At 46.5% G+C, this 576,716-nt stretch overlaps 1 protein-coding gene, 1 long non-coding RNA gene, 1 other non-coding gene and 1 pseudogene across 3 annotated transcripts; 2 read left to right on the forward strand and 2 right to left on the reverse strand.

Annotated features, from left to right (window-relative positions):
• Positions 1–3,468: 3,468 nt before the first annotated feature.
• EPHB1 (EPH receptor B1) lies at positions 3,469–469,570 on the reverse strand. The gene is made up of 16 exons (NM_001192829.2): positions 469,136–469,570; positions 330,121–330,185; positions 305,099–305,780; positions 160,067–160,222; positions 133,394–133,729; positions 110,150–110,274; positions 102,770–102,932; positions 99,136–99,244; positions 98,223–98,287; positions 85,162–85,284; positions 70,549–70,796; positions 58,538–58,753; positions 16,982–17,131; positions 9,843–10,036; positions 7,855–8,010; positions 3,469–4,519 (listed from the first exon to the last, which is right to left on the reverse strand). The coding sequence occupies exons 1-16, from the start codon at positions 469,191–469,193 to the stop codon at positions 4,411–4,413; spliced, it is 2,955 nt and encodes a 984-aa protein (NP_001179758.2). The 5' UTR covers positions 469,194–469,570; the 3' UTR covers positions 3,469–4,410.
• On the reverse strand, positions 61,581–61,652 carry TRNAW-CCA (transfer RNA tryptophan (anticodon CCA)). Its single transcript has one exon. It is a non-coding gene; the product is annotated as a tRNA-Trp (tRNA).
• On the forward strand, positions 411,623–415,280 carry LOC132345900 (uncharacterized). Its single transcript, XR_009495473.1, has 2 exons — positions 411,623–412,514; positions 414,964–415,280. It is a non-coding gene; the product is annotated as an uncharacterized lncRNA (long non-coding RNA).
• Positions 469,571–538,565: 68,995 nt separating the features above from the next.
• LOC132345901 (protein BEX3-like) lies at positions 538,566–545,996 on the forward strand (annotated as a pseudogene).
• The last annotated feature ends 30,720 nt before the right edge of the window (positions 545,997–576,716 follow it).

Consider the following 576,716-nt stretch of genomic DNA (forward strand, 5'->3'; position numbering starts at 1 on the left):
TTCCTGCCTGTCTCCCCTTCCTGCCCTGCCCATGCCCCTTGATATTCCTGGAGTCCTAGTCCTCTGTCCACACTGGTTTCTACTCGCTTCACAAATGGATGATCAAGGGTAAATTCTAATTCTCGTTGGATTTAAATTATCCTAAGGGTCCTTAGTGCACTTCCCTGGTGGCTCAGACAGTAAAGAATCTGTCTGCAATGCAGGAGACCTGGGTTTGATCCTTGAGTTAGGGAGATCCCTGGAGAAGAGAATGGCATGGCGACCCACTCCAGTATTCTTGCCTGGAGAATTCCATGGACAGAGGAGCCTGGCAGGCTACAGTCCACAAGATTACGAAGAGTCAGACACAACTGAGCAGCTACTACTACTACTACTACTAGGGGTCTTTGGTGTGAGCCCAGTGAACTGCTTCTACAATTAACTTGGTAGGGGGCAGGTACAGGGAGGTAGAAGGAGGTGTATGATCTCAGTAGTATGTGTACCTGTTCAACATCTAAGAACTTCAGTTATTTTTCAGATGATGCAATAAGTACATGTCTGTAGATTTATCTATTCTATCCTTCATTCCTATCTTTGAGTATTGGAGAGGGGCAAGCAGAGGACACAGGGAGGTGAGGCATAATCTTCAACTTTCCCACAAATCACTTCCATTCCAATAACTCCTGATCCAGGAACATGGATTAAGCGTCTCCCACCTGCCTCCCATGTCACCCCCACCCCTGTGACTCTTGGTGATTCAGGTGGCTCCCCTGGGAGCCACACCCTGGGCTGAACAGCACAGCTGTAGATTTCATTTCTTTAAGCTGGTTCTTAGGGCCACAGGCCGGAGAAGGCAATGGCACCCCACTCCAGTACTCTTGCCTGGAAAATCCCATGGACGGAGGAGCCTGGTAGGCTTCAGTCCATGGGGTCGCTAAGAGTCGGACACAACTGAGCTACTTCACTTTCACTTTTCACCTTCATGCATTGGAGAAGGAAATGGCAACCCACTCCAGTGTTCTTGCCTGGAGAATCCCAGGGACGGGGGAGCCTGGTGGGCTTCCGTCTGTGGGGTTGCACAGAGTCGGACACGACTGAAGCGACTTAGCAGCAGCAGCAGCAGGGCCACAGGCCACTGACTACTGTGCAAAGTGTGTTTTAAAGGAAGCATCTGAATTAGAATTAATTCTCCTCCATGGGGTGAGGCAGCCTAGCTGAAATTCGTAAGCCTGGGGTCTTGCTGTCACCAGCCTTCTCCTCAGGGACTCTTTTGACAGTGTGAGTAGAGTCACCTAGTGCCAGTGGGCACAGATGCCTCGTGCAGGAGACCAGCCTCTCCCATCCCTCATGCTCAAGAGTGAGAGGCTTCATTCCCCTCTTTCTGAGTAACTCGAGAACCTCGATGTCTATGAAGCCCCGAGTCAAGGGCTTTACATCTACTGTCACGGTTAGGAAGTCAGGTTACTGCAGTGGTTCTCAAAGTGTGGTCCCCAAACCAATGACATCAGCATGACCTGGCAACTTATGAGAAGTGCACATTTTCATGTTCCCCTCCTGAGATCTGCTGAATCAGAAAACTTGGAGGTGGGGCCCAGAGATGTGTGTTTTACTGACTATACCCTCCAGGTGATGCTGGAGCAGGCTCAGGTGTAAGTCCTGCTGGGATGGCAGGTGAGAGTGCGGAGTGGCTCACCACACCTGACTCCACCATTCTGTGATCTAGGTAAGGTCTCTGTCCTTCAGTTTCCTCACCTGAAATGGGGCATCTGCTAAAGGTTAATACAGGTAAAGCACTTAGGAACATGCCTGGCATGGACCTGCACCACAGTGTTAGCTAGGCTTCCTCCAAGGTATTAATAGTTACCACTAGCTGACTATTCACTTGAGGAGACTGAGATCAGAGAGATTAGTGACTGCCATGCTCAGAGGGAGGGCGCAGGGTCTCACTCACCAGAGACACTCTGCATCATTGTAGACAGTTGTGTTCCGGCTTGGCCACGCCCCTCCTACTGGGAACTAGGCAGAGGGTGCCTGAGCCTTGACTCTGTTGACCCCTCGTGTTTTCCCCTTGGGTATGTTGGATTCTTTCTCTCTTTCATGGGATCTTATGGACACACCAAAGGGCTTGTCGTGACCCTCACCTTGACTGTGCTTTGTCCACAGCCAGGAGGTGGAGGTGGACTGGCCTTGGTGGAGTCACAGTGAGGATGTTGGGTTTAGGAGGCTGCTTGAGAAATGTGGTGACAAATTAGAATTCATTCCTATGGAAAACTGAGAATAGATTAGCCAAATTGCCTAGGCTCATGAGACATGGCGTGGATCGAGGTCTTTGGGGATAATTCACAAATTATGCATGGAATTGGTGAGCTATTAATGAGGGAGGTTCTCTCCTCTACCTGCTGTATGGCTGGATGGGGCCCCTTGCAGCCATATGCCAGTCTGCTGAGACAGTTTGGATCGTCTTCTCCCAGCAGCTCGTGAAGCAAAGGATGGAGCTTTCAGATAGGGCCCCCCTGCATCAGAGCCATACCCCCAGGCCCGTGAGCCTGTCTTATGGGACTTCAAGAAGGTAAGTGTCTCTCCAGGTAAAGTTCCCTGAGAATAGGTAAAAAGGCTAGTCTCACCTTAAATATGTTTGAAATTACCTAAGTGGGAAACCTAGCTTCTTTCACTGCCTCACCGCACCTCCCCCCAACACACACACACCAACTGCATGTTCACAGACCCCACAAGGAAGGGCCTGGATTAGTCTTCAGTGGCTTTCACAAAATTCACTTGGATGTGAAATCCTCGAATGCAGTGTGTAAACTGAGCTGAGGGCAGAGTCTGTGTTGCTGGTTATTATTTATGTTAATTTGCCCGTGACTTCTTGTGCTGTATATTGGAGGCTTTGGAGCCTCCTGTTTATTTGGCTCTTTTTGGGGGTCACATCAGTGAGAGTGATTCTCACACATTCTGCTTCTTGGGTGTTGTGGGGTCTGGGATGTTCCTCCCACCCCTTATTAGGGGAAGAAAGGTAGTTATTAAGGATTCTCCCATACCATGGGGAGGGACCCGCTGGCGTCTGGGAATACACACTCTGACACCATTCTATGTAAACCCGGACATGCTTCTGCTCATTTTAATTAGACAGATAAAATTAGCAAGGAGATTAAGGTAAAAGGAGAAATTAAAAATATTTAAATGTTAGGTGGAATTTACAAAAGTGAATCGAACAATGAGGTACAGGAAGGAATGCAGAGAAACACAGACACATCTGAAACGTTCCTCGGATGCCACACAGCTCAAGCCAGTCCCCAGACGAGGGGAAGAAGAACTCTCTTCCTCACCTTCTTGAATTAGGTTCGGGGGATGTGGAAGAACATTCTCCAGAAACACCTTCCTTCTCCTTCTCTTCAGATGTCACCAAGAATAACGAATCAGTCAGTATCATTCTTGAATGGCCCACACTGCATCCAATTCAAACTACTCACCTGTTTCCTGTCTGAATTTGCAAGCTTTCCGGAGATTTTTCCCCTTTTCATTTTATTTTTCTCCCTACTCTCTCTCCCCACTGAGCCAACAGGCCAATGGGACCAATCAGAAAACCAGACCGACAACATGCTCCAGCCCCTGTGGATTTTCCAGGGGCAAAGACTTCCAGCTCTTTCTTGTTTGCATCTGTTACGAACAAGCAGTTACCTGATAACACAGACATACATAGGCGTGCCTTTGCACACGGAAACAGGTTTTTTTTTTTTTTTCCAATTTGTGGTTTCTTTTTCCTTTTTGCAGAAAATGCAAACAAAAGAAAAACAAGGTTTTCAATTGAAGGTACATCTCTTCTTCAATATGAAGACATTAATTGAATTGGTTGGATCCCCCATGCAGTGGTCAGCAAGGTCCTTTGGCAACTGACAGAACATCTGGAGTCTCAGGAGCTGGGGTTTGTTTGAAGAAACTTCCCTACACGAGTCATGAGCAAAGGGAGATGGATGTGTGGGGAGGGAGAGGGCTCGTGGGGAGGAGGACAAAAGGAGAAAAGAAAAGAACGTCATTGGTGAGGAAGAAAATGGGAAATTACTTCTGTTTCTTCCCTCGACCTCCTTCCCTTTCTTCTTGCCAGTGGATGACTCCAGCCCACCCAGGGTGCGAGCTGAGTTCACTCTTGGGGTCTTTGACGCTTATTGTTTTGTCTTCACTTCCACTGAACATCACCTTTATGTATTTTTATCATTACATATTTGGTTCCCCACGGCACCTTAAACGTGCATCAGTCACTGAGAAATGAAGGTTGCCTATTAGGAATAGGTCCAGCTTATTCTTCATTATGAGAACGCATTTCTCAGGTGAGAAGCCAGTCTCTCCAGAACATTCCACAGTGGTCAACCTCTGGTTCCCCTTGAGCCTAGTCCTTTTCCTTCCTCTCCTCCCCACAGAAAACAAGAGTTGTCATGCCATTGCCGTTGGTGACTGACTCATCTGGACCCTCATAGACAGAATGCTGTTCAGGATCTTCTTCTGATGACCTGCCAGGGTGACCCCTATTCTCAGGAGGTCTCTAGGAGGGAAAAAGCCACAAAGAAGGGACATTAGTGCTGTCCACTGGTCAGAACTCATCACAGAAGGTAAGCTTCTAATAATAGTGGGGTAGGCAAGAAAAGATGTTTAGAATCTAATATGCCCAAGTTTATCTGAGGCTGGCAAACATCTAACTCAATATTCCCTTTCTCAATCTCAATTTCTCCATGCAGTGGCCCCAGCTTCCAATGCCCCCTCCAGCTTAGAAGACCCTGAAAGTGCTGTGCATTCTTCTTCACCTGCAGGTTCTGGAGCAGCCTTTTCATTGTGTCCATGACCCTAGGCAGACTAGAACTTTCCTCTGCTATTTTTTTTTTTTTAACACTCCAAGCACAGACTGTATGGGGCTTTGGTTATTCTGTGAGGTTTCTGCCTACATTAGTGATCGCCCATTGTGATTGAAAAGATGTAGGGCTTGCCTAGTTTTCTGATGTTTTCCCCTGAGTTTCCATTTTCTGCTTCTGTTAGAATTTTAATGTCATGAATTTTTAAGAAGGGTGACCTCAAAATAACTTGCAAATATCTGCCCAAGCAGGAATCCAAGGAAGATGTTTAGGATAGGGATTTGGACTGGATTCGTCTATGAGCTGTGAGTCTTAATATGAACAAGTTCATGGCTTATATTTGACTTTGTGGAGACCCATGCATCTCCCTTTAGTTAATAATATTACATTATTTGAGTGCTTCCCTTGTGCCACATACTAATTCATTTATACCCATGGAAGCATTTCATAAAAACTGCCAAACCACTCAGAGTCGATGATAATAATTTACCAGCAATCATTTCTCACCTGTGTCCTGCGGGTAGACAATAGACAAGTGCCTTATACATACTATTCCACTTACCTCTCACCACAAACCAATGAGGTGGGTACTAGTATTATTTGCACATTTATAGACGAGGCAAGCAGGGCTCAAAGAAGTTAAGTAACATGTTTGAGACCACACAGCAGGTAAGCAGTGGTGGAGCTGGGCTTCAAACTCAGGACGGCCCGGCTCTCAGTTACCCTGCACGGCTGCTCTCAGAATTCTTCTAATGTCCTGACTGTACTCCCTGAAGACCCCCCTGCCCCAGCAGAGCAGATGGCTCTGAGCACTGTATGTGAGACTCATGGGGAGGCCCCTGTGCTGGCTTCCCGTCTACACCTGGGCCTCCCAACCCCTCCTTTCAGCTGCTGGTCAGCCTCCCTTGGGTTGCAGCTGGCCTAGATTGTCAAATTGTCCACATCTTTCAGCAAATACTTTTGAGAGGTATCCTTGAATTCTGAATTCACAAATTGTCCTGCAATCTCCTTTATTTAGTTACACATGTTCTTTTTCCGCCTTTTATCACTCAAGAAGCAAAGGAAATTGCTCCAATAGTGTGTGGACATGTTTTACTTTTAACTAAATCCCTTAATTTTCAGTTTCACTTTCCTTTTAATTTTCCCCTAGCTCTTTATCATGTGGCTATTCCCAGACTGAAGGAATGAGTCCACTTGATTCCTTAGGCTTGTGGAGGATCAGGTGATGCGAGTCCCCATACTCATCCCATGACAGTGGGAAATCAGATACAGTCCTGCGTTCATGGACACTCGCTCCACTTCTAAACCCAAGCATCCTTTTTAGCTCTGTACGATGGGGAAGCTGGTTTTCCACTGGGAAGGGCTTATTTTTCATTTTTGGTGTCTGATGATAATTCATGATGGCAAGGGCTTTTTAAGGCATCCTGGAAATTGAACTCAAGTGTGAAAAAATGAATTCTGGTGTTTAGTGGATCCAAGGCTAGAGTGACATCCAAGCCATTTCCCAAGAGAAAGTGGAGGTTCCATCATTTCTGGAGGGAATAAACCTGAGAGATATGAAGCTGGACTCTAGGAAAATTGATTGCAGACTAGGAGGCTACGACAGAAGGCTGAGGGTCAATAAGCTGTCCCCCTGGCACCCAACTGCTAGAGTTGGAAGACCCCCACCTCTCCCCAGGGACTCAGTAACTGGCCCACCCCAGGATGGAATCCCAGCCCAGAGCACTGTGTCAGAAACAGCACAGGTTTCAGTAAGTGTTTGCCCATTACCTGGCAGACTGACCAGGGGAAACATGTGTCACGGGCCACCAACCCCAGCTGCAGCAGGGCAGCTGGTCAGGTCCCTGCTGGGGTGCGTGTGTATGCATGTGTGTTCAGAAGTTGACTCTTACCCACTGTAATCCAGACGCAGATTTGAGTCAATGCACATTAGAATTACCTAGGGAGTTTTAACATCCGGATGCCCAGGTCTCACCATGTCCCAAATCAATCAGAAGATCTGGGTGTAGGAATCAGGCATCAGTAGTTAAAAGGATCTCAGGAGACTCAGTGTATGTGCAGCAAAGTACAGCCCCGTGTGTCCCCAGTCGGATAGGCGGGAGCATACGGAGCCAGCAGTCAGGAAAGCAGGCTTCAGTTCCCGCTTCGTCACTCCTGACAGCCCAGTCTCCAGGTACTAACACCATCGCCTTTCTGAATCTCTGAATGGAAGGGGTAGAACTAGACACAGATTTCCCAAACTGCAGGTCCACAAAACCCTGCCTTCTGAAATACAGTTCCATGGTATTTAATAATTTTCCATGGGCTTCTTTATCTCAGGATTTTTCATGGCCTTTACAGTGCTAATATGTGAAGTGAATCTCCAGGAGAGTGATAAAGTACTCAGTACTTCCTAAATTTATTTGACCATGGGACCTTTTTTCCAAGGAGAACCTATTAACATTTCCCAGAACGGGTGCTGCTCAGAACATTCTTGGGGAAATGATGGACTGCACGGGTCTTTAAGACCCTTTCTGGCTCTCAGCTTATTTGAATAATTTTAGTTTTTGTATTCCTCCACACTCCTGTGGGGGCTGCAGTTGGAAAATAATTTGTGGGGGCTGGAAACGTCTGCTTATTTACAAGCGCTATCTAAGGATGAAGACAGGCTCTGGGCACATAGGCGACTGCTGCTGAATCAGTGCTCTGCCTCTTCCTGCTCTGATGTTTAAAGTGCTGGCTGGCTGTGTTCTTTCCATCTGGTTGCTCTCTTTGATGGGCTGAGTTTAAAAACTTAAACGGAGGAGAGGCTCTCGGTGATTAGGCAAATGACATATGGCAGTGGTTTGGAGGAACTCTCATTTGGGACCTGGAATAAATCTCAGCCTCCCCACCTCACCCCTACATCATTCCCAGGCTCTTCCCTGCCAGGCCTGGTTCTATCCCGAGATGGGGCTCTGAGGATGAGGCCAGACCCACATCACGAGAGACAGCAACGAGGGAGCCTTGACCTTCACCCTCAGGCAGGACAGAGACGATGCCCACCACTTACTCTGATGTCATCTGGGTGACCAGCTGGAGGGACGTGAAGCCGGCAGTGAGGAAGCTGTCCCTGTACTGGACCATCTTGATGGCGCTGAGCCAGTCATCCACGGTGGTGAAGGCTGTGAAGTCTGGGATGGAGCGGTCGAGTAGGGGCTGGGAAGGCCTGCGAGACAGACAGAGGGGAGCAGTGACCCTACAGCTGCAGGGGGTCATGGGCAGACCACACTCTGGGCGGACGGTGGACTTCATGGCGGTTTGGCGCCCCTGGTGGGATAAGGATTATGGAGGAAACCGGGGCTGACCCTTCCTTCTCTACACAGTTCTGAGCTGGCACAGCTCCTCAAGGCCAGGTGGCCCATCCCCCTGTCCCTGGGCTCTGTCCCATGCCAGTCAGCCCGGACCAGCAGACTGACACAGCGTGGAGTCTGAAGGGAAGAGAAGGATCCCACTCCTTTGTAAACTGAAATCTAAGAGCTTCACCAACCAAAGATATGGTTCTTTTACAAATATATGAAGTTCACTGTAGCCTCCACAATGTCAGCAACATTCTTTCCTCCTTGTTCCGTCCTCTACTGACTGAAAGAAATGGAATACAGCAGCCCACTGCTGACCTTCTCTCGCATACTCTCAGAGCAGACCCCCAGGTACCACCCCCAGAAATCAAGGTGCCATCTTCACATCACCCTTACCTTCAGCATCCACACCCAACCCTTCACCAAGTCATAAAGATTTTACTTTCAAAACCTCTCAAGCTCACTTGCTTCTTTCTACACAATTAGCCTGATTCAAGACGCTATCTCTATGGTTATTGCCATGTCTTCCTATCAAGTCTGTCTTCATGTTCCCCTCAACATCAGGTCCACACTAGCCTGCACTCTTTTAAAAAAGGTAGATGTGATCATGACAGGAACCCCCATCCCTTACCCCTGATCCATGTCAAACTTGACCCACTTCAGTGAGTAATCATTGCTACGAAAACTCAGAGGCCTTAGCAGGGCCTAAAGGCTCTAAGCATCTGGCCCTTGCCTGTCTTCCCAGCCTCAGTCCCCACCTGGTCTCCTCACAAACAGCACTCCCAACACGCTGGCCCTGTCCTTCCCATGCTTGGGCCTCTGCACAGGCTGGAACCCTGACCTTCTGCTCCCACCTCACTTTCACTCAGCTACTGCATCCTTGCCCTTCAGCTCTCAACTGAAATAACAGGCATCAGGGTCGCCTCCCTCATGCAAGACCAAGGTGTATGCTCTCCAAGTATCACACACTTCCCTGCCACACTGGCCAGCGAAGTATCAATTGGAGTATCTTTGGGCAACCATCTGATTCATGTGTACTGCTCCTAAATGATTCTGAGCTCCGTGGGTGGGGGGTGGGGGGGACATGTCTATGTTGTTCATTCTATACGGCCAGCAAGGTCACAGCAGTTAGCACATAAGCACCCAATACACTCTGGTCCAAAGGATGAATTAAAAAACAAGTTAACACTGCAAATGTAGATGAGTGATGTATAGCTGACAGTTGCTGACAGTAGCTGACAGCTCTGTGCATTTGCTAGTAACAAATCCAATTGCTCTAAATTTCTGTCCCATAGCTGTCAGGTTGGCCAAGGTTCCAAGTCTGAAGCTCCCCCGGCCTCATACACTGAAAGGTGTCCTCTGGAAACCGAATTGCCCAGAAGTGGGGTCTCATATCAGTTAGATAAGATAAGCCTAATTATTACAGAGCCCGTGCCCAGTCTATCTGAGGCCAACGGACATAGAGAGCCAGACAGGTATTCGATCATCTGTCTACAGCCCATGCTGGGGACAGGGACTATTTCAGAAAGGTAGAGGGAAAAAAGGAAGGGAAGAGTCTTGGAACTTCTTCCATCTGTGGATAAGCTTAGCCGCCTCTCCCTTGCTCTCAGTGGATTGAAGGCTAGCAGCCTTGCTCAGGGCTCTTCCCAACTATGAGACCCCACCCCCACCCCTAGGCACCACCTTGCTCGATTGGACTCACACGGCGGTGATGGTAGCCACAGTCTTGAGACTTGCCGGGTTCCGGATCATCTTGTCCAGGGTGTTGACGATCTCTGCAAAGCGGGGCCGGCTGTTACGGTCCTTCTGCCAACAGTCCAGCATGAGCTGGTGCAGAGCAGCTGGGCAGTCCATGGGAGGGGGCAGCCGGTAGTCCTGCTCGATGGCATTGATGACCTGCAGAGACACACATAAGAACAGGTATGACTGCTGATGAGTCACTAGCCAGTCATTCACAAATTAGCCCCTGAGGGTGGAGCCTCCTTGCCCCAGGTCCTCATTCTGTGCTGCTATACCTCTCACTATAACAGACTTTATGGGCACCTGGCTTCTGCCCCTCGACTATGAGTTCCCAGAAAGCAGGGCCTGCATCCTGTTGTGTCTTTGTGTCCCCAGCTACCGGGATAGGGCCTGACATTTACTAGATGGCTATGAAATGTTTGCTAAAGAACGGTTGGAGCTTCTCCTTTGAGAGGATACCAGGCCCAATCTTGCCTTCCTGGCAGCTGGTGGGACCAGGGCAGATGAAACAATGGCACATGGAAATGCAGTGAACCCACTATTTGCAAACGACACCCACCAGAGCCCACTGTGGGCCTTATCCTTCTACTGCTATGGGAAAAGAAAGGGAGAGAGGGGATCAGAATGTGATGGAGAACCTACTTCATGCCAGGGACCCATTAGATGCTTTAGACTATCTGTCTTAATCTTTATGAGGCAGCGACAGGAATTCGATAGAAGATAATTTAGTTAAACAAACTGGTTCAGTACAATGACAATGGTAAAAATAACAAGGTGATCCAACATAAATATCTTCAATCAAGTTTTGTTAATTTTCATAGATTCCAGGGGATAATTTTGTAGAGATTTTAGGATCTGTAAGCACCCTTTACTTCTCAGTTTCCAATTCATTTAAATTAATTATGCCTGCTCTCTGCTTTTGGAAATGATAAAAATATTACAAGCGACCCAGTGCTAAACATACAAATTTATTATGGCACACTCATAGCACAATGCAAGGAATGGAATACAATGCAGGCCTTAAGATGTTGCAAAAATGTACCTATTGAAATGGAAATATACTCCCATTATTATATTAGGCAAAAGAGCAGGCTGTCTAAGTGCAGGTATGGTATAATCTTATTTTTGTAGAAAAACAAGAATCAAAACAAAACAAAACTAATAATTACACACATACATAGAAAAGCCCTTAGAAGCGTCTATACGATAGAGCTAAGGGTGGTTGCCCCTGGGCGGGTAGAAATGTGAATGCCCTCGTGTTTGTCTTTTTGTTTCTTTATATGTTTATACCCTATAATAATTAGGCATTGATTTTACATTAACACAAACAGTTAAAGACCTTTAACAACATAAGAAATAATTCGGAGCTCAGGAATTTTCAGGTGTTTTTGCTTCTACTTTAAAATATGTCAGATTCATTTCAACTGATTATTCTTTTTTTTTTTTTTTTTACTTTGTAAATTGGTCAGAAAGTGAATATTCTTGATTATTTTATACTGTTACAAATTCTATGCATGGTATTCAGGGCATGAGGGGGAATGAGATAATATAATAACCTGAAGTCATTAGAGATAATCAAAGTGTATTATTACTTCTATTCAATGTGGAAAAAAAAAAAAACACCCACAATGTTTCAGAAAAACAAGCACACAAACCATACCAATATGATCACTTTATAAAAAACCAGCTACTGTGGACGTGCACTTTTGAATAATATGATATACCACCAACAAATGTTTATCTCGGCCAGACTGTTGTCAATCAGACTACCTATTACCCTCTCAGGAGTCCATTTTAGCCCTATTTTCCCCACGAGGAAATGAACATGCAATCAGGGGGAGGTATTTACCTGAGGGCACGAAGCTAGTGAGGGACAGGGCTGGGAAAAGAGATATCTAAGTTCAAGTTCTGAACACCTTGAAGCCTACTCTTTCAGACTCCGTGGGATTGCCACAGTGATCTCAGCCTGGAGAACAGTTCTTGGAGCTGTTTGATGTCTTCACGGTAGGAAATGGGGATATACAGCTAAAGCAAGTAACCCAAGAGGGTGAGTAACGAGGCATCCTTTCTAGCTCCTTCCAGACAGCCAGGTGGAGGGGCCCAGTCACAGAGTTCCCACTCAGCATGGGGACAAGTGGGATTACCCACTGAATGGCTCCACAAACTCTGGATTGCCTAAAGACAAGCTGGTGGGGCCAGCAGGAAGGGTTTGTGTCCAGATTCAACTTCTTTGAGGGGGATGGGGCCCCTAAAGTCTTCGAATGCAAGGCAGCTCATGTTCCCCTAAACTGCTGGCCTCGTTGCTCAAATTATTTCATGGCCAGATTCTCATACACCAATGTTCCCCCCAACAAGATTCCTCTTCTGCCTGCCCAAAAGAAGAAGGAGCACTAGAGGCAGAGCCCTTCTGTGGGCACAGCTCAGAGGTGTGACCAGCTGACCCAAGCACTCCTGGCACATCATTGAGTGGCCAGAGCACTGGCATGCTCTGACTCTCCTGTCTGGAAGCTTTAGACCAGATGGCATTTAGTCGCTTTGCCCTTGTCTCCTCTACAAACCACCTCTTTAGAATCTTCGAAAGACTGTTCTGGTGTTTGATTATGTATTTCCTCTGTTTGTTTGATATGCTGACTTTCTTTTTAAGAGCACATCAAAGAGTCACTGATTCCTCCTCCCTGCAGGTCCAAAGCCCCATGCACTGTGTCGATGATGGTGTGGCATTGCCATTGAGCACATAGACCTTGGAGATCTAGGTTAAAATACTAACTCTATTTCTTATTAGCTCCAGAAACATGGGAGAGTCACTTGACTTCCTGAAACTGCACAGATGGGAGTGTCAGAAGAGCCAAGCGATACAATGAGGCAGTGTGCATTGAGCACCAAACGTTAGAGTCATGAAAAGGATCCCATCATCACGTGGAGGCTGTCACTGTGGCCATGGCTATTACAGTCTTCTGTAATAGGTCTTCTCTGCAGAAACTGCTGCTGTTCTCTACCAGCCATAGGGAGGTTTAGGAAAATGGTGTCTGGAAAACACCAAGCAGGTAGTGGGGACTTGTTAAATGGGACCTCTCTCCCAGAGTGTCACCTTTTGTGATAGAGGAGACAGGAACCCCCTCCCCTGCTTTTGCTTACAAAATTGGACTTTATTCCATCTGCTATTTCTTCTGGACAACTTTGCTATTATTGCTTGAGTAGATAATTCTTTGGGAGCAATGATGCTTCTTAAAGCTTTTCTCTCTGCTCCAAAGAAAAAATACCAAATCATTAGTTGGTATATGGGTAACATTAATCTATGATTTTACCAGTGGCTCAGTGGTAAAGAATGCACCTGCCAATGCAGGAGACCTGGGTTTGGTTCCTGGGTCAGGAAGATCCCCTGGAGAATGAAATGGCAACTCACTCCAGTATTCTTGCCTGGAAATCCCATGGACAGAGAAGCCTGGTGGGTTACAGTTCATGGGGTTGCGAAAGAGTCTGACATGACTGGGCTACTAAACAACAACATTCATCTACTTGTGTCCATCATGAAGCACTATACATTTGAAGATTTTTATTCTCTTTTTAAGGACTGGTGTTTTCTAAGTACATATATGCTATGCTATGCTATACTAAAGTCGCTTCCGTCGCGTCCAACTCTGTGCAACCCCATGGACGGCAGCCCACCAGGCTCCGTCGTCCCTGGGATTCTCCAGGCAAGAATACTGGAGTGGGTTGCCATTTCCTTCTCCAGTGCATGAAAAGAGAAAAGTGAAAGTGAAGTCGCTCAGTCGTGTCCGACTCTTAGCGACCCCATGGACTGCAGCCCACCAGGCTCCTCCGTCCATGGGATTTTCCAGGCAAGAGTACTGGAGTGGGGTGCCATTGCCTTCTCCAAAGTACATATAAGTTATATTCAAATTAAAACACCCTTATTTCAAAAAAGTACTTGTGATCCTCTAATGGGGCTTTGGGATCACTCCCTGTCACACCTGCCTCACTGGCAGCTGTGGAAAAAGCCAAGAGGAGGCAGGAGAATTTGGACTTACAGTCCTAACACCAGTGACTGCATCTGACTGCATCTGACTTGTGAACACAGATGTGACCCAAACCCGGGGTCAGAGGGCATCCTGCTGAGCAGACTTGAAAATCAGAGCAAGTCCTGGGCCCCTTCTGGGCTTCCCTGGTGGCTCAGACTGTAAAAAAATCCACCTGCAATGAGGGAGACCTGAGTTCTATCCTTGGGTTGGGCAGATCCCCTGGTGAAGGGGACAGCTACCCACTCCCATATTCTTGCCTGGAGAATTCCATGGATAGAGGAGCCTGGCAGGCTATAGTCCATAGCATTGCAAAGAGTCAAACAGGACTGAGTGACTTTCACTTCACTTCTGCCTGGGCCCCTTTCCTTGATCCATGACAGGATGAGATAAGTGGATGTTGAAAGACTGGTGATTGAAATGAGATCAGATGGTATTTCCAGAGAGAAGCTGATGGTGAGTGTGGCAGTGAGAACACGTCGGGAGCTGTCATGGAGCAGGCCTAACTCACTTTGAATGGCCTGCAGCGACAGGTGCAGTGGGCTGCCTTTGCTCACCTGTACCCTGCCTGGGATGGCAGGTGTGGGGTTGGGTGGGGATGAGGGGCAGGTGGTCTGGACCAGGGGCCCAGGGCTGGTGCTCCTCTTTGAAAGGAGCAGGGCCCCTCCTCTTGCCTCCTGTCCCCAGCGGGGCTCCCAACTGCCCCCAGACATGCACTTTTCATTAGTGAGTTGGGCGGTGGGCGGGCTTCCTTGACCTTCCATGTGGAGAGTGAAGTGGCGGAGCTCAGAGTAGTGGAGGATCCAGGGCAGAGGGGGTTAAGTTGAGCTCTGATGTTTCAATAAAACCGCAGCTCCTCTCCACAGACACTGCCAGTCTCATTATCTCTGTCAATCAGATCCAAGCAGTAGAACTTCCAAGTTCTCTCTCTGGCTGACAAACTCTCTGTACATGTTCAAAGAACTTCCTGGGCTCTGGAAGCCCAATTACCAGCACTCCGACTTGCCTCTGCAATTCTCTTTCTTAAAGCCTTTCAATTGTCATCTGTAAAATCCTTTACTGCCACCACCTCAGTGGTTTCTGATGTCGGGCTACAGCCGGGAGCCCCTCCTGGGTCTCTCCCAGGACGGGTCGGGAGATGCCTTCTGAATGGGCAAAAGTTACTCTATGCCTTCCACAGAGAGTAAACTGGTACTTGGGACAATGGTGAAAGGCTTTATTTTAGGGGAAAAAAAAAAAAACGGAAGGAGAATAAAACTGCTCCTTTGCAGATGTTCTTATTCCCTTTGAGGCCCAGCTCAAGCATTAAATATCTGGAAACCTTCTTTACCTACCCTCAAATGTTCCCATAGCTCTATGTATCTGGTGCTGGGCTGTAAACCCCCAAAGAATAGAGCCAGTAAGCACAATGCTTAGTCACAGTTAGCAAACTCTGAGTGTCTGTTGAGTGAATGATTTGGGATTTCTGAAAGTCTAATATCAGAAACTTCATTTGTTTTCAGCAGAGGTGAATACATTTGCTGAGAATATCCTGAATGTCAAATCTTGCCTGTCAGAGAGTTTTCAAATCCATTCCACATGTGCTGAATTGTTCTTAATCGGATTACAGTCTCTGGGCAGGGCAACATGGGTCTGCTTTTTCTGGCTAACATTTATTACTCATCTAGCTGACAGTGTGGACGGAACCAGAGTGCAGCTGATTTCATGAAAGTAGCCTCGGCATCAATTCCGACACTTACTGATTTGACACACTACAGGAGCAGAGGCAAAGCATGGAGAATCAGAGATAATAGAGGATCTAGACACCACCCATGGTCGGCAACAGAACCTGGCTGAGGAGACAGCTTTTTCACCTGCTCTGGGCTGAAGGCACTCTACCCTCCAGAGCAGGGGGCATTACTGCTAAGCACCCAGCTCCTTTTCTGTCTCATTAGACAGGTCACCACCTTTCGCAACCTTCTGAGCGACAGCCATGGCTGGAAACCTCCAACTGGACAGAGGACTGGTTGGGGGCCAACTTCTCCAGTTTACCAGTGCCTTGGGAGCCCACACCCACGACAGAAGTGCTTCTGGGGTGGCTGTTTTCCCCATCTGGACTGGGCCAGCCCTGTCTCTTCTTCCTTGGAGGTTGGGGAAGATAATAACTGCTCCCCAGTGATGGGAAGAACAAGTGAGAACACAGGTAATGCAGATATTGCAGACTGCGATCCCCTTAGCCCCAAAGGAACTGTATATATTCAGAACACAAGAAGGAGTGGTCCCAGGGATGGGGTGGGGGGGATCCAGGTAGGCTTTTGATTGTGACCTTATCAAAGCAAATCATCCACAAAAGGTTATCCACTTTTTGGTAATTATGGAGCAAAGGATCCCATCTGGAACACCCCTAAAATGCCTCTGCTAAAAGCATCTCAGATGACGCTTCTCTTTCCTGTCTCCCTGTCCCTTGCGGGTCAGGGAGGGATGCTGCTGACCACCCAGCTCCGTCCCCTCCCAAGACCCGTCTAGAGCTGACCAACTCTGGGACTCTTGCTCAGCACCCCCTTCACCAACAGGTGCCAAGGATTCAGAATAACGGATTCTCAGGAATAAGGGCCTTTACAATGAACTCCTCCCTTTAGAGCTGAGACACAGAAGTCGCAGACAAAAGCTGCTGCTGGCTCAACACAGCACATCTGTCAGAGTAGAGCAGCTGGAAGCCAGGTCCTGCCAGGCAACCAGCACTGCTCCCTCTCCATCACACACAGTGACAGAGGGCACGCAGGCAAGTGCTTGGCAGCAGGGTACAATTCCCTGGTCAACTTTGGGCCTGATCTATTCATGATTCAGGCCATTCAGAACCAGCCCATCATCTCCCGAATTGGTCAGGGCACATTTTCAGGCTTTGGGGTCATAGGAACCATCACACCTCTGTGCTGGGCTCTTGATTAGTTCAAACATTGGTGCAAAGGAGGTCCCTGTGTCCCCTGCATCAGACACTTCACGTTCAGGACCCAAGGCCCAGTGAGAAACCAGGTGGGCCTGGCATGCCAGAGCCCTGGGACCCCTGGGGTGAGGGTAGTAGCAGCCGGGAGCAGCTGACACTTACATCTTGGTTGGACATGTCCCAGTAGGGTCTCTCTCCAAATGACATGACTTCCCACATGACAATCCCGTAGCTCCAGACGTCGCTGGCAGACGTGAACTTGCGGTAGGCGATGGCCTCTGGAGCCGTCCATCTCACGGGGATCTTGCCTCCCTGGGGGAAGGAGAAGCCTGGTCAGTCCAACCACTGGGTTCCCAGTTGAAAGTTGGTAAGAATAAACTGGGCACACACGTCCATCCTTCCACCCCTACCCCGATGTCTTGCGAACTAGGACAGCGGGGTCCCCAGGCAGAGGAATCTGCAGGGCTGGTCTCTCTCACACCACGTGTGGGCACATCGCATTGCTCCACACCAGAGGTGGTGACTGGGGCTGCGGTTGCATTCACCCCCAGTTCCCTATGTCCTGATCCTACCATCACCATGGGTGAGAGGAGCAGTGGAACTAACATAGATGCATAGGACACTGTGTGAGATCAGCTATGTGAGCCGTGACAGGCAGGTGCGGCTCTGCTGGCCTACAGTATTGTACGTACAAGTCACAACACTTGAGTCAGAAGGAAGCTAAGCAAGCAAAACAGGAAGACAGTGAAGGTGACACCTCTGGACACCCCCAACCACGAATCACCCTCTGCCCCTTGCACCCTGTGCTCCAGCCCCGGGGATTGGCTGTCCTCACTGTGCAGTCTGCAGGCAGCCCTGGCTGCACTTGGTTTACCCGGCCCGGCACTGAAAGATGCTGGCTCTCCCCCCTGCCCTTCTGTGCAGGTTGACATCCAGAGCTGCAGACACTTTCCTAAATGGCTACTCTTAGGTTTGTTTCCCCATCTAACCCTCCAGCCCCACCCTGGAAGTTTTCAGCTTGGCTCTCTGCTTGGCCCTCAGGTCATCTGCCAGACCTCAGCCTATTTTGTTTACCAGTGTGCATGCTCAGCCACAAAGTCATGGCCGACTCCTCGGGACCCCATGGACTAGCCCTCCAGGCTCCTCTGTCCATTAGATTTCCCAGGCAAGAATATTGGAATGGGTTGCCATTTCCTCCTGCAAGGAATCTTCCTGACTCAGGGATTGAGCCTGCATCTCCTCCATTGGAAAGCAAGTTTCTTACCACCGAGCCACCTGAGAAGCAAGGGATTGCTATCCATCCATTTGTACATGTACTCCCTCAACAGATAGGCAGTGGGCACTGCTTTGTGCCAGGCCCTTTTGAGGAGCTGGTGTCCCAGAGCTGAGCCAGCTAGGGGCCCTGCCCTCAACCTGCATGGGGCATGGGAAAGCAGACAAGAAACAGAAACTTAATATGTACTGTTAGCAAGATGGAAAGTGATGAGGGTGAGGCCAAGGGGGATACAGGGTGTGTGAGAACTGGAAGAGACTCCCTAACACAGGAAGGGGTCAGGGAAGGTGGCCAGGAACAGTCAGAGGGGCAGTTCTCTGGAGCCTTTGGCCAGATGTGGATACCGGTACTGTCCCTTTCTACCTGTGTGACTTAGGGAAAGTTACCTAACCTCTCTGTGCCTCTGTTTCTTATTGCCAAAATGGGGGTGATGATCACACTTACATAGTCAGGTTGTCGTGAGGAAAACGGGGTTACTATCCATCCAGTGCTGGGGCAGGGCCAGGCATAGAGGGTCCATGCTATCCACTTGGTAACCAGTTAATCAGGCAGAGCATGTGGAGGAGGGAAGTCCAGGCAGAGAGGAGCACGGGCAGATGTGGGGGTAGCAGGCAGCAGAGAGGGAGGTAACTGCCCCCAGTGTAGGGTGGTCAGAGCATGGAATTCTGAAGGGGGATGTAAAGAGAGGGCAGCTCTCTCGGGCACTGATGCCACTCATGGGGGCAGAGTTCATCATTCTCCAGGGGAAAAAAGATCCTCGTTTTTAAGTCTTCACGCCAAACACTGGACTTCACTGCCCTGGCCCCATTGAGATGCCTGGGCTCTGCCTCCATAATACATGAGGCCTACATGTCCCTCCATCCCCTTCTCATCTGCCCCCTGCCTTGACTGAAGGAGGCTATTTTTATTCTGACCATCCTCATGATCTGTTCAGATCACCAGAGATACATGTTGGACTTCAGCAAAAAATACCTTTAAAATGCATAAGTGGTTAATCTGAGCGCCAGTGAGAGAAAAAGGAACAAACTGCAAAGTGTATTTTTATCTGGTTTCCTAGCTGGGGTCTGGGAGGAATGAAGGCATTCTGGCCCCAACCTCCCCAGGCACACATCCAGCTTTCCGCAAAGAAGACAGCCCTGATTTCCCCCAGGACTGTGGCAGGCTTTTGTGGTGGGAGAGTCCTCAACTCAAATACCAGCCACGTGACAAATGCCTTGAGGGCAGGCTCGGGCTGCGGAGGCAACAGAATGCTCCGTTCTCACCATCGCCCCAAACATGGATGAATTTATTGGTTTTATCTCCTTGGTACCACGGTTGGGAAGAGAGGTGGAAAATCCAGCCAGTAAACCAGGAGTTGTCGAACACAGTGTCTGACAGCTCAGAGATCCCATGCTGTGTGGCCACACTGGGTGGGGGATATTGCCACACCCGGAGAGGACCTGGGGCTCCCCTGGAGCAGAGGGGTCTCTCAATACAATACACCTGGGTTACGTAAGGTAGGAGAGAGCAGGAATTTAATTAGTGTCAGGCTGTGTGTGTGTGAGAGAGAGGCAATGAGACTCAGAGTGAAAACTTACCAGTGTGTGTGAGAGAGTGAGAAACAGAGAATTTGGTCATGTGGGTCTGTGGATCAGTGTCAGGGCTTATCTTTTGCGCCTGTTTGTGTCAGGGAACGGGGAAGGGAGATGAAAGCGTGCTTCTCCTGAATTTTAAAGAGGCGATTTGGGAGTCTGAAGGTGTCCTCTCTGCCAAGTCTGGGGCAGACCCAGGGGCTGCTGTGACAGCTGTGGCACCTCCCTCCTGCATGTCAGCTGGCAGTGCCAGGCCCGCTGGCGAGGTGCCTCCTTGCGTTGTTGGGCCTCACTGAACACAGAGTTCATCCTGTCACCACCCTGCCTCCATCCCAGCAGGTGCCAGAGCCTTTGAGAAGAGTCACCCTGGACAGGCAGGTGACAGTTTTGTCACGAAGGCCCCCCGCCAAGAGACCAGGGGACGCTGATCTCCAGGCCGGCAGGAGGGAAGGGGCTGGGTGGTCTCCTTCCTGGGGGTTTTAGAGTTCCCTCTCAGCTTTGCAAACATCACATCATCAGCATTGCCTTCAGATGCTCAGAGGTAATTATGATGGATTATTTAACTCATCTTCAATTACATGGAAGAAAATCTATTAATGTAGAGATGGTGACCAGCCCCACGCAGGGGATTAGGTGAAAAGGAAATGGAATGGCACCGCAGCTGCCGGCGCTTCTTCTCATGAGGAAGGTCCTTCTTCCAGAAGAGAAGTCTGGACCAGAAAGACCAAGGTCAGGGTGCCCCTGTGACGGCCAAGCGCTCTGAGGGTCCTGGTTCTTGCCAGTGGAGGCATGAGGAAGAGGCATAAGGAAGGAGTGATCTGCTCTGCTGGATGGGAGGAAGCACAAGGGACAAATTCTCAGAGGGGCAGACAACAGATGAAGTCCACGGGAAGGATTCTGCACCCTTGTGGGCCAGAGGGGCTGACACTGGGCTTGAAGAGAGCATTGTCCCCTGCACGGGTTCCTCCAAGCACCAGATGCTTCGATGTCCCCCAGGGATGCTGAAGGCACAGGTGTGCATTCTGCAGGGACCGGGGACCAGGTTCCCTAGAGCTGCTGTAGGAGTCACCATTGAGACATGGTGGGAGAGAAGAGAAGAGGATGGGAAGGCAGCTCACCACCATCAGTGTACTTCATACACTGACCTTCCAGGTAAAGCGTGGCATTCTTCACAAGTGTGACACTTCTAAAAGTTTGTTTCAGAATAATCACGCCTTAACTCAGGTATGAGACCAACTACAAAGACTCTGGGTGTGTGTGTGATTTGATACACTAGGAAGTGATGTCTGGCAGCAGATTAATTTTAACCCAGCCATTCAAGGGCACCTGCTAAAAACACACAGCCACACCTACCACTAAGAGTGATGCCAATAGGTAGATGGTTTCAGCCTAGAGGTACTGTAGTTCCTCAGGCTCAGCCAGCCTGCAATAAACATCTATGCAGCACCCACTCGGCAAGCACCCTGCTGGGAACCTGACAGGAAGGACACTCAGCCCCGCTCTCGGGTGACAGATATCCCCAAGGCCCCCCAGACAGCTCGCTGCCTTGCTGCAGTGACATTGGAGAGGTATAGCTCGTATCTCTGGCTCTAGGACCCACACGACTGTGTTTTTCAGGCTACAGTCTGAGCATAGCACTGGTTTGTCTTCCTAGCTATTCAGCGTAGAGATGCCCAGAAGGGTAATGTTTCTAGCTGTCTGGGCACTGCTACAGTACTTTTCTCCATCATTAGGTGTGAGACAAAACCTCAGTGGGGATATTACAGGAATCCAGACACTGATGAATATTGAGTATTGTCAATCATAGAATCATTAGAATCATGTGCGGGAGGAATCCCCTTGAAGTGATAGGTTTATGACTGAGACGTCATGTAGTGGCTCTGAATTTCATAATGCCCACTCTCAAACAGGTTTATAATATATAAAACATATTGTGGTTGTTTTGAAGATCCAACATGATACATATATATATATGTAAACCACTCAGAATATTATTGTTACCATTAAACAAGAATTTATGGAGTGTTGTGAGTTGAGTTTGCCCCCGCCAACCCCCAAAACAATACATTCAACTTCTAAATTCCTGTATCAGTACGCGTGATCTTATTTGGAAATCTGGTCTTTGGGGATGGAACTGTAACCACAGAACCAGCTCTAATCTGGCCCTATTCTGTTTCTAACAAGATACTGAGTTGTTTTTCAGAGGCAATAGGAACAAAACTGCAAGTCATACAGCTGAAGTGTATGCAGAGAATTTATTGATCTCAAATAACACCCAGAACCAAAGTTTTTCCACACCACAGAACCAAAGGACCAGGACATGATGGAACCTGAATGCTGAAACCCTTTCAGAAGCTAAAGGTTCACTGTCCATGAAGACCAGTTCTGCAGCTCCTTTACCATACCACAAACAGCCACGCTCCAAAACCCTCTAGTCAAAACCTGCCCCACCAGTGGTCCATGTACCAACCCTCCTCCCCTAATTTGTAAAACTATGACCCAACCCTGGATCGATCAGAGAGAGAGGTCTGAGCCCTGTCTCCTGTCTCTTTGCTGGTCGACCTCATGACAAAGCTTTGCCTGTTCTCAAATGCTGCTGCTGCTGCTGCTGCTGCTGCTAAGTCGCTTCAGTCGTGTCCGACTCTGTGTGACCCCAAAGACGGCAGCCCACCAGGCTTCCCGTTCCTGGGATTCTCCAGGCAAGAACACTGGAGTGGGTTGCCATTTCCTTCTCCAATGCATGAAAGTGAAAAGTGAAAGGGAAGTTGCTCAATCGTGTCCAACTCTAGCGACCCCACGGACTGCAGCCTACCAGGCTCCTCCATCCATGGGATTTTCTAGGCAAAAGTACTGGAGTGGGGTGCCACTGCCTTCTCCTCTCAAATGCTAGTGCCATAGTATTGGCTTCTATGCACGTCAGCCCTTTGCTGGGTAACAGGAAGTAAAAGGTGAGGTCATACTGGATTAGAGTGGGTCCTAAATCCAGTCACTGGTGTCCTTACAGGAAGGCCATGTGAAAATACAGAGATAGAAGAGGGCATGCAAAGTGAAGACAGAGACAGCAAAGGGAGTGATGCATCTACAAGCCAAGGAATGGCAAGGGCTGACAGCAGCCACCAGAAATGAGGAGAGAGGCCTCGGTCACATTCCTCTCTGGAAGTTCTAGAGGGAAAGTGACCCAGCCAACACCTTAATTTTGGACTTTTAGCCTCCAGAACTAGGAGGGAAAAAAAATGCTTGCTGTTTCAGATCAGTACAGTAGCTCAGTGATGTCTCTTTGCAACCCCATGGACTGCAGCATGCCAGGCTTCCCTGTCCAATACCAACTCCCAGAGCTTGCTCAAACTTATGTCCATCGAGTCAGTGATGCCATCCAATCATTTCATCCTTTGTCGTCCCCTTCTCCTCCTGACTTTAATCTTGCCCAGCATCAGGGTATTTTCCAATGAGTCAGTTCTTTGCATCAGGTGGCCAAAGTATGGGAGTTTGAGCTTCAACATCAGTCCTTCTAATGAATATTCAGGACTAATTTCCTTTAGGACTGACTGGTTTGGTCTCTTTGCAGTCCAAGGGACTCTCAAGAGTCTTCCCCAATACCACAGTTCAAAAGCATCAATTCTTCTGCGCTCAGCTTTCTTTGTAGTCCAACTCTTATATCTGTACATGACTACTGGAAAAGCCATAGCTTTGACTAGACGGACCTTTATCAGCAAAGTAATGTCTCTAATTTTTAATACGCTGTCTAGGTTGGTCATAGCTTTTCTTCCAAGGAGCAAACATCTTTTAATTTAATGGCTGCAGTCACCATCTGCAGTGACTTGGGAGCCCCCAAAAATAAAAAGTCTGTCACTGTTTCCATTGTTTCTCCATCTATTTGCCATGGAGTGATGGGACCAGATGCCATGATCTTAGTTTTTTGAATGTTGAGTTTTAAGCCCAATTTTTCACTCTCCTCTTTCACTTTCATCAAAAGGCTCTTTAGTTCTTCTTCACTTTCTGCCATAAGGGTGGTGTCATCTGCATATCTGAGGTTATTGATATTTCTCCCAGAAATCTTGATTCCAGCTTGTGCTTCATCCAGCCCATTGTTTCTCATGATGTATTCTGCATATAAGACAATATACAGCCTTGACGTACTCCTTTCCCGATTTGGAACCAGTCTGTTGTTGCATGTCCAGTTTTAACTGCTGCTTGTTGACCTGCATACAGATTTATCAGGAGGCAGGTCAAGTGGTCTGGTATTCCCATCTCTTTCAGAAGTTTCCACAGTTTATTGTGATCCACACACTCAAAGGCTTTGGCGTAGTCAGTAAAGCAGGGTAGAAGTTTTTCTGGAACTCTCTTGCTTTTTTGATGATTCAAAAGATGTTAGCAATTTGATCTCTGGTTCCACTGCCTTTTCTAAATCAGCTTGAAGATCTGGAAGTTCACAGTTGACATACTGTTGAAGCCCAGCTTGGAGAATTTTGAGCATTACTTTGCTGGTGTGTGAGAGGAGTGCAACCATGTGGTAGTTTGAACATTCTTTGGCATTGCCCTTCTTTGGGACTGGAATGAAAACGGACCTTTTCCAGTCCTGTGGCATTGCTGAGCTTTCCAGATTTGCTGGCATATTGAGTGCAGCACTTTCACATCATCATCTTTTAGGATTTGAAATAGCTCAACTGGAATTCCATCACCTTCACTAGCTTTGTTCGTAGCGATGCTTCCTAAGGCCCACTTGACTTCGCATTCCAGAATATATGTCTCTAGATGAGTTATCACACCATCGTGGTTATCTAGGTCATGAAGATCTTTTCTGTATAGTTCTGTGTACTCTTGCCACCTCTTCTTAATAGCAGCCCAAGGAAATGGATACACTGAGTATATGCCATTTTATCAGGCACTAGTTAAAAATATTGCAGTTAAATTCCCAGGTCCACCATGGACTACTACTGGGCGGGTGATGGTAGTGGGATTTGGGGATGAGAGAACTTTCTAACATTAAGGTCGAAGCCCAGTAGATAAACCACAGGGCCTTCTGTAATATCTCCTCAGTGCTGTTGATCAGTCTACTTCCTGGAGGACTGCCCTTTGCCTAGCAACATGAGCGCTGTGGGGTGGGGCCTTCAAGGACAGAGCCTCGGTGCTTCCACTGATGTGGTTCTGAGGACCACAGTCAGAAGGCAGCTCTGATGATGATGGTGACGTGCCCCAGGGAGAACCCACCCTCACTCTGCTAGCAGTGTCCACAGACCCAGGCAGTCAGTTCAGGCCTGGGTAGCTGCATCTTAATTACATAGCACTAGCTGAAGGCCATGTCAATATCTTTTCCTGACATACCCAGAAAACCTAGCGTGTGCTTCTGGGATCACTCTGGGGAAGGTCATTACTATTATTATTTTAAAATGCCAATAGGTGATCCAATTTCTTCAGAATCTCTGGGGTGGTTCCCAGAGTTTTAACATGTTTCAGGTGAGTTTTAACATGTTTCAGGTGATTCTAATGAGCAGTCATTGAGCACACGCATTGGTCTGCAGCCGTGGTTCTCAAATTTGAATGTGCATCAGAATCAGTCCTATTAAAACACACATCATACAGCCCTAACCTGGACTTTCGAATGTACTAGCTCTAGGGTTGGCCTTGAGAATTTACATTTCTAATAAATTTTCAATGTGGCTCCTACACTTAAAGAATCACTAGCATAGACCAATCAAGCATAAGTCATGGATTGAGTGAAGTCTCATCTCAAATACCAACTCTGGTCATTGTTAACAGCTGGGTTGAGAAGGATCCTAAGGCTTCATCTGGACTCAGCAAGGAAATGTGCCATGACTGCTAAGCAATGCCTGCCACAAGTGAGGGAATGGGAGCCTGTATATGGCGAATATTTGCCTCACTGCCGGAACCTCAAAAGATCTTAAAATGGTGGGGGGAAAGGGCAATGAGCTGGCCTCATCAAAGTTTCCATTAAGTATTTTTAAGGCCCGAGGGAAACAGAGGGTTAACTGAGGTGAAGTTTACATCATATAGAGCAAGCAGCCCTCTGGAGTGGCAAGTGGAGCACTGCCAGCAGCAGTGACTGTCCTGAATGCGTCGTTGACCAGCCTTGATGAGGCATCTGTCCAGAAGGGGCTCCTTGCAGCCCTCAGTAGACACTTCCGACACCAGTGTCCCCGCCCTCAGGGTACATCCATGGGACACGCTCTCCTGCTTTCCAGCTCCTGTCCACTGCATTGTGCCCAGAGACCTAACATGATTCTAAGTGTTAAATTAAGAAGGTATTTTAGAATGAATGTCTCTATTTAAAGCACTCTGAAAGTACACTGACCCATTTTTCCCAACCTAATCAGCAAAGTGATTTTTCCTCCAGATAAGACCCATATCAGCCTAGAAGGAAAAGAAGTTTACGCTGAAAAGGTTATCTTTATCTTAGCGTTACCGGCTTCTAACAGCCAGTGGAAATGGCTTCTGGCTGCTGGATTGCAACTGAGTCTATATTATAAAGAGGCCGTTCCTAGTTCCCTAGGATGCCAGGAATTTGCATGAAAACACTCTCTCCATCTCTCCATCTTCTGAGAGAGTTCATCTGGCCCCACTGCTTCTTTCTTTCCAGAAGCCACAATCTTGATGGTGACACTGTAATTTATTACCATGCTAAGGATTATGATGCAACATACAGAGAATTAGAACTTTAGGTGGGAAACCGGCTGCAGGAACAGGTGAGCTTTTGGAGAGGATGGTCTTATTTGTCATGCAAATGGCACACAGAACAGAGAAAAGGGCTGGGAGAAAAGACAACCCAAAGAGACACACTGCGTTGGCTGCAGACAAAATTGTTTCTAAATAGAATGTTTTTCAAAGCTTTTCTTGAAGCATTAGCTGCTCCTCCGAAATGAATGACACAATGTATTTCGTACTAGTAATAAAATATGTGATTTGAATAGCTACAAATGGAGAGATTTACAGTCGGTGGGGTCCTGGCTGCCTCTCCCCTGAGCTTTGTGAGCGTTGAAACCCTTCTGTGAGATGCTGCAAAAGGTAATTGCAGCCCAAACATCATTTTCCAGCAGCGAGAGAAAGGCCTATTTGGACATAAATTAACTAAAAATATGCGGATGATAGTGTGTGTTTCATGTGTGAAGAACAGAAAGGCCATTTGGTGACGTTTCCCAGCTGGAAAACACACACACACACACCCTGTTTTCAACCATACAGGCGTTGTTTCTCTGTACTACACTGTCAGGGTAAACAGCTGTCTTTTACTATCCACCCCCAAAATAGCCCCTGATGGCTGAGATGTGGGCATTTAGTTTATATATATATATATATATATATATATATATACACACACACACACACACACACACACACACATATCACAGATTTCTCAAGTTTATAATTTAAAAGAAAGGGTAGAGAGACAAAGGCTAAAAATTCACTGGCAGCCTTCATTCACTGGACAAGCAGGGTGTCTGTACCCTCTCTGGGCAGGGGCGGTAGAGGGCAGGGGCGATAGAGGGGCAGAGAACAATACCACTTCTGCCTTGAGGAGGGCGCTTTGCGCAGAGTCCAGCAGTGGTGATCATCACGGATGGTGGGGCTTGGTCTCTCCTGGTGCAACCCCCAAGCCTGGGCCTCACTCTCAGTGCTCCTGAAAAGTCTGCCCCTAGACAGCATTTGGATTAACTGGTCTAATCTGCTTCAGATTCTCCACACTGTGCCTACCCAGAGGCGGACTGCTGGTCACCCAGGGAGGGACCCACTACCCCTCAAGGACCTGCTGAGCAAGGATGTGTCTGCCCAGCTGTAAAACAAAAATACCACACACACCCACACCCCGCCCCCCGCAACAAGGGGGTCGGGTGGGAGAGTGAGCTTCTTCGCCCTCCATCCAGGGATGAGCAAGGCTGAGGGGGAGGCTAGCCAGTCACCCTGATCTCTACCCTTCCCCTCGTGGGCTGATCCAGTGCGCAGGGCAGGAACTGAGCTTTTTCCTGGAGCCGCCATCATCACAGCTTCACTGCTGCCCGGCAGCCTCAGCCCCACCCTTAGAGACCACAGTTCTCTCCTTTTCTAGTCAACCTGCTTGCCTTGCCCTGGACCAGGTCTCCGTGACTCCTGTCTCTGCCAACAGGCTGTAGTGGTGCCCCACCTTTGCCCCAAGGGTCTCCCCTGTGACCTTCAGGTAACCACACTTCTCCCCTTCTAGTCCTGCCCCTGTCTGCGAGCTTCCTGCTGCTCCGAGGCGCGGCTGCACCTCGCATGGCAACCTGGCGAGGCCTCAGACAGTGAGCGGTGAGGGGACGGGCCGCAGGTCGGGCGGCTGCCCCGTCTACGCGGCCATCCTGGGACCTCTGTCCCGCTCTGGGAAGCCTGTGAGGTTTATTCCTCGACCTCACTGAGCTGACTAAGGCCTTCCATGTTTTCCTTCCTCTTCTGTAAGCATCGGCGGACGGTGGCAACTCATTTTCACTGGTATACTCGGTCTTTTCCTTATTCACAGGGTAATATGCTGCCTCACCAACGTCCACGAGCCACGCTTCCAGTCTCTCTTCCTGTTCCCACCCTCCAGCAGCTATTTTAAAATAATCAGTCACATTAAATAGCTGAAGTTCCCCTGGCCTTCTGAACTGCCCTCCCTTCTTGGCACGGCTTCTCCCTCAAACAATCCCAGCAGTTATAACCAAGTCACTTAACCACTCTGTCTTACCATCTCCACCTGCCAATAGGGATAATAATGCTTAATTATCTCAGAGGGGCGCAGGAGGCGCTGCTGGCTGATGCTGGCAGCCTGTGAGATGTGTGAGCGAGGCTGCTCTGCCTGCCTCCTGGTGGGAGCCTTGTTCTCCAGGCCGCCTGACCTCTCTGGCAGCAGTGAAGGAGGGCAGGGCCAGCCCCAGAGACCATTCGGGGAGGCCAGCTCCTACAGAGCCCCTTCTTAATCAGGTACATGAACCAGGGGAGGCAAGGATGGGGGCCAGGGGTCCACCCTGATAGAAGGTGGAGGGAGCACTTGAAAGCGGCTTCAATTCCTAATCCTATGCTGCCTTTTCCTCATAGCAGATAATGAGAAAGAAGAAGGAAAGATAAATGGGGATAAATGTCCCTGAATATGGAACATCTTGTCTATCCAGAAAGGGAAAAAAAAAAAAATTGATTTCTGTTTCACTTTTACAGAGCATGGAGCTACTAGCTTCATCATCACCTCTAGACTGTACAAGTCCCAGTGAGTTCAGGGCTACAAAAGACCGTGTGAGTCTATCGCATTTTTGATGTTTGGGGAGGCTTTGTTGAGATATAAGAATACTAAAGTGTACCTCAAAGTAAAATGAGAAAAAAAAATACGTGTTGCTTTCTTTTTCAAATAAAGCATTAACAAGCACAGTGTACTGAGGAGCATAAACTAAGAAGATTGGTGGTGGTCCCCACATAAGGAGGGGCCTGGGGAGGCGGGAGGAACCTCACAAACTGTGGCAGGAGTACACACTGGCAAAAAAGTTTTAGGAACTGAACTTTTTTCCTACCCAAACTTGAAATATGCAGTTCTTAACATCACCATGTGGGGCAGCTGAACATCATGTGCTCAAATGCGGTACCCCGAGAAGGACACACCATCATTTATGTAACGCATAAAGCATAGCCCAGTTCTAAGCATGAGGAGAGATCAGACAAACCCCAAAAGAGGAAGCTTCTATTCAAAGTAGGGGCAGTATTCTTTAACAATGACAATATCATAAAAAACAAAGAAAGGCTGTAAAAGTGTTCCAGATTAAAAGAGACTTTATCAACATGACAATGAAATGCAATATCTGATCCTGGACTAGGTCTTGTACTAGAAGGAAAAAGTGCTAAAAAGGACACTGAGGGTCAGTTAACAGTATTAGAATACAGACAGTAGATTTAATAAAAGTATTTTATCCATGTTAAATTACTGAAGTTGATAACTGTACTATTACAGTTATTAACCGAATATCCCTATTCTTAGGAAATTCAGAAATATGTACTGAAGTATGTGGGATACTTCATGGGAATAAAAACCATGATATCTGCAGCAGGCCTTCCAAGAGTTTAGAAAAAAACTTTTTGGGTGGGGAGCAGACAAATAATAAAGAAATGGGGTGAAATGATAAGAACAAGTGAAAAATCTGGGCAGAGGTTATATGGATATTATTTGTATTATTTTTGGAACTTTTCTTTAAGCTTGACATTAAAAATTAAAAATGTACAAATTCTTTGGCTCAGCAATTATTTTTCTTGAAGTTAATTGTACAGAACTAGCTATACAGGTGGCACCCCACTCCAGTACTCTTGCCTGGAAAATCCCAGGGACGGAGGAGCCTGGTAGGCTGTAGTCCATGGGGTCCCTAAGAGTCGGATATGACTGAGCGACTTCACTTTCACTTTTCACTTTCATGCATTGGAGAAGGAAATGGCAACCCACTCCAGTGTTCTTGCCTGGAGAATCCCAGGGACGGGGGAGCCTGGTGGGCTGCCGTCTATGGGGTCACACAGAGTTGGACACGACTGAAGTGACTTAGCAGTAGCAGCTATACAGGTATGCAGAGTCATCTATATAAGAATATTCACTGAAGCACAGTTTGAAATAATACAACATCAGAAGCTGCCTAGATAGCCATCAAAGAGAGTTTGTTTAAAAAAAGGAAAGTTTGTTAGTTTCTACAGCTCATTCATACAAAGGATGCCTGAGAAAAAATCTGAGAAACCTACAGGGGTAGCAGCAACAGGTTTCCAAAAGCAGAAAGTAAGGTACTAAGCAGGGCAAAGCTCATATCTATGATACATTGTCAAGTGACAAAGCAAGGCAATGAATGGATTGGTTTGTATATTGAGACTATTTTTGAGACCATAAAAATTATAAACACACACACACATACAAGCTGGGAAGGAAACACACCAAACTATTCATGACAGACTTCTAGAGATTGGGAAGCGAGAGTCTCTTTCACTTTTTACTTTAAACACAATTTTAATTTATTTTTTAAGCATTGCTTTTAAAAATAAACCATAATATTTTAAAAACACGGAATTACTAGGGACTTCTTTGGGTCCCTTTGTTCAGATGAGCTGATGTTTCAATTTGGACCCATGAGGTCCTTCTGCCTGCCTGCTCTGGGTGTGGGGGGAAGGAATGGGGTGAGGACAGGCCTAAGTCTGGTAAGTGGGGCCTGTGATAACAGCCGCTAAGAACCACAGGGGGAAGGGTCAAGTCTGGGTTGGAACAGCAGGAACTGAAGAGCCCAGCTGCCTTAGGACAGCCATCGCAGTCCCTGGGTCTATGGGTTTCCACTCCGCTCAACACTGACCAGTCTCCTACTTGGTATTTCAGATCTCTAGGAAGCTTGTGTGTCACTCATTAATTAATTTCTTAATTCAGACATTAATCCACAGTTACTGAGCAGCACACGAAAGCTGAGGTAAACGAGGAAGCCAGGCCAGCTGCTGGAGAGACAAATGCAGGGCTGGCTGAGACCACGAGGCCTGTGGCAGAGGCCTTGAAGGGCCACTGAGCCGCCTGGAGGAGGGCACTGATGGGAAAGCAGGTATAGGCTGTGCCAGCAGTATCGAGAGCACGGTGAGAGCTAGGCTGTAGGCTGAGCTGCCCACGGTTGTTCCCAAGCTCTCATGCTCTTTCTTGGCCTTGGATTCTGCTGTCCCAACGAGGCTTGCATACAGAACTTGCTTGGGGTATGGTGGGACCCCAGCCTGATATAGACTTTAGTCAATGTTGCTTGCATCTTATCTGTTCTTTCTCTTGATTAATCTCTCTATTTTCTGATCTACTTTAGGATTTATAGTTTTCCCATTTCTTAGAAAACCAACTCCTGGAGAGCCTCACACATTCCCAGGCTCAGCTTTCTCCCAACTTGCTGGGTCTAAACCCCTGGTCTGCCTCCCTGCCTATCCTGCTGGAGCCCATAGGAGCCCAGGGCTGGGTGGTTTGGAACCACCTGGGCCTTCGCAGTAGGAAGGAGAAACACATCAGTGTCTGCACCTCTAGCCCTGAACTTGACCTTTTCGCTGTGGCCCTTAGTGGCTGTTGTCACTCGGGGCCTTCCTAATCTCACCAGAGCCTTAAAACTCTGTCTGGGATTGCAAAGCCAATTCCATTCCAAATTTTCTGTAATTGTGAGAGTCATGGGAACATTCCCTGCTGAAGTCCAAGGCTCTTTCTCTTCAGAGAGTTCGGAACCCATTTTATTTGGAGCTGGTAAACTGTGAGCCCCTCCAAAACAATTCCTAGTCCCACCAGATCCATAGTCTCCTGAGGCCTGGGAACCCACTGTTTTGTAGAGCCCAAAAAGTTCAGGAGACAGTCTCCAACCACAAGACAAGAGAAACTCTGGCAACTTCCCAAGACCTGTGGCCTCTGCACATGGTAAGCAGAGCCTGCTCATCTGGGCTTGGTGGACAGTTTCCCAGCGGTTTTACAACCTGTAGGAAACATTTCAGTATCTCTGGAGGCCTCTCAGACCTCCACATTTCTGGGCCCTCCAGTGCTGTGTTTTACTACCTGGGGCAAAGGATGGGTAAGGTCAGAACAGGGCAGGGTGGAGTTGGGGGAGGGAGGGCATCCTAGCTCTGGAACAAAGTAGGCATGAGGCAGAGAAGCAGGAATTAATGAGCCAGCATATTTGTGGGACAGATTGGAGTTTGTCTGCTTCCCTCCTCTTCTATCCTCCCCTCAAGTAAATCAAGTAGATCAAAAGTGTGGGCATCTTTGAAAGGTCATAGCCTAAAACAGGAATTGGTAACCTGGGGACAGATGAGAATGTTAATATTTCTGGCCAAAGATCATTCCAAAAGTTCTCAGGCAAAAATCATAGAGTGTGATCTTTAGAATGTTATTAGGTTGAGTTTCCAAGCATGACAAAAGAACATTTGATTGCTTTATGGAACTAGCATTGAAAATATTCCCTTTGTCAATGACAAGTGCTGGCTTGGTGACAAGAGTTGGAAAAGGTAATTTTGCAGCTGTGGTAGTACAGGCAGGTTCAGATAAAAATCATCAATGAACGCTAAAGCTAAGGAAGAGAGTGGGGATTTTGATGAAGAATGGGGTATTTTCATAGCCTCACTGTCTTCCCACAGACTGCTTATCAGTTACAAGAGAAAAATATGTAACATATATTGCATGTAAATATACATTGGAGAAGCTGGAGAAAACCTTGACTGGGTGATCAAATCAGTAAGTCCAGTGTGAGGGGGCACATAGACATGGTATGTCTTGAGATATGATACTTTAGGAAGGACACACATCACTTACATAGACTGTGGCCAAGAATGTAGAAACTGAATCTAATTATGATGAATACCAGAAAAACCCAAAGGGATAACGTTCTATTAATGAAAACAAAACTGACTGTACTATTAAAAAAAAAAGTCAGTTCTTTATCCCCTAAGGTCCAGCAGTTAAGAATCCACCTGCCAATACAGGAGACATCAGGTTCGATTCCTGGCCGGGAGGATCCCACTGGGGGAGAAATAGCAACCCACTCCAGATTCTTGCCCGGAAAACTCCATGAACAGAGGAGGCTGACAGGTTACAGTTTCATGATTTCTCAAAAGAGTCAGACACAACTGACTGAGACACATCACAAAGGAGAATTAACACACGTGATTCCAGAGTGTTTTGATGTGAAATGAAGATAATGGTGTGAAAACCCCAGGCCCTAACTGGCAAGCGGGTTGGTGTGAAGAGAGGGCAGTAAATTCCGCACTCCTCCCTTATGTGATCTGAGCCAACTGAGATCTAGAAATAGATGTCAGAAAAACGGAGATCAAAACATTAGCTTTGCAGCCATCAGATCACATGCGTGTGTGCTAGGTCAATTCAGTTGTGTCGGACTGGACCTTCGAGATGAAGAAACTGATGTTTAGAGAATTTCAGTAAACTAAGTCACTCTGCTGGGCAGGGACGGAGCTGGGCATGAACCCTGTTCCACTGATAGCAAACAGAGCCCTGGCACCTCTTCTGTGCCAGACGCGGCTGTGCTGCTGTGGTCACCCAGCTCTGTGCCCGTGGGCTGGCACCTGTAGCCCCATTTCCCCGTGCACAGTTTCAAACTCTTTTCAGAGGCAATTGCTAAGCCCAGCAAGGCCAGCTCGATGATACTCCTGGTCCTGATCCTACTCCCTCAGCAGTGGGTGAAGGGTCCTTTCCCACCTTAGACGTTAGCACTTACCCAGAGCCGCCCTGGATTCAGACACAGCAGCGAAAACCACAGGGACAGGCCAAAGCACCATGGCTGCTTCTGCTGAGCTCTACTTCAGGACTTGGCCACACGGAAGACGGGCTCGTGTTTTCAACAACACAATCCCTTACAGTTTCCCTGCATTTGCTGACAAATAACTTCTTCAGGAACGGACAGTGGGATCCAGACCGGAGCTTGGAGCCTGGTGTCAGACTGGACTTTGTTTTTTTTTTTTTGACAGCTGTTAATATTTTGTTCTATTTACTTCAAGTCACTGAAACATTACACAGAAAGTAGAAAAGCCCACCATCCTTCTACTCTAGGACTATTTCCTTCCCCCCAAATCTAGCAGTATCCTATATCTTAAGTTTAGTTCAGTTTTTTCTTTTTTATCTTAATAAATTAATTATAGAATTAAAAAATTAAAAAAAAAAGTCAATGTCATCAAAGACAAAGAAAGACAATGGAAATATTCCAGATTGAAGGAGACTGAAGAGATATGAGGACTAAGCCCTGACCCTGGACTGCAGGTCCTGGAAGGCAGTCAGTCTTCATAGACACTGATTTGAAGAAAATTAAAAATCTTATCCATAGTGTAGGTGTCTTCATCAAATATGAGGTGGGGGGTGGGTGTATGTGTATGGATTTTAGCCAAATGAAAAGTTCTCTGAAATATCCTTTTCAAATGATCAGGTATCTAAAGAAATTCTCTGACCAAATAATGGCATTTCCTTTTGAAATTGTTCCTACAGAGAAGCCAGTGATGAGTGCCTCCAAGCATTTTTATCATGACTTCAAATGTAGACAGTGAAGAAAATACAACATGGACAATAGTTTTGATGGTTCCAAATTAAATCTTCCCTGAATCTTCCTTAAAGACTGATAGTGGGCATGATCTGAAGAGCCTCTTTCAGGCCTGAAAAAATATTGATATGATTGGTGGAATAAAAATATGGAACACATAAAATGACCCATTGTCATCAAATTGGATGATCTGTTGTCTTCAGGTACTGTACTTGTAGTGGCCAATCCCTTGTCTGAAAGGAAACCCTGGTAAGAGTTCAATCTAAAACAGAGTTGAGTAGGTGCGTGGTTGAAGCTGGGCAGTAGTCTAAACCTGGCTAGGTTTCCCCATCTCCTTGGCAGGGTCCCAACCCAGTTCCTTTAAATTCTAGGACATGGAGCTGACATTATTGACCATGTGAGTTGAAAGGCATTCTAGTGACTCACATTTTTTTCTTTCCTTTGATTCACATGTATATTCTAACATAATTGCTTCAATTTTGATTTTATTAAGAATTGTAAAAATATTATTTGTTGCAAATGGTTAGGCCCAGTGATGGTTCAACTATTTATTAAGCCTAAAGGAAGCATATGCCTCCTGTAGGTGACTGAATGGACTCTAATATCTTAATACAGGTTTTTTTTAATGCCTTATATAGTTTTTGAAAAAACATTACACTCTGCAAAATTGCACAATAAAACAAAAAAGACTATGGGGAAAAAATTGCATTTGGAGAAGACCACTCAAAATATAACAAAAACCCAACAGTCCTAGTAAAAATAGCAAATAGGTAAATTAAAACCTGCATTTGCAATCAAAACCTGGATTTTGTGCTTCTTCTTTGGAGATATAGATCCTGGGAGGCAATCCCATCCCACAGAGATCAGTTTCATTAAAATTAAAAATCTGACACACAGGATAGACTTATTTATCCAAAATATTATAATTTAACATAAAGGACATTCTTCCGTAGTCTCCTCATTTTTTTGTCTCAGCTTTATCAGGTAGCAGAGTAGAAAATAGAGTGGTTCTAAAAACTACTAAACCAGCCACTACTTGCACTACAGAAAGGCTTTTCTGTTATTTCAACTTTTTTCTTAAGGTCTTCTTACGATGCTAATTAAGGTTTTCTGTTTAATTTTAAGAAAACTTACCCCTCATTGCTTTATGACATGAGTATCCCAGGAAAGGCTCATATGAGAGCCATTATACTGACACTGTTCCTCCATTAACCAACCACATATTGAGTGAGTTTGCATTGAAGAAACAGACGCTGTAAGAGAACAGCTATATCTCCATTCCTGTTTTTTATGAGGAATCTCAGAGGAGACGAGAACAAATGAACATTTATCAAGGATCCACTGGGTACTCTGCTGGACACTTGGTATATTTAAAACCATTTGATTTTCACAGTCATACCTTATTAGAAGCAGGTTCTTATCCTTGTTTTATAGATTAGAAAACTAAAGTTCATGAAGTAAAAATCTCACCTGGTTTACATAATATATTAGCAGCAGATTCTGGATTTGTACTTCAGTCTCATTCCCATCCAAGATTGTACTCTTTATACTACATCAGTCAGATTTTAATGCAAGGATCCCACCATTTGCATTATTAACTGAATGTAACTTTATTGGAACAGATTTTCTCCCCAAATCAGGTAAAAATATTTCACTAAGATTCAGAATAATTGATTCTATTTCATCAACTTTTATAGTAATTTGTATCTTGTTACATTTTACAGGACTTTAGAAATTAAAGCACTTTCAATACAATATTTTTCCTTTGATCTCTACAATCAACAGTCATGTGATATAGACAGAGTATAATATCCTATTCCCGTCTGACAAATAACAGAGCCTTAGAGAGGTAAAGTGACTTTTACCATAAGTTAATAATTTGGCCAGGACTCACCATGTTTTCTGGCTAAAAACTCAGCCTTGTTCTTATAAGTGCTGAGGGGATCACCCTTCAGAATTATCTACTCTGAAGCTCTATGCTTTGAATTATTTGTTATTAGAGCTATTGGACCGAGTTATGCTACATGTTTTGAAATGTGATGAAAACATTGAAAAATAAAGCAAGGAAAAATTATTTTAGTGTGTGTGTCACTGAAGATAATGATTACTGGGAGAATAATGCATATCAAAAGCCAGTACAAATAAACAACAACAAAAAAAACCTGAATAATGGATTTCAAATGATGAGGTATTCTAATTTACTAAAATAATTTTCTAATACTGAGAACTATTGTAGAAAACCAATCATTATTTTAGAATAATAGAACCATAGCATGTGTAATAACAAGTAATTTAGGAGGAACATCAGTTCAGTTCAGTTCAGTCACTCAGTCATGTCCGACTCTTTGCGACCCCATGAATCGCAGCACGCCAGGCCTCCCTGTCCATCACCAACTCCCGGAGTTCACTCAAACTCATGTCCATCGAGTTGGTGATGCCATCCAGCCATCTCATCCTCTGTCGTCCCCTTCTCCTCCTGCCCCCAATCCCTCCCAGCATCAGAGTCTTTTCCAATGAGTCAACTCGTCTCATGAGGTGGCCAAAGTACTGGAGTTTCAGCTTCAGCATCATTCCCTCCAAAGAAATTCCAGGGCTGATCTCCTTTAGAATGGACTGGTTGGATCTCCTTGTAGTCCAAGGGACTCTCAAGAGTCTTCTCCAACACCACAATTCAAAAGCATCAATAAGCTCCCTTAAAGTGATACTAAGGAACCAGCCCCTCCCCTTGCCCAGGCTTTTGCTCCCACCTTTCACCCCATTCCATTCACTCCTGACCCAGTGTTTCCTGGCCAAATCTCTGCCCTTCTAATTTCTCTACGTAGAATATCTAACTACAAAGCCATTTCCTACTATTTTATCAGTGATGCTGGTTTAAAAGCATATGAACTCACATTGCTGGGAGATGGAGGATGGAGCCTCCCTGGATTTTCTGCCATCCTCTACCATCCTTGTGCATGCTCACTCAGTCATGTCTGACTCTTTGCAACCCCATGAACTGTGGCCTGCCAGGCTTCTCTGTACATGGGATTTCCCAGTCAAGAATACTGGAATGGGTTGCCATTTCCTTTTCCAAGGGATCTTCCCAACCCAGGGATCAAACCTGCGTCTCCTGCACTGGCAGGAGGATTTTATTTTTTACCACTGAGCCACTGGGAGAGATCCTTTGAGTGTGCAAAATTCTCTTCCAAAGAAGTTTAAAACACACACACAAAAATGATGCTGCCTAAGGTCAAGGCCCCATGGCCACTCCTGGCTAAGTCATGGGCCAGAGCCCTGGGGCATGTTCTCAAAACATACATCTCTAATAGTCAAGAAGTAAAAAGATGTGTGCTGACAAGGCAAGTATCTTGTCCCATCTGGCATGGAGTAGCAAGATGTGAAGCTGCTGGGTCAGGCCCAGGCAGAACTGGGCTGAGGCTTTGCATGTTAATAGAAAACTCTCAGAAGGTTAATGAATGGAAGGTCAGCCTTGCTCTTGTCACTTGGGTCACCTCCTCTCACTTCTCCCCACTGCGCAGTTCCTTGGCCAACAAGAGAAGAAAGGAACGAAGATCTGACAGGTTACTTTGAAAAGCCAGTCACTGCTGACCGAGAAAAAAAAATATCCACCTCCAAGAAAGAAAGAGCTGGCCAGGAGGAGAGGCAAGCAGCTTCTAACTCTCAAGCTGAATCCATGGGCTTTGAACATTTCTTTATGCCTCCCCCCCCCCCTTTTTATCAAACACCCAGATGGCATGCGTTCTCTAAGTGAGCAGTATTAGTAGAAGTCTCCACGGATCTTTTTACCCGAGTCTTCTTTTTCCGTTTTGTACTCTCTCACTTTCTCACAGGAAAAGGGTTTCCTTGAATGCTTTTGTGGGAGGATTAAAATAAAATCTTCCCTCTGAAATCCTCCCCACATATTCCCCCGGAGCTACAGTATATGCAGGATGAGGCAGCCAAGTGACCTGTGATCAGCTCTCTGCCTGCTCTTTCCCTTTCTCACTTTGCTCTCTCTTCCTCTCTTGCTTACACTCTGACTCACTCTTTCTTTTACCTCTGGATCTATAAACTACTCTGGAAGAGAGCTCCTTGGCTGCCTTCAGATTTTTAAATTCAGCTTTCCCAGAGGAGGTGTAATACGCTCAGCCTTGATAGGTCTAGTTTTGAGTGACTGGGGTCTTTAGAAAATCACTCTTGTTTCCATGTGCTCTCAGAGGGCTGGATGGAAGGGCCTGGTTTTCCTCTCTTGGATAAACAACTTGCCTTCTAGAGATTTGCTAGGCCCAGAGGCCTCTCTGTGAGGAGACTCTGCCCTGGGCAGGGCTCATGAATCAAGCCCTCTCAGGTCCTAAAGTGAAAGTGAAAGTGAAGTCACTCAGTCGTGTCCGACTCTTTGCTACCCCATGGACTGTAGCCTACCAGGCTCCTCGGTCCATGGGATTCTCCAGGCAAGAGTACTGGAGTGGGTTGCCATTTCCTTCTCCAGGGGATCTTCCCGACCCAGGGATAAAACCTTCGTCTCCCTCATTCCAGGCAGACGCTTTAACTGCTGAGCCACAAGGGAAGCTAGGTCCTAAATGCCCTACCAAACCGGGAGCAAGCACCTCCCTGTCCCCAGTACCAACTTCCCTAATGACACAGAGGAGGCCTGTGTCATTAGAGGAGGCCTCTAATGAACTAGAGGGAGATTGCAAAGACTCCAGAACCTCATTCTTAAAAGGACACAGGTCATTGGATTTAGGGCCCACCTTAATCCATCCCATCTTAATTTGATTATATCTGCAAAGACCCTCTTTCCAAATAAGGTCACACTCACTGGTACTGAGGTTAGAACTTCAGTGTAACTTCTTTTGGGGAAATACAATGCAACTAATAACAGGGCCCTTCCAGGGTTAACATACCATGATTTTACTGGCCTGCACACCCTCTTCCCAAAGCCAGCCTGTTTATAAGTTGGGAGCACACTAATGCACACACTACTTTCTGACCTCTCCCATTCTGATCTGTTCCCCTTTCTGGAAAATCCTCCACCTCTGAGCCCTTGTAACCTTATTCATTTACCCATCCATTCATCCATCCTTCCATCTACCCATCCTTTCATCCATCCATCCTGTTAACAGTTACTGGGTACCTTTTCTGTGCCCAGTTTTCCTGCTGAGTTTGCCTCTAACTCATCCAGAAACTTACTCCACCCCTTCTCTCATCTCAGCTGAAAGCCATCTCTCTTTCTCTAAGCCATGGCTCCAACTTGTGTTTACTAAGCATCCAATCAGCAAAGTAAGCTTATATCTTGGTGAATGATTTACAGATACTACTGTCAATCAACATATTAAATATAAATAACATTTATTCTCCTTCCCTAGCAGCGGTCCTTGGCTCTTACAGGGAATCAATGATCCTTGATTGACAGCTTCATTGACTTCTTGACTCACTCTTTGGGACTTCAGCTGAGAAGGTGAAATCTGGCTCTCCACCCTCTGCTGGGTGTGCTTCAATCCAGGCGCCCTCAGGTTTCAAGCCCCATTTCTGCATAGGGGCCCCCAGCCTATTCCCTGAGAGTGTGGGTCAGGGTCTCATGTACAGCTCCTCCTCTCTTCCTACCCCGAGTCCCACCCCTAGAGTGCAAAGGCTGGAGCAAAGCTAAGGGGAGCTCACTTGGGGTGCTCACAGTCCTACCCCATGAAGCTGACTCACCTCTCCTCACCATTCCCGAACCATCCCTTTTGAAAGTTTTTCCTCCTGGACAGCTGATTCTCCCCCATCTGTGCTGTGCACCAGCTTTCCCAGCACTCTCCTCCCCTCCACACCCTGTCCTTGCTGGGATGGTCCTCATGGGGCCCTGGCTTCACTCTTTCCCTAATGAACACCATTCCACCTCTGAGTTTCAGCCCAGAAATTCCTTCCTCAGAGTATGTAACACATGCTTGATATCTGTTTCACCATGGCACCTAACAATTGTAATTATAGCATGCAACAACTGTAATTACATGGTTAATTGCGTTTGTTATAATTGCATTTGTTGCATCTTTTTTGCTAGGAAGGAAATTCAAGGAGCTCAGAAAGCATCTTTTTTTTCATTGCTGTATGTTGTACACAATAGGTGCTTAATATGTGTTTACTGAGAATGACTGGTGGAAGCATTGCAGGGGCCTGTGCTTTCCTACAGGTGGCTGGCCCCTCCTGCATGATGACAGGCATGATGACAGGCACACAGGGAGGAGGGCTTTGCCTGGCTGAACCCGCACATCAGGCTCAGAGCAGAGAGAAGTGCTGGCCGAGAAACCTGACCTGGGCCTCACTCTACTCCCCAGGGTACGAGTTGGCTCAGGATCTGAAATCCCATCCTGATTCCACTCATGCTAATAATACGCTGGCCTTACTAATAATAATTATGCTGAGTCTTTTTCAAAAGGGCATTTCAGTCAGGGCCTAATATCCCTAACTGAGCATCTGGTGACAAAGTGATCCTGGGAGAGACAGCAGTGGAGCAGGGGCAGGGTTGCCGCTGGAACAAGAGTGACGTCAGTGGCCGAGCAGGGGCTATGGAGGCGGCATTTGAACGATTCAACCCTCAGCTTAATTAATGCAACTGGGGAAGGTCCAGGGGACTGGGATTCGGTTTCATTCTGGCTGCAATTAAAGGGGTTCCCTTATTTTCTTTCCTTGTCTTTGTTCTTCTGCACTTTGTCATCCACCCCAGAGAGAACCTGTTACCCTAGTTCAATGATTGAAAGAAGAGCAAGAAATCATAATTTGAAAATGGCCTCCTGAGGGAAGCCCGGGATCAGACCAGGAAAAGAAGTATGATTTAAATGCAAACACTGCCAAGAAGGGTGAGGAGAAGTCAAACTGGACCTGAACTCACTGGACAGAGTGCCGGCACACCTTTCTCATTCGGAAGGACTGAGTTCCTAGCCTGAACCCAAAACATTAGGCAGAGGGACAACCTTCTTAGTAGCAACTTCTGAATGAGAAACTGCAGAGTGCAGACAGAGGGGCTCTCTCCTGAAGCCTGGAAGGAGTGATTCTCTCTGAGGTAATTTTCTGCTTTCTAGCATCTTTTAAGTATTAAGTATACTATATAACAAACAAAACAACACCACCAAAACAAACAAAATAACCCCCAAACAAAATAGAATACTTTAGCAGTATCACTCACTTCTCAGTGGTAAGGAAAGGAACAGCCTAGCCCTGACCTCACGGCAGCTGGGAGGGCTTGTGTCTGCATGTGTCTGTCTCGAGGTAGCCTGGGTGCCTGTGTGTTCCTCTGTGTCTTTGGTTGTGATAGGGTATCTATGCGTGTATATTGCACTCTATCTGTGTATGTGCCTGTCCACGTGATGTGTGTGATGCTGATGGAAGTCACTCACCACAGACTTTAAAAAAAATTCATATATATATATATATATATATATATATATATATTCACACACACTATTGAGAAAAGAGAAAGCAAGGGAATTCCAGAAAAAAAAAAAAAAACACATCTACTTCTGTTTCATTGACTGCCCTAAGCCTTTGACTATGTGGATCATAACAAACTGTGGAAACTCTTAAAGAGATGGGAATATCAGATCATCTTACCTGTTTCCTGAGAAACCTGTATACAGGTCAAGAAGCAATAATTAGAACTTTATATGGAACAATGGACTGGCTCAAAAGTGAGAAAGGAGTATGACAAGGCTGTATATTGTCACCCTGTTTATCTAACTTATATGCAGCGTACATCATGTGAAATGCTGGGCTGGATGAGTTACAAGCTGGAATCAAGATTGCCGGGAGAAATTTCAACAACTTCAGATATGCAGATGATATCACTCTAGTAACAGAAAGTGAAGAGGAACTAAAGAGCCTCTAGATGAGGGTGAAAGACGAGAGTGAAAAAGCCGGATTAAAACTCAATATTAAAAAACTAAGATCATGGCATTGGGATTCCCATCACTTCATGGCAAATAGAAGGGGAAAAGGTGGAAGCAGTGACAGATTTCCTCTTCTTGGGCTCTAAAACCGCTGTGAATGATGACTGCTGCCAAGAAATTAGAAAACGATTGCTTCTTGGAAGGAAAGCTATGACAAACCTAGACAGTGTGTTAAAAAGCAGACATGACTTTGCCAGCAAAAGTCCATATAGTCAGAGCTATGGTCTTTCCTGTAGTCATGCACGGATGTGACAGCTGGACCCTAAAGAAGGCAAAGCACCAAAGAATTGATGCTTTCAAACTGGGGTACTGGAGAAGATGCTTGAGAGTCCCTTGGACATCAAGGAGAGCAAGCCAGTCAATCCTAAAGGAAATCAACCCTGAATACTCATTGGAAGGACTGATGCTGAAGCTGAAGCTCCAATACTTTGGCCACCTGATATGAAAAGCCAACTCAAAGGAAAAGACCCTGATCCTGGGAAAGACTGAAGGCAGAAGGAGAAGAGGGTGATATAAGATGAGATGTTTGGATAGCATCACCGACTCAATGGATGTGAACTTGGGCAAGCTCCAGGAGATGGTGAGTGACAGGGAAGCCTGGCATGCTACTGTCCATGGGGTCGCTAGGAGTCAGGCACAACTTGGTGACTGAACAACAACAACACTATTGATACTACGGGGATCCCAGGTGGTGCTGAGTGATAAAGAACCTGCCTGCCAGTGCAGAAGACATAAGAGATGTGGGTTCAATTCCTGGGTCAGGAAGATCCCCTGGAGGAGGGTATGGCAACCCACTCCAGCATTCTTCCTTGGAGAATCCCATGGACAAAGAAGTCTGACAGGGTATGCTCCATAGGGTCATAAAGAGTCGGACACGACTGAAGTGACTTAGCATGCACATTGATACTATATATAAAATATAAACTACTAAGAACCTACTGTATAGCACAGGCAACTTTGCTCAGTGCTCTGTGGTGATCTAAACAGGAAGTAAACCCAAAAGAGAAGGGATATACGCATATGTATAGCTGATTTACTTACTGTACAATGGAAATTGACACAACACTGTAAAGCAACTATACTCCAACAAAAATTAATTTTAAAAAAAGTTCACAGAGGCTTCCTATCTTCACCTAGAATCCCCCTAACTGTTTGTCACCCATGAGGGCTGGAGATGGCACCACTGGCTCCTGGTGAACAGAAAGTCTGGGCAGCCTGGACGGGAGACAGCTGGCTGTGCACCCAGCTTTGCTCTCAGTCCCCCGCTGGTTCAAGGACAGTGATACAGGTCTTCCACTCCTCTGGAGTGTGCCCAAGCAAAGGTGGTCTCAGATTGTTTGTGGTACCTGCTTCCCCTGTGCAGGATGGGCTCAGGACCTGGCATGGGGAAGGGGGAGGGCCTCTAAGGCTGAGGCTCTGACCCCTCCATTGATTTTCTCTGTCGATTCCCTCTTTGAAAGTCTCCCAAGTAGGTTCCTAGAGAGAAAAAGACTCTCCATGTCAGATATGCCCCTCAGGCACCCTGGACAACTTCCCTTCCTTAAGCACTTATTGACTTAAAGAAGATGGAGGCTAAACAAGTGCAGTGTACAAAACCTCTGTGTGCTGAACTTCAGTGGCTGGCCAGTAACCATGTCAATGAAAATTATGGAGGTGTTAATTCGTGTAAGTTTGGTGCTATGGCATAGAAGAATCTTGAAGCTGAGGGTGATCATCAGTCTGTCTCCAACTCCTAAAAACCAACCTCAGGATATTCAGGACTGATTTAATCAGTTACGCTTCCCACCCCCACCCCCGCCTAAAGGAGAGCTGATGAATGGGGCAGGGGTGAGGTGTTCAGATCTGGGAAATGGGTTATTAGGTGGAGCAAAGTAGCAGGGTCAGATAGGGGTGCTGAGACCTGGAGACATATGCTGGTGTGGGGCTCTGTGGTGGGGACACTCACAGGTGTGGAGCCCTCTCTGCCTTCTCAGACACAGGCGATGCTGGACTAAGGCAGAGGGGCTCCGGTTCCTACAAAGACACGGTGCCCAAGGGTGGCCCCAGGACCTGCATACTCCCCAGGGCTTGCAGAGAGAGGAAGAGGTCTAGGATGACTGAAAACACATTTTCTTTTCTAGTTTAACTGGACAGGGACTCAGTATCAGATTTACTCTGATTTTTGAAAAATAACTGACGTGTCTTGCAATGTAGGTTTGTGGGGAAATTTATGCTTCCTCAAACAGCTTCAATGCAGACATTCTAGAAGTGCGGGCCAGCACTAGTGCTATCAGCGTTATCTGGTTCTTGTATGAAATGCATATTCCTGTCTCAGGCCCACTGATTAGAAATTCTGAGTGCGGGACCCAGAAATCTATGCTTTCCTAGCCCTCCAGGGCATTCTGGGGCACAGGGAAGTGTGAGAACCATGGGGGCATTTTTTTTTTAAGATTTTTTTTTTTTAATGTGGACTATTTTTAAAGTTTTTTATTGAATTTGTTACAATATTGCTCCTATTTTATGTTTTGGTTCTTTTGGCCATGAGGCTGCACCCCCGGCTTTGGAAGGTGAAATCTTTCAAAATTCTTCCATGCCGATCCTGTCATGAGGGCCCTCAGTTTTCCTTTTGAATATCAGCTTTTCCGGGGTTCCTGGAAGCTCTCTGTTCTACTGTTTTCTGTTTTGCAATGACTCAGAAGAGGGAACGGAGAATGCAATGGCAACCCACTCCAGTACTCTTGCCTGGAAAATCCCATGGACAGAGGAGCCTGGTGGGCTGCAGTCCATGGGGTCGCTAAGAGTCGGACACGACTGAGCGACTTCACTTTCACTTTTCTCTTTTCATTCACTGGAGAAGGAACTGGCAACCCACTCCAGTGTTCTTGCCTGGAGAATCCCAGGGACAACAGAGCCTGGTGGGCTGCAGTCTATGGGGTCTCCAAGAGTCGGACACAACTTATGCCCCAAATGCAAAGTTATGAAGTGACTTAGCAGCAGCAGCAGCAGCAGTGTTAGTCGCTCAGTCAAGTCCGACTCTTTATGACCCCATGGACTGTAGCTTGCCAGGCTCCTCTATCCATGGGATTCTCCAGGCAAGAATAGTGGACTTGGTTGCCATTCCCTTCTCCAGGGGATCTTTCCAACCCAGGGATTGAACCTGAGTCTCCTGCCTTGCTGGCAGATTCTTTACTGTCTGAGCCACCAGGGAAGCCAAAGCATCGTTTGAATCCAAATCTTGCAAATTCCTACCATGTTCAAAGAATCATTTTGCCACCTCAGAGTGGGAGAGAGTTCTAGAGAGATCTTTTTGCCACCTTCCCAGCCCACATTCCTGAAGACATGGGCAGCATATCATGGAATAAAGGCCAAATTTTTTGTGAAAGGAGAGGCCCTAGAGACTTCAGCAGGAATCGATAGTGGCTAGAATGGATGCTGTCTCCCAGAAACACAGTGAGGATACAGGCTATGGCTGAGGCGATAAGTCACGGGAGTAATGGGAGAGGACAAGAAAAGGGTCCTGCCTCCATGGTGATAGGTGACTGAAATTCATCACAGGGGAACAAGGGCCTCTGCAGAGCACACGTGGAGCAGATTCAGGAAGAGCCCTGGGGCCAGGTGCTCCAGAGATGGCTTCAGGGGACAGACTGACCCTAGTCCCGCAGGGAGGGTTACTTCCATGTCCAGTGCCCCTGGGGGGGGCACTGTGTCTGACACAGGTGGAGCAGATTCTTGAGGAAGGGGCCCAGCGGAGCCATCCCAGAGTCCGTCTTCATGGAAAGCAGGGGTGGCAGTAGGGAGTGCAGCATGTGAGGGAGAGCTGGGCAGCCTAGAAGTCGTCTGGCTGATCACCTGAGAAGATGGATTCTGCTTCCTGCCAGGAAGGGCAGATGCCCAAGAAGCAGCTCTGTTTGAGGTTCACAGATGGGGACAGAGTAGGCAAGGAACATCAGCTGACATTTGAACAGAGAAAGCCGGAAGGAGGGAGGCACAGGCAGGCTAGGATAGAAGGGAGCCTCAGAAAAGCAGAAACACCAGAAACACACTGGGAGCCGGGGCTGAGACAAGAGGGTTGAGAGGCAGGCAGAGCAAAGGGGAAGGGGCTCGGGAAGATCAGAGGCACCTTGAAGACAGAGTGCACTTCACATAAAACAGGGAGGCCTGCAGGGAGCAGCATAGAGGGAAGGCTCGGGCGGGGCTGAGACTTCCTAGAGAGATAGCCTGGGGCTCTGAAGGATGGGAAAGTTGACACTGCTTTAGCAGAAGGAACCTGGCTGAATACTAAGAAGGGAAGATTCTGCTCACAAAGGGACCCGATGGAGGCTCTTCCTACTGATCAGAAAAGAAAGCCAGGCATGATGGAGCAGAGCTTTTGACTTACCCAGCAGAAAGCTGATACACATAGAGGGTCCGTGGAACCCTGTGAGGGCTCTGTCTACCAGTGTGGGCTGAGAAAGGGTAAAAGTCAGGTTTGTGAATTGTGTTTGTGAGCCCCAAATGCAAAGAGTTAACCAAAGATGTGGCACTTTCCCTGATATGAGTGCCTTTTTGTGCTATTAGTATGTGACCTGTGAAGTCAAACACTGAGTCTGGATCTGTAACTCAAGCATGGTGTCATGGATCAAATGTACATGTCCTCCCCAAATTCATATGAATTCATGTTTATCACATTTATCACATAACCTCCAATGTGATGGTATTTGGAGATGGGGCCTTTGGGAGGTAATTGGGTCTAGAGGAGGTCATAAGGGTGGAGACCCCATGATGGGATTAGTGTCCTTATAGGAAGAGGAAGAGAGACCAGAGCTGCTTGCTTTCTCTGTCTCTTTCTCTGCCTCTGCCTCTGTCTGCCATGTGACCATAGAGCAAGAAGGCTGCCAACTGCAAGCCAGTAAAAGGGCTCTTGTTGTCAGGAACTCAATTTGCCAGCATCTTGATCTTGGACTTCCCAGTCTCCAGTTTCTCCAAAACTGTGGGAAATAAATGTTTAATGTGTAAGCCACCTAGTCTATGATATTTTGTTATAGCTGCTTGAGCAGACTAAGACACATGGAAATGTTATTTTGAATACCCATAACGGCATTCAGACATATACCTGCCAAAAGCAAAGTGGTGTAAATTGTACAGGTGTTAGAGCCCAGCTAAGCTCATTGTTCTGTCTCTCCGGAATGTTAGGAGCAATTCAGAACTCCTCCCCGTTTTAGTGGGCTTATTTCAATCATAAGAGCACAAAGCAGCAATTCTATCTGTTCATTATACCAGGAGCCTGATGGGAAGGAAATGCTCCTGGGGCTAGAAATAGCAATTTAAAACAGAGAAGGAAGACCTGGGGGGAAGCATGGCAGAGAATTAAGACAGAATAAGAGATGAAGGCTGAGGGCCTGATAGGAAAAACTAGAAAACTTTAATAGCTATGACTGAGGTCTTCACTTATAAAGTAAAACAAGATGTATTAGAAGCTGACGATGTTTAAAAGATCTTGAAAGAATTGCATAAATAGGGAACTTAAGATGGAGCAGAGCTGGCTGAAGGGCTATTTCATGGATCTACTGATTAAGGGTTATTAATAAGCCGAAGGTTCCACTTTTAGTGTGGAGGAGTATGCCTCTGACAAACAGATTCTCTGCAAATTAAAACAAAATACAAGAGAAGAGAAAGGAAAGAAGAAAAAAAGAAAGAAAGGAAAAACTACCTGAAGGTTCCAGAAACTGAGCAGCACAAGGTGAGTCTTATTTTTGCAGTTTTGCCCTGGGCCAGCTGTCCACCCAGTGGCTAAAACACTAATGGAAAAAAAACCTACCATCTTTCTGGCTGAAGAAACCAAGGAAGGAGTCCTGGATAATTGGGGATGCTGGAGAGCTGGGGAAGAATCCCTCAACACAAGAGAACCAGGGAAATGGAATTCCAAATTCTGGATGTAAACTTTCCTCAATTCTATGGCTGACTCCTGAACCATGCAAGCATAAGATAGACTGAAAGCCACAGGAACTGAGCTGCTGCCCACTGCAGGCATAATAGAGTCTGCAGGTTGAGTGTAACATGTCAACTTCCTGCTATATCAAAAACATCAATAATCTTTGGGTCAATGTTACAGAATTCAGAGTCTCTACAACATGTAATAACATTCACAACTCATGTAATCCAAAACTACTAGACATACAAAGAACCAGAGAAATGTGATCCATCTTCATGGGGAAAAAGACACCAACCCATGATGACCTAGGTTTATGACAGTTGTTACTATGGCTGTGCTCAACGGGGTAAAGAAAAATATAGTTGTGATGAATAAAAAAAAACTCAGTGAACAATTAGAAAGTATAAAAGAAAGATTCGTAAGAAAGTACAAAGCTTAAAAAAATACAATATCAGAAAAAAAATTTCGAGGGAAATTTTCAGAAGAATGGAGATGGTAAATGAAAGAATCAATGAATTTAAAGATAGAGATGAGGAATGGAGAAGAAAACAATGGGGAAAATAATGAACAGAGCCTTAGGAACCTGTGGGACAATCTACACATTGGTAATTATAGTCCTAGGAGGAGGGAAAAGGGGAAAGGAAATAATATATGAAGGACTGTGGTTGAAAAATTCCCAAATAATAGTGAAAGACATAAATTTACAATTTAAGAAGCTTAGAGAATCTCAAAAAGATAAATTGCGGGGAAAAAAGACATGACTGGGGACATCATAGTCAAGTTAAAAACTGAAAATAATGGGAAAAATCTTAAAAGCAACCAGAGAAAAAGTGTATCTCTCTCTCTCTCTCTCTCTCTCTCTCCCCTAGGGTAACCATGAAAACTGTGAAGAAGTAGAGCTGAAAAAATGCATAGACAAATGAAAGTTAATAGCCTGCCCACCTCTGCTTAAAGATGGGGTGGTAGCAGTGATGCAACATGGCCTGACCTCCACATCGCCCAAAGGCCCGCGGAGCCACTTGGCAAACATAACAATTCTTTTCTGGATCTTTGGGAAGAAAGGGGAAAGAAAGAAGGAGAAATAGGCTTTCTGGGACATCACAAATGACCTAATCTGAGTAGGGAGTCTGGCACAGTGTGGGGCCAGGGAAAGAGCCCAGGTGCCCCAAGCACTGGGCGCACAGTCTGGAGACTGGACTGAAGGACCAAAGCTACCCCAACAGGCTCTGAACTGAGCAGCTCATTTGATCACTTTGGGCCTCAGATCCCTCCTCTGCAAAGCGAGGGGGAAGGATTTACAGTAAATTCTTAGTAATTGCCTCTCTAGAGGAAAGGGACAGTTGAGCATTCATGCTCTTACTTTAGTTTTGTGCATTTGTGTTGGTCACTGTTGGGCTTCTTCATGATCAGAATGAATCCCTTTGCCCTCTTTGTCCTCTCCTGAGTCAAACACATTTACACCCCCCGTTTTGATTCTTGTCTTTATGCTGATGACTCCTTAATGCACATCTTTTTTGGACTTCTCCCTCATGATCCAAATCCATAACCAGTGGCCTATTCAGCAGCTCTACTTAGCCTATGAGCACCTAAAAGTCAAATTTTTCTAAACAAGAGTCTTTCAAAATTTTGTATCGGAATCATCCAGGAATCTATGCTTCTGTACTCCTTATTAACTCCAGGTAAACCTGATACCCACCAAAATTTGAGCAATGCTTATTTAAACGAAACCCACAATTCATTCAAAACCTGCTATTTCTCTAACTGGTTCCTTTCCAGCATCCCCATTCAATCAGAGAATGGCACCACCATCTGCCCAGAGGCACAGTCCAAGATGCCAAGTGTCATCCTTGGACCTCTGTCACCCTCTCACCCAAGTATCACCCACTACCAAGTCTTTCCCATGTTTCTCTCCTGATTCCTCTGGGTTTCATTCACCCCCACTGCCCTTGGCCTCCTACTATACATTGCTTCCACTTTTGCCGTCTGTCCTCCACATTTGAGTCATGGTATGCAGGTTAGGAAGCAACAGTCAGAACTGGACATGGAACAACAGACTGGTTCCAAATAGGAAAAGGAGTACATCAAGGCTGTATATTGTCACCCTGCTTATTTAACTTATATGCAGAGTACATCATGAGAAACACTGGGCTGGAGGAAGCACAAGCTGGAATCAAGATTGCCGGGAGAAATGTCAATAACCTCAGAAATGCAGATGACACCACCCTTATGGCAGAAAGTGAAGAGGAACTAAAAAGCCTCTTGATGAAAGTGAAAGTGGAGAGTGAAAAAGTTGGCTTAAAGCTCAACATTCAGAAAACGAAGATCATGGCATCCGGTCCCATCACTTCATGGGAAATAGATGGGGAAACAGTGGAAACTGTGTCAGACTTTATTTTTTTGGGCTCCAAAATCACTGCAGATGGTGACTGCAGCCATGAAATTAAAAGACGCTTACTCCTTGGAAGGAAAGTTATGTCCAACCTAGATAGCATATTCAAAAGCAGAGACATTACTTTGCCAACAAAGGTCCATCTAGGCAAAGCTATGGTTTTTCCTGTGGTCATGTATGGATGTGAGAGTTGGACTGTGAAGAAAGCTGAGCGCCCAAGAATTCATGCTTTTGAACTGTGGTGTTGGAGAAGACTCTTGAGAGTCCCTTGGACTGCAAGGAGAGCCAACCAGTCCATTCTGAAGGAGATCAGCCCTGGGATTTCTTTGGAAGGAATGATGCTAAAGCTGAAACTCCAGTACTTTGGCCACCTCATGCGAAGAGTTGACTCATTGGAAAAGACTCTGATGCTGGGAGGGATTGGGGTCAGGAAGAGAAGGGGACGACAGAGGATGAGATGGCTGGATGGCATCACTGACTCAATGGATGTGAGCCTGAGTGAACTCCAGGAGTTGGTGATGGACAGGGAGGCCTGGCATGCTGTGACTCATGGGGTCACAAAGAGTCGGACACGACTGAGCGACTGAACTGAACTGAAATGTTTTTAAAAAATATTTTATTTTTAAACAAGTTTCAATATCTAGAAACGTTTCAAGATTACTACCAAAAATGCCTATACATTCTTTATCAAGATACTCCATTTAAATTCTTAAAAATTGTCACAGAAATGCTCTATAGGGATCATATATATTACCCAGTTGTCATGCCTCTTTAATGCCCTTCAATCTGGAACAGTTGTTGGTCTACTTAACTTTCATGACTTTGAAATTTCAAGATCATAGGTTAGGCATTTAATAAAGCATATCTCAATTTTAATTTTTCTGATGTTTCCTCATGATAAGACCCAAGTTATACATTTTGAACAGAGTATCTGAAATGCTATGTTTTTTCACTGCATCTTCTTAAGTGTCTGTTATTGGTGGTGTGAACTCTAAACATTTGATTCAGATGGTGTTTCCAGATTTCTCTGTAAAGTTACTTTCTCCTCTTTTTGTAATACATATTTTGGAGGAAATACTTTGAGGCTATGTAAGATCCCCATTTCTCTCTCCAGTTTCACCCCAAGTACAAGCATCCATTATGTTTCTTAACTATTAATCTGATGGTCACCAAATAGTGATTTTTCACATCCGTGTAAACTCCACAGTTCCTATCTTATTCAATAGATTATAATCTGTTACCATCAGTATATATTAAGTTCTAAATTATCCTATATTTGGACACTGGGAAGTCCTTCAAGCTGAGTATTGTGTCCTTTTGGTATATTACCATTATTCTTTGAGTACTTTCTGGCACAAAACAATGTACATACTTCCTCTGTCTAGGCTCTGGAAGGGGCCATTTAGCTAGTGAGTCCTGGTTGCTTTTAGTATAGAAGAGAATATAGAATCCAAGATCTGAGTGCCAGGTGTATTTTTTGCTACATGGGTGCCATTGCTTTGAGGCACTCTCAGCTCATATTTATTTATCTCTTTTTATATTGAAAACCACAAGTTTCACACTGATACCTCCAATTCTGGTTCAATTTTTTTAAACATGGAGAGGCTATTTATTCAACAGCAACTTTGAAGACAAAGCCTCAGAAGTCTGAGGGGATACATTTTCCTTATTTCTACTTCAGTTGACATAATTCATTCTAGCTTTCATGCTTTCCATATTTGTACCTCCTTTTCCAAAAGCTTCCATTATCTCCAATATAATTTTCAATATCTCTATGTATATAGCTAATATCCCAATCATATTGGGTTTCCAGCTCCTTCACCTGTGAGTCTCAATTCCTGCTAGGGTTTACTTCTCTAGGTCAGGATATCTACCTAAACTGGGCCTGCCAAATGGCCTTTTGGAGAAAGAAGGAAGTAAGGAAGCCAAGAGAGGTTTTTTGTTTGTTTATACAGAAGGGAGGGAAGATATTGGAAAGAAAAAGCAAGAGGAAAAACCAGGTTATTTTCCTAAAATGGAAATTAATCACCTTTGGGTCATGTGTGTGCATCTGTGTACACCCTTCTCTCCCCCCACCCCTACCCCCATACACAGAATGACTGCTTATTGCTCTAAGGCAGTCAATTCCATCACAAATGTCTGGGAGGCCCATCTAATGTAACTACTGCTGACCTCATTGGTCAGTTTCCCTTCTTTATCAAATGCTCTTCTAAAATTCCACCTGCCCTATTGACACGAGCCCTTTGTATGTACTACTTATGTTTCTCGGTGCTCTAACCTACCTTATGCATTTGGTTGACTTATTCTTCAAATCTCTGCTGGAGCCCATCTCCTCTGAAAGCTCTCCTTAATTCCCCTAGATCTAAAAAGGCTGTTTTTCTCATGTATTATTTTCTTCATGCTGTCACAGAACACAGTGACTCTCAGCTGTCAATTATGCACTTATTTGTGTGTGCATCTGAGCTTCCCTTTCCTCATTCAGTTGTGAGTAATGTGAGAACAGTAATGCTGTCTCTTTTCAATCCTAATTGTGCCTCCAGATTGTAGCCCAGGATTGGCACATAGTAGATGATCAATAAATATTTTTCATGTGAATAAGCTGCATTTTTATAAACATAAATAGTTTAGTCATCAAACATGATAATTTTCTCTATTTGGAATAAAAGGCAAAACATGGAAGAATAATATGGTAAAATATATCCTGAAAACTGTTAGGTTTAGGAGTTTATACAGTTCATCATTTAGAAGAAACACATACAGAGTCACAACAGATGATCTAAATAATGTGTGCAGGACAATAACATAGGAAGCTTTACATCTAAGAAACTTTCAATGTAAAGCATATACAGATTGGATGTTTGGTTCACATTATTATTTATGTGACTCAAGGTCATTAAAACGTCAGTCTTTCCAAATGTAGAATAGAGTTCCATTCAAAACTCATATGTGAGTGTATATGTATTACTAGGTAGTTTTAGGTAGATCACTGAACAAAGTGATCTTAAGTTGAAATAAAAGACATTTGAAAAGAGCCAAGATTTTTTAAAGACAAATGAAGATATCTTAATTTATCCAAACAGTAAAACTCTTGCTAAAATTAATATAATCAGAATAATACTGAAAGTAAAATTTTTGATAAAGTTACTATAATTAGAATAATATGGTTGGGCATAAGAATAAATAAATTGACCAACGGAGGAGATTTTAGAATCAAAACATTGTGTATGTAAGGAATTTAACATATGACAAGAATGACATATGAGCCAATAAAATATGGAAAATATCTTCAATAAATGGTGTTGATATAATTTTCTATATTTACCTGCATAAAAACACAATAAAAATATATGTCCTAACATATTCAAAATCATATTTGAGAATAGCCCTGGTGTCTACCAACAAGAGAATGGATAAATAAACATAGACTGTTACAGTAATTAAGAAAAAACTACCGCTTCACTCAGCAACAGGAAAGGATCTCATACTCAGAATGCTAAAAGAAAGCAGTCAGGCATGAAGAGCATCCTGATACCATTTATGAGGAGTTCTAGAAGAGACAAAAGAAACCTATATTTGAAAAAAAGTCAGAACAGCAGGCACCTCTGCATTTGGGACAGAGGAAGGACATGAGGGAACTTCCTGGTATGACGACCAAGTTTTCTATTTTGATAGAATTTTGGGTCACATAGTTGTACACATTTGTTAAAACTCTGTAAATGTACACTTAAGATCTGTGTACTTCTTTATGCAAATTTTGCCTTAATCAAGTAAAGAAGTATAAACAAATATATATACTCTCATTAAAAGACATATGCTAAAGTGTTTATGGGTGACGTGTGCACATGTCTACAACTTTTCTGGAAATATATCAACAAAATAGGGTGGAGTGATGAATCGATAGAGGAATGGATTAAATAAATAGTTACATGATAAATCAAACTTATCAAGATAATAAAATAGTATAGGAAATTTTAAAAAGCATTTTATAACCTTGGGATGGAGAAAACTTTTAGAATAAGCCAAAAAATCCAACAAGTAGAGAAAAAGATAGATATTTTTGACCAAATGAATATGAACCACTTTTGCAAGCCAAAGGGTATCATAAATAATATCAAAAAGACAAGTGTATTTTTTTTTTAATACAAAAAAGAATCGTACTGGGACTCCCTTGGTGATTCAGTGGTTAAGAATTTGCCTTCCAATGCAGGGGACATAGTTCGATCCTTGGTCTGGTAACTGCTGCTGCTAAGTCACTTAAGTCGAGTCCGACTCTGTGCAACCCCATAGACGGCAGCCCACCAGGCTCCCGCGTCCCTGGGATTCTCCAGGCAAGAACACTGGAGTGGGTTGCCATTTCCTTCTCCAATGCATGAAAGTGAAAAGTGAAAGGGAGGTCGCTCAGTTGTGTCCAACTCTTAGCGACCCCATGGACTGCAGCCTACCACGCTCCTCAGTCCATGGGATTTTCCAGGCAAGAGTACTGGAATGGGGCGCCATACTGTGGGGCAACTAAGCCTGAGTGCTGCAATGAAGATGCAGAGCCGACAAAAAGAAAAAAATAATCTTTGTAAAAAAGAATTGTACTTTTTTGTGCAGGAAAACATGAAGGAACTAATTGTATCATATATGGCAGAAAAAGGGTCAATATCTCTACTATAAAAAGAATTCCTATACATTTCTAAGAAACCAGAAAGTAACCCAATAGAAAAATAGGTAAATACATGTATAGATAATTAGTGAAAGAAGAAACATGAATCCCAATAACTCTGCAAAAAGATCTCTAGGAGTCAGTTGAAAATTCAGTGAAAAGAAAATGAGTTATCATTTTTCATCTTTGGATTAGCAAATTTTAAAACATTGCTTACATCCAATGCTGGTGAAGATGTTAGAAGATGGGCACCATATATCCCTAGTGGAGTGTGAAGGTTTACAAGCTTTCAAAGTAGCAACCTGGAGTAAGAATCCCCAAGAGAATCACAAGACACAGAAAAACAGGCACAGTGTGATCCCATTTTTATAAAATAAAAAATTTCTTTTTGAACAAAGATAAAAGTGTGAAAGCAGACACATCTAACTGTTGAAACTGATGCTTCAGAACAGGAGTTGGTAAACCATTGCCTAAGTACCAAATCTGGCAGGTCACCTGCTTTTTTACAGCCCAGGGGCTAGGAATGGCATTCATACATTTTTAAAGGGTTACATTTTAAATGGTTATATAATCATGTACATAATATCCTCATTTGGCCTCTTAGCCAGCAAAGTCTAAAATATTTTCTATATGGCACTTTAGGAAAAGTTCACCAAACCCTTCTTTAAGGGAATTGTAGGTTCTTATTTATCCTTTTTTCTTCTCTGTATTGTTCTGACTTTTATAATAATCAGGTATTGTTTTTGCAAGTTTAAGGGATATAACTGGTGGGTAGATTAGGAAGATCAGTCACTTTTGATGCTGTTATGAATAGATGTATGAAGACAAAAGGAAACCAGGGAGACTCATTAGGAAGCTACTATAACAGTCCAGGTGAGAGAGAATGGTGCTTTGGAATAGGGTGGGGTCACAGTAGAGATGTGAGAGTTGGATCATAAAGAAGGCTGAGCGCCAAAGAATTGATGCTTTCAAACTGTGGTGTTGGACAAGACTCTTGAGAGTCCCTTGGACAGCAAGGAGATCCAACCAGTCAATCCTAAGCAAAATCAACCCTGAATGCTGATTGGGAGAACTGATGTTGAACCTGAAGCTCCAATACTTTGGTCACCTGATGCAAAGAGCTGACTTATTGGAAAAGATCCTGATGCTGGGAAAGATTTAAGGCAGGAGGAGAAGGGGACGACAGAGGATGAGATGGTTGGATGACATCACCAACTCAATGGACATGAATTTAAGCAAACTCCAGGAGATGATGAAGGACAGGGAAGCCTGGTGTGTTGCAGTCCATGTGGTAGCAAAGTCAGACATGTGACTGAACAACAGCAGAGATGAGAAGAAAGGGGCAGACTTTGTAGAAACCTATAGGAATAGGGCAGGGCTTCTCTGGTGGCTCAATGGTAAAGAATCTGCCTGCCAATACAAGCGATACAGGTTTGATCCTTGGGTCGGCAAGATCCCCTGGAGAAGGAAACAGCAGCCTGCTCCAATATTCTTGCCTGAGAAATCTCATGGACAGAGGAGCCTGGTGGGCTACAGTCCATGAGGTCACAAAAGAGTTGGACACAACTTAACGACTAAACAACAATAACATAGGATTAGTGGAAGGATTGAACTTGGATGGGGAGGCACAGAGAGAACTCAAGACTGATTCCTAGGCTTCACCATTAGGAATGGTGCAACCACTGAGTTGAAGAGATGGGGGAGAGGAGATTGGAGAGTAAATCAAGAGCTCTATTTAGGACCTATTAAGTTCTAAAGGGAATTGTGTGAACTAGGCAGTTGAACATAGATGATTATAGCTGTTCAGGCTGTGGAGGAGGAGGCTGAGATAGAAATACAAATTTGACGGTACTCATCATGTTGTTCAATTACCAAGTCATGATACTTATAGCTTTCTGGAAGTAATGGAGACAGAGAAGAGGACTGAGGCAGGACATAGATGGGCTCCAGGTTAGGCATTTACAACTGGCCTCCCGTTTACAATTCATGGGCAAGAATAAAAGTGGGCTGCAGGCTGGACACTTACAACTAGTCTCCTGTTTGCACTGCCTGAGACAGAAGATAGGTGGGCCCCAGGTAGGCATTTTCGATCAGTCTCCTATTTGCTCTCCAAAATGGAAGTAACAACAGAAACAGAAATAGCCAGGCTTTGTCTCTTGTGGGCACCTTAAAATAACCATCATGGCAGGAACAGAGAAGGGCCAAATTTTGTTTCAGTATAAGATCAAGAGATAACATGTTTCCCTCCTTGGGGCAAGGGAGACACTACACATGCACAGAGAGATTCTTTGGGGGTCAAAAGTCAGGGGATACCAGGTCATAATCAGTTTTACTTCTATCCTCCCAGACACTTTTTTGTTGAAATCCATCTTGGCTGAGGAGCACATGCGCGCCTAGGGGAGGGTCACAGGGTTCGGCCACGTGTCTTACTGCATGTACTCTGCTTTTGCAAAAAAATGTTTTATTTTTCTCTTTACCTTCCACCTCTTCATCAGAATTGTTTCTTGTCAAGTGAAGTAAGGACTGAGGATTTAGGCTCTAGTCACACTCTGTGGTCAAGTGGTTAGGACGCCTGGTCAGGGAACTAAAGTCTGACTTCCAACTAGCACTTACTGCTGCTGCTTACTGCAAGCTTCCACTAGCTGCTGCATGTGCCCCAAATCAGGACCAGGAATCTACCTGATGACACAGTGCTCAACCCAACTGGAGCCCGCTCCCTGTAGATGATGTCTTTCATGCCACTGACCAAATGTTTGGACTCCCCCAAATCATCCTTTTTCAAAACATCCTCTTTCATTGGCCAGGAACAGCATGGCTTCATAGGAGACACCAACACTTCCTCACAGCCTGTGCCCTAACATTTGTCTGAACAACCAGTGGCTGTCATTTCTCCTGGACGAATGGTCCACCCAGCATTTGGCTTCCCCAGAGGACAAATGAGCTCTGGTCCCAGTCCCTCCCTGCATGCCCCACCATGGGTCCTCATTATGTGTAGCCACTTTTTACTCCTGCCACACTTTGACCTGAAAAGACCCAGAAGGACTCACCAAGGAGCTGGTGTAGGTGGGATCTGAGGTGTCATCCTGGAGGTAGCGGGAAAGGCCAAAGTCGGACACCTTGCATACCAAGTTACTGTTGACCAGAATGTTCCTTGCAGCTAGGTCCCGGTGCACGTAGTTCATCTCCGCCAGGTACTTCATGCCCGCGGCAATGCCTCTCAGCATCCCCACCAGCTGGATCACCGTGAACTGTCCGTCATTTTGCTGTAATAAGACACCAAAGGCATCCAGATCAAGACTGGCTTCAGTGGTTACAAGGAAGCCAAGCTGCCATGGTCCCACTGCTAGTCACTTTTGTCAGTGCTGGACTAAGCTGCTTCCACCCCCTCCCGGCCCCACTCCCATTCTCTTACCTCTCCTCCAATACTCTGCCTTCTTCTGGCCAAGCCTTGTGGATTTCATCTTCAAGTTACATCTCAAAGCCATTCACTCCTCTCTGCCTTCACTGCCACCATTTTAACCAAGTCATCTTCATCCATCACCTGTAACAGCCTCCCTCCACCTGCTCCCCTCTGAAATCCCTTCTCTAAGGGAAGTTAGAGCCATCCTTGTAAGACATAAATCCAGTCATGTCACTGGCTGGCTTAAAGCACTCTACTGGCCTCCTATTGCATTAAGGGAAAGTGCCAATCTCCTCAGCTTGGCCCACAGGGCCCCAGGGGATCACGTTATGCTACTTCGTCTTGTACTCCATGCTGAAGGCACAGTGCCTGATGACCTTTCAATTCCCTCCCTGGCCAAGCCTTTCCTGCCTCAGGGCCCTGATACAGGCTCTTCTCTGCTTCTCCCCCACAGTCAACACCCACTTGCCTCAAATCTCCACTTAAATGTCACCTCCTCATAGAGGAGTGTCCCTATAAGCAGTTCCCTCCCCAACCCATAATTAGCACGTTCATATTACTATCTTCCAGTGCATGCTCTTACTTTCCTTCTCAGCTCATATCACAAGGTGTAGCTGTATGTGTGGATGGCTGTGTGTCTGCCTGTCTCTGCTGCTCTGAGATAAGAACTCTGTCTCTTGTGGTTGCCATAGCATTCCCAGTGCTGACGACGTTTGAGTAGACAGATGCAGCTCAACAAACATTTGCTGGATGAATGACTGGTACGTTACTTCCTGGCCCCAGAATTAAATGTTAAGATGTTTTCCTGGACACTGGGATAACACATGTGCCTCAGAGGGCTGGTTGGTCAGAAGAAGTGCATGCACCACGTCTGGCTTGTGGACCTTCCCAGTAAACGAGAGCTGTTGCTGTCCCACCTCCTGCCAACCTGAAGCGTGTCTTCTTTCCCATAAGTTTCTTACCTGGCTGCCCTCCCTCCTCCATGGTTACAGACAGCTTGTCAGTGAATGAATGTGTGCCTTGCTCCACCTCGCCAAAGCCACTGTGTTTGGACATTGCCCACCCACACTGGTTACATCAGTGGACCCTGGACCGTGCTGCCAAAAACACATTTTCCCAATCAGTCCAGCCCCAGCTGCTCCCTAAAGTGCTGTGGGTTATGTAAGTAGAGCATGGTCCAGGCACTGAGATGCTCTGACTGAGGGAAAAGTGGGAGGAGCCAAGATACCCTGGGTTAGTCTAGTTATTTCGGAACACAAACCTTGGACAAAGCAGCCTCTCCCTCTGCCCCAGGGTCCTCCTGTGAAATACAGGAAGCATAAACAGTGTGAGGAGCTCCCATTTATTGAGCATCTACTGTCTGTGAGATGGCATACAATGCACTCACATGCATTATCTCACTAATATGTATGGGACACATCATTAGGCATGTGGTTCTGCAAAAGTAATTTTCTACACAAAAATAAGTAAGGAAAAATAAAACAGCTGTTATCAAAATGTTACACATTTTTTTATTCAGGAAAAAATCCAACAATTGAAAAGTTTAACAATGGTGGCACTAATTGTTGAAGACTCTGTTCCTCATGCAAGATTGGTTATGCCCCTCGGTCAACTGAAGGAGGGGAGCAAACTGGCACTCCCTCTACTCCTTCCTGAGTGCACCTCCTCCACCGGAAGGAGGTCCCCGCAAACACACTGAGTCTGACACACTCCAAGTTTCAATTTCTCACTCAAACCTTAACCACCTCCCAATCTGCCCAGAATGCTTTCCCCGCAATATTTGCTTCTAACCAACTCCAAAAGAAAATGCAGGGCTGCTTTTTGGAAACTGGTTTTCAGCACATGGTGCCCATCTGCCAGAGCTGGATGTGCTGTGAGTGATGCAAATCTTCTTTACTAATGAACTTCACTCCACACCTCCTTAAGAAGCTTTCCCCAGCACCATCATTTCTCTAAGTGGGTCTCTGGGGATCTGCCTCCCCAGAAAGTTGTCATGCAACTTTCGTATATTAGAAAATGTATTTCAGCCACAAGCCACAAGGGTCGATTTTTTTCAATTCAGTTTGTTACTTCTCCTTTGTAAGTGGAGACAACAATGTGGTTAAAAATAAATGTCTCTCTACAGAAGCCCACTTGCAGACAGATGTTGGGGAGGGCACTGATGGCAGCTGGAAGCAGTTCTGCCAAGAGCAGCATTGAAAGCATTTGCAGATTTGTGTCTGTGTTTCCACTTTAAGTCATTAAAGACTTCACTGAGCTGCTTCGTTTTCTGATTGGAATATTTAGATCAGTCATCTTACACATTCTGGTGTCAACAAATGACAAGAAATGGTTAAAAGTCCAGGCTTTGGAGCCAGACAGATCATGGTGGGTCTGAGCTCCATCTCTCACTGGCTGCATGCCTTTGGGTAGGTTATTTAACCACCAGAGCAGTGATTACCACATCTGTAAAGTAAGAGTACAGTGAATCTCTTTTCTTTAGATTTGAGATTCAAGGTTAAATGAGATAATACATATGGAGGGATTGGCTCAGAACCTCATGAATACTAAGATATAGTGTATAGTGAAGTCGCTCAGTCGTGTCCGACTCTTTGCGACCCTGTGGACTGTAGCCTACCAGGTTTCTCCGTCCATGGGATTCTCCAGGCAAGAATACTGGAGTGGCTTACCATTTCCTTCTCCAGGGGATCTTCCCAACCCAGGGATCGAACCCGGGTCTCCCGCATTGGAGGCAGACGCTTTAACCTCTGAGCCACCAGGGAAGTGATAGCAGCCACTATTGCTGACATTATCAGTAAGGCCATAATGTCTTACTAACCAGGTCTCCCATGAACCCCAGGTGCCTGGCGAGAGACACGGAAGACACCTCAGGCCAAGACTGTAGGTTCCTCCTGGCCTCTTTGGTGTGTGGGGCAGATATCTTAGAATCACTGTCCTCAGAGATCCTAGTTCGCTGAGAATTCAGAGTTCAGCAGGTTGCCACACCCACCCAAACTGTCAGTCAGTCAGTCAGTTCAGTCGCTCAGTCGTGTCTGACTCTTTGCAAGCCCATGGACTGCAGCACGCCAGGCTTCCTTGTCTATCACCAACTCCTGGAGCTTGCTCAAACTCATGTCCATCAAGTTGGTGATGCCATCCAACCATTGCATCCTCTGTCGTCCCCTTCTCTTCCCACCTTCCATCATCCCCAGCATCAGGGTCTTTTCCAATGAGTCAGTTTTTCACATCAGGTGGCCAAAATATTGAAGTTTCAGCTTCAGCATCAGCCTTTCCAATGAATATTCAGGACTGATTTCCTTTAGGATGAACTGATTGGATCTCCTTGCAGTCCAAGGGACTCTTAAGGGTCTTCTCCAACACCACAGTTCAAAAGCATCAATTCTTCAGCACTTAGCTTTCTTTATAGTTCAACTCTCACATCCATACACAACTACTGGAAAAACCATGGCTTTGACTAGATGGACCTTTGTTGACAAAGTAATGTCTCTGCTTTTTAATATGCTGTCTAGGTTGATCATAACTTTTCTTCAAAGGAGCAAGCATCTTTTAATTTCATGGCTGCAGACACCATCTGCAGGGATTTTGGAACCCAAGAAAATAAAGTCTTTCACTGTTTCCATTGTTTCCCCATCTATTTCCCATGAAGTGATGGGACCAGATGCCATGATCTTCATTTTCTGAATGTTGAGTTTTAAGCCAACTTTTTCACCCTCCTCTTTCATTTTCATCAAGAGGCTCTTTAGTTCTTCTTTGCTTTCTGCCATAAGGGTGGTGTCACCTGCATATCTAAGGTTATTGATATTTTCCCCAGCGATCTTGATTCCAGCTTGTGCTTCATCCAGCCCAGCGTTTCTCATGATGTACTCTGCATATAAGTTAAATAAGCAGGGTGACAACATACAGCCTTGACCTACTCCTTTCCCAATTTGGAATCAGTCTGATGTTCCATGTCCAGTTCTACCTGTTGCTTGCTGACCTGTATACAGATTTCTCAGGAGGCAGGTCAGGTGGTCTGGTATTCCCATCTCTTTCAGAATTTTCCACAGTTTGTTGTGATCCACAGAGTCAAAGGCTTTGGCATAGTCAATAAAGCAGATGTTTTTCTGGAACTCTCTCGCTTTTTCTATGATCCAACAGATGTTGGCAATTTAATGTCTGGTTCCTCTGCCTTTTCTAAATCCAGCATCTTGAACATCTGGAAGTTCATGGTTCATGTACTGTTGAAGCCTGGCTTGGAGAATTTTGAGCATTACTTTGCTAGTGTGTGAGATGACTGCAATTGTGTGGTAATTTGAACATTCCTTGGCATTGCCTGTCTTTAGGATCGGAATGAAAACTGACCTTTTCCAGTCCTGTGGCCACTGCTGAGTTTTCCAAATTTGCTGGCATATTGGGCACAACACTTTCATAGCATCATCTTTTAGGATTTGAAACAGCTCAAATTTCCATCACCCCCACTAGCTTTGTTCGTAGTGATGCTTCCTACGGCCCACTTGACTTCACATTCCGGGATGTCTGGCTCTAGGTCAGTGATCACACCATCGTGATTATCTGGGTCATGAAGATCTTTTTTGTATAGTTTGTCTGTGTATTCTTGCCACCTCTTAATATCTTCTGCTTCTGTTAGGTCCATACCATTTCTGTCCTTTATTGAGCCCATCTTTGCATGAAATGTTCCCTTGATAGCTCTATTTTTCTTGAAGAGATCTCTAGTCTTTTACATTCTATTGTTTTCCTTTATTTCTTTGCATTGATCGCTAAGAAAGGCTTTCGTATCTCTCCTTGCTATTCTTTGGAACTCTGCATTCAAATAGATATATCTTTCCTTTTCTCCTTTGCCTTTAGCTTGTCTTCTTTTCTCAGCTATTTGTAAGGCCTCCTCAGACAACCATTTTGCCTTCCTGCATTTCTTTTTCTTGTGGATGATCTTGATCACTGCCTCTTGTACAATGTCATGAACCTCCATCCATAGTTCTCCAAGCACTCTATCAGAATCCCTTGAATCTATTTGGCACTTCCACTGTATAATTGTTAGGGATATGATTTAGGTTATACCTGAGTCATCTAGTGGTTTTCCTTACTTTCTTCAATGTAAGTCTGAATTTGGCAATAAGGAGTTCATGATCTGAGCCACAGTCAGCTCATAGTCTTGTTTTTGCTGGCTATATAGAGCTTCTCCATCTTTGGCTGCAAAGAATATAATCAATCTGATTTTCGTATTGACCATCTGGTGATGTCCATGTGTAGTCTTCTCTTGTGTTGCTGGAAGAGGGTGTTTGCTATGACGAGTGCATTCTCTTGGCAAAACTCTATTAGCCTTTGACCTACTTCATTTTGTACTCCAAAGGCAAATTTGCCTGTTACTCCAAGTATCTCTTGACTTCCTACTTTTGTATTCAAGTCCTCTATAATGAAAAGAACCTTTTCTTTGGGTGTTAGTTCTAGAAGGTCTTGTAAGTCTTCAACCGTTCAATTTCAACTTCTTCAGCATTCCTGGTTGGGGCATAGACTTGGATTAGTGTGATATTGAATGGTTTGCCTTGGAAACAAACAGAGATCATTCTGTTGTTTTTGAGATTGCATCCAAGTACTGTATTTTGGACTCTTTTGTTGACTATGATGGCTACTGTTTCTTCTAAGGGATTTTTGCCCACAGTAGTAGATATAATGGTCATATTAGTTAAATTTCACCCAATCCAGTCTATTTTAGTTCACTGATTCCTAAAATGTCAATATTCACTCTTGCCATGTCCTGTTTGAGCACTTCCAATTTGCCTTGATTCATGGACCTAACATTCCAGGTTCCTATGAAATAGTGTTCTTTAATGCATTGGACTTTACTTCCATCACCAGTCACATCCACAACTGGGTGTTGTTTTCAATCTGGCTCCGTCTCTTCCTTCTTTCTGGAGTTATTTCTCCACTGATCTCTCATAGCATATTGGGCACCTACCGACCTGGGGAGTTCATCTTTCAGTGTCCTATCAGCCTTTTCATGCTGTTCATGGGGTTCTCAAGGCAAGAATACTGAAGTGGTTTGCCATTCCCTTTTCCAGTGGATCACGTTTTGTCAGAATTCTCCACCATGACCCATCCATCTTGGGTGGCCCCACACAGCATGGGTCATAGCTTCACTGAGTTAGACAAGGCTGTGGTCCATGTGATCAGTTTGGTTAGTTTTCTGTGATTGTGGTTTTCATTCTGTCTGCCCTCTGATGGATAATGACAAGAGGCTTATGGAAGCTTCCTGATGGGAGAGACTTACTGATGGGGAAACTGGGTCTTGTTCTGATGGGCAGGGCTGTGTTCAGTAAATCTTTAATACAATTTTCTGTTAATGGGGGGCGGGGGGCTGTGTTCCCTCCATGTTGTTTGACCTGAGGCCAAACTACGGTGGAGGTAATGAAGTTAATGGTGACCTCCTTCAAAAGGTCCCATGTATGCACTCAGTGCCCCCGACCCTGCAGCAGGCCACTGTCGACCCTCACATCCTACTACCCAAACTGCAGTAGGACCTAATAACAGAGGCCTGAAGTTAGGATCTTTAATCTATAAACTCTGACTTCTTCCCTTCCTTGGTTTTTGTATGGAAAGTCATACTTCATAGAATATGTTTTCATCCTTAACACTGGTCCTGTGGAGTAGGCAAGGCAGGCAATTTTACTTTGTTTTTATAAAGAAGATGAAAGAAGTCCAGAAAGTTTAAGTGATCAGCCTTACTGTGTGATATTCATTTATTAAAAAAATCTAAGTCCAAACAACAAATTGCTTCTCCACTGACATTCCATCTTTGATCGATTGGGAATGACTGCCTATGTGGAAAAGTCTGTGTATAAGCTTTGTAGGAAGAAGAGCTATGATTGATGAATGATGTCTGTGATGGCCATAGAAATAGAAAGGAGAGCCATGAACCACAAATATGCTACATTAATCTGAATCTTTTCTAATTCCTGTTCAGTGCCTTTTCCCACCTAAAGGGAATCAGTCCTGAATATTCATTGGAAGGGCTGATGCTGAAGCTGAAACTCCAATACTTTGGCCACCTGATGCAAAGAATTGACTCATTGGAAAAGACCCTGATGCTGGGAAAGATTGAAAGGAGGAGGAGGAGGGGACAACAGAGGATGAGATGGTTGAATGGCATCACCAAGTCGATGGACATGAGTTTGAGCAAGCTCTGGGAGCTGGGGATGGACAGGAAAGCCTGGCGTGCTGTAGTACATGAGGTCACAAAGAATCAGACATGACTGAGCAACTGAACTGAACTGATGCTAACTCTGCAATACTTTTTCTTTAAGATCTGCAGGGAAATCACATACTATGATAAGACAGTCACACCAGTTGAGTTCATAATCTTGGTGAAACTTATAGATATGAACATTAAGTTTTTCTTACATGTCCAGCTGTTTTATATTCAGTTCATTGATATAAACTTCCACAAAAGAACTTCCAGAGATAATGAACATCAACATACATAGATAAACAAGACAGAAAAAAAAAAAAAAAAAAAAGCCCAGATTTCTTAGAACTCTGGGAAAGGATCTGGTTCCATGCTGAGAACATGGTAAAAACAGTTTATAGAAAAAATACAGGCTGGGTGAAGTGATTTAAACTTTCTTCCCTTCACAAAATGCTTTCTGCTGAAATTGCTTTTCTACAAATTCACTGAAGCCACTTGCTGGCCCTTTTATTAGACAGGAAGGATTTAGGTATTTCAACTTTCATTGACAAACCCACTTCAGGAAATGAAACCCTTATTTGATTTGTTTGAAGAGAATGAATCATAGATTTTTTTTACCTGAAAGAGCCCTTTCAAGACCATCCAGCTCAATGCCTTTAGTTTATAGATTGGGAAATTGAGTTAACAGACTTGCTCAAGGCCACGTGGTGACTCATAGCAGAGCCTAAAGCAGGGCCTTGGTCTCAGAACTTGCAATCTGGGATTCTCTCCATGACAACTGGCTTGCTGTCATCTAGCTCCAGCCTATGAATGAGCATCCCATAAATGATAAATGCCCCCAACTGACATTGCTCAGTGACTTTTAAGAGTTTCCCAGTTTCGGCCATCTGTGAATGCACCAGCAATAACCACAAAGCCTTGATTTAGCCATGAAGGCCTTACAGAGCAGGCCAACCTTCTTGGCTAGGGCATAAGGCATTGAGGAGGGCTTCAGCTCTTGTGCCTAAGATGATGGAAGAGCTACCAGATTGAATCCCCTGAGTCTGAGAGCCAAGAAGGAAATATTTAATTATAGATTTGCATGCTACCTAATCCATAGCACATTTTTTAAAATATGGATAATTGTGACCCCACTGAATGTATGGCTAAACAATAACAGTGTTTCCAATCCCTCCATAATGTGAAGGGTTCTAAGTCCTGCAATGAGAGAGGAGCGCTGAGTGGACTGTGAGAAGCGGTGTCTGATGTCGTCACTGGACCCTTGATGCTCAAAGGCTCTGAGACCCTGAGTTAGAGCTGCAGGCACGGCCACAATCCAAAGCTACTATGTCTGGTGTGAAGGGGCTCCTTTGTGGGGTTGGAGGAGGAGAGAACAGGTGCACAAATTGAAGTCGGACCCTTTTCCTTTCTTCTCTGAATGGCGATCCTAAAATTATACTACCTCCCAGAAGATGGACCCTGCAGAACTGAACTGATGACCCACTTTTCAATTTTATCAAGCAGCAGATACATCAATTAATGCTGCTATGCTCCAGGGTCTGATAGTAAGGCTGAAATTAGATTTATAGATTACCTGCCTCTACACTGCGCGGGGAGTCAGACACGCTTCATTTCCCTCCCCTCCTGGCACTGCCTGCTCTGGCCGCTCCCTTTCTGCCATCTTTCCCCTCCATTTCCCTGTGCTCCTCTCTCATCTTGAGCTTTTCTCTCACTGCCTAGGCTGCATCATCATGAAAAATAACTGGCATCCAACTTGCCCCCATGTCCTGTGCCCCGCAAATGGAAACAGGCGTGTGCAGAGCAGCACAGAGTTCTGATTTTTTGCAGGCTCCTGAGAATGAATCACTTTGCTCCCCTGCATGTTCCCGGGAGAGAATCTGATCTCAGTTCCCAGGTTGTGTTGAGAGTCTCTGAGAAGCACCGACAGGTGACTTGTAGGAAATAAATGACTCCTGAATGGGTCTGGAGGCTGGTTCCAGAAAGATACTTCTTCTTCTAACATTACCACCTATTCATGTTATATTTGACTGTCTGCATGAGCAATCTGATCATGAAGGAATGCCCCCAGGGGAGCATGGTCCATGGCCCCACTGTGACACAAGAGGTCTGGTGACAAGGGCAAGAGATCCATGTACACTCAGGATGCTCCATCAATCATGCCACACCCAGCTGCTTTTGCTCTAGAAATGGTCTTTCATTCCACTACCCTCTACTCGGTGCGTACGGTGCTAGGTGCTGGGGTCATACAAAGTATATCCCCCACCCTCAAGGAGACTGTACCATGCAAAGTACATAGGCCCCATCACCCCCACCCTGCCAAACAAAAGCCACTACTGCCTATGGACCCAGACGAGCATAAAGCATGTGCTCCCCCTGCAAAGGAAGCTTCAGGATGTACAAGTGCAGCTTCTAGACAAGTCCTCAGCTTCCTGTCCACAGGAAAGCCCCTAAACTCTACTTCCGGGCTTCAGAGCCACCATGCAACTGCTGACAGATTACCGAACAGGCCACCCTGACTTCAGCCTCTGAATACGCAGCTCTACTGTTCTGTCAGCCTATCTGCTGTCTGGCAAATTGCTCCTTCTTCAACATTAGAGAAGTTCTATCTCCTCTTTGAAGCCATCCCTGGCTTTCTCAAAAAGGTTTCAGTTCTACTATATGTGATATCTCTGTCCTTCATGCGTGGAAACAAAAAGTCACCCGAGGGATTGGAGCCTGCCAGGCTCCTCCGTCCATGGGATTCTCCAGGCAAGAATACTGCAGTGGGTTGCCATTTCCTTCTCCAGGGGATCTTCCCAGCCCAGGAATGGAACCCAGGTCTCCTGCATTGCCGGCAGATTCTTTACCATCTGAGCCACCAGAGAAGCCCATCATCACATATGTGACACCTCTGTGCTTCATGCATAGAAACAAAAAGTACAATCCAGACAGATGATTACTGGAAGCTTCCAGCATGAAGGTTCTGGGGGGCAGGGGCATCTCTTCAGGTTGTATTCTCTATGATGGACATGGCAGGACTTCTCATCCCTTATGTGTAAGAAGACATCAGGTTAAATGTGGGGAGTGCTTCCTCTCCATGAATCTGGGTGGGCTCATCACCATGGTTGAAGGATGCTATGTGACTGTTCAGGCTAGGTTACAGAACTGATACAGCTTCTACCTTCTGTGCTCAGGATGCTTGTTCTGAGGATCCAGCTAGCTGTGAGGAAGCCAGAGATGGCCAGGTAGAGAGATGCCAGCTGATACCCAGCATCAACTATGAGACAGATGAGTAAATGAGTCTTTGGGCGATTCCAGATCTTAGCCCTTGAGCTGCCCCTGCTGACAACACATGGAATAGAGAGCTGCCTACCCAAATTACAGACTTATGAGCAAACTAAATTGCTATTGTGCTAAGTCACTGAAGTTTGGGGTTATTTGTTCCATGGCATTAAAGTAATCTCTCTCTCATAGGTATAGGCCCAGTTCCCAGCACAGGGCACGGTCAGAGCAGTCACCTGGTGAATGCTTCAGTGACTGACTCCTGGTGAATGTTCCAATAAACAGTCCTTTGATCTGCAGCCATGGCTACTGTTTGGTAGCTTTGGTGACATGCACAGCCAGCTACTTGGCATTACCCTGAAGCCCTTGCTCAGAGGCCTTGCCCCTGTGCCCTCTTGCTCCCAGGCTCCCCAGCTAAGCCTTTGGTCTGAGGCAGGCCTTGCTCCATGGCCTGTGGTTAGACAGCTTCTATCCCCCAGACATAAGCACTATGGCCACACTCATACACGCCCTCTCTGAGTAGCTCTTAGATGCCCCATAGAAATGAAAGTGCCTCTATTGTGGCTGCATTTGGGCATTCTGACAATGGTCCTTTATAGATCTCTCAGCCATAGGCCTTTGGGGCCCCCATCCCTGCTCCAGGCTGGGTGGGAGCCACAGCTTTCCATCAACCCCAGAAAAGACTTGTGGACACTTGTGACGCACTGTTCCCATGTCCTGCCCAGAGGCACCTCCTCAGAGGCCAGGTGGCCCAGGCATCAGATAAGGGCAAGGTGTTTTATTTCTGAACTGCAAATGAAGAGAGCTGAATGGAAGGGCGGCTGTGCTGGGGAAAAGGCAGAGATGGTCACCGATGTCTGCATGAATCACGCAGGACAGCATAGCAGCTGGGAGTCTCTTCAATCTCCATGATTCATACGGATGCCGATGGCCATCCTCTGTCCTCTGTTCATTCTTACTCATCGAGGCCTGGCTCTGTGCCATCCTTCTATGGAGGGGTCCACATGCTCTGCTTTGTTCTTTCTTTTTAGAAACAAATCTGTTAGCCTTGCTAACACCTCCAATGCCTATTTATATTTCATCAGGGATTCCTAAGTGGCAGGTGGTCCTCACATGGACGCTTCTTCCCAGCCCACCACGGTCCCCCAGCTCCCACTAGCACCAGCATCATCTGTGTTTTTACTCTGAAGGGTAAAGGTAAGCTGAGCAGTTCTTACCCTGAGAAAAGAATCCAAAGCGCCATTCTCCATGAACTCCGTGATGATCATGACCGGCCGGCTCTTGGTGACCACACCCTCCAGGCGAATGATGTTGGGATGGTCAAACTGCCCCATGATGCTCGCCTCACTCAGAAAGTCCCGTCGCTGCTTCTCTGAGTACCCAGCCTTCAGCGTCTTAATGGCCACATAGATTTCCCTTTTGCCTGGAAGTTTCAAACGCCCCTTGTACACCTCTCCAAACTCTCCTGCAAAAAGAATGCAATTATAACCCGCTTTCTCCTCATCCTGTGCTGCCATGAAGGGAGGCAGCTTACCAGGAACAATGGCACTCCAAATGGAACAGTGATTAAAGTGGCAAAAAGAAAAGAGTGACCTCTCATTATAACTGTGACGGCTTGGCTCTTAGCGGTTCATGGCAAACACAGAAGAAATACCCAAAAACATTCTTTACCTTGGATTTTAGACAGCTTGGGTAACTGAAGTGAAATTACAGACTCTATATGGGTTTATTTTTCCTCACGTTTAGATTTTCATTTGTATCCCAGCTGAACAATTGAGATGAAATGGCCAGTTTCACTGTGGCAGAAACATAATTCATTTTTAGCAGAGCCTCGTATAAGAATGTCCAGGGGCTAGGGACATGTTCAGGTCCTCCAGTCCTCTGAATGAGATGTGTAGTGTTTATGTTCCTACATTGCCCTGAAAGTGTTTATGTCTATTGGGTCCCTAAGAAGCAGACACTGAGGAGTTAGGAAGGGAAGTTAACAGACTCTGTGCAGGATAAAGGGGAGAGGAAGCAGGATTGCTCAAGCCCCAGATTACAATGCAGGAGAGGCCCAAACTGCAATGCAGACCTGACAGTCTCATCCAACCCAATGAAGAGCTCCAGAATAAAGAGTGCCCATCCCAAAGAGACCCTACCCTAGCATCCCACTGGCTCTGTCACTGGCTGGGGTTTTGCCAGAAAGAGTTGGGCCCTGCGGGAAAGTTAAGGTAGATCCTGAAGGCACTGCGGTGGGAAGCTGGCAGCTACCTGCACTCCTGGCAGCTGAACAGAAAGTGGCTTTTTCAAGTAGACACGAGCAGCACACCTCCATGGGTTATGCAGCATTTAAACATTTGTGTAGTAAAATCACCAGAAGTAAAAACAATTCTGGTGATGCTATTTCACAGCTGCTTAAAAAATCTGTTGAATCTTGTTCACGTGCTTTTGAAAGTTATGATTTAACTTGGTTTTGTAACTTCGGTGCTGTCATGTGAAGCAGTTTAGAATCTACTTGTAAGTGCATCACAAAGATGGGTGTCAAAGGCCTGATAGGAGAAACATGTCTTTCTGCCAGGAGAAATTTCTTTGTCACTTTCAGCTTCTGGAAGACGATGATGGAGCAAACTGTGAGCAATCAGATAAATTACTGGCCGAATTACGAAAGCATGTTAACATCTGTGATTTAGATGGGACTTTTTTTGTATTTTCTGCTGCACGGATTGGAAGGAAGCTGCACGAAAGGGCTTTGGATGTAAAGCTTCTCCAGAGTCAATGGGACTTTTTGAGACTCTAAGGCTGGAGTAGAGGTTGTCTGAAGCACCATTAGGAAGATTCCAATGAACTTAAGATAGATAGCATGTGTAATGCTGGTTTTGATACATGATCATACTGCTTGAGGTCAGACCGAGTCCCATTCACGTCCGCACCCTGAGCCCACTGCATTGCCTGGTATGTGGTAGGCGTGCAATAGAAGTTGGGGTATCACATTTATTATTGTTTGTTTGGCTTTGCTCATCCTTGGCTTATAAACTGCTGGAGGCTCTATCTCTGTCCTATCCAAAATAAGTAGAAGTGCTAGTATTAACATTTTTATAAAACACTGTTTACTGCAGCATCTCCTTTAATGTCAAACACCATATGACCATAGCCAGGGGAATGGTTAGAAAGAGAACCGCCACACTGCAGAATGCTAGGAGCTACTGAAGACTAATAGATGAATGAGATATACTGACTTCAAAAGATGTCTGCATTATATTGCTAAGTGAGACAGAAAAGAAGAGAAAGTTAAGAATGTGGCCTGTAGAATAAGCCCAGGTTGATATCTCTGTGTGTATGCCAAAAAACATTATGGAAAAAATTCATAGCAAATTTATTTTCAATTTCAAATTGTTTAAAATTTGGTTACACTGGAATGGTGGGAATAGGAATGGGGGAGTATGGATTAGTAAACTTGAATTAGTTGCTTTTCTGCTGTTTAAATTGTTACAATAAGCATTGATTTTTCAGTTTGAGTAAAATTTAAAGAAAAGTATTGAATAATAACTACCTGTCATATATGTGTGTGCTTGATCAAAGTGGAAAGTGTAAAAAAATTAGAATAAGCATGAGGAGGAGGAGAAGAAAGAGAAAGTACAACTAAATAAAACCCGGTGAACAGGAGGGGAGTTCGCTTGCCCTTGGACAATCTCTGAATCCAACAAGAAAAAGCTTACCTCTTCTTTTCTGGTAAAAACTCAGCTAAAGAAAAACCACAGTTTTCATTCCAGGAGCCCTCACACCTCACTGTTGACCTTGATACAAAAGACAGTCTCTCCGCTTCTACACACACATATGTGTGTGCTTGCATATGTGCCTATTTGTGTGTGTATATGTGTGTATGCATATGTATGTATACATACATGTGTCTATGTGTGCATATACATGTGTGTCTCTATGCATGTTTGCATATATTGTATATATGGCTGTGTCTCTATATATGTGAATGTGAAAGTTGCTCAGTCGTGTCCAACTCTTTGCAACCCCATGGACTATACAGTCCATGGAATTCTCCAGGCTAGAATACTGGAGAGGGTAGCCTTTCCCTTCTGCAGGGGATCTTCCCGAGCCAGGGATTGAACCCAGGTCTCCTGCATTGCATGCACAGATTCTTTACCAGCTGAGCCGTAAGTGAAGTCATGTGCAATTCCCCAGTAGAAGCGGAGAGACTGTCTTTTGTATCAAGGTCAACAGTGAGGTGTGAGGGCTCTTGGAATTAAAACTCTGTGGTTTTTCTTTAGCTGAGTTTTTACCAGAAAAGAAAAGGTAACCTTTTTCTTGTTGGATTCAGAGATTGTCTAAGGGCATGAGAACTCCCTTCCTGTTCACCGGGTTTTATTTAGTTGTACTTTCTCTTTCTTCTCCTCCTCCTCATGCTCATTCTAATTTTTTTACACTTTCCACTTTGATCAAGGGCTTCCGAGGTAGCACTAGTGGTAAAGCCTGCTAGTGGTAAAGTCTCCTGACTTAGGAGACAAGGTTTGTATGTATATACATGGGTGCCTGTGCACAGATATATATGCAATCAATTCTCTGACACCTTGACCTAGTAGGTATTCAATAGCTATGAACTGAATGAATATATATGCATATTTAATAAGTATACTAACTGAAGAATATCAGTATTTCTTTCCTATTATTGTACTAATGACTTCTATTTTCTTTTAGTAAAAAGACACAGTTCAGAGTGAGGGGAAAACATGCTAATATTTCTTCTTGAGGGAGATAGCACACTGATATATTTTGACCGCCTATATGCCAGGCACAGTGCTGGGCTTTTTGCGTGTCTTATCTCATTAATTCTCAAAACCCATTTATGAGTTGGGTATTATTATGCCCATTTTTCTAATAAAGAAACTGAGGCACAAGGAAAACTCGCCTCAGACCCCACAGCTGTGAGGCAGTTAGGGATGCTGTGCATAGTTCATACCTTTTCCTATCACATCACCTCTCAGAAGGTGTATTCAGTTAGCAGTGCCACCGGGAAGAGAGCTGGGGGAAGTCCCATGCAGGGACCACTGTGCCCCAACCATGCAGGTCCTAAGCATTCAAATGCAGTTACTGCCACAATGACACAGTAACAAGGGAACAGCAAACACGGTGGGACTATCTTGCAGACAAACGGCGTACTTACGGAAAGCACTTGCCTGGCTTGTTAGGCAAGATTAGAATATTTAGGAATCAGAATATTTATCCATTTCTACACATCAGTCTGGGAGTTTGTATAAGCACCCTGGGTGAATTTATTGTTCCCCACAACATACACAGAAACCCCATAGTTGAGGACTTCTGTTTTATACAAGCCGTTCTCAAGGATGGCTTCCCACAGCAACTCCCCCAGAGAGCTTACAAAGCACAGGGGCCTGGATCCCACCTGCAGGAATTCTGACTAGTTGGTCTGGGTGCAGCTTGGGCATGGACATACTTAAAAGCAGCCCACAGCATCAGCTACATAATTTGCGGGGCTTGGTGCAAAATGAAAATGCGGGACTCACTGTTCAAAATTTATTAAGAATTTTAAGACTGTGGTGGCAGAGCATTAAACTGAGCATGAGCCCTGTTGAGCATGGGGGCCCGTGCACAGGTCACAGGTCCACGAAGTCAGGCCTGGCTGCCCAGGTGGGTCTGAGGAGCAGCCAAAGTTGAGAGCCATGGGTCAAAACCACCAAGCATATTCAAACAGATCAGGGAATTGTCAAAGGCCCTGGAGCACCTGGAATTCATTCCTACACCTTTGAATTCTTTTGAAAGCAGTGCTTGCATATAAGCTGCCTCTCACTGCACAGGGCCTGACACACAGAGTGGGCTTTGTAGCTGTGACCGGGGAGAAAGAAGAAGAGAAAGAAGGAAGACGTGGATGAAAGTGTGACATCGCAAAGTCCCATCTACATAGAACAGTGTGGGCCACGCACATTCCTTTCCTAATCGACAAATGTCATGTCGTTGTTTAACCTTTGTGGCTGACTGGTCTTCAGGTGTAGTGCTCCTAACACTTTAGCTCTAAATTATATCCTCTATAGGGGGTCTCTTCATATAGTTTTTTGAAATTATAAAGTAAAAATGTGAGAGGATTTTTCAGGCAGTGAAGTTCCTGTGTAAGAAATTAAATGGGTGGTGGTGGCTATCATTATAAATCTGTCTAAACCCATAGCATCCAGAGTGAACCTGCACTAAGGACCTTGGTGATAATGATGGATCAGTGTGGGTTTCTCACCTGTGACAAGTGGAGCACTCTGCCTGGGGGTGTTGACAATGGGAGAGACTGTGTATGCGTGGGGGCAGGAGTTATATGAGACATCGCTGTACCTTCCACTCTATTTTTCTGTGAACCTAAAACTGCTCTTAAAAAAAAAAAGTGTTTTTAAAAAAGTGCTCTCCTGGATAGGGAGAGATGGGTTCTGTATGGTTACCACATAGCAGTGTTGTACGCTCTTGGAAAATCTGCTCCATAATCACTGGAAAGCAGTGACTTAAAGGATTGTGATTCTGTAAAAATAGCTCCTTTCTGGTGTCTGACAAAGGAATGACTTCATATTCTCCAAGCCCAGAGGTTTTCAAACCACCAACTGAAAAGGAAGTCACTTCATCCACAGTTCTCACTCAGACGCTGTCCTCCACCATGTAATTAAGTGGCCCCCAGAGCAGCTGGGGCAAACTCTGGCCAAAAGGAGAAACTCTGGAGAAAAAAACCTGAGTCTACACCACCTCCCCACCCCCTCATCCTGGCACCACCCCCAGACTTCAGGCAGGGTGCTTCCCTTGTTCAGCCTCAGATTTCTCAGCTCTGTTGGACAAAAAGAACTGATTAACTGTGGGGCCTTCCCAGGTGTGGGGTCTATGAGAAAGTGTATTGCAAACTCCAGACTATTGAAGATACAGCTGGGTGGTGATTTTAAAAAGACAAACCAGGGGTGGGGAGTGGAGAATGGAAGAGAGAAGGGTTTCTGCAGCCAAGACAAGTAGGGCATCTTGCCAAGGGTGGTAAGAAGTCCCCCTGCCAGGTATCTGGGCACAGACAGTGTCTCCAGGTAAGCCCTGAGCACTAAAGTCTGTGGGTTCTGGCCCTTCTAGCACCCCCACAGGCTCGTGGGGAACTGGAGTTGATGCACCATTCTTAGGAATAAACAGAAAATAAAGGCCATCCGTCACTTACAATCTGACTGCTCTCACCTGTGGTCTTTGACCTCAGGTTCATGTACTATGTTCAGGGAACTATTCTTGGACACCTTTCCTGCCATTAGGGCCAGAACTTGAGGCTTGTGGTGCTTTGATTTGCCATGATCTGAATTCTAAACACGACTGAGCACACAGACACATCACAAGAACTCTAAAAAGCTTCCTTTCACACGAGCTCCAAATCATAGCCATCCGTCTTCCATATTTTTAGGAAAAATTATTAACCCCTAAAATCTATTTTCAACAAATTCAGTATTAGCATTATACATACATACATACATATATATATATATATATACACACACACACATACTATACATAAACACACACACACACACACACACACACACACACACACATTATTGTTTAGCCGCTAAGTCATGTCAGACTCTTTGTGGCCCCATGGACTGTAGCCCACCAGGCTCCTCCGTCCATGGGATTTCCCAGGCAAGAACACTGGAGTGGGTTGCCATTTCCTTCTCCAGGGGGTCTTCTGGACTCAGAGATAGAAACCACGTCTCCTGCGTTGGCAAGTGGACTCTTTACCACTGAGCCACCAGGGAAGCCTATGCATATTCACACACATAGATATACATATAATTTTAATTTTGGCCATTCTGTGTGGCTTGAGGGATCTTAGTTCCCCAATCAGGGATTGAACCTGGGTCATGGCAATAAAAGTGCTGAGTCCTAGTCACTGTATTGCCAGGGAAGGTCACAGAATTATATTTAAAATAGATACTTATAGGAAATGACTGAGTAGTGGTTATGGTTAGTTCTTTCTATGCAGCTCCTTGACTGACAGTAATGGCAGCCAACCGAATTTTGGTCTGGCTGAACTGTGATGGGCACAGGCCTTTGCAGCTGACCTTGGATCCTCTTCTAGAACCAAATCTCCTCTTGGCTAGGACCCAACTTCAGCTTCAGGCCAGTTTAGTGCCAGTGGCTCTTAGCAGTGGTTCTCAAAATGTGGTTCCTGCCCACCAGTATCACCTGGAAACCTATTAGAAAAAGCAGCTTTGGAGCCCAACCTCTACCCACCTAGATCAGAAGCTCAGTAGGCAGGGCCCAGTGACTTGGGTGTTAACTTGCCTCCAGCTGATTCTGACGCCTGGCTCTAGTTTGAGAACTGCAGCCCTCAAAGCTGTCTGCTGAGGGTCATTTTGCTAGTTCCTGTCACTGCCCTCCAAGACAGCTGCTGAAATGATTCCCTACAAATTTCAGCTCCTTGCCAGGTTCTCTTCCCTATCTTCCTTGACAAAATGAGGAAGAGAGAAAAAAAATGGTTTAGCAGCATTAACTGCCTCAACTATTATATATAAAATCAGAAGGAAAGAATTTTCAATTTTTGGAAATGAAACATCCAACCTGCCAGCAGGTATTTCAAGCACTAGCTGTTGGCTATGTGCTGCTAGGATCCACACACAATTGCACTCTTTTCTTTAGCATTTTGAAGTTACAAACTGCCTCAGGGAAGGAAAAAGGGAAGCAGGGCTTCATGTAACTAATTCAAGCTTCCACCAGAAAAGAAAGTTTTAAAGAATTCATTTAAACTAGGTTTAAAAATATGATTTATAGCAAGTTTTATGACACTAGCCTGTGTAAGATAGGTTACGGCTAAACTAGGGATAGTAAAATCATGGCAGGCATTCCACCACCTCCTGATGCTATACTCAGGACAGACATTACTAATTGATCACAATCCCACTTCTCCTTCTCAGCAGAGTTCCCCAGGTACCCATTACTAGGCTACTGGAGTTGGCAAATTAGATGACTCTAATTAGTAGCCATGATGCCCACAATACTTAATACCTAAATGGTGAGAGTAAATCTAGTTTTCTCTTTTCTCATAGCTTCTTATAGTCATTTAGACAACCATATACCTAGATATCATTCATTTTAGATTGAACCCAGGTCTCCTGCATTGCAGGCAGACCATTTATCACCTGAACCACCAGGGAAGTACTTAACATAAGCAAGCACATACAACTAAAAGTGCTAAATATTGTGGCGCTCATTGTTAGCCTTCTTAAGTCAATAACTGATTATATTAAAATAGGAGGACCAGAGAACAGGACGAAGGTATTCTAGGAAGAACATGCTCTTCCCAGGGAATGAGGGGCATCTTTGTGGCGTCACCGTATGGGCACACTGAATTCTAGGACAGTACTGCCATTCCCAGTCAAGTGGCTTGGGTATTCCAAACTGCTAGATAAGAGTTTGACATCAGAAGCAATGTCTCTGTATACTTAGCTGCTGTTTTCCAGGACAGTGACAGAAGTGGAAGGTAGTGTGAGAGTTACATTCACTGGATTAAGGTCAATCGTATCTGGGTTTCAATTTTTGCCCTACTATTAACTCAACCAGTAACATGGCCTTTGACAAATTGTTCACTGAATATTGATATCCTTGAAAATAGAAGTGAAAGTGTTAGTTGCTCAAGTCGTGTCCGACTCGGCAATCCCATGGACTGTAGCCCGCCAGGATCCTCTGTCCATGGAATTCTTCAGGCAATAATATTGGTATGGGTAGCCATTCCCTTCTCCAGGGGATCTTCCCAACCCAAGGATCAAACCTGGGTCTCCTGCATTGTAGGCAGATTCTTTAACGAATGAGCCACCATCCTCACCAGTTTACAAATGCATATGCAAACGCATGAGTGTTTGTGTGCATGTGCGCATGCACGCACGCACACACACACACACACACACACACACACACACTAACTCACAGGGCTAACAGGGTCATCATGAGGGCTGAATGAAACATGCACATGGTGAGTATTCAGTGCATGCCAGCTACATTAATTATAATTACTGACAACATCTATTTATTTTGCTCCTCTAGAAACCCTATAGTCAAAGCTATGGTTTTTCCAGTAGTCATGTATGGATGTGAGAGTTGGAGTATAAAGAAAGCTGAGCACTGAAGATTGAACTGTAGTGTTGGAGAAGACTCTTAAGAGTCCCTTGGACTGCAAGGGAATCCAACCCGTCAATCCTATAGGAAATCAGTTCTGAATATTCATTAGAAGGATTGATGCTGAAGCTGAAGCTTTGGCCACCTGATTGGAAGGACTGACTCATTGGAAAAGGCCCTGATGCTGGGAAAGACTGAAGGCAGGAGGAGAAGGGGATGACAGAAGATGAGATGGTTGGATGGCATCACTGATTCAATGGATATGAGTTTGAGTAAGCTCTGGGAGTTGTTGATGGACAGGGAAGCCTGGCGTCCTGCAGTCCATGGGGTCACAAAGAGTCAGACAGGACTGAGCGACTGAACTGTAATCTGGAAACCCTTCCTGCTGTGACTCCTATCCAGTATTGGTATTTTCTACCTAATCATCACCAAGAAACCATTCTATTCCTCAAAGAGAAGAGATGGGTCTTCTTTGCTGGCCCCATCCTATCCGTATACACCACAGACTCCCTCTCCCCAACTCTCCTTATCCAGCCCTCTCACCTAAGCCATCTGTGGAAATGCTGGGTCAGCATCTGCTGGAGTAAGTGGGGGGGGGGCAGTTATTAATTAAAATACAATGGGCATGTCTCCCCTTCGATGATCCCTTCTGGTGACACCTTTACCTGTATTTTCATTGTTGTGCTCAGGGCTGCTACATACAGTTATGCAGGCTGCACACTGTACAACCCAGGAACACCACTCATGCTTTAGGGCCCAAGTATACATGGAAGCCTTAGTTTATGTTCTGGGCATGTCTACAGCTCAAACTGATCAGAATCAAGCAGTGGATCAGAACTCCACAGGTCAATTGAAGCTGACCTGTGAGTGATTCCTATGAGTCAGATTCATGGTTTCAAAGAGTTGACACTCTCCAAAGATAGCAGATGCCCTCTCTAAAAGGACTTCAAAAATTCCCATCACTGCAAGGAAAAGAGGAAGGATCAGTCTTCCTCATTCCACTAGGCTCCTTTCAGAGCACCAAATGACTCACAATCTCATGTGACCTCTTTCTGGTTTCTCTGCATACTCCCAAACTATACCCAGTTCTTCAAAGTTTATCCCTATTATGATTTTCCTCCAAGGACATTTTTAACTGAGCACCTTAGTGCCACAGCAGGCCAGGAACGGGACTAACAGAGGCGCTCAAGTTTCATCACTCCCATGGAACTTTGAGCATGGTGATAAAAGAGGGGCAGTAAACAAATATTGGGACTTCCCTGGTGGTTCAATGGTAAAGAATCCTCCTGCCAATGCAGGAGACACAGGTTGGACCCCTGAGTTGGGAAGATCTCCTGGAGAACGAAATGGCAACCCACTCTAGTATTCTTGCCTGGGAAATCCCATGGACAGAGGAACCTGGGAGACTATAATCCACAGGGTCACAAAAGAGCTGGAGACAAATGAATGGCTAAACAACAACAAAGCAAACATTACATAATGATAAATGAGCTAATTATATAGTTGACTCTTGATAAACATCAAGAGTTTGAATTGCACAGGTTCGCTGGCACAGAGACTTCTTTCAATAAGTAGGTACTATAGTACTACACAATCCATGGTTGGTTGAGTCCAGGGATGTGGACTCATGGATACAGAGGGCTGGCTGTCAAGTTATACACATCAATTTTCAACCATAAAGAAAGGTCTGTGCCCCTAACCCCTGTGTTGTTCCAGGGTCAAGTGTAATTCAGTCCTCTTGGTTGGTGTCATATCTGGCTCACAGTTATTTTGATTCCTTTGTTCATTATCCTCAACTATGGTAGAAGAATCTTTGGAGGTTGGTGCAATTCTTCAACCCCAAAGTTTATAGATTGTATTCCATTGGCCTTTACTGGCAAGCACAACCACCAGTCCCCACACCCTGGTGGCCAGGCAGCCCCCTTTTCCCTTTAAGGTGTTTAACCTGATGGCCATCACTTCTGGCCACAACCTCCATGCCATGTCTCCCCGTCAGCTCCAGCCATCAAGGCCACTGGCCCCTCCATTCACCATGTCAGGGTACTTTCTGGTTTAGGTTGGTTTACTTGCTGCAAGGCAGCCTTCCTTACCACACTTGATTCCAGCATTGACCACCTCAAACCTCCTCCATGTTTCCCAGCCCTATAACTGGTCTACGTGCCTCTGAATTCTTACAAACCTTTCCCATCACCCTTTCAAGTTCAATCAACACAGGTTCATCAGGTTCTTCTCCCACTTCATTTCTACTGCCTACCCTGCTCTGAGACTACTCACTCACGGTTTATATAGGATAAAATCCATACCCAACCTCCTGATCGCTAGATTCCAGACTTAATGCTTGATTAAGTCACCTACCCTCAGGGATCCCCTCTGTAGGAGCCTTCTCTCAGCCTTGTTCTCAGAATGTGCCACACAGAGCATCAGCCCATCCAGCAACCCAAAGTTCTTAGGGGGCCCCCAGGTGCCTCTTTCCTGCATTCTTCCTTTGGCCATCAAGCCTCTCCTCCTCCTGCCTCCAGGGCTGCGTGTTCTCTGACCCCCGTCTTACCTCTCAGTCCCATCCCCTCCTCCTGCAGAGCAGGACTTTGTGTTAACACATCAGCCGGGATTATGAGGCACTGAGTGTGCTTTTCAGCATCCACCACAGTTTCAGGCATGAAATCAATGTTTAATGAATGCGGATCTTTTTGAATTCTCTATCTAATCCCTCCTGCAACAAACACAGCCCTCTTCTCTGGATCTATATGCAGCAGAAATGGGCCAGTTCCTCTGCAACCTCTTTGAAATTATCTTGCACATTCTGGAAGGCCTGGGGTGTGCTAAACTATCAGCTCTCCAGGAAGTGAAGAAACAAAACCTTTGATTTGTAGCATTTGCCAATTATCATGGTGTAAATACTCCTCCCATGGCTGATGTCAGACTACCAAGATGTCACCAAACACAGGGCTGCAAAATGATGCACACAACTGGCTCCTGCGAAGTAGCACAAACTGGCTCAGCACACTACTGCTGCCAGGCCATGGTCATTTCCCTCCTTAAGTTATTTAATTTTCCTCTTCTGTCTCATTCCCTCATGCATTTCCTCCAAACTTACTTTTCCTACTGGTTTTCAACCTTAAAAGCTCAGGCCAAAGGTGACCTTCTTTGCAAAGTCCTCCTGATCCCCCCACTCACTCCCAGAACAAGGAGCTGGACACTGCTCTCTGTTGGCCCCAAACTTCACATTTGCCTGTGTTGTGGGATGTGTGAAACAGTGAACATGTTACTGGCCTGTTTCTCAACAAGACTGTCAGCCTTCTGGGCAGGAGAGTATCTGTTCATCTCTGGGACTCAACATCCACAAGCAAAAAGTATCTAATAAGAGCATGTTAAGGGAAGGAGAAAGGAACAGAATGAAGGAAGGGGAAAGGACTTCTGATTCTTCTCATGTTGTATTATCATTTTGGAACCCGGATTTGGTCCCCTGAGCTGAATCTGCCAGGTGGCTAAGGGAAATATTGCCAACTACACTACAAATGTTACCTTACAAAATTCTTTTTTAAAAAAACTCAACTCACACCAGCTCTTTTAGCATAAAGTGAAGTCAAGCTCAGTGAGGCAAGGAGTGGGAAAAGCAGGAGTGGTGACAGAGAGGAAGAATCGGAGGACAGAGAGAGACTGACTCCAGCCAGGAGTGTCTCCTGATGAAACTGCATCAAGTTCCACATAGTGAATTCACATCCACAGGGATGAGCTGTGCAATTACTGAATTGCAAGCAGATGGCTATCAGGTAGAAGGCAGTCAGCAGCAACTGGACAGAAGACTTTATCCCAAGCTACTGGGCATCTTCTATACTGCTCCATGTATCCATCCCTCCCCAGGACCAGGTAAGCCATGGCAGGGACTATGTCTTCTCTGAGCAGAATGCACAAACATGACAGCATAAGCAAAGGCTACCCAGAGATAGAAGGTGAAGGTGGGCCATGGATTGTCCCTTTATAGGCATCCAGCAGTTGGTGAGCTCACTCCAAGCTGCACCTCCCCGGCAGGGTCATAAAGTGAGAAGGCTCTTTGCTTCTCCCCTGAAAAAGATGGGAGGGGGCTGACACGGGCTCTCTGGGATGAAATGCAGTCCAGAATGCACTGCGCTAAGCACTCGACATAAATAACAACATTAAAATCACTAGCTCCATTTTCACATGACATAACAGTAATGAACAACACAGAGGAGCAGGTACGAGATCAAAGCTTTCACTTTCAAGTTTACTGGAGAAATCTGAGTCCCTTCAAGTCATCCAGCTTATCTGGGATACAGCCTTCTAAGGCATGATCCTTAGGTCTGTCGGTATCTAAGGGGGAAGAGAAAATTATCTGCACAGAAGTGAAAGTCGTGGTTCAGTAACATATTTAATGAAAATCAATGGGAAATACATATAGACTCATGTGGATCAGATTATGGTCAGCTGGCTGGAACACGTGAGAGTTTGGTAGAAAGAGGGTCATGTGTCCTACAGGGAGGGTCCAGCACCCACCACAGGGATGCCATGAGATTGGAGCTCTTTTAGAGGGAAATCAGAGCAGGAGAATGTGACTTAATGGGGCAAGCTTTCAAATGCGACTTCCAATTTCACAGATGGCTTTTTGACCCCTCAGCAAATTAAGAGAGGCAGTGAATGGGAGGAGGGTGACTTTCCTCCTAAAGATAATATATGGAGTGGTCGTCTGGAAGACTTTGACTAAACATATTTTATGGAGCTTAAAATATTGGAAGAGGCAACCCCATAGCTCTCCAAATATTGACATGAAAAAAAGCACTTCCAGACATAGGAGCTTTGGGAGTACACAGCATACGAGTGAAGAGAGCCCGAACAATGTCTAATCCAATTTAAAGAAGAAGAGAAGACAAAGAATGTTGTATAAGGAACCAAAAGTAGGAAAGAGGACACAAAGCAAACACATCTTTTAAGAAGATTCAGAAAAGACCACAGAGGGGGCACTAAAGAGATTATTTCCAAAGGAATGATATTTGGGGATATTTTCCTCATTTATATCAATAAGGCTGGATCCATTATCCAACTGACTCAACTATTGATCTATTAAAGGAAGATGAAAATGCTAGACCAGCCTTTAGGTAGAGTGTCCCGATAGCATCTCAGACAGTTATTCTTTGCTGGGCTGGGTTTGTATTCCAATGTAGATGAGAACACGCATTTCTTGGGAGGGAAGTCTGTCTTATATTACCATCCCTATCATGGATCTTTTGTAGAAAATATGGATATGGGTGAGTTTTCTTCTAGAAATAGTGGTCCTTCTTTAGTTCATCATAGTCTGTCTCCAAATCCATGTATATCAGAAAAGGAAAACTGGAAGTGTGGGAATAAACTTTGGCCCGAGGCCATGGAGATATTGGAGTCAGTGCTTGGGATACTAAGTTCAGCTTCTGAAAAGAGAAGTGCATTTCCCAACTTATCACCCTATTTCTCTCTCTTTATTTGCATTTGGTGTTCCACTTCCAGAGCTATTTCTGAATCTTTTAAAACCAGAGTTGACTTCTCTGCAACACCAAATAAGCTTGGACACCATGAACAAGGTCCCAGAAGATCCTTAGACACATATTGTAGATGGCTTAGATGCACCTTTGGGGGAGAAAGATGATAGACATCACCCAGAGTGGTGAAAGAGGATGTCTAGACACCAAGAGGGCAGAAAGGAGGGGAGGGAAGAAGAGCCATACCTGCTCCGATGACCTCTTCGATTTTCACAAAAGAGACATCAATCTCCTTCGCAAACTCCCGGACAGCTTCGTTGGGGTCCTCGTAAGTGAAGGGGTCAATGTAGATCTTCATCCCTGGGGAGCCTTTTTGGAGGAGATAAGCAGGGTTAACATCCCAAAGAGGACACAGCAGTCATTAAGCACTGGCTGCTGTCCCCAGCAGTAATGGTCTGGCTGGGTTGGGGGCGCCTCTCCTACACGTCCAGCTGCCTCACTTTTCCTTGTTGGATCTCCCTGTCTCCCTTCCCTCTGGGCCATGCTAGCCTGGTTCTCTGTCCTCTACCTCTCCTCCATATTTTCTGTGTTTGAGCTCTTGATGAAATGTGGAGCAGATTACTTATAAGTGACAGATCGGGACCAGTTCCCACACCAGGCGCTCATAGAAGGCAAAGAAGCTGATTGATGCCAACCAAATGCATTAGCAGAAAAGTGGTGGTAAAATGGCAGGGCAGATATCAATATTTATCAACTTGACAACTTTCCTGAGTGGAGGCCACCGTTAAGGTTATAACTGACAGCAGTGTCCAGGGCTGGAAGAGGTATGAGGATGGATTAAAAACAAAAAAAGGAATGGATATTAGAAAAACCTCAAGATAGGAGTGCCAAGCCAGTAACCAGAACAGAAAACGTGAAGAGAAGAGCATAGAAAATACTGAGAGAGAAAATTGTAAAGTCTACACAGAATAAATGAGGTGGAATGAAAGAAGAAATGGTAATTGAACCCCCATGCCTTCAGACACAGTGAAGTATGAAAAGTGAATAAAATGGTGAATGAGAAATACATAAAGGAATATGGACTTTGTCACTGATGTTTACAGCGGCAAGATAAATAGGTGCGCACGGGGACAAAATAGAGAATTGTCATTGCAGAAAAAATACATTCGAAAAGTAGAAGAGAGGGGAAAAAAACAGGAAATGGAACCCAAGAAACAAATGGATTCATCACAACGTCATTTTTCACCATGTTGGACGTGTCATTAGGCAAGCATGGAAAGGGATTTCCTGGGGGTGGTGAGATGGGAGGTGGGCTTCAAAGGCTGAACAGAACAGTCTGGCATGGCAGCCTTGGGAAGAGCAGTCGTTTTCCCTTTCTGCTGCTGTTGTCTGGTTCCTAAAAGAGGCAGGTCATCAGGGCAGGCAGGTGGGGAAAAGCCCCCGTGCCGTGGCTGTGGCTAAGGTAACCTTAGGTTCCCTGAGCTTTGTCCTCTCAGCACACACTCCCCACTGCAGCTCCTTCTCAGCAACTCCCAGCCTTGAAAACACAATTTATATGTGTATAAATATATATACATATATTATGATAATTTATATATTATAAATTATCACACAATGACATTTCCCATCCAAAAAGTTCTGGTGGCTCTACGGTGACCCCAAATGAATGTTGCCCTAGTCACCAGGTCAGGCCAGAGTCTAATCCAGATGGAGAAGGAAGATGCAGCCAAGAACTCAAAGCGGAAATGTTTTTAAAGCCAGGTACCCCACCCAGAGGAATTACTTTTTCTGAAATTTGGATTATTCCCAGTCATGAAATAAAAGCACTCCAAGTGTGCTAGACATCAATCAAAATGCTCTTTGAAAACTTGGGGATGACAATGTTGACTCTGGAATCTATTGATTGAACTTTGAACAAAGAAAATCCTCATCTTTATGATAGAATGTCTTAATCCCTGGGGCAGCGGTGGAGAGAGAATGGAAATTTTACTTTAATAGCAGTGGACAAAGGGAAAAATAGAACTAGAGGCTCATCTCTTTCTCCTTTGGTCTGGAGAACAAGTAAAGAGCAAGAACGAGCAAACCGCATGGATGCCTAACAACCCTGACCAGCATGTTCAGGCAGTCTCACTTGAGGTTTCTTCAGAAGCAACAACTTAAGACAAGACGTGAAAGCAAGTAGGTGGTGATCCCTACTGGGATTATCTGGGAGGTGATCCCAAGAAGTGCCTGCAGGTCAGTGGGCAGTAAGGTAGGACGGAAAGGCAGCCTAAGAAAAGCGTGCCCTCAAGGCACTTACCGCCATGGGCTGTGGGTAACTGACACAGGCTTAACTCCCCACCCCAAGGAACCTCTGAGATCACAAGCTTCAGAGTCAGCTAGGGTGGCGTGAGCTGGAGTGGCGCCACACGACTCCCGTCAGTCATTGGCTGGGGCCTGCTCTGCCTGCTGCGCAGCTGGGCTGGAAGGGTCCAGGGCCAGGGAGGCGCTTAGGTGAAGAAACACAGATGCTTTAGGCGGAAGTTGGCCCCTGTGTGCTGGAAGGCTGAGCACTGGAGACAAGGCCACAGCAAAAGACCCACTCAAAATGCTACACGGGTGGCAGGCCAGTGTCGACAGCCTGTGACTTCTCCCCAGTTCCGGACTGAGATGAGAGAAGGCTGAGAGGCCAGAAGCGGGGATCCCAAGGTGAGGTCAGAATTCTGAAGCCTATCTCTAGCTGGGCATTTTGCAGCAAGACCACATACATCTCTTCTATTATTTTTTTCTTCTACCGAAGGAGGAGAAACACCTTCCTCCAGGGGCAGCTGTAATATTAAAGACCACATTGTAAGTGACATATCTAGCATGGTGCCCGGTGTACAGGGAGGGCTCACAAGCTGAAACACTCATGATTACTATCAGTAAATTGTTCTAGGAAGTGTATGGGGAGGTAGGAAGCTGGGGTGGTGGGGGTGGGCAGTGTTAAGGTTATATTACTTTAAAAATACCACCTTGTTATTTTGGATTAAGGGCTTTTAAACGATGTGTGCTAAGCTGTCCTACAGGAACTCTTCCACAGAAACTAATTAAACAATCTAGAATGCGCTGTAATGAATGGTTTGCAAGTAAAGACATATGTAAGGATGAATGAGAGAGGATTCTGAGTTAATGAGCTCCACAGATATTGGCCCTGATCAGTTCTGGGAAGGAACTATTCCCAGAAGGGAGAGTTTCATCTCTTAATGGTGCCAGGATTCATTCAGGCCAATGATGTCCGGGCAAATGTATCTTCATGGGAGAAAGTTCACCTTCTAATCACTGTCTGGTTTATTCATGAGCAGGTGTGCTACCTCACTGGCATGTGGAATTAAGGGGTGTGTGTGTGTGTGAGTGTGTGTATGCATGTATATGAGTGCGTGTATATATGGTGTGTGTGTGTGAGCAAACAAATGTATATCCATGTATGAATGTGTGTATATGCGTGCATGCACACAATGTCTCAACTGCTGCTCTGGGCCAGGCATGGGCTTTGGTCATCACCAAAGTCTTTCACAAGAAACCGAGGAGAGCACGCAGCCTAGGAGAGCTGATGTAATGTCAGTTTAGAACATCCCGCACCTATGCAGGGTAGGAATCGGTCTTTGTTTTCCCGAAACTGAGGGTACGTTATTAGACTGAGGCAGGAAAACTGAAATCAGAAGTCTAAAATCGATTCAAACCCAGTTCTTTTGCAATGACAAGGGTCTGATACAGTCAGCCTAGGAATGGCCCTGGCTGGACTCCTCTGCTGAGGTGGTCTCTATTCCTAAGTCTGGAGAACCATTTGGCTGAACATGTGCTCTAAAGGCTCTCCCTGCATCCATCTTATCCCTGGATGACACATCTTGCCAGACCGCTCTCCCGCATCACAACTACCCTTTTTCTAGTCCCAGAAGGAGACGTGGGGAAAAAAATGCCTTCAGCTACGCAGAACAGGTCATTTGTCTTTTGGCTCATTTTGTGTTTCTGCATAAATCCTGCATCAGCCTGTTCCTGCTCCCACTTGCCAGTGAGCAGTTTTTAATTATCAGGGAAATGGTATTTAGTGCAATGAATCACCAGACAGTGAACAAGGAATTCACGTCAGCTGCGGAGTCGGGCACAGCCAAACATTTGGAGACAGGGCTCAGAAAATGTTCTCAGATTGTGAGTGTTGGGGAAATATTATTAACGGCAGTTACAATAATATCAGATGTAATATAGCTCTAAAATGTAAGACATTTTATAATGCTCCGTTCAATGCTTCTCATTATTATTAGTGTTAATATTGCAATATTTATAGTATTTTATAGTTTCTGGTTATTTTCATTATTTTTAACATAGGTTATACACCTTTGGCACAAAAATGGTATGCACAGATCTAAACTGATTGATGGTGCCAAGAGAGAGAAAACTCTTCAATTTTATCATTTTCTAGCTTTCTAATTTCTATTGAAGGTATGATTTGCAGATATGTTTGTTCTTTGCTCTCAAAATTCATTTAAGCTATGATTAGGGTCACAGCCTGGATGGCTAAAGCTTTAAAGGACCATAGTCCCAAGAGATCTGCAAAATCTTAAACATGAACCAAGGCTTTAAAGATACTAAGTTTGGGGAAAAAATGACTCAGCCACTATCCAGAGCCTTCCTACGTGGTACAGAGCAGTCCGTGAAGCATAGGAAACTGCTGGCTATGGCTGGAGACTCTGGATCAGGAGATCAGGATGCTCTCAAAAGGGAAGAGGCTGGGACAAGTTTGGGGGATGATGTCAGATTGTGGGGTGTATCTAAAATGTCATCTTGACATGTTTGCAAGTGCCAGGGTCCCAGGACAGGCGAGCATAGGCTGGGAAAGGGCCAGTTCTAAATAGGTGGTAACATTTGGGTATTAACAGTGGAAGGAGAGTCTAAAATGTCATCTTGACATGTTTGCAAGTGCCAGGGTCCCAGGACAGGAGAGCATAGGCTGGGAAAGGGCCAGTTCTAAACAGGCGGTAACATTTGGGTATTAACAGTGGAAGGAGAAGATGGAATGCTGCCATCCAGTCCTCTTGCACATTCAGAAAGTACAAAAATGGTACCATGAACATCTTGTGGGTCCCATGACAGAGGCTTCAGGGGTGCCAGGAAGAGCCCAGTGCCTTCCTGCTGGTGGAAGATTCCTAGAATCTCACAGCAGGGTCCAGAAAGCTAGTGTATTAATTAGGCTGTTTTCAGTCTTTGATACCTTGTGTCCCAGCAGATCTGATGCAGCCATGGAGAAGGTGGAAAGCTGCCCCTCCTTTCCCACTCTGGAGCCAAGGCAGACTTTGCCATACTCGTAATTCACCTAAATTTAGTCCAGATATCTAAGCACAAGAGGGAAGCTGTTTAGGGGTTCCTGGGAGGGACCTCAGCCAGTCCTCTGCCTCGGGATGTTGATCACTCCTCATTTTCTCAGTGGCAACCTGTCACCCAACTGTGCCAGGGACCGTAGGAGCCACAGGGAAAACAAAGCTCGTAGAGCTCTCAGGTCACTGAGACATGAACTGGGGAGCAGTGCTGGAGAGTCTAGAGTCAGGAGCCCACAACTGGAAATGAGCTGTAAGCGTAGCAGAAACCAGAAAAGGCAGAAGACTGTGGATGCCAGTCTCAAAGTCAGAGACCAAAAATGACAGGTCACATGGTCCTTCACTGATGAGGGACAAGCTTGGAGTGTCACAAGGCATAGCTCAGAGTGATACCTGCCATTGCATGAGTGAGGAGAGTGTGGCCAGCTTGAGTGTGGAAGGAAGTGGGGTCCAAGGTGGAACACTGCTGATACACTAGTGGGAGGGCTTTGACTACCATCAAAGGCATCCGATTGCTGCCACTGGACACACAGAGCTGACAAATGTGCCAGCAGCAGGGGAGGGATGTGCTGAGAACAAGACATCGGGGAGTTCATTTGGCTGGCAGCCCTCACCACTCCCATGCATTGTTATGAGGACAGGGCTGGAGGCTGAGAAAAGAGTTCTGAGGTTGTTGCAGTAATTAAGGTGCAAGATAACAGTTTTTAGCCAGACACTCACAGTGACAACAGCAGAAAAAGCAAGAGAAATTTCAAAGGAAAAACTGACAGCACTTGGTGAGCAATTAAAGATGAGGAATGAAGGAAGGACCAGAGGAATCTGAATTAATGTCAAGACTTCCAGAATCAAGTGGTACTATTAACTACATGATGCACTTTGGGAAGGAAACCTGATTGTCCAGGAAGTTTGCACACGTGGTTTTAGACTTTGAATGCATGGACGAGACATACGGGTGCCTAGAAGTGAGTCTGAAAACTCAGAATAGAAACAGAGCTGCAAGACTGGATGTGGAGTGCTGGATGTGGGGGACACGTGAGTGACAGCCGAAGCTATTGGTATGAAAGGCTAAGGAATGGGCAGTTTCCTAGACCAAATTTACCAGGAAAGGTGGACGGGCACTAGAAACACTTCGCTCCACCTGCTTCTTGGGACCAAGGCCAGGAAAATGGGTGGATGTCTTTTTCCATGAATGAATGGAGGTCATGGGTACCCAGCCAAGGTTAGAGGAAGAATCCAAGAGGGGGAGCCCTAGGGTGGGCAACAAGCCTGGGGGAAAAAGCACCGAGTCTGAGGAAGCTCTTCATTCAACCTTCTGTTTGGGGGTTTTACCACATTTCAAGATTTGTTCTTAAAAACACAGTCACAGCCTAATATGTGTCTCTAGGAGAACAAAAGTGGATCACAGGCTACTTACTCCTTGATAGAGAAAGGTATTTCTGGAAAAACAGTTTAACATCTCTCTACTTCTTGGGTATCAATGACTAAGACAGGAATGTCCTTCCAGACAAGGCCCCCTGTCTCTGGGCCACTGAAGTCCTGTCAGGAAGCTGAGGGCAACAGCCTAGGAGCTGGGGACTCAAAGAATTAACCAGGTTTCTAGAACTCTGGCTTAGAGCCAACAGCAGCCACAAGGGTGAAGCCAGCTCATTAAATTTATTTGGCATTTAATAAGCACCCACTGAATACTCAGCCACCTTTTGCACCTGGGGGCCTTTCCTCCTCTTCCCATAGGCCCTCATTTACTCCTGTTCAGGTACCTCCAGGAGAGGCAGCCAAATGCCCAGTCTGTCTCCCTCCTCCAGGTATACCTGACCTTCACCCTGGTGTCCAAGGTGATTCCCAGCACACTGGATGCTGTGTTCTGTATGGTTGGGAAATCCCTCCCACCCAGAGCCAAGCAAGCTGGAGCTACAGGAAATCTTGGAGCTAGATGTGCTTCTGGGATGAATCAAGTCCAGTGTCTTACCTAAAGCAAAACTCCATTCTACAGCATCTTTTACTGAGATCTGTGTCTGTGAGAGCAGAGAGCTCACCCCTCTCTCCACAAAGCAGCCTGTCTCTGCATGGACAGTTCCAGTTTGGGGGGCTGTTCTTACACTGAATCAAATTTGGCCTACTTGGATCTCTCAGTGATGGTTCCGTTTATCCTCACAAAGCACAACAGCGTCGCCTTTCCTTTGCCATGATGGTGTCATGCTTGGTGATGACCCCTAGGTCCCTCCCTGCATGTGACAGTTGGACCATAAAGAAGACTGAACATCAAAGAATTGATGCTTTTGAACTGTGGTGCTGGAGAAGACTCTTGAGAGTCCCCTGGACAGTGAGGAGATCAAACCAGTCAATCTTAAAGGATATTAACCCTGAATATTCATTGGAAGGACTGATGCTGATGCTGAAGCCCCAGTACTTTGGCTACCGATGTGGAGAGCCGACTTATTGGAAAAGATCCTGACACTAGGAAAGATTGAGGGCAAGAGAAGGGGCCGACACAGGATGAGATGGTTGGATGGCATCACTGTCTCAATGGACATGAGTTTGAGCAAACTCCAGGAGACAGTGAAGGACAGGGAAGCCTGGTGTGCTACAGTCCATAGGGTCACAAAGAGTCAGACATGACTGAGCAGCAGAAAAAACAAAAACAAAAAAACAAAACAAAACAAAAAAAACAGGTCCCTGCCTGCATTCCCCCAGCACCAAATCAGTTGGTGTCTCTGAGGTCATGACTTGGTACCCTCCATGGGCCGGCTGCTTTGTTGACAATATCCTTCTTGACATGGGGTCCCCAGAACCAAGAATGTTCCTTTAGATCTTTCTCACCAGTGCAGAGGACAGCATGTCCATGTATTACCTCCTCTGATCCAAACTTTAATCTTGACCACAGAGTCAGACAGACCTGAGTTTAAAACTTTATGTTGCAAATCACTAACTCCAAGACTCTGGACAGGCTACTGGATTTTTATGAGGCTGTTTCCTCACATGTGAAATCTACCTCTTGGGATGGTTATGAGGATTCAATTAGTTACTGTGCTTAATACAGTCAATGCTCAAGGTGAAGGCTCTGGGCAGTATTTTCCTGCTTTAGTGGCAGTGCTTAGCTTTTTTACTAGTTTTTTTTTTTATCACTCCTATTAAGCATGTGATCAAGCAAATACATAAACTTTCTCATACAAACAAATAGCAAGTCAGGTCTCCTCCTTTTCTTACTGTTTTATTTTTGTTTTAACCAACACTAGCTTCTAGATTTATCCCTCTAACATTTTGTCTTGCAGATTTCAAATTAGCATTCAGAGCTGTTGGATAGTTCTGAATTTTGATTCTATCTTCTGTGGTGTTACTTATACCTCCCAACTGTTACCTACAAACTTGATAAGCATCCCTAGGTTTGCACCTGGCTATGATTTTAAAAAACAATCAAACAAACAAGAGATTGAATTGGACAAGGACTAAGATAAAATTGAGGACTCCCTCCCTGACTGACAGACTCACTAACCTACTTTCTCTCTGTATGAAGACCAGCTCTGTGCCCACTTTACTGTGCTTCTTCCCCTTAGGAGATCATCAAATATTTTGCCAAAATATGCAATGTCTTGCAAATGCACAGCCCTAGTAAATAAGATGAGGGCCCCATGGTGGTGGTTTAGTCATAAATCGTATCCAACTCTTGTGACTTCATGGACTGTAACCTGCCAGGGATTCTCTGTCCATGGTAGTTTCTAGGCAAGAATAGGAGAAGTTGGAGTGAGTTGCCATTTCCTTCTCCAGGGATCTTCCCGACCCAGGAATCAAACCTGGGTTTCCTGCATTGCAGGCAGATTTTTTATCCACTGAGGTATAAGGGAAGCCTGTATAACTTTTCTTAATAATAACTTTTAAAATAACCCTGTATTTAATCCTTAATAATCCCCAATGATCACTGAACTTAGTTTTAAATGCCCTGTACGTATCTGCTTCCCAGCTTCTTGGGTGTTTGGCAGGGACTGAGCTCACACTTGAGGTCCCTGTGTTCAGTCCTCTTGTCCTGTGTGGACATTAACGTGTGCTAATCTCTTATTTTGGATACATATCTCATTTGTTTTCAAAATTTCTCAAAGCTTAATAAAAATAGCTCTGTGATTATAACTGCAGTTGCCTGTAACACGGAGATGATTCTGTTAGGGCTGCTTTCTGAAAACCCTTGACCCCTTCCCAAGCCCTCACCTTCTCTCCCCACTTCTGCTCACTCCATCCATCTTAGAATTCAGTGCAGTGTTAACTATCATCCAGTGTGTAGTTACCCAAGCCTTATAAGTACCTGGTAGCACTTCCCAAATGTAGCATCAACTGGAACTTTTCTAAAGATAGATTCGCAAGCCCACCTGGATCATCCCATCCAGACAGATTTTAGTCAGCCAGCATCTTCTGAGGACTGTCCCATGGAAACCATAAGAACTTGCCATCTGTCTGCCTCTTTCTAGACATGGGAAACCCACACTTACCCACTCATCCTTGAACATGAATCACAGGCTCCCGGGCTCTTCAGCTTAGCATCTGGCACCATATCCACGCACTTCCTCTTCCCTACCTGCCTTCCCTCTAGTCACTCTCACCCCAATCAAATCCTCCTTTATAAGTCCATTCTCTGTGCTGCGGGCTCAGAGCCTGCCCTGGAAAGCACTTGATATTCTCAAATTGACAAGATCTGTTGCATCTCCACATGCTAGAGAAGGCATTACATTTGCCAATATTTCTATTATGTTTCATTCAGCCTTTGCATCAGCTTAAAAAGCTTAAAAATCTGGGAGGACAGATGCCAGCAGACTCTGTATGAAACCCTGTGACCTGCCTGCAGGGAAGGCAGGCAGGGGCCTTCTTGGGTACTGATGAGTGAGGCTGGGGAGCTGCTGCAGGCTTCTTGTCCCTTCCAGGGCAGGAAGCACTGAGATGTCCAGGTTAGCATCCACGTCCCCCCATGAGGTGCATGCATATAGGTAGCCCAGGAATGGTTGTGTGCACACTTTCAGATCAAGTGCATCCGCCTTTCTGCCTCCTGCAGTACGACCAGAGGAGGAGCCAACAAACCACCATCTAGGACTCCTGAGATTGGTCCTCATGTTCTGCCTTGCTCCTGGCCTCCAGGCACCTTGAGCTTCTGCAATACGGAGAGATGATGGGCTCTGCAGCCAGGTTTAGAGAACGTGAGGTCCATCTCTGCCACCCGTGAGCTGCAAGACCTGGCAAAGTCACGGAACCTCCCTAGATTAATGCCTGCCACCTAGAGTGGTTGCCAGGGTTGGAGGAGTTGAAACGAGCTACCAGAATAAAGTTCCCCATGCATGGCACCGGGTAAGCGTTCTATAACTAATTATTCCTACCCTCCCCCATCTCGGGCCAGGTCTGTCCTCCATCAGAGCCTTGAGTTTCCTATTCTGCTACGTGTGTGCTGTGTCTTCCCCAGCTCCACATCCCTTTGGCTGGTTCTCCAACAGTAATAGCACTAGTCAGAGTGACGGATGTCCATGGGAGAAAATGCACTGATGCAATTCAGTGCGTGAGGCTATGAGTTCAGAGAACCAGAGTGCGGGAGAGGAGCCAGGTTTCAGGGACTGGGTAAAAAGAGGAGGGTTATTAATAGAAAGAAAGAGCATTTATAAAAGGAGGACAGATTTAAAAAGAAGATAGACTTCTAAGGCAGCAGAGGGACTGAACTCTGGTGCAGGAAGAACTCTGTGTGCCCAAGTTCTGGGGATGAAGACTGCACAGCTTGTCAACACTGTGTCCTCAGCCATCCTCAATGGTTTCTGCTACTGAGGACGGGGTGTTGGGTCTTCGGCAGACCCTGAGAACCAGGGATGCTTGATTCTCTTGGCCTTAGAGGTGAGAATTCCCCAGAAGGAGTCTGTGAGCACTTTGGAAGCCTATCTGTGCATGTGGGTGACACGTGGCAGCCCAGGAAAGCCAGCCCTCCAGAGAAGAAAGTCAGGTCTGAGGCTGAAGAGGCCAAAAAGGCAGCAAGATGCACCCCATCTTGATGCTTGGGAACTCTCTGTACCCCCAGTGAAGGGTATAAGGTTTAACTTGCATGCCTTTAAAAGGAGGGGCTCCCTCCGAGGGTATCCCATTCTCACTATGGGTGTCTTTAGTTTTCAAAATGGCATTCCTCCTTTCGAACCCAATTTTGTGTCCTCTGCTTTGAGGTGGACATGGCCATCTTTAAATGTTTCTTTCATCCAAAGAGTTCAAAGGATGCCAAATCTGAAATTGACTGCATAGTGGCTCTCAAGGTGGCCAGGCATCAGCCCAGAGCAGGGAGGCGGGGTGATGTCAGAACCCCAGGAGGCAGAGGCAGGGAGGCGGGGTGGTGGAAATAGCCCACCAGGTAATCCTGATGCACCCTGGATGGGGCACCTCCATGTGAGAATCACAGACAAATCAAAGTCTGTGTCCTTAGGAAGCTAAAGACCTGCCTGGAAGGGAAATGCATCAGTTTATATTAAGTGAAAGTATCTGAAGATTTTGCTTTGAGGTGCAAAATCAGAATGTGAGGACAGGAGAGAGAACACATTAGGATTTCCCTCTAAAACCAGTGACGTCTGGTTAAAATGGAGGCCCAGGTGGCCTGCTGGGGGAGAGAAAGAGGGACAGATGGACCTGGAGTGTTGCAGGAGCTGTGTCTGTAGCCTTAGAAGGGGGCTGCTCTCCCAATCTCCCTCCCCCGACCCCAGTTTGTGTTGTTGAACATGGGTGTCAGCTGGACCACCCTGAGAGAGCCTCAGGGTCTCAGCCGGTGCCCAGTCCACAGCCCCATCCCCATCATGACTTAAAACAGCAACCCAGGTGCCAGGGGCTTAGTCCTTTACAGACCCTTGGTAGGTTCTTGGTCTTGGATTGAAAACCCTGGGGAAAAAAGCCATATCTACAGAGCAACCTTTGCAGAGCCCCAGCCTTGCCCTCACTCTAATACAAACTCCTCCATGGCGAAACTGCTATGTGGCCACCCCTGCATCACTCTCTTGCCTGGGGTCACCTCGGGTGAGAACTTTTACCTCGGACCCCATGTCCACTCCCAGAACCACCCAGAGAAGGCCTGCCTATGGTGTGTGTAGACAGAGCCTGTTTTCCATGCTCACCACCCAGGGAGCAGGGAGAGGGCGCTGGTACAGCCACAGCAGCACTGAGGTGAGATGCAGCTCACGAAGGAAGCTGGAGACAGAGAGGGCAGAGCACACAGCGCCGGGGCAGGTTTCTGAGTGTGTCCATGGAATTTGAAAGGAGTTATTTAGAAACAGCATGTCTGCTATGAGGATTTAAGCATTCTGCTTCCTGGAGGCAGGAAATAACCCAGCTGACCAGTGGGGACCTCTGCAGACCCTGCAGTGCTGTCATGACACACTTCAAAGAAGAATTCTGACACAGGACTTAACATCACAAGTCGATAAAGGGAAATTTTAGTTATAAAAATATTATATATAGGTTTTGAAAAAAAGAGAGTAGATAATGAGTGAAAAACTTTTAAAGACATTGCTTAAAAGAAAACACTTGGGAGATATCCCAACACTTTGGCCTCTTGGGCTCTGTTATCTTTTTAATTCCCTCCGTTCAAGTTCTCTGGCTTATCTGTGAATTTGGTTAACACATTCCCCAGCCGCCCCATTGGATAAGATAAGGCAGAAGATGTTAATAGAGAACCCTCCATCTTTTTCCACTGAGTCTGATTTCAGGATTCATTGACTTGCTAAAACCAATCTCCCTGCATTCCGTGTCCTCTATGGGCTTATCAGTGAGGAAGATAATCTACCTGCCAGGCATCCAATAAGTGCCCATGATGGGTGGACACAGATGGGGTGGACAGCCTTGGTCCCTGGGGACCCAGCCTCTGGGCACTGGTGGCTGGGAGGGGGCTCGCAGTGGGGACGGGCCAGTCTGCCTATAAGGAGCCCTCAAGCACTTGCCTTTTGACTCCGGAGCTCAGGTGGTGAGTGGCTCAGGATTTCTACTCACCTCGGCCCGTGCTGTAATGCTGGAGCTTATCACTGTACACAGCTTCTTTGCTGTAAGCACGTTTCCTGTGGACACAAGGGAGAGGAGCTCTCTCAGCCAGGGTATATCCACACCACTCTGTTCCCAGGACCTCCACCCAGGCCCCCTGTTCTGATGGTGGCTCACCCGGGCTTCTCCTGGGGTTGGGAGCTGCAACTGTCACTTAAGCGGAACTGCTGTCATGGCCAGCATTCTAGCTTGACCATCTCCGTGGGCAGGGGGCTCTGCTTTCAAGTCAAGGTCTTTCAGAGGTCAGGCAGGCTCAGGGTCTCTACAGAGCTTGGTGAGAGGCCCTGGAGGATGCCTGCTAGAACTCTGGCTGCACTGTGGAACTTTTCAGGAGGGGCCAGCTGAATCTAGGCTAACCACCCAAGGCAGTAGCAGCAGTATTAAAAATTCACGAGAACTTCCAGACCCACCCTCCTGCAGGACCCGCTCTTGCAGAGCTCCTCTTTCCCTCCTTAGCTCCCTGCTGCCCACCTGCACCCTGTGCCCAGGCCCCAGCTCTGTAGCCAGAGGATGGGTTGAGGCACAGGGCGGGATGTTCCAGAGGGTCAAATGCAATTTTGTAACTGTCACTCCAGGAAGATCATCGTGTGTAGGGGGGTTAAATGAGTGGGCAAAAATGAGGTTGGGGGACAAATGCTCAGAGCCTTGCCCAGCCCCTCCAGAGGATTTATCTCCAGCACAGAGAAAATAAATGATCTGGAAAGTTCTAGGCTGCCCGTGGACAGAGAAAGGGTGATGACTGGTGAGCCTGACGGTATGTCCCTGAACGGTCAGGTCCTGTTCAGTTCACATGACCAGGGAGGGTCCATGAGCCAGCCTTCCTGGGTCTGAGGAGAGCAGGCAGGAGCGGGGCCAGGGGGCCTACCTGCTGCAGACGATGGAGATGGCCACCAGGGACACCACAAACACCACCCCAGCTGCCGCTGAGCCAGCGATCAGGGGCAGCTGCTCCCGCAGCTCGGACTTGTAATCATCTAGCAGAGAGAGAGGTATTAGAAGCTTCCTGTCTGCCCTCTGCATGGGGCTGCTACTCAGCGATGCCACCAAGGACATCAGAGTGATAGACAGATAGAGTTTCTATACTTCAGAGCTGTAAGCCTGACCCAAACCAAGAGTAATCTTTAAGTCACACACACTCACAAAAGTAACCCCAAACAAATACTGTCAACAATAAAAGCAAGATAACAGTGACAGAGAACCTCACAACTAAGAGCTGATGACATTGGCCCCAGAGCAGAGGTAACTCTTTCTCCATGCACTCATGAGGAAGGCCTCTCAAAGGTCTGCCAGCCATGCTAAGGATACGTCTAACAGGGGGCATGGAAACCACTGCTGAAGTACCTTCTAAGGCACAAAGTTGCTGAGATGTAGCCAGTCAACAGATTCACTGAGCAGAGGCTTAAGAGCATCTGCAGCCACCCAGTACCACATCCAGTGCTGCGGAGAATGAAGACACGTCGAGAAACAGCCCAGAACTCTAAAGCTCACACTCAGGAAGAATAGGGTCCCGGCTTCCGCCAGTGTTAGAAACACATGGGGGAGTGGCTGCCTGCAGATCACAGAGGTGGACAGAGCTCTCTCAAACGTGGCTTTACCACGGGGAAGCTTAGTGATCTTAGACAAAGCATCTAGTCTTTGACTCTCAGATTCCTTATCTGTTAATTTTTTAAATTAAATCATGTGACACATATTTCAGTGTCTGATGTATCACAGATGCCCCAAATACAAATTCTCTTCTCCTTAATCCATACAAACCACTCGGCCCAGGGGCCTATTGTTATTATTGTGGTTCTTCTCTCACTTGGTGTCAAGGAGCCATCACAAAATTTCAGGACGGAGGCAGATGGGGGTCAAGCTATGTATGTCCTATTACAACTGGGGCTGCCAGATACAGCGAGTGAAAATATGGGATGATCAGTTACATATGAATTTCATGTAAACAACAAATAAGGTTTTAATCTAACTGTGACCCAAATATTGCATGGGAAATACTTAGACAAACATTATTTGTTATTTACCTGAAATTCACATGTAACTGACCTATATTTTATCTGCCCCCCACCCCATCATTCTGAGGTTCCCTGCTCTGCAGGTTTCTGCTCTGCAGAATCACTCAAGCCCAACTGTTAGACCCTTTTCCAGGTCCCTCCTCAGATCTACTGAATGGAAACCTCTGAGTGAACGGCAGGGTATCTGTGTGTTTACCAAGGACTCTGTGTGGTTCTTATGCGCCCAGATGTTTGGGAACCATGGTTCAACTTTATGGCTAGCGGATGAGACTTGCCAAGACAAGGATATTGTTCTAGAAGCCCCCCACTCTCTAGAAATCAATTTTAAAGAGTGAAGGTAGAGTTTCAGTTTCCCTCTGCTGAGAACTTTTTGTAACATGTAACTTATTTAAAAGTTAACTTGGCAAAAGTAAAATAAATAAAAGGAACCACAGGGAGGAGTCCATGTAAATTAAAAAATGCCTAAGCCATGTGACCTTCAGCCCTTGAAATTGATTTCTAGATGCTTCCAGAACCAATATCCTTGGGTTTAGAAGTCTCCTTTACCCACGGTGTAGAAGGATGGTTCTCAAACACTGGGGCAGAAGAACCACCCAGAATGCTTGGCAAACATGTAGATACTTGGCAAACATGTAGATACAGAGTACATACTATATCTACATATACTGTATATACTGATTTATACTGCTGTATAAATCAGTTTTTAAAACATTAGGCAGCCAAGTCAAAGGTTAGCAGGTTGTAGCTAAGTGCAGCCCAGAACCACAGCAGCTCTGTCCCTTGTGGAGGTCACCAGTCCAAAGCATGGCCACTGACCCTGGGTGGGATCCCGCAGGTCCTCCTCGACCCAATGACCCTATTACTGACAACCTTCAGACTCACCTTTGTGCTACAGGGAGGCCTGGAGCCTCAGTGAACATAATTATTACTGATGTGTGAACCTCAGTCATTAAGACAAATACTCTCCAATTTGGCCACTTACCAGAACTCTCTTACATCCAGCCCCTCTTGGGTTTACAAAACTTAACTGCCAAATGTAAAAGGAATAGCCTTCTTGGGAGAAATTTGTTACTTCTTGATTTGTCTAGCAGAATTGCCAAGAGACCAGTGCTCACAGCTTTTTGAATTTTGGGCTTTTAATCCTGTGTACCTCTTGATGCCAAAGTGCCCATAAATCTAGATGTGAAGTAAGGTACAAAGAGGAGAGCAGAGTCCTTAAGGAACTGAAGATGGACTGCGTTCTTTTCACACCAGCAGCATCATTAATATGGATAAACTGGCTCACCTTTCTATCCTAACTCACCATCCTCCAAATATGAGTCCAAACTCACCTAAAATAAACTCAGAACTGACTACAAACTCTAATCCTACAGAGGCCAGACAGCTCACATTGAAGCATCCAGGTACAGACCACTGGGAAGTGATGAGCCCTGCATGGGGCGGCAAGCCTCCGTCTCAAGACAAAGCCCTCACACTAGGATGCTCACCAGCATTGCCTTCTCTTACAATTTTTCAAAAGAAAACGGATATTATAATTTTTATATGAAATCACTTGATTTTTAAATCTTTCTGATGACTTTACAGAGACTGTTGGCCTAAAATAAAATGTTTTTCAAGGGCAGAGTGTTTTCTATATAATTTAAGTAATAAAGGAAAAAATTAAAGCCTTTCTATTTGAGAGGCTGGGAATAGATTGACACTTGGGAGCTACCAGGAAACAGCTCATCAATGAATAAATATAGATACATTGTTAGTAGATAAATGAGTACATACACTATGGAAAGTAGCTAATGAAATAGACACCCATACACAAGTCTGAGGTTACAGGGAAACAGAATTTTCATAACAACTAAAAGAGGTGATCTCAGAGGAGTAGCAGAGATTGTGACAACAGGGAACCAATAAAGCCCAAAGGTGGAAGTATTTTCAGGGACAAGATTGTCTAGCCTTGGAGACAGCTTGGAAAACAGTGGCTCTTCTCTCTGGAGACACCTCAGCTGGACCTACTGGGGGTCACATGTGAAGCTGTTTTAAATATTCTGAGGCGTGTGGGACAGCCTCAGTGTGTCCCTCTGTTTTCTTCCCGGAGCCCTTAACTCATGCAGTGAGGCTGTGCACTCAGCTCCCAGCCCCGAGAGCAGAGGAGTGAAGTGGGAGTGACGGTGAAACAACTCAGAACCCAAGAAGAGCATGTCCTTTGATTTTGTGTTGGGCTCCCTGCTCTGCAGACGCAGGCGTGCATGTGGGAGCCTCTGCGCGTGCGCGGTACAGAGACCTGCGAAGGAAAACCCACCAGATGTCGAAAACCCGGCCGGGCTTCAGACAGATGCTCTGCCTAGTGAATGCAGGTCCTCCTAGGGGCAAACCCTTCCGAGGCAATTCCACTGGAATCCAGTTAGCAGCTGGCATTTCGGCTGTGACCACTGCCTCCTGGGGGCTTCTTCTCCCCCGACTGCCGGCCCTGATCCAGGTCACCTGCCTGCCCCTTACCGTCCGTCAAGGTCTGGAAGCACATCTTGCCACTGAACTTTCCGTAGCCGGCCACGGTGCGGGCGCGCACCTGGACCACGTACACCATGCCGGGCCGCAGGCCGTCAATCCGCGCGGTGTTGGTCTGGCTCCTGGCCATGGAGGAGTTGAACTCATTGTGTTCCTGCAGGAGAGCAAGGGAAAGGGGTTGGCAGCCTGCTCCTGAGCACGGGGGCCCCTCGGTTCTGGGTCCTGCAGATCTGCTGGAAGTTGTCCCGAGCCCCAGGCCATCCCTTGAAACCCCACAGACTGGGCTGGATCTAAAGAATAAGAAACAGACTCTGGACTGTGGGGTGGTGATGGTCTGAAGAGAGGTCTGAGTAAATGGCTGAGCTCTCAGGGCCTGGCAAGGGGACAGTCATTTTCTACTCCTTCCCCTCCAGGGATCAGAGACAGAATAAAAAAGCACATGCAGCTTTGCAAACCCCCTCTCATCCCTGACCTCAGCAGAAGCAAATGGCCACATTTGCACCTACCTGCCTCTCTTTGCATTGCTTCTGCTGAGCCCTGGTCTTTTCTCTCCTGGTCACTCCTCACAATGGCTGTTCTAGATCACTCCTTAAAACACCTCAAGTCCTTAGACAAACGACTTTGTGTTCGCTCTGCTAAAAAGCTTGAGGCCATGCTGGACTACCTCCCACACCTGTTTCTGCTTTCATCTTGGCATGTGTCTGTCTGGGTGCCCACTGTCCGAGTTTCTCTCCATCAGCATCTAGGGAGGGCATGCCCCTTCTCCCTGGAGAACATGGCCTCTGTCCTCACCCCTCTCACTATTTAGGGGGTCAGTCCCACTCTTCTGCATCATTCTCTTCCGCACCCTCTGCCTGGCCCTCTACAGTCCCTGTCACCTGCACATAGGTATCCTCTGGTGCTCACAGACCTGCTGTGTCTTTCTTCCTTCTGACTCTCCCACCCATCATGAGTACCTTATTGTGTCCTTGCTTGTGCTCTCTTTGCTGCCGATCTTGTGTAACATATGGTTTAGCCTGAACTTTTGTAGCTTCCGATCTTTTCTGCTCCTCTCTTCCTACCCAATCCAAAGTTCTTTTGTAAAAAAGATCTGACTCCCTAAAGCTATTATCCAGTAGACAAAACTCCTAACTCTCAGTCCAGGGGCCTTTCATAACGAAATCAACTCCAATCTCTCACATCCCCCTGAGCTGCCACCTTGCTGCCTCTCTGGATACCATAGCCCTGGCCTCCAGACCTTTGCTTAGGTTGCTTTCCCAGTCTGAAATGCCTCTCTCCAGGGGCTCCTCTGCATTCTCTGGTTTCCTTAAGCCTACATCCCTCAAGATCTCCTCTTCCAGGAAAGTGCCCCTCACTGTTCCAGCCCAAGGACTCTCTTCACTGCTGCCCATCATCTTTCTGCTTCGCCCACATGCACCAGCTCATCTATAATCATTTCCATGTGACCACTGTGGAGATGGCAGCTGTTCAGAGTCTAGGTCTGCCCCTGTTTTGCACTGTGAATCTTAGAATAAAATGAAGATCTTAGGTACCAGGAAGGAGGCCCCAAGTCCCACATGCAGATCTAGGGCCCTGTGACGCGTTCTAGGCATAGCAGTTCAAGAGGCAGGGTGATAAATGAGGGGAAAGTTGTTGCCCAGTGTGGTCTGTGAGCCACATCTTTAGTCAAAGGACAGAAGAAATGTTGGGAGTTGAACCGGGACAAAAGAATACAGTACAGTGAGAAGAAATTGCCATCATCTTAAAATATGTAGAAATCTACTGTGCAGAGATGACCTGACATGCAATCATTCATTCATTTGGCCAGATGGTCACCATGACAACACACTACCATGTGGTGCCTGCTACTAAGGGCTGTGGGTATCAAGCCATGGTCCCTGCCTTTGGGTACACAACATCTTGGGGGGGGGCGGCGCTGAAAACTGCAGTGCTGATGAGTGACGGGGCAGAGGGCAGCTCAAGGGGTTATGAGGGTGCAGTAGAGGGCACCCCCAGCCCAGACTGATAAGGTGGTTGGGAGGGACTCAGAGAAAGGGTGGCATGAGTGAGTCTTGAAAGATGAAAGAAATTAGCCCCATGGATGAGTGAGGAGAGTAAGAACTGAATAGAATATCCTTTGAGAACAGAGTAAAACATGCAAAGGTGAGGCTGAAAGGAGATTAGGCACCTGCAAGTAACTGGGAGTCTCTGGAGGATAAGTGGCATGGGGGTGGTGATGGGTGACTTGGAAGCAGTTGTAAAGGACCCCAGGTGAGAGGCCAGAGCAAATAGACAGCTGAAATTTACAAAGAGGCCCATGCTCACCCTAAGCGAAGCGATATCCACTGGCCTCTGGGCAAGATGGCCTGGGAAGAGATCACCCATACATTATTTGATCTATTTAAGAAGCAGGTGGATTCCTAACCCCACTCCACCCCCAATAAAGAATTCAGCAAAAAGAAGGCTGTGCACTCTAGAAGGGGTGCCATCTAAAACTTTCATCATTACTATCTTGACACACTGAAAACATAGTCTGAAACTACGAAAACATGATCCTTGCAAATTAGGACAAAATCCCATTGCTCCAAAATCTAGGCAGCTGCCTGACTTCTCTGGTTTTACTGTATTGGATGCAAGTGTGCACTTCTTGAAATATGTGAAACATCTCCTGGGCAGCTCTTTTCCTGAAAAATGTGTGCTGGTGTATTGGCATTTGGATGGCGAGAACCCATAATCACTTCATTGTCCACACATCCTTCAAGAAGTCCAGTGATTAAAATGAGTATCAGTCCTTGTTCTCTCAAAACCATTCGTCAACCTCAGGCAGATAAGAGTGAAGAGCAGAGTTGCTTTTCCTTTTCTTCTTCTTCTTTTTCTGGTTGCTTATGATTTTGTAAGTGTGAGGGGGACAGATGCTGCAGCTGTTGAGGGCAGAGACCATATCTTCTTTCTCCATCCCTAACATGTAGCATGGGGCTTGCCTTGCCTGGGTGCCCAACACCTCAGTGCTATTGAATAAATAAACAGTCCACTTTGGACCAGTAATTTGAACCCATGGATGGAGCACAAGATATTGCCAAGGTCTGAGTGAGTTCCTGTCAGAAAATGAAGGGTAGAAATAAATTTGAAGGGTAGAAATACCCAAGGCCTAAAGCAGTCTGTCCTCACCTAGTTAATACGAAGAGCGAGTCGACGTCTAAATGCTTAATCATTAAGACAGCCAAGAGCAGCTGTAGACGTTCTCCCTTGGTTTGCCTATAAGCACTGACGTCAGGAATGAAAAGTGCTACAAGACAGTAAACAGGAGAGAATGATGAATGGAAGCATATTAAAATGGGGAAGAAGATGAGCATGGGAGAGCTTGCTGGCATCAGCTTGATGGCATCTGAGCTCTCTATTAATGAGCTATTGGAGGAGACGAAAGCCTCATTGATTCCACTCACAGTACTGAAGTTGACAGGTGTCCCAAGCACAAACCAAGAGAGTAATGTGGAGTGGGAGACCCAGACTTGGAAAACTACAGCCTATGACCAACTACCTGTTTTTGCAAATAAAGTTTTATTGGATCCCAGCCATGCCCATATTCTATCGTCATCTATCTATTGCCCATGGCTGCTTCCTGCTATAAAGGTACAGTTGAGTAGTTGCAATAGAGACTATGGCCTGTAAGCCTAAAATATTTACTAGCTGGTCCTCACAGAAAAATGATGTTGAGTCCTAGTTTAGAAGAAGTGGCACAGGAAGAAGGAATGATGAGTTCTATTTCTTTGGGTTGAATCCAGGACATCTACTGGGCTGAGTTCTGTTTGTATCTTCTAAAGACCAGGATTCCACACCCCTGTGGAACAGGCAGGCAAATGATTCTGGCTATAAGTATTTGGGTTGAAAATTAAGATACACTGTCTTATTTCCGAGGCCAACAACATTGCATCAACATTGCATCCAGTCTTTCATTGAACTCAGAAATATACTGAAATATAATAAAAATATCTACAGTTCCAATTCTGTGGTTCCCTAGCTGTGGCCCATGAGGTTAAGGGTAGATCATTTGACCTTTCTGTGACTTGTTCTATCATCCATAAATTGGTTATACTCAACTTTCAAATATCTTTCATTTCTTTTGAGAATCAGAACTAATATATCTGTGAATATCTGGCATATAACTGGCACTCAATATGTGATGAATTATTGTCATTGTGATTATTATTTCAAAATACCCTCACAAGATAATGTCCTTTCTTTAGAAATTAGAAATGGTCAAGGCAATGTAATGAATTTTATATTTGAGCAATTTATAAGCAAGTGAGAATTCTATCATAATATGTTGAATGGTAACCAATGCTTGGACAAAGAATCTTCTCTTTCAGAAAAGCATTCTATCCTCTGGGACAATGATCTGCCTCACTGAGGTAGGGAAGCTCCCTCTGGCATTGAACTGCTGTGCATGTGTTCTGTTAATAATTAGCATAAATTTTTGAGAAGTAGGGACAGGATCTATAAGGGAGAATAAGCCTTCTTCATAGCATCAGAAGTCGAAGTTAATTGCAGTTTGTTTAGTGGGGAGGCTTGCATGGACAGGGAAAGGCTGTGAAGGAGTTGGGCGTGGGTGGGGGAATGAGGAGCTGGGGGACAGAGGCCTGAGCCTCATGGTTTCAGTTCTGAGGCTTTCACCCCCTCCTTTGGTGACTGCCCTTGGCACAGTGGGAGAGGAAAAGGGCAGGTGGTCTCCCATACATCCCATCCCTTCCCAGCACCAGCATAGGCTACAGGGCAAAGAACCCAGGCTAGAGACTCCCTTTCTAGCTGTGTGATCTGAGTAAGTTGGCCTTGTTTTTTTAAACTTCTTTGTGTATTTGTTTCTTTACCCAAAACAATGTTATTAATATTTACCATACTGGGCTGTGAGGGGGAGAGATTGTTTAGAAAGTCTCTGGCACCCAACAGGGGCACACAAATAAGACATTATTATTTATTTGAGATGAGCTACAAGGCTCAAGTTCATGTGTGTATGGGAAGGGGACTGGGTGTGACCTTACTGGTGACTCTGACATCACACCATATATGGCCAAGCATGATATTCTATTGAAGAAGGTCAACAAAACCAAGTCTAGGTCAACTTGAATTTGGTCCAGGTCAACTTTGGTGATGAAATGAGGTCATGAAATCGATAGGTTCAGATTAGTCAAAAAATTTTTTGCATTTGTCCAACATTGACTTCATTAAATGATAAAAAAAAAAATATCTAGCAAATAAAGACCCTCAGTTCAAAGCTGAATGAAAATAATGGTGGCTTATGAATCCAGATCATGTGAATTACCCCCAGTTCCCTGAATTATCAGAATCAACTGTGAAACTCAGAATCCTCTAAATGAGTAAATAGCTGCCTAACCCTCACCTTGCTTGCAAATTTGGCTATAACAGCTGAAGGGCACACCTCCTTGCAGGCTAGATCAGTGATCCATCTGGCCTTCTGCTTTCAGGGAGGTAAACTGGTGACTTTTACAAATGTGAAAACTGACCTAGAGTAAGTGGTTCAGTAATGGGACCACAGCTGTGGGGTTGTCAGTTACGGATGGCTCTGGAAATGAAGACTCCCTTCCCAATGCAGTCATGCTCCATTTCAACACTGCCTCCATGTTGGAGTCTGCAGGTCTTCATCCTAGAACCTCTTCTTATCTCCACTGACCCACTGGACAGTCTCACCAGGGCTCAGGGCTGACAACTTCCAAATGGTCATCTCCAGCCCAGTCCACTCCTCTGAACTCCAAATGTGCATAGCTGCCTGTTGCACATCTCCACTTGGCTATCTCAGAGGCATTTTAGACACGAAGCTGAATGGTCCCTTCCCTCAGCCCAGACATGCTCCAGTCACGAGTGATCCTGTTCTCAGTCATCCTAGTGACTCAGGCCCAAACACTCCCAATTGAAAATCCAACCTGTTGGAAATCCTGTTGGCTTTGGCTTTGTCCCCCATTTTTGTCTTAGATTATTATAATCTAGCAGGTCTATTTTCAGTGGAAAAGCTTGAATGATCCTTTTAAAATGTAAGTCAGATTCTGTTTCCCTTCTGCTCCAAACCTGCTATGGATCCCAATCTCATCTGTGGAAATGCTCAGGTTCTTACAGCCCAACATGAGCACCTGCTCGGATTACCTCTCCCCTAACTATTGTTTTCCTGTTGCTCATATGACTCCAGTCATGCTGGTCTCCTTCCTGCTCCTTGAACCAGCATTCATTATCTGGCTGCAGGGCCTTTATATAGGCTCTCTATCTCCCACATGCCTGCTATACAACACCCTTTCTTCCTTCGGGTCTTTACTTAGAACTTACCTTCTCCAAAAGCTTCGCTTTTACCATTCTATTTATTTTTGCAACTACTCCTCCCCCAAACCTGACCATTCTGATCCCATTTACCCTGATCTATTTCCCCCACTTTACAATCCTCTTTTTCTAACATACTGTATGATACCCTTATTCACTATGTTCATTATTCATTTTCTGTACACTTGAATTAGAAAGTAAGCTTCTTGAGGGCAGGAATCCTTGTTTTATCTCTAGTATATCCTAGAACATTACTTGCCAAATAGCAGGCACTCAAAAAAAAAAAAAATACTTGCCAAACAAATATAAATGAATAAATGGTGTTTGCACAAATACTGTATTGGGTCAGCATATAAGAAATACTGTATTTTCCTGGGATGTTGCAAGTGTTACAGTTCACCATGGTGGGAGGAAAGCCCTGCTTCCCCCACAGATAGGCCAGGGGTTAATACCACAGGGCACCATTTCCCTTTTCTTGGCAGAACATGCCCTGTTGTAGTCCCCAGCAACAGCTACAAGAGAACAGTCAAAGAAGATAATGTACAAACTTCTATTTCTATTAATTTCTAGCTCTCGTTTCTTCATTTCCACTTAGATATTTTAAACATTCATACATACGTCAGTACATACATGCATATGATTTATAAATAAAAGATCTTGTATTGGAGGTACATGATCAAAAACTTTGAAAAACACTAATTTATAAAATCACAAAATCTTGAGAAAGTTCAGGGGACACTGGTGGGTTTGTAGCCCATCAAACACATGTAGCAAGTTGGTGACTAGGAGAATGGAACTGGTCCTGCCCATCCACGACAGCCCAGTGAGTGGTCCAGACAGCAGGGTAGGGTGTTGGAAGGTTCTCTCCTGAGTTGGTGCAGAAAGCGCCTGGGCACTGGAGATCTTTGCTGGGGCAGAGCTGGGGAGTGCTCTCAGGGAGCCTCTGGCCTCTGTCACCAGATTCCTCCCCCCATCAGGACTCCCTCCAGCCTGTATCTCCTCAGCTGGCTACCACCCATACAACAGTGGCTGGCCCTGGATCTTGCAAGCCTGCAGGCAGGGCTGGCTTACCTTCTCATAGTACCGGATCTCATAGTCCAGGATGATGCCGTTGGGTTGCTCCGGCTGTGGCCATGACAATGTGATGCTCCTCATGGTGGCACTGACCTGGTGCATGATGGGAACAGTGGAAGGGGCTGCAGAGAGAGGAAGAGATAAGGCAGATGAAGAGACACTTGATGATATGAGAAAGGTTGTCTTTCAGAGATAAATAGGCAGAGAAATGCTATTGGGTTGGAACGCCACCTTTTCTTTCTCATCAGCTCAGATGGAGCTACAGAACTTCCTGTAGGTTTTGCAGAATGAATGGAGTTTGGGCACCAAAGGAGAGAAAAGGTGACAATTTAGGACAGGAAGACATGTATGAGGGCAGGGACTGGAGTGAACAAGAAGAAGAAAGGTTTGACCAAAACAAGAGATGGCTGGAAAAACCACAGGAGAACAGTATGAACTGACAAAGCCAGAGTCAGGCATGAAGGGCGTGACCAGCAGGACAAATCTATGCTTCAGGTAGTGGATCACGAAGAGAGATGGACTGCTTTTGAGCAAATGGTGTTGAAGGAACCTCAGTCTTGCAATAATGGGGTGAGCCATCACAGAGAAGAGAATGTGGAGGCAAAGCCTGTCAGTGAAAGAGTCAAGCTGGTCAGTGCTGAATTGCTGTGCAGTGGAAAAGAGCATTCTAGCAAACATTTTCTGAGACTGCATGGAAGATTTTGCTGTGTTTCAAAAGGAAGAGAGGCGGCATCTCTCCAAAAAATATGCATACAGGCCAGCAACAGAGTTCTTTTCGACTTCTGTCAGAGTTTTCCAAATGAGGACATTTGCTATTGAGCACTCACAAATATAAATGAAGAAATGATACACAAACCAAACATTTGGAAACAGAATAATAATTTCAAAATCTGTGAAGTGCTTCCGAAATCTCTGTTTAAAAAGAATATTATTTATTTCCCAATTCAACATTTTTCACACAGTGTAAGTAAAATGAAAACAGTCTGGAAATAATAAATGGGGGCTGTCTGTCTAGGGAAGAAGCAGGTAATGGATGAGGCTGCAGTCTGTGCTCTGTTCAGGGGCTGTTCCGTTTAGTCCTGGCACTTCTGCAGTGATGAAGGTCGCTTCTTCACACGAGCTCAACTTTACAAGGCTTTCTCTGGGGACCATGGCTGAGTGACATTTACTGTCCCGGATTTAAGTTAACAGATTCCCCTCCAGGACCTGAAATTACAAAGCAGAGCTGCCGGGTCACAGGGCTCCCTCATTCTCTATTTCTCCATGATCCTAGGACTCTTAGCAGACACCTACTGCATGAGGCACCTGGGTGAGGTGGAGATGCAGGGACGATTCAGGGAAGATATTAGGAAGATGCTCATAGTCTGGGGGAGCCATAAAAAGAGCACAGAGTGAGAGGTGCTGTGATGAGCCCTTAGAATCACAGTGTTCATCTGGGACTTTGCCCACTTCCCATTAGAGACCTTGTGATGTCTATGAAAATGCGCCCCTCAGAGCTCCTACTCCTGGGAGCATAACTGACTAATGGCCCCAGCTGCAGCATTCTGAGATATATCACTGCATCCATGTGGAGCGGTTTCCCACTTGCTGCTCCCACCCAATGACTGAAAGTGGTGGGGATGCGATGGCAGGTCCATTCTTAACTCTTCCGATGGGTGACTTATGCTCAAACATGCCCCATTGGACTTCCCAACACTTCCCTGCAACTCATGTCTGTCTAAAGCTCTTCCCACTCAATTCTTCTTCCTTCCCTCTCTCCTTTAGAGGGATCAGATCTTCACTGTGGTCTGATAGCTCTCCCAGCCTCCTCTGGCCTCCACCCCACTTCCCCAGTAAATCTTTGGTATATCTGGTTTCATCGTGGCATCTGTGAATGGAGGACCTGAATTGATGCAGTTCTGAATCCCCTTATCAATTATCCTCTGCCAGCCCTGCTGCATCCCTGGGGGTAGGAGGCTCACTGACTCCAGGAGTTGCTGCTCCATGCCTGCATATCTCTCACCAATGTGCACGTCTTCCTTATCCTTATCTGAAATATGTCTTGGAACTTCCCACTGGTCTCAGTTCTGCCAACTGAAGTAATACAGAATGTTCCCTCTTTCACAGAATGGCTTGTCAAATAGCTAAAGAAACTAGTTAGGTCTCCCCTGAGTTTTTCCTGCTGAAAAGAATGACCAGATCCTATGGAAATTTCTCCCATGATATGCTGCCACCTGAGGTGGCTGTCTTCCAAATGGGGCTTGTTATCTAAATCTCTTTAGGCATAAGGCCCTGAGGTGAATCCAATTCTCTCACTGCTGTTTGAACAGCAAAGATTAGAGTAAAACTAATATCTACCATGATCTGTGTACTATGCATCTATTCATAGGACCAGAAGCCTTTGCTTCAAAAACACATACCTGTGATTGGATTTTGAAACCACAGTCAATATAACCTTTAGGTTTTCCCATGGTATGCTCCTCATCTTTTGTCTATAGAGTTGGCTTTTTGCTTGGACTACAGGGATTTACATGTGCCTTCATGGTGTCGAATTTGGCCTATTTGTCAATTAAGTGGAAATAATTTTTGATCCTGACTCAACTATCACATGCATCTTCACTTCCTCCCAACTTAGGATCATGGCCCAGATCCACGTAATTAACTATTTAAACAAGTATTTACTGGGCATCTGTCATATGCCAGTAATCATTCTAGGTTCTAGAGAGTACAGATTAACATTTTCTGTCTTCACAGAGCTTATTTTCTAGTGGCGGGATTCTGAGACTTAGACATAGTAAATATATAAATTATAAGGTATGTTAAAAATGTCAAGTACAGTGGGAAAAAAATGGATCAGAGGAGAAGGGATACAGAATGCTATAATGTAGGAGGCCAGCTGGGGAGAGGCTGCAATTCTGAATCAGGTGGTCAGCCAGGCCCTGCCTGAGGAGCAGGTGTAGGAGCAAGGGATGAAGGAGGGAAGAGAGGGAGGCAGGTGGATACTTGGGAGGAGAGCCCATGAGATGGAAATGTCAGGGCAAAGCTTCTTATCTGGGAGCAGCCAGGCAACAGTAAAGAGCCGGTGGGACTGGTGCAAAGACGAGGACACAGATGGTAGGGCCGCAGGGACACTAAAAGAGGACCGTAGCTTCCACTGAGAGAGACGGGGACTCATGAGAAGGTCTTCGAACAGGAGAGTGACATCATGTGAGTTTCATGTATCACCCTCTGTTGTGTTACAAATGGAGTGCAGAAGCTGTGGGAAAGCTGAAAGAACTATCCTAACACAATTGCAATAGGCCAGCTAGAAGACCATGGTGACTTGGACCAGGCTCAGAGTGGTGGAGGCAGTGAGAATGGGGATGGTCAGATTCTGAATATACTTAGACTATCTCAATGGATGTGGGATGTGGAAGAAATAGAAGAGTCATCATGACTCCAGGGTTTCTGGTTTGAGCAGCTGGGAAGTTTCTGGGTAGGGGCATAAGTGAGATCAGGGAAGATACTGGTACAGGCAGTCTGGAAGGAAAGACCAGGTGCTTTACTTGGGACCTGCTTGCTTTGAGACATCTAGGATGTACCAGACTAGTAGATAGCTGAGATGCACGTAGAAGAGGTCCAGACTGAAGATATAAATTTGAAGTCACCAGTGTATCATATTAAAAGCACCAGAAATGACCAAGAGCAGGAGCAGAATAGGTTATACAGTCTAAGATTCAGGAGATGAGGGAAAGCTGCCAAGGGGCCTGAAAAGAAAGACCAGGGCTCTGGAAGGAGAACCAGAGAATGTGATCGCCTAGAGACCAAGCAGCAGTGTTTCCAGGAGGACAGGATGTGTGAGGTGCTGCTGCTGAGTCACTAAAGTAAAACTAGGCACCAGGTATGGATTGGTACAGGCTGGATTGTTAATGGTGGGGGGCAGGGTGGGAGTGGGGTTGACTTTGCTTCTCCGACACCTGTGTTCACTGTGTGCGGAACATCCAAGAGAGGATGAAGCTGCTTCAGGGAGAGTGAGACTGTGTTCTGGAGTTTGTAGAGTTGGTCTGGGATCCTGCTGTGTCCACCAGGATGGGTGGGAATGGCCTCTTTGAATCCTCTCCCCAGCATCCCAACCCCTGTCCCCACCTATCACACTGAAGGGGCTGCCCTTTCAGTCCTCTGTGGAAACAGGCTCCTTTGACATGATGTTACTCATGTCAGGGCCACATAGATTTTCAGGATCCTTCTGCCTAAAAAGCTGAAGCATTATGTATTAAAAATTGTAAAGATTAATCCCAACGACCTGAGGATTTTGATGGGCTTGTTTCTTTCCTTTGCCTCTAATCCCTGGAAAGCCATCATTCAAAACTCAGCATATTTGCCACCCATGGCGCCAGGCCCCTGCTCTAACCACGCAGGACAGAAGGACAAGTAAAGTCACAGTCCTGCTTAGAGGTCCCGGTTGGGGTCAAATGGCAGAGACTTCATAGGGCGGGTTGATCCAGACTCAAAGGAGTCAAATCCATGGACAGGAATGCCCCTGTTACACAGGTGGCAAGGACCTCCTGGTAGCCCCTCAGCAGCACAAAGACCCAGGAGAAACTGCCAGCGGGTGACGGCCACCGCGGCCAGCATTTCTCAGATTTATGGTGATGACGCTGTGGTCACAGACCCCAAGGCGGGCTGTTTATCCTCATACAGGTCATTCTAAATGTCTTACCTTTTAATTGAGATGGGATTTTGCACAGGGGAGAAAGTGGGAAAGTATTACTGCACCTCCCTGAAGATCAGGGGCAGCGTACATTTGGTACCCTGCCATCAGTCATCACCTATGGTGACAACTTCTTTTTCCTTCAAGTGCAAATGCCACCTCTAAATCTAATGTTTTATATGCAAGAAAATCTTCAGACCAAACAAAACTAAAAAGTGCTCAGGTATTCATTCAAATACCAACTGCTTTTAGTAAAAGCAGAGGTAAGATAGGAGGGAAAATTAATTCAAAGCAGCAGCCCCTGGAACCCCAAATATAATGATTTGAACAGTACACCCTGGCCAGCTGTCTTTTCTCATAAACCTGCATCCTCAGATGAAGGGATAGTTTCACTGAATCCTTGAAAGAATTTCTTCTTCACAAGCACACAGATCACTTTTGACTAAACTAAACATTCTACAGAGAGAAAGAAATGAAAATTATTAAAATTTAGCAAGTAAGCAAATACAGACCTTTCTTTAGAAAAAGAAAGGGCAAAGAATCAATTTAGGGACTATTTGGAAAGAAGGTACTGATCAAGAAAGATGTGTTTGCAGACACAGAAACCAGATTGGTGGTTGGCAAGGGGGAAGGTGCTGGGCAGGGATAGACCGGGAGTTTGGGATTAGTAGCTGTGAATGATTATATACAGGCTGGATAAACAACAAGGTCCTACTGTATAACACAAGGAATTATATTCAGTATTTTGTGATAAATCATTATAAAAAAGGATATATATATATATATATATATATATGCATGAAAGTGAATGTTGCTCAGTCGTGTCCAACTCTTTGCAACCCCATGGACTATACAGCCTATGTAATTCTCTAGGCCAGAATACTGGAGTGGATAGGCTTTCTCTTTTCCAGGGCATCTTCCAAACCCATGAATTAAACCCAGGTCTTCCGCATTGCAGGCAGGTTCTTTACTAGTTGAGCCACAAGGGAAGCCCAAGAATACTAGAGTGGGTAGCCTATCCCTTCTCCAGTGGATCTTCCTGACCCAGGAATTGAACCGGGGTCTCCTGCATTGCAGGCAGATTCTTTACCAACTGAGCTATCAGGGAAGCCATACTGAGTCACTTTGCGGTACAGCAGAAATTCACACAACACCGTAGATCAACTATACTTCAATACAATTAAAATTACAAAAAAGAAAGATATGTTTGGCCTAAAGAGACAGTGATCAAAAAATCCAAACATACTCAAAATTGCCCTGAACTTCTCCTCAGTAAAGTAAAGAGGCCAACCCAACAGGAAGCCAGGATCCAAAGAGGAGAGTGGGGAAGCAATGCCAAGTGTTCCATCAGGCACTGAGGAAAATCTGTGTGAGGGGCCAAACAGAATCAGAACCAGGAGTGTCTGAATGCCTGTCTAGAGCCAATAATAAAAGGCCCTTTAACTGTGTCAGAAGCAGAAAGAGACTTGAACATCATTGGTCCAGGGGCTCAGGGATGGAGAAAATGCAAAGGCAGGTGGGCTGAGCCCTTTGTCTCTGTTGTTGTGAAGGAAGACCTTGGGGAGCCCTTCCTCCCAAACTGCTTTTGAAGCAGACAGATCTAAGCTGGTATATCACATTCAGCAGCGAGAGTGCACAGAATGTTCCTGCCTGAACTGACAAATTAGATGTGGATAAATTGCAGAGATGGGATGGTCCCAGTTGGAAGTTATGAAAGAACTTGCAGGTGACCTGGGGCAAGTGTCAGCCCAAACTCGTCATAGGTCACTGCCAGAGGCATCGTGGATGGGCCCAGGCAGACCACCTACCAGCCCTCCATTTGTAAAGAAGGGCTCCAACGGAGATTGGAGGGCCTGCACCCCTCTGAGACTCTGGCTGGGTCTTGGGAGGGTGGCGTGATTCTGTCTGGAATTTAATAACCCCAAATCTGGACCATGGAGTCTTACTGTGGAGCCTGATTTCCTATCTTGGGTTCTCCTGGACCAAACATTTTATGTTTAAAATATTCTTTGCTTGACCTTTTAATCAAGTTAGAGACTCCAGTCATGTTCAAAGTTTTCTCAGAGAAAATAAGGCAAGTTTTCTCCCAATGATTAAGCATCTCAGATTCCAAATGTGAGAATAGATTGATAATTTTTTTCCCCTAGGACAATTACTAAGTTCTAAAGCATTATCTTTCCTTATTAAAAATTACTTCCTAATGTCTTCATTGACTTTTATGTCCAAAGAATTCTTTCAACAGTTATCACCATAATCCATTTGGGGATATAATAAATGATGTTAAAATATTTTATTTAAGATAACCAAAGTATTTATCAGTAGTTTTGAAGAAAAATAATAGCAAAACACACATGCATTTAAAATTAAGCTGATCTATTATATCAACCCTGAATGTTCATTCGAAGGACTGATGCTGAAACTGAAGCTCTACTACTTTGGCCACAAGATGCAAAGAGCCACCTCATTGGAAAGGACCCTGTTGCTGGGAAAGATAGAGGGCAGGAGGAGAAGGGTGACAGAGGATGAGATGGTTGGATGGCATCATCAACTCAATGGGCATGGGTTTGAGCAAACTCTAGGACAGTGAAGGACAGGGAAGGCTGGCATGTTGCTGTCCATGGGGTCGCAGAGTCAGACATGACTTAGCAACTGAACAACAATAATAATTGGAGTGAGATATTTGAAGAGGTTATGAAAATATGGAACTTGAATTTTCAGAGTTCAGCAAATCTCATCTAAAGGGGGAAACAGCGTTTCTCCTGCAGGTAGAAAATGCCAGGGGAAGCCTTGCTGTGAGGCCCAAGAGGGTCACTGCTGAGTCCCCTCTGCTTGGCCTCAGGTAACAAGCTTAGCAAATGTCCTGGAAGATACATGGCCTTCAGTTAGGGGTTATCCTATCTGAACTCCTCAAAGAGGCCCATGGATAGGAGAGTCCATTGCCTCTGTCACAATAACTCATGCTGGACTGGCTGGTGAGCTTTCCTCAGTCCTTCCATGAAGAAATGTTTGCAAGGTGGGTGGCGATCCTCAGAGTGACCCCTCAGAGTGATACAGCTGCCCCAGCCTGAACAGTGTCCATCTGAGGTTTATCACCACTTCTACCATCCTGGGCATTGCTGTTTCTAGGACAAATATCCATCATTTGATGAACATTTGGGTTGTTTCCACATTTTGACTATTGTGAATAATGTTGCTAAGAACAGTCATTGTAAATTTCTGTGTGGACCTATATTTGCATTTCTCTTGAATACACACCAAGGAGTGGAACTGCTGGATCACATGGTAATGCTAACCCCTTACTCTTTCTAGAGTGGCATTTCCCAGCTAAATCATCCCTAGACTAATCACCTGCAATATACACCATAGACCCCAGCTGTGACGAAGACAAGGAGGGTGGTGAGGAATGGTAAGGAGCCAAAGTCCCAGCCCAGAGCAGTAGGAGTTAGCAAAAATGCAGACGGGCCATGCTTGGGGCCCTAGAGATGCTACAGAGAGAGGGGGGCTCCTATTCTGGCTTTGCCATCTGCTTACTGTGTGGTGATGGGTTAAGGTTACTTAACTTCTTTGGACCTTAAATTCTTCAACTATAAAATAGGAATATTAACCCTGATGTTATGAGGTTTTCAAATGTTCCGAGGATGTGCCCTGTGTGGTCCATTGCTTCTTCCAACTTGATCCAGTCTGCCAACACAGGGTACTTGGCAACCAGCCCAAAGTCTCCTTCTGGGTCCACCACTGTTCACAGATGCAAATCAATCCCTGGGCATAGGTCCTCAAGGTAAATGTGAAAAGCACAACTCCGTGACAGGCCTTGGGTATTTGTATGATAAATATCTTTGAGGGGATAAATAAACATGTCAACCCAGTCAGAGTGGAGCGATGAATAAGAATGGGCTTAGAGAACAGGAAGGCTAACAGCAGGGTTCCCCAGAGGTTGGTGTGACAAATGCTCCAGAAGAAAGATGGTTTCCTGTAACATCTCAGGATGACCTGCAGTTTTGCTGGGAAGTAATCTAGGAAATAAATGATGGGGTGCCTTGTCCTTGAGGACAAGGAGAGCTTGTGACTGTGGGGAGGGGATGAGGCAGGACCCAACCATCCGGTGGTGTGAGTCAGGCCCAGAAGTCATGGACGGTCCCTTGGCTCTGTGCCCACATTTCTTCTGGTCTGGTCGCCCACATTGACTGACACGTTAACATCCTGTCCCTGATCCTTGTCTCCCTCTGGGCCTCTTCATATTATAGTACAGGCAGATTAACCATCCCAAAGCTCATTTTACCTACTTCCTCTGATGCTCCAAAACATTCATCAGATCCCCATTGGAAAGAGATCTCTAACATTTCACAATGTGGCAGCCTCTGGCCAGTCCAGGCTGCATCCCACTCTTCCATCCAAGGAACCCGCCGCTCTCATCTCACTGCTCTACTCACTGATCCCAGCAGCACTCAGCTTTGGGGATCTCTGCTTGCAGAACCACCCCCTCTGCCCACCTCTCTTCATAACCCCACCAAGGCCCAGATCATGCCACTCACTGCCTTGGCTTAGCTGTGTCAGACCACGCCCACCAGAGTGTCTCTTCCTTCCTCCCAACTCAAAGTCCTTATTTTTAATAATGCTCATTGGGCTGTAATTACCACCTTGGGACACAGTGCACTGGGACCTAACTTTCCAGGTGATCAGCTCTGCTTTCCATCACTGGCGTAAATTCTTTAGGGCAGAGGTCTTGTTTTTGCCCTCCTCCCACTGTGTTAGCACGGAACAGATGCTCAGTAAAAGTTTGCCTTCACTGGAATGATCAGGGGCTCTTCTCCAAAGGCACTACAAGTAAAAGGGGTCAAAATCACAAGTTTAAAGGCCAAACTGGGACAATAACCTTTAAAGGAGAAAGATGTGGGGTGGGGAGGCAGAATTGTGATTCTGCAGCCTGTACCTGGGAAGGAATATGGAGTGGGGCTGAGTATAGAGGTCCCAGGGGAGTGGGGACAGGAGTGCTTCTAGACCACAGAGGCAGAAACTGGGGAGGCTGGGGCCATTCCCATCTCACTGGAATGTTTCAGCTGAAATGTTACCCTAACATGCATGGTTTTCTAACTTATTTTCTTTTTAAACCGTGGAATTCTTTCTCCCAAGAAAAGATTCCCTGAAGCATAAAGTGTGAAACAGAACCACGCAGTGCTGCTCTGGGCGATTCAAAAACAGGGGTCCCAGAACCTTGAGGCCAGTCCATTTTCTATGTCCTTAGCTCAGACTCTAAAGTGTTTGTGGAGGGAACCAAAACTGCTGGCAGCCTCCATCAGTCCCCTTGAGACCTCAGATTAACTTTTGTGAGTTCCTCAAAGGCATTAGCGATGAGGTTGGACCTGAGGAGTTGGGGGTGGTGGGTTATCTTTTTCTTTACATGAAACACACCCTTAGAAAAAAACCCAAATCTATAAATGTCAGCTAAAGACCCAATAGTACTGATGACAAAGAAGAATAATTTTCACGCAGAAGAATTGTGCAAGTGATGAACTGTGTGTAGAGGAATCGTGTTTCTTCTGACATCCCTATTCTAGGAGAGAATTTTGTTGAGAAGGTAATGCTTAGATAACAGGTTCCTCTTCTGTTGATGAAAACTCATTTCATTGCACAAATATGCTTGAATTTTACATTAGGAAGCCTGACTCATTAAATATTTTTGGTGCAGTAACATTTCTGGTCAAACTAGATTAAACAAATAAGCAATTAGTTTGGAGACTGGGTATGAATACAAAAGCAGAATTCATTATTTTTCTAATTGTTTTTCCCTAATGTGGACATTGGCGTCTTTGCTTTCACTCTGGGCTCTGCCTTGAGATGACCCAGACAATCCGTTCCAATCTCCCTCTGTACCTTGAGTCCCCTGGGGATAGAGGACTGCTCTGGGTGGGTGGCATCACTTCTATGCTGTTGTAGAGTATTACCTGAGTCTCATCAAGGGCTCAACCAAGTGTGAGTGGGGGAGAAAGTGATGGCTTGCAGCCTGGGTGTCTGAGTCAGCCCCACACCCACAGGGAGGCACCTCCTTCACCGGTCCCTCCACTGAGGGTTTGGTTCTAAGCCAAGGGAGCATGTGACAGAGGGGTCTGGGGCCTGGGGCCTGCTCTAGGGGTGTGGGTTTACAGCAGAGGCCTTCGTTTCTAATAATTACCTCTGAGGTAATTATCTGAAATTACCAGATAATTCTCTGGTTCTCTCCTGGAATCATCTACCTGCTAGTTCTCAAATGTCTTCCCAGATCAGCATCACCTGAGCACTGGGAAGGAACGTGGCCATCTTGAGCCCCACCCCAGACCTACCGAATCAGAAACCCTGCAGGTGGAGCCCAACAACCTGTGTTTTAACAAGCCCTCCAGGGGATTCTGGTGCAAGCTCAACTTTGAAAACTGTTTATCTAGAAATCAGAATGTTACATCTTAAAAGGACATCTGGGGTTATTCAGTTTTCTGTCAGTTCTTACAATTTATGGATTATAGCACAGAGGGAAAGAGAGAAAGCTGACTTCCTTGTCCCTAGCAAGCTAGAGCAGAGTCTGAAACAGCATGGTTCCTACCCCTGAGATGGCCTCTCTCTCCCCTCCCCATATACTCAAGCTCCTAGCATCTTCAGAACCCCTGGAGGATGCACAGCATGGGGAGGGTCACATAATCCATGGTTGCAGAGATCAGGGGTTCCACAGAGGTGAACGTGCGCAGCTCCCTATGCTAGGAGGGTAAGACATCCCAGTGAGTGTGTCCTGGGGCCTCTCTGCCTGCTGGGTCACCCCTCCTGGCAATTTCTCTCTCCTGGGGCAACCAGAAGGTGTGCCGGTAAAAGGAAGCGACCCTGAATGCTGTGCCCCATGGCAGCAGGAGGCTGTGAAGGGAAGTGTGAGTGATGGGGGTCCTTGTCAGGTGATGTCCATCCTAGGCAGGGGCCCCAGGGTGGCCTGTAGGGCGGCTGGGGTAGGCCGCTCAGCTCCACCTCCCACAGGCCTGTCAGCCTTTGTCCTGTGGGACCAGAGCGATGGTAGCCCTGGTTTGCTGAATGCTTGATCACAGGAGGCACCAAAGGGGCCACAGGGGAGAGCAGATGACACCCCATGTATCCCCTTACTCCCTGATTCTCACCCACACACCTGCAGCAGGGCACCTACTGACCACCCAAAGCCTATCATCACCACACTGACATCAGAGAGGGGAGCCATGCCTGCAGCTGCTGTGACTCTCCTCCCTGGGCTTGGAGGTCAAAGTCTTCTGGCCTCAGGGCCAAGAGGTTCCCTGCAGGCAGGATTCCATGGGCACTGCCCAGCGGTGAGCTGTCCCTATACTCCATCCCCACCATGTTCGGGGCCTCCATCCCCACCATGTTCGGGGCCTCCATCCCCTTGACCTTGACTTCCTCCTTTACCACCCTGCACACCTCTGCCCCAGGCCCTCCAAAATGACTGTTCAAGAACCAGAAAACTCCCCATGGCCTCCACCAGGCTCTTTCCAGAACATTCCCTCCATGTCTTCCTTAGGGAACAGTAGCTCCCCTGCAGACCCCTCCATCCTGTGGCTTTCCCCAGCATGGTGGTTATGACTTCATGCCCAGCACACCTCAGGGTCAGGAGGTGGGCCGTGTCCTCCTTGTTCCCCATCCACCTGCACCCTCTGCACAAATGCCCTTGGGCTGAACCGCTGCTCCCCGAGTGCTGCTCCCACATCACACCCTGACTCACTGAAGCCTTGGGCTTCCCTATCGGTCATCTTCTCAGTCTGTGCCTTGCCCTCCTGTAGGTAACTCCAAGGTCCACTGAATAGCACACAGTCACTCCCCAACACCCACAACTCATCCAAATCTGCCCCTTCCTGACATTCACTTGGACCTGGCCCAGCCTGAAGTTGCTCCAATTTCAAAGCCACACATCAAGTACACTTTTAGAATGCAAGCATCCTGCCCACCTGGGGCAACCTCTGATAACTCCCCCCGCACCCCCAGCCCCACCCCACCCCCGCACAGCCTTAACTGGTTCTGCATAGCCCTATCCTGCTTCATCCAGCTTGGGTTCCATTTTGCAATAGCGTAATTGACAATACTCCCCTAAGCAGCAGGCGTGAGTTGCCTTCATCTTTCCATAGCATACAACCGGTAAAACTCAGCCTGAGAGAGACCCACCATCCTCTTCCTATAGGGCCTGCTCAGAGCAGCCAGGTACTGCTGAGAAAGCCACACAACAGGGCAAATGGGCAGCTTTGTAAATGGAAGATCACAAACTTCAAATGGGCCTTCAAAATACTTTCTAGAAATGCTGAATTTCTCTGGTCAATTCCATCTCCCCTTCTCTGTAGTGTACTGCCTAACATTTTCATTCTCTTCAACCCCAAAGCCTCCTCTCTCATTCTCAGCAACCGAGCTTATCTCCCACCTACAGAGAAAATAGAAGACTGAATGTCCAACTGCATAAATAATACCTCTGCTTGGGCACTCAGAGTCTCAGCAAGTGACACACGCACAGAACCCAGCCCACCATCCCTGCGCGCTTCTGGGAGCCCCCTTGCGTCTCCCACATATTTGCAAATCAGCCCTTCATTCTCCTGCTTTGGTTTCTTTGTTTTAAATGCAGGCTGCCTGAGGAACCCATAGAAAAGCTGCTCACTGAGCCAGACTTCCAGGGCCCTCCCTGGGGAGCCGTGGGCTTATAAGAACTCAGTTCCCCTGTGTTCCCCCAGGCGGCACCCATTCAGCCTCCCGCAGCCTGTCTCCCTGCTGAGCTGCAGCACCTCCTCGGAGCCTTGGGGCTACCTATTTGAGCCTTGAACCTCAGTGACCCTTCAAGGCCTCCTTCTTTGCCCTCCTTATCTTCTTCCCCTTTTAGGGCATCCGATGAGCCATCAGACACAAGAAGTCCCTGTCTCCACCCAGCACCCCCAATACCCAGCTCCTCCCAAGCTTCCCTTTCCACACGCAAACCCATTCCTGCAAACAAATGGCAGCACACTGGGTCAGGAGACGCCACCAAACTGTGAACATTATGTCAGGCCCAGGAGGACTTCCTGGGACACGGGACACTGCTTAGAGGTACAGGGATTACTGGAGCCGTGACACCTGGTCTTTTCCCTTACGAGCCCTGGTCCGTCAGGAGAAATACAGTCCATGTGCACAAACAACTCGTGCACATCTAAGAACGCATGCGTTGTCCTTATAACTAGAACAGCTCAGATGACAACGCATGCATGGGCTCACAGGGTCATGAATGGGTGCTTGTTCCCCTGAGCTTTTCTGGATACAGAAAGCATTTGTTCTGTCCAAAAAAAAGACAGAAAGGAAGAAACATAAGCACATATTTAAATCTCCAGGGCTCAATGCTACAGCTGATGTTGCCCTGCAGCTCAGCTCTCCGAGGAAACAGCCCCAGGCCTGGGATGCTGGCAAAAAGTGCCCTTTGCACAAGAAAAAATCTGGGGTCCAGCAATGCCTTTATTTACCCAGAATACTTAATGTGTCTTTTTTCCCCATCTTTCATATCCGCTCAGAGAAGATGTTAATTTTCTGAAATTAAACACTTAGCTTGATTACTGTTTTGTTAATTGCTGCATTCAAAAACCCCTGGTGCTTCTGCCTGTTTAACATGGATAGTGCTGTGAAAATGATAGGCGCGGAGCTGGCGTGCAGGTGGACAGACAGCAGCCCTGGAACGCCACCCTGACATCCCCGCTGGTGCCTGCTGGAGCAGCTGGGGCCCTGACTGTCAGGGAGGGGGCAGTCCAACCGCCCAGCGTGGCTGAGTGTCTCCCACACAGGGCTGTGTTTTGGAAGAACATTGCACCCAGGAAGTCCAGGTCTCAGCAACACTGGGGAGAATGTGGGGTCTCAACTCTAAACACAGTGCCTGCCCAGAGATGCCGGAGGAAGGAAAGACCACAGAGAGCACGCAAGCTACACCATTTGTTGATGTCTGAGATGAATTTAAGAATGACTGAGGCATCCATTCATACATTCATTTGATAATTTATTAATTCATTCAATGAACATTTCTCAAATGCTATTATTTCAGGCACCTAGCTAGACACGGGGGGAATCATAGCCACACAGATGGATATAAGACCCAACTCTCCTGGAGATGACAGTCTGTTCATGGAACTGACATTTGCCAGAGGAGCAAGGAGCAGGCTCATTTGCCTGGGCCACCCCCTTTGCCTGGGCTACAAAGCAGACAGAAATTATCTCCTGATCCAGCTGGAGGTTCCCTCTGTAAAGAGGGTGAAAACAATTTCATTTGGACTTTGAATAGGGGAGGAACTTACTACAGTTCTACTGCCAGCAATCTCCTTTTCACCTAACAAACTCTGTACCTAGAGAGCTTGGCCCAAGAGCTAGTAAAATGAGCAAACAGGTCCCCAGGGCCCATGGGGCCCTCCAGTCATCCTCAGAGCAACGCAGCTGTTCTCAAGCTGTTAGCAGCATCCCTAGGCATTGCTCAGGACTGGAACAGGGAGCATACCTATGGGCCACACCGAGTGGCCCAGCATGTGAAATCTGTCCACAAGAAGTTCCAACTGGTCAGATAATGAATAATATAATATCCCACCCAGTATTGTCTCTGTGTGGGCTTCCCAGATGGTGCTAGTGGTAAAGAATCTACCTACCGATGCTGGAGATGCAAGACATCTGGGTTTGATTCCTGGGTCAGGAAGAGCCCCTGAAGAAGGAAATGGCACCCCACCCCAGTATTCTTGCCTGGAAAATACCATGAACAGAGGAGCCTGGCGGGATACAGTCCCTGGGGCTGCAGAGTCGGACACGATCGAGCAACTGGCAAAAACCTCCTCAGATTGAAAGCTCTCGAGCAGCAGCATGTGATCACATCCTAACTTTCGCCAAGTGTGAGTTGGTACTTCAGCAGGCTGTGGAACCCAGAGCCCAGCTGAGATCCCCCTTGGTGCCCTTCTGGGCCTCTGAGACCAGTTTCAATGAATGCTGGGGACCAGAACATGAGCTCCCCAAGACACAGACTCTTGTCTGTGCTGTTTGTTCCTGTGTTCTTTGTGCCTGGAACCATGTATGACACACAGAAGACCTCAATAAATATTTGTCGAGTCAGTGAATGAGAGCCCCTAGAAGCAGAAGACAAGCAATCGGCAAGTGGAAGGCAGTTGCAAAGACTGTGGTGAGTACATTTCCAAAGTTAACATGCTTAAGCAAACAAATGAATCCCCCTCTGAATGTGGTTGAATCTCACTATGTTCCTTTGAGACCATTGGGGCTCCTGGTAATACCCTACGATCAGTCCCTTACATTTTCCCTCTAGGATCTATAGGGGAGGAAGACACCTGGTTCCCTGCTGACCTGGAAGAATCACTTGCCCACCTGTGGATCACCAGGACATACTACGATCACTACACATCAACCAAACATATGTCATATGCAGGGACTAAAGAAGCGTGGCAAATATTTATCAAGACTTTATGCCTAGTGCTGTGTGGTCCTTCTCTCATGAAGCTGGGGTAGGGTGGGAAGTCTGATTCTCTGCAGAGGTCACCATCTAGTGCAGAACCTAAGGCTGCCAGTAGTGGAAGCCCATGACTTTGGTCAAGGGCAATGCTACATGCTGACCTGCTCAGCTCAAAAGACAAGAAACTCTATTTGCTAATGGCAGGACCTCTCTGAGGCTGCTTGGAAGTTCCTTCTCAATACCAGGGCTTCAGAAACAATAAAAACAACCTTTTTATGATAAGAAAGCAATGAAATGAACTATGAAATTGAATTGAAAACAGTGAAATTTTCATTGACTTTAGGTTTTTAAAAAACTTTTCCTTATTAACCTCAATGAAAGTTCTCCTTAAAGTCATTCCCATCTTTTTGAAGTTCCAACTCAATCTTCTCTCCGCTCTGGAGCAAATTTCACCTGCTAATTTCCAATGAGACCAGCCCTTAAAAACAGACTAGCTTCACCATATGGATCGTAACACTCTAAATTTTCACAGGCAGCAGTGTAATATTGTTTTAATATTTAATTTTGAGATTTACATAATATCTTTCCTCCAAAGAGCTCAATATATTGCAATATCATAAAATTCCTTTTCATATTCAAAGATTATTCTTTATGCATGCAAATACTATATTTAACCAAGGAATAATGCAAATTAGGTGATATGTTCAGAGGAATTGGTGGGCTGGGTAATTCACGTATGGGAAAAGTAGCATCTCTGAGTGTCTTTAATTGTTTGGGAACTTCAAAAATGCCTTAAAATGGACAAACTAGAGGCTTGTGGCGATTGACAGAGTGGTATAGGATTTTTTAAATAAAATTAAGTAACAGCTTGTGTCTGTGTTGCAGGCTTAGGCGATACGTTAGTATTTTACATGCAGTCAGCACAACAGGCCATATATGAACTGTGTGTAAAATAAATGTCAGATAGAAATGCTGCTGATGCGTGCTGCTGCTACTGCTGCTAAGTCGCTTCAGTCGTGCCTGACTCTGTGCGACCCCAGAGACGGCAGCCCACCAGGCTTCCCCGTCCCCGGAATTCTCCAGGCAAGAACACTGGAGTGGGCCGCCACCTCCTTCTCCAGTGCATGAAAGTGAAAAGTGATAGTGAAGTCGCCCAGTCGCGTCCGACTCCAGCGACCCCATGGACTGCAGCCCACCAGGCTCCCCCGTCCATGGGATCCTCCAGGGCTGATGCGTAGTACAAGGGGAAAGTGCTGCTTCTCCAAACACAGTGAGGAGAGACAGTCGGGCTCCTCGGAGCCACAGAAGGAGCCTGTTCTGGGCACACACATCCCATTCTATCCTCACCCTCTCCATTAACCCCTGGGGACACAGATTTCCCTGCTCTCCTTTCTGGTACCTACTCCTTTCGTGAAGAATGGCCACACTGACATCTGTCATTTATCTTATCTAGATGACATCAGTCCCAAACAAAGGGACTCAGGGCTTTGGAAAGAGAAAAACTGGGGGGAAAAGGCCCAGCAAATTGCTGTCTGGCTCAGGGTACAATCTCAGAAATGATGCTCATCTCCCAGTCCATCACACGGTTTGCAAAGTGAGTTTCTATCCCCTGTGTCATTTGCTCGTCACACAGCACTAGGAAGCAGGTGTCATTACTCCCATCTTACTGGGGAGAAAGAAGGGACTGTAGCAATTCAATGGATTTGCGTGAGTCACGTGAGGAGCAGAGAGAGGGACCAAGCCCAGGGCTCCCCGCCCACTGCACAGCCACCACCATGAGCCCAGGAATCAGGGAAGGTGACTGCCCCATGGTGGGATGAGATGGTACATCACAGCACACTCACCATTTAGGCCTGGGTAGATCAGATTGGCTCCTTGAGTCTATGGGCAAGTCACAGCCAAAAAGTCAAATCCAGAATTGGATTTGATTGCCTCTCATGTGTTCTAGGATTTTCTAGTTATTTGTCAACATTTTTAATATGGATTTTCAGTTTCTAGAATCTGGCAGCACTGGGTATGGCACCACTTGCTGGAGCTGAGTAGGGGCTGCTCCTTTCTCCCCGTCAGTTCCCTGTGGTCTCTACTCCTCCCCTCTGTCTGGCCCTGGGTGGCTCCTCTCCATTACCTTCCTGGCCTCATGGGTCTTTGAGTGTGCTCTCTCTGGCTTAGATGCTCCCAAATTTACTGACTTTATTTTACCACACTACAAGTTGATTTTATGGATGTGCTGGTCTGGTTTGTGTCATTTTTCCCAACATTTCCTCCAAGGTCCTCGTCCCCAGTTCTGACACTCTGAGTCTAGTTGGCAGAAAAGATAAGTAAAGTTTGTCATTCACTTTAATTCTGTCTGACAGCTGGATGATCCAGCCATCACTCTGAACCTGGGGCCAGGTGCCAGAGAGTGACTGCAAGAGTTAGTGGTGATAACAACCTCTCTGCAGATCGCTGGGCCACTGCAAGAGAGAGAGCTCCACCTGATCTGGTCTATTTTAAACTCAAGGCAGCTGTATTCAGTGCAAGGCTGCATCCCTAAAGACCTCACGTAAATCTAAGCTTGCATAATTCATGGCCAACCCTGACCAAAGATGATGGACATTTTTTTGACAGCTAAAGTGGCCCAGCTATGTGGCAATAGCTTAGAGGGAGCTTACAACTTACATGGCTCACCATAATGCGATTTTTGATTTGTCCAAGGATAAAATGGCTACAAACCTAAGTATGAAACCCAGAAACATCATTTGCTGGCTGTGAGAGGCTGAGCAAATTTCAAAAGCTCTCTGAACCCAGTTTCTTCATCTGACCCACCTCATTTTTATAAAGAACTTGATAGGGACTTGGCACATTGGAGTTGCTCAAAAATGGTAGTTCTCTGCCACTCTTTATGAGCTGGCTGAGGATCTTACCCTGATCCTTTCCAAGTTATTCAAGATCCTCGAGTAGTCTGACTGTATACCTGACTGGGGTCATCACAGGAGGAGATGGAGGCTCTCTGGATCTCAGGATTCAATAGACCCTTTAGTGTCCCCAGCCATTCTTGTTTCTGATGGAAGAACTATTAATATATCCAATGTGTACCCAGTGGACCAAAATATAACTATAAAATCTCCTTAGATCACAACCTTAGGATCAAGAGAAGTGTATTGGTGACTTTCTCAGATAGAATGATGCCAACCATAACCGTTTTTTGTCAGATACAAAAAAATCAACTAACATGAGCTGTCTGCCTCCATTGGGTAGGGCTTATGAGAGTGATGCAATGCAGCATCAATGCAGCATACTTGGGAAGCCCCAAGGAAGAACAGCGTGACAAACCCTGACTCTGTTGGAGAGTAAGAATGGCTCACCCAGCCACCTGTGGTCCATAGCTCCTAAACAAAGGAGGAACCACCCCACAGGAGTGCACTGTACCCAAAAACAGACAATGATGTTCAGAATACTTGCAGCCAACTCGTCCAAACTCTTCCCTCATGTGACCCAAACATCCATTGTCAGGATCCAACTCACCTTGGGAACGATTTGCACCCCTTAACAGTTGCACACCTAGCTCACCTCTCCATCCAGAGGCAGTGGAAGCCTTTAATGGTTCACTGTCACAGAAAAAATTGTGGAAGGTTGCTCACTGAGGTCCCCTCCCCTCAGCAGGATGGCATTGTCTGGCTCTGGATAACCCCTCTGTGTGTGTAAGCTGTGACATGGGGAGCCCAGAGGCACCATCCACCTTTCAGGGCAGGAAACGGAAGGCAGAGGCAGAATGGATGGCCTACGGACCCTTCTTCTAATCCTAGACTCCTCAAGCCATTTGAAGTCTCTGTCTCCTTATTGGAAAAATTGGGAACAATAACACACAAGCCACAGAGTAATTATGAAGATCAAATGAGTCCATGTATTCCAAAACTATCTACTCAAAAGAGACACAAACATGAATAATAACTATTCCTCACCTACTCCTTAATCAGGACCCACTTAGGGGTCTTCCGTCATTTCAGTTCGGGCTGTTCCAGGAAGGGAACAGATGGTCAACGAACACTTAGCAGTTGACTTAGTGATTGACTCCAGGACTACTCCTGGTCAGATTCTTCACCTGCCAATCTATCTGAAAGTGCAAGTGTTAGTCGCTCAGTTGTGTCTGACTCTTTGCAACCCCATGGACTGTAGCCCACGAGGCTCTTCTGTTCATGGAATTCTCCAGGCAAGAACACTAGCATGGGTAGCCCTTCTCCCAACCTTCTTCCCAACCCAGGGATCAAACCCAGCTTTCCTGTAGATTCTTTACCATCTGAGCCATCACTCATGACCCAAATAGTAGGAGAGATGTGGCCACAGGTACTGACAAGGGGTCACAACACACCCAGAGATGAGGATAGGGAGGATGAACCGGATCTTGCCAGACTGGAAGAGCTCTGGGGTGCCTTGGAAAGGGGACAGAAATGTCATGACTTCTTGGTGATACAGCGGTTCATCTACCTCATCCCTTAACAGATCTGAGTGAGTCACTAGGAATCTTTTGATGGTATTAGTCTCTCTTTCATGTTTTATAAAATCTGGAGCTCCCATTCATGTTCTTAAAGTCCTCTTGCAGAGAGGTACAGGCTCAAGTGTTTATTTTTAAAATTCTTGTCTTTTTAGACAAATTATCTTTTGGTTGAAAATAATTTGCATTCATGTGTGGATTTACCAAAGCAGCATATTGTTTCTTATCCTATGGATAAGAAATTACTGGTTAACCTGATCTTTATTTTATAATAACCATATGCCATGAAGAAGCAGTTGCAGCTTTACCTCATCGATCATAAACTTTCTGACACCCTAATTCCAGGATTCCCAAAGAGAAGTCATTGATTGGATGGTGACAGTGGGACTATGACTACAAAGTCAGGAAAAATTAAGAATAAAGGGCCCATCAGAGGGGGAACAAAGGACATGAGAAATGCTTCTGGAAGGGCCAATGGGTGAGGATAAAGATAAATATTTTGAACACTGGTAATGCAGGGTCCCTTGTTGGAGCCCTGGTCTCTCGGCCCCACAAGCCTGGGAAGGTGCAGATGGCAAGACAAGCAGATGGGCAGGTTCGGGAATAGCAGGGTAAGGAAAGGGAGGGGCAGAAATCAAAGCAAACCAATATAAGTGGCAGGTTTGTTCACACATGCTTAGAGAGAGAAAAGACAGCCAAGCCCAGCGTAACATGACAGCCTGGCAGGATTATTATTCCCAGAAGCTGGGACACTAAAATATTTCAGCCAGTTTTCTGCCTTAAACTCTCCAAGGGAAATACTGCTAACAAAGGCTGCCCATGTTACGTGCTCATCATGATGCAGAAATTACCATTTCCTTCTCTTTGGCTAAGACAGGCTGTCACAACCTTTGTCTCCATGGCACTGGGGCTGTGGTCACCAGCTGGAGGCTTCCACACTTCCACTCTTATTTTCTCACTACACACGTATGCATGTAAACACGTGACCACACGCATACATACAAACACGCACACACGAACACACACATGCTCTCAGCAACAACGCAGCCATCTGGACAGCCATGCTCTCTGATGACACCTTTTTTTCTTCTCCATTCTGACAGCTTAAACCCAAGAATCATCTGCCATCAAAGATGCCTGGTATTAAAAGAGGCAGAACAAGTCTCAGGACTGGGGGGAGGGGGTGATGAGGAGTAGGAAAGGATGGAGAAGGATAGAAGAGGTCAAGAATTGGGAGCTACGTGGAAGGACAGAGAGCCCAGCTCCTGCTATTCCACTAACAAGCTACTCTTTTACAATTTGCTGATTGAGAAAAATCCATAATTCCAAGTAAGATCATGGTCCACTGCTTATGATTCTCATCATTGTCTATAAGAGATGATCTTAACGTCCCCTTTGCAGCCTTGAACCTTCCCCCCAGGGGGGACATTGCTCATTTCTCTCTATTTCCTTTGGTCTTTACTGCATGAGTACAGCATATGATGCTTGGGATACACCACCTTGCAGCTCAGCACTTTGTGTCTACGCCCTGGAAATTTTTCAGTTAATGAGTTTCATGGGAGGAACAATGGTGCCCAAGTGTCATTGTATCCCTCACAGTGTCTAATCCACAGCTTGGCACACAGTAGATGCTGAATAACTGCCTCAATAAAGAGGGAATAAATAAATAAATGAGTGAGAAGGCAATGGCACGCCACTCCAGTACTCTTGCCTGGAAAATCCCATGGACGGAGGAGCCTGGTAGGCTGCAGTCCATGGGGTCGCTAGGAATAGGACACTACTGAGTGACTCCACTTTCACTTTTCACTTTCATGCATTGGAGAAGGAAATGGCAACCCACTCCAGTGTTCTTGCCTGGAGAATCCCAGGGACGGGGGAGCCTGGTGGGCTGCCGTCTATGGGGTCTCACAGAGTCGGACACGACTGAAGTGACTTAGCAGTAGCAGAGTGAGTACATGAACGGACTGATTAAATGGATTTTAAAAAATGGATTGTTGCAAGAGGTGTGAAATGTAATAAAAAGAAAAGGTCAGAAGAGCAAAAGACTTGGAAATAGAGAAGAGAAGAAAATGTGTTCTGAGCTATGCAGTACAGGGATGTACTGGCCATCAGGATCGATCTATTATAAACTGTCTGAAGTCTCTATAACAGTGTAGCATTCATCTGAGCACGCTGTAAAGGAGAGTGCACTCTTGAATTACATGGGTTTAATTGAAAAATAATCTATGAAGGCAATACTGACAAGATTTCCGGGAAGTTGCTTTCATTGGGTTTTCTAAGAAAGCAACACTGGTGTTCTCAAGATCGTACAGTGCTTCTGCCCATTCACCCACCTACCCATCCATCCGTCTGTCCATCCATCCTTCCAAGGATGGTCCTTGAGCCCTAGCTGAATGTGCAGAGCGCTGGGTCCATGCTAGCCTGAGTATACATCTTTGCTTTTGTACCAGGCACAGGAAAAGCCCTCAGAATCCAGCTCACTCTCACAGGTGAAACCCTACCTCTCCATGGTCTCAAATGCCCATCACCTGATACCTTCACTCCTGGGAGGAGGCCTGGGTGCAGACTAACGGGTTGGATGTGGCTGCAGCTTTGCTCCTGCACGGAAGTGGCCCAAGTGTCAGCCCCACAGACAGACAAAAGGGGCATAGACGCCTCCAGACTTACCAGCTTGGTTTGTGGTGATGTTGACAGAGACGTGCTGTGGGGGAAAGGGACTCTTGCTGGAGACCCCATTGACAGCCTGGATGTCAAAGGTATACGGGGTATGGGCCCACAGGCTGCTGATGGAGACGCGGCACTCAGTCAGGCCCAGCTGCCTGGGCACGAACTCCACGTTGTCGTCACAGCGGGAGCAGCTCCGGCGGTCTGCCCGGCACTTCTTACAGATGATGTTGTAGGTCACGTCATCCCGCCCACCCGTCTCCCGAGGAGGGTGCCACTCCAGAATGATGGATGTCTCATTGACGATGGAGATGACATTGCGGGGACCTGATGGGACACCTGCAGGGAGAAAAAGAAAGGCCCAGTGAGGCTGAGTGGAAGCTTGGCCAGCTTCTCTCCATCCCTCTTTGGTGTGATCCCACCCTCCTCACATACACATATCTCCTCTCTTCCCTCAACTCCAGTCAACCATGTCCCAATCCTTTCTGAGAAAAAATGACAGATGGAGATGACAACCTGTTGCCAGCTCCCCTTTTAGTCATCCCAGTGAGGCTTTTCTTCTCTGAATCATGTCTGCCAAGGGAGAGGAGGATGGAGGTCTTGGATACAAGCCCTTTTGTTCTCAGGACTCAGCTGCATCCTCCAGGCAGCTTTAGCATCAGTGACATGTATGTATATTGGACTCTTATTGGATTCCATGTCTCTTCTTAACTTGTGGAGAACTCAAGTGTTGGAGGACAGGACTCAACATATTCAGGCATCTTGCATACAGTTTCACACAACCTGGGATCTGTGTGGTATGTGCATGGCAGTGGGAGTGTTTCTCTGCAGGATGGGCTTCCAGAACACCTGGAGAAATGAATATTCACATTGTACAAGCTGTGGTTCAAGAAGCCATGTTGGGTAGGAGATTCACACAGCCACTATTTCTTACCCCATAATACAAGAAGAGCATAGCGGTTTGTCCCAGACACTCTGCTAGCTACCAGAGCTGGTCTTAAGCTGATACGGCACTCCAAACATTGGTGGTCAGATCTTTTCATGGAAAACAAGAGATCTGAACAGACCGTCTCTCCTACAAACCAGTCAGGCTCACTGGGACTCAAGGAGGGCAGCCTCTTTCCTCCGGACAGCTCCATCCATGGCTGCTGTTCACACACCTGCAAAGGCTGAGATGCCTTGTTGCAAAACTCTAGAAAGCTTGGTCCCTAGTAGGAGAGCAGAATGCTGCTAAATTCATGGCTGCAGTCCTGAGCATTTTGAGATCCAGTTGGAGAATCTCCTGCCCAAGAACAGAATGGACCATAGCCTCTGGTTCCCAGGATGGGTTCTGCTTACCCTCAGTATCCATCTGATGGAAACAGACTCTGCCTGGAAGCCCCTTTTCTGAATGGCAGGCCTGTGGGAGCCACTGCTCTGGATAGTAATGCATTCAGAATTCACGCACGTGACTGTCGCCAGCTGAACGGAGACATGTGTAAAGAGGTTCATGCTGGAGACAAGAATCAAATGCCAACACATAGAATGAAGGAATAACAACAAGGTCGGGGGGCACCAGGGAAGGATTCTGTGTTGAATCAGTCAACAGCAAGCAGAGAGAGCAGAAAGCAAATATTAAATCGGATTCTATTAAAACATGAAAGAAAATCAGTACTGTACTATATAAAGCCCATTAGACCTGAGCTAAAGCATAGTTTTCATGCATGCTTGTGACAGGGCAGGATTCATGAAGCATTTTTACTGAGGTCTTGCAAATAGCATTCAAGAATTCCCCACCCATCTGACCAGGGATAAACATCCATCTCTTTTGAAATCAGTGCACAGCTAGCATTGGGCAGGCATTGGGGATCGCCCTAGGTGGACTTCTATTGGTCATGGCCAGGCTTGTCTCACACCACATTCATCATTAACGCCCATATTGGCCAGTGCCTGTCTTAGACATGTCTGTTTGCTCGGACGGATGAGACTCAGACCACAAGCTCCCTGTGGTGAATGCCATCGCTGTCTGACTCATTGTCACAGCAGATAGCCTAGCCTCAGCCACAGGCCACTGTTTCTCATAGTCAGAAAAATTACATTTACCAAGCACTTATTCCATGCCAGGTGTGGGGTAAATCCTTTAATCATATTATCTTGCTGCATCCTGTGGCATCCTCTGGTTATCACTCAAAAAGCAGCCTTGGGCGGAGGGGCAGAGACAGTACTGTTAGGGAGAGTGACCATTCACCCCTCCCATCCTTTGGAGATGGCCCCCCACACACACCCTGATTCCAGTTACCTCCTCTTGTCCTTGAACTTCAACTTCATCCTCTCCCCTGACTCTACTTTCTCTACCTAAATTTGCATAAGTCATAGCCACTTAAAACCCAAACATGGTCACCTGGCATATCTTTCTCTATGTTGAATGTCCCCTCTTCACTCTCCAGCCAAGCTTCCCCAAAGTGGAGTCACACATCATACAGGCTCTCCTCTCTCCGTGTTCAACCACCTGCAGTCTGGTTTCTCCCCCACTCCTCTTTCATGCCTGCCCCCCCTTTTTTTTGGACAGGTGTAGGGTGGTGTGGGGGGTTCCCTACTTGACAAATCCAGAGAATTTGGTCCTTACTTCCTAACATACTTTGTGGTCACTGGCCAGAACATGGGGACCCAACACACAGTTCGTCAGCGGCATCTCCTTTCCTCAGATCTTTTCCTTCCTCTGTATCTCTATCACCTCACAAAAATGGGTTCCACCAATTTTCCTTCCCTAAAGCAAAGCCTCTAATCAATCCTTCAATCGCTTTCCATATCTCCCATCTATTCTCATCCACCAGGGTGTGCCTTTCAAAATGTACATGGGATCATATCATTCTCTGCTCAAATACCAGTTATTTAAAAGTTTACCCTCCTTTCCATGTCCTTCAAGTCCCCATATGGACTTGCTGCTCTTGATTTCATCTCTGGGTCATACTGTGACCAACAGGAAGTTCCTGCCACGTCCTGTGCACACTGAACTCACTTCACATCCCTAAGCCTCTGCACTGCATTCTCTCCTTTGTCCGGAATTCTTCTCCTTCTATCTACTCGAGGAACTCTTGCTCACCCTTCCAGATCCAGCACATTTCACTAGGAGACTTCCCTGATGCTCACAGTCACACACCTCCCCTCTGGGCTTCTATAAGCTCATTTCTGGCTGTGTAACTCAGAATCGTATGGAGGTGAGAGTTGGACCATGAAGAAGGCTGAATGCCGAAGAATTGATGCTTTTGAACTGTGGTGCTGGAGAAGACTCTTGAGAGTCCCTTGGACAGCAAGGAAATCAAACCAGTGAATCCTAATGGAAATCAAACCTGAATACTCACTGGAAGAACTGATGCTGAAACTGAAGCTCCAATACTTTGGCCACCTGATGTGAACAGCCAGTTCACCCTAAAAGACCCTGATTCTGGGAAAGATTGAAGGCAAAAGGAGAAGAGGGAGGCAGAGGATGAGATGGTTGGATGGCATCACCAATTCAATGGACGTGAACTTGGACAAATTCCAGGAGATGGTGAGGTACAGGGAAGCCTGGCATGCTGCAGTCCATGGGGATGCAAAGAGTCACACACGACTTAACAACTGAACAACAACACAGAATCCACCATCACACTGCGATGGGCTCTTCCTAGGCATCCTCACCACACTATGGCCTCCTGGTGAGCAGGGCCTGGTAGCTGGTTTGTCTCCATGATTCCCATGTCCAGCACTCGGCCTGGGGGAGGCCCCATTCTACCAGTTTTCGACCTCTGCTCAGTGTTCAAGGCTGTAGGTCACATGTGTGCACCCCTCTCCAGCATGAGACAGATGCCCTGCGGTGGGGCTGAGGGAACATGCAGGAGCAGTGAGGACCCTGTTGTGCCCCTGAGTGGTAGAGTGAAGTGAAAGTCGCTTAGTAGTGTCTGACCCATTGCGACCCCATGGACTATACAGTCCTTGAATTCTCTAGGCCAGAATACTGGAGTGGGTAGGCTTTCCCTTCTCCAGGAGATCTTCCTGACTCAGGAGTTGAATCCAGGTCTTCTGCATTGCAGGCAGATTCCTTACAGACTGAGCCACCAGAGAAGCCCAAGTGGTAGAGGTTTTGGTGAAACGCAAGTGGCAGAAGAGAAACTGAACCATCCCTGATCCATCTGTGTCCCTGGAAGCTGAGAAGACCCACCCTGGTCGATACTTTTTCCATGTCTGTTCATTTGCTTCCCGTTCAAGAAGAAAAGCAGTGGGTTTCTGCGAATGATGAATTTTTCATGTTTATTTAAAATAGCCTCCATATGAAGCAAGCACGTCTCATCCATGGCTGCGCTCCAGGGCACATGCATCTGTGGGCCATGAACGGGGGTCTCTGGGAGCCATGGTTATTGAGTCCAGGGCTACACAAATCTGAATCCTTTCCTTCCAAGATCAGGAGCAGACTCTAATGGCCCTCCCTGGAGAGCAGACTCAGACAGCCAGGAGAACCTGAACACTATCTTGTGGTCTCAGAAGCCAGCATGGTGCCTGGGTTCACAGCATACCCTTATGGAGGTGGCCCAGATCTGGGCCACCAACAACTACTAGAACCCCATTCATTATTTATTTGTTTACTCACTCACTCTTTAAATAAATACTCCTGCCTATTGTGGGCACTTGGGAGATAGGATAAAGCAAAGCAGATGAGCTTCTGCTCCCATGGAGTTTACACTGGTGGGGGTGGGGGAGTGACAGAAAAGAATAGAGAAATAAAGAGATAAACGACACAGAGATAAAGGAGATGAAGGAAATAAAGCTGCCCCTAGGCTCAGATTGCCTCCCTGCAATGCTTCATACCTGACCCTTTTCCTATGAGGAACCCTTCCAGGACAAGCAAGCCAAGCCCAGTGTCTGGGCAGCTAAAACAATGATGGTTCCCAAGTCCTGCATTGTGCTGATGACAAGGACGCATTTCTGCAAGTATGTAGCTTGGATCCTCCTGTGTCTGGACAAAGAGTCTGACCACAGCAGAGCTGGCCTCCAGATAAATCTTCCTAAAGGAAATGTCAGGGCCACTTCCTACTCATCTAGGCTGTAGCCCCTTGTTTGGGGTCCTCCCCTGTAGAGAGAATTTGTCTAGCACCAGGTCCCCAGCAACATCCTTAGGAAGGAGGCCAACTGAGACCAGCAAAAAAAAAAAAAACTTTAAAAGGGGGAGTGGAGAGGGAACCAGAGAGAGAAGAAAATTTGCTTTATCCGTCCTCAGAAGCCCTCAGGAAGTGCGCTGGCAGGGCTCAGAGCCAGGGTCTCCTTGTCTAAGCTCTCTGCTCTCTCGTCCGCGTCCTCGTTTTTCTTAATTACATACAGACAGGCTTTTTGAAGCCTCTCTGATCTGTTGCCACGGTTACTACTGATGAAAGCTTCCTGCTAAAAGGGCTAGGAAAACTCAGTCCTTTTAAAGGATGGGAAAACTGCTGAGCTGTGATTCTCTGGGTGGGAGGAACACAGTGGATTCTGGACTGTGGGGATGGGTCTCCAGGGTCTTCCAGAATGGGCCTGAGAGCTTAGCTCTGCCCACATGAAGCACGGATGGCACTGGGAATTCAGAAAGTTAGGCAGAATTTATCCTTCTAGAGCCATAAGCTACCCCAAGTGTTGTCACACTGAGATGGAATCTCCTGCTTCTTAACGTGTTTTGGGCCAGATGAATTTTTTTTAAAGATTTGAGAGACAGAGTGGGTGGGAAAGAGTAGGTGAGTTTATTTGTATAAAGCTGGAAATAAGAGCACTCTTGAGTAATCAGAGATGAAATATGCTTAAGATAAGTAAGCCTCAAAAGCCAGTTTTATCAGGAATCTTAAAAAAGCCAACATCTAGTTTCAGAATTTAGATGTGAATTTCTGGCTGGTCCAAAGTACAGAACAGGCAATGTCCAGCTCACTGTGCATTGCTGTTGCCAGGGTTTGTGTCCTCATTTCCCTCACCATGGAGAGCAGGTGAAGATGACAATCACAGGAAGGTGATGTACTCCTGGGAGCCCCCTTGTGCAGGCTGGAATTGGACTCCTCTGCCTAAGGCCAGAGATGAGGTCCTCCCTTGCTTGTGAATGACCCCTTGAAGAATCTGATGAAAGCAACAAAGCTTTTCCTGATAAAAATGAACATGTATTTGAACATATATGCATGTTTTCAGAGACTCTGAGGGATCTCTGAAACCAACCAACAAACCTCTTAAATGTTTTCAGCAACAAAATTAAAAAAATATATATTCTCTTGTTGGCAAAGCTTAGGAACGTGAACTTCTAAGCATTAATTATCTCATCTGAAAAATGGTAGTTTTGAAGATTTAATGAGATAATAAGTCCAAGGGTTTAGCTGTGTGGCTGGTACACAGAAAAACTCAGTTAATGTCAGCTCCTATTAGTATTAGTATTGTCATTATTGGATGACCTGGAATCCTGACCCTCTCATCAAACTAAGGCTACTCTAGTTCAGTCACTTATTCCTTGAGCAGAGATCCTGATGCCCAGACCTGTGCAGGCAGCCATAAAGATATAGAGGTTATAGCCCATAATGTTGGGGAATCCATATGTTTATTACTGAGACAAGATCCCTTACCTATGGAGTACTGGGAATTGTGGACACATTTAGCTAAGGATCAGAGCAAGTGATCCAGACACAAAGAGTTACAGACAGATGCTTGAGGAATGGTAAGATCAATGCATGACAAATTTTTTGAGATGGTGTCTGGGCATCTTGCCCACAAGATTGGAGCTGTACTTGGGTAGAGGCATCTTGAAACCTATTTGCTCTAATCTATGCCCTCTGGACCACCTAACCCTTATAAGCACCCCCTAGGCAGAGGCCTAGTCTTGGGCATGGGGCTACGTCTCCAGCACGGTTCTACACTTTTTGTCTTTGGGGCTTAAAATCTCTGTGTGCACTTATACATCTGCTTCCTGGCCTCCCAAAAGGCAGTCTGACTTTGGCACAGTATCTGGTCTTGCTTGTTCTCCTTCTTCCTGTGGACAGGGAAATCCCTCTTTTATACTTCTAGAGTAAACTGTGTCCTCTACTCAATATTATTTTAGGAGAAAGGATTGAAATAGGGTCTATGAATGAGCCAGAAAGGACATGGGATACTCAAAGCTCTGAGATGCAGAGGTAGTGTTCTCATGGCTAAGAAGAGTCAAGATTGTGGTTTGGAAAACTAACTGCATATTTTAATGTGAGTTGAGGGTTAAGAAGGGATAGAAAGGGAGATCAGAAAATAACATCATAGACAGGGGTGGCAAAAAAAAAAGTGTGTTGTGAGGGGCCAGGAAGACATGTGAGGAGCAGGACCAGATGGGTTATCAAAAATGATAGTACTCTCAGGACATCTCTACTCATGGCCCACTGTGACATACCTACTTTATGAAATTGTGTCTGAGTGATTAGAAGGCTTCCTAGAGAAGAATAAAGGTCTTTGAGATTTTATGGAGAAACAGGAGTCAAGGAGAAGAAGCAGACATGGAATTGGGGGCTGTGGAGATCTTAAGAGGTCTTCTATCAAAGCAAAATATGCAGGAAACTAAGTTAGGCCGTTGGTTATGCCTTTGTCCTCAGTACAGAAGATAGGGCTGAAAGCAGAATGGGCTGGAGTGTGACATAAGCCAAAAAAGGGGAGTTTGCAACTGTCAGAAAGCTAGTAGAGTTACCAAGTAAACATGAGGTCAGCTTCATGTTCAATTGTGGTTTCTTCTTTGGGTAACTTGTTATTTGAAAACAATGTCAAAACAAAAAGCCCTCTGTATTCTCTCTGGCTGCCATGTGTAGCTTTGACACTCTTCAGCCTAAGTTCAGCTCTCAGTCTTTCTCTCTGCACTTTTCTTTTCCTCCTAAGGCACCAATTCCTCTTCTATCATTCCTTCACTAGGTGTAGATTTCCTGGGGAAGACTGGACAAGAATGACCACTATGCTAGAGGAAAGTGTTGTGATGCAGGGGACCATGCTGGTTCAGCACCTTGGAGAGGGGCATGAGTAGATTTGCTCTCACTCCTTTCACTGGGATTCCCTGGATGGCAGTAGGCAGTTTCTAAAGATCTCTCTCAGGTGCCAATAACACCATAATAATAGGAATCTGTGATAGCAGGGGTTAGAAGGTCTTGTCTTTGGAGGTGGGGTGGGTATATGACTATTTGAGGCCATATCAGGGGACCAAGAGGAAGCTATCAAGAATCTGAAGAAAAGCAGTGGCATCAAGTGGACAGACTGCTGAGGCACACTCCATTCAATAAAGAAACCAAGAGGGGCTTAGGATCTTTGGAAAAAGCAGACCAAGTGTTGGCTATAACTCACGAGTGACAAAGACTAGACAATTGGAACACTGTTTTGCTCAAGGTGAAGATAGTAATATCTCAAGTCCTAAAGTGGCTTTTCCTAAAAGGGAGTCAGTCGTGCTGGGGGCTTGAGGCACAGAACTGGAAAGCTGAGTCCGGTTTGTCTCTTTGCAAGCTCAGGTACACTGGTTACTCCCCTAAGAATGTAGGCTGTCTCTCCTGAGGCAAGGAGGAGAGGACATTGAAACCTGGAGCTATCGTGTTGCTTTACTTTTCCTAATTGCCCCAGGGGCAATTTTATATTGCTTTGAATGAATTTAAACTAGACCCCAGGGACATGCCTTCCTGTGAACAGACACCTGTGCCATCTGCATGGACATCTGAAGGACAAGGCTTTGATTTGGTTACATGTGTTTGTTTCATACCACTGAGTGACTGATTAATTTCGGTAGTTCGTCTAGAAGATTTCTACAAGGATCATCTGAAAGATCAGAGAGATGGCCGTGGTTTCCATTTTAATAGAGTTCTGCATGGAGTTGTGAATTTCATTTCAACAACAAACCCTACATGCAAAGTACTATCATAGGCATTTTGGTACATAAGTTAATGAAGCCTCATTTTCCCAACATCCCATGAGATAGGAAATATTATCCCCATTTTACGTATAAAGAAACTGTAGCTCAGAGACATTAAATAATTTGCCTAAATTATGTGGTGGGTGAGTGCTGGAATCAAGACTTGAGTACAAACCTGGATGTTCCCATAGCTCCTCCTTAACGACTCCTCCCCTCAGGGTGGAGGCACCTAAGAGTGCAAAGTGCAGGTGTGATGCAAATACAGCCAGGTGCTGGGGGCAGGGGCCAGTCTCTCATGAAGGCAGGAAGCTCTTGTTTCTGAACCATTTTAGTAGCTTCCCTGTAGAAACAGAGCAACCGCAGTTCCAGGGCTGGGCTGAGCATGTCTGCATGTGTTGCTCATTAGGGTCTTGGAAGCACTGGGCCTGTACTCAGGCAATTCCCCTAATCATAACAGTTAGTAATAAGAAGAAACGACTAGTCAAAACAAGGAGGGACCCTGCTGAGAGGGATTTCAGGAGCATTAAAAAACCCAGTGTTACACATTTCTCCAAACACCAATGTTTGCAGAAAGTATTTCTTGTTTCACTTGCCTCAATGGAGCTAATTGTGTGGGAGAGAGGGGGTGGATTCACTTTCTGGGAAAAGAGCCCCTTCTCCCTGACCTAAATTGAAGCCTGAGCATCTAGGTTTCTCCAGGGCTGCAGAAGCCCTTGGAGGATGGCTGAGGCCCCTGCCTTCGTAAGGAAGTGCATCCCAGCAGGAAGGGCTTATGACCATCTGTGTCACTGCCTGTGGGGGCAGGAGGCTGAATCTTCTATTTGTGGCCCCAAGTGAGGCCAGAGAGAGGGAAGTTTGGATAGAATGTCCCCTGCAGATTTCCTGGGGACACTTCAATCAAGGAGAGACAAAAGTCATGTCATCTTAAAGACCTGGTCTTCAAGACCTCCTCTCTGGCCCTGAAATGAGGCCTCAGGGCTTTCTGAAATGGTGAAAGATGTGCTGGAAAATTGGGCTGAGTGCCAGCTTTGTGACTTTAGGCAGGTTACTTGCATACTCTGAGTCTAATCTTTCACTCCTGCCAGAAATCCCTGTCCATCCATCCACCTTCCAGCAGAGAAACAATTACATGTACACACCTGTGCAGTGAATAGAAGACACTGTCTGGGACATTTGACGTGAAGGCCCTCTGAAGACATCTTCCTGCTTACGACTTCTGAGGCCCTAGACAGACTTCCTTTATGGGATTTACCAGGTTTAAAACTAAACATGCAAAAAACTAAGATCATGGCATCTAGTCCCATCACTTCATGGCAAATTGAGGGGGAAGAATGGAAACAGTGACAAACTTCATTTTCTTGGATTCCAAAATCAGTGCATGGTGACTGCAGCCACAAAAGTAAAAGATGCTTGCTCCTTGGAAGAAGAGCTATGACAAGTTTAGATAACGTATAAAAAGCAGAGATATCACTCTGCCGACAAAGGTCCATATAGTCAAGGCTATGGTTATTCCAGTAGTGAAAGTTATTCCAGATGTGAGTGTTGAACCATTAAGAAGGCTGAGCACTGAAGAACTGATGCTTTCAAATTGTGCTGGAGAACACTCTTGAGAGTCCTTTGGATAGCAAGGAGATCAAATCAGTCAATCCTAAAGGAAATCAACCCTAAATATTCACTGGAAGGACTGATGCTGAAGCTGAAGCTCCAATACTTTGGCCACCTGATGCATAGAGCTGGCTCACTGGAAAAGACCCTGATGCTGGGAAAGATTGAGGGCAAGAGGAGAACGGGACACGACAGACAATGAGATGGTTGGATGTCATCACTGGCTCAATGGACATGAGTTTGAGCAAACTCCAGGAGATAGTGAAGGACAGGGAAGCCTGGCATGCTGCAGTTACTGCAGTGGCATGATTTAGTGACTGAACCACAAAGCTTGTCTACAGGGCTCCTACCCAGGTTAGGGAAGGCTGGACCCCCCTAGACCCTGCTCATGGCATCTCTGAATCAAGTATCCCCATATGGTCCCCCAGATCTTCCTCCTGAAAGATCCATACACTAGGCCAGATCCTGCCAGGCACACTCCAAGGTGTTTGCTGTCACCAGAGGCGACAGTCTAAGCCAGAGTTTTCTTGAAGTCAAAAGACTTTAGGACATACACCAGTCTTTGGCACAACAGAAAGATAGACCCTACTTTGGCAAAGCCTCCCACAGAGCAACATGTTTTGGAACATCATTTCTAATTGGTACCAACTCAGACCCTGAACCACCCCAGTTTAGCATGTCCTGACTCAGCCCAGAGCTTGGTAATTCCCCCCATGCTGGTGCAAGTGTGGAGGCTGAGATCAGGAAAGAAATCTAGAGCAAGGAAATGGATGCTATGGGTCTTGAGATATGGTTGGTAGCCACTGGGCCAAGGCCTGTCAAGGATGAGGGTCACATACATGATGGAAGCCTTACAGGTAAAGCACCTCAGCTCCCTCAAACTCTCTGTAGCACACAGCCTACTGTGAGCTCTCAAATACTAGATACTAAGGGAGAAGGAGTTGGACACGACTGAACGACTTCCCTTTCACTTGTCACTTTCATGCATTGGAGAAGGAAATGGCAACCCACTCCAGTGTTCTTGCCTGGAGAATCCCAGGGACGGGGGAGCCTGATGGGCTGCCATCTATGGGGTCGCACAGAGTCGGATACGACTGAAGCAACTTAGCAGCAGCAGAAGCAGCAGCAGCAAAGGGAGAAGGGCATGGATTTTCCAAGGTAGTTTTTAAAATACTATATCCATCTGGGCCAGACTGGACAAGCCCCTACTGCATGTGCGGAGCTGGAGAGGGAGGCAGTAGCTGGGATGAGGTCTCAAGGCTACTGCATGATTAGCAGTCATCTCTCCTCACCATCCCCAGAGAGAGGGTGGTACCCACGAAGGAGTCTTGCATCTCCACAATTCTTCACAAATAACTAAAATCCCTTTCACTGTGTGACAGAATTTTTCCAGTTGTCATAATTCTCCATCATTTTTAGACACTGTATAACAGGAAGGCATCAAAACAATAGCTGGGAAGAGACTATGGGTTACATAGTAAATGGGTTATTCATTTAGTTTTCTCTAGGAAAACACAGAAGATAAAGAAGAGTTTTCAAAACAAATTTCAGATTTGCTATTATTCCCCTGGGGCTTCCCAGATGGCACGGTGGTAAAGAATCCACCTGCCAATGCAGGAGACACAGGAGACGCATGTTCAACCCCTGGATCAGGAAGATCCCCTGTGTGAGGAAATGGCAACCCACTCCAGTACTCTTCCCTGGAGAACCCCATGGGCAGAGGAGCTTGATGGGCTGCAGCCCATGGGGTCACGAAGAATCTGACATGACTGAGTGAGCATACACACAGAAGAATCTCCCAGCACCGCCCTATGTGGTTCTAAAAGAGACTCGTGTTGCCTCTTTCTGGGTGTACAAAAAGGCCCAGGATCCTAAGACAACAATTCAAGGTCAAGGGAACAAAAAGAAAAGTTGAAAAAGGCAGGTATACCTCCCAGAAAGGTATGGGTCATCCAAAATCAAGTCCTGATTCTGACATGTCTCATTTTTGGCATGGGAAGGAATCCTGGAGGTTAGAGTGTATCCCTAGTGGTGAATGCCCTCTACTGTCCCTACCTGGTTGGCCAACTTCTGTTTGATTCCTCCGGTGATGGGAAGCTCACTATTCCCACCACCAGGAAGTCCTTTGCTAACAGTAATCATAACCTCTTTGAAAAATATAATGAAAAAAACTACCTATTCACAATAGCCACAAATCCCATAAAATTCATACGATTAAATCTCACAAGGCTTGTGTAATGCTTGTATGAAGACAACTATAAAACTCTACTTAAGTATATAAAAGAAGACTTGAACACACGCTCCTGGATGAAGAGATGCAGATCATAAAGATGACAGTCATTTCCAAAGTAACCCATTTATTCAATGCTTTCCCAGTCCCAATGTAATAGGATTGATTAATGAGTTGTGCCAAGCTGATTTCAAAGGTCATCTTGCAGATAAAAATTTTTAAGAGTTGGCAAGACATTTTGATAATGAATAATATGTACAGACTTCTTTTACCAGTTGTTGAAATATATGACAAAGCTACTACCTTTAGAACAGCTTAGAACTGGTGCCAGAAAAGACTAAACAATCAATGCTAAGAAATAAAGATGAGTACAGACAGGCACTTAGTCTGTAACCAAAGAGGCATTTCACTAACATTTTGGATGGAGCTGATGGGATGCTATTTTTAATAAGAGAAATAAGAATACCGATATCATGTCTTACACAAAGCAAGTTTTAGATGAAGGAAGGAGCTAAAAATAAACACCATGTAAAGAACTAAAATCAAATGAGAGTGTTTTTATATCTTAAAGTGGGGAAGACATACACAAAACCCAGGAAAAAAGTCAAGACTCAAATCCCCCAAACCAGAAATTTAAAAAAAGGTCAAGTTTAAGCTCAAAAATTAAAAATCTCAAAAATGCCAAAAAGGTATTCATAAATAGAGTTAAAAATAAGTAGAGGGCTGCACAATCCCAAGTGGCACAAGAGGTAAAGAACCCACCTGCAGTGAAGGAAATGCAGGAGATGTGGGTTCAATCCTGGGGTCAGGAAGATCTAATGGAGGAGGAAATGGCAACCCACTCCAGTTGCTTAGAAAGTCCCATGGACAGAGGGTCCTGGAAGTCTATGGTCCATAGAGTCACAAAGCGCTGGACATGACTGAGCACATACACATAAGAGGGCTGGGGGCAAGATGTCACATTTAATTAACAGGCATCTAGAAGTCAATTTTTAAAAACAGAAAAAGGGCAAAAACAGTCAATTTCCAGGAGACAAAATAAATTGGTCAATAAATGTATGAAAAAGACATAGTAATTTATACTAAGGAAAATATGGTCAAAATTTTTAGGAGGTCAGTCAAACTGGCAAAAGCCAGAGTCTGGATAACACCCAGCTGAGCCCATGGGTGGAGAAGGAAGATGTACCCCACTGGTGCGGGTGTCACTTGATCAAGCCTAGTCTTCTGGGATAGCACTTTGATTGGCTTTCGGAGTACATGTGCCCAGCAACCCAGCAATTCTATTTCTAGGTTAATTTCCTCCACAAATATAGGCTTGTGTGCCCTTAAGGTATGTCTGAGCATTTTCATTTTTATCTATATTAGTGAAATGCTGGGTTGACCACCTATGGGGGACTATATAACACAGCAGAGGTGGCTGTGCCTCCACCCTCTCCCCTCTCCCCCACTGTCCCCTCTTCCATCATCTTCCGCTTCCCTGACCTGCCAATTCTCCTCTCTTCCCCAGTCTTGCTGAAGGTCATTTCCAAGCCATTTCCATAGAGCTCACAAAATGACCCTTGACCAATGACACGCAATCCTTCACTGTCTCAAGTGGGTAGCAGCATTAGTTTGATGTCAGGCCATCTCAGAGGCAATGGAACTCCTTCCTAAGGATTGAAGTCTAGCACTGAGGCCAAGGAGCCCTACCTGGTCAGGTCTGGGCAGAAATCGGGCCCTGCCACTCACGAACAAATGTATGATCTAGGGCACTGGCCATGCTGGACCTCAGTTCTCTCATCTATACATTAGGAATAACAGTAGTACCACTTTATATTCTGTGAGGGTAACTGAGAAAATCCACATCAGGGGCTTAATCAGCACCAGCTATCATGTTAGACTTACTGTTACTTGCTTATGCTCTTGATCCAGTTGGCTGTGGCCATGGGTACCAGGTACATGGTACTTGGGGTCCACTCAGACAGGGCCTTAGCCGTAGGCCATGGTGCTGCACAGTCTTCACCATGCTTGGGATGCAGGCATGGGTGTGGCTGACCTCAACAGAGCTGCCTGCAGCCCTTTCACTGGCATGACCACAAAGCCTACCCTTTGCTCACAGGAAGAGTGACTTTTCACCTCATGTGCAAGTTCCTCTGTGCTGGCCAGCAAATAGCACCCTTTTGGGGGGAATAGAGTGGCTTTCTAACTTTCCTCACTGAGCACTGGCAGGGCTTCCCACTGCCCCCCTCCCCCAACCACCCACCTTCTAGGCATGTCTGATGCAGCAGAGCCAGCCTGTACCAAGCTGCATCTCAATCTAACTACACAGGTGTCATGCTGGCTTCTTTCCACTCAACAACGTTGAGCATCCTTTACTGCTACTTGCAAAGTGAGCAGAGCTTAATGATAACCCAGAGGATCTGCTCAAAAACCACCTTGGACATCTTCTTGCAAGTCTAAGCCCATAGCCATGAGGAGCTAGGAGGAAGCAACATACCATGACCACCATTGTCCCAACCTTCTCTCTACAGAATGGAAAGGGAGGACAGAGGGACCTTTGTGTCCAAGTGGCATTTGGCCCCCTACCCATCAACCCCTGAGACCAGTCACTCTTCTTAATGTGGTCTCAGAGTCATAGCACCTTGGTTATGCTGGGGAGAGGTGGTCGCACAGTTGACTTAAGACTGGAGCCTGCTCTCTCTGTGCAAAGTCATCCATGACCATTTACCCACGGGGGAGTCCAGACTTTAAGCCCACAGCCAACCCCCTATCATAAGAGTTCTCAACGCTCTGGCTCCAAATGTGTACTTTACAGCCAATTGCATGAAAATTTTCTCAGAAGACCAACACAGAGTTTTAAAATAAATCACTACAAATGCTAGTGTCCTGGTCCTATGCCACACATAATTCCAAGAGCATGGACAAGCCCACACTGAAAACGAGACTCATTTCTTTTTACTTCACCCAATTTCCCATACAATTCAGAAACGTTCCTGGCAGGAATACCTCTTTATACAATTCCAGTCAGTGTACTTCACTAATTACACAGGTAGCTTTGCTCACTTGGACAGTGTTCAGAATATACCCTCACACTAATTGAGACTGGCTTCCTTCTAGGATAGTCAAAGACACCTGGAGCCCCTGGTCTTTGTCACACCCAAGCAAAGCCATCAGTGACATCTGTGGGTCTCTAACTGCTTTGGGGTTTTCACATGTATTCACCAGCCAGGGGATGTAGAAGATCACTGTCATGATGTGAGAAAGGGTCGGCTAGTGCCAGGTTTCTGATATGGCAGCTAGAAGGGCAGAGAATGACCTTCTCTGGAGCCAGGAACCCCACCCAGTGTAATGGGGTTGAGGGTGGGTTCTGAGTCCAGCCCCCAGGGAAGCCTAATGATCAGTAACAGAGGTGCAGCAGGCTCATATGGGTACCAGAACTGACTGGCAGTGGTGAAACTGAAAGCTGATTGAAAGAGGCAACTGGCTGAAGGTCCAGGACTGAGTCCCAGACCTAACCCCCTAGGGGACTTGGGCTTGGCCTCTGGTGTCAGAATTGGATTGGGATCTGATTCTGGGTTACAAGGATGGAAGAAGGGGGCGGGGGGGGGTGGTGGTGCTAGGGGAACCAGGACCCTAGTCACAGCTGGGGATCACCTGTGAGGAGCTGGGGACCAAGGTGGTCTGCACCAGCAATACCTGGATTTGTGATCACATCATGATGGGGTCGAGATGGGGATGATGGTATAAGATTCCAGCCAACCTAGGATGACTCTCCAGAAGCAACTGCTCTAAAATGCCCATTCCCCACCCCCACCCCCACCCCCGCCCCATATTTTCTGTTCTGATTTTGGAATGTGCAATTCAGATATGACTCAAACCTTATTCATAACAACCAAAACAAAGACAAGTTTTTGAGACCTTACCATACGTCTGATGCTGAGTTAGGTATATACATCATCACAACTCGGAACAATGATAAACAATATCCTCATTTTATGGAAAAGAAATGGAGTTTCAGAGAGGTTAAGTAACCACAGCAACAGAGGGGTAGAGTCGAGAGTGAAGTCTGGTCTGCCTGATCCCAACAGCAGGGCTCTTACCACTTGGCTATGTTGGGTACCTACCATGTAAGCCCACAGAGGAAATTTAAAAAATCAGATCAGTATGTCAACAGCTTCCAGTCCAGTGGACAGAGAAATCCCTACACCTGAACAGATCTGAATAGAATATTCAGAGCATGCACCCTCTTTCCTGGGGATGAAGTAAGATGCTGGCAGAAGAGAGATGATGTACAGACACGTGCCTCTGACTGTCTCCTCTTTTGAGGAGGAGAATTAGAGCAGGGAAGATTTAAGAACCCTAAGCCATAGCTGCCATCCAATTCCAGCATCCATCCCAGACCAGCCCTGCCTGGGACCAAAGCCTGCAAATTAGACATCAAAGCCATTGCCTGAAGGCCAGCAAGGAGCATTCAGGACCACAGTGACTCCTACGGCCATGCATTAGACAACTTTGTTCTGATTTTCAAAATAGAGAAGAGAGTAGATTAAATGAATAAATTTTACCTCAATCCCCTCCTACTTCTGAAACTTCATAGTTAAATCAATGCTTTGTGAGCCTCAAGGAAACAGTGACAAAAACCAGCATGGGCCTCTAAGTATAAGTCAGGCCAAATGACATCGTTTCTTTGTCTAAAAGTTTATGAGCCTTTAGAGAAAAAGAATATAGACAATGTATCTAGATTTCGAGGACAGTAACTGAAAAAAGTACACAGATACTTGTGTACCAAAGGAAGAAGTGTTAGCTAAATGATAATTCCAGTGCTTGGATTCAAGCTGCTTTGAAAATAGCACAAAAGTAGAGTGCACAACTCCAATAATAGTAGTAAAACAAAATAGCTTACTTTCATTGACTGCATCCTGTATGCCAAACACTGTTCCAAATAGTGTTCTAAATATTACTCCATTTATACCCTTGACAACACAGTGAGGCAGATGCTAACACTACACTCAGTTTATGAATGAGAAAATGGAGACAGAGAGCTGTATCACTTGCCTCACATCACACAGCTGGAAAGTGTCAGAGCAGTGCTTGAGCTCAGCCCTAGAGCACAGACCGCAAAGCCCACACTCTCAACCAGTTACGCTAATACTTGTCAGTTGAAATCAGTTTTCAAAGTGGTGTACACTTAAAAGAGCACGGTGCCCAAACCCATGAGGCCAAGAGGTCTGAAGTTACAAGGATAAGTGCAGGAAAGAAAAGACCCAGATGGGCAGTATCTCCCGAAGAGACAAAAACTTTGAATGTTTAGAAGTAAAGAAGTCTGATTGGAGCCCATGGTGTGAGAGGCTGCACCAAAGTGAACAATCAACGGGATCCCAGTCTCAGAAGAGCCACCAAATTTCTTTGGACCCTGCTCGGGGGTGAGGGTCGTATGTTTCATTCTTGCTGCCATATTTTAAGAGTTGGATTGATAAATGTGAGAGATTCAGAATAGGCAGCCGACACTGAGGCTCAGGAAATCATGCACATTCGGGAGCAGATGATGTTTAGCCTACAGTAGGTGATTGAGGAAGGATGAGAAAGTTGTTCATAAGCAATGGAACCAAAGGTTCCACCCACAGGACACTGCTCCTCAGTGATGGACCAGTGGTGAGGAGGGAAGGAAGGCAGAGCCTGACCCAAGGTGCAGAAGCTCTCTCTTACAGTGATAGGTGATGGCTGCCTAGCAATGGAGTACAGCCACCCTGCAGAAAAAAAAAAAAAAAAAATCAGCTGTTTGTCATCACAAATATTCAGAAAGCTAAAAATGAAATGACCACTTCTCAGGGTTGTTGGAGAGACGAGGCTGACACTGGGGAGGAGTTTGAGAGGCAGGACCTAGAAGGCCACTCCAGGTGTTAATAATCTGTGACTCCAAATGCCCATAAGATGAAATGTTCTTAAGATGAAAAGCTGAAACAGAAATGTCAGCGCTTATGCCCAGCTATTAGCTTAAACCTTAGCGCTACATGATGCCTCCTAAGGGTTATATTCACTTGGGTCCAACAACTGTGAAAAGAAATTGTAGACTATAGAAGTGTGAAAGCCCAAGTACACAGGCAACGCTGACCCTTCTTGAAACAGCAGTGACAGCTATAAATAGCTTTCAGCTCCCCGTCACATGACCTCAATTCTCCATCCAGGTGTATATACTATCCGAATCCAGGTGCTCAGAGAGACAGCTTGCCCCATGACACTTGTTCCTCCATGACCCTTGTTGGAATTTCACCTCAAGGAAAACACACATTACCTCCACTTCAAAAGCACAAATGATGTTTTTATGCGCAAGTGTGGATCACATACCAGGGTAAAGTCAAGTACCTCCTTTACCTATAAAAATGGGTACATGGTGGAACTTTTCCTAAAGCCCTGATCAGTAATGAATGAGTAAAACTAACCTTGAGTAAAGTAGCCCTCTTTCAATAGGTTGCAACTCCTAGATGAAGAGGAAGGTGGCTTTGAAAAGGTTGGCTTTGGGGAAGTATTTAAAATTATCCCCAATGTGTAGGCATGTGAGCAAGCAGTCCCCAGTTTATAACACCGGATTCCTGTGCCCTGTGGAGTGTGTCGCCCTGGGGGAAGCTTCCTGCTCTATTGGACTAAAGGGCTCCTCCCTGAAATGATGGCCCTTGGAGGCTACCTCTGGACCTTCTCGCTAGGTGGTGAGAAGGACCATCTGAGGGGTGAGACCCATCACTCCATCACTCTGCTCACCTGATCCTCCATCTGAGCTCAGGGGACCGGGCCCCACCAGTCACCAGTCACTTTCCTTCTGCTTCAGTTTCCCCCTCCACCCTCCCTGAGCCTGCTCCAGCCAGGCAGTGCTCACTCATCTCTACTCTCTCTCCTCCATCACTGCTCCCACCACCCAAGACAGAGAATGTCATGGAAACTGCGCCAGAGCAGGTGGGAGTGGTTCTGAGAACTAGTGACATACTCCCCTGAAACACTCAACACTGACACACACTCACATCACACCCCCTCCTCTTCTCTTCTTCTGCGGGTATGTATTCATACCCTCCCAACCCCCCGTCTCTCCAGTCTGCTACACAAGACATTGATGGGGAGGAGCAGGCGCTTTGATTCCACTCGGCAGGAATTCACTCAATGGCCTTTTTCCCCAGGAGTCATAAAGCAGAGGACAGAGAAACATGACTAATTCTAAAGCAATGTTCTCAAACTTTAGTGAGCTTCAGAATCACCTGGAGGGCTTGTTAAAACTCAGATCTCTGCCTCTTCTTCTCCCCACTCCCCCTCCCCAGAGTACTTCATTCAGGAGGTCTAGAGAGGGGCTGAGAATTTGTATTTCTAACAAGTTCCCTGGTGACACTGAGGCTGCTTGTCCAAACACTGCATCTAAAAACCACTGCTATAAAGGAAACCATTACTGGCCATCTTGTCAAGCATAAGCCAGCAGGACCCAGGATTGGTGGAAGAAGGTTATGATCTGATGTCCTTACAGACTTTTCACAGTGGCATGAAGACTATCAGACCTGTCTGCAGAGGAGTTCCCTCTTTCTCTGTCATCTCAAGGCCCCTTCCATCCCCTGAGTCCTGCTCCCCTCTTCTTTATCCTGCCTGGAAAGACCAAGTTTGGGCGATGCCACATTCCTGGGCAGTCCATCCAAGGACTATGTTCCCTCTATCATAGGGACCACTCTGCTGCCCTGGGACAGTTGGGATGAAAGAGGTTAACAGCTGCCAACAAAGGATGAAACATGAGCTTAATAGAGAGAAATGGGAGTAGGCAGAGATGAGAGAAGGAAGAGTGGATTCTTTTTTTTGCTGTGGGAGGCAGATTCAAGAGCAAGAGGAACAGCAAATCTCCATCACCACATGGCCATCTCCAACATCCTCCTCAGAGCTACCAAAGGGTAGTTCTCAGTGTGTGTGAGGTCGTGGTACTGGAGGCAGACAGTCATGAGCTTTCATCCTGGGGGCTTCCAAGACATCCTGTCATTAATTCCCACAACCTCCTAATCTGAGTTCCATCATGCCCAATTCAGCCAATAAGAAGCCCCAGTTCACAGAAGATGTCACATGTCCTAGGCCACACACCTTAGGATCCACACCCAACGTGCCTGCCTTGCTGCTCAGCCTCTCTGAGTCAGGAGGAAAGTCAGAGGTGGTCACTGGGGGACCACAGGGACTGGCCGCCAATGTGTCTCCCATGAGAGGGGACAGCGGTATAGGACAATAATTTCTGGAGCCCTTTCTAACACTCCACCTTTTTGATCGAAACGGCAGAGGGAACCGAGTGCATTTGAAGAAGAAATAAAGAAACAAGACAAGTACTAGCTTGTCTCTGTGATCCATCAAAGTTTTTCCTATGTGGGTGATGGAGAAAAAGGGTTTTTGTGGTCAGAAATGTAACAAGGCAATTATTTTTACACCAATCCTTTCACATAGTTTTTCACAGACAGCAATTTTATAAGACATAATTATCTATTTTCACCTGCTTCATAAATTCCTCCTTTCCATTTCTTCCCCCATAAATAGAAATTACTTAAAACTGAAGACATGCATTTCGGTACTCACAGTGCTGCACAATTCCTCATGCATTCCTGGCTCCCAACTCTCTCCTGCTGGCCCACCCATCACACTCCCAGGGCCATGGGACCCTCCTGTGAAAGAAGTGAGTCTGGCCCTGAGGAGTCATGGAGTCCCTGCTCCCTGAGAACTGAGAGCCCAGCTCCTTGGCCACGGCTCCCACCCCGTTTCTCAGCGTCTCTCAGCTCTGGAGGCCAGCTGCACCTGGAGTCCTCAGACACTCTGTCTGCAGCCCCCTCCTCCCACGGCCTGTCTGCTCCCAGTGGCCATCGCCTTCTCATTTGTTTTCATCAAGAGCTCCAGGCCAAGGTGAATGGTGACTGTGATCTGAGCTGTACGATAGATTCTGCTGTGACACTCGGGGCTGGCATCAAACCTGTTCTCCCCCTGAGGACATCACTTATTTTTAGATCTCCAATCACACTGGAAGCTTGCATATCTGCTGCAATCTTCACACTTTCCAGGGATGTAACCAAAGCAAGTTCTAACACTGATTGAGAGTTTACTATGAACCAGGCACTGAGCCAAAGACTCCATAATATGATTTTGTTTAATCCGCATAACAACCCAGAGAAGCATGCATTATTATGAGGTCATGAGAAGAAAACAACAGAATGTAAGAAAGGTAAGAAATTAGCTCAATTCACAGAAACAGTAAGAAACAGAGACAAGATTCAAACTTCTGTCTGTGAAGTGCCAAGCCCACCTTCCCAATGCTACATGCAAATCGATGATTCAATCAGCATTCCCAGGACCTATTCAAGGAGATTGGGGGCAGTTTGGGGTGCCAAGACTCCCCAGGGGGCCTCAGGAGGAGGAAGCAGGAGGAGAAAGGTGAGAAACTTCCTCAGCTGAAGTCAGTAACCTTGATGTTCAGAATCTCAGCTCCCCAGCCTAGAGCCTTTGCAACCCTTCCTGGCTGGTGGGGCTGGACATTCCCTTTGATCTCTCCTCCTGCCCACTTCTCTAAGTAGCCTACTGATAATTCCTCCTCGTTAAAGGTGGTCCCCACTGAGCACCCCATATAGCCTAGCTTCTTTCAAGGGGTTCTGTTAGCAGGGGTTGGGGTGGGGGTGATGTCACCTGTGATCTGTGACCTGCCTGTAGCCATCCCTCAGCTCTCACCTGATCCCATCCATGGCTTAGGTTGTCCTGTCTCTGAGAGCAGCCCTGACATGCTGCAGCGTTGCACCCTAAACTCCTACATCAGTCTTCTCAGTCCTCCCTTCCTTCCCTCCAAACCCTGCTGAGAACAAGTCTTCTTCCTGAAAATGAGCACATAGGGCCATGACAGGACAAGGGGGCAGTTGGCCAGATATGATGCAGCAGATCCAGAATGCCAGGACTGGCAGAGACTCAAGGAGGATGGAGAAGAAGGAAGAAGGGAGCTGGGTGTCCAAGATCAGCAGCAGCAACATCATCACAGACTCATTCACACAGCTCCCTATGCCCCTCTTCTCTGACTTCACTAAGAGCCCACCCCAGCCCTCTGACACAGCCTTGGGGTGCATCCAAGTCCCTGCTGAATCCATGAACTTTGTCAAGCGTAGGGCTGGACGCTGTGCTTGGGCTTAGGGCTCCCAGGGCATCTCATAGGTCAAGGAGATCCTAGGTTCTCCCCGGAGAATAAAAAGAAAATAAAGAAATGCCCACATAGGGCTATGAAAGTTGTCATGCATTTTAAATGTTTAGATTAATTTAGAATAAATTAACACTTTGAACACTATAAAAAATACAATGAATATATATGTGGTGCTTGTTTCATGAGACTAGCAAGAGTCACAAAAACATCATTTTTTTTAGCAAACTCCAGATATTTTTAGCCTTGTAAAAGAGTACATTTTAAATCATAAACTTTTTTTGTAAAATGTCCAGTATTGTCAGTGAATGACTACTGATACAACCTCATTAAAAGACAGTGGCAACAGGCATGCCTGAGGCCTAGGCTCTTGGAGGCTCCCACACTGTGTCCCTTTCCCCCATCACATCCCGGACCTGAACACTGTAGGCACCCACCGTCCTATATATTTTAGAAGGACAGAGCTCCCCTTTGCCCGGGTCCTCCCAGCACCTCATCGGGCCATCACCATCCTTTGTTTGCCTGGACAGAGGTATGCACTTGCGAAATGAACAAGCACCTGGGCCCTGCCCACCAATCCCCCCCACCAACCCTCTATCAGCTGGCCAGGCCCATGCTGGCTGCCTTGCTCCACCTGCAGAACCAGCTGAGACCCAAGGCCATGGGGCAGGGCTGTGCCTGGCCTCCACAGCTCCAGATATGCTCCTTGTATCTGAAAAATTATTTACACTGGTGATGTGCGATGCCTTTTTAAGAGAACAGATGGCACCTCCAATTAGAATGCTTTAAAAGGAAACCCTAATGAGAGTATAAAAGCCAACAAATTGACTTTTTCATACAGTACTTCCCTGGCACACAATAAATCAAATATATAATGAGGCTCAATAAAATAATAGGTTTATTTACACTTGTTTTGCCTAGCATTGTGCTGCCAGCCAGCCCGGCCTCTGGGTCCTCTTACCCACTGCTGGCCCCTGCCAACCAGAGCCTGGAGCTGGACAATGTGTCCTTGAGCTGCTCTTGGCCAGATCTCTACAGGCAACTGGGACTCTGATTTGGCAATTTCTGGCCAGACCCTAGAGTTCTGCTTCTGGAGGTTGAAAGAGCTCAGGGCTGTGTACAGGGTGTGGTGACATTCCTCCACACCCTGACATCCTGACAAGTCCTGCATTCACCTCCCCACTCTGGGTAACATGTGGAGATTGTGGTGGGACATAGGGGCTAGAAAGGTGTGCCTAACTTAGAGCTAGCTGCCAGTGCAAGAGAGAAAAGCTTGGGAGGTCTGAGTTTAATGAGCTGGACTCAGGACATGGGTGAGCAGTGGGCAGTGAAGGTCTACAGTGTGCAGAGTGAAGGCTCTGGGAAGCTCCTGTTTATACCAGGAATCAGCCCTGTTGGCTCAAGCACATCAGGTCAGGTGACAGGAGATAAAAGGGAGATGTCATGTGAGAGGTAAAAGGAGAGGTGCTACAAGGCAATGAGCTCCACATCTGTCACTGCCCTACCTTCTCTCTAGGCGGCCTTCTTCAGGCCCTGGATGGATTTATAGGGTGTGTATGCTGGAGTTGGAAGCTGGGGTCCCAGACTTTTATTTTCACAAGTTTATCTGCAGAGGGAGGCTGGCCAGTAAGACAGGGTCTGTGAGAGCGGAGGGGAATGTTTTCAGGATGCAGGCTGTGAGAACCTGGATTTTGGCAATCATGGAGACTGGTCCTTAGTCTGGATATCCAGGAAGCAGAGACTGAGCCTAAGTGGCTTCTAAAGACGTGCGTGAAACAATGCTTGTCAGGTTCACAGGGACACACAGAAGAACCTCAGAAATCAGTACAGAGGTACCACAAAAGGAAGACTGGGACTCCAGTCAGCAGAAATGGAATCATTTCTGTTCATATCAACCCAGAGAGATCTGGGGAAAAATCAATTTACAAAAGGATGAGCTTTTTCTCAGTTCCAATCTATAAGCATTGATTGACCTCAGAAGTTTGATCTAGAAGACACTTTCATTCTTCTGCTTTATCCAGCAAAGGTTATATATACTGCAAGGCCAGAATTAAGAAATTCTACCTGGAGTTCAGTCATTTTTTTCTGCCCATCAGAACTGCAAATATGTATGAAATGTTTCCTCCGTGGCTTTCTATACTGGGGTGGGCAGAGGGAGTTTGGTCAGAGGAGGTGAAGGAAAGGTCCTCACTCGGAGCAATCTGGGCAACATTACCCAATACAGAAGAAATTTCTAGCATAATTAGAGGTTAACCTGGAGCACTGACTTCTGAATGCAACAAGAATACTGAAAGGGAAAAGTATCCCTATTTTAGGGCTGCCACACTTAGGAGAGGAAGAGCAAGTTCTTGAAAGTGCTGTGCAGGGATAAAGGTGCTTCTGATCTCTGCATGATGCTGAATTATGAGGGAGAACATGGTGGAGAAATTCTCCTCTCCTCCAGCCCTCCCCCCAAGGCAGCAGCGTTGCCCCTCTTCCATTTTGGCAGGATGACTGCCCTTCCCTCTACAGCAGAGAGTTGGAGAGTGCTGGGGCTGATGCATAGGCCCCAGCCCCTAGAATTTCTGCCTCAGGGATTCACGCTAGACTCTGGTCCTGTCGTTTGGCAGAGGCATGGATGTACCATATAGGTACCTGGCACACAAGGGCCTTCACTGGGTAACCAAAAAGACAAGTGAAGGATGACTGGACACTCTGCTGTACAGTAGAAACTCACACAACATTGTAAAGCAACCATGCATGCATGTGCTTGCTTGCTAAGTCAAGTCCAACTCTGTGTAGCCCACCAGGCTCCTCTAACCATGGGATTTCCCAGGCAAGAATACTGGAGTGAATCGCCATTTCCTTCTCCAGGGGATCTTTCCAACCCAGGGATCAAACCCGCATCTCCTGCACTGTCATGTGGGTTCTTTACCACTGAGTCAAAGCTCCAGTATAAAGTTTAAAAAAGGGAAATACTGAGAGGCAAAGGAAGGCTTTTTGAGCCTGGCTGGGTGGGGAACAGTTTAGAGGCCTTATGAGAAAAAAGCTGAAACAGGGGGAAATCAGCAGCTGGCTGACAAAGTGGGAAGCAATGGTTGGGATCAATGGCTACTTCCAAATAGAAATTTTTGTTTAAAAGTGTTCAATTCTGTTTTCTACTTCTCCATTGAATGTTCAGTAGAATCTACATCCATTGCCACAATAAGTTATCAGTGGTTATCTCTGGATATAGATAATATGGTTGCATTTGTTTTCATATCTACTCATTTCTGCTCAAATTCTCTCCAGTCAACATGCATTAACTTTATAATCAGAAACTATAAAAAATGTTGTTTTATAAAAATCTACATTAGAAAAAAAGAAAAATTTTACTAGACAATTAGTAAAATCATGAGAGTTCTGAGGGGAGCCTGGTCACAGAGATACAGGAAGCCTAGTGAAAAGAGAGGATAGTCTCAGCTGTGAAGACCAAGTGATCTTCTTGGAGGAGGTGACTGGAAAAGTTACCAGGAATTGTTCCAGCATCTTGGTGCACCTTGATTTTGCACTCAAAGAACTCTCCATTTGACATTTTTAACCATCTGGTGGACAGAAATTGTCTTGCTTGAGTAGGAGGAAGGCCCTCTCATCTGGGAGGAGAGGACCAAGAAAGAACCTATCTTAACTAATACTGATAGAGGGACCCTGTTTGCCCAGCAAGGAGCTGTTCATTTCAGCACCACAGCCAGCATTTCTGCTTTGTACCTTGCAATTGGAGAATGGTGTCTTAAGTCTTCCCTGCCCCAGGCCCACCACTTGCACTATCAGACAATCAAACTCCCCAGCCCAGAGCCCCTACTATACACTTACTAGTGCATGCCACTTCTGGGGGGTCAAAATCCGCTCGGTAGTAGCCGGTCCTGCAGGTGCAGATGGGAGATGCCTCTGAAGGGGATCGGCTGTTGGAAGGGCAGTGAGAGCAGACCTCAGCTTCCTGGCTGGCCTTGAACATCCCTGCAGGGCAAGCTGGAAAATAAAGATGCTGTCTTAGAATTAATGGAAGAGGGGCCACAGAGGCCTTTCCCCGGAACTGGAAAATGAACCATTCTGTCCCCTTAAAAAGGACAGTGAGATACCCCATTGCTCAAAGTGAGCATTTCAGATAGAGGAAACCCCTACTTAAAACTTCCGAGTCTTCAAACATCCTTAGTGAAATATATTTTCCCAATATCAATGGCCTCTCTCACTTGAACAATATGAATAATGATTCTTCCCTTTCAGGTGTGTCGAGAGATTTAATTGAGAAAATGAATCTAATGTATAGCTCAGTGTCTGAGGCATAAGTGCTTTATAAATGGTTATTCCCTCCCTCTTCCACCTGGTTAACAGTTGGGGCCTTACCCTGATCCACTCAGTGAAGGATTTTCACCGGTACTCAGATGGAACGATGCCCTGGTTGACAATGGGCTGGACCTATGGTTCTTAAATGTCACATTGCAACACACATGAGGGACACTGTGAGCTGTGTTAACACTTATTATGAATGATGGTAAAGGGCTGAAATTCATGACTGATTCTTTAAGAAGAAATTAAAGTGATTTCAAGGTTACTGGCTTAACAACATCATTCTCCCTTAATTGCATTTTGAAATGCTTGGAGGTGGGGGTGGGGCAAAGAAGGATGGCTTTACAGGCAGTGCACCAGGGAATGTGTCATGCACTTGGTATCATCTATCATGTACATGTCAGTGGGGAAGTTTGGGAATGCCTCGTACAACCCAATGCCCACTAGAGCTGTCCACAGATATAAGGCACTTATTCTTTTTTCTCCATAGGTCAGCCTGTGAAGAGCCATGCCCCTAAAAGTCTGGCTCTAGGCCATTCCTCAAGCTTTTACCATGCCTCATCTCCAGAGACCTTTGACTCCAGACATCTGGTTCCTGCCTTGCTGATTCCTCAGAAAATTGGCCCTGCCTGTCTTCCTCCCTCAGGCCCTTTCTCACTATCCCAGCTCCTGACTCTTCTGGTCCCCAAGAAACCTGCTCTGGCTTATCCTTCCTTTGAGACCAGGCAAAACTAATTTCATAGTCAACTGGCTTTCTTACATACTTCACCAATTCATTCAACAGACATTTAATATGATCCTGCTAAGAACTTGACCCAGGGAATTTTGAGAACAGAACCTGCCCTCAAGGAGTTCTTGATCCAATGCAGTCATACAACCACAATACTGTGTGATCATTTCCAGGGACTTCCCAGGTGGCACTAACGCTAAAGAACTTGCTTGCCAATGCGGGAGACATAAAAGATGTGTGTTCAATCCCTGGGTCAGGAAGATCCCCTGAAGAAGGAAATGGCAACCCACTTCAGTATTCTTGTCTGGAGAATCCCATGGATGGAGGAGCCTGGCAGGCTACAGTCCATAGCCTTGCAGAGTCAGACACAACTGAAGCGACTTAGCGTGCACACATGTGAACACTGCCACAGTAGAAGTGCCACTACTAAGGTTTCTGCTTATACAAAGCTCATCTTCCCAAATAGACTGTCCTCCTGGAAAGTGCAGAGTATTTTTTAACAGTAGCAGTAGCCACCATCTGTTAACATTCTTGTTAAGTGCTTACATGCATTCCTCTACGGGATAGCTATTATTAGCTCCATTTTGTTAATAAGGAAATTGGAACACTGAAAGGTTAAAAAAAGTTGCCTAGAATCACACAGTGGGAGAAGTAATAGCGATGATATACATATAAACTATTCGGAAAATATCCATATCTCTTCTACCAAGACAAGAAAGAACTGTTTCCTTTGCTGGGTAAGTTTTCTCACCCTCTCATTTGAAGTGAGCTAAAGGGTTTTGGTCACTCTGGAAGTGCCTGGGGCAGGAGCTCATCTTGAATGGGAGGACATTTTTGTCATGGAATGTTCTGGAATGGCATAACTCAAGCATGTTCCAAGGAGTCCATGTCCTTTGGGTTGTTAACACCAGCTACTCACAAAAGGGGTCTGCGGTTAGACATTTTGCATCTGTGGATTTAAAAAGGTCATTTCATTTTTTAATAAGAATTTTTCAGAACTTCCAAAAATGGGATATAGAATGCTGTATTTCTCACCAAGAACCCCTATTTTGAAGTACATCTCCTGGGATTCAAGTTCCATGGAACACACTGGGGTAACACTCTCTAGATGCTTCAGTAACCTTATCTTAAAGATTTCTGTTGTAACTCATGTAAAAATGGGCCACTCACTACACGTCTCAGCACATTCAAAAGAAACTTCTGGGTAGAAAGCAAAAAGCAAAAAAACTTAAATCTCTACTAAAGGCTTAATAAATAAAACACCAAAGGAAAACTGAACAGTACACCCAAAGTGTCCTAGAATTTGACTTGCAGATTTATCCTTTCAGACCCACACAGTAAAGTCTCTCCTTCTCTTTCCTCCCCTCTCCCTTTCTTCTTTCCATTTCTCGTCCTTCTCACCCGTGAGAAGCACTTGGCCTTTTCTACCGCGGATCACCCAGCATTGCTGCCTCCTTCAGTTCTGGAGGTGGAGAACATGTAAATCCCAGGCCTGTGCTGCCCAAACACAGCAGAAGCTCTTTGCCTGGAAAGTGGGGGAGGGGAACATGGTGACTCATGCATTCACTGGAGCCCTGCCACATGTAATTTTCTTAATGTATCAGTCCAAGAGAAACAAGGTGTTTTCACTTTCTTTCCAGCATTTAAAAGCCTCCTTTCTTTACATTTAATACATTAACAGCATAAACAGTCATCCTGATGTCCATGAGTAGCAAGGGAGTTAGAAAGTGTCTGCCTCTGAGATCTCTGCTGAAGGAAGGCAGAACCAGAATGAGGTGACTCCAGAACGAGGTGATTCCACAGTGGAGGGGCAATGACAGAGAAGGGGCCAAGCTGAACTTCAAAAGAGAGAAGTTCAGAGAAGGGCTGGGGTGAAAGGCCTTGGGAGGGGGCAAGACTCCATCCCCAATTAGCAACAGTCCTGTGTCTGATTCCTGGCTCAGCTGGATACTACCCGGGTGACCACTAGCAAGTTATGTCATCCTCATCTTGCTTATCTGTACAAAGAATTTATAAAAAAAGAATTTAACACTTCTCACAAAAACTCCCACAGGTCATTAGAATTTATTAAACTCAAATATGAAAATTTACCTAGGCTCAGTAAGAGTTAAACAGTGCTAATTCTTTACCCTCATTTTTCCAGTTCCTTTTAAAAATAAGTTTTCTTTTAAGATTGATAAGCTTAGAGTCCCAAAGTGGGCAAATCAATCCTGGGACCAAAAGGAAAAATGTGTTTCTGCACAGATTATTTCTGCTTTGTATAATGGGGGAATCATTATATCTGTAACATATTTCTTATTGGTAATCACAAAATAGATGAATCTCATTAATATTCAGATTTCATAAGTTAATATTGTTTTAAAATCTATGTCTAGGCATTCCCTAATTTATAAAGAAGCCATATTCCTAGGTTCACTTATTGAACATTTAGACTAACTTGTCAGCATAATTGGGCTATATTTTCTCATAGAATTAATGCTTTAAATAATGCTTAGCATGCCAGACTAGTCCACAGAGCCTTTTTTAACTCATCTTGTATCAGACATCACTGAAAAGAAATGGAAGTTAATAAGACTGTTACGTTACTAGAAATTTAACATAGAAAAATAAATAAGAAATTTGTGCTACCCCTTGAGGAAAAGCAGCTTTAATTAGAGGTGATACATGGAGCTGCTCTTAGAGGCTAACAAAAAAAATTTAGACCAAGAGAAGCAAAAGCAATGGCCTCAGCCCAGAGAAGTCACCTGAGTATATAAAGCAGTTTGGAGTAACATAGTAGAGAATGGTAAGGGCTCTGGCAGCCACACACACCTGCCTGAAGGCTCAAAAAAATAATAATTAAATGCTGTGATCACCTAATCAAGCACATATCCAAAATTGTCAAGCAATTTTGAAGTTGATAACACAGTTACTTGCTTTAATATCATTTCAAAACTCAGGGGTTGCCTTTCTCTTGATTAAAATTGAGGTCAGCACTATTACTATAGTCACGAACTTCTCATTCAACTAATTTTTTTTAATTTAAATTTTCTTTTTTCTTTTTTTCTTTTTTATTATCAATAAAGCCCTTTAAAAAATTTGGAGAAAAAATAAATAAATAAATCATTCAACTAATTTTATAGACGATCTAGGCAAGCAGAGCCCAGAGGGTAGGGGACAGGCTCTGGGAAGTGCCCTTCCTTGTGGGGTGAGAGAGGAGGCAGACAATGGAACGCTGGTGTGTGTGTTCTTAGCTTAGGGGTGGGGGGACCGGTCAGACAGGAAGTGCCTGACTTGGAGGATCCCCCATTATGACATGAGGACCAGAAGAAGCATTTTCCAGTGGCGACTAAGGGGTGAAATTCAAGAGAGGCTAAGACAAAACTCGAAGGGAAGGGGTGGAAGAACAGGAGAGGTAGGAAGGAAAATTAGGTCAGAGTACCCAGGCCCATCTCCACCGGGAGCATTTCATCACTATTCCGGGAGGTGCGTGGGAAAGGAAGAGCCGCAGGGCCTTGCTGTGTATTCCCACAAGACCTCTGTCCGAGGGACACCTGTGACTTGGAGGGCTGTACATTTTGATACTAGCACAGCCCAGATTGCTTTGTTTCCTTAAGAAAAGGGTGGGGGTGACTTCCATTGACTCCATTGCAGAGGATCACGGTTCAGACAGGTAAGTGCAGCTTTTAGGTGGTACCCCCTCCCCTGCCACGCACACACATCTTTCCCCGCCCCTGACTCTGGCAGAGAGCAACAGACAAGACATGAGTACCAGGTCCCTAAGCATGTGTGTATTTTCTATCCCCCAAGCAAAATACGCAGCATTTCCCTCCCACTTCAAGCAACAAGGGACTGGTACCTGTGACCTCTAGCTGATATCCAGAAGGGCACCTTGAAACACCCACCCAACTTCTCAGAGCCTCAGGATGTAAGGAATCATCTAGAGCTTACAATGCTCTTGAGAACCCCCTCCCCGCCCCCCTGCACGCAGCCTCCCTGTGACACTAAATCCATCACCAACAGTACTATTACTTTATAAAGAAACAGATTAAGTGTCTCATAAACAGTGCAGTGATTGAGATAATGGAAAGCGCCTCTCGTCCCCATCTGCAGCATCAGGTTATGAAGCATTTCCAAGCAGCCAGGAAGAGGAAATTAATAGAAGCAAGAGGGAATAACCACTTTTATGCAATTTCCTCAGGAGATAGTGGACCATCTAATCTTTATTGGAGCCCTTTAACCTGTCACTCAGCACTCACCAGAGCCTCTTTAGCTCTCACAATTTTTCTTGATATCCAAGAGAGATAAAATGAAAACCTCATAACATTATTTTATAATTTTTGTACTTGGAGGGTGCACATTGCCTCTGCCCCTCCCCCTCTACTGAGGCCTCATGAAACATTTTTATGCAGCAGGAATGTGGGAGAGCTTAACTATTCCCGGTGCATGGTCCAGGGGGTCACAGCTTCTCTGCAGAAAGGAAATCTCTCCGTGCATTTTAAATGCGATGCTTCCCTCCACCGCCGCCTTCTGTCCTTGGTTTTTCTTTTTAATAATCTGATTACTTCTCCCGATCTAATTTTTTTCCCCCAAATGAGTTTGCAAAGGTTCATGCCAATGAATATTCATCCCCTGTTTAAGAACCGGGTGCCTTTTTCTCAAGGCAGGTGCAGCTCAGCAGCTGGCTGGGGAGGTGTGCCTGCCTCTTGGGTGACAGTGAGAGGGGCGAGGCTCGTGCTCCTGGTGAGAAAGAAAGAGGTTCACAGCCCTGAGCTCACTGCCTCTCAACCTCCTCTTTTGTCTCCAAACTCTGCCGGTGCTCTTGAGGAGCCTGCTGGGGTGGGCAGTGGCTGAGACACACCTCCGCAGCCTCCAGGATGAGCGTGGTGGGCGGGACAGGGGGCGGCTGCGGCTGCTGCTGCTGCTTCTCCTGCTGCTGCTGCTAAGTCGTTTCAGTCGTGTCCGACACTGTGCGACCCCATAGACGGCAGCCCACCAGGCTCCCCCATCCCTGGGATTCTCCCGGTAAGAACACCGGAGTGGGTTGCCATTTCCTTCTCCGATGCATGAAAGTGAAAAGTGAAAGTGAAGTCGCTCAGTCGTGCCCGACTCTTAGCGATCCCATGAGTTGCAGCCCACCAGGCTCCTCTGTCCATGGGATTTTCCAGGCAAGAGTACTAGAGTGGGTTGCCATTGCCTTCTCCAACAGGGGGCGGCGTCAAGCCCTTTATGCAGGGCATGTGCACAGCTCTGCAAGGCTCTACTCTGAGGTCTTGTGGCTTCAGGTGAGCCCTGTTTGTACATTCATGCTGGCAACCCAATGCCTCCCTCATCTTCACTTTACAGAGGCTGACCCCAGGGGTTTTTGACTCTGGGCCTCCAGGCATGAAGCTCTGTTGAAGGAGGTGTGCTGGGGTTCCCTGTCTATGTCATCAGCAGTCTGTGTGTTTTCCAGACATGGGTCTCCCTGAACAATCTCAGGACATCCCAGTGGGACCCAGGCCTTGTGAAACCCCCACTTTCCCTTATAGTGAGGGCAATGTATTGAGAAAACCAATAGCAGAGAAGTGGTTTCCAGGCATCCACCCAGTGGATCATCCAACTATTGTACTAGATGGAAAGGTCTCTGAAGATTGATGCTAGGTGTTGCCCTCTCTGCATTTTCTTCTCCCTGGTACTGAGCACAGGCCTTCCACATAGACACATGCATTGGCTGCCTGGAGGTGGTGGCACACACGCAGGCCTTGAAGGATAGGCAAAAGCTGACGCAGAAATGGGAGGGTGAGGCAAAGGGAAAAGAGTGCCCCAAGCCTCGGAAAGAACAGGAACAGCACTTGTCTGGGGAACTTGGAAGGAGAGGTGACCTGGCAGTAGAGGCTGCCCGGCACACACAGCATTCATGGGGCCACAGCAGGAAGTGGGCTGGAGTACTCAGGTGTGTCCGACTGTATACATGGGGCCAAATGGATCTCCAATCTCTGCCTTCATGGGCCCAGTGCCAGCAGTAACAGCCTGTGCAGAGGGAACACTTAGCTGTGTCATACAGTCGCATCACTCTTAGTGACACTTGCTGAAATTGATGAACGCTGCAGGCACCATGACATAGACGAGACTGTAACTTCCAGTGCTATTAAGCTGCTCAGGCAGTAGCAGCAGCAAGCCTAGAACACATCAATCAGCAGGGAAGTTGTTAAAGATGCAGGGTCAGGGTCAGGGGCACTTAGCCTTGGTGGAATGGGGAGATCACTGGTCAGAACTGAAGGATGACAAACAGAAGAGCAGTGTCCCAAGGGGGAGGGGCAGGCACTTAGATCCTTGTCCCTGATGGCGCCTATCCCTAGGGAACAGCCGGGCACAGCACAGCCAAGACCAGGTTTGGGGAGGGAGACTGGACTGGGGATCAGAGCCTCTCAGCAGGGAATTCAGGGCTGCATTCTGCAGTCCTGGCCCAAGTCAGTGTTTAGGTGGTGGGATAGTGTGAAGCAAACCTAGGGGTTTTCTATGATCTAGGCCAGTGATTCTCAACCTGTGGTCTCTAGACCAGAACCACCAGCAGCAGGACCTGGGAACTTGTGGAAATTCAGAATCCAAGACCCCACGCCAATCTACTGAACCAGAAATGCTGGGGTGGGGCCCAGTGATCTGAGTGTTCCAAAGCCCTCCAGGGGATTCTGACACAGCTCTAGTTTGAGAACTGCTGCTTTAGGATCTCCAGGTAAAGTAGAAACATTCTGACCTTGGGATCTGTGAAAACGGCCACTCCCTGGTTATGTGATCTTATGCAAGTTACTTAACCCTCGACCTCAGCCCCCAACCCTGTATACAGGGACACTAGAGTAACTTCCTTCTTACAGTTTTGTGATGATCAGTATAATATATGCAAACATACTGGAATGTAGCATCGCCTCAATAAATAGCGGCTAGGTGTTTTCTACAAGGAGCCAGACTGAATGTTTTCAACTGTCATTCATTTTAAAGTATTTAAATTGGCCACTTAATATAATCTTGGAGCCATGCCAGGCACTGAGATCTACCAGTGGATGAAACACACAAAGAGCCCTCCGCCATGAAGCTGACTTCCTAGTGGAGGAAATGAAGTGAAGTCGCTCAGTTGTGTCCGACTCTTTGCAACCCCATGGCCTGTAGCCCACCAGGCTCCTCCGTCCATGGGATTCTCCAGGCAAGAATACTGGAGTGGGTTGCCATTTCCTTCTGCAGGGGGTCTTCCTGACCCAGGGATCGAACCCAGGTCTCCCACATTGCAGGCAGACGCTTTGACCTCTGAGACTCTAAACTGGAAATTCCAACAGAGAGAATCAGTTTTGGAAGCCAGATCAGGCACTAACTGAGGCTTGGAGGGTCTCAGACAACTGACACCTAAGTAAAGACATAAAGAATTAATAGAAGCTGAATAGGTTGCAGAGGTAAAGTGGGTTAGTGAGGGGAGACAGAACACCCTCCATGTGGAGAAAGCAGCATGTGCAAAGGCCCTGGAGGAAAAAAACATGAGTCAGTCTGTAAATTGTGAGCAGTGTTTCTATGACCAATTGTTGTATGTGGAGCGGGCAGGGGTCAGTTGATAAGGAGGCTGAGTTTCATGTCAGCTCCTAGATTTGATCCTTAGGTCATGGGCCACTGCTGAGTTTAACACTGGGGAAAAAACACAATCAGATTTTTTGTGTCTGAAAGATCACACCGGCTGCTGGGAAGAGAATGGGTCAGAGGAGTGGGGACAGCTAAAGAGAGTCTCAAAAGCCCAGAAAGAGTGATAATCACTGGGGTAGTGGGAACAGAGTCAAAAGTCATTAGAAGAGGAGGAGCTGGCGATTAACTGGGCCTCCCTCATTCATCAACAGTATGCACGGAGTCCCCACTGGATGTCAGGCACTGGGCTAAGTGACCTGCTGATGGCTTGTACCCCTACTTTCCTACCAGTGCCAGAAAGCCTGCCCTCCGTACTTCATCTACTTGGGCCAGGCATTTTCCTCTTCCTGGAGTTCTCTTTTAAAAACCCTATACCCTGGCATTGAGTTCACTTTCCCTATGACTTTGAGGGGGTTGAGAGTGACATTAGGAAAGGGAAGAATGGGGAAGTGGGGTGGGGACTCCTCCTGGAGCTGGCTGGGTCTGCTCCCCACCACCAGCCAGCAAACAGGGCCCTCACCCTGAGGAGGATCCTTCACTCAGGAATCTTTCAGGACCTTGGACAGGGAGGGAGGGAGGCCTCTAGCTGGAGACCCAGCCCCCAGCTACTCCATGTCACTGGACCCTGAAGGTTGCGGCGCTACCTGAGTGCCTTCCCAACAGGCCACCTGACAGCCAGTAGCTACTGGGGGCCCCATGGAACTGCTGCTTAAGCTTTAGCCTGACAGAGCCCTTTCCCTTTTATAAGTTTGACTCATTTGAGGGGTACTTCCTGTGTGCCCTGAGTTAGATCTAAGACAGTCACTTTCTTTACACTGGGAGAGGAGAGGGCTGTTGTTGAGGAGTTAGGGCAGACATGCAGGGAATCAGATGTAGAAGGGGGCCTGGAGGAGTCCTCGATCCATAGGTAGCAGATGGCCAGTGAAGATGGAATACTTCAGATGTGGGGCTCCAGGGACAGAGCAAGGCCTCCTGGAGAAAAGCTAATGTCACAGCCAGGTGGTGAAGGAGGTAGGTGAGCACATGCTGGGGGTACATCAGGGGAAGGAGGGGTCTGTCCTTGAGCAGAGAGCAGAAGCATGCTGCCAGCAGCAGGACAGATTCCTTTAAGGGAATATGGCCTCCCCATTTCCCACCCCACCACCCAAGATGCTCCTCAGGGTCCCTGGAACTCGACAAAGCAGAAATGAGGGTCAGATCACTTCAGACCTTCCAATGGGCCTCTCCTGATCGGACACTCTGGGCCACAGGGCTGCCAGGCCTCGGCTCCCACTGCTGTGTCAGGGGATGGGGTGGGCAGGGAATCCCCAGATGCCCCGTCTCTAGGCCCTGTTCCCACCCACGTCAGAGCCTGCCTGCCAATGCTCTGAAAGCACTGTCAATCTGGTTTCTCTGGGCAGCAGGCAACGGGGACATATGCTTGCAGTCAGGTGGCTTCCCACATTTTCTAACTGAAGTGTTTATTTTACCCTTTGAGAAAAGCCTTATTTTTAAGTATTCACCAACACAGAACTTGACGGATTCCCTTAAAAAAATAATTTATGATCAAGTGTTTAAGATAAATGAAGGTGACTTCTTACTGCATTTCTCAAGGCTGGACAATGACGAGAAGCCACCCTCCTCTTCCTGTGGCTGGGGCAGGGCTGGCTACCTGCACGCACACAGCCAGCCAGGCCTGGTGAGTCATCACACCCAGAAACAACACTGCTGTCCCCTGCTCTCTCTGTTTCTCGGTGACAATGTAGGAAAAGAAAAAAAAAAAAAAACATGTTTGGATGCATCACACAAATTGCATTTCCTCTCCAAAATCTGACAAGGTAAATAGCACTCGTCTCTTAGGGAAGGTTATTGTTTCTCCTTTTCCAAGCTTCCTCGTTCCGGGGTTTTGTTGAGTCCACAAATCACATGCAGTCAGGGTGGAAAAAGACCTTAGAAACACCCTAGAAGAGGGTCAGCCAGTATAGCTATCATCACCACCTCCCATATTGTCCATGGCAGACATCACTAATCAATCATGGCACTCATTCCCAGTCAACCCAGATCAGAGCTCAGAATCTTTAACACAATGCCCCCCACCCCACCCCTGCCCCGGGCAGCTGGTACCCACGGATCAGAGTTGGCCCATCCTAGATCTATGATGGAGAAACTAAGGCCAGGAGAAGGCAAGGGATAACTTGGTCAGAGATGCACCAGAACAAGCCTCAGGGAACCAGAACAAGCCTGAGTCTGCTCCACCAGCCTCATCAGGATAAGCCCGCTGCAGCCCTGGGGGAGCTTACCCCATCCCTGTCTCCGCCTGCCTTGACTCCTTCTCCTTTTTGTCTTTGAGGTCAGCCCCACTGCACAGCCTCCTCTCCAGCTGGGATGCCAGGGAACCTAATTATTCTCTCTGTGTGCATCCGGGGAAGAGTTGCATTATGTTTAAGTAAGTGTAGCTAAGAGGTGCCGCATCTCACGAGAAGGTCAAGTGCTGCATATGTATAATATAAGATTAAGATTTTCTCCTTCTGCAGTGTACTTGATAAAATAATTTTGCTGTGACCTTTACAGAAATGCAGGAGTAGAAATGGGCACAGTGGAACTTCCAGCTTCTCCCCTGGTCACAAAGTCATAAACACCATCAATCTATAACACTATTACACACCATTTAAGTGGGACAAGTGAGCAAAAGAAATGATTTTTATTTTTATTTTTTGGTAATGACAGAACAAAAGCATTGGAGGCTGAAATTCTCAAGCTGGATTACCGGAGCCGTGTTGACAGATAAAGGACATGAATGAATCCTTTTCGCACGCTGCCCTGGCCTAGCCTGGTGGCATAAAGACTGGGGCAGGGGCCTCCTGCAGATTGTCAGAGGAAAGGGGCCTGTCCAAGGTCACAGAGGAATCAGTAGGGTCTGATCGGCTCTGCCCTGCCCTTGTCAAGAGGGTGTGGGGGACTGGTCTCAGCTCCTAACTGCGGTGACAGTGGGTGCACCACTCTGCAAGTCTGGGAGTCAACTCTAACAAAAAGGGAAAGAGCTGTGAGTAATAATCAGTATTGAAATAATAAGGTTATATGCATCCCAAAAGATTCTCCAAGTAGGATTGAACATGACATTTATCCAAAAGGCTGAAGGCAGACAAAGTTGGCAGAATATTTTGGTCTGACCCATGACTTTCGCTTGAGAACCTCACCAAATATGAACAGGGAAACAGGGCTCGCAGATTCTGGAACAGGGAGGACACCCTCCTTCTGTGCAGCTGAGCACAGCCATCAGAGGCGCTGGACCCCTGGAGGCTGTGTGAATGGCCCAGCAGCTGCTGTAACTCAGAGCAGCTGAAAAAGGGCTCCTGCTGAGGAAGGGCAGAAAAGGGGTGAAGAGCTGTATGCTCTCTGGTGACCATTTATTCCCAGGTGTTGAGAAGTCATTTCCAGCATGCTCTGCATCCTCCCTATCTGCAGTTCCTGGATGTAATGATACAGGAGCATCACCAGTTACCTTCAGGTCTGTTAATTAAACATGACTAAGGGGGAAGCTTGCAGTAAAGCTCAGAGGTGTGTGGGTGGCACTTAGCACTTATCTCTCAATGCCCACCTAGCGCAGACCGAAAGAGCCGTCCTTCTGAAGGCACCATGTGAGGGAGGGCTTGGGAAGGAGCAACAGGTGCAGATGCCCAGGGAGGACCATGAGGTAGCAGTGGGGAGAGATGGGCAAGTCCTCCTGAGCAGCCTGTGAGAGGATATTCCCAAAGGAAACAAGTCCCGGGCTGACGGGTTCATAGGAGCCTAGCGGGACAGGAGACCACCACCTGAACCCTCCACTGCAGAGGAGGGCGCCTGCTCTTCCTTGCTACCCTCTCCCTGCAGCAGAGGTCTCATATTGAATGAGAGACCAGCCTTTCCTGCAGAGCACAGTCGGGGGCTGATGCTGAGTGCTCTCCTCCCACCCTATGCAACCTTCTAAGGCAAGGTTTGTGGGTGTCAAACTGACCTCCGTTGGCTAAAACTGGTTACAAAGTTGTGTCAATAAAAATAACATAACTAATAATAACAACAATCAGCATTTAAACAGCACATTTATCAAGGGCCAGGTACTCAGGTGCTCAGCATGACTTCATTTCATACTCATAACATTCCTAAAAGACATAAGCTACAATTATTCCCATTTTTCCCATCAGGAAACTGAGGGTCAACACAGTCAGCAGCTTGTCCAACGCCCAAAGTCAGTGATGGAGACAGGCACTGAACATAGGCTATCTGACTCCAGAGACTTGAGAGCTCATTTGGAATGTTTTAAAATCAGGTAAATTTCCTTGCAACCAATAAAAACCAGTGTGCATCGCGTTAAATATAATTTATGGCAATGTGACTTCCTGGGGAAGGGGTACCAGCTTCTAAGTTATAGACGCTACTACTCCAAAGTCATAGGAAACAAGTTCTATCATTTTTTTTTTTTTTTTGAGCCTTGGTTTCTTCATCTGTAAAAATGGAATTAATTGGCCCTATCTCATAGATTTGTTTTGATCATTAAATGAGATAATGAATATAAAATGTTTGGTGCTGTACCTAGCATATGATAACTACTCAGCTAAAAGTAGCTGTTTCAATGCTATTCTCTCAAATCATCCTACCCTCACCTTCTCCCACAGAGTCCAAAAGACTAAAAAAAAATAAAATAAAAGTAGCTGTTAATATATTCTTTAATAAAATTATTATTGTTCAGTATAAGTACTATGAGCTTCCCAGATGGCTCAGTGGTGACGTCGGAGATGCATGGGTTCAATTCCTGGCTCGGGAAGATCCCCTGAAGGAGGAAATGGGCACCCATTCCACTATTCTTGCCTGGAAAATCCCGTGGAGAGAGGAGCCTGGCAGGCTACAGTCCATGAGGACATGACTGAGCACCTAGTACTATAAGTAGTGTGCTGATGTTACACTTTTAAAAATTCAACATTTGTCCCACTCCATGGAACATTCCCATCAAGGTTTAATAACCCATAGGCCTTGGCTTGAATTGCTAAGATTTGGGAATATAAACTGAAGCATATGTAACCTCTGGGCAGTGACTGTCAAGAGAGAAAGTTAGCTGGAAAGTAGACATTATGGCTGAACTCAGGCTATGAGGATGTCAGAGCAACAAGTTTAATATACCTGGGTCTCTAACACCAGGATACAGAGTACCCTACCAGCCTGGATATATTTTACATGACAGAAAACAAATCTCTCTCTTTTAAAAAAATTATCTTACATATTTTTTCTTTCTCATTGACAGCTGGAATCCTAACACATCATTTCCTTTCAATTAAATTTTATAAGGAGGATGGTACCATTCCCATTTCACTGGTAATGACATTTGGGATCAGAGAGGTAGAACAACTTGCCTGGTATTTCACAGCTAGTCTGTGGAAGAGGCAGAATTCAAAACCAGATATGTTTGATACCCATATCTTCAAAGCTGATACCCTTCCCAGTTATTGGGTTGGCCAAAAAGTTTATTTGGGTTTTTCAATAAGACTTGAGAATGACATGTTCAGATGCACTTAAGTTCTGATGAGAGGCTTGGGAAATGGATAAGATGTATTGCTTGTCTGCTCAATGAAGGCATCTTGCCCTACTTTCCCTGCTTCAAAAGGGAGGAGGGAAAACCATCTATGGTCCATGTCATATGCTGGCTCCGATCCCTCTGAGTCCCCGCCTGCCTTCATTCCTGACCAGATGTAAAAATGTGATGTATGGATGTGGTTGCTGGGCATTCTGCAGAAGCCTGCTCTAAAAGGCAAATTCATCCTTCCTGTGGCTTCTGATAGGCAGAAGGAAGTGAAGGCAATGTCAATGGTAAGACTGGCTGATTTTCCAGAGGACAGTAGATGAGCAGCCCAGCAGCAGGTACGGGGTGGTAAGTATTCACTGGTACTACCTACTCCCACCTCTAGTAGGCACCAGCTCCCTAAAACATAAGATGTTTGCTATGGACATGACATATGGGTACCTAGAATTATTATTGTTTATTATACCCCAGTCCAAATATGCCAAAGGAGGCTATCACATTTATGCCCACAGCCTGAATAACTTCAGGATGGGACAGTGGTACAGAAGTAGCCAGCCTGCTGTCCACCAGCACTGGGGGCATAGAGCAGTGAGTGCCAAGGAAATGGCATGCATTGAAATCTGGATTTCACCATCATCAGACTAATAGTCATTATAATCCTATGAAACTTCATTACTGAATTCCCCCTTTACCATTTCTACACATAACACTCATTTGTTAATAACCAAGATAAAGGTCCATAAAACAATATTGCTCCCATGTAACACGTCTCTTTCTCCTTGCTCTCAATAAGACTCCAGAATTTCATCAGAGGAATGCAAGTGCTTCTATAAGATGTGTCAATTATTTCAAGATGACAGGTATTCGATTCCCAAATTCATCAGTAGGGGCCAAGAATGTATTGGTTCATCAAGCAGAGCACATTTCTGGAAGCGCTCTCACCATTTGGGAATCAAATAATAATTGCAATACCAACACCTTGACTTTCTAATGCATTTTTTCAAGCTAAAGGGTTTCGACACATTCCCCCACCAAACCCGTTCTTAGATTCATCTTCTTTGTAGGCTTCTGAAATAGTGAAGGCGCTAGTTTTATTTCTTCCATTTTGCAGAGGAAGAAATTCAGATTCTCAACTCAGAAGCTGAGTGACTTACATAAACAAAGCATACTGGAGGCAAAGGAGAGATAGCAGACCTTTCACTCTGGGGCTCCAATCACTTGAGTACACAGCTTCAGAAACATCACTTCTTGGATCCAGGCCCTGAGCCGGATGCTAGATATACAGCACGGGGTAAGTCAGAGCCCCCATTCTCAAGGAACATCAGCGTTATGAAAGATGCTGACAGTAACGACAAAATAACATGATTAACGGGAAAAGAGAGGCATGTATAGAAGTGGGGAGAAAAGAGACAGTCCCCTCTCATATTGGTTGGGAGAGAGGACAGGTCTTTTGGAGATGACAGTTTTGAAGCATGAATAGGAGTTTACTAGGTAGATAAAATGAAAGAAGGCATTCAAACAAAGAAAACGGCATGTGCAAAGGCATGGTGATTGGGAAAGGGTCAAGGACGTTTAGTCCCTTGGTGGTGCCCTTTGAGAAGACTTCGTCTTCAACGGAAGAGATATCAGCTGTTCCAAATGGGCTGAAATTAGTTTTGGAGCAGGTCAGAATGTTGTACTAGTCTTGAAATAAGCTGGAATCATGGATGTTTCAGGAACACTCATCTCCATCCCCCACTGCTGACACTCTCCTGATGAGTGTCTGCCTCACTCTCTCATACAGTCCTTCTTGCCCGCCTCCTTCTGACCTCCCAGAGCTAATCAAAGAACCTTGTTCTGGTTAGTAGGGTATGGGTGTTGCAGCTCTGGATGGGGCTGCCCAGACTTCTGAACCCTGAAATAAGCACCTTTCTAATGTCCTGAACACATCTGAATGCATTCTCTGGGATACATTCGTCTTTTGCCCAGAGCAGAATGGCACAAGTGCAAAAGGGCCCTTCTGTAGAAAGAGAGTGAGAAGGTGCCACGGGCTGAATGTTTGTCCCCCACCCTCCCCGACAAGGGTTTCCCTGGTGGCTCAGATGGTAAAGAATATGCTTGCAATGCGGGAGACCCAGGTTCGATCCCTGCATCCGGAAGATTCCCTGGAGAAGGGAATGGCTACCCACTCCAGTGTTCTTGCCTGGAGAATCCCATGGACAGAGGAGCCTGGTGGTCTTCAGTCAATGGGGTCACAAAGAGTCAGACACGACTGAGCAACTCTGTCTGTTTCCCCGACAAATCCATACACTGAAGGCCCCACCTCCAGGGTGATAGATATTTGGAAGCAGTGCCTTTGGGAAGTAATGGGGCTTAGACTAGGTCATGAGAGTGGGGCCCCCATGATGTCTCTCTCTCTCTGTTTCTCTCTCTCTACCCCAAATCGCCCCCCTTCCAGGTAACAAAGAAAGAGCATGTGAGGACTTAATCAGAAAACAACACACTGTCCAGGAAACGGAACTTCTCCAGACACCGAATCTTCTAGTACCTTGATCTTTGACTTCCCAACCTCCAGACTTGGGAGAAATACATGTGTGTTACTTAGACCCCTCAGTCTGTGGAATTTTGTTAGAGCAGTGCCCGCTCAGACGTAAGATGAGTTTCCCTTTTCACCAAGCTGGCCTTCCCTCCAGGCACAGGCTGATTCCTGTCTCCTGCAGAGGTCTCCTCTCTGCTCCAAATCAGGCTATACTTCCGTCCTACCCAGGCAAGGCCCAGTGTGGATTTATGATTTAATTTGTGTGTATGGCACTAAGAAATGATTTCTGGGCTGGTCACTTAAGAAATGATTAAAGACCATCATTTCAAAGCCGCAGCACTCCCTGGGGGAAGGGAAGCAGAGCCTGAGTCAGAAGGAGGTGTCAGCAGAGCACAGGATAGATGGACGCGTGACAGGGGAGGCCAGTCGCCTGGGGGAGAGGAGGCGGGAGGGCAGGGCCTGGATGCCTCCTTTCTGCGGTTGGGAGGGGTGTGCATGCTGGAGCCCTGGCCACGCCCCAAGACAGGGTGAGCAGTGTCTCCCATCTCACATTCATGATGCTATCTTTGTCCAGATTAGCAGGTACCATCTGAGGCAATTGCAGGCAAAGCCTGGCCCAGGCTCCCTTCCTCGGCATCTTTACAACCTCAGAGCAGTAAACCTGGGCTTAAGGTGGTGGAGTGTGAAAGCAGAAAACAACTCATAAAGGCCTCCACCCTTCAAAAGCTCTCCGTGCACTGACATAGACCGGAAACCTGCATGCGGCAGCTCTAAATCACCCCGCCTTCTCTTCCCCGCGGACAGCCAAATGCCACACTGTGCCAATTTATGAGGTGTGGCTGTAAAGTTCTGAGACCAGCTAATAAGCTTGGGAAGACGCACTCGGCTCCCCTCGAGGGATTCCTCAAAGTCAGGGCTGTTCTCAGCACCTCCTGTGTTAATCAACCCACTTGGGCACAGGAAAACCCAGCTGAGTCCTGGCTCCGCCTGCTCAGGGCTACACATTCAACACGCGGCCCAGGTGTCCCCAGAGGTGGCCATGGGCCAGCAAAATTCACCCTAAGAGTTGACCCCAAACACCAGGGTTCCAGAACCAGTTCCTAAATCCTTGCTGCCTGTGAGGTCATGGGTGAGACCTGCTGCCGCCTCTTTGGGCCACAGTGGGCTCATCTGTGAAATGGGATGGGTGGGGAGTAAGACCAGCTCTGTACCTTCACTGTTGGCTGGGGCGGTGAACACCTAAGACTTGATTTTCACATGAATTACACCTCCCACAGCTGCTAACCTGAGCCTCTGAAACATTCGTCATGGTAAATGACACTCTGATTTTTGTAAACTCCTTTTATTCTGAATAGCAAAATCAGCTGCGGGAGCACATTCTAGTTTGTTTTACAACCTTCGTCAGCATAGTGACAGAGAGGTTCCTGGGAAGAAAGGGGCTGAGCCCCAGGCCAGCTCTGCTGCTGAGAAGTGTGAGTCCCTCTCCGGACTACACTCACCCTTTTGGTGAAATGAATGGCTAAAATGGAGTCAATGGCCCATCTATTCCTCTAACACATACTCGCCCTTACAGTCATCCACCTATCTTCTCCCTACTTGGCACGCTCCTTTACTAAGCAGGGGCCCAGCAACACACACAGGCAAGCAAGAAGCAGTCCCAACTACCAGGCCTCACACCCTGACCTGAAGGACCGATCCCACTTCGGTGCAGACAGTCCAGCCAACACCACTATTCTTTCTGGCTGTACCCGTGGGTCAGCTGGGGGTACCCAGAAATTAAAGGCCGTGCTCACCGAGCAGGTCTAAGGCAAGGTGGAGACTCGGTGCATCTGGATTCAGGCCTCCTAGAGAGATTTTCCCATTAGTTTGTACAGCTTCTCCATCCATAATGATACCAACCGTAATGAAGATAAATATTTTGCAATGAACTGTCGCTTTTTCACATGGGAAACAGCTATTCAAATTAAAGGCACTTTGCTCTCTCTCTCTCTTCCCCTTTATTCTATTTCATTTTCTTGGCATATTTCTGAGCTTAAAAAAAAAAAAGGAAAGAAAAAATCTGTCCTGAAAAGGGAGAGGGAGGCCATGGACTATCCAGCAAAGAGTTTACTCACTGCCTAGATTCACTAATTTTACAGTTCTGCTGCCACAAACATGTGCCTGTGTGGGTACTCACTGAACTGCCATCATCACCTGCTCCTTAGAGGTGGTTGGGGGTGCAGGATGGGACTGGGGACCATGGGGATCCAGGCTGCAAGGACTGTTCTGGGCTTCCAAGGAAGCTAGGGATGGGGCCAGGGGATAGATGTGATGGACACACTTGGCCTTTATTATCATTATTATTGTGCAGGCATTAATTAACTTGACCCATGTAGCACTAATTTGTCTACTACACACAATTAAAAGCTTCAGTTATAGAGATGGGAGAACAGTAGGAGGGAACCTCACCACCTCCCCTTACCCCTCCCCAGGCTCTAGAGAAGATGCCCCTTATGGTGCAGATGAAGCAATCCACCCCCCACTCACTTTCAGCCCATTTCATGCCATTGCTGATGGGATCAGAGCCTTGCTCTGACGGTCTCACACTCTTTCTGTGTTTCAGCCTCTGTCTCCAGGACGCATCCTATGAACTGTCCACCAGCAGATGTCCCACCACCTGTAACTCCTCTAACCTCCTTCCCCTCCCTGCATCCACTTGTCACCACATCCTGTCATCTCTACATTCTGCTATTGTCAAATTCCCCAATTTCTGTCCCTACCTTGGTTCAGGCCCTTGTCTTGTCACCAGCTCCCTTATCTCTGTGACTGTGGCTTGCCTCCCCTACACACCTGCCAGAGAAATCTGCCAGTAAGCCTCCAAGGGCACCTCCAACTTGGCAATGACGTCCTGTGCCTAGTTGCGGCTGATCCCAAGCCCCTCAGGATCAATGGCCCTGCTCACCGTTCTAGTCTCTCTGTCAGCCTCTCCCTGTCCCTAAACACCCAAGCCCGCCCAGCTGCCTGAGGTGCTCAGGGCCCTCCTCCTGGAAGTGTTGGGTCCTCTGCACCTGTTCTAGACTTCTGTGTGCCCAAACCAGGGGTGTCTGTTTACCTGCCTGTCCCCCACCTCCACCAAGCTGCTCCCAGTACCTGATGCATCTTTGCCCGCCAGCACCTAAATAGCACTCATATGCCCATGTTGACTGTGTGAGAAAGTGGGTACAGGCAAGAAAAACTTTGAAGAGCTCAGACCTCGTTTTAACTTTTCCTACCATGTGACTAACCTCCTCCCCAGAGCTCACTAACACGAATCCTACTCTCTGCAGGCTCTTTTCACTCATTTGTGCACCTGAAATGTGACCACTGCCTCCCGTTTAGCTTACAGGCCACCTACCCATGTCAGTGCCCCTCATTTCTAGTTGGTATGAATATCTCCTCCCAGAACTGTGCCCTCCTGCCCCGCCCTGGCCCTGCTTAGCCCTGTCTGTGCATTTGTGTCCTGTCTGTGTTACAGTGCAGGATATGGAGCCAGGGGCCCAGGGAGGGAGCCTGGCCCCACCTCCTGCCAGCTGTGTGACCACAACCAGACACTAACTTCTCTAAGCCTCAGGCTCCCCACCTGTAAATTAGGAATAAAAGTAGTTCCTATCTGCTCGAAATGAAAGTGTTAGTGGCTCAGCTGTATCCGACTCTTTGCGACCGCATGGACTGTAGCCTGCCAGGCTCCTCTATCCTTGGAATGTTCCAGGCAAGAATACCGGAGTGGGTTGCTATTCCCCTCTCCAGGGGATCTTTCTGACCCAGGGATTGAACCCATGTCTCTTATGTCTCCGGCGCTGCAGACAGATTCTTTACTGTGTAAGTCACCAGGGCTCAATAATAGTATATAATGGCAGCGCCTGTTGGAGAGTAAAAGTGATAATCTATGTAAAATGATTTGTAAATTAAGCAGTCAAAAGGGTTCATCACCATCATCCTCCTCTTCCTCCTCAACACCACCACCACCACCATCGGTCTCTGTCACTAATTAGTATACTTTGAGGGCACAGCCTGTATCCAGGTGCCATTTGCATGCTTCTACATCAAGATCCTGTGCAGCCCAGGTGGTGTCTTCAGGCATTTGTTGAACTGAACTCACTATAAGACTGTGCTCTTATCCCATTGGCTCTTGGGCTCTTACACCTGTCCATGGTGGTCCTGCCGTCTTCCCACGAAATCCCTGGCTTTCTTCCAAGCTCTTCTCTTGGCCCTGAACCAGTTTTAGGGGATCCTCTGAGTGATCCAGGATGCCCTGTAGCTCTGAGTTTACCCCACCTACCCATGCTGGGGAGAGCCTGCATTTAGCGCCCCTGAGACTGGGCCTTCCTGCTCAGATCTCCCCACTCCTGCTGCTGCTCCATCTGCCTCACAGGGAGGCGCTCAGGCCTAACCTCTCCTTCCCCTCCCTCCCCCAGAAGTTGTGCAGCTCTGAACTCTCTGCCCACAGTGAATCCTTGGTGCCTTTTGTACCCTCCTGCCTCCCTGATGCTGGCCCCACCTCCGCACATGTGACTACTGCCTTTCGGATCTTAAAGTGATCAAATCCCCACCTCAACGTATTGTCTGTTAGACAATCAGTCCCCCATACACCTCCAGCCTTTTCAGATCCCCTTAGGCTCCCAGGCGCTGGAAGCAGGGGAACTACATTTCCCAGAATGCTGTGCTGTGGGGTTTGGATTAGAGCCCACCAATGAGTGGCCTTCCACCAGAGGGGTGGAGGCAGAGGTGGGAACAGCCCACGGGTTTGGTAGAAGTGAAGTTTCACAGTGACCTCCGCCTGTTGTCCCTGCACTTGCTTCTGTGCTAGAGGCAGCAGTGACCTCTGCCAATGCCACCTTCTGGCTACTGACTCCCTGAATGTTAGTGGCCAACCTGAAAGTGCTCAGGGGTCTGCCTGACCTCTGTCTCCTGTCTCTTTCAAGAGTTTTGTAGGCATCTGTGTGCATGTGTGCATGCTCAGTCATGTCCGACTCTTTTCGACCCCATGGACAGTAGCCCACCAGGCTCCTCTGTCCATGGGATTTTTCAGGCAAGAATACCAGAGATTAGGTTGCCATTTCCTCCTCCAGGGATCTTCCTGACCCAGGAATTGAACCCACGTCTCTTGTATCTCCTGCATTGGTAGGCGGGCTCTGTACCCCTTGAGCCACTGGAGAAGCCTTCCCCTATGTCAGACTGATTCTACTTGAAATACCTGGAGTATTTCTATATCAACTCCCTTTATCCTCCCCATACACAGCTTTTTATAAAATACTTAATAGGTTGAAATAACTCTTCCCAAAGCCCCCCTTTTATGCCATACACTCTGAGAAGGTGTGAGGAGTATATTCAAAGGTACCAGGAACACAAAATTCCTCAGACTTCAAGTGCTTTGCTGATGATGGAGGGGGTGGGGTGGAACTCTGGGCATTCCTCCCCCTACCCCTTCACCCCTCTTATCCACCTGATTTTTCCCCTCACTACACTGGAGAGAGAGAGGATGGAGATTTTGCAGTGGAAGATGTCTGACTGAACTAGAAACAGTTGGATGTAAAGGCAACACTCAACACTGAATACACTGTGCTGTACAGAAATTATGTAATTATGCCAGTTAATCCTCAAAACAGCACAACAGCCATGCACAATAACAACAGGAAATGGCCAGTGTGGGCGAGGACTTGCTCTGGGTGGGTGATGCACTCAGGCTCAGCTACCTTGTCATCTTCGATTCTCCCCCCAGCCCACGAAGGAGGTGCTGCCATTACATCTTTTAACAGATGTGGACACACCAAGATACAAGAGATTAAACAGTTTAACCCAGGTCCTACAGCTGCTCGTGACAGAGTCAAAATTCAGCCCAGGTCTGTGTCACTCATGCACCTGTTCCAAGTTAAGGGAAGGTGGAGTTTGAAGCCTCAGACCACAACCTGCAGCTATTTTCACTGGCTCTCAAATCCTAAAGACACGGAGTTGTCCTTCCAGTGCCCCCTCTGAATCCTTCTCACACCTGTTCCCCCCTCCCCTTCCCCAAAACCATCTCCTCAGATCGTCCAAACAGTGCCCTCTGGGAGTTTCCTGGCGATCCACTGGTTAAAATTTGGCACTTTGACTGCCATGGGGCCAGGTTCAATCCCTGGCTGAGGATCCCTAGGATCCCACAAGAAAAACACACAAAAGAGCCCACAGCCCTTGGAAGACTCTGCCTTTGCCCCACCCCAGTTGTCCCCAGGGTAATTTAATTAAAGAAATTCACCCTGTCTTGCAAAGAAAGTTTGAGTTTCCCCAGAAACAATTTCTTTTAGAAAGAATCTGATTAACCTTGTAAGACAAGCAATAGAAATTTGGGGTTGGGGGCAGGTTGTTCCTGCTCATCTCTCTCCTGCCCTCTCTGCTTTCTTCCCTGGCCCCAGCCTAACCTTCTGAAATCCTCTTCCTCCAGGAAGTCCTCCCCTGAGCCCGAGATCTCATCCTATTAAGGCAGTAATCACCTTTTCTGCGTGACCTTCCTCTTGCCCTTTCCAACCTTGCAAGTCACTCCCCAACCTGCAAGGATTGTGCAGACCAAGAGGCAGGGCTGCTACAGTGCCAGCTCCAGGGGACAGGGTTTCTCTTTAGCTCCACCAGCCCCCCCAGAGCCACCCCCAAGCAACAGGACATCTGTTAAAACAGTGCCAGGTACCTCTATGCCCTTTTGTACCCTGGGTCCCCTCTAGACATATGTAGGTGGGCCTGGGGTGGCCATTTCTACTCAGACACTCCTGTGGCCCCTACATGTTGCATAAGGGAGGTAGCTGGGGTGCTGGTTGACAGTAGAGGCAGGCAAAGCTGCAGTGAAGAGTGATTCCTGTCGGATGCCATTGCAGTGCCTCCGAGAGTATACACGGGGGATGGCAATTAGCGTACACATAGCCACACACAGGCACAAATTGCAGAACCATTATTTTGTAATTTCCATAACGAGGCCTTTGGAATAACAATCAAACTGAAAGGAAATGGAAGAAGAACTGCCTAGAGGGAGCTCAGGACTGTCTGCCAAGGGCCTCCCCCGCCCGGCTCTCCACCATCACCATCTAAACGAATGGCTGGTCTCCAGGAGGCGGGAAGCAGATTGAGGCCTCCTCTCTCGTGGGGTTTGTAGGCAGAGTCTTTCAGAGTACTTGCTCTAATGGAGTTAGGGAATTCGTGGCAGCAGCAGCAGGTGGAGGTCTCACACAGCACTAATTAATTGGAGGCATGGACCCATTGCAATGGAGGCGTGGGTGCCCTATGGAGAGAGCTATGGGCCTCTGGATGGAAGTTTGGGTCCCAACTGGATGGAGACATGGGTCTGAACTGGATAGAGGTCTGGTTCCCAACTGGTTGGAAGAATGGGTCCCAAATGAACGGAGGCCTGGCTCCCAATTGGATGGAGGGGTATATGAGTTTTATTTGGATGGAGGTCTGGTTCCCAACTGGTTGGAAGAATGGGTCCCAATTGAACGGAGGCCTGGCTCCCAATTGGATGGAGGGGTATATGAGTTTTATTTGGATGGAGGCATATGTACCATCTAGATGGATATACAGGTCACAGTTGGATGGACGCATAGGCCCATAAGCAGATTATCATCTGTTTGCAGGCTGAGAGCTCTATGATCAACTCATTCTAGCCTTCTGGGCCATCACTGCCCAAGTCCAAGACAGGTATTAATTCTTTAAGCAGAACTTATGGAGGGTAACTCTTTAGTGGTTGGCTGGTTGATTTTTAAATTTATGTCTGCTCCCCACCTACTTCCTAACACAGGCACTGTTTTGGGCTCAGAATTGTGGTATTGGATGCTGGATGCTGGAGATCTGTGGCACCTGCTCACAAGGTCCACAAGGACCTTCTCTGTGGGTGGAGAAATCAGAGGAAAGGAAAAGGGACCCAGAGAAGGGAATGCTCAGATCTATGAGAAGGCCTCTGTTCTAGAAGCCGAACACATGGTAAGTGCTGAGAAACTACAGGCTGAATCTGAAGCCACACTAGAAGTTCTCTTGAATTTCAAGACTCTTCTGCTACTGGATTCTTCAAGGGTTCTGCCCTTGTTGCTGTGAGCCCTTACCCTCCCTAAGAAAGATAAGATTAGGTTTCTCTGGGTACAGCACGTTCCAACTCTCAAACTCCCTCTGCTTCCCTCTACCTTCCTCTTATAGGTGGTGTCTATAGGCTGCTCCTTTGGAAGACCTCAGCTGGCTGTGGCTGAAGAAGGTGATGGCTTTGCAATACGCAGGCCATGGGGTGAAGAGCTGCTGGCCCAGGCTTCTTCTACCTGCCTGCACATTGCAGATGTAGGAGATCGCCTTGTGAATGGCTGGTCTTTCCTACCACCTGGGGCCAGGGAGCTGGGGTCAGGGTGCATTGCCCAACCAGTCCCTCTCCCTCTAGGAGACAGACAGCCTCAGGCCCCATGGGCCTCCAGGACATCTCCCTGGCAGGACCCATGCTCTCCTCTGTTCTAGAGTGCGTCAGCTGCTTCTCCCACTCTTTTCTTTCTCCCTTGCTGGGCTCAGGAGATGAGCTGGTCTTGAAGTCCTCCAGCCTTTTCACACAGGACCTTTAAGAGTCTGGCTTCTGACGCCATCAAACCCACTCTTAGCAAGGACCCTAGGTGGGGGATGCAAGAAGTAGACACCCATTGTTCAAGCTCCAATCCAGGCTCTGCTGCCAGTTGCTTTCCAAAGCTTGGGTAACTTGCTTTACCCTCTGGACCTTAGTTCCATTCATCTGCAAAACGGAGTGATAACAACAGCACCTACTTCAAAGATTTTTGTGAGGATTAAATGAATGGTTACTGATTGCATACTTTCAACAGAGTCTACCAGGTATTAAGGGCTCCAGAACTGGGCTCAAAGTTCTGACAGGCTAGTTCATACTGAATGTCCAAACCAATAGCAAGGTTGACCCTCCAGGGGGTCTCAACTCCTGAAATTCAACAAAGTCAAGCCCAGAAGGCCCTAGCTGCTCCTGAGCATCCTACTGCCAGTTTCCTGGTTATACCCCCAAGATGGGCCTCCCGGGCTGTCCAGTCCTTCCCGTGTATGAATATCCGATGGTCTTTATGTTTGCACACATACCATGCAATGTTCCTTCAGCACCCTCTCAATCCACCAGCTCCTTCTACTATGTCTTCCCCTTCCCTAGGTTTGGGGCCATTTCCCAACAAGCTTACACCCAGCCCTCTTATCGCCACTCACTGACACAGGCTAGAAAGCAACTATGCCCATCAGAGGAAAGGCCTTCCAAGGCAATAGAGAAGGCAGGAGGGACAGCCAACACTGCGACTGGGAGAGGGGAGAGCTGTGACGGCTGAGGAGGTGCAGGGAGCAGGAAGGCACCCATTTTGTCTGCGGGAGGGAGAACAAGCTTAGGAGAAGGGATAGTGAACAGATGCCTCAGGGTTGAGCTGCCGAGCTACCGGGGGCTGCCTCTCCTGCAGGGGACAGAAGGTTGGCAGGACTCAGCTCAGTGGGCTGGACCAGGTGAGGTCTGCACCCTCCTTCTAGGCTGCACCCACTCTCCCCTTCTCTCCCTCAAATGAAGTGATCCTTTTGCCAAAGCATATTTTGGAGTCTAACTCTTTCCTTTCTTCCAGTAGCACAACTGGTAAAGAATCCGCCTGCAATGCAGGAGACTCCAGTTCAATTCTTGGGTAGGGAAGACCGCCTGGGGAAGGGACAGACTACCCACTCCTATATTCTTGGGCTCCCTGGTGGCTCAGATGGTAAAGAATCCACCTGCAATGCAGGAGACCCAGGTTCAATCCCTGGGTGGGGAAGATCCTCTGGAGAAGGGCATGGCAATCCATTAGAGTATTCTTGCCTGGAGAATCCCTACATACAGAGGAGCCTGGTAGGCTACAGTCCATGGGGTTGCAAAGAGCTGGACATGACCGAGTGACTAAGCAGAGCAGAACAAACAACTTTATGGAGATATAATTAACAAACCATAACATTCATTGCAATTATACAGTTCAATGATTTTTAATAAATTTATAGAACTGTGCAACTATCACAATTCATTTTAGAACACTTCCATCATCCCTGAAAGTTCCCTCGTGCCCTCATGTTAATAAGTTCCCTCATGTCAATAACTTCTCCTACCTCAACTGTGGGCAACCACTGACCTATTTTTCATCTACAGATTCCCTTTTCTAGATATTTCAAGGACTTGTTTTATATGTTCTTTGCATCTGGCTTCTTTCACCTGGCATAATATTTTTGAAGTTCATCCATAATGTAGCATATATGAGTACTTCATTCCCTTTTACTGATGAATAATGCTCCATTGTATGGATGTATCACATTGTGCTTACCCATTCACCAGTAATAGACATTTGTATAATTTCCACTTCTGGCTGTTATAAATAATGCTGCTGTGAACATGTATAGCCAAGTCATTGTGTGGACATATGTTTCCATTTTCTTCCATAAAAAAACCTAGGAATGGAATTTTTGGGTCATATGGTAAATTTATGTTTAAGAAATGGCCAAATTGTTTTCCAAAGGGGCTGTGTAATTTACATTCCCACCACCAGTAATGTACAAGGGACCCGTTCCTTAAATTTAAAATTTAGAATTACAGCCATGCTAGTGGGCGTGTGAAATGGTTGCTCGTTGTGTTTTTGATTCGCATTTCCCTACTGACTGATGATGTTGAGCATCTTTTCATGTACATATTAGTCATTTTTATATCTTCTTTGCTGAAATGCTTATTCAAATCTTTTGCTCATTTTTAAATGAGTTGTTTGGATTCTTACTATTGAATTTTTAAATATTTTTATTTATTTAGTTAGCTGTGTTGGCTCTTAGTTGCGGCACATGGGATCTTCCATCTTCGTTGTGGCAGGCAGGATCTTTCAGTTGTGACATGTGGGATCTATATTCTGAATTTAAGTCCCTTATCAGGCAGATGATACACACATATTTTCGCCCAGTATGTGCCATGTCTTCTAATTTTCTTAATGGTATCTTCTGAAGAGCAAAAGTTTTAATTTTTATGACATCCAACTTACCAATTTTCTCTTCTGTGGCTTGTGTTTTTAGAGTCATATGAAAGAAATGACCTTTGCCCTAAGGTCACAAAATACTTTCCAAAAAGTTTTATAGTTTTGATTTTACCATTTAGGTCTCTGACCCATTTTGAGTTGATATGTGTGTATGATGTGAGATAAAGTTCTAAGAGTTTGTGTTGAGTATGGATACCCAACTGTCCCACCACTGTGCCTTCTTTCTAAATGGATACCCAGCCCACCTCATGGGATGCTTTCCAATCACCAATGTGACTCTGACTATCCATTCATCCCCAGATGCCTCAAATGGGAGGAAAGTAACACTGCATATCTGGTGCTGAGGAGAAAGGCCCAGGGATCCTCCTTGCAGGGTGCAGAGCATACCTCTTCCCTCTTAGACTGACCTGCTCACTGTTTACACTCAGGCTGAAGCAATGATGGAGGAGAACCATGAGGTGATGGAGGCAGCGGCTGAACAGCAGCCTTCCTACCACAGAGAGAAAGAAGACACCAAGTCCCCTTATCAGCCAAACCCTTGTCCTTGGCTACTAAAAAGCCCCGCCAGCCCCTAGCTATTGCGGCTAGTATTGGGAAGCAGGAGAGACAGACATCACTAGACACTTCATCAGATCCATGTGAGCATCACATACACCGATCTCTCTGGGGACCGGCATTGCATGCTGCTGACCAAGATGGGGAAATGTGGACCCTGTGACTGGAGGGTGGGGACACAGACGACAACTCAGCAGCAGGCTTCCTCCTCAGAAAGTTCCCAGAAGACAGGCTCTGGAGGCCCACGCAAAGGAACCCTGTGACAGACAAAAGGAAAATGCGAGCAGACCCTCTGGCACTCCAAGTGTCTGAATTTCCAGATGGGCAGAGCTGCCAGGGTGGCAGGGACGGGGAGATGGGCTGAGGGTGTGGCTCAGCTCCAGCAGAAATGCAGGGAGTGCAGAGGTGGGGTGGGGTGGAGGTCATGGCTCAGGCATCAGATTCCCATCCTTCCAGGGACCACACTTTGAAAGCAGCCTCCTGCATCCAGCACCTACCTTCTCTTCCTCCAGACACCACTGGATGTTCTCAGAAATCTACCCTAATCTGGTGGATAATCACTGCTCCCAACACATGCCAGAGAGCTTTCAAAGAAGACAGCACATGGAATGGCACGTGTATTCCAGCCATGGAGCTTTCTGAGCCATGAGTAGGGGACTCTTCCTCCTGGTCTCTGAGTCCCACCTCTCCCTTCCCACCCTGACTCCACTGCTGCCTCGCTCACCCCCTCTGATGCCATCCACAGGGCCTTTACCAAGAGGTCACATGCTCTGAGGAGGAGGGAGAGCTCCCCGCAATGTAAGAACTGGAAACAGCCTTGGTAATGACTTGGTACCAACCCTACATGTTCAGATGCAGAAACTGAAACCCAGAGGGGAGGTGACTGGCTCAAGCCCACAGTACAGGAGCCTGGACCAAGCTTGATCAGTGCCATTGCCTCTGGGCCAGGGGACCAGGACTTTCCCAGGTGAGAAACACATCAGTGGGTTTTGATAATGAAGTGACTTAAGACCTAACTGAAGGCATTTTGTTCAGAAGCAGATGGATAAGCATATTTCTAAAAGCAGGGACTATGTCGGACTTATTTAGTTAAACCCTAGAGGACTACATAAATCATTAAGAAACAGAATTAACCCTAAAGGAAAATCTTCCAGTGGTTTTGCATATAAAATCTGGGACTATAAAGTCTGGAAAGAGAGGCCTGAGAGCCTATAGGACATTCTAAACTTGCATTCACTCAGTTATTCTTGTATTAATTCAACAAATATCTGTTGACAGAAATGAATCACTTCTTTTTAAATCTAAGAGCTCATGATGATACTGAAAATGAAAATCCTCTGTGACAAATTTTGGAGGATGTAGGGACTAACTCATTATTTTAGAAACTGACAAAGAATCAAGCATGTATCTGCCTTTCCTATATAAATTATACCTCAAGGTAACCAAATCATAATGAGGGTAAGTTTCTCCTTATAAAAGTATTTCAGCTAATATGTGCAGAAGGATAGACAGAAGAATATTAATACTTTGTCAAGTCTAATGAGATACTGGATCTGGGCAATGATAATGCCCACCTTTAACATCATGGGGAGACAAGCAGACACCATATGCCTCCTGATGGAAGAATGAGACAAGAGCAGTCTTTCCAAAGAAACACATCCAAATCTTATCAAGTCTCTTAAGTCCAATTTACAGAAAAATGCAGGGGACAGAGGAACATGTTAAACAACATTCAGTTCAGTTCAGTTCAGTCGCTCAGTCATGTCCTACTCTTCGCGACCCCATGAATAGCAGCACGCCAGGCCTCCCTGTCCATCACCAACTCCCAGAGTTCACTCAAACTCACGTCCATCGAGTCGGTGATGCCATCCAGCCATCTCAGCCTCTGTCGTCCCCTTCTCCTCCTGCCCCCAATCCCTCCCAGCATTAGAGTCTTTTCCAATGAGTCAACTCTTCGCATGAGGTGGCCAAAGTACTGGAGTTTCAGCTTTAGCATCATTTCTTCCAAAGAAATCCCAGGGCTGATCTCCTTCAGAATGGACTGGTTGGATCTCCTTGCAGTCCAAGGGACTCTCAAGAGTCTTCTCCAACACCACAGTTCAAAAGCATCAATTCTTCGGCGCTCAGCCTTCCTCACAGTCCAACTCTCACATCCATACATGACCACTGGAAAAACCATAGCCTTGACTAGACGGACCTTTGTTGGCCAAGTAATGTCTCCGCTTTTTAATATGCTATCTAGATTGGTCATAACTTTCCTTCCAAGGAGTAACCGTCTTTTAATTTCATGGCTGCAGTCACCATTTGCAGTGATTTGGGAGCCCCAAAAATAAGGTCTGACACTGTTCCCACTGTTTCCCCATCTATTTCCCATGAAGTGATGGGACCAGATGCCATGATCTTCGTTTTCTGAATGTTGAGGTTTAAGCCAACTTTTTCACTCTCCTCTTTCACTTTCATCAAGAGGCTTTTTAGTTCCTCTTCACTTTCTGCCATAAGGGTGGTGTCATCTGCGTATCTGAGGTTATTGATATTTCTCCCAGCAATCTTGATTCCAGCTTGTGCTTCTTCTAGCCCAGCTTTTCTCATGATGTACTCTGCATATAAGTTAAATAAGCAGGGTGACAATATACAGCCTTGACATACTCCTTTTCCTATTTGGAACCAGTCTGTTGTTCCATGTCCAGTTCTAACTGTTGCTTCCTGACCTGCATATAGGTTTCTCAAGAGGCATGTCGGGTGGTCTGGTATTCCCATCTCTTTCAGAATTTTCCACAGTTTGTTGTGATCCACACAGTCAAAGGCTTTGGCATAGTCAATAAAGCAGAAATAGATGTTTTTATGGAACTCTCTTGCTTTTTCCATGATCCAGAGGATGTTGGCAATTTGATCTCTGGTTCCTCTGCCTTTTCTAAAACCAGCTTGAACATCAGGAAGTTCATGGTTCACATATTGCTGAAGCCTGGCTTGGAGAACTTTGAGCATTACTTTACCAGCATGTGAGACGAGTGCAATTGTGCAGTCGTTTGAGCATTCTTTGGTATTGCCTTTCTTTGTGATTGGAATGAAAACTGACCTTTTCCAGTCCTGTGGCCACTGCCGAGTTTTCCAAATTTGCTGGCATATTGAGTGCAGTACTTTCACAGCATCATCTTTCAGGATTTGAAATAGCTCAACTGGAATTCCATCACCTCCACTAGCTTTGTTTGTAGTGATACTTTCTAAGCCCCACTTGACTTCAGATTCCAGGATGTCTGGCTCTAGGTGAGTGATCACACCATCGTGATTATCTTGAATGCAATTAACAAACCTAGATTATGTGACATTCTCCTGAACAAACTACCTGGTTTTTCAACAAACAGATCACAAGAACAAAGCAAGAGAGTTGGAGGGACTAAACAGACTAAAAGACATTATACCAATTGCAATTTAAAGACTTCCTTCAGATCCTAATATAAACAACAACCTGTTTAAAAAAAAAAAAAATGAGACACACAAAGAACTTTGAAAACTCACAGGATTTTTGATGATATTAAGGGATTCTTGTAAATTTGTTTAGATATGATGATAGTATTGTGGTTATTTTTTTCTGAAGAACCCTTATCTTTAAGAGATATACATTGAAATATTTATAGATAAACTTACATGATTTCTCGGATTTGCTTCAACATAGATCAACAGTTGGAAACAGACTGACCTTGCATTGATAACAGTTAAAGTGAGAGATGAGCAGAAGTGGGTTCATTACTTTATTTTCTCTACTTTTGTGCATGTTAAAACCTTCCATTTTAAATACGTTAAAAACCTATCTTTGAGTTCTTACTAGGTGATGCTGCAGAGGATGCAACAGTGAAACCAGATGGGAAATATAACTATTCTCATGAGTCTCATGGGGCTTCCATTCTAGCGAGGGGAGAGAGAGGGGAAGGGAGACACACAATAATTAAACAAATGCATAAGATAACATCATGCAATGGTAAGTGCCTTGAAGACAATAGAAGAGGGAAAACGAGAGTGACAGGCTTCTGTGGTGGCTCAGATGATAAAGAATCTGCCTGCAATGTGGGGGACCCAGGTTTGATTCCTGTGTTGGGAAGATCCCCTGGATAAGGAACTCACAGCCCACTCCAGTATTCTTGCCTGGGAAATTCCATGGACAGAGGAGCTTGGCAGGCTATAGCCCGTGGGGTCACAAAGAGTCGGACATAACCAAGTGACTAAGAAACAGGGACGGAGCATGAAAAATGCTTTAGACTTCAAGGTCAGAATCAGCCATACAAAAGATCTGGGAAGTACCTTTCTAGGCAGGAGTGGCAAGTATAAAAGGCCCTGGAATGACCATGGGTTGTCTGAGAGGTAAGACGGCTTACATGGCTGCAGCTCAGTGGGCCTAGATGAATTGTAAGGAGACGTGTCAGAGAGGAGAGAGAGGTCAGGTCACAGTGGGCTGGTAAGGAATTTAGTTTTCTTAACAAAGACAATGATGGTTCTATTAAGAGAAAGAAGATGGCAGTCTCGTCTGGGCTCTGTGCCTGAGATGGAGCAAAGACTGGAACATATTTTCAGGATGAAGTTGATAGAACCTAGTGGTGGATGCAAAGCTGATTTGGGGAAGATACTGAGGAGTGGAATCAAGAATGACCGAACTTATTCAATTCAACAGCTGGATCTGTGCTGATGCTATTTATTGAGATGTTGAAAAGTGGGGAGCAATTAATGTGAAGGAGAAATGCAAGAGTTCTGCATGGGTGGTATTGAGCTTAAAATGCCCATTAGCCATCCAGAGGGAGATGTCAAGTCAGCAGGTGAATATATGACCCTGGAGCTCAGGTCTGGCTGGAGATGTAAATTTTGGTCACTAGCATATAGATGGTATTCACAGCTAGGAGCTTTTGCACTCACTACCAAAACAAAGAACTAAGGGGAACCCTCACTTCCTTTCCAAAGACATCTCTGGAACTTCAAATAAAATGGCATTGGAACAGAAAGAGGTGTCAAATTGCTTTAAATTGTCAACCTCTGTGTGTGTGTTAGTCACTCAGTCTATGAAATACCATGGACTGTAGCCCTCCAGGATCCTCTGTCAATGGAATTCTCTAGGCAAGAATACTGGAGTGGGTAGCCATTCCCTTCTCCAGGGGATCTTCCTGACTAAAGGACTGAACCCAAGTCTCCCACATTGCAGGCATATTCTTTACCATCTGAGCCACCAGGAAAGCCCATCAAACCCCAGAGCCTAGTATGTAAGACTCCATAGATTCTTGTCCAGCACATTCTGTCTTCGTATCCTGCAGTTCCTCTTCATGGACTCCTCAAGAGTCACACAAACCCTTCCTCTGACTCAGCATATGCAACTCCTACTCTCTTTGAGGACTCTTAAAAAGTCATGTTATTCTCATGAAGGCTTCCTGTCCCTCACACTGGGTGGAAATGACCTTTCTTTCTCTGACTCATGCTGACCTGCATCTGCCTTCCTCTGAGATTTCCCTGCTCTCAACCCAGTGTGGTGCCTGTGAGGGCAGTCAGCCTCAGACAGACTGTGATGTCCACAGGAACAGAGACTGTGTTAGTTTCACTTTTGTGTCCTGACACAAAGGGGATGGTTGTTTACAACCAGCATCTCCTTAGTGGTTGTTCCAGTGAAGGGTCCTCCAATGTTGAAGGTTTACAAACCTTGTACCAAGGCAGAGCCAGACCAGGTCAACAGAGGAAATCAGGCAGGAAGCAAGTCTCCTTGGCTTTTGAGGAGGATCCTATGTAAGGAAGTGGTCTTGCTCACTCCCCAAAGCCTCCAGCTGTGTGGGAAGAAAGAAGACATGACCAGGCAGACCCCCTCTGACCCTACGGGCCACACTTCCGCAGTGGTACAATAAACACTTGTCCTCAGGCATCATTTTTGATTATATGTAGAATCAGAGCTTACCACCTGGTGTCCTTGTCTATCTACCTGTCTCAGGTGTAGAACTCCCTCTCTCATGCCCCAAACCTATGTCACACCCAGCCATCCATGCCACAACTCTCAAGGTATATTTTAAGGGCACAGAATAATGCAAACATTTGTCTAAAACTGCAAAACCAGGGAGTTAAATAGAATGCAGAAAGTATCAGACATACAATTATTGAATAAATTAATTACTTGGCTGTACATCCAGAGTAGGCAATGGCACCCCACTCCAGTACTCTTGTCTGGAAAATCCCATGGACGGAGGAGCCTGGTAGGCTGCAGTCCATGGGGTTGCTAAGAATTGGACGGGACTGAGTGACTTCACTTTCACTTTTCACTTTCATGCATTGGAGAAGGAAATGGCAACCCACTCCAGTGTTCTTGCCTGGAGAATCCCAGGGACGGGGGAGCCTGGTGGGCTGCCATCCATGGGGTTGCACAGAGTCGGACATGACTGAAGCGACTTAGCAGCAGGAACACATCATTTTTACTTTATTGCTATCTCTACCCACTCCATCCCAAACTCCTCACAGTAATAAGCAAGTGACCTGGGCTGATGAAAAGAGGAAGGTCGCCTGAAACAGTGGCCTTGCCAGTCCATTCCTTACCTCCCTGGGCCCAGGACTCTTCCCCAAACTCTAAGGCTCAGCCTCCTGTTAGCCTGGTCAGTTCTACTGACAGTAATGCTGGTCAATGAGCCCAGAGACACCTGGCTTTCCACCCTGGAAAGGTCATGATCAAAGGTCAAGCCCCACTGATCCAGAACAGCTCAGGTGAGTTGTGGTTCCTTGGCTACCCAATGCCAAGAGGAATGTAGGAAGCCCTGAACATCAGACCAGCCAAGAGTGAAGACCTGAACACTTTACAGGCTGTCCAGAGTCCCTTTCTATAACCAAGCCAGCTTGATAGACTGTTTCAGGCGCACAGAGGGTGAAGCATACTCTGGGAGGCAAAGCACTCTGTGCTAGATTGGACAGAGTGGCACCTGACCCAACAGTATCACATACAGACAGAGGTCCAGCTCTATGACTGTCATTTCATTTACATGATGTGAAACTGGCATTCAGTTTTTTCAATAGCTCTTTCATAGTTAAACTAATTTGGGAAATCCTGCACAGCACATCTCCCTCCTACAGATTCAGGCTAGATGTTCCCAGAAAGACTTCAGAAAGTGTCGTAGTAAAGAGACCTATTTGTGTTTAATTTAGTGGTTCTCAGTCATTCACGCACATGACCATCGTCTCTCACATTGCTACAATATGCATTTGAGGAAATGCTACTCAACAGCTCCACAATCAAACCATTCTAACTTTTTCTCTTTTTTTCAAACATAACATGTCAGTGGGACTCAAGTTATCAGTGTCTTTAGTACAAGGTCACCAATGTCACGTTTCAGAGCAAACACTGGAGGCTCGGAGTGGTTCAGTGAGTGGCCTAGGATCACACAGCAGGTTATGGGAGAACTAGCAAGGGGACCTCGGGCTCCAGAAACCAGACCAGTGCTTGAGCTCTGGGAGGATGCATGTGAGCAAGCACACCAGGCCTTAGCTCACAGAACCTGGGTCAGCCTCAATCCAACCTGGCAAAGCCTTACCCAGCTCTAAGGCCTGCTCACTGGCACACCTTTATCCATCTGACCTTCCTCATCAGAAGACCGAACAAACTTCCCTGCCCCAGGACAGCCCCACTGGCCTCTACTGCTGCTGGAAGTCCTGCTCTAAACCGTCTTCCGTGGGGTTTGAGGTTCTCCTCTATTAACTCATAAAAGGCAGGCAGCCTGACAAAGAAGCAGCAGAGATCCCTTAGAAAACCCTTGCTGAGAACTTGCAAAACTGATGACCCACAAGAAGGCTTGGCTTGATCCAATAGAACACAAGAAGGTTTTGTTTTCAATTGAACTGATTTTCCTAAAAAGAGTGAGCTACAAAAATTTGCTCAAAAGGATGAAAGGCCGAAATTAAGACCTAAAACTACTTATAAAATTCTCAGAAGAAAACAGATATAAATCATGTTCTTGGATTTAGGTAATGACTTCTTAACTGTGACACCAAACAAACAAGCAGCAAAAAGAAACAATAGGTCAATTGAATTTCATCAAAATTAAACTTGTGCTTCCAAGGATACTATTTAAAAAAAGTGAAAGGACAACCCACAGAATGGGAGGAAATACTTGCAAATCATATATCTGAACAGGGACTAGTATCCACAATATGTGAAAACTCTTACAAATCAACAATAAAAAGGCAAATAACCTAGTTTAAAGATGGGCAAATTGGTGGCACAGACATTTGTCTGAAAATGTACAAATGACCACAATAAGCATATTGAAAAGACACGCGATAACGTTAGTCATTAGGGAAATGCAGATTAAAACTACAGGGAGGTACTACTTCATATCCACCAGGATGGCGGTAATCAAAAAATGGACAATAACAAATACTGGTGAGGATGTGGGGAAACGGGAACCCTTATATATTGTTAGTGGGGGTGTAAAATGGTGTACCTGCTCTGTAACAGTTCTGCAGTTCTTCAAAAAGTTAAACATAGAGTTAGCATATGATCCAGAATGCCCAATCTCAAACCCAGGAGAACTGAAAACTTATGTCCATGGAATAGCTTGTGCACAAATGTTTATCATTATTCATAATAGCTAACCCAATGCCCATCGACTGATGAACAGATTAACAAAGTGTGGGATATCTACAATGGAATATTGTTCAGTTATAAAAAGAAAAATGACAACATGGAGAACCTTGAAAACATTATGCTGAGTGAAATAAGCCAGTTATAAAAGACCATATACTGCATGGTTCCATTTACATGAAATGTTCAGAATATGCAAATCCACAGAGACAGAAAGTAGGTGAGTAGGCAGAGGGGACAGAGGAGAGAGGAATGGGGAGTGACTGTAACGGGTATGTACTTATTTTGGGGGTGATGAAAATGTTATGGAGTAAGATCATGGTGATGGTTGGACAACTTTGTGAATACACTAAAAACCACTCTAAAGGGTGCATTTTATGACACATGAACTATCTCAACATTAAAGAGAGAGAGAAAACAAGCACACAGGTGTTCCCGTCTTTCCCCATGGCCTTCCCCCTGGCTTGGCTCTTCTTGGTACTGCCTCTGGGAATTGCGGCCCAAACTGGTTTTCATCCTATGCACTAGCTCCCTGAGGCCCAAAGGCCGTATGGACTCATCCGAGGTCACATGTTAGCAGCGGTGGGGCTGGAACCAGAGCCCATGTCCCCATACCTGAGAGCCCCTGAGGGCCTATTCAGCTGCCCTAGGAATTTGAGGCTGTGGGATGCTACTTGGAGTAAAACAGATGCTTTGCTCTTCCATGTCTACATTATCACCACCTCCATCCAGTCCTATCAGGAAGCAAATATCTATGACTCTTCAAACAGGTAAAAATCCCATGCCCCCGTCATGCAACAAACGCTGATAGTGAACCTAAGAGGCTTGGCAACTTTTGTTCCCCTAGGGTGCGAGGCACTTCCTGGGCCTCACCTCCTTCTCCACTGAAAACTCCCTCTTTTCCTCTTTTCTCCATCCCCCTCCTCTCTCTTTGCTCCACTTTTTGAGTTGTTTCAAGTAGGTGAGAGTTCACTTCTCAAGTAATGGCAAATTGGGAGACCTCCCTGTAATGGGGTGAGATGCCAGGGATCAGCCCATAGCACAAAAGTGACCTATGTCATCGTATTCAGAGAACCCGCTACTTCAGATGCTCTCAGGTGACACCTAAATTCTAAATGTCAGCTTAGGAACCATGAAGCAGTAAATGATTGTGTTCACTCCGAGAGAGCTGCTTCTGTCATAAAACTCTTCCTGTTTCCGAAGTAAACCTTGTGGAGAAGTTGAGCCCACGTCCCCGGGTTTTATCACAGAACAGAATTTGGACAGAAGAATCTGCTGCCATAGGGACCAACCTGATACACTGCACATGGAAGAGGCTGGAGAAATCTTTGTTGAAATGAACTGTTGGATAATATCCATAAGGATCGCTTCAGGAATTTGAACAAGGAGTTGATTTTAAAAATAAATTGCTTTCCCTTTTGTTCAAAGAAAGGGTAGATGGTATCTCTTTAGGCTACTGAAAATAAAGGGAAAACATGCTCTCAGACCCCATCATGCAATCTGATTTAATGGAAATGAAAGCCAAATGAAACAACATCTGACATACATTATATTACAATAAGTATCTATGCAAATAAACATTTACAATGTATTATTAAACAAAAACTAAGCTTTTCTGCAGTGTGTGTATATAATATTCTAAAATAAATACATATTAACTAAAAAATAAACAAATAAATAAATTTCTTCTTCCCAACTGGACTCTGGGAGGTGTCATTACATGATCTGAGGAGAAAAGCTTCCTGGGCTCAAATAAGTTTAGTAGAAGGTTCATATTACAACCCCCTACTGGAATCTTTTCTAAAGGAGATCAGTCCTAGGTATTCATTGGAAGGACTGATACTAAAGCTGAAACTCCAATACTTTGGCCACCTCATGTGAAGAGTTGACTCATTGGAAAAGACTCTGATGCTGGGAGGGATTGGGGGCAGAAGAAGGGGACGACAGAGGCTGAGATGGCTGGATGGCATCACTGACTCGATGGACATGAGTTTGAGTGAACTCCGGGAGTTGGTGATGGACAGGGAGGCCTGGCGTGCTGCAGTTCATGGGGTCGCAAAGAGTCAGACACGACTGAGCGACTGAACTGAACTGAACTGAAATCTTAGGAAGCACTCCAGAATATGAAAGAGTATGAAAATTCTCGAGCCTGCAAAGAACATTCTCCCACATTCCCTGCATCATCTGACCACAGACCCTTTTCTACAGAACCCCCCTTGTCTGCTGAAGAAATAGGAGCTCTGTGATGTAAGTAGGAGATGCCATGGCTGAGCCAAGAGTGCTGCAGGACAGCCAGTGCTGAAGGAGCAGGTTTTGCGCCCGATGCTGGGGATGGGCGAGCAGCAGCAACAGGTAAGGTGGAGTTTGGGCTGAGACACACAGATGGGATGAGGGGGTTGGTGAGAGGACCCCCAGGGCTACAGACTGATGCATACCCTCAGGAGCTTTGTGGCGGCAGATGTCCAGAGATGCTGCTCGGACTATGTTTATACATCAGCAGGAGAGCTGTGTCCAGGAGATCTGGACAACGGTGAAGACAAGCTGGCAAGGAATCCCCTGTTGTGGCTGGGCCCTCCTCCTCTCCAGGTCATGGAGCGGCCACAGTCAATGGGGTACGGGTCAAGAGGGGAGGAGAGCTGAGCCCACTCTCCAGCCAGGTGGGCCATCCCACCATTCCCGTTCCCAGCACCCCCAGCAGCAGAGGAGTAGTCGTCAGTGCTGCCATGAGAGCACTTCATTCACCTTCTGCCACGTTCATCAAGCGAGACTGAAGCAGAGGGATGGTGGAGACAGCGAGGCAGACAGAACACACCAGCCCAAACCCATAAGCTCAGCTCCAGCACTCAGCACATAGTAGCTTTTTGGTGACCTTATTTCTCTCTTTTCCAGCCTGTGCCCCTCCACCAGTTGCCTGAATCTCTGCTCCCGGGGCTTGGGTGCATTTCCTTGAGTCCTGTCTCGCCCCAGAGAATGCGTACCAGCTTCGGAGGGGCCGCCTCCTGGGCAAAATCCCAATGTTTCAGTATCTGATTGCTCTCTGCAGCTGATCAAATGTGATTTTCCAGTTGAGAGAGAAAAATAAACTCACTAAAGGAAGGGAGCTTAAAGTGAAGCATCCTAAAAGACAAAAGCCCAAGCACAATGCCCGTGCAGCCCCACGGCCAAGGTCGTCCCTGGCTTTCAGGAAAGGCAGCAAAGGAAAAAACTGGGGGCATCCCTGCCAACACATGTGTATGGCACACACAGTATATGTGTGTGTACAAGCACATATACATCCACCCAACATGGTGCACATATGTCAAGGGACCTGATTTTGAGATTGGAAAATCTGGTCACTACACTCAGAAAACCTGCAAAGAAGAAAGTGTGACCAAAACTCTGTGGGCTTGGGGCAGAACTCCTCTGAAGAGCTAGACAAGGAAGCCATCCTGTCCTAAGGACAGAAGGCAGGATGGGGGTTGCCGGGAAGAATCACAGGTGGAATGATCCAGGAATGACCTCTGTCCTCTGTGAGTCTAGGAGGGTGGTTTAAGGAATGCATGAGGCTGGGTAGTGGGGGATTCCAGCTCTGGTGGACTTGCTAACCCCATTGGTAGGTCACACCAGAACCTCCCCAAAGAGGAAGAGAATAATAGAGTAGGAAGAGAGGAAGGAAGAAGATTTGGGGAGAGAAAAGCAGTCCTGTCCCTGGGGCAGGATGGGAATGAATTGGGTGGCCTCAGCTCTGGAGACTAGGGGCTCAGAGGCTATCCCTGAATTTCATGCTCTCCATACCTTTCATCTGCCTCCAAACCCCTCCAGCTCTGACCTCTTGCTCTTTGGTCTCCTCTCCTCTAAGCCTTCCTCATTAAGGGATTCCTGCTGGGAAGGACTCTCCCAAGGAATCCTGGGCTGCACGTGGCCCTGGAGCCCCTCTGTGTTGGCAGAACACTTCTGAGCATGCGCCAGCTCCTGCCCCAACTCCCACCTCACCTGCTCCTAGGACCAAAGGCAACAGGAGGGATGTGTCTTTGACATGTGTGGGGGTCTCCTTTCCTGAGGGTCACTGAGCTGGTGCAGAGGGGACTCCCAATTTCACCTCTCTGCACATGGATGTCCTTCTCTCAGTCCACATATGAGGGGCAGGTCCCCCTGAGTCTGACACTTTGGCCGGAATCTTCTCCCAGCATGGCGGTGGCCCATGTTGCTCACAACCTCTATCCCGCCCACCCATACTCCTCAGATCCCCTGCTTGCCAACAGCTCTGCTCCCAGGGTCCAGCCTCTTCCCTCCCCGTCTGCCTGTCTGCAAGGCCTCTGAGAAACCTCAGATATCTCTGTGTGGCAAATGCATTTAGAAGCATGAAATCTGTTGGAAATCTAATGAGACCAGGAGAAGAGAAAGACAGAATTTAACTTCTTTTTCCCAGTCCTGGATTTGATGTTGCCATCTCCCGTCTGCCCAGATGTGGCCCTGTTTTTGCTCAGACATGCCAAGGGTGCCATCAGCACACCTGAGCTCATCCCCACGCTCTCTGCAGCCTCAGGGAAGAGAACACAGAGCATCTCATTGGCTTTGCTTATGACAGATCCTACCAGAGGCTCCAGGAAGTCCACAGGCCTGCAGAGGGGTGCATTCTGGGAAGAGCCTAGCAGGACTGCTCCATTTGAAGAGGACAAGGAGTGTGAAGTGTCTGTGGAGCCTCTACAGCCTGAGGGTGAGCATCAGTTCTGCAGGATGGAGCCTCACCCTTACTGTGTGCAGAGTGCCCTGTGCAAGTTTGGGAGGCAAAAGGCTCCAGCCCAGTGTTCCAGGGTGATGTGCAAGTTTATGGTACCATGGTCACCAGTCCTGGTCTTGGAAGTGAGCGGCACCCTATCTCCAGGGAGTAAACAGCCGACGGGTGGGCGATCAGTGCCAGGACAGAGGATACAGGGCAGAGTGCTGTCCCAGGAAACCCTGGGCAGAAAGGCCCTAGGGAAACGCTGTGTTTCCTGCTTCCTGTCCCCTAGGCCACAGGCCTAGGTGCATGGATGGAGAGAGTAGGAGCCTCCCCACAGATGGAGAAGGGACCACCTAGATCTGTGCTGTGGGGGCCGCTCCATAGAGACGAGGAAGCCATCCCTGTGGGCACCAACCGAGTAAGTACAGGATGCTGCCAACCTTGACTGCATGACCCCCTTCACTCTCAAAGAGGGTTCTGCCACTTGCAAACTAACCAAAAATCATGCACAGGTCCCAGTCACCTCATCTCCTTGTACCTCAGTGTTCTCATCTTTAAAAAATGAGAGTCATGGCAGCCATTCCATAAGGCTGCATCACAAGCAACCAGGCGGCACTGAGCACAGGACGGGCCCATGGGAGTGCGCGGGACATGTGAGCCAGCAGCAGGATGGAATCTCCCCTAAATATGGACCCCAAAAGACAGACAGAGAGCTAGGTACAATATGTTCTCTGAAGTGTTATGCATCATCATTTTATGAAAAGCAGATACAAACCAAATGTCCAACATTATGGAAATTCATTTTCTATATGATATTATACCCAAAGGTAGATAGCCAAATGGACAGTCATTAAAAAGAAGGTTCGTGATGTTTTATATCAAATGTTTAAACTAGATTGTTAGGTACCAAATGCTAATAAACCAGATAATGAGGCTACAAGTTAAAGTAAACATACCAAAATATTAACAGAATTATGGATACCTTGTTGCCTACTTCTTTATTATGTTAACTTTTCAAATTTTTGACAGTAGGCATCTGTTAATTGCATAGTTATCCTTCAGTATCCGCAGGGGTTGGTTCCAGGACCCCTGCAGCTATTAAACTCTGCAGACTTTCAAGTCCCTTATATAAAACAATGCTACTGCTGCTGCTCCTAAGTCGCTTCAGTCGTGTCCGACTCTGTGCGACCCCATAGATGGCAGCCCATCAGGCTCCGCCGTCCCTGGGATTCTCCAGGCAAGAACACTGGAGCGGGTTGCCATTTCCTTCTCCAATGCATGAAAGTGAAAATTGTAAGTGAAGTCTCTCAGTTGTGTCTGAATCTTAGCAACACCATGGACTGCAGCCTACCAGGCTCCTCCATCCATGGGATTTTTCAGTCAAGAGTACTGGAATGGGGTGCCATTGCCTTCTCCATAAAACAATGCAGTATTTGCAAATAACCAGTGCTTATCCTTCCCCATATTTTAACTCACCTCTAGATTACATACAACACCTAGTACAATGTAAATGCTATGTAAATAGCTGTAAATACAATGTAAATGCTATGTAAATATTTGCCAGTGCATGGCAAATTCAAATTTTGCTTTTTGGAACTTTCTGGAATTTTTTTCTTGGATATTTTTGATCAATGGTTGATTGAATCCATGGAGGTGGAACCTGCAGATACAAAGGGCCAACTGTACATTAAAAATATTTATTTACTTGGCCAAAAACCAAAAGTGAGGCCAGAGGAATATTCTCTAGGCATCAGGACACTCAAGGGAATGAGGTGCAACAGGACAAATGGACGCTTTTGGAAGAAGCAGCTCTAAAATCAGGAAACACCCAGAAAGGAAGGGATGAAACCCATGGGGAGAAAAAGAAAATTGAGCTTATAATAAATTTGAGTTTATAAGGAATAAATATGCAGTGTTTGTGGAAATTGTGTTGCATCTGACAAAAAGAAAATAAATATGTATACAATATAAGTCTTTTATGATAAATCTGGGAAGATCCAATGAGCTAATATCAAAGCCAGCAAGCACTGCAAGGAGTTTCAAGCCCCCCATGGACAACCAAGGTCCTTAGTACAACAACGGTGGGTTTAGGTGGCCATGCTCTGAGGCCATTGCCCTCTTCTCCTGTGTGGGAGGACATCTGATGCCCCCCAGGGTAGGGGGACGCAAGATGAGCAGCATGCCCATCCGGACCCTTCCCAGCTTCTACTCAGAGCTCTGTGGATTTCCCTCTTTGCACCTGGCTTCCCAGGGCTCTGAAGACTCTGCATTCCATCTTTCGATCCACTTTCGTTCTGCTCCAGTTTCAAGCCAACCTCCACTCCTCTGGAACGAACCCAAAATTTAAGGGCTCAAAAAGAAAAAGAATGATCATTTAAGAGGAACATAATGCGTGCTAGGTGTCATGAAGGGGACTGGGGGCCTAGCAGCAGATGAGACAGTTGTCATCTCCCAGAGGTTAAATTCATGTCAAGGTACCTTGTGCCAGGTCAGACATAGAGTAGAACCTTCGAGCCTTGAATGAATGAGTGGGATAACTTAAAAATTATTTTATCTGCTCCATTAGTCAGAATTGTCTATAGAAACAGAACCAACGAGGGGTGTGTATATGTTTGGAGAGAGAGAAAGAGAGATAGAGACAGAGGCAGAGACAGAGATTTTAAGGAGTTGGCTGACACAATTGTGGATCTAAATATGCAGGAGAGGTCAGCGTTCTAAAACCCAGGAAGAGTTACAATTCAAGTCCAAAGGCTACTGACAAAATTCACTCTTTCTTGGGGGATGTCAGTCTTTTTTTTTTTTTCAACTGTAGGCTTTCAATTGATTAGATGAGGGCCATTCTTTTCCAACAACACAAGAGATAACTCTACACGTGGACATCACCAGATAGTCAATACTGAAATCAGATTGATTATATTCTTTGCAGTCAAACATGGAGAAGCTCTATCCAGTCAGCAAAAACAAGACCTGCTGCTGACTGTGGCTCAGCTCATGCACTCCTAAATTGCAAAATTCAGGCTTAAATTGAAGAAAGTAAGAAAACCATTAGGCCATTCAAGTATGACCTAAATCAAATCCCTTATGATTATACAGTGGAGGTGATGAATAGATTCAAAGGATTAGATTTGGTAGACAGAGTGCCTGAAAAACTACAAAGGTTTGTAAAATTGTACAGGAAGCAGTGACCAAAACCATGCCCAAGAAAAATAAATGCAAGAAGGCAAAGTTGTTGTCTGTGGAGACTTTACAAATAGCTGAAAAAAGAAGAGAAGCAAAAGGCAAAGGAGAAGGGGAAAGATATTCCCCAGTAAATGCAGAGTTCCTAAGAATAGCAACAAGAGACAAAAAAAAAAAAAAAAGGTCTCCTTATATTAACAATGCAAAGAAATAGAGGAAAACAATAGAATGGGAAAGACTAGCGATCTCCTCAAGAAAATTGGAGATATCAAGGGAACATATCATGAAAGGATGGGCACGATAAAGGTCAGAAACAGTAAGAACCTAACAGAAGCATAAACAATTAAGAAGAGGTGGCAAGAATACACAGAAGAACTATACAAAAAAAGTTTTAATAACCTGGATAACCATGATGGTGTGGTCACTCACTTACAGCCAGACATCCTGGAGTGTGAAGTCAAGTGGGCCTTAGGAAGAATTACTACAAACAACACTAGTGAAGGTGACGGAATTTCAGCTGAGCTATTTCAAATCCTAAAAGATGATGCTGTTAAAGTGCTGCACACAATATGTCAGCAAATTTGGAAAATGCAGCAGTGGCCACAGAACTAGAAAAGGTCAGTTTTTATTCTAATCCTGAAGAAGGGCAATGTCAAAGAATGTTCAAACTACTGTACAATTGTGCTCATTTCACATACTAGTAAGTTTATGCTCAAAATCCTTCAGGCTAGGCTTCAGCAATACATGAATCAAGAACTTCCAGATGTACAGTCTGGGTTTAGAAAAGGCAGAGGAACCAGAGATTAAATTGCCAACATTTGTTGGATCATAGAGTAAGCTTCATTGAGTACTCTAAAGCCTTTTACTGTGCAGATCACAACAAACTGTGGGAAATTCTTAAAGAGATGGGAATACCAGACCACCTTACCTGTCTCCTGAGAAACCTGTATGCAGGTCAAGAAGCAACAGTTAGAAGCAGGCATGGAACAATGGACTGGTTCCAAATTGGGAAAGGAGTACAGTAAGGGTGTATATTGTCACTCTACTTTTTAACTTATATGCAGAGTACATCATGTGAAATGCCAGGATGGATGAATCACAAGCTGGAATCAAGATTGCTAGGAGAAATATCAATAACCTTGGATATGCAGATGATACTACTCTAATGGCAGAAAGTAAAGAGGAACTAAAGAGCCTCTTGATGAAGGTGAAAGAGGAGAGTGAAAAAGTTGGCTTAATACTAAACATTCAGAAAACTAAGATGGCATCTGGTCCCATCACTTCATGGAAAATAGAAGGGAAAAAAAGTGGAAGCAGCAACAGATTTTATTTTCTTGAGCTCCAAAATCACCATAGATGGTGACTGCAGCTATGAAATTATGAGAATATGCTCCTTGGAAGGAAAGTTATGACAAAGCTAGACAGCATATTAAAAAGCAGAGCCATCACTTTGCCCACAAATGTCTGTCTAGTCAAAGCTATGGTTTTTCCAGTATTCATTTATGAATGTGAACAACTGGACTGTAAAGAAGGCTGAGTGCCAAACAATTGATGCTTTCTAATTGTGGTGCTGAAGAAGACTCTTGAGAATCCTGTGGTCTACAACGAGATCAAACCAGTCAATCCCAAAGGAAATCAACTCTGAATACTTATTGGAAGGACTGATGCTGAAGCTGAAGCTCCAGTACTTTGGCCACCCGATGTAAAGAGTCAACTCATTGGAAAAGACCCTGATACTGATAAAGTAGAAGGCAAAAGGAGAAGGGGTGGCAGAGGATGAGACAGTTAGATAGCATCACTGACTCAACAGACACAAATTTGAGCAAACTCCAAGAGATAGTGAAGGACAGGAGAGTCTGGTGTGATACAATCCAATGAGATCACCAAGAGTTGGACATGACTTAGTGACTGAACAACAACCCACATTATGGAGGGGTAATATGTTTTATTCAAAGTCTACTGATTTAAATGTTAATATCATCTTAAAAAGTCTTCACAGAGACATCTGAGAAACATTTGACCAAATATTTGGATACCATGGCGTAGTTAAGCTGACAGAGTAAATTAACTATCACACTAATCTTATAGATTAAAATCTTATAGAAAAAAGCCAATCCTTGGAGACACCATGACTTGGTTATTGAGCTGCTGCTGCTGCTGCTAAGTTGCTTCAGTCGTGTCCAACTCTGTGTGACCCCAAAGACGACAGCCCATCAGGCTCCACCTTCCCTGGGATTTTCCAGGAAAGAACACTGGAGTGGGTTGCCATTTCCTTCTCCAATGTATGAAAGTGAAAAGTGAAAGTGAAGTCGCTCAGTCTTCGACTTAGCGACCCCATGGACTGCAGCCTACCAGGCTCCTCTGTCCATGGGATTTTCCAGGCAAGAGTACTGGAGTGGGGTGCCATTGAGCTGACAGACCCTAAATTCATAGTCCACCTAGTGTCTAAGCTACTTTCTTCCTTCACTCTGCATCTCCTAAATCAAAAGTTTTCATTTTTTCTTTTTCTACCCAGCCTTTCCCTCAAATCCAGAAGCTAATTCAAACTTCAAATTTCAACATTTATTCAAACTCAGAGACCATATTGAAGGTACTATCTATCCTTCTGGTCAATTTTCCAGAACTTCCAAAATATTCAGTCAATACATACCAGAGATTCATACACTTTTCCATCAAGCCCATCCATGGGTTCTGTTCTACCTCTGACCAGCCATCTTTTTACATAAACCCAGTTTGATGTCTGCTGTGACCAGGGCTGAATACTGCCTCTGCAAGGACTGGAAATCTTTTCCTAAATGCTCACATACAACCTGTTCCTCTCTTCCCAGTACAGATTAACTCTGTACTGGCAAAGACATGTGTTAAACTGTTAGGTTGATCTGTATGAAATTGCTGGTATCTGACCTATGAAACAGCATTTTCATAGAGTTCAAGGAAAAATGAGCTCATCTTTCCCTGGTCGGACCTCACCTTCCCAGCATCCTGTTCTCTGTAGAGAGAGACTCTCCTCTCTCGCTGTGGACAGGAATGAAAGATGCTGTTATTAAAAACAATCTAAAGTGATTTGCGAAGTGACAGCATCTCTTAGAGCAATGAGGTAATGCATCCAGTTTGCCCTCTCCACCATTTAACTTCCTAACAGGAGGCACGGAATGGGAACAAATTGATTGTCCTGTACAAAGTCAAGTAAATAAATAGCAATGCTTAATGCAATCATTTTCCATATTGCCTCATCAAAACCCATGCAGTCAAAGCCATTTATGAATTACGTAGGTCCCTACCGTGGTCGTCTTTTCAGTGTGTTTCTCTCAAAGATGCCTGTAGGTAGGGAGAAATAGGAGAGCGGGTGCTAATCAATCTTGAAGCTATGATCAGAAACGATTTAGCAAGATGACAGCTTTTGCTTGAGCCATTCCTAAATTTCCAAGAGGAAACCTCCAAGGGACTAAGTCATTAATGGAATGATAGGAAGGAGACTGGTGGGGGAAGGGGGAGTTATTATTAGAGAATAAACACCTTGCTGCCTTTGTGTGCCTTATTTTTCAAAGAAAAAATGAAAAAAACTTTGGGAAGAAGAGACAGTGGTTGAGATCCAAGCCCAGAGTGAGTGCGGGCTAGAATGAAATGGCCGCCCCCACATACACTCTAGCTTGCTGGATTTCTTATTTCCCTTTCTTTTGGCCATTCTCAAAGTTACCAGAGCCCAGAAAATCAAGGATAAAAAGATCTATATATGGCTGGCAGTTGGATATTGGAGTTATTCCATCAGCAGCTAAAAGTGGATCAGAGGTTCTGAAGCAGATACTCATGAATGAGATGAGGCCCAAACTGCAGGAAGCAGAAACCATGGCCTAAAAATCAAAGGCCACTCACTTTCCCATGCAGAAAGGATGGCCCCAGGAAGACAGTGCCCACAACATGGATTAATAATCTGCAGTATGATGAGAAAAATATGAAAAATTCAATATGCTCTAATAAAGATACATTCATTTTCATTAAAAGGACTGCCCTTTATTATTATGTCCTTGCCACTTTGGGAGGTTGGGGTTAAGATGTCTTCTCTCTTACAGAATTAGCAATGGCTGTAGATGGTCATTCCATTTTCGGTGGTTTCCCAGGAGAATCACATCTAACTCAAAGGTTGGGCTATAAAGTAAGCATGTAAGACAAAAGTCTTAAAGTTTAATCCTCAAAAGTGTCCTCATTAGCCTTCCATGGCAGTCATACATTCATCCTCTTATCATGCCCTCCAATCCATTCGTAGTCAACACTCTGTATCAGTTTGAATGCTAGTAACAGAATACCTGGGCTTCCCAGGTGGCTCAGTGGTAAAAGAATCTGCCTGCCAAGCAGGAGCCTGGAGTTCCATCCCTGAATTGGGAGGATCCCCTGGAGGAGGAAATGGCAAGCCACCCCAGCATTCTTGCCTGGATAACCCCATGGACAGAGGAACTCGTGGCAGGCTACACCCCATAGGGTCACACAGAGTCGGACACACCTTGGCAACAGAGCATGCACAAGAGAACACCCACTGCACATGAGCTTAAATTCTAAAGGGAACACACTGGCTGTGAAGACTAAAATGGAAGAAAACAGCAGCCTTCATTCCCTGGGGGGAGTCTCCTTGGGGAAGCCTGTCCTGGGGTTACCACTGGAAGTTCACAGAAGGATGCTGTGAAGTCAGGGACCAGCCAGCTTTTGTTCCAACTCAGGTTTCAAGCGCAAAGAACAATCAAAGCACAGAGTTCAAAGGTCCAGAAGTTAGCCCAAGAGTGCTGAATTATTCACAGGCAGGAAGCATGGCTTTGCCTCTGTCCTCACAGAGAACTTGACACAGGACTATATGATCAATGAATGAATGGATGAAGAGCCTGTTTGCTCTTCTCTAATCACATGCTTGGTGTGAAGGATTTTTAAAAATTAATTTATTTTAATTGGAGGCTAATTACTTTACAATATTGTAGTGATTTTTGCCGTACGTTGACATGAATCAGCCACGGGTGTACATGTTTCCCCCATCCTGAACCCACCTCCCACCTCTCATGCCATCCCATCCCTCAGGGTTGTCCCAGTGCAGTGGCTTTGAGTGCCCTGTTTCATGCATTGAACTTGGACTGGTGATCTATTTCACATATGGTAATATACATGTTTCAGTGCTATTCTCTCAAATCACCCCACCCTTGCCTTCTCCCACAGAGTCCAAAAGTCTGTTCTTTATATCTGTTTCTCTTTTGCTGTCTCACATACAGGGTCATCATTACCATCTTTCTAAATTCTATATATATTCATTAATATACTGTATTGGTGTTTTTCTTTCTGACTGACTTCACTCTGTATGATAGGCTCCAGTTTCATCCACTTCATTAGAACTGATTCAAATGTGTTCTTTTTAATAGCTGAGTAATATTCCATTGTGTATATGTACCACAGCTTTCTTATCCATTTGTCTACCAATGGACATCTAGGTTGCATCCATCTCCATGGTCCCCAAAGTACCAGATTTTCTACCCATTCACAGGTGGGATTTATGTCTCCACCCATATCTGAGCTCTGAGCTCCTGTCACTGTTTGAGGTGTTGACAATGATGGAAGCTCTGCTATGTCAATTTCCAAACAGTAGCATTAGGAAACTTTTGGCAGCTTTCAATTCCTGTCTGCTGGGACACTCCCTCTTGGAACCCAGTCATCATACTGTGAAGAAGCCCAAGGCACATGGAGATGAAAGGTGTTTTCTGGATGACGGTCCCAGCTGAGTTCTCAGTTGACAGCTACCATTGACCACCAGACCTGCAAATGCAGAAGCCTTGTCAACGATCCCAGCCCAGTGCCATCCAATCATAAAGGCACAAAAGAGAGAAAGATGTGCCCAGCTAAGTCCAGCAAATCTTAGAATTGTGAGAAATATTAATGAAATCACTGTTGTTGTTGTTAGCCAAAGTATTTGTTACACAAAAGGCAAAGCACATTAAGCAGCTTAAAGATGTAGTCTCAAAGACTTAAGTAAGGAGATGCTTTTCAATGAGGAGGCTCCTCTCTTGCTCAGCTGCTGAAAGCTGAGTGCAGTCCTATGATGGCATAGGAGTAATAAGAAGGCAGGGCTTTTAGACCAGGCTGCTCCATTTAGCTCCCCAAACAGCCAGTGGAGCATGACAGCCAGAGGCACCTTCTTCAGAGGAATAGAAGACAGCCCACTTCTAAGCCTATAAGGAAGCAGCCACAGGGATAAAAACTCTAGCTCGACCAGTACCCACACCTTCTAGAAACATGTGCTTAGCAACCAAGCCCACAGAGGAAGGAAGCAGGAGTGAAATGGCTATTGATTGGGCATTCGAGCTACTTCATCATCTCCTGAGACAGACACTCATGCGAGGAGGCACAAAGTTGGAAGGAGCAGAAGTCAGAGTGGCCTCATGATCAGGGGCCCTGGTATAGATGCCATGGTGCGAGGAACAGAGCTTACTGCCCAGCAAGTGTGACTAGATCCCTCCATGTGCATGGAGTGGCGGATGCAGTGACAACATAGCTACTCAGCTCCCCTATAGTTCACGACACCAGTTTCAAACCTAAGGTTGTGGGCCCCTGGCAAGAGGAGAGACTTGCCAAGACTCAAAGGAAGACTCAGGAATGACTAAAGGAGGCTTCTTTTTCCTCTCTCCCTGAGACCTCAATCTGTGGTCATGCCACCCTCCCTAGCACCCCTGCCCTTGCTGTCCACTCACCCCTAGAGAGAATGGCCTCCCCAGGCTCCTTCTTCAAGTCATCACTCCATTGTATAGGTCTTTACCTTGACATCATAGGTTGCTATCTACTGTTTCCACTGTCTATTCACTCTCTGGGTAACCGCTGCATATTCATCTTCCATCTAGCTCAGGGCTCTTGATCTCAGTGTCATTGACTTTGCTGTTGTTATTTAGTCACTAAGACACATCTGACTCTTTGTGACCCCATGGACTGTAATCTGCCAGGCTCCTGTGTCCATGGAATTTCCCAAGCAAAAATACTGGAGTGGGTTGCCATTTCCTCCTCCAGGGGATCTTTCCAACTCAGGAATCAAACCCACACTTCCTGCTTGGCAGGTGGATTCTTAACAATGAGCCACCTGGGAAGCCAGTACTATTGACATTCAATTCAGTTCAGTCAGTTCAGTCGCTCAGTCGTGTCCGACTCTTTGCGACCCCATGAGTCACAGCACGCCAGGCCTCCCTGTCCATCACCAACTCCCAGAGTTCACTCAAACTCACGTCCATCGAGTGGGTGGCGCCATCCAGCCATCTCATCCTCTGTCGTCCCCTTCTCCTCCTGCCCCCAACCCCTCCCAGCATCAGAGTCTTTTCCAATGAGTCAACTCTTCGCATGAGGTGGCCAAAGTACTGGAGTTTCAGCTTTAGCATTATTCCTTCCAAAGAAATCCCACGGCTGATCTCCTTCAGAATGGACTGGTTGGATCTCCTTGCAGTCCAAGGGATTCTCAAAAGTCTTCTCCAACACCACAGTTCAAAAGCATCAATTCTTCAGCACTCAGCTGTCTTCACAGTCCAACTCTCACATCTATACATGACCACTGGAAAAACCATAGCCTTGACTAGATGGACCTTTGTTGGCAAGTAATGTCTCTGCTTTTCAATATGCTATCTAGGTTGGTCATAACTTTTCTTCCAAGGAGTAAGCGTCTTTTAATTTCATGGCTGCAGTCACCATCTGCAGTGATTTTAGAGCCCCCCCAAAATAAAGTCTGCCACTGTTTCCACTGTTTCCCCATCTATTTCCCATGAAGTGATGGGACCAGATGCCATGATCTTCGTTTTCTGAATGTTGAGCTTTAAGTAGGGGCCAAATAATTCTTGGTCTTAGTAAGGTGTCTTATGCATTATGGGCTTCCCAGGTGGTGCTAGTGGTAAAGAACCCACCTGCCAATGCAGGAGACTTAAGAGACATGGGTTAGATCCCTGGGTCAGGAGATCCCCTGGAGAAGGAAATGGCAACCCACTCCAGAATTTCTGCCTAGAGTATCCCATGGGCAGAGATGCTTGGTGGGCTACAGTCCATAGGGTCACAAAGAGTCAGACATGACTGAAGTGACTTAGCGTGAACACATGCCTGTGCATTACAGCATCCTCTTACCCACTATTTGCCCATACACCCTCCAACTTTGACAATCAAAAGCCAAATAAGAGGGAAAACAATGCCTCTTCTGTTTAAGAACCCCTGAGGCTACCACACGGGTGTGAATAAATGTTTTTAAGGGAAGGAACAAAGAAAATGAATGAATGAATGAGTCAGTGTATTGGAGAGAAAGCATTCTGCCCCTGGAAAGCCCTTGCATACAGAAAGCTGAGAGCTACAGGCAGAGAAGAGTTAATGGGTCTGTCAGTCCTACTGATGCCCTGCATCCTCAATGGACTTTTGCTGGCTGTGCAGTTCAATGTGTTTCCAATTAACGAGAAGACATGCAGATGCCAATGGACCTTTAATAGGGCCACAGGAATGGGGCCTCTGATAAGCCAGGCTGAATTCAGCGTGTGACATGAGAAGCTCAGGAACCTGTCTGCCAAGGTGCTGATTCACTTCCTTTGTCAAGTCGTACTTTGGAATGACAGCTTCTCAACTTCTGCTTCCCCAGCTGCCATCTGCAAAGGTTACCTGCTCTAATTTGCCAAGCATTTCTCCTCTCTCAGCCTCTCCCAGCTGTCACTTCTCTCCCCCTCCTTCAGGGACTCTTTTGGAGTTCACTGGACTGCTGTGTGCTGTCCCTCACTGAGGTAGGACCAGGGAGCCTGTGGGGTTACAGGCTGTCAGGCGTTCATCAAGGAGAAAGGAGACAGAAGGCTCAGGGGCTTGGTTGCACCCCACTCTTCCTTGACCTCCTGGACCTCTCTGCTCCCTTTCCAACTCAGTCACCCTCCTTACCCTGAGCTCAGGGCCCCCAAATATGAGCAACGGCAGGGTTATGGGCAAGGAAACAGTCTAATAAGATGTAAGATGTAAAACAGTCTAGGCATTCTTATTCTTTAAAATGAGAATAGGTACTGATTCTCAAAGGTTTAGGTACCGCTACTAAGCATCTTATGAGTGTCATCTCACGAAATGTGTCGGCAACCTCAGGAGGGAGACTTCTAACTTCCATTTTACAGGAGAAAAAAAAGTGTTTAGAAGATCTCTAATTTTAAGTTACATCAGAACTGCCTGGAAGACCCGTTAAAACCCAGAGGATGGCTGGCCCCAATTCAGAGTTTCTGAGTCAGTAGGTCTGGATGGGGGCTGAGGAATTCCTGTTTCCTATTTCTCAATTGGAGGATGAATGCCTCAGACTAGAAAGCAATTAACACACTCAAGTTACTACACAGATGCCAAGGGAGCACTTCAGGTTACTCTGTGGACCGACAGATCCCATTTTTATAGATGGACAAATAATCCAACAACCATCGCTCCACTCATTAAATATTTGCCAGATATCTACCATGTGCCCTGCTGTGTGCTAATTGCTGGGGATGCAAACAAAAACAAGTTGTTCTCCAAGCTTATATGCCCAGCAAGGGAGAGAGGCACATGCAACAATGAGTATGTACTTAGTCACTCAGTCGTGTCCAACTCTCTGAGACCCCATGGACTGTAGCCCCTCAGGCTCCTCTGTCCATGGGATTCTCTAGGCAAGAGTACTGGAGTGGATTGCCATGCCCTCCTCCAGAGGATCTTCCCAACCCAGGGATGGAACCTAGGTCTCCCGCATTGCAGGTGGATTCTTTACTGTCAGAGCCACCAGGGAAGCCACAATAATTACAATAAAATGCAGGAAGAGTACGGCTCAGAAAGAACAAAGCATTTGCTGGAGCAGCATTTCTCAAACTTTTTTGGTCTCAGTGTCCCTTGATAATCTTAAAAATTATTGAGAACCCCAATAATAAACTCATTATATGCGAACACAAAAAACATATTTTATGAAAAATAACTATATTCTCAAAAAAACTATATTTTCTATAAAAGCGAGAAGACTAACATTGTTTTACAGTTTTTCAAATCTCTTTACTTTCGGCTCAACACTCAGCATTTGATTCATCATTTAACATCAACGGCCACAGTCATGTTATATGTTATTTTGGTTGAAGTATCAAAGAAAATCAGTCTCACTCAGCCATGTAGTTGGAAAAAAGAAAGGCATTGTAGTAACCTTTTCAGATAACTGAGGCTATTCTTTAATATTATACCAAAAATCACTAAGTTTGGTTACAATGTGGAATTTACACCTAAACAACAATCTTGAGTTGTTTCATTAAAAATGTATTCTTCTATTTTGAATTTTTCATGGAAGTTTTACGTATGCTTGATTTAGTCACATCATATATTGGCCATTTGGCAAATATCAATACAATGAGTTATGCGGGTTTTTCAAATGTTGACATATCATATGGTATAAAGAAAGACTACAGTCATTAAAATAAAATCTCTGAAATAACAGGAAACTGTCAAGGTTCCCCAAACACTAATTTTCACTTGAAATCTCATATTTTATTGTTATCATTAGCAAACAGTATTTTCGGTGGTTTTCCCTGGAATGAGGAGAAGGAAATGGCAACCCACTCTAGTATCCTGGCCTGGAGACTCTCCATAGACAGAGGAGCCTGGTGGGCTACAGTCCATGAGGTCAAAGAGTCAGACATGACTAAGAGACTTTCACTTCACTTCATTTCACTTCCCTGGAATGAAAAGCTCACTCCTTTTATTTTCAAGTAGATATGTGCCAAATGTCCAAGTCTGAATAGCCATAATTTGTATGTCTATTGTTCTTTCAAGTAAAAAGTGATGTTCCATTTAAAAAATGGCTAGTTCAGCTTGCAACTCAAATAAATATGTACTTTTCCTTGAGATAACCATGATACTTCAGTGTACAGCAGAAGTTTTTTATTTGAACTCAATATTCCCTCATCCAGAATCTTAAAAGGACATGTACTCAAGGACCAAAACTTTTAAAAAAATGTTAACTTGTTCTGCTTCATCAAGGGTATTCTTAAGTGAAACTGACCTTTTCTGTTTGTTTCTTTGGGAGATTGCTAGTTAAGGACGGAACAATCACTTGGACACTTTGGTGCTACTGCTTTAAGTCTTACGAAGGCAAGAAGTAGGAATACTAGCTTCATAGGCAGGTAGATCCAAGCTTTACCCTCTATCTGTGCAAACATCAATGCAGTGAAATAGGCAAATGGCATATAAGTTTTATTAAGAAAACAGTTCTGACCGTGAAGACCCTTTAAAAGGGTCCCCTGGGTCCGTGGAGCACACGTTAAGGTCCTACGTACCACAGTAGCACTAAATTCCATTTCTGAGGTGTCTTCTGAACAACTACTTATCCAGTTCATACTCAGCTTCACTTCTGAGATGCCTCAAGAGATATCAAGAAAAGAAAACACAAAGGTGAAAATGTAGGGGAAAACATTTCAGGAAAGATAATAATCTCTACTGAGAAGCTAAGAATAAAGCTGAATTAAGCAGGCAGCTTAAAAGGCATGACTTTAAAAACAACCAAATGTGTTAAGACACTACAGACCTAATTAATATGTTTTCTATTAATAATAATGAGTACCATTTATTAAACATTCACTAAGGGACAGACAACTTTTGCCAAGAGAATGCACTGATCATAGCAAACACCCTCTTCCAACAACACAAAAGAAGACTCTACACATGGACATCACCAGATGGTCAACACCGAAATCAGATTGATTATATTCTTTGCAGCCAAAGATGGAGAAGCTCTATACAGTCAGCAAAAACAAGACTGGTAGCTGACTTTGGCTCAGATCATGACCACCTTATTGCCAAATTCAGACTTAAATTGAAGAAAGTAGGGAAAACCACTAGACCATTCAGGTACGACCTAAATCAAATCCCTTATGATTATACAGTGGAAGTGAGAAATAGATTTAAGAGACTAGATCTGATAGACAGAGTGCCTGATGAACTATGGACAGAGGTTCGTGACATTGCACAGGAGTCAGGGATCAAGATCATCCCCATGGAAAGAAATGCAAAAAAGCAAAATGACTGTCTGAGGAGGCCTTACAAATAGCTGTGAAAAGAAGAGAAGTGAAAAGCAAAGGAGAAAAGGAAAGATATAAGCATCTGAATGCAGAGTTCCAAAGAATAGCAAGGAGAGATAAGAAAGCCTTCCTCAGATATCAATGCAAAGAAATAGAGGAAAACAACAGAATGGGAAAGACTAGAGATCTCAAGAAAATTAGAGATACAAAGGGAACATTTCATGCAAAGATGGGCTCGATAAAGGACAGAAATGGTATGGACCTAACAGAAGCAGAAGATATTAAGAAGAGGTGGCAAGAATACACAGAAGAACTGTACAAAAAAGATCTTCAAGATCAAGATAATCACGATGATGTGATCACTCACCTAGAGCCAGACATCCTGGAATCTGAAGTCAAGTGGACATTAGAAAGCATCACTACAAACAAAGCTAGTGGAGGTGATAGGATTCCAGTTGAGCTATTTCAAATCCTGAAAGATGATGCTGTGAAAGTGCTGCACTCAGTATGCCAGTAAATTTGGAAAACTCAGCAGTGGCCACAGGACTGGAAAAGGTCAGTTTTCATTCCAATCCCAAAGAAAGGCAATGCCAAAGGATGCTCAAACTACCACACAATTGCACTCATCTCACACGCTAGTAAAGTAATGCTCAAAGTTCTCCAAGCCAGGCTTCAGCAATATGTGAACCATGAACTTCCTGATGTTCAAGCTGGTTTTAGAAAAGGCAGAGGAACCAGAGATCAAATTGCCAACATCCTCTGGATCATGGAAAAACCAAGAGAGTTCCATAAAAACATCTATTTCTGCTTTATTGACTATGCCAAAGCCTTTGACTGTGTGGATCACAACAAACTGTGGAAAATTCTGAAAGAGATGGGAATACCAGACCACCCGACATGCCTCTTGAGAAACCTATATGCAGGTCAGGAAGCAACAATTAGAACTGGACATGGAACAACAGAGTGGTTCCAAATAAGAAAGGGAGTTTGTCAAGGCTGTATATTGTCACCCTGCTTATTTAACTTATATGCAGAGTACATCATGAGAAGTGCTGGGCTGGAAGAAGCACAAGCTGGAATCAAGATTGCCGGGAGAAATATCAATCACCTCAGATATGCAGATGACACCACCCTTATGGCAGAAAGTGAAGAGGAACTAAAAAGCCTCTTGATGAAAGTGAAAGAGGAGAGTGAAAAAGTTGGCTTAAAGCTCAACATTCATAAAACGAAGATCATGGCATCTGGTCCCATCACTTCATGGGAAATAGATGGGGAAACAGTGGAAACAGTGGCAGACTTTATTTTGGAGACTCCAAAATCACTGCAGATGGTGATTGCAGCCATGAAATTAAAAGACGGTTACTCCTTGGAAGGAAAGTTATGACCAACCTAAACAGCATCTTAAAAAGCAGAGACATTACTTTGCCAACAAAGGTCCGTCTAGTCAAGGCTATGGTTTTTCCAGTGGTCATGTATGGATATAAGAGTTGGACTGTGAAGAAAGCTGAGCACTGAAGAATTGATGCTTTTGAACTGTGGTGTTAGAGAAGACTCTTGAGAGTCCCTTGGACTGCAAGGAGATCCAAGGAGTCCATCCAAAAGGAGATCAGTCCTGGGTGTTCATTGGAAGGACTGATGCTGAAGCTGAAACTCCAATACTTTGGCCACCTCATGTGAAGAGTTTACTCATTGGTTAAGATCCTGATGCTGGGAGGGATTGGGGGCAGGAGGAAAAGGGGACCACAGAAGATGAGATGGCTGGATGGCATCACTGATTCAATGGACATGAGTCTGAGTGAACTCCGGGAGTTGGGGATGGACAGGGAGGCCTGGAGTGCTGCGATTCATGAGGTCGCAAAGAGTCGGACCCGACTGAGTGACTGAACTGAACTGAAGGGACAGACATTGTGCTGAGATGTTTGTCTATGTTATCTTATTTGCTCTTTCCAACAACCCTATGTAACAAATGTAAGTACCTCCATTTACAGGCAAGGAAACTAATATTCGGAGAGGTGAAGTAACCCGCCCCACACAGTGAAGTAAGTCAGAAAGATAAAGGCAAATATTGTAGGTATATTAAAGCACATATATGGAATCTGGAAAAATAGTACTGATGTACCTATTTTCAGGGCAGGAATAGAGATGAAGACTTAGGAAGGAGAGGGTGGGATGAATTGAGAGAGTAGCCCTGACACATACACACCAACATGTGTAAAACAGACAGCTAGTGGGAAGCTGCTATAACATAGGGAGTGCAGCCTGGTCCTCTGTGATGACCCAGAGGGTTGGAATGGGGCAGGAGGATGGGAGGGAGGCTCACAAGGAAGGAGATACACACACACACACACATAGTTATGGCACATCAGAAACCAACACAACATTGTAAAGCAATTATCCTCGAGTTAAAAAATTAAAAAATAAGAAACAAGAAGAACTATGATGATGACTGAATAGGAAGCTGGTGGTGTCAGCCTCTCTGCTCTGCAGCATCTTGGGCATGACTGCCCGCAGACTAGGAGGGTGTCACTCCAGTGCTTGCCGAGGGTCAGGTGTTGGCCTGAGTCCACAGGGACCACCAGTCCCTCAGGGCAGGTGTGGACACAACTGCTGTCCTCCAGAAAAGCACAGCTCTGCCGCATTTGCAACCCCCCAGGAGGTGCTCTTGCCACCCCATCATTTCTATTGTCTTTATTACAGTGGCCACGGCAGTGCCAAGCTCCCCGTACATACTTGTGATGCATACAGAAACATCTGCCCCTCCACTCCAACATCCTGGGGAGCTGCCACAACTATAGCCAGAAACCCCCTTTTTATCAAAAAAAAAATTAGTGGCTTGCAGATGAGACACATTCCATTTTAATTAGAATCCACTTCCTGAAAAATTCACTTCTCAGGACATGTTATAATCTACCTGCTAGTCTGTGACTGTCCTACTTGCTCTTGGACAAGCCCCGACCTGACAGCCTTGGAAAAGTGCAGTGCTGGGAGAGTGCAGGGCAGGGCTGACGCGGGGTCAGCCAACATGCCATGTCCTCAGTGTTCCGTCTTCACTGTCCCCCCACCATCTCCCCCCTTGGGGGAACACTCAGGTCAGCCTCCCCTGCTTCTCCCTCCCCTGGCACAATCTCAGGAAAGGGCCTATGGAGCACAGTCCAAGGTACTAGGGACCAATCAGCCTCAAGGCATCATTGGTGCCGGAAGCAACTGCATCTCTATGGATGTTTCCACTGAAGGAATGCATCTTGGGAATTCCCGGTATGGAGATGGAACAGGACCTTACATGGGGGAGGGGGGGTCAGGGGGGAGACAAGGGACTTCGGAACGAGGCCTCCCCAGACCAGGAGGTCAGCAAGACCTTCTCCTAGTCAGGGGAACTGGTGTGGAGTGGCAGGGGAGGAAGACTGGAGAACTGGTGCTGGGGAGAGTCTGTACTCCCAGCTTTGGCCTCATGGAGGGGCTTATGCTCTGGGATGGATCTCTGGGCACGAGAGAGCCCCATTCTAGGCTTGATTAAGCTTGAGTCTGGTTTACTAACAGTTAAAAGGTTAGAGACAGTTTAACGGCTCAAATGGTCTGTTGATATGAGAACAGGATGTAAACAAGAAAATAAAATCCTAGGAGTTAACCTCTTTAACTCAGATTCAATGGTCAAGCACTTGCTGTTTGGTATGGGGAGCTGTTCATATGCTTAAAGAAGGGGCATGAGGGGATGAATCATGAGGTTTCTCTAGATCAGCTGAAGAATGCATTTGCTGTTTGGACAAACCAGATAACAAGGCAGCACCTTGCCTACCTGGGGCCACTGACCTTGGAGCAAGTGAATTCCTCAAGAGGAAACAATCAGCTGAAGCTGACTTGCAAATTCAGCCAGTTCAGCAAAATTCAGCTCGGTTCGCAGGACCCAGCCACCACTGACGCTGGGGGCTGCGTCCTCAGGCTGGCCAGCCACCACTGCTTCAGGAGGGGGCTGCGTCCTCAGGCTGGCCTGCAGGATTTATCAAATAAAACACTAGGTGCCCACCCAACTGGCTCTGAATTTCAGACAGACAAGTAATTGTTTTTAGCATAAGTAGGTCCCAAATATTGCATGGGATATACTTATTCTGAAAATTCAGTTTTTGTGAGAAGTTCTTTGAGGACATACTTATGCTAAAAAGTTATTTACTGTTTATCTGAAATATGAATTTAACTGGGCATTCTGTATCTTACCTGGCCACCTCATCCTCATGGTCTCAAATCTTGGGCTTCAAATATTCACCTCCTGCCCATCGAGTCTGGAGCTGTCTTTTTCTTTGCAGAGGGTGGGCCTGTTCAGGCTGTGAGGTGGAGATAAGACCCTGGCGTTCCAGATGAAAGACTAGTTGGAATGCATTTGAGAAACCCCACTTGAGGAAGTAGCTCTATAGGAAAGCAAAGAACCCCAGCATCACAGCTAGTACTTCTGCACCCACAGAAGGCTCCCTGGGCATTTCTTGCTTCTCAACAAGCCAGCAGCTCTGGGCCACACAAGTAAACTCCAGGGGACCACATTATGGTGTGTGGGATGTGGGGATAGTGAAAGTCGTTCAGTCATGTCCGACTCTTTGAGACCCTATGGACTATACAGTCCATGGAATTCTCCAGGCCAGAATACTGGAGTGGGTAGTCTTTTCTTTCTCCAGGGGATCTTCCCAACTTAGGGATTAAACCCAGGTCTCCCACACTGCAGGCAGATTCTTTACCAACTGAGCCACAAGGGCAGCCCTAGGAGCTATTCTCTCCATGGTAGAGACAAGGAGGGAGGACATCACAATTGTGTCTACAGAGTTCTAAGTACTCAACCGACATACTCACTAATACATCCTGGAGAGTGAGCACATCCCTGCCCTACTGGTTCACAGATACCCTGGGAAGGGGCCCCAAGCAATGGAGTACATCCCTTACCAGCAGGGAACCCTTACCAGCAGGGAATGTATCCACACAACAGAAAATACTCTCTGAGGGGATTCATTAGATAAAGTCCTGGTTGAGCCTTTCCTAAGGGGCTCTGGGCCTTCTGCAGCTGGACGCTCTCTAATCCTCATAACAGTCCAATGCGGTAAGAAGGCGAAGGAATTACAGATGTACAACTGCTATCAGGAGGATTCAGGCGGCTTTCTCCTTGCCCGCTTTCTCTATCTCCTCCTCTTTGTCATACTATTAAGAATAATGCCTTGCACATAGAGAGCACTTTACAGTTTAGGAAGAGCTTTCCTGGCATTATCTCCAGTGACCCTCCTGGGCTGCCACATGATGCCCTGAGCCTTCACAGCTCCTGCTTCAGTGCTCCTCACACCACACTTGCTGGACTGAACAACTTTAGTCTCAGTCCCTTCTCCCCTTTGGCCCCCCTGCCCCCCCACCCCACATACACATGAGCATGGGCACATGGGCACACCTTGCAGATACAGGTGTGTCTCATCCATTAACCCAATGCCTGCACTCCTGGCAGGTCAGGACATGGGCCTACAGCTCACCAAATGCCCCCCAGACCCAGGGCATCTTTGGGTGGCCCTTCCCTACCAATACCATAGGTCCCTGAGAGGACAGGCCAGGTCCTGTACACCAAACTACAGTGCATGCTATTCTTCTGAAAGGAAAGCAGTGTTACCCAGTTTTATAAATGTTTGAACTAAGGTTTCAGAAAGTGAAAGTCGCTTGGTCATGTCTGACTCTTTGTGACCCCATGGACTATACAGTCCATGGAATTCTCCAGGCCAGAATACTGGAGTGGGTAGCCTTTCCCTTCTCCAGGGATCTTTCCAACCCAGGGATCGAACTCAGGTCTCCCACATTGCAGGTGGATTCTTTACCAGCTGAGCCACCAGCGAAGCCCAAGAATACTGGAGTATTCTGGAGTAAGGTTTCAGAGAGAATCAATATTCACTTCTAGTCCCAGCCAGAAAGTGGCAGAACTGAGACTCAAAACCAGGAACCCAAACTCGTATTTTTATTATCTGTAGAGTTTGTGGGGGTCAGGAATTCAGACAGAGGTGGGTGGGGTAATTCTTGGGCTCCAAGTGGCATTAAGCAGTATCCCTTGGTTGGTGGCTGGGCAGGGCAAGAGGGTTCAAGATAGCCTCTCTTACCTGCATGGCACAGTGACAGGGCTAGCTGGCTCATCAGGGCCCATCTCCCTTGCCCTCACCCTGCAATGTTGGGGTTTCCTCACATCCTCCCTCTAGCTGGGAGGTGGGACTGTTACGTGGCAGCCCAGGGCACCAAGAGACGAGGAGAGACTCTTGGTAGCAAAGTGTCTCTTTCCACATTCTATTGGTCAAAGTAGTCACAGGCCAGGGCAGATTAAAGGGAGAGGAAATGGGTTCTATCTCCCATGGAATGAGTGTCAAAGAGATTGCTGTCATCTCTGTTTTCACCACAGGTGAGAGATACACACACAGATGAACTTGGCCAGCCTGCCCCATTGGAACTACACATGGCCAACCTGCCCCTCACTCCTTATTCTGGTAAAGGTGATGAGAGGAGCATACTTATAGGAAGGGGCACCCCAGAATTCTGCAACAGGAACAAAGGTTCTTAGGCTCATAGGCTGGGAGATCTTAGGCTAGTGGGCAGAAACAATGATGATTTTTTTTTTAAGGATAGGGACTGATAAGGGTCATATCAGAAAAGCATTCTAACACTCACAGAATTCCTGCAACTTTTCTTCATAAATCACCCAAGCAGTCAAAGGCCAAGGAGGAAGAACACATGTGGCCTGATGAAACCCACCACTCAAGCAACACAGATGAATCAGTACCTGTCTCATGAAGACATCATGGAACCTCCAGGAAACATGAAACCATGTTGCAACCTTGTACCGCTTGGCTTGCTCTGTAAAGAGACTGTCATTCCAAGTGGACCTGAGGTGCAATGCAAATTTTAGCTCATTCATTAACTCTTTTTCAACCAAGTACAAAACCTCCCCTCTACAGAAATCAGCATTGATAGGGTTTACTGCTGCTGCTGCTGCTAAATTGCTTCAGTCGTGTCTGACTTTGTGCGACCCCATAGATGGCAGCCCACCAGGCTCCGCCATCCCTGGGATACTCCAGGCAAGAACACTGGAGTGGGTTGCCATTTCCTTCTCCAATGCATGAAAGTGAAAACTGAAAGTGAAGTCGCTCAGCCATGTCTGACTCGTAGCGACCCCATGGACTGCAGCCCACCAGGCTCCTCCATCCATGGGATTTTCCAGGCAAGAGTACTGGAGTGGGGTGCCATTGCCTTGAGAACAGAACAAAAATAGATGCTGTCCCTGGCCACAGGCAAGTCACCTAAACTCTCTGAAGCTCAGTCACCCTTTATGTAAAATGGACTTGGTCTACTTGATTTCTAAATTTCTCCAATAGTTTTATGTTGAGAACTAGTGTCACTGCCCTTTAAAAGTGAAATCCATGCAAAACGAATCATTTTCTCCCTTATATTAATATACCTAATGGAGTACCTTTCTGTAGAAAACATTTATACTCAAGGGCCTCCACCCTGAGGGTTTGAACTCTCTCCAGTTTTCAAGTTCAAAACCACACAGAACTCTATCAAATCCTCTCAGAGGCCAAGACTCATCCCAGTAGGCCTCCTTTCTCAAGGAGATTTGAAGCAGAGAACAGACTTCATTTTCAGTGTGCATCTGGGGTAAAGAGATTGAGTGTAGAGTGATGTGCTGAACAACCAAAAACCCAAATTTTGCTTCTGGGCCTGAGCAGTGACTCTGGGTCCTCAGCACTTGCTAATTCTCTAGTTTGAGGCCCGCTATGAGGATGGCATGTCTCAGGTCAGGATGCTGCCCATATCTTAGAATGTCTGATTCCAGAAGAGCAATCCATTCATTTCTACTCAGTCCAGTCACCATCCTAGCCTCTGGTCCTGCCCACTTTGCCTGGCATTCCACTCCCAGAATCAACCAGGGCAGCAGATTGCTGTCCTTATGGCTGCTGCTCGTCAAGCCCTGAGGCCCACCTTGTAAACCTCCACAGCTCTGGATCCTTGCCATGTCAGCCCCTTGCTGTACCCTGGGCAGATCCTAACTGTGGCTTACAAACCTCAGTTTCCTAACTTGGTTGCCTGTTATTAGCACAACCTGCTATTTTTGAAGATTCCTAAATAGGTGCAGGGACCCTATTGACCAGAGAGGTAAAGCCTCCAATGCCAAGTTCAGAAAGGTTTTCAGGGGAAGGTGAGGGCTGGGACAACCCCCTAGCTAGACTATCATAGAGGCTGAGTTAGCTGCACCCTTCACAGGTCTGAAGGTGAAAATAATGCTGAAGATTGCATTGCCTATGCGAAGGCTGCAGGACACACATCTCAGGGCATGGTCATCTGTGCACTGCAAGTCCTCGTGTGGGAGAGATGCCACAGAGGATAGAGTAGTGAGGGGCCTGCTGACCTCACAGGCCACCCCTCATCCTGAGTTGGGACAGGTGTGTGCTGATTCCACCACTGCCTTGATTAAGACATTCTATGTCCTATCGGCCCTGGCCCACCTGGGCACTCCCCACCCTGTAGGTGTATGGTCTGAGGCTCTGGCTCTCCAGGAGCCATGCTCCATCAACCTCACCATGCTGTTTATGCTGCTGGCTTTGTCTGCCCTCCCCACCCAACTGTGGGCTCCCAGGGTCAGGAGCAGCTTCTCACCTGTCCTCGGCCTTTAGCCCAGAGCCTGGCAGCCACTGGGGGGTACTCAGTGGGTGCACATGGCATCGGTGAATGGATGGAGACATGAGTGGATGGAGGCAGGACAGATGGAGAGGGAGGTAAGTGAATGTTCGCACCTAAGGGGGTTTCCACACCCTCATGCTCTTTTCCTCATACCTGTGAACCTGCCCACACCAGAAACACTGACAAGTCCCATAAGCCAACTTCCGCATGGACCAATTTTCTCTTCTTGGTGGAACAGCAGAGTGCTGGCATGTTACACACAGGCCTCCAGTGCACCAGTCATCTGACACCTGCCGCAGGCTCATAGGCTTTGGATGGCCTATGATTCATGCATCAGGCAAGGTGATGCGGAAATAGTATCTCAAGGCCAACAGACACCAGGCCTCCAGGCGGCCCAGCCTTCCCCAGCAGCAGGAGTCAGATCCATGCAAATGGTGTGAGAGGAGTTGTGCTGGTGAGTGGAGGGAGGGTCCTGAGAGAGAGGCTGTATCCCAAACACAGGACCTGCTGGATTTCAACCTCCTTGTCTAATTACCCAAAGATGTGCTCCCTAGGATGTACTTAAAGAATAAAAGACCCTTTAATTAAAGCTAATCCACTTTTCCCAATTCCATTTATCACCATGTGTAATTATCATAAATACTGGCCTGGAATAGGAAAAGTTCTTTTTTCCCTGTGCAGTTCTAGCTTCAGCCTCTGTGGAACTAGGGGGCAAAATCCCCACTCTGTGGGTAAGAAGCCCGCCCCTGTCAATAGGAAGGGATAGGAGACAAGGCCTGTGGATAAGAGAAACCACAGACTCCTGCCAGGGGTGACACAGACATCTCTGCAGCAGCCTCCCCAGGATGCCATCAGGGCGGCTGGCACAGGGCATGCCCGCTCCTCTTGAGCGACAGAAGCCTAGGGCTCAGACCATGTGGCTCCAAACCCCAATGGGATTAGAAGAATGAGCTCAGAATGTGGCCGTGGCAAAATCTGTGAGCCAGCAGCAGGCAGGGTGGGTAAAGATTGCTCCAGCCTGAGAAGTGTGTGAGCACTCAGCCTCCTTCTCAGCTTCTGATACACAGGGGGCCTCTCTGTCCCGCCAGGGTCTGCTCAGCAGCCTCCCCGTCCACTGTCCCCCTTCCTTCTGATCCTAAGTCCTACTCAGGACTTCCAGGCCAGTGTCCATTCCAGGCAGGGCCTCCTCCAGGAGAGGCTCTGACAGCTCCCAGGTGATGACAGGCTGCACTTACACACCAGCTACAGGGCCAGCCCCTCCCCCATCTGCTTGCATATTCACAAGCCCTCCTTCTAGTGACCCTCAAAAGTCCCTGCTGCCAGGAGTCCCAACAGCTTCCTTGACAGGATCACCTAAGCTGGCACGCAAGGATTTTCTAGGCAAAGCCACTTGGCAGGATCAGCCCAGGGGCCCTGCGGCTGTGACTGGAGGCTGACCCTTGTCCAGGCACTAAAGCTATTGCTTCACCACAACCCCAGCTCCCCAGGGTCCCACATGGGGTTCCAGCCTCCAGCTCTCCTCCAGGCAGATAGTGCCTGCCTCTTACAGCCTCTGGACCAGGCTACAAACACACAGTCAGGAGCCTGAACTCCGCCCACAGGACTCCCTTCTGTGCCACCCAGGACCCTTCCAAGTAGATGTGCCCACACTTCTCAGCCTGCCTGCCCCCCAACCCTCCCCAGACAGGAGGTGCATCTTTTATCTCCAATGGACCATGAAGGCCTGTAGGAGGTAGACTGATTTATCAAAGACATAACCATACAGTTGAAATTGTGTCAATATATCTTTGCATAGTGGATTCTGAGGGATGCCCCCTGTTTCTCCGGTAAATCATATACATTTAAAGTTCCCAAATGCCTAAATATATATTTATCCAGTAAATCAACTCCGCCTTGAAGTGGTTCATTTCTTTCCTGCAGAAATACAGGATACAGTTGCTAACCTTGTTTTTCTTTCCTTCTCCAAGTTTAAAAAAAAAAAGAAGAGCAGAGAAATGAAATTCTGAATAATGAATGTTTAAATATTGACGAAGGTTTGACACTAATGGTGTGAGGGAGTGGACTGCACAACAGCTTCTCTGCGGCAGGATCCACAGAGGGAGGCATTTTACGGGAACCTCTCGAGCCCCTTCCAGCAGCTGGACTCTGAGTCTGGGACATACTGCTGAGCACGCTCCGGGGGCCAAGAGAGCACACTGGGCTTGGATTGAAATTTCCTGATGCACCAGGAAAGGGCTGGTGATTTATTTGTCTTCATTTCCCGATTCCCTCTCTCAATCTACTAGCAAACAATTTATTCAGAAACAGTGATTTCTTATGTTTTAAGGATATAACTCTGACTCTAGCTAGCTCCATCTTTCCAGGAGTACGTGTGTGAAATCCCTAACACTGGCCCTGGCGCAAAGCAAGTTCTCAAGCCATGGTGATTCCCTTTTCTACAACCTCCAGACCCTTGGGTAGGTTGTGATTTCACAGCCATAGGCCCCAGGGTTCCACATGGGGTTCCAGGAGGCTGGAAACAATCACTTCACTTTAGAGTCAGGAGGGTGGGGGCCTACTCAGTGTCACAGAGAGAGCACCTGTCCTGCATAATTCCTGCAGGGTTAGGCTGGCCTTGATTATGGGAAGCCTAATGGCTCTAACGATGGAAGACCCCCAAGGAGAACTGACCTTTCCTGCAGGACACATGATTCCCTGTCCCTAAGACAAGCTTTGGTCTAGAGTCCTCTGAGTCTATTCCTCTATATTTAAGCTAAACTCATAGTAAATGATTCCAGAATTTACTGACTGTCACAGTGCAGGAAAGGAAGTCCCCTGCAATACTCTATCCCAACACAGACTGAATCCTGCATTGAAGCCCAGGGGCTGCTATTCCTTCCTGGTGGCCCCTTCAGGTACTTCTTCTCTACCCTGCTGTGCGAGTCAGTCACAAGGACTTTGCCACCAATGTCATCATCACAGTCACATCTCTAATTCAAACACACGTTTTGCTCTGCTACCTCCTGGAACTCCAGAAATGACAATACGTAGTAGAAAAGGTGTAAACTCCCCATGGACAGGGAGCGCTACAGAGACTCAGCACACAAAGGTCTGTGTAAAATTTTGGAGGGAGGAATGTACACTGACTTGGAGAAATGGCCACAACGCCCAGACCCTGAGTGGGGCCATGGGAGCTGCGAGGTCACAGGAACTCCTCGGAGGCATGGTCCTCCAAGTAAGAAGTGGTGGTGCAGGCAGAGATGCCTCTGCTGGAAACAAACATAAATAACGGATCAGGAGACTGAATAAACCATCTCTTGAGAAATTGAAGGGCATCTGAGAAAAGACCTCTAGACCCTGACCCCAGTGAATTATCACCTTGCCATCTGACCACTAGATAGTTTGATCTATCCATCAACAAGCCCCAGGCGCTCACCTTGAAGTATGAACATCTTTCAGTGCTACACACTAAAATATGAATAGATGGCCTGGAATCTCAGAAATGATTTTTAAGCCAGCAAATGAGATAGTAAACTTACAAACAGGAAGCACATCCAGAAGAAAAAGAAGCAAAGCAGAGAACTGAAGGAAATGTCTAAAATTAAATTAAATACCCTCAGGGAGATGGGAAGGTATTATACTCATGAAAAAAGAATAGGATGCTATGAAAAGAAATAGGTTTTATAAAACAAAAAGAAAAGAAAAAAATCAGTAAAATGATTGTGTGATGAAATTAAAGAAATCACCTACACAGGAGAACAACAGCAAAAATATAGAGATGAAAAATAGGAAAAAGATTATTTTAAAAATAAAAAAGAAGATCCGTCCAGGAGGTCTCATTCATATTTGACTAATGAGTGTTTTAAAAAAAGATAGCTAATAAAATGGACTGAAAGAAATGATTAAAAAATAAAAACACTAGGATAAATTTCACCAGAATACTCCAGCAATGAGTGTTAAGAAAAACAAAAGCATGAAATTTCAGAATCCCAGGATATAAGAAGATACTAAAAACATCCAATGAGGGAAATCAAACAAAAGAGAATACAAAATAAGGAAACTCAGGATGTCACTGGAACACTCCAACAGCAGCACTAACATGTAGAAGAAGTCAACTCAATGTCTTCAAGTGATTTTTTAACCTAGAATTCATACCCAGTCAATCAATCAAGTACAAGAGCAGAATGATCTTCTCAGACATGGAGTGGATACAAAACATTTACCTCCCAAGCAATTTAAAACAAAAAAAAAAAGGAATTTCTGAAGGATGCACTGAAGTTAAAAAAGACAGTAAAGCAATACAGGGAAGACATAAGACTCAGGAAACACAGGAAGCGATGGATGAAAGCAGTGAAGTCCTAAGACAGACGCCAACTGTGCAGCAGGACTGAAGAGCAAGGTTTCAGCAGGAGAATGGAGGATTTCAGGAAGGATGTGGGAAATCATTTGAATTTTCTGAGCTGAGGAAAAATAATATTCATTATCACAGGATCAATTTGATTTTGTGAAAAAACATAGATATTCCATAGAAAATTAAATGAAAAAAACGAGGAAACTATTAATCCCAAATTTTATAAAAAGCAAACAAGAGAGAAAATAACCATGTAACTTGATATAGCACTGAAAAATGATTGCATAGATAATGTAAACATAATATGGATTTAGCCAAAGTTATCAATATAGGTTAACATTATGAACTTATTCTGCATTACACTCAGATCAGTTCAGTTCAGTTCAGTCGCTCAGTCGTATCTGACTCTTTGCGACCCCATGAATCGCAGCACGCCAGGCCTCCCTGTCCATCACCAACTCCCGGAGTTCAGACTCATGTCCATTGAGTCAGTGATGCCATCCAGCCATCTCATCCTCTGTCGTCCCCTTCTCCTCCTGCCCCCAACCCCTCCCAGCATCAGAGTCTTTTCCAATGAGTCAACTCTTCGCATGAGGTGGCCAAAGTACTGGAGTTTCAGCTTTAGCATCTTTCCTTCCAAAGATATCCTCAAATCAGATATATATATATATATATATATATATATATATATAACAAAAACATTATATAATTATATATAAGAAGATAGAGTGATGGATATTAATGAACTAAAAGAAGAGGAAGGCTGTGGGGAGGAACGAAATAGGAGAAATCCTCAGCAACCGTTGGGTGGAGTCAAAAGACAATGTCCAAATTAATATCAATAAATAGCATTAAAAGTATGTAATTCAAAAAATGGAAGTAAATATATAAGAAACAAACCCAAGTGTTAGGGAATAGGATAGAGTGGGGAGAGAGGTGGTCGGGAAACTGATATTTTTTTCACTTTGGTACTAGCTGCATTTTTTAACCTATTTACCTTGATAAAAATTAAAATTAATAAAAAATGAAACGCCGCTACTCCCACAGATGGACCCTCTACAGCCTGGGGGGAAGGTGCTGGCCCACTCCCTGGTGTGGGGTGGGGAGGGGGCAAATGACACGGGAACACCTGAAGCACGTTCCGCTCTGGCCGGGACTGACACTCTTCTTAAACTCTGGTGACATCCATCCTTGTTTCTAAACATGAGCTGAAAGGTTTCAAAGAAGGTGGCTTTAGCAGATTAGTTGGAATTTTCCCTGTCTGGGATTGAAATAGAAGTAAAAGTTGTATTTTCACAACTAGAGCCACACTGGGGCCCTGTTTTCATTCCACCACACAGTGTGTGACATGGAAGTAAACAACGCTGGAATGGAGGTGCGTCTGTGTTTTCCAGTCTCTCGAGACTGAGTTGGGCAGAGGGTATGCAGCCAGAATACTTTCACACCAACCCTTGACTGAGTCTCGCACATCTTTGCCTTTCGAGGGGATTTTCGTCACTGCCTCGTTTCAGAACTGACTAGTTGTAGATGGCAAGCTGATGGCTCAGCCCAGATATCTCAGCCAGCACGTATAGTCTGAACAAGTTGTCCATGGATCTGGAATGACTGACCAAATATTGAAGCTTGCCGAGGGGCCATTTTTCAGTGTGGCCCAGAATATAACGACTTCACTGGGCATCCCAAATGATAGCCTGAACCAATGACATATTCACTCAAAACACCAACATATGCAGTCAAAACAAATCCCCTGAGAATCAAGAATTATTTTTTAAAGAGTCTGAGTATAAAAATGCGGAGTGAGAAAATTCACAAGGGAGAACGGTGTAAAAAATTCACTGGCCAGCAATGCCTGGCAGTTTCCGCCAAATTCCCACTAAAACACTGGTAAAAACTAGACAAGTAAAAACTCAGAAGACACTGTGTAAACTACATTTGATAGGGTGCTAAAACCTTGAGGGATTTTCACCAAGTATGAAGCCATGGGCTCAGGACTGAAGAACACAAACAGAGGCTCATACGTATTTTTTTTGCTTGACTCCCCACCCAATCAAAGTAAGATGGGGAAGACGTTCTGTTCCTCACTCAAGTTCAAAACACAAGCGCATGCCACCCTCTATCCTAGAGATTTTCACAAGGGTGACTGTGCCCCCTAGGAAACATTTCACAAGGTCTGGGGACGTCTGAGGCTGTTGCAACTTGAGGGGAGGAGATGTTCCTGGCATTTAGTGAGTAGAGGCCAGGGAGACTCCTAACACCTTACAATGTACCGGATGGCTCCCCAAACAATGATCTGAACAAAAATGTTAATAGTTTTCAAGGATGAGAAAAGCCGCTATACCACGTGGGGGAATATGTGTGTATATACATATGTTTTGGGCAGCTCCTCACGGTTTATGGGATCTTAGTTCCCCTAACAAGGATCAAACCTGGGCCCAGGGCAGTGAAAGCACAAAGTCTTAACTGTTGGACCACCAGGGAATTCCTGTGTGGGATATATATTTTAAGGCAGTGAGAGTATCTATTTTCCCATCATACCAAACCTTGCTAACACACACACACTCTCACAGTACACCTTAGCAGATTAGGCTTGAAGGCCTAATGTTATCTAAGAGGACTTTTAAAACATTTACAAGGATTCAGGCGGGAGAAAAAGCAAAAATGAAATAACAATAAACGACTAGCCTCAGACCACCTCTACCATATCACAAAGGCAAGAACGAAGACTTCAGACAACAACACTCTTTGAGTTTTGCAGAAAATGGTTGTGACCATGAAGTTTTATACTCAAACAATACATCGTCTAAATGTGGAGCAACAGACATTTCAGGATAAAGCACGAACTCTGAAATTTAAGTATTGTGTAGAAAAGAAAATATTACTTGAAAATACACTTCACTCAACTGAGTGATGAATCAAAATGAAGAACGTAAGAATGGGAAAGCTGGAGGTGAGTGATAAAACCCATTTCAATGTGCAGTTCTCTGTATTATTACTGTAAATGAGAATGAGAGAAAACAAATAACATAGTAAGAAAGGGGATACACGACAGACACAGTGGTTTCCTGTAGTTCAAAAAATCTTTCTACATAGCACTGGGCTAAAGAATTGAAAAAATCTCAACATTTGAATGGTTTCCCTGAAAAATGTAAATTATTAAAATGTGACACAGGAAAAAATAAAAAAAACCTTAAGGGATTAATTGTCAAGGTAGAATGAAAAAGCTACTGAAGTTTACACCAGAGACTTTTACGGAGGGGAGGGGGTTCTTTCAAACTTACAAGAAAAAGATACCATCATGCTGTATTATCTGTCCCATGCATTAAAAATATATAAAACTGTCTAGTTCATTTATGAAGTTAGTAGTAAAACCGTCTGCCAAAATGTGCCAATATAACAACAACAAAAAAATTCACTTAAAAATACAGATGTGAGCATCTGAATAAAAACACTACAAACCAAATACAACATTCACTATGGTAAACTGATGTTTATTCTAAACACTGAAAATATAGTTTTATATTTTTTATTAACATTAATCAAAACTTCATGTCAATTAGCAACAAGGGAAACATTATACTTATCTCAAAACATACTGATTATATTCTTCTCTACTTTTGTTTCAAGTAAATAATGCTATTTTTCTTTCTAGTTTTCTACTCTAAACCTATACTATTTTAATAATGAAACAATTTAAAGTCACTTCCAATAAAATTAGAAAGAAAATGAGCTTGTTTCCTCTCACTAGCGCTTTACACTTTTCTAGAGGATCAGGCCAAGGCAATACGAAATGAAACAGAAATTAGAGATGTAACTACTAGAAAGGAAGAAAGAAATCATCATGGCTTTGGACAGTGTGATTAGAGACACAGAAATTGCAAAGAAACAACTGGAAAATATTCTGTAATTAGAAAAGAGAGTTCAGAAAAGTAGATCATTACAAAGAGGGCGGCGGGGGAAGAGCTTTCTTTAATACCAAAAATAATCAGTTTTTAAAATCCACTCACAATAGCAGTAAAAAATATCAAAAGCAAAGACATCAGAATAGTCCTAAATAGAGGAGCCTGGTGGGCTTCCGTCTATGGGGTCACACAGAGTCGGACACAACTGACGCGACTTAGCAGCAGCAGCAGCAGCAGTAACACCAAAATGAAGAAAATTAAAAGCATTACTAACATATATAAAATAAGATTTGACAAAACGGGGAGACATGCTCCTGGATAAAGAGCATGCAATCAATTCTCAAAATAACATAGAAGTTTAAAACACGACCAGTCAAATTACCAGCAGCTGATGGTGGGGAAAAGGCATTGTTCCAGAGAAGGGAAGGAAACCTGACCAAAATATTCTAAGATCTTCTGGTAAAATGAATAGGCAAAGGAATTAAGAAAGTCTGTATAAAGAAGAATAAAGAGAGATGAACTCATCTAACCAGACTGCACCCTGTTTTATAACTGTTAGAATTAGAAAGCCCAGTGCTGCTGCAATCATGGATAAAGAGAACACAGAGCACTGCATCACTACTGAAACAGCCCCAAGTACATTTAAGAACTTAATAAATTACAGAGGAAGCAGAACAAGTAAATGGGGTAGAAATGTACTAGGACAATTGGCTATTGGGAAAAAAATTAAATTAAACTCTCACTCTATTACTATTTACTAAAATACATGCTAGGTGGATTGAAGAGTTGATATAAAAACTAAAACCATTTTAAACAGGACTATATCCATATATTACTTTTGAGATTTAATTATTCTAATGTTTTAATGAAGCAGTTAAAAAAAAAAAAACTAGAAAATACAACTGTAAATTTAACTGAAGGGCATTTTAAACATAAAAGCCCTGGAGAGAGAGAAGGTAGATTATAGAAGGAAAACTCAAAACATTCATTACATAAAAATTTAAAATTTCTGCTATTAAAAATTATAAGCAAAATGTAATTGCACACTGAGGTACTGAGACACGCTACAACCTTGAAAACATCCTGTTAAATGAAAGAAGCTGGTTACAAAAGCCCATGTATTGTGTGCTTTCCTTTATATGAAATGTCCAGAATAGGCAAATCCACAGAAACAGAAGCAGATTAGTGGTTTCCAGGAACTGCGGACAAGGGGAGGGGAAATGAAATGGGGAGAGACTGCTGGTGGGTACCAGGTTTCTTTTCAGGACGATGAAAATATTCTAAAACTGATCATGGTGATGGCTGTATAACTCTGTGAATATCTAAAAACCAGTGAATTGTACACTTTAATGGGGTGAATTGTATGGCATGTGAATTATATCTCAGTAAAGCTGTTATAAAAAGCGTAATGGCAAACAACGAATTGGGAGAAACATTTGTAACATATTTGAAGAAAGATTAATAATCTTGCTATATAGGGGACCCTTTGATAAGTAAAACTGTGACACCCTATTGGAAAACTGGGCAAAATCAATGAACAGACAATAAATGACTAAGAAACTAATGTGTCTATTCTATCAAGTTAGCAGAGATTTAAGGAACCGTAATGCTCAATGCAGAAGAAGGTGCCAGAGCAAGGGCAGTCTCATCTATGGTGGCAAAGCCTTCAACTGGAGACCATGCTGGACAGCAACCTATAAGTAAGCACCTAGACCCATCACCAAATCACACGCCCTTTATTTCATGTCTAGAAATCTGTCCTTAAGAAATAAGCACAGAGTGCCCAAGGATTTATGTATGAGGATGCTCACAGCATCATTATTTGTGGATATTATGAATATCCACAAATTAGGATGAGCATAAGTGCTCAAAAAGGGAGAAATGGTTAAATAAATTATGGATCAGCCACAAGACTGAATATTATGCAGCCATTAAAAATGATGTTTTCAAATAAATTTAATGACAAGGAAAATGATCACAATGTAATGTTCAGTGGATGAAGGATATAAAATTGCTTACAATATGACCCCATCCACACAAAATGCTAGAATGAAATACACCAAAAGGCTGCAGAAATGATCTCTAGATGGTGGCATTCTGGGTGATTTTCATTTTTCTTTTTATTTCCCATATCTTCCATGTTTCCTACAATAGGCATATTTTATTACTGTAATTCAAAAACAAAAAAAATGATATTTTCCTGGAATATTCATCTACAGGCAAGTATTTGGCCAGAAGAATGAATAACTGCAATGCAATTTCTTTGAAAGCTGGTATCTGCTTTGCACCCCCTCCCTATTGCCTTCCCTCCTCCCAGAGTCCCAGGGTGGAATCAGTTTTGAAGGCTCACCCCCATCCTGGAGGCAGCTCCATCCTGCACAACCAGCCTGGCTGTCTTAGACTCTACAGGCTGCTATAACAAAACACCACAGACGGGGTGGCTTATAAACAACAGAAATTTATGTCTCACAGTTCCTGAGCCTAGAATCCTGAGATCAAGGTACCAGCATGGTTGGATAAGAGCCTTCTTCCAGGCTGCAGGCTTCTCAGTGTATGCTCACACAGCTAAGGAGCACAAGAACTCTCTGGACCCATTTTTATAAAGTCACTAATTCCATCTGTGAGGGTCCCACCCTCATGATCCAATCTCCGCCCAAAGGCCACACCTCCTAATTTCATTATCTTAGGGGTTAGAATTTCAACATACGCACCTGGGGAGGACACATTTCGATCACAGCCCTGCCTATGGAGCACTCCTGTGCTCCAGCTCACTTAGGCTCTTATCTCTGGGGGTTGAGTCTCTCTGAGAATAATACAGCTGACAACATTGCTGCTTCTGAAGGTTTTCTACTCAAAGTATTAATAGAATGCGGCGCCCAAAAATTTCATTTGAGTTTTTCCAAATGGGTTGCAGAAAAATCTGAATGAACTTTTTGGCCAACCCAATATTTATTCTAATAAGGAACATATAAAAGGCTAAAGAATCTTTAAAATTGAGTGAGAAGAATGTGTCATAATTAAATAAAATGTGATATATATTAATATATATATTCCATTGTACATAACTGTGATATGTGTATATATATGTGTGTATATGTGATCATGTATGGATGTGAGAGTTGGACTGTGAAGAAGGCTGAGCGCCAAAGAATTGATGCTTTTGAACTGTGGTGTTGGAGAAGACTCTTGAGAGTCCCTCGGACTGCAAGGAGATCCAACCAGTCCATTCTGAAGGAGATCAGCCCTGGGATTTCTTTGGAAGGAATGATGCTGAAGCTGAAACTCCAGTACTTTGGCCACCTCATGCGAAGAGTTGATTCATTGGAAAAGACCCTGATGCTGGGAGGGATTGGGGGCAGGAGGAGAAGGGGACGACAGAGGATGAGATGGCTGGATGGCATCACTGACTCGATGGACGAGAGTCTGAGTGAACTCCGGGAGTTGGTGATGGACAGGGAGGCCTGGCGTGCTGTGATTCATGGGGTCACAAAGAGTCGGACACGACTGAGCAAGTGATCTGATCTGATCTGATCTGATCTATACGTGTGTGTGTGTGTGTGTGTGTATATATATATATATATATATATATATACAGTCTATCATATAATGGAATATTACTATTCAACTCTAAAGAAAAAAGGAAATTCCACCATTTGGGACAACATGGATGAACCTGGAGGACATTATCCTAAGTGAAATAAGCCAGACACAGAAAGATAAAGATTACATGATCTCACTTATATATAGTGGAATAATAGATATAAAAGCCAAACTCATAGTAACAGAGAGCAGAATGGTAGCCACAGACTGAGGTATGGGGGAGATCTAGAGATAAAAGCAAAATGGTAGTTACCAAGGGCTCAGGCTAGGGTTCATGTGAAGTCTCTCAGTCGTGTCCGACTCTTTGTGACCCCATGGACTGTAGCCTATCAGGCTCCTCCGTCCATGGGATTTTCCAGGCAAGAGTGCTGGAATGGATTGCCATTTCCTTCTCCAGGGGATCTTCCGACCCAGGAATCAAACCCTGGTCTCCCGCATTGCAGGCAGACGCTTTACCATCTGAGCCACCAGGGAAGCCTAAAGTTCATGGGGACCAATTGTTTAATGGGAAAGATGTTAATTGTGCAAAAGATGAAGGAAGAGAGCTGTGGAACGTAGGGTGGCGATGGCTGCACAGCAATACGAATGAACTGAGCACCACTGAACCATACACTTAAACATAGTTAAGATGGTAAGATTTAAGTTAAGAGTATTTACGGAAATTTTTAAAAAGGATGTGTCAGGGTGGAATCTCAGTTCTGTGGGAGAGATGGGGAGGAATCCCCACTGAGCCCCAAAACCAGCTGCTGTGGGCAGCCCCTTCTCTGCTGGAGCCGGAGGCAGGAGTGTGGAGAATGCTTTACGGGGCCCCCAGGCACTCTGCAGCACAGCACAGAGAGCCCCACTGTCATGGCGTGGAGCCTGGCATGGCTAAACCTTGGTGGAAAGGCTAGAGCACTGTGAACACACGAGTTCCCAAGCCGGCTTTCCCCCGGCCCCACTGCCTCAGCCTCTGCAGGGGAAAGATTCAGCCTGGAATTCTGTCCATTCCCATAAGCTGGTATAACTCATTCCTGTCCAGTGCTGAGGAGGAAGTGAGATCACACAAAGCCCACGTACAACCCCCGTCACACAGCGTCACTCAGAAAGCATTAAGAAATTGGCCTGTCAAGGAAATAAGCCCTGTGCTTATTCAGCAGCTACTAGGCACACTGAATGGGGTGCTGTTAGTGTCCTGGGCCGCTCGTGGACGGGCACACCATAGGAAAAGGCAGAACAACAGTAGCCAAGACACAGGGGAAACGGTGGTCATGGTGTAAGCAGAGGTTTCAAGAATCTGCTGAGGGGAGGAAGGTGACATCTGAGCTGGTCACTGAAGAAGGGAAGGGAGGCTGTTACAGCGGGAGCTCAGAGGCTCAGCAAGGGCCCCTAGGCAGGAGGAGTGTCAGATGTGCTGAGAGCTTCAGAGAGCCTCCCAAAGAGGTCGGTCCTTGCTCAATACCCCACCAAAGCAGCTCACAGGCCTCGCTGGTCACTCCACTCACTGGCACTGTTTCTTGGAGGACTCATACCTCCATGGGTCTAAGTTGAGCAGAGTGTGGGGAGGATGCAGGGCTGCTGCTTGCCTGGAAGTGCCAGCACCCCTCATGAGCGGGGATTCACAGAACCTGTCCATCTGTCCAGACCCAGTTTAAGCACCACCTTCTGCCTCATAGCTTCTCTTCCCTCCACTGTCCTCCCCAGGGGTCTCATCACATCCCATCAACTCACAGCCCAGGCACAGTGGACAAAGTTGGCAGTGAAATGACCTCAGTGTGTCTGAATGTATGAAGGTCCCTTCTGTGCCCAGGCATTTATTCAGTCATTTATTCATTCAACAAACACATACTGACTGACGATGGTAGGCCAGGCCCCATTGTGGACTCGTGGGAATGCCACAATAGAAGAACGTGAAAGACTTACTCCTAGACCCCAAGCTATTCAGCTTCGAGTAGATGAGACAAAGGAAAAGCCCAAGCCCCCTGAGCTCAGACATGGAAGGTAGGGAGAGCAGAAGGCTGCCGCAGTGCTGGTGGTCTCCCACCAGGGTGCTGCGGGGCACCCCAGGGAGTTGATGCATCTGTGCTGGCGCTGCAACACCTGAGCAGGTGGCCTCCCCGGCCGATGCTGCACAGGCCCCTGAATCTAAGATTAATCAGACGGCTCTGGCTGTCTGGGAAATACCGATTTATTCTCTCATTGTTACACACACACACACTCTCTCTCTATTTGCAATCCTTTTGTTCTGGGTTTTCTACACATTTAATTACCTCAGGATAAATCTGATTTCTCCTCGTGGAAAATCTCTCTTTTGCTGTCTTTTAATTTCCCTTCCTTTCACATTATATTTGACAAAGTTGGGAGAGACACCAAGGCTGATGAGCAATGGGGGCAGTGGGGAACGGGGCGGGGAATGCTGAAGAGTCATCAAGGCTGTGAAGGGGGCACCCGGCGATGCAGGCTGCCTCAGCTCTGCACCCAGAGCCATAAATTAGGAGAAGTGCCCTGGACTTATATTTAATTCAATAACAAATACTTACTCACATAAAAATAACTTATTTTCATTCTGGGAGGGTAAGGCCTAAATTTAAACAAGCTTTCCCAGGCTGCCTAAGGAAAGTCCGCCAGTTCTGCCTCCTCCGCCCCCTCAAGCTCCAGGCCTTCAGCCGCCACTTGAGAGGAGGGAAGGGAGTCGTGCTGGCCACAGCCCAGCTGGAGGAGGGTTGTCTGGGCATCTCTGTGGTGAGCACAGTCCCGGCCAGAGTCCTGAGAACTAAGCACACAGACTCTCTGAAGGGAAACACGTCAAGTGGATGGAATGACGGCTGTGCTTATGGAATAAAGTTTCTATTTCAAGCTTGAGGGAAGACAAGAAAAGCTATTGGTTTCCCTGGGAGAGAGGACACTGCCCCCAGGATTCTGGGCCTGGGGGGAGGGCACTGCCCCCACCTGGCTGCCAGACCCTGGGTGGGGTAGGACTCTGGGCTTGGTTCTGCCTCGAATGGTTACCCCAGAACAAAAGACCTCAAACAGTTCTTTTAAACCCTGGCACCTCATGGAATCACCTGGGAAGATTTTAAAAATACTACAGCCCACTCCCCATGGGGACCAATTCAGTCAGAAGGGCAAGGGAGGGGCATAGGCTGGCATCAGTGTTGGTTTAAAAGTTCCCCAGGCCTTCACAAGTTCAGCCAGGTTGAGAAGCCCTGGGTCAGCACATAGAGATGTGTGTTACCTGCTCCTGGAGGTATGCAGAGGCCACTGGGTCAGTGGTAAGCAGCCATAAGTCCATTCCTCTAGCTACTGGGCACTGAGATGCCCTGTGACACCAGGAGCGGAGAAGCAGGCAGAGGGCAGCAGAGAGAACAGCACAGAAACTGGCAGATGGGAGCTATGGTCCTGCCCTCAGAAGGATGCAATCAGACTCCCGGCCCAAATGGGGTGGCTATGCAAAGGAGGAGTCAGGACCAGAGCCTGGGGTGCTGCCTGGGAGTTCTTAACACCCCCAAACACATACACATCTGGTAATGCAGTACCCTTCATCCCTAAAGACAGAGGGTGAATCTGTGATTGGCAGTGACCAGCAATTCTCTCCCTCCATTAAATAAGAAGAAAGAGAAATAAAACCAGAAAGCAAAAACTAGAAGAAACAGTGGGTGATTTCTGCCTCTGTGAATGCTGGGTTCTGGGTAAGTTGTCACTGTTCAATGTCAAGACCTTACCTGACCCTTCACACAGGCCCGCAGGGCACCGCCCATTTTGAGTAGTGATCTGGAAGCCAGACAGGCATGTCTCCTCTACTGGTGTGAAAGCGCCATGAGGGCACGTTTCCTAGTGTTTAGCACAGGGCTTCCCACCAGCACTATGAATGTGAATTATGAGTAACCCTTTACTGAATTATGAATGGGCATTTCTCCATCTCTGCCATAGATATAGTCTTCCTGTTAGAAGCAGCCTTCCTCAAAGAAACACCTGGTAAACTCAAAACTCAGCATCACTCTTTTGAGTGGTGGAGGATTCCTTGTTGCAAGCAATAGAAATTGTGGATAAATGAAAGAAACAGAAAAGGGAGGCAGACTTATGGAAAGTGATGGAACAGTGCTCTGAACCCTCAGAAAGACTGGGCAGGAGACAAGGCAGCCTGGGCCACACCTGGAATGCATCTGGAGCTGCCTAGACATTCCTGATGACCCTTTGTCCCTGCCCACCAGCCAAACACCTGACGCAGCTGCATCTGCTGGGACTTAATGGAGATCAGCCCTGGGATTTCTTTGGAAGGAATGATGCTAAAGCTGCAACTCCAGTTGGCCACCTCATGCGAAGAGTTGACTCATTGGAAAAGACTCTGATGCTGGGAGGGATTGGGGGCAGGAGAAGGGGATGACAGAGGATGAGATGGCTGGATGGCATCACTGACTCGATGGACATGAGTTTGGGTGAACTCCGGGAGTTGGTGATGGACAGGGAGGCCTGGCGTGCTGCGATTCATGGGGTCGCAAAGAGTCGGACACAACTGAGCGACTGAACTGAACTGAACTGAACTGAATGCTACTGTGAATGTTCCAAGTCACCTAAACCTTTGAGACCCTCCCTCAGAAGTCAAAGCCTTAGTGAGAAGCACCCAGGCAGCTGACCTGAGGTCCATCCGGTGCTCATGCACTAGCTCCCTGAGGAGGGAGGAAAACCTTGAGGCCCCTAAGAGTTCCTGAGGCTCTGCAGGTGAACATCCCCAGCCCTGCTTCAAGCAGGAAGAAGTTTTCCATTTCTAAGTGGTTCCCCTCAGCGCCTTCACCAGGCATGTGTCCCTGCAACATGGAATCCCATCTTGGAATTCCAGAATGACTTCGTTCCATCAGACTTTTAAAACTAGCTGAACTGAAGCAGGCATAAGCTCTCTTGCTTGATGTGTAACTGAGGCAGTTCTACAATCTAGTGTTTACAACACACTTCATCCCTAGCCAGAAGGAAATGGCAGCAGTTGTAACGTTAGCCTCTGGTTACCACGAGAGGCTGGGGACACTGTTTGGGGGAGACACTTGGGAAATGAAGCATCCTTAGAGAACTAGGCTATTTCCAAGCTGTGGGCTTAGGGTGGAGAAGAGTGGACCGCTTGGCTGGAGCAGCAGTCTGGACAAATTACTTTTCTTTCTTCATGGAGCTTAGCCCCAGGCTTCTCAGAAGCCTGATGGCTGACACTTCCTCCTTTTCCCGTCCCTGCTCTCACCCTAAGAGTATCAGCCCAAATCTGCTGCCAGCCCTGATGTGTCCCCTGACACACTGACTCTGCAGCATGCTGTGGTGATGCAATGGGTCAGGTTCTGCTCCCAATACTTGCAACTTGCCCATCGCCCATCCTCCCAAAGGCAGCTGATTTCACAGCTGTCCCAGTAAGGAGAATGAGCATCACATCACTAGGGGGAGGGGTGGAGGAACCACAGGGATGGACCACACTTGAGTTTGCATCACAGGTAAACCTTGGCGCCTTCCTCAGTCCCCTAATAATTGTTACTCAGGGACTGGAAGAAACACAAGCTGGAATCAAGATTGCCAGGAGAAATATCAATAACCTCAGATATGCAGATGACACCACCCTTATGGCAGAAAGTGAAGAGGAACTCAAAAGCCTCTTGATGAAAATGAAAGTGGAGAGTGAAAAATTTGGCTTAAAGCTCAACATTCAGAAAACGAAGATCATGGCATCCGGTCCCATCACTTCATGGTAAATAGATGGGGAAACAGTGGAAACAGTGTCAGACTTTATTTTTGGGGGCTCCAAAATCGCTGCAGATGGTGACTGCATCCATGAAATTAAAAGACGCTTACTCCTTGGAAGGAAAGTTATGACCAACCTAGATAGCATATTCAAAAGCAGAGACATTACTTTGCCAACAAAGGTTCATCTAGTCAAGGCTATGGTTTTTCCAGTGGTCATGTATGGATGTGACAGTTGGACTGTGAAGAAAGCTGAGCGCCGAAGAATTGATGCTTTTGAACTGTGGTGTTGGAGAAGACTCTTGAGTCCCTTGGACTGCAAGGAGATCCAACCAGTCCTTTCTGAAGGAGATCAGCCCTGGGATTTCTTTGGAAGGAATGATGCTAAAGCTGAAACTTGATCTGAAGGTCCTGAGATGGGCATTTATCATCATCTGTTCATAGTTTTAGGTAGAAACAAGGTTGGGTCTGTGACTCCCACTTCTGTTTCCTCAACGTTCCTTTCTCAGAAGTGGAGATGATGTCCTTCCTGACTGGCATGGTCCTGAATGGGTAAAAGTGGGAATGATTTGGGAGACCTAGGTTTTCACTCTGAAGTGGTCAGGTGCCACATCTACTATGACGCCATGGCTGGAAACTGCCCTGGAGAAGGGAGGCTTTGGTCACCCTGAAGTACCTCCAGCCAGGCTCCTTGCTTCTCAGTAAAGCCCAGATATGCAGATAATAGTGCAGGTGATGATGGTGCACATGGCTTTCACCTGGGGAGCTGAGTCAGCGGGTTTGGTGGCTTCAGAATTTCTCCTGGCTCACCACTTGCCAATAAAAGAGCTTCAACAGAAAAGTGAGGTGAGGCTACCCCTGGGCTGAAGTGTATTCCCCCTGAGAGGGAGTTGGCTTGGGGTGGCTCCAGCACTGAGCAGCTCTAGCTTCAGGAACCTGGGCAGCAGGGACAGTGAGCCAGGTGTCCCCATTAGACTTGTCAATTGCAAAAAAAAAAAAAAAAAACAGAAGAAGAAGAAGAAAGTTGAACCTCATTCTGCCCTTGGCTTAGACAGAAAGGTGGAGAAAAGCAAAGTTGTAGCTAAAGCTTTCTATCTCTAGCTAAATGCACAAAAGGGTTTTTCCCTGTAGGAAGGGAAGAAAGATCCACTTCTAAAATAAACAAGCCATCACAACAAAAGAACCTGCCAGCCAATGCAGGAGACAGAGACATGGCTTGATGCCTGGGTCAGGAAGATCCCCTGGAGGAGGAAACAGCAACTGCTCCAGTATTCTTGGCTGGAGAACACCATGGACAGAGGAGACTGGCAGGCTACAGTTGAAGGTAGCAAAGAGTTGGACAAGACTGAAGTGACTTAGCGTGTACACACTCACTACAAACTGCAGAGTAGAAAATGCACAGAAATTTGGAATAATATTGAAAGCTGACACAAACCTCCTCAGACTTTGGGCAAGATCTGGATTTCTCCAAAGGAAAAGCTGCCTCCTGAAACACCCTCCGGCATTCTGAGAGCCAAGGTGCAGGAGAAGGTGTGGGAAGCTGGGACTGCTAGTCTCTCTTCTCTGTCTCTGCCTCCTCCTGTCCCCATCTCCAGGGCTACCAGGCTAATGGGTCCTGGCTGGGAGAAACTTCAAGAAGAGAGTATGGAGGAGGCAAGGAAACAGCCTCAGTGGGTCCCAGCCCACATTCCCAGTGACAGCAGGCTGGGCCCCGTGCACCCACCAACAAAGCTTCGTTAGTACTCTGCAGACTCCAGGCACAGAGCACCTGGAGCAGGCAGGATGAAGGCTTCCTGAATTAACGGCTTGACACTGCCATCTGAAAAAGCCAAAATACATCCCAAGGTCAAATCAAGACACATCCTGGTGAATCACCAAACCTCAAGGATAAAAGATGAGTCCTCTGGACATCCAGGTGGAAAAAGGTAAAAATCAGGCTCTCCCTAAACTGACCACAGCCACGCTCGATGCCAGAAGACACCGAAAAAGGTCTTCAATTCTGAGCCAAGGAATGGATGTCACCCATGTATTTTAAAGTCCGGCACCCTACGCACACAAATAGGCAAGAGGCAAGAGAACCCAAGTATTCTCAAGAATGCCACATTTCAGCGAGCACAGCACCAGTGAGCTATGGCAGGGAGGGCTGGGAAGGGGTTAGAGGACAAAATGTGATCAGCTAAGAAGTAAAACAGTTTAGAACCTGTCCATCAAAGTGCGGTTCTTGCAGCCAGCAGCATGAGTGTCCTAAAGGAGCTGGTTAGAAATACAGATCCCCCCACCTCAGACCTAGAGCCCCCAAATCTGCATTTTAACCAAATCCCCAAGGGATTCATATGTACTTTAATGCTTGAGAACGTTGCCCTGGAATATAGGAACACCTGCTGGTGAAGGTCAGGCAAACAGCAGGTGAGCAGAAGGGAGCACAGTACTGTAAACATCTAGGCCCGACAGCACAGAACAGGATGCAAATGCTACAAACTTTATTGATGTAAAAATAGTAGCAAGAGAAATCCAGAGTTGGAGTGAGGGGGGAAGGCGGCAGGAGACACTGTGAAATTTTAAAACTGGGACCAAGTCTCATCTTCTGCCCCCAAAATAACTAACTACAGAAAATTCTCTCGGAAATGGAAATAACTTGGAGGGAAGAAAACTATTTCTGAACTTCAGCAATTTTTGAAGTTTCAGTTTAATTTTTGTCTATTAAATTCAAATCAAACTAAACATATTGCTTTTAATTTAAAAATGTGTACAGTAAAATTCTATTTTTGTAAAAGTGTTTCAATTTACCTAATTAGCTATCACTCTATCAGAGAGAGAGAGAGAGAGAGCTGCGATAATGTTCACCAAATGTTAATTTCTTTTCCATGGTGGAATTTGAAGTAATTTCTTCTTTTTTATTTTTTTTGGGGGGGTACTTTTGTATGTTACTTGATTGAAAAAACAAATAATGGATTTGAATCAATTTCACAAAAGAAAAAGCTCTTAAAAACAGATAATCAGAATTTCATAATCAGAAAGGTCTATCTTTGTTTTAAATAACAGATTTATGATATATTCTAATTAGCTCTTAGGTTGTATAAATCCTAAAAAAAAATAAAATAAAATGAGGCTAAAAGAAGTCATATTGGGAAATAAGCTGGCTAAAAATGTAACTGCTCTAGGTCCACTTAACACTGTCTTTCCATTACCGGATATTAGAAAAACCTTACAATGCATTCTGTGAAGAAGCTTCTCTGACAGTTTGCACATGCTCTGGATCTCTCCAGGGCCCCTTGCCTCTCCAGGGCTCTGTCCCTCCATGCCATGCCTGTAGCTTCAGCTCCAGCTGTGCCCAGTCCTGTGTGTCATCAGTCCCGGACTGAGTTCAGAGACCTGCCTTTGCTTCCCTGTCCTCTGCTGCTCTCTGCACCTCTCAAAGCCAAACACAGGAGAGCCCACAGTCTGCCTCACCTTGTCTGCACAATGGAACACCGATAGCTCTCAGAAATTACTGAGCCACACCTCAGACCATTTGTTCTTCATTTTGATGATGATCAGAATCAGTCCAGAAAAACGTAGTAAAAATATAATAGCCTGGGCCCTATCCTCCTTCCAGGCTCCCAGGGGCCACGCATGCTCAGTGGCTGATCCTGATCCCCACAATTGTGGGAAGACCAACTGAGGCTCTGTACATGGGCCGGGGTATCAGTGAGTGTCCAGCCTTCCCAGATTCTGACTTGTGCAGCGGGGCTGAGGACCACTGCCCTCACCTCTGCTCCTAGATCTAATGAAGGATGTGGGTTCATGCTGCTTCCCTTCCCCAGGCAACATGGGGCTCTGTGAGTCTTGAAGAATGTGACGGAAGGCAAGCCCATCCCCATGTGGACCCCAGCTGTCCAGTGAAGAGGCTGCCTGCACTGAATGCCCTCATCCAAGTGTGTGACCTAGGTTCCCCCATCCTAAGACAGACTGAATTTTTACATAAGAAAGTAACTACACTAAAGTTGTCTTTTAGATCAGTCTTGTCTACTCACAGATGAAACAACTGAAGACCAAAGGCTAGGTGATGGCAAAGCCCCGCCTTGACCCAGACCTTCTCCACTGTCCCTGCACTATTCACATGGGGAACATGATGAGGAACATGATGTTCAGATAGGAACATGATGAGATACCTTTTGAGGCAGATTATTTAACAGCTCATCATAGCAATCACTTTCACCTCTCCCACTTGGCTGAGAGAAGATTCCACAGGGACTGAGGCCCTGAAGAAATTTACCTGAGGTCTGGAGTCCCTGGGATTAGCCAAGCAGAACATGCCAGAGGACTCTTTGAAATCCATTCAATAATACGATGGAGGGACTTCCCTGGTGGTCCAGTGGCTAAGACTCTTGTGCTCCCAATGCAGGGCCCTGGGTTCAATCCCTGGTCAGGGAACTAGATCCCACATGTTGCAACTAAGACCCAGTGCAGCCAAATAAGTAATAATAATAGTAATATGATGGAGGCTGAGCTTTCCAAGGCCACAGGGTGCAGTAAAGAGCACACACCCTGGAGCCAACATGCTTGGCTTTCAACCCTGTAGGTATGACTCAGGGTAAATTACTTAAACATTCTCTGTGCTTCTGTGTCCTCATCTGTAAGATGGGAATAATAACTACCCCACACCTGCCTCCTAGGATGTGTGAGAATGAAATGATTTCACATATGCATAGGACAGTGTCTGACACACAGTATAGCACTATATATAGTTCTGTTATTCCTAGATTATACCTACATGTCTGTATGCAACCACCCTTCTATCCTTTTGCAGTTCCATATACCAAGTCAATACTTTCGCCCAAGTGCCCCCTTCCACTGCACAACCTACTTGTTCCTTGGTAGTCAAAACTTAGGCACTAATAGCAGCAGCTTTCCTGTTTTGTCCCCCAGCTCTCCCCACAGGCCCCATCATCTTGATATCAGCAGAGCCCCTGAGCCCCTCATAATTTCACCATAGGCATGATACTTGGCTGAGACCTCAGCCGTTGCATCAGTAATAACTTTGTTAAATAACTGTATCCTGTCAGCCTTGAGAAATGGGATGTCACCACCTGACACTGCCCTTGGTCCTGACCTAATCAACACTGTAATCCATAGAGTGGAGGGGAAATATTTAATGGAATGTATATCAAATCAGGAAGTGACAGAAAGCTGGAAGAAATTACGTAAAATGCTGGTGAGTGAGTTAAGATTCACTCAGACTGATCATGGGGGTTTGGAATTCTGGATTGAAGCCAAAAGAAGGTGATCTTTAGAGAGGACAAATGTATGTTATAAATCAAGTGCCTTGGCTCTGGAGCTAACTGTCTGAAGAAGACCAAACCGTGCGAGGTGGTACATGCTTCCTGCATGGACCCAGGGCAGGCCGAATCCTGGAAAGGGCCAGCCCACTGTCCTCTGAACAGAGGAGGTGCCTTCCTAAGAATTCTATACTGGTGAAGAAGTCACAGGGTAATAAGAATATTAGTGACGGCAATTTGCAAGTAACTCGTGTATTCTTGGAGTCATTCACCAGCATTTATTTCAGGCTCTATCTTTGCAAGTAACTGACCCAAAAGCTACTCAAATAAGAACTACATTTGTTCTGGTTCTTCAGAGGACCCTAGATTACAGGATGGAAAACCAGGAGGTACATTTGATGGAAAGTAAGTTTCCCAGGAATCAGGAAGGAGTGAGCTTGCTGTCAGGAGCTGTGTGCAGACTCTCCAGGTTGGGAAGGGAGCACACCAAGGACTCGCTGTACTGGGCAGCTGGACCTGGTAGGTCCTCTTCTGAGGTGCCTTCTGTTGTCCATGAATCACATGAGAAAGCTAAAGCAGAGGGTAGAGGGAGGTTGGGGAGGGGTAAAGGAGCCAGAAGTTCTCCTTTCACACCAGCCAGCCACCGCTGTGCCTCCAGGCTGCTCCTGGCCTATTTCCATCTTGACCTAGGACCAAGGTGACTCCTGATCCAGGGAGTCTCTGACACTCACCCCACATGTGGCATAACCAACTCAGAGAAATGCAAATTAAATCCACATGGGGTCCCATGTTTCAGCTGTCAGGGTGGCAAAGATCAAACTGTTTGACATCATAATGTGGCTGGTATCAAACCAACCACATATCTCATGAGTCAGAGCATTGCCTAGTCCAATCTTTTGAAAGAAAATTTAGCATCATATATCAAAATGCAGGCTAAAATTGAAGAAAGTAGGGAAAACCACTAGACAATTCAGGTAAGATCTAAATCAAATCCCTTATGATTATACACTGGAGGTGACAAACAGATTCAAGGGATGAGATCTGATAGAGTGCCTGAAGAACTATGGACGGAGGCTTGTGACACTGTACAGGAGGCAGTGACCAAAACCATTCCCAAGAAAAAGAAATGCAAGAAGGCAGAGCACTTGTCTGAGGAAGCTTTACAAATAGCTGAGGAAAGAAGAGAAGTGAAAAGCAAAGGAGAAAGCAAAAGATACACCCAACCTAAAGTAGAGTTCCAGAGAATAGCAAGGAAAGATAAGAAAGTCTTCTTAAGTTAACAATGAAAAGAAAAGAGGAAAACAACAGAATGGGAAAGACTAAAGATCTATTCAAGAAAATTGGAGATACCAAGGGAATATTTCACGCAAGTTCAGTTTAGTCGCTCAATTGCGTCCGACTCTTTGCAACACCATGGATTGCAGCACGCCAGGCTTCCCTGTCCACCAACAACTCCCACAGCTTGCTCAAACCCACGTCCATCGAGTCGGTGATGCCATTCAACCATCTCATCTTCTGTTGTCCCATTCTCCTTCCGTCTTCTTTCCCAGCATCAGGGTTTTTCCAATGAGTCAGTTCTTCGCATCAGGTGGCCAAACTGTTGGAGCTTCAGCTTCAGCATCAGTCCTTCCAGTGAACATTAAGGAATGATTTGCTTTAAGATTGACTAGTTTGATCTCCTTGCAGTCCAAGGGACTCTCAAGAGTTTTCTCCAACACCACAGTTCAAAAGCATCAATTCTTCGGTGCTCAGCTTTCTTTACGGTCCAACTCTCACATCCATACATGACTACTGGAAAAACTATAGCTTTGACGAGACAGACCTTTGTTGGCAAAGTAATGCCTCTGCTTTTGAATGTGCTGTCTAAGTTGGTCATAGACCAACCTAAATAGCACATTCAAAAGCAGAGACATTACTTTGCCAACAAAGGTCTGCCTAGTCAAGGCTATAGTTTTCCTGTGGTCATGTATGGATGTGAGAGTTGGACTGTGAAGAAGGCTGAGCACCGAAGAATTGATGCTTTTGAACTGTGGTGTTGGAAAAGACCCTTGAGAGTCCCTTGGACTGCAAGGAGATCCAACCAGTCCATTCTGAAGGAGATCAGCCCTGGGATTTCTTTGGAGGGAATGATGCTGCAGCTGAAACTCCAATACTTTGGCCACCTCATGTGAAGAGTTGACTCATTGGAAAAGACTCTGATGCTGGGAGGGATTGGGGGCAGGAGGAGAAGGGGACGACAGAGGATGAGATGGCTGGATGGCATCACTGACTCGATGGACATGAGTCTGAGTGAACTCCGGGAGTTGGTGATGGACAGGGAGGCCTGGCGTGCTGCAATTCATGGGGTCGCAAAGATTCGGACATGACTGAGCGACTGAACTGAACTGAACTTCCTCCTAAGGAGCAAGCATTTTTTAATTTCATGGCTGCAGTCACCATCTGCAGTGATTTTGGAGCCCACGAAAATAAAAGTTTGTCACTGTTTCCATTGTTTCCCCAGCTATTTGCCATGAAATGATGGGACCAGATGCCATGATCTTCGTTGTTTGAATGTTGAGTTTCAAGCCAGCTTTGTCATGCAAAGATAGGCACAATAAAGGACAGAAATGGCAAGGACCTAACAAAAGCAGAAGAGATTAAGAAGAGGTGGCAAAAATACACAGAAGAACTGTACAAAAAAGGTCCTAACTACCCAGATAATCATGATGGTGTGGTTACTCACCTAGAGCCTGACATCATGTAATATGAAGTCAAATGGGCCTTAATAAGCACTGCTATGAACAAAACTAGTGGAAGGGATGGAATTTCAGCTGAGTTATTTCAAATCTTAAAAGATGATGCTGTAAGTGCTGCACTCAATATGCCAGCCAATATGGAAAACTCAGCAGTAGCCACAGGACTGGAAAAGGTCAGTTTTTATCCCAATACCAAAGAAAGGCAATGCCAAAAAATGTTCAAACTATTGCATAATTGCACTCATTTCACACACTAGAAAGGTAATGCTCAAAATCCTTAAAGCTAGGCTTCAACGGTTCATGAACCGAGAACTTCCAGATGTACAAGCTAGAATTAGAAAAGTCAGAGGAACCAGAGATCAAATTGCCAACATCCACTGGATCATAGAAAAAGCAAGAGAATTCCAAAAAAAACACCTATTTCTGCTTCACTGACTACACTAAAGCCTTTGACTGTGTGGATTACAACAAACTGTGGAAAATTCTTAAAGAGATGGGAGTACCAGACTGCCTTACCTGTTTCCTGAGAACACTGTATGTGGGTCAAGAAGCAACAGTTAAAACCAGACATGGAACAAGGGACTGGCTCAAAACTGGGAAAGGAGTACCTCAAGGATGTATATTATCACCTTGCTTACTTAACTTATATGCAGAGCACATCATGCAAAATGCTGGGCTGGAAGACCCACAAGCTGAAATCAAGACTGCTGGGAGAAATATCAGCAACTTCGCAGATATGCAGATGATACTACTTTAATGGCAGAAAGTGAAGAAGAACTAAGGAGTCTCTTGGTGAGGGTGAAAGAAAAGAATGAAAAAGCTGGCCTAAAACTCAACATCCAAAAAACTAAGGTCATGGCATCCAGTCCCAAGACTTCATGGCAAATGGATGGGGGAAATGTAGAAACAGTGACAGAATTTCTTTTCTCAGGCTCCAAAATCACTGTGGATGGTGACTGCAGCCATGAAATTAAAAGACACTTGCTTCTTGGAAGAAAAACTATGACAAACCTAGACAGCATATTAAAAACAGACGTCACTTTTCCAATGAGGGTCCATAGAGTCAAAGCTATAGTTTTTCCAGTAGTCATGTATGGATTGGCACTGACGTTCCAATACTTTGGCCATCTGATGCTTAGAGCCGACTCATTGGAAAAGATCCTGATGCCGGGAAAAATTGGGGGTACAAGGAGAAGGGGGTGTCAGAGGATGAGATGTTTGGATGGCATCACTGACTCAATGGACATGAGTTTGAGCAAACTTCAGGATATAGTGAAGGACAAGGAAGCCTGGCGTGCTGCAGTTCATGGGGTCACAAAGTTGGACATGACTTAGCAACTGAACAACTAGAATCAAAATTTTAAATGCACACACTCCATCTCTGAAACTCCATTTATCATCAATGGCAACCCACTCCAGTACTCTGCCTGGAAAATCCCATGGATGGAGGAGCCTGGTAGGCTGCAGTCCACGGGGTCGCTAGGAGTCGGACACGACTGAGCGACTTCACTTCCACTTTTCACTTTCATGCATTGGAGAAGGAAATGGCAACCCACTCCAGTGTTCTTGCCTGAAGAACCCCAAGGATGGCAGGAGCCTGGTGGGCTATCTATGGGGTTGCACAGAGTCGGACACAACTGAAGCAACTTAGCAGCAGCAGCAGCATACGGTGTTCCTACAGAGTGCTCTATTGTAAAAGGAATGCTCCCTGAAGCATTCTGTTCCTTTTAAGACTTCAGCAACATATTACTATCTTCCCTATCTTTCTACTGTCATTTCTTTTTATTGTGATAAAATATACATAGCATGAAAATTTTCATTTTTAACTATTTGCAATATATTATTCAGTGGCATTAAATACATTCACCAAAACACACAACACACACACACACATAGCAAATACAAATGCATTCTCGATATTGCACAACTATCCCTACTATCTATACCTGAAACATTTTCATCATCCCCAAAATAAAACAGGGTTTCAAGGTGCTGCTACTTGTGAAGAATCTGCCTGCCAATTCCAGAAGCACAAGAGACATGGGTTTGATCTCTGGGTTGGGACAATCCCCTGGAGTAGAAAATGGCAACCCACTCCAATATTCTTGCCTGGAGAATTCCATGGACAGAGGAGCCCGGCAGGCTACCCCATGGGGTCGCAAAAAGTTGGACACAAGTGAGCTACTGCGCACACACACACACAAACAGTACATGTTAATACAGGCTAGTGGTTCTCTGCAGTTAAGACCACTGAGGCACTAGTTCAGGTCCTGCCTACACAAACTTCAGGTCAGTAGCTCTGGGATAAGAAACAACATAAAACTTTGTATCCATTAAACAATACCTCCTCACTCCCCTTTCCCTACCACCCAAACCTCTATTCTCTTTTATCTCTATGAATTTGCCTATTCTACATAATTCACACAAATGGAATCATAAACATGTGTCCTTCACTCAACATACTGTTTTCAAGCTCCATCCATGTTGTCGTATGTATCAACATTTCATTCCTTTTTATGACTGGATTATTATCCATTTTATGGATATACCATATTTGTTTATCTATTCATCTCCTGAAGGACATGTGGGTTGTTTCTGCCTTTTGGCTCCTGTACAGGTGAATAAATACTGTTATAAACATTTTTGCATGAATATCTGTTTGAGTCTCTGCTTTCAAATCTTTTGTGCAGCATGTTTTAATGGTAAAATAAAAAAGAGTAGAAACAACCAAAGAAATATTAATAGGGTATTAGTTGAATAAGTTATTATACATCCACACAGTAGAATTCTATGCAACCCTTTAGAATGAGGCAGGTTTATGAGTCTTGGTATGGAGCCACCTACAAGATAAATTATCTCAAAGAAGAAGGGGACATGGCGGCAGGGGGCGGGCAGAGGACAAGGAGGGGAGAGGAAACAGAGGAAGACCAGCAGCACCATGGACAGTGACACGGCAGAAGGAACTGAGGGCGTGCCTGATTCATAGACTGTCTCTAGAAGGTTCCATGGAGCCAGTAAGAGCAATACTCTGAGAGGTCATGAGACCCAGGGTTAGCAGTGAAGGAAGGCTTACTCTTTCCTATAGGCCCTTTATCCTGTTGGAAATATCTTAATGGTTTGCCTTCTGAAAATCTAATCAATATTTTTTAATTGTTATGTGATCTCTTCAGATCCTGAGTTTGGTCATGGGTCCAGCAGAAGGTGGGAGTGTGTGACAACCAGGAGGCTGCAGAGCAGCCCTTACAGTGGAAGGAAAGGGCCCTCTTTATAGCTACCATTTCGGGCCCTGGAAACACTGTGGCTGCAGCCCCATCTTCCGGCACTGAGCTCACTACCAAAGCCTCCCCAGTGCCTGTGGTCTCTCACTTCTACTCCCCCTGCTTCTCCTTTTCTTCCTCCTCTCCCTGGAAGAGTAACTTTGAGAGCTGCAAGGTGAAAGATGTGGTCTCATCCCACCAGAAAGGGAGGCTGTGCAGTGAGGCTTCAAAGCTGCAGGGACACCCTGTGCGGAGGAGGTCACGCCCCACAAGGAGAGGTCTCTTCACCCTCTTCTGGGCTGTACAGGTCAAAAAGGCGCCAACAGAACAGACCTCACAGGATGATAATCAAATCATATTTGGAAATGAGATAAGGACGGGAGTCAGAACAAAAGCCTGTGAAAAGAAAAATAAGGTGAAAGTTGCTGAAATTGGTGTTCTGTATTCTAAGGCCTGCCTGGCTCCTAGCAGGGTTTGAGATTAGTGTTGATAATAGCCTCACCATAGGACCACAGAAAATCAATGGAACTGGGACTGAGACAGGATCCATTTATCTTCTTGGGGTGAAATAGAAGGTGTGATTTTAAAAAGACAAATTATACTGAATGCATGTAATTGATGTGCGTACACAGAATCAGGCAAGGAAGGCCAACTGCACACAATTGCATGATATCAGGCATTATTCTCATCAAGAATTCCTTGTAACAAGGCCAACCCCAGGGCACGGTTCAAGTGCTCTGGAGAGTGGTACTCGAAATTGAGTTCTAGAATATGCTGCATTATTTTTGCATGGTTAATTATTTGTTTGAAAGGGCACTAAAGAATACAGAAAGGAAAAGTTAATTTGCAAGTCCTGGTTTATCATGAAATGGCTTGGTTGAGACAAGACTCCACACTCACTCCATCCATCCCTCCACCTCTCCTTTTAGTGGGATGTCTGCCCCTTGGATGAACTGTCCCCCTTAGTTTAAAGGCTTTATTTCTGTGAGTTTCCTTCATTGAGCTATATATACATTCTCATGGGCACGGATGATTGCCTGATCACCTCCAGGGTATCAGATAAATGTTTTATTTATTAATTGATTAATTAGTTAATTGAGATCTTGTTTCTCAACTCAAGAAGCCCATCATAAGCACAAGTTCAGAGCTGAGTATTTCACAACCACATTGTCAACTGGGTCCAGCTGACAGTGGTAGCCAGTCCAGTTGAAGGGCTCAAGTTTGTCCTTGCAGAAGTAAGTTAGCAGAGAGGAGTGGGCAGGGGCACAGAGGCTGTAAGGGGACCACTGCCCAGTGTCTGGAGATCAGTGAGCCCAGGACAGGGACATCTCCATGGAGGTTTATTGTGTGGCCTCCACCCACATACTTCACGTCTCTGGAGACAAGTATGGAGCCGTACCCCACAGCACCTGAAAGGGGAGGAAAAGGGCAGTGGTCCAGGGAGAGCCTCCCTCCTGACTTAAAGCCACTTCCTGCAAGCTTTCCTCAAGCCTCCTGGAAAGACAATCAATGTTAGCACTGGGCACAAGGCCACCTAAAGTGAAATGCTTTCAAGGCTCTCTTGTGGTGCCACCCAAGGTTGCCTCTAGAGGCTTCTTTTGACCCCAGGCTGGGCTGGCAGGCTGCCGGCAACACTTTCATCTTTATTTTTTTAACACCAGGCCTTCTGTGCGCCGCTCCTCCCCGTTCCCTGCAGCCTACCGCTCCTCCTGCAGTAGGAAGGCGGAGAAGAGGGCCCCTTCCCCTCTGTCCTTGCCCCCTAAGGCATCTCTGTCACAGCCCCGTCTCCCCCACCCCCCAACACACACACACACACACACACACACACACACCCTGCACCTCCCTCGCCCTTGGCGCCTCCTGCGCAGAGAGAGGGGCCCTCACCTTCCAGGGGTTCTCAGACCAGCCTCCCCTCCACTCCTCTGATTCCCCTCCTCAGGTCAGACTCACACTGGCTTTGGATCCTACTCCTCCAGCCTTGCAAACTGCTCTTTCTAGTCACAGTCTCCTTCCCCCAGGATATAAAGCTGATCAGATCTTCCCCGTTCCAACAACAGCAACAACAGTCACCAAAACAAAAAACCCTTCTGGCATGCTGATTTCCCCTCAAGCCCTCGTTTCTCTCTTTTTCACTCTTCCTTTTAAAATCTGTTCAGAACTGCTTCCACTTCATCTGTCTACGCAGCCATTCAACTATGGAAGGGACTGTTCCCTTCAGGCTTCTGAAACTAAAGGTCACCAGTGACTGACCGCTTCACTCATCACCCTTCTCAGCCCTCTGGCAACCCTGCCAGCCTGGACCAGTTGGCCTGCCCAGCCCTCTCCCAGCCAGCCCTCTCCCACCCAGCCATCCTCCTCTGGTCTCTCCTTCCTGGCTTATCTTCCTCCTGCTGCTGCATGTCCCTCAAAGCTTAGCATTCTCTCTCTCTGGTCTCTATCTTAGCAATCATATCCCAGTTTAATTAAAAAAAAAATTCTATTAAACTTGATGAACAAGACTCTGTTAGACACTGTTGATGTAGTGCTGAATTATAATTCTTTCCGAGAGCTGACAGACAAATGCAGGCAGGGTAGGGTGAGGAGAAGGGTGTAGACTGATAAATAAATGATTTAACACACTACATTTAAGAAGACTTTCTGGCTCAAAATGTGGATGATAGCCCAAGGCATGCACAAGTTTTCAGGAAAACTTTTATGATGTCAGAAAAATGTTGAAAACTTACAACAACCTTTCTTTATGCTAATACTTGAAGCTAATAATTATCTGCTAATAGCAGATAATCTGGTGTGAGGATGGGGGAAGGGACACTCTACATTAGCGCTGTATTGAGAAAACACATCTGGGCTTAGAACAGGCTCACCAGACTGTGCTGCCTGAAACAGAGGATTGCCTGAGAAAAAAGGTAATAAGATCCGCCTGCTGCCCCTCCCCTGAGACCCAGGACTACTACCAGTGAGGAAATGGGCTATGCTGGCAGTGAAGGAAGTTTTCATTTCTGCCCCCCGCCCCCAGTCTCTTCCCTAACCCAGAAAACATCCAGATAGAACATAGCTATCCAAGGTCTTACAAGTGACATCATGCATCTGAAAGCTGTGGGCTGAAGGGAAAAGCACTTCTGGGAACAGGTAAGGAGAGTAACACCCAGAAGTGAAGCAGGCAGGGAACTGTACTTTTCATACATAACATCAGACTAGAAGAACCAAAGAACCAGATGCTGCAGGTCAAAGGAATGTGCCACCTAGGCAGAGATACATGATGGGAAGCATTTTAGACATGAGAAAGTGGGCAGGGACCTGTGCACATCCATCTTCCCAGCTGGTGCAGACACAAAAGGGGAATGAAGTCACCCTGGCAGAGGGCTGACATGGAGTCCCAGGATGGGCCTCCCTCAGAATTGAATGGACACAGGTTCTCAGGACAGGCCTCTCACCCAGTTTGTGGAACCTCACTAAGTCTCACCAAAGTCTATCATGCTTTCAATTACAAGAGTAAAACCACACAGCCCAAGAACGAGCACATCATTCTGTACAGCCAGAGGAAGAGCACACCTCTAAAAATGAGATACTGCAGAATTCAGAAGAAAAATTCAGGAAACCATTTACTTTTTCAGGAGAGTATAAGAAGTTTGGTTTCTAAGACAGAGGAACAAAAAAAAGTGATCAACAAGATGAAATGAAAGGGAAGATGGATTCAAAATGAGAGGATAGCAGTTGCAGGAACAAAGCCACTTTGTAGGCAGGGAAGAGTAACAATCAAGCTTCAAGATATCAAGTCAGTAACACAGAAAACAAATGTGAGAGAAATTCAGACAACGCGGCAGAAGGTGAAAGATTTGGCAAATGGAGAACGAAGAACCACATGTAGATAATGAAGACTCCTAAAATAGAATCCACAACAAATGAAGCAGAAGAGAAATGAGAGATATAATGGAATAAAATGTTACTGAGCTGAAGATAAAGGCCTGTGTATACAGACAGATGGGCTCACCAGGCAAAGTCAGCAAAAAAGAGATCCTAGACGCATCACGGAAAATAATAAGATAATATCGAAGAGAGAAAGCAGGCTGCTCGCAGGTTGAAAAGGTGGCTTCAGATATCTTGGTGACACAGAGCAGATCTGAGAGCAGAAAAGAGCGTGAGTTGTGGTGAAGAGGGCCTTTCCAGTCGGGAGGAAAGAGTGAATTACTCAGGCTATGAGGAAAAGACACAAGTCAGCTACTGGAAAACAAATTAAATCCCTACTTTATACCAAATCCCCAAAATGAATCCCTACTAAACTAATATTTAAATGAAAAATTGAGCCATAAAAGTAATATGGTAAAATACAGATGAATATTTATATAACTTTAGAGTGAGGAAGAACTTTCAAAGGAGGAACTGAAGGGAAAAGCACTTAAGAGAAAACCTGATAGACTGAACTACATAAAAATTTTAAGGTTTGCTGCAAAAATACTGTTCTAAATCTAATTACAAATTTAGGAAAAATGAAATATATATGACAAAGGTTCATATCCTTCAAATCAATATAAAAACGGATAAAGTATAAAAACAGGCAATTCACAACAGAAGAAATACAAATATTTAGTCCAACTGGCAATCAAATTTAAAAAATCTAAAATTAAATAAATAAGACATCATTTTCTGCTGTCAGAATAACACAGATTAAAAAGATTACAATGAGCATTGCTGGAAACAATCAAGGTCACTTATGGGCAGCCAGGATATGAAGGGTACACCAGTATAGCATGCCTGAATGGCAACTGGGTATTTTATCAGAAGCCTTAAAAATAGGGAAAAGTTTAATCAAAAATTCTACTGAAATTTATCTTGAGAATATCTTCCATTAAGTTATCAAAAATATGTGCAACAAGGAACTTCATTAGGACATGGAAACAGACTGGTTCCAAATAGGAAAAGGAGTACGTCAAGGCTGTATATTGTCACCCTGCTTATTTAACTTTATATACAGAGTACATCACGAGAAATGCTGGGCTGGCAGGAAGCACAAGCTGAAATCAAGATTGCCAGGAGAAATATCAATAACCTCAGATACGTAGATGACACCACCCTTGTGGCAGAAAGTGAAGAAGAACTAAAGAGCCTCTTGATGAAAGTGAAAGAGGAGAGTGAAAAAGTTGGCTTAAAGCTCAACATTCAGAAAACTAAGATCATGGCATCTGGTCCCATCATTTCATGGCAAATACATGGGGAAACAGTGGAAACAGTGTCTGACTTTATTTTTTTGGGCTCCAAAATCACTTCAGATGGTGATTTCAGCCATGAAATTAAAAGATGCTTACTCCTTGGAAGGAAAGTTATGACCAACCTAGGCAGCATAGTAAAAAGCAGAGCCATTACTTTGCCAACAAAGGTCCATCTAGTCAAGGCTATGGTTTTTACAGTGGTCATGTATGCATGTGAGAGTTGGACTATAAAGAAAGCTGAGCACAGAAGGATTGATGCTTTTGAACTGTGGTGTTGGAGAGTCCCTTGGACTGCAAGGAGATCCAACCAGTCCATCCTAAAGGAGATCAGTCCTGGGTGTTCACTGGAAGGACTGATGCTGAAGCTGATACTCCAATACTTTGGCTACCTGATGCAAAGAGCTGACTCATTGGAAAAGACCCTGATGCCGGGAAAGATTGAGGGCAGGAGGAGAAGGGGATGACAGAGGATGAGATGGTTGGATGGCATCACTGACTCGATGGACATGGGTTTGGGTGGTCTCCGGGAGTTGGTGATGGACAGGGAGGCCTGGCATGCTGCGGTTCATGGGTTCTCAAAGAGTTGGACACAACTGAGTGACTGAACTGAACTGAACTGATAACAGCAGGAGAAAAGAATAAAAATGTCTAGATGTCTCAGCTTAGTGAAATAAGTCACCAAATTTAATATAAGACAAGTGTTAACATTATAACATAGGTACTCATTGATATGAAGGAGGCAAACTCTATACTATGAAAAAAAGTCAGAAAAGTATATGGCACCATTTTTGATGAAAGAAATACACACACACACATACACATACACAAAATATTCCAAAATATTACCAGTAATTATGTCAAGAAGTTATGGCAAGATTATAGATTGTATCCTTTATGTTTATTCATATTTCTACTTTTTGCATTATGGATATGAATTGGGTATTTTTTCAAATTTGCTTTAATATACAATTTAAAAATGCCCAAGAGTTAATTACTGGATCATATGATAAGGACATGTATAGTTTTGTAAGAAACAGTGATAATCTTTTCCAAAATGACTGTACCATTTTACATCCCACTGGCAATGTATGAGTGATTCATTTTTTCCACATCCTTTCCAGCATGTGGTATTTATTTTTAATTTTAGCTATTTTGAGAGGTGTCTAGTGACATCTCATTGTGATTTTTATTGGTATGTCCCTAATGGCTAATGATGTTAAGCACCTTTTCATATGCTTGTTGGCCATCTGTAGAAAAATGAAAACTTATGTTTATACAAAAGCCTGACAATGAATGTTCATTGCACCTTTATTTGTAATTGCCCCAAACTGGAAATAACCCAGATGTCTTGCAACAGGTGAATGGTTAAACAAACTATAGTACAGTCATCTCTCAGAGGATTGGTTCCAGGACCCTCAAGGATAGCAAAAGGAATGGATGCTCAAGTCTCTTACATAAAATGGCCTAGCATTTGCATATAACCTACACACACCCTCTTGTGTACTTTCAATTATTGCTAGGTTACTTATAATACCTCAGTTCAGTTCAGTTGCTCAGTCATGTCTGACTCTTGGTGACCCCATGGACTGCAGCACACCAGGCCTCCCTGTCCATCACCAACTCCCGGAGTTTACTCAAACGTATGTCCACTGAATTGGTGATGCCATCCAACCATGTCATCCTCTGTCGTCCCCTTCTCCTCCTGCCTTCAATCCCTCCCAGCATCAGGGTCTTTTCCAATGAGTCAGTTCTTCTCATCAGGTGGCCAAAGTACTGGAGTTTCAGCTTTAGCGTCCATCCTTCCAATGAATATTCAGGACTGATCTCCTTTAGGATGGACTGGTTGGATCTCTTGCTGTTCAAAGGACTCTCAAGGGTCTTCTCCAACACCTCAGCTCAAAAGCATCAATTCTTCAGCACTCAGCTTTCTTTATAGTCCAATTCTCACATCCATACATGACTACTGGAAAAACCAGAGCCTTGACTGGACGGACCTTTATTGGCAAAGTAATATTTCTGCTTTGTACTATGCTGTTTAGGTTGGTCATCACTTTTCTTCCAAGGAGCAAGTCTCTTTTAATTTCATGGCTGCAGTCACCATCTGCAGTGAGCCCCAAAAAATAAAGTCTATCACTGCTTCCACTGTTTCCCACCTATTTGCCGTAATCTTAGTTTTCTGATCTTATAATACCTAATACAATGTAAATGTTAAGTAAGTAGTTGCCAGTGCATGGGCAATTCAAGTTTTCCTTTGGAGGACTTTCTGGAATTTTTTCCCTAATATTTTTTAATTGAATATGTTTATTGAGAGAATTAATAAAACTGAACATTGATACAAAGACAAAAAGGATAACACCCATATAAAACTGTAGGTCCAGTTCATCTGTGAATATATTAATAGATATAATATCTGAAATAAACTATTACCAAGACAAATCTGGAAAATCCCATGGATGGAGGAGCCTGGTAGCCTGCAATCCATGGGATCGTGAAGAGTCGGACACGACTGAGCAACTTCACTTTCATTTTTCACTTCCATGCATTGGAGAAGGACATGGCAACCCACTCCCGTGTTCTTTCCTGGAGAATCCCAGGGACGAGGGAGCCTGGTGGGCTGTCTATGGGGATGCACAGAGTTGGACACGACTGAAGCGACTTAGCAGCAAGACAAATCTAACAGTCTAACAAAAAAGACTATATCATGGCTAAGATGCATTTACTCTAAGACTATAAGGATGACAACACTAGGAATCCTAAGAAGAAAAATTATATAATTTTTTTCTCCCAATACTTTTCGGCCACTGTTGGTTGAACCTGCATATATGAAATCCATAGATACGAAGAGCTGACTGTACACCAATACCATGGAACACTCACGAATCAGCAATAATAAGGAATATTTGATACACACATTGGATAAGTCTCAGTGGAAGCTTGTACTAAACTGTTCTGTATCTTGACTATGGTGATGGTCATCCAATTCTACACATGTGATTAAAATAAATAGGTCTAAAAAAAATAAATAAAATTAAAATAAATAAATAGGTCTAATTACACACACAAGTGAGTGCATGTAAAACTGGTGAAATCTGAATAAGGTCAATGATTGCATCAGTGTCAACTTCTTCCTTGTGATATTGCACTACAGGTTGGGTAACGGGATGAAGGGCACATGGGTCTCTCTGGTTTCTGTATTGCTTCTTACAACTGTATCAGAATCTATGATTATCTCGAAAACTTTTTTTAAATGTAAATATGGGACAGAAAGATATACAATGAAAATGTAAAAAGATACAGCCGAAGACAGCTATGTGAAGAGCAATGTAAATAGTAGTGCTTGGGGGAGGGCCACAAGGAATTCAGGGAGGCCTTCCTGGAGGAAGTTGATTGTGAGCAGCAAGCACATTCCCAGGAAGGAAACAACAGGAGTTGAAGACACAGCCTGGGATGACTAACTCTGAGGCCCCAGAAGCCTGCTGTAGAAGGGTAAGAAGCAGGATAGACAGGCACAGAGAGGATCCCCCTAGGTGGGCCAACTTTTTTCCCCCACTTAGTGATTTTATTCATTTGTTTTCGTATCATCCCTTTATTTATTCATTACTCATTTGTTCAACAAATATCCTCCATGTGCCAAACACTGCATCATGCCCTAGGGATAAAATTATAAATAAGAAACCATCTTTGTCCAACCCACCCCAGTCAAGGATTTGGTGATGAGATGAGCAAGTAAACAGAAAAAAATGCAAAAACATGTGCACAGACTGCAAATGGAAGGGGTACCTCACCCTGGAGGGCTTCAAGGAGGAGGTGGCATCTAGTATAAAACCTGAAGCACTGGTGACAGAAATCCAAATGAGCAGAGAGTGGGGAAGAACAGCCTTCAAGGTAAAAGGCATCCATGGCTTGTACAAAGGCCCAGAGATGAGAATACATGTCACAGATGGGGGGACCCAAGGCATTAAATGTGGCTAGAAAGCTCATCAAACCCAGGACCTCACAACGGCCCAAATGCCATGCTAAGGAGTCTGACCAACACTTAAGGGTGGGGGCGGAGGAGCCAGTGTAGTCTTTTTTTTTTTTTTTATCAAGAGATCAGAATGAGCTGGAGGAAGCCCATGCTGTGAGCAGTGAGGGGAGTAAACGGGGGTGGCGCAGGGAACCCAGCCCCGTCTGTGCTCCAGGTCCCCATGGCACAGCTGCTCAGAGCTCTCACATGGCTCCCCAGACCCCTGTGCTGTGGTCCGCGCATGTCCCCTTGGGAAGCACTGAACTCCGTGGTTTATGGAGTTCTGAGCTCTGGGGCCAAGCTCTCTCCCATCCCCGATCAATTGCTCCCTGTCACGAGCTGATCTTGTTCCAGTTCTTTACTTTCTGGATCATAAAGTTGTCCTCTGTGTGACTTAGGAGGCTCTCTGGTGCTGGGCATTTATAACCCAGAGATACCTGTGCAGTCAGCAGCCCCCATTAGTGTGCTGCTTGACGATTTAGCTGTCCCCTCTGAGGCCAGGTTTAGATCTATCTGTTTCCCCAGGTCTCACTTGCCTGGCATCCGGATAAGACTGGATGGCTTCCCAGCAAGTGCTCTGGCAGCAAGGGCAGCCAGTGGCCTGTGCTGCTGTAGTTTCCAAAGACACAGAGCAAGAACTGCAGATGGGCACCCTGGCCATGGAGGGCAGGGGACAGCACCCCTTCTGGCCAGGCAGGCAACCTTCTGGACCTTGAGGTGAACAATCGGTGGAGAGGCTTTCAGAAAAGGACATGGAACCAGGGGCAGGGAATCCACCATCAGCTCCAAAATCAGGTGAGAAACAAGAAGCAGAAAATCCCAGATGGGGCTAGGAGCACACTCTCAACACAACAGCAGGGGCCACAACAGCAAGGCCGGGGTGATGTAGGTCAGGAGGGATGGGATTTGAGTGTTCAGGGAAGAGAGAGGGAAGAAGAGGGTCTTGAGATTCCCTTTCATCTGCTGTCTCATTGCAGCTGGGGGGATGAATAAGACAGGTCTTTCCAGGGACTTCCTTGGAGGCCCAGCGGTTAAGACTCTGCACTCCCAGTGAAGAGGGTACAAGTATAATCCCTGGCTGGGGAACGAAGGTCCTGCATGCCACACGGTGCAGCCAAAAAAAAAAAAGATAAGACAGGTCTTTCCTCCAGGAGCTCACAGCACAGAGGGGGAGGGACAAGGCTCCATGCTGTCCCCAGCTGCTCTAGACAGTCTCTTTCCTGTAGGGAGCCTCTGGTGAGACTGTGGGCACAAGGGATTTTGAGGGCATTGGCAGCCTTAATGCTGGCAAAGATCCCTCCACTACAGCAGGACCATTCTGTACTTGTGTTCAAAGCTTCAGACAGTGTGCAGCAGCAAGCTGATGCTCTGTCAACATTCATGCGATGTCTGTCTTGATTTAACTAGGAACACAAACAAGTTTTGATTCCAAACACTGACCAGAAGCTTGGTCAACATCGTCCTAGAACCAGAGGGAAATCTGGAGGCCCATGAGTTGCATGGGGTTGCCTCCCTCAGAGGCATCACCAAGCTCCCCAAGCTTACAGCTCAAAAGAGAGATTCCTGTGGAGCCAGGTCTCAAGATCAGATTCCAACCTTCATCTTCACAGCAGGGCGGCCCCTTCACTCCCTGAACCAGCCCTCAGATCCCCACAGCATAAATCACAAGCTTCTAAGGTGTCTCAGATGAGGTCCCAATATTGAACTCATTTACTGTATGACCTTTCAAGAAAAACAAAAAGAAAAGGCAGTTTTCCCTTGTAAGTGACCTGGGATTAAAGTTTCCAAATTGCAGCTAGAGAAAGTGGAAGCTAAGGAAGCCTGGGGAGAAACGGATGACTAAAACAAACAGCTCTGGAAAGAGGCTGGCTTCCAGGCTTAGCCATAAGTGAAAGTCCTGAAGGAGTTTAACTGCACACCTCAACTCAAGACGGATTCTTACCAAGGGGAGTGGACAGCTGTGCCAATCGTGACGGGCATGGCCTGTGTGAGTGGTCCCTGAACACTCCTTGAGGTTGGGACATCTGAGCTGAGGTCTGACTTAAATGAAGTGTGAAGAAAGGGAGCAGTGATCCGCGCAGAGAGATCAATATTGGAAAGGCTGCAGATTGGAAGAGAGCATGAAGCAGGGCGAAGAACAAAAGCAGGCAGGCAGGAAGGGGTCTCTGGCCAGAGGAATGTGGTTTACATCCACCAGGGTGAGGGTAAGGCAGGCAGACCATGCAGGTCTCTGGGGACAGTTCAGTGTAGCTGGTGAGTAGGGGTTCTGAAAATTCTCTCCAGACCTCTTCCTTTGCAGAGTTAGAAAGGAATAGGCTAAAAGGGTATATTTTTTCTTTACAGGGCTAACACCCTTACAGAAACAGAAGTTCTTGGGGTTCCACCTTGAAGCAGGGAAACAAATCAAATGCCAAGGCTTTACCCCAAACTCGAGGAGGACCAGCCCTAGTTCGAAACACTGATGGAGAGTAGATTTGGTGCCTCCATCAAAGATGGTGCACAGATCTGGCTGAGCTTTCCTCCTCCTCTGTGGGCAGAAGAGCTTTCCTCCTCTCCTAGGGACAGAAAGGTGGAGGGAGGAGTAACTGGGTGCTTTAGCTGGGGCTCAGGTGTGAAGACAAGTGGCCCACAGACCAGGCACGCAGAAAGTCAAAGAGGGAAGAGAAACGACAGGTGTGCCCAGAGCTGCCCTCGGGAAGTGTGAACGATATGAAAAGAAACAAAGGGCAGGGACGATCACTACCAACTGTATAAAAAATAAAAAGAAATATAGAAACATAGCATGAAAAGAAAACAGGAAAATAACTCAGTATGAAAGAAAATACAGTCTAAGAAATAGAAAAAAATCCATAAAGATTTATTTTCAGAAGAATTCATAATATAAAAGCTCAAAACCAGATGATAAAACAAAAAGCCCCCTCCACAAAAAAAAAAAAAAAGTGTTAGAGATTACAGTTAAAGACACAAGTTATGACGAAAATGGACTCCCCGGTGGCTCAGCAGTAAAGAATCTGCCTGCCAAAGCAGGAGATGTAGGAAACCCAGGTTTGATTCCTGGGTCAGGAAGATCCCCTGCAGAAGGGAATGGTAACCCCCACCCCAGTATTCTTGCCTGGATAATCCCATGGGCAGAGGAGCCTGACGGGCTACAGTCCATGAAGTCACAAAGAGTCAGACACGACTAAAGCAACTGAGCATGCATATGACGAGACTAATAAACTGTGGAAAATTCTGAAAGAGATGGGAATACCAGACCACCTGACCTGCCTCTTGAGAAACCTATATGCAGGTCAGGAAGCAATACTTAGAACTGGACATGGAACAACAGACTGGTTCCAAATAGGAAAAGGAGTACGTCAAGGCTGCATATTGTCACCCTGCTTATTTAACTTCTATACAGAGTACATCATGAGAAACGCTGGACTGGAAGAAACACAAGCTGGAATCAAGATTGCTGGGAGAAATATCAATAACCTCAGATAGGCAGATGACACTACCCTTATGGCAGAAAGTGAAGAGGAACTAAAAAGCCTCTTGATGAAAGGGGAAGAGGAGAGTGAAAAAGTTGGCTTAAACCTCAACATTCAGAAAACGAAGATCATGGCATCTGGTCCCATCACTTCATGGGAAATAGATGGGGAAACAGTGGAAACAGTGTCAGACTTTATTTTTCTGGGCTCCAAAATCACTGCAGATGGTGATTGCATCCATGAAATTAAAAGACGCTTACTCCTTGGAAGGAAAGTTATGACCAACCTAGATAGCATATTCAAAAGCAGAGACATTACTTTGCCAACAAAGGTCCGCCTAGTCAAGGCTATGGTTTTTCCAGTGGTCATGTATGGATGTGAGAGTTGGACTGTGAAGAAAGCTGAGCACCGAAGAATTGATGCTTTTGAACTGTGGTGTTGGAGAAGACTCTTGAGAGTCCCTTGGACTGCAAGGAGATCCAGCCAGTCCATTCTAAAGGAGACCAGTCCTGGTTGTTCTTTGGAAGGAATGATGCTAAAGCTGAAACTCCAGTACTTTGGCCACCTCATGCGAAGAGTTGACTCATTGGAAAAGACTCTGATGCTGGGAGGGATTGGGGGTAGGAGGAGAAGGGGACGACAGAGGATGAGATGGCTGGATGGTATCACTGACTCAATGGACGTGAGTTTGAGTGAACTCCGGGAGTTGGTGATGGACAGGGAGGCCTGGCGTGCTGCAATTCATGGGGTCGCAAAGAGTCGGACATGACTGAGCAACTGAACTGAACCGAACAATATTATAAAGCAAAGCAGAAAAAGCTACAGAATAGGTTGGGTTTAAAACTGAACTACTGACAGAGTAAATACATAAAAAATAAGTGGTGAGCAAAGAAAAGGCTCAGAAACTATGGGTGAAAACTGGTATTCCTAAATTAAAGCCCCCAGCCAAAAAAAAAAAAAAAAGGACTCAGTATTCAGAGACCCAACAAAGAAATCTCCTAAAAATGAAGGAATTATGCGTAGAGTCACAAGCATTCAAACATTGCCTGATGAAGGTGATGAATTTCAAAGGTAAGGAGGTGCTGGCAGGCAGAGGACAGCCAGTCAGCCCCATGGGAGGCACAGGTGAGACTCAGCTTGTGTACAGTGACCCTGCATCCCAGGCAGATGTTCTCATGGATATAGAACCTCAGGTAACAGAGAATCCTTCTAGGGGGAAAAGAGTACTTAATAATCAAATTCAGTCAATCAAGAGATAAATCAAAATGATGAATTCAATGGACATGGGTTTGGGTGAACTCCAGGAGTTGGTGACGGACAGGGAGGCCTGCCGTACTGTGGTTCATGGGGTCACAAAGAGTCGGACACGACTGAGCGACTGAACTGAACTGAAATGAATACCGAGTAACCGAAAAAGCAACTGGGAATTGTTATAGTATTTTAAATACAGAAATAAAATAAAAACATTTTGAAGTTGTTATAAACCCTAAACTTTTTAAAAATTAATTAATGAAAATTAGGAAGTAGGGAAAGGTAAAGGAATAGAAGAAACAGAAATATACCTACTTCCTCATCTTTAATAGAAAGGGGTTAATAGTTACTATTTAAAATTGAAATATGAAGTTTAGAATAACGATTCAAATCACCCAGTTTTTTTATAATATTCTTTCTTATCGTTACAGAATCTTTCAGGAAATATATTTTCTGGTGAAGAAACATTATCAAATGTAGCAATAGCCTCCACTGTATATTAGTTTCTTTTTCTTCAGTTACATTTAAATAAAATTAAATTAATATTTTCACTATTACCGTTATCACATTTTTCTAAAATTATTTCTGATTCTCAATCTATCTTTATAAAGCTATAGTGAAGACAGATTATAGAGACATATCTATGTTGACCTAAAGAAACTATAATTTCTGGATTTTTTGAGTTGTTTTTTACTTTCCTCTTTATACTTTTGTTTTGCTTCTGTGAAATGTTAATAGAAATGTGTAACTTTAATAAAAACAAAAAAGTCACTTTTCTTAAAATGTCAGAAACAAAAAGAATATCAATAAAATGTTCCATAAATTAAAGTAATATTGTATGATTTCCATGCTTAGTAATACCTGTTCACTGGCTCCTATATGGTAAAAATACTTTCAGAATCTCCCTCTACACAGTTTCAAAAAGGTATTTGTAATTTTCTCACTCTGATGCAGTAAATAAGCACACTGATTCACTTTTTTTTTGCCCCTGTCTATCCTCTAATCAAATATTCAGAACCTTTCTGATGGACATGACTTCTGTCACCTGTCCCTTAGACCTTGATTCATCGCTTCCCCTGGGACACCAGAAACACAAGCATTGCGAAGTTTTGAAACATTTGCAGGAATCTATTTAATGTACCCCAGAAGACCTCTGTAGGTGTCTAATTCCTCAGCCTGCTAACAAATATGGTAGGAGAGACAACCAAGTCTCCGGCCTTGAACTCTGATCCCAGTTCAGCACATCCCAGTACCCACCGGGTCTTCCTCAAGACTGCTCTGTGAGCGCTGACTACTGCACTGTCTTCCACTACTCTCCTTTCTCCACTGCCGTACTGTAAAGTATCCCCAACAGCAGTGACTCAAAACCTGAGTATTCTGGAACTGAAATTCTCAAAGCACACAGAAGTAAATCCAGGGATACCAGAATTTCATGAAAAAAAGAATCTGTGTTTGGGGAGGGATTACTGTATACACAAATCCCTGTAAGTAATACAAGTATAAATCAGGTGAATCTGGACACCTGAATCTTTATACCACGTATCTGTCATGGTCACCCTAGCCAGGATCCACTAACAATAAGAGGGGTGGGGGCGGGCATCTTCTGGTGTGATTAGTCCTGTTTTCAGTCTAAGGGCACATTCATTTACTGTGACAAGTGAAAGAGAAAGTCACTGAATCGTGTCTGACTCTTTGCGACCCCATAGACTATACAGTCTATGGAATTCTCCAGGCCAGAATACTGGAATGCATAGCCTTTTCTCTTCTCCATGGGGTCTTCCCAACCCAGGGATCTAACCCAGTTCTCCCACTTGCAGGCAGATTCTTTACCAGCTGAGCCACAAGGGAAGCCCTTCATTTACTGTGGTTGCTCTTATTAGGGCCGTTAGCACTTCAAGACACAATTTATAGAACCTCACAGTGATTCATTCTGCTCATGTTGACTCATTTGATTAGGCTAACTGCTCCTCTTAGAAAAAAAATACTTAAGCTGTTCTAGAAACATGGTTATACATTAAGCTGAAGACAAAGAGATGCCAACATATTCAGTGTGTGCATGTGTTTATTTATCAGATCCCATTTGTGCTCTTGAGCTCTCGCCTACTTGTGCCCAGCTCGGAGCTTGGGACTTTATATTCATTCTCTTTCTACCATAATAGCTCCCCTTGGCTGGCAAGCATTTCTCAATACACAGCCTTGCACCCTGGCTCGGAGGGATGGAGCTCCTGGCTTAGACTGCAGAGTTAGGACTTGGGACTCCCTCCGATCTCAGTGCAAGGCAGGTGCCTTAACGGATTCTAGCTCAGGCTCTGGAACACAGCCAAACACCACGATTTCTGCTCAGCCATGGACAAGCTGCTCATAATCCCAGGATTCACGGCCCTCCTTGGCAAAAAAGGAGCTGACAAAAGTATATATCCCATAGGGTTGTTGTTGTATTCGTCTGCTCGGCTGACATAACAGAATATCACAAACTGGTCACCTACGCATCAGGAATTTATTTGCTCACAGTCCTAGAGGCTGGAAGGCTAAGTCAAGGTGCCAGCACGATTGGTTTCTGGTGAGATCTAGCTCCTCAGCTTGCAGATAGCACCTTCTGATTGTGCCTCACGTGGCCTTTTCTCTATGCATATGTGGAGTGAGAGGGCTAGTGTCTCTCCCTCTTCTTATCAGAGTCCCACCCTTATGACTTCTTTTAACCTTCATCACCTTGTCAAAGGCCCTACCTCCAAATACAGTCACAATGGAGGTTAGAGCTTCAATCCTGGAATCCTGTGGGGACACAGTTCAGTCCCTAAAACTTGCGGGGATGATTAGATGAGTTATGCATCTAACGCACTTAGGTAGAACAGTGCCCGTACATACTACACGCTTAATAAATGTCAGCAAGTATTATTATTGATCTTGTTGTTAGCAAAAGATTGCATCATCACAGACTAACACTTGAAGAGTGAGCATCCAATATTTCACAGTTCTCTCTAGGTGAGCGTCTTGATGAGCTGAATGAGGTAAGAAAGGGAGTGAATGTCCTTCACCTTTAGAGCAGGTAAGATCAGCTATTCCCACATGTGAATTAGTCAAAGATGAGAAAGCCATATGAGCACAAGAAGGGATAATGGAATGAGTTTCACAAAGATGAAATTTTCATAAAGATTAAATTCTTAGATGTATAAATTCTGAGATTATAACCCTCTCTCCTTTTTTTTTTTTTAAACTTGAGCTGTTCCCAGACAGTGATGACACACAAGTTGAAGAGAAGTTGCTCTTTTTTTGGTGTTAAACTGACCTCCCTGTAAGAAATTATGCACCTGTGATGGAAAGCGGTTCTCTTGTTTTGGTTCAAGCAGTGGTGTGTGTAATATCATTAATAGCGATTTTATATTAATTACCTGTATTTTGGAGAGCATTTTTGGTCCAAAAGTCTGGATCAATCCATGGGCTGGACTGTGGTCCAACGTGAACTGAAAAATCAGAGTTCTCTGTCCCAGGCCCCACGTTTCAGATGGGTAAGTTGGATTATGACCCCACTTGGCTTCCAAGTGCCCTGGCCGATGCTGAACTTCAGCTGGTCCCTCAGGCTACCTATCGTCTGGAACCAGCCGCAGGTTAGCCAGGATGCTAACTGCCACACACACAGATGTTTATAAATGCACATGCTTATTTGTGAGGATTGGCAATTAAGAAAGCTCATTTAAGCTGCACTGCATCCGACAGGAATGAGTTAAAAAAGAACCATGCAAGAAATAAAGTACCCTGAATGAACTCTGGCTAAATCCACTGAATATTGTCACTACTTTTCTCAAATGAAAAAGATGGTTCCATGGAATAATCATGAGGGATTCTCCCAGCACTCACATTCTTTAATTATCTGGAAAACAGTCACTCCCCAGAAAAGTGGGATGAAGCTAAGGAGTTGGCAGCTGAATGATCATATCGTGACCTGATGTGTTAAGCCTCAATTTATAATCTAAAGAAATGCTGGAAAGTCAGATGTTTTTATTTGTGCCTCACTCCTGAATTGCTACAAGTGAAGCCCCCGTCCAAGGGTCATGATCTGGGCGAGCACATTTTCTGCTGGCTGGAGCCCAGCTTGACTTCTGACTAGTCACTGCCCAGCAGCCCATGGCCACTGGCTGCCAGGATCAAGCCAATGATTCAGGCTTGAACCACATTGGTCCCAGAGTTATGGGGTCCTGCCAAACAAAGCCAACAGGTAACACAGACTAAGCCATCCTGGGTGAGGGGCAGGTGTTCTGGGAAGAAAGTAGCCTCTGTAAAGTAAAAGTAAGAACAACAATAATAACGTGAGTAACTTGAGTACTAATATTTAATGAAGGTTTGCTCTTTTCTACCTAACATGATGAACATTTCACTCATCTCATTTAATCCTCCCTACATTCCTAACAAACAGGCTCTAATATTATTCCATTCTTAAGAATGAAATAATGTCATCTGCAGCAATATGGACAGACCTAGAGATTACCATCCTAAGTGAAGCAAGTCAGACAAAGACAACTATCGTGTGATTTCATGTAAATGTGGAATCTGAAAAATATGAACTTATTTACACAACAGAAACAGACTCACAGCCAGAAAACAAATTTATGGTCACCAAAGGGGAAAGGTGTGGGGGGAGGGATAAATTAGGAGACTGGGATTAATATATACACACTATATTTAAAATAGGTTACCAGCAAAGATTCTCTACACAGCACAGGAAACTATGCTCAATACTCTGTAACAGCCTAAATGGAAAAGAATTTGAAAAGGAATAGATGCATGCACATGTATAATTGACTTCGCTGGACACCTGGAAGTAACACAACATTGTTAATCAACTATGCTCTAATATAAAATAAAAATTTTTAATATCATGTCATTTTATAAACAAGAAATCTGAGTCACAAGTAGCAAGTGGTAAAGATGCTCATTGAACCCCTCCAAGTGCATGCCACCGAAACCCTCCAAGGGGCAGAAGGATCCCAGGGTCAAGCTAAGTCCTGTGGGGTAGTTACTGAAAGTGGCCCACAGTCAGAACCCAAGGATCAGGACTGGGAAGCCAGGTTTAATCATGCAATAAAAAGGACTCAACTGAAAATGTGATGCCAGGGTGGTGGCCCTGCAATCCAGCTTCCCTGTGGAGTGACCTCGGCTGGGAATCGCAAACTCCATGAGGTCTCCATGAGGTCGTGCTCGAGACCCCACGTCTTTCACTGCAGCCACTCAAGAGCCTGGCCACAAAGTAGACTACGACATGACGGCTCCCGCTCCGCACTGCTCTGTCTCTCCTCCGGCATCGGGCCCCACCCTCACATGCTCCACTCCGACCTGTGGTAGCACATCAACAGGGTTTCCCTGGTGGCTCAGTGGTAAGAAGTCTGCCTGCAATGCTGGAGACCCAGGTTTGATCACTTGGTCGGGAAGATCCCCTGGAGGAGGGCACGGCAACCCACTCCAGTATTCTTGCCTGGAGAATCCCATGGACAGAGGAGCCTGGCGGGCTGCAGTCCAGGGGGTCACAAACAGTCGGACATGACTGAGCGGCTAAGCAGCAGCAGCAGCACATCAACCCCTCAGGACACTACGCTGTCCCTTTCTGGGGCTTTTGCCCCACAACTCTTTGGGCCCCCTCATCCCGGGAATGCATGCCTGGATCTGTGGTGAGACGTTTAACATAGCAAGAAGGGCTCCATGCAGACCCTTGGGCTCGATGCTCTGAACTCTCTAGAGCTCCCAGGGTGAGGGCCCTTCTCTCTCCACTGCTTGGAAGCAGCTAATCCACGCCCCCTGCCCCTCAACCTTCCAGAGAGGCCTCTTGAAGAGCTAGTACTGCACCTTGCTGCCTGCTTGTCATGTGGTGCTGCCCCAGCCGGCTCCTGTTCTCACTGGGGCTTCTTCCCTGGAGCTCTGTCTCCACTCCCTGAAGCCCCATCCCACCGAGGCCTGGGCTGTGGAGGGGGGCTCTCTGAAGGCCACTATCAGGGCCACTGTCTGTGCCTCAGTAGTGGGGGAGAGCAGTAAAAGGAAGAACCCCCACCGGGAGGGATTACCCGTGCCCCGAGAAGGGTCATCTCGGGCTGTTCTCAGGCCCTGACTTTCAATGAGTGTTGAGACAGAGGCCAGGACACAGGCCACAGAGCTCAGGACCAAGAGTTCCTGCTTCTTCAGCCCTTGACCCACTTGGAGATTTTTATTATGAACACATTACAGGTAAGAAACTGCCCATGGCCACCCAAGAGTCACCTGCTCCCTGCAGGGCACAGAAAAGGCAAGACCACAACTGAAGTCACAGCAGCTTAACCCTCAGGACACCCTGGGCCCATAGGCAGGTGAGGGAGGGGGTCACCCCCACTTTACAGGAGAATTGCTGAGGCCAAGAGTGTAGCTGTCACACAGGGGCAGGGGCGGCCCTGCAGAGGGGCCCCAGCTGCCAGAACAACAGTCCAGACTTCCACCAGCCACTTCTGTCCTTGAGGGCTTGGGTCACTGCTTGGACAACGGGTCCAGGAGAGAGGGTCACTCTCTGCATGCAGAAAACCAAAGCCCTTCACAGGCCGGGAGATGCCAGGCCCTGGATGTGGGGTTCTGCCACACAGCAGCACCCACTAAGCTTCTGACTCCCTGGAGAGGTTTCAGGAGCTCTGCCCTTCATCTCCCTTCCCCTTCTTGCTCTGAAGCAGCTTTCCCTCTTCTCCCTGGGCCCCTCTCCTGAGGATATGCTCTGGCCAGAGGAGGTGCCCAAACCCAGATGGTGGGGAGATTGAGCACTGAGCCCCACTGAGCCATGAAGGGAACTCAAGAGGCGAGTACTTGACACCTGCAATTAGTCACACACGGAGAACTGTGCTCACAACTAGTTGCACCTGCAAGTGGTTAATTGCTAAAGAGCAAAGGCAATTAGGCACTTACACATCAGCTCCGGGCCACAAGCTGCCAACACAGTAGTCACTAGTACACGCATGGTCACACACGGGTGCACGCACACACACGCACACAGAGTATACACAGGGGTGCACACGCCGATACAAGGGCACACCCACATACACAGAGGTGCACACACAAGAGCTAAACACAGGAGAAAGCAATTTGACCCTTGAAGTTGGAGCCTGAAAGACACTAAGGGGGGAAGCCTTTTTATTAAATGTCAACAAGCTGCACTAGAAAAATCTAGGTTAACCGAAGCCATGTATTGATATATAGGACACAGTCTCAGGCTCCGGCACCAGACAAGAGCAGCCTAGGACTGCAGATTGTTCTTCTGATAAAGCCTGAGCAATAGTGGAAAACAAATTGGACCTAGCACACACGGTCAGGCTGCAGAAAGGCGGATGCTTTCAGGCCCCACGGACTGTTGTTGACCCCAATGTAAACCATTACTTAACTGCAGAGGATGGAGGCGAGCCGTAATTGTTATACATTTTTTTAAATCTCAAAATACTGCTTTGGAAAGTAACACACAAAATCGGAGAGTGACCTTTAAAAATTCTGTTTAATGCCTCCTTTGTAGCCCTTTCTCCCTTCCTCCAGTTTCTCCAAGTTGTGATACTGAGCTGTCATATTTTTCAAAATATTTCCTTTCCAGCAGCCGAGTGAGGAGGAATACATCTGTGCATTTAATTGTAGACCATTCAGACGTGGTAGACTGGAGAACCTCTTCAGCGGTGATGAGACACACCAGGCACGGAACTGGGAGACCGATGGACAGAGCTGAAGATCAGCAATGAGCAGGTTATAAGAGCAGCACCGTCGACTTACAGGGCACCTTCCTACCGGGTCAGCGCCCTCGCCTGCCTTTCGCACCACGTCCCACCACTTCAGTCAAGGCTTTCACTCTATGTCAAGAGCATCAAACCCCCTCCTCCCCCTCCTTTGTTCCTTTCCTCCCTTTCCTCCCTTCCATTCTTCTTTCCCTCCCTCTTTTCCTCCCTCCTTCATCCATTCATTAAAAAGAACTTGAATGATCAGAAATCGCTGGAAATGATCCTTGCCTTCTAAGTGTTCACGGTACAACTGCAGAAAATAATTTTTGTGGTTTTCAGGTCTCTGATTCAGAGAGAAAAAAAATTCATGAGTGTAAAAAATAAGTATAATGTAGCTGTTGAAGAGTAAGAACTTGGACTTGGCCCAAATTTAAACCTTAACTCTGCCACTAGGTAGCTGTGGGATTTTGGACAACTGATTTAACCCCTCAGAGGCTGAATTTACTCATTTGTAAATGGGCATCATCTAGCCAATCACTCAAAATTGTAGTGAGAGCTAAACTGAACTCTGAGCAAAGTGTCTGGCTTACTGCAAGGGCTCAATATTAATGGAAAAAATGGTTATTATTATGCTTAACCATTGAAGACATACTTTTGAGGAAAGATCCACTAATACTTGCTATCTTTATGGAAAGTCTGGCTACAGTCTGAAAAAGTTGCATAGATTTTGAACAATCTTGTAAGATTAGGTACTTCTCCAGGGAACCTTTTCATCTCCATATGCTTAGCACCTGGAGCCATACCTGGCACAGGACAGGTGCTCACTACACATTAGATGAGCAGATGGATGGTTGCTTGTAGGCATGCATGCATCAGTGAAAATGTGAAGAGGGAAAGGACACTGTGAAGAAAGGGCAAAGATACGGATTTTCAGAGACCATTGTGTTATTCCTGTAGCGGTTAAGACAATTTGCCATTTTTCCCAGCTCTCTGTGTCCCAGGGACATGGTGGGGTTGTGCTTCTGGCCGCTGAGTTGTAAATGGAAGTGATGTGTTGTCTCTTCTAAGTCAGGGCATAACTATCAATGTAAGACCCACCAAAGCCCCCTTCCCTCTCACAGATGACTTTCAATGGCATGAAACACAACCCTTGTCAACCTATGATGAACACAAACTATGAAGGGGGAATAAACAAGTGTTGTTTTAAGCCACTAAGACTTGGAGGGTATTTGTTATTGCAATATAACCAAGTCTCTTGCTGACTGGAACAGGCATAACCGCTCATGAAAATTTAATGACAAAATCTAGAGTGGCTGGAGTGCTGGTGAGAGAACCACCATGTGGGAAACGAGGTAAGAAAGCTCACTGGGGGCCACCTTTGACTGCCAGGAATGAAGCAGTTGGTCAACATGTGTCCCAGGAGACTCTAATGTGTCAGAGGTGTCTTGGCACGACACAGATGACCCTGCAAAGTCCCATGTCCTGCAAAGTCCCATGTCCTGCCAGTCCTGTGCTTATCTCCTTGCTCCAGCCTTGATTGGGGGAACCTTTGGAGCTCACGGATAAAGTACTTTAAATTTCCAGGAAGCCAACTCTTTACTCCTGTCTCAGAGGGGTTCTCATTCCCTTCACCCCTAAAGATTATTCCAGATGAACTCTCTTCCCTTCAAGGAGATACATGGTTGGTCATGGCTTAGGAGCAGCAGACAGAAAACCTCAAACCACACAATCCTTAAGCCCTGGCCTAGCAGGATGCTTGGTGATCCACCTGACATGCGCTGAGAGTTTACCCCAGCAGAGTGTGGCAAGGGCCACCTCTTCTCTGGCCTGGTCCTGCCCATGAGAACCAGGTGGGACAATCTAGAAACCCTGTCTTCTTCTCATGGGAATGCAGAAATCAAAGGTATCACCAAAGCCCACTGCTAGCAAGTGTCTCCAGAGGTGAGCTTCTTCCTCTCCTTTCATCCAGATAACACTGAGCCCAGATCAAGCCAGAAGAGAAAAGGCCTGTGTGATTTTAAAAGCGTGACTGTGAATTCCTAACACCCTTCCCATTTACTGGGATCTACACATCCTTGCCTTGAATCTGGGTGGGCTTACGACTCCTTTGACCATCAGGGTGGCACAGAAGTGATGATGCATGACTCCTGAAAGTAGGTCCTAAAAGCCAAGGAACTTCTACCTTCTTCACAAAAATACTCTAAGAACATGGAAATAATACTCTAAGAATTAAAGGGATTAGATCTGGTAGACAGAGTGCCTGAAGAACTATAGATAGAGATTCACAACACTGTACAGGAGGCAGTGACCAAAACCATCCCAAAGAGAAAGAAATGCAAGAAGGCAAAGTGGTTGTCTAAGTGGGTCTTACAAATAGCTGAGAAAAGAGAAGCAAAAGGCAAGGGAGAAAGGGAAAGATATATCCAACTGAATGCAGAGTTCCAGAGAACAGCAAGGGGAGATAAGAAAGCCTTCTTAAGTGAACAATGCAATGGAAGAAAGTGAAAGTTGCTCAGTCGTGTCCAGCTCTTTGTGACCCCATGGACTGTAGCTCAGTCTCCTGTCTCCCAGGCTCCTCTGTCCACGGGATTCTCCAGGCAAGAATACTGGAGTGGGTTGCCATTCCATACCAGAGGATACTCCCAACCCAAGGATTAAACCCAGGTCTCCTGCATTGCAGGCAGATTCTTTACCATCTGAGCCACCAGGGAAGCCCAAATGCAAAGAAATAGAGAAAAACAATATGATGGGAAAGACTAGAGATTTCCTCGAGAAGAACCTTGAACCACCTCATAAAAAAATCGAATTGCCCTGAGGCCACCATGCTATGAGGAACCCCCAACCACATGGAGAGGACATCTGTAAGGGTGCAGTCCAGTTCCAGAACTCTCAGCTGAGTTCTGCCTTTTAGTCATCCCAGCCCAGGTGCCAGACATGTGAGTGAAGAAGCCTCTAGAAGATTCCATCTCTCAGCTGTTCAGGTCTCCCAGCTGAGGCCCCAGCCACAGTGGAACAGAGGCAACCCAGCCCTGTCTAAATTCCTGATCCAGAGAATCTGAGAGCATGATTACAGCAGTTACTAGTTTATCCAACCATTGAAGTGGTTTGTTATGCAGCAAGAGGTAAATAAAACACAGTTCTACCTGTCAAGTTTCCAGCAGTGCAGTGTAGGGACAACCCAAATAACTCTGGCATTCAGACATCCAAATAGCCATGAAAAAATATATGATTTAGAGAAACAGGGTCTGGGCTCAAACACCACCTATAACCATGCATTGACAAAATGGTCTTGTGCTGGTCATTCAAATACTCTCCTTTGCATTTTTCCTTCTACAAAATGGGAATAATGTTCACAGTAATAACCTCCTCACAAGCACACCCTGCTGCTGTCAAAAGAGTGAAAAAGGCCCTTTCTGAAATGTTTTCTTGAGGTGAAGAGAATAATTTTAAGCCATGTACAGAGACTGGTGTGAGTTACACACACACACACACACACACACACACACACACACACACTGCCAGTTCCCCCTTTCTGAAGACAATGGATGCCTTTTATACAAGTTACAGAGAGAACTGAAACACATCAATCTGGTTGGATTTTTTTTTCTTTCTTTCAACATACTCCTTTACTAAAGTTTTAAAATTACACAATAGCTTCCAAAGATCTAATCACTAGATTTCTTCTTAAGATTCTAGGTTAAAAATACCTTAAACACACTTCTTCTGTCAGTCAAATCATAATGCAGAAGATACTGTACCATTCTAAATATAAGTTGAGAATATTTATTTCCCTAAGGAAAAATTCTCTGACATCTTGATTTTGTTTCCTTGGGGGCTTTGACAAGCTATATCGTGGGGCCAAAAATCCTGAATGTCTTCCTAGCTTCCAGATCCCAGGACCAAGGCCCTCAGTCCTGCCCTCCATGGGGACAGCATGTTTGGGGAGGAACCCCAAGAAGGCTGTTCTATCTTACTTCTTTGAAGCTGGGTGGCAGCAGCATCCACCAGCCGGCACATCACTGTGAAGCTCTCATACATTATTTCATTCATTTATCCAGCACATGTGCAATGAGTCCTTGTAATAACTACACTGGGCCCAGTGAGGAGCCACAGAAGTGACTTGGAGGCTGTCCTGCCTTCAGGGAGGTCACCATGTCATGAGAGGACTGGGAGAGAGATGGTACCGTGTGATGCATGCCACCAGAGTTGATGCTTACAAAGCACTGGAGACACAGGAGCAAGAATTGCTGACAATTTTTTGTGGAGGAGACAGGGAAGGCTTTATAAGGAGGAGCCACATGAGCAGACTTGAGCTGTACCAGTAAAATAGAGAGGGAAGGCAAATCCAGGAAGAGGAAAGAGTGTGTAAGTTACATTGAAGACAAGATTCAATTCTGGGAACCTCTTGGCCAGAAGCTTGAGGTGGGGCCACAGGTGACAGGTCTGGAGATAAGTCAGGGACCAGATTACTAAATGCCCTGGTGCCATGGGGGATGCGTTGCATAAGATTTTATCCATCAGAAGTCATGAAGGGACCTAAAGAGTTTTGCATAGGTGGTCAAGACCAGCTTTTCTTGGAAGACCCCTGGGGCAGTTGTATGGAAGGTGCACTGAGGGTCCAGGAACAGAGCCAGGGTGACCAGGGAGGGCCCAGCTGCAGTAGAATAGGGGCAAAGGGAAGAAAGGGAAGGTTCCAGAGATCTTGAGTAGTAGAAGGGATAGAACTTGGCAACTCAATGGCTTGGGGAGATGGAAGACTCTGTGGGAGGAGGGAAAAGTTTGGATCTCCAATTTTTGATGTTCTGGAAGCAGCCCCCTGGACCCTCAGAGGGGGCTAAGTCAGCCACAAGCCGATGTGTAAGCATGGCAGAGATGCCAGGCTCCTTCAGTATCTATCACAGTCACGGATCCTCCACACTGGCCTAGACATTGTAGGAAGAAAAATGGAGGATGGAGAAGACATGGGAAAGTCTCCTTTGATTTCTTCCTCCACAAGTGGAGTCATCCCTCCAGCCCAGCTTGGGGAGGCTGGAGGCTCTGTTCCTACCCTGAAGATTTCCCACGTTCACGGGGCTCAGGCCTCCACCCTTTCACTTTCTGTGGATGACCCAGGCGGCATCTTGGGAGAGCGGAAAACTCATCCCACCCATGGTAGGGATGGGAGAGGAAGCAGCTGGGAAGGTCAAGTCAGGGGTGGGGTGAGTGAGGGTGAGCAGAGTCACAGAGGATGACCCTAGTGGGAAGCATGCCCCACTCAAACTGCCACCTTTCACCGAAGGAGCAAATTGGGAACTCCTAACTTCAGGATGGAGAAGGAAATGGCAGCCCACTCCAGTATTCTTGCCTGGAGAACTCCATGGACAGAGGAACCTGGTGGGCTACAGTCCATATGGTCACAAAGAGTCAGACACGACTGAACAACTAACACAACACAACTTCAGGAAGACTGAATATCCTCAGGGTGATGGTGAGAAACTGAAGTGGGGGACGTGGGAAGGAGAGGGACCAGAGGGTACCCTGGTCCCCAAGGGAAAAATTTTGAGACTTGCTGTCTTTCCTGAAGGGAAAGCATAGGTTTTGGGGGCATCAGCATGGTGTGGGCCACAGAAGGACAATGAATGGGATGCAGGACAGGGCATCCACTGTTCCCGGAATGAATTTCCTGCAGCTCCTGCCCCTCTTCTGGCCAGGAACTGGGGATTTTCTGAGGCTCTCACACCGCAGGCCCCTCTGTGACATGCAGCCTGGGCTGAAAGTCTGCACACATGCTTCCTTTAGAATAAGCTGTGGCCGTTTAGCAGCTCCAAGTACCTTGGCTCCTTCCCTCCGTTGAGCCATAAAGGTGGGAATGCAGGCAGCCTCAAAGACATGGCTGCCTATCTTAAAACAGCCATAAGGAAGCTTCAGATATTTAATTTTGACAAGTTGGGTCTCAACAAGAAGTGAATGCCTTCCAGAGACCTTACATTTCCAAGAAGAAGGCAGGGCCCCAGGGTTCAAAGCTACAAAGCCTTCACCCAAGGGGAGACAGAGATTTATCTCGGCTACTGGTTTTGTTCAGTAGGATTATTGTCTTTCTTAGGGTGTTGGCTACAGAGTGCCCAAGTGATGAAGGACAAGCCCTGACCTTTCTTTCCCCAGAAGCACTGGCACCGCAGGGTGCAGATTTAGGGAACTGCATGTGGCATTACAAAAGTATGCCTGGGCCACAGGCACACAGGAAGAGCTGGCATGGCTTCTGAATAACATGACCCCTAAGCTGAAATCCCAAAACCGGCAAGAAGTTAACCAGGGAGAGAAAAAGGGCAAAACTTTTCCACAATTAAGTCTAGATGATATCTAAAAGTTGGCAAACAGGCCAAGGGTTCTGTGTCATTTCAGGATGGTTTGATCTCTTTTCAACTATTCTAAAAGTTGCTCTTGCCCCACATTGCTTTTACTGAGCATGGTGATGAAGCTGTTCTACATCTGCCAGAGGCTGCAGGCTGCAGTGCCCAGAGGGGCTGCTGCATGGACCCAGCATTTCCTTGACCCCTTCTCCCTGCCCCTGTCCAGGAGCCCAGGTCAGATGAGCTGTGGTTAGGCTACTGCTCTCCAGGCTGCTTCTACAGAGCTCTGAACTCATGTGGGTAGAGAGTGAGTGAGTGAAGTCACTCAGTCGTGTCCGACTCTTTGCGACCCCATGGACTATAGTATACCAGGCTCCTCTGCCCATGGAATTTGCTAGGCAAGGGTACTGGAGTGGGTTGCTATTTCCTTCTCCAAAGGATCTTCCCGACCCAGGGATCGAACCCAGGTCTCCCACATTGCAGGCAGACGCTTTACCATCTGAGCCATCAGGGAAGCCTTCAACTCATGGCCGCAGAACCCAAGCAGGGAGCGGTAGGGAGGAGCAGAGCAAGAACTGGTGACCATCAAGCAGTCCATGCAGAAGGACCCACCTCTGACTATGGGCGTCAGGACTTTCAGCTACAAATCATCTTGGACCCCTGCCTTTATTTTCCCTTCATCTGTTATCTTCATCTATTCTCCGGATTCTGCCAGTTTATTTATATATATCCAACGTTACTCCCAAAAAGATGTCATGCAGCCCACATACGTGAACACAGGCATCCTCCAGGAGGCAGGATTCTGCCTTTTCCCTCATCACTCTGCCCACTTAGTTCTATTACTTCATCTTTACAGATCATATTTTTGAACCTACTGCCCTTCCCTAACTTTACTCCTGCAATGTCATCTTACCCACAAAGTACAGTGTAAATAACATGACCTGCCCCCTAAGGTTACTGAAGGATTAGATGAGATGAGGCAGGCAGGGCCCTCAGCACAGGCGCTGGATCACTATGTGCTTTGTTGGGGGAAGATGAGACCAACCTGTCTGATGCCAGGGCAGCAAGAGCCTCATCAGCGAATCCCACCATGGTCCTCCACCCTGCCTGCCCCCACCCCAGTGGCTGACAGTCATCTGCTTGGTCTTCACCCAGCTCTACACCTGCTCTTTACCCTTATCCTCAAGGCCGGGTCAGGGTACAAGGCCTCTCCTGCCCGGTGCTTTCTGCCCCCAGATTGTCACCCTGATCCCAGCTCATGAGATGTAGCATCTGAGGTCCCCGAATTCTCTGAGTTTCCAGAAGAGTTTCCAACCTCTAAAGAAGATGTGGTATATATATACAATGGGAACACATGTATACCTGTGGTGGAATTTTAAATTAAATTAAAAAAAAAAGATAAAAAGAAAGAAATAATGTCCTTTGCAGCAACATGAATGGACCTAGAGAGTGTCATACTGAGGGAAGTAAGTCAGAAAGAGGAGAAATAGCGTATGACATTTATTACATGTGGAATCTAAAGAGAAATGATACAAATGAACTGACAAAACAGAAAGAGAATGAACTTATAGTTGTCTATAGTTAGGGAGTTTGGGACGGACATGTACACACTGCTATATTTAAAATGGATAACCAATAAGGACCTACTGTATAGCACAGGGAGCTCTGCTCAATGTTATGTAGCAGCCTGGATGGGAGAGGAGTTTGGGGGAGAATGCATACATGTATATGTATGGCTGAGACCCTTTGTTGTTCTCCTGAAACTATCACATTGTTAATTGGCTAATCCCAATACAAAATAAAAATTAAAAAAAAAAAAAAAAAAGAGTTTGCAACTTCAACTACTAACTCAACAGAACAAAGTCAATGGCTTCTGAAACAGCTTTCTTCCTACATGTAAATATAAGATCATGAAAAGTGTCCCCAGAAAAATCAATGCTGGCTTTTTAAAACTCTAAATCAATATGACGTGTGAAAGTTCTCATTAAGAGCGAGGTGGGGGAGGTCAGAGAAACAAGGAGAATCAAGAAGAACGAGGTGGTGAGAGGGGAGGACAAACAGAGGAACAGAGGGAGCCAGATGAGACTGGGAGAGGAAGAGCACGGAGAATGAGGAAGGCAGAGAAGCAGGCGCCAGCACTGAAGCTGCTCACGGGGGAGAAGCACTGACAGCTGCCCCTGCAAGAAACAGGGAGACGGGGAAGACCAAGGAACAGGCCTGGGACCCCTCAATGGCTTACAGTCTGTCTCTGGCACTTGGGGGGCAGGAGGACTGTGGGCAATGTGCTGGGAGACGGGTGTGGACAGAAAAGTCAATTATGTCCAGTTGGCAATTGGAACAAGAAATCAAAAACTGTTTATAGAAGAGGCAGAAGTTCAGGCAGGCCTTGGAGGGTTGATGAGATTTGAAATGTGGATTGCTGGCCTTGAAGGGGGAGGGGCACCAGCAGGCTACCTGTGAGAGCTGGAAAACAATAACGATGATTCATTTGTACTGACCACTCTCTAAGAGCCAGCAGTGCCCTGAGCGCTTTGCAAGCATTAATTCGTTCAGTCCTCCCAATCACCCTAGGAAATAGGTTACACTCATGCCCATTTTACAGCTGAGAAAACCAAGTAACCTAAGTAACCAACCCAAGGTCATACAGCTAGTAGGTGGTGGTGACGGAGTTCAAAGCCAGAGAGTGTGGCCCCAGAGTCTATACTCTTAACCAAGCTTTGGGGACTGCAGTAGTCATAGGTATTGTGGTGCGCCAAGTACAAAAGAACAAGGTGAACAAGAAGGGTCTTAGAATACAGCAACAGGGAAAAAAAAAAAAAGACCCTTATTGCCCATCCCCCCATATTGTAACTACTGAGGAATTTTGGGACCCTCCTGAGCAGTATGGCCTATCTTCCCTCCTATCCCATACAAGGAAGAGGTATTTGCCTTACTCTCCTGCCTATATGATAGGTACCTCATCCAATTAGCAAATAACTCACAAAACCCCTACCCCACTCCTTGCCCTCTGGCTATAAAAACCAAGGTCAGTTCTCCCTGGCTATCAGGAAGCCAGCCCAGGGTATGGCAGTGACCCTCCCCTCCCCTACTGTAATAAACTTTACTCTCCTTTCATCCTGCCTCATGTCTGGAAATTCTTTTCCAACCTGGGCCTGGACCACGACAGGTACATGTGCACTTTTGAAAGCCTGCCTGAGACATGTGCTTACAGCAGTGAGGAGATGTAAGAGTCTGTGAGCAGAGGGATGAATGAGCAAGTCTGAGATTTGGGAAGATGAATCTGGAGATGAGGTGAGCCTGGAGTACTGGGGCGGAGTTTGGTCAGAGGCCATTGCAGCTGACAGGGTCTCCAACAAAAACACAGGGGGACAGGACACACCCTCCATTCAGAGGCAGCTCTAAATCACTCCACAGCATTCTCTGAAGACTGTCCCCTCAACCACATCACCAACTTCCCGCTGGTCTATGGATTCTCCCTCCTGCAGACACGTGTCTGTTTTTCCAGGTCAGACACATCTCAGCATTTCCCCGAAGAGATGGGGCATGCTCTCCTACTTGGGTGTTGCAGTGTCTCCTCTAGGATGAATTGTACCACAAATACCTTCTCCCTAGGTTCCTTAACTACCCCTTCCCCAACCCACCCCATTACTCCTGTGCATTTTAGTTCTGCTCAGTTGATTCATTTTGGGAGACCAGAATACAGACAGGGAGAGCTTCTTCTCAACTTTACCTCTTTTTCCCAGACCTGCAGTGGGCTTCCTCAGAATAAAGAAGAAGAGAGCATTCCCATCAAGCTGAGCCAGGCCTGGCCTGGACCTTGGTCAGCCCTTCATTTCACCATCAGGCCCCCCTGCCCTGCTCCCCAGGAAAGGCAAGGGGCCCTGCTTCTCAGGACAACCAGAAAAGTAGCCCCTTTGGGTGCCTTCCCCTGGACCAGGCTGCAGACCTGGGTGTCAGGGCATACAGGTACCCACAAGCATCTAGCCCACAGGGGGTGCCACGAGGCAAGGCTCCTACAGGAAGACTCATTCCCCACACCCAGAAAGGAAAGTGACTGGGTCAGCAACCTCCCAGCTCGGTCAGCCATCAAATCACCTGTCCTCTGAATCAGACTCCAAATGACTCTGTCCATGGGGCACCCACCAGGGCTGTAAATAGAACAAGAAGAGGACTCAGACCTACAGGGATGGAGATGCTGCTGAGGACCAGCCGGGAGGTATGGGTGGGCAAGTGACCCACTTCAGTCAGAGCTGCCCAGCCCCTAGACTCAGGGGCTAAGCCGGGCTGTCGCCAGCAAGGCAGGAGGGCCAACTGGGCTCACTCCCATTCAGGAAATACCTCAAATTCACACTCAGTGAAGAGTCACAGGACTGAAATGAGGAGTCCATTACAACTTCAAACATACCCCATTATCCAACCACCCTGCCTCTAAGGGGCTACACGTGAACACATCTCATAAACCCTGCAAGTACCTTCTGGTAGCATAATATCAAGTATTGCAGTTTTTGTGTTAAAAGCATTTGTTGAACATAAACACTTAAATCAGGCTTCCCAAGTGGTGCTAGCAGTAAATAACCTACTTGCCAATGCAGGAGACATGAGATGTGGGTTCAATCCCTGGGTTGGGAAGATCCCCTGGAGGAGGGCATGGCAACCCACTCCAGTATTCTTGCCTGGAGAATCCTCATGGACAGAGAAGCCTGGTGGACTACAGTCTACAGAGTTGCAAAGAGTTGGACATGACTGAAGCAATTTAGCACACACACACGCAAACACTTAAATCATACCACAGTATCTGTAACCCTGTTGTGACATTATCATACATAGATTCTCAGAGAAAGACCAAAAGACCCCAGCAGTCTGCACAGCTAAGGAGCCCTGCATCCCACACTGGCTCACAGCAAGGATGCTCTGGAGGGAAGGACACCCAAGAGGGAGAGACGGCTCTTCCTAGGCAGGTCCTCCCCCCAGAGGAAACACGGGAGACAGGTGTGGCCAAAGGAATAGGCTTCAGGCAATTCTCAGACACTGCAAGTTTCTGTTTCTGATCTGTAATTAAGACCTCCATTTAAGCTGGTAACACTTCTTCAAAAAAAAAAAAGACAAAGGAAGACATTTCAAGCAGATCTGCTTGGACTTCCTTTCTGTGAATTATTACAAGTGTTAATAGGTGTCTTCATTAAAGTATAACTTAAGAAATATTACAAATTGGGTTCCTCCATCCTCATAGATCTGATGACTCAAAATCAGCAGCGCCTCCCACTGAACTAAAGCAAATTTATCAGAAAGCAAAATTAGCCAATTTGGTCTATCCAGTGGTGGAAATGAGACAAAAATAGGAAACAACGTGGGTTTGCTTTTCTGGGAACAAACATAGTATGTGACCAGATTCCAAACAGGTCAGGAGCCTTAGCTGTTTAGAGATCATCAGAGAGCAGGGCCTGCTGAACCATCGGTTGCTATTACGATCCACGGGCCCTGACAGGTTCCACCTGGGGCGGGAGGTGGGGTTGTATCTAGGGAACCAGTTCTCGTGCAGTGAGGAAGGGCAAGGGCCAGCTCCTCCTGCACCCAGATCTGGTTCCCATCAGCACCCACACCCTAAATTAACATTCCCTTTAAGAGAAGCGGGGACTCCCCTGGTGGTCCAGTGGTTAAAAATCTACCTGCCAATGCAGGGGACACAGGTTCAATCCCTGGTCCAGGAAGATTCCACATGTTGTGGGGCAACTGGGCCGGTGGGTGACAACTACTGAGCCCATGCTCCACCACAAGAGAAGCCACCTCAATGAGAAGCTTGCCCACCGCAACTGGAGAGTGGCCCTGCTCACCACGACCAGAGAAAGCCCCAGCCCAGCAATGGAGAACTAGCACAGCCAAAAAGAAATACATAGTAATTAGAAAAAGAACACTGGGCTTGCTTCGCAAATGCAGCCTTCAAGTGCCCCGTCAGGTCTTGGCCACCCACCCAACCATGAAAGGCCCCAAGCTCCTTCTATACAGAACTTCCAGAGCAGACCCCAGGGGAGACACAATGTCATACACTCTGTCCACCTGCCACTGGAGAGAGAGTGACGCCAGGGCTCAGGGTAGGGACAGCATGGAGAGGGTCCCATTTCAAATGACAGGATCTACTAAGCCCCCCACTGCAGTTTATCTAACCTGCCCTCTTTTCTTCTGGCCTCTCCATATCCTCTCCTCATATCGCTTGTTTCTCAGATTCCCTGGGCCTCTCCCTCAATGAGTTAAGCCTCAGGGCTGGAGCGGAAGCACTGTCAGCCAGGGGAAACCTGCATGCTAGCTGACTTTGCCTCCTAAACAGCTCTCCCTGCACGTCCTCTGCCCTGACAACACCTCATCTCAGAGGCTTCCAACACCCAGGGCTGATTAGAATTTAAGATGATTTTCCCAGGGAGTTAGAGCACTTTCTTTCTTTCAAGGGGCCTAAGGGTGAAAGGGGGATAAAGCTTAAGTTTCGAGGAACAAATACTTTAGATGTAGAGGAAAACTGTTTAATTGCTTAAGTTCTTACTGGTCTCAAATAATACAGTAGGCGGGTGAGGAACAGGAGAGCTGGGGTGCAGTGTTTTACAAACCTGTTTTGCCTGATGAACCAGTGAGGCAGGGCTCTATACAACTCACTTCTTTTTTTTTTTAATTATTATTATTATTTTTTTTACTTTACAATATTGTATTGGTTTTGCCATACATCCACCACGGGCGTACATGTGTTCCCCATCCTGAACCTCCCTCCCACCTCCCTCCCCACACCATCCCTCTGGGTCATCCCAGTGCACCAGCCCCCAAGTTTCCTATATCCAACAACTCACTTCTGATCTGACCTGGCCTGGGAGTTTCTACTAGCCACCCCTGCACCTTCTCGTTCTGCAGCCCTGTGCTCTGGAGGAACCCAGCCTCTCCATGCATCCAGTTGAGTTAACAAGAAGACCCCTCCCCACACACCCTCAAATATCCCTGCCTTCAGGCAGTGCACATTCTAGTGTGAAGAGACAGACAATACACACAATAAGTAACACACTACGCTAGGGATGATAAGTGCCATGGAAAAAATAAAGCAAGGTAGGGTAGACGGGAGAGCTGTTAAGGGTGGTCTACACTGTAAGTAGGGTGGTCAGGGGAGGGGGCAGCGAGAAGGTAACAATCAACTAAAGGCTTGGAGGAGAAGGAATCATCTCTGGTGTTGGAACAACTAGACATCACAGGCACAATAATAACAAAATGACCTTCATCCTGAACCTCATGCTTTCAACAAATGCTAACTCAAAACGGATCACAGACCTGAATATAAAACACAAAACTATAAAAGTTTTAGAAGATAACATTCAGAGAAAACCTGTGTGACCTGCGGCTGGGCAAAGAGTTATTGGACATGAAACCAAAAATATGATTCTTATCCTGGAACAACTGAAAAAATAATTGGTTGGATAAATTGGAAAAATGGATAAATTCTCCAGACAATGGAGTATTATTCAGCTCTCAAAAGAAATGAGCTGTCAAACTATGAAAAGGACATGGAGAAACCCTAAATGTGCATTACCAAATGAAAGAAGGCAATTTGAAAAGGCTACAAACTGCACGATTACAACTGTAGGACATTCTGGAAAAGGCAAAATTATGGAGACAGTAAAATGATCAGTGGTTGCCAGGCAATGGATGTGGGAAGGGATGAATAGGCAGAGCACAGATGATTTTTAGGGCAGTGAAAGTACCCTATATGGTACTATAATGATGAACATATCATTAGACATTTGTCCAAATCCACAGAATGTACAACCTTGAGAGTGAACTCTAAAGTAAACTGAGTGATTATGATGTGTTAGGGTAGATTCATCAATTGCAACAAATGTGCTACTCTGGGGGGGAATGTTGATAATGAGGGAGGCTATACATGTGTGGGAGCAGCAGGTATACGGGAAAGGTATATAATATATGTACTTGCCTCTCAATTTTGCTCTGAACTTAAAATTTCTCTAAAAAGTAAAAATCTTCCATAAAAAATTAATGGATAAATTGGATTTCATCAAAATAAAAAATGTTGAGTCCCTTGGACTGCAAGGAGATCAAATCAGTCAATCCTAAAGGAAATCAATTCTGACTATTTATTGGAAGGACTGATGCTGAAGCTGAAGCTCCAATACTTTGGCCACCTGATGTGAAGACCCGACTAATTGGAAAAGACCCTGATGCTGGGAAAGATTGAAGGCAGAAGGAGAAGGGGACAACAGAGGATGAGATGGTTAGATGAAATCACCGACTGAATGGATATGAGTTTCAGCAAGCTCTCAGGAGATGGTGAAGGACAGAGAAGCCTGGAATGCTGCAGTCCATGGAGTCGCAAATTGTCAGACACGACTGAGCAACTTAACAACCATGCTTTGTAAAAGACACGGTTAACAGAAAGAAGACACAAGTTACAAACTGGAAAATACTTTCAAATCACATGTTCAACAAAACAACTTGCATCCAAAATATGCAAAGAAATCTCAAAACTCAATAGTAAGGAAACAGCCTAATTAAAGTGTGGGCAAAACTGTTGAACAGACACTTCACCAAAGAGTATAAACAGATGGCAAATAAGCACATGAAAGATATGCAACATCATTATTTGCTGGAGAATGCAAATTAAAACCACCATGAGATATCATATACCAATTAGAATGACTAACATAAAGATACTTACAATACCAAGAGCTGACAAGGATTCAGGGCAAGTGCTGGTGGTAATGCAAGATGGTACAACCATTCTGAAAAATCAGTTAAACGTACAATTTCCATATGACCAAGCAATCCCTCTCCTGCGTATTAACCCTACAGAAATGATGTATATACAAAAATCCATGCCTGAATGTTTATAGCAACTACTTATAATCACTCAAAATTGGAAACAATTCAAATGTTTGCCAGCAGGTGAACAAACTACTGTGCATCCATACAATGGAATGTTACTAGCAATAAAAAGGAACAGACTACTGACACAAATCAGCTTTGATGATACTCACAGCATTATGGTGAAGCCAGTCTCAAAAGTGGGCACAGTGTACCATTCAATGTTAAAAGGCAATATAATGGTGATGAACAGATCATGGATCAACAGAGGTGGGGGATGGGAGGAGGGAATGGAGAGAAAGGGAAAGCATAAGACAGCTCTTCTGTTTCCTAATTTTTATGATGGTTGCACAAATCTACACATGTGTTAAAGTTCGTAAAACTGTCCATCAAAATAAGTTTAATTTTCTGTATGATAATTTTTTAAATAAAATTTAAAGTTACTTCAAAATGCAAAAAGAATTTTAAAAAATTAATTTTTCAGTGATAAACTGGACAAACTTATATCCACTGATGACTAGATGGGTGGCTTCTACAATCTTCAGAGACTCAAATACTTTCTGTACCCCTGACTCAGATCATGTTATCTAAGCCTTCCTAATATTTCCTGGATCTCTGTAAACATATCACATTCTTGCCACAATTCTCCTATACCTCAAGAGAACCAGCCCCATACATAGAAAATTATGCTCTCGTTTATTTAATAATGAATTGTTAATAATCTCAAACCCATTTTTAACCCTTGCAATGTGCCAAGATCTCAGCTGAACTCTACCTGGACAGATCCTTGTGGTGTCTTCACAGAAACCTCCTCCCCTGCATTGCAAGGCAAATTCTTAACCACTGGACCATGAGGGAAGTCCTCTGACTCCAGCTCTTGACAACTACCCATCAGTGGCCGTTTTCTCAATGGCTTTGTGGCCTGGCTAACTGCATAGAAAATGGACTCAAGCCCTTATTTTCTAGAGGAGTCCTTGGGCAGGGTTAAGACAATATGCACTGAGCTTTGGGAAGTACATTATGTACTAGAGATAGTCCATACAGACTCCAGAAAAATTCATTTCGGGATCTCGTCCCAGAATTGGGGGATTTTCCCAGCAGATTCCAGTGGGGTCTCTTTTGTCACATGTAGCCATTACCTAAACAGGTACCAGTGGAAGAGAACGAGCTAGTTACAGTCTTTGCTTTCCAGATTCTATTTCCTTTTCCTTTCTTCCTCCCTGACCAGTTAGTACCAACATGCATCACGCTGATACACTCTTCTCCTTTTCAGTTGTTTAAATTCACAAGAAATCAGAAAATTACCCCACGTTTTCAATGCCCAGGCACTGACGTCAAGGCTTTGACACATCCGCGTCATCAGTTTGTTCACCATATGCTGGGAGAAACTGCATCTCTAGACAGGCCGAGTTACCAGGTAACCCTCTCTCCTCGTGACTTCCAGCTCTCCGAACTGGTCCCCCATCACCTCCAGGCCTTCAGAGTGACCCTGGCCCAGTGAAGCATGGGCCACTCCATTCTAAGCCAAAACAGAACTGCCAGGAAGGTGCTGACTGCTCTGTATCTGGAACCTTCTGTGAGCCTGCAGTGGGTTCAAAGACTTGGGTCGGAGCTGGGTTCTGTCCTAACACTGGCTGCTGTTCCCCTGGTGACACACGAGGCAACTGGGCTGCTTTCAGCGAACCTAGTGACACAGGGTTGGGAACAGAAATTGCCTGGCGAACCAAGAATAGGACTGGGTGAGAAAAAAGCCCCAGAGAGTGCCTTGACTTGTCAGAGGAGGTTTCCTAAGTTGGGGCATCCTGATGACTCAGCAGCTCCTCCATAAGGAAGGCCCCTCACACCAGTGATTCCCCACCTATCAGCCAGAACAAAATTACTAGTAAAAGGATAGACTTCAGTGTCCCCCCCAAAAAGAGTCTATTGTTTGTAGGGCTATTGAGAGATGGACAAAGATAAGAAGGGTGGTGGATGCCAGCAGTGGGAGTTTACAAGAAACTCTGTCATTTCTTCTTTCCTGTCTCTTAGGATGGGAGGTTAAGACAAAGCCCCTCTTTGCCATTCTGAAGAAGCTTTGTTGCTTACTTTGTCAAACTCTCCCTCCCAAGCCTCTCCAAGGTCCCCCTGCCCTTTCCTCAGTAGCTGATTTGCACGGGAGTTGGCCCCTCCACTGCTCCCCTCTTCCAGGCTCACTCTCATTCTCTGGCTCTAATTAGTAACTGCTTTTTTATTTTTGTATGCATGTTCAAAGACAGAGAGCAGGGGGCGGGGGATGGGGAGACTGAAAGGGAGAAAGCAAAGGTCTGTGTGAAAGGAGAGAGCAGCTGGCTTCTCCCTCGCCCCCTCCGTGTACCCGGGCCCCTGTGTTGGCAAACAGCACACAATGTCTGTCTACAGAGCCCTTTGTGGCCCAGAAGGAAGGGTCTGCACACAGCCAGGAGCAGGAAAGGAGACTGGGGTGGAGGTGGGGGTTGGAGGCGGGTGGGCGGGCAAGGAGAAGGCTAGAAGAGGCCTGGCCGTCTGGGGGAACCAGGGCAGAGAGAGGACTCAGGGAACCAGGATGTCCTGCCACCTCTGCCTCCTTCTTCTGGGTCAGGAAGACAAGGGGTAATAGATGTCCAATTGGCTTGTGTGCTGATGCTCTCAGCTCTCTGGAGAACACATCCATTGCCCCCAAGGCTGCAGAAAGGGCTCAGAAGGAAGGGGGCCTGCTGCTTGAGTTGGGACTATGAGCTCACATTTAGACTCCGCAGAGGTGCAAGGAGGGGGCGCTGAGTGCATCCTGATGGGGTTCAAAGCAGAGAGGCATGGAAGGCCAGTCCCCAAAGGTGAAACACTCTCCCAAATAGTTGAGTTTTCATTGAGGAAATTCTGAGGTAAGGAGGCTGGGTAGGTGGGTAGAGATACCTGCAAAAGGGGAGGGGCACTATTAGCCTGAAACGTTAATTCTGTCACCCTGACTGGGTATGTTTAAACCACAAACAGCTATGCTTACTAGTTCTTAATTAGTACCTGGACTGAAAGATTTAAAAGATGATAAGAAAAAATAAAGTCTGAAAAAATTCTCATAAGCCAAGAATCATCACGAGTGAGGGTGAGGAAGCTGAAAGAAGCAGAGTATGTTCCAGAAAAATTAAGAAATGACCATGAAGAAGCAGGGCATCCTACAAAGATATTGTTTTAAAAAAGCAATTGTTCTTTTAAATAACTGATCTTATTATCAATATGTGTGATTATATATTAATAATTTTATGACAAAATTATTCATAATATTTACAATTGATTTCACTGATAAACATTGACTTCCTTTATTTCCCTCTATGAAAAAAAGAACTTTTTTCTTGCAATTTGCATTTAAACAGCTTTCTAGAGGGAAAAAAATGAAAACAATGAATGGAACTAGCCATTCACTCATTAAAATTCTACCAATGGAATGTGTCTTCTCATTTCTCTTTTTTTCAAATCAAGTCCAGAGAGAAGACAGACAAGAGACTAGAATAAATGGAGGAAAAGAAAACAGCGGACAGATGAGTTTGGCCAAAAATGCAGAGGGGAAGACAAACAGAACCAGCAAGGAAAGGGAAGCCCAAGTCGCAAGGGCCTCCACATTCGGATCAACACAGGCAGGTGTGCGACAGACCCAGAAACCGAACAGAAAGCCTCCAATTGCCCAACTCCCAGAGCAGGCACACTTTTGCCAAGCTGATGGTTTGGCAGAGTTCTTGCATATTCCATACAGTTTCATGGAGAATCTCTATCCATCATTGCAAAGAGCAGATTGTTGTTTTCCACTTGAAACACACACGTTGCATTGACCTTATGTCCTCTGTCAAACTGACACATTACCATCAACTTTTGGTGAAGGGGTTTCAAGATGTGTGGGCTTGCTATCATTCTGCTGCTTTTCTCCTGTGTGTGCTGTGTGTGCACACGTGTCACTCTATTGCACAACAGACAGACAAAGCCTCTGCCATCACTGGTTACTCCTCCATCTGGTTCTGCCACTGTCACCTCTCCAAGCACGTGGCTTGTCATTGGACTTGCGCTCTCTGCCTGCCTGGTTTTCCTGGAGTTTACGCTACCCATGCTCCTGAGATGTTTTCTTACACATCTTTTTTTTTTTTTTATACTGGATTAGTTGACTTATAAGGCTGTGTTAGTTTCAGGTATCCAGCAAAGTGATTCAGTTATACATATACATGTATCTATTCTTTTTCAAATCCTTTTCCCATTTACGCTGTTACAGAATATTGACCAGAGTTCCCTGTGCTGTACAGTAGCTCTTTGTTGGTTATCTATTTTAAATATAGTAGTGTATATATGTCTATCCCAAACTCCCAATTTATCTCTCCCCCTGTCACTCTGCTGGCATCTTTCCTCTTTGGTAACCATTAACTTGTTTTCTGAGTCTGTGAGTCTGTTCCTGTTTTGTAAATAAATTCATTTGTATCATTTTTTTAGATTCCACATATAAGGGTCATCATATGATATTCATCTTTCTCTCTTTGACTTACTTGCAACGTCTTTCTTTTTCTCAGCTTACATTCTGCTTCCACCAATTTTGCTTTCAACGTGTTTTGTTTGGTTTTCATTTAGCAGATGGCACAGAGTAGGCATTCAGGACAAAGAGGCACATCAGGGGTGGCCCTGCCCATGGAGAGCTGGGGGAGTAGAAGAGTGAGAGCTGGGCTGACTATGGAAGTGGAGGGTGTGTCTTGATTCATATGTACCATGAGTATGGTCACTCCATGAACCTCCCGGTTCATCCCTAGCCAATGGGAAATACTGATCAAACTCTGATGGCTTTTCTTTGCGTACCTTAGTGAAGGCTTCTATCTCAGTCCACATGGGACATTGAAACCCCAGCTCCCATCACACATCACACATTTGCACCTAATAGACTCTTGCTCTTCTTCCTTCTGGGGAGAAATACAGAACAGCGGTTATTAGCCAGGCCTTAGAATCTTATGCTGTATGACCTCGGCAAAGCTATTTGGCTTCTTTGCACCTCAGTATCTTCAACTGAAAAGTGAGCATGATGATTGTGTATACTTAACAGGGCTATCTGAGGATGTAAGAGATAATGCAGAAAAAGAATTTGGCAGAGAAACTGGGACATAGTGAGTGCTCTATAAATGATAGCCATGCCGCATTAGTGCCTCCATGCAAGCTGGAAGCTATCCAGAGAAGTTTGCTCCATACCTGAATCAGACCCATCACTGTGATCTGACAGTGAAACACGGGACTGCCCAGCAGAGCCTATAAGCTGCTCTCTTAGCCCAGATAGACAAGCCAAGTCAGCAGTCTTTTAAACGTCAATCATTTGCATATTATCTCTATTGCTTTTTGCCCTATTTTCATGCCAGGCTTTTAATTTATTATTTAACTTATTTTTTTAGGCTGACTCATCTTTCAACCTGAATATATTTAAATAGAAAAGTATTGAGGAAGGAAGGGAGGGAGGGAGGGAGGGAGAGAAGAAGAAAAAGAGGGGGCAAGGAGAAGATGGGGAGGCAGGAAACAAGGAAGAGGAGGGCTGAAGCCAGGAAGGGAGGTGGGAAGCCCATGGCCTCAGAGAGAAAGAACTGCTACAGAGTTGAAGACAAAAACCAAGAAGAGAAGAAGGCAGTGAGCAAAAGCCTGGGGCTAAGACAAAGCCCACTGGCACAAGCAGACCTGAGGCATCAGCAGGCTGAGCTAGACATGTGGTCAGGGAGTGGACTGAGACAGATCCAGGGCTGCTGGGGAAGGGGTGGCAGGTCTGATGAGAGTGGGATGCTGCAGAAGAAATGAAGAGGAGTTGGAGGAGGTAGCGGCTGAGGGCTGCTGACTTTTCAGGGGTGGTAGAATGGGAGGCACCACAGTGGGCTGAGCCCCAAGGCCCCAGAGGTGAGCTGGGAGAGTAAAAGGAAGGGATGTGGAGTGGAGAGACTGGGCCAAGGAGGGAGAGCTGAGAGGTGCATGCCAGAGGGGAAGCAAGGAACTCAGAAGAGGCAACGGGTAGGAGAAAAAGGATGAGAAAATCAAGGCATGCTTCCCACCAAACTGGCTGGAGTGGCCTTCCTGAGACAGCATGGCCCTTCCACACCACCACCGGCTCTTGTCCTGTCCCACCCCAACGCCCCATTCCCCACCACAGTCAGGGAAACACCGAAACAGGTGTACAGCATGCGCCAAAATGTCCTGAGGCTACAGATGGGCAAAGAATGTGTGAAGGGTGGGATGCAGGGCAGAAGGGAAGGGACTAGAGAGCGAAGGGTAGACCACATCATTGAGTGAGCATACTCCAAACTGATGCAAATCTACCTGATGTAATGATGCATTACATAAGAATATTCATGTTTCAGCTCCCCAACAAGGCAATTTATGGAACTTTGCCAAGTTCAACACCCTTCAGAGCAAGAGAAATGCAAATGGAAACCACAGTTGGATGCCAGTTTTCATCTATCAGATTGGCAAAGACAAAAACAATTGATATTATATTATCTTGGCAAAGGTATAAGGAACAGAAACTCTAAAACTTGTTGGTTAGAGCAAAAATCAGTAGAAAATGTCTTTTTTTGGAGGACTGTTTGGGAATATCTATCAAAATTAAAAATGTATATACTCTGATTCAGCAATTTTACTTCAAAGAATCTGTTGCATTCTTAGCTCTTAGAAAAGTGCTTGGCACACAGAAAGCCCTCAATAAATATTCATTGAATAAATTAATTAATGAATTAGTCTCACAGATAATGCTCACACCTAAGTGCAAAGATGAATGCACAAGGATGTTTGCCGAAACATTGTTTAGAAATATCAAAACACAGGAAGCAACCTACCTGTATATAAATGAAGGGCCAATTATATAAAGTACATCGATCCAGTGGGATACTACACAATCACTGGAAAGTAAGAGGCAGATCTCTACATAATACAACTCCTAACTTTCATTGTTAAGTAAGAAAGGGAGTCGGGGGTATGGGGGTGGTGGATGGAACTCAGTGAAAAACCCTGTGCAGTAAGCCCTGTGCAAAGGAAGAAAGGATGTGTCTGTATTTTGGATGTGCAAATGCATGGACCCTGTTAACAAGAGAATATCAGAAACTAAAACAGTGAGGGATCTGATGAAGACAAGAGTCAGGGAAACTTAATGTCCTACCTTTTCAAAATATTTAAAAAATAACAACAAAAAGTAACCTGGGATAAGGGAGATTTGCATAAAAGTTCCACCCCAGGGTCTAGAGCAATGGGCCTCTGATTCATTTCAGTCCTAGGAAGTGCTCTGAGATGAACCAGGCTGCCTCTGGAAGTCTGAGTGTCAGATCACTGGAGGTGTCCAAGAGCAGGTGGGGGACCACAGTGGGAAAGCACTGTGTCATCTGGTGGGCTGGACTCTGTCCTCAGAGGCCTTACCTAGCTGAGAGGGGCCACCCTCCACAGGCCACTCATGACCCTGCCCTTTGGACATGGCAAGCACTTTCTAAGAGCTAAGTTTCTAGTAGATCCTCAGAGGTAAAATTGCTCCATCTGAATGTTTAAGTGTAAAGGGCCTGGCATCAGTAGGTGTTCAGTAACAACCTAGAGAAAGAAGTGAGCTTAGAGATACTGCATCTGCAGGAACTCACAAGTGGAATCCAACCAGACTGAGGAACTGGAGGCCACAAGTGCCAAGGCCTGCAAGAAGTGAACTGAGCAGGCCCCAAGGGTCGTATCCACCTCATTAACTGGCCCTTAAAACAAGAGTGGAGGACTCAGCTGCAGCCGCCTGACCACATAACTGGTACTCCAGCTCTTAGCTCAGCCCACAAAGACAGTACAGATGGCATCTGTAGGCAGAGACCCCTCCCCTAGGGAAAGGCCAGGGTGTCCCTCTCTCAACATCCCTGCCACAGTTCCATTGGCAAAATAAGGCTTGCTCCTGGCAGTGTGCAAATGGGATGTATTCCTTCCCCTTTTGCAGCTGCCCTGAGCTGACTGTCTCAGCCTCTTCCTCCACTGACTTGAAAGAGAACTGAGGCCCAGGAGCATTCGGGTACTGTCAACACAGCTTGTCAACGGGCCAAAGCATGGAAACCAAACGCACACCATCAGAGCTCCTGGGGCCCAGAATCGAGGGACCGCACTCCAAGCAAGTTCAGATTCACTGGGAGTTTTCTCTATACTTCCAACTCAAAAGTGGCAAGGAAGTTTGTGCTGAGATATGTGTGTTCAGGTTCTGCACACAAGACCATCCAGCTCCAGAGAGAGGCAGGACCAGGGAGAAAAGGGGGTAAGTCTGACAACAGCACTGCCTCGGAGGCCCATGTTATTCCTTGAGGCCAATTACTGAGCCATAACCAGGACTCCATCCTGCAGCCCTGCCACCCTCCCTGTCCTTTTCTAGAAGCACAAAGCCTTTAGACCCTCATCCTTCCCAGGGAGCTTTGTGTCACTTACCCCCGCTACGGATGCCATGACCCTTTGGATGGTCCAGAGGCAGGTCAACATGTCAGAGCATCTGACATGGTATTGAGAGATGATACTGCTTCCAGAGAGATTAAAAAGAAGATGGGGGTAGTCAGCATGGAGCTCTGTGATGTACAGTGCAGAAACATAAAACCACAGAGCACGGTTGCACGGAGCACCCGGACCCAAGAAACACAAGGGGTGACACAGGTACAGAGAAGGTGTTCATTGGAGAAGAGCTGAGAGGGGGTTGCTATTCCTGAAAACATATTGCATATCCAAGGATGGTTAATTTCAAGATAAACCAGTCTCAGAAGCAGAGGCAGACAGTGGCCTCCCAGACTTGAGTTCCGATCCCAGTCTGACATCACCCAGCAGGGCTCCCTAGACTGGTGCCCCCCGATGCTCTCTGTCTGCCTGCTCTCCATGGATAAAGAAGGTGGCCAGAATAGTTGGCCTCTTGGTATTCTGCCCACTTCCACCCCAGCTTGGGCTGTTTCAGACTCCATAGTTCTTCCTGGGCCCAAACTGGACTGCTCACAATGTGATGTACCCAACCACCTCAATAATGATCTTGTGGTGCCTTTGTCATCATCTTTAATAATGTTTACTAAGTCATGGACTTCTAGCCAGGACAGCTATCATGCCCAGAACATTCTCAGCAACTTCAGCACTGACCTGGGAGAATCATGATTGCTTAGTCAACACCAGTGGAATCTGGGTACTTCTAACCTGTCCTTTAAAGGCAGAAGGGGCAGCGCAGAGCACAAGGGGATTTGGAACTCAGAGCTGCCCCTCTCCTGTTCCCTGGTTGTCCCCTGTAGCCCCCAGAGTCTGGGCTGTGCACCCCCACACAGTATGCTGGAGTCGGTGAGGCAGACAGCATCCTTCCAGCTGCTTGCTGTTGCTCATGCTGGGGTCACAGCCCATTACATGCAGCCTATTACATCAGAGTCCTCTCTGGAGGGCACTGGGCAGGGCCACCGTGGAGGCCCAAGAGGTTTCTAAATGAAGTAGCCTATTGGGAAATCCTATTATGAAGCTCATCTTACAGGACTGCAGTGTTAATAACTCTGGCCTTCCCCAGCGCTGAGCTGAGCGGGTCTCCCTGGGGCCTAGGAGGAGGCATCTAGACTGTGGCCTTCCTCTCAGTCACCAGCCAACAGCTGATGGGCCAGAGAGCAGAGCAGAAAGTCTTCCCAGTGCCCCTGAATGTGGTCACCTGAACACACACACACACACACACACACACACACACACACACACACACACCCAGCCAGGATGAGGAGGCAGGAGGACACCTAGAGCTGGGACCAGCAACCCTAAGGGCAGTGGAAATAGGCCCCAGAAACTTCTCTTTTCCACAAAGAGCTAAACTAGATACATTTTTCTCCCCTTTCAAATCCTGCAGATTTTTTTGTCTTAGCTCCCCAGGTTTATAAACTGGCTCTCTCCCAGGCTGCTCAAGTTGACAAAAGCACTGAAATTACTGAAAGGTTCAAAATGTCTCTTGGATTTCCAGGCATGAAAGAATTTACATGTAGGTGGAAAATCACCAAGGAAAACAGTCCCTCCCAAGGAAGACAGGGGAGGAAGGGAGGAAAATGAGACCTGGAGGAGGGGCAGGAAGTGTGGGTGAGGGTGGGGGACGCCGCACGGACAGTGCCCGTGAGGTCTCAGGATTCAAGGCAGGGCTCTGATGGATACCAGGGAACAGGAGAGACACGAAACAGGGGGCAGAAGAACCAAGAACAGAGCTGTTCTTCTTTAGGAACTGCCAAGGCCCTGCCAAAACCCAGAGTTGGAATGATCTTAGCTGACCTCCGAGACCAGTGCAACATTTTAGGGACCACAACACAGAGGGAGCTTGCCAAGCACTAGTTCTTGGCCTCCCTGGTCCAGGGACAGTCAGGCTATAGGGATTCACATGGAGAATCGACTCAGCCATCAACCTGAGCAGGGAAGGCTTGAGGGTGGATAAAGACAAAGCCATGATTTCTCATTAATCGGCTATACTATCAGCATAAAACTTGAAGCTGGGGCAGATAGACCATTTTGCTAGTAATCAACAGTTTCACAGAGATAAATGCATGATGGGTCAGTCACTGGTGGGGTCGACAGGCTTCTGGGATTCTGCCTGATTGGTCTAACCTATGTGTACAGAAAGGATGAGGCTGGAACAGGCCTTGGGCCATGAAGCCTCTAGAAAGTGTGTGAGCTGCTTGCTGCACATTCTGATGTGCAAGCTCCCCAGTGGCTTCCTCTGCTTGCCACCCCCTCCCTCCTCACAATAGGAATGGCTCTAGGCCAAGGCCATTCTTTGCTGGCCACCTAATTGGTCTCCAGGTGCTTCTGCAAAACCAAGCAACTGGTCATCATGACTCTGACAGGCAAGGGTTTAACAGAGGCATAGTGAAAGTCAGAATAAGATTCTTGCCCATGATGAAAGTCTGTCCTGCCAGAAAAACAATACAAAGGATATGCTTTCTGCCACCCCATAGAGTCAACACATGCAAAAGCTCAGATTCAAATATCCAGAAAAGAAAATTGATCAGCTTGACACAACTGTGTGACTCACGGAACCATCCAGGCTTCTCCCAGCCGGGCCCTGGGGCATCAATTCTCAGGGCTGTGCTGAGAGAGAGCAGCTTGCCTCCCTTCTCAGGTCTTACCAGGACCGCTGATGGAGACTCGCTCCTTCTCACTCACAAGTCTCTACTGCATCCCCCGATCTCCACGCTCTCAGTAGTAGGCTATACTAGGCAGGCAATTGTGGAGGATCACGGTGCCCACCTGACAGGCCAGCATGAGAATCCAGAATGAATTGAGCATGTTGCCTTGAAGATACACCCCAGGAACCAGTTACAAATACCTCCCCAAGCACTATCCATCCCTATCCAAAAAGTACAGAATCTACCCAAGGCCCTTCACCTTCCTGGGCATCCCACTGCTGTGAGCCCTAGAGAGGTAGAGGTTGGTCTCAGTCATCAAGCCCAGGTTACTAGCAGAGCCAAGGGCAAAGAATTCAGAGGATTCAGCTTAAAATTTTTGAGACAGAAAAAAAGGTGCCTTTCTAGAGCGCTGAGCCCAGCCAGGCTGCTGGGCTGCAGGACCTAAGGTACTGCCTGGCTCGCTACTCTCTGCTCTTAGAACTCCACCAAAATGTGGCTTCCTGTGTCTCTGAAATGGCAAAATCATGGTGCCCAGGGCTCCCCATCTCCTCCAGCTTCCAATGAGTTTGCAACAAGCAGAGTGTGAAGTCAAGTCAGGTTCCTAACAGCTCTAGATTAGAAACATCCACCAAACGTCAGGAGGAGGCTGAGGCTAAGTAGACAGGATGGAAAGCAGCCACTTGGTTTTACACATTTGCCCCCATAGGCCCTCCCAGGACAACCACAGGAGGTGACTGAGAAGCAGCAGGCACTGCAGAACCCTCCCAAAAGAGAAAAGTTCCGATTAGCCCAGAGAAATGAGAGCCTGTTCCCAGAGTCCCAATTAAATCAGAACCAATCAATACTTTCTCTGGTTCCTGCTGTTCTGCTCAGGAAATAATGAGAAAAACAAGGGCCCCAGCCAGCAAGCGTGGGATGGCAGCCCTTTGAAGTCTGGAGAAATCACCCCTGCTATCAAGAGTGTGCCTGGCAGCTGTGGCACCTGCAACTAAACTCAGCCTGGCCTGGGTCCCCAAGTAGACCCGACACATGCTCAAGAGGGCACTGCCCTCCCACCCCCAACCAATGGGACAGGGGAGCATGGGGGGACCAGGCCGGCTGGTATTAAACCAGTCCGTGTTGATTCACCACTTGATCTGTCACTCTCTCTCCTCTGTTTCTGCATCATCCATCATGGCACCATCACCAAGAAATCCAATAAAGACACAAAGGCGCAGCTCCCTGCTCTCAGCAGGCCTCAGAAAGGCTGTGAGCGCCCCCGCCCAGGCAATGAGCTGAGTCCAAAGGACTGCAGAGTTGGTGGGCAATAGCAGTACTCTGCCTGGCACCTCCCCTGCAGGTGGTTGGTGACTAAAAGTGGAGAAGGAGACACACAAAGGATGCTCCATTGCTCAGGCAGGGTGGGGAGGGCGACAGGGGACAGCTGGCACGAAGCTCATGATGGAGAAAATGGAGCGACTATGGCTCCCTCCAGGCTTCCCTGGTGGCTCAGTGCTAAAGAATCTGCCTTCCAGTGTAGAAGACATGAGTTCAATCTCTGGGTCTGGAAGATCCTCTGGAGAAGGAAATGGCAAACCACTCTAGTATTCTTGCCTGGGAGATCCCATGGACAGAGGAGCCTGGTGAGCCACAGACCACAGAGTTGCTAAGAGTCAGACAACTTAATGACAGAGCACACACACTTGCACAGCTCCCCCCATCTCCACGTGGTCTCCAAAGGACTGGGGGCAACCCGAGTAAGGAGTCAGGGTCAAGGTGGTCATTTCTGAGGTCTGTGTGGGAAACCTTGCTTTTGAAAGACTCTGAAACTTTGAAGGCCACAAGAAAAAGATAAAAATAAAGGAAAATAGTCTTCTCTTCTTCAACTTGGGTTCCCCTCTGTTTGGCTTCCATGTGCTCAGGCAACAGATGAGCCATGGACCCTCTTGATCTTTCTATTAACTCCCAGAGAAAGCCGAGTCTCCAGCCAGTTCAGCATATTTATTGCCATAGACTGGACATGTTCTCTCCTGGACTGAGGAGGGCCAATATGAGGACAGGGTACCCTGACACCGCCAACTGCAAAGTCACCATCACTCTGTAACGTCCTGAAGCAAAAGTAACAGAAAACTTGGTACTATACCACCCCCATTCCAACACATTCATCTCCTTCCAGGACCTACTAATGCTAGGCCCCATCCCTGCCCCATGGCCTGGCACTAAGTCCCTGGAGGAAGACAGCCAAGCCAGGAGGCTTTGAGTTAATGAGCTGCATGGGTTCAGTACCAAGCTAAGTGATGTGGGAGCTGGACTGAAATGAACAAAAATATTTTCCAAGTTCAGTTGCTTCTCAATTACCCTTGAGTGACTTATCCATGACAACCCAAATAATCCATGCCTCAGAGCACAGGGCTAGACAGGATGCAGGGGTGTGTGTGTCTGTGTCTGTGTCTAAAAGAGGGAGAAACAGAGAATATGAGTGTCAATGTTCCCAAAACTAAATATACATGAGTGGTTATGATCCCCCGTTTGGAATTTTCCCCATCTCTTTCCTCTACTCGGATACAGAAATTCTGGTTGAACACAACTGGAAAACCATCAGGCTTAGCACTGGAGATGGAGGTTCTCCAGAGCTTTAGAAGAAGCCATTAGGCTCTTCTGTCCCTATCTGATCCAGATATGGATGTGGGGACTCCTGACTCCTGATTTCTTTGCTGCAGGAAGGAGAGGCCTCAAGAGCCTCAGGGCTTACCCTTGCAGGCCACGCTGTTCTCGGGTTCATAGCCAGGCTTACAGGTGCAGCGCCCGATGGGCACCATCCACTCCCCGTCCCCGTTGCAGTAGAGTTTAATGGGCACATCCACTTCCTCTGCATTGGGGATGCACGTGCCCCGAGCAATGACCAGAGATGTGCTCTCTGCCCCAGTCATAGTCTCTGGGAACACTGCAAAATTTTGCACAATGCTGGGACACTTTTTGAAGAAGACACGGACAGAAAGGAGAGACATACAGGCTCCATAATCCTGGAAAGCGAGGTAAAAACCATTCCGTGTAAGAGGCCCAAAGCTCCTGACTTCTGTGTTGACCTTCATCAATCTTCCCCCAAAGTCCACCTGAGAGAAGCTCTCATCTGCTGCAATAGTGTCCACTTTGAGGTAGGGGGCCTCGGACCAGAAGGCCGACTTCTTGGTGGCAATGACAGAGTCAGTCTCGTAGTAGTACAAGTTGAAGGTCTCCTTGCAGGAGCCTGGGACGTTGGGGAGGCTGCTGCAGTCCCTCACAGTGAAGCGCATCTCCGTGTAGATGCGATGGGCCCCCCGCCGATTGATGAAGGTGGTGAGCAGCCAGTTGTTCTGATTGGGCTCGAAGACATTACACACCTGGTAGGTGCGGATGGTGTTCAGATTTTCATCGTAGCCACTGACTTCTTCCCACTGTACCAGGCCGGCCAGGCACACACATGGAAAACACAAAATAGAGGGTAAGAAGACAAGGAGAGGCAGAGCAGAAGAGAAGTCTGGCACTGAGGGGGCCTTACGAGCTCACCAGTGTAACAGCTTGACTTGAGAAATGAACACACTTAACCCTAACTTGCATTTAAAGATCTCCTTATGGGCACATTTCAGGAGATTCCTATGTAGTCCATCCCAAAATATAACAGACTTCACTGTATAAAGCTTCCCATCACCTAACCCACAACTCTCATGCTGTGACAGTGACTCATTATGTCCACAAGGAACATTACATCCACCTGCAGCTTTGAGTCCCATATGATGGCAGAGACTTTCATCCTCAATGCCACAGCCTCTACTCTCAGTAGTCACTCTGGGGATCAGGGGTCTGATCACATGTCACCACCATCCACCTGGGAAATCCTCATTTCTGAACCTAATTTCTTTATTGTGGTACAACTCCTTTATATCTCCAAAAATCATATGAATATAAAGTTTTTCAGAATTTTTCAACAAACATAGATTCACAAAAACTTTTGTTTTATGACATCAATCTCTTTGAAAGAGCTAGACTGTGAAACTGGGAACAGCAGAATTGCTGAGAGATCCTAAATGAAGCAAATTAAGCTTCCTTGTGTGCATACTTTGAGCAAAGATGCGATGGAAGAGAATGTTGGAAGGCGTAACTTAGGGAGTAAAGAAAGCTTCGGAATAAGGGAAATACAACTGTGATTCCTGTTGAAAAAGAGTTCTCTTATAATCAGCAGTCCTGTGGATCAGAAGGAAAATAATGTCTCTCAATCATACCAACAGTTCCCCCAAAGAACTAGCTTACCATCACCAATTTATAGGTGCAATTCATCATTCAATTCAACTCACCCATGCTCACATCGCCATAAAGGATATGGAGAAGACAGGAGACAGAAACAAGTGCTTTGAATGGCTGAAGAAATTCACTTAGTAACTTATTTTAGTAACAGGCAATAAGGGAAGAGGGTCGGTCTGTAAAGACATGGCTCCCTTCATGAGCCACCCAGGGGGCCAAAGAAAAGTTGCTGGATCATTCGCTCTTCCCTGTTCTGAGAGAGGAAGCAGCTGCCCATACTGGGGAGTCCTCAGAACCCTGCCCTCAAGAACTGGGGGTCTTCCCAGGAGGTTCCAATGTGTTCGCTAAAAAAGTAAATAAGGGGCAGAAGAAATTCCACTTCCTAAAGTGAAAAGAGAAAATAAAGATCCTTGACTAGTTAGCAGTGATGACAAAAGAAATCAAACAGTACCATTTCTCTAAATACTGTGTTAGTTTCTTATTATTCACAGTGTACAGCTGAAATATATAAATGAGAATTCTTCATTAAAAGAACCAAAAACTAATCAAGTGTTACATGGGAAACACACTAGGATTTCTTCCTGCACAGAATTAATTCTCTGCAGGAGCAAGAGGCAAGGCAGAGGCGAGGCTGTCCTTCAAAACTGTACCAGGGCTTCTGAACACCAGGCATGGAGCAAAGGGAAGAACACCTGGAGACCTGGCCCTGCCCACTCAGGCCTGTACAGCGACCCCCAGTGACACTCCTCCCCAGACCCCTTCCAGCACTCTCAGGAGGCCCAGTTCCCTCCCCAGTCTGGAGTTTTAGTGGGCTTCTTCCAGGATCCTTGCACACAGCCAACCTCACCTGCATTTTGTTTAATTTCTTATCCAATCTCTAGATGTTAAGGTACACTTTTTAGATTTTTTTTTTTTTTTGGTGTTATATTCTATTTAAATGTGTTTTTTAAAGTTACATTCTGCTTGCCTGGTTTTTTGGAACCAGAAAGTAAATACATTAGGGAGAAGTCTTTGCTAGCAGTTTTTTTAGTTCAACTGTTCAGATCTCCCTCCCTTTTCATGGCTGTTTTGAAATTACATTTTCCCAGTTGACTCTACATGACTTTAGACGGAAGGACAGGATTTTTTTTTTTTTTTTTTTTCTGTTCTGCAATTGTTTAAACACAGCAGGTATCACAATACATCATTTCACTGGGCTGTATGAGGTTTCAGCACAAACATGGGGCTCCTTTGTCAATGCACAGGTGAAGCCTGAGGCCCACTTAAGATGGGGACCTTGAGCCACCCAAGACTAATGCAGCTCTGCTATATGAGAGCAGGACAGGAAGCCCACCATTTGGGGCTCATCTTAACACTAAGGCTGTCACCACTAGCCTGTCTCAAAATAGACAGAATGAGGATTTACACTCTTGTGGAGCTGGGATATTGAGAACATTTATCTTAGAAAATGACATTGATTGGTATTATACGACCCAATAGAGGTAATTGTTTCCATCATTAACCTCGCTGGGCCTCAGTTTTCTCATCTGTAAAATGAGGAATCATACTGGGTGACCTGGAGTCATAAAAGTCTACAGATCTAATTGATTCCATGACAGCTCCTAAGGGAGTGATCAAAGCAAATTAGAGGGAATACAGCTGTATATTCAAAGGGAAAGAGCAGAAAGAAATTGAGAGAAAGAAAAATAATTCCTCATTGTTTGGGGAAAGGCTGTGATGAAGTCTCTTTCCCTTTTTTATTCTTCTGCCTGCTAGAGCTACAGGGGTTAGAAACACAGCAATCAGAGTGGGCTGGAGGAAACACAAATACTCTCTGAGCAAGGGGCAATTAGGATTGTGGGCCTTGAAAGAGAAGATTTGAGTAAGTCAAGATGAGGGTGAAACAGCATTCCCAGCAGGGAGGCCAGACATTATTATTTGCTTGTGATACTTGGAATCAGTGTCATTGCTTTATAGTTCTACTTCATGCATCCATCAGTGAAAAAAAATATTTACTGAAGGCCAACTTTATGCCAGGCATTCCATTAGTCACTGGGGATGCAGAAATATGAAGCTTATAATCTAGCGAGAAAAACAGAAATTAGACAAATGGTTATTAAAATATCTAAATTATTACAACTGTGCTAACTGCTGTGAGGGAAAATTTCAGGATGCCAAGAGGCCTGGCAGAGATGACCCTCCAAGCTGAGAGGGATGGGTGGATAGAAGTCAGCCAGGAGAAATGCGTGTCTGCTGCCAGCAGAGAGGGGAGAAGAAGGGACAGAGCACTGAGGCCCAAGGACAGCAAGTGCAAAGGCCCTGTGGTGGAGAGAAATGTCCTGGCACCACTGAGGAAGGAAGAATCATTAAAAAAAAAAAACTAGAGGTAGCAGGAAGAAGACCGCAGACAGGGTGAGTCTGATGGAGAACTTGGAATTTCACCCTGAGAGTTGAGGCACTGATAAGTTTGAGGGAGGAAAATATAGGTGACCAGAGCTGAGTTTTTTAAAGAGTTCTCTGAGGCAAAGTAGAGCCTGGGTTGGATGAGCACATGAGCAGGACAACCGGCCTTCGTTTTCCTGCTTCAAGTGAGAGATGGCAGAGGGTTGGACCAGACCGCTGGAAACTGAAAGTGTATCTTGGGGCAGAAATTCTAGGTTCTCATCACGTTGAGGTGGGGTGATGGGGTGAGGGACAGAGAGACGGTGCTTTGACCAGACCCATGTGTCCCCTTAATACTCTTTCATGCATCAGGTCTGCCTCCCTAGCCAAGCTTTGAGGGACGATGTGTCTCTAGGTGCACAGCTTCACAAATCCTTGAAAAATGGGTTTCACCAGTGTTGGATACACAACCCCGTTGGTATTCAGACCTAAGACCTGTGCTGGTTCCAGCCTCTGGGGGGCGCTCTCACTGCCCTTCCCAAAGCCAATCTCCTACTAAAGGTTTCTCAGACTCCACTTCTAGGCATTTGACATGCTGTCTTCTGTGTCCCTTTCTGTAATTATCTCCTCCCATTAAAACAACAAAACACCTCCATTTGCTTATCAGACTGGCAAAAAATTAAACAGATAAAATATCAAGTCTCTGTAAGAATATAGTGAAAAGGCCACTCCTGAGCCTATATGTGGCAGAGTAACTGGTGGGATGTTCTAAATATCAAATCAATAGGTCTCACCATTTGGAAGGTTGGCCACAAATCAGTGGGGAAAAGGTGAACCATTTTTTAAAATTGTTGTAATAGCTGGGTATCCATCTGGAAAAAACACATAATTCTACATCCATACTTCTTACCTTACTCCAGAAAAAATGTCCAGTGAATCAAAGATTTAAACATTAAAAATGAAACCATAAAAATACTAAAAGAAACCATAGAGACAATGTATGTATAGTAATGATGACATGAAACTCAGAAGCCATAAATGGACAAGTCAGCACCATACAATTTTTTTTTTAATTAACATGATGGAAATAGCCATGGTAAAATCAAAAGGAAGAGAAAAGAAAACATGCTGGGAAAAGATTTATTGCAATTTATCACAGATAAAGTGTTAATTTCCCCTAATAGATTTTTTTTTAAAAATCTATACATCAAAAAAAAAAAAACCAGAAAAATGAGCAAAGCATACTAACACTGTTTACTAAAAGAAACAGATGCAGCTCATAAACATATGAAAAGGTGCTAAACCTCATTCAATATAACCAAAATGGTAATTAGCCACATTGGGATACTTTTGACACTTTTTTCTTTTTGGTCAGACAAAAGTTTGATAACACCCCATGTTGGAGCGGGTGTCAGAGATAAGCATCCTAATAAATCGTTGGATGAAGGGTGAAGTGGTACAATCTCTATGAAAATTTTGGTTTTATTTATCAAAATTAGAAATGTATACATCACGGGAGTTGGTGATGGACAGAGAGGCCTGGCGTGCTGCGATTCATGGGGTCACAAAGAGTCGGACACGACTGAGCGACTGATCTGATCTGATCTGATCTGATACATCATTTGACCCAGAAATTCTACTTCTAGGATCAACCCAGAGTTTGATGCCAATCTGACTGCAGTCCTCGCTTCTTGGAGCTCTCAACTGGACTTTAACATGACACCTGAGACAAGGAAGTCTTCCCCATGTTAATGTGCATAGTAAACACATAAACTACTAACCACATAATTAGTAAGCACATAAACTACTAAAAATATGAAATGGGATATAGCTATACGATGGAGTACTATTTGGAAATAAAAAATAAGGAAATACTGGTACATGCAACCTCTAAACCACGGCTGCCCAGTGAAAGAAGCCAGACACAAACAACCACATATTGTATGGTTCTCTATCTACATGAGTCCAGAAAAGGCAAATCTATAGACATAAAAGTGTTAGTGTTTCCCTGACTGAGACCGTGGATGGGAAAGGAGAGTGACTGCAGACAGACATGAAGAGTCTTTTCTGGAGCTGATGGAAATGTTCTAAAAGGGGATGGTGATTACACAACTCTGTAAATTGACAACCATTGACTTGTGCACTTAAAATGAGTAAATTTTATTATATGTAACTAATACCTCAACACAGCTTTTTCTGAAAAACACTTGATTATTGGGTACAGCCTGTACCTCAACACCCAACAATGATGGCCTGGTCTCTATCATCCACACACAGTATGCCCCTGGCAACTTCATGCCCAATTTGTCACCACAATTTGCCATTTCTTCCAGAACAATGTTCCTCCTATCTGGCCTCTCTGTTGCTTTCCACTGCCATGCACTAGTCTGGCATTACCTCACTCCTGGACTCATGCCCTGGCTTGCTGTTTGGTCAGAGTAATGATAGCAGACCAGGCAAGAGATGGCCAGGGCTCGAGCCAGGGCCACATCCTCTCCCATCACTCAGAGCCAGTGCCTATTTCTGCCCCTGATGTTGTTGCTGACGTTCTGGCACCTTTCTTCTTTACCACCCTCATCCCATCTCAACTCCTCCAAGACACAGAACCAGAGAATAACAACCTGGGAGGAAGCTATGATAGGTCGTGTTGACCAAGACCTTTTGTTGACAAATGGGCACACTGCCTCTCAGAGACACTCAACAGTAGCCAAGAGTCAGGCCACTGATGGGTGGCAGAGCTGAGCTCTCTCCGCAGACATTGCTTTGAGGGGCCTCGGGTCTTATATAGGGCTTCCCAGGTGATGCAGTGGTAAAGAAACTGCTTGCCAATTCAGGAGACTCCAGTTTGATCCCTGGGTTTGGAAGATCCCCTGGAGAAGGGAATGGCTACCCACTCCAGTATTCTTGCCTAGAGAAACCCATGTACAGAGGAGGCTGGCGGGCTACACAGTCTATGGGGTTGTGAAGAGTCGACATGACTGAGCTACTGAACACAGGTCTTATTCCCCCCATGATGTCTTTCCAGCTTCTATTCAGCTACCATGTTCCCAAATGCTTAAAGTATGATTGAGCTTATTCCACACAATTTAGCATTGGATAATACAGTGTTTTGAACAATTCATTAATTGCTTTGGTTTCTGCTTCCAGGCTGTGAGCTCCTTGAGGACAGGGAATTATGTTTTGACTAATTTATTAGTTCCTGTTGACAGTGAAGTAATTCTGTGCATTTAGCCTCGCAACACTGGTATTACATGACAAGGTTTTTGTCCAGGATATCTGGGACCAGTGGAATCCACAGGCTTCTCAGGGCTCCACCCTTACTCCCTCCTCCTCTCACTTTTCATCCTGGGTGATCTCAGCCACACAGAAGGCTGTAACCACAATGGGGACCATCACTGACCTCCTCTCAGTGTCCAGAGTTATTTATCCAGCTGCCACCTGGACATCTCCAGGTAATCTCCTGGAAGTCACCACCTTGCTCTCTCTAGTCCTGCTGCAGTCTCAGAAATTCACCCCCACCCCAACACCACCTGTTCCTGCCCTGGACTTGCCCTTTGGAAGGTTGACTGCATCAGAGACTTCCTGGTATTCCCAGTGCCTAGCCCTCAATCGGAGAAGGCAATGGCACCCCACTCCAGTACTCTTGCCTGGAAAATCCCATGGATGGAGGAGCCTGGTAGGCTGCAGTCCATGGGGTCACTAAGAGTCGGACACGACTGAGTGGCTTCACTTTCGCTTTTCACTTTCATACATTGGAGAAGGAAATGGCAGCCCACTCCAGTGTTCTTGCCTGGAGAATCTCAGGGACGGGTGAGCCTTGTGGGCTGCCATCTATGGGGTCGCACAGAGTCGGACACGACTGAAGTGACTTAGCAGCAGCAGCAGCAACCCTCAATAAATACAGACAAACTGAGGGGACAAGAGAGGTCCTGGTCTGTTCCTCAGCCCCTGGTCCTTGGCTGGGGACTTAGAGGAGGTGTCACCAGGCTAACTTGTCCCTGGGAGAAGAAGAAACAAAGCAGCCTTGCACAACCAGCAGAATACTAATAGCCTTTGAAAGGGCATTATTATTGATGCCAATAGACCATCTGTCCTTGAGATAAACCTAATAAAGAAAACAATGCACCCATTAGAAAGCACTTGTTCAGGCTTTCGATCAGGACTTTGATGTATGATAAAGATGCCTCCATGTTCCTCCAGGATTTCAGTTTCTCAGACTGACTGGCTTGTTGGAATCAGAATCTGCAGGTCTATTGGTCTGGAGGAGGCTGGAGTGACTATTGACATTTGCTGTTTGGGCAACTGCATGCGTGTAAAATACACTATTCTCCTTCAAAACCACTGCCATGAACCCTATCTACTGGTCCATCGACACCACCTTCTAGGACATCCTTCTAATACATTCTTCATCCTCCAAGAATGGAGGTGGATTTCAGAAACAGACAAAGGTCATCTGGACCCCAATCTGATGAGTTAGATGGATGAGAAAGCTAGGAAATACTACATCTTGATCAAAAATTAAGAACCACTCTAAAATGAAGTTAAGAGGTTCTGATTCTACTTGTGCCTCTGAAGACAGTTCCAGGCATGGAGTTCTGGAAAGATCTATGGTTGATAGCCCTTTCTTGGACTGCTGCATTTTCCTGGGCCAACCCGGCCCCTCCCAGAATGCCCAGTGTCTGCCAGGGTGTTGTATTGAAGCAACCGCTGAGAATAAGCCATTTATACAGGGCCTGTCCTAGACACAGGCTCTTCTAGACACAGAAATCACTGAAACTGGCTTTTTGGGCTCTCTCAGTCTAACAGGAGGCTATTCTGATGGGTTTCCAACCCCGCTCATTTAACTCATTTTTAAAATAAAGAGTTGAACACCTAACACATCCCCAAGTACTGATCTAGGTGTTAGTGTGACACAGCAGGGACTAAGAGACAAAGTCCTGCCCCATGGGCCTGATAATCTAATGGAGCAAACCAGAGGATGAATGAGCAAATGAATTAGTAATTTAAAGTTGAACAGTGTTAAATACTACTGAGGAGCAGGAAGGGGCTAGCAAGCGACAGCTGGCAGCAGGGTTGTCAGAGATCTCCTTTCGGGCAGAGATTTGAACAACTCTCAGGAGCCCCCAGCTTAGGGGGGAGATGAGGGAGGAGCACTCCAGGCTCAGGGAATAAGAACAGACTCTCCGGAGCAAGAATGTTCCTGGCACATAGCCGAGAAAGCCAGGATGCCAGAGTGGCTGCCAAGTGGCACAGGGTAGGGGAAAGGTGGGAGGAGAGAAGGTGGGAGAGGTTGGCGGGGACAGGCGAACCCCACTTTTGCCAGTTACAGCCCTGTGACCACACACAATTTTCTGAGCTTCAGTTTCCTCAACTGCAAAATACTCTTTGCCCTGCAGGGTGTCAGGAAGATTGAAAGATCATCATCTAGATAAAAAAACCACGTAGCACTGAGCTTGCACGTAACTACCATTTACTAAGTACCAACTATCATCATTACCATCAGCAGCAGCATGGCTGTCATGTTAACCTCAGCATCCGCTTCTGACTCACGCATAAAGGTGTAAAAATCGTCTCCTCCATCTTAGATAAATAATCCTGTCATTCAGTCAGCAGGAAACGCCAAGACTAAAAAGCTGAACTCAGTCTCTGTACAGACCCAGAGGGACAGCCAGTAGCCTTCTCTCTGCCTCTCCCAGAATCTCCAGGACTGCCTCTGGCCAGGTTTCAGCATGGGTCCCCTTCTCTCATCAGGCAATCCCTAGGTCACTGTCAGCCACCAGTTCAGACCACAAGGAGACAAAATTCGACACAACTCACAGACTTTGGTCCCATGTCTACATTTGGGCACAAACTTGTGTTTGAAGGAATCTGCTATTTTGCAAATGGTTGCCATCGCTATGCCCCATAGGATCCTAACTCTCCTGGCACTGCCCAATTGAAATGAAGGAAGGGGGCAGGGCACAATCTTTGAAAGAACGACATAGGCCCTGCATGTGTTCTCAGTCGTTCAGTCATGTCTGACCTTCTGCAGTACCAAGGACTATACCCCACCAGGCTCCTCCATCCACGGGATTTCCCAGGTAAGAATACTGGAATGAGTTGCTATTTCCTTCTCCAGGAGATCTCCCCACACAGGGATTGAACCCACATCTCCTGAGTCTCCTGCATTGGCAGGCAGATTATTTACCACGGAGCTACCTGGGACCTCGATTAGAACCAAATAGGTTTAAGATGACCACAAGTCGACTTCCACTGGATCTTGAGCCTCAGTACACACTCACTGTAACACACCAGCAAACTAAATGACACATCTGCCAGAGCCAAGAGAGTTCCAAGGCCGACTATCAAAGACCAAAAAGTAGGCAGGGCCCCAGTTCCTGGAAATCTCTGCCTTTCCCCAAAATTACTGGACTAATCCTCCCACTCATTAGCCTGTGATATTACCCAGCCTATAAAAGCTAACCACATCATTTTGGGAGACTGCTCTCACCTTCCGAGATGGCCCATACTCTTGTCTGTGGAGTGGTTTTCTCTCTAAATAAATCCACTTCTTACCTATCACTTTGTCTCTCACTGAATTCTTTCTACAATGAGACATCAAAAACCTGAACCTCATTAAGACCTGAGACCAGGTGTGTGACTTCAGTTAAAAGACTGTGGATTCAAGTCCCAGTCTGAGTTACACAGTATCACAATCAAGGAAAATTCAAAGTTCTGCTTTTAGGTTCCCAGTAAAATATGGCTGCCCTCTGAACAGGAAGAGAAGCCCACTGAGGCCCGGGAAGCACAGAACATACAGGAGGCCAGAGACTCCTCAGGGCTGCAGATTGCTCTGATGGGACTGGAGCCAGCATCACTGGTTGCCCTGGATCCTAAGGACACAGGTCCTATGTAGACAGTAAACTAAGCCTGAAAAAGCTTGGATATTAGACAAGCTCGAGGGCTAATTAAAATGTAAAATGTAGTCCGTGGGGCATAAACTCCTACAACCCCAGAGGGATCTACCATTTAGCGCACCAACCAAGCAAGGCAGCCATTTACTCAGGGGCTCCCCTGAGGACTGTGCGCACCACCTCACCTCCCAACATGCTCCATTTACCTCCCAGATGTGCTGAGCTGCTGGGGGGACATGGATGGCCCCTATTCATTACCATGGCCCTATGTAATATGCCAAGGAACTGGGCACCTGGCTTGGGGCGGGCACTGCTTCTGAGAGCCCAGAGCTCTGAAAGGGCACAAAGCAATGAATTTCCTAAAGGGGCAGAAGACAAGAGTATGGGGGCAAAGAACACAATTAGCATATGGAAAGAATTAGAGTCTGGAAAACATGGTCATTGCTTCCCAAGGCAGTCTCAACAAAATTCTTCTGGAAGTTTGGATGGTGGAAAAATGCAAGAAATACTGTGCTGAGGTGAGAGTGAGAGAGATGAGCCCAAACATGATCTATCCAGACTGCCTGGAAGTGTCTGTGTCAACCAACAGTGGGTTGGGATAAAGCAGCCCTGCTGTCACCCTGCCAAACCCTGACCCTCAGGAGTTCAATGCACAGGCTCTGGAGTCAGTGAGACCCAGCCCTGTGACCATGGCACACCCCTAAACCTCCCTGAGCCTCAGTCTCCACCCCAGACACAGGGATACTCAGAGTATGGAACTACTTCACCAGATGGCTGTGAGGATTAAATGGAAAATGCATGTGAAGGACCTCAGCCTGATCCGAGATCCCCATGAGTTGTGGCTATCAGCCACAGCCTTAAGCTTAGCCCCTCTGAGCTCCTGGCACTTTTCTTAGAAAGACTGCTCTCCCTCCATGATATGTATGATCTATGATTCTCTCCTGTCCCTCTAGTTGTCTGCACCTAAGCATCATCTTAACCCACTCCAGTGTTCTTGCCTGGAGAATCCCAGGGATGGGGGAGCCTGGTGGGCTGCCGTCTATGGGGTCGCACAGAGTCGGACACGACTGAATCGACTTAGCAGCAGCAGCAGCAAGCAAGCATCATCTTTGATGTGTGCACACTTGCATGTGTGTGCATGCATGCTTGTGGGTATATGCATGACTGTGGGTACTGTATGAAGTTGGGGACACTGACTATGGCCTAAGCAGGGCCTGTGTGCCCTCCCTTGGGTATATGCCCACCCATCAAAGGCCATAGGAACCCTGGTCAGCTCAGACCACTCCCAGCCAGTGAGTGCCCCGCACTGCTCAGAGACGCCATGGCTATGGGCCAAAGGAGGCATTCATAGAAGGCAAGGCCAGCCAGCCCAAGGTCCAGATGGTCTGCATCTCGGCATCTGGGCACATTTCACACTCTGGTCTCTGCCAGTGCACCAGGAGAAACACTGCAGGCTTGCGCCTCGGGAGGAGGCTCCTTGTCCACAGGACCCGGGTTGCTGTAACTTCCCCCAGGCAGCAGCATTTGGTACCAGGCCCTGCCTGGAGTGGGGTCCTCAGCCATTATGACAGCTGCTGCTGCTGTTGACACTGAAACAGTGACAAATTCATCCTTCTGACAAGATCCCTTTAAATAATTCAAAGGGAGCTGGGGATTAAGACACTGTTTCTCTCTGTCTCTGTTGAGATTTAAAACACCTCCAGCTGGGGTATTTAAAGAGCATATAATGGGCTACCCCTCTTGGGTCTCCCCTCCCCCTTTTCCTCCTCTTTCCCATTTCCCAAACTCACCCGTCCCCCCACCCCACCAGCCAGCCCTGTAACAAGGAGGCCCAGAAAACAAGAAAGAAAAAAAAGGAGGGAACCAGTGCTTGGCTGGTCACTATGGCAACAGCGGCAGGGTATTCAGCTGTCATTATCCCAGCGCCTCACACATGTGATTATCTTAAGCTGTCGATTGAATGCGGTCCTCACTGCTGCCCAACAAGGCCTTGTCGAACAAGGCAGGGGCGGGAGCTGCCGGCCCCAGGCCCCACCAACCCGGTGCTGCTCTGCCCAGGCCTGCTCTCCATCATCGCTGAGGAGCAGTTACCCCTGAGAGAGACCAATGGCATTTCCCTTCAGCTTGGATGGATTTCCGCTCAGAACACAGAGCAGAGGCCAGGACCCTAGGTTACAGGCCAAGGAGATGGGCTGTCCACTCCATGGGTGCAGAGTTTTGAGATTGGGTCAGGCTGGCCGTGGCCAGTGGGAAGCATCCTGGAAACAAGGGAGCAAGGCACGGGGGGAGGAAGAGACTGGCCTTCCTAGAGGAGCTCCTGGCGTCATGCCCATTCTCAGGGTGCAGGAAACTCAAATCTGGCCTTAGAAGGGGACACACTCCCCCCATCCTTCCCTCTCCCCAACGGTGGGAATGTGGCCACTGTGTGTGATCTACTTCAGAAACCATGGCTGCTGGAGCTTGGTTGGATAAGCCTGGGGAGGGCTTTGATCTCATGCCTTTGCCTCCTGGACTTTGCTTCTGATTGTTTCTGGGCTGAGGTTCCCAGGTCTAACCCACATTCTCTGAAAGACACAATCACTGGTCACCCCCTACCAGGCACCACCCCCGCCAGGCATCACTCCAGGTCTTCCATTGTTCCTTTCAAAACTGGGCTCCCAGAATAAGCCCATTTCTGCAGACGTGCTCAGGTGGGAACAGCATGGTGGGGCCACCATCACCTGTGACTTGCATCTGCCCTTCCTGTACCTGCATGGTGTAGTTGGTCCCCAGGAATAGGTAACCAGCCACTCACAAGACCCCACCTGAGCCACTGCCCACCTGGCTCACCGTGGCTCGTTTGCACCTAAATGAAAGTTTGGACCTTTAACACTGACCATGACATTTTGAAGGCAGAGCTCTCACTCGGCAAGATAAGCCTGAATCTTGACTCCAAAGTCGTTCACGTTGGTTGTCCTCTGTGACACTGGGAAACATGTTGGGCACCCCTGTCTTCAGCAGGAAGAGAGGTGAGTGGGACAGTACATATAGAGAGGAGGGTGCGCCACAACTAGACCCCCCCCCTTCTATCAGCAGAAGAGCACCTCAAATGCAAGAGGAGCCGGTTCAGCCCAACTGACACAGCGTCACTGGATGGAAACCAGCTCACCTCTCTCCCTTCCCAGGAGTCCTCACTTCCTTAGCATTCACCAAGACCTGGGGGCAGGAGCTAAGCACACACTCCTTCATCATCCCTTGGAGCCACCCATCTCCAGGGACCACCTGCATCCTCCTCTAGCTTCCTGGCCGGGCCTCACCTGCCCTGGGAGTGGGGTCACACACTCAAGGCTCCCCCTGGACTTGCTACTACTCTGCCTCTAAAGCCCACACATTACACAGCACCTGTTCCACACCTCTCCAAACAGCTTGCTTTGAAAAGTGACCCATGGGTACTTAAGTGTATGTTTCACTGGCACTTGGCTTTCAAACCTACCCTTTCCCTTTGTAGAAAACAGAGATTTTACCTTTCCTTGCCCTCTGTTCCCTCGTTTCTTGATGATGTATGACTCGCCCTTCCTCACTCTCATTCAGGGGCAGAAGCACAAGAGTGAGCTCCACAGTCAGACAGGCCTGGGGTCAGTCTCAGCAAAACCCCTAAGCAGTTCCGTGACTTTGGATCCTTGTCCACAAGCTCAGTGTCTGCTCTGCAAATCTGGAAAATGGGAGAAACACTCCCTGGCATGCACGGTCCTGGTGAGAATTCGATGCGGTGGTACCACTGATGTCCAGTGCCCGGGACACAGCTGGTACTTCACTGACAGTAATTAGCAGTAGCAGTCGTTATCACTATTCTTAATACTAGCTCTGTGAGTAATAACCAGGTGCACCCTCCGATGGCATTCTCACGAGAGCCACAACCTAACAGAAATGCTGGAGAGTTGATCTTGCATCTCAGGCCTCCCAACCCCCATCAGTTCCCACCCTCGTCCCAGGCAAGTTAAGTCCCTCCGACAAGAATCACTGCACTAGTCAGGGCAAGTGGTATTGACTGAGCCTTGGAGTCTACAAGGAAGCTAAACACAATTTATGCTGCCAACCACTCTGTAAATAAGATCTTACATTAGCCATGTGACAGAGGCAGAAGATAGACTCAGAAGTTAAAGAACTCAGAGGGAAATGGCAATAGACCCAGTACATCAGACTCCAAATCCTGGGCTTGTTCCTTGATGCTACCAGAAATACAGTGGGATTCAGGCCAAATGACTCTTTCACATTTGGCTGTACCTGGGGGTCAAGTCAAAGGTGTATCCCAGGGCTTCCCCGTTTCCGCACAGGTCAGGCACCTTCTTCCAGAGCCAGGCTAGAGTCCCCATCTGGCTGCTGCCAACCCTGAGCCTCCCTTCTCCACCTGTTTTACTCTGGCCCATCTTCTACAGGTCTCTTAACTCTGCTTCACCTTTCTTCTCATGCTTTGTCCTCTCCTGTAATAGATTTCTTCTTTCACCAAGGAGACCAGTGAGGAGCTGTGAGTCAGGGCTGTCAAGGCAATGAGACCCTGTGGACCCCGCTCAGCTCCATCAGGAGCCCTGTTTCCTTCCAGGGCCCTGAGGGCCACTCTGACCTTCACCAGGCAGTTGGTCCTCAGCCTCACATACCGGTGGGAGAAAGGTTCCCAGGGTTGGGACAAGGGGCACGGCAGGGTCTGCCTTCCTGGAAAAGATTTTAGAGAAAAGACATCTGTCTGTCTGGACAAATGAGGGTTAAGCCTGCCTCTGAGAGGGGGAGGGGGAATGGGTGACCTCTGGGGTTCCCTCCCGGAGTCTATGGACAGAAATATCTCTCGCTCCACTGATGAATGAGTCTGTGAGCCATTTTCAAGAGCAAGAAAATAAATCTGTCAGATAGTCAGATTCTGGTGAACCACCACAACTCCCGGAGTTCTTTAACACAGCGAGTCAAGAAGCATCTCTCCCTTAATCCATCCCGCTCTCCACTCCTCCTCACATCCCTCCCTCCACACACCTACACACAGTCATACTGCATGCACTTCTGCTGCAGGAAAGGAGAACCCTTCCAGGGCTGGAGAGTGGGCTCTTATCTAATACTCAGAAATGCATTGTCTCAGGAGACACACATGCTGACAAAGCAGAAAATGTTATCGGGAAGGGGCACCCGGGTGGGGAGCAGTAGGGTAAGGGAAACCAGGACAACTGCTCTGCCATGTGGCTCACAATCTCAGGTTTTATGGTGACAGGGTTAGTGTCCCGGTTGCCTCTGGCCAATCATCTTGCATGTGCCCATATTTGATGTGACTTGGGTCCTTCCTGGTGGCACTCACATCTCTCAGCCAAGATGGACTCCAGTGCAAAGGATTCTGGGAGGTTGTTGGACATATTATGGGTTGGAGTCTCCTTCCTCCTTTGGGCCCCTTCCAAATTATCCCAGTTAGTTTTCAGTGGCAGCATCCTGTTCCTTATCGGGACCTCTTGTTGTAAGACAATTCATGCAAGTGGTTATCATCTTGCCTGACCAAGATGAGCAGTTTCGGTCAATGGTTCCTTAACATTTCTGCAACCAGTGCAATGATTAATATTCTACTCAATGTAATAATTCTTATTCTACCCAATGACATTGCTCATCTGTAACACTCTAGTCACCTCTCTGTCAAAGGCACACACATGCCCACAAAAGAGAGCTCATGTAAAAACCCAGTGACAGCAACCACACATGATGAAGTCAGGCAGAAGAGTGCCCTTTCTGGCCCACCTTTCATCCCAGGGGATCCACCAGCCTTGGCCAACCCACCCCAGGGCTGTCACTCTTTCCAGAGCAGTGTCTGAACCCCATGGATCCCTGGGCCCATGGCTCTGTCCTGAGCCCCCAGCCTTTGTCTGTCACTGTCTCTGTCAAGCAGGTGATTTTAAACTTCCATTCCTAAAAGACATGTATTATATATTAAAAAAAAATGTTTTAAGTGCCTCAGGGTGTTTTGTTCCTCATTGCTTCATAAAAGTGACATTAATAGCCAGAGAAGAGCACTGCTGAGTGCAATTACAGAGGATGTTTCAGGTATGAAAGCTGTTTTGAGCCTGCTAATGTTTCCTAATTACAGGCCTTTTGGTAGCGAGAGAAAAAGATAAAGAGTGGGTGGGAGGCGCAGGGTGGGAGCTCTGACTTATCTCAGGGGTTTACCTGAAGAGGGCAGGGGGTGGGGGGGGGAGGGAGCAGGGCAGTTGGAGGCCCACCTGCTGGGAGGCAGGGCCCCTCGCAGTGGACAAAGCAGTACTTACTCCTTGGTAACAGCTCAGGCAAAAGATAACCACTGTGTCCTAAACTGTGAGAAAATCTTTCAGACACTGAGCCTGAATTCGACGGACCTCCAGCAACTCAAAACTGGAAACTGCGTTGGAAGCCACTCTGGAGACACTGCAGCATTTCACTAGGAGAGAGGGTACAGCGTGGTTTTCAGCAGGCAAGCAGGCAGCAGGGGGTTAGATGGCACTCTCCAGCCATGTGATCAGAAGCAATTTAACAGCTGTTCAGTGCTTCAGTTTCCTGTTCTGTAAAATGGGGCTGTTGTGAGGACTGACGTACACCTGGCTGTAAAGCACATGGGGCCTTGCGATGTAGTATTCAATTTCCTCTTGCTGTGCACAGCACCTACTGACCCGGGGAGTTTCTCTTTCAGTATCCTATCATTTTGCCTTTTCATACTGTTCATGGGGTTCTCAAGGCAAGAATACTGGACTGGAAGAAATACAAACTGAAATCAAGATTGCCAGGAGAAATAGCAATAACCTCAGATATGCAGATGACACCACCCTTATGGCAGAAAGTGAAGAGGAACTAAAAAGCCTCTTGATGAAAATGAAAGTGGAGAGTGAAAAAGTTGGCTTAAAGTTCAACATTCAGAAAACGAAGATCATGGCATCTGGTCCCACCACTTCATGGGAAATAGATGGGGAAACAGTGTCAGACTTTATTTTTCTGGGCGCCAAAATCACTGCAGATGGTGACTGCAGCCATGAAATTAAAAGACGCTTACTCCTTGGAAGGAAAGTTATGACCAACCTAGATAGCATATTCAAAAGCAGAGACATTACTTTGCCAACAAAGATTTGTCTAGTCAAGGCTATGGTTTTTCCTGTGGTCATGTATGGATGTGAGAGTTGGACTGTGAAGAAGGCTGAGCACCAAAGAAGTGATGCTTTTGAACTGTGGTGTTGGAGAAGACTCTTGAGAGTCCCTTGGACTGCAAGGAGATCCAACCAGTCCATTCTGAAGGAGATCAGCCCTGGGATTTCTTTGAAAGAAATGATGCTAAAGCTGAAACTCCAGTACTTTGGGCACCTCATGCAAAGAATTGACTCATTGGAAAAGACTCTGATGCTGGGAGGGATTGGGGGCAGGAAGAGAAGGGGACGACAGAGGATGAGATGGCTGGATGGTATCACTGACTCGATGGACGTGAGTCTGAGTGAACTCCGGGAGTCGGTGATGGACAGGGAGGCCTGGCGTGCTGCAATTCATGGGGTCGCAAAGAGTCGGACATGACTGAGCGACTGAACTGAACTGTGCCCAGCAACTATGCAGGTTTCTGGTACCCACACCCCAATTCCTCTGGAGAGGTACTCCCTCCAGCCCTTCAGCCCAAGGCTTCTGGTGGGCTCAGCCCAGCACAGGGTTGGAACACAGGCCCTGAGAGTACCACTCAGTACTTCCTGGATGCAGGGACTGGGTCAGGGCAGGTGTGGGAGCCAAACTGATATAGTCAGGCCCATTCAGAGCTAATTCCAGGGCTTCTGCTGGGGGATCCCAGAGGAGGTACTGGCTCTTCCCCAGGGGATGATGGATGAGATTGTAGGAGCTGGAGCCGCTGCAGACTTATGACCAAGAGGAAGCTCAGCAAGGAGCCAACACCAGGGGAGCAGAGAGAGGAGAAAGGTGGTGGGTGAGACACAGATTGATCTAAGGATTTGTACCCAGCCACACAGGAAGCCACATCAGCCCCTGGACCATTCATTCACATAAGCCAAGATACCTCCCTTAAGACTGACTTGTGTTTTTCTGTCCCTGGCCACCAGGAAACCCTGACTGATCCTGAAGTGTGGCTCCCAGCAATCAGTGACCAGTTCCAATGCTCCCGAGTCCCAGGCAGGGGTACCAATCTGAAAAAGGATGCCCAACTCTGTTCCCCTCTGCTTGTCTGCCCCTGCAATGGCCGGAAATTCAAACACCATACAACTCCATTCACAAAATCATTTTGCCCAGAGCTAAATGTCTCCTGGATTTGCCTAATTTAGCTCAGGCTTTTCTGTCTTAATTAGCATGATTGAGTCATCAAAAGAAGAAGAGAGAAAATCCAGGCCTCCAGAGGGTGAGTACTATGCTAACACTTTCTGAGTGTTTACCCAGGAAAACTTTTTGTCGACATGGTTGCATATACGGAATCGTTCCCATCCTCGCCCTGTTGAGCAGAGGAGACCCTGGGACTAAAGGAGTCTCGGTGATGGGCCAAGATCACATAGCCAGGGAACTGCAGAGCAGGAACAGGAGCCAGATTATTTGATGCCAGGGCCTGAAACCTTCACTGCTGCACCATAACCTTCACACCTATCAGGCCAACTAAATTTCATTGATTTTGCTTGGCCTTGGAACAAATGGGGCGCTATTAGAGTAGATTTCTCTCCTAAGTGTGCTGTCCTTACTTCCAGGATGTGGCAGCCAGTGAGGGTGCCTGGAATTGGTAGATGGGGAAAACGAACAGCCAGGAGGGTCCCCAGGAGGGCGGTGGGGAAGGACAGCCCCCGTGTGCCGCTCTCACGGGCGTGTATCCTGTTTGAGGAGTTAATTTATCAGACACATACACAGGTATTCAAATGAGGGCTGTGCCCTACACACTGGCCTCTCTGGAAGCTCTCCACTTAGTCCAATAATACTCTCATCACTTATGATCTTTCCAGAACTCTGGAAACTGCCTGCAGAGGCATAAGGTGAAAGCAGCTCATTTAACATCATACACCCACACCCACAAACACATACACTCACACATGTATCACATAGAAATACACACACACATATCACACAGAAATACTCAGATGCACATATACACACAGGCACATACACATAGACATACATATAACTGGAGATGGGCTCCCCAGGTGGCACCAGTGCTAAAGAATCCACCTGCCGATGCAGGAGACACAAGAGACATGGGTTCAATCCCTGGGTCAGGCAGATCCCCTGGAGGAGGGCATGGCAACCCACTCCAGTATTCCTGGAGAATCCCATGGACAGAAGAGCCTGGAGGGCTACAGTCCCTAGGGTCGCAAAGAGTCAGACACAACTGAAGCGACTTAGCACAGCACAGCACACATTCCTGGATACACACATATATAAACACACATTTCACATATTTATACACAGATGCACATACACACACACAGATATACGCACACGGCGCACAGGCACACAAACATGCAGCCTGCTCAACCTGAAGGCTCGTCAGGCTTGGCTCCAGACTCTTTTGCATCTTTCCTCCATCAACCTTCCCACCTTCCCATGATGAAGATTTGCCAATACTAATGTGGCAAACAGAACATGTCACAGGTTGTGAGAAGGTGGTTCCACAGGGTAGCACAGATGGAGGTGGAGTCTGGAAGCCCGTGAAGTACTCTTTCAAGGTAATTCAGGATCTGTAGATGTTCACACGGTGGCCACATGTTACACAGTCACAGACTCCCACACAGAGGCTATTGGCTGTCCACATGCAAATAGCCGAGGAGCCCTGGCAATATTCTGCAAAAGTAAAAGGCCTTGCTTTGATTTCCAACAAGCAAGCTGAATAAGCCTCACTATCAGAGGGACCCAGCTTGCCTTCCTTATCCATCACAGCCAGTGTGTGAAAGAAGCTGGACCTTCTGGAGAGCATCCTGGTCTTCTCCGTCATGCTTATCGCAGGAGAGGTAGCTCTATCTGTATCACTGATTAAATTTCTTTAAAAGATACTGACAATCAATTGGGTATTGGAAGGTCTACAAAAAACATTTTATTGGGCTACAATAAACCTAAACTGAGCATCTCCTCAGTTCAGAACCCTGGGTTGAAGATGCAGGAAGTATCATGAATGTGCTGCTCCTTCCCCCTTTTATGTGGCCGACAAACATTTACTGAAGTCTGGCCCCTGCTGGCCCGGGGACAGAGATGAAGCCACTCCTGTCTCTGCCCAGTGGGAGGAAGCACACATTAACACAGGTTTAGCTCACAGAGTGATGGTCAGTTAGGAGTTGGCAGCAAGCCTTCTGCTTTAGGAAAAGGGCCCCTACCGTGGAGTCCTGGTGGGAAGGGGCACCCTGGAGGGCTCCCCGAGGGGAGGGAAATGGAACTGACACTTGAGGGACAGACAGGGATGCAAGGGGGAGAGGGAAAAAGGAAAAGAGGGGAGAGGGCCAGGCAGCATCTAGGAACAGTGGTTGTTGTTCAGCCACTCAGTCTTGTCTGACTCTTTGTGATCCCACTGACTATAGCTCGCCAGTCTCCTCTGTCCATGGGATTTCCCAGACAAGAATACTGGAGTGACTTGCCATTTCCTTCTCCAGGGCATCTTCCAACCCAGGGCTCAAATCTACATCTCCTACATTAGCAGGCAGATTCTTTACCACTGAGCCACCCGGGGAAACCCCTCTAGGAATGGGGATGACTGCTAAGGTGGGCCACGAAACCATGAGAACTAGCACTTACTGAGCCCTGTGGCAGCTGAGCACCGCCCTGAGTGTTGACCACAGGACCTCTCAGGGCACCCTCCTGCCCAGAGCTTCACATCAACATGTGAAGGTCAGGACCCTTTTGGAGCAGGATGGTAAAGAAGGGTTAGGGAGAGGTAAGTGAAGGCAGCCCAAGGGAGGACGGTGGAATTCACAGGGTCACGGGTAAGGGTCCTGGGATGCCCTCTGATGGGAGCTCAGCCCCTCATCCTCCCAGCATCTGTTACTTCATAAATATATTTGTTATTTTCTCCCCCTACTCACCAGGTGGCCTCTGATATGGGTTAAACCTAAAGGCTTTAATTTAAAGCTGCAATTAGATTATAAAGCAACATTTTGCCATTTGAGCAGAAATACTTTCTGGTTTTGACATGCAATATTATAATCTATTTTCCAGAGATATAACTGAAAACAATTTGCAGGCTATGTGTGGGTGGGCAGTCCAAACCCTTCCTGCATCTGGCAGTCCTTGAATACAAAGGTGAAGATATCCAGGGAAACCATAAAAGGAAGTCTCCTGGCCTCTATCTGGGGAGCCTACCTCACAGGCCATGCACCGTGGATAGGGTTCATTGCAATGCCAGCTGGGCCCCCTGGTGGAATCATGGTACCCCTTCTGGATCAGGCCTACCAGTTCCCTGGAGACCCCCAGGCTACCAGAACAATGCCCACCCACACATCAACGTCTTCCTCACGCATGGTATCCTGACTGCAGGGGCCATCTGAGGGACAATTTTTTCTCTTTCTGGGTTGCTGGGGTGGGGCTCATCTCCTCCCCTACTGGATCCCAGGAAAATGCAGACCATTCACCCAGCCTCCTGGCTTCTCAAATCCCGGACCCTGGCCCCACTCCCCAGACCGCTTTATCACCCAGAAGTACTCTGTGCATCTTAAAGTTAAGCCCTGATTCAAGGCCATGGCCTCCAGTGCTCCTCCAGTCTCCTTGAGAGCCCCAGCTAGGCCTCTGCACTTTGTCACAATCGCCCTGGCTTCACTCTTCTTCTTTGTGGGGCAATGTCACGCTACAAGATGCTGACCCCCTCCCGCCAACGTCCTCAGCTCCTGACCCTCCAGGCCCACCATTCTTGCACAAGTAAGGATGACCCCACTGCCACACCGCCTCCAGGTGCCCCTGACTGGGGCTGTCACACACACAGCCTGGACCTCAACTAGGTCCTTACTGCAGCCACATTCATCCCAAAGAGTCCAGACTCGCCCAACTCACCAGCAGCGGCCGTTAGCTCACACCTTTGCCTCCCTCCTAAAACCTGCTACTTAAGACTCCCCACCTCCACTCTCCCAACCGCCCCTCCAACCTCAGAGAGAAGAAGGGAAATTAAGAGACTTCTTATCTTAGGGCTTCTATACCAATCCCGAGTCCTCCCATCTCTCTGTCCTGCCATTTCAACAACAAAGGCATCCCGTTCCCTGGGAGGTGCCTGCCTCCACAGCCTCCCTTCCCTCTGCCTCCCTTCCCTCTGCCTCCCGTGCTCTGCATTCCCTCCTCTCACGGGCTGCCTCATCGCCTCACCTCCCATTGACCCTTCCATGTCCTGCTTTCTGGCTTCTGACCCTGATCCCTTCTGAAACCATCAGCATGTGGCACCAACAGGGTCCTTGTAACCAAGCCCAGTGCACCATCCAATGCCCAGCAGCACCTGCCACCTTTGCCCCCTTCCTCCTTGACCCCTGCTCCCTGGGCTTCTGTAAGAAGACCACCTCTTGGTTTTCTCCTGCCTCTCACTCCTTTTCATCCCCTTCCAGGGATCTCTTAACTTGGAATATTTCCCAAAAGGACCACCTGCCTTGGGAAGGAGTTCAGAAGTTTAAAGAAGACAGGTGGTATGCACAAAAATCAAGGAGAAAATGAACCAAAAGTCACATCAATGACTTAAGTCACTGGAGAAAACATGCAAAGCTTCCACTAACAATGTAACCTGTAGAAGAGGGGCAAGTCCTTAATGTCTGGGCCGCTTGAAGAGCTGCTGCATCATCAGCTTTCACGAGGTCCCCCGTGGGAGTAGGAGGTGTTTCCTGGGGGCCTGCAGTGTTCCCAGCAGGATTTGGACTTGTCAGTGTGGGCAAGATTGGCCCCTGCTCCTGGCCACACTTTGGGAAACACAGTTCACCCCAGACCTTGCCCTGCTACCACAAGGCTCCACACCTGCACCCAGAAGGGAGAACCCGGGGAGAAAGCGCAGGTGAGGCCTGTCTGCCTTGGGACCTGAATCCAATGTCCCTAAGACATGAGCAGGAGTCTTAAGACCGGCTGTGACTCACACCCTGGGTTGCAGAGCGGCCTGAGGCTGCAGGCTGGAGGTGACCAAAGGCAGGGAGGAGAGAGAAGGTGTAGGGTTAAAGAGAAGATCCAGCTAACCCTGCCCCTGCCTCACCCCCTCGCGGGGATGAAGAGTCCATGCACTCCTCCTGTCCCCTCCTTTCGTGATTAAGCCTCACAGAGAGCCAGCCACTCGAGCCTGAGATGTGAATCCCATCCCACCTCCTCCCTCTGCCTTTCCCCACCCCAATGTCTTCACTCACTGCCAAATGCTACCAAGGCCTCCTGCTTAGCTTTGCTCCAACTGTCCTGAGTATCCCATTTTAATCTGATGCTTCTGACCCATCCAAGACAGCTGAAAGAGCCTTCCATCAACTGTTCCCTACAATCGTGTCAGCAAGTGTGACAAGATCCATCCTTTACCTATAGGAGAAAGCCACATGGCTAACTCAGCAGGGCAGTCCCAGTTCCCCATGTTGTGCACTGCCCAATCCACAGCCCAGCCCCACCTCAGCACTACCCATACCCTCCCATGGTCCAGACGCACAGACTCTTGTTCTTACGTCGTTTCATGACTCCCACTCCTTTTAACCAGCTATTCCTCCTACTTGGAACATCTTTCCAGACTCCCTATTTACTGTCTGTCAAACTCCTACTCACTCTCCAAAGCCCAGCTTGCATGCACTTTTTTTTTTAAAGGCTTCTTGTCTCCCTCTAAAGTGTCTCACTTCCAGTTCTGTGCCCACACCTGGCTGTCAGTCTCCCCACTGCCACCCAGGAGGGATACATTTCAGCTCATTCATGCATGTGCTGGATCCCACGGGAGGTCATGAGCTCCTCAAGAGTATTCATCTTTGCAGCTACAGATTCTGACCAGGTGCATAACACTGAACAAATGATCCAGAACATTGCTCTAAGGCAGTACCAGGTCAAAGAGAGCCTCAGCCTTTCTGAACTCGAGCTCTGCCTCGTGCCCTGGCCCCTCTTCAGCCCCAGGGGCATCCGGATCTCTGTCCTCCCCATCACCACTGACCTGAACACCCAACTACTGGCAGCCACTGGCCCCAGTCCCACACAGGCCCTGGCCACCTGCTGCTGCCTCTCTGTGGATGGGCCACGGACAAAGCCATTCACACCTGTAATCCACATCCCAGAGGGGCAAGTCAGGCCCTGCTCCCATGACTGCTCATCAGGACAGGAGGACAGACAGTCTGACACTCACCCCTGATGCGGGATTGGCGGTCCAGCCCAGCTCTGCAGTAGCCGTCCTGGTGTCCATTAAAGTTTCTGAAGGTCAAAAAAGAAAAAAATGGTGCGTCAGAAGAATTACTGGACAGTGAAGTTACTTAGGACTGTAAATGTCAGTGCTAGGAACCCTGGGGCTCCTCTGCAGAGCCTACGGCTGAGGGAAAGAGGTCTGCTAGGAGGACGCAGCTCATGGCAGAGTCAGGTACAGATCTCAGGTGTCCTGATGCTAAGGCTCTACTGAATGACCCCAAGCCACCTGGGGGATGGTGTGTGACGTCATCTGCCTACTCATCACTTTAATCCCAAGACATGGCATCTTCTCACATCACTCAACCTATGTGCTCTCCACAGGCCATGCTGAGCCAATAGCCAAGCCTAATTCCCTTGGTGGCAAGTCTTTCTCAGCCACCTCCTTCTGATTTCTGACTCCCTACTCCTTTCTCCCCACTCCTCTCCTCTGCTTCCCCTTAGGCATCCACGTTGACACTCTCAGCTGATTTCCCTTCAACTTCTCTGGCCCCAACACTCCATCCTCCTGCAGGTCCTTTTGCCTCTGGGCCCAGATACACAGCCACCCCCTTCCCAAGACTCTGCTGAAAGCTCATGCGGCTTTGGCAAAGGCCTCACCCCAAACACAAACACACATCGCAGACCCCAGGGGCCTGCTTCCTGGTCACCAATCCCTCTGGCCAGTAAGGGAAAGACGGACACCCTGACTTGGCTATGAGCTCCCAAGGGCACCAAGGTGGCTACAGTACATACAGCAAGGTCACCAGGCACCATGTAGCAATTACAGAGCTGATATTTACTACAACTGTTTTCGGGCACATAGCAGTGAAGTGTCCTGAAAGCAGGGCACCTTTTTCTTTTTTCTTTCTTTCCTTTTCAATCTATTATTGACTGTTGTCAGCCCTACCTCTCGATGGAAACTTCTCCCCAAAACCTGACTAGATCTTTGATCAGCAAGTCCAAATGCCCTTTTGTTTGCAGGGGGTTTGTTTGTTGTGTAGCGGGGTTTGTGTGTTTTGGCTGTACTACACGGCATGTGGGATCTGGACTGAACCCGTGCCCTCTGCACTGGAAGCAGAGTCTCAACCACCAGACCACCAGAGAAATCCTTTTTTTTTAAACAGCAGCTTTACTGAGGTAGAAATGACATACAATAAACTGCACATAATTAAAGCATACAATTTGATAAGTTTTGACATACTTATCATACTTTCATACCCATGAAACCATCACCACAATCAAGAAACATAGCCATCATCCCCAGAAGGTTCCTGTCCCTCTGTAATCCCTCCTCCCCTCTTGCCCCTGCCCCACCCTGTCACTGTCCCCAGGCAATAACTAATCTGTTTTGTGTCACTATAGGTTAACTGGCATTTTCCAGAAATTTATATAAATGAAATCATATAGTATATTTTCTTAACCTGGCTTAGCTCAGCATAACTAAGACTCACCGTGTTTGTGTGCATCAATATTTCATTCCTTTACGTTGCTGAGTAGTATTTCACTGTATGGAGAGATTGCATTTTGTCTACCGATTCACTTGTCATTTCCATTTGGGGGCTATTACATGAGAGTGTATGAGAGTTCCAGTTCATCCACATCCTTGCTAACACTTGGCATGGTCAGTCACTTTTAATTTTGGCCATTTTAACAGATGTGCAATGGTATCTCATTGTGGTTTGAATTTTCATTTCCTTAATGAAGAGTGATATTAAGCATCTTTTCACATGATTTCTTGTCATCTGTATATCGTTTAGTGAAGTGTCTGTTTGATATTTTTCCATTTTTAAATTGGGTTGTTTCCTTATTGTTGACTTTGGTAGGTTCTTTATTCTGGATACAAGTCCTTTATCAGACCAGATGGTCTACAAATATTTTATCCCACTTTATGACTTATCTTTTCATTCTTTTAATAGCATCTTTCAAAGAACAGAAGTTTTAAACTTTGGAGAAGTCTAATTTATCAACTTTTTTCTTTTATGGTTTGATATCACACCTAAAAAATCTTTGCCTAACCTAAGACTACAAAGGTTTTTCTCCTACCTAGGTCTATGATGTATCTTGAGTTAAGTTTTGCCTAAGTTAGAAGCTATGAAAAAAAAAAAAAAAAGAAGCTATGAGTCAAATATATAATTGTGAGGGTTTTTTTTTTTTTTTTTTTTTGGCATAGGAGTGCAGAGTTCCAGAAGGGCACCTTTCAAAATCACACAATGGTGCTCTTTAGGCTAGTGGAGGTGTCTTATGCACTTGAACTTTCCAAGGCATATATCAAAGCACCGGGCACAGCACACCCTAGCTGAACAGGAGGCTCAACAAACAAGGGCACAGGACACAGACTTGACGTGTTGCTCTGGTTTCTCCCTACTCTGCTTCCTTTTCTCCTGAACATCCCTCCAGCCCCCGTGAACAGTCATTCTCTGTTCTCTATTCCAGGCAGGAGATGGGAAGTATGAATGCAGAAATTTGGGCCCCTTAGGAAACAAAACGGAGAAGGCGATGGCACCCCACTCCAGTACTCTTGCCTGGAAAATCCCATGGGCGGAGGAGCCTGGTAGGCTGCAGTCCATGGGGTCGCTAAGAGTTGGACACGACTGAGCGACTTCACTTTCACTTTTCACTTTCCTGCATTGGAGAAGGACATGGCAACCCACTCCAGTGTTCTTGCCTGGAGAATCCCAGGGATGGTGGAGCCTGATGGGCTGCCATCTATGGGGTCGCACAGAGTCGGACACGACTGAAGCGACTTAGCAGTAGCAGCAGCAGCAGGAAACAAAAGAACTCCTGGCATAAACCAAAGGATAAGGAAGAAACCTACCCCACGGGCAGGACTGATGCAGTGAAAATAAAGTCATAAACGAGGAGCTGTGCTGAGCCAAGGGGTGTCCTGTGCCCTTGTCTCTAGTGCTCAATCCCAGAGAAGGGATGGTGGGAGTCTGTCCAGGTGACAGGGCCTTGGACACCCAGCACCCAGGCCTGGAGTGACCCCACCAGGAGAACATGGCATACATGGAGCAGACAGAGTCTTTGGGCCAGAACAGGTCTAATGAAGGGACCCCAGAACCACCCCATGGTGACCTGCATGGACTATACCCACGGCTCAGATGGGGTCCAGGGTATCTCAATGGGTACCAGTAGGGACAGGTGCTAACAGGTCAGGGAGGCACCTCCTCACAACCTGACACTACATAGCCCACCATGACAGCCTTCTGCCTCCCAGTGGAGTGGGGGCTCTCACTGCAAACAGGGGAGTAAAGCAAATACAGTGAGCTGGGTTTACTAGCCCGTCCAAGCTCACTTGGAGTTGGATCAAGAGTGGTGCCCCTTGCATAACTGAAGGAACGCAAGCACAGGAACAGACTTCTTGAGTTTGTTTTCTCCTCCGATTCTTCCGACAGCTGGGGAGGCCGGTTCCTGCACTGAGCAGCCCTCCTTCTCCCCCGCGTCTCCACTTCACAGCACTAATAATGATCATAATGACACACCAGATTTACATAATACATGTCTCCAAAGGCACTCCATGAGGCCCTGGAGAAATTCATCTCCATGATTAAAATGCCGTCGCCAGGTGGGCCTGAAGCAGGAGTCACTGAACCCACTTGGCAGAGTTAGGGACCAGGGTACAGAATAGCGTAATGCCTCCTTCAGGGTCACACAGCCTCCCATCCTGATGTTGATAGCCTCAAATCTCAGCCTGCTGCCTACTGGGCAGACATGGGTGTCTGCAGACTCTGCAGTGCCCTGGGATGGAGGATCTTGCTCATACAGCTAAGAAGCCACAAAAGCCCCCCAGAACAGCACATATTGCAATAAAAATGTATATGGAGGCACTCCCCAACTTCAGGATCATGCTGAAGTGCAGTGAAGAGCAGAGGACATGGGCAGGGAGGGAACTAGAGTCCAGAACCAAAAGTAAGAAACAGCCTTCACTCCTAAATCTTCCAAGGTTTGTTCTGCTAACCCCATGAATACAATCTAAGAGTTCATTATAGTCATAGTTACCTGCTCAAGGGCTATAATTGAATCTGTTTCTAAATAATTTTTCCATCCACCTTCTTGGACAGAAGTTGCAACGAGAAGAATCCATTTTTCTGCATCCTGCCCGCCGCGGAGACGCAAGGCCACCAAACCATAAACCATCCACTCGATATGATTAAGGGCAGTTTCTTTTCTGGCACAGAGCGCTCCTGATTATGGCATTACACTCTGGTGGGGGCTGAATTAAAGTGATTTGAGGAGGTTTACATCTCCCTGGAGAAGAAGAGAGTGCTCATTTGCATTTATAAAGCATATTGAGAGTTCTGGCAGAAAGTTATGGTGGAAGCACAATTAAATATTTACCATCACTTCTGCTCTCAAACAGTGGCATGGGGACGAAGCCAGCTGGAGGTGCATGTGTTGCTGTCAGATCGCAGCCCTACAGGGGACAGGACTCTGGGACCCATACCCACCACCAGCCTCTGCTCTCTGGGTGTGCGTGCTCACTGCCCAAGGGAGAAAAGCTGGGAGGGCAGCGAGGGCACTGGTGTAGGCAGATGGGGTCCAGGCCCCACTTCTATCACACAGTGACCATCTCTCTCCCCTCCCTCCTCATCTGCAGAACGGAGGAGGGCTCTTGAGAGCTCAGGGACAAGAGTGGACTGCGTGACACAAAGCACAGCAAAACGAATGCGTTTATTAATATAACTTAACCACTCCAAGCTTCAGTTTCTTAGCTACGAAAAGGATCTAATGATGGTATCTGTAAAATACCTCTAAGATTTCTATAAGAATTAATGATCATAGATACCTACTGATCATCTACCTCCTTCCTTTAAAGACCCAGGAGTGACATGAGTGGAGAATATGGCAGCAAATCAGAGCAGTGGGTTCCCTGGAGGGACTCTTGGTCCAGGGGAGAGACAAGAAGCAAAGTCTCACTCAGCATTCCGTTCTGGCTGAGACCATGAGAAGGAAACCAAGAAACTCAAAGGGAATGGACGTGTGGGGAGTAAGTGGGTCCATCCCCAAAGACACACGCCACTGTCTCTGGGCAAAGGCAACACTGGCCTCCTGGGCAGGGCTGGGCTATGCTGGGGGCGAGGAATGGAGACAGCCACCTGCCACCTGGAGAGACGACAGAGTGACCAGGAGAAGCAGAGACAGGTCGATGTGGATGAACTGGGAACCATCCCAAACCTAAGAGGCGGGTGAGGAAGACTGAGCCAGAGGGGAGGGGAGGCCACAAGGGGAGACAGAAGGGGGTCTCTGGCAGGAGCCGGCCAGACTGGCAAGAACCCGAGAAGCCTGGGGCACGTGAGCAGCCTGGTAGAAAGACGCCATTTTCCCAGGGAACAATTTCCCTTCAGTGGTTCTGGTAGGGAAACCTTCAGGGTCCCCCCTCCAACCACGGGGGGCCGCCATCCGAGGGTCAGGGTGGTGGGGGCAGGTCTGAGCCCCCTACACAGAGGAAAAGGCAGCTGCCACCCAGCTCTGCAGACGGTTCCCCTTTCTGTCTGGATTGGCACCTTGGGATGTATTGACATTTGGGATGAATTAGATGCCCATCATGGTGAAAGAGAGCTAAATAAACCCTCTCCTTACAGTTCTGCCACTCTTTCTGGAGAGACATTAATCAGACATTCAGCTGAAAATATTTACAACGTCCTTCCGTGGTGGTAACAATATACAACAACATACACAGATGGAATGGGGGCTTCCGGGCCTCCAGTGAGCAGAGCCTCATGTGTATTTGATAAGGCAAATTCAAGAACCTTCCAAGCAGGGAAGAACCAGCGCGGCCGTGCAGTCACTGCCTGGTGCAGCCTTCCGTGGCTCACAGAGTTCCCGAAACCCAGGAGCCACAGCCCAGAGTCGCTCCACGAATCCAGGTCCTCCCAGGTAAAGGCCAGGAGTTGGAGGTCAGCCCACTGCAGCCCAAGCCTCTCCCTCAGCCTTCATGAGGGGCTGGGATCACTGGAAGAAGGCTGAGATGCGTGGCATCAGGGGGTGATGGTCCCCATTCAGCAAAGGTTGTCTGAGTCGCTCCCACAGGCAGGTGGGCACTGTGCAGGAACCAGAGACAGAGCAGAGGAAAACAGACACCCTGGCCCTCAAGGACTTTGCAGACAAGTGGGAAGACAGAAATTAATCAAATAACCACGCAGCTAAATCTGCAATTACGGCCTCGCTGAGCGGCAGGAAGGGGAATCCCAGGGACAGTTGTGAACACTGAATAAAATGACAGGTGTGTGAAGCCTGGTGCACAGCTGACACTTCTTGCTTTCCCAGCCCCGGCTGATGGAGGCAGCGACCAGCCCCTTCACACACACACACACACACACACACACACACACACACACAGTTGTCCCAGGATTGAGTCCACACTGGCAGGAACAGGACATGTAGTGAGCAGTCTCCCCCATTCCCAAATCCAGAGTGTGCCAGTGCTCACAGTGTGCTGGGCAGCTCTGACCATGGTGAGGCCCTCAGCCTCTCCATGGGACCCCTATGTTGCCCTCCAGACCTGAACTCATCACAAGAACCTGAGCATTTCCTGGAGCTCACTCCTCCAGCCAGCATCCCAGGCTCCTCGGTGCCCCACTCATGGCCTTGCTCTGTCCATCACCGTGGTCTGCCAAAAGATGCAGCCCAGGTTCACTGCAGGGGCCTCGTGGGGCTCTTTCTCCAGGTCTTCCCTGGGGGTGTATCCTGTCTTCATACATCCTGTTCACTGGGCAAAGAACTCCTAATGATGCCCACAAGATTCCTCAGGTGTCTGCCACTCCCGCAAACCTCAGCCCCTGACACAGGGTCCCACAACCAACAGCTGCTCAGCTCCACCTTCACACTTGCCCAGACTTCCTATTGCCAACTCAGTCCAGCCTCCCGGCAATCTCATCACCAACCTTCTGAACAGGCTTCAGGTTGCCCCCCAGGACACAGGAGCGAGAGCTGTGCCAGCTCTGGGTTTGGAGATGGCTCTGGTTGAGCGTAAACTGGGAAAGGCACCAGCTAGCCTCAAGGGCTCGTGTTCTGGCGTAACTGGGCCCTGGGCCCAACACAGCTGGTGAAAAAGTGTTCCAAGCAAGCCTTTCACATCCCATCCCACGTGTCCACCCAGGCAAAGGTTCTTCACACATGCCCTGCTCCACACTATCCCACTGCCATTCCCTGGAGCCCTTCTGGGAAACCTCAGGAGCATTTAGCTTTGATTCCTTGTTCTCCCCAGTCCATCATCAGATCACTCACCATGCCACAGTGACTCCTGCATCTTCTTCACTGTGTGTTCCTTTCCAATTATCAGCAACTATGAGTCTAAGGCATCAGCCCTGCACAGTGGGACCACAGCAACCACCTCCTAGCTGGTGTCTCAACAGAGGCTCCATCTGTACCCTTCTCCACACAGCTGCTCAGTTTAGCTCCTGCTGTCCATGTAACTAGTTCAAAGGCAATACTGCCACATTCAGCAAAGCCTTATAGAATCTCGGTTCCTCTGATCACCCAATGATGTCACCCCCGAGACACTGGCCAAAGGAAAACAGAAGGCTCTATATCAAGAAGATATTCACTGCAGCATTATTTAGAACATGAGAACACTAGAACCAGCCTATCCAGAGGGGAAGGAAATGCAGGACGGCACACTCATGTTCACACTCCTGGAGTGTAACCATGTCACAGCATCAGGATGTCAGCAACTAAACACAGAGCAGGACACAGAACTGTGTCTGCCCCATGGATGCAACTCTGGAAACAGCGCTTCAGTGGAGTGAAGTAGCAGCATGACTGCAAAGACCAGAAAGCCAAGTGCAAGAGCTCGTAGGTCAGGGACACCAGTTTACTATCACTCACTCTTTCTTATTCCTATGCTGTTTTAGAAGACACACGTTCAGAAACAGAAATTTAACCCATCTTCTAAAAACCCCTATTTCATCCCATCTCACTGCCCTACTTTATGATTTCCAAAGTCTCTTCACTAATCCAAGATATGCCACAAACTTCTGGCCTCCATGAAGCTTCTGCTCCAAGCCTGGCTTTTCCAAATTGACCTTCAGTTTCCCAAAGGAGATCCATCATCCCCCACACCCAACTTGTGCTCAGGCAGGGCCTCCTGCCTGGAATGGCTTTTCCCTCTTCTCTACCTGAATTCTGAATCTTTCTTGCCCAACTGTGCTATAAGTACTTTGAGAAAGCATAGCTGTGACTTACGTCCTATAGACTTTAATCAGATGCCTTCTGTAGCAGAAATGCTCCATCAGCTCTGGAGACCTGGTTCAAGTCCCAGCTCCAAGACTAACAAGCAAATCAACATCTGAACATCAAAATCTGATTTTCCAGAAAGAGGTACCTCCCTTGCATCTCTGAGCCAGTGAGACCAAGTCCAGAAAGATGCTCTGTGTATTTTTAACAACACCCATTGGAATAACATTTATTTACTGTTAGATGGCATCACCGACTCAATGGACATGAGTTTGGGTAAACTCCGGCAGTTGGTGATGGACAGGGAGGCCTGGCATGCTGCGGTTCATGGGGTCGCAAAGAGTCAGACATAACTGAGCGACTAAACTGACTGACTGACTGTCTCTGCCAAGTACAAAATGTAAGGTGAAGAGGAACAGTTATCACATGAGTCTCCATTGACTGGTATGTAAGAGGGGCTGATGAGAAAGAGAAGTAAGCCTGAGTAAATGGAAGGAGCCAGTCCAGCCCATCTGCTGAATGACTGACTGACTGAATGAGTCGGAACAGGCACTTAAACCATAAATACAAACTGTGAAATTTGCTCTTTTAAAGAACACAGATAAGTGTAGTCCTCCACACCACACCCTTCTCCTTCTGTTTCTTTCATTTCTCAAGGTACAATTAATTATCATAAATAGAAGCCACAGCTTAAATGGGTCAGAGCATAGAAATGTGCCTCTAGGAGGTGGGAGGGGCTCTGGGTCTGGTCCTGGTTTCCACATGGCAGAACCGGTAAACAAGCCAGAGGCACAACTCTGATTTCCCTCCCTCCCAGAGCTCTACCAAGTGAGGATCCCTGGGAAGGAGACCAGAGCATGGGGGCCTGACATGGGCTGTTCAGCTGGGGAGCTAGAGAGGGCTGGGGACAAGCCTCAGAAGGGCTGCCTTCTCTGCCCAGCCCAGCCCAGCTCAGACTTGGTACCTGGCTTGGGAGGGTCCCTCTCCTCTCTGGCCTCAGCAGGTCACTTCTGGCCCTCAGTCCCTAGAGTGGTCTGTAAGAAAGATGGAAAGAAACCAAAAGGAATCTCTGGAGCTTGAACGGACCCTTCTGCCTCCTGAATCCCCAGGTCTAGCTTGGTCTTATGGTGACTTAGCAGTGCATAGGCCAGTACTTTGCAAATGCTTTTTACTAATAAAATATAAAAACTGATTTAGGAGATGTATTAGTTTCCTCCAGCTGCTATAACAAAAGCACAAAATCTAGGTAGCTTCAAACAACAGAAATGCAATGTCTCACAGCCCCGGGGACTAAAAGTCCAAAATCAGGGTGTCAGTAGGGCCATGCTCCCCCTGAAACTTGCAGGCGAGAATCCTTCTTGGCCTCTTCTAGTTTCTGGGGTCTTCCTGGCAGTCTTTGGTGTTCTTTGCCTTGAAGTTGCATCATTCTGATAAAAAGCAAAGACATGACTTTACCAACAAAGGTCCTATGGTTTTTCCAGTAGTCATGTATGTACGTAAGAGTTGGACTATAAAGAAAGCTGAGCACCGAAGAATTGATGCTTTTGAACTGTGGTGTTGGAGAAGACTCTTGGGAGTCCCTTAGACTGCAAGGAGATCCAATCAGTCTATCCTAAAGGAGATCAATCCTGAGTGTTCATTGGAAGGACTGATATTGAAGTTGAAACTCTAATACTTTAGCCACCTGATGCAAAGAGCTGACTCACTGGAAAAGACTCTGATGCTGGGAAAGATTGAGGGCAGGAGGAGAAGGGGATGACAGAGGATGAGATGGTTGGATAGCATCACCAACTCAATGGACGAGTTTGGGTAAACTCTGGGAGTTGGTGATGGACAGGGAGGCATGGCATGCTGCAGTCCATGGGGTTGCAAAGAGTCGGACACGACTGAACAACTGAACTGATCTCTGCCTTCAGGGTCACGGGTGACCCCAAGTGTCTCTTTCTTCACATGGCCATCTTAGACGATATCAGTCATATTGGGTTAGGGGTCCAACCTACTTTAGTATGACCTCATGGTAACGAATTATATCCACATGACCCTATTCCAAATAAGGTCATATCATAAGGTACTGAGGTTAGGGCATCAACCTAGGCAATCATTTGGAGCCAAGGAAGTGTCACTAGACACTCATTGCACAAGTGCTTGACAAATCAGAATTGGTCCTCTAACAGCAAGCACTGCCATACCCTGTGCTTGGTCCTAGTGTGGGCAGTGGAGTGTCTTAAGGGCTTAAGGTCCCAGCTAGGTCCTAAGGCCCACTCTGAAAGGTGGGCTTTGGTCCTCCAACCCCAGTCCGCCCCAGCAGTCTTGATTGAAAAGCCTCGGCCCCTCCAGCTGCCCTCTAGTTTCTCCTCAGCCCTCCTTGTCCAACCCCCAAAGGACCCTGTCGCAGCCTCCTTCAACCATGGACACCACGCACGGGGGATCTAGGATGGGGCCGTAGCCTCAGCATGAGTGTACCGAATGCCTCTCCTGCAGGCTGCCCGCTTAGACACACTGGGCCCTGTGTGGTCTCACCCAGGCCTAAAGGGAAGGCTGGCGATGTAGCCCAAATAGCCAAGCGGCTCCCCTGACCCCACCTACACTCTGAGGCCCAGGGAACACAAACACATCAGGCCTTTCCTGGGCCCCATGTTATTCTCAGTGCCCTGGTGCTGGTGCAAAGCTGGTGAAGCTGGTAAGCAGGGGTACCAGCCACAGCTCTACAGCCACATCCCAAACCCAGTGACCCCAATACTACCCTCTTCAGCACATGCCTCCCCATCCCATGGGGCATGGGCTCTGCAGCCAGAGGGCAGCAGCCTCCAGCAGCCAGGCCTGGGGCCCACAGCACCTCTGCTGGGCTGGACACAGGGACATTCTGGGTTAACCAACAACAAATGTCTGTATAAGGGCCCTGGTCAGGGATGGGGACCCATGGTGGCCTGTGGAATGGGGCGGGGGGGAGAGGGTTATGGACTCACGCACACGCATGCCCGACAGCCCGTCCTGTTCATGAGTGTGGCTCCAGCAGCCTCTGCTACGGAAAGCACAGGTCCTCTTGGGCCAGGGCGGCATGGCTTCATTCTTCAAAACTATGGCTGAAGAATCACCGGTTTGAGGAACAACAGTGGTGCTGGGTAGTGGTCTCTCTCATCAACAGTCTCGCTTGCCACCAAGGAGGGTCCCCTCTTGTGAAGCCACCAAGAACTGAAGGCAAGAGTCTCTCCTCACATCCAGAGAAGCTTGGGAAGAGGTCAACAAGCAGCTCAAACATGACTGAGCAACTCACTTTCACCCTTCGAGTTTTCCCCAGGGCCAAGGTCAGGGACAGCATTTCAGAACAGAGGCAGGGCCCCCACACACCTGTGCTATTACGTACTCATCGTCCTGATGGATCAGGACCACAGGGTCCACCTTTCACAGTGAAAGGATTTCAACAGTGTTCTTGCCCAAGTGGAGGTGGAGGCTCTGTGCCAGGCCCGCCCTTGGGAGACTGTTCCCTTGTGGGGCCCAGCCTGTCCCCTCCCCACGCCCCTACACTTATCCTGCATGGCATGCCACTCCCATCTGGCTCCTCAGTGGAGGAGGGGATTTGGAATTCAAGGACTGGCAGCTGCTCTCCAACAAAAGAGAAGCCCTGAGCAAGTGAGACTATACACAGGCGCAAGGAAAAGTGGAGACTGAAAGTCTTCATTTTAGGCACAAAATGCCAAACAGCCCCTCTGTCTTCTGCCTGATTCCTTATCTACATTCTTTTCCTTTTATCTCAGCTCCCTTTCCCATTCCAGCGTCTATATTTCCTGATCCTTCAAGCTGGCCAGACACCCTCAAATCCACGTGCACCTCTCCTACGTCTGAAAATACCCCATAGCCAGAGAACTGAGAAGAAAAGTGTGTCTCACCCATCCTGGCTGGGGAGCTCTGGCCCTCCACAGCATCAAATATCTGTAGGCAGAACCCAAACCAGCCAGATGGTGTCAGCGGGTACAGGCAAGGTAGGCCTGGGAGGCTCCTCTCTGCCCAGGCATGATGGTCAGCAGCCCCGGGCACACCCAGGTCATCAGGCACTGGGGGGCCTTTAACCAGACCTGTAGCAGAGCTCCTGCCCAAGCCCTCACCTCCTCCTGACCCAGCTTCCCACCCCAGCACCAACACGGGTGCCTTCCAGCAGCAAGGAGAGAGAAGAGACCCACCCAGGACCGTTGTGGTCCAGGGACATCCTTTATCTCTCTGCTCCAGCACGCTGATGGTGCCGGCCTGGCTGAGTGCCCACTGCTCAGTGCTTCACCTGTTTGCATTTTTGTGGGGAGAGTCAAAGACCCATTAAAATGGAGAAGCCTGGCATTTTGCAGTCTCCTAGCACTGAATTCTAAGGGAGATTAGATCCGTTTGCCCTGGCCATTTTGACAGCCCTGTGAGTTGGCGCCAAGGGCACACAGGTAAGAATCATGCATAATAAGCCAGCTGCCTCCGCTCCTCATCCACAGGAGGAAAGAGGGCTCCTCACTTGCTGGGGGATGCGGGCACCTGGGGGCATCAATCACCCTGGAGAAGAGAGGGGAGGAGAGGTTGCACGCCCATGCAAAATGACTCTCTGCAGCCCTAATGAAGGCCGGCGATGGATGGTGGCCTGGGCTCGTTAATCAGAAGGAACATGCTGCCGTCTGCCTCTCCTTCCAGCCCTCCTGTGCCCGCATCCTGGATTGATCTGTGGCACAGTAACTCTCAGATGTCACTGCCCCCTGCCAGGGGCACCAGGGGGAGGACTCTAGTAGGGACTTGGGGGATGTGCCAGAGAAAAAAGGAGTGGGGGCTGGCAGGCAGGCCCTGGCCTTCTCCTGGACATATCCTGGACCAGCCTGGGGCTGATGAGTCCCAAGGGGCCACCAGAGCTAACACACCCCCTTGGGGCCTCTTCACAGAGTGCCTCCCACCAGATACACAGACATCCTCTTCCAGGGGTCTGTATCCTTGGCATGGCCATGGAGGGGTGCTGCCCCACAGCACCACTCTCCTGGCCTCCAGCCTTCATGCCCAGCCCACCTTCCTCTCTCCAGACAGCCAGACTCCATCCAGAAAAAGGCCCAGAGTGGTCAGTTGGCCACCCAACTGTTGTCCACCCCAGGAGCGTGGGCAGAGAGGGTCCAGGCTCTCATCACATGCTGACGGCAGGGCCAGGCCAACTCCACAGGTCTGCTGTCTCCTGGTCTGTCCCCTCTGACAAACTGATGGGGAGTTGGCCACCCTTCTGCTCATCTCACTTTAGTTGTTTGTTACATGGAAACAACTGCATAAAATGTCTCCTCAGAGCTGAGGGTGCTGTCCTAAGGCCTGGGTGTGTGTGGGAGGGCATCTGGGTTGTGATGTGGCATCTGTCCAGTCTCCAAAGCCTGACGGCTCTCAGAGGGTGACAGTTCCTGCCCTGGGAGGTTCAGGTCCCAGACTCCCCACTACCCTCCCTTTTTGGGGCAGAGGGCAGCTCAGGCATTCCTGGCCAGAGCAGATGAAGAGCGGGACTCCGGCTACCAGGCCTGACAGCCCCAGCTGGGGCAAGCCAGCAGGACCCCTCTAAGGCTAACAAGGGAGCCTCAAATTCTCTGGAGATATTTCTGTACAAAGGCATTCACTGTGGGGAGGACATTGATGGTGTCGAGACTGTTTGGGGTCTCAGGAAACGCTGGGTGCTGGGGGCCAGTCAAGTCTATTGATTGGAAAACACAGATACAATAGAAGCATTCCCGGGGTGCTCCCCGGCTGTCTTGGCGATGATAGAGGGTTCTTAGGAGCAGGACTGACAGGCAGCACGACGGGCTCCCTGACAAGGAGAGGCACAATGGCGAAAGGTCGATTCCCAATGCCAGGAGGCATCATGGAGGTACAAGGGCAGCACCAGAGGGGCTGTGGGCATCACCCCACTGACCATGACACCCACTCAGCTAGAAGAGGCCAGAATTACGATCTCACAGACCAGAGGGAGCCATTCCCCTGGCAGGCTCCTCCCTGGGTCTGCTACTGGTGCTCCTATCATCACCTCACAGATGATGGGGTCATGCGGTACAGGAGGGCGGGTTCAGAGCCCAGGACAGACCATCACAAGCATTCAAAATCCATCCAACAGAACAGGGGAAATGACGAAAGGCAGACAGTGACTGAGGCTGCCCTGAGGGTGCAAGGGGAGGTGGGGTAGAACGCGGGCTTCAATCACCAGGGAGGTTCCTGCAGGAAGCATGATGGGGCCTCCACCTTGCAGCCAGCAGCCTGTGAACTTGGGGCCTGATTCACAGAGCAGGGCTGGCACATCGGTCAGGCACAGACGGTCCACAGATGAGACTGACATCACTCACAGAGCCTATAGGACATGGGTCAGGGACTCACTGAGAAGGAGCCCAGAATGCAGGCCCTACAGAGCTGGGGTACCAGTGGCACATGGGCTACACCCTCAGGGAGGGAGGAGAGCATGGCTGGGTGTTCAGGCAGGCTTCCACAGAGGGTGCTAGGGACTGTGGCCAAGCCTAAGAGAAATGGACAGATGCGGTGGGGTGGAGGGTTGGTATGACGAGGACAGACTCTCTCTCAGAGGCTCTGCCTGAGAGGAAGCACAGCCCCTGTCTCCTGACCGAGGGCCATGGGGGCCCCTGGAAATCTCCACCTCTTCCTCAGGGCCAGAAGCTTACAGGGAAGGCTGTTCATGGACTTGGCCTTGCACTCTTCCTGATGGCATGGGGCAAAAGTACTGTGACTCTCCATTGTGGTTTTTTGGACAAAAGAACAGATTGAAAAATCAAGTCTGCATTTCTCCTCCTTTGAACTGAAAAGAGATTAAGTTCAGTGACACAGGATCTGGAGCTCTGTTTCCTGTCCTCCAGCCTGCACCCGATGACCAATCCAGACTTCACCTGCCCACTCACTTCACTTCTTGCCTACCCAAAGGCAATCGGAGACTAGGCCCAAATCTGGGTGCCACTCTCAATTCAGAATCTCTCAAAGAGGGCTTCCCTGATGGCTCAGATGGTAAAGAATCTGCCTGCAATGCAGGAGACCGAAGTTTGACCCCTGGGTAAGGAAGACCTCCTGCAGAAGGGAATGGCTACACATTCCAGTATTCTTGCCTGGAGAATTCCATGGACAGAAAAGCCTGGCAGGCTACAGTCCATGTGGTCTCAAAGAGTTGGACATGACTGAGCAACTAACACACACACACACACACACACACGGTCTAAAAAGCTCCAGAGACTTGGTGCACTCCTCCTCCCCAGCTTCAGGCTCTGATCCAGCACTCTCACCAGTCGGTCACTCAATCTTTGCTTGCATACCACCCAAGATGAGGCACTCACTACCTGCCCAGCTGGGCCATTTTCTCATCAGAAGTCTGCCTCCTGGGATTTCCTTTCTTCAATACTTGCTGTGCCCATGGCAGCTCTTCCGAGTTTTCTCTCTCCCAGTCCCACGCTCTTGGCTCAATCAGCTCTCCTTCCAGTCCCCACCACCTCTGACAGATCTGAACATCACATGAGAGGGAAGGGGGCTGTCACATCCTGCGGGGCACATCCTCTTTATCTCCCTGCAGATCCCCTTACCAAGCATGGGGAGGTAGGTCCCCATCCTCCCCCACCAAGCATGCCAGGGTCTCCTTAGGAGAACCAAGGCTCCTCAGAGCTCTGAATCCATTGCCAGTGCCCCTTTCGAGTCTCTTCTTCCTGGCCCTCACCGCCCTTCTCCTATTCCCTCTACCCACTCCCTTTTTGTGCTGTTGTTGGGGCTTAATAGGGTGTTTCTGGGATGAATAGTGTTTTCAGCTCCGGCTGGGAATACATCCGGCCTTTCCCAGCCCCGCCCCTGTCCTCATGGAGCTGGTGAAGGTCTAAGGAGAGCTGGGCCCAGACAATGGGCCAGCAGACTCACTTGAGAACTCACAAAAGCCCCATTTCCCTCCATGTAGCAGAGTGACAGGCACAGAGAACCCCTGCCTGCATGCCGCTCATATGGGATGCTGTGGGGGCTTGGGGCCCCTGAGCAGAGAGGCTGCAGCTCTTAGAGCTGCAGATTCCCAGGGGTTTGGCACAGTCCCCACCTCATGCGGTCACTGGGAGCACCAGCACCTCCAACGCTGACATGCTGGGGCCTCTGGGTGCACATACAGAAGGGCCCATAGCCTGTGTTTAGATTCTGAGAGAAGAGGGCTTGTGGAAAGGAAGACAGGCTATGAAGCTCCCTGCACTCCAGGCTTCCTGAGGCTGGGCAATGTGCCTGGAGAGGCAGACATGGAACATTGGCCCCTACGCATCTGCTGTGAGGACAGGTGAATGGATCAGCGACTGAATCTGTAAGGGGATGAGACCCTAGTGGGGGTGCCAGCTCTGGCCTCCAGCATCTCAGGGAGGAAGCTTACCTGGAACACACTGGTCCCTAACTCTGCACCAGGAGACCCTAACTTTAAGGGCAGCAACATGCAAATCCTGGCATGTGGGAGGGAAGAGCACAGGTGAGGCAGATTTGCACATGGACTACTACCCCTCGCCTCCCATGGACTGGTGAAATGTGGACCGATTCCAAGACTTCTGTTAATTTCTAAGTTGAGTAATGCAACCAAGGATACAGTCTTTATTGTAAAATACCCATTCTCTTTGCCTTCTCTTGATATCCATCACCAGTACTACTGGCTGGCTTTCATGGGAAGGAGGCAGGAGCTACCTTCTCCCTGCTTCTTAAGGGTCACTCTAATGAACATGACATGACATCATAACATAACATAATGATGATAAATGGCAAATAGCAAGCAACTGTGTCCCTTTGGCAAGTCCACTGGTGCTGTGATTCAGATTCACATCTCAGCAAAATGACCTGGAACTTCACTCTACAATAGTCATAATTCAGTGTTAACTTTGGGAAAACTAGAGACAACAAGCTGTGTTTTCTTTATGTTTCACTAAGATCCTTGGACTTGCCTCCCCAAACTAGAGAAATGATGCCCAGCGTTATTTACCAGTAGAGGAAAACACACGCCTACCTCCTTCAGAGGCCCCTTACCTTGTCAGCCATGCTGTAGTGAGGAGAGCACTGGAGTTAAAGCCACAAGGCATGGGTTCTAACCCAGGCTGTGTACATAAGACCAGTGTGGCCTGGGCAACCCACAAATTCTGAGCCCCATATTTCTCACAGGGAACATGGGTATAAATACCTGTTTCTCAAGGAAATAGGAAGATCAAATGAAATGTGAGTTGTAGATTGTCTGTTATTGTACCTAATCTATCACTCATTGATATTACCTATTTTTATTTCTAAACAGTTGGATAAAAATTATTCCTTTTATGAAGGATATAAGTCAAGACTTCTTTTCTTTTTTCGGCATGTGGCTGGCTGGTTGGTTATTCTAGCACCACTTGTGGAAGACACTATCTTTTGTTCCATTGTATTACTTTCACTCTTTACTTACAAATCCTAAAAGATGATGCTGTTAAAGTGATGCACTCAAAATGACAGCAAACTTGGAAAGCTCAGCAGTGGCCACAAGACTGGAAAAGGTTAGTTTTGATTACAATCCCAAAGAACGTTCAATTCATTCCAATCCCAAAGAATGTTCAAACTACAACACAACTGCACTTATTTCACATGCTAGATCAAAACCCTTGGAAGTTGGGCTTCGACAGTATGTGAACTGAGAACTTGCAGATGTTCAAGCTGGATTTAGAAAAGACAGAGGAACCAGAGATCAAATTCCGAACATCTGCTGGATCATCGAAAAAGCAAGAGAATTCCAGAAAAACAGCTACTTCTACTTCACTGACTACATGAAAGCCTTTGACTCTGTGGATCACAACAAACTGTGGAAAATTCTTAAAGAGATGGGAATGCCAGACCACCTCACCTGCCTCCTGAGAAACCTGTATGCAGGTCAAGAAGCAATAGAACCAGACATGGAACAACTGACTGGTTCAAAATTGGGAAAGGAGTACGTCAAGACTGTATATTGTCACCCTGCTTATTCACTTATATGCAGAGTACATCATGAGAAATGCTGGGCTGGATGAAGCTCAAGGTGGAATCAAGATTGCTGGGAGAAATATTAATAACCTCAGATATGCAGATGACACCACCCTTATGGCAGAAAGTGAAGAGGAACTAAAAGAGACTCTTGATGAAAGTTAAAGAGGAGATGAAAAAGCTGGCTTAAAACTCAACATTCAAAGAACAAAGATCACGGCATCTGGTCCCATCACTTCATGGCAAATACATGGGGAAACAATGGAAACAGTGACAGACTTTATTTTCTTGGGCTCCAAAATCACTGAAGATGGTCACTGAAGCCATGAAATTAAAAGATGTTTGCTCCTTGGAAGAAAGTTATGACAAACCTCAGTTCAGTTCAGTTCAGTTCAGTCGCTCAGTAGTGTCCGACTCTTTGCGACCCCATGAATTGCAGCACGCCAGGCCTCCTTGTCCACCAACTCCTGGAGTTCACTCAAACTCACGTCCATCGAGTCAGTGATGCCATCCAGCCATCTCATCCTCTGTCGTCCCCTTCTCCTCCTGCCCCCAATCCCTCCCAGCATCAGAGTCTTTTCCAATGAGTCAACTCTTCGCATCAAAGTATTGGAGTTTCAGCTTCAGCATCATTGCTTCCAAAGAACATCCAGGGCTGATCTCCTTCAGAACAGACTGGTTGGATCTCCTTGCAGTCCAAGGGACTCTCAAGAGTCTTCTCCAACACCACAGTTAAAAAGCATCAATTCTTTGGCGCTCAGCTTTCTTCACAGTCCAACTCTCACATCCATACATGACCACAGGAAAAACCATAGCCTTGACTAGATGAACCTTTGTTGGCAAAGTAATGTCTCTGCTTTTGAATATGCTATCTAGGTTGGTCATAACTTTCCTTCCAAAGAGTAAGCGTCTTTTAATTTCATGGCTGCAGTCACCATCTGCAGTGATTTTGGAGCCCCCAAAAATAAAGTCTGACACTGTTTCCACTCTTTCCCCATCTATTTCCCATGAAGTGATGGGACCAGATGCCATGATCTTCATTTTCTGAATGTTGAGCTTTAAGCCAACTTTTTCACTCTCCTCTTTCACTTTCATCAAGAGGCTTTTTAGTTCCTCTTCACTTTCTGCCATAAGGGTGGTGTCATCTGCATATCTGAGGTTATTGATATATCTCCTGGCAATCTTGATTCCAGCTTGTGCTTCTTCCAGTCCAGCGTTTCTCATTATGTACTCTGCATATAAGTTAAATAAGCAGGGTAACAATATACAGCCTTGACATACTCCTTTTCCTATTTGGAACCAGTCTGTTGTTCCATGTCCAGTTCTAAGTGTTGCTTCCTGACCTGCATATAGGTTTCTCAAGAGGCAGGTCGGGTGGTCTGGTATTCCCATCTCTTTCAGAATTTTCCACAGTTTATTGTGATCCACACAGTCAAAGGCTTTGGCATAGTCAAAAAGCAGAAATAGATGTTTCTCTGGAACTCTCTTGCTTTTTCGATGATCCAGCAGATGTTGGCAATTTGATCTCTGGTTCCTCTGCCTTTTCTAAAACCAGCTTGAACATCTGGAAGTTCATGATTCACGTATTGCTGAAGCCTAGCTTAGAGAATTTTGAGCATTACTTTACTAGCGTGTGAGATGAGTGCAATTGTGCCATAGTTTGAGCATTCTTTAGCATTGCCTTTCTTTGGGATTGGAATGAAAACTGACCTTTTCCAGTCCTGTGGCCCCTGCTGAGTTTTCCAAATTTGCTGGCATACTGAGTGCAGCACTTTCACAGCATCATCTTTCAGGATTTGGAATAGCTCAACTGGAATTCCATAACCTCCACTAGCTTTGTTCGTAGTGATGCTTTCTAAGGCCCACTTGACTTCACATTCCAGGATGTCTGGCTCTAGGTCAGTGATCAAGCACAGGAATGGCCGAGAGGAGCTACCCCCCCACCCCCAGAGGCCAGGGGTGGCAGCCGGGAGGAGCTACCCCACACCCAAGGTCAGGGGCGGCGACTGGGAGGAGCAACCCCACGTCCAAGGAGCAGTGGCTGCGTGGGCGCAGGAGGGCCAAGAGGAGCTACTCCACATTCAAGGCAAGGAGGGGCGGCAGTGAGGAGACACCCCTAGTCCAAGGTAAGGAGCAGCAGCTGAGCTTTGCTGGAGCAGCCATGAAGAGATACCCCACATCCAAGGTAAAAGAAACCCAAGTAGGACGGTAGGTGTTGCAAGAGGGCATCAGAGGGCAGACACACTGAAACCATACTCACAGAAAACTAGTCAATCTAATCACACAGACCACAGCCTTGTCTAACTCAGTGAAGCTAAGCCATGCCCTGTGGGGCCACCCAAGACGGGCAGGTCATGGTGGAGAGGTCTGACAGAATGTGGTCCACTGGAGAAGGGAATGGCAAACCACTTCAGTATTCTTGCCTTGAGAACCCCATGAACAGTATGACAAACTTAGACAGCATATTAAAAAGCAAAGCCATCACTTTACTCACAAAGGTCCATCTAGTCAAAGCTATGGTTTTTCCGATAGTCATGTACAGATATGACAGTTGGAGGCTTAGCACTGAAGAATTGATGCTTTCAGACTGTGATGCTGGTGAAGACTCTTGAGAATCCTTTAGACAGAAAGGAGATCCAACCAGTTAATCCTAAAGGAAATCAACACTGAATATTCATTGGAAGGATTGATGCTGATGCTGAAGCTCCAATACTTTGGCCACCTAATGCAGAGCTGACTTATTGGAAAAGACCCCTATGCTGGGAAAGATTGAAGGCAGGATGAGAAGGGGACAGCAGAGGATGAGATGGTTGGGGTTGCAAAGAATTGGATATGACTGAGCAACTGAACAACAAAATTATTTTCACTCTTTATCAAAGATCAGTTGACCAGTGTTATGTGGGTCTACTTCTAGGCTCTCTATTCTTTTTGTAAATATCACACTATCTTAATTACTGTAGCTTCACAGTAAGTCTTGAAGTTAGGTAGGGTCAATCCTCCAATTTTGTTCTCCTTCAGTATTGTGTTGGCTATTCTGAGTATTTTGCTCTCCCTATAAACTTTAGAATCAGTTTGTCAATATCCACAAAATCTTTACTGAGATTTTGATTGCGATTACATTGACTCTGTGATCAAGTTGTGAAGAACTGACATCTCAGAAATATAGTCTTCCTATCTATGAACATGGAATATCTCTCCTTTTATTTAGTTCTTTAGTCCTTCCTTGAATTGATTCATCAGTTTTACAGTTTTCCTTCTACAGATCTTACACGTATTTTGTTGGATTTATAACTAACTACTGCATTTTGGGGAGTGCCAATGTATGTATTTTATTAATAGTCCCTGGCTAGCCCTTGTTGTTGTTGTTCAGTCACTCAGTTGTGTCTGACTCTTTGTGACCTTATGGACTGCAGCACACCAAGCTTCCCCGTCCTTCACCATCTCATGCAGCCTGCTCAAACTCATGTCCATTTAGTCAGTGATGCCATCCAACCAGCTCATGCTCTGTTGTCCCCTTCTCCTCCTGCCTTCAATCTTTCCCAGCATCAGGGTTTTTCCTAATGAATTGGCTCTTCACATCAGGTGGCCAAAGTATTGGAGCTTCAGCTCCAGCATCAGTCCTTCCAATGAATATTCAGGATTGATTTCCTTTAGGATTGACTGGTTTGATCTCCTTGCAGACCAAGGGACTCTCAAGAGTCTTCTCCAACACCACTTAAGAGTCTATATAAAAGTTTTCACAGATATCGTCACATTTCAGAAGACCATTACAAGACAAACATTAGACCTACATAAACTCCCTGAGCCCCAGCTTGAGATATTATTACACAAACTGGACATAATATCATCAGTCAAATGAGTCTTGGCTTGCATTCTCCTAGACCTATACAGACAATACACATCTTTGTTAGGAGAAGCACAGCTCAAGGAGCAGTCTTCCAGCCCAGCCCAGGAGTACCTCCTCCCAGTTGGCCTTAGTTTATCACTGGCCCTCTGGAGTGGGGCTGCTAGGATGTGCACTGCATAGCTTACACTGGCAGTTGGCAAACTTTCTATAAAAGTCCAGATAGTAACTATATTTGGCTTCATGGGCTACAAGGTCTCTGTTATAGCTGTTCAACTTTGCCTGAAAATAGGCTACAGGCTATTGTTTGCCCACTCCTTGTCTAGACAGGCAAGGACTCTGGCATGGACAAATGTGCTGACAACACTTGTTTAGTGATATTTAAATTTTTCTTGTAATTTTCATCAACAAATTCATTATTTAGCATATAATAATAGCATATCCTTCCAGCCATTGGTATACCTACAAACTTCCCCATTCAGAACACCAGAAAGACACCAGCTGGGGCCCTGAGAATGTTTGTAAATGAAAACAAAATAAATAAGCTTTATATTCATGGATAATTTTAGCAAAGTGTACCTGTGGAAGATGACTGGCCCAATTCTGGCTTGTGATGCTATCCTCTTGAGCTAACTGGTTTCTACCAGATTTGGGAAGGTATTTGAGTCCTTCCTGGGCTTCCCAGGTAGCAGCAGTGGTAAAGAGTTCATCTGCCAATGCAGGAGACATGAGAAACGCAGGTTTAATCCCTGGGTCAGAAGATCCCCTGGAGGAGGGCATGGCAACCCACTCCAGTACTCCTGCCTGGAGGATCCCATGGACAAAGAAGCCTGGTGGACTACAGTCCATAGAGTCGCAAAGAGTCAGATATGACTGAAGTGACTTAGCGTGCAGGCACATTGAGTCCTTCCTAGAAGATCTGAAGGAAAACTGGAGAAACATGGGCACCATAAGCCTATTCACCACTAATGAATTTGCAGAGGAATGTGTAAAATTAGTGTGTTTGTCGGTGGGGAGCCTGTGGACCTGGCACATAATGAAAATTTGTCATCCGGGAGCACTCCTAAGGGCCCTGAGCTCAGAGAAGAGTCTCCCCTGGTCTGACGGGGCCACAATCAGAGGAATGATGAAGGAGGGGGGAGAAAATGCAGCACAGGTCAACCAGGTGGTGGGCACAGAGAAGCCAGCAGGTGGTCAACAGGGACTTCCAAAGGGAAGACAACAGCAAGATGCTCTCTCAAAAGAGGCCAAGATCTACCTGCCCAGGAATGATGGAAGGGTGGCAGGGCTCCAAAGCCTTGAGGGCAGCTGGGGGTCAATGGACACAGCAAGGCCCTGGTCACCACCCAGCAGAAATATCATTGAGGAAGGTTTGGCCAGACCTTACAAGCAAAGGAGTGCTGGGATCATCAGGGTCACTCCTCAGAGCCTCCAGCATAAGACACAGTTGTGACGGCAGTTTCCCAGGGCTACCTCCAAACTCCTCCCGCAGTGAAGGGAAACTGGGGAGTCCACAAAGGTCAGAAAACAGCCAGCGAGATGCTAAGGCCGAGGCTGTGCCCTCTCCACACCTGGCTCGTGTTATTGTGAATGGCTGTAATGCATGATGGCAGGGGCTCCTGGTTGAGAAGGCTGGACCCCCAACCACACCTCCGGTGGGGAGGAGCAAGGGTCAGCACAATGCATTGAGCTGTGTTCCCCGAAAGATACATCCAAGTCCTATCCCACAGTACCTGTGAATGGGACCCTACTTACTGATGTAATGCAGGATCTCGAGTTGAGATCATTCTGGATTTAGGGTGGGCCTTAAATCCAGGGACTTGTGTTCTTAGAAAAGAAGGAGGCCTGGCACATAGAGATACACATGAAGACAGAGGCAGACCCTGAATTTCTGCAGCTATAACTAAGGAACACCAAGGATCAGCACCGACAGAAGTTGGGAGAGTCTTGAATCAGCTTCTCCCTCAGAACCTCCAGGAGCAAGCACCCCACAGACACTGTAGTTTCGGACTTCTGGTCTCCAGAACAGTGAGAAAATAAATTTCTGTTGTGTTAAGTCCCCTCAGTTTTTGGTTTTGTGTGTTTGCTTTTTTTTTTTTTCTTCTGTTGCTTGTTTTTTCTTTCACAGCAGTTCCTTTGTTGTTGTGGTTCAGTTGCTCAGTTGTGTCCGACTCTTTGGGACCCCATGGACTGTAGCACCCAGGCTTACTGTCCCTCACTATCTCCCAGAGTTTGTCAAATTCATGTCTATTGAGTCAATGATGCCATCCAACTATCTCATCCACTGTCACCCTTTTCTCCTCCTGCCTTCAATCTTTCCCAGCATCAGTGTCTTTTCCAATGAGTCAGCTCTTCGAATCAGGTGGCCAAAGTATTGGAGTTTCAGTGTCAGCATCAGTCCTTCCAATGAATATTCACGGTTGATTTCCTTTATGCTTGACTGGTTTGATCGCTTTAGTGTCCAAGGGACTTTCAAAAGTCTTCTCCAACATCACAGTCTGAAAGCATCAATTCTTCAGTGCTCAGCCTTCCTTACGGTCCAACTCTCACATCCATACATGACTACCGGAAAAACCATAGCTTTCACTAGATGGACCTTTGTGGGAAAAGTAATGTCTCTGCTTTTTAATGTACTATCTAGGTTGGTCATAGCTTTCCTTCCAAGGAGCAAGTGTCTTTTAATTTCACAACTGCAGTCACCATCTTCAGTGATTTTGGAGCCCAAGAAAATAAAGTGAGTCATTGTTTTCACTTTTCCCCTATCTATTTGCCATGAAGTGATGGGACCAGATGCCATGATCTTTGTTTTTTGAATGTTGAATTTTAAGCCAGCTTTGTCATTCTCCTTTTTGACCTTCATCAAGAGGCTCTTAGTTCCTCTTGGCTTTCTGCCATAGGGTGGTGTCATCTGCATATTGAAATTATTGATATTTCTCCTTGCAATCTTGATTCCAGTTTGAATTTCATCAAGCTCGGCATTTCACATGATGTACTCTACATATAAGTTGAATAAGCAGAGTGACAATATACAGCCTTGACGAACTCCTTTTCCAGTTTGGAACCAGTCTTTTGTTCCATGTCCGGTTCTAATTGCTGCTTCTTGACCTGCGTACAGGTTTTTCAAGAGGCAGGTAAGGTGGTTTGGTATTCTCATCCCTTTAAGAATTTTCCACAGTTTGTTGCATTTGTGTGTGTGTGTGTGTTTTCTTTCATAGCAGTTTCTAGGAAGCTAACTCAGCTGGGAATGGCATGTCCCTCCGTGATCCCAGGGGCATGGTCTGTCTTGTCTGACCTCTGTCCTCAGCCCCAGGCCCACTGTAGATATACTGCCTGCTCTGGGCTTGGATGTTCAGGACCACTGAAGCCCTGAGCTGGCTGACAGGTGATCCCTAGGCCTGAGGGTGAGACAAGGAGTGAGTGGTCAGCCAGCCAAGAGGAAGCCCTGAAGACTGTGAGTTTCTCTGCCTTGGCTTGGGAGGTCCTGAGCTCAAGTGGAGGAAACATGGCAGAGGGTCAAGGGTCTGTTGGGCTCTGGGCAGGAGAAAAGAGCCCTGGGGGGTCAGGAAAGCTTCCTGCAAGAGGCGGATGACAGGCAGCTTGGTTTATGCAAAGGATTTGGATGGGAAGAGACATGAGAGGGTGGAGGGTTTGGAGCTGTTTCCCAAAGGGTCATGTTCGGAACTGGGGAAACAGAATACATTTTCCAGGAGGAAACAGCTACTGTGGTCAAATCAGGGAGTTAGCGAAGCAGCCAGCACTGTTACTGCAAAACTCTTCAAACTGAGCGTGAAGGGGCGAGCTGAGAAGGGGGCCCCAGGGACAAAAACAGTCCTCAAAGCTGCCCCTGGACAAGCACTCTGGCCGCCTAGGTGAGGGACAGTAAATGGATATGCGAGTGTGGCCATGTCAGGGCCAGGCTGGTACTGTCTGGCAGGACCACCCTCTTCATCCTCGGCCTTCCTCCCACATCACTCAGGAGCTGGGCATGATGTCGGAGGTGAGGGGAGCCCAGGTCTGGGGTGGAGGCATCTCTAATAAGACCCTGGGGTAGCAAAGGACCCCTCCCAAACGAACACAAGCAACGCCATCTTTTCTAGTCAGGAGGAAAACTTCCTAATTAGGAAAGAAGGCAAGATAACGGGCACAGACTGTGTTTATCTTCATTTTATATCCTTTACAATGATCTTAATGACAATGTTTCACTTAGGCACAACTACCATTCCCCTAAAGAGCACACTGATCCTGATTTGTTTCATTCACAGCTCACTCCTGGGTGGAATTCCTGTCCCAGCTCTCCAAACTGTGCTCATTTCAAGAAGGGGCAGCAGAAGGGGAGAGGGAGGGAAGCAGTCCCTGCCTGAGGCACCCCCTCACTACCCCTGAGCCCACCCCAACCCAGCTTGCCACTCATCCCCCAGGGAGCACACAGCTCAATGTGGCCCCCAGGCCATTCTAACTGGTCCTGTAAATCCACCCACCACATGCTTGGCATCCTTTTTGTATCCACCTATGACCAACCTAGATAGCATATTAAAAAGCAAAGACATTACTTTGCCAACAAAGGTCTGTCTAGTCAAAGCTTTGTTTTTTCCAGGTCATATATGGGTGTGAGAGTTGGACTATAAAGAAAGCTGAGTGCCAAAGAATTGATGCTTTTGAACTGTGGTGTTGGAGAAGACTCTTGAGAGTCCCTTGGACTACAAGGAGGTCCAACCAGTCCATCCTAAAGGAAATCAGTCCTGAATATTCGTTGGAAGGACTGATGTTGAAGCTGAAACTCCAATACTTTGGCCACCTGATGAGAAGAACTCACCCATTGGAAAAGACCCTGATGCTGGGAAAGATTGAAGGTGGGAGGAGAAGGGGATGACAGAGGATAAGATAGTTGGATGGCATCACTGACTCAATGGACATGAGTTTGAGTAAGCTCTGGGAGTTGGTGATGGACAGGGAAGCCTAGCGTACTGCAGTCCATGGGGTCGCAAAGAGTTGGACATGACTGAGCGACTGAATTGAACTGAGGCATCTTTACCCAGCAGCAGTCTCTATAGCCAGGCTGAAAGAAAGTGAAAGTGTTAGTCACTCAGTCATGTCTGACTCTTTGTGATCCTCTTTATGAGCCCTACCAGGCTCCTCTGCCCATGAAATTTTCCAGGCAAGAATACTAGAGTGGGTTGCCATTCCCTTCTTCAGGGGATCTTTCCAACCCAGGCATCGAACCTGGATCTCTGGCACTGCAGGCAGATTCTTTACCACTGAGCCACCTGGGAAGCATCTGAGCTGATAGATGAAGCTTGTGTACTTCCCAAAGCAGAACTTCGCCCTCCTACCTGGGTCCACAGTGGCTAGGCGGTCAGGAATACGCAGGGTGACAGAAGGAATGTTAGATATCATGGAGGGTGGAGGGTGACTGGAAAACCATGTGGAAGGTGAAGTGGGGTGATGCCTGCAGTGGGCACAACCACTGTGGGAAGCCCACAGATGGTGCAAACATGCAGATGAAGTGTTAGCTTGCAGGAGAGGCTCGTGAGCCCCCTCCATCCACTGCTACAAAGAGGAGGTTGATCCCTGGTGGCTTCTCAACCTCCTCCATCTCAACCTACCAGAGGATCTGAAAAGGTGCCCTCCCGAGAGAGGCACCTTTGTGTAGCTAGCTGAGGGCAAGGCAGACCCTTCTGATGGACCAGCCCACACACCCAGCACCCAGCCACCACTACCCACCTTCACTTGGGCTGAGGGACTGCCTGGTGATCAAAATACATAGCTGCTCCCCCCTCACCCCCATTACCCTTACAGATTCAGCTGCCGTGGAGATCATTTGTCTCTCAAAGTGCAGTTCTGTGACAGGCGATCCAGTACCTGCCACCAGGTACAAAGTCCCCAAAGTCCCAGGTTAAAACAGAGAGGAGCCAGAGAGAGGCTCAGCTGACCAAAACAAGCAACTTTCTGTCAAAAATAAATCTCCTTCAGGCTAGCAAAGCTTGAGCAACTTACACAAACACTATATTTAGATACTTTAAGGCAATTTTTCAAGTCTATGTTCCCTAAGTCACATCTGATGTCGTCCCTGACTACCTCACAATGGTGATCAGCCACAAAATTCATTTCCTCCCTCCCACGCTTGGGACCCACAGATGCTAGCTTCAGTTTGTATCCTCAAATCTCTCTGCCACAGCCCCTCCTTCTGGAGGGACTTCTCCAACCATGAACTCCCCTCCTGCCTCCTGCAAAGAGAGTCTGAAACAACCCCTAGCAAGTGTAAAGGCCTGACCACCTGGACTCTCCTCCAGACGATTTCTGGGGGGATGTTACCCCTCACACACTTCCTGAAGCCTCCGCCTTCACACCCCCTCCCCACCCCTGCAGCTGCCTTCTTGCACAAACTGCCTTAGTAAGATGAAAAGGACTGCGTCCCTCAAACAGAAGAGAATATTTTGAACAGAGAATTAACAGCAAATTAAATTGGTTTCATTGTACTCATTCATGCACAAAATGAGTGTGGGTGTTAAACAGAGAAAAACCAAACAGGCGATGCATCGAAATTATCAGGGGGCAGAATCCTGCTGCAGAGGCGGCAACAGTCAGGGGAGGAGACCAGGCAGGCAGAAGGGCTCCTGACCAGTCCAGAGCTGGGCCGTCCCTCTTCCCATGCTGGGATGCTTCCTCTCCAAAGTGGAGCTGGGAAGTCTGTGAGGCTCCTTCTAGCTGCAGTCAGTCCATCACAGGTGGACACAGACTCCTGAAAATGGCCCCGCTGACTGCCCCTCCTTGGAGAATGTGCTGGCTCCCCGAGCAGGAACACTGCTGCTGCACTCCATCCAAAATGGTCCAGCAGCAACCAATTAGGGCCCTGGTTCTCCCGTCCTTTTCTCCTCAGGCACCTCGGGCCGCACTGGGGTGGAGGTGGAACTGCTCAGCACAGGAGTAACAGGCAAGCCCATCGGTCTCCTGGGGATTCTTCAGGACCCGCGGTGAGCAGCAACACAATGATAACTAGCTTGAGAACATGGAACAGTTTTAAACAACCCCACAAATCTCTTTTCTGTCAACTCTATCTGGTTAATCTATCATCTGATTTTCCCATCTCTGGTGGGTGCCCGGGCCCCTCCCTTTACAGACTTCATCCACCCACTCCCTAGAAATAAACCTGGTAAAGTGCATGCTGCCTAGGCTGGGTGAGAGGGCAGTGCCCAGGAGCGGGCGACTGGGGGACCCTGGCCTCCAGCCCCCAGGACCTTCTGAGAAGGGGATTCTCAGAAAGGGCAGCCACGGTCCCAGCAAATTCACTTTTAATCACAAGGGATGCTGCTAAACGAGCCAGCATTCACCCACACGCTGATGCACACCAGGCCCTGGGGCGACCTGCCGTTTCCCTCTGGCCAGACTGCTGTAGAGGCCAGAGTTGGGTACAAGAAGCCCCTGCCCTCTCCCCTCCCCTCCCAGTGCCAATAGGACCCACCTCGACAACCAGACCTATGAGCTTCAGGGGTACCTGAGATTCAGGACCCCAGACTGTAGCCCTGAACCAACTGCTCAGCACCTCACCTGCCTTAACTACTCCCATAAGGCATGTTGTTACCCCACCTTGGCACAGAGCAGCCCAGAACTCAGGTGGAGTGCCTGTACTTCTATTCTTTTTTATTACATAAAAGAAGATGAAAGAAAAAATTAAGTTTTAGTCCTATGGAATAAACAGACAGACCCTGATGCTTGGGTCATGGTCAGGGTCCCATGGCGGGTGCAGCTTCTGAGGTGTCCCAGGAGCCTCACGGGAGGGCAGCACATGGCAGGGGTCCCAGGTACCCTAACTCTGTGCATTTTCAGGGTGATGTTCTGGCAAAGGGCACTTAGAGCTTATGTGATCTGATTTGGACCAAATCAACCCCAACAAAGGTGGAATAAGTGACTTTAAAAGATTCCTGCAAAGAATACACAAGTTGAACCCTTCCAACATCATAAAGGATGTAAGTCCATGAGCCTAAGAGTGCTGGCACTTGCCCCATTCCTAGTAAGAACTCTTCATCGGCCACACCAAGAGCTACAAGCGAAGACAGTCTAATTGGATCTGACAAGAAATTGGCCATAAACATCAAATAATCAGGAAGACTATTTGAAATATGGATATGCATCTACTACCATGAATGATGAACCTCTCCCAGACTGTATATTTTGCATTGCTGTACCAGCTAATGAGATTAAGAAGCCATTTTAATCATAGCAAGTTAGTTTAAAATATTGCTTATTTCATCTTTATCTGATTTTTAATAATTTTATTTTATTGTATATACTAAATATGCACAAAATATATTAGTATAGTAGCACACATGTTCACTAAATACATGAATATACAAGTACTACGCTGGGGGCTTGGTCTGGGATCTTGGAAGTCTGGAGACTACTCCTGCCCCATCTTCAAGGGTGGCACCACCCTCTTGCCAGACTCAACCCCAACCCCTGACCTCTTCCTGGATCTCTGGCTCCTCTGTATCTCCCGCATTGTCTATTATCTTGTCTCTGTGCTTATTCTCCCAATTGTGAATACTTCTCAATTAGTCCCCACTGCCATGACCCCACCCAGGCCAACCCCTTCTCTTCTGGACGATATCATCAGCCTATTACAACTGCTATCTTGCACCTTTTCTTCCACCTCCAAATTTCATTCTCCATCTTGCAAGACAAGTCAGGCTTCCTAAAATGCACATCTGATCATATTACTCTGATCCCTGAAGCTTTCAATCAGTTCCCACGGATCGCAGTTGGAAATGTCCAAGCTCCCTTCCCTCCTCCTCCACATTGTCATCGTCAACATCATGATCACCAATAGCACCGACTGATTCCTTTCTACCTGCCAGGTGCTGGTGCTAAAGGTTTTTCATCCACTGTCTCTTTTAATCTCCATTCTACAGATTAGGCTTAAAGGGGCTGAGAGACCACCCAAATTCCCACAGCTCTGCTCTGCCTCTGCTTCCAACCCAGGCCTCTTTTACCACGGTGCTGACCTTGCCACTCACATCCCAGCCTCTCAGAGCTGCTCAGTTCTAACATGTCCTCTCTGACGCCCAAGCCTCAATTCATGATCCCCTCCCCTCCCCTTCCCTTCCCTGGGTGACTCTTCTGACCCAGCTGGCTTTAGCTCAGATGCTGCAATCAATGACATGTCCTCCCCAGGGAGGCCACAGCTACCAACAGATGCCAAACCTGCCTGGAAAAGCCTGTGCAGAAACCAAATTAAACCTGAGCCTGTGTAGGCCAATACGTTTGACTCTCAGTTTGTTTACAGGATTCCAGGGGACCAAGCGACATGCTAAGCGGCACCATGGGGGTTTGATCAGCAAAATCCAGACCCTGCAGAACTCTATAGGACATGTAATCTGGTTCATTCAACAAATAATTCATGGGAAAAAGAAAAGGATTAGAAGAGACCTGAGAGATGAGTCAAGCAGACATAACGTGTGCATCTTGTTTAGATCCTGATTTGAATAAACCAACTGTAAAAACGTTTATGAGATACACAGGTACTCTGAACACTGGCTGGCCATTCAGTAACACTAAGGAACCAGTGCTGATTTTTTTAGGGGTGATAATGGTGTTATGGCTATGCTACAGAATGAACACATGCACATATTTATGTAAAAATGTAAATTATGTTTATATTAAAATTATGACAAATAAGATGAAAAGATGAAAGCTTTTTAAAAAGCAGATTGTCTTCCAAGCCCACACGGATGAATGAGGTACTTGTATGAACTTTCAAAGAATTCTGGAAATTGCCCATCAGACTAGTCATCATACTTTGAAGGAATGATTTCATTAAGTCATTACAGTCCTTCTTCCCCATGTCACTACAGTCGCGAGCTTTGTGAGGGTGGAAAAGTGTCTTTCGGTTAGTGTTGGGCAGACACATGCCCCCAACACCTACACAACATTGTAAATCAACTATACTTCAAACCTACACACACTGGCAAGTACCTCTGCCTACACACAAACACATCTGCTCTCACATGCCTGCCCAAGTCTGCCCCCACCTCCCAGGCCCCGTGAGCCCAGGCCCTTCCCCCAGAGGCTCCAGAACATCCTGGTGGCCTCCAGTCCAGGTCACATCAGAGTGTGTTTAAAATGTCCTGATTTCTCAGGTTCTCCTCCTAACACTCCTGCTTCCTATAACCCACCACACAACACACACCCCAGCCAAAGCCTTCTTCCTTAACTGCCACTTCCACCCTGATTCTTCCAGCTCAAAATTCTTAGGGTATTATCTCCTTTTTTCCCCAATTCTATGTATTTTTAGATTCTTTTTCTTATTTATGTATTTTTTACTTTACAATATTGTAATAGTTTTTGCCATACATTGACATGAAGCACCCATGGGTGTACATGTGTCCCCCCATCCTGAAACCCCTCTCCCACCACCCTCCCCATCCTATCCCTCAGGGTCATCCCAGTGCACCAGCCCTGAGCACTCTGTCTCATGCATCGAACCTGGACTGGTGATCTGTTTCACATATGATAATATACATGTTTCAATGCTCTTCTCTCAAATCATCCCACCCTTGCTGTCTCCCACAGAGTCCAAAAGACTGTTCTATACATCTGTGTCTCTTTTGCTGTCTCGCATATAGAGTCATCATTACCATCTTTCTAAATTCCATATACATGCGTTAGTATACTGTATTGGTGTTTTTCTTTCTGACTTCACTCTGTATAATAGGCTTAAGGTATTATCTTCACTCTACTTTAAAAAGTGAGCAGCCAGGAAGCACATGCACTATGTGAGGCCAACTGGCAGACCTAAAGATGTAAGGGGTATGATGCCTGCTCCCAAAGGCCTCGGCTTCTCAGCCCAGATGAGTTCAGTTATGTCCACCGCATCTGAGCACCTGCTTCACACTGTACCTGCATCACCTCACACGATTCTCACAGCAGCTTATGCAACAGGCTCTATTATCACATGTCTACAGAAAGAGAAACTGAGGCTCAAAGAAGATGAAACCTCATAATCTACTGTACCCCAAAATCTTATCCCAACCAAGGTCCTGTCTTACTGCCCTGCCCATTCTCCTTGATGGCTTTATCAGCTTAGATTTCCACCATCCATCTAGCCTATGTCCTGCCTCTCCTGCCCTGGGGGCATCAAGCCCTGGGTCCACTAGTCTCCCCACCACCTCGTAAACTCACCAGGCGGGGTTGTGAGTCCTGCCATTGTCTCACTGTGCCGCTCCCCTCAATAAGCTCAAAGTGTAGTGTGTGTTTTGGATGGTCAAACAATGGGGACGAGATCAATTTTAGCATGTGATAAACACTATCTTTGGAAAGATATTTATTCTGTCTGACAGAAGAGGGGCTTAAGCTGAGGCTTAGCACATGAGCAGGAGTGTGCTAGTCCAAGAAGGGTGGAAGGACACTCTCAGCAGAGAGAAGAGCAAGGGAAAAGGCACTGAAACATGCAAGAGTGAAGTGCTTTGAGGGGCGGGGGAGGTCAGCAAGCTGCCTAGTGCAGAATCTCAGATAGATGGACAAGATGGACAAGATAGATGCCAGGCCAACCTCAGCAGCAGTCTTGCTCTCTGCCTAGAACACCCAGCAAAAATATTCCATAAAAAGAATCCGAAAAAGAATATGTGTTTGTGTATATGTAACTGAATCACTTTGCTGTGCGTCTGAAACTAACACAACATTGTAAATCAACTATACTTCAATTGAAAAAAAAAAAAAAAGAGTTCCATAGTCCCTGGGCCCCCATGGCTGAGGATGCTGATAAAAATGATGCTGCTGACACTTATGTACTGGGGGTCCACAGTGACGCACCCCTCCCTACTAACTCCTGGGAAGTGTCCTGGATGCACCCCAGGTGATGTGAAGCGCCCGTGGCCCACCTCTGTCCTCCACTCTACTGACCAGCACCCTGGGAATTAAGAAAACCTCTGCCCTGTGCAGTGGCCCCTCTGTCCCACTCCCTTGGGGGAGCAGCCCAAATCAGAGTTCTGTGCATTGCTAGACCTGAGCTCCCAGCCTGTGAGCAGCATACCCAGCACTGCACGGATTCGTTCCAGCCAGGAAAGGAATCATCAAGGTGCTCCCAGGCCTGGAGGCAGCGCTCCCGAGGGTCGGAACCCCTTCCGGGGCTTCTCGGTTGGGAAACAAAATGGCACACGCGAGGGAGCGGGCACTTCCAGTCCTGAGCAGCAGTTGTTTCCTCAACAAGCAAGCAGACCCCGCACAGACCCCGCTCTCCTCCACAGATGGGCGCCTGGGAAACACAGAGTCGCTTCCAGACTACAGATTGTGCTGAAGCCCCGTATCACCTGCTACATGCAGACTCTACTGCCACTTGTCTGGAGTCTCCTGGGAGTTGGAACATCAGGGCTGGCCTGCCACCAAGTACAGAGGGAAGTCAGATCAGTGCCATGAAGTGAGGCTGACGGCTACTAGGGTCAGGGGGAAGGAGGGACCTGTGGAGATGGGCCTGCAAATCCCACCCTCCCAGCTTCTCCCTCAGCCCTGCCGTCAGCACTCCTGCCACATGATCAAGTCATTTTTTTCCATCTGATAACGGGGCTGTTAATGAAGCCCATTTACAGGATGACACTTGGAGTTGTGAGACGGTAACTATGAAAATGTAACTGAGAGGAGCCGGACATGCCATCAAGAAGCTGGGATGACAAATGCACAGCCCGAGTGCAGCCACACCTCTCTCCCCTTGCCCACAACACACATGGCCAGAGACCCAGGATGCTCATCCACCAGGTCACTGTCTTTCTCACCCTAGCCCACCCCGGAGATGCCCCACGCAATGCCAGCTGGCACACAAGACAACATCGATTTGCCTACTTGGGGCTAATTCAGCAAAGCCTTAAGCCAGGAATCCCTGAGGGATGTTTAATGGTGACATACATGAGTGTCACAGCCTCAGGCCACAGTCCCCAAGTGGTTTGGGTTCTATGAGAAGAGAAGCTGCCAGCGGAATGGGCTCTAAAACACCTCCCTTCCTCAAGGCATTGAGAGCCAGCTCCCAGAGCAGAAAGAGGCTTCGGCTGGGGCTGTGGGGGGTGGAGGGTAGGGCGGGGGAGGGGGGATGAGCAACACACACTCTTGTGCTGTCACAGCCGACCGTTCACTCATCAGCTCTCCAGTGCGTCAATCACCAGTGCAATGGAAGGACGGGGGCTGGAGATTTGAGAGCTGGTGGTCAGGGGAGGCCACCCAGAGGATGTCCCTCTGAGTTCTGGATGAGTTGCAGCCCCGAAGGGACCAGCAGGGAAGGCATTCCAAGCAAAGGAAACAGACAGTGCCCAAGTCTGGCACTGTGAACAAAAACCATTCCGGGCACACTGCTTTGCGGGCCTGCACTCCCAGGGTGGCCACGCTCTCCCGCGGGGCTGCTGCTGCTCCGACCCTCCTCCCTTTCTTTGCCCCTGGACTAAGTCCCAGGGGTTCAGAGAGTGACTGGGATTGGGGCACTATCCCTTCAAGATGCTGCACTCACCACTCCCCAGACCAAAGAGAGGTGGGAATCTTCCAGGCTCCTAAGGATCAGGAACATAGCTGACCAAGAAGAAAACTTTTCTTTAGGAATAAATCTGATGAGGGGACTGGGTGTGCCCTGGGTCTGTCAATTCCAAGTTGGTTGTGAGAAAGGATCAGGGAGAATCTCTTCCCGTACTCATTCAGGGAAGTTCTCTGGGATACAGTCTCCCAGCCAAGAACTGGAGCCTGCCTCCTGCCACCCTGGGTGGCCTCACGACCCCACCTGCACAGCCCAGATGTGTCCCAGGTGATGCGACAGGTACCACGTGAGGAGGGTGACATTCACCAGAGAGAACTTCCCACCAAGGCTGAGCCTTCACCATCCTCCCTGTCACTGAATGAAGAAAGCAGGGGCTCTGGTGGGGCCTTCATTCAGATCACCACCTCTGTCAACACCAAAACCATGGTGCTTTCTATTCTAACAAATCTGCCTTAGTGGGGCTGCTCTCTGAGCCTGACACCCAATGGAACTGCTCTCAATGAGCAAAGCAATGAGGGCAGAGGGTATGGGGCAGAGGAGGTTGACTCCACAGAGATCTGCAGTAGAGACCAGACTGCATGGGCTGCGATGGAAGGAAACCATCAACTCAACTGGCAAGAAGAAAGATGACTGGTGTCATGCCAATGGAGACTGTAATAATGGCTGCCATCAGGAGATCCAACCAGTCCATCCTAAAGGAGATCAGTCCTGGGTGTTCATTGGAAGGACTGATGTTGAAGCTGAAACTCCAATACTTTGGCCACCTGATGCGAACAGCTAACTCATTTGAAAAGACCCTGATGCTGGGAAAGATTGAGGGTGGGAGCAGAAGGGGATGACAGAGGATGAGATGGTTGGATGGCATCACTGACTCAATGGACATGAGTTTGGGCAAACTCCAGGAGTTGGTGATAGACAGTTGCTGAGGTTCACGGGGTCACAAAGAGTCAGACACGAGCATCTGAGCAACCAAACTGAACTGAACATCGCCATTATCATCATAACAGCCACCGCAACAACATCAACTCTTACTGGGCACTTGCGATGTGTCAGGTGTGGTCCTGGCACCTACATTGATCCTCAATGACTCTGAGGGAGGCTCCATGATCGTCTTCCTTTACTAACAGGACAGCTCACATCCAGTGGACCAGGTTATGGGAGGGAGAGCTGAAGAGAACAGGCAGATGCTAACAAACCCAGACCCAGCATCTCTGAGATGACTCCTGTGGGGCACAGGCAGGCACAGAGAACCCTCTGAGGTCTGGGTGCTCTGCATGGCATCTCAGTGCTTCTTCCCTGGCCTCAACACACCACATACCTGACCTGGTGAGCCACTCAGATGCTGCTCTTTCCACATCTCCCCAGTGGTCCCAGAAAGATCCCAGAAAGCCTACAACTCCCTGTTACTGGCACACGGAACACAGGGGTCAAAGAGAAGATTCCAGTTCCTTGTTTCTTCCCAACCCGCACCCCCCACCCCTCCACCATTTTTAAGCCCTGTATGCCCATCCTGAAGATGCTTGGCAAAGCCTGCAGAATTTGGGACTTCCTTGGTGGCACAGTGGATAAGAATCTGCTTGCCAATGCAAGGGACATAGGTTCGATCCCTGGTCTGGGAAGATTCCACATGTCACGGGGCATCTAAGCTCATGTGCTGTAGCTACTGAGCCTAGGCTCTAAGGCCCTCGAGCTGCAACTACCAAGCCCTCGTGCCAGTACTCTTGAAGCCTAGAGCCTGTGCTCTGTAATGCGAAGCCACCACAGTGAGAAGCCTGTGCACCACAATGATGAGTAGACCCTGCTCGTTGCAACTAGAGAAAGCTCCTGTAAAACAACAAAGACCCAGGGCAGCCAAAAATTAATTAATTAAAAAAAAAAAAACAACACTGAAGAATTTGGGGTCAAAAAGAAAGGTAGAAGGCAACTTTATGGAGGAACCCATCACCTCTCATCTGGGGTCTAAACTGTACCCACATCCCCACGCCAGCCCATCTGTTCACAGTGTAAAAGATAAACCTGGTATGCTTTCCTATTATTACATACCTTCTCCAGTAGTTTAAACCTCAATAGAAACTTCAGCTGCCCTCTTAACATTCGGTAGCTTTTCCTCTTAGAGCTTATAAACAGCAAGTTCACTTTTGCTTACAAGAGTACTAGAAAGATATTTGAGCATGTACAATAGGAAATGTGCATGTTTTCAGATTCCGTATCTGCACACAAAAGGTCCTGGCACCATAGCTTTTTTTTTTCAGCTTCTTCCAAGCCCAGAAAATTTCCACTTCAAAGCTGCGACTTTCTTATTTCCTTTGTGGAAAAAATGCATTGGTAACAGTTAGAGATGAGTAGCTCCAAGCTCAGCCTCTGCCACACATGATCACAGTTTCCACTCACCCGCATGCCCCTTCTGCGCTGGGCACACAGCTACACCTGTGTCCACTCGGACCCTGATTCTGTGTCACTAGGCAAAACATTTAATTCACCAGCCACCCAGCGGGCCATCAAATGCAGAGTGAGAAGACAAGATAGCAGTGGTTTTGATCTCTGTGGATGTCAATTCCTGGGAGGCAAGCTTGGCAGGAAAAAGCAAGGTTGCCCCACAGGGCCACAGGGAAGGAGCAGGGCAAGCAGAGGGCTTTAGAGCTTTCCCAACACAGACTCCTATTTTGTAATAATTTCTTTTAAATGATACCTTTTAAGCTGCAAATCTCCAGAAGAAAGGGGAATGGTTATTAAAGCAGAAGATCTGGCCACACATTAAAGAGTGGAAAGCCTGTTTCCGTGCCCAAGGCTGGAGGCTGTCACTGCCTTCAGATGCTGAAGATTTACTGAACTCCAACAAGAAAGAGAGGCCCTCGCATAACAGTTCCTCATTTCCAGAGACAAAGAGAAAATGAAAAACTAAGAGAGAAAACACCAGTTATGGGAATAAAACCATCAGAAGGGAACGTCTTCCAAGAACAAAGCACTTGGCTTGTCAATCTACCTCTGCAGATGGGAGGTGACCACAGGAGAAGGGGGAGGAAGTGCCCTTTCTATGAGTGAAAGTGAAAGTCGCTCAGTCGTGTCCGACTCTTTGCAACCCCATGGACTATACAGTCCATGGAATTCTCTAGGCCAGAATACTGGAGTGGGCAGCCTTTCCCTTCTCCAGGGGATCTTCCCAACCCAGGGATTCTTTACCAGCTGAGCCACAAGGGAAGTCCTTTCTATGAATGTTTGTATCCTCAAATGCTGAATGAAGGAGTGAGTCTCCAGGAGTCCAAGGCAGAGAGTCTGGGGACAGAGGCTGGCTGGTCTGCCACCAGAGCCCTTGTTCCAAACAGAACTCTTTATCATCCTTCCACAACCTTATTTCATTTGCCAGAACCCAAGGAAATACCCAAACCAAAAATACTGAGCTTCAGAAACAGTGGGCATACAGTTAAAAAGGACAATACAGAAAAACAGACTCTCAGAGAGGAAACTTATCTTTCCTGGAGGCTGGCAGTGGCTTAGACAACCTCCTGAAAGGCTTCTAAGCTGAGAAGCTTTAGTCTTTGCATTCCTGCTTCAAAAAGTTCAAAGCGTATTAAGAGAAGGGTCCTCAGGAGAGGAAACTGAGGCTCAAGAGCGGAAACTGAGACAAGGGGAACAGCCTCAAGACAGCACATTGAGTCAGGTCCTCCCGGAGCCGAGAACTTGCTGCCAGGCCACTCCTCCCTCCACCAGCCGCATGCTGCTCAGCTCAGACGTGGTGACAAGGGGTGCCCTGCGCAGGGACACCTCAGGATGAAATCACCGATCAGTCCAATGTATACAGAGAAAGCCTCACGTGCATGGGCTACAGGAGTCCCACACGGGAGAAAGCTTGGCCCCTCCTCCCTGAGGCTCTGGCTTTTAGAGGGGAGAAACCACCATGGATTCAACTAAAAAATAAACAGAAATAAAGGAGGGTGGGAAGCAAATAGAGGAGAAAATGTACATTCCAATGCCAACATCTCCCAACAGCAGAGGAAAGAAAAATGCTGTTGTTCTTGGTATTCTTTTCTCCCCTCCTCTCCCTCTCCTCCTCTCCCTCCCTCCTTCTTTCCTTCCTTCCTTCCTTCCACCCTTTCTTCCTCAGTTCAGCCCACAGGTTCTTAGGGAGCAGTGCCCAGTCTGCAGCTAAAGCCCAGAACATAACAGGCAGGAGCCCAACCCCCAGGGAGCCTATGGTCTGGACAGAACAGACATCCCACAAGGAGTGGACCAAATACTTACATCATGACCTCTGCACTAAGTGACACGTGGAGGAGGATGCCAGCGGGTAGATGGATAAGGGGAGCTCGCTCAACACAGGGGCCTGGGCATGTGAACGTTTCCTAGAAGCAGCAGCTTTGGGACTGAGACAGAGGGATGGGTAGAGGGACCTGCAGAAGGAGGCAGGGCTGCTGCCTGGTAGGAAGCAGCAGGGAGAGCCAGGCTGGTCCAGAGCCGGCACTCCTGAGCAAGTGAAAGGCTCCCATGAGCATCTGCAAGTGTGTGTTGTGCGTGGCAGGGGCGGGGGAGTGTGCACTTGGACTTGAGCGAGTGGGGAGGAGACCGGCAGGCAGGGCCTCCTGGGGCACATTAAGATGTTCTTTGTTTGAATTTATGGTTTGTTTGCTTGTTTTCCTGCTGTATTCTCAGCGTCCGGGGATACTGCTGAAGTGTGTTTGAGGCCAAGCAGCCCATGAATGGTTTCTTTCACTCCTCCTTTCAGTTACCACAGTTTAGCTTTACACTCTTTATGTGTATTCTGGATGCAAACCACAAAGGTGTTACAGACCTACACTTGCTAACAACACAACTACTTAGGTCTGTAATCAGGACAGTCTCTAGGCTCCTGAGACCACTGGCACCCAGAACCACATGATGGGGAGGGTAGACAAGTCAGGAACATCTCTTCCTGCATTCTCGCAACTTAATTGGGTCTCAGATGGACAACTTGAGGTTTTTCATTATATTTGGCTAGGGAAAGATGTAGAGCGCTGATAAGCGCGTGCGAGCGCGTGCCTTTGTGCAGGCTGCAGGCATCCTGTTTGCAAGGGGCTTGACCCAGGCTACACAGGGTGGTGAGCTAGCCGGGATGCAGCAAAGCAATCCATTTATTATAATTCTGCTGAGAAGAGGCCCAGTAAATCAAAGAGACAACCTGACTGCAAACAAATTACACACCAAGAGATAGGAAGGAGGGAGAAGGGGAGGGCAGAGGAGAGTGGTAGCCAATTGGGAAAAGTGAAAAAAAAAAAAAAAAAAAAAGGGAGGGGAAAGGGAAAGCCAGGGAATAGGAACCTACAGGGATGCCTGGAGTCTGAAAGACATAAAAAACGGAGCCTAATTTGTCCATCTGGAAGAAAACAAAAAAGAAAAGCATCCACGAAGAGAGATCCCATTTGCTGGTTATCCCCAACTTACAAATCCTTGACTTAAAAAAACAATTGCCCTTTATTCTCCCAAGGGGTCACCTAGGGAGTGATTGATGGGCAGCTACTTTCTCTGGAACAAGGGCACTGAGTTCTCTTTTCTCATGCAAATAGAAGGGGCCTCTTCTTAAGATAGAGTTAACCTGTTCCTGGTACCCCTGCTGCAAGCACAGAGCCCAGCCTAAGTATCCTCCAGAAGCCACTGCCCTTCTGGAGATGAAGACACTCTCACTGAGCCAAGGTTAGAAAGGATGGGCTTCTGGAGAGGGAACTTCGCCCAGGTTCCTGAAACCAGCATGTGACAACTGGGGAGCAGCTGTGGCTGGGAATGCCACCCTAAACTCCTGGGAGGGACATGAAGCAGTAAATGGGCTTCAAGGCCAGGAAGAAGTGTTAGTTTGACTACGACTTAAAACATCTTTTTTTCTGGGAAAATAAACTCCTAGATCCACATGTCTCCTTTACAAATTCAACGCTGAAAAAAGAACCTGCTTGGAAAGCTGTGAAGTGCTTCCACTGAAGCAATAAACAGAGCAGACAAGAGGCTGGGAAATCTGCTTAGACAATGAGTTATATCTTGTTCTCCAAAATGCACTTCTATGGGAAAAAACCCAACTAGAGAGAGAAAAGTATGAGCTATTACAGGAGGCTGTGGTCCATGGTTATTTCCAGGGAATCTGACAGGCCCCTCCTGTTTGAGGGGCCATCTTTTTCTGTGACAAGATTATGAAGGAGACCACCTCTAGAAGGCTGAAGGTCTGTGGATATTTGGGGACCAGATAATCATGAGAACTAACTGGCTCTTAGTATAAACGTTGAGGCTGTAAGGGGGACTCTAACACCCAAATCCCACAGGGTGGGTGCTACATTACCACTCAGGCAAGCTTTTGAAATCAATCTTTCTTATGAATATCTGTGCACAAGTCTTAAGTAATTAGCCAAAAATCCAAAAGCACCGTGAAGGACCCCAAGTTGGGTTGAGTGCAAAGCAAGAATGCTTCAATAACATAATTTAACCAGACTTCTCAGGAGACAGGTAAGGTGGTCTGGTATTCCCATCTCTTTAAGAATTTTCCACAATTTGTTGTGATCCACACAGTCTGAGGCTTTTGCAAGTCAATGAAGCAGAAGTAGATGTTTTTCTGGAATTCTCTTGCTTTTTCTATGATCCAGCGGGTGTTGGCAATTTGATCTCTGGTTCTCCTGCCTTTTCTAAACCCAGCTTGTACATCTGGAAGTTCTCAGTTCACGAACTGTTGAAGTGCTGTGGACAGTGCCTGCAGTCGTGAAATTAAAAGACCCTTGCTCCTTGGAAGAAGCAAGCTATGGCAGAAGGAAGAAGGAGCTATGACAAACCTAGACAGCATATTAAAAAGCAGAGACATAACTTTGCTGACAAAGGTCCGTATAGTCAAAATCATGGTTTTTACAGCAGTCATGTACAGAATGTGAGAGTTGGACCATAAAGAAGGCTGAGTGCTGAAGAATTGATGCTTTCAAACTGTGATGCTGGAGAAGACTCGTGAGAGTCCCTTGGACAGAAAGGAGATCAAACCGATCAATCCTAAAGGAAATCAACCCTGAATACTTATTGAAAGGACTGGTGCTGAAGCTGAAGCTCCAATACTTTGGCCACCTGATTCGAAGAGCCAACTCATTTGAAAAGACCCTGATGCTGGGAGAGACTGAGGTCATGAGGAGAAGGGGACAACAGAGGATGAGATGGTTGGATGGTATCACCAACTCAATGGACATGAGTTTCAGCAAACTCAGGGAGATAATGAAGGACAGGGAAGCGTGGTGTGCTGCAGTCCACGGGGTCTCAGAGTTGGACACAACTGAGTGATTGAATAACAAACAACAAAAACCAGATTACTAGATTCAAACACTGTCCATGCATCTCAACAGACACTTAAGAGACAATAAATAAAACAAGAGTCATTCTTAATTGTTTGAAAACTCAAAATAATATCAAGATAGGAGGCTGTATTTCTGCCATGATGATACATGCTTTTCTCAACACAGAATGCTTAATGGAAAAACAGATTTTTCGCCATCAAAATTAGAAACAAGGCAAAATGTCTAGATTTATCATATTGAGCAGTGTTGTGGGGCAAAACAATTTGTACAGGAAATCAGGTATATAAATTGGAAAGGAAGAGACAAACACAGTCAATGTTGGTAGATAACATGATTGCATGCCTGGCAAACCCAAGACAATCAACTTGCAACCTACTCTAAATGGTAAAAAGACAGGTTATAAAAGTAATATCTGGAAAGCAAATTTACTACCACCCAACTGGAAGACACAATGGAAGAGAAAATTCTCATTTATAATAGCACAAAAATGACATAATACCTGGAAATGTACTTAGTATGAAAAAAAGATAAGTCCATATTCTTGGATAAGAATTCAAAACATCATAAAATGTTAATTATTCTTGAATTAATCTATAAATTTAATTTAATGAAGCTGTGTATTTATATGTTAATTTGCAAGTAGTTGAGCTAATTCTAAAGTTGTTTTAACAGCAAAGCAAACAAGTATAGTCACTTCAAAGAGCAGTCTGACTCTAAGATGCCTGAACAAGTGTATATCTGATGAACAACTATGCCATTCCTAGGTATAGATCCAAAAGATCCACAGGAAATTCTTAGAAATGCACAAGGATGTCAGTAGAAGTATTGTTTATAACGGTAGAAAATGTATACAAGCTCAATGCACAACAATGGGAAAATGAACAAATTGTGGTATTTTCATACAAGAAAATACCACCCAGCTGCAGCAGTAATGGACTAGAGCAAGTTTTCTCACTTGGAAGAATCTCTCAAATATAATGTTGAGTTGGGAGAAAGGGAGCAAGATTCAGAAGGACACAGAGTATAATACTATTGATATAAACTTGAGAAACATCTAGGTTACTGTTAGGCTTCCCTGGTGGCTCAGTAGTAAAGAATTCACCCTGCTAATACAGGAGATGAGGGTTTGATCCCTGATCTAGGAAGATACTCTGGAGAAGGAAATGGCAACCCACTCCAATACTCTTGCCTGAGCAATCCCATGGACAGAGGAGCCTTGTGGCTTACACTCCATGGGCTCGCAAAAGAGCTGGACATGACTTAGCAACTAAAAAACAAGGTTACTATTGCATCTAGGTCCACATACATAGGCATTAAAAGTGAATAAAATGCACAGAAACAAAATCCACCAAATTCAGTGGCAAGGAGGAGCCACCCTAGTGGGTGTCCTCAGGACACATGAGAGGTGGATCCTTCCCCACCAGCCCTCCCCCGGCACTGCCAGCAAGAGCGGATTTCCCAGTCTCCTCCCAGGTTAGCTCATTGTTTGGAAAGGAGCATCACTTCCAAGCTGTGTGACTTTGTCTCTCTCATGCTGCCCACACACAACCATCGCGTAGGTTCGGTTCTGTTTCCAGTCAAGCCACCATCTCCCATTTGTTGGCAGAGCAGTGTCTCCCATGACACTCGAGAGGCACCTGCTTGTGACAGGACACACCCTGCCCTGAACAAGTGCTTCTGGATCCAAGACCAGAAAATACTGCTCCATCTCCTTCACCAGGAGCCTGATGGTCTGCCAAGTTGGCAACATCTAAGTCTGCTCACTTGACTTTGCTGTGTCCAAGGCTTCCCAAACTTTCTAAGCCATAAAACCCTCCTTTCTCACAATATCAATTATGTCCCACAAAATTCCCTGAAAGAATGTAAGGAAGTTTGGTCAGGGTGTCCTAGAGGTATAGAACTGGAGAAGGCAATCTGCCAGTTGCTGGCTAGTCCCAGTTCAGTCACTCAGTCATGCCCAACTCTTTGCGACCCCATGAACTGAAGCACGCCAGGCCTCCCTGTCCATCACCAACTCCCAGAGTCTACCCAAACCCATGTCCATTGAGTTGGTGATGCCATCCAACCATATCATCCTGGCTAGTTTAGTTCAGTTCAGTCGCTCAGTCCTGTCCAACTCTTTGCAACCCCATGAATCGCAGCATATCAGGCCTTCCTGTCCATCACCAACTCCCAGAATTTACCCAAACTCATGTCCATCGAGTTGGTGATGCCATCCAGCCATCTCATCCTCTGTTGTCCCCTTCTCCTGCCCCCAATCCCTCCCAGCATCAGGGTCTTTTCCAATGAATCAACCCTTCGCATCAGGTGGCCAAAGTACTGGAGTTTCAGCTTCAGCATCAGTCCTTCCAGTGAACACCCAGGACTGATCTCCTTTAGGATGGACTGGGTGGATCTCCTTGCAGTCCAAGGGACTCTCAAGAGTCTTCTCCAACACCACAGTTCAAAAGCATCAATTCTTCAGCGCTCACCTTTCTTCACAGTCCAACTCTCACATCCATACATGACCACTGGAAAAACCACAGCCTTGACTAGACGGACCTTTGTTGGCAAAGTAATGTCTCTGCTTTTTAATATGCTATCTAGGTTGGTCATAAAGTTAACTGTCTTCAAATCTGGGACTGCTTATCAGATTATAAATACAAATAGATGATTAATGGCATGTTTATTTTTCTGAAGGAATCACAAGAAACTGTTATCAGTGATAATCAATGGGGAAAGACATGGGGGTATAGATTGGGGAAAGAAGCTATCACTTTCATTCTGTACTTTCTCCGCTCTTTGTATTTTCTAACATATTTTACATTGTACTACTTTTTTTTTGGTTGCACTGGGTCTTCTCAATTGCTGCTCAGGCTTTCCCTAGTTGTAGTGAGAGGGAGTTACTCTTTGTTGTGGCATAAAGGCCTCTCATCGTGGTGGCTTCTTTTGCTAGAGCACAGGCTCTAGGAGCATGGGCTTCAGTAGTTTTGGTGATGGGCTTAGTTGCTCCACAGCATGTGGGATCTTCCTGGACCAGGGATCAAACCCATGTCTCCTGCATTGGCAGGCAGATTCTTATCGACTATACCACCAGGGAAGTCAGGTACTACTTGTTTTAAATACCTGTTCACTGATGCTCTGTTCATTATTCTTCAATCATTTATCCCTCATCTTGGATTAGGTCTTCAAGTTCACTCATCTTTCCTGCAGTGCCTCATCATCCTTCAATTCTATCCAGTGTATTTCTCATCTCAAATGTTCATCTCTAGATGTTTAACCTGGACCTTTTTTTTTTAACATCTCATTTGTCTCTCCTTATCATGTTCATACATTCTTCTACCTTCTCACAAAGCCAGGATGACTCTGCACCATTAGGATCCAAATTTTTTCTTCAGTTACTTGAGGGAATTCCAAACAAAGCCATCCTTTCAGACCTGCAGCCTGAGAATCATTGCATCCACTCCTTGTGTTTCCTCAAAGGGCTGATGTCAATTCCAGCATGCTTTTATTTGTATGTGTTCAATAAATGCATGCTGATTGATTGACCACAGTTCCAAAGATCAGGTCTAAATAGCTGGATTGCTCGATTTCTGTTCCTTGGCCCACAAGTGCCTCCCTTGTGCCCACCCGTGTCAGGTGTGGGTACTGCACAGCTCAACCTGCACAGTAGAGAAAACGGAAAGGCTTTCTCACTTACACTATTCCAGTGCCCCAGTATCTTGGCTCCTTAAAATGCAAAGATTCAAATTAGCCAAAGGAAATATGGTCTGGGTAATTCAGGTCTTTTGAAAGAAAAAAGTATTGTTAACTTGCATCCTATTGCTTGTTTATGCTGATTTTTGATATTTTATTTAACTAACAGAACACTGGCCAGTGCTCACTCAGTCTTTGAACCGCAGCTAATTAGAACCCACCATACACTCTGGCAAGAACAGACCACCTCCTGATCAAAACTTCTGAATCCCCAGGAACAGCATCTGAGCAGCTTTGGCTTCCAGCATGTATTTTAGAGTTAAAAGAAAGCTTACACTCATTTATTTATAATAAGCATATGCATACAAAAGGCTTCTATGAGCCTTCAGAAAGTGATTAGAATTGTGATTGCTCATGGATTCAGAATTCTTCCATCTGTGCCCTGCCCAACAAGGAACTTTTATATCCCAGCTTCCCTACACCACCACTGTTCTCCAATAGGCTGTGGGGGACCACAGCCTCTAACACATGGGGTTCAGCCAATGGAACACCGCTTGGACATTCAGACACTATGTCCCAGAAGTCCGACCACAATCACAGGGTCTGACACATAGAGATCAGCATGAAAGGCAGCACAGGGCAGTGCTCCTAGCTCTACAATGGACGGATGGACCTGGGCTCAGATTCCATCCTTCGCCCACCTACCAGCAGTGTGACCCTTAAATTCACGGTGACTACATTTCTCTACCTCTTAAACCAGGGGAAGCAGTTTGTGATTCATACAGTTGCTATGAGATGATGCATAAAATGCATTTAGCACAGTGCCCAACACAGGGAAGGTCCATAAGACACCTTACTCTCCCTGACCACTGCCCTCATCCTCCAAGGCAGGGCAACATCTGCCCTTTGAGCACCTCAGCCCTGCTCGGAGCTGCTATGGAGGCTCCATGGTAATCAGAGATTACTCAGGAAGGTCCAGTCTCAGAACAAGCAGTGATCTCCTTGTCTCCCTCCCCACACACACCCATTTCTCTCCATGAGAGAAGCAACACCCTTTATTTATTCATGGCTAACTCAGGCTTAGTCTGAATTAGCCAATCAGAGGATGAGATGGCTGGATAGCATCAATGGACATGAGTTTAAGCAGACTCCTGGAGGTAGTGAAGAACAGGGAAGCCTGGTGTGCTCCAGTTGACAGGGTTGCAAAGAGTCGGACACAACTGAGTGACTGAACAACAACAACTCAGTGTTCATTAAAAGTTAGCCAAGGAACCCTCTCTTCCTCCCCAAATCTAAAACCTATCACTTATCCTTTCTAGGAGAGTTTAAAGTTGGTCCTGCTTGCATCTCAAAATTTTACAGCACAAGGATTAAAAAAGCCATTTCAAACTCAGAACTCAAACCCCCCTCAACATTTTTGGCAGGAGGTTGTACAACCTCTGCATGGGATGGAGGGCTCACTGTCCCCCAAGGCCGGACATTTCTTTCTAAGACAGCCAGGGCCCAAATCAGGGACTCGATGTCAACCATGTATTAGGGGCCCTTTTCCTTGCAGTGCCTCTCACATCTGCCTTTGAGATTTTTCCCTTGCCAGCCTGCCCTCATTGTTTCAGTGGTTCTTAGGAAAGGATTCCAGAGCCTATTCTTCAAAACAGACTGTGGCTTGTTTCCCCTCCTCCTGAGTGGAGTGCCAACAGGGTGGAATATCTCCTTCCAGTCCCAAGAAGTCCTAAGGCAGGAGGAAAGAAGAGTTCTTACACCATTCTTCAGGTCTCCAACTCCATCATGTTCGAGATACTCCCTCACACACACACACACACACACACACACACACAAGCTGATTCTTCATGGTGAGTCTCTGTTATAGCCATCTGGACTCTGATGCTTTGTAATTAGGAATTTTTTTTTATAGCTTTAATTATTTCCTCTGTTCTCTTTTCTTTTTTATATACAATGAATCATTCTGCTCCTGAGAGAGGAAAAATAAAAAGATTTTTGAAAGTTATAGCTCTAATTTCAATAGAAAGAGATGGGGCTTTGAGGAATATGAGCATTTGTTGTATTTTCTGAGTCCATTTTTCATCCCCACTGGTTAATGAAGATGTTATTTCTCTCTTGCATTTCGGTTGCTAATTTCTGACAAGTGTGTTTTTCAGTTATGGCTGGTTGTATGCCTCTTGGTTCATCCCTCTTTTGTATACTTTATGAAATATTCAGTTCTTCTTGATAGGATGAGGCTTGATTCTCCCCTGGCTGTGATTAATTGTGTTCACATTTTGGGACCTAATTTATGTTTATACAATTCCTCTAGTGTTTCCATTTTCTTTTCTAATTATCCATTTTCCTCCATCTTTTTCCCTGAAATTAGTACTGAATTAGCTTGCCTCTGATTACAGTCTTGGACGCATCCCAAAGAATATTGTTGGACAGCTCCCCATTATCATTTCATTCCATGAATTCTTTGTTTTGTTTTTGCAATAAAGCTTTATTAACTCTCCGTGAACCCTCCTTTTCATTTGCTCAGTCATTTCTGATGGGAAGTCACACCAGGCTACGACCGGGTGTTAAGGCAGTCACTCCCACATTCTCTGCTGCTGTCTGCCAAGTCAAGTCAAGCTCTTTTTAAATAGTCAGAATTCTAGGGATTAAAAATAAGATCTATGCCTGTGTTGAAGGGCCAGTTTCAATTATTTATTTATTTACTATTCTGGTGTGGACATCTGTTGAGGTAGCTCTGCCGATGGACAAGAACCCATCTCTATCCTTTGCCCGGTCTCCTGGCCTGCATGTCTTTCCTGCTTTATAATGACAGATCCCTTCTGACCCGGCTTTATAGATGACTGGCACTCAGTCTCTGCCAGTAGGTCTCTCCAGTGGCCCCATTAGTCTGAGGCAGGTGGGGCCCCAGGTGAAGCTGCTCTGGAATGAGGTACCTCTCATCATCATCCACCAAGACACCTTTATCTCAAGTCAGCCTGTTTACAGACTAGGGTCCGTAATTTGCTTCTTGGTAGGCTCTCTTTTCTGACAATTCATCACCCCATCTGCCTGCACACCTCTACATGCCCCTCCCACCACACGCAAACTACATACAACATTCTACTATATACATGCTACACACCCAATATGCCCATGTACCTGTGAAACACATGCCCACTGCCTCTTCCCATGAACCTGTGGGACCTCTGCCTCCCTGGGAGATGCTATTTTCTGCATTAGGGATGTTGGCACAAGGGCTCTGGGTGACTGTTAACAAAAGACCCTTCCACAGGCAGCAAAGGCTTGGCTACTCTCAAAATGTTTTGACCAGGGTCCCTCTGCAACCCTTGACCTGCCAAGGTGAGTGCAGAAATGGTGCTGTTCCAGTGATGAACAACTCTACGCCCCTTAACTGCACCCCAAGTCCAGAACCCTTGGCTATGGAATTCTCACACCACCCCTTCCTCTCACAGATAAAGCAATAACATCTCTTCCTTCTTGAAAGCAGGACCCAGAAGCCCAATTCCAACCTGCCTAACCTTCCTAAGAGGACACCGCAGAGATTCTCCGCAGCACTGTGAGCCTCACCGCTCGATCCTGCAGCCCAGATGCTCATCGCTGCAGTCTCGGCCTGCAAGCGCCGGCTGGTGCTCCGAGGGCCCAGGAAGATGAATCTAGGCTGAGCAGCGATGTGAACCTTGCTGTCTGGCCTTGTGGGCCCTGGTGATGGGCCCTCGATGCTGTGTCCTCTGAAGTGATGGAGACTTGGCTGTGTGAAGGGCAACTGTAGCCTCCAGGAAGAACCTCTGGTGGGGTGGACGGCATGCTGCCCCACCCTTAGCAGCCCTGCCCGGAACCTTTCTGACCAGTGGCAAGAGGAATGAACAAAGAAAGCAGAACCAGCCTTTACCACCCGTGGGCCGAACCAGGCCAGCGCCGCTGCTGAGCGGACAAACCGGCCCTGCTGGCCTCCTCACCAAAGCCCCTCTGTAGGCCCAAGAGACTGTTCATGATTAAAATGTCATTGAGGTGTCCTGAAGAAACACGCTACCACAGAAGGCTGGAGCAAAGCAGCCAGGTCTGTCCGCACACTCCCCTCCCTGCCCCCCAACTTTCCCCAGTCAGTCCTTCAGCGGCTGCAGGGCAGCAATGTCCCTGTCACCTCTGCTTCTGTGTTTACTGTCTGGCCAGCTGCAAAGGGGCCAGTTCAGACCAAAGCAAAATGTTTCCTCCCACAAGGTCTCTTCCAGCCATGGAGCAAAAGGCACAGTTGCAAAAAGCTGAGAGCAAAGCATGGAGCGCCATGTCTGGGAAGCCCCAGTGTTTGGGGTGGATACAAAGGGACAGGATCCCAGGATGCTCAGAGATGTCCCTTGGGGTATGCGGACTTTTTCCATCCTCATTTATATCACTTCCCTACCAACTGGATCCTCTGTGTGTGTGTGGTAAGTCACTTCAGTCGTGTCTGACTCTTTGTGACCCTACAGACTGTAGCCCGCCAGGCTCCTCTGTCCATGGGATTCTCCAGGCAAGAATACTGGAGTCAGTTGTCATGCCCTCCTCCAGGGGGGATCTTCCCAACCCAGGGATCAAACCCAGGTCTCATGTCTCCTGCATTGGCAAGTGGGTTCTTTACCACTAGTGCCATCTGGGAAGCCCCAAATGGATCCTACCAATACCCATTTTGGATTGGATTTTGCCTGTTACTATGGCATCCAACCCACTCCAGTGTTCTTGCCTGGAGAATCCCATGGATGGAGAAGCCTGGTAGGCTGCAGTCCATGGGGTTGCACAGAGTCGGACACGACTGAAGTGACTTAGCAGCAGCAGCAGCAGCACGGCATCAGTCTAGATTTGGATATAAATCATTCTACAACAATTCTGCAGACCTGTCTTTTCTCTTCCACAATTTTGTCCAAACTAGGCTCCCTTCCCCTAAAGCTCAGGAAATGGAACCAATCTCCCCATACTGAATCTCCATCCTTTATATTTCTTGATGGAATCATTGTTTGGTAAATGCTTTTGGCTTGGCACTGGGATCAAATGTTGGTTTTCCAGGCTGAGAAGTGATCCAAAGACTTTCCCAGAAAGTCTTAAAACTTGGGCTCTGCTTTCTGGCCAGCTCTGGGCACCTTGGGTATATTACTCTATATATGAGCCTCATTCAAGTTTTCTGAAAAATGGGAAAGAGGATTGAAAGGAGCAGGGTTTTCTAGGTAAGGGGGAGAAGCAGACACCATTGTGACATTAAAAGAAATTTTCGGGTAGCACCAGACACCAAACTAAATCATACTGAATGACTTAGAAAGAAATGCAGCTCTTTCTAACTTCCTTTCCATCCTTTTGATTACCTTAAAGAAGAAAGTCTTAGTTTGAGTCTGACTTTTCAATAACACCTCTTTAAACCTTGATACTCAAAAACCAGAAAACCAGCTTTAGATTTTAGCTAAAGCTTAATATTTTTTTCATTCGATTCATTTTAACAGTTGCCTTCCATTGACTGCATATTTTCCGTGTTCTAGATTGATTTAAACTTTCTTTTACAAATGAGTGCACTTAGGCTTTTAAAAGGTGAATCAACAATAATACAATGGTGAACTGACAATAATAAACTCCTGGCAAAAATTCATCATGGTGGTTGGTATGTGAACGACAGAAATGGAGATGCTGGGCTCTGTGGCCCTCTGCATCTGGACTCCTGGCTAGGAAACCCAATCACGACCATAATCACAGCTATCACAAGGGGATAAGATCCTCCCTTTCCACCAGCCAGAGAAGAGCCCTGTCTCCAGCACTCAGCCCCCAGCCCCCAGCCCCCAGGCCCCAGTGGACTCACCTGGTGCATGGCAAGCAGATCGCCCCCTGATGGCCAGGGATGACAATGCCAACTCCGGGGGTTAGTTACCTCCACTGACACAGTGGTTTTTAATTCCTAAGGTTTCCAGCCTCTCTTTGTTCTTTAATAACTTTACTATCAGCTACCAACTATCCCTACCCCACTATCTGGCTGATTCTCCATTAAGAGAAGAGCAAATATAAATTTGGAAGAAGGAAAATGAATTATTCAGAACAGCTAATTTCACCTGGGCCATTGTCTTAAGAAACTGCTTGAAGAGCAGCTTGAAAATTGTTCTTAACTCATGATGTACAAATATCCCTCAGAAAGATCAATGGAGACAGAAGGTTCTCCTCCACGAAGCACCAGCCTTCCCAAGGCCACCCTCAGCTGGGGTGTGAGCAGCTGACACACCCAGTACGGCCCTCACCTGCGCTGGGAGGACCTGTGCTCACATCCACACAAGGGCAGAGGTGGGGAGGGGCTGGCCTTCCCTCAGCTGCCACCCCACCCCCTGACTCAACTGCACCCTGGCAGCACTGAGAGCTGAGGCATGGGTGAGGGGGCACTCCTACTGCTGAAGGGAGGGAGAAAGGCCTAGAGCGCTGGGTCCTGCCTGAACCCTGCCTGGCTGGGTGACACTGTCCGGCTGGGCACAGCCTCCCCAGGGTCCCCAGGTGAAGGGGAGGCTGCAGGCCCCCCTCCAATAGAGCCACACCTCCTCTCCCACACAGGAAAGCACATGTGAGTGAGGGGCAAGTTGTTATAGGGAATAATCTTGAATCCCAACACTTTGTCAAAGAAGCAATTAGGTTATTCACAAACTTGGAATTTTTTTGTCATCAATTACAATTTCCTTATGGTTTATCCTGACTGATGGAGACCTGGTTTCTGCAGTTGGTGCCTTGGGGAAGATAGTGTCCTGGAAGTGCTCAGGGAACCATCAAAGTGGCCAGCGGAACGTGGGAGCCTGAGAGACAGAGGAGGACAAGGAGAGGTGTCCAACAAGGAAGGGACAGAGTTCCAGGGCCAGCCCTGCTCCTGGGGGCTGAGGTGCTGGCAGCTGCATGGATTCCTCCCCAATATGGAAAGGACCAGCTCCTGTGACACTGTACCACCCATCCCCATCCTTGCGGGGCAGCATCCCCATCGGAATCTAAGGTTCTCCAGGTATCCTGTCTGTGACAGGACATCTCAGCCCACGGAGGGGCGGCCCCAGTGATGGATCTTATCAGACCACAAGACCCGCAGGATCTGGACTGCTGTACTCGGCAAGGGTCCACATCCACCACCATTAGCATCACCCAGAACCATGACCCCAGTTCTGCCATCTGACTCCAGACTTCTTAGGGGGGCTTTGCTTGTGCATGAGCTGAGGTTGCAGTTCAATGGGTTCCCAGGTACTGAGCCCCCATGGGGTGCAGGCCTGGGGTCAGGCAGCAAGGAGCCAGTGCTGAAGGCAACACCCACCTGTCCTCAGGCAGCTCACAGTGTAGTGGTAGAGACAGGTGCATGAGCAAAAATTCCTCCCCTTGTATAGAGAGTAGTAAGGTGCTTGGGCAGCACATAACCCCTGAGGTGGCAGGAACAGTCAGGGAGTGTGCTGGAACCTTCTGTGCCTGCCACCCAGCATTTACACACTTTTCTTTTGTAAGAGCACCCAATTCTGCTCCAATAAACCAGTCCCTCCCCCTCTCGTTCCAGGAGAGTCAGAGACTCCCCATCCTGCCCCGATCATCTGCCCCATCCTAGCTCATCACCCCCAGCCACAATGGATGGTCAGTCACATGAGTCAAAGCAGCTAACAAAGCCCCTGCCTAAGGCCTTGTGTGGCACCACTATGGAGATGCATCACTGTCTGCATTTTAAGCCTGATCTGGTGACTGGCCATCTTTGCCACCACTTTGGGGGCCTAAGAATGAAGCTTCCAGGGAAGACAAGAGAGCCACAAGATAGGAGAGATCAAGTCCTGGTGCTGTCTGAGCACCTGCACAAAGCTCTTCAGTTCTGTGAATCAAAACACTTCCTTTTCCTTGAAGCTATTTTGAGTGGCATTTCTATCTCTTGCAAGCTTCCAAAGGCTGAATCGTGAAGGCTGGGCAGGAAACTGGCAAATGAAGAGGAAGGGAGGAAGAAGAAAGGGCAGGGAACCCAGCACCAGCCTGGGTGTGTCTGAGAACTGCACCTGCTGGGAGTTTCACCTGGAGCTTGGGGAGGCAGGGGGGTGAGGATGATGGGCAGGGGTCCACACCAGAAGACTTGGGAGCCAGGATCCTTTCCCTCAGTGGCAGAGCAGCCCCAGACTGTGAGCCCGGGGACAGGACTGTGCCTCATCCTTCTCCCACCTAGCTGCTTGCCTTGTATAGAACTCAGGCTACATATCTTATGTGAGTTATGACCTGAAAGGTTTGGAGCAGAAAGACGACGAGACCACAGGAGCAGTTTCCCAACGCTCCCTCCAGGGGCTGTGTGGAGGACGACGGCACAGAGGCGGCCAGGCCTGGTGCTGGGAGGCTAGTTAGAGGGCAGAGGCAATGGTCTCCTCTGCAGCAGGAGATGACAAAGACTCAAAAGAAGCCCTGTGGTCACTTGCCTGACCTGTTCCATTTGGAAGTCTTTTTTAAAAAGTGCATTAAAGACCTGGACGAAAAATAAGTACTTGAGAAGTGGAATAAAAATAAGTAAACATAATAATCTTCTCACTTAGGTGTAGTGATCTATGGTGTTTCAAGCCCTCTCAGCAACATGAGCTCATCACCATGTTGAGAGGTGGTTATTATCCACATATTATAAAATGTGGAAATGAGAGCTCGAAGGTGCTGAGGAACTTCCTGTGACCACGGCAGCATCCGCACAGAAGCTCAGGGAAGAATAGTTCTGCCAGGCCATGTGCCCAGGCCTCCCAGGGCACCACAAAGGCCACTAGTCCCCCTACTCCCTGGAGCCCTGCAGTGAGACCCAGGCCAAGACCTCTCCACACTGCCCACATGCACACCCTCCCCAGTGCCAGCAGCACCTCCATCTGCCCACAATCTCCCTCCCAGCTGGCCTTCTGCTCCCCTCTGCCTGCCAACACAAGCCCTAGTGAGGGATCAGGCGGGCAGGTCAGCTGTTCCTGGCTGATTCAAATGGAAAAGGATCAGGACAAGGCCCGGCATCTCCCCAGGAGCCGGGAGAGCCACCTGCTGGAGGAGGAACTGGGCTGCCCCCTTCCTCACCTGGTGTCACTGTGCAGGGTCCCCACCTCGAAGACTGTCCAGGTGCCACAAGCCCCATGGCAGGCCAATCCCTTGGGAGATGAGTTCCTAAGGTCACCAGCCAAACTCTGGGCCGGACCCCAAAAAGGATGCAAAAGCCTGGCCCACCGGCCTCCCAGGTCAGACAGGAAGGGGAGGGAGGCGAACTGATTCCCTCAGACAGGGGACCACCCCAAGTTCTCAGGAAGGTGCAGTGATGCAGACTCAGATGCCACAGAGCAGGGAAGGGGCTCCAGTGGTGGCAGAGTGGGGGCCCACGCTCCACAAATTCTATAAAGAACACGTGCATGTATGTTTGTGCCAAGTCATTTCAGTAGTGTCTGACTCTTTGTGAACCCATGGACTGTAGCCTGCCAGGCTCCTCCGTCCATGAGATTCTCTAGGCAAGAATACTGGAGTGACTTGCCATGCCCTCCTCCATAATTAACACAGGTACAGGTAAACGTATAGGTATACCCTATAATGAATGCAGCCTCCACCCTGGGGGCCTCCTGAAAACTCTCCAGCAAGCAAGAAAGAAGAGCAATGTGTCTCCTCATTAGGAGTTACTTCTGCCTGTGCTTTTCAGATGGGGAATGGACAGTCACCACACGGCCACCACATATTCAACCCAAAGACCCTGCCAGGCCATCTTGGCCAGCCTGTTGCCATCAGAGGTCAACCCCCATAATTCTAAGCTGCCCACAGACTTTCTGGAAAGGTGGGGGCAGGGAACGGTGCATAATGGTTTTAAAATCTATTGCTAATGTTTAAAAAGTGAAGATTTCACACAGAAATCCCTGGACTGCATTAAGGAACATGTGAAGACCGAGCTGTGCCTGCTCCTGTTGGAGGCGAGGGCAGGGCTGAGGCCATCAGCCTGAGCCCACAGGCTGCATGCCCGTCTGCCAGCATTGTCTGCCAAAGCCTGCTGAGTTCAAGTTTCCACCCAGAAACAGCCCGCAGAAGCTGCCGGATTTCTGCTCCTATCAAAGTTCCTCTAGAGAGGAGGGCTCCCCAGCCTCCTCACTCAGCCCCTCCTGGAAACCTCTCAGCTGAGTGACAGACCCCTGTCCACAGGCTTCCCAGTAAAGGCTACCCTGCCAAAACTGGAGCCTGAGGTTGAGCGAGATGGCCTCCTTGTTCTTGTTTATTTCTGTTCTTCAGTCCACACTGGAGGCCCTTCTGTTGCCCATAAACTCACCGTAACTGTCCCTCCTCAGGGATTCGAGGGTCACAGTCTGCCACCACCTGCTGGCCCAGATGCATGAAGGGGTCATCATTTAATGGCCATTCGGTGCCAGTCCGGCTTCTCCAGAAGAGCAGAAGGTGGGGTAGGGCAGAGCTACCTCCTGGTTTCAGGATAGGCGGCTCTGAACAGAATCTTGCAAGCTGACAGCCGCAGTCTCCACTACCATTTCTCGATAAGCATATACACTCCTATGGCTGACATGCAGACTAGAGGGAAAGCAATTACTGTGGCTGACTACTTGAATACAGATAAATTCATTATGAATCTCAAAGCCATCTGGGTGGCTCAGATGTGGCAAATACACCCCAGAAAAATTTTCTCTGATGTGGGATAAGGGTGGCCTGAGTAAAGGCCAAATCCTTTCTCACTCTCAGAGCAGCAGGATGTCCAGGTCCCACAATGCACGAGGGAAGCAGGAGAGGGGAGAACCCCCTGCCTGTCCCACCCTCGCTCTGGGGCCTGCTCTCATCTATCTCCCTCTCCTGGGCCTCTCTCTCTCCCCTCTCTCCATGAGGGCATGAATTGGCTCGTGTTCTCCCCATCTTTGTCACAGCATGGGTAGTTAAGTTGCTGCTGCTGCTGCTGCTAGGTCGCTTCAGTCATGTCCGACTCTGTGTGACCCCATAGACGGCAGCCCACCAGGCTCCCCTGTCCCTGGGATTCTCCAGGTAAGAACAGTGGAGTGGGTTGCCATTTCCTTCTCCAATGCATGAAAGTGAAAAGTGAAAGTGAAGTCACTCAGTCGTGTCCGACTCTTGGCGACCCCATGGACTGCAGCCCACCAGGCTCCTCTGCCCATGGGATTTCCCAGGCAAGAGTACTGGAGTGGGTTGCCACTGCCTTCTCCAAGTTAAGTTGGCAGGATTCTAATTTAATGGTTGAGGGTAGGCTGAGACAGAAAATTTCAGGTGATGTGTCAAATATCCAGAAATGGCACTGTGAATTACGGCTGAAACACGAGCCACATCACATCCGGAAGGCCTTCCCACATCCATCCCCAACAGCCAAGGTCCCCAGGATCTTGGGCTATCATTTGGTCATCCATCCCCTTAGTTATCCTCTGCGGCACTCTCTCTGGATGCCAGGTTCTGTGCTGGTCAAGGGACATAGAAAATAGCATGGTCCCTGCTCAAGAGAACCCAGTCTGGTGGCAGAGGCCCATGGAATGGTCTCATACGGTTCTCTGATGCCAGGATGGAGGGGAGCTGTGCAGCATTCACCATCGTCCTAATTTATGGGAAGTCACTGAAGGAGCTTAAGCAGGAAATTACATGATCACTCATGTAATTGAGTAAATTAGCTGTCAAGAAAAAACCACTCTGCCCACGATATTGTTCGCTGGATTGTAATACAACTGGCAGGCCCCGTTCTAGCTCCCCTTTATTTATTGGAAATCTGTGGTGTGTAATGTGATAGGTTGGTCATAAAAATGTCTAATCACTACGTGTGAAATAGCCATGTCTTTCAGCTTTGTATGAAAATGGCAAACTTGGCTTAATGCTCCTGGACTCTTTTACAAGCTGATTAATTGTTGTTGTTGTTTGTTGCTGTTTAGTTGCTAAGTTGTGTCCAACTCTTCAGTGACTCATGGACTGTAGCCCACCAGGCTCCTCTGTCCATGGGACTTCCCAGGCAAGAATAATGGAGCGGGTTGTCCTTTCTTCCTGCAGGGGATCTTCCCGAGCCAGGGATCGAACCCATGTGTGCTGCGTTGGCACGTGGATTTTTTTTTTTACCACTGAGATGCCTGGGAAGCCCCTGATTAATTACATATGATCCAAATGATAAGGAATAGAAGAGGCGAGAACTAAGTCTATGAGCACAGGGCCTTTCCCTTGAGTGGGAATTCTTTTCCAATGTGTTTATAAAGGCCCAGGCAAACCACATCAAGGCTCCTCTGTGAGGGGTCCTAGAGACCCGTCAGTGAGGGAGTCATCAGTTCCCTCCTAGAGAGACAGAGTTGTTACCCCGAATCTAGCCATCCTTTGTCTATTTGTTGTAAGAAGATTTCTTTATTCTAAGGGACCAGGTGAGGCCCAGAACAAACAGAATGTCCCCAAGGGCAAGCAGAGCAGTGGGAGAGGACCAGAAAGTCAAAGCTTTTACAGCAGACGGGGTCCCTGCCACACGGGCACGAGAGCAGACGCAGGCATCAGAGGTGATTCGAGGGCAATCCGGCAGCCCCTGTTTCACCCCATGGTGACATAGCATCGGGGCTTGCTGTCAAATAGCTCCACCCACATGGCTTCACTCTGGTCTGGACTTTCTGCTGACACTACCCTTGGTTGCATTAATAGCTTGATACCATAAACTATATTAAGTCCCCTTAGCAGGCTGATCACCAGCCATCACAGGCCACACCATTTTGGTCCCTGTGGTTAAAACCCAGAGATTTAGAGCAGCCACTACGCATTCCACTCCCCCTCCCCACATACACACACACTCACACTCGCTCCCTACCTGCAGCTTCTAAGATGATGAAGATGGTATTGCAAAGACCCCAGGAGTGACCATGAGTCCACTAAGGAACATCTTTCCAGGAGATATCTCAAACTTTCTCTTTCGGGAGCAGTACCCAAGCAGGTTTATCTTGGCAAGGTAGCAAGGTTTTAGAGAAGACTGTTGGAACAGACAAAACTGGATTTGAACTTCATCTCTGCCACTTACAAGCTTGGATGACCTTAGGCAAGCTATGACTTCTTTGAACTGCATCTTCCTTAAAAACTGAACAAAGGAAACCTACTTTGCTAGGTTATTACTGAAATCAGAAAAACATTTGTTCATGGATTCAATCAATAACTACTTGCTGAGATTCTACAATGTTCCAGGCCCTGTAGTAGGCCCTGTTGAGAGCAGAACCTGCACATTAGTGGCTCCTGCTCCAGTGCATGTAGACTCTAGCACATGCAGCCTGTACGTCAGGAAACAAAGGAGTAAGATAATTTCAGGTAATTACAAGTGCTGCATATACACTGAAGCAGGATTCTATGATAAGGGGGGTTATCATTAATATTTAAACTAAGGTGAGCTGGGAAGGCCTCTCTGGAACCTGCCGATGAGAAAGAGCCAGTCTAGGAATCCCTGAGGGAAAGGGAACAGCAAATGCAAAGACCCCAAGATGGAAACAAGCTTGCTCTGTTAAAGGGCCAGAGAGGTCAGTGCAGCCTGAAGAATACTGCAGAGTAAGAGGTGGCAGGGTTGCAACTTCCCAGGGGTGCTAGTGGTAAAGAGCCTGCCTGCCAATGCAGGAGACATAAGAGATACGGGCTCGATTCCTGGGTCAGGAAGTTCCCCTGGATGAGGGCATGACAATCCACTCCAGCATTCTGGCCTGGAGAATCCCCATGGAGAAGGGAACTTGGTGGCTGCCGTCTAGAGGGTCGCAAAGAGTCAGATGTGACTGAGCATGCGTGCATGCAAGAGGCAGGGTTGCAGAGGTAAGCAAGGGTCAGAGCACATGGGGACCTAAAGGCCATGGCACCGAGTTGGGGTCTTATTTTACATGTGACAGCAGGATGTTTGAGGTGGAGATGGGAATCACCTGGCTCAGACTTAGAAGGGCAGGGAGGGAAAACCCTGGAGGCAAAAGATGCTGGGGGCTAGGACCAGGTGGAGAGAAACAGATTCAGGAGGTACTTTGGAAGGAGAGCCAGCAGGGTGTGTGGGTGACCGGAAGAGGGCCACAAGGGAAAGAAGGGATCAAAGGGGACCCTGCTTTGGGACTGTGACAACCAGACAGATCAGAGCGCCATTCACTGGGGTGTAAAGGCTGGCAGAGGGGCATTTCCATTTTGGACTCACTGTGGCTAAAACAGCCCAGCAGAAAGGGCAGGAACAGAAGAGAATCGTGTGTTTGCAGTGAATAGAGAAACTGGGCTGGAAGTAAATTCGGGGGTCATCAGCATCTTGGTGGTATTTCAAGTCCCAGGCTTGTCTGAGCTCACCTAGGGAGCCCTGCATGCAATAAAGGCAATAATAATAATGATCATAAATAATGAATACAGCTAGGTGGCAGACCCCAAACCCCACATCTATTGATACTTGATTCTTCACTGACAACTGCATCTGCTTTGAACAAAAAACTCAGAACTGCAGAGCTCTGCACTCTGCCCCTCACCCCAGTACCAGGGTGTAAGGACCTCACCTGCTGAATTCCTCACCCCTCGCCCAGCCAATCCCCCACCCAGAGAATTGGCCAAAGTGACTCATTTGTTGCTCAGATTACAAAAGGGACCTACCTGCCTAGACCCAGGGGCATGCACGCAGTAACAGCCAGAAAGCTGCGGCATTATAAATAAGTGATGGGCTCCTTGTTAGGCCCTGAGCTGTAATCATTACCCAGCTCCATTCATTCCCTGAGTTGCAGCTGGTTTAAAAGGTCGTTATTTGAAATGGTTTTAGTAACCAGGTATTTCCAAGGCCTCCCTCTGGCCCATGTTTTTTCTAATCTCTGCTACATTATTAAACTGAGGCCCTCCTCACCATGTGGAATCCATGGTAAACGGTCACAGGCCACCCATCCCAGGGCAACAGTGGGTCTGAGCTGTAAGAGAGGCAGCGGCCTGCCTGGTATATGGACTGCAGACAGCTGCGAGGGGGAGGTAGGGAAGAGTGACTTCAGGGGCCCCGCTCAGCCCCTCTTGTATCATAATAAACACAGCAAGTTAACTTCCGTAAAATCAGTGGAAAACAGGGAGACACGGCTAAGAGGAAGCTGAGACTTACTAAGTACTTACTCTGTACTGGAAACTTAGTGATTCTCAACTCATTCAGTCCTCACAGCAGTCTGTGAGGCCCATATCCATGCCCTCATCTTGTTGATAAGGCTCCTGAGACCAGCTCTGTGTATGGCTGGGGTTTTCTGGGGCACAATGCAGCTGATGTCAGGCCGTCTGGGGCAGCATTAAATGTTGCCAATCTCTGCCAAGATCTGGAATCCAGTGGGACGCAACATTTTTGTGACCTGGATCCCTGTGCCAAGGGGTCAATGCCTTTCTGGGCAGGCAGCCCCTTCTGAATACGCCTCAAGTAACCCAAGGGACCACTTCTGATTGTGAGCCAGGCTACTGCCTGCTTTGCTCTGCCAATTGGGACCACCCTGAAGGGATGCACTCAAAGTGGGCAGGATGCTCTCTGAACACCCCCAACCCCACCCCTGCCAACTCTGCCCTGGGTATCTTCCTTGCTCAGATCAGATGCCCACAGACTCTGGACATCAGGTCTGTAGGTGAATAAAGTCACTATGTCTCTCTCTGGACTGTTGGCTCTTCTTAGGCAGGCCAGAGCTGCCCTCCTCTCTCACTCATTCCATATGGCCCAGCTTACTTTCTCAACATCCTCTGCAACTGGCCCCAACATGCCAGGGATCCAGGAGCAAACGTGGGCATTGGAAACTCTCTTTAATGACCTTATCTGATCTGCCTGCCTTACCTACTCTTTCTATTCACTCTGTCAAATACATGGACCTGATGTCCACAGTACTGTGACAGCTCAAGGAGACGCGTGGACTTGTGCCTACAAGGCAATCAGAATGCTTGCCCAAGGTCTACCGTGTTGTCCCCATACCTGTTTGCCAGTTGTGTTTGTGATTATAAATATTTAATTTATTCAAATATTAATAGACCTATGAAGAATAAAAGAATCCACCTGCCCATGCAGGAGATGAAGGTTCAATCCCTGGGTTGGGAAGATCCCCTGGAGAAGGGAATGGCAACCCACTCCAGTATTCTTGCCTGGAGAATTCCATGGACAGTGGAACCTGGCAGGCTACAGTCCATGGAGTCGCAAACAGTTGGACACAACTGAGCGACTAAGCATGAGCACGATGAAGTATAACTGTGAAGCAGAGCTGTTGCCTCTAAAGCACTAAGTTGAATGCTTTAGGTTAAGACACAACACGACAACACGCTGCTAAAAAAAAAAAAAAGTTCACTTTTTGGACAGGGTAAAACAAAGCTAAAAGATCAGAAACAAAATTTGCAGTCAACATGCTTTAGGCTCTTAAAGACCTTATTCCGTTACAGGAAGCTGGACAGCGGACATTGTAGATGATGTGTCTTAGATGGTCAGAGTGGAATGGTCTCTGAGCACTCAGCCAACCTCCGTGGCTCGTTCAAGGTCAGGACAGGCTTAACTGGCCCGGGTCCATTCAAGGGCTCTTCCTAGAAATGCAGGAACAAAACTCCTGCTATTACTCCCCAATGAGTTCATCCTGGAAAGCTATGGTCCCAGCAGCTGCCTGCAGCCATCTTGGTGAGTTTGTTCCAAGAGTCTGTGAGAATACTATCAGTCCAGCGGAAGTGGCTAAAGAGGGGAGAGAAGACAGGTCCATGGTGCTAACTGACCTTCCTGGTCCATTGAGAAAGTCAGTAAATTTATCATTCATTTAAGCCAGGTTGGGCTGGGCTCTCAATCACCTGCCTAGCTTTTTCTCTTTGACAACACCCATCTAGTTCTGCTTTCTAGACCTCCCCTTCCCCTTCTTCTCCATCATTAAACCTCTATATAACACGGATCACGAAGAGTCAGACAGGACTGAGCAACTTCACTTTCACTTTTCACTTTCATGCATTGGAGAAGGAAATGGCAACCCACTCCAGCGTTCTTGCCTGGAGAATCCCAGGGACGGGGGGGCCTGGTGGGCTGCCATCTATGGGGTCCCACAGAGTCGGACATGGCTGAAGCGACTTAGCAGCAGCAGCAGCAGCAGTCCTTCCAACAACCCTGTGAAGTGAGTACCAATGTGAGGAAACCCAGGCATGTGGGTGTTAAATGACTCCCTCAAGGCTATGCAACTGGTAAGAGGCAAGACCTGAACCCACCCAATCACCCCTCCAGTGAGAGTTCCTTAAACGCTGGAGGCCCATGGCCTCCGTGGCACCAAGTGGCCGCCCAGTGGCACGTGACGGCTGAGGGCACAGCGTGACAGCAGACCCGTCTGCAGATTCATTATTTTCCCATCAGGAGGCCTAACACAAACGTCTGTTATCGAACAAGCCATAGGTACATCACACCCAATGTTTAGCAGTCCATTTTCCTTACTACCCGGTAAGCAACTTAAAGCCAGGGACATACCTTATTCCCCAGAACCTGACCTACAGTATGTGCTCAACAAACGTCTAGTGAACTAAACTGTGCGAGTCAGGCCTATCCTGGGTATTCCGCTTTCCAAGTCCTGCACCCTACCTTCTCTTTCAAGGACGAAGTCTCCGTGGACTTTGCCTGGTGTGTCTGGAGATAAAATCAGCCCTGCCCTGGGCGCCAGCGCTGTGCTCTCCCCATGTCTTCTACATCCATTTCCCTTCCTGGCACAACACAGAATCTCTGCATTCCTCGTGACCGTCATCACACATTACAGCTGCCACACTCAGGAGGCAGTTTCCTTTCACCAAAATACTCTGCCCACAATGAGGGTGACACCACTCAGTGCCATGGCTGCCTTTGCACAGGGCCTGAGGGTCCAAACAGCTGAGTTTCACATGCGGGTGATTAATTGATGAAAAATGGTCAGAGTCTCCACTAAGTTATGCTTTTTAAGTTAAAATAGAAGTCTTTGTTAAAACAGCCAAACCGGAGATCCTAATAGCATTAATCATGTCCACATTTAAAAATCTGATACATAATTTAAGAACAAGAGGCAAAGAAAGATAAGCACTTAAGTACAATTTAGTATCTTTTCATTAAACCTTAACTCATCAATCAACGACTCGTCTAACCCTAGTCTTCTCCCCTGGCTAAAGCAGAATCCCTCCTTCAAATCTCCCTGAATTTCACATTTAAAGACAGTCTTTACTTAATGTCCTCAGGGAACACCCTTTGCTGGTTCCGATTCTCCCCCAATGCCCCCAGCTCCGTTTCCACCGCAGGCTAAAGGGACCACTGGGGACAGAGCCCATAGGAAGGGGCCCCCAACACATGATTCCCATAGTATTTCCCTCAGCAGCCCTGGGAGACCAACCTCCTCTCCACTCAACCCCTAACCCCACCCCATCACTCTTAGCCCAGAACCAATGAGAAGCAACACAATACAATGCTCCCCAAAGGAGCAGCCCCCCTTGGTCACCTATTTCCTCTGTATTACCTGTTAAATTATTTCATTCATCCCTTCATGTGAGTGAGTCACCACCTTTGGCTTCTACAAAGTTTAAGTCAAAATCTTGAACTCAGTCTCAAGCTTGAGATTAACTACCAGGGAATCAGGGCAAAGGAAGATGGGACTCTCCCTCACCATCACCAAGTCAAACCTTAAAGTCCAATCTTAAACTAATTAAGCATCTTTCCCCCTCAAGACTCCTCTCCATCACACTTCCCACCACCAGGCTTGAAGCAGAGTCATGTCATGTCTGTCTTCTTACCTCTGATATTGAGTCAGTTTCTGAGGCCTATCATTTCCTCCTTCCCAAGACAGATAACACCACTCACCTGCCTGCTCCTCGCAGCCCACGTCCTCGGGCTGCTCGTTGGAGTTCCTGCAGCAGCTTCCTACCTGGCCCTGCCCAGCTCCTGCTCACTCTATCTGGTACTTCCTGGTTAATTTCACAGAGCCCCACTGGGGTCCCACTATTCTCTCTACCCACCACTATCCAAGGCTATCTCTGTTATCTGAGCAGAGGAGTGTTGGGTTAAATGTAGGCAGAAAATGAGAGGGAGTATAAGATCCTCTCCTGCCAAAATACATACATACATATATGACTTGGATAAATGTATACACATGGTGTTTTCCAAAGATCTCTGTCCAGACAGAACCAACTATAATTGGAATAAAAGTATATAAGGCTAATGAAGGAATGTGCCCCACAAAGGAGACTGGTTGCACCTAGAGAATAAAAAGAAACTTCTAAGAGATGATTAAGCCATGGCTCTGCCAGCACTGCCCCCACCCCAGTCCACGTTCTGGTCACACATTCTCAATGGAAAGGATCAGCCCCCAGGTTATCCATCAGGGCTGGTGCTCCTAACCCTAAGCTGGTCTGTGTAACTCGGATTCCTGCCTATCAAAGCCTTTTGATGCTAGTTTTCTGCCCTTCTGGAGCTGCCTGAAGGAGAAGGTATGCTGGTCAGAGGGCTTTTGTATCCATTTCCCTTGGCGGTTCTGCTCCCAAGGTAATGAACACACCAGGCTGGGTCCGCATATGAGTCTCTGGAAGCCTGAAGAACATCCACATGCAGATAAAAATAAATTTCCACATCTGTAGCACTAAGATGGTGGTGGCAAAGGGCCAGGTAAATGTTGCCCTATGAGGTCCTAGCTGAATACCTTGCCAGCTGCCCAGGGATCCTTCTTGGTCCTAGAAACTTGAACTAAATCAGCATGGGCTATGAAGTGAATAGATCAGACCCCACTTCCACCTCAATTCTATCCCCACTCCTATCCCAGTAGTGGCCAACCCCTCAAGACACCTGACCAGATAACTCTAGGATCTAAGAAACCTCACCAAGGCTGAACCTTCAGGCTTGGCATCAGGCGCTGGGCAAGAGGAAAAATGATCTGTGCCTGTGGGCAGTACTCCTAAGTCCTAGGCCCTCTCCAGACCAGGCCTGAGAAGTACGAAGTCCCACTTGGTCCAGTCTACAGCAATCAATATTCCTTGTTCCTGTTGTTCAGTAGCGAAGTCGTGTCCAACTCTTTGTGACCCCATGGACTTGCCACACCAGGCTCCTCTGTCCTCCACTATCTCCCAGAGTTCGCTCAAATTCATGTCCATTGAGTCTGTGATGCTATCTAACCATCTCATCTTCTGCCACACCCTTCTCCTTTTGCCTTCAATCCTTCCCAGCATCAGGGTCTTTTCCAATGAGTTGGCTCTTCATATCAGGTAGCCAAAGGATTGGAGCTTCAGCTTCAGCATCAGTCCTTCCCATATTCAGAGTTGATTTCCTTCAGGACTAACTGTTTGATTTCCTTGCAGTCCAAGGGACTCTCAAGAGTCTTCTCCAGCACCACAATTCGAAAGCATCAATTATTTAGCACTCAGCCTTCTTTATGGTTCAATTCTCACATCCATACATGACCACTGGAAAAACTATACCTTTGACTATACCAACCTCTGTCGGCAAAGTGACATCTTTGCTTTTTAATACACTGTCTAGGTTTGTCATAGCTTTTCTTCCAAGGAGCAAGTGTCTTTTAATTTCATGGCTGCAGTCACCATCTGCAGAGATTTTGGAGCCCAAGAGAATAAAGTCTGTTACTGTTTCCACTGCGGTTTTCCCTACTTTCTTCAACTTAAGCTTGAATTTTGCAGTAAGGGGTTGGTGATCTGAACCACAGTCAGTTCCATGTCTTGTTTTTGCTGACTGTATGGAGCTTCTCCATCTTCAGCTGCAAAGAATATAATCAATCTGATTTCGGTATTGACCATTTGACAGTTCTTGGGTGATGCTTTTTGACACACCCAATTGACACATGAAATTGCATTCAAAATTTTAAGTTTTGAAAGTTAAATCTCTAACCATGCCATTCACACTTGATATCTAGAAAGAGGGAAGGAAAAAGAAGGGAGACAGATAAATTCTCCAGCTGCTAGTCCCCTCTGTCCCAGTCTCTACCGCCTGTCTGGGCTGGTCTTGCCTGGGTGTCAGGCATGGAGACAGGGACCAGTGGCCTCTGCTTGTTCCCCACTTGGGCATGGGGCTGCCCTTGGTTCTGCCACAGCTCAGAGTGAGCCCCATTAATCAATGGGATTCCTTATTCTAACAAGTCCTAGTGGGAAATCTCCTCCCACCTGTTCTTACCGTACCCTTCCTCTATGCACATTATATTGACTCATGTGAAATTGCCAATATTCAGTTATTTTGACCTTTCAAAATGGTAATTTCACACTATTCAACCCAATATAAACAGGGATGAATATAGACTCTAATTACCCCCTTTTTACTCAAGAGGTAACATATTAAGCACAGTGTTTTGCATCTTGTTGTCTGAGTTAATGTATCTTGGCAATCTTTCCAACTGAGGTCATCGTCAGCTTCCATTCCCTTAACACCTGGAGAGCGTTCTTCTATTGTGTGGATGTTCCATTAGCTATCCAGCCAGTCCCATCATGATGCATGCTTGAGTTATTTCCAATCTTTTGCTATTATAAACAACAGAGCAAAGGATGATCTTGAACATCATTGTGCACAAGTATATCTATATAATAAATTCCTAGAAATGGAATTTCCAGAAATTCCTTAAAGTGGAATATCACTGTATGAACATCAGGGTCAGTGGGTGTATGTATTCGTAAACTGACAGATATTACCAAAAGCCCTTATTAAGGATATGCTAACTTACACTCACTGTCTTCCAGGTGGCTCAGTGGTAAAGAATCTGCCTGCCAATGCAGGAAATGTAAATCCAATCCCTGGGTTGGGAAGATCTCCTGGAGAAGGAAATGGCAAACTACTCAACTATTCTTGAAAATATATTCTTGAAAATTCTTGAAAATTCCTGAAAAACCCCATGGACAGAGGAGCATGGCGGGCCATAGTCCACAGGGGTTGCAAAGGGTCAGACATGACTGAGCAACTGAGCAAAGAAAAAAGAAAAAGACAACCTACACTCCCACAAGTGATAAACGAGCAGTCCCACATCAGTGATCTCTAACATTTTCCTTTAAAGTGCAGGTTGTGACTCATTACTGGGTCATGAAATCAGTTTCGTGGGCTGCAGTCAGTACTTTTTAATGAAATAGAAGAGTATAGCTTATTATAGAATCAGAAGAGTAAAACAGAAAATACCACATTGAAGTACATGTGGAATGGTAAGTACTGTTTGGGGAACTTTTGTTTCAGAGATGATATAGATAAATATGGATATAGAAACAGATACAGACACCCACACAACTAGCACACTCTGTCTTTCTCTCTCATACACACACACACATACACATACATACATAATTTGCGAAACAAAGTCTAGACAGGTCTTTTTAACTACAGGTCATGGTCAAAGAAATAGGAAAGTCTTAGATCTTGAATCTTTTCAGGAATTCAAGGAAAACTGTAGAAACTCTTCCCAGAAAATGAAACTATACACAACATCTCACACCTCTAACCTCCCCGAGGCCCATGCAGGGACCCCAGGTCTGGAGGCCTGGACGATAACTGTGGGTTACTCAAGGACAGGCTGGTGGGTCCTGCACCCCTGGGCAGCCCCACTGACAGAGAGGTGTTCTGAAAACACATGCTGCCCTGAAGAAATTAACAAACCACTGACACAGCCGCTCCGTGTGCCTTCTACTGCTCCCTCTCTTTCTCAGCCATGGGGACACTATCCTCGACCTGCTGCTTTGGATCTTATGAAAAGAGTGGGAAAAGGTTTCAGAGACAGAGAATAACGATTTCTCTCCTTTGAGTTCACTCATTTCTTTTTCACTCTGAGCTTGTGGCTCTGGAGAGAAACAGAACGATGAGAGGAAGGGGTGAGTGGGGAGGAGGAGGAGGAGGGTAAGAGGACAAATTAGAAGGAGAAAGGCAGTCAGGGGGCCCTGAGACAAGGTTTAGAAAAGGCCAGGGAAACAAGGAGGGTGGCAGGGACTTTCCAGGACAGGAGCGTGTGTGCACAGGTCTCTGAACAACCTGAGTAAAGGCGAACAAGCAAGGACTCCAGGGAAGAAAACAGCCAGCCTGACAGCCGGGGACGGGGGCCCGGGTCATTGCCAGCCCTCTCCTGCCCCAAGGATTTCCCAGCCGGATCCAGAACCCACTGATCAGGGGATTTAAAAGAGGGGGTGAAGGAGCCTCACACAGAAGCATCTAGCTGCAGCAGGACTCGGAAGAGGGCCAGATGGAGGCGAATAGACACAAAAAGGCCCAGCGCCAGGGTGCGAGCTCACAGCTGAGCCATCTTCTCTGCTGTTCTCGAGAAAACAGAGGACAGGATGCACCACTTTCCTGCAGCATCTCTCCAGCGAGGCAGTCTTCATCCTGTCCCCACAGAGATGCTGTGACCTCCTGCAGCACTGTTCCTGAGCCCCGCTTCCCACCACCTGCCTCCCCAGTGAGAGCTGACGCATGACTGGAGAAGGGCAGGCAACAGAGATGCCCACTCCCATCACCTGTCTTCCCTCCCAGAGGATGCAGTCTAGACACAATAGGGTGTCAGCACAGCAGGACTGCCTCTCCGGATCTCTGCCTTAAATATTGCAAAGGATGCCACACCTGTTGTATTTCCAGGCTCCAAGGTGAAAGAGCAAATTCCAAACGTGGATTTTCTATCCCCAGGCTCGTTCCTGGAGCCTGGCAATAGCAGCTACAATTCCCCGGAACCAAGGATAGTAAAAGACTATTAAGTCTTTAAAAACTCAACACAAATATTGATTCTCCCTTTACCTAATTTCTTCCTTCTTTTGTTCCTGGTAGAGCTTGCTGCCACTTAAGAGCATTGGGCTTAAAAGATGAGCGCGCATGAGGTTATTGATTTCCTCCTAAGAACTTGCCTGCTCTTGAAGTGAGCTCGCATCAGGCAGGTGGGGGTCCAGGTTACAGCTCGGTGGTCCAGCCTCCGCAGGTGGGGGCATGCCGGCCAGATGCCGGAGGGGCCCTTCCACACTCACTCTGTTCCTGTCAAACTAGAACGCTTCCTCAGAACAGTAAAATACAATTCGAAAAGTTGGAGTTGATGACTGTAAAAATTAGCAGATAATAAAAAGATAAGTAGTCTCCTACACAGGAAAGATGTGACTTAATGCTGCATGTTAATCTGTACCATAACTTGTACTCAAGATGGCTGTGTACATAATGATCCAAGACAGTCCAGTGAAGGTCAACAGACCGACTTGGAGGAGCAGCAAAAGCCATATCTCACTGGGCTTTGAGGATGGGGTAGCCAGGGACAGTTTAGAGGAACATCTTATTACTTCCAGAAACCTGCCAGTTAGCTTGGAGACAGGAGTGGCTGAACAGAGGGCTTCTGTACACACAGGCAGGGTGGGAGATGAGGAAGACGGGGTAGAGTGCTCAGGGGGCACAAGGCCATGAACGCCAGATCCACCAGGTCAGGGGAGTCTGGTGTCCACTCCACCTGCTGTCCAGGGACTCCTGGCCAGGGAGTGGTTCTCAGAGCCTCACTACCAAAAGGGAGGAAAACAGCACCCCCAAATCTACTGTGGCCTTTGAGTCCAGGTGACTCTTGGGTGTGGCCTATGAAGCCCCCTGTGTGATCTACCCTGAGTCTGCTCCATATGCAGCCAGCGCAAGCCATGAGCGCCTCTGTCTCCAGGAAAAGGAGCAGGAGGGCCACCACCTGTGGACAGGTCGAAGGACTCAACAAAAGGGACGTCCTGTTCCCAGGACCCTAAGGCAGCCTTCCATTTCCTGCTCCGCAAGCCAGCAGCATGCCCAGCTGGCCCTCCAGCCACCCCCTGAACAAGGCTAGTGCTTTCAGGCCAGTGGGCCTTTCTGGTTGCTGCTTGTCGGAAGCACTTTAATTAGTGCTCTATTGTAATTGATGATATGTTTTAATTGCTGTTTTGAGTTAATCAAAGTTTTATTCTAATTTGGCTGTCTTCTTTTTTTAAGTTCACAAGATTTGAACATAAGAAAGAATAAGACCTTGTCCAAATAATAATAATAATAATAAATCTAAGACCAGCATCCCCAGGGGAAGAACTGTGGTTACAAGAAGTATAAGTCTTTAAGGGATCCAGGGACACAGACCGAGAATATGCATGGAGTACACACCTCTGACCTCTTTGGGCCCAACTTAAACTGTTCCCCGATGCTGCCCTCCACCTCCAATCCTGCACCAAGCCCTCCTTCCCCAGAGGGCTGGGTGCCTCTCCCAGACATCAGCCCCATGCTAGATGCCCAGGCAGCTTTGCCCATGAGCCCCAACACCCTCTGCCTTAGACCACATGCTCCCAGCGGGCAGGGAATGCCCAGGGAAAGGCCATGATTCCTTGCTCTTCACAGCATCTCAGCCTCACCCAGGCTTCTCAGGGGAATCTGAGAAGCTGAGAATTGACTCTGCAGCCAGTGAGGCCACTATGGACACTCCCTATGGAGCAGAGCCCCCCACCCGGGATGCGCTGAGAGGTTGCCAAGTTCTTATTTCTTCACTCCTCCAAAATAAATGCCCAGGTCAGACACCAGGCAGAAGCCCAGGGACTATATTACACTTGAGCTATTCTTTCAGCCCAACAGTGGCTGAGCACATCTTTCCTACCTCTTGGGGACTCGGTTTCTCCCCCTATCTCCCTCCACCCCCATCCCTTCCCTGCCTCTTTCACACACCTTCTTTCCAGGGCAGTTTCCTTTTCTGGAAGCTGCCATGGCTTTCCTTACTCTGAAATCTCCTTGCCTCTTCTAGCTGGTATTACAAATTCTCTAATTGTAGTTACTGAAACTCTCAGGTCTACTTCCTAAGGCTCAGTGTCTGCAGTCGCCTTCTTATCCCCCTCATGGGGGTTCCTCCCCACCGTGCCAGAAAACAAGCTTGTCAAAGTCTGCTTTTCTATCCATGCCCTTGGCCAATCATCTTGGCCGCATCCCATGCACTCCACTTTATTGCGTACTCCTTAAATGCCCTGGCCCTTGACAACTCCAGAATGATACTACCATCCTTCTATTCCATCTGTTTCTTTTTCCTGGTCCTAGGGATTCCCTCTGCTCCTGGGACCCCAGTAAGTCCTGGATATATTTTCTTTCCCCGCCCTAGCCCCATTCCCCTTCCTTTAAACCCCACAATTTCAACACCTGCAAACTTGGCCCACCCTTCTCATGGCATTCAAGTCACTGATTCCCTCCACGCCCTCTCTGACTCATCCTGTGCATAGCCAGGGAAGTTCTTCTTGGGGAAACACAGAAAGGAAAAAAAAAAAAACACACACGGAACACACACATGCACACTGGGCAGTGAGCCCTTTTCATTTATTCACTTATTTCACTTAATCTGGGGATGAGCTGGGGTGCTTGGGGGTGCAATGACTGGGAGAGGATCTACAGTTTCCCTTTTCAGAAAGCATTAAGTGAGCTTGCTTCTTATACTGAGGCGAATTTGAAAAGTCCATATAGTCAAAACCGCCCTTGAGAATCCCTGAGGAAGGCACCACGCTGGACACCGCCACATCCTCTTTTCTGGGAACAGATGGCCCTTCCTTTGGCTGGGTACCAGAAGAAGCAGTTGGTGTACACTTAGGTGCCAGAGAACACGAAAACCACGCATCTTTAACATCGGAGTCTTTAACGAGGGTGTGGCTTCCAGAGCCGGAGGCTTGAGCGAGGGAAGTTCGTTTAGGGGTCAGCAGAGCCCTGTGCCCCTTCCGCTCATGTGTGTGAGTCTCTACCCCTTCTCTTTTCATTAGTCTTGTCACTTAAATGTGCCTATGATGCAACTCTGCATTTTCAACAGCTGTAACTGTTAAAAATAATCCATTCTTCAGAGTTTATCAAAGGGGAAAAAAAAAGCAGTATTAAAAGAAGCTAAATACATGATATACTTTGCTGTACACCTGAAACTAACACATTGTAAATCAACTATACTCCAATATAAAATAAAATAAAACAAATACATGATATACTTATTCCCAGTTTCATAAAACAGGTGAATGCTTAAATACTATACAGTCACTTGATGGGCTGTTACAAAGCCATTGAAAATTGACAATTATAGAGATTATGTAAAGCAAAGAAAATTAACAGTAAATCCACATGCATTTGGACACAGATTGGAGACACCAGAAAAATGTACTTACGATTTTGTAAAGCATTATTTCAAAAAAGGGAAAGTTTGCAAATAAATGCTTATTAATTGAATGAATGATTACATTTGGGGAGCAGAATGGTACAGCTGGCAGGCTCCAGAAGACCAAAGTCAGTGTCTTGAGGGCCAGAGGAAGATGCTTTAAAAGCATCTAGCAGAATACTCAGCCTCTAGTAGAATACACCCTCTAGCAGAATACGCGGGGGGGTGTTTACCCCAGGGCATTGGGGGGTGTCAGGTTTCACAGAGCAGCACCCTCGGATGGGCCCTCTAGAGACTGCAAGTCTGGGACCACTGGATCAGATCAGGGCCCAGACCTGCCACATACCTTGACCAGCGTGGCCTAGAATGGGCTGGACACCTCCTTCCCTCCAAGTTCACTCCCCGCAGGAAGACTGGGCAGAGAAGGCTGGTCCAAGGCCACTTCCCTCAAGCCTCCTCGTTGCCACCACCCAGGGCTGCACTAGACAATTTTTACTGCTGATTAGCGACCATCATTTGATGAGGTATATAGAGAGGGGCAACTGGGAAGTGAGGGAGGAGAGAAGATATTACCCCACGCATCACGGAGCAAAGCCTGAAGATACAGGGTGTTCGTCTGCCCTCAGACATGGATGGAGAAAAGAACACCCCTCCAGATCAAAATGAGACCTCCCCCAATTCCTCCTGCCCTTAGTCCATGGGTCGGTCCCAGCTCATGTGACCGTGCAACAGGGAGGATGAGGGGTGAGCAGCTCCCCCCTCAACGTGGCTGGGTGGCAGGATGAGTTGGAGCCCGTGCCAGGATTCCCACTCCCCTGCTGGAAAGGGTGCCAAGGACTATCATAAGTGCCTCTGAGGGACCTGTCAGGGCAAGCTGGGCTTGTAGGAACCCACTGAGGGGATGTCCTGGCCAGGGGGTGTGGCTGGCCAGCCCTGGCTCTGTCACTAACTCTGTGGTCACTTCTCCTTCCTATGCTGCCTCGGTTTTCTCAGGTCAGATGTGTGGGCTCGATCAACTCCCAGGGGTCCCTTCTCAATCAAGAGTCCATCATTTCATGCTATTTCTAGCAGATGAGCTTTCCTGTGCCCTGTTCTGGAAGTGATTTTGGGGTCAAGCTACACAAGCTCCAGGCTTCCTTAATTTATGTTGGGGCTGCCAATGGGAACAGATTTAAATCATCCCTTTGCCATGCTGAGCACAAACACACCATCCCTTTCGTGCCTAACAATGCCGGCCATCAATGAAGCTCCATATTTAGCAGATGTTCGGCAGCAATTACGTGGACATCAGACACATTCTCCTGTTTAATTACTCGGCTGCAGTGGTCCCACATGCCACCCCAAGTGCTCACACAGACACACTCAGAGCATTGCCCTTGATTCTGACCCAGTAGGGGACCAAATACACACCTGGGAAGGTAAAAGAACAGGCTTGGGGGACCCCCGGCAAGGAAAACATGTCACCCCATCTACAGTGACACCCGGAGGTGACAGTAGTGATGACAACCTTGATGGGACCAAATGCTTGCCATTGAGAGCAAGAGAAGGTTGTCAGCCTGCAGCTGTTCTGTAAAAGTTAGGTGGGGGGATGGCACAAGTTAAGACCCCCTGGGTGGCTTCCAGGAAGCCTGCCTAAACGGTACCATCTTTCGTGAAATTATGTCACACCAGGTCAGATCCACAACTGTGGTAACTGCAGGTCGACTCATGCTACCAATATCTACAGAGTAATGCATACCCAGGACGTCAATGTGTTGCTTCCAAATGAAATAAGTACCTCTCCAGGAGCCAGGACATCTATGTTGGCTCACCTGTGCACTCCTGCCCATGGACAAGCTACACAGAGAGTCCCATGATCCACCAGGTACAGGGGAACTGATGACAGAACTTAAATACTCGGTAGCATCAGGCTCGCAGGCTCTGCTTTCACCTCCACCGTGGGGATGTACGCATCACTCCTGGACAGATGCCTACAGCTGACACTGCCCTTCAGCCTGGTACAGGGATGGACACTGCCAGTCTTTCCTTCTGTTCTCCTGACCGACCCCTATCCCCCAGTGCCTGCCAGGCCTAGCATCGCTGCCCTCTGCTCAGGGACACACACCAAGCTGGCATCCACACAGAGGCAGTCACGGAGTGGGTCCAGGCCAGTTCTGGCCCCAGGGCTGACATCCTCAGGTGGTCAGTGGCCAGAACACGGCCTGCTGTGGAAAGGTGACCCGCATGGACCAGAATGCCTGCTCAGGGTGAGGGAGCAAGGGAGAGCTGAGGCTGTGAGGGGACAGGAGGCAGGGCTAGGCAAGCCCAGAGGAAGCAGGGAAAGGTACTGATAGAAGAAGGAGACCATATGCCAACCAGGGGCAGACAGGGGACAGGGCCGGGAACCTCGGCTATGCAGCCGGCTCTCCCAAGAGGCCCATCCTCATGGAGCTCACTGCTCCCCACCCTACTGGGGCTGGCTCACTTGGCTGCTTCCCTGGTTTCCTGGCATCAGATGCCCACCACCACACCCTGCCCAGAAACCCAGCCTAAAGCTACCTCTGAAAGGATACATTCCTTCTTTAGATGCATTTCACACCACAGAAATCCACAGTTTCATAAAACGTGCAAAAGTTGCAACTTTCCTTTTTGTTTTTTTAACAATTTTCCACCTTGTCTAAAACAGTGCTGTCCAGCAGAAATTTTAAATTTCACATTAATAAAAGTAAATTTTAATAATTTATGGATCCCCAATATGTGCCTACAACACGGGAGACCCGGGTTCAATCCCTGGGTCAGGAAGATCCTCTAGAGAAGGAAATGGCAACCCACTCCAGTACTCTTGTCTGGAAAATCCCATGGATAGAAAAGCCTGGTAGGCAACAGTCCATGGGGTCACAAAGTGTCAGACAAGACTAAGTGCCTTCACTTTCACATTAATATGTCCAAAATAGTACCACTTAACATGCAATCAATACACAAATTCTTGAGATAGTTTATTCTTTCTTTCACACAATGTATTCATAATCCAGGGTGTCTTTGACATGGACAGAACTTCTCAGGAAGGAGCCACATACCAACAGCTCAGTCGCCACAGGTGGTTAGTAGCCACCGCACTGAACAAAACAAGGCTATGAGAGCAGACAAAAGTACAAAGTTAAAGAAAACTCCATGTCTTCTGGTTTAAAAGAATCTCCTTTCAGACGTACTCAGACTCATCTGCCTCCCACCCCATCTGTGGGGTGAGGTGCAGGGAGGCTGAGCTACCCTCACTGGGGGGACATGAGATGCGGCTATCTGCTGCTGTCCCCCTCTCACAAACAAGTGCCCAGCACCCCCCTACCCCTGCATGGAAGGAACACTGCCTGGCGTGTTGTGCAGGCCCTGGGTGCCTCCCCGGGTCACTCCCACCGTGGCGCAGCCCCTCTCCAGGCCTGCTCCCATCTGCTTATCCACTGCAAACATCCACCCTTCCCCCAAAGCTGCCTAAGGACCTCCAAGTTCACAGCACCCTCCCACCACCCCACCCCAAATTTGGGGGTTGGAGCACCAGCACTCAGTTCCATCTTTCCACTATTGCTTCCCATCTTCCTCCAGGAACCAGAAGGGCTTCCTTATTTGTATTTCTGTGTAGACCCTGGAGTCTCGTGGCTTAAGGGTGACATCTGTAGTCAGGCCACTTGACGTTGGACGTGTGTCCAACCATTAGCAGCTTTGTGACCCTAAGTTACTTGATTCCTCCTCTATTTAGTCATCTGTAAAATGGGTATAATCCTAATTCTACCATCTAATCAAGTCTCTTTGTGGACCCAACACACAAACCATTCAGAGGGTACCAGATCAGGGCTCACAATAAGAGTTATTCCATTGGAGCAGAAACATTTCTAGGTCCTGGCTTCCTTTTTCCCTGTGCTTTGGTATATTCCCTTCTTCCTTCCCCCAGCATCATTGGTGGGAAAGCTACAGGGAAATAAAGCAGCCTCCTGATACAGAAAAAATGTTTTAGGAGCTATTTCTACATCTCAGCCCCATCACAGTCTGTACACTCAGGTCACGGCCCCATCTGCCACCAGGAGTCATTCTGCAGCTTTAAGGTGACGTCCACTGTTTCTGCTAGAGGAAGGACAGGCCGCTCAGAGGGCACACATGCCCCCCATTTCTAGCACTTTCTAGCAGCTCCAGTGTTCTGTCTGCAGGTTCCACGGGTGAGTTTCCTCCAGTCTGACTGTGGGATCCAACGGGCACCTGGGAACTTCTTCCAGTGTGTTCAAAATCCTCTCAAGAACCTGAGGCAGCCTTTTCAGGGCAACTCCATCCACAGGGCAGCTCTCGCTGTGAGAGTGTCCATCCAGAGCCTCCGGCTTCTGGGGCGCACCCCCCTAGTCCCTGATTTGCTGTAGGCCTTGCCTCATTCTGGGTTCCAAAGCTTCCCTGGAAGATTCTTCCTTAAATCTTACATGTTACTTTATTTAAAACCCACTCTATTTTAGAAGATTTAAGATGGCTTGCAAGGATTATGTAAAATACTCTAAGATATATATGTAACCAAGTAAAAAAATATGATATGTACTGCTATTTTTTGAAGTTACTAAACACTGTGTATAACATGGTAAAGTGTTGTTTGAATATTATGCAGGTGTGTATGTGTGTACACACCTATGTGTCATGTGCTTATGTGTGTACAGGACAGAGACAGGTAAGCTGAACACAAAATTTAACAGATTTCCACAAGGACGGGGTGGGGATTACAACTGACTCAATTTTCTTCTTTATAGTTTTCTATGCCTTTTTTAAATTTTGTAGAGCATCTATATTTGCTTTATATTAAGAAAAAAAGCAATAGAAAATCTCTAAATAAAAATAAGTGAGAAGAAAAAAACGGAGTAAAGGCATAAACTGGAGCCCACAGTAAGGCTAAAACAACTCATTTGCTTTGGCCAAGCCACCCATGAAAGCTGGATTTTCTAGCAGTAGATGGATGAAGAAAACCTGATCAGTTACACGAGTCATGGGGTCCACAGGACATCAACAAAATGACTGTCAGCAAAGTCCACTGTTCTTGCTATGCAGCCTGAAGCCAATGCCTCCCACGGGCCCCCACAAGGACACCGAGGAATGCAACTGATGACCCCCTCATGATAAATACCACCAGGATTTTACCGGGGCTGTTCTTCCAAAGCTCCTCATTGCAGGCTGACAGCACTTTGGCAAATTGTAGCTCAGGAAGGCAATTTCTCAAGGAGAAGAAACCAAGAGGCCAGGCTCATGGCGGGTGTCTGAGTTAGTCCAGAGGGAGATGTTAGGAGATCACGATTAGACACACATTCAGTGACCACCTCTGGGGCTCCGTGCAGCTCAACTCAGCCCCTGGGGTCATCAGGCTATTCCTGCCCACTTAGGCTGCAGGCACCCACTTACCTAGACATTTGTTCATCTCTCACGAGTTCACTGAGCATCTACTAAGTGCTCCAACTGCATAATTCCTCTCAATAAACCCAGATCCATCACTCACATGGAGACCCAAGCCAGCCCCACCTGACATCAGCTGTGGGCTTGCAGCAAGACAGACATCATTTCTGTGCATGGGAACCCTGTGTAAACTCCCAGGACATGAGAGGAACAGGTGGGCCTGCTTGCACAAGGAGAGAATTTCACAGCCGAGGAAAGGATGCTGAGGCTGAGCACAGGTTCAGCACAAGGACTCCATGATGGATACAGTCCTGGTCCAGGAAAATAGGCTTTGCTAAGATGAGTTGTCATTCTTGTACAGAACCCGTGTCTTATATTTTCTATGCAACTCGTGTCTTACCCGGCTTAAGCTCTGGGCAGGGCAGGGGCTCAAAACTCTCTCTTCCTTTCAAAGCCTTCCCTTTCTCTACCTGTATAAGAAGAGTCCAAGAACACCACTGGCCATGGTATTTCCGGCGGGGAATTTACCATCTGTGTATGGTTACCAACTTTCCACCTCGATCTCAGCCCACAGACTTCTCCTCGGAGCCCCAGATCCACACATCCAACCTCCTTCACCACGTCCACTTGGAATTCTCACCAGTGTCTCAAAGTCAGCACATTCAAGTCTCCCAAACTCAGTTAGCTCCCCATCTTTCCCATCTCAATGAGAAGACCCACTATTCATTGATGGTAAAAACCAGAAACCTAGATGCTGCCTTCGACCACTCCCTTTCACCTACTTCCTGTCCCCCAAACATGTCTGCCATTTCCTCCTGTTTCCAGCTCCACTGTGAGAGACTGCCCAACCCCCACACGAACTGGGAGTCCTCGGGGCACCCGTGGTACCCCCACCTGGTTCTTCAGGCTGATCCAGAGAGGCACACAGGGCTCGAGCACAGGCGCCTCTCACGTGCCTCCTGGAGTTCTGCCATGTGCTTCCCTCCTGCCTCCTCCCCCAACAACACCAGCTCCCAGATAAGCGCTCACCTTTTCTTTCTTGTTCCTTTTCTCCTCTTGCTTCTGTCTCATCTTTCATTTTGCTTCTTTCACTTTTACTCCTTGCCCCTGTCTATTTCCTTCCTCTCTCTTCCTCTCCCTCTTTCTTCCTCCCCCATCTCTCCCACTCTGCATCCTGCCCCAGTTCTCCTCTCCTCCCCTTTTCAGATGTGACAATCACAGAAAATCAGAGCTGGTAGCGACCTCCCTGGCCTTCCTGACTTGATGGGTGGGGAATCTGGGGCTCAGATGGTGAAACCACACGCCCACATCCTCACAACAGCTGGCAGCAGGGCCTGCCCTGGCCCCAGCCCAGCGTTCTCTGCTACTCATACTCCCTAATCCACTGATTCTCCTGGTCCCTGCTGCTTACCCCAGGACTGTGGTCCCCTACTCAGGACAACAGGGCTGGTCACCCTCCACACAACACAAATCAACAATTAGTGTGCTCGGGTGTGTCTCTTTGTCTGTCTCTCCATATTCACTGCATACTTGGACACTTGCACCCAAGACTCTGAGGGAGTGGTTTCACCCTCTCCATAGGTGACTCCATGGCTTTTCAGGCCTTCAGTTCTCCTCCTGGTGAGGTGGATGCCTTCTGTTACACTTGGTTGCACCTACAAAAGTCCTCCTCCAAACCCCATCACTTCACCACAAAGGACGGACTGAAGTACCATGATGAAGGTGTCTGAAGGAGATGTAGGGGGTGGGGGTGGGCGATCAAGTGTCTGACCCTCTGTCCTTTTCTCCTGTAGCCCCATATGGCCTTGGCACACAGGGCTGCAGAAACCCAATAATGCCTTCGGATTTTCAGAGCCATCTGCGAAAATGTGGCTTGCCAGGGTAGGACTGGCAGGGCCCACTGTGGCTGCAGATTTAGGGTTGAGGCAGACAATCAGAGGGGTGGGGCCACCTGAAGAAGGGGACCACTGAGGCGGACAGCAGTTCAAGGTGGGGACAGCTGGGTGACACGAGATGGCAGTGTGCTGTCCTGGCATGGCCACTAAAAACAGGCACAAAAACACCCCTGAGGAGGGTTAAGTACAAGGCGCCAGCTCAGGATGGGGGCCGGGCATGTAATCTGAACTTGAACAGACCCTTGAAACCTTGGGGGTTTACTGGAAACCCATCCTTGGGCAGAATTTCAAAGACAGACATTGGGCCAAGAAGGCTGGTGAAGATCCAAGCTCATCCCGAGGTCCATGGACGTGCATCAGCCCTCCAGAGCCTGACAAAGGATGACAGCTCAGCTCTGAGCACAGACGGAGCTAAAAAAGGTAAGCACGGTGACAGTTTTATTTTCCAGACTGTCAAGATTTTCACCATTTTATGATTTTTAGCCAATGTTACTCATTAAATGTGTAACAAAGGAGAGTCCATATTTATACCTTCGTTTGTAAGGATTAACATGTAAACAAATCTCAGATGTGAAACAAAGTACCCTTTGTCAGGCAGTGAAGAGTGACCACAGTGCCCATGGGTCAAGGCACTGAGGACAATGAGCATGGTTTGGCCCTCTGAACTGGCAGTAGCCCAAAAGACAAGACTGCAAAAGCCGAGGCAGCCCATGTGTACCCAGCCATGCACACAAATGTGCACAGAGTCCATTCACCAAGGAGGGGGTGCCTGTTGTCAGCAGAAGGTGACTACAGAAGGAAGGAATTTACAAAGGAGGAAGAAAGGGACTGAAGAAGGAGGAGGGAGAGAGAGATGGGGAGAGAAAGGGAAGGGGAAAGAGAGAAGAGGAAATAACCAGTGCGGGGCAAGGGGACCTCAGGGGAACAAAGGGGCAGTGGGGAGAGGAAGGGGGCTGCCAGGAGGAGAAGTAGGAAGGCAGGGCACCAGGGATCCATGCAAAATGGGCTGTGAGGACTGGACAGTGGAGGAAACCCCAAAAGAGACTCTGGAAAGGACTCTCTTCAGAAACCTTAGCCATTTTTGCAAACCTGTCACTGAGAAGCAGCATTAAGGAGCTATGTATGTGCCCTGCTTGGTAATCTCCCTGCAGCCAGACAAGGCCTGCCCAGCCCTGGGGAGCCCAGCACTCCCGGCTCGCTTCCCTAGACTCTGGAAGGACACAGAACCAGCACTTTACGTTCCAAACACATTTGGGCCTTCAGCCAGGAGGAAACAGGGCAATGATTCAACAGGGATGAGGGGAGAAGGGCAGCTTCTGATCCAGGCCCAGGCCACGGCCCATCCTTCCACTCTGATGCAATTTCCCTCCCAGCTGCTTCTGCAGGGCTGCCCCAGGTCAGGGGACACACACACACCCCCTCCTGGTTCTACACCAACCAGCCAGAGGGTCTGCTGCAGCTGACCCTGTTCCATCCATGAGGAGACTGTCCGCACCCCCACCTCATGCCCACAAGGAGATCAAGCCAGTCAATCCTAAAGGAAATCAATCCTAAATGTTCATCGGAAGGATTGATGCTAAAGCTGAAGCTCCAATATTTCGGCCACCTGATGCAAGAGCTGACTCACTGGAAAAGATCCTGATGCTGGAAAAGATCAAAGGTAGGAGAAGGGGACAAAGGAGGATGAGATGGTTGGATGGCATCATTGACTCAATGCACATGAGTTAGAGCAAACTCGGGAGATGGTGAAGGACAGGGAAGTCTGGTGTGTTGCAGTCCATGGGGTCACAAAGAGTCGGACATGACTTAGTGACTGAACAATAACCACATGCCTAAACGGCAGCCATGGGAGTGCTCAGGGAACAAGGAGTGGGATGGATCATGACCCCCAACACCATCAGACAAATCAAGACTCCCAGCTGTGCAGGCCCAGCAAGGTGGGCGGCCCCTCCCTGCTTGGGCACAACTCCCTGACTCCTAAGTCAGCCCCCAGGCCCCACAGACCCTTCTCACCTCTGTGTCCAGGACACAGCCTTTCCCTGCCCTGCACTCCCCATCTCCCAGCCCTAGAGAGCACTCAGTGAAGGCAAGCCCAGAGAACTCCAAGAAGACCCCTGAAGGCCTCCCAGCCTCATTTCTCCAAGCCCCAAACCAGGGTGGTCTCTCAAGGGGTCAACGTGGAGGGTGCCCCTCTTTCAGAGAAGGTCTCAGCAGCAGGCTGGCCCCTGTGGCCCTGGACGCACCGGGGCCCGCGCTCCTGTTCTCTCGGGAGCTCCATGTGGCTTTGATGTGGAGCAGCCGTGACATGGCAGTAACTGGGGGGAAGGAGCTTTAAAGCTGCTGTTTTAAATGACAGTCATTGTTCCTTGGCAATTTTATGATGAAGGAAAAGAAAGAGGCCTTTTAAGCTACAACGTAGCACATTAAAGAAGCCCTAGAGGATTGGGGAAGGTGGAAGGCTCCTAGGGGAGGAAGCTCCACACTGGCATCTAGGCAGTCCCCTCCCCACTGCCCCAGAGCACAGCCACCAGGAGCAGCCTCCCAGCCAGCCGTGGAGAGCAGCCAGCAGCCAAGACCACCCCGCTGCTGGGCATGGGCAGGTGCCAGGCCCCTTCCCAAGGCAGTGGTCCTTTTCCCCACAAAAGGAGCTCTGTGGAGCAGAGACCCAGGGAGCATATCCCTCCCCTCCCCCTCCCCCACCCAGCAGAGGCAGCACTAACAGCCCCAGTAGGAGGCAGGGGTCATGGGCCATGAACCACAGGTGTCTTTGGTGTGGTCCCGCTGGGCTGCATCTCAGGAGGGAGCTGTCCAGCTGGGGTGAATGGCTTCTGACTCCAAATCTCCCAACTCTGCCCTCAGGATACTCCTGCATCCTCCCTGTGCCACTCACCCCTCTCCAGTGATGGGGAGAGAGAGTTCTCCATCTCCAACCCCCAGATCCACCTGCTGTCCACCTCCATGTATGCTGCAAACGCTCTGCAGCCTTCTCCCTGGGCTGGTTGCCCTTAAACTTCCCACCTCCAACTCTGGCCCCATCACTTTCCAGGATTTCTCCTCCTCTCTGCAAAGCTTCCTAGTTTATTCATAGCAGCCTGTGGACTAAAGAAAATAGTCATAACTTAAAAGTTGAGAGTTGTGTTTTATTTGTTGGGAGTTTTTAGGACTCCAAGAAGGGTGGGGACGGGGGGTGGGAGGAGTCAAGATATATAGAAGTTTGCAACAAGTGGCAGGTGATCTGAACATCAAAAGATTACTGTTAATTAAGGAAAACCAGATGTCTCAAGTTAAGGAATTTAGCACTTTTCTATGAAAGGGAAGATGTAAGAGTCTGCTCTCACTAACATTATTCTTTTCATATGCATTTCAGCTATCTGGGGCCAGCATCCTGTGATTTGATTTTTCACATCCTTAGTTCCTCGCTCATCACAGGGAGTAGCATTGGGAGTGGTTGTTGCTGTTTTTGCTCAGTTGCTAGTCATGTCCGACCCTTTGCAACCCCGTGGACTGCAGCACACCAGACTTTCCTGACCTTCACGATCTCCTGGAGCTTGCTCAAACTCATGTCCATTGAGTCGGTGATGCCATCCAACCATCTCATCCTCTGTTGTCCCCATCACCTCCTGCCTTCAATCTTTCCCAGCATCAGGGTCTTTTCTAAAGAGTCAGCTCTTCACATCAGGTGACCAAAGTATTGGAGTTTCAGCTTCAGCATCAGTCCTTCCAATGAATCTTCAGGACTGATTTCCTTTAGAATTGACTGCTTTGATCCCCTTGCAATTCAAGGGACTCTCAAGAGTCTTCTCCAACACCACAGTAGGAAGACATAGATTCTTTGGTGCTCAGCCTTCTTTATGGTCACATCCATACATGATTACTGGAAAAACCACAGCTTTGACTAAATGGACCTTTGTCAGCAGAGTAATGTCTCTGTTTTTTAATATGCTGTCTTGGTTTGTCATAGCTTTTCATCCAAGGGGCAAGCATCTTTTACTTTGGGAGTGGTGGCAGCCTGATAAGCTTGCAGAATTGATAGGGGAAGCACACTGACTGAAACCGCCCACCCTGGCCAGGCCCTTTAGTAACCATTCGCTTGAATTGTTTTATGACAGGAGATCCTGGTAAGGAATACGGAACTAATAAGCCACCACCAACCAGAAGAGTTCAGGAAAGGTCGAAAGGAGACACCGGGTGTCCATCCACTTCCCAGAATCCCTCTCGCTAGCATCCATCTTGGCTGAGCGATGCGTGCACCACCAGGAAAGACTCTGAATTAGAATGATTGGCCAAAGACCACCCGGAAACTAATCCCATCACCATAAAACCCGAGACTGCTAGCCACGTGGCAGAGCAGTTCTTCTGGGTTCCCTTACCCTACTGCTCTCCACCCAGGTGCCCTTTCCCAATAAAATCTCTTGCTTTGGCAGCACGTGTGTCTCCTCGGACAATTCATTTTTGAGTGTTTCTGAGCCCAGTTTCAGGCCCTGGAAGGGGTCCGCCTTCCTGCAACAGAATCACAGGTATTGTTTTCCCTGGGTGCCCTCTGAGCTCAGAAATTCACATTTGGAGGGCCAAAATCTCTTATGGCTATGATATCCTTGTTTATTGATATGGTAGGAAATACTCCATTTCTCAAGCCTTAGTCTAAATCAACGGTTCTCTAAGTGTGGTCATCAGATCAGCTCTGTTTATCCTCTGGGTGCTTCTGTCTGCTCTGCTCCTCTGAGACTCACACCTCCTGACTTATATGTGGTATGGCCTCCAAGAGCAGGCTGAGTCTTGCCTCTTTTGGCATCTGCCCTGTATCTTGCAGACACTCAACAATGATCTCTCATACTGGGCTGAAAAATAGAGACCTATGACTCCTGGACACACTTTCATCACAAAGAGACAATCGCAACCCACCAAAGGCCCTTCTGCTTTCTCAAGGAAGAACACACGAAACTTAAGGACTACAGATCATGGAGGAGCTTCCAGCGAGAGAAGCCTCACTCCCGAGCGGCTGGTGCCTTGAGGTTTGGGTTGGAGAGTGGCAGCCGACTGCAGCAGGGAAAGAAGCATGACAGCTTGTGACAATTTCCTCAGAGTCTCCAGCACTATTATTGTATCAGCATCAAAATAGCAAGAAAAAGTTAGTTCTTTTTTAAATTGTCAGTATTAACCTAATGCTGGTGATGAATGGAGTGTTGATGATAAATGGGGTGTTTAATAAAGATGAAAGCTCTGGCAGCCTAAGAGAAAACCTCCTTTGACTTAAAGTTATCGTCTTGATTAAAATTTCCATTTTATTATCCTAATCAGCAATCTTTGTTCAATGTGCTACAATCTCTATTTTTTCCACTTAGAGAGACAATTAACAACATCATAAACATATTAAAAGTAAAATGTTTATTAAAATTGCTCTGTTATCCATATTTAACTTATGTTTAGTAATGCCCCTGCCTCAAGACATGCCCCTGCCTCCCGGAGGATTTCCAGGAACTACCCATTGCTGGGAGCCTCACCCTATTTCCAAGGCCCCCAGGGAACAGCCTGATATCCTTGTGACAGCCCCTGGTCCTAGTCACATGTTCCTGTGTTCACAGCTTTGTCAATTTAACTCAGCTTAATTTCATTTCGTACGTTCTGATACCTCTTTATGCAGAGACTAAGAAATTTACTCTTCTCCATGGCGAATGTGTGGCTGGGGTTACATGCTGACACAGATGAGAAACTGAGGGAAGGAAAATACATAAATCCCTCCAAATTAATCACCTCTGCATCTCTCTGCAAAGCAAAGGTTTCTTTGAATGAAAGCTACTTAATGAGCAACAGCCACCAGGCACCAGTGGGAGGAGGCCCAGCACCTCACAGGCTGGAGCCTGACTCTGGGCAGCACACCAGGACACACCACGTCTCCAGGCCACAGTGGAAAACTGTTTAAGTCTGATTTTCTTTTTCTAAAACGTAACTCTGATCCTTATCCAGACACAGAATCTGACTCCCCATATGGGATATCTGCTCCACACAATATGAAACACCAGGTTGCAATGGCCATCTTGGTCACTGAGGGACAGTCTTGGGAGGAATGCCCAGGCAAGGCCCTTCTGGATCCCTAGTCCTGCCTTCCTCTTGAGCTCCTCATCTCAGGGCAGATCACCAGCCTCAGTCCACCCACCTCACCTTGTCCTCTACACAGGGCTGATTCTGCCTCAGGAGTGGTCCTCCCTACAGCCACCAGGAGTCCAGAGGGACGGCGAGAGGCCATCCTCCTGCAAAGGACTCTAGTTTAAAAGCACAGCTCTCATTTAACCTCTCTGAGGCCTGGTGATGTAAGCGTATCTCTGTAGTTTATAGATGAGGAAGTCGGGCTCGGGGTGGTTGGGCACCTTGCCCACATCACACAGCTGATGAGCAAGTAGCAGCTCATCATGCTGGAGTCCTGGTCCCAGCTGTCTCCCGGGGGGTCAACGCTCCGGCCTGCTCCTAGGATGAGTGGCTACGTCCGAAGCAGGAGGGGACCCAGCCTCGTGCCACCTCTGTTGGCAGCTTGCAGAGGTTCTTGGGGACAGCCTCTCTGTCTGGGATGTGTTTTTCCATGATGTGTGGGTTTTAACCCAGGTCACTTCCAGGTATCCTGGAGCCTTCCACAGGGAAGGCTACGTTCCCTTAATCAGCGTGAATCGGCACGCTGACCCCAGCATACTGGCGCTGACGACACCCGGGGAAACGCAGGAAACGGCTATCCGTACAGGCCGGGAAGGGCCATTAATCTCCCTCCCCTGAAGGAAATGAAATCATTGTGTCTGCAGCTCCAGAATCCAAAAGAACAAATTTCCTGCCAGGATAATAAATGGATTCTTTTGTACTCGCCTCCACTCCTGTCACATGACCCTCCTGGCCCATTCCTCATCCAGGTGACTTGGCTGGGTAAATATCCAGAGGTTTCAGTTTCAACTTCCAAAGCGGACCAGGGAGTGGCCCACCAGAGCCCTTGGCTGTCTTCCCTTTCTGCCCTTAACCTTTCCTTCCCCAAACACTGCCCGCCAAGGTAAGCAATCCCTTTACAAACAGAAACACTCCTGCCTTCAGCCAGGAGCAGGGTTTGAAGTAACTCTGTGGAGAAGACAGACAAAGAACCACTTTTCACTGACCAGGCATCGCATAAGATGTACTTGGGAAACAACAGTGAATAGTAAATCTGGGCTGTAAAGCTCCCAGGGCCAGCAAGGAGCACAGAGCGATGCTCTGGAGGAAGCACGTGCAGGGAACAGCACTGGCATCAGGAGGGCTCTTGAGGGGAGCATGATAGGCAGGTGGCACGGGGCTGCACTAACATTCTTCTGAACAGGGCCCCAGAGTCTTGTCCTGGCAGGTGGCAACGTGAAAGCAATGAACCACTTCATAATGGGCTTCTGTTCTGACATAACACTCAGCACCAGGCTTCAAAAATGCATCTGTATTTGCAGAGAAAAACTGTTGCTGGCTTAACACAACAGGAGCCATGGTGCCTGGCGAACAGACCCAGGGACAACCTGTCCGCTGCTCCTTGCCCTCCTGCCCCTACACCCCCAAGAAGAGGCAAGACTGAAGCAGAGAAGAAAAAGCAAGTCTGGGGCACAGGTTGGCAGCACCTCTTCCCCAAGGATATGGTGACCTCGGAAAATCTCTGCAGACGGGAAACAACCACAGTCTTCACTCTAACCTGCGCATGAAAGCCTCTGCCTCCTAAGTATGGGCATGTTGGGGGCTGGAGGTAGAAGCAGGGAGACGGACTAGCCCCAGTCATCTAACAGAGGCAAGAGTGTCTCCTCTGTGACAAAAAATGAGAGCTTGCTAGGCACTCCTGGACTCCACGAAAAACTATGACAAGTAAGTGCTTTGCAGTAAAACAGTGGCTAGAAATGACACATGTCTTGGCAGGAAAAGTAAAACTGTCCTCCTACAGAGGCAGTGTGAGCACATACATGACTGCTATAGCCTGAGATCCACTGGATTACCTTCCTTGGGCTGGGATGAAGAAAGTGCTAGGTGACCTTGTCACTACCCATCTCAGCTTTCTGCCCCAACCAGAGAGCCTCAAAGCCACAGCAGAGGGTAAGGGACACTCCAGGATCACTCCTCTGGCCTCTGTACTGGCAGCTCATCACTCATACCTGTCATAGCTCTTGTCCACAGGATTGTAAACTATCTGTGTTTGTCTTCTTCATTAAAGGTGGTTCTCCAGAGCACATTTCCTGTTTCATTTATCTCTGTATCTATAGAAAGATGGCTGGCTGGATGAATGGATGGATGGATGGATAAGCCAGATTACCAAAGGCATATTATCTTCATCAACCTCACATCTTAGAGGAAGAAATGAAAGCAATAATTATAAAGCACTACTCCATGCTGGGATTGTTCTGGATAACTTCTACATTTTCTCTTATTTAATTCACACAGCTTATCCCAAGAAGTGAGTTTTATTTCTGACATTTTACAGATGAGAAACTAGGAAGTAGTAAGGCAAGACACTGTACTTGAGAACCAAAGCCAGGTCTTTCTGAGTCCACATACAGCATTCAACTGGATTACCCCATCTGTCAGCCATCCTTAAGGTCGTAGGTCCAACAAACATAGGCTGGGCACCCACCGTGTGCCAGTATGATGCCATTCATTGAGGATCCAAAGGCAACTCCAAAAGTGGATTCAGACAGAGCTCTTAAGTAAGTAGGGAAGGAAACCCATGCTCTCCAGTGACTCTGCAGCCAGGAAAAACCTGATCACATTAAAAAATATATGCAACCTGGTAGAGACTCAGGGCTGAGCAGAGGAAAGAGGTAAGAAGATACTCTTTTTTTAAAAAAAGCAACTATCAGTTCAGTTCAGTCACTCAGCCGTGCCCAACTCTTTGTGACCCCACAGACTGCAACATGCCAGGCTTCCCTGTCCATCACCAACTCCCAGAGCATGCTCAAACTCATGTCCATTGAGTTGGTGATGCCATCCAACCATCTAATTCTTTGTCATCACCATCTCCTCCTGCCTTCAGTCTTTTCCAACATCAGGGTCTTTTCCAATGAGTCAGTTCTTCACATCAGGTGGCCAAAGTATTGGTTTCAGCTTCAGCATCAGCCCTTCCAATGATATTCAGGACTGATTTCCTTTAGGGTTCACTGGTTGGATCTCCTTGCAGTCCAAGGGACTCTCAAGAGTCTTCTCCAACACCACAGTTCAAAAGCAACAATTCTTTGGCACTCAGCTTTCTTTATATCCAACTATCACATCCATACATGACTACTGGAAAAACTATAGCTTTGACTAGACGGACCTTTGCTGGCAAAGTAATGTCTCTGGCTTCTTAATATGCTGTCTAGATTGGTCATAGCTTTTCTTCCAAGGAGCAAGTGCCATTAACTTCATGGCTTCAGTGACCATCTGCAGTGATTTTTGAGTCCTCCAAAATAAAGTCTGTCACTGTTTCCATTGTTGCCCCATCTATTTGCCATGAAGTGATGGGACTGGATGCCATGATCTTAGTTTTCTGAATGTTGAGCTTTAAGCCAACTTTTTCACTCTCCTCTTTCACTTTCATCAATAGGCTCTTTAGTTCTTCTTCTCTTCCTACCATAATGGTCATCTGCATATCTGAGGTTATTGATATTTCTCCTGGCAATCTTGATTCCAGCTTGTGCTTCATCCAGCCCAGCGTTTCTCATGATGTACTCTGCATATAAGTTAAATAAGCAGGGTGACAATACACAACCTTGACATAGTCCTTTCCTTTTTTGGAACCATTCTCTTGTTCCATGTCCAGTTCTAACTGTTGCTTCCTGACCTGCATACAGATTTCTCAAGAAGCAGGTCAGGTGTCTGGTATTCCCATCTCTTGAAGAATTTTCCAGAGTTTGTTGTGGTCCACATAGGCTTTGGCATAGTCAATAAAGCAAAAGCAGATGTGTTTTTTTGGAACTCTCTTGCTTTTTTTGATGATCTAACAGATGGCAACTTGATCTCTGGTTCCTCTGCCTTTTCTAAATCCAGCTTGAACATCTGAAAGTTCACAGTTCAAGTACTACTGAAACCTGGCCTGGAGAATTTTGAGCATTACTTTGCTAGCGTGTGAGATGAGTGCAATTGTGTGGTAGTCTGAACATTCCTTGGCATTGCCTTTCTTTGGGACTGGAATGAAAACTGACCTTTTCCAGTCCTGTGGCCACTGCTGAGTTTTCTAAATTTGCTGGCATATTTGCTGGCAGCACTTTAACAGCATCATCTTTTAGGATTTGAAATAACTCATCTGGAATTTCATCACCTCCACCAGCTTTGTTCATAGTGATGCTTTCTAAGGCCCATTTGACTTCACATTCCAGGATGTCTGGCTCTAGGTGAGTGATCACCCTATCGTGGTCATCTGGGTAATAAAGATATTTTTTGTATAGTTCTTCTGTAACTATAAAGCAACTATAAAGCTGGGCAAAAGTGGCAAAGACAACCATCTCAGCACTTTGAACCTTTACCAAAGCAACCCGAGAAGTGTTTATGTCTCAAAGGCTGAACTTTGGGTAAGAATGGGAGAATTTGTGATATTCATGCCTAGAGCCACTCCCTGCTCCCCATTTTCCTCTGAGCTGGACTGATAAGGAGGTTCTGCCAGAGAAGGAAGACAAGAGAACAGCAGATCTTTGAAGTCACAGAAGACTTGGATTTGGAGTGATTGGTGATGCCCAAGTCCAGTATCATCGTCACCACAAATGAGGATCTCGGCAGGCAAGGCTGTAATAATGGCTGAGGCTGCACACATGTCCAGCGAAAACCAGAGAGAATCCAAGATTCCACCCATGAGCCCTAAGACCGTGCCTGTACACAGGAGAAGCAAAAGTCCCACCGGGAAGTTGAAGCTGAAGTAGGTCTCAAAATGGTCTGAACGCTTTCACCTACACACAGATCCACCAGCAGAGAATGGAAGATGAACTGGTTCAAAGTGTTTGAGCACAACTTCCGTCTAATCACTGGACGACCACTAAGCTACATAGACGGAGGGGCTACCCCTAGGAAACAAGACTTAAACTTAAAAACAAAAATCAAAAAATAAAACCTGAACCAACACATCGGGGGCCACACACCCCAGGGGAGACAGATTTCACAGATTTAACCCTGGCACGTTACAGAACAGACCTATAAACAAAAATAGTAACAACAGCCTTCAAGGGGGAAAGAGATAATATATTGACCTAAACGTCTAGTTTTCAATGTTTTAAAAAAATATGACACGTCAAAAAACTGGGAAAGTGTGTCCCATATGCAAGGGGGAAAAAAAAGTCTCCCAATGTTGGAATTAGCAAAAACTTCAAAGTAGTTATTATAAATATGTTAAAAAAAAATAGAGGAAATCATGTTTAAAAGTATTATGATAACTACTAATCAACAGATATTTTCACTAAGGAGACAGAAATTATAAAGAATGAATCAGATGGTAAGTCTGGAGATGAAAAATGCAATAACTGAAATGAGAAACTTCCTGGAGGAGCTTGACATAAGATTCTTCAAACTGGAAAAAAAAGGAAAAAATCAGTGAACTTGAAGACAGGTCGATGGAAACTATATCTAAGAATAAAGAAGAAGATTAAAGTAAAAGTAACAGAACCTCAGAAATCTGGATAACACTTAGCACACCAATACACATTTGATGAGCTTTCCAGAAGAAGAGTAAAAAGGACAAAATTTTTGAAAAATAATGGCTTAAAACTTTCTGAATTGATGAAAAGCATTGATCTACACACAGTCAGGAAGCCCACTGTGCCCAAAATAGGATAAGTATAAGGAGACTCACACATAGATACATCATAGTCAAATGTTTAAACATCATAGTCAACTGTTTAAAAGACAAAGAGAAGATTTCTAACCCAGCAAGAGAAAAATGATTTATCACATACAGAGGAACATCAATATGATTAATACCTGATTCTTTTCTGAAACAATGGAAACCCAAAGGCAGTGGAATGACATACTCAGAATATCAAAATGAAAAAAAAAAAAACTGTCAAGCAAGAATTCTATATCCAGCAAAAGCAAAAGTATCTTACAAAATCCCAAAGGCAAAATACAGACATTCCCAGATAAACAAAGAGAGAATTCATTGTTGGCAAACCTGCCTCAAAAAGTTAGAAAAGGATGTCACGCAGAACGGAAGGAAATGACATCAGAAGTAACATGGAAATGGAGGAAGAAATAGAAAGTATTGGGTATGGTAAATATGTGGGTTGTAATAAAAGACTCTATAAATATATTTTTCTCATGTATTCGTTCAGTGTCTTTTAAAAGCATAAGATTATATAATCATTATAACATTATGTTGTTGAGCTTGTCACATCTGTAGCTGGAACAGGTACAACATTAACGGCATAAAGGAGAAGATCAGGACACTACTTCAAGCAGCCTATTAAGGGTGGGGGGCGGTGGTGGTAAAAGATGGAGACAGCGGGGCAGCCCTGCAGGCAGAGAAAACTGAACAGCCCAAAGTGGGCAGCCAGAAATACCACATCTGAGGACAAGCCAGCTGTCTGGTTGGAGGGCTTAGAGGGTAGAGTTGGAAGAGTGAGCTGCAGGTAACACCTAAGGAGGCCCAGGGAAAGCAAGTGGCTTGCGGATCTTAGTTCCCCAACTAGGAATTGAACCCAAGCCAGGGCGATGAAAGTGCCGAGTCCTAAACACGGGGCCATCAGGGAACTCCTGGGTTTTGTTTTTAAGTTGGAATAACTGACTTTTCCAATCAGTGCCTTTGGAAGGGTCTTATGGAACTGAGGTGGCACAGGTCCTGGGGGGAGTGAGCCTTGACAGGGTGGGCTCTGGATGGGGTGGCATGCAAGAGTGAGGCTTGGATCAGGGAGGTCTCCTAGGAGCCCACTCTAATGGTATGAGGTGATCTCCATGACATCCTCTTAATTTATTCTCACCCTGAGTCTCAAAGTCTCTGCAAATAAGCTCAGCAAGGTATAAAGCAGTGAGCGAAACCCTGTGGGGTGGACAGCTAAAGTGAATAAGCAAGGAGGAGAATTTAAATCAATCTATACACAAAGCTAAACACTCCAATAAGCACCTCAAATTCTCTAATTTAAGCCTAAAAGGAGATTTTATTAAACCCATTTTATAGAAGAAGAAACTGAGGACACACTGGTCCACAGCCACACAGAGAGTTCAGGGCAAGAGCAGGATTCAGATGCTCACGTGCCTGACTCCCCATGCACACTGCTCCCAGACTCAGTCACTCTGGTGAGAAGGTACCCACGCCAGAATCAGCTTTTTAATCAAACAAACAGGGGAACTAAGGAGAGGAGAGCTCTTTAAGCCAGAGTTTCCCCATCTCCTCCTAGGAATCTCTCCTCCCACAGCCCATGAACCTGTTAAGATTCCCCAGGAAGCAAAACACCTGGACTTAGCATTTCTCCCAGCCACCCAGCCCTACACTGACCTGCCTGAAAATAGCCCCCCTCAGAATGCAGCCCAAGGGACCAGAACTGCGAGGAACTGGGACAGGACACCCACTCCTTCAAGGTGTCCAGGCTGGATCTGAACATGCCGGCAGAGCACCTAACAGGGATTTAGAAATGTCCTGACCACTTCTCGCATCAGAGATCTTCCAGAAACCATGAAAAGACCCCAGGATGGGCAGGAACCACAGCCATGGTGCAGAGCCATGAGTTCTGCCCCTTCTCAGCACACACATCCTCTCTTGGCCAGGTGGGAAGAGAAGCAGTCAGAAAGGGGAGCTTTGAGAGTGTGGGAGACAGGGAGGGGGCCTGTCCTCTGGAGAGAGCCCCAAGATGGGGTTTGAACACACCCCTCCCCCCGATAACACCTGCAATCAGCAGCCTGAGGACCCTCACCACAGTAATGAGCTCATCAGAAATGGGCCTAAGGGCTGTGAGCTGCCAGAGCCAACAAAGTCCATCCCTGTGCCAGGAGCTTTGAGGGGGGACTCTTAAAGGGAGGTGGCTCCACATCTGTCACCAAAGGAGCAGTCGAGGGGGAGGTCAACGGCATTTACAACGTGGATCAGTTCTGCACCCTGTAAAACAGCATCCAGATTACAACCCTCTCACCAACTTCATAAAATACATTTTATTGGTATTGTTATGGTTCTGAGTAAAACAACTGCATAAAATTTTTCCTACTCATGAAGTGGATGTTCTGACACACTTACTTGAAAGACAGAAACCCAATTGCCAAGGCCCATTTAATTAGGCATATGCATTGAGAAACTATTTTTTAAAGGACAAGGGCATATGCGGGCTATTTGTGGGGCTTTAATTTAGAGGTTTTTAATGCATCTGAGAGCCAAATTGATTTTATTTGGCCTGCACACCAATGTAAAGTGAAAAAAAAGGCATTTTTTGTCAACATTTAAAAATTGGGGATTACCCTAGAAAATCCAGAAGACAAGGAAATGACCATACAGATAGATAGGGCACTTAGATGGTAAAGAATCTACCTGCAATTCAGGAGACCTGAGTTCTATCCCTGGGTCAGGAAGATCCCCTGGAGAAGGGAATAGCTACCCACTCCAGTATTCTTGCCTGGAGAGCTCCATGGACAGAGGAGCCTGGTAGGCTACAGTCCATGGGGTCACAAACAGTTGAACATGACTGAGTGACTGTCACACACACAGGGCAGGGGCTCATCAGTTCACATGGCCCCCAGAAGGCAACTTCAGCTTATGAAGGCTGTGTGTCCCCAGCCCGCTTTTGGGCCCCTGCTTTCAGATGAACCACAGACACTTAGATCACAGTCTACCATAGGCAAAGTCCTGTGCCGGCACCATGGGGAACAGTAAGGCCTTGTCCCGGAGCACTAGTGACTGGGAGACACCCAGATAGGCAGACATACAGAAATAACTGATCCAGAAAAGAATGCATCTCAAGCAATAAGGCAGACACCAAGTGGAGATAAAGAGATTTCTTAGGGAGAGACAGAGGACTGATCAGATCAGATCGGTCGCTCAGTCGTGTCCGACTCTTTGCGACCCCATGAATCGCAGCACGCCAGGCCTCCCTGTCCATCACCAACTCCCGGAGTTCACTCAGACTCACGTCCATCAAGTCAGTGATGCCATCCAGCCATCTCATCCTCTGTCGTCCCCTTCTCCTCCTGCCCCAAATCCCTCCCAGCATCAGAGTCTTTTCCAATGAGTCAACTCTTCACATGAGGTGGCCAAAGTACTGGAGTTTCAGCTTTAGCATCATTCCTTCCAAAGAAATCCCAGGGCTAATCTCCTTCAGAATGGACTGGTTGGATCTCCTTGCAGTCCAAGGGACTCTCAAGAGTCTTCTCCAACACCACAGTTCAAAAGCATCAATTCATCGGCACTCAGCCTTCTTCACAGTCCAACTCTCACATCCATACATGACCACAGGAAAAACCATAGCCTTGACTAGATGGACCTTTGTTGGCAAAGTAATGTCTCTGCTTTGGAATATGCTATCTAGGTTGGTCATAACTTTCCTTCCAAAGAGTAAGCGTCTTTTAATTTCATGGCTGCAGTCACCATCTGCAGTGATTTTTGAGCCCAGAAAAATAAAGTCTGACACTGTTTCCACTGTTTCCCCATCTATTTCCCATGAAGTGGTGGGACAGGATGCCATGGTCTTCGTTTTCTGAATGTTGAGCTTTAAGCCAACTTTTTCACTCTCCACTTTCACTTTCATCAAGAGGCTTTTTAGTTCCTCTTCACTTTCTGCCATAAGGGTGGTGTCATCTGCATATCTGAGGTAATTGATATTTCTCCCGGCAATCTTGATTCCAGCTTGTGTTTCTTCCAGTCCAGCGTTTCTCATGAGGTACTCTGCATATAAGTTAAATAAACAGGGTGACAATATACAGCCTTGACGAACTCCTTTTCCTATTTGGAACCAGTCTGTTGTTCCATGTCCAGTTCTAACTGTTGCTTCCTGACCTGCATACAGATTTCTCAAGAGGCAGATCAGGTGGTCTGGTATTCCCATCTCTTTCAGAATTTTCCACAGTTTATTGTGATCCACACAGTCAAAGGCTTTGGCATAGTCAATAAAGCAGAAATAGATGCCTTTCTGGAACTCTCTTGCTTTTTCCATGATCCAACGGATGTTGGCAATTTGATCTCTGGTTCCTCTGCCTTTTCTAAAACCAGCTCGAACATCAGGAATTTCACAGTTCACATATTGCTGAAGCCTGGCTTGGGGAATTTTGAGCATTACTTTACTAGCGTGTGAGATCAGTGCAATTGTGCAGTAGTTTGAGCATTCTTTGGCATTGCCTTTCTTTAGGATTGGAATGAAAACTGACCTTTTCCAGTCCTGTGGCCACTGCTGAGTTTTCCAAATTTGCTGGCATATTGAGTGCAGCACTTTCACAGCATCATCTTTCAGGATTTGAAATAGCTCAACTGGAATCCTATCACCTCCACTAGCTTTGTTTGTAGTGATGCTTTCTAATGTCCACTTGACTTCAGATTCCAGGATGTCTGGCTCTAGGTGAGTGATCACACCATCGTGATTATCTTGATCTTGAAGATCTTTTTTGTACAGTTCTTCTGTGTATTCTTGCCATCTCTTCTTAATATCTTCTGCTTCTGTTAGGAACTGATGGGGTTCCCTAAAGAAAGGCCACTCTTCTGCTTTGCGCCAGGACCTCCTGGTGGGATGCCCCAGGGTCCCCAGTGAGCTATCAGCCGAAACCCTTCCTGAGCAAATCCTCAATGAAGCAGAAGCACACTCAACCTTTCACTTGTTTATTCACCAAAGGGGAGCCCAGGACACAGAGCAGAGTCACTGGGAAGATTTTCACCCCCACACCAACAGGCCCCACTAGCTATGGAGTTGAGCTCCCTTCCTTTGGGGGGTATCTGGTCATGGGGACATGGAAAAGACTCGCCAGATGGATCACAGTACTCACTGCTATCCACTGATGTCAGGCCCTGCCCCAGGACACAGCCTCTCTCTCCAGGGCCACCTACTATATTGGTCATCCTACTTGGGCTAGCCTGACATGAGGTCACAGCTCAGTCAGGGGCCCAGGACCTGGCACCCTAAGCCTTGTGCCTGGGTGTCTATGAGCAGAGTTGTGTTCAGGACATGCTCCACCCCTCTGCCTTGTAACTTAGGCGTCCATCGTATTCTCTTCCCCAGGACTCACCCACTTCCACTCCAGCCCCACAGCAGCAGAAGCTGGCAACACAGTATGAACAGCCAACCACAAAGGAACAGACTCTAAAAGTATAGGTGAAACTCAGATCAGAAGTTCTATCTATGAGGCAGAATTAGTTATCAGCCAATGGCTCTGCTCAGTTGGTAGAGAATCTGCCTGCAATGCAGATTCCTGGGTTGGTACAATCCCCCAGAAAAGGAAATGGCAACCAACTCCAGTATTCTTGCCTGGGAAATCCCGTGAACAGAGGAACCTGGTGGGCTACTGTCCATAGCGTCACAGAGTCGAACACAACTTAGCAGCTAAACCACCACCAATAACAAAAAGGTAAAGTCATGGAGGTGCCCACCGAACACTGATGCCATCAGCACACACAAGGCTGCAGAATCAGGAGGCAGGAAAGACAAGTAATGTCTTGAGCCCGAAAACTCGAGTTCACAACCTAATCCTGTGAGTTCCAGAGTGTAACTCTGCCTGTTAACGCCTCTGCATCTGTATAAAGGTAATATCTTGGGGTTGTATACTGAGAAGCAGGGCTTCCCAGATGGCTCAGTAGTAAAGAATCCACCTGCCAATGCAGGAGATGCAAGAAAGGCAGGTTCAATCCCTGGGTCAGGAAGATCCCCTGGAGAAGATAATGGCAACCCACTCCAGTATTCTTGCCTGGAAAATTCCATGGATACAGAAACTTGGTGGGCTACAGTCCATGTGGTCGCAGAGACAGACACGGCTGAGCAACTGAGCACGCATATTAAGAAGCAAAGAAGATAACACATATATAGCACTTAATACACTTAGGCACCTGGCGTACAGTATGCACTACATAAATATTCCTTCTCTTTCACCTGGACATTAAGTGATGATTAATGGTGGCTCAGATGGTAAAGCAAAGAGTCGGACACGACTGAGCGACTTCACTTCACTTCACATGCAGTTTAAAAACTGATCTACTTGAACATGTTTCAGACTACATCTAATTATTTTGTTCTTACTGTTTTTCAATAGAATCTGCCTAGGAGTACAAAGTTCCCCTTTATTTTCTAGCTTCAAAGTTGCATGTGAGAAAGCTGCCCTCCTTTTAAATATATACTTATCTTGTAATTAGGGTACAACACCACCAGGTGGCGGTAGCTGGTTGCTCAGGCCTCATTAAGCTGGAAGACACATGATTTGTCTTAGATCCAGCTACAACCATGAATTTTCCAGATATTAAATTTCAAAGAGCCAGAAAGGCTACATGTGATTGATTAGAAGATGCTATTAAGTGAAGGTTTTTTTTTTTAGAGAAGAGAGCTAAGCAATTATTCTCCCATGACTTTCAAGTATACCATGAAGTTTTAAAACGTGGGCAACACTAGATGACAGACACTAGGAAGAACTGATTGACCAACAGGGTAACAACATTTTAGCATAAACTTCTAGGAGATTCTTAGGGAGAAGCATCCAGGTGATGTCCCCAAGAACCAAAATAAGCCCAAGAAAACTAAGAGGGCAAAAAGGCTGGGGCAGGAAGGAAGCCACGGTTTCCCTTTGGCTCTGCTCCTAACACTCTCGAGACTCTGGCCACATCACCTAACTTTTCAGTTTCCTCTGCTGTAAAAGGAGGAAATGATCTACTGTGGCTCCTCTGACCTCAGCCCCAACAAACCTTCCATCTTTTTTTGCGACATCTCCCTATTCCCAGGCTGGGCCCTACATGGTGCTAACAGCTTTCTCCACGTGAAGGCAGAACTCAGACCACAATCTCAGGAGGCCAGCTGCATTTTCAAGCTACAAGAAACCTGGGCATGAGGGTGCTAGGGACCAGAGCAAGGCCAAAGCATGGTCCAGGACCGAGGACTACCTAAATCCTGAAGCAAAATCCCACTCAACCAAAGCCCTTGGTCTGTGTTCCCCATCACATGAATGAGCTACTCATGTTCCCCACTTTCTTTCTAAATTTTCCTTGTTTGGAAACTGGTAAAAGTTCCACTAAACACCCAAGTCGTATCGGCTAATTCTCAATCTTCAGAGACCAGAGGAGAGCTTTCTTTAGGATTTTGTTCCTTTGATAAAGCCATGCTTTTATAGATACAAGCTACCCTGGGTTGGGAAGATCCCCTGGAGGAGGACATGACAACCCACTCTAGTATTCTTGCCTGGAGAATCCCCATGGACAGAGGAGCCTGGCGGGCTACAGTCCCTGGGGTCACAAAGAATCGGACATGACTGAGCAACTAAGCACATCATGGCCTAAACAAGCTCCAGGCCAAAATACTCTCTCTACTCACCATGAGGGGCCAGCCCTGAGGGCATCATGTCCCACCAGCCCCACTTCATGGGGGCTCCAGCAAGGTCTGCACAGGAAGACTGGTTACCCACTCCTCTGCCACATCCCAGGGCAGCCAGAGTCATTCTGCAAAGCAGCCTGAGGCCTTGGTGTTCATCCTTAAGTTTATATCAACAACATCTGCATCCATGTGAACCAATGATGACAGTCAGAGATCCTTTAGAAGTAAATTAGATTTTTAAAACATCTGTTTCTGAAAAAAATTAACCCCGATTTTTAAAACATTCATTTGCTTTCTATAACAAAAAAGACATGCTAAAGCTCAAGCATATAATCACAGAATAGAGAACATGCCTTTTAGTTATGGAGTGTTTGAGAGAATAGATTATTTTAATCTTTTTAAAAGAAACATTTTACAAATAAGTCTCAATATGCCCCTGACACACTGGTTCCTAGGAGTCCCTTAGATGAGCTGGAGTCACTGTTTCTTTGCGGGGACACCCTGACACCCAGCCATGTAGACAACTAGCTACTCTCCCTTTTCAATATCAGCTTTATGAGTCAGAGCTAAGGGTGGATGAGTTAAGAGAGAGATTCACTGATGAGTAATTTCAACTCATCAGTTAAAGTTGTTTACCTCAAGTCATCAGAATATTAAAATGATAAACCAAGCTTTTAATAACAGTACCCTCTTCTATAGCTGAAGAAACAGTATTTTCTTTCTTTAGACAAATCTATTCGACATTAGTCACTTGAGAATTGGAAAGGCAGGCGAGCTCAGATTTCTTTTCCAGCCAATGAATTAACAGGAAGAAGAAGGTAAGCAGCTGCATAATGAAGACATTAACTTTCTTATCTTGATTAAACTTGGGCTGATTCATATTTACAGTTTTTTTAAAGCCCATGTTTAATATTTATAACCAAAATACTAACAATGCACATACATGTTTTTGTTAAAATGTGCTGTTGTTGAATGTAAATATTCATAAATATGCAGTTTTAATCAAGGAAAATAGTTTGACGGTCTGTTATTTTGGCTGTACTTTATTTGCCTAATAAAGTATCATTTTAAAAAATGCACCAAATGTATATCATACCTCTGTTAGATTGGAGATGGTTTGCCTCTTAATTTACAAAGATCTGCTTCGATTTGTGCTTAATGAAAATACTGAAAGACTACTACATTTTCAAATGCAAAATTAAAAATAGAAAAATGAAGCAATTCTTTAAATGCACTTTTTAAAAAAGCTGCATCTGACTGATGAGAAACAAGGGGCTAAAATCCATTAGTAAAATTTACTTTTTAATTGAAAAGAGTATAATAGATGTTGAAATCATGCTTTGCATTGACCATTGCTGTCAATTCAACCTGAGAACAAAGGGAGACCATGCTTTAGGGGGTGCTCAATGTCGCCAGTGTGCCCAGAGGGACCAGGGTGGCTGGGCCAGGCAGGGCCCAGTGGACAGCTCTCCCTGGGGCTTGGGAGGGGGGTGTCCCACCCCTTCTGTCTCCAGCCAGCCTATGCATCAACTTCTGCCTCCAGACGAAATGCCCACAGAAGCTCCAAACTGTTGACTCTAACCCAACGTTTCACAAAAACCTCATTTATGGAGAAGCTTGCCAACTCTTGGCAGAGTGCCGGTCACTTCTGTGTTTGGACCAACACAGCTCCCATGCAGCAGCCTCCAACCTGTGGCCAAAGGAGCCTACAGGACGGGGCGACAGCAACCTCAGAGTTCTGGTGAAAGAGATGATGGTGCGGGGGCAAAGAACGGCTGGAGCCCTGGGGAGCCTGGGAAACCCTGACACCACTTTCCGGTCCTCCTTCCCCAGACAAGCCCTTCCCTTTACAGAGCCGTCCACGAGGCTCAGGGGCCTGTCACAGTCAGCCTCATGGTCTGTCCCACCTGACTGGATGAATCAGGTGCAAGGACAGAAAGAACACAGGCTTTGAAGCTACACAGTCCAGGACTGGATTCAGCTCTCACCACTTCCACTCGCCTTGGTCATGTGACCTCACCTCCCCGGGCCTCCAGGACCTCATCTATAGAGAGTTGTGGTCAAAATTCAAGGCAATGCAGGTAAAGACACCAGCCCAGTGTCTGGCTGCACTGTCGGCATCACTAATGTCAAGTTTACACACACACTCTTGTGTTCTCATGAGCAACCTTCCACAGAGCTGGAAGCAGCCATCACAAGGGCTGGAATCTGAAATCTACCAGCATTCAACGCTGTCCGGCCTGGAGAAGGGGAGGGGTCTCCGATGTCCTGGCCCCAACCCCTCAGGGATGGGTTTCTCCAGGGTCCCCAGCACCACATGCCAGCACCTCTTAGCTCAAGCAGGGGCCCAGCCAAGGCACCACCACCGGGAGCCGCACAGCTGCACAGGCGTCAGCACGGCTTCACCTACAGTCACCTGGCCCCTGACAGAATCAAGAAACGGATGCCCAGACACCTTGTGGAAGCCAAGAGAGCAGGCTGCCAACCCACTCTGCATGTGTCCAGTCAGCCAACCATGAGAGAGTATCTCTAAATTACCCCCTGCTCACTTGACTGAGGAAGTAGCATTTGTTTTTATTTTCTAGGACAGACAGTCAATCAGTCGTATGTGACAGAAATAAAGATAAATACCACCCATTGAACTTTAAATCAAAATGCTAATCCCAAGCTGACTTCTCTGTCAAGGTCTGACACTGAAGTAATTCAGCGGGCTTTGATTATGCCCAAAATTAATGCTCTGTTGGAGACTATGTCTATTAATCACAGAGTCTGATGGCATGTTCATGCTTCTCCACTGGGTGACATCCCAAACTGTCCTGGTGGCCAGGAGACCTTTAGCTGGGTGTCCTTAGCTCACATATTATAAGGCAACATCCAAACAGGAGGATCCAGAAAGACCACTTGATATTTACATAGTGAAAAGGCTCAAAGGGTAGGGTCATCCCTAAGAAGAAGCTAGATGGTGACATGTTCTGAGCATAAAATGATGGCAAAGCATTATTCTATCTTCACTAAGGACCAAGCCAGAGAGGTTTAGGGTGGTCAAACTGAGTTTGGTAGAAAAGAACCCAGAGACGAGCTCACACACAGATTCCCAAATAACCAGAAAGCGCATCCCAAACGACCATCTTAAGTCGAGAGTTTGGTTTGTGTGAGAAAAATAGAGCTCTTGTCTCCAGAGGTCCACTAGAAGGGACAGTTAGGGATCCAGGTTATAACACCAAATGCTCATTTCATCTCCATAAAACCCAATCCCTAAATCTCCCATCAGTCTGAACCTCTCACTCCACATGTATCTATTGATCACTTACTGTGTATCAGGCTCTCGTCCAAGCATTTGGGATATGTCTGAACAAAACAGTAAGATTTGCATTCTAGGGGATGAGGTGAGCCCTCTGGCCAGGCCTTCTCATCTCTGCCTGGAATGACATGGAAGCCTTCGAGTTGGCCTTTTCCTTCTGTCTTAGCAGCCTCCCATCCATCACCCACACAACAGCAAGAGCAACTTTCTTAAATATAAACTTGACCCAAATCCTTCAGTGGTTCCCCTGCTTAAGACTGAGAGTCCATACTTCTTAACAAGCTCCTGGGCAGGCCTCCACAAACCTCCACTGCTTGTCCCTCCAAATTCAACTCACGTTTTTTAAAATCTTATTTTTTATGGCTGTGCTGGGTCTTTGTTGTAGCCCATGGGCTTCTCACTGCGGTGGGTTCTCTTGTTGCAGAGCACGGGCTCAGTAGTTGTGGCCTCAGGCTCGGCTGCCCCAGGGCATGCGGAATCTTTCTGAGCCAGGAATTAAACCTGTGTCCCCCTGAAACCACTGGACCACCACAGAAGTCCTCAACTCACTTGAGAAATATGGGCGGATGGGAGCAGCTCAGTAGACACAGTGCTGGTCAGCCCCGGCCAGCTGTTGGCTGTCCATCTCCACTCCACATCCCTGCTCTTCACCCATGAAAAACCTCCTTCAGCTTCAAGACTCAGCTTCAGGGCAGCTCCTTTCCGAAGTCCTCAGGCTTAGCCAGTCCCAGTGCTCGACCTCCCAGTACACTGGGCCTCCATCAGTCCTGCACCCGCTGCCCGAGGCAGCTGCTCTCTGCTCATCTCTCCCACAAGACTGAATTCCATTTAGCCTGAAACAGTGCTTTCTACATTTTGTAGTCCCAGCACAGTGTCTGGAACATACTAGGTGCTCAATGAAAATTTACTACCCTGAACCAATCATACCATAAAACCTAACCACCCTTTAGTACATTGTTTCCATGGAAAAATTGTGTTCCAAGTCCTGCCCGGCCTGTCGAGGACATGGCGTGCCTACTCAGCCTCACTGCAATGACACAGGTCCATTCAGCACACTCTATAATGTGCTGGCCTTGCCATCAAACCAGAGGGCCTGGCTGGAGGTCCTAGGGGCAGCACGGGGCTTCTGACAGATAAAAGCTGGAGCGTCTAGCTGGGTTTGCCTCTGTGGCCTCATGGGGGAATGAGGGCCCCAAAGAAGCCCAAGGTGGTTTCCCCCGGATGCCGGCTCACAGCCCTGGCACAAAGGATGGGGGGTCAGGTCACTCTGAGTGTACGTGTGGTAGCTCGACTCTGACCTGTAAAAAGTCAAACCTCTCTCCAAGACAGAAAAACTCATTTATAAAGGACTTAAACTATCATTAGTGGTCATTACTAAGACGTACCCAACACCAGTATCTTCTAGAAGCCAGAGCCACGTTAGCCATCAAATACGCTGGCCTACAGGACTAGAAAGTTCATCCCCTGCAGTCCTTCTCTGGCCCCTCTGATTATGTCAAGAAGAAAGTTTCAAGCAGAGATTGTGTCTCATTAGCAACTCTCCACCACTTATTAAGTTCACTTTTTAAGGAATCACGAACAGGTTTCAGAAATCAAAGTCAAAGGCTGGAGTTCGATAACAACATCATGGTCCTTACGTTGATGTCACCTGCAATTTGTGACAAGTGAGACTGTCTTACCCCTGAGATTGATGGAATCAACGTTCCTTCTTGAAATACATTTATTCAAGGTTTTAAGTGAATGGATTTAGGAAAAACATTAAATCTATACAAGCACATAAGGGGTGGGGGGGAGTCACAGCAGTGACCTCAAGATGGCTAGAGCTGGAGACAGAAGGGCCTCAGATTAACAGGGCAAATTCTCAGCAGCTATGATGACTCAGGGGCTTCCCAGGTGGCGCTAGTGGTAAAGAACCCGCCTGCCAATACAGGAGACAAAAGAGACATGGGTTCGATCCCTGAGTCAGGAAAATCCCCTGAAGGAGGGCATGGCAACCCACTCCAGTTTTCTTGCCTGAAGAATTCCATGGACAGAAGAGCCTGGCAGGCTACAGTCCATGGGGTCGCAAAGAGTCGGAAACAAATGAGCAACTGAGTGCATACACACTCACAAAGGTTAGCTTGGGGATGAAGAATCAGTTCCGATGTAGGGAAAACATCCTTGCAGAAACAGAGGCAGCCCACAGGAACGACTTTGGAGACCTGTCAGACCATGTCAGACGGGTAGGATAGGCCAGAAGCAAACTTCTGCTTCCTGTTTTGAAGAGACCTGAACAAGTCTGTTAATGTGGAGGAATAAAACGAGAAAAGGAGGGTGGGATGCAGTGGGCGTGGTCCCAGAGCATTTTCTGGATCCTGAATCTATCTGCTCAGCCATGGGGTCAGGCAGTTGGCCTAGAACTGCAGGGTCAGGTTCCAGCTCAACAGACCACAGCTTCTTTCATTAGAACCTAAAACCTTTCGGGCCCATTCCTGGTCTCCCAGCCGCTCCTGCATCCCTGAGGGAAGAATGGAAGTTCACTCTAGTCAGTGCTTTCAGAGCTCTGAGAAGCTGCCTGCCTGGACAGGACACTCGATCTCAATTATGCCAGTGAGGAGTCCTTGTATGACACATCTTCTTCCCAGAGGAATTTCTCTATCGGAAGGTGTTAGGCGCAGTACTCTGGTTGGGGACGCCACTCACTTGACATGAATAGGAAGTCTCTATCCATTTCAGGAAAGCAGGAAGAGCTGATCGAAGTCATGAGGATGTATGCCCACTGCCCACCTCCCCACCTTTGCTGTCTGAGTCCTTGCTGACTTCTGAGGGGAAGGAGGATATATTCCATGCCTCTCCCCTTGCTTCTGGTGGGTCGCTGGCAATCGCTAGCATTGCTCAGTTCACAGATGCTTCACCCCGATCCCAGCCCTCAGGTTCACACAAAATTGTCCCCAGGCACATGGATCATCCAGACTTCCCCTCTTGACCAGTCACACTAGGTTAGGGCCACATGGCCACCCTACTCCAAATGACCTCAACTCAATTTAATTATATCTGTGACTGTCCATTTCCAATAAGGGCACACTCTGGGGTACTGGGGGTTAGAATTTAACATATGTTTGAGGTGGGGGGTGTAATTCAACCCATAATGAGTGTATAATGCAGTTCTTTATACTGAATATGGTTCCTATAGGTCTAAAGTCATTTCATAATTAAAGTTGTTTTTTTTTTTAAGAGAAATGTAAAGGAGTTCTGAGAAGGACTGAAGAACAGGTGTGCTGGAGAGGACAACACTGCTGGGGAGCCTCTCAGAGCCCTTATAACAGCCCAGCAGGGAGACTGCTGCCACGAGGCACATGAGGGAGGCAACCTTCCCAAGTCCCAGTGTCCCCCGGAAAAAGACAGCCTCCAACTCCCCACCCCTGAGTTGAAAGACTCACTCAGGACCAGGGTCAAGAGTACAAATTAATTTTTTTTCCCATCAAAACAAGCATGCAGCAGGCATGCTTGCCCAGCATCTCAATAGATGCTCATGGTGGTTAATTAGAAGAATGTTGCTGAACAAAGACAACTAAATAATTTTGTGTTTCATAGAATTTTATTCCACAGCTAGTATCTCTTAAAAATAGCACCCACCATATGAGAGTTTTTCATTCATTCAAATCATGTCTGAGAAACAGCACATCTCTACGGCAATACTTCATTGACTGCAGGAAGAAAGGGGCTCTGGGAGATGGTAGGTGCTCCCCAGAGTACGAGCTGGGTGATGGAGACTTCTGCTCAGACCTCCCCCTTTAAGCCTCCAGAGAAGGGACACAGGGCCATCCTGCATGGCCCACCCCAGGGTTCTGTCACCTGTCATACTATTTATTCCTCTGCAATATGAAAAATACTGAGGTGGCACCATCCTAACCAGAAATTTCCCATCCCAGAGAAGATCGTTAGCCAATCTCGGGACCACACACTGACTCAGCATCCATGCGTGCCCAGGACTGTGCTGACCAGTCTCTAGGGAAGTCCATCAGATCCTGTCTATGACCCTTAGCCTCTTCCTGGCTGCGGTCAGCCTGTGGTCCCCCGCAGTCATTCCCCAGCGTAAATGCCTTGTTGGACCACCCTGGAAAACCACAGAGAGTGGAAACAGCACTAGAGAGGGCACAAGAGAGATTCTCTGCTTCTATCTCTGCCTCTAACCCACTGCAAGACCCTAATTCAGCTTCTCAAGGTTTCAGAGCCCTGATCTATAACATGATTAGACTGAGTCAGATGCTGGGAATTAACGCATTTTCAGGTACAGTCGTCCACCTGGAGACTAAGCCTCCAAAAGGTTCTAATGGACCAGGAACAGAACAAGAGGACAACAACCTCCCAGGCCAAAATACCCCATTTGTCTGTATTCCAATTGGCTGGCTGTCTACCAGACTTCTCATGATGGCACTGCATTCAGACTCAGAGTCATCACTGGTCTATTAATACCCCAGGATCTTTTTTGTTCCCATTCATACACCATTAGTTTAGCCTCTGTTTCTTTGCTGCAGTGATTTTTCACCAACTATTCACAGAAAGCCCCAAATGCCACAGAGAAGTGAATTTTGCACATTTATTCCAACTTGGACATTATCTCTTTTCTTGAAAACTATCCAAAGTGGCAAGCAGATGTCTTTCCTCAGTGGATTATCAAGGAAGAGACAGCAGGAATCCAGATCACAGGTCCTCAAGGGAGGAAGCTTCTGGAAGCCAGGCAGTCAAGGAGGCTTCCTCAGTCCCAGAAGGCAGGAAACAGGCCAACCTCCTGGAGATTCAAATGGGAAGGGCAAAAAACAGGATCAGGAAACAAGCGTCAGCAAAGAGATGCTGGCAGGACAGGCACTGCCCATCTGAGGAGCAGCCCAGATGAGCACAATGGCTGTTTTCTGCCAGTCAGCACCCACTCGTCCTACTTTTCGTAACTGTCCATGGTCTCTGTTTGCAATTTCACCCACCCTTTAGAGTGCCCCAACTCGTACCCGTTCAGTTGCCCAAGGGAAAGCATAATCTAGGCCCATCAGTGAACTGCAGCCCCTGGGTATGGTGACCAGTTCAGGGATAAGCATGTGACCTAGGTTGGCATCAACCAGAATGACTCCCAGGATCTGTGCAGGAACTTCCAAGAAGTGAATCTCCCTGTTTGCGTTGTATCAGGACAACGGACCTATTGATGGTGATGGGAGAACATGCGGCCAACCCAGAGGAAGTGGGGCCGAAAGACAGAAGGACACTGAGTCACGCATCCAGCCCACTGCACCCAGTCACACCTGAAACCAGCACCACAACATACTTGAACTGCATGGGTGAGGCACGCGTATGTGTGTCTATATGTATTGATTTTGCTTCCTGTCACTCAAAAGTGAAATAGTTGGAATGGATGTAGCCATCAGCTCAGGCTGGAGAAAAGAGAAAGTACTAGACTAGAGTGTTAGATTAACCTGGTCTCTGATCCCAGCACTGCCACATGTTAGCTGGGCGAGTTAGAATAAGCCACTGACCTTTGACAAGCCTGCTTCCTCATCTACAAAATGGACATAATAATTCATGGGCTGGTGTATGTGTAAGCACAGGCTCCTTGAATATTGGCAGAATCTGTGGCATTTGTGCTCGATGCTGTGGGAGACACTGAAGCACTCTGGACAGAGAATGCACTCTACGGGAAAAGTGCTTTATGGTCATTATCCTGGACTCTGTACCAGCAGATGTACAGAGGCGAGGGGCACCGGAAGCCCACTGTCTGACAGCGGGGAAGAGGCAGCAAAGCCCACTGGCCCAGTGTCGGATACTGAGAGCAGAGGCCTCTCCCGCATGGACCCCACTGCCCAGTGCTGACAAAGAAGTTGCTTGCCCCTCACGGCCTATTCCCTGTAAAATAAGTGACCCCTGCCCCTTTTCTCCAGAAGATGTTGAGAATTAATGATGAGCTCTACAAACTACTTGGTACCCCCTGCAGAAAGCCGCTGTATGGCTATAAGGGGGTGATTAATTTCTTCTCTTTAAATGTCTCAGTATCATTTGCCAAAACGATGATTTATTATTTAGACAACCTTTATATTTCCAAGGGGCTTTAAAATCATTTATAGTGGAGAATGAAATAAAAATGATTAGGGCCGTGAAAAACAGGGGTAGTGAGGAAACACAGAAGGAAGTGAGGGTTAGTCATCCAGAAGCAGAGAAGGCAGATGAAGGACACAGCAAGAACTGTCAGTTATATGGAGAACAGTGCCACCGAGGAGAGGCCTGACTCTTCTCCCTGCATGATGAGGGGGAAAGACATGGGAAGAGAGATGCACTGTACCCCAACTTCCAGAGGCTAGACATCAAGGTGACAATGGGAAGCTGGACAGGGTGTGGAGAAGGGAACCCTCCTCCACTGTTGGTGGGAATGTAAGTTGAGGCACCACTATGGAGAACAATATGGAGGTTTCTCAGAAAATCAAAAACAGAACTACCATATGATTGAGCAACTCTACTCCTGGGCAAATATCCAAACAAAAATACAAATCAAAAAGATACATGCATCCCCGTGTTTAGCACTATTCACAACAGCCAAGACATGGAAGCAACCTAATTCCCATAGACAGCTGAATAAAGATATGGTACATATATACAGTGGAATACTGCCCAGCCATAAAAAAGAATGAAATAATTGCATTTGCAGCAACAGTGGATGCAAGTAGAGATTACCATACTAAGGGAAGTAAGTCAGAAAGAGAAAGACAATTGCCATGTGATATCACTTGTACATGGAATCTAAAATATGGCACCAATGAACCTACCTATGAAATGGAAACAGACTCACAGACAGAGAGAACACATCTGGGGTTGCCACGGGGGAGTGGGTTGCAGGGGGGTGGAGCTTGCAGTGCAAGAGACTGGGGTTCGCAGATGTGAGTTTTTATATAGAGAGAGTGGATAAACGACACGGTCCTACTACAAAGCACAGAGAACTATATTCAATATTCTATGATAAGCCATAACGGAAAATAATATTTTAAAAGAATATATATTATATAATCGATATATCTCATCACTTTGCTGTATAGCAGAAATTAACACAATATTGTAAGTCACCTATACTTCAATAAAAAATATTTGAACAATGACAACAGGAAGAACTTCCTAAATATATACTCATTCTAAGCACCACATCTAAAAATGTTTTCATTGCCTTTTACAATATAATATTATCTGTGGGGAAATACGACATGGAAAGACAGTGCAGATACAAAGAAAGACATCTTCAGGGAATGAGAGGACGAATAAAGGGGGAGTAAACTGAGAGTGAGAAGGCAAATGTAATTCTTCTTTAAGGAAGAAAAAGGTAAAAACAGTGAACACTGTATCCCATGGGCCAACCCATGGGGGACGGTGGGGAGCAGACGCTATTCATACACAGGGGAAGCACGGAGGTCTACTGGAGGGTGATGGACTGAGTAAGAACCACCAACTTGAACTCCTTTCCTGATGAAAGTTTTCCTAAGCCACTAAATCATGCTGTGTCTCTATTTCAGTAAGGCGCTTCATGAAATGGTGCATCAGATGGAGAAGCGGAGGCCAAGACAAGTACAAATTGGTGGATTCACAGCTGGCAGAATAATAGTACCCAAAGAGGGCCCCCTGGAAGCAGCATTTCCTGTGAGACTTCACAGGCTCAGTGCTCTCTGGCATTTTTATCAACCGCTTGGATGAAACTCTGCAAAGGGACATTCATCCAACCTCAGTTGCTGGGAGACTCAGCCAAAACCAACCAGATAAAATGAACGGTCCTGCATGCCGAGGTTCAAAACCATCCCATTGGAGCTGGAGCAGATCCGGCCTCACTGGCATGTTAAACTGCAGATGAACGGCCAGGCTCCTGGAGCTGACTGACGGCGGATCCCCACGCTCCCCACACACCCTCCTGACATCAGGATTCACCCACAGGCTGGCCACTGACTGTCTTCTGGTTTTGAAGGTCAGAGGCCTTGCACATTAGGGCCCACCACAGGGCCAGTCACCTGCATGACTGTCATCTCTGAGCCTGGACTGAGTTTCATCTCACACGACAAATTCAAGTCATTGCGTGTGTCCCTGTGAGTACTGTGTGTAACAGTTGCCCTGGAAATGGAGCAGCTGGTGATGATGATGCTTCATTTTATGCCACAATTCTGCAGGTTGGCTGGGCTCAGCAGGGTAGTTCTCACCGAGGGTCACTCAGGAGCTGCAGTCTAATGTTGGCAGGGTCTACGGTCACCTCTACCAAGCTTGATGCTCAAATGGCTGGACATACACCTGGAACCCCTCCACGTGGCTTCCCCATGTGGCTTGGGCACCTTACAACATGGCAACTGGGTTCCCAGCATAAGCATCCTGACAGCTAGAGTTCCCAGACATCCAGGTGGAAGCTGCGAGATGCTGGTGACCTAGCTTTGGAAGGTCCATCACTTCTGCCACATTTTATCGGTGGTGAAACTCACTGAGACCAGTCCAGACTCCAGGGAAGGGGAATTTGATTCTGTGCTGGTGCAGGCCCACTGCCAAAGAGCATGTGGGATGGAAGATGTTGTTGCAGCCCTCTTTGAACAACATAATCAGCTACAGCTTTTAACAACATGGAGCACTGCAATGAGAATGATTCCAACTGGCAAAAGGATCCAGGGCTCTCGGGTCACATGGTTGGAACTCCAGACCTAGTGCCTTTCAGCCCCAGCATATTCAGCATCTGGGCTCAACCACCCAGTCTCCTTCCAGAAACCCACTTGCCTTCCAGTACTTGACCCCCGACTGCCCCTTCTCCACTGTCATCCCCAGCCTGCTATGCCATGTCGGCAGGAATGAATCCCCTCCCTATGCTGGGCACACAAGGAACCAATCATCACTCAGCCAACTGCAATGCCCCAGGATTACAAAACAAAAAACAAGAAAAGAAAAATTAAAAGTATTGTCCTTTTAGCAAACTGTCAAAGAAAACTTTTAGAGAAATCAAATTTGTTTTTGGTAATTCTGTGACTTTGAAAGCAGAAGCATTCAGTGGTTTATCAAGCCCCTGTATTTGCTTGTATTTGCTCTGAAGATCAGTGTGTCTCCCTTGGAGAAAGCTGATGCTGGGGGAGGGTGGGTGGCAGGCCTGCACAGCTGGGCTAATGGATCATGTTTTATATCCTCTCTGCCATGGCTTCCCATGTTCCTGCCTGTTTGTCTCTCTGCTGAGCCAAGCATCTGTCTGTGACAGCACAGCCTGTTGCCACAAAAACTGATGCTATCCCCAACTTCTGACTTCAGGCAATAAAATGTCTTTGGGTTTACAATTTCCTGTGAGGGCCTCAGTGTGAGTCTTCCCATGGTTGGTGCTCAATGGGAAACTTACTAGCTTTTAGAATATTCATCATATTCCTTACCACCAATGGCCTCAGGGGAATAGGAGAAAGAATTCTACCTTCGGGGGGGGGGGGGGGGGCAGGGGGGGGGAGTGGCGCCCAGAAGTGGCTCTGGTGTTACCTTAGCCAAGTTGGGCCTTAGTTTCTCTATCTGTAAAATGAAAAGGAGGATGCTTAGCCTTTGGGGTTACCTGTCACAGAGCCTGCAGGAAGGCAGACACTCAACAGGCAAGCCCTCTCTTCCCCAAGACCTCAGAGCTCTGTTTTAAAGAACCTGTGTGGCCTGAATCAGTAGGAATCCTGGCAGATACTGGGGACTGGCAATGGGGGCTAGAAATTCTGAGCATCGGAGAGGACTAACTAACTCTGAGCCTCTTTGCCCTCTCTCCCTTTTTCCTCTGTCCTCACTCTCTGCTTCCCCAGGGTTCTGCAAGGTGTTTCTGCCCAGAAGGGGCCCAGTGAAGCAGGAGAAGCTTATCCTCAGCCACACCCGTCTCCTCCTCTTCCTCGCTCCTTTCCTCCTCCTTCAGCACTTCCTTCCCTCCCACACTCCATAATCCAGAGCCTGACCCTCCTTTAGTCTGGGAAGACCTGCCTCCCACCATCCCAGGGCACTCATCTGTCAGCCTGGGCAGCCCCATCTGGGAAGAACCCACCCTGCGGGCAGCTTTGAACGGAGGTGCAGGCTCTGCTCTGGGCTCCCTGATGCCCCCAGCAGGCATGGCCTGGTTTCCCTGGGACACCTTGCTCCTTCCAATCCCCAAGTCCAGGGTGACCTCCTGCTCCCTTTCGATTCTCCCTTGTGCAAGCTCCACCCAACTCCTTTCATTAAGCCCACTGCTCACAGAAGACATCTCTCATCTGGGAGAGCTTCCTCTGCAGTTGTATTCTGGAGGCTTCTCTCTGAATTTACTTCCTCCATCAAGGAAGCAGGTGAGTCACTTGCATCAGTTCATCATTTCTCCTGAGAGACTTAATGACTTTTAAGCAAAAACAATTAACTGAGAAGCCACAGGCCCAGGCTTTTCAACCCAGTGCTGGGTGCTCGGGGGTACAGGGAATTGGGAAGCTGGTTGGTCCCACTGAGGGGCAAGGGATGGCCCAGTGCCCCCTATCAAGGGCAATTCTGTTTCCTCCCTAGCTGGATGGGAGGCCAGAGTGTAGGTCTTGCTGAGTCTGGCCCCAAGGTGGACAGTCTAGCTGCCTTTTTGCCAAGTCAACCTCCCACACAGCTCACAGATCCCCATGCACTCTGCCAGCAATTCTGAGGACACAAATCTCTTCCAAGGTGACTGAAAACAATCTTTTTTTTCTATTTTTTTTTGAAAACAGCAAAATCTGCTATGTAGAAACAGAAGGGTCCCTGATGTAACTAATCTGTCATCTTTGCAAAATGAGGCAAAATAAAAAAGGACCATACTTTGGTGAGGGGTGGCTCACTAGAGCAAGGTGGGGAGAAGGTGGAAAGGTTCTGCTCACACACACTATGGAATATCCTACAATTTTAAATAAGAATCACAGGTGTTCCTGAAGTGTCAGGGCCAGGTTCTGACTTTAGGGGGCAAATTCTTTTGCAAGAGGAATGAGAAAGCAAAGCATGTTCGCTGGCTACTGCCCCCACCCCACCAGCCTGCACACACCATCAGCCTGACATCTCAGCTCACCTGCAGCCAGGTGGGAGTGAAGGATGACCAGTATCAAGGGTGAGAGACACCAGTCTCTGGCAAGTCTAGGCTAGGAGGGTGTCTATGGAATATGCCCATGTCTGGGGACAGCCCTGAAATCTCCTGTGTGGGGACATGGCTGGTGGGGACCAGGAGTTGTGTGGCCAGGAGACTGCGTTCTAGGCAGGAGGGGAGTTGGGGGGAAAGGGTGTGTGTCTGCCAGCTGAGGCAGTCCTTTACACAGGGACCCAAGAACCCAGCAAAGCACGAAGATCCCCCCAGCTTCCACACCACTTCCCAAACTGGTAACACCCTGTTAGCCCTGCCTGTCCCATTTTAACAGTCTTTACCTGTCCATTTACTCTATGTTCTCCTGAGATGCTGCCTTAGAGGGGGCTGCTCTATTCTTAGCTTGTGGCCCCCAATTCTGAGTGCCAGAGATGCAGTTTCAATCCCTGGGTTGGGAAGATCCCCTGGAGAAGGAGATGGCAACCCTCTCCAATATTCTTGCCGGGAAAATCCCATGGACAGAGGAGCCTAGTGAACTATATATAGTCCATGGGGTCACAAAGAGTCGGACACAACTGAGCGACTAAGCACACACAGAACCTACCTCCTTGCCTCCAACTGTCCCAAACACAGGGAGAAAAGGGACACAGAAAGGCGGGACCCCAGGGGCAGGACAAACAGTGCCAGCTGCCCCCAGCCCCCAGCCCCACCATCCCCGCCCCAGCCTCGTTCCCATAAAGAGAAGCACTGTTTCTATCCACATTAGAACCTCTCCTGCCCAAGAATCCTTAGAGAAAGAGACAGATGTCCACCTTGGAACTCTCACAGGGCTGTGCCCCCATCGCCTCTGGTCTGGGAATGTCTGCCTCCTTCTGAATTTAGTCTTCTTGGGCTACACAATCCAGCCTTCAAGTATTTTAGGTTTTTTAATTTCACATTTTATCTTGTCCACTTGGGCTTTTACCGTTTTTTTTTTCACAGTAATTGTTATCACTCTCTTTTATCTTTACTTAACCTTTTTTCACTTGCACTAATTCTTTCTGGCAATTAGTTCCCTGGTTTTACCATTTTACTATCATTTTTAAAATTCCATATCTTCTTAATTCGAATACCTTTTCTTCATTTTAAAAATCAGTGCTCCCTCTGAAGGCTTATCTGATCTCTCTGCTCCTATTTCCCAGCAGCGGGAGCAGCCAGCCGGTGCAGACGTTCGGAGGCGGGCAGGCCGGGAGTGCCAGGAGAAGAGGGGGCAGCGGGTGGGGGGGGGGGGCACACTGCAGACACATAAATACATGAAAAGCAACTACTGAGAAGTGCTGGTGAAGAAGCGCCTGGGCCCTGGTCTCCTGTCTCTAAGCGGAATAACCTGCGTCACTTTTGGCCTGTGATCAGAGAGCTCAGCCCCCATGATCTGAAGAGTTACCCCTGACCATCTCTTCCTCCACTGCATCAAGGCAGCCAGTTGCCAGTCTAAGGAGAGGCTCGCTGGAAGGATGGAGGGAAGGAAGGAAAGGAAGGGGGAGGGACAAAGGGAGGGAGGAGTATTCTGAGCCCTCCTGGTGGATAAGCCTCTCCGAAACGGGGAGGCGTTGCCCCTCTCCCCAGACTGCAGAAAGGCCATGGTACAGTGGCAGACACATACCTGCTCTCTAAACCTGAGCCCTCTTCCCAGATGGATGCTCACTCCATTTCCCAGGTCCTGTCCAGCTGGGACCACGAGAGGAGGGGCAGTGAGGTGTCAGCTCCAGGCTGGGAAGGTAAGAACGGGTGGACTCCTCCTCCACCAGCACAGTCCCGCCACTGGCCTCCAGGGACTGTGATGCGAGAAGGAAACACACATTTACCTCGTCAGGTAACAGGTTTGGAGTCAGCTGTTACGGCAATTAGCGGACATCGGCCAAATCAGACATTGTCACCAGAGGTGTCCATCTGTCCTCAAGCTGTGCCCACCTCAGTGAGGCTCGGACAGGAGGTGGGAAAGGCAAGGCCGGGCTGGAGACAGAGATGAGAGTGTCTGTTACACGGAAGCCCCATTAGGGCAGAGAGGACAGAACGGGGCTGCAGGAGCTCGGGGCAGGGCAGCCGCCTTGCCCACAAGCAGGAGGGTCTGAGCTGCTGCAGGAGGCAGGATGTGGGTGGGAAGGGCAACCTAGCTTCTCCAAGAAGAACCCCCAGGCTGCAGCCTTGAGGAGGGGAAAGAAGGATGCATCTACTGAGTGCCCACCACTCACCCAGCACTGCACCAGGCACTGGACATGGGTCATCTCACTCCCTACTGAAGCTCCTACCAGGGGGTCTTACTCATTTCCATTTTACAGAGGAGTTGACTGTCCAAGGCTTTCTGGGACAGAGCATCTCACGTGCAGAGCTCCAATTCCTAGTCAATAATCTCTTACTGGTTAGAGGGCAGGAACAATTCCTACACAATAACTCTTTCTGCTTAGAGAGCAGGAGGTTGGACCCCATCGACCCCAAATGAAGACAGGGATGCAGTCTTTGAGACCACCCAGCACATACCACTGCACCTCCCTGTGGGTGGGAATCCTGTCTGCTGGCCCCCTGTGCAGAGCACCGAGGCACAGATAGTAGGAGGACCCAGCCCCAGCCCTCAACGTTTAGGAAAAGGAGGGACACACACCCAAGGGAAAACCCCAATTTACCATGGGAATGGTAAGACAGAGGTGTGTTTCTGCCTTCCCACCTTGCATTCACCGTGTTCAGTTCAGAGCTCACCTCTGCCACCTCTCCTGTTTGGTACCCCACATACAGACCCATTTCTGTCCTCTCAGACAGCCCTCTCTGTGCCAGTGATGGCCCTAAGCATCCTTTGGTGTCTGAAGATTAAATGCGCCCCACCTCCTACTCCACCCTGTTTCCAGCCAGGCTACCTGTTCTCTTCTGCTCCTCAGACTCTGCTCAACCTATTTGCCCTAAAACACAGTCATGTGAGAGGAGAGGCCAGATGGGTAGAAGACTCCTGGGGGACCATATCACTGTCCTCAGTCGCAAGGGCCCACCACGGTCAGGTCACACATCAGAAGCCAAGACATGCCCCACATCTTCTGCTACTGCCTGTCAGGCTCTTAGGGCACCAGGGACTTCTGATCTCATTACTCCAGAGTTGAACACAAGTTTCTCACCTGTGGAGTGATGTTCAAAGAACAGTAAAATCTACCACAGTGGTTTGGGAATCTTCCAGAAATGTGAGATGGTCATTTGGGGTACATCCTGTGCCTGGTTATGCCTTTCCTTTCCACATCCTTCCTCCCCATGTGGCCCTTGGCCACAGAGTCAGGGGCACAGACAGCCCCACAAGCTCAGGTGAGCCCAGAATGAGGCAGAGAGGGACACTTGTTTGAGGAGGAGATGGATGGGAGCTCAGCCCTGGGACCTTGAGAGGTATCTGTGAACCAGGCTAGATGTGAAAGCAAGCCCCCGCCTGTCACCCTGCCCTCCCATCCTCTGCTAGGTGGTGGGGTCTTAGACTTGGTCCCCACTACAGGGATGACCACGTGGCCCCCAGAATCAACTGCACCCACTATTATGGTAGAGGTGGCTTGCATCTCCAGAGTGTGGCCAGTTCTGGAAAGAGCATCTCATGTGCAGCGGCTCCAATTCCTACTCAATAACCTCTTACTAGAGACCTCAGAGGGCAGGAGGGTGGACCCCATCAACCCCGTTAGACGGGCTGAAGTGACTTTCCAAGGTCATGGCAGCCAGTCCTCTGCGTCCAGTACCACACCTCTGCTGTTGAAGCACACCTTCAGTGTGAGGCCAAGGAGGGGCCCTGCGTGGACCCTCCACCATGACAGGGAAATGAGTGCCACCCAGTACAACTGGAACCCACCACACACATCCACCTCCAGCTCCAGCGCTCCTTCTAGCTGAGCCAAGAGCCACACTGGCCATAAGTCCAAGAAGAGAGCATCAGGGCGTCCGGCCTTTAAGGGATGAAAGCACTGTGCAAACTCCAGAGCGGCCGGATGGACATTCCATGCTGAGGACAGCAAGTGCAGGAGCGCACTCTCCAGCACCCCCAGTTCCCAGGGCCACAGAGAGAGAGGGCGAAGCAGACTGAGACCCTCAAACTTCATTTTAAAACTTTTTTATTTACAGAAATAGGCAGCCAGCCCACAGGCTAGAGTTTGAAGATCTGATTTTCTTTAAACTGCATTAAAATATTTATTTTGATTCCTGAGTTTTTGATGCCCCCTTAAATTTTGCACGCCTCACTCCTCTGATCCTAGCCCCAGGACTGTGCTTCCCTACCCCTACAAACATGAATCCTGGTCTAGCAAGAAGAAATCCTGGAGACAGGATGGGAAAGGGAACAGTGAGCCACAGTGAGCTCTCCTTACTTGCCTGGGCTGCAGGATCTTCACCCTGACACGCTCACTGGGGGTTAGTGACACAGAAGCCCTGCAGCTGTGATTCCTGGTCGTGATGTCAGCTAATTAACCTCACCCCAGCACACACACCCGTGTATCAACTTTCCAGAGACAATTGGAACCGACAGGACAGAAGCACACACCAGCAATGTAAGGTCCACACAAGGTCTTAGTCAGCAGGGTAAAGACTTAGGGATCAGCTTGCTGGAGGAGGTGGCCTGGAGGTCTGCACTAAACAAAAAGAGACATCCTGAAGAAGTGACAATACTAACAGCTAAGCAGGTTGCCTCATTTATCTTTCACCACAATCTGAAGAGGTAAGGGGTACCGTCCCCACTTACCAGATGAGCACACCAGGCTTAGCGAGGTAAGTAGCCCAGGGTCAGAGATGGAACCTCAATTCAGGCTTGTCTGACTACAGCATTCTCCTAAAGTGCTCCAGAAAACAAAACAAAATAATTCCATCTGTTAAGGAAGCAACTTGGGGAAAAAAACCTGAGAGACAAGAGACCAAGGACCAGGTGCAGAAGGTACGGTGGCTCCATCACTTACCTGTTACTGAATTGTGCTGAGTCTCAACTCCCAACCTCCCCTACCCCTCAAAAAATATGTGCTGATACATAAACATGGTAAAATACTCAACAATTGTTGAAACTGGGTGGTCAGCTATGGATGTTCACTGCACTATGATTTTTCTTTACTTTCAGAAATATTCATAATAAATTGGGAAAAAATAAAATGGCCACAGGTCAAAACTGATATATGACCCCATCAAAAAAAGTCCCTGGCATGAAAATAGCTGAATTAAAAATAGCTACATCAGACAGCTGCAGCAACCCTCTCCTGGCATTGTGAGAATATAAATTGGTTCAGCCTTTTGGAGGGTAACTTGCAGCATCCATCAAACTTTTAAACAAGACACATTTCATAAAAACTCTTTATTTTCAAATAATAGCAATTACACAAGAAAGTATCATGAATAGACCCCGATGCAGCCTGACCCTGAGATACCAGTTTTTAATGTTTTGCCACATTTGTTTTTTATACTCTACACGTGTATTTTAGAGTATGAGAATATAATCGATTCCATATATGCTTTTGCATTATGTATACATTTATTATAAGACACACACACACACTCATTTGCTTGTTTTCTTCCTGAGTCGTCTAAGAATAAGGTGCATACATGAAGAGAAAAAGGATATTCTCTTACTTTACTTCATTAAATACTTCATATTCTCTTTCATTACTTGGCCACAATGTACACATGTATGCTAAGTCACTCAGTCGTGTCCAAGCCTTTGCAGCCCTATGGACTATAGCCCTCTAGGCTCCTTTGTCCATGGGATTCACCAGGCAAGAATACTGCAGTGGGTTGCCATGCCCTCCTCCAGGGGATTGTCCCACTCCAGGGACTGAACCCGTGACTCCTGCAGCTCCTGCATCACAGGTGGGTTCTTTACCGCTAAGCCACCAGGGAAGCCCATCTGACCACAATACAGGTGCTAAATTTGGAAATTTTAACATTGTGATGATATTTTTATCTAATGAGACCCTTTCCCTTAATTTGGGGAGTTCATTGTCAACTATCCAAATACCGTGATTTAGAACAATTTCTTTGCCAGGGTATATATAGTAAAGGATCATGTGTTCTATTTACTTGTCATGTCTCTTTGGTCTTCAGCAATCTGGAGCAATTCCTTTTTTAAAAAATGTTCAAAATATTATTTGTTAAATTGTTTAAAGAGGCTACTTCCTTGATACAAGAGTCTTAAAGCCTAGGGCTCACGTTGAGGCAGATCTGAATTCAGTCCTTTCAAGGCAGGGCCTGAGATTCTGCATTTCCCACAAGCTCCCAGGTAAGGCCCATGCTCTGGCTCGCATACCACATGCTGAGTATGAGGTCAGAGAAGACAGCTGTGAGAACTGCTCCAGACCATTGCAAAAAGCATCCTGGATTCCCCAAGATGAAGCCATGTTGGCAGTGTTAGCTAGGCCCAGGGATTCAGGATGTAGCATAGATGAGAAGCCCTTCCCCACAGGAACATCTCCTGGGCTTTCTGGAGCCAGGAGAGCCAAGACAGAGGGGCACAAGTCACAGAAATGGGCTTCTCTGAGGTTCTCCAGCCCAGATGATTTTGGCCCAGGGAAGGGCAAGCCTGGCTAGAAGGGAGTCCTATATATGAATGCCTGCTTCTTCTACAAGCACAAACCCTCTACCTCCTTCAAGGGGTGTCCCTCCTTCAGGAAGCAATCCTGGTTACCCTGGCCACTCCATCTCTCCGTCCTCTGACCTCCAACAGCACCAGTCACCTGGCTGAGCCACTGAGCACTCACTTGGCTGAGCCACTGAGCACTCACTTGGCTGTACTGCTGCTCCATGTACTTGCCTTTCCTTTCCCCGTGCTAGGCCTCCACCTCTGCTACTTCTGCCGTGACATGCACCCCCACCACTTTCCATCTCCACATGTTCAAGGTACAGTTTACCCCTCGGCTTCCTGTAATACAGGTCCTTTCAATGGTGGCTCCTTGTCTGAACCACCTTTGGACTCTCCATCCAGCCCCAGATGTGTCAGTCTTGTCTTCACAGTTAGATCTGGGTTCCTGTGCTGCTGTTGCTTTGTGCTTGATGAGCCTGGTTTTATGTCATGGTGGCACCAGCATCAGCCTCTCCCTGAGTGACCCTGAGCAGTGTGATAGGGACACAGTCCATCAACCATTCATCCATCCATCATTTACCAAGGGCCTCCCTTGTGCCAGGTCCTGGGCTGGATTCTGGGGGACCCTCAGAGACCCTCACCCTGCCCAGAGTCAGAAGTGATTCAGTGTCAGTTGCATCCTTGCTCATGGGCACAAGAGGTGCTTATGAGATGTGACACGGGGCCCAACCGTGCCTATCAATTCTTGATGACACCGCGGCGGGCCTCTACATCTTGTCATGTGTCACCGCCCCCATGATTACTGTGATCACTGATCATCATCATGCAAATACCAGGAAACGCGGCTGAAGCGCCTACATCATCCCCGGTGTTGAGAAGCCTGAGGAATCCTGCATCTGTCATCTACATTCAGAAATGAGCCAAAGTCATGACCTATGGCATGCACATACCAGTGGAATGCAGCACAGACCAGTGGATCTGGGAAGCCTCTCAAGAGGCGGAGCAGGAGAGGGGTGATGGAACGCCTGGGTGCCCTACTGCTGGGCCCAGCCTGAGGCCAGGCATCCTGAGCAGTGCCACACCAGCCCTCAGAGGACAGCCTGTGATGAGGAATCACACCTTTCCCCTTAGGAAGGAAACTCCAAAAGACGCCTGTAATAAGACCACCCTGGAGAAGCAGGATACTTGGGGGTCTCTGCCTGATTTCTGCCACCACCACCACAGAGGCCCAGGTCCTTCTACAATGCTGGGCAGGGGCAGGGCATGGACCCTCCCTTCAAACCCAGGAGTATGGCAGAGACAGGCCTGGCACTTACAGACAACACACAGGAAACAAGCACAGGGTGACACAATCCGGATGACCTGGACTGTGGTTTCCTGCAGAGGCTCACACATTCTCACGGCAGGGACCACTCTGCAAGGTTCTGGCTCTGATCTAGGAATGCATTTCCTCCCTGATAACTGACAGCCATCCTCATTGAGAAGGTCATGGACCCCTGCCCCACCTCTAGGAATGAGACCCAGCAGGTACCAACCCTCTCTGCATACCACAGCAACCACAGTGGTCAGGTGAGAGTCGGGGAGAAGCTCCCCTGGAACCTCCAATCAACCATACACATGGAAAGGGGCCCAAAACAGAAAACCCAATCACACACACACACACACACACAAAACAGACTAAAGGTCTGAACATCATTTCATCAAAGAGTATGTATGAATGGCCAAGAAGCATGTGACAGGGACAACACTAATAAACAATGCAAATGAAAACCACGGGATGCTGTCATATACTCCCCACAATGGTTAAAATTAAAAGATTGACAATAACAACTGCTGGTGAGGATGCTGGTGAGGAACTCTCATATGTAGCTAATGGAACGCAGAACGTCCAAAAAACACATTGGCAGTATCTTATAAATTCACACGTATCATATCATCCAGCAATTCCATGCTCGGGGATTTACACAAGAGAAACAAAAACCTATTTTTCATTTTGTGTCTTCACAAAGACACATAAACTGTGGTCCAGAGCAGGACCTCCTAGACCAGTAGCTTTATTCACAAAAGCCAAAAACTAGGAACTAGAAGAAAATAGAGATCAACTATTAAATGCATAAACCAAGTATACATATAAACCAAGAATACACACACACACACACACACATGTATATGTCCATGGGGTCACAAAGAATCAGACATGACCAAGTGACTAGGCACAGCACCTTTATATACATATATATTCATTTGATTGAACACTACTCAGCAATAAAAGGGCTTCCCTTATGGCTCGGCTGGTAAAGACTTCGCCTGCAACGTGGGAGACCTGGGTTCGATCCCTGGGTTGGGAAGATCCCCTGGAGAAGGGAACGGCTACCCACTCCAGTATCCTGGCCTGGTGAATTCCATGGACTGTACAGTCCATGGGGTCACAAAGAGTCAGACATGACTGAGCAACTTTCACTTTCTTTCAGCAATAAAAAGGAAGGAACCACAGATGTGGGACCACAGGGATGAATCTGAAATGCAAGCACTGAGTGAATAGAAGCCAGACAGAGAAAGACAACATATTCTGTGACTCCATTTGAATGAACTTCTAGAAAAGTCAAAACTGTAAAGGCAGAAATCAAATCAGTGCTTGCCAAAGGCCAAGGAGAGAGGGACAGAGGCAGGGAATGGCAGCAAGGGCACAGCAGGGTGATGAAAATGCTCTATATCATGTTTGTATGGGGGCCACATGCCCACATTCATCAGTCAAGTCTCATGGCATCATACACTTAAACTTGGTGAATGTTACTGTGTGGAAATCATATCTGAAGAAAGCTTATTTATCTAAAAAAATGGACCCAAACTCAAAACACCATTTTCAAATCTGGGGAACTCGGGACTGATATTCACTAAGCGTGGGCTGGCACAGCCATGCTTGTTAAAATACTGAAAGCCTTCCACACTTACTGGTAAATCACCACTGCTTGAGGTTTCCAGTTACCCTCCTGTTCCCAGGCCTCCACTGGGCCCCTCAGACCAGCCCAGGACCTGACAACCAAAGGCAACAGAAGGCAGCAGAGGATCTCCGAGGCCAGCTAAGGTGGACACCATTCTGACTGGCCGGTGCCACTCCTGATAAAAGTTACGTGGAAAAACAAAAGATGTCAAGTTGTGCTCTAACTCAGCAGAAGGCTGGCTAATTTCCTGCCAGGCTTATTTTGTTTAGGTCGTGCTTTCTGAACAAGGGTGCCAAGTCATTCTTGGGGGAAGGTGCAGAATGAAAAATCTTAGCCATTACAATCATCGCTGGCCCCTCAAAGGGCCTCAATATGTAAAGAGATGGACAGTCTCTCCAGGAATGAATATTTCACAGGGTATGGTACTGGGTGATCAGGAAAATTTATCTACAAAGGCTCCCAGGAGTGAGGGGTGGGAGGACAATGAGAATAAGGCTGAGAAACACTGGTTCAGATGCAGAACAGAGACCGCCCTGACACCCCAGAGGCAGCCCCAGTGCTTACATGGAACTCCCATCTGATGGGTTTCCTTGTGCAATGGGTGCCCATCCTCGGCACAGTGAGTCGGTGTCCTGAGCCAGAGGATACGGCCCATCATGGCAAAGCCAGTCACTCATTCTCCATCCTCTGAAAAGCTTTAAACCAACACAACTCAGCAAACTTTCCCAAAACCCTGGCAGTCAGCACCCAGCCTAGCCCATTAGGATGGCCTCAACCATGACCACACACAAAGCTCTACAGGGAGCCAAACACAAATCCAAGGATTCCCACCCCTTTCCTCTGGACAGATTTGCTCCTGGAGCCCCTAATGACAGAAGTGCACACAGCACTTAAGGGGCTTTCTGTGGCATGAAATGATGAAGACCACCTCCAGGTGAGCAGAAATTAAGCACAGTCTCTGAGTCCTGCTTCGTCAGGCTCAGCTGAGCCCCCGATTCCCTGTACAAGGCCGGCTTGTGCACTCAGACGTTATGACAATACTATAATTGTTCTTTCAGTCTTTTCCGGATATTTAATAACAACGTGAAGTGGGAGTCGCAAAGGTCAGCCCTGCTGTAGAACGAGCTTTGTTCTCATTGTCCTTTTCTGAATAGCATCTTCCATTTGCCAGCTGTTCCGTGCCAGTGAGCCCTGGTGGTGGAGGCCTGGTGCTGCTAAAAAAGTAGTATCACTGACTGGCACGGAATATTCTGATTTGCTAACCAGTCCCCGGGCCACAGTCTAGCCACGTTATCTGCATAAATACACACACAAGCGCATGCATGCACAGACACACCAACACACGTGCACACTGGGCTTCCCCTCACTCCTCCAGCGCGACCCACAGCTACAAGCCTAAGAGTGGAAAGAACGCCGACCACCAAGATCAGAGAAACGAGGTGCTGTACACATGTAGCATATTCATTCGCCAATTACTCTTTCTGGATAGGTGAGAAATAAAAAGCTCCTAGGATTTCAGAAGAGTCATATATCTATGTTTTGGCTTTTTATATTTCTTTTTTTCATTCTTTCTTTCAGTTTATTCCTAAAGCTCACAATAGTTGGTGAATGGGAGTCACTCTTACGGTCTGTGACAGCAGAGTGTCCCAAGCTCCGGCCACCCCACCTCAGCGTGTCCAGATTCCTGTCCCATCCTATCATTTCACCTCTCTGAGCCTCAGCAGCCAGGTCTACAAAATGGAACAAACCCACTGCCTGTCTGAAGACAGGACACTCATCCAACGTTGAGATCTGTGACTCTCTTCCCAAAGACCTACATCAGAGGGCAGTTTTCAAGAACATATGGACTCCTGGGAGCCTTTCAAGAACCAGGGTCTTCTTAGAGGTCTGCGTGTCAGATAGAGTAAAAGGGGAACTGCATTGTAATTCAGAACCCATGCAATGTTGTCAGTGAATGTCTCTTGCGTCTGGGCAGGGCTCGGTTTGGGAACTCAGGTACCATAAAAGAGGGCGATGTAGCCCTGGCAGTCTGTGTCAGAGAGCAGCTTTGTACCTAATCCAGAGAGTATGATAGTTGCTAAGGAACCATTGAGATGCAAATGAACTGGCAAATACTTAGCAGCAAGATATCAGAAAAGGGTGGGGAGGAGATGCCTTGAACAAGTTAGTCAGGTGAGTGAAAGGAAAATTACTTTCTTCTGATTGGAAAAAGAAAACCACGGGTTTTCGTGCGGAGCGGCAGCACTGTGCTACTGCGTTTAAAAGGGTAAAAAACCAAACTGTTCTTGTTCTGCTTGGCTGGGAGTAGAGGAAAGTTGGAGCTAAGAGCAGGGAACCTGGAAGGGCAAATGGAGTCTTCCTCTGGTGAACTCTAAGCAGATTTCAGATACCTCTCTCCCAAAAGAGAAAGAGACACTTAAGGTGTGACAAAAGAAGTCTGCAAAGGACACTGAAGACCTGCCATCCTTACGCAAGTCTCAAAACCTAGTCAAAAAGTACACAGAAAACTAAATGTGCTACTGACACAAAATGGAAATTTCTGGTGAAACTAAGCCATGATTGAGAGTGGGGGAAAGTAAGGGGAAATGAGCCATCTTACCAGGTACCTATGAGTTCGCATTTCTTTCCTTCTTGCTCTGCCCTGAGCATTCAATTTAAATGCAATGGTTAGGTTAGGATGTTGTAGTATCTGTGTTGGAACCCAGAGATACAGTGAGAAGCATGGCTCCTCACTCATCATTTTTTTTCATCTTGTCCCCAAAAGGAGCCCTCCTTTTTCAGAGTCTAACTGAGATGCTCTAGTCTTAAACTCATTTTGCCTTCGGTCAAATACCCCTTTGGTCTGCCTGTTCATCACTTTGAGTTTGATCTTAATGCTCAGGGATAAAGAAAACATCCTCAGCCAGAAGAGACTGCTGGCCCAGCCATCTCCAGGTTGCCCTTCCTGGGGTCTCACTTTTCTATCACCCACAGCTTCCCCAGCGTTTCCCACAACTTCACCCAGGACCATCACAGCTACGGCCGCCTCCTTCTGCCCCGAAAGTCCATGTTCTTTCCTTTCCTGCAGACCAGCTCTCTTATGTTCCAATGATGTGACAAGGTGGAAGACTGCTGCCCCGTCCAGCACGCACTCCCACTACTTCCAGGAATAGCACCCTGACATTTCTGGGGGGAGCCAGCCCTCCCCATCTCTGGCCTGGTGGCTCAGGTGGGTCTGGGCTGCCCCTCTCCCCCCAGCTCTGGGGATGGGTAATCATGCACCCCACAGCTGGCCAACGAGTGCATTTCAACATGCTGGTGACAGAGCCTGGTTCAGGCAGAGACTCAGGACCCAAGGGAGCCAAGGAGGCAAAACTTCCAGGGCCTCTGCTAGAGCCACTGGGAGTGAGAATTCATCACTCTGCCAAAATTTCCAGAAGACATGAGTTTGAGCTGCCAGCAGCCACGTGAGTATCTGGTGGGAAAGCTGTTGGAGGATAAAGTCAAGGTAAATAGCTAGCTGATTATTCTCCATAGCCCCTTCAGACCCATTCTCCAGCTCATTTTGCACTCTTTTGAGGCTCAGGAGACTGACTTCCATGGACCAGGCCACCTTGTCCTCTGTCTTCTTGTTGGGTTCACCCAACAGGAGGTCCTGGCAGGCGATGAGAAAGTGGAGGAGAAACAGTTCTAGGACTACATCGCCCCTCTCTGCCCCCATGCACTGCTCTATCTAGGACTACAGCTTCTGCCCCCAGGGCCCTCTCCCAGTACAGCCCTGACCAGGTCCTGATGGCACCTCCCACTGCCATTTCTGGCCTTAGGGAGCTATCGCTTCCCACTATTGCCAGATCCTGGGTACACCCAATCTTGTTTGGTTCCCTTGCTGTCCTCTGCTTAGCTGCTTACTCATGTCCGACTCTTTGTTGTCCCCATGGACTGTAGCCCACCAGGCTCCTCTGTCCATAGGGATTCTCCAGACAAGAATATTGAAGTGGGTTGCCATGCCCTCCTCCAGGGAATCTTCCCAACCCAGGGATAGAACACAGGTCTCCTGCATTGCAGGCAGATTCTTTACTATCTGAGCCACCAGGAAAGCTCAAGAATACTGGAGTGGGTAGCCTATCCCTTCTCCAGGGGATCTTCCCGACCCAGGAATCAAATCAGGGTCTCCTGCATTGCAGGTGGATTCTTCACCAGCTGAGCTACCAGGGGAAGCCCATTTAATTCCCTTAACTCTGGTCACACCTCTGGAAAAGAGTCTCTTCACTGAACTCTCCTCAACTAACCCTTTGAGAATACCATCTGTGTTCTGCCCAGAACTTGGCTAACACAAATACAAAGCTAAGGAACAAAGAAAAGCAGACTGAGCCCTGAGACAGCCTTGGTGCCCCAGATACAGTCACAACCTGAGTCCCAAAATATCCAAGAAAACAAAGGCCAGGAACCACTCCTTAACCTTTGCTCTCCTCCAGTTTAAGCTGTACATCCGTCTCTACAACTGAAGATATGGCTAACAAAACAGGTAAAGCCCTTCATGGAGAGCTCTAGTGGGCCACCATCATGAAAAAAAAGACAGGAACGATTATCAGTTTTGGGTTCTCATCCCAACACACTCCCATTTCTGTCTGACAAATGTCTACCCGTCCCCCAAGGAGGATGTGTCTCTATCAGTCTCTTACACACACAATCCTGCCTCAAATCCTTCCCACTGGAGTATGATCCTCTCCTTTGGTTTCTCGTAGCAGCTGATGTGCAACTGTTATACCACAGCTAGCAGACTGCATCACACCTCCCGTGACAGCCTGTAGTCTGCACAGCTCTGTCTCCCCCACCAACGTGTTAATCAGTGAGCTCCTGGAAAGAAAGGCTGTGTCTTCTTGAACTTCATGTTTTCAGCTTCAAGTACATTTCTCATGTAGATGCTCAGTAAATGGGCTCTGTATCAGTATTTATGAACCTGGCGGCTCCCAAGCCGTCAGTTCTGTCCTGCAGCTCGCATCCCCCATTTGCCTCTTGTAGAATTTGGGCTCTCACCTCTGGGAGCAGCTCGGCCCTCGTTGGACACTCTGGGATGGGCTGTATCATCCCTCAAGGCAGTCTATCCCAGCTTGGTTCAGCCTGGCTGGAAAGAACTGCATAATCAAGCCAAAACCCATCTCCCATGCAGAGCAAAGCCTGGCCTGCTTGGCAAGACCACCCTTCGTGTATTCACAGAGGCCTTCCCTCCCTATCCTCTCCTCTCATTCTCAGGTGCCCTGCATCCATCACATCACCCTGTTTATTCCCTTCATAGTACTTTCCTGAAATTATGTTCTCCATTACTTTTCTTCTTAACAACCATCTGTCCCACCATTAGGATGCCCCCAAGGGCTGCGTCCCCCTTCATCACTCCCTGTTTTGTGCATACTGCCTGGCACATAGTAGGAAATATTTGATATTTCCTAATATCTGATAGAAGTTGAATGACTGAGACATTTCTTCTCCCCGTCCCTAACCTCCTCAAGCTGTCTTTGCTGCTGCTGCTAAGTCGCTTCAGTCATGTCTGACTCTGTGTGACCCCACAGACGGCAGCCCACCAGGGTCCTCCGTCCATGGGATTTTCCAGGCAAGAGTACTGGAGTGGGGTGCCACTGCCTTCTCCACAAGTTCTCTCTAGTCTTCTCTAAACCATTTTTCTTTTACTACTTCTCCTAGGATATTTTGGCTATCAATTGCTACATAACAGACCAATCCAAAACCCCGTCATTTTAAACATGACAAGATCTATTTTGTTCACAAATCTATAATTTGGACAGGGCTCAATGAAGAAAGCCTGTCTCTTCCCACTCAGAGTCAACAGGAATGACTGGAAAGATGGGGGCTGCAACCATCTGAACACTCCCCTGCTCAGAAGTCTGGCACGTTATGCTGGCAGTGGGCTGGAATATGAGCTAGGCCTGTGGCTAGAACATCTACAAGTGGTCTCTCCAAGTTGCTTGGGCTTCCTCACAATATGGTGGCTGAGTCACAAGGGCAAGCGTCCCTCATGTAAGAGAGAGCCAAACAAAAGCTGCAGCATCTTCTCTGAACTCACCTCCAAAGTCATGCAAGATCACTTCTGCCATAGTCTATTCATTAGAGTCAGAAGGCCAACCCATATTTAAAAAGGAGGAGAATTAGGTTTCATATTTTGATGAAAAGAGGAGAAAAACTTGCAGACATTTTAAACTCCCACAAAGGACATGATTTCAGGGTTTTTTTTTTTTTTTTTTTTTTTGGTGTGTGTTCTGCTGATTTACCTTTCTTTGTATTCATTAATACAACATATATTTATTGCTGTCACCTATGTGCCATAAGGTGCGGATACCATGGCAGGTAAGCTGGAGCCCCACCCTGCAGGGGCTCACAGAGCTATGGGGTACCCAGACAAATCAACACATAATTACGGACCAGTGTGGACTGAGCTCCCACTGAGGGAAGCATAAATAGGTGTGGTGGGAACCAGCTGGCAACCTCATCCAGCCGGGGGCTGGGATGAAGGCTTCCCAGAGGAGGCGAATTGTGGTAAACTCAAAAGAATAAATTAAAGTTAGCCAAGAAAAGATCAGCGACAAACACAACACAGACACACCAAGCAGGTACAGACTCAGAGGTGCACAGCAGCAGAAGACTCAGGTAGGCCTCTACACATACCGGGGAAAAGAAATGGGGGATGCCCAAGGGTGTGCCTGTGCGGTGGGTGTGCTCCTGTGCCGGCATGGAGCAGGGAAGATGGAGCAGCAGGCCATGATGCTAGCGGGGAAAGGTGGGGAAAGGAGGACCCAGATTGTAAAAGGTCTCACATCATGAAGGTGCTGGAAGAGACTCACGCATATCCCAGCCAGGATAAACCCAAACAGCATGGTATGTGGTCTGACACCCAAAGTATGGTCTGAAAGTGCCCAACATGGGCCACTGGGTGCCTGCCCACAACTCAGTGAATGTTCTGATACTAAGACCCTCTTCCTCACCCTGAAGCTTACAGCCTGCCCCCTCACCCCCAGTTCATCCAGACCACTTGAATGCACTGCCGAAGGGCTGAGAGCATCCCTGGATGGGCCGCCCTTCAGCCCCTCCCAGAGAGGTTCCTCCCCTCGTTTTCACTCTTCCAAGCTCACCACCCAGCTCAAGCTTCAGCATCAATGAGAAAGCCAAGGGCAAAGGTCCCACCTTGATGTGCTGGAAAAATAGCGAGAGGAAAACAACAGAACAATTAACTGCAGGGCCCAGCTGCCTCTCACAGATAAGGCATTTTCTCTGTCACCCCTGTCGATGAAGCTGCCTGCTATTATTCCCAGTCCTTCTGCTCAGCCCTGTCCACAGGCGCGGCCCCCGGGGGACGGAGCACGGCCCAGTGAGACTAGGACGCTCAGGGGTTTCTCTCCCCCCTCCTCCTACACATCCATCTATGCTCAAACCTGATGCTAACCCCGTGTCCTCCCCTGATGTGAGTCTGCACCTGTCCAGATGGGCAGGAGCCGCCAGAGCTCTGGAAGTAACACGGCCCCAAGCAGGGTGGGGTGCACAGGGCAGAAACTGGGGCGGCTCCCAAAGGAGAACAAGGGCAGCTGGCCCTCCGTCTAGAAGGCAGGCCTGTGGCAGGAGCTCCAGGAGGCCCACAGCAACCCAGTCCCCCCACACACCCCCACCACCACAGCCCGGCACAGATGCCAAGCAGCCACCATCTGAGCAGCACATCAAAGACGTGAGCCAGACGGATACGCGGCAAAGAGAAGACCACTAATGACCACAGCAGGGGTCTGACTGGTGGGAGAACATGGAAAAGGCCATGTACAAACAGGAAAATGCAAACCGAGATGGGAAACGGTTTTCCTCTAGCTGGAGCACAGGTCATGCAGGACCAGAGAGCAAGAAGAAAGCCTGGCTGCAGGGATCAGGATACTCTCCGGTACTTTGGACAGCACCTGGCAGGAGAGTGAATAAACAGCTGGTGCTTAATACGTGCTCCCTGCTTTCATTCATGAGTAAGCAATGTTCAGTGGAAAACGCACTGAACTTGGAGGCAGTGGCCTGAAGGGCTGTCCAACTTCAATTTGTTAAAACTTCAGTTTGAATCTTAGTTCTTATGTAACTTAACCTCTCAAAGCCTCGGCTTTCTCACCTGTAAAACGGGCCAACAGATGCTTGGATATTAAGAGTATGGGATCAATCAGCACATGATAAATGGAAAAACAAAAGCTTAGTCCAGTCCTGGCTCTAGTGCTGTCAGGCTGTAGGATTTCTAGAAAGTCTCTTCCCGTCCCTAAAATCTGCCTCCAGTCCCACTCCCAACATCCAGGGCCCTGGGAACAAGCCCTGTGGGCTCCCACATGCTGCAGCGGCCCCTGGATCAGTCCCAGGGACCTCAGACATGAGCGCTAGGCTAGGCCTGGGGCCCCCTGCTCCCTCACTTGCCCCTCCCCTCCTGGCTACCTGCCTCTGCCCATTTCTCTGCTCATTATCACCTCCACGGGGTGGGGGGGATAGAGAAGCAGGGCAAGGAGGTTAAATTCAAATCAGTCATTTGGTCACTTGCTGCTAGGAAGCAGGTGGAGTGAAAGGAGAGACTAGGGCCTCAGGTGCAACCTGTGGGCAGAAATGAGCTCTGGTAATTCTCGGGAAATTTCCTATATGTTTCCACGTTGGCCCAGCTCTGCTACTGAGAACTCTGGGAACCTTCAGCAGCTGCTAATTGTGTTATCTGTGGGCGCTGGGGCTTCCCTGCCCTGGAGGAACACCTCTGCTGGGGAGGGAGTGAGAGGGCCTTTTTCACCATGTCTTCAATGTCTCTAGTAGCTGAGGATCTTGAAGACTCCATTATGGGGGTCGTTACGATATAGCGAAGGGCCCCAGATTTTCAGCTCTGAGGCTGAGTAATAAATACTCCATGCTGTCCAGGGATCAAGAGAGCGAGTTGAGTAAGACACTCTTCTGAGGCTGTGGAAATGACACCTTCTCTTTCACAAAGCTAGTGGCAAATGTAAAGCCAAATTTCACTTAGAGGCACCTGGCAGATGATGTTATATGGGACCAGTGGAGACTGTGGTCCCAGTGCCGGGCCAGGCCAACAGGAAGTCCCAGGAGCAACGTCTCCTTGTGGAGGCACCAGGCTCCAGCCCTTCCTGATGTCAACCAAGCTCACCCTCACTCATCTTTGAGCTGCTGTTGCAGAACCCCCGCCAGTCTATAAGGATCCACACCCCACCCACAACTAGTCAGGGGGTCACCATGCCCCAGACTTCACATTACCTACTACTGTCATCCCAAAGCTCCTAATTCTACCACTGCTTCTACCCTGGGGTTTGCCCCCACCCCAAGCCCTTTCTATCCTCTCCATCATGATGGCCCTTCCTCTAGTCTTTCAATAATGAGAAAACTGGGACACAGAGAGGGAGAGAGTGAACTAGACATCCAGTTGCTTCTTGTGTCTTAGGTCAGATGGAAAGCAGGTTTCCATTAGCAAAGAAGAACTAAGTCCACCATCGTCCAGGGCCCCAAGCACAGCATGTTCCCATCTCTCTAACCCCCAGAAGAATCATCAACAAAAGTTAGTGAGGCAACTCAGATGTCAGGCGTCAGGGGCCTTTGATGGAGCAGGTGGCCTTGACCTGGTCACTCAATGCCCCCCCCCCTGAGCACAAACACACACCTGTGGGCCCTGATTTATCACTGCAATTTAAACAGAATCTACAGAAGGGACTGAGAAATTTCTCAGCAAAATTGTACTTTGAAATATGGACTCTCTCCCAGGGTGTTACTTTATTATTATAGTAATTTCCTCAGAAGGGCAGGCATCCGATGCTCTGTTTCTGCACCGCTTTGGAGACATGGAAATCTAACAGAAATATTCAGGTTGCTTTAGTGGCTAACGCAGAAGAGGGAGACATAAAGGGAGCTCTTCAAGGAATGCAGACTCCTAGAATCCAGGTGTAGGGATGTGCTCTAGAAGACTGGGGGAGGGGATAAGACAGGTAAGGGTCCAGTGTGCTCCCTCCATTGCCCCTAAGATGCCTAGGGAGCCCAGGCCCATCTCCTTTAGGGGACTTTGTCTGCAATCGTTTCTTCCTTGGGAGAGCTGGCCAGGGCAAGAGGAGGAACAGAGATGCTCCCAGTCCTGCTACTAAATTCCTTATCAGAAGCCATGCCACGGTGAGGGTCCCCAGCTCTGCATCTGCACGTGTGCAGGGTGGGGTAGGTGGATCGTGGGAAAAGAGGGGCAGGAAACCTGCTCCAGCTGAAGCATTGAGACCGTCTGAACAGTTCACTCATCTCTTCTCCCATGACCATGGAAACATGGAGTCCCCAGTAATCAACAGAGTACCCAGTGACCAGAGGCTGAATCAGCACTAGAATTTTTCCGGTCCGTGAATTCAGGCAGATCTGAACCTTTCTTCTCGCAAAGTTCACAAAAGTGGTGAAGTGAGGTGGAGTGGTTAAGAACACTGACTGCCTGGGTTCAAATGCAAACCTCTTACCAGTTTTGTGACCTTATCAAATCATTGAACCACCCTGTACCTCAATCTTCTCATCTGAAAAATGGGAGAGGAAGGTCGATAATAATACCAATCCAACAGGGTTGTCTAAGAACTAAGCAAATTAATTTACATAAAGTACCTAGAATAACACTGAGCATTAAGTGTGAGCTATTATCAGCAGTTTCCAAATATACCAGTGCCAGGCTGTCTGAATCTGCATCACTGGGGACCTTTATAATTGATAAAAATGAAGATGCCCAGGCTGTTCAGCAAGGGCAAAGTGGAGCAAGACCTGCCCAGGATTTGTTACTGCAGCTATTTTAGAGAAATTCCCCTGGGCAGAGTTTCCAGGATGCAGGATCTTCAGCAGGATCTTTCGGGAGGCCAGAATACAGTCTTTCAGAATCTATCCAGACCTGCTGAACTTTGGCAGAAAGAGCCCAAGAGTCTACAGCAAATTGCCCAGGTGGCATGAAGCTGCCTCAAGCCAAAAACCCTGCCTGAAATGACATTCCCCTCTGTTGCTTCCAAAACTGCCTCTGCCCTTTGCCCACACTGGAAACCCTACACTCAAAACCATAGGGTTTCTAAGAACTCTTGAGGATTAACTAAGATGACTGTTTTAGTTTAATAATATGAATGTATCTTTGACTTTAACAGCATCTTTATTTTTAAACTAGTTCAGGGATATCCTCATAATGTGTGTGTTACCTGTCTGACTTCCTAGGCTGCAGAGGGTGAGCATCACCAGCTACTGGCAGCTCTGCTCTGCCAAGCCAGAAGGTTTGGGACTGGCCAGGGCTGGGCCCGACCCCTGAAGCTGTCTACACTGCCAAGACTCTTCTCGAGAAATAGCCCAAGGCTGAGTTACCCTATCTCACCAGCATTCCACTCAATGGCTTCGGGTGTCCCTCTACAAACACGGAGTAAATGGCAACCATTTTACAATGCACAGAAAATAAAGTCAGCTAACGGATAGGACTCTCTCAAATTTACTTTTCCCTCCAGATTAAAACTTTGGTGCCTGCTACCACTTGCTGGCTCAGGATACCCAAATCAGAGGCACACATAACAAAGAAACATTAACTGAAAATGCAGAAACAGTCAATTGCTGCCTGACCTGGTAGCCTGTTGTAGGCATCCAGACTGAGGTTGGGGGTTTTCGCCACCAACCTGTGATAGACTTAACTGTGGATGGTGAACTTAGGGTCCTTGCATTTCAAGGTGTGGCATGTGTGTTCATGCACCAGAGATTCCTCCGGAGAATCCACTATTTGCTAAGTCCTGAGAAATCTACCACCAAATCAAACATGTGCACACTCAAGGGTGGCAAGTCCAGGATTTCACTCTGGGCCACACCAAAGAGCAGGTTCTCCTGGGAGTGCTCTGGCTGGCCAGCCAGCGTGGCAACCAGAGACCACCTGAATTTGTTATGGTCATTCATAGACACTGGTGCTGGGGCTAGGAGGAGGCTACAGGCTGTCAATGATTCCAGAGCACTGCCTCCAGAAGGGCCACCACGCTTAGCTCTGGAATACTCTACTCCGCGGGAAAGTGTCTGCTTCCAGCCCGACACCATAGAAGCCCGGGTCTCCAGACTCCATCATGAAGGGCATGGGCCAAAGGGCAGCTCAGAGAATGCAGCCTGCAGACACCAGCAGCCCATCGACAAGCGCTCAGATCCAATGTGAAAAGACATGAGCTTCAAGAGGCAGCTGTTTTTCTAGAAACAGAGAAAAGAGGCCTGGTTCTCTGTCCAGAAGTCCAGGGTACGTCAGCATCCCTGCACCCCCACCCCCACCCCAAGCCTGCCTGCTCCTCTCTGAAAATAAATTTAGAAAGCCTTTGCCCTGCAGGCCCTCTGTCTCCAGAGCAGAGCCAAGGGCTAGATGTAAGTGGGAGGAGAGGGCAGAGAGCAGGAGCGGTGTCCCTCAGCGTGGGCCTACCCCTCTCTGCGGGTTAGCCAGCTCCCTCTTCCTTCCATCGAGGCAGAGGGCCTCATAGGACACTGCCTGCTTCTGGCTAAGTGTCCCCACCTGGCCCATGGTTTCTGCTAAAGCTTTGGTCTGGCCCTGGCCTGTGCTGAGGACCTGCCTGGTCTTGGAGCTGCTTGCCATGGGTGACAAGGCCCCACTGAAATTCCATCAGAGACCCAGGACAGAAAAACCACAGGCGGACACAGAAGTGGCCAAATCCGCCAAGAGGGGCGCCCCCTGGCCACAGCAGTTTGAGAGGGATCTGCAATCTGCGTAGGCAGCTCATTGATCCACTTTTCTGATAATTATTCCTCACTCATCACAAACGAATGACTCTGGCCCCAGCCCAGCCAGGCAGGCGGGAAGGCACCTCCTCGTGTGCAGAGGAGAAAATGAGCCTGCCTGTGCTTACCCGGGAGAGGCAGGAGTGAATGGTGTGTACTATCTCTGTGCACTGAGCAGGAGGCCGGGGCTGCTTTAATATTCTGCTGAATGTGGTGTTTCTTTTAACCCTTACCAGAGAGACGTTCAGCCCAGAAAGCCAGGCTCTTCTGGCTAGGCTAAAGGTAAAGTTTCTGGGCTGCGCACAGAAAAAGGCCACAGGCCCCACCCTCTGGGTCGCTCCAGAACCCACGAGTGACCGGATGGGTACACGGGGCTGGGTACCAGCACCACAGCACCCTCCTTGGGGCCGCTCCAGTTCAACAGACAGGTCAAGAGAGGGTCTAGGGCGGAACTAGCACGCCGCCAGACGCCTGGGGACTTCCTATACATTTACTCCCCAATTTCGCTCGAATACAAAATTGTAAGTGCCCTCCTTCAACGTGGAAACCCAACCCTGAAACCAGATTCCTAAAGTGGGCACCTATCTGCTCTCCGAGCCGAGACGCTGACCCTTCAGCGGACGCCAAGAGAGGCGGGCAGGATGCGCCGCCCCAGCGCTAGAAAGTCCAGTGTGCCCTCGACCATTGCAAATGCCCGCTCTCCCAGGTCGTCCTGACCGCTTTGGAAGTGTGCCTCGCCCACCCGGCCCTAATTCGGCCGCTCCCGCGCTTGTCCCTCAAGAAGCCAAACCAGAGCAGCCCTTGCGCGGGGCGTTGATTGCGCCCCACAATGCTCCAGTCCCTGCACGACCCCAAAAGCAACCCACAAGCACAAAGACCCAGCAGCCGGAAAGGGCAGCGGCACGCGCAGGGCAGACAAAAAACCACCTTCAGAAAAGCAAGAGCGAGCTTTCTAGGCGTTAATCGCCGCACCCCCGCGCCGCCACCAGAACGAACGTGGATATGGTGGTCTTCACCACCAGGCAGGGGAATCCTATCCCCGCCCGGGGCCAAAAGGCCCCAGTTTCGCCTGGAGAAGGGCAGCGCTTTCCGGAGGGGTCGGGGCGCTGAACCACGGGGCTGTGGGGCGGATGGAGGGTTCCGCTAGGCAACCAGAAGCAGCAGAACAAGGACCCGGGCAGCCCAGCGGAGCGAGCTCCCAGCCCTGAAGCTGGCGCCGGCGCCGGGGGCCGCGCGCGATGTCCTTCGAAGGAGTTTCACCCGCTTCGGACACAGGGACAGCGAGCGGGGCTGAGGTGCGCATTTCCCCCAGAGTTGCTTTCATCCCGGCACTAAACTCCGCTCCAGGCCGGGCTGTGTTTCCGGAGCGGGGTGCGACCGCCGCTCAGCTGCGAGGAATGGGGCGGGAGAAGAGGGCGGGTGGCGGGAGGCGGGAATGGGGCAGGGATTTCCCACAGGGATTCGCGGGCGCCGCCGAGCGCGGAGCTCCCTGCTGCGCCAGGCGCGGTGCCCGCCGAGCGCGCTTTCCCCGCCGCGGCGACGGCGGAGGCACAGTCAAGGCTGAAGTAGCGGGGAGAGCAATGCTGCGCATAGGCTACCTTTCCCAGCCTAAAGGGAGACTGGGCGAGTTTAGGCAGGACCAATCACCCACCCTACCCCACCCTCGTTTTCAGGTGCAAGAGGCCACAAAGGTGTCCACTTCTCCCCGACGGATTCGGGAAGAAGGCAGCCCGCAGGCTCCCGGACCACCAAGCTGTCCCCCGAGAGTCGGGCCATCTAACTCAGCCCCTCTCATTCGGCAGCCACTTGCAGGGTACCGGGGCAGAGCCTCTTCGGTCCCCGCGTGCAGCGCCAGCCTGCCGAGCCGAGTCCCGGAGCCTGCGGACCCGGAGCGGGGGAAAAGGAGAGGTGGCGCGCGGCCGCCTAAGGGCATCGGTGCCCGGGATAGGAAGGGAGCGGACAGACGCCCGCACTCCAGCGGCCGGACGGCCAGAGGCGCCCCTTCTTCCCCAACGCATAGTTGCGCCGGAGCTAAGGAGCCTGCACCGCAATGCAGCGGGCTCCGTGTTCTCCGAGGCTGCGGGAGACCAGGGCTGCTAGGGAGCGCGGGAGCCAGGGGGCTCCGCGAACCAGCTGCGGGCGCCGAGAGCCAGCCGGGGGCGCGCGGGTGGGTGCCGCCCCAGCCCCGCGCTCAGTGGTGGCCGACGCTCTCCCACAACCTGGCCCTCGGGTCTCGGGATGAGGGTGACACGTAGCAGCCAGAGAAGCCCTGGGGATACAGCCGCCAACTTGCTCCGCGGAGGCTACGTTACCTTCCATTGCGGCCACTGCGGATGCCAGGAGGAGCAGCAGCAGGAAATCCAGGGCCATCGCCGGCCGGCGGCCCCCAGGCCGAGCCCGAGCCGAGGCGGCCGCGCGGGGAGGGCGCCGCGTCCCGGGGCGCCGCTGCGCTCCCCGCCGGTGGCTTCTCCGTATCCTTTCGCGCTCGGGCCGGGACCGGACTCCCCGGAGCGCGGCGTGGGCGTGGGCGGGAGTGTGCGCGCGTGGGGCGGTGCGGGCGCGCGTGGTTGTGGGTGTGCATGTGTGTGTGTGTGTTTATGGGAGAGGTGGGTGTGTGCGTGCCTGTGTGTAAGAGAGAGAGGGCGAGGGAGTGCGAGCCGGGTAGAGCGCGCGAGTGCGTGTGCGTCCTGGTGTCACATTGCGAGCTACATCCGAGCCTACGAGAGGACGGAGCCGGCCAGACTGACGGGGGAGGGAGCGGGATCCCCCACCATCAGCTCTCTCCCCACCCCTAACACCTCCTGTCCAATCAAGGAATCAAACCTGCAAAATTCCCCCATCCAATCAGGCGCGAGCACCTCCTTACACTGGCATTGTTAGTTTAAGAAAAACTTTTGCTTGCAAGGCTGTGCGGGAGGGCTCGGAAGGCGCTAGGAGGGGTCGGGGCTCCACCTGGTGGTGCTCTCGGAGAACCGCACCGGCCGGCCGTAGCTCTCCACGCCCTGATTTAGGGGGCCAAGGGAAGGAACGGACTCAGGCCCTTCCCTTTACAGCCCACCAGCTTTAGGTGAGCTTTAAATAATCAAATTTTTCTTCTTTCATCTTCTCAGCAAGACTACGCTGACTACCCTGTTTAGTGCAAGCCCGATGGCACACCTTATTCCTCCTGTCCATAGCACTTCACCTAACATGTGGTTTTACACTTATCCTGTTTATTGTGGGTCTCTCCTTACTAAAATGAGGTCTTCATTCTTGGGATTCGTGTGTGCTTTGTTCACTGCGGAATGGCCAGTGCCTAGAACAGTGCCTGGCCCGCCGAAGGTCATGGCGTGCATCTGCTGACTGAATGAATGAGGTTCAGAGAATCTGGGGGCATCAGCCCAGTGTGCAGAGCAAGGGATATGCTTCCTATCCAGCTCCCTGCTGCTCTCCTCCCCAAGAAGTCCCTGACTTCTCACTTCCCCACGTGTTTTGTGAACATCTGCTGAGGACCCCAATCCCAGAAAACAGGTCAGGTGGTAATGACCAGTGGTCATATAACCCCCTAGAGGGGCGTAATGCAATAGGGACAGTGGAGAGCTCTGCAAGGTAGTGGGCAGGGGAAGGCACCCGTACTGTGGGGGCAGGACTAGAAGGACTGCAGAGGGGAACAGGGCATTGGAGACAGGAGTGATTCTCTCTAGCCCAGCTTCCCCAGCTCTGCTTTCTTTAGCCGGATGGTTTAAGATCAAGGACCTGCCCTGAGGCTGTAACACTATGCTGGAGAAGTGTCCTCACTGTACCTCCCCCTCTCCAAACCTGATGATGGTCTCCTCCTTTAGGATCAAGGACGACCTGTTAGGTCACCCCTCCCCCCAGCAGTCACCTCTTTCCCACCAAGCCTTCCCAGATTTGTCAATGACTTGACAGTGGGCACATGTGGTGGCCTCTTCCATGCTCCCTGTTCTCCTCTTACAGTGTTGCCAAATCAAGTTCTCACCCTGAAATATTTAGTCTCTCCTCTGCTTGGGACTGCCTCTATTCAGTCCTAGCCAGACTCCTATCTCCATTCTGACATTGTTTTGCTTCCCCTCTCTGACTCAGGCTACCTCCCTCTCCACTACCCTCCATCCCAGCTGCCTCGGCATCGGCCTTCACTCCCTCGTCCTCCTCAACACCGTGCCAGCTGCCCTCTGCCCCATCACACTGCACCAAGTACATCCCAATGACTCTGAAGCCATCGTCCCAGGAAGAACGTGCTCCCATTACTCGTAGTCCTCCTAGGCCCTCAGCACTCCTGACATTAGGGACCAGTTCTCCCGGAGCTCTTGCCTCAGTTTCCACAGTGCCCACTTTCCTCCTACCTGCTTAGCACTTCTTACTGTTCCCTTTTCAGTTGTCAAGGAGGTTCCCCTGACCAGGCTCCATCCTTAGAACCTCTGCTTGCTGAGTTTCTCAGCAGCTTCACCGACTCTTCTGCCTCCAGCCCTCCCGCTATGGATGAACAGATAGATGAGTCTCAGACTCCTTTCTGTCCTTTGTTACATCACAGTCTTAGGAGAGACATATCCGGCAGAGTCCCCTCTGCCACAGCTTGCTCCCTTGTCCCAAGCCCATGAGCCTGTGCTAGTGCCAGCCCAATGCCTTGGCCACCCAGCTTCCAACCCCTCCCTTCCCCAATCCTTCTGCTGCCAAACCAGTCCTCCTCCAGCCAAGCTTGATCTTATCTCTTCTCAGTACAGAAACCTAATGGCTCCTCATTGTCTGCTAAAGAAAGACAGAGCACTTTGGGCTGGCATCCAGACTCCTCCACAAGCTCCCTGGAACCTGCCGTCTCAGCCCAGACTACACCAGCCTCCCTGTGGGCCGGGCTGTTCAACCAGCTTGATCCCCTAAACATAGCCCAGGCTTTCCTTCCCTTGCATCTGGCTAGCATGCACTCACCCACTTCCTCCAGGGAAATTTATTGGGTAATAACTACTAGCCAGGCAGGCCTGCTCAAGGCTGTAGGGATGCAGACACAGGCACTGCTCTGAGAGAGCTTATGGAGTAGTGGAGAAGGATGACCATAAAGAGGAAAAAGGTGTCAGGTAACGGGAAGGATTGGACAGTCAGCAAGGTACCAGCTAAAGGATGATGGTGGATAGTGAGAACAGGTGTTTATTGAGCACCTGCTGCATACAGGCATTGTATCAGATGTTTTTGTGCAAACTGAAATATATTTCCTGCCTTCAACTTCTTCCCAAAGCCCACCTCTCTCAGGAAGCCTTAATGTCCCCTAACTGTCTCTCTCACTCACAATCTTGTGCTACATCTCCTTGTGTGGGTACAGAGTCGCTCTTCCAGACCTGACTGAAGGCATTATCCAACTGCAAACCTCCCTCCTGGGAGGACCCTGGGACATCACAAGTGCAGGAATGCCAAGAACTATGCCAGGCACTCTGAACCTGTGCCAGGATCACAAGGATCACCAACCTAATATCCTCTGGCCCCTACAGCTCACCCTGAGGATCATAAATCGGTAGGGATGAGTAGGGCCACAGATGTTTTTTTACAGTCCACACCTTGATGGGTTCTGCTGCTTAGAGAGGCTCAGGGGCCACTGTCTAGGAGTTGCAAGCTGTGCTCCAAGGATCTCTCAGGGGACATGCAGGTGGGGAAGTACAGGAACAGTCAGAGGATGGGGCTTCAGACCTCACCTCTGTTCAGATAGCCTTTTGTTTTACTGGGCATCTATATCAGGTTTTGTTTAAAGGAAGGGTTCTATGACAAGAAGAGAAGGAGGCAGAGGAAAAGTAAGAGGGGTGAGAGGAGAGAATTGGAGTGGGGTGGGGATGGACACATCAGTTCACAAGGGTATGAGGGAATGACACTGATGACTTTTAGAACACGCTGGTGGCTCAGGTAAAAACAGCTTCAGTTTAGGGCTTTTGCTAATTTCCCTAATAGCCCAGGGGATTGGCTTTTCCTGAGCAAATTAAATATTAATTTAGCCGTTCAGCAGATTGATCTCTCTCGCAACACGTTATGCTCTGTAAATATCCCTGAAAGCACCATTGGTTGGGATTCCAAGCCTGGGTGCCCATTTTCCCCAAAGCATCTCCTAGGCTGTTTTGTTTTGTTTTGTTTTTTTTCTCTCTCTGATGTCAAATGCTCACTTGTTTTCTTGATTAATCACCCCTCTATTTGATATCACTAAATCACTCCTTCAAAGTGACAGATGTTTGCCTCTAAGCCAGCAGCTGAGCACTCTCAGGCACCCAAGAGTGACTTGACCCTTTTTCTAGGACTCAGAGGCCCTTCTGGTTGGAAGGTTTGGGGGCAGCTAACTAGGTCACCCCCACCTCTAAACAGCTTTGTGTCTAAAAGATTGAAAAGCATTTCTAGTGAAAGCAACTGCCCAACTTCCCTTCTATACATTATGAAGCTACTCTACTAGAAAGTTCCTGCTCACCTCCAACCTGTATCCCTTTTGTTGTAGTTTTAGCCTGGTTTCTTCATTCTACTTAGTAGTGGGAGCATCAGTTCAGTTCAGTCACTCAGTCGTGTCCAACTCTTTGTGACCCCATGAATCGCAGCACGCCAGGCCTCCCTGTCCATCACCAACTCCTGGAGTTCACTCAGACTCACGTCCATTGAGTTAGTGATGCCATCCAGCCATCTCATCCTCTGTTGTCCCCTTCTCCTCCTGCCCCAAATCCCTCCCAGCATCAGAGTATTTTCCAATGAGTCAACTCTTTGCATGAGGTGGCCAAAGTACTGGAGTTTCAGCTTTAGCATCATTCCTTCCAAAGAAATCCCAGGGCTGATCTCCTTCAGAATGGACTGCTTGGATCTCCTTGCAGTCCAAGGGACTCTCAAGAGTCTTCTCCAACACCACAGTTCAAAAGGATCAATTCTTCGGCGTTTAGCCTTCTTTCACAGCAGTTTGAGAATGATCATATGGATGTCTTGTACATGAGATCTTAAGTTGCTCCTTTATCCCATTGTTTTCTTTCTACGCATTGCTTAATGGCACAAATGAAAGGTTTTGTTACACAGTCCATGACCCAAGCTACTTTTAAGTAGAATGTTAAGCTGCAAGACACATTTTCATCAATTCTTTTTGGAGAAGCAAGTGGATCATGTGTGGGTTACTTAAGGCATTTTAACAATGGATAATAGGCAAAGAACAAAACTTTCAGTGTTTATTGAGCAGGAATTCCATGTTGGTGACCAACAAGGTGCAAGAGACCCAGTGATGTCTGTGACCCCAAGCCCCCCTTTAAGGATCTCAGGATCTTCCTGGGAAGACAGACACTGAAATGCATTGTGGGACTTTCTGTAAAAAATGGCCTCTGGCTAGTAGCTTCCAACAAAGTTTCTCCTTATTTCTCTGGAAAATGCCTCAGCAAATACAGACAAATATGAAGACTCAGAGTAACAAGGTGAATGAACACTGACAGACAACCTAATTGCCAGGATGTAGAAGGAACTGACAAGCCTTATAAGGCTGATGAAGCTGGGTGGAGAAAAACCTATCAAGCACATGTATGACATATGCCAAATTCTCTTCTATAGAAAGAACTTGCTTTAAAGAAATAGGTAGGAAGATACGTGGTAATTCCTATTCTGTCAATATCTGACTCAGACACCCAGGATCTCTACTAACCAGAGAATGCAGTAAATATCCATTACCATTACTGATTCAGCTCCAAAGCAAATGAAGAACAGTTTCCCTGAGTCATCTTCCTCCCTTCCCTAAGGTCTTCTTATACCCAAGAGAGTCTGAAAACAACCAAGTTCAGCTCAGTTCAGTTCAGTCTCTCAGTCGTGTCCAACTCCTTGCGACCCCATGAACCGCAGGATGCCAGGCCTCCCTGTCCATCACCAACTTCCAGAGTCCACCCAAACCCATGTCCATTGAGTCTGTGATGCCATCCAACCATCTCATCCTCTGTTGTCCCCTTCTCCTCCTGCCCCCAATCCCTCCCAGCATCAAAGTCTTTTCAAATGAGTCAACTCTTCACATGAGATGGCCAAAGTATTGGAGTTTCAGCTTCAGCATCAGTCCTTCCAATGAACACCCAGAACTTATTTCCTTTAGGATGGACTGGTTGGACCTCCTTGCAGTCCAAGGGACTCTCAAGAGTCTTCTCCAACGCCACAGTTCAAAAACATCAATTCTTCTGCGCTCAGCTTTCTTTATAGCCCAACTCTCACATCCATACATGACCACTGGGAAAACAAGCAAGACAACTGTGGAAATGGATGAGCTGATGGAGACACAATGCATTCCAGAGGGGCTGAAAAGTCAAGAGGCTGCAGCAGACATGGTAATAATTGTGGGAGCAGTGCATCTCTGAGTGTAGTTTTTCCTGTGACATATCAGGTCAGAACACTAGAGAACCAACATGGTATTTAGACAAAGATGCCACTTCAGTTTGGCAGATGAAGCCTGTTGGCAACTGGCAATTGAACACTGGCTCATCCTCTAGATGTAGGTCTAAAAAAGATGATTCAAGCATCAGGCAAGCAAGGACAAGGAGAGCCCAAGGCCAATCCACTCCTCCTGCCTAGCATAAAACAGGACTATGGGTCTTCCCTTCTCAGGGAGGAATGAAAAGGGGTCAAGAGAGCCCAGGGACCTGTAGGAAATACTGCAAGGCAAGGAGCAGGGATGGTACCTCCAAGACCCAGAAGGGGAGCATCACTTTAAACATGATGTTCTGCCCAGCCAAGAGACATTTCAGGAAGCTTCTTGGTATGCATGAAGACAAATTCCATGGCTAAGGAAGAAGCTGACAAGAAAACAGACTAAGAAAAAAAGGCAACCAAATGAGAGAAGGAAGGAGAAAGAGAGAATAGGGTTTTAAAGAAATAAAAATGCAGGGCAGAATTAAACTCTACACATGTGTGTCAGGAGAGAATAGATTTGTTGCTGCTGAGCATTTAATAGGTGGTATGGAAGACAAACTGGGGAATCTTTCCAAGAATGCATGCAAAATGGACAGAAAAGGAAAAACACTGAAAAAGAATACAAAACATATGGAAGACAGAAGATGGAGGATCAACATACGTAAAATTGTGTTCTTACTTGCAAGGGAATGGGAACTATAAAGAGTCCCCAGGAGCATTCCTGAAAGAGTTTAGAGTTCCTAAAAGAAATAGCAGTACAAATGTCATCAAAGTAATTGCAAGGCTATAAAAAAACAAAACTTTTCTTAGCTGAATAAAGACCTGATACTCACATCTCAGTGATGTTTTTGAACTGTATGGATATTTTAAAGAAATCTTACATCTACCCGAGGACGCGCACAAACACACACACAGAAAAAGAGACTAAATTGCCTATAGTTGGAATAAATGTCATTAACTTCATAACACCGAATTCCAAAAGAAAATGGAGCCAGAGCTGTAGACTTTGAGAAGTGAAAAATTTGTGACACAGATAATATATTTCCAGCAGACTGAGAGCAACAGAAATTTTCAGTTACATTTTAAAATCTCAGAAAATTTGCAGCAGTTTGGAAAAAAAGTTACTTGAAAATATATTTCAAACAACAGAGATGAGATTTGGTGGCAGACATAAAATCAATTAAAAATAGAAGTCTAAATGTTTGCAAACCACTTTTAAATTTAATTAAAATGTCAAAAGTAGTCTCAATACAGAATGTTGTCAAAATTCAGGTTACAAAAACCTAAATCTAATAGCTCAAATTGTATTAAGATCAAGAAGAAGGGGAATGTTAGGTGGGGGAGAAAAGCTATATGAAATTCCTTGTTCACATAGGAGGGGTTCAGAAGCTTTTTGTTTCTTTTAATGCTTACCTTACAAATACTGAAATTGGCTTAAAATAGTTGAAATTAGTTTTAAAAAGTTTTAAATATTAAGTGTTTCTATAAATATAATTTAAAGACATATATAGACCTTTAAAAACACCGAAGAAGGTAAAAATAAAATATAACTTGTATATTTTTAAAGGAATTGAAAAATTATTAAATGGAAGGTAAATTATTGTTGAACAATAAAATACAAAAGAAATAACAGAATTAGCTTCCAATAACAAATATGAATGAATTGAATACTGACTAAAAACTCTTTGGCTAAAAAATATCACTATATAGCATACATAAAGAAAAAATAAATCATGAAAGAATAACTTACATTCACATTAATAATATAGGTTAACCCACAAAATTGTTACTAAACACATCTAGAAAAACCCAATAATATGTAAAATATTTTCTTCTCAATGTGCTGCAGAGTCCGTAAGAAGGATCCCCAAGAGCCTAGAAAAAAAGTGCTGAAATCCAGATGATAATGTGAGTGCTTACACTGCAGAGTGGGTAGGGATTAGTCCCCAGTCAGGAAGACTAATGGCTTGAATTTTAATGTTCATTAGTAGAAAACAAGAGTTTGAATGAATGCAAGGCACAAAGTTCGAACTGAGACCATTGCGTAAAGCTGAGGCCTCAAACTGCAGCACCTTCATTGAAAGCATGGACTGAGAGAAAAGTTTATCCTCTATCAGAGAGGAGGACAAGGAAGTTTGCTTCTCAACCTAGGCTCAGGATATGAGAGAAAATAAACTCCCCATAGAACTCCTATCATGGGCCTTCACTCACATAGGATTCAGTTTAAATTTTACTACTTAATCTCAAAACTTGCAAGGCAAAAACTCGATTAGAAATATTCAATACTTTTTAATAAATGGATTGGTAGAAGGAAATACAAAAAGCACAAACCCTCCATAAGATTCCCACAAATAAAGCCATGCAAAGTGTGAACTCACAATCCAGAATCACAGAACACATGAATTAATCTACCATAAGCAAAATTCAGCCAACAAAACTGATTTCACTGGCTAGCGAGGTTATGCTCAAAATCCTTCAAGATAGGCTTCAGCAGTATGTGAACCAAGAACTTCCAGATGTACAAGTTGGGTTTTGAAGAGGCAGAGGAACCAGAGATCAAATTGCCAAAATTTGCTGGATCTTGGAAAAAGCAAAGGAGTTCCAGAAAAACATCTACTCCTGCTTCATTGACTGCATGAAAGCCTTTGACTGTGTGGATCACAACAAAATGTGGGAAATTCTTAAAGAGATGGGAGTACCAGACCACCTTACCTGTCTCCTGAGAAACCTGTGTGCAGGTCAATAAGCAACAATTAGAACTGGACATAGAATAACTGACTGGTTCAAAATTGGGAAAGGATTTTTATTATTGTCTCCCTGCTTATTTAATTTATATGCAGAGTACATCATGGGAAATGCCAGGATGGATGAATCACAAGCTGGAATCAAGACGCCAAGAGAAATATCAACAGCCTCAGATATGCAGATGATACCACTTTAATAGCACAAAGTGAAGAGGAACTAAAGAGCCTCTTGATGAGGGTCAGACAGGAGGGTGAAAAAGCTGGCTTAAAACTCAACTTTTAAAAAACTAGGATCATGGCATCTGGTCCCATCCCTTCGTGTCAAATAGATGGGGAAAAAATGGAAACAGTGACAGATTTTCTTTTCTTGCGCTCAAAAGCCGCTGCAGACAATGACTGCAGGCATAAAATTAAAAGAACCTTGCTCTTGGAAGGAAAGCTATGACAAACCTAAAAGCAGAGACATCATTTTGCCAACAAAGCAAGCTCTGGGAGATAGTGAAGGACAAAGGAGACTGGCATGCTTCAGCCCATGGGGTTGCAAAGAGCTGGACATAGCTTAGTGACTAAACGACAACAATTATAGATCTTTCAGAGAAAGACTTAAATGTCAATATTTAAAATAAAACACTACAAAAACTATACATTTGAGAGAGAAGCAATAGAAAAAAATTAAAGACATTGGAATAAAAACCTACATGAATAGTCTTAAGAGAATAAATATTCTTGAGGAGATGTTCACAGGAACTTCAAGTTAAATCTGAGGAAACTGGCTATAATGTAATACAGAACAGTAAAGAAATGTAAGATATTACAAGAGGTTGAGAAATATGGATGATGCAAAGAGAAGGTTACCATATATTTTTAAAATATTTTGTTGTGTTGTTCAGTTAGTCATGTCTGACCCTTTGTAACCCCATGGACTACAGCACACCAGACATCCCTGTTCTCTACTATTTCCTGGATTTTGCTCTGACTCATGTCCATTGAGTCAATAATGCCGTCCAACCATCTCATCCTCTATTGCCCCCTTCTCCTCCTGCCCTCAGTCTTTCCCAGCATCAGGGTCTTTTCCAATGAGTCAGCTCTTCACATCAGGTGGCCAAAGTATTGGAGCTTCAGCTTCAGCATCAGCCCTTTCAATGAATATTCAGGGTTGATTTCCTTTCAGATTAACTGGTTTGATCCTCTTGCTGTCAAAGGGACTCTCAAGAGTCCTCTCGAGCACTGCAGTCCGAAAGCATCAATTCTTTGGTGCTCAGCTTTCTTTATGGTCCAAATTTTACATTCATACATGACTACTGGAAAAAACATAGCTTGGACTAGATGAACCTTTGTCAAGAAAGTTATATTTCTGCTTTTTAAAACACTGTCTAAATTTGTCATAGCTTTTCTTTCAAGGAGCAAGCATCTTTTAATTTTATGGTTGCAGTCACTGTCTGCAATGATTTTGGAGCCCAAGAAAATAAAGTCTGACACTGTTTCCATTTTTTCCCCATCTATTTGCCATGAAGTAATGGGCCCAGAGGCCCTGATCTTCATTTTTTGAGTGTTGAGTTTTAACCTAGCTTTTTCACTCTCCTCTTTCACCTTCATCAAGAGGCGCTTTAGTTCTTCTTCTTAAAATACTTGAGGAAATAATTGAAGTAATGGGGGTGGGTGGGGTGTAAGCAATATCAAGAGAAAATAGAAAAATCTCTAAAACTGTTGGAAGATATAAATTGTTCAGGTTTAGGAAGCACAATTTAGGAAGCCTTGAGCAGAATAAAAAAAAAATATTCGTGCGTAAACAAATCATAATGAAACTTCAGGCTACCGAAGACAGAAAAAAACATTGAAAGTGATCAGAAAGAAATGACAGTTACTTTTAAGACATGACAATTAGTTTTCTCAGTAGCAAAATGTTAATTACAGAAAGAAAATAACCATGAATCTAAAATTCTGCGTAACATAAAATCCTGCATGCATGCTCAGTCGCAAAGTCATGTCTGGCTCTTTATAACCCCATGGACTGTAGCCCACCAGGCTCCTCTGCCCATGGGGTTCTCCAGGCAAGAATACTGGAGTGGGTGCCATGCCCTCCTCCAGGGGATATTCCCAACCCAGGGAACCCATATCTCCTGCATTGAAAGGCAGATGCTTTACCACTGAGCCACCAGGAAAGCTCAACCTAAAATCTGCTAAAGTTGTGCTCAAAATTTAACACAAAATAAAGGCATTTTGAAGCAAGGTTTAGGGCATTTATCCCCAAGATACTATCTCCGAGATCTACTAAAAGGAATAGTTCACAAAAAAAAGAAATGAACTCAGAAGAGCAAAATAAGATGAAAGAAACAATAATGTGGGCAAATGTTTGAAGTTTATAAAAGCAGGATAACACTAAAACACTGAATATAAACAGCATCAAAGATGGGAGTTAAAAACCTAAATATTTTTTAAAACTCTGGTGCCATTTTGGAGGCAGACAGAAATATTGAATAATTTTACATCTTGTCTAGTTAGTCATGCTTTAGAATGTTAAGGGTAACCACTTCCCAGATAAGCAGTATGGGAAAGCAGGAATAATGAAACTTAATTAAAACAATGGGGAGTAGGAAAAAAGAAAAATAAGGAATGAAAAGCATAGCATACTATATTCTGATAAAAATTAATATGAGAAAGAAAAGCATAGCATAAATAAAGCAAAAATAAACTGGTGGAAATAAATCAAAGGATACTAGCAATCATATTAAATGTATCTATAACAAAATAAATATAAATGAAACGAACTAATTTAAAATATGAACATCAGATTGGTTAAGAAGAAAATCCAGTTATATATTGTTAGAAGAAACACCTTAAAAATAAGGATTCAAAAATGTTCAAAATAAATGGATAAGAAAAAAATATGCCAGGAAATGCCAGGAAAATATTGATTTTAGAAATCTGTTATAGGTAGATTAACACAGAAGATAAGGAAAAAGCATTATTAGTAACAAAAGAAGCATTACACAATAATAAAATGAATAATTTTTTAGGAAGATACATGGATTCTGGACTTTTGTGTGCCTAAGGCATGGCCTCAAATTATTAAAAGAAAAGCACAAAATTTTAAGGAAAAGTTGACAAATCAACCATAATAGAGAGAGGTTTTAAAATAACTTCATTTGGTTATGTATAGATCAACCAGAGGAAAATTTATATTAGAAGACTGTGACAACATAACTACTCAACTTAAAAGAGATGGACACAGAGTCCTATCTAATCACTAGTGATTGCCTGTTGCTGTCAAGTACATATAGAACAATTGCCACAAAGGACATCTCAGTAAAGGCCAAACAACTGGCCATACAAATCACGTTTTGCATGTGTGATAAATGGCTTCATTCTTGTCCGACTCTTTGTGACCCTATGGATCGCAACCCACCAGGCTCCTCTGTCCGTGGGATTCTCCAGGCAAGAATACTGAAGTGGGTTTCCATGCCTTCCTCCCAGGGATCTTCCAAACCCAGGGTTCAAACCTGTGTCTCTAATATCTCCTGCATTGGCAGATAGGTTCTTTACCACTAGCACCACCTAGGAAGCCCCACAAATCACATTATCTGGCCTTAAAGTAATGCAATTAGAAATCAATAATAAAAGAAACTTTGAAACACACTTTGCTGCTACTGCTGCTAAGTCACTTCAGTCGTGTCCGACTCTGTGCCACCCCAGAGACGGCAGCCCACCAGGCTCCCCCGCCCTGGGATTCTCCAGGCAAGAACACTGGAGTGGGTTGCCATTTCCTTCTCCAATGAATGAAAGTGAAAAGTGAAAGTAAAGTCGCTCAGTCGTGTCCGACTCCTTGCGACCCCATGGACTGCAGCCCACCAGGTCCCTCTGTCCATGGGGTTCTCCAGGCAAGAGTACTGGAGTGGGGTGCCATTGCCTTACTTTAATGACCTTAAAATAAGAAATTGCTTTCTTTGTCTTTTAATTTATTTGGGTCTTAGTTGAGGCACGTGGTGTTCCCACTGTGTCACATGAGAACTTTTGATGCAGTGCATGGGTGCCCTAGTTGTGGCACACAGGCTGGTCGTTGTGGCATGCAGACCATCTAGTTGCAGTGTGGGCTTAGTTGCTCCTTGGCATGTGGGATCTTAGTTCCCTAACCAAGGATTGAACCCATGTCCCCTGCTTGCAAGGCAAATTCTTTACCACTGGACCACCAGGGAAGTCCCCTAATTAAGAAATCTCAATGGGAAATGAAAAATATTTCAAATTGAATGATAATTAAAACTCAACCTCTCAGAATTTTGACATGCAGCTAAAATGATATTTAAAGGTAATTTTGTATCCTGGAATATTATAAAGTTGAGAAGAATAGAAGTTGCTAAGTAAAACTTCTCTCTCAAGGAGCTATAACAAAAGCAATAAAACTGAGAATAACTCAAAGGAAAGAAACACAACATAAAGAGAAACACATACAGGAATGGAAAATACAGAAATTATTAACAAGACACCATATCTCAAAGCTCACTGTCTGAAAAAAAGGAGCAAGATGGAAAAGCTTCTGACAAGATTGAGCTATTTTGCAAGGAATCTGTAATGAGATAAAGTGTTAGGGATGAAAAGAGGGACATACGTATAAAAAAAAAAAAACTTTGAAATTTTAGAGAATACTGTGAACCACATGAATGAAATAGAAAAAATATAACATATGCAATCTAATTCACAAAAAGAATATTTGAGTAGACTCATTACCATGAAATAACTTGAATCAGTAAAATCTATACAATGAAAAGGTAACAATATTAAATCCAGACGGTTTTGCCAGTGAGTTCTACTCTAAATATTCAAGGATGTTTCTAAAATCATGTTAGGAACAGTACAGGAAAACAAAGGGCCAAATAAATGCACAAATAAACAATAAAATATTATCAAACTGAACCCAGAAATGTACTGTATTCTTTTTTTTTTTTCCCCATAGGACCAATTTGGGCTTTCCTAGGATTGTAAGGATCATCTAACTTTAGATGAATCTATTTACTTCATTAACTAATTAAAAGACAAAATGTATATACTCATCTCAACAGACACATAAAACCTCTGATAAAAATTCAGAACTTTTTCACAATTTAAAAAGTATTTAACTAAAGAAATAGAAAAGAACTTTCTAATCTGAAATATGATATATACCAAAAGCAAATAATACACTGGATGATCAAATATCAGAAGCATTCTCTTTGAAGTTGGGGAAAAGAAAAGGATAACTGCTCTTTTGTTTCTATTAAACATTTTACTGCAGGTCCTAGCCAGCACTCTAAAACAGGAAAAAGAAATGAAAGTTATAAAGAAAGGAAAGGGAGAAAAAAGGAACATATTGGGTCATAAATAGTAAGATTATCTACAAAACCCAAGAGACTGTACAAACAAATCATTAGACCAAACATGAGAGATGAGCAAGTTTGCTGATAAAAAGCCAATACATAAAAATCTCCTGCTTTCCTAACAAGGATAGCACCTAGATATTGCCATGCTGAGGGAAGTAAGTCAAAGAAGGAGAAATATTGTATGACCTCCCTTATATATGGAATCTAAATAGAAACGATACAAATGAACTTACCTACAAAATAGAAACAGGCTTACAGACTTAGAAAACAAACTTATGGTTGCCAGGGGAAGACTGGAGGGAAACCGAGAGTTAGGGGAGTTTAGGATCAGCATGTACACATTGCTATATTTAAAATGGATAATCAACAAGAACCTACTATATAGCACAGGGAACTCTGCTCAGTGTTTTGAGGCAGTCTGGATGGGAGGAGAGCCTGGGGGAGAATGGATACATGGACATGTATGACTGAGACCCTTTGCTGTCCACCTGAAACTATCACATTATTAATCAGCTATACTTAAATAGAAAATAGAAAGTTTTTAAAAAGGAGGGAAAACTTTACTGCTTTCCTAAACATCAACAAAAAAAATAATTTTCAATATCATAGCATTTAAAAACACAAAAATGGAAGTACTTTAGAACAAATTTAAAGAAAGTTTTAAAAGACTTGTATGTAAAAAAAGTATGACTCTATTAAAGAGTACTTAAGTAACCAGAGAGATACACCACTTTCATGGATAAGAAAATTGATATCAATTATCCCTGACTTTAAATATAACTTTAATACAAACACAAGAAAAGCATTCACACTATTTTTGAAGAATTTGATTGTTTGACCCCAAATTCAAAGGCAAAAAGATAAGAACAGCCAAGACGATTGTGAAGACAAAAGAATGGAAGGCCTTGCCTGATCAACTTTTCATACTTATTATAAAGCTAACATAAATAGAACAGGGTGGAAGTGATGTAGTGATTTAGGACCAATGTATAGATGGAAAAATCCATGTCAAAAAAGAATTACAAAGTACTGGGGAAGGGATAAACCATGCTGTAAATGATGCTGGGAAATTTGAAAAAATTAACATTAGATATTTTTCTCACACCAAATATAATCAATTTCAAGTGGATTAAAAATGAACATTAAAGGTAAAACTCTAAAAATGTTTTTGAAGAAAATACAGAATGCCTTAATGAAGAGCAGTGGGTGGAGTAGGGATTCATAAATAAGACACAAAAAGCCCAAATTACAAAAGAAAATATAGGTACCTTGACTACATATGAGAAGCTTTAGTGCAAAAAAGCACCATAAACATAGTTAAGCCAAACACTGGGAGAAAATGTTTGCAACCCATTTAATGAAGAAAGTATTCATATCTAGAATACATAAGGAATTCTCCAAACCAAAAAGAAACATTTAAAAAGTGCCCGAGTGCTTGCTTTGACAGTGTGTTGGAACTAAAATTGGAATGACACAGAAATTAGCATAGCCCTTGAAACAAAAATTCATGAAGTGTTCCGTATTTTTCCACCAGACACAAAAGGGCAAATGCTGTGTGAGTCCACTCGTATGAAATATCTAAAACGGCAAAGTCATCAAGACAGGAAGTAGATTGGAGGTTGACAGGGGGTATGGAAAGGAGGTGTGGGGAGTTACTGTCTAATGGGCCGAGTTTCTGTTTGAGGTGATGAAAGGGTTTTGCAAACGGTGGTGATGCACAACATTGTGAATGTAATTAACATCACTGAATCATCCACTGAAAATGATTAAAATGCAAATTTTATATTGTATATTTTTGACTATCATATTAAAGGCACTCAATATTAAAGAGGGCTAAAAATTCAAATAGACATTTCAGATAAAGGGAAATGGGAATGAGCTAATCGTATTTGCAAAGATGCACAACCTCATTTGCAAGTGAAAATAACAGCAAGATAATAATTCTCACACCACTAGGCAAAAATAATACAGTCAGACAATAGCAGGGTTGGTTTGATGTGGAGCAACAGGAACTTTTACATGTTGTTAATGGGGGTATCAATTGTTTCAAACATTTCGGGCTGGAGTATAGTATCAGTGAGGTTTAACATGTGCTTCCTTATGTAGTAATTGAGGTACAGGCTGCTATAATAAAGATACTAGCAGTAAAATGCTAACAGTAAAATGGCTTAAAGGTAAAGAAATTTATTTTTCTGATATCTGTCATTCTTGAAGTTTATAGTCCTGATTAGTGGGACAGCTCTGATCCTCATGGTCAATGTTGATCAAAGTCTTTGATCCTTTTCAGGTCATTGCTCTGCCACCCTCTAGGATTCTGTCATTTTCTGCAAAGTTGAAGTTGGGTCACCACCACCTATGGATCTGGGTTAGAGGGAAGAGAGATGAGAGCATGGAAGTGGTGTGTGCATTGCCTTAAGGCTCTGATCTCAAAGTAGCAGGATGGAAAGCTGCTTAGATTTTATTGGGAAAAACTTGGTCGCACAGCCACATCCAACTATAAGGAAAGCTGGGGAAGATGTCTATCTGAATACTTTGCATGAAGGTGGGGAGAACGGATTTGGATGGACAACTGGTAGTCTCCACTGTACCCTAGGACTCAGCAATTTCACAGCCAGGTATACCTTAGCAACGGTCCTGCACATGTGACCCAGGAGACATGCACAAGAAAGCTCAGATTTCAGACAATTCATCATAGGAAAAACCAGAAAATAGTCCAAATGTTCATCAGTGTAGAAACATTAATTTTGGTATATTCATACACAGGAGGAAAAAGGAATGAATTACTGCTGCATAATTAGAAAGATGCTCCTAAAGACAATATAATCAGCTGAGTGGTAGGCATTAATATTTAAATTGCATATGCATACATACACACATATGTACATCTATTCATTACATAGAAGTATATATGTTTGTATTTATAATAACAAAGTTACTTCCTCAAAATTAACTAGATACTATATTTCGCCCAGCAGACTGGTAAAAACTAATGTTTGCTAACATTAAATGTAGGCAAGGAGGTGTGGGCAGATGGACAGTAAAAATATAAATTGCAGTTTTACTCTTTAGGGCACTTTGGTAGTATCTAAAAACCTTAAACTGCCTTTTCTATGAACTCCAGTTTCACTGCTTAACACAAACATAAAGAAATAGTCATGGAGGCACATAAGCAGGCAATGTGCTAAGATGTTTGATGCAGCAAATTTAAAATAGGAAAAAATTGAGAATAACAGTTTTTCAGTCTCTAAGTCATGTCCAGCCCTGCAACGCCATGGACGTCAGGCTCCTCTGTCCTCCACTATTTTCCAGAGTTTGCCCAAATTCATGTCCAATGAGTCAGTGACACTATTTAACCATTTCATCATCTGATGCCCCCTTCTCCTTTTACCTTCAATCTTTCCAAGTATCAGGGTCTTTTCCTGTTGAAAAAAAAAATCAGCTGTTTGCATTAGGTGGCCAAAATATTGGAGCTTCAGCTTCAGCATCAACCCTTCCAATGAATATTCAGGGTTTATTTCCTTTAGGATTGACTGATTTCATCACCTTACAGTCCAAGGGACACTTAAAAGTCTTCTCTAGCACCTCAATTTGGAAGCATCAATTCTCTGGCACTCAGCCTTCATTATGGTCCAACTCTCATATCCCTACATGACTACTGGAAAAGCCATAGCTTTGACTATAAGGACCTTTGTGGGCAAAGTGATATTTCTGCTTTTTAATGCACTGTCTAGGTTTATCATAGCTTTCCTTCCAAGGAGCAAGTGTCTTAATTTCAAGGCTGCAGTCACTGTCTGCAGTGATTTTGGAGCCCAAGAAAATCTGTCACTGCTTCCACTCCCCACCAACCTTTTTTTTTTTTTTTTTTTGGCCATGAAATGATGGGACTGGATGCCATGATTTTAGTTTTTTTAATGTTGAGTTTCAAGCCAGCTTTTTCACTCTCCTCTTTGACCCTCATCAAGGGGCTCTTTAGTTCCTCTTCACTTTCTGCCATTAAAATGAGGTTACTGATATTTCTCCTGGCAATCTTGATTCCAACTTGTGCTTCATCCAGCCCAGCATTTCTCATGATGTACTCTGTGTATAAGTTAAATAAGCAGGGAGACAACATACAGCCTTGTCATACTCCTTTTCCAATTTTGAACCAGGCGGTTGTTCCGTGTCCACTTCAAAACTGAGAATAATCTAGATGCCATTAATTAAGGAAGTAACCAAGTAAACTAGGATTTAGCCATACTACTGAATGCCAGAGTTAGAGGGATATGGAACTATCTGTGCTTAATGTACATGGATCTTTAAGACCCAATGTGCTGTGAAAAGGCAAGTTGCAAAATAAGTGAAAGTAAACAGTTTTATGTCTCCCAGAAGGGTGTGTATATGTATTTTTATTTTTTTGAATTATCTCCAAAAAAACATTTGCTGTTTTAAAAAAGCTGTACGAGTAACTATTGTTTTAAAATATTAAACTTGAAAATGTTTTAAAACCAATAAAAGACACTTGACTATCTAAATAAAACTATATTAAGAGATGATACAACTTATCCATTGATTTAAAAATATTTCTTGAATGCACACAATGTGTCAGATTCTGAGCCACTGCAGTGAGTTACAAAGTCTCTTCTTTGCAAAATTCAATCATTTGAAGGATTGAATCTCACCAAAAATAAAACTTAGAAACCACAGTTGCTAACCATTTTCTTGTATTTTCCTTAAGCAAATGCCCTGGGTTTTTATTAAAAAAAAAAAAAAAACTGAATCATTTGGAAAAGTCCAGTAATTGTTCAGAGCCTTGGTTTATCCATCTAAAAAATGAGGTGAGTATATATTCTGCTCAAAAGTCAGCTAAAAGGCATTTGAGAGTGCAAAATCTGATCATTCTCTTTGTGAAGTGCTACGTGTGGTTGATCAAGAAGAAGAAATGAAGGCAATTTATCTTGTTCTTCACAGAATCTAAGGTATGAAGTGCTAATCATTATAACAAGAAATACAGTCCAGATCAAAATACTGTGAGATGATCACACAGTTAATTGGAGAGTGAGAACCAAAGGGTCCTTATTAATGTAAAATCCACAAGTATTTTTCAAGGAGGTCAATGTAAAATGTGTGCTTTTTTCAACACCTACACCAAGGACTCAATAATGCAATAGAATGCATGCTAGTTAAATTTGCATTTGTCACTTCTCACCTTTGGAAATCTTTCTTTTGAAAAATTAGAGTTAAGAATTGACTTAAAAGTCAACAAAAGGTTGACTACCATGGATGGTTTCAAAGACCTTAAAAGCAGTGTCCTGAAAGTTCCTCCAGTTCCTCAAGCAAGCAGTCCCTATCTGCACCTCCTTTTTACAGCCACAGCATCAGCCACTGCCCCACTTCTGTGATCTCCAACTCTGGAAATTGCCCTCTTGGATCAGGACCTCCCAGGCTTCCAGCCCATCCCTTCTCTTCTCCCACTCATCATTACCCTTCAGCCTCATTGTGGATCTCAGTCCTCAACTGCAATCCAGCCACCCCACACCATCAAGAACATCAGGTCCTTCTGTCTTCACCCGCCTTGTGGTCCAAGCTAGTTACCACCGTTTGGCCATTTCAACAAAACCAGGCTTACAACCAGACACTATGGAATTGAGCTCTCCAACATGGTACCCATTAGCTACCTGTGGCTAGTGAGCACTTGATATGTGACTAGTCCAAATTGAAATGTTATTTTGGTATAAAATATACTGAAATTTATGCCATTCTTTAAGAATTAAGGATAAAAAATGTAAAAATATCTTGTAATTTTTATGTTGATTACATGTTGAAATGATGAATATACTGTGTTAAATTATATTAAAGTAAATTTAACCTGCTTATTTTATTTTTTGTGTGTATTTATTAGAAAGTATATAGTTTGTATTATATTTGTACCTTAACCAGCTGATGACTGGTGTTGTGAAACAGAATCTGGCTCTCTAGGGCCAGGGGCTGGTGAGGATTAGGTGAGCATCAGGACCACACAGAGGTGGGTTATGGTACAGGGCATCCAGAGGGACTAGGCTACCACACAGGGGAGGCACCCCCCAACACCACAGAGGCCTCTGCCCACAGACTACTGGGTGGGGAGGCGGCTTCCTGAGGAAGAAGCTGGCCATATAGGTAACACCTGGCCCTTTTGCCATTTCAGCTGTTAGTGCTCGCTGTGTAGACCTGATACGAGAAGGGGGGATTGGGCAGGCAGAAAGCCCCACATCCACAACTGAATGACAGTAAGAAGTCGACTGGAAAAAAAGGAGCCAGGTTAGTTCAGGAGGAGCAATATCATTCCACACAGAATGAGCGATGGAGAGAGAAGAGGCCACTATCTAAATAACTCCACCAATTATCCAAGAACAAAATGGACCAATGAGTGCTTGAAAATACTATTCAGGGGTCTTATGCCTCCCTTCTCCTGGAGACGTAGGTAAATGGTAAATCTGTCTTTCATCCATACCCAGAATCAGAGTCTGAGACAGATCAGAATGCCAGCCTATGTGGCCCCTTCCCTCCACTGGCCGATGCACCCCTTCTTCAGCTATGGGCACTGGTGGCTAGCAGGTCACAGCTGAGCCCTTTTCTGGAGCATTGTCTTTGGCTGAATGGCACCACCTCAGCTGGGAGAATATGTCTACCCCCTCCCTGACCCTTCAGGGCAATCTTCAGGAAGTAACTAACTGAAATGGGGGTGCCAAAGGTCAGCTTCCTCGACTCCCGGGGGACTAACTTTGAGGTAAAGTCTGTGCTCCAGAGTTCCCCAAAGGATCAGGCTGAAGCCATCTCCAGCGAAGACCATAGGTTTGCTCAGCTCTTTCCCCTGCCCTGTGACGGTTCCCCCACTTCTTGCCTGAGAGCACTCCCCACTAAGTCATCTGGCCAAGCTTCAGGCTCTGCTTCTAGGGACCTCACTTAGACAGGAGGGGAAGGAAACACAGAAAGGTGAGTGAGGAAGTGAGATAATGGAGGAGAAGTAGCCACAGAGTGTACTACCAAGCCAGCACCACCTTGGGTGACCCAAGATTAACTCTGTGGGGAAACTGGATGCCAGTGTGGAGTATATGCCTACAAGTTATCCCACCCAAAGGGCAAGGAAGTGGGGGTATTTATACACCAATTCTCAGGAGACATTGGTTCAGTCTGCCAAAGTGGAGAACGTCCACTCCACAGCACTGCCAGCTGCGTGAGTATGTCCGACAGCCCTCCGAGGTCCAGAGAAAGGCCTTGGGCCCCAAAGCTGGCAGCTGGAAGTCAGGCCTCTGTGGCTGCAGCTAGGGCTGAAGGAATGTGATCAGGGCAACTGTAGTCTCAAACTTGTCTCTTCTTCCTGAGTTTAACGCCTGAACCTCCATTACTTCTCCACTAGGCGCCAAACTGACCCAGACACACACTCACCACTCTCACTCAGATTGTGTGTGTGAGGTTGACTTCACTGAGGACTCAGCAGTGGTGACGGAGATGTTTACTTTGCAAAAATGCAAATAGACTCAGAGAACATTACGTGTTCCTATTCTTCAAGGTCCTCCAGCAACCCCACCCAGGGGACCCTCGCTGATGCCTCGCTCTAGGCTATCCACGTGGACAAGAGCTCATGATGGGATTGGGTGGAACAACAGGGTCATTCATTTTATGGGACTCACTCTCCTGAAGTCAAGTGGGCCTTAGGAAGCATTTGTATGAACCAAGCTAATGGAAGTGATGGAATTCCAGCTGAGCTACTTTGATTTTTTTTTATTTATTTTAATTGGAGGTTAATTACTTTACAATATTGTATTGGTTTTGCCATACATCAACATGAATCCACCACAGATATACATGTGTTCCCCATCCTGAACACCCCTCCCTCCTCCCTCCCCATACCATCCCTCTGGGTCGTCCCAGTGCACCAGCCCCAAGCATCCAGTATCATGCATCAAACCTGGACTGGTGATTCGTTTCATATATGATATTATACATGTTTCAGTGCCATTCTCCCAAATCATCCCCCCCACCCTCTCCCACAGAATCCAAAAGCCTGTTCTATACATCTGTGTTTCTTCTGCTGTCTCGCATACAGATGGTCTCGCATACCATCTTTCTAACTTCCATATATATGCGTTAGTATACTATATTGGTGTTTTTCTTTCTGGCTTACTTCCTCTGTATAATAGGCCCCAGTTTCAACCACCTCATTAGAACTGATTCAAATGAATTCTTTTTAATGGCTGAGTAATGCTCCTTTGTGTATATGTACCACAGCTATCTTATCGCAGCACTGTTTATAATAGCCAGGACATGGAAGCAACCTAGATGTCCATCAGAAGATGAATGGATAAGAAAGCTGAGCTATTTTGAATCCTAAAAAATGATGCTTACAAGTGCTGTACTCATTATGCCAGCAAATATGGAAAACTCAGCAGTGGCCACAGGACTGGAAAAGGGCATTTTTCATTCCAATCCCAAAGAAAGGCAATGCCAAAGAATGCTCAAATTACTATACAATTGCACTCATTTCACATGCCAGCAAGATTATGCTCAAAATCCTTCAAGATAGGCTTTAGCAATATGTGAACTGAAAACTTTCAGATGTACAAGCTGGATTTAGAAAAGTCAGAGGAACCAGAGATCAAATTGCAATCATATTCTGGATCACAGAAAAAGCAAAGGAATTCCAAAAAAAGCAAAAATCTATGTGGACTTCCCTGGTGACTCAGACAGTAAAGACTCTGCCTGCAATGAGGGAGACCCGGGTTCAATCGCTGAGTTGGGCAGATCCCCTGGAGAAGGGAATTGCAATCCACTCCAGTATTCTTGCCTTGAGAATTCCACGGACAGAGAAGCCTGGTGGGCTACAGTTCATGGGATCACAAAGAATTGGACATGACTGAGTGAATAACACTTTCACTTTCTGCTTCATTGACTATGCTAAAGACTTTGACTGTGTGGATCACAACAAACTATGAAATATTCTTAATGAGATGGGAATACCAGACCATGTTACCTGCCTCCTGAGAAACCTGTATGCAGGACAAGAAGCAACAGTTAAAATTGGACATGAAACAACAGACTGGTACAAAATTGGGAAAGGTGTATGTCAAGACTATATATTGTCACCCTGCTTATTTAACTTATATGCAGAGTACATCATACAAAATGCCAGGCTGGAATCAAGATTGCCAGGAGAAATATCAGCAATCTCAGATATGCAGATGATACCACTTTAATGGCAGAAAGTGTGAAGAGGAACTAAAGAGCCTCTTGATGAAAGTGAAAGGAGAGTGAAAAAGCTGGCTTAAAACTCACATTCATAAAACAAAGATCATGGCATCTGGCCCCATCACTTCATGGCAAATAGATAGGGAAAATGTGGAAACAGTGTCAGATTTCATTTTCTTCGGCTCCAAAATCACTGTGCAGCCATGAAATTAAAAGGCACTTGCTCATTGGAAGAAGAGCTATGAGAAACCTGCTGCTGCTGCTGCTGCTGCATCGTTTTAGTCGTGTCTGACTCTGTGCGACCCCATAGACGGCAGCCCACCAGGCTCCCCCGTCCCTGGGATTCTCCAGGCAAGAACACTGGAGTGGGTTGCCATTTCCTTCTCCAACGCATGAAAGTGAAAATTGAAAGTGAAGTCACTCAGTCGTGTCCAACTCTAGCGACCCCATGGACTACAGCCTACCAGGCTCCTCTGTCCATGGGATTTTCTAGGCAAAAAGTACTGGACTGGGGTGCCATTGAGAAACCTAGATAGTTTATTAATAAGGAGAGACTTATTATCACTTTACCAGCAAAGGTCCGTCTAGTCAAAGCTATGGTTTTTCCAGTAGTCATGTACGGATGTGAGAGTTGGACCATAAAGGCTGAGTGCTGAAGAACTGATGCTTTCTAACTGTGGTGCTGGAGAAGACTCTTCAGAGTCCCTTGGACAGCAAGGAGATCAAACGAGTCAATACTAAAGGAAATCAACCCTGAATATTCATTGGAAGGGCTGGTGCTAAAGCTGAAGCTCCAATAATTTGGCCACCTGCTGTGAAGAGCCAACTCATTGGAAAAGACTAATGTGGGAAAGATTGAGGGCAAGAGGAGAAGGGGGTGACAGAGGATGAGATGGCTGGATGGCAGCACTGACTCAATGGACATGAGTTTGCACAAACTCAGGGAGATAGTGAAGGACAGGGAAGCCTGTCCTTTAGGGAAGGGAAGCCTGGCATGCTGCAGTTCATGGGGTTGCAAAGTACATGACTTAGCGACTAAGCAACAACAACAACTCTCCTGGCAAGGTACTTGTGGATGAAGAAAGCAATTTTCCTCTCCATTACGTTAGTATTGTGGCATGCTGTTACATGGCCTCAAGTCAAGTTTTAAGTTTGTATGTTAACTTGGAGAGTAAATCATTTGTGTCATTTCTTGGTTATGTAACTTAGCACAAGGGAAGGAACTAGAATGCAGAGAGCAGCGCCTCCCAAAGAGTCTAGAGAAGGGAACAAGGGTGAAGGTGAGGAAGCCAACATTGGCCTGTTGAAGGAGGTCATGGATAGGATGTGACTACTGGTTGACCCCTGAGCTGACCCAGACCATCAAATGCTCCTCACACTCTCTCCTTGGAACATACGTTCTGCCCACTATTCCCACACTAGGAGCCATTCAAGGACACAGCCTTGAGGCAGCAGTGTGTTACCCTCCTGTGTTTGTGAACCAGCCCAGACACATGGCGGGGAGGTGTCAATTAGACAGCGATACCCCTGGCCACACCAGTGGGAAGTGTTTCCTTCCCTCTGGCACCCAAAGGACAGTTCTTAGCCTCTTCCCCAACCCAGGAAGCCTCTGCAGCAGCAGGGTGAGGCCCTCTGTTCCTGCTGTCAGTCAATGATGTACTCGGTACGTATTTTCTGACCACTTATTGCATCCTGGGCGCCAGGCTAGGTACTGGGGAAGCAAAGACAGGACAGAAAGTCCATGTTCTCATGGGTGTGAAATTATGGAGGAGACAGAGCCTTCCTTCAAAAGACTAAGAAAATACAATAAGATCATTTCAGAGGGCATCAACCAAGAACCATGTAGGAAGTAACACTGCATGACAGAGGGTGACTCCTGGTGGGATGAGGAGCACGCTTCACCCAGGGCCATTTGGGAGGGCATCTGCGGGCACATGACACTTCATCAGGGAAGGAAACAGAAATGTCAGGGACAGGGGAAGGCAGTGGGGCTGAACCCTAGTGAGGAGCCAATAGCTGAAAGTGTAGGGCATGAGGTTGGGAAGATGGGCAGAGTTCATTTATGTGGAGCTCTGTTCTGTTACCATTTTAAGTATCATGTTCATGGAGATGTATGCTGAGGAATACACCTGTGACCAGAGGTAACATGGCAGGTTTCACTTGGATTTTCTCCCCTCCATATGAGCTAATACCAGCAGCACCTGGAATTTAATGCTCAAGATAGACTTGGATTCTATGGGTGCCATTGCCCAGGCTAAGGGAGTGGCTTAAGCGGCCTCCAAAGGTCATTCCCAGCCAGGCCATGTAGAGAGGGCCTGCCCATCCACGAGGAACTGTCTCTTGCAGGAAGGGAGGCCACGTGTCTGTGACGGCTGGGTCTCCTGTCTTTTCTGAGGCCTTGGCTCCATCCTTGGGTGCTGGTGGCAGCAAATAGGAGCAGGATCCTGCAGCCAGGGATGGAGAAGGAGAGCAAGGAAGCTGTGCAGTGTCTCCCCACTTGGCCAGTGCATGTCCCTGCTCTCTCTCTCTCTCTGAGTGCACGGGCACTGGTGGGAGGCTTGGGCTGGCAAGCACACTCCGAGGGGTTCCGGACTCCAGGGGACTCTGGGCATCTCTGGGCAGACCCTAGGGTATATGTAAGAGGAGCCCATAGCTGCCTCCCATGCTTTGGAATCTGGGGACTCCTTCCCAGGAGAGGTGCCTTGGCAGAACCAGCCTGGATAGCAATCTCCACCCACCAGAAGCCAAATTTCCTTCCCCTCACCCCTGCAAGGGGCATAAACTGAGTCACAGTCAAGCTGAGCTCCTGGAAATGACCCTTCAGAGCCCGAGAGGGCCAAGCTCCCCAATCCTCCTTGGGAGCAGTCAGACTTCACAAGCCAATGCTTGCACTCTTGCCCATGAGACTGAGGCATCCAGAAACATCACTGGGCAGCAGTGGGAGCCTGTTGCTCTGGCACTGCAGAGGCCCCACCTCAGGGGCACCCTTGGTAGGGACACAATGGGGAGAATCTAGGGAGCTGAGCAACCCTTCAAGCCAAGTCAGGATTTGCTCTGAGTCCTTCTCACACAGATCATTTCCAGACCATGAGGGAGAGCATGGGAATGAACAAGGGAAGAAATGGAGGAAAAGAGAGGACAGGGAGGGGAGAGAACAGAACAACAAGAACCTGAAGAGGAGCCTCACCTGGGTCTCTGTCAAGTGCTTTCCCCTGAAGCGACTGGCACGCATACAAGGTGTCCACAAGTCAAGTGTATCCTTTGCAGCCCTTACAGTCTCTCATTATAGCTGGCTAACAGAAATCCATCTTCTTAATGCTGCTTCGAACAGAGAGGGAGCCTAGCCAAGTCTGGCAAGAGGATCCAGCCATGCATCAGCTGCACCGGGTGTCTGGCATTAGAGGGTCAGGTTTCTCCCATCCACCTCTTCTCCTGGCATCAAAAGAGCACAAGGCCCACAGTGCCTCCAGGGGGTGGGGGGAGGGTATCAGGCAGCCAAGTGTGATGTTTCAGACAGGCCCAGCCAGGATGCCTCTGCTCAGCGCCCCCATGTCTACTTCCACCCCACCCACCCTGCACGGCTGGATCCACTTTCCCCGTGTCAATGTCTGCAATTCGATCTCACCAGCACGTTCGCAAATAATCCCTCATCCCTCAAATGTTTTCCCCTAAGTCAGAGAGCCAGAGTGCACATGATTTTAAGAGCATTCCAGCTATTTCTCAGTGTCAGTGGACAAGAACTAGATGAGAGAAGAGGTCTCCTGGATCTGGTGCCTTCTAAGGGTGGAGACTGGCATAGATTGCTCTTTGCTGGACCTTCAGTCTGCCCACCTAGCTCGACCTGGAGAAAGGACAGTAAAACCTCTCTTAGCTTGTCTCAGGAAGCTGGCAGAGTTGATGGTGTGAAAGCAGGAGGCAGAGTTGCCCTGCCTTCAGAACCTGTGAGGCTCAGCGCCCAGGAGTGGGAGTGAGGATGCAGGCTCCCTGGTTAGCATCTGTCCAAACGAATTCTTACGGTTACCTTCTGGCCAAAATGGGTTGATAATTTCGTACGGAGTTTGGGGGTGGTTGCTAAGGGAATCAGGAGGAACGTGTTTAGTATGTAAATCTTATCATTGTTTTCCAAATTAGCATCCATACAATCTGTAACTTTGGAAGACTTGGAAGCTAATTAGCCCCTGTTCTAATGATCAAGACAAACAGACACAAGAGGAGAGAACTCAGGAGTGAGCCTGATGATGCTATTAACTATTTATGGTTTTTCCTTTGCCACTTCATAAGAAGGAAGTGGAAGCTAAGAGGGAAAATGGCAAAGACCTCATGGCTAGGGACCCCTCATCAATTATGATACAGTTAACCAATGTTTGCAGCTAGAAGGGGGAAAAGTAAAAGCATCTTGAATGGTGTTTGAAGACAAACTAGTTCAATGCCTTAAAATCACAAGAGGAAGATTAAATTCAGAAATCAGTTTAGGATGAGAAGTACCAGTAAATCTTGAGAAAAGAATCAGTTTAGTGGGGGAAAAAGAAGGTAAGTAGACAAAACTGTAACTGTTGTGAAGTATTGATAATTCTTTAACTTTTACTCTAATTCCTCTTTATTGATACAACCTTTTTGCTAAAGTGAGTTTACATTTAACAATGCTGGGATCTTTTTATAGAAAAAACATTTCTTTGTGAATAGAGGATGTTAGGATGCAATGATTCCCAAACTCACATGGACTGGAGACATCGGACTCTCCTGGGGTTTCTATTATAAGCTCAGCTATTGAACATCGTGATCTAGTGGTTCCACACTGAACCTAGCAATATGAATTGTCACTTTCCAGGAGATTTTGATGGGTAATTATATTTGAGAATGGTCTGGTGTCTCTGCTATCCATGTGCTAGAGAAGACTAGTTATTTGGACTAAAAAGCCAAGGACCTGTCACACACTTACCTTCATGGAGAAAGCAATTCCAGAAGAAGATAAGTGGCCATGACCCGCTGCTACTACACATTAGTGAAGTGATGGGGAGGAAGCTCTGAGGAGTTGGTGTACTATGGTTCCCCCATGCCTCAGAAATGAACTCGTTTATACTCCACAGACTGACGTGATGTAAGAGGAAATAGAAATAACTGTAGGCTCTCAACCTACACCTGCGTCTCATCTCCATGCCTTTTGGGTAAACTTAACCAGGATGAATTAGATGTCCAAAAAGTATTCAGAGAGGAAGATGACAACCAGGACCAAGGCTGGTTTGTCCCTTCCTCTCCCACAGCTCCTAAGGCCCTTAGGGTCTGGCTTCAGGGTTGCTCCTCTGGTAAAGCTATCCCTAATATCAAGGATCTTTCAAAGTATATTATTTTTTTTTAATTTTATTTTATTTTTAAACTTTACATAATTGTATTAGTTTTACCAAATATCAAAATGAATCCATCACAGGTATACATGTGCTCCCCATCCTGAACCCTCTTCCCTCCTCCCTCCCCATACCATCCCTCTGGGTTGTCCCAGTGCACTAGCCCCAAGCATCCAGTATCGTGCATTGAACCTGGACTGGCATCTCGTTTCATACATGATATTTTACATGTTTTAACCATCCATCTGATTAGGAAATATTTATCAAGCTTCAATTACATGCCAAGCATCTGGGTAGCAATTTTTAAATATTTATTTCATTTTATTTTATTATTTTTGGCCATACCACACAGCATGTGGGATCTTAGTTTCCCAACTAGGAATCAAACCTATGCCCCCTGCATTGGAAGTCTGGAATCTTAACCACTGGATCACCAGTGAAATCTCTGGGTAGCAATTCTTATTGTACATTAGAGGTGCTGGGGAAACTGAATTACAAATGTCTAGCCCCACCTTAGGCTTCCCCGGTGCCTCAACAGTAAAGAATCCACCTGCAATGCTGGAGATGCAGGTTCCATCCCTGGGTTGGGAAGATGCCCTGGAGAAGGAAATGGCAACAGACACCAGTATTGTTGCCTGGAGAATTCCATGGACAGAGAAGCCTGGCGGGCTTCATAGGGTTCATAGGGTCTCAAAGAGACACGACTGAAGCCACTGAGCAGAAACGTGAGCCCCACCCCAGAAATTTTTAGTAAATTGGTCTGACGTAGGGTCTAGGCAACTGTAACTTTTTAGAGCACCCCAACTTCTTCCAATCAACAGCCAAGATTGAGACTCGGATTGTTCTAGATTGTTATAGTTGAGACTAAATTGTTCTAGTGTTACTACAGTGATCCTCAAACATGAACCAGCAGCAGGACCACCTGAAAAGCTTGGTGAAACACAGACTTCTGCCTTCACCCTGAGATGTTCTGACTCAGCTAGGCTGAGGTGGGCCCAAGAATTCACTTTTCTCTGGGAGTCCAGGTAACGCTGATCCTTCTTGTCTTGGTTCAGGACCTTACTCAGAGCTACTAAGGTACTTAGTGCCTACATCCATGAAACTTACAGTCAATTGAAGCTACATTCTCATGCCTATTTCTTAGCTGCCTCAGAGCCCACCTAAAGTCACATCTCCCTCACCACAGCAAAGCTGTTCTACCTTGTGAATCTCCAAGCCCAAGACCCTGGTCTGCCTTGAGGGCTGTTTTGATTAAAAAAGCACAAACAGCTGCATTTCTATTGGAGGGTGGGGGTGGGGGTGCAGAGATCTGCTCCTAAGCTCAGTCAGGTTGTTACTAGAATCCAGTCTCTTGAAGTTGTAGGACTGAGTTCCCTGAGTCTTTCCTGGCTGTCAATTGGTGCTCCTTTAGAAACCTCTCTGGTCCTTGCACTCTATCCCCTCTATCCTAGAGCCAGCAACAGCACATCAAACCCTTCTCATGCTGGGACTCTCTTCTGGGACCCTCTTCTGCTTCTAAAGATCATGTGATTATATGGGACTCATCTGGACAGCCTGGCCTAATCTCCCTATCTTAAAGCCCACTGAGTAGCAACCTTAATGCTGCTTCAGAGTCCATTCACAGGTGCAAATAGGTTAGTGTTGATTGAACAACCAGGGTCAGGGATTTTGAGAGACATCTTTAGACTTCTGCCCACCATGCCACTCTGGGGCTTACCAGGTGGCCTAGTGGTAAAGAACTCTACTGCCAATGCAGAAGACGCAAGAGATTCAGGTTTGATCCCTGGGTTGAGAAGATCCCCTGGGGAAGGAATGGCAATCCATTCCAGTATTCTTGCCTGGAGACGCCCATGGGCAGAGAAGCCTAGCAGGATACAGTCCATAGGGTTGCAAAGAGTTGGATACGACTGAAGTGACTTAGCACTCACACACGCATGCCCCCATGGCACTCTACCTGTTTAGTGGTGCTTTCCAATGAGCAGGCACTTGGAGAAGCTATGCCTTCCTAGTGTCGGCCATGTAAATAGCACCTGGCTAACTAGAATCCCAGGGTTTCCAGCACCTGGGCCAGCCCACAGTTAGGAAGGGGTGCCAGTGCCAACTGAGAAGAAAGAAGGGTTCTCAGCTCCTTCTGGCACTATGTGAAGACGAAGAGAAGGAAAAATGCCTCTGGTCACTGTTAAAGCCTTTCATGGCCTTAATTAGAGCTCCAATAACTTCTAAGCAGGGCTTGCAAAACTCAGATCTGTAGGCAAAGTCTGTAGCAGGACAAATGAAGTCCTGTTCCTGGGAAACTCAGGTCTGTCTAGCTAAAGATAATCCTCAGTAATGGGGCAGCTTGTGTTAGACACCCTCCAGGCTCACTGCCTGTAATCCATTGGCCACAGCACAGCCACCAGAGGGTTGTCCAACATGCAGATATGATCGTGTTCCTGCCTGTTTCTGATCCTTCCGTGGCTCCCCATTTGATTCCAAAGGTTTCAAGTTCCTTGAGTATAGGCCTTCCAGAGAAGGCCCTCTGGTCTGGTCCCTGTCAGTCCCTCCACCCTCATATCCTGTCACTCCTGGCCTCACACTGTCCTCCCTAATTGTTTCAGCTCCCTGCACACATTAGGACACTCACTTCTCCAGATTTCTGCCCAGGCTGAACTGCCTAGAGTCTTTGACTAATCTTTAATCACCCATCACTCAATTCATGTGTCTACTCTTTCAGGAAGGCTTTTCCCTTTCCATGACGAGATCAGATTCATTGCCCTGCATGTCCATTTTCCAACGAAACATCTATCTCCTCCTTGAATGAGCTCCCTGAGCAGTGTGGGGTGCCTGGCTCTCAAAAGTACATGCTTTGAGAGTACATGCTCTCAAAAGTGTTGGCTCACAAGCAGCAAGAACAATACCTGTGGCAAGAACTTAGTGCAATCAGACCCAGATTTGTGCATGTGCAGGTGAGTTGGAGTAATCAGTGTGGAGTCAGGAAAGGGCCAGAACAGGACCCCCATCTGCTGGACTTGTCTCTTACCTACAGTGTCCTTTGCAAAATAAAAATGCAGATCTCCTTGTTAAGCAGTTATTAAGTCATCTCAAAATGACAGAGCATTAAACCAGATGTTTCTGAGTATGGAGCCCTGTGGGAATTCACAGGTCACACACCTGTCAGCCCAGCCTTCCAGCCTGGAATCTTGACATGAGCTTAAAAAGGTTAAGACAGCAAGGCCAGGACACTCACCTCCATTTCTCTCCCAATCCTCAAGTGTCTATGATATTAACCTATTGAAATAGTCCTTATGAAGGTGTCTGTGATCCAGCATCCAGTTGAGGCCTCTTGGGCTAAGAAGGGAGACACCACATGCCCAACACCCTTGACCACGTGGTATAAAGCCTGGCTCTGTTCCTGCCTGGGCCTGAGTACCTGAGAGCCCATTTTCCCATGTATTGGTTGAAAAGGCCAAGTTACTTCAACCTACACATGTCCACAGCCAGCCTCTTCCCAGCCCTGGGCCTAGAAGTTTCCCAGTAGCAAGATGGAGCTAAATGGGAGGCCTGGGCTGCAGACCAAATGGTCCTCCAGAGCAAATCACAGTCCCAGGGAGTGAGCTGGGCATCCATGTGGCAGGAAGCCTCTGGATAGAACCTGTCAATCCCAGGCACACCACCACCAACAGGGAGCCCATTGAGAGTCAATGAGCTACAAAGAACACAGACTTCTCAAGCCAGTTCTTCAATTCCACTGGGTGTAGTGGAGAAGTGCTTTTACTGGATACCATGGAGGGAAACTGGGGGACACCAGGCCATAGGCAAATCAGAACTTAAGGTGATGGGGTGAGGGGCAAGGAGGGCGAGCTTCTCCCCAGGTGCCTCTGCTCTCCCTTGCCCCTGCACCTTCTTGCCTCTCCTCTCCTCTCACCAGCTTCTGCCAACAGGTGGTTTCTGGCCCTACATGGACTGCTCAAGCCCTCAGGGCTGTCCTGGGTTCTCCTCTACACCATGACTCTCTCTCCTGCAGTCTCTATGCTCATGGCCCGATCCAGTCCATTTTCCACATTCTCCTGGGAGGGGTCTGAATTGGCCTGACATTAGCCCAGGCACAGTCTCGAATGACCAGGCAGGTAGTGATGGTCAGATGACCACCCTAGGTCCAGCTGGTGTGACTCTGGTTACAGGTCGTGTACTACAGCCCCCAAGTTGGCCCACTCAGCCCCCACCAGGAGAGTGTGGTCAGGGCAGGTGGAAGGGCCTTTTCTTGTACAAGACAGAGCAGGCCCTGCAGGGCAGCCTTACTGGTAAAAGATCCAGAGAAAGCAGCATAGCAGGCACTAGAATGTCATTTGTGCTGGAGGAGGCAGGGTCCCAAGAATCTGAGGAAGGCTGTCAAATCAGGATACAGACACCTGGAAGTAGAAGGAAGTAGAGGAAGGACAAGGAAGAGTAAGACCTGGCTCAGAGCCATGGAGACTCTTGGAGCTTCACAGATTCACATCTCTGAGCGTCCACCATCAGAGCAGTCAGCAGCAGAAAACCACAGGAGAAGCAGATCCTAACACACACAGCTGGGCCCTGAGTCCAAGGACTGTCATGGTATGAGCGTGCCCAACCTCAGTTCTCGGCATCCTTTCTTCCCACACAAGTTGACTGAGTTGATTCTGTTGTAGGTGTGTGCTGTATTCATAAGTGTATTTGAAAGTCATGGGGAGCCAGGCTCAGCCAATATCTCCACCTTCTGACCCCTGTGAATAGGACCCCAAGGCCTTACTTCAATAAAATGATAACTAACCATAAGAATAAAGTTTTGCACAGAAATGATGTTGTAGATAGTCTCCACATCGGCCAAAGAGATACCTTGAAAGTACAAGTAGGTCACATTACCATTTCGTTTAAATTCTTTCACTGTTCAATCAAGCAACAACTACATGTTTACTGAGAGATGGTTCTGTGCTGTGGGTGCTGTGTGATCAAATCCAGATGCCCTAACAGGACTTATGTGGCCTCTATCCAATCTGTGCCCACTTCTCTAGTTGAGTAACTCTCAAACATGAGCCACATCAGATCCCCTGGGGGGCTTGTGAAAACATAGATGGCTGGGCCCCACCCCCAGAGTTTCTGACTCAGCAGGTCTCTATGGTGCCCAAGTACTGGCATTTCCAAGAAGTTCCCTATTCATGCTGATGCTGCTGGTCCAAGGACTGTTTGGAGAGCCCTTGCCCCAGCAACACCAGTTACCATGGCCAGCTCCAGCTTCCAGTCTCTCTGTCTACTTCCCATCCTCCTCTCATACACAGACACCATCCCCATTACCTGAACTTCCAGGTTCCATATCACACCATGCCATTACTCTCCCCTGATCTTTATACCTGATTTCTCCTTTACCTGGAACACATTCCCTACCTGACTTCCTTTGGCTCACCCTTATTTCTATTTGAAGGTCCAGTTTAGATGCCACTTCTTCCAGGAAGCCTTACAAGACTTCTCCCTTACTTACTCATACAACAGACTGGTCTGGAGCTCCTGCTCTGAGCTTCAGTGCAGCCTATACTTTCCCTCCTATTGTTCTGAGCCCACTGTATCATCAAAGCTGGTCTGTAAGGAGAATTTGCATTTCTAAGAAGTTCTCAGGTGATGTTGGTGTTGCTAGTCCAAGAATCACACTTAAAAAAGTATAGTACCATATGCATAAAATATTAAAATTCTGCCTGATTTGAATGTAGACTAATATCCTAATAAGATAACGATCAGTTCATGTTGTTCATCCATTCATTCAGCAAATATTTTCTGACTGATTGCTGGTCACTGGTATGTGTGTGTCTATGTTTCCATCTGTTGATGGGTACCTAGGTTGTTTCTATATTTGGCCATTGTAAATAGTGCATCAGAGCTAGTGTGTCTTGCACTCTGAGAGGGCAGGGGTCAGAGCAATACTAGTCACTATTTCATCCTTAAGGCCTGGCTAGTGACCAGTAGCCAGTCAGAAAATATTTGCTGAATAAATGAATGAATGAATGAACATGAACTTGACCATTGTTTCATTAGAATATTAGTCTACATTCAAATCAGGCAGAATTTTAATTCTTTATGCACACACTACTATAGTGGTTCTTAAGGAGTAATTCTTGGACTAGCAATACCAACATCACTTGAAAACCTTTTAGAGATGCAAATTCTCCTTGCAGACCAGCTCTTACGATACTGTGGGCTGTATGGGCTTCCTTAATGGCTCCGTGGTAAAGAATCCATCTGTGATGCAGGAGATACAGGAGATGTGGGTCCCACCCCTGGGTCAGGAAGATCCCCTGGAGGAGGGCATGGCAATCCACTCCAGTATGCTTGCCTGGAGGATCACATGGACTGAGGAGCCTGGCGGGCTACAGTCCATGGGGTCACAGCATCTGCAGCAACATGGATGGACTCGGAGAGTATTAGAGAAATGTCAGGCAGAGAATGACAATACTATGTAATACCATTTATGAAAGTGAAAGTGAAGTCGCTCAGTCACGTCCAACTCTCTGCGACCCCATGGACTGTAGCCCACCAGGCTCCTCCATCCATGTGATTCTCTAGGCAAGAGTACTGGAGTGGGTTGCCATTTCCTTCTCCAGAGGATCTTCAAGAAAAACAAACTAGTGAATATTAAAAACAACAACAACAACAAAAAAAAAAACAGACTCACAGACACAGAGGGCAAACTAGTGGTTACCAAAGGGAAGCAGGAAGGGAGGAAGGGATTAAGTAAGTAGGGGTAGGGGATTAAGAGGTACAAACTACTCTGTATAAAATAAGTAAGCTACAAGGATATATCGTACAGCACAGGGAATATAGCCAATATTTTATAATACTATAAATGGAGGATAACTTAAACAATTGTGAACTGCTATGTTGTACACCTGAAACTTAGGCAATATTGTGCATCAACTATACCTCAATTTAAAAAATTTAAAATAGAAATGTAAATTCCCCAGCCCAGACTAGTTCATTAGAAACTCTGGGGATGGGGCCTAGTCATCTGGCTTTACTAAACCCCAGGTTTGAGAACCACTGCCCAACACACAGTGAGTCTTCAAAGGAGTGGAAGCACTGGAGTATTTTATGGGTGATAGCACGCTCAGGTACCATGAGATCAGCCTTATGTGAACACTGCTTGGAGGATGCTGGACACAAGTCTTAGGGGGGAGGGTTTGCATTCAGCAGAGCTCTCTGCTTGGAGCAGTCGAGCTCAGTTTATTCTCCAAGTTATTGGTATGTATGAAGCAATGCCTCCAGGGATGGAGGTATCACTACAGATGAAGAGAGTTTGGAGGGGAGATCATTTCTCTGTCAGGTGAATAATTTGGAGACTAAATTGAAAATTGACAACAAGGAAAACCCAGAGAGCTGAAGGCTAATTCTGTGGCTGGAGTGAGTAGCACTGGAAGGGGGGATGTGTTCCATGCACAGCAGGTTCCGGGGAGCAAGTCCTTTCCAAATTCTGCTTGCTGCCCCTTTGGGAGAAATGAATCATTGTCTGAGTATCCGGGTGTGAGAGACAAATGCTGTAGAAGTGACAACATGGCTGTGGGCGTCTCAGGGCTCAGGAGGAAGCTCCAGGACAGGAACGGGATCACAGTAGGGGTCAGGATAGTAAAGGGAGCCTGAACCAAAGAAGTACGTTAGTGCCAATCAATGAGGCAAGTATTGCCATGTACTCACTATAAAAGAAGGGACAATCTGTTTGTAGGACATATATTAAATTAACCTTAAAAATGCATTCCAATATACATTAGGTGTGGACAAATATTGATTCCACTTATACGAGATACCTAGAATAGTCAAATTCATAGAGTCAGTACATTGGTAGATGTCAAGGACTGGGGGTGTGGAGGACAGGGAGTGGGGAGTTAGTGCTTCATGTGGACAGAGTTTCAGTTTAAGAAGGTGAAAAATTCAGGCAATGGTTGATGGTGAAATTTGCACAACAATGTGAATGTACTTAGTGCCACTGAATGGTCCAGTTAAATATGGTTAAAATACTATGTTTTGTATCATGTGATACTTTTACCACTGAAAAAACATTTTTTAAAAAAGGTAAATGAAAAGACCCAGGGCTGTGCTCAAGGGGAGAGCTGACCAAGGTGGCTCAGAAGGCTCTGGAAAGAGGAACCCCAACCTGAACTTGGGGCTTGTCCTTGAAGGCCCACCAAAAAGAGCTCATTTTCCTTTAAAGACTTGGAATATGGGAACACGTTCATTGAAACTAACTTAACCTTGGCATTGAAGCCGACTGGAAATAGAGCTGACTTGTTTGTTGAACTGTGCCCACGGCAGGCTGGGGTTCTACCATGTGCTTCTGGATGATCCAGCGCCCTGCAGCGTGCTTTCAGATGGCCTTCATGTGCCAGCAAAGTATATCCTACCCAGTAAATGAAGTTGACCTTGGGCTACCCAGGTCCTTGGGCTACCCAGGAAGTATAAAGGTGAGGCTTGTCACCCTACCTGGTGCCCGGAACATGGGACCCTGAGAAATGAGAAGTCAGTGGTGGAGACCTCCACAAGAAGCGGATTTGCCACATGGAGCCAGAAAAGCATTCGCCAGGTCACTAAAAACAAGGCATTATTTTAAATGACTGGGCCAAAGGTCAGGCTAAGGACACCAAGCTCAACATCTCAGATAACCTAGGGGAGACACTTGACCCACAAGGAACTGATTGCTCTAAGAGTATGTGTTTTGGTGATCAGCACTCCTCCAGTACACAGCTAACTGTGTGATCTTGAGCAAGGGACTTAGCTCTTCTGATTCTCAGTATAATCTGAGAAACAAAACAGAGGTATAGCACAGGCACCTTTATCAACATCTTGTGATAATCATAGGTTATGGAAAAGAACCTGAAAAAGAATATATATATATATACATATATATATATATATAAAACTGAATCACTTTTCTATACACCTGGAACATTGTAAATTAATTATATTTCAGTGCTAAAAAGGGGAGTGAAGTATCTACTAGGCAGGATTTTTTTTGAGCATTAAACAAGATCTCAGTGTCTCTCATATACACCCATAACTGTTAGAGGTACTCATCTCAGACTTCTTCATTGCGGAGTCTGGGCCTGTCTGAATCCTGGTTCATAAAAATAAAGAAGATATGGGACACAGCTCTGAACTATAGAAAAGCTGTGCTTTGTAATGAGTCTTATAAATAACTGTCAAAAATCAATGATGAAGCTGCTGCTAGCCCCTGCCCCCACCCACCCCAGTCTGGCTCTGCAAACTGTCTTCTTATTTGCAGTGGGAAGAGTTGCCAGCACAAACCCTAGAAATTGCACTCACCCACTTTCTGGAACCCCAGGGGAACTTCTAGTACCCACTTATTCACTAAGTCCTGGTATCTGTAGCTGTTGCTTATTGTTCAGTCACTCAGTGGTGTCCGAGTCTTTGCATCCCATGGACTGCAGCACACCAGGCTTCCCTATCCTTCACTATCTCCTGGAGTTTGCTCAAACTCATGTCCATTGAGTCTGTGATGCCATCCAACCATCTCATCCTCTGTTTGCCCCTTCTTCTCCTGTCCTCAATCTTTCCCAGCATTTGTAGCTAGAGGGGCTTTTTTTTGTTTGTTTTATTTTGGCTGATAAAGTCCTCTTTACAAGTTTGCAAGCACTGCCCAGAGCAAACTGGGTGCTTAATCCACAGAAACGTGTTGAATCACCATTCTCTGAAATTCAGGTCCTGGCAGCATCTCACACGCACCGGGGGCTCTATAGGAAGGACCTGCCCAGACCTTGCTCTGTGGCTTGAAGATGGCCGTCTTCTCCTGGTGCCTTCACATCATCTTCCCTCCAGGCAGGTCTCTGCCCAGATTCTTCCTTCTTCTAAGGACACCGGTCCTATTGAATTAGGAATACCCTAATCACTTCACTTTCACTTGATGAACTCCATGAATCCCTGTCTCCAAATAAAGTCACATTCTGAGGGACTAGGGGTTAAAGCCTCAACATAGGAACTGGGAGGGACATAATTCAATCCTTAAAATCCCTCAACCCCACTTATGTACACTTGTGCCAAATGGGGAATGTGAGTGCAAAGTGGCCTGGTCCAGATCACCAGAAAATGGCACATTCCCACAGTGCAGGGGAGAAATCAGTATAACATTCATTCTCAGCAGAGCCCACCCGGGGTAGCTAACCAGCAAGATGAGCACTTGGCCTGGCTCAGGCTGACTTCCCGCAGGCCTGCGGATCTTTACAGAGTCTGGACCGGCCTATTGCAATGACACACACGTGTCTATGGGTCTCACACATGGGGAACTATGCAGAGCGGTCAACACCAAGGTTTCTCGCCTCTCCTCCTCCCCAGCTAGCTACAGAATGTGACGACTCCATTAAATCTCAGGATAAGAACTGCTAGAAGGTTTTGCTCCTCAGGAAGCACCAGAAGCAGGTGGAGAGGTAAAGGAAATCCAGTGTCATCTATAGAACGTGGAGCGAGGATGCCCAGGGCTCCTTCTGCTTGCTGTCAGGCTGGGTGACTGGCAGCTTTGGAGGCACCTCCTCAGCAGCACCTCCATCCACATCAGGGACAGAAGAGGAGGAGCCAGGGGTTCAGGTGCGTTCGAGGGTTACACACAGATAAAATAAAAGAGCTGAGTCAGGTCTTTGCAAATCCTGCTCTGAATCTCCTAGACAAATCTGAAGCACTTATATCACAGCGGGTGGACAGAGTGCCCAGGAGGCCACGGGATCCCTGCCCAGAGCATCTCACAGCCTTGCTGCCCAGGGTGGACGCAACACTTCCCCCAGTGGCCATCTCAGCCAAAGCAGGAAGTTTCCCCCCTGCCTTTTTTGAACAAAATGAATGTTTTCTTGTCTCAGCTTTAAAATGAATCCTGGGAACACCTCCTAAGAGCCGTCCTCTCTGAAGACTCAGCCCAAGGGCTACACAGTGGCCAGGAGGTGCCCTGGGGAGCCCTGACCTTCCCTGTCCAGGCAGCAACAGGCCACTCTTCACACCAGGTCTTCCCCCGGCCCCCTTCATTCTCCATATACATGCTTATAAAAATGAAAAGCCCTGAAGATCTGACTGGGGGACTGAGATGGGAGAACAAATGGCTGAGCTTGATAAGCGGTCACAGGAAGCTGGTGAGCTCCAGGTGAGGTGCTGTCTGGGCCTTTAAATGGTAGAGCTCTGTGGATGAGCCGAGGAGTGACCCCAGGGACAACAAAAGCTGGATCCACATTCTTCCTCAGTGGCAAAGCTGAAGGGCGTTTGCTATCATTTAAGAGCAAAAAGAACTCTCAGCCTTTTCTTACAGCAGCATTTTAAGCAACAGGCTCAGTCATTCCAAAGAATTAAAACTCCAAATACTCAGAAGGATCCCAGCATGAGAATTCAGTGGAGTGCTGCTGGAAAAAAGCGCTCTATAGGCACTGAGGCATGAAGCAAGCGTGATTCCTTGTTACCTTGCAAAAGTGCCCCCCAACAAGATGGCACAAGCCATCAGGGTCTGCAAGTGGTGAGGAGCTACTTGATTGGACTCTGAGTTCTTCTCACACCAAGAGCATGTGAGCATTTCAAGCTCTGGCTTGACCACACTGACAATTAGCTGTGTGACCTCACAAGTTCCTTAACCTCTCTGGTCTCCACCTCATGACACTATATGAGATCGAATGCGTGCATGATAATGGATTAACACCATTCCTGGCAGGCATGAGTAATTGCCCATTAACCCTTCCAACCATGCTCTGGGGCTCTGCTGTGTGGATATACCAGACACACACTGAACAGGGATAGCAGTGGCCACTTATCCTTGGACCAGTCTCTTGACCTCAGTTTTCCTTACCTGAAGAATGGACAGAAGGACTCCTGCCTGCTGCTCTGGGGACCAAAATGAAACCACCAGTGGGAAGGTGCTTTGGGATCTGAGATGATACAAATTAATATCTTTACATTTGATTCGAGAGTGCATTCCCTAGAGTCAGACTCAATCATTTGATCTCTCTGTGCTCCAGTTTTCCAGCAGCGAAACAGGGGTAACAAAGGCAAACATCTTGTAGGTTACTGCAAAGATTAAAAACCATGTGCTAAATGCTTGGGAGAGAGCCTGGCATGTGGTAAACACTCATTAGTCTTCTTGTTGTTTCCGTTACTGGCCTCACGGTTATGAACAGGAGTATATGCAATACTCATGGCCATACTTCTGCATTTAGCACTGCTTGCTTCCCAAGTGTTCTGTGCTTACCCTTCACTGCCAGAGACCCCTGCCCATTATATAAAAGTCTGAACATCAGGCAAGTGACTTGGTTTCCCCTCTTCCCAGTAGCCACCACTGTAACTAGGGTACTTTCTACACCACAGTCCTATAAATCAGGCTTCGCTAGTTCCCAGTTTTCAAAGCCAGGTGCTGTGAGTCAAAGTCAGGCCCTGCCTGCTCCCAGCTCATTTGGGTTAATTCCCTGCTAGGGGGATGCTGATAGTCTCCTGGAGGCAGCTAGGAGGAGGGGAAGGTTTCCCTTGTCAGGATTGTCTAGAGGCTAGGGTGCAACCTCTGTACAAGACCAGTTTGTGGGAAACAGCAGTGAACTGGCAAGTAAAGGCTTTGATTGCTAAGAAGTCATGGCTGTAGCCATAAAGGGCTGCCCCTCTAACAGTGGAGAAAGACTCATTTGGCCACAGAGTGTATTTGTTTATGACCGCTGTAAAAAATGACCACAAACTTAGGGGCTTAAAAGCACACACATTTATTATCTTATGGTTCTGCAGGTCAGAAGTCTCAAATAAAAGGCATCAGCAGGGCTGTAATCCTTCTGGGAGTTCTAGGAAAGACTCTGTCCCCTTTTCCAGCTCCTGGTGGCTCCAGGCAGTCCTTGGCTTGTGGCAGAATCTCTCCAACTTCGGAGTCATCTTCACAAGACCTTCCCTTCTTCTCCCCTGTGTCTTTTCCTCTTATGTCTCTTATAAGGATAAATGTCACTGGATTTAGGGCCTGCCTGGTTAATCCAAGGGAGTCCCTTGGATTGCAAGGAGATCAAAGCAGTCAATTTTAAAGGAAATCAGTCCTGAATACTCAGTGGAAGGACTGATGCTGAAGCTGACGCTCCGATACTTTGGCCACCTGATGTGAAAGAATTGACTCAGTAGAAAAGACCCTGATGCTGGGAAAGATTGAAGGCAGGAGAAGGGGACGGACGACAGAGGATGAGATGGTTGGATGGCATCACCATCACCGACTCGATGGACATGAGTTTGAGTAAGCTCCAGGAGTTGGTGATGGACAGGGAAGCCTGGAGTGCTGCAGTCCATGGGGTCTCAAAAAGCTGGAACGACCGAGCAACTGAACTGAACTGGTTAATCCAGAATGATCTCATCTCAATATTAATAACTTAATTGCATCTGCAAAAATCCTTTCAACAAACAAGGTCATATGCAGAGGGACTGGGGGTTTGGACCCCCTCTTTTGGGATGCTCACTACAGAAGGAATGATTGGATAAATGGATGAACAAATGAATGGGGTACTTGCCTGTTCCTTAACCAGAATCCCATTCTGCGGGGAGGTACATACAGGGATGGTCCATGAACTGGAGGGACCCCAGGGCACTCCCAGCTCAGTCCTAAAGTTGAAGCTGAGCCCCCAGAGAAGGTGAAACCCGCTGGGTGTCAAAAGAACACATACACTGGAAAGCTCTGGGTCTGTGTGCAGGTGACAATTGAAGCTAAACGGAGCTGCCATTGACTGGGGCATCCCAAAGCTGGGGTGACAAAGAGCAGAAAGAGAATAACGCTGAGGGAGTGTCCCAGGCTGGCTTGGGAGTGGGCTCACACTGACTGGGAGGCCAGGGTGACCATGTCTAGGGGACCAGGGTATGGTTGCAATGGAATAAATGGGCCCAGAACTGGGCAGAGATGGGCCCAGCAAGCCCATCTTGTTAGGGAGGGGCAGTCGGCATCCCCTAGAGCTGCTCCTTAGGCTGGCCACTGGGGAGAAATGGCCTATCCAGGTTCCTAGACAAGCCTGTCCTTACAGATGAGGAAATTGAGGCCCTGGGAGAGGGGAGTATCCCCCACAATGATCAGTGGTACAGCCACAGCCAAAGCCTGGGCTCAGCTCCTGGCCCTGTTCCTCTTCTCTGTGTGTACAGCTAGAAAGCATGGCTGTGTCCTGCGAGGGGAGTCAAGCCCACGTGACCACATCTCCCAGAGAGTCGTCAGGCCCGTGGTGGTAGAGAACAGACATGGTAAGAGTTCAGTGTGAAGCTGGAGTGTTGCCTAAAATCAAGCAAACCTGAAATGTGAACAATAGTGGGTGGTGAAAAATGCATCCCACGCAACCTTCTGATGGAGCATGCCGCCCTTTGGGGGGAAAGATTTGCTGCACATCTGATGGGATGGGGGGTGGGCATTTGGAGTCTCTGGGCAGCCCCCAGGGATGCTTGCTTTGTGTGATGTAGAGACCAGCAGTGTCATAGGCAGAGAAGGTGTGAGAGGCCTGTGTCCAGATGTCTGCAGACAGACAGGGAGCCTTTAGCCTCCCACACACCATGCAGTTGGGGTGGACTTGGGCCCATCTCATGCAACTGACCCTTGGGTTACATCTTTTAATGACAGCAGTGGTCAATGATTGTCACAACAGTTGTGTTCAGAGGTGACTCGGTCTCACATAAGGTGTGCTTTGAATCGCTTTTCTTATTTAATCCCACCTCTACGCAATTTCTCTGGCCAGTCCATTTGGGCTTAGCCCCCGCCTGCTCACAGTCACGCATGAGGGGCACATGCACACTCATGGCCAGGTTCACTCCCAGACCAAGCCCTCACTGACTCCCCACTTTGCTGGCCCCTCATCAGGGCTGGGGCTGAAGTCCCCACACCAGCACCCTTCTCTCACCCACTGCCGGAACTGCCTCCTACCCTCCCACCAACTTCTGCTTTCCTCTGACTCTCCCACCAAATCCCCAAATTCTATCAAGTTCGCCTCAGGCTTGAAAACTGGTCCTGCCCTGACCCTCCTAGGACTCATGTCCCATTCTGCGTCCCTCCCTCTTGTCCCTCCCCAGGGGTATTCATGCCCTCGGCACCCACTCTTGGCGTCCCCCCAGCTGTGTCCAGCTCCCTTCCAGGGTCACCCCTCCTTCGCCTCTTTCTCCCCAGGTCTTGGCCCTGCTGACAGAGGTGACAACAGGAGGTCTCGTCCTTGTCTCAGGGACTCTGCCTCCCAGTGCCCCTCTCTCCTCCTGGCCCTGCCCAGTCAGTCTTCATCCCCTCACACATCTGACTTTAGCAAGTCATTGCTCTTCAGTCTAGAGAAGAGTGAATATATGTCTGTGTGTATGCATGCTCGGTCACTTCAGTCAAGTCTGACTCTTTGTGACCCCACGGACTGGAGTGAGTTGCCATGCCGTGCTCCAGGGGCTCTTCCTGACTCAAAGACTGAACCTGTGTCTCTTACATCTCTTGCACTGGCAGGTGGGTTCTTTACCACTAGCACCACGTGGGAATCACGAATATATGTAAACAAATGGCCAATTCACTTTGCTGCACAGCAGAAACTAACTTTGTAAATTAACTATTCTCCAACAAAAAAAATTTAAAAAAAGAATGTCATTGCTTATCTCTTCCCTAATTTCTACATTCTTTCTCTCTTTAGGACTCAAAATTTTGGAATAATTCTTGATTCTTCTTTTTCTATGCCCACTCTCACTCTTCTGCCAGTTACCAAATCCTGTGCATATTTAACAAATACTGTTGAATTGGATTTAAGAATTGATAAAACAGCCTAGTTGTGGGAGGGCAGAAGTTTCAGTCCAAAGTCTAACACAGGCTTTGTTACGGATCTGTTTGCCTATCCGTGAAAAGGGGGTTGGACTAGCCCGACATTGCTAAGAGATTCTCTCTGCCATTGAGTGCACTCTGGGCCCATAAGTAAGTTTGTCCTACCGGTGCCATCTCCCCTCCAGTGCTGGATGGACAGAATGTGGGGCAAAGGCGCTCTGTCCACTGGGTCTCCTCTTTTCCAGGTTTCACTGGACCTTCTACTGTCAGGACAGGACTGGTTTCCAGACCCCACATCATACTAGTCCCTAAAATGTACCAGATATCATAGCCGTCCATCCTGCACACAGGAGGACCTGACTTGCCTCACAAGGCTCTAGATAAGGACACTCTTCTCAACTATTTAGGATCCCCCTGGCACTTTGTCAAGTGTTCATTGCTGACATGAGGGTTTCCCAGCTGTCCAAGGGGCATGGACCTTCTGCTCTGATCTAAATCTGAGCTCAAGAAGGCTAGAATGTACAAGTTAGAAAGTACTGCCAAGAGATGCCAACCAGACCAGGAACACTTGAAACTGTCCTGTGGGTGCTGAGAGGAGGCTGTCCCCTCAGACTGGGCAAGTGCCCCCACACAAGGGACTCAGTGACTGTCAGGAGCCTCTCTGTCTCTCCTGCCTCCAGCCCCACTGACTCCAGCTCCCCAGCAGGACCCAAAGCTCCTCCTGCTCCAGCGTGGGGCTCAGGCCACTGTGGATCACGTGTGCAAGCCTTTTTCCAAAGCAGGAGCGAGTCCCTTGCATTGTCCTTCAGAGGCGAAGCAGGACCCCACTTTGTGCTCTTTCTTAAATGCTGCATCTGGAGACACGTGAAGCACCAGCCCAGTTCTCACAGCTCTTCTGGCATCAAGCACTCAGCTGGCCAGGTGGGCATTCCACACACAGCTCCTCAGCAACAGGTATCGGCTCTGTGGGAAAGTGACCAAAGCTGGGGCTCCTCTCTGGATCCGCTCCTCACTGGGAGCCCAGGCTGAGGGAGGGGAGGGGCAGGGGCTGAGATGTGGCCTCAGCCACAGAAGAGGCATGTTGAGAGGGGCTGGGGAACTACTGTGTGGAGAGGTCCTGGCTCCAAGCCGTCTGCACAGGAGACTGAAGAAAGAAAGGGTGAGCTCTCCCCACGGAGAGGCTGAGTTCCCCGCGGGGCAGCCCTGCAGCTGTCTTCAAGCCATATTCTTCTGTGCCGACAATGTCCTGGGTCCTACCCCTCGTCTCCAGCCTCCTGGAGATGCCCTCTTGGAGCTGAGAGGCTGACCACCTGAAGGCCTCCATTCACAGACTCTCCAGTAGAGGGCAGCCCCGGGTGAGGGCAAAGATCTGCCCCTCCTGCGAGCTCCCTGGCTCTCCAGGCTCAGGGCCCTGACAGAAGCTTCCCAGATGGCGGAGGATAAGGCACTCCCCTGCCCCACCCCCTTTTGTACCTGCTGGGTCCTCCATAAATCTGCTCTCACAGGCCACATGGCCCAGCACCCTTTCTCTGAGCTCAGAATAAGCTGACCTCACACCCAGCTGCCCAGGAGGCCCCACGTGTCCTGGCGAAGGGATTCATTGTGAAGAGAGAGCCTGGGTGCAGCTGAGCTGTGGAGAGGAAAGTCAGAGTCACACAGGCAGCCCACTCGTGGTCTGCTTTCCCTAGACCCACGGGGCAGGCAGAGAGGATTTGAGGGGGTGAAAGCTTGCCTGACCCTGGTTAAAAGTCAGTGCGAAGGGTGGCCTGGAGACCTTTTTAAGAAAACATACAGAAATGTGGCAGGAGTCAGGGTGCTGCCTAGCCAAGCTCTTAGAAGGAAGCCCAGTTTGCAGAACATAAAATCAGGAGTGGAGGATAAATAGATTGGTCAGTGGAGGATAAATAGACTCTCGTCCCCTGAGTATCCGTAACTACCCACCTTCTCCACCCCGGCATTGATCGTCACTGAAGCATCTCCCTGAGAGGCTACAAGTCTCGAGGATGCAGCTTGAAGCAGCCAAGCTAGGCTGCATGCGGCCGGCCTTGGATGGCCAGAAGCCTGGGCAGCCCTGGGTCGGAGCGTGTGGGAGGGTGACCTACTTTCGGAGGAGCCCCTCCCCACACTGGGGCAGCTCTTCTGTTGGCAAGATGAGCTGTGTCCTTCACCAGAACCCTGGAAGAGAATTTTGGCCTCTGAGTGTGGTCCTGATGGGTGACATGGGAGCTGGGGGGGTCTCTGCATGTTCACCTGCTCTCAAGGCAGTCACAGGGTCACAGACTCAGCAGGGGCAGCCCCAGAGTACCCAAAGACAAGGTCCTGGAGGCCAAAACATTATGTCGCCTGTCTGGCCCAGGCCCAGTCACCATGCCATGCGGTGCAGGATGCCAAGGCAGGCAGCAGTGTGCTTCAATCCGGAAAGGGTCTTGCACCTGGAAAGGCCTTTGGGCTCAGAGACGCTGTTCTGTCACACTTTCAGTAAAGCCTAAAAGGGGTGCATGAGCAGCACACCTAGAGACACCCCCAATGAGTTTGCACGCACAGCCTCTCAGATACTCACGTCCGAGCGTGCACACCAGCGTGTGGCTGGCACACATTTGTGGCCCACATATAGGGCCCTGAGGTAGTTTTGCAAAGTGGTCAGGAGAAAGGCCTGGGGGCCAAGAACGCTGGTCTCTAGCTCTGTGTCCTCTGATCAGTTACCCTACCTCTCGGAGCCTTTTCATGTATCAGAACCATCTGCCTCCACAGCTCACTCTGAGGGCAGGAAGAGGACCTGGCTCCCAGAGCCTGGCCTGAGACATGTCCCTGAATATGGGGATGCTGGTGAGGTGTGGTCATCAGGGACAACAGTGCTGAGTCAGGGCTCTTGAAACCAGAAGGACTGGCTCCCCGTCCATTGGTAGACTGTGGACTGGGAGGCTATTGCTGTTTTTAGGCCAGTCTTCCAACTACAGTGATCCACGGGGGAGCGTCCTTAGCCAGCATCAGGAGACCTGCCACATGTGGCCCATCAGAGGGATGGAGTTTGGGGAAATTCAGCCTACAAGCTCTTTTCTGGAAGACCTAAGTGTTAATAAGTCTGCACAGAGGGAGGCACTGACCCAGGGAGACAATGAGGGGAAGGAGAGCTGGGATAAATATAGAGAAAGAGAAACTGTAAATAGAGCAGTGACGGATGCTAACGGAACGAGAGAGGGCCGGGATACAGGGCTCAGCTGAGGAAGACCACACAGACACAGCCAGCCAGAGACCCACTGACAGATGGACACAAGGACCATTCTCCAGGTTCACGGGCTTGAGTAATCTCCTATGCCCAGACCCCACAGTTGGGGACGGAGAACAAAGGATGGAAACACAGAGTCCCGTCTGCCAGTGACCTTGGCGCCCACTTCATGCTTGGACTCCCCAAAGGCTCTTCTCTCCCGGCAGCTGAGTCCCTGCCAGGCTGCTGGCCATCGGGCCGATGTCATGCCTGGGCAGTGGCAGAGCCTGCAGGGAGGGAGGCATGGGGGCAGTGCAGGTCACCCGCTAACCCAGGCATCAGGAGGAGACAGCGGAACTTCAAAGAGCTCTGTCCCTCCCACAGCCATAGGCAATCTCCCAAGACCTTCACGCGTCAGCCCTGCATTTTCGTGACATAAATGAGACTTCCTGCACATTTCTCCCTGGAAGAGTTGCCTGCCTTCTGAGTCCTGGCCCTGTGAGCCTGCCCTTCGCCCCTGGCTTCACCTGCTCTGTGAAGGAGTGTGGCAGAAATTCTTTCTGTCCTCGTTTTATGCTTGTGGTTAATTCTATCCAAGGGGGATAAATGACAGGCTGTCCATGGACCTAATCATCTGCCGGCCCTCCGCTAATTCACCCCAGAGAGGAGTTGGCTGCCATCCCACCACTAGGGAATGTGGGACAGGAGGAGCCGGGCCATGCCTGGCAGGCAGAGCAAAAGACCCCAGGCTAGAGGGCGCCCGGCAGGATGCAGGCTTCCCTCCCTTTGGTGGGAGGGTGCAGGTCATGTCACACGCTCACGGCCCCATATGCTGAGCCCTTACCTCCTGCAGGGGTGCTGGCTGCAGTGATGGTCACATCTGGTATGACCTCTGTCCTAGGAGCTTGTGCCCATGTGTCCACATGCAAGGTGTTCTTGGGATGGACTGGCTCATCTTAAAATACCTCCTTTGTGGGTTCCCTCTGGTTCCTTCCTATCTCTCAGTGATTTTCTTCATCTCTTTCCTTGATTACTCTTTTCCCACCCGCCCTTAACTGCCGAGGTTCCCCAGGTGCGACTCTGGGCCCTCTTACCTCTCACTCCATCGCCCTGGGGACCCCCTGGACAAGCATTGCAGGCCCTGAGCCAGGCCCAGGGGAGCAGAGGGGACAGAGTGTCCCCTGCCCTCAGGAGCCCAGTCTTCCAGGACAGCAGCAAGAAACAAGTGAAGGTAACATCCAGGAGCCCCGTGCCTGGGGGCTATCAACGTGCCTAGGTATCCCAGTGTTTTTTTCCTTATATGCAAAATGAGAATTTTCTCAGAGGTTTTGGGATGATGGAAAAGTAGAAAGTGCTCAGAGCAGTGCCTGGGAAGATAAGCACTCAGGTAAAGACAAATCTGATAGCCTGAGACACTGATGAGACCCACTTCAGCCTCAGCCCAGACCTTCCCCTGTGGTTGTGGGTGAGCACACCCAGCCCTTCCCCCAAGCATGTCCACGTAGCCATCCAATGGCATTGCAAATCTAGCAGGTCTCAGTTCAGTTCAGTTCAGTCGCTCAGTCATGACCAACTCTTTGCGACCCCATGAATCGCAGCATGCCAGGCCTCCCTGTCCACCACCAACTCCCGGAGTTCACTCAAACTCACGTCCATTGAGTCAGTGATGCCATCCAGCCATCTCATCCTCCGTCGTCCCCTTTTCCTCCTGCCCCCAATCCCTCCCAGCATCAGAGTCTTTTCCAATGAGTCAACTCTTTGCATGAGGTGGCCAAAGTACTGGAATTTCAGCTTCAGCATTATTCCTTCCATCTCAGTGTAACTTACCTCCCACTCCCTACGTGTGTGTTGGTTCACAGCCTCGGGAGTTCCCCAGGTGAAATCTGAAACTGAAATCCTCTTCTCTCCTTGCCCTGAAGAAGAGGAAGGGGACCCTCACTCCAGTTTGGTAGGCAGCAGGTTTCATCAGGAAGGAAACTCACATGAGAGGCTTGTCTTGGTTGAGTATACGAGTAGACTTCCATACCCACCTGCCAGAAACTTAAAACTTTATGTAGAGGCTTAAAGAGGTTCAGTCTAGATGTACTCTGTGACTTTGCTCTCTCAGGGCTGTGTCCTTAATACAGCTCTTGTGCAGGAACAGTGGACAGAATGTACATCCCAAGGACAGGAAGGGGGAAGGAGCCTCTGATTGCTTGGGTCCAGCTTTCAGTAAACTGGCAATGATTATGTCCTCTTGATAACTTACTCCTATGATGCGCTCCATAGTGATGGCACCACTGTTCATTCCTTGGTCCAGTTGCATGAGTGGGACCCTAGGAGCCATTTCCTATCCAAACCAAGCAGTCACAGTGTCCTGGGAACTGTGAGGAATTGGTTCAGATGACATAGGAAAACTCTTGAACTGCAAATAAGTCTCCTCAAAAGATAAACAATGAATTATCACATTATGAACCCATTCCTACATATCATTCCAACTCATAGGTACATATCCAAATAATTGAAACAGGTACTCAAACAAATCTTTGTACACAAGTATTTGTAGCAGTACTAGTCACAAGAGCCAAAATGTAGTAACAACCCAGACGTCCATCAGTGGATGAATGGATAAATGAAATGTGCTATATCCACACAAGGGAACACTATTCAGCCATAAAAGGAAGTACTGATCTATGTGGATGAACTGTGAAATAATAATGCTAAGTTAAAGAAGCCAGACACAGCAAGTAATATACTGTGTGATCCCTCTGATTGTAACTTCAGTTCCAAAATGTGAGGGTTTCCCCGCATGCTTCTGAGCAATTCCCTGACCCCAACTGGGTGTCCTACAATTCCACTCAATTCTGACACTGTCACCTGGAGAGAGCATCAGGTTCCACAGGTTAAGGGCTCAGTGCCACAAGACTGACTCCAGTTCAGGTGTCAGTCCCAAATCCAGGCTATTACCTACGCTTCTGACTGACTGGCTATAAATCAGAGGTTCTCCTGACTCCTTCCTTGGGCTGGATTTATCTGCTCTTAATAGAACGGCTCACAGAACTCAGGAAACCAATTTACCCACTAGATTACCAGTTTATTCCAAATAATACCAAAGGGTGAAAATCAAAAGCCAGAGGAAGAGATACCTAAAGTAAGGTTCTGAACAGAGTTTCTACTCGCTAGAGTTTGGGCCCTGCAAGGTGGCCTGTGGAAGAGTTCTGATCCAGCAGCCTGGAAGCTCTCTGAATCCCTTCCTTTTGGGTTTTTATGGAGGCTACATTATATAGGGGCTTCCCTGGTGACTCAGATGCTAAAGAATCTTCTTGCAAAGCAGGAAACACAGGAGAAGTGGGTTTGAACCCTGGATGGGGAAGATTCCCTGGAGAAAAGAAAGCAACTCACTCCAGTATTCTTCTGTGGAGAATCTCATAGACAGAAGAGCCTGTCTGGCTGGCTATAGTTCATAGGGTCATAAAGGGTTGGACACGACTGAGCAGCTAATACACACACACACACACACACACACAAACACAGGCATGAGTGATGACATTATTGGCCATTGGTGATTGGACTCAACCGATCTTGAGTCCCTTTCCCCTCCCCAGAGCTGGAGGGTTGAGGATGAGACTGAAAGTTCCAAACTTCTAATCATGTGGTTGGTCCCCTGGCAACCTTAGGTGACCAAGGAGCTTTCCAAAAATCACTTCATTGATAAAGAAAAAGACACATTTATCAGTCTCATCACTTAGGAAATTCCAAAAGTTTTAGGAAATCTGTGCCAGGAACAGGGGAATGCTGCTGCCCTGGACTCGGGAGCATCTACCTGGACTGCTGGGGAACCCTGCTCTGGAAGTTCCTGGAGTCAGGAGCAGACAGGATAGGATCTGTGGGGCTGCTTCTCCAGGAGGTGCCTACAGGGGCAGGGACATTTATTAGCAGAGAGGGAGGGGCTCCGACCAAAATTACAGCAGAGGCCCTGCTCCATCACACTGTTCAACCCTGGTCAATAGCTTGACTACACTTGGATAAAAATTCCGTTCTTGAAGGAGTCCAGAAGAGCTCACACTGGGACTTCTATCCAGGGGATGCTAATGGTGATTCAGTCCAGAGCCTTACAGGGTCTAGGGAGAGCAGCCCAGCCACAGCAGGTGAGGTAGTAAAGTGTCACTTGGCTGAATGGATCCCTTGCTTGTAAGTGCCCCCTCCCTCCGACACCAAGCTAGTGTCCTGCAGTGGCCGGGAGCCAGGGCTTAATCAACCGCTGGGAGACTAGACCAGCCACAGAACACCCATTAGCATCTGGGAGACCCACCCCTCCCCTCGAAAAGCCCAGGGCTAGAAGCGCTGGTCTGTCTGTTCATCCTCTCCCCCCACCTCTCTGTCTGCCTGGCTCTCCTGTTTGCTAGCTTCCAGCTGGCGATCGATTCGTTGCTTGTCTCTCCTTTTGTTTTATCATCCCACTTTATCTTCTTTGTGGCATTTTTCCTTTCTTTGAACAGTTTCCGTTGCTCTTCTAATCAGGAGGGGGAAGCGGTGGAAGGAATAAAGGGAAGGGGGGGTCTGTCTGCCTCTCTGTACAGGTCCCTCCAATGGACACCCTGACCCCCAGTCTGGATGTGTTGAGATGGTGATAAGATCCATTTGCATTCTTATATATCCTTTTCCCAAAGCACAGAAGCCCTATTGATTCTCCTTACCATTTCTGCTTCCCATCCTACTCTCTCCATCCCCACACACCAGCTCAGGTTCGTTCAGCTCCCCACTGCATCACTGCAGCGGCCAACAGCCTTCTAACCTTCTCCAGCCTATCCCAGCACAAAGCTGAGCCCTTCACTTTGCTTCAGTGGTTCTCAAAATGTGGGTCCCAGACCACCAGCATCAGCATCCTCTGGGAACTAGATAAAAATGCAAATTCTTAGGACACATCCCAGACCTACTGATTCAGCAATTCCAGTGCAGGGCCCAAAGCTTTGTGTTTTAACAAGCTCTCTAAGTGATTGTGATAACTGCTAAAGCTGAAAACCACTGATCTACTTAAAAGCCCTCATTGACTCCCACCTTCTTCAGCTCCTCCCACCTGCCAGTGGTGCCCTGAGCAGGGCTGATCCAGGCCTCTGTGCCATGGGCTCCTCGTTTCAGAGCACACTGGCCATTTCTTTTTGTGGTGTCTCCTCCAGCCCTGACTAGCCTTGTCCCTCCTGCCCTTAGCTGTCAGCCCGTTGCCCTCACTCTCTCTAGACTAGGAACTCTTGGAGGGCACGGCCATGTCTTGGTTTGTGTGAACCCCAATACCATGGACATATGTGGCACCTGATTCAAAGCCATGACTTAAGTACTGTCCCCTGGGTCATCACAAGATCCCTAGACACGTGCTGGCACAGATTCATGGTTATTTCATTATACTATTGAGCTTACTATTAATACAGAGGGGTTGGTGGGCCCCTGGAGGATGCACAGCAAGCCCCTGCAGCTCTCTCAGACTGTGCTCTTGAAACACATTTTCTGGAAGTACCTAGAGTGTGTGGGAAGAACAAGGGAGTTGGGGTCTGATGAGCTATGCTGGTACTCTGGCTCTGCCATTTTTCAGCCCTATGACCTCAGAAAAGCTCCAAGACTCATTTTTCTCATTTGTGAAATGGAATTGTTGTATTAAGGTTAGATAAGTTTTGTCCTAATTTGAGTGCCCCTGAGAGCAGGGCCTGAGACAAAGCTTTGGATGCAGGGATTTATTACAGAAGGGATCCCAGAGATCTCCCCAGGAGGGGAGATTTGGGAAGGGCAAGTCAGAAAAGAGGAAACACTAACGTAATTATTACCAAAGGTGGTGGGAGGGTCCATCCTGCTTAAATTTCTGAGAAGCACACAGAAAGTGCCCTCAGAACTGCCCACCCAAAAGACAGGGTCATTTATCACATTGCCCACATCCCATTGGCTCAGAACTGCCAAGGCCCTCCCTCTTACAGACTGTTGCTGAGATTCTCTAGTCTGCAGGTATGTGGGTTCTGAACCTTCAGGGAAAGCCAGAGGCAGAGAGGCACAGAGGTGGAAGGTGCACTTGGGGTGGTACTGGTTTGTGACCTGCTGCTGAAACTAGAGGTGGGCTAAGGGGATGCACAAGGGCCCCTGAGAGCACTCGCTCCCGTCTGTGAACACACCTACCCATCTGCCAAGAATGCATCTGCACTCAACATGCCAGCAAATTTGGAAAACTCAGCAGCGGCCACAGGACTGGAAAAGGTCAATTTTCATTCCAATCCTAAAGAAAGGCAATGCCAAAGAATGTTCAAACTACCACACAATTGCACTCATCTCACACGCTAGCAAGCAAAGCTCAAAATTCTCCAAGCCAGGCTTCAACAGTACATGAACCGTGAACTTCCAGATGTTCAAGTTGGATTTAGAAAAGGCAGAGGAACCGGAGATCAAATTGCCAACATCTGCTGGATTATCAAAAAAGCAAGAGAGTTCCAGAAAAACATCTATTTCTGTTTTATTGACTATGCCAAAGCCTTTGACTGTGTGGATCACAACAAACTGTGGAAAATTCTGAAAGAGATGGGAATACCAAACCACCTTACCAGCCTCCTGAGAAATATGTATGCAGGTCAAGAAGCAACAGTCAGAACTGGACATGGAACAACAGACTGGTTCCAATTCGGGAAAGAGGTACATCAAGGCTGTATATTGTCACCCTGCTTGTTTAACTTATATGCAGAGTACATTATGTGAGATGCTGGGCTGAAGAAAGCACAAGCTGGAATAAAGATTGTCAGGAGAAGTATCAATAACCTCAGATATGCAGATGACACCACCCTTATGGCAGAATGTGAAGAAGAACTAAAGAGCCTCTTGATGAAAGTGAAAGAGGAGAGTGAAAAAGCTGGCTTAAAACTCAACATTCAGAAAACTAAGATCATGGCATCCAGTCCCATCACTTCATGCCACATTGATGGGGAAACAGTGGAAATAGTGACAGACTCTATTTTGAGGAGCTCCAAAATCACTGCAGATGGTGACTGCAGCCATGAAATTAAAAGAGGCTTGCTCCTTGGAAGAAAAGCTATGACTAACCTAGACAGCATAGTAAAAAGCAGAGACATCACTTTGCTGATGAATGTCTGTATAGTCAAATCTATGATTTTTCCACTAGTCATGTATGGATGTGAGTTGGACTATAAAGAAAGCTGAATACCAAAGAATTGAGGCTTTTGAGCTGTAGTGTTGGAGAAGACTCTTGAGAGTCCCTTGGACTGCAAAGAGATCCAACCAGTCTATCCTAAAGCAAAGCAGTCCTGAATAGTCATTGGAAAGACTGATGCTGAAGCTGAAACTCCAATACTTTGACCATCTAATGTGAAGAACTGACTTATTTGAAAAGACCCTGATGCTGGGAAAGATTGAAGGCAGGATGAAAAGGGGATGACAGAGGATGAGATGGTTGGATGGCATCATCGACTCAATGGACATGAGTTTGAGTAAACTCCGGTAGTTGGTGATGGACAGGGAAGCCTGGCATGCTGCAGTCCATGGGATTGCAAAGAGTCAGACACAACTGAATGACTGAACTAAACTGATTTGCCAAGACTGCCTCTCACACGGCTCTGTGCTCTGATCTGAGGTGGCCTGTTTAGCTGTCTGTATCCCCCACTTGACATGAGTTTTCTAGATGCCCATTACTATATCCTCAATGCCAAAGCAAGAGCAGTGTACAAACCACATCCTCGGAAATATCTTTTGAGTGACTGAATGAGCAAAAGCACTCTTCATGTAATAGAGACTCAGGACCATCCACTGTGGCACTAATCAGACTTCTGAACTGAGGGAGAGAATGTACTGCTTTATCAAGTTGCAAAGAATCATCCCAGGTGGCACAGTGGTAAAGAAGCCACCTGCCAATGCAAGAGATGCAAGAGATGCAGGTTCAATTCCTGGGTCAGGAAGATCCTCTGCAGTAGTAAATGGCAACCACTCCAGTATTCTTGCCTGGGAAATCCCATGGACAGAGGAGCCTGGCAGGCTACAGTCCATGGGGTTGCAAAGAGTCAGACATGACGGAGCACACACAGAAAGAAAAGAAATCCAGCATGAGTGGGTTGCAATTCCTTTCTATTCAAGATGGAATAACAGAGAACAGGTTTACCTCCGCCCTGACAAGCCCAGACAAAACATAGAAACAATGATGCTCGAGAGGTTGGACTCAGAGCAAAAAAGAAAGCTCATCTTTGAGAGGAAATGAATGAGGTGAGCCTTGTGACTGCCCCAGCTTAATGGCTGGAGAAAGTTTCGGGCAGCTGTGGGAAGCAGGGGTGGGAGTAAAGAATGGAGGGACATACTGCAAAGGGGCGTGAGGAAACGTGTCTGGGTGATGATCAGTTCGCTGTCTTTATTGTAGAGATTGTTTCACAGGTATATACAGAACATGTCAAAACCTATCAAATTGTACACTTTATGCCATTTAATTGTATATAATCATACTTGGATGAAGTTGTTTTTAAAAATAATAAATTAGAGAACTGGTATTTCTGCTAGGTAATGAAGAATACTCTACATTAGTAAAAATACATGTAGAAACTCATTAAAGAGTATGTAACTGATCAACATCTTTCCGGTAAGATCCTTAGCTCTCTGGCTTTTGACAAATAATCTCTGTCTAAAATTTGGATCCAGTTTTCAAAGGGGGGTTCAGAATTTTGTCCAGCAGGCAGGCAGATTGAAAACCTTTGTAAATTTCACCTGAGTTACTCTCTCCTCCATATCAGAACCTGTTGCCTTGGGAGCGGCACACCTACTTCACTAGGCCACAGGCCAGGTTATCTCCTCCGGGGGATTCAGTGTCTTCCACATCCACTGCTCCCTCCAGCGATGCCCCAGGGAAGCTTCTCACAGCTTCCCTGCCACACCTGGATCACTGTCAACCATCTTTGAGATCTCTGTCCTTAGATGCCCTCTACATGTGCCCACTGCCTAGAGGTTCAGGGACCTCTCAGGCTCCCACCTGGAGACTGGAGGTGCTGGCTCCTCCACCGACCACTCCCCTAGTGGTTTCTTGGGCCCCTAGTGGAATAATTCTCTCATTGCACCACCCATTTCCCCAGCAGAATAGCTTCAATTCTTAAAGCCACAATGCTTTCAGTCTCATAAGCACCTCCTCCCAAGAAGCAAAGGACATCTCCAGAGGACTATGCTGGAGTGTGTTCAAAGGATGCTCTTTTCTCTTCAGGACCTTAGGCTAAGTTTGGCCACTGCACCAAACCCTGGAAGTACTAATATGAGCATTTTTTTCCTCAGAGCTCTGTGGTCCTTCTTGACAACCTGACATCATTCTGGCAATACACTCCTCCCCCACACATCTAATCTTCCATCAAACTCTGTGCAACTGAATCTTCAGTGTGGACAGGGCTCTGGTTATTTTCTGTTGGGATGTTGAGCCCAGAGAAAGTCAGCCTAGCTGGGTGGGGTGACCATTACACTTCCCAAGGACCCCCAGGAAGCCCTGCAAAAGGACCCTGCCTTCTAGGTTCTGCCTCCTGTACATAAAGCTCTTATAAATAGTTAGATGTAGGGTTTTTTTTGTGAATGCAAGTTTTCATTTATCTGGGATACATGTCCAGGAGTGTGATTTCTGAGTCTTGTGGTACAATGCATGCATGCATGCTAAGTTGATTCAGTCATGTCAACTCGTTGAAACCCTATGGGTTGTAGCCCGCCAGGCTTCTCTGTCTGTGGGATTCTCCAGGCAAGAATACTGAGCAGGTTGCCTTGCCCTCCTCCAGAGGATCTTCCTGACCCAGGGATCAAACCCACGTCTCTCACATCTCCTGCATTGGCAGGGGAGTTCTTTACCACTAGCACCACCTGGAAAATCCAAGTGTATAGTAGAAATAGTTTTAATCTCTTTTTCAATTCGTACACCTTTATACATATGTTCTTATCCAATTGCATTGGCTAATACCTCCAAGGCAATGTTAAAGCATGCGAAAGGTAACGAACAACTTTGCCTTAGTCAGAGTGGCTCTAGTGTTTCCCCATAGAGTAGGATTCTGGCTTTAGGATCTGTGGCTTATATATTTCGACATGTTAAGGAAGTATCCATCTGTATTAGTTTCCCAGAGCTGCTTTGACAAATGCCACAGGCTGGCTCGCTTCAAGCAACAAAATTCATTTTGGGGCTTAGAAGCCTGAAATCAAACTGTCGGCAGGGCCACAGTCCCTCTGTAACTTGCAAGGGAGAACCTGTCCTTTCCTCCCAGTAGCTTCTGGTGCTTTGCCCACAGTCTTTGCCATTCCTTGGCTGGCAACTCTAGCACTTCAACTGTGCCTCTGTTGTCACATGGTGACCCCTTCTGTGTCTCTTCTGTTCTTATAGGGACACTGGTCATAGTACTCCAGGATGGCCTCCTCTTAACATTGTTAACTGTATCTGCAGTGACTCTTTTTCAAGCCACCCACACACAACAAAACATTCAATTCCTGCCTTCCTTTTCATGTTGTTCTTGACAAGACTGCTGGAAGCTGAATTTTATTATGCATCCAATTAATTTTATAGTTGGGCTTGGAATCCCTGAGGATTTTTTTTTTTTTTTTTTTTGGTCTTTAAAGTCTAGTAGTTTATGTCTCAAATTTGAGATTTGAACATTCTGGGACAGTTTTCAAAGTATATGTGCTGGGAGACAATTCTCTGAGTTGTATATATTGCAAATATATTGTATAGCAAATACATTGTATAGCAAACAGCCTCAGAAGATAGAGATAGTTTTGTCCTCCAGGACAAAAAGAAGACATGTTTGGTGTTCAGCACAGTGAAGCAAAAGGAAGGGATGATATCTACTCTTTATGAAAGACTCAGGTTCCTGAGCTAAGAGTTCCTCTCCTGTTACATTGTATGTGCAAATATTCTCTAGCCCTCTGTACATCACCCTTGAATATTAAGGCTGAGAGGATCAATGTTAAAAGGACAGTATATTGGGTACTAATATTTCTGTGAGTAATAAGCGATCTTTACTCTCTGACCCAGGAATCTCATGTTTTCTATTGGCAACCATAAAACTGTGGCAAGTTAACTTATTAGCTTATAAGTAGAATAAAATATAAGACTTCATAGTTCTTGACAACATGCTGGGGCATTTTAATATGGTTATTTACCTTTTCTGGAAAGTCTTCTTGAATACAGTTCTAAATATTTGTTGTTCCTGTGTTTGGGCATTTCAACCTGGGACTCCTCTTATATGTAGGCTGAATCTTCTTTGCCCATCTTCCTTTTCAATCATTTTCAGAACCATTTTACTCCTTTTGTTTTTATTATTTTTGTTGTTTTCTTTGTTTTCTGCCTTTCTTCAGTGTTCCTTTTCGAATTTTCACTTCGATATATTCCTCCTTGCACAGCTTGTAATTTATTTTTTATTTCTGAAATTGTGTTGCCTTTTTCTTCTGTTTCTTTCCTGAGTTCAGTCAACTCATTGCATTTCTTTTGCTTTGTTCATCTTTGTTTTTAGATTTTTAATTTATGATTCTAATGTTTTAATTTACAAATGATTTTTAACATATGTTCAATTCATAATGCAACATGTATTATCAGTTTCTTCCATTTTGGAGAAAGGGAGACTTTTGATCAGCTACCAGTCTTATATGGACTTGGTTTGATTTATTTTCTATTTTTCCTATTTCTGAGCACTGTGTGGACAGAGTTCATAGTTTAAGAGTACCCTCTTCTCAGCTTTTTTTTTTTTTAATGGATAATAATGAGGGGAATGAAAAGGATTGGGATATCTTATTCCTTTTTTAATTTCTGCAGAATCAATATTTTTCCTCTCTTATTTAAACTTTTCCTTCACAGTCAATTCATAAAGGACATAACTCATCTCTTTTTTTTATTATTATAATGGATATTTTATTTTATTTTTAAACTTTACATAATTGTATTTGTTTTGCCAAATATCAAAATGAATCCATCACAGGTATACATGTGCTCCCCATCCTGAACCCTCCTCCCTCCTCCCTCCCCATACCATCCCTCTGGGTCGTCCCAGTGCACTAGCCCCAAGCATCCAGTATCGTGCATTGAACCTGGACTGGCATCTCGTTTCATACATGATATTTTACATGTTTCAATGCCATTCTCCCAAATCTTCCCACCCTCTCCCTCTCCCACAGAGTCCATAAGACTGTTCCACACATCAGTGTCTCTTTTGCTGTCTCGTACACAGGGTTATTGTTATCATCTTTTTAAATTCCATATATATGCGTTAGTATACTGTATTGGTGTTTTTCCTTCTGGCTTACTTCACTCTGTATAACAGGCTCCAGTTTCATCCACCTCATTAGAACTGATTCAAATGTATTCTTTTTAATGGCTGAGTAATACTCCATTGTGTATATGTACCACAGCTTTCTTATCCATTCATCTGCTGATGGACATCTAGGTTGCTTCCATGTCCTAGCTATTATAAACAGTGCTGCAATGAACATTGAAGTACACGTGTCTCTTTCCCTTCTGGTTTCCTCAGTGTGTATGCCCAGCAGTGGGATTGCTGGATCATAAGGCAGTTCTTTATTTTATTATCTCCTAGAAGCTCTGCATCTCTGAGGCACCAGTTTCAGTCCTGTTCACTTTCAAGCCATTTTCTCTTTGGCTGTTGCTGTGAACTACTATGTCCTAGAGCTATGTTCAACTTTTTGACATTTACTATTGCACTTTCTTTTTCTGGGAGTAATTCTGTGTGTGTGTTATCTATGTCCTCTTCCTCTAATTCCCCTTTTTGCAGATGCTCATAAGCCTCTCCTCCTCTACTCACCTACCTCCAGCAGCACAGACGTTCTATTGAAACACAGTGCTCCCTTCTCAAGTTGTAGGTAGTTCAAAGTTTGTGGTGGTCTCTATCTCCTAGAGATGTAAAGGTGTGGACCAGGGGTGAACTTATTGTTTTTTCTCTTAACTTAATTGATTTTTGGATATGAGGTATAAAAATTAAATGGATGCAGAAAGCTGCCATTATTTTTCAGACCATTCCAAATATTTTAAATGCTTGTTTTTATTTTTCATTTGATCTGTAGTTACTTAAAATTTGTTTTTAAATTTCATAATTTGTAGGTTCCTAAAATTATTTATCTATTTATTTTCACCTTAATTGCATTGGAATAAGATATGTGGTCTCTATGTTATTATTGATTCTTTAAAATGTACAGAAACCCAATTAACAGCCTACTTTGGGGTTAGTTTTATACATGATCCTTATGTGTCTGAGAAGGTTTGTACATGCTCTAATTTCTTACTACAGGGTTCTTCCCCCCGCTCTCTCTCTGTATATATACATACATATATAGGATCAAGTTTGTTAATTATATTGTTCAAATACCATGAATGATTTGCTGTCTGTTTGATCTAATTACTGAGAAAGGCGTATCAAAAATTTCCTACTGTGATGTGTGTTTATCAATTTATCCTCGTTGGTCTGTCAAGTTTTGCTTTATATGGTTTGAGACTATATATACTTAATTGAAGATTTTATCATTATATCTTGATTGATATTCATCTCTGTTTTTAATTTTATTTTATTTTTAAACTCTTTCAAAGATATGATATAGCTACACAAGCTTTGTTTTGGCAAATATATAATTTCCATCCTTTTATTTTCAGCCCTTTCACGTCCCTTTGCTTTAGTGTGGCTCTTGCAAGCAAGATGTTTGGATTTTTCAACTTAATCTGATAATTCTATATGTTAAGTAGAGAGTCTGGTACACTTGCATCATGCTATAGACATACAAAATAATGTATGTCAAAGTTATTTTTTACATTTACTCTGCTTTTATTATTTTTTTAAATTTAGATTTCTTTTAAGGAACTGATTTATCTTTCTGTAAAATCATATTTATCTGGAGTTTAGTAATTCTTTCGTTTACAATTTTTATGTTCTTCTGTCAAATTCAAGTAAAATTAAATATATTGTTACATACTCATGTATATGTGTACATACATGTATATCTATTTATATCTGTTTTTCCTACAATGTATATATATATATTGCTTTTATAATCCAAAAGTTATTTAGAGATAGTTTAATACGTAAATGAATAGATAAATGAAATCATATCTTTCTTTCTTTATTTTTAACATGGAAATGATGTTGTTATAACCAGGTAGATTTATCAACAGCCATAAAATGGAAGTCATCTGAAGGCAGAATCTCCTCAACCTCTCCTACCCTGAATATTCTCTGCTGAGATTAGTAAATACCTGCAGAAAAATAAAGGATGCTGTCAGGAGGTCGTGAACTGAGTTGCTATAGTGGGGTTACCAGATTTAGCAAATAAAAACCTTATGCAGGATATACTTTTACTAACATTTTACACGCTGTTTATCTGATATTCAGATATAACTAGATGTCCTATATTTTATCTGGCAACCCTAGCCTATGGATCGCCCTTGCCCATGCATTTCACTGGAGAGTGGAGCAAAGCAGATGTCTCTTCCTTGTAAGCCCATGACCTGTCTCTGCTGAATGGATCTGGGAAGAGGTAAAAATGTCTGCTCTCTATTTGGACACCCAAACTCATTGTCTCTTATTTGCTAGCAATCTCTCAGAGACCCCTTAGCACTTAGTCTAGGGAATGAGGACACTATGCCTTTGGTTTTCAGCCTGCTAGAATTTCCATCTGACCCCTTGCCAACAACCCCAACACTGGCCCACCACACACAAACACACATCCAGACTTTCTGCCAATGTCAGACCTCAGGAGCTAGAACCAATCAGGGAAACCCCACACCAAGGATTATGGCCAGGTTCTGCTTCCTCCCTGAGCTCAGGAAAAGACTGCTGACCAGTTGCCCACTCAGAACTTCCTTATTGAAAAACAACAAATTTATTGATCCCAACAGGTACGGGTTCCTCAAAATCACTCCAATGTCCTCCTGGATCTTCTGAGCACCCCCTTTCCAATCCTTATCCAGGAGTTTTCCTGCTCACAATTATTCAGAAGTTTCTGTTGTTCCTTCTGTTATGCCTACATAATTATAATAAGCTAATAATTAACTTTTGTACAAAACTCTAAGTTACATGTATTCTTTTATTTGTTATAATTAGTTCTCAGTCCAGCTCTGACTGAAAAAGCATGGGCTCTGACCCTGACAGGCTTGAGCCTGAGGCCAAGATTACTCACTGACTAGCTTGTGGCTTTGGCCAATTCACTGAGCCTCTGTGAGGCCTCTATTCCTCATCTATAAAATGGGACTCGGACAAGTGATTTTGAACCAATCTTTATTTTATTAGACACCATTCAGACTCACAAGGGAAAAAAATTTGCAAACTCCATGTTTGAACTAGGTTGTACTCTTTTAGAAGCATGCAGGAAAAAATGCAAACTTCATTGGCAGCAGAACTAATTAGACAGATTTCAATATATCTTTCGCAGCAGTCAGAATGCTGATTGGAAAGGAATTTCAAGACACAGAGTATTGCAGAAAGGAGTGAGTTTATTAAGAACAAAGAGCAGAGATAATGTGGAGTACAGTGGTCCAGACTCCTGATAGACCAAGAAAAGTCAACAGGACACTGTTAGAAAAGCGGGCCAGCTCAAGGGAGCGCCGACTGAAGGGAGAATAGATAGTGAGGGGCACTAAAAATACAGTGGCTGACTTCCTGAAACACCAGGGAGTTAGCAGCCAATTTTTATAGCCCAAGATAAAGAAAATTCCTGCTAGAAGGGTGGCATTAGGTAATTGGTTAGGGAACTATAGAATGAGTACCAAGGGGGGCATTTTTGCCTAACTTGGCATCAGGAAGCTGGCTGGTAAGGATCAGGGGTCTTTTGGCAGCAGTTACAATGGGGCTCAGTCAGTTCCGGAGATGGCCTCGGTTCTGGGCTCTACTTCCATGGCCCCGGTTCAAGACCACACACCTGTGGCCTTGGGATAGGACTCCACAATGTCCACAGTAGATTAAAAATGAGGAATTTCTTTAATCCTCACAACAATAAGAAGTAGACTTCTTTTAGTGAGAAAAGCAAGATGGGGAATAATATATATAATATGTAACATTTTGTATAAGGAAGAAGGAATATAAAAACATGTTTATTGTATTTGCTTATTTTACATAAATAATACACAGAACTTAATGAAAATAGTTAAATCCAGTGTGAAGATTGGGGATGGTGATGCAAAGCACAGTGGTTTAGGGCAGGGATATTCTTTCACTACATATCATTTTATATTTTTTGGATTTTGGAACCATATGATTTGTATTTTGGAATCCATTCAAAAATAAAGATAGGAAGTTGAACACTTTTAAAAATTAAAAGTAAAGTCTACCTCTAAAAGTTGTCAGTTAAATGAAACTATATATGTAGCATGTGTGTGTATGTGTAGTCTTATAGAACTATGTATTTTGATAGAGAAAATTTTGTAAGTTAACTTCTAAGGAAAAAATAATCATGCATTATCCCAATGCTCAGAGGCAAATTTGTTAATATTTTTCATATTGTTTATCAATATTTATATTGTTATTTGAATATTTTTACATAAGGAGTATGTACAGTTTTTTATCCTGCATTTACCCTAAAACAAAGCCATCCTTTGTAACTTCTGTTTTTGATATCTGTAGTATACTTAATTATGTAAATGACCTTTGTCAACCTGTTTATTTGTCTGTGTTCCCATGGCCCTATCAACTCCCCAAGGACAGGGGCTGTGCCTTATTCATCTTTGTGTTCCCTGGGTGTGATTTGTGGAGAGATCTTGATAAGTATCTATTGAATAAATGCGCGCATTATTTGACCAAAATTATCTAAGGAGTCACTTACTGTTGGCCATTTGGGTCATTTCCAGTTGTTTTCACTCCTCTAAATAATGCTAGCACAGTCATCTGTATATATGAATCACAAATCACTATGCACATCTTGTTTTCTTAGGCAAAATTCCTAGAAGTGGAATTACTGGCTCAATGGATAGGAAAAATTTAAGGTTGTTGAAATCACACTGCTAATTTGCCTTCCAAAATGTTGTCCCAATATGCACTCTCAGCAGCTGCCACAGGAGGCCTGGTCCTGACATTCACTGAAATTAGGAGCTCCTGTTCCTAAAATCTTTGCTTATTGCAGGGGAAGAGAATGGCATCCCATATGCAATCCTATTGCGCTGAAGTTTCTTTAACTTTTTTAGTGAGTTTGAACAGGTTTTCAAATTTTCTCAGACATAAATTTTTTTTTAATTTTGTTTGCTCATGCACTTCATACATCTATCTACTCGGGCTTTCATATTTTTCATCTGTATCTTCTCATTTTAAATTGTGAATCTCTCTGCTTGTCTCTTTCCTCATAGGTTACCTAATCATCTCCAGGGAATTTTTTAGAGGTTTAGGGGAGATGCATATTATGGAAAATTTCCAATAAACAAAACAGTAGAGAGAAAAGTACAACAAAGTCCCAAGTTCCTGTCACCCAACTTCAACAACTTTAAGCACTTTGACAATTTTATCTGTTTATTATGTTTCTTCCCCAACATACACAGTCATTTGAAAAACATTTTTTTCCTAGAGTATTTTAGGCAAATCCTAGACATCACAGCATTTCCCCCATAAATAGCCAAAGAATTTTTAAGCTGCCATATGAGTATTTCTATTTAAGAAGTGCATGGATTGACTCCACAATAAGGAATTTATTTATAACAGATTGGAATCCTGCCCTCTATCATTTCTCCACATTCATGACTCTTTCTTTATGTAAAGCGTGGCCTTTGTCTTCCTTCAGCCTACCTGCGTGTACTCCATGGGAGACTGCTGAAATATTGCAGCCACGCATTTAGGCCAAATGAATGGCCAAGGCCTTGTCAGAGTCACCCAGGTCTGCAGGAGAGGAGAACCATCAATTTGCATTTGCTGAGCATATAAACAACTCATCTCCAATGTTTGCTAACAGATTGCCCACCTTCATCAAACTCATAATTCAACAGTGTTAACACTGTTAAGTCTTAATTCATCTTCATTAAATAGCAGCTTGCAATGAGAAGGGAAATGGGTTGATTTCCGTCCCCTCCCCATGAAATAGCAGCTTCTTTGTCAGTCTGGAAACAACGAATCCCTCTGCAGACTGGGCTTCATGTTTCAAGCAGAACTCAAGACGGTGGCAGTATTTTTATTTCCTCTCTTGGGACCATTTTACCCAATTTCAAATATCTACAGAAATCAGAGTCCAAAGAAACTTTCTCAAATGGGAGGACTCTAGGTGTGCAGGGTAGAAGGAGAGGGAGAGAGAGTGTGAGAGTGCGTCTGCAAGACAGCAAAAGTCGTTTTTAAAAAATAAGTGCTTGCAAAGACAGAACTGCAGCCAGGCTGGAAGAAGAGAAGGCCACGCACCCCCCGTGCTCCAGCCTGCCGTTCCCTGTGCTAATCCCGGTGACAGCAACAGAAGCTACTGGAATCTGAGCCGCCGGCCTGACTTCAGCACCTGGCGCTGGAGGCCGGGGCTAGGGATCTGGGGAAGTTATGCTGTGGGAGCGAAGAAAGCCCAGCTTGTTGAGGCCCAGACCCACTGTGCCGGGGATCCTGAGGCCACTCCAGAGATGTCGACATGCCTTTCACGAACCAGTGAAAGCCCCTTTGCCTCTCCTGGCCTGGTGTGCTGCAACGAGAGGAGCCCGTCCCTAAGATAAGGGAACATTCTTGCTGTGAGTGTGCATGCTGTGTGTGCATGCGTGCATATGTATAGTGTGTGTGTGTGTGTGTGTGTGTGCGTGCGCTCACACGCATGTGAGTGTGCCTGTGTGTTGCTCTTGCTTCAGGAGCTGGAAGTTACAAAGCATCACCTTCAAAATGAAGCCCGCTGTCAAGTGGTAAACAAGGCGGATTCTGGGGATTAGAATGTCAAGCCAGGTCTTTGCTAACATGCACGGTGGCCGGATGGTGCCCAGAAAGGTTTTTAAAGGCTGGAGGCGGCACGAGGTGTGTGAAACCAGAGCTTTCCCTTTCCGTGGAAAAAGCAAGGGGGAACAGGAGGAGACAGGCTCTCTCACACTGAAACGTGTTTAAAGAAGAATCATTTGAATTAAAATAGATGCGCTCCCGAAATAATCTTGTTTTGAAAGCTCAGAATCTTAGGAAGAGAAAAAGGCTATCAGTACACTTACCCTTTGAATCCGTTATGGCCCTTGCTATTTATAATTTATTTTTCCTCCATGTGGCTTAAAATAATCAACAGACATTATCACATTAACTCTTGCAATCCCCCTCGCCCTTCCACAAAGTCCTGTCCTTCAGGCCACAATGGACACAGCCCCAGCCCTGTGGATGTGGCCTCCCCTGCCCTGGCGCCTCTGAGCCCCCTGGCCGGCCCGGGCCCGGGAGAACATTCCGGCCACCACAATTCACGGTCTTTCCTCATCTGCCCCAATGCCAGGTAGCGGGGAGCCTGCTGGAGGACGTCAGTGCAGGAGAGCCGTCAGGACCCCAGAGACGCCCTAGGCCACCCCCCTGCTGCAGTGTCCTAACCGGTGTCACTGCAAGGCCCACAGCAAGCTATTGTTAACAACCATAAAGCTCTGGTGTTCACAAGTTGCTTACTTTTTTAAAAAAGCAAATTAGAGAAAGGTAAAGTTATCTCATGAGAGTGTGGGAAATAGCAGCTCACACAGTAGGTATGTGTTAACTTTAAAGAATTCACATAAAAATTCATATTATCAGTTTCTTTTGGAAAACCCAAGGTTGGGGTCAGCCCTTGAAGGGCTCTCTCTTCGAGTGACACTGAGTCCCTGAGTGGGCATACCACTTCCCCAGGAGAGATACGGCTGGCCCCCTGCAGGCTTCTGGGGTGTGACCTCTGGAAGGCAGGAGTGGAAACAGTTTTCCTGGGGGCCAAAACCTATATAATTTCCAGCTTCCCAGGTGGTGCTAGTGGTAAAGAACCCATCTGCCAATGCAGGAGACATAAGAAACACGAGTTTGATGGCTCGGTCAGGAGGAAGAAATAGCAATCCACCGCAGTATTGTTGCCTGGAGAATCCCACGGACAGAAGAACCTGGTGAGCAATAGTCCATAGGGTCGCACGTTGGACACAAGCAAAGCGACTTAGCGTGCGCGCGCGCGCACACACACGTTTTAAGAAAAAAATACAAAGTTAGAGATACAAAGTTAAATGTAAAACAAATATTTATTTAGAATGAGAAAAGAAATGATAGCAAATTAAAAATTTGGTGACAAATATCAATGACGACAATTACGAGCTATACAATGATAACAATATCCTTACCACAAAATCCTGAAAGATAATATAATTTTAAAAAATAATACTTCAATCATGACAAACCTCTTTAATACTCTTTTTTAATGTTGTTTTTTGACTGCATACTCTTTGATTAAGTCTTCTTATGAAAATGATTGTGTAATATTTTCTCTAGAGAGAATAGATAAAAATTCACTCTTTCCCTTAGATCAGCTGTTTGAAATTTGGTTTAAGTTACTGAGGAGCCTGGTGGGCTACAGTCCACAGGGTCGCAAAGAGTCGGACACGACTGAGCGAGCGACTTGACTTGACTTGATTGATAGCACAAAAGAGTTTCTTCCAGCTTCACCTCTTGTTACTGGTAGTGTCACATGAATTTTTAGGGTTGTTGTCAAATTTAAGAAAACTTTTATCAAATTTCTTTCATATCTGAGCTGCTGCAATTGTGCTTGAGGTTTGAAATACTGTTACAGGCCTGTGCCTATAACATAGTAATTCTAATCAGTTCTGTTTTACATGATTCCCATTGAGAAAGGGAAAAGAACATACAGTACAATTATAATTGTCTGTTCTGCCTTACTGAGTATATTCTTGCATAAGTGAACTTCAGTTTTGACTAGGCATTGATGAGAATTGAATCCATTGCTTACAATTTTATTTGCTGAATAATTAGAAGATTATCTTACCATAGTCTGTGTATGTTTCAAGCCTTATGTCTCCTGCATTACTCACATATTTCAGGAGCTGGATGCCTCGGGTGCTGAGAGAGTTTGCAGAATGGGCAGTAGGCACATTCTTGGAAGTCATTCCTATACTAGCATGGCCAGCAATGATTTATCATTGACAGTGATGCAAACCAGAGAAATACATCCCACTAAACCCAAAGAGGAACTAAAAAGCCTCTTGATGAAAGTGAAAGTGGAGAGTGGAAAAGTTGGCTTAAAGCTCAACATTCAGAAAATGAAGATCATGGCATCTGGTCCCATCACTTCATGGGAAATAGATGGGGAAACAGTGGAAACAGTGTCAGACTTTATTTTTTGGGCTCCAAAATCACTACAGATGGTGACTGCGGCCATGAAATTAAAAGACGCTTACTCCTTGGAAGGAAAGTTATGTCCAACCTAGATAGCATATCCAAAAGCAGAGACATTACTTTGCCAACAAAGGTCCGTCTAGTCAAGGCTATGGTTTTTCCTGTGGTCATGTATGGATGTGAGAGTTGGACTGTGAAGAAAGCTGAGTGCCAAAGAATTGATGCTTTTGAACTGTGGTGTTGAAGACTCTTGAGAGTCCCTTGGACTGCAAGGAGATCCAACCAGTCCATTCTGAAGGAGATCAGCCCTGGGATTTCTTTGGAAGGAATGATGCTAAAGCTGAAACTCCAGTACTTTGGCCACCTCATGCGAAGAGTTGACTCATTGGAAAAGACTCTGATGCTGGGAGGGATTGGGGGCAAGAGGAGAAGGGGACGACAGAAGATGAGTTGGCTGGATGGTGTCACTGACTCAATGGACATGAGTCTGAGTGAATTCCGGGAGTTGGTGATAGACAGGGAGGCCTGGTGTGCTGCGATTCATGGGGTCGCAAAGAGTCAGACACGACTGAGTGACTGAACTGAACTGAAACCCAAATTCAATCCATCCAACTCAAACCACTGTAACAGACACAGAAAAGCCCTTAGCCACTCCAGTGCCACCAGTGACACAGAGAGAAGCTTGACAGAGCAGACGAAAGGATGGAGAGTGATACTGGTTGCACTGTTGCCATTCAAACCCCTCAGCTTTGCAAACTTTGCAAATATGTGGGTCCATCTGCATATATTGTGACTGTCCCTCCCTAGAGTCTTGACGGGAACTAGAAAGTTGGAGGCCCAAAGTCAAAGCTTTACTCGCTTATGAGTGAATTAGCCTCTGATGGATAATAACAATCTCACTCCCCACTTTCCTGAATGGAAAAGAAAGATGTTAAGTAACTTGTAGAGATGCTGGACTTTCACATCACCCACAGCCCCTGGGACCTGAGCCAGAACCCGGTGTGAGTGCCCTTTACTGCTTCATCACGAGTTGTTGTGGTGCTTGTCAATTGTTGAAGAGACTTACTTCTGCAAAACTATCTTTTGGAGTTTTGTCAAAATCTGTATCTAGTGGAGGAAATGCATCTTTGCATTTCAACTCAAACGCATCCATTCAGATGGCCTTGCCCACCAGATGCCCCATCACAGAAAAATGGCAGAGGACTGCTGTGCTGGTGGGAGACCCTTGTTTGCAGAGAGATGCGAGAACTACCTGAGCATATTGGGCCCAAGATTAGATGCCTCCTGAACCATCCTTAGCCCAAAGTGCTTTCCACTGAGACTCAGAGCAGAGTCTCGGCTTTAAGGTAGCTCTATAGTTTCTTCTCACACCTGGTGAAACACTACATGTACAGATGGGTCTTACTTCATATGTTGGTCAGGTATTGTGCCAGCGTTGTGTAACCACCCACTTCAAAACCCTATGACTTGAAACAATCATCATTTATTCTTGGGGATTTGAAAGGTTGGCTGGAGAGGCTCTTTTTCCTGCCATAGGATTGTGAGCCTAATGTGGTTTGCTCCACACATTTCTCATCTTCCTTGGACCAGAGGACTGGCCTAGACATGCTCTTCTCAGAATGATGGCAGAGATTCAAGGTGATGAGTAGAAACATGTGAGGCCTCTTAAGACAGGCTTGGAACTGGCACACTACAGCTTCCATCCACATGCCATTGGTCAAAACAAATCCTGTGGTCAAAATCAAAGTACAGGAGGTAAAGGGTACTCCATTCCTAGGGCTACGGAAAGGGTGTAAATGCCAAGAGGAATGAAAACTTGGGTCAATAATTCAATCTTCCACACCTAGCAAGGAGCACAGATGACAGATGGGCAAGTCCAGCAGCCCACTGTAGAGATGAGAGAATTGGGGAGTGCCACAGACAACACAGCTTTAGCAGGGCATTTGGCAGGGGCCAACGTGGACAGCTGGGTAGATTTATTGCTGAACCACTGTGTCCAAAGAGCATTGACTAATGGATTGATGTCCATCTGGAAGAGGTTTGCAGTGGCATACCATTAGCTTCTGCCCTGCCCCACTGTTTGCATCCACATTTTGGATGTAGGTATTGGAATCATGTCTTACCAGACCTGCAGGTGATAGCCTGACTATCAATGAGGAGCATGATTAATATGTTTTGATGGCAATTTCAAAATTCAAATTGGTATTAACAGGCTGGATTTATGGGTCCAAAGTAAGAATGAATAAATAAAAAGGGAATTAACATTTATTGAACATCTACTATATGCCAGGCACATGTTTTATTTAATCCTTGCAACAACACTTTAAAGCAAATATGCTTTTCTTTTTCAGATTAAAAAACTATATCCTAGAAAAAGAAGAATAAACTATATCCAAATCAAGAAAAAGGAAGGAAATAAAAAGAAGTATGAAAATAAAACAGAGACTAGAAAAACAATAGAGAAAATCAATAAAACTAAAGTTGATTCTTTAAATAAAGATCAATAAAATGGATGAAACTTTAGCTAAGCTGATCAAGGAAAAAGGGAGGAAACTCAAGTCATTAAAATCATGAATGAGAGAACATTATTACTGACCTTACATAAATAAGAAGTATTATAAGGGAATACTATAAATAACTTTATATCAGTAAATTCTATAACTTAGATACAATGAACAAATTTTTAGAAAGATACAAGTTACTAAGACTGTCTCAAGAAGAAACAGAAAATCTGAATAGGCCTATGACAAGAAATCAAACAAGTAATTTAAAAATTTCTCATAAAGATAAGTAGTCCTGGTCCAGAGGGATTCACTGGTGAATTCTACTGAACGTTAAAGAAGAATTAATACCAACTCTTCACAAATTCTTAGGAAAATTAGAAGAGGAGGAAATATTTCTCAACCCATTTTACTAAGCCAATGTTACCCCAATATCAAAACCAGATAAGGACATCATACTCGCACACACCAAAAGAATCCTACAGAATTGCATGACTAAAGATATAAAAATCCTCAACAAAATATTTGCAAACCAAAACCAGCAACATATATGCCATCAAATTACATGGCATATAAACAATTATATGCCATGAAAAAATGCATTATCCCAAGAATACAAAGTTGGTTTAACCTTCAAAAATCAATTAATATAATACACCATATTGGGCTTCCCTGGTAGCTCAGTGGTAAAGAATCCGCTTGCAATGCAGGAGATCTAAGAGATGTGGATTCAGTCCCTGGGTTGGGGAGATCCCCTGGAAAAGAGCCTGGCAATCCACTCCAGAATTCTTGCCTGGAGAATCCCATGGATAGAGGAGCCTGGCAGGCTAGAGTCCACAGGGTCTCAAAGAGTCAGACATGACTGAAGTAACTTAGCACAAGCATGAGGAATACACCATATTAATGGAATAAAGACAGAAACCATGAGATAATTTCAACAAATGCAGAAAACATATTTGACAAAAATCAATACATTTTCATGATACAAGCACTCAACAAACTAGGAACAAAAAGGAACTTCCTCTATCTGCTACACAGCATTTATGCAAAACCCACAACTAGCGTCATACTAATGAGTGAAAGATTAAACACTGTCTCCTAAGATTAGGAACAAGGTCAAGTTGTCCATTCTCACAAATTTTTTAAACCATGTACAGGAGTTTCTAGTCAAGACAATTAGGTATGAGAAAGAAATAAAAGGCATCGAGATTGGAAAGAAGAAGTAAAAGTCCATTTTCAGATGCCATGGTCTTGTTTATAGAAATGTTAAACAATCTACAAAAACACTATTAGAACTAAAAAATGAATTCAATAATGTGGTAAGATACAATACCAGTATTAAAAAATAAACTATATTTTATACACTAACAATCAAAATTAAACAGTTTAAAATTGGAATTAATAAAGCAATTCCATTTACAATAGCATCCAAAAGAATAAATACTTAGGTTTAAATTTAACAAAATTAAAAAAAAAAAAGAAATACAAAACTTGACTTGTTGAAAGAAAATAAAGAAGAGCTAAATAAATGAAAAGACATACCACGTTCATTTTTTGGAAGACTTAATATTATTAAGATTGCAACCAGAAGTAGGAGTTGGGGAGGAACTTGGCAGTGACGTGAAGCCCTCACGTGACCAGGAGCTGCAGACTGACACAGCCTTCAGTGTAGTAGTCACTCCTGTCTGGGTACCAGCTCTCCGCTGCTCCCTCACACCCGGCTAGCTTCAGACCTGAGGCAAGCAGATCAGGTCTGTAGGACGAAGCGTGGCAGTGGGGTATTTGTGGCAAGAATCAAAAGGAGAAGGAGACAGCAAGTACAGGCCCAGAAAAATGATCAGGGAAAAAAAACCTCATCATGGTGAATATCCACTAGGAAAAGAAAGAAATGGAGCAGCCCATGGAGAAGGCAATGGCACCCCACTCCAGTACTCTTGCCTGGGAAATCCCATGGACAGAGGAGCCTGGTAGGCTGCAGTCCATGGGGTCACAAAGAGTCGGACACAACTGAGCAACTTCACTTTCACTTTCCACTTTCATGCATTGGAGAAGGAAATGGCAACCCACTCCAGTGTTCTTGCCTGGAGAATCCCAGGGATGGTGGAGCCTGGTGGGCTGCCGTCTATGGGGTCGCACAGAGTCGGACACGACTGAAGCGACTTAGTAGTAGTAGTAGTAGTATGCAGAATGGACAGGAAGACTGCCCTTTGGAAGGCAGTGAATGCCACCAGTCAGCAAGAAATCATAGAGAGTGACAGGCTCACAGACTTGCCTCTAATTTCCCATGAGCCATGCCCAGTAGGCAGGACAATGATGGGATCAGTAGAGATGGAGATGATATGGAAATTTTCATAGAAGAGTTGAGAGAAATTAGGAGAAAACAGGGAGCTGTAATTGAGGAACTGTCTTCCTATCCTCATGGGGGAGGTCTCTAATCATCAGGACCATCATGACGAACTTTGCCTTATGCCTTGACTCCTGCCATTTTCCATGAGATTAATACTGTGATTCCCACTGTTGTCCTCTTTATCCTTGCATTTTCTTGTTAATGCCTTTACTGGCACATTTGCTGTGAACCTTATGTAATCTCCATGTGTCAGATGAGTTCTGTGTTACCAGCTTCTAATTGGAGATTGCCATGGCACTCAATCTAAGTTTCCATCAACCGTAGAGTTTCGCCCATTTGCATGGAAAAATGCAAAGTTAATAAAGCAACTAAAAAGCAAAAAAAAATATATATATATATATAGTTAAGATGGCAATACCTCCCAACTTAATCTACAGATTCAATGCAATGCCTATTAAAATATCAACTGCCAATTTCTTCAGAAATTGAAGAACTGATCCTAAAATTCATGTAGAAATTTAAGATATCCAGAAAAGTCAAAGCAACCTTAAAAACAAAGAACTAAGTTGAAAGACCTACACTTCCCAATTTCAAAACTTACTACAGTGCTATGGTATTCAATACTGTGTGGTGCTGGCATAAGACAGACATACAGATCAATGGGATAGAATTGAGAGTCCAGAAATAAACGGTTGATTGATTTTTAACAAGGGTGCCAAGTCCATTCAAAGGGGAAAGAAGAGTTTCTTCAACTAATGGTCCGAGGACAACTGAAATCTTCATAAACTAAGATTTGGCAACAGACCCTTAGATATGACACCAGAAGCATGAGCAACAAAAGAGAAAATCGATAAATTGAACACCAACAAAATTAAAAACTTTTGTCCTTTCAAGGAATATTAACAAGAAAGTAAAAAGACAATACACAGAATGGGAGAAAAAAGTTTCAAAACATATATCTGATCTGAGACTTGTATCTGTAATAAATAAAGAATTCTAGAGCTCAAAAGTTTAAAAAAAAATAAAAATAACCCAATGCAAATATGGGCAAGGATTTTAAAAGACATTTCTCCACAGAAGACACATGGCCAATAGGTACATGAAAAGATGCTCAAAATTGTTAGTCATTAGGGAAATGTAAACCAAAACTATTAAGAGATACTACTTCACATCCACTAAAAGCATATAATTAAAAAAAAAAAAAAAAAGACAGACAAGTTGTGTCTGTGAGGAGTTGAAGAAAGTAGAAGTCCCATATGTTGTTAATGACAATGTAAAATGGTACAGCCATTTTGGAAAATAGTTTGGCAGTTTCTCAAAAGGTAAATGTATGATCATCACAATAAACTAGCCATTCCACTCAGAAGTATATACCCAAGAGAAAGGAAAACATACATGCACACAAAGACTTACACACAAATGTTCATAGCAGCATTATTCACAATAGCCAAAAAGTGAGAACAACCCAAATGTTTGTCAACTGATAAATGGATACACAAATATGGTACATCAGACAATATTATATTAATTGGCCATAAGACAGAATGAAGTACTGATCAGATCAGATCAGATCAGTCGCTCAGTCGTGTCTGACTCTTTGCGACCCCATGAATCTCAGCACGCCAGGCCTCCCTGTCCATCACCAACGCCCAGAGTTCACTGAGACTCACGTCCATCGAGTCAGTGATGCCATCCAGCCATCTCATCCTCTGTCGTCCCCTTCTCCTCCTGCCCCCAATCCCTCCAGCATCAGAGTCTTCTCCAATGAGTCAGCTCTTCGCATGAGGTGGCCAAAGTACTGGAGTTTCAGCTTCAGCATCATTCCTTCCAAAGAAATCCCAGGACTGATCTCCTTCAGAATGGACTGGCTATTAAAAAACATCATGAATTTTGAAAGCTTTATACTAAGTGAAAGAAGCCACACACAAAAGACCACATATTGCATGATTCCATTTACAGGAAATGTCCAGAATAAGCAAATACATAGGCAAAAGTAGACTAGTAATTGCTCAAGTCTAGGGCCTGGAAGTCCCACTCCAGCACTCTTGCCTGGAAAATCCCATGGGCGGAGGAGCCTGGTAGGCTGCAGTCCATGGGGTCGCTAGAGTCAGACACGACTGAGCGACTTCACTTTCACTTTTCACCTTCATGCATTGGAGAAGGAAATGGCAGCCCACTCCAGTGTTCTTGCCTGGAGAATCCCAGGGACGGGGGAGCCTGGTGGGCTGCCGTCTATGGGGTCGCACAGAGTCGGACACAACTGAAGTGACTTAGCAGCAGCAGCAGCAGCAGCAGGACTTGGAAGTAGGAGGGGAATGCAAGTTGACTGTAAATAGGTATGGGAATATTTTTATTAAATGGGGACAAAAATTTTCTGAAATTTGTTGTGGTAATGGTTGTACAGGGCTTCACAGGTGGCGCTAATGGTAAAGAACCTCCCTGCCAATGCAGGAGATGTTAAAAGACACAGGTTCAATCCCTGGGTCAGGAAGATCCCCTGAAGGAGGACATGGCAATGCATTCCAGTATTGTTGACTGGAGAATCCCATGGACAGAGGAGCCTGTCAGGCTACAAGCCATAGGATGGCAAGGAGTCAGACATGGTTAAAGTGACTTACCACTCATGCATGCACACAATGGCTGCACAACCCTGTGAATAGAGTAAAAAACAGTGAATTGGATGCTTAAATGGGTGAATTATGTGATATGTAACATATGACAATAAAGCTCTTTTTTAAAAAGTGCACAGGTGAAAAAAAAAAAGCTCTCTTCTAGGAAAGTGCTTGTCATACTTTAATGTGCATGCAGCTCCCCTTGGGGACTTGTTGAAATGCAGATTCTGATTCGTAGGTCTAGGAAAGAGCTTAAGATTCTGTGTTTCTAAAATCTGTCTGTAGCACACCTTGGAGAGCAAGACTCTAAGGTAGCTACACAGTTTCCTCAGGGTTAGACAGCTAGTATGTGGGGAAAACCAGGCTTCCATTTTGTGTGACAACAGAATTCATATCTAGTGGTTAAGTGCAGAGTAGATTACCCAGCTTCTCATCACCTGTTGTAAAAAAAACAGTCAGAGGCTTTATAACCATAACCTCAATGTATTAAGAGTTCATCCCAGTCACTGCATCTCTGAATAAAGTCTTTTTTTCAAAAGATTCATTTATTTTATTTTTTTTATTTTTTGGCTGTGGTGTGTCTTTGTTGCTTCACGCGGCTTTCCAGGTGAGCAGGGACTACTCTTCAGTGTGTGGGCTTCTCTTGCTGTGGAGCACTGGTGCGAGGCACACGGGCTGAGTAGTCGTAGCTCACTGGCTCCAGACCACATGCTCAGTAGATGTGGAGCATGGGCTCAGCTGCACTGCAGCATGTGGGATCTTCCCAGAGCAGGAATTAAACCCATGCCCTCTGCATTGGCAGGAGGATTCTTACCATTGGCCCACCAGGGAAGTCCTGTAATATACTTTTAAAAATACCTTCTTCTTTTAAAAATACTTTCAGAATAAAGCCAAGCTGAATTAATTGAAGTAGAGGGTCCATCCTAGTAAGGAACAGGTCGCCTCCCCTGGAATCCCAGGTTCAGATGTGAGAGCCACATTTAAGAGGAACACTAGAAAACCATAGTTTACCTAGAAAAAGCTAACCTGCATAGTGAGGGGATTCAAAATCTTGCCAAAAGGAGAACAGACAACATGATTGATGAGGTTTATACTCCAGAAGTAAAGATTCAGGCAAGCTATAATATCTTTAAATAAAGTCTACTTTAAAGGAAGAAATTGATGTTTTCTATGTGACACAGAGGGCAGAATAAAGATTAAGAAAGGAATATTATAGGGAAGTCACTCCAATAAATTTTAAAAGTAATAAAACTCTAATAATTAAAACCTTCCTATATCATTCAGAACTCAGAAACTAAACACAAATTGGCTTAAGCCATGTGGAAAGTCTATTTTTCACATAACATAAAAGTCTAGAAATAGGTTTCAGGCACTCTATCATTCCATAGTTTTTTTCTATGCTGGCTTCAGTTTTGGACATACTCTCTTTCACGGGTGGTAAAGTGGTCAACAGAAGCACCAGACTTAGATTCTATCAGTTTGAAAGCCAAGAGAATGAGTATGGCTCCTTCTCAGGGGCTCCATCAAACCTCTCAGGGCTGACTTTCACTGGACAGCTTGAATCACATGCCCATTTATGAACCAATCATTACGGTCATAGTGTGAAACAGGATGATTCACCAGGCTTGGATCACTGGCCCGCCACTGATGCTGAGAGCTAGGCTCAGTCCTGCCCAAACCACAAGGACTGAAATTGGAGGAGGGGTGGTTCTCTAAAGGAAAATAGCCTGGGTACTCCCTCCAGAAGAAGGGAGACTAGAAGTTTGTCAGGGAAACCAACAGATTTCCACAAACTGCCTGCTTTGATTAAAGAGGCTCCTTTAGGAAGGATGGAGGGAGAGAGCTCCCTACCTCTGGAGACATCCAAACAGGCTGGATGACCCCCAGGAACCCTGCCCAGTAGGGAGCAGTGGATGGGAGTCATGTCTTAGATGGTCACCTCTCTTCCAAGGACAATGGCTCTCCATTGCATTCACTCTTGCTCTCAAGCACTCACTTCTGGCTCAAAACATTTAACACCTTTTATCATAAAGCAGCTTCCCAATTCATAGCATACAAACCTTTCTAGGCTCTTTTGGAAATAGACTTATTTCCTTTTGTCTTTCCTCCTAAACCAACCTTGTGGACTTGATGTACTCATTCTCTGTCATTGGCCTTGGCTTTCTGTCTTTGCCCTAATCAAAGATGCTCTTTCCAAGGACACATTGGAGTGAAGTGTCAGAAGAGTGTTATCATGTCTTCTGTAGATAGTACTCTTTGGGAAGTCACTTCTTATTCAAGGTGACTTATTATTTTGTTCTGCAAGAAAAGAAGACCACTCAAGCTAACTAAAGAAAGGTGTGTGTGTGTGTGTGTATGTGTGTGTGTGTGTAGCAGCGCTGACATTGTGAGGATATGGAAGTGCTTGGGGGTATCTAGAACAGGAATCATTGCCAACCAGCAGGCCTCACAGAAGCTGAAAATCTCTGAGTTCCTGCTTCAGAATAGCCTGGGACTTGGGCAGCAAGTGTTCACACAGCCCTCCCCAGCACTCAGCCACATTCACCTGGTTAGCCACTGGTCACATGTTTGGAACTTCATACTCCACCAACCAACTTGTTTTTCACTGTTCTGGAGTCCTGGAAGACGAAAATCATTGGGCCAGCTCTCATTTTGCTTCAGACAATTAGTTCAGTTCAGTCCAGTCACTCAGTCATGTCCGACTCTTTGCGACCCCATGAACCGCAGCACGCCAGGCACCCCTGTCCGTCGCCAACTCCCGGAGTTTACTCAAATTCATGTTCATTGAGTCAATGATGCCATCCAACCATCTCATCCTTTATCGTCCTCTTCTCCTCCTGCCTTCAATCTTTCCCAGCATCAGGGTCTTTTCAAATGAGTCAGTTCTTCGCATCAGGTGGCCAAAGTATTGGAGTTTCAGCTTCAGCATCAGTCTGTCCAGTGAATATTCAGGCCTGATTTCCTTTAGGTTGGATCTTCTTGCAGTCCAAGGGACTCTCAAGAGTCTTCTCCAGCACCACAGTGGTCAGCCCTTATCTAAATCTCATCACTTATCCAAATACTCAGGGGTGAGGCGGGGCAGGGGGAGTCATAGACACAACAGTCTGCTGTCAGTGAGTCTGCAGATGGCACTCACCTAACCCATACCCGGAACTTGTCAAGTTTAAGTATCGCAGAGAAGACTTGGGTGCCCAGTCTCATGTTTTCCCTGCAAACAAGCAACCAGATGGAAAGGATGTAAAGCAACCAGACCATTAAGCAACACAGAATAACCATCTCAGTGGTGGAGGCAGAGGAGGCTGGGGGCTGTCACCTATGACTCTGAAGACAGTGCCAAGAGAGGAGATCAGATTAAGGAAAAGGAGGGAATTCACTAAAACTCAGGTGTTCTCCTCACCTCTGGCCAATGGCAGAGGGTGGGGGGCTCCAGCCTGTGTGCCCATGCTCTACTCGGGGCTGGGGCTACATGGACAGCAGACTGGACCAAACTTGGGGAATCCCAGCTGAGTATGAAAGGGACTGGCACCTGAGTCCCATGTGCCCCTATGCAGAGACCGACCCTACTCTGAACCTCTATCCCCTTCTCTGCATGGAGGGGTTCCAGGGGATTCACCAGGGGAGGGGTCAGATCTAGAAGACCAGGGTATCAGGGAGCCCCCCTGTGACTCCGCCCCTGCTGCTTACTGGGAATAGGGCAGAAAACATCTGATAGTATAAGCATCTGAGGGCTCACCAGCCTAACCTGAAGACACCATCACCATGAAAATGCACAGCCACAGAGCCTGGAGAGAATTCAGAGAGACTGAAGGGATGCGTGGGCTGCAGGCACTGAAAGGAATTGGACACAGTAATTAATGGAATCTTATAAAACAAATTCAAATTGATCAGTCTGTAAATGAGAGTATTGCCACCCAGACCAAAACCGATTTAAAGGAACATAAATTGAGTCAATAACAAATGTGGAAGGAGACAAGAGTCAGGGGAAAGTATCCAGTGTAGCATTATTGGAATTGATGTTATTTATTACAGAGGATTAATAGTAATAAAAAAAAAAGCTCCCATGACAAAGCCTTTGGAAGAACCTACAATATAAAACTTAGACTTATAAGCAAGATCTGGCTTTAGGAGCTTAATTGGAAATATTAAATAGGGGACACCAATTTAATTAAATATAAAGATGATGATAAATTGCTGGGATTGTATCTAGTCAGGGGAGGAAGGATCCTGATCAAAGGGCCCTGGTAGGAATCAGAGGCAGAGGGTTGGGAACTGCAGAGCATTTTTTTTTTTTTTTTTTTTTTTGTAAAGAGGAAATTTGCAGAGCATCAATTGTGAGCTTCCTTCCACCCCCGCCTCCCAAAGGGCTCCCTGTAAGATCTGTGCCAGGGCACCTTTAAGTGGTCAAGCCCCTCTGGGGTTGGTCTGTCTCCCATACCATCCAGAGAGAGAAGTCCCCCCTTTTCCAGCTGCCCAGCCTTCCTGGCAGGGCACACACACAACCCTGAATATGGTTGTGGTTCCCATATGATTCCAATATGGTTCCCACACCAACCCTGAATATGCACATGGGCAGACAATCCCAGAATCATCCCTGTTCTACCATTAACCTGGAGAAGGGGAAACTCCTGGAGCTGAAGAGGTGTGATTCATCACCAATGACTCTGATTAACAAGGGAGGAAATTCAGGATAGAAAGCTGTGACGCTGCTTAATCCCAGAGCAGCTGACCTCTAGCCCTTTCCCAGAATACTGCTCCTGCCCCAGCCCCAGCTGTGCTCACACAAGAGAGGCCGCAGCTGGGCTCAGGCTTGGCGTGGAGAGGGAAGTACCCTGCTGTCCTCATGAGAGCACAGAGAGGAACCGTGAGCTCAGAAGTGTGGGAGGACTCTAACAACAAGAGACAGACACCCCATCAACAAGTGTGCTCAGGTCTTCTCTGAGCCCTGAAGAGCTGCTGCAGCAGTGACATGACAAGAGGGCCTCCCTAGATTTCCTGCCTCCCCAGCCGGTGTTGGCTCTCCTCCTCCTGGGACATCGTCTGCAGAAGCATCTTCCAGGTGCTTAGCCTGGTGTCTGTGCCGGCGTCTCTCCCCACTGCAGCGAGTCCGGTTCACTACAACTTCCCCAGCAACCAACAGAGTCAGGCACAGTGCAGTGGATGGAATGATCGACTGGCAGGGCACCACCTCAGCTGCCCACCCATGGTGGGTGTGGAAAATGTTCGACGCTGACGGCAGGTATCAAGAAATGTCTGGCCACAACTTTCCCCAGAATCAATCTGACTTACTCATCCCTACATGCTGTTGGACCCCAAAGGTGTGGCCTCTTTCTGAACGCTGGGAGCCGGCCTGAGATGTGGCCAAGGGCTCCTGCTTTTGCTGTGCGGAGAGAAAAGGAGCACTCAAAAGACATTCGGAATTAACATACACTCACTGCTATATGTAAAATAGATAACCAACAAGGACCTACTATAGAGTACAGGGAACTCTGCTCAATACTCTGTTAGAATCTAAAGGGAAAAGAATCTGAAAAAGAACAGATACATGTATATGTATAACTGAACCACCCTGCCATGTACCTGAAACTAACACATCATTGAAAATCAACCATAATCCAACATAAAATCAAATTTTAAAGAAAACATCTGTGGACGTAAGATGGGACACAAGTTGAAGCTGAGTAATGGGTACACGGAGGGGGGTTCAGGATGGGGAACACGTGTACACCCGTGGCGGATTCATGTTGATGTATGGCAAAACCAATACAATATTGTAAAGTAATTAACCTCCAATTAAAATTTAAAAATTTATATTAAAAAATAAATAAACCTCTCTACTTTTATATATGTTTACATTTTTTCCATAATGACATAATTTTTACTAAATTATATTTTTAAAAGACATCAACCTCAAATGATTGTCCCTCATGCTCTTGATGCCTCACCACCCCCAGCCTCCTCTATCACACTGGTCCCCAAGCTGTAGTCCCCAGACTAGCAGTACTGACATCATCTAGGAACTTCTTAGACATGCAAACCTGCAAGTTCACCCAAACTGACTGAGAAAGAAACCTGGGGTGCGGACTGGTAAACTATGCTTAACAAGCGATCTAGATGGTTCTGAGGCATGCACAGGTTTGAGAATGGCTGGTCTAATGTATTTTATTGATAATCTTCAAAAATTATGACTTCTGCAGATTGATGATACTTCAAATTGTTGGAAGATCCCTTCCTACCACCTTTGGGAGAAGATGTTTTCTTCACAGCTGGCAGCCACTGCATGCATGCTAGTCGCTCAGTTGTGTCCGACTCTTTCAACCCCATGGACTGTAGCCCACCAGGCTCCTCTCTCCATGGAATTCTCCTCTCCTGTGTTACAGGTGGTTTCTTTACCATCTGACATCCCCTGGTCCTGCACTAATCACTGGACATCCCTTATGCAGAGGACATAATGGCCCCACACTCAGGGGTTCCTGACAGTCATGGGCACAACTCTGAGCTCTCAACTGGTGTTATCTCATTTGACAATCTCAGCAACCCTAGAAGGAATTTACTGTGATCACTTTCATTTCACAAATGAAGAAACAGGGCATGAAGCAGCTCAGCAAGTTCACCTAACAAGCAAGTGGCAAATCTCAGATTCCAGAGCATGAGCCCTAACCACTAGGACCACCACCTTACACTCCTGCCCCTTGTCTGGCTCTGACTGTATGGCCCAGGGTATATTATTCCCCAGATCAAGCCTGTACCTAGCTTGGACCCTGAGGCTGCCTCCCTGTTTTAGTTATACACCCAGACCTGGAAGCTGGGTGAGCTTCCTCACTCCCAAAGATACTTACCTAGTTAGGAGGCTTACTCACTCCCAAAGATACTTACCTAGTTAGGAGGCTTCCAGGTGCAAGGAACAAATTAATGAATCTAGACAACAGGTAAAATCTATCACTTCATCTAACAAGAGGCTTCCAGGTAAGGTAGTTATCTGGTGGTTCCATGGTGTAATCAAGGTCCCAAGTTCTTTCATTCTCTCCTCTCAGCCATTCTCAGCATATATCTCTTCTCGGAGACCAACTCCCCTCATGGTCACAAGTTGACAGCTGTGGTTCCTGGCTTCACGATGAGATAAGAAGAAAGACCGTTTCTTCCAGGTATCTCCTATTTCAGTGAGGAGTCCTTTTCCAGCAGACCTCCCCTCATGTCTCATTTGCTGAAAATAGGTGACATACCCATTCCTAAATCATCCTGAAACCAATTGCTGGCAAGGGGAAAAGAGAATGACTTGATGAGATCAGCTTAGTTGGATGGATGCCTGAGCTACCTGGTATAGTTGTGCACACGCCAATACAACTGCAACTAGACCAAAGGGAAGAGGATGGAATGGCTGCTCCCAGTCTTTCCCCAGGAGTCCATGCCTGGACTCTTGGGGAGAAGGAACTGTCCCACTGTGAGGCTCCAGAGAGTGAGACACAAACATTTAAGTCACTGAGATTTCAGTGTTGTTATCAAAACCTATCCTGATTAATATAGACATAGAATCCCTCCTCATGCTGCACAGACATGTAACTGAAGAAGTTTGCTCCAGACAGATTGAGTCAGACTTGCTTTGGATGGGGAGACACCAAGGGATGGTGATGAGCAGGAGTGAAGCTTCATTGTGAAATTCCCAGCCCTCTCTCCACCCCCACTTGGCTTCCAGGCTGCTAATGGCTGGGTTATATCCAGGCAGGAAGCTGGAGAATATTCTGGAAACTGGAAAAACTAACTCAAGAGAAAGCTCTCTATAGTTTAAGTTCCCCCAACAAGACATCCAAGTCCCTGCCTGACCTTCCAAAAAAAAGTCCAACCACCAAGCCTTATGCATCATCTTAAATGTGTGTAAACATTTAAGGATGCTCAGAATGGTAAGAATTGAGATCAGGTCAAATAATCCCAAACAAACTGAAGCAGAAAAGATTTAACAACCTGAAAGAAACAGAATTCAGAGAGAAGAAAAAAGTTTTAAATAAACATTTAGAAAGATGGTAACGATAATCCTATATGCGAGACAGCAAAAGAGACACAAAACAGTCGTTTGGACTCTGTGGGAGAAGGCAAGGGTGGGATGATATGAGAGAATAGCATTGAAACATGTATATTATCATATGTGAAGCAGATCGCTGGTCCAGGTTCGATGCATGAGACAGGGTGTTCAGGACTGGTGTGCTGGAATGACCCAGAGGGATGGGATGGGGAGGGAGGTGGGAGGGGGGTTCAGGATGGGGAACACATGTACACTCATGGCGGATTCATGTCAATGTATGGCAAAAACCACTACAATATTATAAAGTAATGAGCCTCCAATTAAAATAAATAAATTTTAAAATATAATAATAAATTTTAAAAATTATTCAATTAAAAAAAAGAAAAATATTTAGAGAGATGAAATACCTCACACAACAATATAAGAAAAAAATGCCAAATTTGAAGAAGGAATAGAGAATGAGTTTTATGAAGTTTATAAAATTAATAGACAGAAATCCTTTGCAATCCTATGTACTAATAATGAAAAGTCAGATAGAGAAATTAAGGGAACAATCCCATTCACCATTGCAACAAAAAGAGCACAATACCTAGGAATAAACCTACCTAAACAGACAGAAGATGTGCATTCAGAAAACCATAAGACACTGATGAAAGAAATCAAAGAAGACACAGGTGGAGAAATATACCATGTTCTTGGATTGGAAGAATCAATACTGTGAAAAAATTGAACCACCCAAAGCAATCAATAGATTCAGGGCAATCCCCATTAAACTACCAACGGTATGTTTCATAGAACTAGAACAAAAAATTTCACAATTTGTATAGAATCACAAAAGAACCCAAATAGCCTAAGCAACCTTGAGAAAGAAACACGGAGCTGGAGGAATCAACCTTCCTAATTTCAGAAATGGCAACCCACTCCAGTACTCTTGCCTGGAAAAGTCCATGGCCTGAGAGGCTCCTCAGAGCCTGGTAGGCTACAGTCCACTGGGTCACAAAGAGTCGGACACGACTGAGTGACTTCACTTTATACTATAAAGCTACAGTCAACAAGACACTATGGTACTGGCACAAAAACAGAAATATAGACCAATGGAACAAGATAGAAAGCCCAGAGATAAATCCATGCACCTATAGTCACCTTATCTTTGACAAAGGAGGCAAGGATATACACTGAAGAAAAGATGGTCTTTTCAATAAGTGGTGCTGGAAAAACTGGACAGCTATGTGTAAAAGAATGAAATTAGGACACTTCCTAACACCATACACAAAAATTGATTCAAAATGGATAGAAGACTTATATTAAGGACAGAAACTATCAAGCTTTTAGAGGAACACATAGGCAGTACACTCTGACATAAACCACAGCAAGATTCTCTTTGACCCACCTCCTAGAGTAATGGAAATAAAAACAAAAATAAACAAATGGGGCCTAATTAAATTTAAAAGCCTTTGCACAACAAAGGAAACAATAAACAAGATTAAGAGACAACCTTCAAAAAAAAAGACAACCTTCAGAACGGGGGACAATAATTGCAAGAGAAAAACACTGACAAAGGGTTAATCTCCAAATATATATACGTAGCTCATACAACTCAATATCATAAAAACAAACAGCCTAATCAAAAAATGGGCAGAATATCTAAACAGACACTTCTCCAAAGAAGACATCTAGACAGTCAATAAACACATGAAACATGCTCAACACCACTGATTGTTAGAGACATGCAAATCAAAACTACAATGAGGGATCATGTAAAACGTTACCAGCAGTCAGGAGTCTCTCTAATACCCACTCCAGTCACTGCCCCTCAAGAGTAACCACTCTACTTTTAACAACATAGCCTGTAGTATGTAGTAAATGTTCAGTCGCTCAGTTGTGTCCAACTCTTTGTGACCCCGTGGACTGTAGCCTGCCAGGCTCCTCTGCCCAAGGGATTTTACAGGCAGGAATACTGGAGTAGGGTGCCATTTCCTACTCAAGGGATCTTCCCAACCCAGGGATCGAACATGTGCCTCTTGCATCTCCTGCATTGACAGGCAGATTCTTTACCATTAGTGCCACCGTACACAGCTGTTATGTCAATAAAGAAGCATTCACACAGAGATTGGTTCAAGATGGTGGAGTAGAAGGATGTGTGATCATCTTCTCCTGTAAGTGTTTGGGGGTCTCCTGCAGAGGCATGGATCAGCAGTGTCCCGCCATGGAGACAGGGACACCGGTAGTAGCCTGTTTGTAGATTTTTTGTTGAAGGCCGTTCTGACTGGTGTGAGGTGATACCTCTTGCTTAGTATGGATGTTCTTCACATTGATATACTCAGGTTCAGAAAATAATTAAACTTTATAGACTTTGTTCTGTAAAAAAAAAAAAAATCTGCAAACAATAAATACTGGAGAGGGTGTGGAGAAAAGGGAACTCTACTGCACTGTTGCTGCTGCCGCTGCTAAGTCGCTTCAGTCATGTCCGACTCTGTGCGATCGCATAGACAGCACCCCACCAGGCTCCTCTATCCCTGGGATTCTCCAGGCAAGAATACTGGAGTGGGTTGGCATTTCCTTCTCCAATTGCACTGTTGGTGGGAATGTAAATTGATACAGCCACTATGGAGATTATGTAAAAAACTAGCAATAAAACTACCATATGATCCAGCAATTCCACTGCTGGGCATATACCCTGAGAAAGCTACAATTCTAAAAGACACATGTACCCTGATGTTCACAGCAGCATTATTTACAAGAGCTAGGACATGGAAGCAACCTAGATTTCCATCTACAAATGAATGGATAAAGATGTAGTATATACATATATACATGTAGTATGTACATATATACAATGGAATATTACTCAGCCATAAAAATGGACAAATTTGCACCCGTTCTAGTGAGGTAGATGAACTTAGAGCCTGTTATACAGTGAAATAAGTTAGAAAAATAAATATTGTATATTAACACATATATATGAAATCTAGAAAAATTGTATTAATGAGTCTATTTGCAGAGAAGGAATGGAGAGGAAGGTATAGCATCTCCAATTTAAAAAAAATTTTTTAATTAAAATTTAAAATTCGATTGAAAAAATAGAAGATAATTTGCCAGAAGTTGAAAATATTAGAAAGATGACAGGTAGAACAAGTAACGAAAAAAAATAGTGCATTCAGGAGTTCCCAAGTCCAACAAAGGAGTTACAGAAAGATCAAACAAGGGAAACAGAGGGGGAGGGAATGATCAAAGAAATGACACAAGATGTCCTAGGACTGAAGGACAGGAGTTTCTTCTGTTGAAAGGGCCTGCTGAGTATCCACCACAAAGGAAGGATGAGAAACCCTCACTAGGGCATGTGATCATCAAGTTTCAGAACACTAGAGCAAAAATGTCCATGCAGAAGCGAACAACAAAAAGGTCACATGTAAATGATTAGGGATGAGTGGCACTGGACTTCTAAAGAGGAACTTCTAACAGCGCATCAGAAGACAACAGTGCAGCTCCTTCACAATGATGAGGAAAATTAGGGAAAATGATGCTTTGATGAGAACTCCGAAAATGGTCAAATTATTAATCAGGTGCCAATAAAAACATTTCTGAAATTCAACAGACATTCAAGTCCCAGAATCATGCACCCTTTCTCAGAAAGCCACAGGGGATCATGATGCAGCAAACTAGGAAATAAACTAAGAAAGAGAAAGAAATGGGGCCCAGGGCATGGAAGCTGCTGGAACAACAGAAAAGGGAAAGCCTAGGGTGACGGTCACAGGTAAGCAGGAGGCCTGGGGAGGAACCAGGAAGGATGAAGAAGACAGGTTTGATGTCCTCAAGCAAACATGAAGCTGGTAGATAGCAGCTGGTTTGGAAAGGAGCACTGAGAAATTGATAGAGACATGAAGTTAAAACAAATAAAAAATGAGGTAATTTTCCTACTTCCCAAACCTTCTGGGAAAAAATAAACAATAAGTTGTTAAAGAAAGAAAATGTAATCAGAGAAAAATAGGTTGCTTGTCAACTATTTTTATAGTAATACTCTGGCAAACACTGAACATTTTATTTATTTACTCAAATTTTGTGGCATAAGCAGATTGGGAGAAGGGAGAAGTAAAAGTTGTGTGTGTGTGTGTGTGTAAAAGGGTTAAATCCTAGTCTTGAAAGAATATGTCAAGAGATAATATTAAAGCTGGAAAATTAACAAACTGAAGTACAATTGTGTATCACTGGGAGATAGAGATAAACAGAAGAAACAACCTAAAGGGCCTCTCAAGAATAGTACCTGGGGAAGGCAGGAACAAGGCAGGGACCTCTGACTCTTGACTAAGCCAGCCTAACTGGACTGTTTGAATGAATATTAAACACTCAGTTCAGTCAATCAGTCATGTCCAACTCTTTGTGACCCCATGGATTGCAGCATGCCAAGCTTCCCTGTCCATCACCAGCTTCCAGAGCTTACTCAAACTCACGTCCATTGAGTTGGACATCCAAACATCTCATCCTCAGTCATCCCCTTCTCCTGCCTTCAATCTTTCCCAGCATCAGGGTATTTTCCAAGGAGTCAGTTCTTCACATCAGATGGCCAAAGTATTGGAGTTTCAGCTTCAGCATCAGTCCTTCCAAAGAATATTCAGGTTAGGATTGACTGGTTTGCTCTCCTTGCAGTCCAAGGGACTCTCAAGAGTTTTCTCCAGCACCACAGTTCAAAAGCCTCAATTCTTCAGTGCTCAGCTTTCTTTATAGTCCAACTCTCACATCCATACATGACTACTGGAAAAACCACAGCTTTGACTAGATGGACCTCTGTTGGCAAAGTAATGTCTCTGCTTTTTACTATGCTGTCTAGGTTAGTCATAGCTTTTCTTCCAAGGAGCAAGCCTTTTTAATTTCACAGTTGCAGTCACCATCTGCAGTGATTTTGGAGCCCCCAAAAATAAAGTCTGTCACTGTTTCCATTGTTTCCCCATCTATTTGCCATGAAGTGATGGGACCAGATGCCATGATCTTAGTTTTCTGAATGTTGACTTTTAAGCTAACTTTTTCACTCTCCTCTTTCTCTTTCATCAAGAGGCTCTTTAGTTCTTCTTCACGTTCTGCCATAAGGATGGTGTCATCTGCATATCTGAGGTTATTGATATTTCTCCTTGATTCCAGCTTGTGCTTCATCCAGCCCAGCATTTCACATAATGTACTCTGCATATAAGTTAAATAAGCAGGGTGACAATGTACAGCCTTGATGTACTCCTTTCCCGATTTGGAACCAGTCTGTTTTCCGTGTCCAGTTCTAACTGTTGCTTCTTGATCTGCATACAGATTTCTCAGGAGGCAGGCTCCTTGGAAGAAAATTTATGACCAACCTAGACAGCATATTCAAAAGCAGAGACATTACTTTGCCAAAAAAGGTCCGTCTAGTCAAAGCTATGATTTTTCCGGAGTCATGTATGGATGTGAGAGTTGGACTATGATGCTTTTGAACTGTGGTGTTGGAGAAGACTTGAGAGTCCTTTGGACACCAAGGAGAGTAAACCAGTCCATCCTAAAGGAGATCAGTCCTGAGCGTTCATTGGAAGGACAGATGCTGAAGCTAAAACTCCAATACTTTGGCCACCTGATGCAAAGAACTGACTCATTTGAAAAGACCCTAATGCTGGGAATGATTGAAGGCAGGAGCAGAAAGGGACAACAGAGGATGAGATGGTTGGATGGCATCACCTACTCAATGGACATGAGTTTGAGTAAACTCCAGGAGCTGGTGATGGACAGGGAGGCCTGGTGTGTTGCATTCTATGGCGTAACAAAGAGTCAGACATGACTGAGCACCTGTACTGAACTGAAAGGATCTTGGAAATTTGAACTCTTGTTCTTCTGCCTTTTCTAAATCCAGCTTGAACATCTCGAAGTTCATGGTTCACGTACTGCTGAAGCCTGGCTTGGAGAATTTTGAGCATTACTTTACTAGCATGTGAGATGAGTATAATTGTGTGGTAGTTTGAATATTCTTTGACATTGCCTTTCTTTGGGATTGGAATGAAAACTGACTTTTTCCAGTCCTGTGGCCACTGCTGAGTTTTCCAGATTTGTTGGCATATTGAGTGCAGCACTTTCACAGCATCATCTTTTAGAATTTGAAATAGCCCAACTGGAATTCCATCACCTTATAGGGGCTTCCCTCATAGCTCAATTGGTAAAGAATCCTCCTGCAATGTGGGAGACCCTGGTTTGATTCCTGGGTTGGGAAATTCCACTGGAGAAGGGATAGACTACCCACTGCAGTATTCTTGAGCTTCCCTTGTGGCTCAGCTGGTAAACAATCTGCCTGCAGTGCAGAAGACTTGGGTTTGAACCCTGGGTTGGGAAGATCCCCTAGAGAAGGGAAAGGCTACCCACTCCAGTATTCTGGCCTGGAGAATTCTGCTCATGCTATTTTTTTAAACATGTCTTTTGAAGATGTAAATGATTGTCAGTTGCTCCAAGAGAACCCCCATAGCCTAGCCTTCTTGTGGTGACCCTGCCGGTGACTCTGAAGAATTCCAGGCCAAGAGTGGATGTGTCCTTGTTGGAAACAGTGTGGCCTCAGCTCAGTTGCTGCAGAGCTCTTCATTTTCAACAAACAACATGACTGAAGCTTTGAAAAGCTTCCAGGGAGAAACCAACCAGCCAATTTTGAGGTTGCCCTCAAACCTCCAGCAGGAACTTTCCGTGTCCCTGGGCCCATTGGCCTGGGTTCCGGTGTTGTGAGGTCAATCCTGGGACTCCAAACAGCCCAGGAACCTTCCAACTGATGCTGGATGGCACAGTTGCCACCATCATACCAGCCCCAGGTCCCTTCACCCTACCCACCACAAACGAATTTCAGCATCATACCTACTTATCCCAATCATCCTTCTCATTCTGAATCATTGGGCAGCCAGGGTAACAGAGTGGAATAAAAATGAATTTAGACAGAAAAGATCCCATGTTCAAATTCATACCCAAAGCCAACTAGTTGTATCTAGTATCTATTTCTCTGCCATCAGTTGGTCACCAATCATAGTTCAATAATGCTGGATGTGTTTGTGCTCAGCTGCTTTAGTCGTGTCCAACTCTTTGAAACCCTATGGACTGTAACTTGCCCAGCTCCTCTGTCCATGGGATTCTCCAGGCAAGAATACTGGAGTGGGTTGCCATGCTGTCCTCCAGGGGATCTTCCTGACCCAGGAATCAAACTTGTGTCTCCTATGTCTCTTGCATTGCAGGCAGATTCTTAATCATTGAGCTACTGGGGAAGCCCAACAAAGTTGAGTATAGCATACTAAATACCTAAACTTTCTTTTTTTAAAGATTTTTTTGGGTGTCTTTATTTTTAAAGTCTTTATTGAATTTGTTGCAATATGGGTTCTGTTTATGTGGGTTTTTTGCTGAGAAGCATGTAGGATCTTAGCTCCCCAACCAGGGATTGAACTCGTACCCCCATGCATTAGAAGGTGAACTCCCAACCCATTGGATCACCAGGGAAGTCCCTACTTAAAGTTTCCTAATCAGGGAGGCTAAAGGACTCGATCAGGGCCACACAGGTAGTAACTAACTGACAGTCCAGCTCTGTGGGCTCCAAAGCCTGAATTCTTTCCATTTTTCCAGACTGTCCCTATAAGTGAGGCAGTTTACATTTTACTTTCAGGAGGGATGTGAAGTCACACTGGGAGAGTATTACTATTTACAAACAAGTCTAGCACTACACAAGTGTTTACTCATTAAGCCAAGAATTGTGCATGCCAGGTGTGATGCTGGGTGCAGTCCCTGTCCTCACAAAGGATGCATGCAGCCCAGTGTGGGAGGAAGACACCAGAATAAACAGACACAGCTCTATGGTGAGCCTCCTACCCCTCCCCGACTCATTTCTGGGATACCTGTCTCTCAGATACCTATCACAAGCCGGTGGATGTGTCCCCCAACTGACCATTTAGTAGCAGTCATTGTCCTTCTTTCCAGCCCTTTTTTCCCCCAGGGCTATTTTTCTGCTGAGGTTTTGCCTGTCACCTAGCACCCCAGTCCCACGACACAGCCACCTTCACCATGTACCACCTTCACCACCATAGCAAGAAGGCTCTGGAGCCCTGAGCTGCCAAACTGGGGCCCTGGCTGCAGGAGCCAGAAGGCTGAGGCTGGAAGTGAGAGGATGCTCCCCTTCCTCTCGCTCCCTTCCCTTGGGAAGCTCCACCACCCCGTGCCAAAGCAAGGTTGCCCCAGCGCCCAAAGTTCTTTCAAAGTCAACACTGAAAAATCTTTCCTCTGTACCCTGGGTCTTACATGTGTCCTGGGGACACTGAGCTGGGGACAGACCCAAGGGAAAATTCCTCTACAAGCAGGGGGTTTGTTCCTGAGGCTAACAGCTGCCTGACTCCCTCTTCCCAGGAAGCCTCAATTCTTCACAAATATAGACTACCCCCACCTCAGTTACTCTTCCAGACACATGCTGACATGGCTGAGGGTCTGTGATCGGCCCCCTCCCCAGCACACACGTGCACACACACACGTGTAGCTGTCCCCAAGTCCACCTTGAATCGTCTGCCTGGGTGCCCTTTTGTAATCAAGGTCCAACACTCTTAAACGTTGTCATCTGGGGACAGAGATGGCAGGAGGGAAAGTGTCCTCCCACATTTCAGGGCAATGTCCTGAAATTTCAAAGGATACATATGTTCAGCAATTGATAGCTATGTAGTAAAGAATTGAACCTGGTCATCTGGGAATAAGATGTACAAATGAGAGACATTTGCCAGAACTTTGTGCTGCCATGGAGCAAAAGGTACAAAGCTGTCAACCATCCAGACACTGCAGAACAGGAACAAGAAGAGGGCTGTCCTAAGCCTGGAGGGGCCTCACTCACACAGCTCTCCTAAACTACATTCTCACGGAGCCTCGGAGTCCCCAGACTGCTCGATCATTCCCTCAGTGACCCATCAACATAATGAAAACCTCCCCTTCTGTGGCCCATTTCCTTGAGACCCTAGCCTCTGCAGGCCAAATTTTGTTGCTATTGGAAATCCCTGGCCAATCAGACAAGTTAATCTCCGATAAAAGATTAATGCAAGGATGGCAAATGGATTCCATTTCTGCTACCAACTGTGATTGATGATAGTACTACTTAGAAGGCTCATTTGAGAGGAACCATGGCCAGAGTTTAGCTCAGCAAGCAAGAGTGCAGGCATCAATTCAGGGTGTCTGCCCTGAGCCCTCTAAGGACAAGGGCATTATAGGGGCTGCTTGTCTGCCATCCAAGGATTAGCGACTGCCCTCAGTGAAACTATCCCTCCCTCTGTGGGTACATATATTCATTCTGGCATGCTCCTTGTGGAAAGGAAGGCCTACTCCAGATACTTGAGCCTATGAGGAGGTCTATGGAATAGGAGGACCCCTACCAGCCCTCTTGTGGCAACACTTTCCATGTGCCAGGAGTACCTGACCTTGCCAGCAGCATCTCTGAGGACTCTCAGCACTGCTCCAGCCCAGGGTGAGAGAGGGCTGAACAGCCATCAATTCCATTTACTCTCTCTGAGCATCATTAACCTGTACCCTCCAGGGCAGTTTCAACCACCATGTGTGACTATCTCGAGCTGCTAATTGGCAGTCAGACCCAGGTACAGATGAGTAGCCACCTGCTCTAGCGACTCAGGTCCCTAGGAAGTGGGTCAGAGTCTGGTCAGCCCCTTCCAAGGTGAAGAGAAAGTGGATCAATTTTGTAAATAAACCCTGGGCACATTAAGAACCTGCTCATTTAGGCCTCGCAGTAGACCCAAAAGGAATGGGGGAATCCCAGCCTCTGAGAGGTTATTTTTGTTCCATTTTGTTTATTTTTCTAGGGCTTCACAAGCACTGGCTAAAGTGTTAAATATAAAGGGGCCTGAAAAGTTAGGCAGACCCTGGAGCAGTTGTGTGGCAGCTGCGATTCTTAGAGACTGGATATGAGACCTAGGATGTTAGAGGAGAACCAAGCTGATTCTTTTCTGCTTCTTGTGTCTGGCAGACCCTGGGCTGTCTCCCTCCAAAGAGTTCAGAAACTCCAGCCAGGCCTCACATCTCCAGTGAGCCACGGTCCTGCCATTCTGAGATTCGTACTCTATTTACAGAGGTTTCCAGCTCACAAACAAGTCCCAGCTTGTCCAGCTAGTCCAAATAAAGCACAAAGGGGCTATGATGGCAGATTGGCTCATCAGAGTTGCACTAGGAACAGACTCCTGAAAATAGAAGACCTGAGCTAGTCCTGGCTCCAGAGGAGAGACATTTCTGGTAAAAATGTCTTCCTATGGGCAGAGCTTGGGCTGGAAGGACTTGTAATCACAAAGATCTATGGATTCAACGTGGTCACACTTCTTAGTTGGGCTTTCATCATTTTCTCTCTCTCTCTCTCTGTTTTTCTTTTTAATGTCATTCTTTCTTTCTATCTGTCTTCTTCTTTTTCTCTTTCCATTTTCATTCTCCTCTCATTCTACAAGTGTAGAAGTCTACTGAATATCAGATATGGCCCTGGGTGCTAGGGACACTGACATGAACAAAGCCGGATCCCTCTTCCAGGAATTCATAGGCTAGAAAGGAAGATTATCAAGCTATCCACACAGAAATACATGGCAGCATGGAAGCACAGGAGAAAGAGCACTCAAACTTGCATAGACTTTAGCATCAAAGTTGGAATTTGCCAGATTAATTGGTATTTATTAAGTTGGTAGTCAGGTAAGAACACTTCAGACAAAGACACTCCAAGAGGCAGAAGCAGCCCGGCCTGAAAGAATGTACGGTGTTTGGGAAAGTGCAGGCGGCAAAGGTATTACCCAAGTCAGTGAACAGCAACACTGGATAAGATGCAACAGCATTCCATGGTCTTCCCCACCTGCTCCCACAACTGCATAGGGTCTAATCCACATAATAATTATCCCAGGTCACTCAGACTGTTCTGATCAAACTCTAACTGATACATCAGAGGTCAGCAAACTTTTAATGCAAACTCTTCATTATAGGGGACTGAAATGCAAAAGTAGGAAGTCAAAAAACACCTGGAGTAATAGGCAAATTTGGCCTTGGAGTACAGAATGAAGCAGGGCAGAGGCTAATAGAGTTTTGCCAAGAGAATGCACTGGTCATAGCAAACATCCTTTTCCAACAACATAAGATGTCCATGTCTACACATGGACATCACCAGATGGTCAGTACCAAAATCAGATTGATTACGTTCTTTGCAGCCAAAGATGGGCCTTAGGAAGCATCACTATGAACAAAACTAGTGGAGGTGATGGAATTCCAGTTGAGCTATTTCAAATCCTAAAAGATGATCCTGTGAAAGTGCTGCACTCTATATGTCAGCAAATTTGGAAAACTCAGCAGTGGCCACAGGACTGGAAAAGTCTGTTTCCATTCCAATTCCAAAGAAATGCAATGCCAAAGAATGTTTCAACTACCGCACAATTGCATTCATCTCACATGCTAGTAAAGTAACGCTCAAACTTCTCCAAGCCAGGCTTCAACAGTACGTGAACTTCGAGATGTTCAAACTGGATTTAGAAAAGATAGAGGAACCAGAGATCAAATTTCCAACATGTGTTACATCATCAAAAAAGCAAGAGAGTTCCAGAAAAACACCTACTTCTGCTTTATTGACTATGCCAAAGCCTTTGACTGTGTGGATCACAACAAACTGTGGAAAATTCTTCAAGAGATAGGAATACCAGACCACCTGACCTGCCTCCTGAGAAATCTTTATGTAGGTCAAGAAGCAACAGTTAGAACTGGACATGGAACAACAGACTGATTTCAAATCAGGAAAGGAGTATGTCAAGGCTGTATATTGTCACCCTGCTTATTTAACTTATATGCAGAGTACATCATGAGAAACACTGGGCTGGATGAAGCATAAGCTGGAATCAAGATTGCTGGGAGAAATATCAATAACCTCTGATATGCAGACGACACCACCCTTATGGCAGAAAGTGAAGAACTAAAGAGCCTCTTGATGAAAGTGAAAGAGGAGAGTGAAAAAGTTGGTTTAAAACTCAACATTCAGAAAACTAAGATCATGGCATCTGGTCCCATCACTTCATGGCAAATAGATGGGGAAATGGTGGAAACAGAGACAGACTTTATTTTTCTGGGCTCTAAAACCACTGCAGATGGTGACTGCAGCCATGAAATTAAAAGACGCTTGCTCCTTGGATGAAAAGCTATGACCAACCTAGACAGCATAGTAAAAAGCAGAGACATTACTTTGCCAACAAAGGTCCGTCTAGTCAAACTGTGGTTTTTCCAGTAGTCATGTATGGATGTGAAAGTTGGACTATAGAGAAAGCTAAGCACTGAAAAATTGAGGCTTTTGAACTGTGGTGTTGGAGAAGACTCTGGAGAGTCCCTTGGACTGCAATGAGATCCAACCAGTCAATCCTAAAGGAAATCAGCCCTGAATATTCATTGGAAGGACTGATGCTGAATCCAAAGCTCCAATACTTTGGCCACCTGATGCAAAGAACTGACTCATTTGAAAAGACCCTGATGCTGGGAAAGATTGAAGGCGGGAGGAGAAGGGGATGACAGAGGATGAGATGGTTGGATGGCATCACCTACTCAATGGACATGAGTTTGAGTAAGCTCCAGGAGTTGGTGATGGACAGAGAGGCCTGGTGTGCTGTAATCCATGGGGTTGCAAAGAGTCAAACATGACTGAGGGACTGAACTGAACTTTATTTACTATTTATTATAAATAACTTTATAAATAATGTATAATATAATTTATAATTTATAAATAATTTATAATATAAATATTATAAATAACTTTATAAATAGTTTTAGTCTTTTATTAAATATTTACATACTTGCCTTGAAAGCCACAAGTCAAACTGAGGATATTATAAAGGTACTTGAATAACAAAAGAGAAAATAGGTTTTCACAATTTTTTTTACCACATTCAAAGTGTAATGATAATAAATATGACTTTTTTGGTAATACAAGCCTACTTTTGGGAAAAACAGAATTCTTCTGGACAAGATACTGTTGCTGTGTTATTGTGGTTCAGTTGCTATGTCATGTCCAACTCTCTGCAACCCAGGAACTGCAGCATACCAGGCTCCTCTGTCCTCCACTATCTCCTGGAGTTTGGACAAGATAACACTTCACTTAACAGCAATTCATCTTCAAATAGATTTCAAAATTACATTTACGAAAACCATTCTTAACTTGTGAATCCTACAAAAACAAACAATAGGCAAGACTTGGCCTTGGATCTGTGGTTTGCTAGTCCTGTGATACATACTCCAATACATACTCCAGCTCTTAATCAAAGCTTCAGAAAGATTTCACTCAGGGAATGAAACAGTTTTAAGTCTTATTAAAACTGCAACCAATTTCTAACCCAGCTCAATCTTCGGCTGGGTTGCAATGATGGTTTACCTAACAGGAAAGAAGGAATCCTTGATAGCTGAAGATATCACCCAAAGCCTCTGAATACTGTTACACAATGACCAACATGTAATGAAAAATTACTAGATATGCAAAAAGACAAGAAAACATGATTGATAAAAAAAAAAATGAATAATGGAGATGTTCAGTTTAGTTCAGTCACTCAGTCGTGTCCAACTCTTTGCAACCCCATGAATCGCAGCACGCCAGGCCTCCCTGTCCATCATCAACTCCCAGAGTTCACTCAAACTCATGCCTGTCGAGTCAGTGATGCCATCCAGCCATCTCATCCTCTGTCGTCCCCTTTTCCTCCTGCCCCCAATCCCTTCCAGCATCAGAGTCTTTTCCAATGAGTCAACTCTTCACATGAGGTGGCCAAAGTATTGGAGTTTCAGCGTTAGCATCAGTCCTTCCAATGAACACCCAGGACTGATCTCCTTTAGAATGGACTGGTTGGATCTCCTTGCAGTCCAAGGGACTCTCAAGAGTCTTCTCCAACACCAGTTCAAAAGCATCAATTCTTCAGCGCTCAGCTTTCTTCACAGTCCAACTCTCACATCCATACATGACCACAGGAAAAATCATAGCCTTGACTAGACGGACCTTTGTTGGCAAAGTAATGTCTCTGCTTTTGAATATGCTATCTAGGTTGGTCATAACTTTCCTTCCAAGGAGTTGCTGCTGCTGCTGCTAAGTCACATAAGTCATGTCCGACTCTGTGTGACCCCAGAGACGGTACCCAACAGGCTCCTCTATCCCTGGGATTCTCCAGGCAAGAACACTGGAGTGGGTTGCCATTTCCTTCTCCAATGCATGAAAGTGAAAAGTGAAAGTGAAGTTGCTCAGTCTTGTCCGACTCTTCTGACCCCATGGACTGCAGCCTACCATGCTCCTCCATCCATGGGATTCTCCAGGCAAGAGTACTGGAGTGGGTTGCCATTGCCTTAGCATCTTTTAATTTCATTGCTACAATCACCATCTGCAGTGATTTTGGGGCCCCAAAAAATAAAGTCTGACACTGTTTCCACTGTTTCCCCATCTATTTCCCATGAAGTGATGGGACCAGATGCCATGATCTTAGTTTTCTGAATGTTGAGCTGTTAGAAGACTTTAAAATAGCTGTGTTCATGTACCCCAATGTTCATTGCAGCACTATTTACAAGAGCAAAGGACATGGAAGCAATCTAGATATTCATTTATGGATGATTAGATAAAGAAGCTATGGAACATATATACAATGGAATATTCAGTTCAGTTCAGTTCAGTCACTCAGTCATGTCTGACTCTTTGTGACCCCATGGACTGCAGCATGTCAGGCTTCCCTGTCCATCACCAACTCCTGGAGCTTACTCAAACTCATGTCCATTGAGTAAGTGATTCCATCCAACCATCTCAACCTCTGCAATCCCCTTTTCCTCCCGTCTTCAATCTTTCCCAGCATCAGGGTCTTTTCCAGTGAGTCAGGTCTTTGCATCAGGTGGCCAAAGTATTGGAGCTTCAGCTTCAGCATCAGTCCTTCCAATGAATATTCAGGGCTGATTTCCTTTAGGATTGACTGGTTGGATCTCATTGCAGTCCAAGGGACTCTCCAGAGTCTTCTCCAACACCACAGTTCAAAAGCATCAATTTTTCAGTGCTCAGCTTTCTTTATAGTCCACTCTCACATCCATACATAACTACTGGAAAAAACCATAGCTTTGACTAGACAACAAAGTAATGTCTCTGCTTTTTACTATGCTGTCTAGGTTGGTCATAGCTTTTCTTCCAAGGAGCATGCATCTTTTAATTTCATGGCTGCAGTCACCATCTGCAGTGAATTTTGGACTCCCTCAAAATAAAAGACTCGCACTGTTTCCACCATTTCCCCATCTATTTGCCATGAAGTGATGGGACCAGATGCCATGATCTTAGTTTGCTGAATGCTGAGTCTTAAGCCAAGTTTTTCACTGTCCTCTTTCACTTTCGTCAAGAGGCTCTTTAGTTCTTCTTCACGTTCTGCCATAAGGGTGGTGTCATCTGCATATCTGAGGTTATTGATACTTCTCCTGGCAATCTTGATTCCAACTTGTTCCTCATCCAGCCCAGCATTTCGCATGATGTACTCTACATATAAGTTAAATAAGCAGGGTGACAATATACAGCCTTGACATACTCCTTTCCTGATTTGGAATCAGTCTGTTGTTCCATGTCCAGTTCTAACTGTTGCTTCTTGATCTGCATACAGATTTCTCAGGAGGCAGGTAAGGTGGTCTGGTATTCCCATCTCTTGAAGAATTTTCCACAGTTTGTGGTGATCCACACAGTGAGAAGTGGATGTTTTTCTGGAACTCTGTTGCTTTTTTGATGATCCAACAGATGTTGGCAATTTGATCTCTGGTTCCTCTGCCTTTTCTAATGGACTATTATTTGACCATAAAAAAGAACAAATTCGCATCAGTTCTATTGATGCGGATCAACCTAGAGGCTGTTAAGTCAGAAAGAGAAAAACAAATATGGTATATTAATGCATATATATGGAATCTATTTATTTTATTTTATTTTTAAACTTTACAAATTGTATTCATTTTGCCAAATATCAAAATGAATCCGCCACAGGTATACATGTGTTCCCCATCCTGAACCCTCCTCTCTCCTCCCTCCCCATACCATCCCTCTGGGTCGTCCCAGTGCACTAGCCCCAAGCATCCAGTATCGTGCATTGAACCCATTCTCCCAAATCTTCCCACCCTCTCCCTCTGCAACAGAGTCCATAAGACTGTTTTATCTAGAAAAATGATCTTGATGAACCTGTTTGCAGAGAAGGAATGGAGATGCAGATATAGAGAATGAACTTGTGGACACAGTGAGGGAAGGAGAGAGTGGGATGAGTGGAGAAAGTAGCATCAACAGATACACACTATTGTGTGTAAAATAGATAGTGCAAAGTTGCTATATAACACAGCGAGCCCAGCTTGGCGCTCTGTTATGACCTACGGGGTGGGATGGGGGAGAGGAAGGAGGCTCAAGAGAGAGCAGATATATGTATAATTACAGCTGACTGAAGTTGTTGTACAGCAGAAACCAACACAACATTGTAAAGCAATTTTCCAATTAAAAAAATTTTTTAAATAGTTAATATGTTAAAGAAAAGTATACACAGCTAAAGAAAGGATTAGTGAACCCAAAGGCAAGTCACTAGAAAATATCCAAAGTAAAGCACAGAAAGCTCTATCTGAGAATAAGATCACTGGGGCTGCAGAGTACAGGATGCTGGAAACAAAAATTAAAAGCAACATCCCTTGAGGAGAAGAGTAGAGATTTCCTCTCTGAAGTCATCTAAAAGCCGTCAGGGTGAGGCACACACAGCACCCAAAGCATCCTTCTCCATTCCCTTAAGGAAAAAGGGATCTTTTTCACATTGCTCTCCCCTTCTATGAATTTTACCTGAATTTAAGTAAAATCAGAGGAATTCAACATCACAGGGTCAAACCACATCTTTTCATTTCCCTTTAGTAATGGTATATCTATTTTAACTGAGACTGGAGGAAAAGAGAAGGAAGAAAACCTTAAGAGTTCCCAGATTCCTGACTCTTCCTTGGACAAGGGAGGGAAAGACTTCCAGCTCCAATCCAGCCTGCCAACTTTCCCCTCTCTGACTGGTTCCCAGAAGATGATCAGAGATTCTGCAGCCATAAACAACCCTCCTGGGAAACTAGAAGATTCTAGCTGATCAGAAATTGTGACATGCAACCAATCCAGACCTTGGCAGAAAACCACTTTACATGAAAACCAAAAAGTGAGCTTGGGGTAAGAGTTGGGGTGTGGGCAGGGAAATTCCCCTCCAGGGGGAAAGCTCTGTGTGATGCTCATTCATTCAGTAACAAGAAGCCTCTACTGTATGCCAGGTACAGGTCTAGGCCTGGGAACATGGTTAAACAAGACAGGCAAGGCTGCTGCTTACAGAGCTATAAACTTCTAATACATCAAAGGCAGTTCAATGAGTGGAAATTAAAAGCAGGAAATTAAAACAGGATGATGTAATATGAAGTGGTAATTTGGGTGGTCAAGGAAGGCTTCTCTGAGTTGGTGACATTTAAACTAAGATATGAACTATAAGAAGGAGCCAACCCTGTGGAAAGCAGGGTTAAGAGTATATCAGCCAGAGGGGATAGCTCAGGCAAATATCCCAAAGGCCTGTACAGCTAGAGGGCAGCGGGTGCCAAGGAGCAGGATGAACAGTAGGGCGGTGAAGGCTGGAGGAAGCCAGTTATGTAAGTCCTTAATCATTCTGACACAGAGCTTTATTTTATGTGCAATGAAAAGTCACTGGGGTTTAAACTGCAAAGAAGAGCCCTCTGTGTGTTTCCTGCTATGCTTGGGCTTGATTTCACTGGCCACTCATGAGTCTTATCCCCTAAATTCCTCTACTCCTCAACCTTTAGCACCTCTCTGCCTTCACCCTCATCTAAGTCTTGTCATCTGACAGCTTGGTGGTTGAAACTGTCAATTTTTCCTCTTGCCCTGCAATCTATTTGTTATACAGAATGAGCCTCTTAAACATCCAGTCACATCAGATCACATCTCTGCTCTCAGCCTCCATCTTCCTCAAGGTAAAATCCGAAGTTCTTGCAAGTGCTTGTAAGTCCTCCACAGCATCTGCCCCTCAGCACATTTCTGCTCTCACCACCTCCCACTGCCCCTGACTCCCTTCCTCCTTGGGACAGTGGCATCACGATCACCAGCACACTGGCTCTCTCTCCTCCAGGGGGGTCCCTGCTCCAAGTCCCACCTCCTTGGGAAGCCCTGCCTGCCTACACCATTGAGTAAAGAAACCTGCCCCCACCCCTGGCCCACTGGATCCTCTTTTCCCAGCTTTACTTTGCATTTTTGTTGGTTTCATCACTTTCTAAAATATTCTATAATTTACGCATTTATTACGGTAGCTGTTTACCATCTGACCTCTCCCCCACATGGATGAATTTCCTGATGGCAAGCATCATGTCTGTGTTTTTCTGTTTATGCCAAACTCCTAAAGCAGTGTCTAGTAGTCAATGCTCAACATTTTGATTAAATATTGTCAGATGTATTGATCATTTTTAAAATTTTATACTTGGCCCTCAATTAGCATAGATCATGACAATTTTTATATCCATTTTATTTCACTCAATCATCCAAGAAAGAAATGTGCTGTGTGCTCAGTCATTCAGTGGTGTCCAACTCTTTGCGGCCCTATGGACTATAGACTGCCAGACTCCTCTGTGCACAGGATTCTCCAGGAAAGAATACTGGAGTGGGTTGCCATGCCCTCCTCCAGAGGATCTTCTCGATCCAGGGATCGAACCTGACCCTCTTGTGTCTCTTGCATGAAGGCAGATTCTCTATCCACTGAGCTACCTGGAAGTTTTATTAAAAGAACAAAATTGAGCACTGAAAGTTGAGCACAAATGTGCTACTTTGGCTTCAATTGGACATAGCAGATTGAACACATGTATCCTCCTCAAACCCCAACAAAAGAATAAAAAAATGTAAAAGCAGAATTAAGCAATAACGATAAATGGAACAAGAGGGAGATGACTTCAGACAAGACATACCAGCAGAGTGTAATGTGGAAAGCTGATGGACAAGGGCAACCACGTTGACAGGCCAGCTGAGGGTAAAGATCCTAAGGGAGAGAGCCAGGGGGCAAGCTGGTTTCTGCTGCAAGAAGGGAGGCTGCTCTGAAGGCTTTAGGGCAGGTGGGTTGGATACAGAAGAGTGGGAGACAGTGAGACTCCCGCACCCCTTCCCTCTATGTGAACTGCAACTGCACATGGGCTGCTGATTTACTCCAACTTGTGCTAGAACAGAATTGGAAAGATGTTATCAGGAAGTGTTTGTGTGGTGGGAGTGAGGCAGGGGATGAGAGAAGTCTTGGTCCGTGTTTGGAATTCAATAGCAAATAAGTAAAAGTTAGAACTCAAAAGCCAGCAGCCTAAGGATGGTGGAAACTGCCAAAAGAGTTGAAAGTGGTCACCTCTGGGAAGTGTGAATTGTGACTGAGGAGGGACAGGAGCCTGCTGTTTCTCATTATAAGCTTTCTAGGCGGATGTGTCTTTTTTAAACTATGTCTCTGTGTTACTTTTATAAAAACTAAAAATTGAATTTCTGGCTGCTGTGTGAGGAATAGATTGGAGGACGGAAAGCATGGAAGCAGGGAAACCCAGTAAGTGGTCCAGGGGAGAGATGATGACGCCCGGGGCCAGTGTGGCAGGAACAGAAGAGGGGAGAGCAGGACATGTTGGCATGACATGAATCAAAGTTGCAGAGACTTCGCGAAGGATTGAACATAGGCAAGGAAAACATGAAGGGAAGTGAATTTGCAGGCACGTGGCTGGAGGGACTGGTGCAGGCAGGGTGGAAAACAGCGTGCTTTTTGTCCTCTAACCTGCCTCAGGTCAGCCCCTTCCCGGACTTCCTGGGACTTCAGATGCCCACGCTCCTCCCCACCTGTGTCGCTGCCTCACTGCCCATTCTGCTCCCTCCCACCCCCGAACCACCCTTGCAGCCTGCAGCTTCCCTTTTCCCAGGACCTCACAAGCTGGGCAGTGACGCTGGTCATGGCCCTAGCTGCCTTCTAAGGACTGGGCTTCAGCCATTCTTTTTTAACCATCTGATATCACAACAAAATCTAAGTTCTGTTGCAAGTCTGAGGTTGGGATGGTGGTAGCAGGGGCCGGAGCAGGATTCCCATCCTTGCTGGATCTCTGCACTATTCCTTGGAATCACCCCTTAGATTTGCTATGTGTGTGTTGGTCACTCAGTCGTGCCGACTCTTTGTGACCCCATGAATTATAGCCAGCCAGGCTTCTCTGTCCATGGAATTCTCCAGGCAAGAATACTGGAGTGGGTTGCCATTCCCTTCTCCAGGGGATCTTCCCAACCTAGGGATCGAACCCGGGTCCCCTGCATTGCAGGCAGATTCTTTACCATCGGAGCCACCAGGGAAGCCCCAGTAGGCCCTTTCATTTAGATTTGCTAGCCCTTCACAATTTACTTAGTGCTTTGTAACTTGTGCATTATCTCATCTGGTCTCAGAACCAGCCTCTAACCAGCCTGGGGTCTCGTTATACGCCCTTTATAAATGGGGAAACAGGCTCCCAGAGTTGCGGTACTTGCCTGGTTCTGTGTTTACAGTTGGCACAGAGCCAGGTCCTGGGACCCTAGTCGAGGTCTTCAGACTCGAAACCCTGCCCCTTTCTTCCTCACGAAGGAACTCCCAGTGTCTGTCACTGACATGCCGTCCTCACCATTGCCACATCCACGTGCCTCCTCTCTACTGTCTACTTCCTATTTTCAAAATCAGCAATTTTTCATTAAATCCTTGCATCTTAAAAGGAAGCACAATGAAGCTCTAAAGTTCTGTGGTAGACACACAACTTCAGAATGACACAAAACTGTTACAAAAAAAAAAAAACAGTTATTCAGAATTAGAACTCCTGCTGTGGCACCTGGCTGGGTCCAAGCCCCAGCTCCGGTCTCCCCCCAGAGCCCCGAGAACCTGACATTCTAGGATGCAGCAGCCTGCTTTCCAAGCTTTGCCAGACGGCTGTTCTTGGATCATTCCCTTAACAATTGTTTCTGAAGCTCCTAAGACCAGGAATGGTGCTAGACACGGTGAACAAAGCGGTGATCAGGATAAGCGTTTTTACCCAGAAGGACTCACACCCCCATGCTACTTCTTGCTTGGGGTCCCTTCAAATAAAACAGCCCACCCGCCCAAGTCTGAATTCTGGCCCCAAGCCCACTGGCCAGACCTCCAAGCGAGCCTGCTGAGCCTCCATAGGTGGTGGGGGTCCTGAACATTCCTTCTCCTATGAGGTGCAGCCTCATTAGAGCACAGAAGCATCCACTTTGGGGAAAGGTATGCTAGGGTAGGCCACGGAAGAGTTGGCTGGTCACCATCTTACTATATGAACAAGGCAGAGAGCAAAGGCAGGAGGGCCAGGGAGGCGTGCAGTGAGATGGCAAAAATCTCAGTGGCATTTGCTAGCTGTGTGACCTTGGGCGAGTTACCTAACTGCTCTGAGCCTCGGCTTCCACCAATATAAAACAGATATAGTACTAGGACTCCATCCCCTCGTGAAGATTCACTGAGTTTATCACTTAGACGTGCTTAGAAGAGAAAGTGCCAGGGGCCAGTGGTCACAGGCACACGTAGCCGACCAGGAAGATCAAGAGCTGCGCTGCCTGACCCTGTGTTGAGTGCTCAGCCCAGCGGGTCTGCCACCCTCTCGTTTTCTCTGTCCTTTAATGTTTCCAATGTGTGGACTGGCTGCAGCAGTAGAAGGGCGTATGGATCATCGGCCTCTGCGCTGTTCTCTGGGAGGGGTCTGGAGCCCCTTCTTGCCCTCTGGGATTCCTCTGCCCTGTAGTAAGTCATGCCCAGCTTCGCCACCTGCCAGGACTCACATCTGTCTGTTCACACGAACCAGATGGATCCCAGCCTCCTTCTGTGAGCTGAGTGTCTTGTCCATGGAAGCAAGAAAGGTCATTGCCATGTGTGGACAGGATCTCTCTGTGCTATAAACTCATCACTCAGTAAACAATGAGTGTTGCATCCGCTAGCTCAAGAAGCCAGAACAATGTATGCTCAACTCTTTCCAATCAGAACTGTTTCCACAAGCCTTTGGCTTCCGTGGGGGAACGTTTGGTTTACAAATAAATGGAATTTCCCCTCCAATATTCTTCTTGGATGACAGGTCTGTGATTGGAATCAGGGCTTGGAAAATCATGCCCCGGTGGTTATTTCCATTAGTGGCTCTTGACTTTGCAGGGACACCTGGAGCACAGAACACCCAGCCTCTCCCACCCCCGCGGCTCAGGCAATGCCTAGCCCACTGTCCCTGGAGCTGGGACCACAGAGCCCTGTGCTGTCTGGGCAGGAGCTCCGCTAACTGGCTCTGTAAGAACCTGCACCACTGTCTGTCCTCACACCATTGTCCCACAAGCCCAAGCTCTGGGCCAGCCTTCTTTCACACCACAGTGTGATGGGACACATGCACACACGTGCACACACACACATACACACACGTGTGCACACACACAGCACATCCTTGCTTCTCGGCCTAAAATAAACCATCTCGGAGAAGTATGAATTGTCATACATAGCAATCAGGAAAAAAATTGTTCATTGTCTAGACTGCAGGGTACCAAAACCCAGGGGACCTCCAGCGAAAGAAACAGACAGGGCTTGGAAACACAAAAGAAGAGCAGATTGAAACCACACTCGAGGAGTTCTTGAGGAAGACTCCGTGAGAAATAGTGCTGCGGAGGCAGCAGGCGCGTCACACTGGGCTTGTGGGTCTATCCTCTGATAGCTGGGACCCCTGGGGGCAGCCACACATCTCGGCATCCCTCACACTGAGCACATGTCCAGACATAAAGAGGCGCCCAGGAAATGTTTGTTGATGATGGAAGGAAAGAAGAAACAAGGGGAGCAAGGAGACAGCTTCTGCTCAGAGACTGGGTGCTGCTTCCTTTAACTTGGGGGAGGATCTACAGAGCAACCGTGTCAGCTGAGCAGGATGGAAACAAAGGAGCAGGGTGGTCTGCCAGCCGAGGAGGAAGCTGGTCTGAGGCCTGGAGGGGTGGGCACCAACCGCGCAGCTCTCACAGGCCTGCCAGTGCACCAGGAGGGCGGTTGGAAGGATGCAGCAGGGTGCACGGTGACTGCACCACCCTTCCATCTGCGTGGAGCCCACCCCAACCCCAGGCACATGGGGGAAACATCAAGAATCCCCTGCCCTTCCTAGCACATGACGGCCATGCTCAGGAATGGAGGATTGGCTTCAGGGTGGGGGCCAGAAGCCAGTGGACAGATGGAGAAGGTTAGCAT

This window comes from Bos taurus, chromosome 1, assembly GCF_002263795.3.
Source record: "Bos taurus isolate L1 Dominette 01449 registration number 42190680 breed Hereford chromosome 1, ARS-UCD2.0, whole genome shotgun sequence".
Taxonomy (NCBI): domain Eukaryota; kingdom Metazoa; phylum Chordata; class Mammalia; order Artiodactyla; family Bovidae; genus Bos; species Bos taurus.

What these genes read in the sequence shown, in the direction of transcription:
- EPHB1 (NM_001192829.2), bottom strand. Translation starts at nt 469,193, where the DNA reads ATGGCCCTGGATTTCCTGCTGCTGCTCCTCCTGGCATCCGCAGTGGCC. An exon ending in GCATTACAGCACGGGCCGAG is followed by an intron (nt 85,285 to 98,222) that starts GTGAGTAGAAAT and finishes TCCTCCAAAAAG; the next exon opens with GCTCCCCAGGGATGAAGATC. An exon ending in CGAAGAGGTCATCGGAGCAG is followed by an intron (nt 70,797 to 85,161) that starts GTATGGCTCTTC and finishes TTCTTTTTGCAG; the next exon opens with GAGAGTTTGGAGAGGTGTAC.